This window comes from Rattus norvegicus, chromosome 11 (assembly GCF_021556685.1).
Source record: "Rattus norvegicus strain SHRSP/BbbUtx chromosome 11, alternate assembly SHRSP_T2T, whole genome shotgun sequence".
NCBI lineage: Eukaryota > Metazoa > Chordata > Mammalia > Rodentia > Muridae > Rattus > Rattus norvegicus.
The window spans coordinates 40,821,440-41,398,155 of NC_141544.1; the positions used below are offsets into that span (position 1 = coordinate 40,821,440).

Consider the following 576,716-nt stretch of genomic DNA (forward strand, 5'->3'; position numbering starts at 1 on the left):
GGCATCGGTAATTTGGAATTTCTTATTATGTAGCTGTCCTTAGAAATGCCACAGTAAACAACAATGGCAGCAGTGACAACAATGAAAAACAATAGGGGGAACTTGCTTGTAATTCTACTGCTGGTGAGGTAGAGACAGGCAGGTCCTGGGTACAGCTGGTCAGCCAGCCTAGCCTACCTGGGTAGTTCCACGATAATGAGAGACCTTTTCTCAAACAAGAACAAACAAAGGAACACATGGACAGAACAAAATGACAGGAGGGATGCCATCTTAATGATGGATAGGCGTGATTTTGGCTGCATCCTGTTTTATGTGTTGTGTTAGCATCCCTAGACTGTAGGCTGTCTTTTTTTTTCTTCCACTTAGTTCTGACAGGAGATGGTCTTGAAAGGGAAGGGTGTATCTTGGAACAACACAGATGAAAATCTTTGAGAATTTCAGATTCTTTGAGTCACAGACCTGCAGAAATCTGACTCCTGGGGAGGTTGGAGGCTACCTTGGCACCGTGCAAGTAAGAGTCTTGCTGCTTGGATAGTTATCATTTGATGCCAAGTATCTTTCTCTCTGAGTTGGGAGTCATCCCAAACAAAATGATCTAATACCTAACAGTCTAAATTTAAGGTAAGAAAGTAAAGGTAAAATATTGTGCAAAATATATTCAAAAATTAACTCCTCCTAGGAGGAAGTAGCAAGACCACCAGTTTTAAAAGGTGCAAAGTAAGAGCCTCGAGTTTCTTGTCCCCTTTGGTCTACGTAGAAATATATTTTTGTTTCAAAAAAGTCTATCTGGTTTGCTACATGGATGTATTTCATTTCTTTAAAAAGGTTTAAGAAAGTTATTCATAGTTATTTAAGGGTACTTGAAATAGGACAAAGGAAGGAAGTGGAAATGTATGGTCTTTGTTCCTTCAGGCAATGTAGGGTCAGGACTGCTCAGGCCCCTTAGGAAAGGACACATTCACCAAAGGTTTCACCAACAGCAAGTTCCAAGTCCCTTAAAACTTCTGCTCCAGCCAATGGAGATTTCCAAGTTTGAACCTAAATGTTTGAATTTTTGCCTTAAAGAAAATATTTCCTGTGTTTATTTAGTTTGACAAATTGTTTTCTCCTTAGACAGAAGCAAAGTGTGAAAAGATTCTTATTCTCCGTCAGCAGAGACAGGAAGAACGTTTTAGATATCACTCATCACCTATGATAACTTTCAACCTTTCTGTAAACATTTATGTGTCCCTCCCCCATTGTGAAATGGTTTCCCAAATATAAGCATGAGCAGAATTTATATTTGATTAATGGATAGGCAGGACCAGTTTACTGTTGAATGACTTCCAAGCCTTGGTCAAGCAGTACTCCCTATGGGAGTTATTAAGGGAGTCTTTGGCCACAGTGTTGGAAGTCTGTCTACGCTTAATTAATATGCCTAGGCATTAGGTCTAAGCTGCTGAAAATCTATGTCTTCCAAAAGAAAAGTTTGGATTATCTTTAGCTCTGGACAGGGAACCTTTGGATTCTTGAAATATTGTCTGCTAAGTATGTCTTCATTTACTGGAAGCTCTGAGTTCTGTCAGATAGTTAATGTATCAATATGGTTTTTAGTAAAGACTTTGAACTGTGATACCAGTGGAAAGCTAAGGTCAGGCATATGGGTGCTCTATCCTGTTTATGTGACTGACTATCAGTAGAAATGCTGGATTTCAGGGTTCGGGTGAATATCCTTTGTTGGAAATAATTGATGTATGTTTCAAAATGTTGTTGCTAGCAGAATTAATCACTAATCACAAAAGTGAGGCTACACCACTGGGAGAGGTCAAGGAGAAACATTTACTTTGTAGCTCCTGGACTCTTTTCTGTATACATTTTTCATTGCTCACTTAAATTTTTATTTGACACTGCACATGCCATGAATGTGGGTGTCAGACCTTGTCCCACCTGTGTGAGAACTGAACCTCAGGATGAGTTTGGACATCAATAAACAAAACTGGAAAGGAGAGGAGAAGTGATAGAGAAAGGGGAAGAAAGGTTAGTATCCAACCTTTTGTCTTTGACAACTTGTAGTGTTCCTGCTTTTGTTTGAGTCTTAACTATTCAGTTTCAGAACTGTGGGTGAAGATACCTCCAAGATGAGCTGAGGCTCAGCCACTGTTTAGTATCAAGCACATGAAGGATTCTGAGGGACTGCTATCTGGTTCAGTCCAACCATTCCCAGATTTATGAGTAAGATAAATGATTGTCATTTTGGTTCATTGCTTAGGCATAATTCGTCAATCTACAATAGATATTTATTTATTTTTTTTTGTAGTACATAGTTTTAATAATATAATTGGATGACAAACTACCTTTATTATTATGCATTTACAAGGCAGTTCTAGCTCAAACCAATTATCAAAGTTACAAATCAATTGTCAAAGGTAAAATTTCTTCTAAAACCATAAACATATATCTATAGTCACTAAAGAAAACTTTTTTTTTTGCAGTAAAATCTTTTTTTTTTTTTTGCTTTATTCATTTTTTTTTCATTTTTTTTTCTTTTTTTTTTTTTATTGACTTGAGTATTTCTTATATACATTTCAAGTGTTATTCCCTTTCCCGGTTTCCGGGCAAATCCCCCTCCCCCCTCCCCTTCCTTATGGGTGTTCCCCTCCCAACCCTCCCCCCATTGCCGCCCTCCCCCCATAGTCTAGTTCACTGGGGGTTCAGTCTTAGCAGGACCCAGGGCTTCCCCTTCCACTGGTGCTCTTACTAGGATATTCATTGCTACCTATGGGGTCAGAGTCCAGGGTCAGTCCATATATAGTCTTTAGGTAGTGGCTTAGTCCCTGGAAGCTCTGGTTGCTTGACATTGTTGTACTTTTGGGGTCTCGAGCCCCTTCAAGCTCTTCCAGTTCTTTCTCTGATTCCTTCAACGGGGGACATATTCTCAGCTCAGTGGTTTGCTGCTGGCATTCGCCTCTGTATTTGCTGTATTCTGGCTGTGTCTCTCAGGAGCGATCTACATCCGGCTCCTGTCGGTCTGCACTTCTTTGCTTCATCCATCTTGTCCAATTGGGTGGCTGTATATGTATGGGCCACCTGTGGGGCAGGCTCTGAATGGGTGTTCCTTCAGTCTCTGTTTTAATCTTTGCCTCTCCCTTCCCAGCCAAGGGTATTCTTTTTCCTCATTTAAAGAAGGAGTGAAGCATTCACATTTTGATCATCCGTCTTGAGTTTCGTTTGTTCTAGGGATCTAGGGTAATTCAAGCATTTGGGCTAATAGCCACTTATCAATGAGTGCATACCATGTATGTCTTTCTGTGATTGGGTTAGCTCACTCAGGATGATATTTTCCAGTTCCAACCATTTGCCTACGAATTTCATAGACTCGTTGTTTTTGATAGCTGAGTAATATTCCATTGTGTAGATGTACCATATTTTCTGTATCCATTCCTCTGTTGAAGGGCATCTGGGTTCTTTCCATTTTCTGGCTATTATAAATAAGGCTGCGATGAACATAGTGGAGCACGTGTCTCTTTTATATGTTGAGGCATCTTTTGGGTATATGCCCAAGAGAGGTATAGCTGGATCCTCAGGCAGTTCAATGTCCAATTTTCTGAGGAACCTCCAGACTGATTTCCAGAATGGTTTTACCAGTCTGCAATCCCACCAACAATGGAGGAGTGTTCCTCTTTCTCCACATCCTCGCCAGCATCTGCTGTCACCTGAGTTTTTGATCTTAGCCATTCTCACTGGTATGAGGTGAAATCTCAGGGTTGTTTTGATTTGCATTTCCCTTATGACTAAAGATGTTGAACATTTCTTTAGGTGTTTCTCAGCCATTCGGCATTCCTCAGCTGTGAATTCTTTGTTTAGCTCTGAACCCCATTTTTTAATAGGGTTATTTGTTTCCCTGCGGTCTAACTTCTTGAGTTCTTTGTATATTTTGGATATAAGGCCTCTATCTGTTGTAGGATTGGTAAAGATCTTTTCCCAGTCTGTTGGTTGCCGTTTTGTCCTAACCACAGTGTCCTTTGCCTTACAGAAGCTTTGCAGTTTTATGAGATCCCATTTGTCGATTCTTGATCTTAGAGCATAAGCCATTGGTGTTTTGTTCAGGAAATTTTTTCCAGTGCCCATGTGTTCCAGATGCTTCCCTAGTTTTTCTTCTATTAGTTTGAGTGTGTCTGGTTTGATGTGGAGGTCCTTGATCCACTTGGACTTAAGCTTTGTACAGGGTGATAAGCATGGATCGATCTGCATTCTTCTACATGTTGCCCTCCAGTTGAACCAGCACCATTTGCTGAAAATGCTATCTTTTTTCCATTGGATGGTTTTGGCTCCTTTGTCAAAAATCAAGTGACCATAGGTGTGTGGGTTCATTTCTGGGTCTTCAATTCTATTCCATTGGTCTATCTGTCTGTCTCTGTACCAATACCATGCAGTTTTTATCACTATTGCTCTGTAATACTGCTTGAGTTCAGGGATAGTGATTCCCCCTGAAGTCCTTTTATTGTTGAGGATAGCTTTAGCTATCCTGGGTTTTTTGTTATTCCAGATGAATTTGCAAATTGTTCTGTCTAACTCTTTGAAGAATTGGATTGGAATTTTGATGGGGATTGCATTGAATCTGTAGATTGCTTTTGGTAAAATGGCCATTTTTACTATATTAATCCTGCCAATCCATGAGCATGGGAGATCTTTCCATCTTCTGAGGCCTTCTTCAATTTCTTTCCTCAGTGTCTTGAAGTTCTTATTGTACAGATCTTTTACTTGCTTGGTTAAAGTCACACCGAGGTACTTTATATTATTTGGGTCTATTATGAAGGGTGTCGTTTCCCTAATTTCTTTCTCGGCTTGTTTCTCTTTTGTATAGAGGAAGGCAACTGATTTATTTGAGTTAATTTTATACCCAGCCACTTTGCTGAAGTTGTTTATCAGCTTTAGTAGTTCTCTGGTGGAACTTTTGGGATCACTTAAATATACTATCATGTCATCTGCAAATAGTGATATTTTGACTTCTTCTTTTCCGATCTGTATCCCCTTGATCTCCTTTTGTTGTCTGATTGCTCTGGCTAGAACTTCAAGAACTATATTGAATAAGTAGGGAGAGAGTGGGCAGCCTTGTCTAGTCCCTGATTTTAGTGGGATTGCTTCGAGTTTCTCTCCATTTAGTTTAATGTTAGCAACTGGTTTGCTGTATATGGCTTTTACTATGTTTAGGTATGGGCCTTGAATTCCTATTCTTTCCAGGACTTTTATCATGAAGGGGTGTTGAATTTTGTCAAATGCTTTCTCAGCATCTAATGAAATGATCATGTGGTTTTGTTCTTTCAGTTTGTTTATATGATGGATCACGTTGATGGTTTTCCGTATATTAAACCATCCCTGCATGCCTGGGATGAAGCCTACTTGATCATGGTGGATGATTGTTTTGATGTGCTCTTGAATTCGGTTTGCCAGAATTTTATTGAGTATTTTTGCGTCGATATTCATAAGGGAAATTGGTCTGAAGTTCTCTTTCTTTGTTGTGTCTTTGTGTGGTTTAGGTATAAGAGTAATTGTGGCTTCATAGAAGGAATTCGGTAGTGCTCCATCTGTTTCAATTTTGTGGAATAGTTTGGATAATATTGGTATGAGGTCTTCTATGAAGGTTTGATAGAATTCTGCACTAAACCCGTCTGGACCTGGGCTCTTTTTGGTTGGAAGACCTTTAATGACTGCTTCTATTTCCTTAGGAGTTATGGGGTTGTTTAACTGGTTTATCTGTTCCTGATTTAACTTCGATACCTGGTATCTGTCTAGGAAATTGTCCATTTCCTGAAGATTTTCAAATTTTGTTGAATATAGGTTTTTATAGTAAGATCTGATGATTTTTTGAATTTCCTCTGAATCTGTAGTTATGTCTCCCTTTTCATTGCTAATTTTGTTAATTTGGACGAACTCTCTGTGTCCTCTCGTTAGTCTGGCTAAGGGTTTATCTATCTTGTTGATTTTCTCAAAGAACCAACTTTTGGTTCTGTTGATTCTTTCTATGGTCCTTTTTGTTTCTACTTGGTTGATTTCAGCTCTGAGTTTGATTATTTCCTGCCTTCTACTCCTCCTGGGTGTATTTGCCTCTTTTTGTTCTAGAGCTTTTAGGTGTGCTGTCAAGCTGCTGACATATGCTCTTTCCTGTTTCTTTCTGCAGGCACTCAGCGCTATGAGTTTTCCTCTTAGCACAGCTTTCATTGTGTCCCATAAGTTTGGGTATGTTGTATCTTCATTTTCATTAAATTCTAAAAAGTTTTTAATTTCTTTCTTTATTTCTTCCTTGACCAGGTTATCATTGAGTAGAGCATTGTTCAATTTCCACGTATATGTGGGCATTCTTCCCTTATTGTTATTGAAGACCAGTTTTAGGCCGTGGTGGTCCGATAGCATGCATGGGATTATCTCTATCTTTCTGTACCTGTTGAGGCCCGTTTTTGACCAATTATATGGTCAATTTTGGAGAAAGTACCATGAGGAGCTGAGAAGAAGGTATATCCTTTTGCTTTAGGATAGAATGTTCTATAAATATCCGTTATGTCCATTTGGCTCATGACTTCTCTTAGTCTGTCGACATCACTGTTTAATTTCTGTTTCCATGATCTGTCCATTGATGAGAGTGGGGTGTTGAAGTCTCCCACTATTATTGTGTGAGGTGCAATGTGTGTTTTGAGCTTTAGTAAGGTTTCTTTTACGTATGTAGGTGCCCTTGTATTTGGGGCATAGATATTTAGGATTGAGAGTTCATCTTGGTGGATTTTTCCTTTGATGAATATGAAGTGTCCTTCCTTATCTTTTTTGATGACTTTTAGTTGGAAATTGATTTTATTTGATATTAGAATGGCTACTCCAGCTTGCTTCTTCTGACCATTTGCTTGGAAAGTTGTTTTCCAGCCTTTCACTCTGAGGTAGTGTCTGTCTTTGTCTCTGAGGTGTGTTTCCTGTAGGCAGCAGAATGCAGGGTCCTCATTGCGTATCCAGTTTGTTAATCTATGTCTTTTTATTGGGGAGTTGAGGCCATTGATATTGAGAGATATTAAGGAATAGTGATTATTGCTTCCCTTTATATCCATATTTGGATGTGAGGTTATGTTTGTGTGCTTTCATTCTCTTTGTTTTGTTGCCAAGACGATTAGTTTCTTGCTTCTTCTAGGGAATAGCTTGCCTCCTTATGTTGGGCTTTACCATTTATTATCCTTTGTAGTGCTGGATTTGTAGAAAGATATTGTGTAAATTTGGTTTTGTCATGGAATATCTTGGTTTCTCCATCTATGTTAATTGAGAGTTTTGCTGGATACAGTAACCTGGGCTGGCATTTGTGTTCTCTTAGGGTCTGTATAACATCAGTCCAGGATCTTCTGGCCTTCATAGTTTCTGGCGAGAAGTCTGGTGTGATTCTGATAGGTCTCCCTTTATATGTTACTTGACCTTTTTCCCTTACTGCTTTTAATATTCTTTCTTTATTTTGTGCGTTTGGTGTTTTGACAATTATGTGACGGGAGGTGTTTCTTTTCTGGTCCAATCTATTTGGAGTTCTGTAGGCTTCTTGTATGTCTATGGGTATCTCTTTTTTTAGGTTAGGGAAGTTTTCTTCTATGATTTTGTTGAAGATATTTACTGGTCCTTTGAGCTGGGAGTCTTCACTCTCTTCTATACCTATTATCCTTAGGTTTGATCTTCTCATTGAGTCCTGGATTTCCTGTATGTTTTGGACCAGTAGCTTTTTCCGCTTTACATTATCTTTGACAGTTGAGTCAATGATTTCTATGGAATCTTCTGCTCCTGAGATTCTGTCTTCCATCTCTTGTATTCTGTTGGTGAAGCTTGTATCTACAGCTCCTTGTCTCTTCTTTTGGTTTTCTATATCCAGGGTTGTTTCCATGTGTTCTTTCTTGATTGCTTCTATTTCCATTTTTAATTCCTTCAACTGTTTGATTGTGTTTTCCTGGAATTCTTTCAGGGATTTTTGCGATTCCTCTCTGTAGGCTTTTACTTGTTTATTAATGTTTTCCTGTGCTTCCCTAAGTGTGTTCATGTCTTTCTTGAAGTCCTCCAGCATCATGATCAAATATGATTTTGTAACTAGATCTTGCTTTTCTGGTGTGTTTGGATATTCCATGTTTGTTTTGGTGGGAGAATTGGGCTCCGATGATGGCATGTAGTCTTGGTTTCTGTTGCTTGGGTTCCTGCGCTTGCCTCTCGCCATCAGATTATCTCTAGTGTTACTTTGTTCTGCTATTTCTGACAGTGGCTAGACTGTCCTATAAGCCTGTGTGTCAGGAGTGCTGTAGACCTGTTTTCCTCTCTTTCAGTCAGTTCTGGGGACAGAGTGTTCTGCTTTCGGGCGTGTAGTTTTTCCTCTCTACACGTCTTCAGCTGTTCCTGTGGGCCTGTGTCTTGAGTTCACCAGGCAGCTTTCTTGCAGCAGAAAATTTGGTCTTACCTGTGGTCCTGAGGCTCAAGTACGCTCGTGGGGTGCTGCCCAGGGGCTCTCTGCAGCGGCAGCAACCAGGAAGACCTGTGCCGCCCCTTCCGGGAGCTTCAGTGCACCAGGGTTCCAGATGGTCTTTGGCTTTTTCCTCTGGCGCCTGGATGTGCACAGAGTGCAGTCTCTTCTGGTTTCCCAGGCGTGTCCGCCTCTCTGAAGGTTTAGCTCTCCCTCCCACGGGATTTGGGTGCAGAGAACTGTTTATCCGGTCTGTTTCTTTCAGGTTCCGGAGGTGTCTCAGGCCGGTGTCCTGCTGCTCCTGGGCCCTCCCCCACGGGAGCCCAGAGGCCTTATACAGTTTCCTCTTGGGCCAGGGATGTGGGCAGGGGTGAGCAGTGTTGGTGGTCTCTTCCGCTCTGCAGTCTCAGGAGTGCCCACCTGACCAGGCGGTTGGGTCTCTCTCTCACCGGGTCTGGGGGCAGAGAGCTGCTGCGGGCCGGGATCCGCGGGTGTGGGACTTCCGGTAAACACAGAACGTGCTCGGTCTTAGAGAAATTCTGCTTCCGTGTGTCCCAAGCTCACCAGGCAGCTTTCTTGCAGCAGAAAATTTGGTCTTACCTGTGGTCCCGAGGCTCAGGTTCGCTCGTGGGGTGCTGCCCAGGGGCTCTCTGTACAATAGATATTTAATCTTACCTCTGGACAGATGATTTGAGGAAGCTTGATAGTCCTTGAGGTCATGTTTACCGATGACACAAAGGACAATGAGAAAAAAAGTTGTTGTATGCCAGAGGAAAGGAGGCACTTGCTATGCAGTGAAGTTTGAAAACACATTTGTCTTGAGAACATAGTGACCTCACAGATTTGAATAATTAGATTTCTAGGTGGAGTATTGAAACTGTCAACTTTTGGCTGAATATAAGATAAGGATAAAGAGAAATGAGTCACAAGTGTACATGTTCAATTTTCACTCAAAATTTAGAGATCTAGTCAAGGGGTCAGGACTTTCATATTTGAAAATAAAACTGTTTCTGTTCTCCTCCAGAGGGGAAAGGATTCTAAAATTAAGATACAGACCCAGACTAGGGATTATTTGTAGAATGAATCTTTAAATTCTTTGTATGGCTATACAACAGAAAATGCTTCATGCTAACAAAAGATTTCTAAAGATTCTAAGGCTGCCCCTATTAGATCTTCTCTATTAAAAAAACTTTGAAGAATCTTATTGTCTCACAGTGGGCTTATAGGTGACCTAGGATGGAGAAGGGATAATCTGAGGGAAGATAATGTGTTTAGTGACTTTCACCTAAAGTATGAATGCCAATAAGATTATAAGAGACACACAGAATTTCAGAGTTTTACTAATAGGAATACTGTCAGCTAGAAGAGAAAAAAGGAGAGAGAGAGAGAGAGAGAGAGAGAGAGAGAGAGCGCGCAAAATATCAGTACATGTTTTCTTTTACTCTTTTGCAGCTATTACAGTGCATGAGATCAAAGCCAGAACCCAAGATTGCAGTAGGCAAGTTCTCTGCCCTTTAAATAGTCTAAAATGAAAAGGAAGCTTGCCAAGGCAATTTCTCAATTGGAAAGACCAGTGATTTTTATTTTTATGAAAAAGGAAAAGAGCGGTCAACACAAAGAACCGAGAGGAAGCAGCAGGTAGTGTTTGGCAGAGTACAGCAAGCCGGCATGCATTCCAGCCTCGAGACTGACAGTGGTACCCATATGGAAGTTAGAACTGCCATGGGCTACTGCCTGCTGTGTACAGTACAATTTCATCTTCTGACTGTATCTGTTGGGGCCTCTGTCCTGACTATGGACCAGTGTTTTATATTGAGAATGGGGTAAAGAATTTGAGGTTTTTCTTCTGCACTTCACAGATGTTGGGAGAAATAGTAGCCAGTATACTGTTCCAAGACCACATATCCCTCAGTAGTCAACTTACATGTGCATGTGGACTCTGGGATTCTGAACCTCAAGACTGGATGTAAAGGGTATGGGTAAGGTTAGGGGGATGTTGGCCTGGAAACCGGGAAAGGGAATAACATTTGAAATGTAAATAAGAAATACCCAATTTAATAAAGATGAAAAAAAAAGAGTGCTGCAGAGGACTGAGGAGGTGAGTGAATTTTGAACAGGCAGAGTGTACCCTAAGTTTTTCTTAGTTGAGTTTTTAAAGATGGAGATGAAGATAGATGAATGAAAAGTATTGATTATATTTTGTGTGTGGGGGGGGGCAGTTCTATAACCCAGGCTAACCTTGAGCATTCTATGTAGCTGAGGATAGCCTTCAACTTCTGATCTGCTTCCACCTCCAAGTCCAGAGTTACAGGCATTTTCTGTCATGCTGCCTTACTATAGTATTGGGAATCTAATCTAGGGGCTTTTGAAATCAGGCCAACAGCCTGGACCAACTGAGGTATATCCACAGTCCACAAGGAGATAATTTTCAAATTGATAAATAAAAATTATACATAGTATGTAACATGATGTTTTAAAATTTGAATGCACTGGACTGTGTGAATAGATTAATTGATATAATTAGCATATGAATTGCCTCACCCAGAGAGTGTGCTTTGTGGTGGGAACAAGGAAAACCCATGTTCCCAGTCTTTTTCCAAATACATTGACCATAGTTGCCATATTTGTAGTTCCCTTAGTTCTCTCCTCTAAGTGGGGTTTTGTCTTTGACTAATGGACATCTTGTCAACCCAGCACTCCTATTTTTCTCGCTTCTTTTGTCTTCTCTCTCACAACTTGTTTCTGCTCTGTGAGATTAGATACTGCTAGCACACAGATATTCTTTAACTTAGGTTTTCTTCCCTGGTGGTCAGTCTAAGAGTGAGTATTTGTACACAGCTGAGGTATCTGGTGGTAAAGATGGAGCTCTGACAGACCTGTCCCATCCTCAACCCCTACACCCCCTACACCAGCTCTCATGCTTCATCTGTCGAAGCTTATGGGTCTGCCTCGGGATACTATGGAATAGACCCAGACCAACACTGGTTGGTTAGTACTTGGGAAGAAGTTTGCTTGTAGTGGTTGGGATTTTGGAGACATGGACACTGACGTCTGAATCTGCTGATGTCAGAAAGTCAGAGACATGTGTGGAACAAGGGATGGGGAAAAGAGATCGAAACCCCCCACTGTTAGGTGGCTCCCATTGCAGGTTAGGTGTCCTAGGAAAATGACAATAAGGACCAGCATGTAGTTATCTGGGAGCATTCCTGGGTTCAGCTATGCTAGGACAGAAAAGAGATGAGAGGCTGTAGGGCCATTATAACGTTAAGCTGCCGTGTGTTATTTGAACTCACTGAAAAGATGTCTCTGGGAATGTGGTTGACCTCCACATTCAGATGCAAAAGTGTTTATCTCAAATATCCTTGAAGGCTCCTTGTCTGGTTCTGTGATGGACCCCCAATCCCAATTCTGAGACAGAGAAGGAGAAGAGCTAATCAGCCTAAGAGCAAAAGACATGTCCTCAAGGAGAGCCAAAAGGCAAACCATTTCCCATAGTCGTTACTATATTCATCCTGTGATATAAAGGTGCCTGCAGTTAGGAAGAGGGGAGAAAGTTCACCCATGGGAACGAGCTTCAGCTGATGCCTCAGCTTCCCATAGTTTCTGATGGGTGTTGTGAGTATTCAATTTGCTGATGTCATTTCTATCTGTTGCTATTTGCTGTTGTTACTGGTTTGTTTTCTGGTTTTTTGTTTGTTTGTTTTTAACTTGGAAGATTCAACTGAGGGGACACTTTGCTTTGCCCAGGACTTCTCTTGAGAATTTCAATTGGCTGCTTCAACGGGACTTCCTCAGTCAACTTATGCTATATGCTTTGAGTACCTGATTTGATTCGATGTTTTGTTCTCTCTCTCTCTCTCTCTCTCTCTCTCTCTCTCTCTCTCTCTCTCTCTTTCTCTCTCTCTGTCCTCTTTTACTTTGATTTGTAATATACTTAATAATAAACTCACTCAAATAAAAAGCACATGACTCTCGTAGATGATTGTCTGGACTATATAGAATACAAGGAGAGAAACTGTAGCACAGGCTAGTTATGCATGCAGTAAAGCCTCTATCTGGTAAGTGGAATAGGAAGACCCAGCCTACTCTGGGTAGTATCACCTCTGGGCAGCTGACCATGGGCTGTATAAGAACCATTGTCTCTGGAAGCAAGCAAGCCACGTTCCTGTATTGCTTTTGCATTGGTTTCATTCTTGACTTCCCTCAGTGATGGTCTGAAGCCTGCATGAAGAAATAAAACCCTTTCATTCCAAGTTGCTTTTGGTCAGTGTGTGTCACAGAAACAGAGAACAAGCTAGAAGGGTAGCAGCCTCTGTGTCCCATTCACTTTTACTATTCCTTTTTGAATGTTCCTCTGGATGTGTCTGTCAAGGGATGGCCAGCTGTATCAAACAGTTCTTGAAGAATAGCTTAAACTCCAGCAGGAACAATTCACATTATCTCTAAGAGGCTTAGAACTGCTTTGGCACATAAGTACCTGTGTTTGTCAGTGAATAGGAGAGGTTTGTTGTTGGAGAGATGAATGCATGGGGAAACATTTCATAGACTGACAATTTCCTCAACTCCTCTTTCTATAAAATATAAAGCTTCCCATATAAATTAGGAGTCTAATCAGAATGGTACACTCCACTCAACTGGGACAGGTTTAATTGGGAAATCCGCTTAATCAGGACATCTCCCAGGGAACTGATTTAAGCCAGATGATACATAATGGCTATGATTGCAGCTTTATAGGGGGTGGTAATTCTCTTTAATAGAGCACTTTTGGGTAATTTAATGCTAGCTGTATGCAACTGTGCATGCACGTGTAGCCTCTATGGTTTGGCTTTTTTTTGTTTTGTTTTGTTTTGTTTTTTCCTTTAGTGCATATACATTGATTCCTGGTACTGGTTTACATTTCCAAGACAAAGGGACTTAGTCCGTGGGAAAGGCCCACTTGTTCCTTTCAGCAATCTGGGATTTGGCTATACCAACCCATTTCAGAGTACAGTCTGGACTGCTTAGCATTGTTTTAGAGAAATGTTTTTAGGTGACAGAAAAGATCTCATTTCTGATACTTGATTCTTGGCCTTCCTTGACTTCTCCTGGAACCTGATATGATATTATAGGTTGACTTAATTTCTGGGAGTTGGGCAGCATCTGAGAAGGACCAATTACAGTGCAATGACAGATATGTCATGTTTTTGAGATATCCATTTGTCAGAGAAAGACGTTCACATAAGGAAACAGATAAATTGATGTCAACATTGACCGGAGTGGTCTCCATTTTCTCCTGTGCTTTTAGGATGTAACAATTTTATGCTTTTATAGGCATACAATTGAGTATAGCTCTCATTTCATATTATACTGTACTGTTGATCAAGACCTTCCACTCCACAAATTATTTCTTACTTTTCCAGCGACAAGTTTATTTTCTCTCATCCCCTAGCCACTGGTGTCTTTTTTCTGCCATCATAGTCAACATGTTTAATATATGTTATGATAAGCATTTATTGTCTACCCAATGTGTGCAGTATTTGGTGCATCAACAGACACTTCATGAGAGTGTTGGGAAATGAAGCCAGGTCCTTTGCAAGAAAACAGCCAGAAAAGCACTGTTTGCTGATGTTTTACAAAATCCACAGATGCCTCTCTTTATATGTCTTAAGGTGTAGGCAATGAGCTATCCGTGAAGTTAGGCTTGGGATCAACTTCAAGTCATATTATCTCTAATGCCTTAGTAGAGGACACAAGAGACATGAAGCCTAGTTCTGAGTGTTTTGAAATATCTACTAACGGTGAAATATTGTGGATCCCACTCTGCTCTTTGATCCAACAGCTCAGAGAATTCTTTTAAAACACCATCTCTCTCTCTCTCTCTCTCTCTCTCTCTCTCTCTCTCTCTCTCTCTCTCCCCCTTCCTCTCTCTCCCTATGTTTCTGTTTTTCTCTTTCCCTGTATCTTCATCCCTCCTCCCCTCCCCACTTTTTTGAGACAGGATCTCAGTATGTAGTATTGACTGACTTGAAAATCCCTATGTAGACCAGGCTGGCCTTGAACTCACAGAACTCTGCCTGCCTTTGCCTTTGAGTGCTAGGGTTAATGCCTTGAGTCCTGTAGAGATCAGATTGTAATTCTCTGGGTTTGAATATGTCCGACATTATTTTCTTTAGAAGAACTATGTAGTGGGAGGAGGATTCTAGTTTTAATTTGATTCTCTAGAGCTTTCTCTATTTCTCCATAACTTCTCCAGGTGTAGTCTATGCACCTCCTCATTCTTTTTGTCTACTAGAAAGAGCTGGCTTCTTTTCCTGTACTACTTCCCCAGGATTCCTAAACCTGAGCCTTCTGGGTGGCTTTGTTCAATGGGAAGCCACATTGAATAGCATTCTCCAGAATGCCCCTTCCCTGCTCAAAAGGGTGACATCAGAGGATGTATTCCTCTACCTGCAGTCACAGGTTCCAGTTATTGTTTTCTTTCCTATGATATAATCCCTCCTTTTGTTTTGGTGATTTTTTCCTTCCTGCTCTTCCTTTTGGAGGATAGATGACAATGTCAGCTGTTTGGGCTTTCACCCACTCTTTTTCCCAGTTCTGGAACACTCTTTTCAGTAAACCCTTTTGAATTTCTTGGGCGTGGCACCTATTTCATGTTAAGACCCTGGCTGATAAACTTGCTACACGGTCCAGCTAGGTCCTCCAAACTGGCATGTTTTGGAGCTCTGGAGACTCAATAAGCCGGAAGCAGCATCTTACTATTATTTGGAGCCTGGTTACGGAGTATCTGGCTTTGGCTCATCTCAGACATGAGTGTAACAGGTTAAAGAGGACAGCGGACAATTCGAGGGATCCCAGTGAGAGCTGGTAGACGTGAGTTCTGCTTTATGATTCCAGGGTTGTGTAGATCCTTTGGTCATGAACACTTCAGTCAAACCGAATGACAACTGAATCTCACAGGTGCCATGTATTTTTCGAGGATTTGTTTGGAAACCTGGTGAAGGTTCTCTGGTGGAGTTTCATTCTCCTTAACTTCAGACTTAAAACTCATAAGAACAACATGATTACTACCAATAAAATATATGACTTTGTGTTAAAGTATTTGTACTATTGATAGTCTCATTGCTGATGTTAGAAAACCAAAGCCCCAAGAGACACTAGAAAGGCTCTCAGACTCCACCCTGGGTCTACCTAACTCCAAACCCTGAACTTGCACATACTTCCTCTTTCTTGAATTTTAGAATTCCTATCTTGAGTTTATATCATTTTTTTCTTCCTAGAAGCAATTTATAACATCGGGGACTCCATTTGTGCTAAATTAGATTTCAGATGACACATTGGACTTTACTTTCATGATATGCTAGTTTTGAGTGATACTGCCTATTTATCCACACACATTCTAATACAGAAGAAAAAGCATTGTTAGTTGTTATGTAAGATATGCTATCTTTACCTCCACATCTCTTTTTTTCCCTATATTCTAGGAGAGTGTCCTTGAGAGTGGTGATCACTACCGAGACAGTGGACAAACACAACTCTGGTTGTTTGAGCCAGTGTCAAGCACATGCACAGATTGGAGAGTTGGAAGAAAATAAGATCTGTATCCCTATTACATTTATCTCATCATCATTTACTCATGCATCCAGTGAATATGTTTCCAGTCTTAGGGCTCATGCTCCTTAGAAGGCCTCTTTACAAGAACCCAAAGATCTTGGTAACTGTTTCTTGCTCCTCTTCCTTCAAGTCTAGAGGGCAATTACCTTGCTGTATTACTTGATCCTACTCACTACTCAAGGACTAATCCATGGTATATCTCTCTCCTACTCTGTTTGCCTGTGATGTTGAGATCCTGACCCTACCCTTAGGTTAGAAGATTTTATGATTTACTTGGATTTGAGCAATGAACATATGAGATAATAAAATTTATCCTAAAAATATTTTTGGCATTCTAAAAAGGAAGCCTGGAGAGCTCTATCCAACCTGAAAGAAAGAAGTTCACTGAAAAGAATAAAGGCAAAATCTCACCTGTGTTGCTCTAGTCAGCTTCCAGAATACCTGCTGTCTCGTTCCTCTAAAGGTCACAGAACCCAACTGTTAGTCCTGCAAACATATATACAAGGAACTTTATATAGATATTTATAAAAACATATCTATATACATATGTGCATTGAATAGCAATTAGGGTAGAAAAAGAAGCCATGAATTTGAAGGAGAATGGGGAGGTGTATATGGGACAGTTTAGAGGAAGGAAGGGAAAGAAAAAATATAGTAATTATATTATAATTAAAAAAGTTTATGAGAACCACCAAAGTGAGTTCATCAGGTACTCCTGGACCTCTTTTAAAAATGGCCACCTGTAAAGCTGACATCAAATCAGACCCTGAGGAGTAGAGTTTTTATGCTATTTGACCATAAGTCAATGCCACATGGCCTCATAAAAGCCTCTCCAATGTTGTAGTTGCAATAAAACAAGACAGGATCCATTCATTTATCATTGACTTAGCAAAACTGTCTCATTTTCATGAGTCATGGTGCATAAAAAATTTTTAGCAGCAAAACCAGTATGACTTGGCATGAAGATTTTAGGCCACAGCTCAATAGTGGCAAAAAAAGACTTCGTCTTAGAGACTAATTTTGTCTTTGCAACAAGCATGAAGTATAATATGCTACTGTGACTTCCTTTGATGCTGCGACTAGAGGCAATAAATTGTACTTGGAGGAATGTAAGAACAGTATCACAAAGCTGCTGGAAGAGGGCCCCCTGTTTAACTCCAGCTGTTTCTGCTGATGAAGTCATTCACTGTCACGATCACAGCTCATGACCCCCATGTGGGACAGTGACAAGCCACACATCATTCCTTTTTGTAGTTTTCTACCTTCTTGCCTAAGGTGGGCACAAGATCATCTCAGTTAAATTCCCCTAAGAAGTGCCCCACAGGTGAGTGATGTCAGTTCATTCTTTCCTGATGGCTTCACGTTCTCTTGGTAGATTGGTTTGGGATCTCCATCTTATGATTCATGATAGTAATGAGGAGTGCATTTTCCACTCACCCACAGAGAAAAGGAACCAATTTCCAAAATACTCATCATCGACTGTCTTTGGCATTGTCTCTGGGGCAGCTCACTGCTTCCATAGGTTGAAAGCAGCAACACCTGCAGTGTTGAGAGGACTGAATGGTGAACTCATTTTGTTTTTTGTCTTTTTTTTTGCCCTAGCATTTGAAAAGTTGAATGGTGCTTCCTTATTCTCTATTTTTGAGTGTAGAGTAGATTCAGGAAACAATTATATTTGATAGGTGTTTTTAAAAAATGGCTTTTGTTATAACATTGAACAATAAACCTGGCTTGGAGTTTAGTAGATATAATAGCTCATATTTGTGCCTAGAAGATAATATCTAAATCATTCCAGACAAATTGGAACACCGAAAATCCTTTTAAGAGATAGTGCTAGTATTCATTGGTAATTGATGTTAGAATTTTATCACTATTACTGAGAATGCTTTATGGAGTTAACTGACCTCCTTTAGATTAGAACTAATTTTTTCATCAGTGGTGGGAAAATTCATCTTTGAATCTAACATATTCTGTAGTCTTATAACTATGAAGATTTCTGCTTTTCATCTAACATCATGAGCCTATGTTACCTGCTGTTTAGCCCCACACCCTACCCTTTCATTTCTCCTCTCTTTACCCTTTCCTTTTAAAAAAAATCACAATTCACTCTTTTAATTGATTATTTTTAAGTTTTGGAATAAATGCTCTTGTAGATAGGTAGTTGGGTTAATATACTAACATGTTTTATAGTGTTAGGGTCTAAGTCGTGACTCTCTTGGAACTTAGAAAAGTCTCTTGTCTAATTGGGGAAGAAAATTAGGCAAGATTTAGGAAACACAAAAAGGTTAGAGAGAGAGAGGGAAAATATGGTGAATGCATGTTCTGTCCAAGACAATTTCAAAATAAAGTTCTGTATTTGCAAGGATAATTCACTAACCTTGGTTGACTTCATTTTCATATTTATCAGAAATCAACTCCACACTGTTGGACTTCATCAATGGGAGTAGTTCAAGAGAGTCTGACTTCAGTATTAAAGGAAATACTTACACAGGTTCTTACCATAACTCTAAGGTTACCATTTAAAAGGAGACAGATGCATGACCAAGGAAAGCTTTCTATAACCACTGGCATTTGGCTTTGTCTGTTACTATATTTGAGACAAACTCTTACTAGGCTGACCACTAAGTTGCAATCCTCCTGCCTCAGCTTTCTAATTATAGGCATGTGCCATGTCATACATGGTAACCTTGGGGCTTTAAAAATCAAGTCCAGATTTGCTAAACTGGAATAGGAGGGATGCAAGTAGAGGCAGGGAGAAAGTGAGAGAAAAGGAGGGAGGGAGGAAATGAGGGAGGGAGTGAGGGAGGAAGAGAAAGAGTTTTCACATAAATGAGAAAGTATGCACACGAGCTAGGTACAGTTGCAGATGTTGGTTGGTTCTGGTTTGATGAGATTAACCTGGTTCCTGGCCTCTGATGGCATTATTTTTAGGAGGAAGTCAGTAAGAAATCATCCAGGAAATCTGTGTGATGAGATCATTAAACATTTCGGGGAAAGACACCCTCGCAATTAATTTCATTTGCACCATGCATGCTTATGAACCACTGTATTTGTTGGGATGTTGTGAAAAGGTCAAAACTAATTATATATTTGTTATGATGAGCTGAGAATTCTAGCTGTCATCTGTTATTTTGGTTCCTTAGAGACAATATCAACTCTATTCTAGCTCTGCATTGGAATTTTGGGTGTGATTTGTTAAAGCTTTAATGAAAATGTTTCTTTCACTGCTGCAATTTGCTTTATTATGCTTAATGTCATGAAATTACTTTTAAATTTTGGGATGACTAAAAAATGGTCTAATTTTAATTTGTTGCTCTAGGTACAGAATTCATCATGAAGATAAGGAAAATCTTTCCTCAGAGATATTATAGAAAGTTTGGAATCATGGAAGACATTGTTTGCACATTCAGTATACTCTCTGATGTTGACTGCTTGCATATCTTTATTTTGGGCATGTTTTCTCTTCCAGAAATTGCTTTAGGTATCCAGGCACTTACTGAGAATTTTACCTGTGTGTGTTTATCATGGGCAGATGGAGATACACATTTAAGCAAAACTCAACAGCTTCCACAATTATGCTCTATAAAAATTAAGTATCTCACTAAAACTTCACCTTGGAATTACGATATGTGATTTTGACTTTCTGAAGAAGGACACCATGTGACACAACTGAAGAGATTCACTCCCTTGCTGACGTTTGTTACCCACGGTTTGAAAGTGAATGAACAGCTTATGTGAAGTGGCTGAAAGTTAAAAGAGATATTCAGATCTACACGCAGAGGAGGAGTTTTTACCCAGCAGAAAGTTCACAATCTCGTTTGCCACGCAAGATGGCCACAAAGGGGGCATGGCCTGAGATCATGCCATCTGTATGTTTTAAGTATGCTGTGAATGGCTTGCCTTAGGCATGAAAGTGTTTAAAATGTAGGTTGAGAACACTAATGGAGGTGGTTTGCAGACCACTTGATAAAAAGTGCATCTTATTAAATACTAAGACTTACAAATGACCTTTTATTGTTTAATGTCTTGGCAATGCAGAACTATATGAAAATGCTTCCAGTTAACAGCAGTATCTATCGATCTATCTATCTATCTATCTATCTATCTATCTATCTATCTATCTATCTATCTATCATGTCTATGTATATCTATCTAATATCTTTCACATGTCTCCATTTTTCTACTATGTGTTTATCATCTATCTTTGTTTATCTATCTATCTAATATCTTTTTTTCAAATATTTATATCTATTAGTCATCTATCTATTATTTAATATCTGTCACATATCTATATCTATATCTATCATCTATCTGTTGGTTCTATTAAGACAGTAGGAAAGGGATAATTGCCCCATGAATCATTGTTTAAAAATCAAAAGTAAAGCTGAGGCTGCCATTTTGAATGCTCAGAATTTAGAGTTTGGAAGATTTAAGGCAGAGCCATGGTTTTTCTCAATAAGCAGTATGGGCTTCTTGGCTGCTTTTCTTATATTAATGGTTCATTAGTCTGTGATGGAGAATACAACTTGAGTTCGATCTTCATGGGTTGAGGTTGAGCAGGTACATGTTCCTGTATATACTAGGGACAAACTTGAACTTTGTGGATGACACTTGGTCTCTAGGAGTTAGGTGTGAACAGGACATGGTTGCAGTGATGTGGTGGGCAGGACTGCACTGTTATTATTTACCAATTTATAGATTAAGGACATTGGGAAAGCTATCTCATTTCCATGAACAAGTTTGTAATTATCAACAGTAATGATTTCTTATTATTACCTTGTATATTATGTGCTCAGTGTTGTGAATGAACTACAAACCATCTAGATTTGGTGTGGAGTCATGAAATCAGTGAAAAGAAAATTATAATTAATATTATATGATGATATGCATTTGATAATGTTACCGAATGTAGTGCCCAGAAGAGTCTAGAGAAGCAAGAAATACACACACACACACACACACACACACACACACACACACACACACAAAATGTATTATGTCTAGTTTTCTTTTAATATCCAGATGAAAGGTCAAGATTATTTTGATGTTGGTTCTTAACAATCCTGGCTCATGTGGAATTGTTGGCATTCCTTGTTTGTTGGCAGCAGGGTAGGACCAAAGACTCTTTGGGGTCCTGTAGATAGAACAAGGAGTGCTGAACTGTGTCCCCAGCCAGTGAAGGCCAGCAATGGACTGATGCCAGGGCTATGAGGGACTTGAACTGGCTCCTGAAGTTTTACGGTTTTCCTTTAAAGTTGTGATCAAATGTTCGAGACACCAAGATATGAGATGCTTTGTGTGCTGGAGCGATGTGCATCTTGCAGAAGAAGACCTAGAAGCACCCTACGCTTCGTACAATTCTGCCATCTATAGTCACTACTGACTTGTTTTCTACTTCCTCACTGAGGGGTATGTTAGGAGCTGAAATACTAAAAGTTTCGCTGGCTTGGGTCATCAGGCCTCACAGCCCATCTGACACCCACCAGCTTTTGACTACTTTCTTCATTTCTTGTCCCCTCCTTCAGAGTCCTAGTATAAAAGCAGGAAGAACTTCTGGTCCATGTCACGTATTCTCCTTTTCCATCAACAGTATAGGTTTGAACTTAAGTATTTCAACACTGTAATTGGCACAAAGAGGATATTGGAGGATCAGTGTGAAGTATATCTTATGGTTTATTATCTGAGAACTGTTGGAATGGAAAGGATGTCCTTAGCTGTGTGACTTATAGAACTGTTTAGGAAAGACTAGACTGTCTGGACACTTGGCCATTGAAAAGATGATGGGTGATCTGAAGGGCTGGAGAAGAAAGAAAATGATTGATTGCAAAAAAATTCTCTTATTGATATGAAGAGACATCATGGCCAAGGTGATGTAAAAAGGGCCATTTAATTGGAGACTTGATTACAGTTTCAGAGAGTTAGAGTCCATGACCATCATGGCAGACAGCATGGCAGTAGACAGTCAGACATGATACTGGAGCATACAAGCCAGGGAGCTTACATCAACAATTGGAGGGAGAGAAGGAGAGAGAGACTGGGCCTGGCATGGGCTGTTTGAAACCCGAAGCCCACTTCCAACGACATACCTCCTCCAAGAAGGCCACGCCTCTTAATTCTTCCTAAATAACCCCCCAACTGGAGACCAAACATTCGGATACATGAGCCCATGCAGATGATTCTCACCCAAATGCACCACACAACACATCAGATAATATCTGCTCACACATATTTTCAATTTTCTACCAATTAAAGAATCTCTTGAGAGATGAATATGTCTTTCTTAATGGACATTAGGAAGTTAAACCTTAAACAGCAAGGTCCTCTGGCACACCTGTGTCATGGCAGGGGGATTCTCATCTCTAAAGCCAGCATCCATGTTTCTGGAAAGGCAAAAAGAAGTTTGCCTTTCAGGATAGTTTAGTCATTTTTTATTGGATTTTTTTCATTTACATTTCAAATGTTATGTCCTTTCCTGGTTTCCATCCATAAACCCTCTATTCCCTCCTCCTCCTCCTTCTTCTATGAGGGTGTTCCCCCACCTAACCATCCACCCCTTGCCATTTCCTTCCTGCCTGGACTCATTACCTCAGGCTTATGGGACTTTGCATTACTACTTAGACTTGTAGGATGTCCGCCTTTCCTCTGGTGAATTTTATCTTTCTATTTTCCCCTTCTTTCCTTTACAAAGAATTTTAAAAACTACAGTGTGAGTACTTTTCTCTTCTTATACAGCAACAAACCTGAGGATTAAATCTGCTTTTGAAGCCCACGTCTCTCTTAATTCTTTCTTCATCTCTGCAGGAAGTCCCTTTCCCCAGACACTCCAATGGGTTTGTGGAAAGGCTTGCTGCACAACATTGATACTCCTCTGTTTGGAGATCATGGACCATTTAATATCTGTCTTCCTTTCATTGCTCTAGGCTAGAAGAATAAACTATTAATGAATTCAAGAAAGAACACTGTAACTTCTGCCTTTTTTTAGCCGATGTTCCAACTAGGTTTCAGTCATTTTGGGGCGAATCTGATGCAGCATATGTTTTGAAAGTTGTAGACTTGATGTGTCTCCAAAGACAGACCTGCATGGCAGCTGCCAGTTGGACATTTCCCTGAATAGACACTATTGGTCCATTCATTAATTATCACTTTAAGCAATTACAGAATCCTCTGTTTAAGACCATCTTATATCATTTTAGTAAGACAAAGAGTTAACCTAGAAGCGAATCTGTGGAGGTAGAAAATAAAATGCCTAGTGGGGTGAACTTTAACCAGCCCACCTTACTTTCCTCTTCCTCTTGAGTGAGAAGTCAGAGCCCTGGGTGGGTGTTCCCCATAGGGGAAGGAAGTTGACTCTGTTCCATTTTTCCTGCAATGAGGGCCAGGTGAGATGCGCATGGAGAGTCAATTTTAACTGTGAACATCACCATTCCTATAACCCTGACCTTTTTCCCTCTCACCCCAAATCTCTTACCTGAGCAGTCTAATTCTTCCCCCCCCCAGTCTAATTCTTTTAGCATCAAAAAAATTGCTGAAGGAAGAAACGTTAGACCTGGTTTTTAATTAACGTTGCCATTGATTTGTCCATAACTCTGTATGAGTCACTGCTCTTTAGTCACTCAGATGAAAATCTCGGAGATTAATGCTTGTTCTCTGGAATTTTTCTGGACCAGGTTCCAAATTCTCTGTAGTTTCTTCTGGCTTCTGAATTCATTAGCTTACTCCATTTTTCACTGGGAAGCACACAGACTCACACAGAGCCAGGCATGTGGATGGAATTTTATGGATGAAAACATTAGGTGATTGTGTATTGCATTTATATTTTGTTTATAAAAAAAATCCCTCTTTGGCAATTTTACCTACTTCAATATATTTTTACCAGAACTTCAAATATTAAACTTTATATTATTTGGAAGAAAATTCAGTTATGAAGTTGAGAGGGAAAGGCTGTGACTTAGCTTCAACTGAGGAATAATTTCTCAAATCAGATTGTAGCATGTTTGAGGGGGAGTTTTGTGATTGTCAATTACTGTAAGAAGATCGAGCCTATGATGGGTGGCACCATTCCCTGGGCAGACGGTCCTAGGCAGTATAAGAAAGCTAGTTAAGCAGGAGCGTGCAAGCAAGTCTGCAAACAGTATTTCTCCATGGCTTCTTTTCTAAGATCTTACTTGAGGTCCTTCTCTGACCTCCCTCAATGAATAAACTCTTTCCCTGAGTTGTTTTGGTCATCGTGTTTTCATACAGTAACAAAAATGAAAGCAGGAGATTAATGATTGGACACAAGTATTTCTACAGAGAGACTGGCATTCAACACATTTTTTAATATTAGAATTTTATATACTCCCATCCTTAGAAATTATAATAAGATGCGAAAAGCAAATATTTTCAATAATGAGAAAAATGGGGACAAATAAAACCATTAAAATGCAAACCACAGTAATTTGATACAGTTTTCAGTGATGTGAATAAGATACAATTTCCTTTTCAAAATATCATTCTAAACTACCTATTGCAGTAAAATTAAAATACACTTTCTTTTAACCCACACTAGAGCTGAAACCGTAGTGCCCCATGGCATCTGTTTGATATTTGCATCTCCATCAGCAAAGCATCTCGCCTGCTTTGCTCCATCCCATATCACACTGCGATGGCTACTCTCTGAGCCTGGCAACAATCTCTCTACCTGTCTAGTTCCCAAGCAGGTTGCCACCATGCCAGACACACATATCCCAGTTTCGTGGTGGCCCAGTGTCCTGCCACCATGCACTGTCTTGAACTCAATTAAATCACCACATGAAAGAACACACAGCACAATAACCCCTGATCCAATTGATAAGATATAATTGCCCACTTAAACATACAAAGCCCTGTACACATCCATCCCTTAAGAATATTCATAACAACCTGAAAATGTGCAGAGAGGAATCTTAACATCTGCCTCCATGTTCTCTTGGCTGCTTCTTCTAAAAACAAACTTAATCACCTTCTAATAATACCTATCATTAAGAAGCAGGCAGCTTGTCTAAAACTAGGGTTTTAACCCAAAATTCCCATGGAGCCCATATTAGAAGGAATATGAGTATCCTAAAAGACTTTCTAAACAAACTCTTTTTAAAAAGCAGCTTTCAGTCTGTAACTCTCTGAGCTGTCACTACTTATCACAGCAGGGGACCTACAGCCTGCAAGCCTAGGCTGCTTCTGTGTTTCTTTGTTTAAGTTCCAGTGCTTGAGATATCACATGACTCAACATGGTGCTGCCCCTCCCCCCTTACTTAGAAAATAAAACTTTCTCTCAACTCTTAGGCTTACTAGTGGATTCTCAACCATCATGTGGATTCTTGCCTACTACGTTGGCCCTATGTTGGGCACCACCTGTTGCTATCTGTTGCAGTAATAAGGCCACCTTTTAACCCACACTAGATCTGGCTAGAAGGAGAAAGTACAGACATTACATGAATCATGGGGGAATTTTCACCCATGGTTTGGAATTTAGGGAAAATTAGTCACTGACTCCAAGTAGAGAGTGGCGATAGAAGTCTGTACACTAGGCAGAGTGAATACAGACATATATTATGGAAGTTATTAATAAATAAAAACCTGAGGCTCCAGGTAGAGAGCTTGACAGATCAATATATTTTGGACTAAAGTCCTGGTTTGATAAGTTGCTTACTTATTGCTATAAGAATTGATAGTAAGTTTTAATTTTTTTTTTTATGAATTACCCCGCTAAAGGCTACATGGCTTGATGATGCCGGCTAGTGTCGGTTTGTCGTTATTTTTGATATTTACCACAGGCTCAGAGAGAAGCCATCGGCAGTGTGATATGGGATGGAGGAAAGTGGGTGAAACGCTTTGCTGACTGAGATGAAAATGTCAAACAGATGTCATGGGCTTCTATGGCTCCAGCTCTAATGCAGGTTAAAAGAAATCATATTTTTTTTGACCCAATTGATAAGATATAATTGCCCACCTAAACATACAAAGCCCGGTACCATCCATCCCTTAGGGACATTAATAACAACCTGTAAATACACAGAGAGGAATCTTAACATCACCTGCCATGGCTTCTCACCCTCTCCTCTATCCTGTGTCTCTCTCTCTCTCTTTTTCCATCTTTATTAACTTGAGTATTTCTTATTTACATTTCAATTGTTATTCCCCTTCTCGGTTTCCAGGCCAAAATCCCCCTATCCCCTCCCCCTCCCTTTCTATATGGGCTTCCCCTCCCCATCCTCCTCCCATTACCACCTTGCCCCCAACAATCCCGTTCACTGGGGGTTCAGCCTTGGCAGGACCAAGGGCTTCCCCTTCCACTCATGCTCTTACTAGGCTATTAATTGCTACCTATGCAGTTGGAGCCCAGGGTCAGTCCATGTATAGTCTTTGGGTAGTGGCTTAATCCCTGGAAGCTCTGGTTGGTTGGCATTGTTGTTCATATGGGGTCTCGAGCCCCTTCAAGGGACCCCCGTTGAAGGAGTCTTAGAAATGACTGAAGAAATCATATTTTAATTTTACTGCAGCAACTACCTTTAGGTATCTAGGGTTAATATGATTCAGTAAACAATGATTTGCAGTGTTTTGCTCAGACTTCCTCAAGTTACAAGTAATTTGACTGAGATTTTGCTGTGATTATATTTCTATTACAACTTCTTAATGATATATTTTTATTTGCAAAGTTATTTTTTTATCATAAGAAAGAGTGTTTTTTAAAGCCTACAATATTTAATAGGAAAGTCATTGTTATTGGTTAATTTTATTTTAAACTGATTTATTTTTATTTTATATGTATTGGTGCTTTGCCTGGAGGTATGTCTTTGTGAGGGTGTCAGATCCTCTGGAGCTGGAGTTACAGACAATAGTGAGCTGCCGTGTGGTTACTGAGAATTAAACCTGGCACTTTGGAAGAGCAACTCGTAACCTCTGAGCTGTCTCTCCAACACCTCTTTAATTTTATTTTAATGTGTTGTTTCCCCCTTTATTAAAAGTAGTTTCTTTTTTCATACAATGAATCTCCTGATTACAGTTTTCCCTTCCTGTACTCTTCCCACTTCGACTCCATCTCCCCTCTAGTGCATCCTTTTTGGCCCACTTCTATTTATTGTCAATAAAAAAATCTGATTATTTTGAATTCTGAGCATTGGTTACTGTTGAGCAAAAATACCTCTTTGGTATTTTTATTGCCATTTTCAGGGTCTTTTCCTGGTATGTGGGACAGTCATCCATGTAGCACAGGATTGCCTCAGACTTCCTATGTAGCAGAGGCTTGACTTGGGTTGCTGGTCCCTCTACCTCCAATTCTTAAGCATCAGGATTATAGGTGTGTCTGGCTTGGTATTTTGTCGCTGTTTTCTATGTGTGGAAATGTGTTCGCATTTAGATTCTGATGGGACTGCTTTAAAGTTTCCTGAATTTAGGAAATAATCATGTAAAAAATGAGACTTAAGTAAATGAAACATCAACTTAATTTCTTCTCTCTCTTGCTTTCTAGCAAGATGAAGGACAGCAGTTCCCCACTAGGTAGGTGACATCTCCAATTATGCCATTTTTTCCCGTTTCCACTTGTCCTTCATGACTCTTGCTGAATTGCTAACTGAATCGTGTCAAGGTGATCCCCCACGGTCCTGTGCTTTCTCTGCTCTGATCTGGTTCAGACTTGACATTTTGGGTCATGGAAGAACTTCCGGTGTACTCTCCTGTTTTCTTTCCCAGTCCTCTTTCCTTCTGTTTCCCCTTAGCGTGATGGCTGCTCTAGGGCTCACCACAGCTTGCATTAATGTTTGAAATGTATTAAACTCCTTTTCCCACCTAACATTACATCCTGGTTTTGTTTTGTTTTTATGTGAGTGTCTTTGAACATCGTGCCTGGGTCCCTTGTGGCTTCCATCTTCTTCCCGCATAGGGTATCACGTGATAGTGCCTGTGTCATTCTACAGACCCAAACCTTTACCCCTTAGGCAGCTGCCTCTTCATGCCTGTCCAGCTTCTGACATCAACATTCTGATCCTGCCTCCAGCAATAGACATTTTCCTCTTATTTGTACAAGGACAGAGAACACATATTTTTCTCACATGAACTCAGTATGATGTCTTAGAACGTGGTGAACACTTATTTTTTAAATGTATTTTCCCCTTAAAAAGTTACTGATAATATACTTGCTAATGTTCAAATAATATTTAAGCCATGTACAAAATTAGATCTTTAGAACACAAAGAAGAATGGCTTTTCTTTCTATATTAAGCAGGTACCCTCTATAAACTGAAAACAACTATTTTTAAACTCAGTCCTAAACGACTGTATTAACAGATTCCTCAGAACACCCAATTCTATAGCTAGTGATACTTAACCCTCAGCACTGCGAAAAAGGAGAGGGAAGGGGGAACAAACTGAGGCTCAAACTTGCTATGAAAAACAAAGTCCGCTTGTTTATTATTATTTAGAAAGCACACATAGCAATTTATCGGAGGAAATGGAAAAATTCAAAATAAGTGTGCATACAAATTCATCTGAAAAGAATCAGTTTCACTTCTCAAGTAATATCTATGTGAGCTTTAAAAATTGTGCATTTCTTCCCCCTCTGTCCACGACTGGGGTTATGGATAAAGACATAGTCCTCTGAAATCTGTCCTCCAAATATGTGCAGCGGACGTGTGGGCTTTTTCTTCTTACAGGTGTGTTCTTTGATCACGCCACTGTCTCTTTTCTCTGAGTTCGTCTCTGGTGACAAGTAAGGATACTTGTGAAAGAAGATTTGCCCTTAGTTCTTGACTTTTTCTTTAATTTTTTCTGATTCTTGAGGGATATTCCCAGCTCTTCCATGATGGCATTGAAAGAGAGACACTGGAGAGTACAACATAAGAGAGTGTCAGTGTCCTGGGACCCAGGACCAAGCTGTATTGACTTGTATCTCTGGCCTACTGTTTGATGAACATAAGGTACTGTTTTAAGGCAGGTCCATAACTAATGGCCAACTCCCATCACCTCCTCCTCCACCCACTGGCCATCTGTATTTTAGACTTAAGGAAACTGAGGCAGTAAAGTTAGCTCAGTAGTTTATACTTTATTAACAAACACACTGGTATAGAGTTTCCCAGTTCAGAAAACCAAACCAAACCAAACCAAACCAAACCAAACCCAACAAAACTCAAGGCTCTCAAAATAGACAACTTACCTTTGCCGAGACAGCAAAATAGAGTTAAATTAAGGCATTTCCCCCACTGAGATGATCCAAACATTGATAGGGTTATCAAGGCATACGACACTTCAGTAATGCTATAGAAAATGAACAAACCTTCTCTACACCAAGGCTCTCTTTTTTGCTCCCATGAAACCTTACTTTGTTCCTAAAATAAAATCTAAGTCTTGATGACTTTCCTTTCTGATAAAAAAAAAGAAAAAACACAATTTTAAATTGTATATTTTCTCCAAAAAAAACCAAAGATTCTGGCAGCAGCAATGATGCAGCTGGGGTTGAAATGGAAAATAATGGTGCTACACAAACGAAGATGGAGGAACGGTGGAACAATGTTAAGCATATGCAGAAAAATATAGACATATAATCTCCATTACAATACACTATGTGTATTTGCATGCATGCTATATAAACAGCCAATACAACGGAATTCGCTGTCATTGTTTCCATCCAAGACAAGCTCTTCAGATACATTTTCTGCCTACAGGGATCTACAGCCTTACTTTTTGATGAGGTTACTCTGAAAATGTTCTCCAGTAAGATAAGGCTGCCCAGAAGGACAAAAACTGTAGCGTCCACTTACATGAAGTATCTGAAATTGCCCAACTTGCAGAAATGTAAAATAGACTGGCCACAGCATGGCCAGGCGCTGGGGCTGGGAAATGGGGCCTTGCTATTTACTGCATGTAGAATGTCTCTTCAGAGATCTACTGTAAAGCCTTTGCTGATGCTGGACAATACTGTATTGTCAGTTCAGCTTTGCAAAGTGTGTATCATCCTCGAGTTTTGTACTATTGTCTTAAAAAACACAATTCTAGAATGGCAGGAAAGCTTTTGGACAGAGGATGTGTGTGCAGACGTTGCTCCTGCGTGATTAGTTCCAGCACAGACGTGGCTGATGGTCAACTGGCTGCACATAGCCAGGAGTTTCCTGCCTCATGGGAAGATAGTGACCTCCTAGGTTTGGAAAAGTCTAAGTGTTGGCGTTCCACTTGTACTTTAAGAAAATGTAGTCTGAAATGTTCTTGATGCATCTAAAGAGAAGTTGTAGTTTCTAGTAGATTCGAAAGTTCAGTAAACAAATTTAGGTTCTAGATACAAACCTCTTGAAAAATCCAGTGATCAGTGAGAGACTTTCATCTTTGAAGCATGTATTCAGTGTATTGATAGGATTTGATTTCTTTCACTTTCACTTGCTACGGCACTAAAGATAGAAAATCTAGGCCACACTCTCTAGCTCCCTGTCAGTTTAGGTGTGCAATGGCCACAGAGTTCCCTGTGCCCGGTATTCCAAAAAGGATGCCACAGTTGTATCACAAATGAAATATACTTATTTGTAGCATTATGCTATGTCAAATTCACGTACTTCTGCCAAGGTCAGATGAATGTCTATAGCAGCATTTTGATAAATTATATTGTGTTAAGGTTTTGATCTGAAATTTAAACACAGGGTTTGTTTGTTTGTTTATTTATTTTGCCACTGGGTATTTCTAATTTCAGGATGAAGGAAACAGGATGAAGGAAAGTAAGAGTGTCAAGGCTTTATAAATATTATATACATATATAATAAAATTATAAGTTTATTATTATAGCTATTATAATAGTTCCACCCATTAGGTAGATGGGCAGAAATTATTATTGGGAATACTAAGAGAAAGCAAAAAAGGAAATACTATATAACTCCATTTATATGGATTGAGAACCTCAACTTATTTCGACGGAAATCATACATATTTAGTTTTTTTTTTCTAAAAATCACTATAAGTTTTGTGAACCTTTTCCTCATAAAAACATCTTATGAAATTAGTCTTGTTTCTGTTTTAACTCCTATGGATTTACATTTAACTATTCACACCATTTTGCATTCAAACAGTAAAAATGAACTAAAAAATGCAGCTTCGCACAGGGAAGAAAATGTTGGTTTATGTTCCCTTCCTTATTTTGGATAGAGAGAAGGTATTCGATTTATATTTTTTCAATTTTAATTTATCTAATTTTCAATTTCAATCATAATGTTCAATTGTGATTATCTTTAAAAGAGCATCCTCTTTCAAAGTTTAGACCGCCTTAAAATACAACAGTCTTTGTTTTTCAATCAAAAGTACTTATTCATTGATTTTAGTATGAGAATGAGGTTTCCTCATTTTTACAGGTGATCTCCTCTCTTTGCCTCTGGTAGCAAACTTCTGACTCTGAGTTTGTCTTTGACTCTCCAAAAGAAAATGGCAAGATATTGGGGCTGACCTTTCTGCTGCCAAACTTTTGGCACAGCCACAAGGAAAGATGACCTTTAAGGTCCCTGTCAGCCTGAGCACAGTAAATGATGGGACTTGTCACTCTCCTGGAGTGAACCAGTGAAGGTCACTGCTCGCCCAGAGGTCATGTCAGGGCAGCGTGGGGTGGGCTCACATCCGTTAGATTTTCAGCCTTGTATAGTCTCAGAATCCACACTAAATTCTATTTTTTCCATAGTCATTTGTTTATTTATTATTTATTTTGGCACAGGGCATTTCTGATGTCAGGATGATCATTTAAATAAGGGGACCTGATGCATCTGGATAAATAGCAGGTGTGACTTCTACTTGATTCAAAAGTTCAATATGCAAATTTGGGTTTCGAATCTTTAGGAACGCCTTCCAATTCATTGGGCCATGGGCACATTCATTTTTAAAGTGATGGTTTAAATTTCTAGATGCTACTTTTGATAGAAAGTATTAAGCATTCAGTGGGTCACCTTTCTTTAGCGGCAGCGTGACTGCAGGCAGGAAATCTTCACAGTTGTTTGTCCTCTCCTGCTTTTTGGAGTTGAGATGCTGCAGTACTTCTGATGTAGGTTTGTTTACTGCTGGGGGTGGGGGGCTCACATTTGTAACATATCTCTACATAACAACGGCGACTTGCAGTTTGGAACTGGCTATTAGCATGAGAATGCTGGCATTGAAACTTGGTGGCTTACTTATACTGGGATGATATTTTCTTTTATTAACTCAACTTCTTTGTTTAGAAAGTGGCATTATAACAGAGCCTTTTTCCTAGAGTTATCAAGAAAATTCAGTGGGCAGGTGTGTGTGTGTGTGTGTGTGTGTGTGTGTGTGCGTGTGTGTGCGTGTGTGTGTGTGTGTGTGTGTGTGTTCCTGTGTGACAGAGAGAGGTGAGGGAGGGAGAGGGGGAGGGAGAGAGAAGAGAGGGAGGGAGAGGGAAATATTGTAATGCCAGCCACATTGTAAATAGGTTTATTACAATACCATTGTATCACTGCAATGAAGATATTTCAACTATGGCAGTCACTGACTATTTCATGGTTTAGAGAGAAGGAGACAATGAAAAAGTGGATGCTTCCCCGAGTCGAGCCGTTGTCTGCTCTTCCATGGAACAATTCCTTCCGGTTGTTTAGAGCATGTTTTAGCTGAGCTAGATCCTGTGCATATTTAAACCAGAAAAAGTTCAATATTCATCATCACTATCCCTCTCTGGTTCATAAGATGCCTCAGTGCTTATGTGCGAAAGAGCCGTGAAAACCGCGCTGAAGGAAGAATTAGTGCTTAGACATCGGGCAGGAGTGAATGCTGAGTACAGTCGCTTGCCATTTAAGTCCACATTATGACAGATTTCTATGATGGGAAGGCTGTAGGAAAATTCAGTTGTAAATGAACTCGCTCTATGTGCTGTTCTTTACAGTGTTCAAAGATAAAAGGAGGTGTGTGTGCATGTGTGCGTGTGCATGTGTGCATGTGCGTGTGTTGTGTGTGTGTGTGCATGTGTGTGTTTATGTGTGTGGTGTGTGTGTGTGCATGTGTGTGTTTATGTGTGTGGTGTGTGTGTGCATGGGTGTGGGTGTGGTGTGTGCATGTATGTGTGTGGTGTGTGTGTGTGTGTGTTTATGTGTGGTGTGTGTGTGTGTGTGGTGTGTGTGTGTGCATGTGTTGTGTGTGTGTTGTGTATGTGGTGTGTGTGTGCATGTGTGTGCATGTGTGTGTGTTTATGTGTGTGGTGTGTGTGTGTGTTTATGTGTGGTGTGTGTGTGTGGTGTGTGTGTGTTTATGTGTGTGGTGTGCGTGTGTGCGTGCGCGTGCGTGTGTGTGTGTAAAGCTTCTCTTTTAGAGGAAAGAGAACTGAGCAGTACATTACTCTAGCTGAGGCCCAAATCTTGAGCTGGAGCTCTCCTGTTTTCTAAAGGGAGAATGACATGGTTGGGGATTTGGCTTTCCCAAGTGCATTTCTCTTCCTTGCTTTGCCTGATCTGAGCATTTCTTCCATAGGCCCTTTCCGGCCTTCAGTTTCTCTTACTCTCCCTTTTCAGTTGCTGACTTCATGGTGCCTTCTTTAGCTTAGCCCCAGATGTTTGATTTCGTGCTGCTAGTCTGAGTCTGAATGCAAATTATGCAAACTCTCCCTATGCCTTTGATCATCTCACTGTGGATGTTGTCCTGGACAGGATGGGAGGTAGCGCTCTGGCTGTACCTCATTGTAGAGTACTGGCATGAAGCTCTAGGTTCAAACCCAGGAATATATGACATAGATCATTTTTTAAAAACATTCACATTGTTTAGCTTCTCTCTTTTTTTTTTCCGGAGCTGGGGACCGAACCCAGGGCCTTGCGCTTGCTAGGTAAGCGCTCTACCACTGAGTTAAATCCCCAACCCTTTTTTTTAAAAAACTTTTTTTGTGGTTTTTATTCTCCCTCTCTCTCTCTCTCTCTCTCTTTCTCTCTCTCTCTCTCTCTTAATCAAATAGGAGGTCGATCTGCTGTCCCTTTTATTAAAAGCCAAAGTATTAAATTAAGTATTAACACCATGTGGTTGCTGGGATTTGAACTCAGGACCTCTGGAAGAGCGGTCAGTGCTCTTAATCGTTGAGCCATCTCTCCATCCCTGTTTGGCTTCTCAAATAAACTATATCAGAAAAACCTAAAACAACAAATGGTCCAGAAGAGCTTTTCCCTCAAAGTATCAAGAAAAGTTCTTTATTAGAATGTTATGTGAGTTTACTGTATTTTATGACTTAGGTTTTCTCTGATAGATTTCATACTGGTTGACACAGTGACACAGATTGTTAATGTCAGCTTGATTTTTGTAAACTTAGCATCTAGACATTTACATATTTTGTTGCATGTGTGTATTTAGAAAGATATTTAGGAAAACTATTTTTATGCTCCTAATTTTGATGCTCATATGATTTCTCCCCAACAGCTTTTTAAATATGAGAAGCCTAGCCAGTAACATAGTAACTCCGTAGCTGGGATAGTTCTTTCTTATTAATTCAAATACATGAAATGCTCTGCAACATTGACATTGTTGATAAATTTTCTTGTTAAACATTGATAGGAAAGATGCTAGTGATATTGTCATTTTATAAATTTAAATTCATTCACTGTAATTGTAGGCTTTTAAATGCAAAGTATAATTTCAAAATTTTTGGAAATACCATTCTCAGTAAAATTTGATCTATAAGAGAAATAGATTTCTAAGAAACGAGGGGATTATTGTCATGGTGTGGTCATATTACTGCCTTGCTCCGTGGAGTCTAGTCTTGATGAGTTTTCTTTTAAAGTAAGATGTTCCAAACATTCACAACCTTAGCATTGGTTTTTATCTTGCAGTCTGCTGGTCTGCATACCTAGAATGTTCAATATTGTGTGGGCTTAAAGTCAGAGGAACCTTTAAAAGAACTGGATCAGAACAAACCTGAGTATACATGTCTTACCACAAGACTTTCAGAGGAATTGTCATCTACTTGTACCAAGGCTTTATTTTGTCACAGAACTACTGATCTGAGACTAAGAACAAAGCTGACCCCCTTTTCCTCTGAGACATAGTAAAGGAGGGCATATGGGGGCCTTTCTAGCAGTAGTTGTGCATGAACGGTCTTACATGAGGTTCTCGTGTTCCATAACAATTTGGGTACCATTTGCCTTAATGTTATTATTTTTCTGAGTTCATTCAGAACCCGTGGGTTACCTTTCAGTTACCTGCCCTGGCATCAAAGAGGCTGAATTGATCATATTTTTAGTTTCCAGAACAGTGGCAATATATTAACTGTACTGAGAACCAGTGAGGGAACTGATTCTCATCCATACTGAAAATCCTGGGGTAGAGGAGACGTAGGCCCTGAGAAGCCATTTCTCCGCTTGGCTACCAGCCTTTACCCTCTCTCTGAACCTAGATATCTTCTTTGTCCAGACCATTTCTCAGTTTCTTTGATGCTTCTTTGAACTGGCCCTCACAGGTAATTAATGTAAAGCTCTGGTCTTTTCTTCCCCTGACATGTATGCGTAACCAATGTGTTCTTCCTGTTCCTAAAACATCGCATCCCTGGAACCAGAACCCTTGCCTTCTCAGTTCCTAGATTGAAGGTTCCCTATGCGCAGGAATTCATTCCCAAACATTTCCAGGTGTTCTGTCCAGGCTGTCAAACTGTAAAACGTGAGCCTGCCGTGCCCGCAGGACTGCCGACAATCTGAGACACACACTGATCTTCTTTCTGGTTGACCTTTATTTAAAGGTTGACCTGGGAAATGTGTTTTTCTATCAATAATAAATACATCATGGGACAGCATACTGGATCCGAATAGAATCTGAAGTTTTAAGGAGATTACTCATAACGGTTACCCTGCCAGGGCTATGAGCCCATACAAATCAGGTAAATGAGTACAAATAAATTCTCTCTGCCTTAATACTACCAGTGAATTCATGGGAGTCTTTGAGGTGTGGGGTTAGCACTGAAGCAGCTTAGCATTCTGATATTAATTCACGTGTTCTTTACTAATTTTCCTGAATTTTGACCATTTCTCCCCACTTTAAAAGTTGTAAAGAGAACCTTTGTAAGAACTGTCCTGGAGGTAGGGATGCTAGATCTCCAGAGAGAAGATGTTGAGCTTCACATTCTTAAATGTACTTTGTACAACTGTTAGAAGACACTCTGGGCTTCGAACCTATTGCTGTAGTGGCTGCGTGTTTGGAAGAAGGGGAGGCCAAAACAAGGGATCTCAATTGCGCATTTGGCCTTAGAGATGTAGCTCTGCACTTTAATGATGCAGCACACAGGTAGAACAAAGGATGAATGGTCCATGAAGGTCCCGTTGTAAATCTGCTTCAAGGAGTACAGTTCAACCATGGGACAAAAGAAACTGGTCCTAGGTTCAGGGAGTAATTGGGAGCAGCCCCTTACCTTCTCTTCCCTACCATGCTTGAGTCAAATGTCCATGACCTCTGAAGGGCACATTAGGGCACATGGAACTTGTCCTGCTCCAGAATGGAAACAAAGGCTACTAATGAGCAGAGAGAGAAGGACGCAGTTACTCCAGTCCTGTAACTGGAGGCAAAGACATTTTCTGCAGAGGGCATGGGCTCCACACAGACATCGCAAAGGTCAGCAACTCTCCTTGTAGAGATGTGTACTAGTGCTGCAGTGTAAGCCGCTCCCAGTAACTTTCCTGTCTGTGGAGTCATTCTCAGATGGTGGGATAGCACTTGTTCCTCACCGCTTTGCCTCTTGCTGGCTTCCGGCACCGTGTGACGTGACATGATCTTATAGGGAGTCTTTCATGATGAGGGACTGTTCTACTTTTTTTTTTCTTTTTTTCTTTTTTTTTTATTATTAACTTGAGTATTTCTTATTTACATTTTGAGTGTTATTCCCTTTCCCGGTTTCCGGGCAAACATTCCCCTAATCCCTCCCCCCTCCCCTTCTTTATGGGTGTTCCCCTCCCCACCCTCCCCCTATTGCCGCCATCCCCCCAACAGTCTAGTTCACTGGGAGTTCAGTCTTAGCAGGACCCAGGGCTTCCCCTTCCACTGGTGCTCTTACTAGGATATTCACTGCTACCTATGAGGTCAGAGTCCAGGGTCAGTCCATGTATAGTCTTTAGGTAGTGGCTTAGTCCCTGGAAGCTCTGGTTGCTTGGCATTGTTGTACATATGGGGTCTCGAGCCCCTTCAAGCTCTTCCAGTTCTTTCTCTGATTCCTTCAACGGGGGTCCTATTCTCAGTTCAGTGGTTTGCTGCTGGCATTCGCCTCTGTATTTGCTGTATTCTGGCTGTGTCTCTCAGGAGCGATCTACATCCGGCTCCTGTCGGTCTGTACTTCTTTGCTTCATCCATCTTGTCTAATTGGGTGGCTGTATATGTATGGGCCACATGTGGGGCAGGCTCTGAATGGGTGTTCCTTCAGTCTCTGTTTTAATCTTTGCCTCTCTCTTCCCTGCAACGGTACTCTTGTTCCCCTTTTAAAGAAGGAGTGAAGCATTCACATTTTGATCATCCGTCTTGAGTTTTATTTGTTCTAGGCATCTAGGGTAATTCAAGCATTTGGGCTAACAGCCACTTATCAATGAGTGCATACCATGTGTGTTTTTCTGTGATTGGGTTAGCTCACTCAGGATGATATTTTCCAGTTCCAACCATTTGCCTACGAATTTCATAAAGTCATTGTTTTTGATATGAGTAATATTCCATTGTGTAGATAGATGTACCACATTTTCTGTATCCATTCCTCTGTTGAAGGGCATCTGGGTTCTTTCCAGCTTCTGGCTATTATAAATAAGGCTGCGATGAACATAGTGGAGCACGTGTCTTTTTTATATGTTGGGGCATCTTTTGGGTATATGAGAGAGAGGCAGTTCAATGTCCAATTTTCTGAGGAACCTCCAGACTGATATCCAGAATGGTTGTACCAGTCTGCAATCCCACCAACAATGGAGGAGTGTTCCTCTTTCTCCGCATCCTTGCCAGCATTTGCTGTCACCTGAGTTTTTGATCTTAGCCATTCTCACTGGTGTGAGGTGAAATCTCAGGGTTGTTTGGATTTGCATTTCCCTTATGACTAAAGATGTTGAACATTTCTTTAGTGTTTCTCAGCCATACAGAATTCCTCAGCTGTGAATTCTTTGTTTAGCTCTGAACCCCATTTTTTAATAGGGTTATTTGTCTCCCTGCGGTCTAACTTCTTGAGTTCTTTGTATATTTTGGATATAAGGCCTCTATCTGTTGTAGGATTGGTAAAGATCTTTTCCCAATCTGTTGGTTGCCGATTTGTCCTAACCACAGTGTCCTTTGCCTTACAGAAACTTTGCAGTTTTATGAGATCCCATTTGTCGATTCTTGATCTTAGAGCATAAGCCATTGGTGTTTTGTTCAGGAAATTTTTTCCAGTGCCCATGTGTTCCAGATGCTTCCCTAGTTTTTCTTCTATTGGTTTGAGTTATCTGGACTGTTCTACTTTTTACTGTTCTTATCAAAGCTTTCCATAAGTTAGGTGGGGCCATAACATAAATTTCTTCCTCTGTGGAATGGCTAGCTCTACCGGAAGTAGGGTTTTAATTGTTTGTAATGCTCGTTCCTGGTGTCCTCAATTTGGAAGCACCAAATCATATCCACTGTAGGAGACATACATTTTCTTGAGCTAAAAACTAACATTTAAAAATTTTTTTTAAAAAAAACTATGATTCCATTAAATAAAAACCCATAACTCAGCTTGGTGGTTCTCTCTTTACTATCAGATCCTGTCAGATCAAGAAAATCTACCTTGGGTTGGAAATGTTTTCTTTTGCTTAATGGGCCAGCTAACTCAGGACTCTCTGTTTACTGCCTCACCACTTTCCTCCAACTTTTCTTTCTGAAGGCCATCTGCAATTAGGAGAGGGTCCAGAGGGCTTGGGAGCCACTATTATCTGACCACTTGCTGGCTTTTACTGGTGTGACATCTATTACTTCATGGACATTGCTATATCTCGGCTAAGTCACCTGAGATGCCTGTGGCTCGAATGGTCTCTTAGTAGGCTATGTGTCTTCACATTTAACCTCGACCAATCTGCTAAGAGTCTCCAAATCCTCCAATAAGCCTCTCATTCCCGAGGAAGGGCATGGATTCTTTTTGGATATTGTCTGTGTTGTGACTTTGAGAAAGTGCTTTTGACGCCCTCCACAGGCTTGTTGGCTGTGTACTAGTGTTCTGCCTTGCAGATACAGTCAGATGGAATTTTTCTCTTCACGTCTTACCACTTTCTAAACTCTCCTTAGCAAAGCTAATAAAGGTACTTCTCTTCACCATTCCCTCAGGCTTCTTCTAAGATTTCCATTTTTTTTTTCTGCCTTGTCTTGAGTTGGGAGTAGACTCTGCAATGGTCTTTAGAAATTCAAGTAGCATCTAAGCAGGCATAGTTTTCCCTCAGTGCTGTCTTTTGTTTCAATGGTGAAAAATTGGGGAAAGGGAGCAAAATAAGATAGGAAAAACTGTACTGTCTACATTCCTCCAATGCCTGAATTTGAAATGCTGCTACTTATAAACTACTTGGATTAGGACACTTGATTTATTCAATGAAACATCGGGATCCTGAAGTTAAAAGTCATGCAGCCCCAAGGGTCCTGCTGCATTATAAATTAGAAGTCAACTTGGTACTCAAATGCTGAAAGGTTGGCTCATCTCAAGCTTGACAAAGCAAAAACGGAGAAGGCAAGGTGATGGAAAACAAATGCATGCTGTCCCTTTTCTCTATCTTTCCCAGCATTCTTAGGTTCTGCTTTCAGACTTGGGTCCTACCTCATACCATGTCCTGTTTGTTTCTCCTTTACCAATTTGTGTGTAATTAATTCTATGCTTCCAAGAACTGTCTATGTACATTCCTCCTGTCTGTCCATCCATCCATCTGTCCACCTGCCTGTCTCTGTCTGTCTGTCTGTGTGTGTTTTGATTTAATATATAGTTCCCCAAAGTTGAGGATGACCCACTTCTGCAGCATCAGTGTTTGGAACAATTTGCCTATGTTCATTTGTGTGAGCTTCCCCTCACTCTTGATGTTGTGTTGTCTGACTGGATTCTTTTCTCTGTCCACAGAGGGCCTTTCGCTGAAGTGCTGGCAGAGCAATGCAATCCCACTTATCTTAAAGATGCAGTGTGTTTAGGAGACACACAGAGCCATCCTAAAATACATACACAAGAGGATTTTTATTTCCATTCTACTTTTGATATGTTATTTCCTTTCCATTTTTTTCTAGCATATTTAAAAATTGTTTTCGGTGAGATGGTGCCCTCAAATTCTATCTGTCTAAAGTTGAGGAGACGGGTTGAGGAAACAAATTCACTCAGTGAGAGTCACATGGCCATTCAGCAGCAGGATGGAGAACTGGACTGTTTTAATTCTCAAGACTCCTTTTAATTCTATTGGGCCACTTAGGATATTTAGAGTTGGGTTTATAAGACAGTGTTATTTGCATATAGAAGAAGGGATCTGTAGATGAATACTAAATGTCTCCTCACTTCTGTGATAATAGTGTTTGGGTGTCTATGAAAAGGCAGTCTTCCCACCAGCACAAAAACAACAGGCTTCTGCATCATTTGTCAAATAAGTTGATCACACCAAAGAGGAAACAATGGAGCTGCAGACGGACACATGTAAGTGTACGGACAGGAGCCATGGCAGACTCCTTTTGGACAGTTGTCTCTTAGTTTCTGTGGATGTAAATAAACCACACAGAGATGACTAGGTCAGGGAAGCCTTTTTAGAAGCGGATTATTTTATATTTGGCTACTTTAAATTTGGAAATGTCATTCAACTGGAAAATTGGGAAGAAAAGCAATTTCAGCTAAGTTTACTCAACTGTCTTAATTGTCGCAGAAACTATAGTAACAACACTCAATCCCTCAGCTTTTCGTTATGAGCTTTGCTGTGTATACATTGTGAGGACCACGCCCACTGTTAAATTGTCTAGGCATCAGGTGGATTCGGCCTAACACCAATGAAGTCCAAGTTTGGCTGTGCAACTGGGGTCTGGACTCGCTCTTCCCAGCATGCTCTAACACTTGTAAATAGAAATCCTTTGAAAGTTTCAGAAAGAGCCTTCTTGCCCACATTGGCAGTTTCTGTGGGAGGAACTTCGAATGTTGAAATGATTCTAATTCCGGTGCATCTGGACTACCAATCCCCAGATTGGTGAGCTTAGTGAGATGATGGCTTGCACAGGTGAGCTACAATGTTGGCAGCAAGCAGGGGCCCTTTACTCTCCACAAGGGATTAATTTATGATGCCTTTTGCAGCAACTAGGAAAAATGGAAATCAGTACAGGAAAAAATGCGTTCTTTCGCCTTGCTTCTCCATGGTCAGGCTGACTAGTAAACAGAGCTTGTAGCCTAAACACCACAGGCTCGGGGATTAATTGGAATTCACTGCGGCACTGCATTATGGCTCATAAACAATATAACATAATGCTTGTCAAATACAGCGAGGACTTTTGAAAGCGATTTTTTAAATACGCTTATAATCATATGGACCCAGCTGATTTTCCTATTGCTTATGTAGTTTTGCTGAAAAAAATGTAAAAATTCAATTTGTAATTTTAGTCCAAATCGGCAAAGTACAATATGAAGCTTTATTGCTTTTCTTCTTTGAATCAGGTGACGGACAGACTTAGGAAGAGACAAATTAATATAATGCTATTATTACTGATGTCTTTGTTCAATCTTTTAATACCCTTCTGCCTTTCTGCTTGACTTTAAGCAGTATTTTAAAAATATAACTCACAACCTGCTACTGTGTTATAGAAATTGATGCTCACCATTTAACCTGACAAAACTGCTATGTTCAAGGTAACTTTTCTTTCTTTCTTTTTTCTTTTTTTTTTTTAATAAAAGCCCATTTTCCCCAAGTGCTTTAAACTAAAGCAACTGTATTCAGGATTATTGTGAAATAAATATATGTAAAAAAAACTATCAAACCATCTTTAGCATTCAAGACAGTTCACGATTCACATGTATGACTGGATTTTGGAGAAAATTAATATATCCAAGGTAACTTTAGTGGAGACTAATGCACACAACAAATTTTAAATATTCTTTTTTAGGCTCGATGACACATGCTGACTCCTGGCTGTGTCCCCCAAGTGAGCATATGGAGCTGGAGGGGAATGCAAATCTCTCCTCCTGATGATTGTGATTTATACTAAATTCTCTGAACTAATGATGCAAATGCGATCTGGTGGTTTTTGTTCTAAATTTCACTTGAAACGCAATGGACCCTGCAGAGGTCAATGTGGTCTCAGTAGCCATTGCCATGGCAACAAGAACTGGTTGTTAGAAAAAGAAGAGAAATAGAAAAAATATCTACAAAGGCCCCAGGCAGCAACAAACTACTTACTTGATCATTTTGAGTAGGAATAGATCTATGTTTTACCAATATGTTTTACCATGAGATTATCAATATCATGAAGTTTCTGTCTTAAAAATACACATTGTATATCAGATGCTAAATCTGTCTGTCTCTTTATCTATGTATCTATCTATGTATCTATCTGTCTGTCTGTCTATGTATATATGTATGTATGTATCTATCTATCTATCTATCTGTGTATGTATGTATGCTCACCATTTAACCTGACAAAACTGCTATGTTCAAGGTAACTTTTCTATTTATCTATCATCTATCTATGTATCTGTCTATCTATGTATCCATCTGTATCTATCTATGTATGTATCTATGTATCTATGTATGTATCTATGTATCTATCTATTTATGTATCTATGTATCTATCTGTGTGTCTATGTATCTGTCTATCTGTCTATCTATGTATCTATCTATTCATCTATGTATCTATTTATCATCTATCTGTCTGTCTTTGTATGTATACATGTATGTATATATGTATGTATGTATCTATTTATCTAACCATCTATCATATATCACTTAGAATTAGTAGCTCTATTTTTGGTTTGAGTCGATTCATACAAAGTAATGATTAATTGGGATCCAATTTCATACTTAAAGTACTGCTTGGATTAGTGAATCATAACTCTTCCTGACTATTAGAATCAACTGAATGTCTCAAACGATTATAACTGCCTTTCCCTAACTTCACATTAGATTTAACTGTCTGAAGAGACCTGCCCAAAGCTACCCCTATTCATCCTCATAGCTTCCTGATGCAGGCTCTTCCCTTGAGTATAGTGACTTTGCCATTCATTCATTTTAACAGATGCTCAGGGAAAATTGGACAGTGTTTGAACTTAATATTCACAATCTCATTTTCTAAATCTATGTATGTTTTAAGATGCTGAATTCATTTTCTCATGTGATCAGAAAGAAATATTTAATTTTTCTATAGGAGGCCATATTTTTTGATCTCTATTTGTTATCAAGACTGAAGTAGTTTTATGTTCCATGCCATGATGCGATTTCATTTAGTTCTCATGGTAGATGTAGATTATTATATGGGGGACACAGGTCTTGCCAGTTGCTTTATAGAAAAGACACTATGACCTAATGAGAGATACTGAATAGGTTGGAAATTCTCCATCACAGCAACATATTAAATGTCTAAGATACCATGTGGTAAGGGAGTGTTGAACTTGGTTCCCTCTGAAACTCCATGAAAACTTCATTAAGTGCTTGCCAGTGGCACTTACTTTGGAAAAATTTTCTTCAAAGCAACCTTGTATTCTAGAAAATGACCTCCTGGTGTTAGATGTTAGAAAACTGAAGCTAGAAAATATTTAGAAACTGAAACGTAGTGATTCCATGCAGTGATTCCAAATGAGGCTGTGCTTGAACCTGAGTTTGGATAATTTATAAAATTTTCTCTTAAACCTATTCTCATGACTCAAGGGTCTGGACTCTAATTTCTGTTACTTCTGATAATAAAGCTGAGTTAAAATTGCTGAAAGAATCAAATGTGATGTGATGTGTATGTGTGTGTAAACGTTTTGAAAACTATAAAATACTAGATAAATGTCAGAGTTAGATAGCATACAGTCTAAAACAAAATGTCATTTATTTATTTATCTAAAAATTTTTGGGACAAGTGTCCAGTAAGTAGTCCAGACTTCCTTTAAACTCAGTATGTAATTGATCCTGATTTTCTAATCCTTCTGCCTTTAACTCTTGAGGGTTGGGATTACAGTCTTGTGTGACTGTACATGGTTTAGTGCATAACTGGGACTGGGAAGCACCACTCAAGCTCCTTGTGAGCTAGGTAAGCAGTCTCTAAATGAGCTATGTCCCAAGCCCTCCTAATGTTAACTTTGGAAGGAAATTACTTCTTTGCTCATCTCTGAATCAAACTTAAGAATGGTCTATGCAGCAAGGTGAAGTTTGCTCGCCTTTGCCAGCTTGAATTTTCTGTATCATCAGTCACTCAGAAAATTTTATAGCCACTTTGGTGTATTAAATAGATTTTGGGAAATAAACTTAAGCACCTCATGGATTCTGTCCGCTGAATCAATAAGTCATGAAACTGAGACTGGTGTAGCTTTTATCCCACCTGGTAATCTGATTCTATTGATCCCGAAAATGTGAATTCTGATCAGAGACACACAGTAGTCTTTCCCCACTTTAATAACAGTAAATAAATAGTAATGTAATTTTTAGGTATTTTCATAAAGAGCTAATTTATTTAAAGAACAAGGCTGAGAAGCAATCAGTGCAGAAGTCAAATTTTCTGATCATGCTTTACCAAGGAAATATAAAGTTGATTGGAAAGAGCTGTGACAAAGATCCCAGAACCCATTCAAAGCTAAGCAGGAAGGTCATGCGCGTGATTGTCCAGATGCCAGAAACCTCCTTCTCTGGAATGTATTCTAGGGGATCACTTGGTAAGTCAAGAGGTAATTTTCTGACAGAGAGCAAAGACCAACTGATCCCATATTGAACTGAGACAAGAGGCAGCTCAATTTCCCTGCTTTCTACCAAGGGGAGGGAGCAAGTGCAAACAGCAGGCACTTTCTGTCACACCAAATCAAGCATGCCATTGGCTTTCTGTGTCACTAAGCCGAGTTGGTGTGAGAATTATTCACTTTGAATGCAGGTAGAAAATAAATCTGCAGAGACCTGTGACTAATGCGTCTGGAAATTGTCTCTGGTATTTATTTTCTCCACCTTGTCTGTCCCCATGGCACACTTAGGATGCACTAATAATGAGTGACGAGTCTAGGGAAATGAGTGTGAACTTGGCAAGGCTCAGGAAAGATGAGTTAAGAAGAACTACTCTATCTTAGGCGAGTGGGAAGAAAGTGCACGAACGTGTGGGAAGATTCTCATCATTGCACAGGGTGAGTGCAGGTGAGCAGCAAATGAAAGATGTCATGAATTAGTTCGTAATTCTAGGAAACAGTACATGGTTTGAAACTAATCAGGTTCTCAGGGGCTCTACACCTACACATGACTGCTAACTGCTCTTTGAAAGCCTGATGTTGCTGAGTTCTTGTCCAGAAATCATTTTTGACTGTGCCTCACATCCCTGAGAAAGGCTCAGGTTAGGTCATCTCCCCTCAAATTCAAGTTCAACCATTATTCTTTCAGTGTTGGTTTCTGAATCTGTAAGAGCCAAGACACCTTTGAGGTTTTGGGTAAATAATGCATTTAAAATCTTGGGACCAATTTATTTAAACATTAACAATGTTAATAGAGTTACTAGCATACTTGTTGAAATGACATAGCTATAGAAAGTTTGAAATATGTAGGTCTAAAGAACACACGAGACAGGGAGAGAAAAAGTAGAGGGGGAAAGTTCACAAAAATACAAAGAAGTTCCTGGAACTAGCATTTTCCCTTGCGTTGCCCTGTTATATGTCTCAATTTTTTGCTTATGAAGAAAATGTCATTTATTTTTAATGCATAAAGAGAGCACAAAAAGACAGTTTTGGACAGAATAGTTTGCTATATATACATTCCTCTTATAAAAGCCCTGAATCAGTCAGTATGTATTGCATGGATGTTCCAGCCGTCTGACCTGAGAGCCTGGAGTAGTGTGTGTACGTTTTGCTTGTATAAGGAAAAGGGCAGACTGGCTACTTCAGTTTAATAGATGCAGGCACAAACAACACTCATTACAAGCAATTCTACCGGAAACAACTTTTTAAAAAAATCCAAGTTATACAGTATGGACTGAGGACTGTGTCCGAATCCCCTTTTCCTCTCGTAATAATTTGCCACACTCTACATCTGTAGATAAAGTAGTCCCGGAAGTGGAGTTGGTCGGATGGGTTTGTTTACACTGCAGTCCATAAAAGAAACAAAAAGCCTTGCATGCAAAAGAAATGGAAAAAAATGAAGAAAGTGAATAAATAAAAAGCAAGAATGAATGTTTAAATGAAAAATTAAATCAAATGAAGCCAGCAGTTATGAAGCAGCACATTAAATGCATAATATATACAAGCTTTTATTTTTCAAATTAGTAGCATAAAACAAGACACCTTAAGAGCAAATTGGAGTTTAAAGCAGAGCAGTCCATTCTACCTATTAATTAAAGGCAGCTTTCTATAACCAGGTCCAGGAAAGGGTTGCTCCGTAATCTCACAATTGCTTTTTAATTCTGGGGAGAGTTTCCATAAAGAAACAAGAATATAATGAATCATCCTAGGGTTGGGTACTCAATATAGTTTGCACATAAAGAAAATGGTTCTAGTATCTGGTCATTAGTCAAAGCCAGCCATACAATTTGCAGGATTCTGTGCAAAATGAACACATACAGCCTTGTGTTGAAAATTATTAAGAGTTTTGTGATATCGGTAGTAGAAGTAATCATGCTTAGCTTTGAGATTCGAATGCTATCTCTAAACTATTGGGTTAATATCCTACAATGTCCTGGAGCTCTGTATTTTATTTATTTTAGAAGGGAATTATCTTAATTCTCAGTCAAATGTCAAAGTACCTAAGTTCCAGGCGTGAACACCTTTAAAAATGAGATAGGTAAAATGGCTTGCCTATTGAAATTCCTCCATCATCCTAGATGCAGTTGAAAAAAATAAAGTCTCAAATATACTTTATTTTCACGTTTTGTTGTTTATCATATTCATAGCGAAAGTTACACAAATTATCTTTCCACATATTACATCTCAGTGTAAGTAAATGACCGAGTTAAAAAAATGTTTCATATTTTTTATAGAAATTGTTTTGCAAGAGTACCTGTGCTCAGAATGTATCCTGAAGGGCTGGTAACAGTTCTTTCATGTCTCTATCATTTGGGCTTATGCGTCCCTTGCCCTTTCTATAGTTTCTATCTTAAGAGCAAATAACTGTTGGAGAAATTAACTGAGTTTGGAATTTCTGCACTGTCATTCTAAGTAGTGCTAATTGGATTTGGAGTGCAAGGCTCTTCCTTCTTCTCATTAATAAATGATAGGGCTGTGGTGCCTATAGCACCTGGCAGGGATTCAGTGCTCTTTGCTCTAACTCAGAAATGTCTCTTCTGGGCATCTAGTTCAATAGACTGTTACAAGCAGGGAAAGCAGCCTTCCCATTCTCAAACTCAAAACAGCAAATTCCCAGTACAAACCTACCCTGTCTTAGAAAGAGATGACTCACCTGCTCAACGTCATTGTTCTTCCGTGATTTGTATAAAAATTCTCCAATGGCTACAAACACAGAAAGCACGAGTCCTGCAGCCAGAACAATGAAGATGCCGCCGATATTTTCCACTCCCAGAGCACTGGCTTCCTTACTGTCTTCTTCAGGGCAGCCATTCCCCCTCCACCACTTCTCTTTCATCATATGAAGCTTCCCTTCTTCTTGCAGTTGAAGAATGGCAATCGTAATTTTATCCCGGTAAGGGGAGCCTGAAAGTTGGGGGTGATTTGGATGTTGGTCACCAAAGAGATAAGAAGAGATCAAGACATTTCACTTAGTGACAAATACTGCAGAGTTGCTGTGAAACCCTGATGAGCAAAATCTATTAGTCAAAGTCGGGAACGCCCACTCTTCTATCGTGATGGCTTTAATTATTAAGAAAAGGGGAGAGGTGCCATGCCGAGGTTTCTCATTCTAAATAAACATTAAGGAGGAATTCTACAACATTTCTGCTTTTGCTTGAGTTCCTCATCAACTTTTTCACATGTCAACGGATTTATTGCTTAGATTCTATTTTTTTTCTGACCTCTTTGTGATCTCTTATCTTGGCTGAGTCTGGCCATTCTTTCTTCTGGTTCTCTATCTCCATTAGAATTCAGCTACTTCACTTCTTTGGACAAGTGATGGATGATATTTCTACTCCTGCGTCATAAATCTTCCCAACACTCTCTGCTTGTTGTCTTTTCCTAAACACACCACCATAAGGCAACACTTTCAAGTCAGTAGTGATGGGGATGCCACAGAGAGAAGGAGTTTGGATTCTAGGATCTCTGCATGACGCACATCCTCTCTGAGTTATGACAAGCAAGTGTTTTTAGTGAGCAAGACATTCAAAGATTTCAGACCTTTACAGTGGCTCATCCATAATGATTCATGTACTAATTAAGGTAAAGAATGTTTAGGTTAATTCTGAGTTGCTATAATATTCTGTAGCAAGAACTTGTTAATATTTATGGTCTGTCTTCTGGTAATATCATTGAAACTTTAATTATGAAGAGGTAGAAAGTGCCAATGGATATGTATGGACCAAAGTTCTGAATCTCTATGCTAATCAATAGAAAAGAGATAAAGCAAGATTCCTTTACTCATTTATTTCCTTGGATGACAATTTTTGTTTTTATAGAATTTTTGTTGTTCTTGGTAGTAGGAAGCTCCCTTTGCATACAAAATTTAAAGCCTTTCCTGGTAAGGGCAAATTGAAAAGTCAGGGTCTTCAAAAAGGTAAAATCATAGGAAGAATAAAGTCAAGACCATTTTTTAAAAATGGTTTAGAGAAAATTAAAATACGAAGGTTTGATTAAGAGCCAAGAATCAAAGTCAGCTCTTCTTATTTCTTACATCTCAGTGCTATGCTTTGAATGTGCTCGCAGGTGCCTTGCCTCATAGATGACTTATGTCCCATGTCAAAGATCTAATGCAATAAGCTCAGGTCGAATCTTCTGTCATTACTCAAGAATTCCTTCCTAAGACTTAAAAAAATGGTCCCACCCCAAATCTACCTTAAAAGAAGAGTGAGACGCATTAGAAGGAGATTATAACTTAACAGTACAGAGTATGGATTTTTGGGTGAGAAAATGGATTTTGAAAACAAAAGATGTCAGCTCTTGCTCAAAATTTCCTAGAACGATGGGTAGAGCAAAGTTAGCAGCATTGATATCCTAGAGTGTACAAGCCAATGAGAGAACCTGGAGTGCATTGCTTCAGGGTACATGGAAGTGCTCTGATGAGCATGAGAGTGGTACTCCTGGTCATGGCTGTACAGTAGTCATAGTGATATACGCAGTGGGTACTCAATAAATGCTTGCTGCTACTCTCCTCCTGCCTTCAGGCTGCACAAGACCTAACACATTACAGACAGATGGAGATCCAATCTCTGCTTAATGTTGCTCTCTAAGGGAGATATTCTTCAGCCTTCCAGTAACCTGTTTAATTCTTAACTGCTCCCATTCTCTTGAAGCTCTATTTTAAATCCCCCAGGAGGCACATTTCTAGAGCGTCTGTCCTGAGAGTCTCTAAGCAGCAGTTTTCAATTTTAGCTTGTGCCTGGGCCCACTTTGCCAATCTTCTATTATGGGAGAGACTTCAGAGCCTCTGGGAACTCTGGGCAAAAGCAGACATGGTAGAGACCTTTTCACATCTGCATATCTTTTAGCTTCAGCCTTTGTTACTGGTTAAGTGGTCTAGTTGACATCAGAAGTGACTTCTTGCAAATAATTTGGGGGAAAAAAGTATCTGTACACATGGATCTTTCTGAATAGCAACTGATCTTTCTTAACGAATAAATTCATCATAAAAGAAGCATTTCTCAAATGTATCCAGCAGCTGTATTCCCCATGGATGAGTTCACTCTGAAGCCCACCATCTGTTCCAATTATTTCCTCATTGTTTTTGCTTTAAAAGCATGACAGGTTTATCACCACTATGAAAAACTCCCGGAGTATATTTCTTTTCATCTAAGAAGGATATGGAGACTCTTTAACATCAGCATTTGTTATAGGGAAAGCTGGCAAAAGAGAGACAGAATGAGTATGTGTAGGTGCCTCCATGTAATAGGTATCATGATATATAAGTGTAGACAGACTCATCACAGAGGCAGCCTCATTCACAGGAGGGCAGAAAGTGAGCCCTAAAGTACTGTATTCAGTCAGCAGAGCTGCAGAAAGGGTCAGCTCCCATGACTCCTGTCTCACACCACCCCCCACGCTGTCAGAAACTTGGAATTAAGGACCAAACCTAAAGCAGGGTCTAACACTAGCTCAGCAAGCACTCTGTCACAGAGATGAATCCTCAGCCCCTAAATATTCCACTCCTTAAAAAGAATACAAATTGAAATTCTTAGGTTCACATGCAGCTGCTCTCAGAGCAATGCACATTCCTGGTCTCTATCATTTCTACCACACAGAAAATTTGGTGTCATTGAGGGACACTAAAGGGAGGGGGGTGGGGTTGAATGGTAGAAGATAGAATGAGAAAGGTTCAGTGTATGATAATCTAGTTTAAAGGTGGCTGAATTAAAATAATCTAGTTGCTACTCCAGAAGATACAGTGTGTCCCGTCAAGTCTGGATTCCCAGTTCTGCAAAGATTAAGGGTGGTTTTTCTGACTTCTGCCTCATTTACTAAACCAGCTTTGAGGAAACATAAAGAACATTTGCTCCACTTCTCTCATGCATGCCACCTAATGGGATGGCCAAGAGGGCGTAGGGGGATAGGACATGGTTTTAAGGCCCCCAAGTCTATTTTGTCTATTTAGTTATTGTTCTTTATGAGCTCCCTGAAGAACATGTTGAGTAAATGAAATAAGAGACTCTCACTTGTCCATTATATAAACAAACTGAAAGAACAAAACCACATGATCATTTCATTAGATGCTGAGAAAGCATTTGACAAAATTCAACACCCCTTCATGATAAAAGTCCTGGAAAGAATAGGAATTCAAGGCCCATACCTAAACATAGTAAAAGCCATATACAGCAAACCAGTTGCTAACATTAAACTAAATGGAGAGAAACTTGAAGCAATCCCACTAAAATCAGGGACTAGACAAGGCTGCCCACTCTCTCCCTACTTATTCAATATAGTTCTTGAAGTTCTAGCCAGAGCAATCAGACAACAAAAGGAGGTCAAGGGGATACAGATTGGAAAAGAAGAAGTCAAAATATCACTATTTGCAGATGATATGATAGTATATTTAAGTGATCCCAAAAGTTCCACCAGAGAACTACTAAAGCTGATAAACAACTTCAGCAAAGTGGCTGGGTATAAAATTAACTCAAATAAATCAGTAGCCTTCCTCTACACAAAAGAGAAACAAGCCGAGAAAGAAATTAGGGAAACGACACCCTTCATAATAGACCCAAATAATCTAAAGTACCTCGGTGTGACTTTAACCAAGCAAGTAAAAGATCTGTACAATAAGAACTTCAAGACTCTGAAGAAAGAAATTGAAGAAGACCTCAGAAGATGGAAAGATCTCCCATGCTCATGGATTGGCAGGATTAATATAGTAAAAATGGCCATTTTACCAAAAGCGATCTACAGATTCAATGCAATCCCCATCAAAATACCAATCCAATTCTTCAAAGAGTTAGACAGAACAATTTGCAAATTCATCTGGAATAACAAAAAACCCAGGATAGCTAAAACAATCCTCAACAATAAAAGGACTTCAGGGGGAATCACTATCCCTGAATTCAAGCAGTATTACAGAGCTATAGTGATAAAAACTGCATGGTATTGGTACAGAGACAGACAGATAGACCAATGGAACAGAATTGAAGACCCAGAAATGAACCCACACACCTATGGGCACTTGATTTTTGACAAAGGAGCCAAAACCATCAAATGGAAAAAAGCATTTTCAGCAAATGGTGCTGGTTCAACTGGAGATCAACATGTAGAAGAATGCAGATCGATCCATGCTTATCACCCTGTACAAAGCTTAAGTCCAAGTGGATCAAGGACCTCCACATCAAATCAGATACACTCAAACTAATAGAAGAAAAACTAGGGAAGCATCTCGAACACATGGGCACTGGAAAAATTTTCCTGAACAAAACACCAATGGCTTATGCTCTAAGATCAAGAATCAACAAATGGGATCTCATAAAACTGCAAAGCTTCTGTAAGGCAAAGGACACTGTGGTTAGGACAAAACGGCAACCAACAGATTGGGAAAAGATCTTTACTAATCCTACAACAGATAGAGGCCTTATATCCAAAATATACAAAGAACTCAAGAAGTTAGACCGCAGGGAGACAAATAACCCTATTAAAAATGGGGTTCAGAGCTAAACAAGGAATTCACAGCTGAGGAATGCCGAATGGCTGAGAAACACTAAAGAAAAGTTCAACATATTTAGTCATAAGGGAAATGCAAATCAAAACAACCCTGAGATTTCACCTCACACCAGTGAGAATGGCTAAGATCAAAAACTCAGGTGACAGCAAATGCTGGCAAGGATGCGGAGAAAGAGGAACACTCCTCCATTGTTGGTGGGATTGCAGACTGGTACAACCATTCTGGAAATCAGTCTGGAGGTTCCTCAGAAAATTGGACATTGAACTGCCTGAGGATCCAGCTATACCTCTCTTGGGCATATACACAAAAGATGCCCCAACATATAAAAAAGACACGTGCTCCACTATGTTCATCGCAGCCTTATTTATAATAGCCAGAAGCTGGAAAGAACCCAGATCCCCTTCAGCAGAGGAATGGATACAGAAAATGTGGTACATCTACACAATGGAATATTACTCAGCTATCAAAAACAACGACTTTATGAAATTCGTAGGCAAATGGCTGGAACTGGAAAATATCATCCTGAGTGAGGTAACCCAATCACAGAAAAACACACATGGTATGCACTCATTGATAAGTGGCTATTAGCCCAAATACTTGAATTACCCTAGATGTGTAGAACACATGAAACTCAAGACGGATGATCAAAATGTGAGTGCTTCACTCCTTCTTTAAAAGGGGAACAAGAATACCCTTGGCAGGGAAGAGAGAGGCAAAGATTAAAACAGAGACTGAAGGAACACCCCACAGAGCCTGCCCCACATGTGGCCCATACATATACAGCCACCCAATTAGACAAGATGGATGAAGCAAAGAAGTGCAGACGGACAGGAGCCGGATGTAGATCGCTCCTGAGAGGCACAGCCAGAATACAGCAAATACAGAGGCGAATGCCAGCAGCAAACCACTGAACTGAGAATAGGACCCCCGTTGAAGGAATCAGAGAAAGAACTGGAAGAGCTTGAAGGGGCTCGAGACCCCATATGTACAACAATGTCAACCAACCAGAGCTTCCAGGGACTAAGCCACTACCTAAAGACTGTACATGGACTGACCCTGGACTCTGACCTCATAGGTAGCAATGAATATCCTAGTAAGAGCACCAGTGGAAGGGGAAGCCCTGGGTCCTGCTAAGACTGAACCCCCAGTGAACTAGATTGTTGGGGAGAGGGCGACAATGGGGGGAGGGTGGAGAGGGGAACACCGATAAGAAATGGGAGGGGGAGGGGGATGTTTGCCCGGAACCCGGGAAAGGGAATAACACTCGAAATGTATATAAGAAATACTCAAGTTAATTAAAAAAAAAAAAAAAAGAAAAGAGACTCTCACTTGGAGAAGAACCACCAGGGATCCTGCTGTTTCTGAAGAGACATCAGAATTGGACGGCCACCCAGTGTTAGCTTCCCACCTGCTGTTTCCCTCTGTCACTAAATGGTTTTCTTTGAGTCTGCTGTACTATTGCCCTGTCATATCTCTGGGCATGCTCCCTTTGGTTGATCTCTCTGTCTTTGGAATACATTTTTTTTCTCCTTGTTTTCGTGTCAGTTATCTTTGAGATTCTTGAGAGTGATTCCTAATTGCCTATTTCTTATAATTGTTCGCAGGCCGTCTTGGCTATTGGTCCCACTGTCAGTGTACACCTATGAGGTGATATTTATGCTGTCTATAAGCTTCTGTGTACTGCCTTTAGTACGTGTTATAAAAATTAATAAACATATGTAAACTTAGTCAATGGTTATTTAGATACATTAGACTTAGAAGAAATTAGTCATTTTAAATTGACAAGAATTTTCAGACATCTCCAAGACTGATAATACATTGGCCTATATTATTATTATTATTATTATTATTATTATTATTACCATTATTATTATTATTATTAGTAGTAGTAGTAGTAGTATACATTTAAAATAATGCTTACCATTCTTTTTTCATTTCAAATATTGATTCCAGGATTTTCACTAAAATATTGTTACTAATGTACTAGTTATAATATTTAAGATAATTGGCTTAAAAGGCACTTTATTTTCTATCAAAATAGTAACTTATATTTCCTGAAAATTTCATCACTACTTAGGGACTCCTAATAAAATCAGAACTTGAGTATTATAACAGCAAACTTTTAAGTAAGTATTATTCTTCAAGCGTGGTGAAGCTCATGTAATGGGTGTTCGACAGTGATTGAATGTTAAATCCAATAAGGGTTGTCCTAATTAGGTCTCTGTTGCTGTGATAAACACTATGGCCAAAGGCAACTTGGGAAGGAAAGGGTTTGTTTTCATCACTGAAGGAAATTGGAGTAGGTACTCAAGGAAATGAAGCCCAGATTGTAGAAGGACACTGCTTACTGGCTTGTTTCTCATGGCTTGCCTTCTTGTGCCACTCAAGACCACAAGCCTAGGGGTGTGGCACTACCCACAGTGGCCTAGTTCCCCCAACACCAATAATTTATCAATAAAATGCATTCAGTCTTAACAATAGGCCAATCTGATAAAGGCATTTTCTTAACGAGGTTTTATTTTCAATGATGACCCTACCTGTGTCACGTTGACAAAAATCCTAGCCATCACAAGGATAAGTGGGATAAAAGAACAGACAATATTTTGTTCCAACGCCTCTAAAAGGGTTCTACCCTTTGGTAACTCATCTATTCTCTTGACCAGAGAAGTCATGGAGACCCCACATATTGAAGTCCGGCCACTTTTCATTCTTCAAAGAGGAAGGCCAGCACAAGAAAATCTTCAGTGCTTCCTATTAAATTAGCATGGGCAGCAAGACCTTGTCCTATCCTGGACAATGCTACTGGTAGAGCAAAACTAAAGGAGCCTATTCCTATATCACTAACAGTACCCAGAAGGAAAGTTTGACAGAGCATAGTAAAAAGAGGCTAATTAGTTGCCACCTACATTGTCTAAACACCCAGTGCCAAAGTATAACCAAGAATAAAATAATCATAGTATAAGCCTGTTTAGTAGTACAAGGATTCTCAGACTCTCATTCTCATTCTGCCAGGAGACCTGGTATTTCTAATAACACACAAAGTTAGTCATTCAAATAACCAGCTTTACTCAATTAAAGAGGATGCCTAGAACATTACTAGGCAGCTAGGCACTAACTGGCCACATTTAAATCTATCTTTTATCTTGACTTCTCTTGCCTAAAATTCCCAAACTTCTGTTTCCATAATACAAAAGGCTTTTGCCTTTCTGCTGCTTACCCAACATATATAAAACTATTTTGTTGTTGTTGTTATTGTGTGTTGTGTGATGCTAGCCTATTACTCAGTTTTTGTTTTTGTTTCATTTTGTTCATGGGTTAGCTTAATTGTCATCTTGACATGATCTGCATTCACCTAGGAAGAGATGTACAATGAGGGATTGCCTACGTCAATTGGGTTGACCTGTGGAAATGTCTGTGGAGAGGCTTGTCTTAAGGAAAGGCCCAGGCCTCTGTGGGCAGCACCGTCCCTAAGCAGGAGGCCTTTAATTGTATTAGGAGTGGAGAACTGAACTGAACACAAGCAAGGAGGTAAACGTGCCAAGAACATGTCTCTCTGTTCTTGAATGTGGATGTGACAGGGTGCTCCCAGCTATCACTCCTGTGATTGCCCTGGGACAGTGGACTGTGGCATGGAATTGAAATCAGAACAAGCCTCTCTGGCGAAATGGCATTTTGCCAGTGTATTTTAATATCACAGCAACAGAAATGAAACCAGAACACCGCCCAAAGACTATTCATAAAACTCACTACTCAAATAGCTAAATTAGCCCACAGTTTTAAAAATATTATCAGAAGACTAATTTTCCCTTGCAACAGTTGTGCCTCAAAACTGCTGAGCCTCAGATTATTGTTTAAAATGGAACCCATATTCTGTGTGCTGAAGGTAGAGGCTGTCTTCCTGTGACAAATGCAGACAAGTTCAACAAAGTCTAAGGATGATCCCATGTGACTGATTTTCAGGAGCAAGTATCCCAAGGAGGGCTTGCCGGGGACTTTAAATCCAGTAGCTGCTCTTGGCTAACTCAGTTGTGTCCCTTCCCATAACCACTTGTAGCCATATATTTATTTCTTTCATTTAATTCCTGAATTTTAATCTGCTTATTACGTGTGTATCTTCTGCAGTTGAGCAATTCTACATTCTGATGATGCTTCTACAAGATTTTAAGCTCCTGCTAGATCTGCTTCTAATAAGCTCTTTGGACCGTGCAACAAGGACCTTCTACCCAAACCACTCTTAAGTAGTTTTTTTTTTTAATGCCATCTCCTGAATAATGGATGATAGGTCAGACCCCTCCTTTATCTTTGCTCATTTCAAAGTAGGAACAAGAAGAGATATCCAAGGAATCTACCACAGTCATATTGGTTGCTCTTTTTCTGGGGAGAATGTGGAGTGAAGGCCATTAGTGATAGCTAGTCAAAGTGCAGAGAGCCAATGACTCAAATGACAAAGCTATATGCCCAGCCCTAATTGATCATCTACAAACACAATACAATTTCTGCACATAAGTATTAGGGAAACTTGTGGAAGAGAAGAAGAAGAGATTGTAAGAATCAGAGAACCAGGATTTCTGCTATAAGTTTGTGATACCTAGCCACAATAGAAAATCTGCATGTCAGATTTGAAATGTCAAAATGGTTGCCTGAACTAGGCCTGAATAATTCCAGTAGCCGTGTGAGATTCCAGTGTGGATGGGGGATATCTTATGGATTTCCCTCTGGATTAAGAGCTATAGCAATTAGCAACTGCTTGAAGAGGAAGAATTAACTTTCCTCAGGGATGAACTTCCATTCGTAATCCAGTAACATACACACAAGCAATACTAAATGTATGCAGCTGGCTGCATTAATGTTTACTCATTTATATGTATATATAAGAGCAATGGCTGAGGAGGAAGAGGTGGTAAATTTGAAGGGAGGCAGACACGGAAGAGTAGGAAGAGAGAGGGAGAAATGGTGTAATTTATATTTTTATTAAATGAATTCTCTTTTTAAGAATTTGAAAAAGAAAGTGGCCAGAAAATAGAGCCAGTCTCCTATTACAGATCTTCACAAGCATGTCTATGAATCCCAAATTGTTCACGGAATGCTGTAACCTTACTCTCCGGAGCTGCAGTCTTGCACGTTATGACCAGACCTTTTAACCAGCATTATTCTTGCCCGAAAGGGAGGGAAGACACACTGGAGATTAGATACACAGTGGCCCACTCTAACTTTGCCAGAATTGCGCCCTACGTAATCTTCCTTTGAATGGAGAAAATTAAGTGCAGAAAACTGTACACGAGAAGCTCAGTCTAACTGTAAACCTTAATTCCTCAAATATTCCACAGCAGTCATTGCCTTACACATCCATCCTGGATACCACCTAGCCTGGCATTCGCTTGAAGTGTCATTAACTAATCTATTCTAAGCAAACTCAAGCACATCAGTAAACGGATCCCATAAAAGAGCTAACGGAGGGCCAAGAAGGTAGCGATGGACTCCCTAATGTAATTGTCCTTCTGAAGATTTAGAGGACGTCAGTGGTAATAACATTAGTTTCTTATAGGATATGTTAATATTTTAAACAAAAAGAAATAGTGGGAAGCTAGCAAGGTGGTGCAACTGAAGTTCTTTATTTGACTGCTTAATATTAATGTGGTGAATATTGTTGTACATGGGTTGAATACAGTTTTTAAAAGAAAGTTAATTAGTTGTCAGATTATTAATGTTAGGAAATATATTTCACCTAAATGATGACTTTGTTGTTTTTTGGGGAAAATGGAGCATCTGGCCATACTTGCTCTTAAAGTCCTATGGGTCTACAGCTGACTGGTGGGAAAGGCCTCCTTTAGACAAGGCATGATCTCTAACTGTCTGCAGTTGACAGCGTTCTCTAGCACCACTCCAGCAAAGCAGCCAGCTTGACTCATGATCTGTCTCGGCTTCTCAGCAGTGAAGTTTATGACCCCTGCCTGATATTGGCGGTCACACTGCATAATCCCTGTCAAACATGGCAACAAAATAAAAGGCAAATAAATCAAGCCTACCCAGGGCTCTTATCTGTCTGGCTTGGCTGCCATTATAATCCCTTCCTATTGGATTAGCCCACAGTTCTAGATGGCCTTATTTCTCTCCTTTGGATTACCAAAGCTTTACTTGAGAGGAATAGTCTGTCTTTATGGCAGAACATCGTAAGTGAAGTTTTCTATATAGTGAGACAATAGGAAGAAGTGTTCTTAGGAGGGAGGTCAGTAATTGCCCCTCCCCTTTTCTGGTTATTCCTGTTACTATCATGGAAGAGGATAGATAATATAAGGATATGTATTTCCAGGCAGTAGGGTCTTGAGGAGGCACCGTGCGATTGAACTGGACATACAGTAGAAATATCTGGAGCTGTTAGGTAGATATTCTTTGACTCTAGTTTATTGTCTCAGAGATGTTTAAATTTTAATTTCTGCCTCTTTCTTTAGACAGATCTGACATTGTTTTCTCATTTATTAAGTTGGAGAAATAGCCCTCTCTGTGCAGAATTGGTTTTCATCTATATGTAGAATTAACTTCCTTATATTCTAATATAACTTAAGGTATAAAACTAGATACACAAGATATTAAGAAAATAATGCATGAAGATTAATTAGGAAAATAGTTCCTTAAAATATTGGTGGTCAGAGTAAAATCTATATAAATCTTAAACAGTTACATTGTGGTAAGATATAAGATAAATAGTAGTTGAAAATTGATTAGATTAAGTACCTGAGATTCCTCAATTTAAACCATGCCTATCTTTTAAAATGGATGTTTCTCTCCCTTGTTAGTTTGCTAGGTATCACACTTCTCAACGTGTTGAATACTTGTAATCAACATCGCCCAACTTAGCCTTGGCTCAAGCCTTGCCCCTCTTACCGATAGGCGTCCCCACTCCATAGCCTTTGGAGTCTATGAGGCCCCCGATCTGAGTGAGGTTGCAGTTCCTCTGCGTCACATACTCAATGCTGGTGGACTCCATCAGCAGTGCGTAGTCGGTGGTGAGCACCCTTTGGATCCCCTCGTCACTGTTTTTAACCAGTGCGCTCTGCTGTCTACTGCTCATGAAAGCCCACATTTTCTCATAGGTGGAGATCTTTGATTTCTGCAGAGAGAACAAAAGGACACCCACCAGCAGAAGAGGGCTGAAAAAAATATGGCTTAAGGCTGTTTACTATCCTAGTGGGTCAAATAATAAAGGCGGAACGCTTTGTACGTAGGAAGCTTGAGGGATGATGGACATTGGGACTTCAGTCTTACAGGTTGTCGAGAAGAGATTATTCAGTAACAAAGAGAACCTGGATATATTTAGATGGATATGGAAGAAAAGATGCTGGTGGATGGAAATCATGGCTCGAGGGTTTCTTCTTGATTTTTGGTTAGGAAAAAAAAAACACGAACTTTAGTAATAATGCTTGTCCGATGAACAGTTGACATTGGGAACAGGACTTCACAGTCCCCTGGGCCAAGCTGAGGTTGTCTCCCTTCAGACCACTAGTCATTGGATTTACTTCCCATCAGTCACTGGACACCAGTCACTTTCCTGTTTCCCAGTATGGAGGTTCCAGGGGCCGGCCAGCACTACTGTGCTAGGGATAGCCTGGGATATGACACTCGTATCTTCTGCTTATTTGTGAAATGCATCCATGGCTAAATTTTACACAAAATGAAGCATGTAAATGCTCTTTTCTAGTTGGTATTCAAACCAGAAGCCTCTCCTTACTTTTCATGTATATAATTTCTCACCACAATCATTTTTTTTAGATAACAAGGGCTGCATATTTCATTTGAAACTGTTCTATGATTTTCGTGTCTTTTATTCAGCGCTTTGGTAGAGTCAATAATAGACTATATGATATATTATATGTGCAGCTATACATAGACACAATTACCTCATTATCTTCTTTTCTTTGTTAAAACATACTGCCTGCATTTCCATATTGCTTAGATATGAATTTCCATTCTTTTGAATATCTATGATTAGGCATTTTACATTTTTACTCTGTAATTTCCATAATGTTTCAAGTTTTTGCCCTGAATTCATCTTCATTTGCATCAGTACACCCTCCCATTTATTTCAATGATCAATGCCATCATGGGAATTACTGATGTTTTCAAGCTAAACCTGGTTATGATACATGTAGACTCCTTGGCAAGGCCAAGGAATATCGTCTTAAGGGTACAGAGGAGCTTAAAACAGGATTAGGGGCTGCAGACACGGAATGAATACCTCTGGAATCAGCTCTAGTGGCTCAAATTCATGCTCAAATGTTCCCGACTTACTTGATGCTTAAGTCTGTGTAAGACCTGGGTTAACAGAATGGGCCTTCTGACTTGGGGAGGTGGGGGACAGATGGCTTTAGTTTGGATTGTTAGGCATTTAAAGAGCCCCATGAGGAAGATCTTATGAGACAGATAACAGTTCAATACTCATACCTTGTACAAAGTGATGATTTATAGGATCCATTCTATCATGATGAAGCTCCTGAGACTAACTTAGAGGATCTGCAAATCAGAGCTAATGTTTCCACAATAAAGGTGTGTCCTGGGTACCAGGGCTGCTGTTCATCTATTGTATGGTTTCAGCCTTAATGAGTCTGATACTACTAAATTCTTATGAAGAGAAGAGCTACTTATAGAGAAGCAGAGAGGTCACTCTGTCTTCTCTGCAGCAAATGTATGTCTGGGAAAATTATTTCGTTATCAGGAAACTACCTTAAGGGGAAATCATTTTCTTTGAAGCATGCAATATTAAAGTTATCAGAGATGTTAGAGACACATTCACTTACACCATCAGTTTTAGAGATGAGAAACTTTTGGTACAGACTATTTGAAGACTTCAGGAAAAGATGGTGAAAGTTAACAGCAGAACAAATTCTAGACCCCAAGAACCCCAATATTTCATTCAATGTTCCTTCCACTTATCCATGATGACTTGGGTGAGGTAGACGTGTATAATGCCAAAGTTTTTTGGCAATGACTTTAATCTTACTTAATTTGCATGTGAAAACATAGCATTTATTAATCATCATCCCCCACAGAACTTTGACTAGTTGGTTTTATGTTGGTCCAGCATAGATACCAGCTTCCAAAGAAAAATTTCATGGGCTATTTATTATAGTTAGAAAAGTGGGATTTTGCTTTGTAGAAGTAAGAGACATAAAATAATGGTCATTGAAGAAAAGGCCATCTAGAGACTGCCCCACCTAGGGATCCATCCCATCTGCAGACACCAAACCCAGACACTATTGCTGATGCCAAGAAGTGCTTGCTGACAGGAGCCTGGTCTAATTGTCCCCTGAGAGGTTCTGCCAGAGCCTTACCAATACAGACGTGGATGCTTGTAATCAACCGTAGGACTGAGAGTGGGGACCCCAAGGGGACCCCAATGCAAGAGTTAGGGGAAGTACTGAAAGAGTTAATGGCTTTGCAACCCTATAGGAAGAACAACAATACCAACCAACTAGACCTCTCCCCCGCCACAGAGCTCCCAGGAACTAAACCACCAACCAAAGAGTACACGTTGAGGAACCCAATGGCTGCATATGGGTCATATGTAGCAGAGGATGGCCTTATCTGGCTTCAATGGGAGGGGAGCCCCTTTGTCCTGTGGAGGCTTGATGCCTCAGCATAGGGGAATGCTAGGGCGGTGAGGGAGCAGTATGTGGGTGGGTGTGGGAGTACCCTCATTGGAGTAGGGGGGAGAGAGGGAGGGTTAGGGAGTTTGTGGAGGGGAGATTGGGAAGGCAGATAACATTTGAAATGTAAATAAATAAAATAAACAATAAAAGATAATAGTAAACAAATAGAAAAAAAAGTAGTGGCCATTTTATCCATAGTAAATGGACATTGTAAGGAGGCCTTCGAGTCACAGTCTCTGGGAGACGCTGGATTTTCCACCACAGGATATGTATGGAGAGAAATTTTTGCTTCAAGCCCATTGCTTTGCTTTATAGATCAGGCCCTCTATAGAACAGGTCTTAGGAGAAGTGACACACAGAAGTCCCTAGAGGAGCCAGTAAACTAAAGGTATCTGCCTTGAGTATCCCCTAGTTCTACCCACTGTAATGCTATGCTCAGTAAAGTTTTTTCTTTTGTCAGGCTCTAAAGTAGCATTTTTCAGAGTGAATTTGGAGTATGCTCTCTAATAGATAATTTTATTAGTTTTCAAGATGAAAACCTTAGCATGTCTTCAAATTATAAGTATGCTTTGCCAAAATTAATGCAAATGCTGGAAGACAAAACCAATGGTTTAAATGTCAGCTTTCCCTTTCCAGATCGTCTTTAGCCTGAGTCAGCCTTCTAAATCACTCTAGCTAATTCGGAATACTGAACCCTGGGAGCAGTGGTTGCCTCTCATTTCACCTGTCAAAAGCCAATTAGAACACTTGGGTCCTTAGAGGACACAGGCTCAGATGAATTCCTTAGGCTAGTTTAACCTGATTATACATCTGTCTTCATGCTGATAAACACAGCTGACAGGTGATAAGCATTTCTTATCGGTTAGAGGGCGGGGTTACTGTGACAATGCTCATGATTACGTATTTCTTACTTTCTGCCTTGTGATGCGTGCAGGCTGAGTACTTGCTGGGCGGTGACTTACAGTGTGTATGTAGGCTGTAGGCAGTTACAAACCACTGAGAGTTGTGAAAACAATGAGCACAGACAAATGTTTACGGTGTAACACGCCTTGTTCTGAGAATGGCGCGTGTACTCATTCCTTTAATGAGAAAGGTAGCATTAAGATCTCAGCCGTACAGATGAGGAAATAGAACACCCCAATGAAAAGTGGTAAAGCTAGGGTCTCATTAGTGCTCTTTTTCCAGAGTCTAGGTTCTTCATCGAAGGAAATTAATTTTTTGTTCAAATACTCATAACCAGGTGACCTAACTCATCTTTCAAAGAAGTTGCTCAAGTGTTTGTAAGCAGCTGTCTGCTGTGGGAGAGATGTCGCAGATCTTGCACTTAGCCTATTACACACGGAGAGTATTTAATGACGGTCAATAGGTTCTATTCGTTTAGACAAAAATTCAGTGTTTCAAGATATGTAGCTATGGAACCTGGAAGACCACGTGGGTATAAGTTGCACGTTGTCTTGCCTTTCACGGCATTTCGTTTTCTCTACAGTTCTGTTTTCGGGGTCTTCGGGGCAGGATGTAAGGGTGGACAGAGCTCAGTAGTGTAGTATGATTCTAAGATTGATAGAGCCAACACTTTCTAGAAACATCTTTCCAATGTTTCTTTTCTATTGAGATAAGCATTGCTTATCACAGCATTTCCCCCAACCGAGTTATTGTACATCCCAGGGAGAATATATGATCCCATTACTCAGTAGAATCAATATATGTGAAATCTTGTTTCAGGCCACAGCATTTGAAGGTCTTTATGTATAGATCCATTCTTACACTTTTTTTCCCACCTATTTTCATAAGCCTACACATATTCACATTAGGAATGTGTTACTGAGGTTTTCTCTTTGGCATTGTGTCAAAAGTGACCTTATCCATGTGCTGTGTGCCATGCAGAGCACACCAATTATCAAAATAATTCTATATTAAATCTTTCCAGTAGACGATTGAGAAATCCTAATCTTAAAAGAGTACCTCTAGAAATAAGAAAAAAGAAAAGATTTTTGACAATGCAGAATCCAAGTCTAAGAAGCCAACACACAGAGGAGAACGCCTGACTGAAAGACAACTATTTCATTTAATACAGTGAAGTTTCATGAAAGGGTAATTTCTCACACCACCGCAAAATGTGATTTCATTTAACAATCATCGTTTGAAGCAAGGCCATTAGAAAACATCATCTGCGGCGGTGTGGGGGCTCTGCCTTTCCAGATAAGATCATTGTGTCAGATCGTACTCTTACCTTGAATCAATAGAAAAGTTATGACATTTGACTCTCTGAGCTTGACAATTCCACTGGTTCCCTTTAGGGAATTCTCCCAGTGAGACTTATATATCTCTGCTCAAATCTGCCTCATGTTTTTCTCCTGTCTACAGTTAAAGATCACTCCATTACAGGCAACATATCAGACTTTTTAAAAGGTTAAGTTAAATTGAGCTTATGGATAGTTCCTTGCAGGCAAATCCATTTTTATCCTTGGACTCTAATAGAAAACCCACATTTTCAGAAATGAAGATTTTATGGGAAGAATGTCCTCCTATGTAGAAAAGTTTGAGGGCTTTCTCTCCTCTTTCGTTCCCTGCTGGTTTTGTCTGAACTCTGTCTCCCTGTGATAGCTTCAGTTCCACAGGTGCTGGGCTCAGTGACTTCCTTAAAGCAACTTCTGCTTTGCTGCGGGCACTAACCACTCCCTGCAAAGAGATTATAGAGGTTACCAGTCCTAATTCCCACCGCTGGTTCAAAGTCCCTAGACCGTGGAAGCCAGAAATGACAAGTCGGTGATGATTTTTTTTTTAAAACCCATTTTATCCATGTCATTTCAGGCAGAATGTAGATCTAATCTCTGTAATCCCCTGACTTGAGTCTGGGAGGATGGCGACTTGTTACAGGGCAAGATTCTACAGAGAAGTGCTTCTTACATGATTATTTCTTAGCCCAATTTGACCCACAGGAGTTCTTATGATCATCTCATTGCCTGTCTCTAGGATGAGAGCTGGAAAGTGTTTAACAGGGCGTACCTGGCTTGTGTGGTTACTGTACTTCATATCTCCAAACTTTGCAGGAGGTTTTAACTCCCCCCCCCGCCCCCATCTACCTTCTACCCTGCAAGTGTCTCCCCTAGGTGCTGACATTGGAAAAAATACTGAGCTGGGTTAAATTGAGCTGCCTTGAAGAATTCTAAGGATCAGCTTCTCCTGTCTGCTGCTCACCAGTCATGTGGGAAACGTCTGTAATGCAGTGAATGTGTTCAGGAAAGGCTTAAAAACAAAACAAAACAAAGCAAAACAACAGCAACAACAACAACAACAACCGGACTTTCTGCCTGGCAAGGGCACTGGATGCTTTTCAGATCTTGGGTCCTGGTACTGTCTTGGGATTTATCAGAAGGCACACGATCTAAACATTACTGAGCAAAGAGGTTGATCAGAGGCCAGAGCGGGCTAGGTATTTAGGTCTACAGAGAGTGAAGCCGTGAGAAATTGATGCTAATGGTGATAGCTTTTAAATTGCTTACCATTTGCTAAGGAATTGGGTGAGCATATTCCCTCCATTAAGTCCTGTAACCCTGAAAATCATCTCATGGCTTAGATGTTAGCTTCAATTTACAGGCAGGGAAGGGAAGGTATGGAGAATTGAAGGGACCTGTCAAGGTCTACATAATTAATTAGCGAGAGTTGAGATTGAATACAGTCTAAATGACTCCAGATGCTGCATATCTGTGTTTCCCTGGAGACTTTAATATATATCCTAGCATTTGATGATTTGATAGTAGTAGGTTTCCTGAGATGACCTATGGTATTCCTCATGTGTGAAACCTACATTAAAACCAATACCCTCCTGGGATGGTAGTTCACAGAAGGCATCGGTAAATAATTGTTTCGGGCCTCACTTATCTCCTTATATTTCTGTATAAGGAGTATTTTTTTGTGGGGGGTGACTTACTATATTGTCATTGCGACACTAAAGTTAGGTCCATTCCTTTTAATAAGGGAATTAATAGAGTTGCAACAAGGTGAACGAACAGCTTTGTGAATTGGCATCATTTCTAGTTTCCATGAGAGATGGAGAAATAATGACTTTTCTGGAAGGAAAGGTGTAATCAGATGTCACAGCCATCACGTCTACATCTCTTTGCTAGAAAGTGCAGAAACAGGTCAGGTGGGTGTAGGGAAATTATAGCCAAGCTGCAAACCTTAACCTGTGCACTGACTGGTCTTTGATTCTGCCTCCTGTGGTGTTGATAGTGGCTCTAGGATGTCAGAATTGCAGCAAGAACCCTACCTGTTTATAGTCTCGCAGTGATTAAAAGGGACAAGCCATCTACCAGCAGAACAGAGGGAAAACAGCGTCATAGTTAACTCTGGGTTGCTAACCAGCTCATTTTGTCCCAAGTCCTAACAAAAAATGTCTGCTGAAAGTCTCTGCTGAGTCTGTTGAATTACTGAATTGTGAATTTTCTGACTGATAAACTTGTCTATAAATAATTAAAGTCTTGATAAGGAGAACACAGTAGTCTCCTGACACCTAATTTCCTAAACAAACTGAACAGTACCAGACAGCTGGTGAAGTCCTTGGCCTTTCCCTAACCATGGTTTGCTAATTGTCCTTGTAATGAATGTCACACTTTGATCAAATAGACTATTATATGATCCCTGGTGATTAAAACTTTAAGACTCAGAGTGCCCATGAACTTCGGAAAATATAGAGTGTAATAAATATCATTAGTTCCCTGACCTTGGCCAAACAAGTACAGTTATTTTTCTTATGGTCAATGTCCCTAGAATTTCAGGATGTCTGTATAAAGTTTTCTGAAACTTTGTGTATCATAAACTATGTTTCAATCTTTGTCATTCTGTCTTTCTATCTGTCTGTCTTTGTCTTCCCCCTCTCTCAGATGAATAGTTTTTGAAGACCAATGTGTTTCCACATACAAATGACTTAAGTGTAGAAGGCTTCCAAATCTAAGACACGAGTCTCCATGACTTAGTTTTCCCTTTAATGTCAACAGGGGCTTACAAGATGACTCTGGAATTGGAACACTTATTGCTCATCCAGAGAACCTGTTAAGTTCCTGGCGTCAATACTGAGCAACTCACAACTTCCTGTAACTTTAGTTCCAGAGGATCTTATGTCCGTATTTTGCTTCTACGGATACTTACATGTATGTTTACACACACACACACACACACACACACACACACACACAAACTCACACACACACATATATTCACACATACACACACATACACTCACACACATACACTCACACACACATATTCACACATACACACACATACACTCACACACATACACATACACACACACATACACTCACATTCACATACACACACATACACTCATGCACACACACATACACACACTACATATGTACATCTTATACATCTTTTTCTTTACTTGAAAGTTTTAAATTTGTATTTATTTACATTTCAAATGTTATCCCCTTTCCCAATTTCCCCTCCACAAACCCTCTATCCCCTCCCCTGCCTCTATGAGGGTGCTCACCCACCTGCCCACCCACTCTGCCTCAGCACCCTAGCATTCCCCTACCCTGGGTCATCAACCCTCCACAGGAACAAGGGGCTCCCCTCCCAGTAATGCCTGATTAGGCAATCCTCTGCTACATATCCAGATACATACCCCAATACAGATGAGGATGCTTGCAGTCAAACATCAGAGTGAGCACGGGGACCCCAATGGAGAAGTTAGGGCAAGGACTGAATGAGCTGATGGAGTTTGCAACCCCAGAGGAAGAACAACAATATCAACCAACCAGACCCCCCAGAGCTCCCAGGGACTAAACCACCAACCAAAGAGTACACATGTGGGGACCTATGGCTCGGGCTAAATATACACATCTTTAAAAAGTCAGCTAATTCACTTTTAACTGGAATCCAGGTCACAGAATAGGGAAACTCTTTGGGCCTATATAGAAAGATAAATTTTGTTGATTAAAAAAATTGAGAATTGAATGTAGGTTTTCTAGAATATAAGGTACCATGCTGTTTGTAAGAATGTCAAAGTCTAGGAGAAAATGCCAATGGGTTCTGATTTAAATGTTTGCAAGCAATTTTCAGCCTCACTTTGGAGACAACACTTTAGGAAAAACATCCCTTGAGAGTAGTAGCACAGTAGCACCCCTTAGCGGTAACACTGAGCGGACGGCTTTCCTTATTAAGTTGTGGGAAGTTATTTTACTTTAAACTGCTGTTGTGGATGTAGAGTCATTCGTGCTTAGTAAGATGGCTCAGAGGGTAGAGGTACTACAACCAATTCTGATAATCTTCCTTCGATCCCTGGATCGATGTGGATACATGGTCAAAGCAGAGAACCAAGTCCTGTAAGTTGTTCTTTGACCTACACATGCTCCACAACACACACACACACACACACACACACACACACACACACACACACACACACACACACACACACACTAAATGTAAAACACTTAAAAACAAAACCACCTTGCTCTAGCCTGAGGAGTAAATTTGAGGGACTGGCACATTTTGTTTGGTTGTGGATTTTGGTAGCAACCATGGCCCCTACAACTGCCAATTCTTTAGTTCTGGAATGATCTGAACCTGCCTTGGAAATGAAGGAACAGGTTACTACAAGGCTGTGCTGGGAAAAGACTTTCACTGTCTGGTGATTCGACATGAAATGTCTTTTTCACAACTGAGTAGTCTTTTTGTTTCTGCTCCAGCCACCAGCTGGAATGTGCTAGGTTAGACCAAATCCTAGCACTCAAGATGGCTTTTCGCTTTTGCTTAAGTCTGTGGCTCTCAGCCTTCCTAATGCAGTGACCCACAACCATAAAGTTATTTTTATGTGCTACCGTTATGAATTGCAATGCAAATATCGGCCATGCACGATGTCCAAATGGGTTGTTTTCATGTGATGTTGCAAGGCGTTCAGATCCTGTGTCTTTTTGTTTTCATTCACAAAGCAAAGTGCCACACCCTATGGTTGCTAAACCTGTTGGGGTCTATTGGAATTTGGTTTATGGAAGTCATAATAATTGAGATTTGATAATCAAAGTGCCAAGGCTTACTCCAAAGCAAGGCAGAAATCACTTTCACTACTGTTAGTCACTAATTAAAAAGACCTAGACAGTGAAATGGACTTGGTCATAAAACTCAACCCAGTTTAACACCATTCTCCTTTGGTGCTCATAAAGCATTTATAGCTTCTGGATAGCTCCAGACACAGCTAGCTCCACGGGAAGTTTTTGATTTTAATGCTACAACTTAGTTTTAAAAACAACATATGTTCGTGTTTTTTGTTTGATTTTCTGGCACATGCTTCTATCTTAGCAGTACTGAACAGAAAATATGATGTTATTTTAAGTCCTTATTTTTTCAAAAGCATGATTAGATTTTATTCAGGGAGTACAGCTATTCAAATATAAAGGCCAGAGACAGGGCAGTGGGGTGGGCTGTGTAAGACGCTACAGAGACGGATGACCTGAGTTCAATCTCTGAGACCCACAAGACGGAGGAAACCAACTCCCACAAATATCCCCCAACCGTCAGACATTTGCCATGTTGTGTGGATACAGTCACAGGCACCATAATAACTACATGTAAGTTATTTAGGGTCAGAGGGAATACTACATTGTAAATCTGAGTGCACTAAATTGGCAATCGGTCTGACTGTGATGGCCTATGTCTTTAATTCTAATATTTGAGAGGTAATGGTAGGAGGATCATGACGCTAAGGCTGAGTTTGAGGCCAACTGAGCTACACTCAGCTACACGCTGAGTTTGAGGCTGCATGAAATCCTGTTTCTGAAAACAAAAGCAAACAAGTAAACAGGCAAATAAAAATTAGGAATCAGAAGAAGGTCTTTGTGGTGAGAACATAGTTCCTTCATATCTCCTTATAATGGGATTAAAGCATTAGAAACTCATGCCTTTAGAAACATTGCCCAGTATCTTTTCTCTAGTTGAAGAGGCTTCTATTTTCCCCACCATCATCCCGGCATGAGACAAACACTAAGAGGTCTTTGCAAGGTTCTTACCTTGAAGAAGGTCATCGTCGAGCCATCTCTGACTGCCCCATATTCTATCTTGGTTTGTTTGGCCAGATCGTCTGCGGAATCGATGGGGGATTCCATTCTTTCTACCGTCAAGAAGGCAGCCAGGTTGGCCGTGTAGGATGAAATGATGATTAGGGTGAAAAACCACCATATTCCTCCAACTATTCTGGTCGATAGAGCCTTGGGCATCAGCTCTGATCCTGTGACAGCATTATCAGAGTGAGGGTGTTAAACTGCGTCAGCAAGAGAAGGAGACTTACGCTGGTCATCATGCTAAGGGGAAGAGACTCTTCAAAGACTATCTTGTATGAGGATGAAATGAATGTGTTTTCTAGAAATGGAACAAAATCCAAGTGATCCCTTCTATAAGTCTTTAATTATTACCTCTGCTTATAATGCAAGTAGTTAAAGTTGATGGCTGAAAATGGCGGAAAGTTTAGCCCCAAGATAGACTGTCTAAAATGCATTTAGTTGCTTAAATGTGAAGAGTTTACTCTAAGAATTCTGACCTTATTACTGCCTAATGCATTATTTAGAGGGAAATAAGATAGTCTAGGTATTTATATAAAAATGAAAAGCTTTGAAGTGGTAACTTATTTTTTATTTAAGGTTAAATAGTGTGAGAAACTTACAAAAGGTTACAGATCATTTCAGTTATAAGATGCAACGTAAAAAATAATTGAGGATTTTCAGATTTTATATATATATATATAGTTTTATATATTTTATAAAATATATATTTTATAGTTATATATATATATATATATTTTCTTCTAGTTTATAGTCTTTTTTGGCTGAAATAGAGTATGATCTTCAAAAGACATTTTTGGTCCTCCAGTAAAGATCTCATTCAAAAACTGGCTGTTTTCCCAGGTGGTGAGATGTGTCTGGTTGAAATCCTCATTTAACTACCATTCGGGTCACTGTTGTTTTTAAAAAGAAGCATGGAGATATTAAATATGTTTTGAAAAAGAAAAGTTTTTTTCCCAAAAGAGGTTCAAACTTTCTGAAAAGAGTCTAGGTCCACTTTGAGCTGTGGCTGCCTACATTTCAGTCAAGTTGGAAGGGAGCAGAAGCACAAGTGACTTCACTTCAGTTGGGTTGATTCACGGACCTGAAGTCACAGCAGAGTCTGTATGCCCAGTTAGAGGGGGAGAGCACAGCCACCATTGACTCCCAGAGATCTGAAAGGTTTCAGTACATCACATGTACGGTTTTGAGGATTCTTTCTTTACACTAACTGGGTGTTTTGAAATTGCATAGGTACTAATGGTGCGAGATGGGAAGAAAAATTGGAATTTCCTATTCTGCAAATGAGTGAGGTTATTCTCAGGTTTAATCGACAAGGCAGACACTCATGAAATCAGTACCAACTCAAAGCTGGAGATAAGCAGATGTAAGTTGGCAGAGTATCTGGGATTTGGATACAGAAATATTCTTTTAATACTCTTGTGTCTCTGTGCTTGGCTCCCTTTGACGAGATAAATGGTTTGACTGTGGTTTGCACTGTCTTCTTTTGTTTGAATTTTGGTGTGTAACATCGTAACAAATTTGTAACCATTTCCATTATATTGCCCCCAAGGATTTAGCAGAATAATCCGTTGCTGCTGTTTTTTATCTTGTGGTTTAAACAGGATTTCTATGCCTATGGGTGCCTGGGCTTAAAGCCCAAGGTTGCCTTGTATCTTGGTGCTTAATTGATCTAGCAGCCTTGTGGCAATGTGATACTATTTTAGGTTATTAGTTAGCTGCCATTAAAATACCATTTATTTTATAAAATAGCCATGGGAGATAAATATCACATTAAAGATACATTTTTTTTCTTGCCCTATAGGTAGAGATTTTTTTTTTTGCTGTCGGTTCGTCCTTGTGTTATTTTTATTGCATTTATGAAAATCTAGCTTTCAACTTCTCAGAATACACACCTATTTACGTATTGTATGGCAGTGAAAATGGACTTATAGATGAATATCCATTTGACATGCAAACATAAATTTGTATTTTTGAACTTTAAAATAAGTATTTATAATCTTAGAAAAAATTCATGAAAATTTAGGGTAATATGTAGCAACCTAATGAAACTGTATTAAGCTTTTGCTAGATGATATTAATGAGATATATCAATGTCGTTTTGTAAAAAAAAAACTTTAAAAATCTCAGGCAATTCAGGGAGTTTCTTAATTAATTAATTAGTTCTTAATGCTATCTGAATTATTTCAAAATGGCCTCCCTCAAAAAGAGATGATTTGTGCATGTTCAGTATCCTAGAGGATGACATCATGGGAACGGTAATTGTGTAGAGTTAAACACCGCTGGAAATACTCAGGATGAGATAATACTTGCTGAAGTCCCTTTAGTGCCTTTTATGGCAGACATGACAGCCAATCCTGATCCAGACTTTGCTCAGGCTCTGTAGAAAAGAGAAAGTCTGATCATCACATTAAAACAGAAATGCAGCAAAGTGGTTTCCAATTTAATAAAATGACAGGCTCCTGCACATGGGGGAGAGCACGACAGAGGGTATCTACCTGGTCCAATGCCATGTACCAAGGGCAGATGCACTAACAGTCATAAATGCTGTACTTGGGAATGCTTGTTGCACCTGACAAATGTTAGTCAACTTCTTCCATACAAGCCGAGTCTGGCTGGGGCTGACTGTCATGTATCCAAGGTATGGTAACTAACGGACACTGCATCCCACAGTTTGCTGTGGATGCTGGTAAACTCCAAAAATATGCAAGTAGTGATTCAAAGGCGGACACTGGGGATGTGACCTTAGGCACAAAACTGCATAGGCCTGCAGCATGGTCAGTGAAGCCTGTGGTTTGTTTAATCATTCAATTGCTGAAGAGGGCAAGTTGTAGGGATGGGAGGAGGCCTCCTTTATTCTGAGAATAGTTGCTCATGTAGTAAGTACCCTGAAGAATTAAATGTGCTGGGAAATCAAGGCACAGACTCTCACAGGATGTCTTGCAGGATTCATAGCTCCATCTTATGCTTCAAGTTCAATGCAAGTGGTTTCTACTAAATCTGGTTGTGTCTACACCCATGGAATGATCCCCACGCCACTATGCACTATTACAAGAGAATGTATTAATTTCCTAAATTGTGAGGTATTTCTATACCGAAGACCAACATACATATTCACGCTCCCTCTTTGTTTCTCTTCCTTTCCTCTCTCTTTGTTCGTTGAATTCACATACTGTAAACATTTCAAATGATATTATAACAACCTAATCCAAAATGTCAGGTGGACTTCCAGGTCACAAGCATGGTTAATGTATATCCCAGTTGGGTTTTCTCTTGCCAGTTTATTTGCCAGTTTATTGTCAAATGGAAAGATATTCCAAACACAACGGCATCTGTGACTTATGGCTGTCTTAAGTGGATGTGTTTAATCTTGGAACTATTTGGCAGACTGTATGCTTGAAATCAAAGCTGAAGAAAAACCCAAAAACACAAGATTCCAAAGGTTAAAAAAAAACTTCTCCCTCCTCTACAGCAAAAACAAAAATCTCTGAAATCATAGAGCAAGGTAAAATATATTATATTTCTTTGGTTTCAGCTTTATGTCTCCAACCCTACAGTTTACTGTTGCTATGGTTACCAGTTTGAAGGGGATTGTGTAAAAAGTTATTGGGCAGCTAAGATGAATTTCAGGAGGGCTTGTCTGAGTGGCAATTAGGTGGAAGTTCTAGATCCTGTTAGCACCCGGAGGAATCCAAGTGGATGCAAACGTCCAAGGATTTCAATTCCATTCCAATTAAACCTTTGGCTTGTGAAGTTATGGCTAAGAAGGGAAAGTTGGGCATGTCCGTCTATGGAAATGCCTTTATTCAACAAAAGTCTAATGTTTTGTGATGGATAACCTACACTGATAACTTGACAAGACTTAGAGTCACCTAGGAGACATATCACTTGACACGTTTATGAAGATGTTTGCAGGAAGGTTTGTCTGAGGAGGGTAGACCCTGAGTGTAAGCAGCACCACTCTATAGGCTGAGGTTGCAGATAATAGTAATAATAATAATAATAATAATAATAATAATAATAATAATACAAAAACCAGGGCACAGCATTCATTGGTCTATTTGTTGACTGAAGATACAATATGACAGTTGCCCCAGGCTCCTGTTGCTATGTGTTTTGCCCCTGATCTGTCTATGCTCTTAATTATAAGTACTACAACTCTTTATTCCCTACATTGCCTCTATTCAGTTATTTGATTGGATCAGCGAGAGAATAAGTAATATAGGTTCCTTATTCTTCATCACTTGGAGGAAAATTTATGTCCATTGCTTGAAAGAAGCACTCTTTTTAGATCCTTAGCAAGGAAGTCCTGTTTAGACTATTTCTGTCCTTGTCTAGAGAGCAGAGTTGAAAGTCCATTGCTACGATTGTATATCCCTGCGTGTTTCCTTCTACCATCTAGCTTCAAGGTGGAGTTTACCAGCGTGAAAGCCTGACAGCAGACTGTGGGATGCAAGTGATAAAACGGGCAACCGGTGTACCTTGCTGCATGAGAGCTCCAACTCCAAACCAGAAACTATTTAGCAAAGTGAAATTGTTTTCCACCACGTCTGAGTCGGGGTTGCATGGGTGGGGGTTATACCACTCGTAGGGTGTGAACCTGCGATAGTTAACAGAAACAGTTTTATAAGCATCAGATACACGCACGGAGCAGAGCAAAACCCGCTGAGCAATGCAGAAACCCGACGACGGAGCAGGAGCAATAGGAGTGAAAACCTTATATAGCCACTTCCGGCTCTGGTGGACTGAGTGCAAAAGTTCCTGGGCGGGTATTTGCCATCAGCTTCCCGCTTCCGGATCGAACCCGTTGGCAGCTAGGATCACACTCCTCCAACCCATGTCTATCGAACTCTTCTGTTTTCATTTATTTCTGTTCTACTGAGCAACTGAATAACCATAAAGAAAGGATTTCTCACCCCAAGATTTCACTACAGCAAGGGGCAACAAGAGCAGCATGGAATGCATAGGGATTACACAGTTAAACTATTATGGTGCTGATACTTCACAAATGATACAGGAATGATAGAACCAAAATCAAAACCAAGCTGAACCAAGGGAAGGACTGGATTTGCGGGCCATATATCTCTTATTTCAAGGATACTATATAGAAATATAAGCCTTAATCCTTTAAAGAAAAGACAAAGTTTAAATTTGGAAGAATCATAGTCCAGGTGTGTGTGTGTGTGTGTGTGTGTGTGTGTGTGTGTGTGTGTTATATACACACACACACACACACACACACACACACACACACACACATATATATATATATATATATATATATATATATATATATATATATATATAGCATTAACTCCAAGGCTTAGAGTAGGAAATTGGAAGCTCATGTTTTCCTTTTAATTTATTTTTAATTGAATTGTTTTCTAAATTATGCCCTGCAGTCTTGTAAATAATCACCAACTCTGGTTAGGTGTGAAATGTTTTCTATGACATTATTATCGCTCTACCTGCAAGGGGCCATGGGTAATAAGTTTCTGGAAATACAATGAATCATCGAGGAAATCAACACAAAGAACCTTTGATTTGATTTCTTTGCCCTCAGTTTACTTCTTTGTAAAATGGGGAAATTTAGATATTTAGAAGTAGCATTTAAAATGATAATTTAAGGAATGGATTACAATTTTAGTCCTTTCTGTTTTTCTAGGTATCAGTCTGACTGTTGTAATCCAGTTGAGGCACCAGCTCTAGGGGTATTTTATAGAGCTACCCTAGTAAGGTGTATGGTGTGTGTGTGTGTGTGTGTGTGTGTGTGTGTGTGTGTGTGTGTGTGTGTGTGTATGTCATATTTTTTAACATTGCCAGATGTTCATCAAATTAATCTGTAATAATTTAAAATGCAGTGATTCATAGCACTGGAAGCTTTGCCATTTGCTGCTGGGTCTTTTTAAGGCAAAAAGGATTGTTAGTGCAATGTTAAAATACCATAACATCAATGAGAACATACGGATGCTCTCCAAGCCATAAGGCTTCAGCAATAAACAATAGCAGGTTGTGGATGCATCAGGAAGAACTGGGCTTAAGGGGAATATATTATGTACAGCGAGAAGCCGGACACGCTGTGAATCATGTACAAGGAACTGGGAAGATGGTTTCTCTTAATGAAAAATGCTCTCTAAAGCCCTGGACACCTTCTGCAAAGTGTGCAGTGTTTTCCCATGGAGTCTTAGGGGCATTAGGATAGCAGCCTGGTCATTTATCCCACCATAATATCATCCAACTCTTTCCTGTGGCTTCCCTCAAGCTGCACGGCACACCACACAGGTTGCTGTGAGCTTATGAACATAGCTTTAATTGACGGTGCCATGCCAATGCATTTTAATTACTGTTGTAAGAGTATAATTAAGTTTTGAATTTACACACTCTCATAACTGTAGTAGTTTGCTGAGCTGAAAGGACGAATACTGGTATTAATGAACCTAATAATTGAAACAGCATGCAGAATAAAGATGCTGTTACTTAAACAATATCATCATCACTGGTACAGTAACTTTAAAATATTAATTGCAATAAATTAGGAGGATTATGCATTCAAGAATACGGGCTTTTCAAATAGACCATAAAGCCTGGAAACCACCAGCCCCCAATACCCTGTTGTTTACTCATTAAATATACTCTGATCTGTGAGCACATGTCCTTGGAATGCTGCTGTCAGTGTTCCCTCCATGTTCTACACTTTAATACTTGTGAGCAATTAATTGGCTTTCTGAAGAGCAAAGGAAAACAGTCTAAATGTCAGCACACATCTCAGCTCTTAAGGAAGTTGGTGGTTCTTTGTCTCCAGGATTCGGAATGACCAGGGAAACATGTGAACTGAGGAATATTAAATGATGAGAAGCTATGCTGTAAGACACTGGCTTTTGGTGTAATAGAAACACACACTTGTTGTATAGGGTGCAGATACTCCCCTTTGAAGATCCTAAAGCCTGCTTAATATAGCCTCAGTGACACAGTACAGCATGTCAGCACCAGGAGGTCAAGGGGAAGACCAATATATGGTCTGCAGGAATGGCCATCTAAAAATCACTATCCCAGATGACCCTCAATAGGTCAGTACTTAGTGTCAGGACCACGAGAAAGGGATAAGTGTGTTTTAGAACCTATGTGAAAACTTGTGTAGATAGTGGTGTTTTTTTTCATGGTCATTGTGATGCTGACCATAATTCTAGCATCCCAAGATGCTGCAGCAAGAGGATTGCTTCTAGTTTGAGGCTACTCTGTCTCCACAGGAAGTTAAAGAACAGCCTGGGTTGCATAGAAAGACCTTCCTTGTTTCGAAAGAAAACATTTTAACAAAATGCACCATAATGACTCTAGAGGATTTATACATGCAAGCTTCTTACTTTAGGTTAGGGTTTAGATAAAGCAAATTTTACAATAAATGAAAAGTTGCAAAATATTCCTCACTGCAAATTTTTCTAATTGAGGGGATTGTCTATTTATCATTGTTGACAGACACTGGCTGCTTTGAAGATAGAAAGACAGTTGATTTCGATGGGGAGAGATCTGCTTGAAATTGTCATCAACCATTGGCTTTGTAACCTTAGAATCTGCTGTCAAGGGATCCCTCTTTCTCCTAGCTTTTATCTTTTGCTGAATGCCAACTTTAAAAGCTTCATGTTAGGAAGACAAATGCGAGTCACCAATGGAAGCAAGCCCTGTATGTGGAAGTTTGGCCCGGTTCAGCCTTATGTTTACCAGGAACCCAATTCCTTGGAGCTAAATATTTTTAGAGTTGACTGCCAAACCAAAGCACTAACAGTCACATTAGTCATGCTTCACTGTCATTTTCTAGGGTTTTCCTTATCTTGTTCCATTGATGTTTTATAACTTTATAGATTTTATTCAGTTCAACAAATGACTTTTAGGGATTTATTTAGTGAGGGTGTTAGCTTAAATGCTGAATTGGGCTGTGTTTTTTCACTTTAAGAAAACGCAAAAGGATATTCTTCACAACACAAATCTGAAAGCTTCTTTGGATCAAAGAGTGATTATGACATTAGCTGATTTTCATTTCTTTGTTACCAGATTTGAGGGCAAGCCACTAGGATGACAACTAAAATTGTGTTGCATCTCACCTTATTGGTGCAGAGAGACCTACTTTATGGTCTCAAATTATGAAGATGGGAAGGAAAGGAGAATAAGCATCTGCTTAACTGGCTGGGGCTGTTTGATTTTGAGCTTGCACTTAGTAGTGCTACAATGTAGGATGAGGATAGAATCAAAGGTGTAGGTGATACGGTATTGAGTCTCAAATACAGACTGGGGGTCACCAAGAGCTTATGAGAAAGTGGACAAGACTAAGTGTGGGAATATTCTGAATGTCCCACTTCCTGACATATCCTGATGACAAATATAAGGACAGCAAAAGTCACAGTTGTGAGGCAGTGCAATAGGGTCCCCTCAGTCTGTGTGCTTGTGAGAGCTTGTGAACTATGTTCACATATTGTAACCTTCCGATAACTTTGGCCAACTTTGCTAGAGTAAGCAATGGACGTTTCCATTAACATTACCTTGCTTGATCCATTTATGAGCATTAATGTTTGAAGAAACCCTGGACTCAGGATTTGAAAACTCACATTTTTATCACCCTCTGTCTTTTTCATTGCTTCATTAGGGGTAGAAAAATGGGACAAGTCAACCCATTGTAGCCTGTTCCTCATGAGAGGGTACTTCATTACTTTATGGCTCTCCCAGGTCAATATAACTTCACCTGGAAACTGTGAAAAATCTTCAAAGGTCAATAATTAGAAAATTATTTTCAAGGAATTTTTTTAAATTATCTTGAACATGGTCCTTGACTGTGACATGACTGAAAAATTTGAAGTTGATAGTGTGTGTGCGTGTGGGTGCATGTGCATGTGTGTAAAGAGAATTTTGACCACTATTTCAGAAAACAAAATTTGAGACTTGGCAATAGCACATATTACAAGTTGTTGAGAACACTCAGACTTTAGTCCCTTTGAAAGCTTAATTAGCCACACTCAGAGGTCACTTATTCCGCTGGACTCTGCCTTGTAGATCTTCTGCATGTTTCCTGCTTGGGTATTTCCCCAAGCATTCTTTGTAATTCTGCTGGGGAGAAGTTACCAGGTATTAATCAAAACCAGACAATGGACAATGGACAATGGCAAAGAGCTATCACGAAGAGATATTTCCCTTATAAATTCCTGGAGAGAAGACAAAAACTGATTAGGGGAAAAATTACCAACTTTTGTTGAAAGGTGAAAAAGATTGAAAACACGGACATGACATAAAGAAGTAATTTTTTTTAAAACATACTTTATCTGAAGCTATCAAAGGTTTTAAGAGGAATAGAAAAATAATATAGTCATTTCAAATTCAGTATCAAAGGCATTTAGATAAATGTTCTACTGAGGAAAGTAAAAGGCTCTGGAAGACTTGTATAAACTATAATGATTTCATATAAAGGACAGAGTTTAATCTTGAGAGATAAAGCTCAGATTGAAACACTTCCAGAGTATCATGAAGCTTTTATAATGGCCAGAGGAGGATGTAGCTAAGTGGTGGAGGGCTTGCTAAGCACACATGGGGCCCTACACTCCATCTCCAGAATAGAAGCAACACAGTAATCAGCCAGTCAATCAGTCAATAAGCCAATCATCAATCAATTAAACTTCCACAATGTAATTTCTTTTCAGTGTTACTTCCTCAGTTTTCTTATTTACCTTCTAATGATTTTAAAGGAGAACCTCACAGAAATTTGAAAGTGTTTTCCTTGATCCTTAAGGGCCTCTGCATCTTTCTTTCCATGGTCTTTTTTTGTTTTTAATTGCTGTGGTGCTTCCCAGCTACCTTGTTTTTCTGTTTGGCTTATTCAATTATTCCTGAACAAAATATCTTAAAACAATTTCATTATTAGTTTAGTAACATTTTAGCTATCCAGTTGACCCATTGCTTTTTTTGTCCTCTATTCTACGGAAAAATGGGACAAATAGTAATCTCATGTGAACTGAAGTATGGAAAAGTTAAATCACTGTAAAGGCCTGCCTTCTTCCTTTAAACATGTATCTTTATGGATAATTAGCTGTCGATGCATGTAACAGCTTTCTATAGAAACCCTGAGAAAAAGCAACAATGAACAAAAATAAAATTGCACTTTTAAACTGTGAATTTTGACACCTGTCATGCCAGACCATTGTCATGAAGTCAGTATTCCTAAACTTACCTCGCAATCACAAACAGTACACAACTGACTCCTAGGCAGGCGAGCAGCACGTACATCCAAATGTCCGGAGATAGGGGGTTGAGGAAGGAGAAGACACCCGGGTTGGTTCCATTGGGCTTCCGGTAAAGGATGCTAATGCCCAGGGTCATGAAGGGCTTGGAGAAGTCAATGACTTTCTCCCGTACGTATGTGATGGTGAGAGGGGCCACTGCCAGGTCAGCTCTCTGTAAAAGCAAGTGCCAATGGTCAGCTGCAAGGGACTAGTCTTCTCCTGAGTATCTCTACTTCCTAATCTCAACTACAAGGGCGTTTTGTGCATCAAGTGTCTAGCATGGGCTAATTTTATTTATATTATAGTATTTATTATCAAAGAGAAACCAGAAAGTATGGAAGGGTGGGGGGTGAGGGTCCATGTAATGTGCACACCCATTCCCACAGAATCCACACACTGAGAGTGCGCACGCCAGAGAGAGGGGGGGGAGAGGAGAGGAGAGGAAAGGAGAGAGGGGAGAGAGGGGAGAGGAGAGGAGAGGAGAGGAGAGGGGAGAGAGGAGAAGAGAGGAGAAGAGAGAAGAGAGGAGAAGAGAGGAGAAGAGAGAGAGGAGAAGAGAGAAGAGAAGAGACAAGAGAGGATTGTCATTCATAAACTAAAATTACCAGATAATGTCTTTACCAAGGGCATGTTAGAGAAGGGAGGAAGGGAAAGTTTGGTCTAATATAAGGTGACAAGGTGAGATTTTTCTCTGAGTCCCAAAGTCCCAGGTCCTAGAATTCTTGATTTAATTGAAAACCTCTCAGGCTTACTCATTGGCATAAAGGGTGAATGTACAAATTTTAACCCTCAACTTTTATTTTTAACCACCCTTCCAAATCGAGCAAACTTTCTATCTAGGTTATTTTATTTTCCCTTTAAGAAATGTGTGTGTTTCTAAAAACCATGAAATACAAAAAACCTTTCTTCTGAAATGGAATTAACTCTATTTTCCTTCTTTTACTTCTGCCCTTAGAACATTCTTTTCAAATGGTCAGGTGTGTCTTTGCTTACGTGGTCGATGAGTTCTTTTACCATCCCATTCCATTCCCCTTTGTCATTCTGTGCTCCATATTTGCCATCAGGAACCAGTTTAACATCGTAAAGAAAACCCAGGATATTGGACAGTTCTTTCAGCAGATCCAGGCAATATCCTTCAAACCTGTCGTTTCCATACAAGGGCTTATCGGATTTCCTGTACATCACGTAGGGCTCTTCCTAAGTGAAACAAACCAGGTGTGGAAGATCCGTTATCATGAAAAGGAACGTGTTCTGTCAGTGCTGGAAGACGTGTCACATTGGAAGGTGACTTTTAGGAGTGGAAAGTATGGAAGTCAGTTGCTTACATTCCCGTTTCTGCTAAGCTTGTTACAGAAGGCACTGTTACAAACGCCATTCTATATTTTTCTTTCTTTCCTGCCTTTTTAGATGGCAGCTTTTTCTTTCACTGTGGTGGTAGGAGAGAGGAGTAGTGGATAGTGTGACAGAGACATAATTATGTTCGAATTTTGAATCTGAGGAGATAGAAAATCTCAGCACACACTTGGGTCCCACATCCTCCTTCAGGTGTGACCGTGCCTGAGTTTCCTGTGTAGGAGTCCACATGCCTTAGGCTTTGGTTTACGGCTGTCTATTTATAAAGGAGAAATGAAGACCAGCACATAGAAGTCTTTAATTTTCCAAACATCAAGTATGCTAAACATTCTGATTTTTCTCCTTCCTTGGGAAATGTAATTTGCATTTCAGAAGAACTTCTTATTTTAATTAATATTATATTAACATTTCACACAGGATTTTTAAAAAAATCTTTAAAGGTTTATTTTTTCTTCATTAATTTATTTGTGTATTCGCTTTACCTGATGATCTCAGTCCCCATCCCCCTCTTTCCTCCCTGTTCCATTCTTTACATTGTCAACTACAGTCGTACTTTCTTTGCATACTGGTTGCCTATTTCCAGGGTTTCAGTCTTTTATCAGTCTTATAGTCTTATATGAAATCGCCTTGGGCCTCAAATATGATAATACTTCCCTATCTTATGAGTAATGGCTGCCTTCCTACCACACATCTGTAAACTTACTAATTCTCCCTTGAGTTAGTTTTGTTTTATACCATTATAATAATTACTTTACTGATGTGGTGCCCTGTGTATGGAGGCTCCTCCTCTTGGAAAGTGACAGTTGGCTCAAGCCAATGCAATAGAAAGTTACTGCCCAGAGTGGCATGTGCATGTTTAATCCTGGCATGGGAGGCAGAGGCAGGTTTGAAGCCAGCCTGGTCTACCTAGGGGAGTTCTAGGGCAGCCAGTTCTACACAACGAATTTTGTCAAAAACAAAAAGTAAAACAAGACACTTCTCCCTCCAAAACCCGTTTCCATAAGGTGGTTGCAGCAAAAGTGACAGCCAGAAGGAAGCACAAATTAAAATCAGGTTTACTTTAGGTGAGTAAGTCTAACAAGGCAACTTCAAAGAAAAACAGGTGAGCGTCACACAGTGAATGACAGGAAGCAAAGCCCTAAAATGCAAAGTTCATAGTGGATTGGGCCTACTTAGTTCCCATGGGAAAAGAAAGGAAGAGAGAGAGAGGCCAGCTAGCGCTCAGTGGCTACCTGGAAATAAGATCAGGATTGCAATGGGGTCAGTTGATACGAGAGTTCTTTCTAGAGGTATGAGCCAATGGAGAGGAGCCAATGGCAGTAAGAATGGAAACAGTGTTCAGGGACCTGTTATACCTGGACACTAGGAAGATCCAGGGTAGAGACAAAGAGGAGTTGGGAGTGTCACCACAGTCCCATGCATCTGGAACATAGGTGTATGGCAATAGACAGTGCAGGAAATGTGCTTTTGGAAAGACATGGACAGAACCATTGATGGACATACAGGGGTCACAGGAAACAACCTCCTCACTTGCTCACCCCCTGAAGCCCCTTCCCTGGTCTTTTTTCTAAAGTCAAACTAACCAGTTCAGTAGGCAGGGGACAAAGTAGCCCTGGATGGGCTGAGCAAGGGAAGAATGGAGCTGAGAGTCTAGAAAGACGAAGAGTCTGTGGAGAGGTTTCAAGCGCTCACATTCCATTCCTTTAAGCACGTACGGATGTATGCTTTTAGCTCCCAATTTAAAATATAGACATATGCAGGGAGCCTTGCCAGCCTGGAAAAGACAGAGGAAGGATCATTTTAGGTCTGTGGGAGTGTGGACAAAAGGCCGGAACTTCACAGCTTACCAGAATAGTGGTGACAATGAGTGTGCGGTTAGCCAGCGAGTCCGTGATATTGTTGGACCTGTCTCTGTTGCCATCCGTCATGTTCAGCCCACTGTTGGAGTTCCAAATCCCAATCTGCACAGAACACAGGACGTCAGAGGCTGCCTGTTGCCTGCAACAGCATTTAGGTTAAACAGAGGGCCCACTATACCAGGAATGGAACCAACGATTACACCCTGGGACACGAGTGCCTCACAGTGGCGACTACTTGATAAAGGAGAGTTATACCATAGAATGATGGGGGGTGTAGAAGCTTAAATCTGAGCTATTTAAGATAGGTGCAGGAGGCATTTTATTTTTTAGTTAATCAATCTGTTTATATAATAATATTATAATAATAAAATCATCATCATCATCATCATCAGCAGCAGCAGCAGCAGCAGCAGCATCAGCATCATCATATCATCATCATTTATTTTGAGACAGGGTTTCTCTGTGAAGCTCTGGCCAGAACTGGCTTTGAAGACCAGGCTGGCCTTGAACTCAGAGACCTACCAGCTTCAACCTCCCAAGTTCTGGGATTAAAGCTGCCACCACAATAGCTTGAAATGTTTCCTTTCAACTATTAAGCTCATTGCTGTTTTTAAAAGTTAATTTTTTGGAGTAAGTGATTATGAGATTTTTTCCTCTGTAGTGTGTTTGTCAAGCACCTATGTCCTTGTGTCAAGTACAGCTGTGGACATTGGGGGACACAATACACAGCAGCAGACAAACACTTCTACCCTCGTTACATTCTGATGGCATCAAACATCATGTGACTAGAGTCAACACCAGTTCCTTCAGAATGCGTGATTGCTGGGAAGGGAAGGGAAGGGTGGATGTTGGAGGGACTTGGAATTGGAAAAGGGAAGGCACATGGGATAAACTACATGGATGAAGGCTTGGCAAAGTTCAGGACCCATCCTTACTGAGGAACGGATGCTGAGAAGGAGTCCCTCTTATGCACCCCAGTAGGACCCAGTATGCACCTCTGCCTAAACACCCTATGTCTTTCATAATTATTACTTGCTTATCTGTCTTTTGTGTACTCTTATCATTGATTCTTCCAGTAAAGAGCTTTTATGATTCATTGAATATATGTATATATGTATGTGTATGTGTGTGTATGTATGTATGTATGTATGTATGTATGTATATGTGTATGTGTATGTATGTATGTATATGTGTGTATGTGTATGTGTATGTGTGTGTATGTATGTATGTATGTATGTATGAATGTATATCGGAGAGTCAGTGGTGATTGTTGGTATTCAATAGACTCTATTACCCTTAAAAATGATGGTCTTCAATCCTCCAGTGGCCTGGTCACTGCTAATGTGATTGGCCCTATTAAATACACATTGATCATTCCTGATGCCCCAAATCAAACTTGTCCAGAATCACCTGACCTTAGTAGATGTGTCAGAGTCAAAACAGAGGTGAGGAGTAACAATGTTTAAGACTTATTTTCCAGCTAACTGTGTAAGGTGTGTGGAATTTTGCATGCCTACATGACATGAAAGCAGAGAGGATTTTGGGAGAGATAAGGAACCATTGGGAGAGGAGAACAAGACAGTGAGAGTTGGGAACACGGTATACTTGTATATATGTATGAAACTGTCACAATGAGACCCATTGTTTTGTATGCCACATCAAAGAATTAATACAAAATTAAATTTAAACGGCCAATTCTTTAACCAGCATATGCAATATAATCAAATGTATAGTTAGACTTGAGTCTGTCCTTCGAGATCTTACTTCGAAAATGAAAATATCTCAAAGTTAAAAACGAAATCAAGTCTCTTCTGTTCTCAAGAAATTCTGCTAAGGGTTACTAAACCCATACATCGATTTGCTTAGCATCTGAGAAGACCCAGTAAAGAGCTTGGAAAATTGAGCTACTTGGCCCAGCCCTGTACTCACTCACTGCCACACTCTGGATAAGGGATGTGTTTCAAAGTCAGACAGAAATAGGCAGGCAGCGGCCGTGTGGCGTTAAGCAGGGTTTACCTGTCCTGAATTTCCTCTCTATAGACTATAAGGGTGCTGAGAAGATCAAAGGAGATGGCAGATGCAGAAGTGTTTGTGTGTGTTAAGAGATGCACGAATAATCATGCAAGACATGTAAGTGCCCTCCCCAGCAGTTTCTTCAAGCTCACCATGGGAAGCAATATGGAATCGGTAGTGATCATTTCTTGTTAAATTCAGAAACCTTAAAGGAAATGTGCTATGAAAATCAGGGATGTCTATGTTTCCAGCATTTAGACAAGTTCACATGGGTAGGGGAGATCTGTGCTTGATACCTAAATCCTTTTGTTTATATCTTATATATAACTTAGCAGTTTATTGGCTATGTGACCTTGGACAGTGGATGAAGCCTTCTGTGCCTCAGTTTGATCACCAGCTAAATGGAGAGGAAAATGCTTTTAGAATTAGTTTTAAAGACTCATTTGTGTGTACCTGTGTCTCTAGGAATGTTTTCAGTGTGTGGGAGAGGGTGCCTTCTGGGGCCAGAAGAGGGAGTCAGATTCCCTTTAGCAGTTGTGAGCATCTTGATGTGAATGTTGGGAGTAGAACTCCAGTCCTCCGGAAGACCAGCAAGTTCTCTGAAACCACTGAGGAATCTCTCTAGCCCAAAAGGGCCTTCCCACCTTTGTTTGCTTTGATTGACTCCCTAATGTCAGCATTAGCTTGCCAGGTACCTTCTTAGAGATATATATTCTTTGAGAAATTTCTAAGAACTACAGTGCATTCACACACACACACACACACACACACACACACACACACACACACACACACACACACACACACACTATTTCTCTCCTTCATACAAATCAGGGTTAATTTGTTGGATAAGTAAAGAGATGAATGGAGGTGAGTGGAACACTGGGTGAAGCAACTGTTTGCAGAGAGGATACTGAAAGGAAGATGGGATCTGGGCCAGCACCCTTGGGAACCCTTCGGGACTTTCAGGGCTTCTCGTGATGAGGTGTGTAGTCACACTGTTGATGGGAGAGCCTCTGTTTGCTTCTGTGAGGCATACTCATGGGAAGTTGGATTTATCCTTTCTAACCTTCCCTTCTTAAATACTTTTTGAGGCAGAACCTTGGCTTCTAGGAGACACACATCAAGTTAAACATATTGGTCCATTCATTCTTATCTGAAGGCTGTACTGTTCAGGAAGACTATGTTCAAGGTGGGCCCTGGGCATAATTTCAATTAAACATTGACATAGGCACCAAGAAGTACACAATTCAGTTTTCAATCAAGTATTAGAGAATATGCTTATGGTCTTAGGCATTTTTAAAAGCAGGATGTATTTGAAATCTTACTTTTATTAATGTTAAGTGTGTGTTTAACTATTTTTCATCTTTAAAAATGGTATTATTGAATGCTGCTGTAAAATTCTCTTCTATAATAAAACTTTAGACTGTAGACAAATGTCCTCTCCTGCTTTCCCCCATCTCTTTGTCTTCCATCAGAAATAGAGGGGTAAGCAAGGTGTGGAGAGACCATTGCTACTGTCCTGAAGTCGGATACCTCTCCAAGCCCTGAGAGCACAGATCTTTCTCTGTATGACCAGGGAGAGATGATAATCTTCCTGCCTGCTTTCCTGCAGAAGTGGTTCCAATAAAGACAAAACCAGAACAAGAGTCAAGAAAAGGCCAGGCTTCTGCCCTGACTTTACTTCTTAATTGAAATAAATGGACGTGTTATCAGCAAGCCAGTGTCTCCGATGAGGTGGGACTCTGTGATGCACTGAAACGTGCTTGCTGGACAGAGCTGTGCAGTTACCCAGATGTCCAGATGTTGGCCTTATGGTTGGTCTTGCTCTGCAACCAGGGAGGAATGACTCTAGGAGGTAGAACACCAATTTTCAGACTGTGAAGCAAAGACCTTCTTTCATTGTCTAAATTGGCATGAGGAAGTAGCCATTTGGTATCTGGGAAGTATTTATGAATGAATGCCCAGAGAATATTATTCAGACTTTTAAAACGTGACAAAATAGGCAATTTTAAGAGAGAGTCATTAGGGTCTATTTTAGAGTCAAAGAAACATAGAATCTAAAATGGCTGCGTTCATGCAACCAGGCATGTATGGGGAACAAAGTAAAGGGAACTCTGTTTCCTGTACTTCGAGCCTCCTTAGAGCAGGGGTTACCTGATAATGATCCCCTCCCCTCTTGGGATGAATTGCAGGTGAGCTATCTGGTAATTTAAATAAAGTTCTGGTGCTGAGGAGAGTTTTGAGGTATGAGTACGCTGGAGCGAACTGTTAAATAAGACAGAGCCTTCTTGGGGAAGTGCAACTTGTTGGGCTTGAATGAGTCCCTGGGCTGGAGCCCCCATTCCTGAGAAAAGCAGGTGAACCAGGGCCTACTCAGCAGACAGTGTGAGCAATGAAGGGTTAGCAGAGACGATGAGGAGGGAAAACATGAATCGGCAAGGACACGATGTCACCTCCTCAGATTGTGGATGTGCATGTTACAGAGTAGCATGGTCAGGGTGACTGCCCGCTCCCTTGAGGCTAAATTCAGGGCCCAGACTCTACGCTCTAGCATATTTAGTTTGAATTAATTCAGCATTCATTGCATAATGTGCTGGGAGTATCAAGCTCAAATAATCGGCTGCTTCCCAAACGGCAGGTAAGTGAGGAAACTACCTCAGGTTCATCAATAAAACAGCACACACACACACACACACGCACACACACACACACACGCACACACACACACACACGCACACACACACACGCACACACACGCACACACACATGGGGATGTTGAGATTTTTGGCCACTAGTAGAAACTGTTTACAATTTCTGTGACTCGGCCAATCAATTGAAAGGCGGAAGTGAGTCTGAGGAACTGTTCAAGCTGAACGACCTGAAGTAATTTAAAGTCCATCCATCAATCAAAAGAAATTTTAGCAGCTGGTTTTAAGGAGAGAGAGAGAGAGAGAGAGAGAGAGAGAGAGAGAGAGAGAGAGAGAGAGAGAGAGAGAGAGAGAGAGAGAGGAGGTAAGAGTGAGAAGAAAGGCCAGCAGTGTGTCTGTCACTGGGACACTTCCCTCACCAAGCCTTTCTTTCGGGTATGTAACATCTGCTTATGTAAATCTGGGCACAGTCGCTGGCAGTGTGACCCCGTACAGGGAGCTATGAAGTAGTAGGTCCTGAAACTTACAGGATAATCTCATTTCCCTTCAAAAGTTCTCTGTTGATTTGTCCTCTGGAAACTAGCTCTAAAATAAATGTCAAGACAGTACACCCCGATAACACAAAGACAGCTTGTGAGAAAGGGGAGTTTCTGAAAATGGCCCATATTTCACAGTTGGGCGACATTGAGGAAAGTGTCCTTGCCTGCAGAGGCCTGAGTCTATCTGCCTAGTCTGATGGATCCAACCATGTTGTTTTCATTACCCTTAGGGGAGATATTTCGTGGTTTGAGAAGATCTATAAATGGGCCTCTGTCTGTGTTTGTCACTGTTACCTCCTCACAGTCTCTGCAGACACTGATCATTCCAGTTCATGTAGGGGGAAAGAATTATTTACCCACCCATCAATCATTAGCCCATTAATTGTGTACTTCCAATTTCTGATAAGGTTGGTATACCAGACGTGAACACACTCTGTCTCCCTGCCCCCTCCCTTTTATGTAGTTCCTCCCCTCCCAATCTGCATGCATCTGGGAAGCCCCTGGCTTGGTAAGACTGGTAGCGTGCAGCCACCCCACCCCAAGTGTCCTGCAGTTGTTGTCTGGTACAAACCTTCTTCCACACTTTATACAAGTGTTTAGACACTTCACCAGAGGCCTGGGTTTTCAGAGGGAAAAATAAAAAACACACTTAATTAAAATGCAGCAGGGAACTGTGACATATATAGTCTTCATCACACTCCTCACCTCTTATTTGGGATTTTGCATTTTAATTCATATAAAGACCAACAATAGGTATGATAAGGAAAGGAAAGGGAAGGCTGGGTGTCACGGAAGTTACATGCTCTTTTCACACAACATAAAGTAAACGGAAGCTCTTGCGAATGTTCACCAGTATGCTGCAGGGTTAGAGGATAGTCACCATGCTTTAAGAGAGCTGTTAAAAAGAATTCATGGTAAAAACAAAAATCAGTCATTACACACACACACACACACACACACACACACACACACACACACACACACACATGCTTCCTAAGCTATACAGAGAAACATGCTGCATGATGTATCTTTGATTATGAGTCTGCAGAGAATAGAGAGCTGGCTGCAGAGCATGGATAGACATTTGATCATGGTTCGCCTGTGGAGCTGGCATGGGAAGTGTGAGCGTGTCTTCCCTTGGATCCTGAGGGACATGTTAGCTTTTCCCACTGCCTTCAAGACTCAACCAGCAATCTCAGGAACTGAGGCCAAGTTACCTGAAGAAACAAGGCGTTGCAAAGGTTGAAGAGATAAGAGACAGATAGAAAATACTTTCGTCTATTTGGATTTTGCGTTCGTTGGGAAAACAGCAATTCAATGTGCATAATGTCGATGTGCATATCAATAGGTGAGGAGACACCACAGTGCATTCTCTCTACTTTATTGCCTGTCTGAGCCAAGGAAAGGCATTCTTTTAGGAGCTTTACTTTGTCCTTCTACACACTCAGAGGAGCCAAAAAGGAGGAAAGGAGTGGGCCTAGAGAAGCAGATACGCTCTCTTAAGTCACCATAAGCTTTTAGGTTATAATAAACATTCTTCTTTGTTCCCTCTGGCCCAGGTCCCATGCACAAATATGGACGCAGGTAGCTGCTTTGGGCTCTGTTAAACCAGCAGAGGAACCCAGCAGAGTGATGCTCAAAGAAGGGAGAAGGAGAGGAAGCAGCATTCTTGAGATAGGAAACCCACATACGCGTGTACTCTCAAAGCTGTGAGCTAGTTGTTGTTCTCAAACATCTCAACACCCCTGATAGCCTTCTATACCATCTAGACTAAGTGATTAACAGTGCTTAGGGATAGGGTGTGCAGGAAAAGGGCAGTTATAATCTGCCAAGGGAGAAAAAAATGTGTCCCAGGAAACAATGAAACAGATAAGGAAATGTTACCTTGTATTAAAAAATAAAACCAACCATTTGAAATTAAGCAAGGAATTAGCTGTTTCAGAGTGCTTTTTTTATATTGAGTACCACATTGCCACTGTCATATGAAAATGTATTGATCTATGGAGTTCTGATACCCAGGTAATTGCTTTGTACCTTCCTAATCTTTTAGTCTTTAAGGTCCTGAAGGCAAATCCTCAAACTATAATGCTGTTTGTGATCTGTGTACATGGATAGTAAATTAAAATCATAAAATATATTGAGCAGCAAAGTTCCTTTATCATTACTTAACAGTTTACATTTGTGTTAGTCTAAATAAAAGCTAAAATAAAACTTGAAACTTTGAAATTGAGACTTCCAACTAAAATAATCTTAAAGTGAGAATCCAGCATTAAAATTACAATTTTTAGCATTTGTCCTAAATTAAGGATGCCATGTTAATTTGCTCCGTTTCTATACTATTTTATTCCATCCCTCTGTCACCAATCTCAAAATAGGGTTCAGCTAAAATTAATTTCTGAGTAACCCTTGGATGCATTGCCATAGATAAACCAGCTGCAATTCCTACAGTTTCAAATCTAAACCCGACTTTGTACAATCTGCATGAAATAGGCCTAGCCATGCCAGGGCTGAAGGTTATGTAACAACAACACGTAGTTGCTTTATAGACCAAGCCTTGATAAACATTAGTTAGTGTTATTAGTATGATATACATTATAATCTGACAGTCTATCCCATCCGTGCCTACCTTCCAACTGTGAGAGAATGAGTCAGAGTGATGTCTGTTAGGGAAAGTGCTAGGAGAAGCCATTTTGTCATTCTCCAACCTGCCTGTGCCATTTCGCTGAAATTCGTGAACAATGTTCTTTCATGAGTGGTTAATTTATTCATCATCCGGGAAGTTACCTTTTCAGTTCCTTCCTCTTTGAGACTGATAATGTCCAGGTCAAAATCCTTTCTCAAGCCATCGGTCTTATTGAAGGTGATCCGCCCAGTCAAGCCGTCCCACCGAGCCTGAGGACAGTTAAGAGCGGAGTGTTATTACCTGGCACTTATCATGCTCTCAAGCCCATCAGTAGTGAGTGTCATGCCTCAGATCTGTCCCAGTGTCTGGTTACCCAGCCACATCATGAATTCTGAGCTGTTGCCTTGGTTCACTGAGTTGGAAGTGGATCACTTTACTGTTTTATGAATCCTCATTAATTGCCTGAGCCCTAACATTTTAAACACAGTCAGTCCTGTCATGATGGTAGTCTAAACGGGCAGGAAGCAAAGAGTTGCTATAAAGTCATCTGTTTATTGAGTTAAAAAAAAATCCAAGAGGTCGAAGCATTCTGTTGTCCAAGGTCAGTTTAACCCCTCATCAAGGGGAAGTGCTTCTTACCTCTTTCTGCCTCTGTGAAAAAGATATGGCACCACTGATGTTCTTGAATTTTCAGGGCATTCGTGATTTATATCTCTTAATATTTAGGAATTTTAGTTCCTAATGGCTGCTATAGCCCGTTGTTCTCATGTCTACGTTTTCTTTTGCATTTTTTCCACTAATTTATTTATTTATTCACTTTACATCCTGATCGCAGCCCTTACCCCACCCAGTCCAATGTAAGTCCAATCTGCTTCAAACTCACCAGGAAGCCAAAGAGGGACCTTGAATGCCCAATTCTCCTGCCTTTCCCTGCCAAGTGCCAGGATCAATTGTGTGTGAGTCTAGACATGGAGAACTTGTTGGCTTAAAACCATTCTTCTGTAAGTGCTGTTACAATGTTGGCAGAGCCGTGTGCTCTGGAGGACCTTTCTGGAGGTTTCCTGGAGGCTCTTGAGGACACTCTAGCTGTCTCTTCTTGTTCTTGGTGGTTTCCGGCACTCTGTGTCTTGAGGCCACAACCCCTGCTGCTGTTTGCATGAATATCACTCTGCTTGGGGTTGCATTTAGAGCCACCACGTGTGATGATGGGTTATTTCTCCATCCCTTCACCTCTCACTCAGGCACACAATTATCATTGATTTTTGTGTGATTGTTTGTTTGCTTAGTCATATAAGGAACCTGGGATTAACAGGTCCCTAGGATTAGGATGCGGAAGTCCTTCCCAAGAGCTATTATGGCATTTATATAGGCATCAACATGATTTGAAGAAATAAAATCATAATTACTGGCAACTTTTGATGGTTTCATTAAGCGATAAAGAGTGGTTTTCAGGCTTCAGGGTTTTGGTGACTTTTGGCCATTTGGTTTATTTGAGTTTCATTGTAAATGACCTCAGAACTTTGTGCACATTTCCAAGATTTTCCTCAATCCCAGCTTTATGAACTCAATCTGATTGGAGTAGTGTGAAGATCCTGAAGGAGGCCACTAGATGGGATGTCATTTGCATTGTGTTTCTCTGTTATACACAACTCCCATATGGCCAACAAACAGTGGAAAGAACATGGATTTTCCATATGTTAGGGCAAATTTAGGATGTGTGATTCCAGGCATGTTATCCAACCTGAACCTATATTGGCCTATGATGTCAGGGCTTGTGTGAGGATTAAAGGACAGCCAACACAACACTAATATCTTCTTAAATTCTGACAACTATTTTTCAGTCATCTCAAACTTGGTTTTATATTGGAGGTTGTAAGGGTTAATTTTCTATGTATTTGACGAAGCTACAGCCTGCACATCGATCTAGTTGGTTGTCATTGCTGGGTGGTCCTGCGAAGGTGTTGACAAAACAGAATCACACCAGAAGCAACTGGCTTTATTTATTCCTTTTAGTATTTGTTCATGTGGAAATAAGAGCATCTTCTCTGTATCAGGGACTTAGCTGAGAATGGAAAAGGGTACAGCTCCAATAGTCAGTATGTTAATGGTCTACAACGCCACCCCACTAATGTGAGGAACAGAGTCACACAGCGTAATGAAGAGAAAGGCAGGGAAACAAACACACAACATATATCCAAAATACATAGAAAGAAAGAGTAGAAAAAAATGTCTGAGGTTTCAAAGGCTAAGCTAAGACTCACCCCTGGGCTAAAGCAGGAAGTGTCAAACACATTGTAAGTTTCCATGGGCCCTAAATTTAGAGTGAGGAGTCATGAGACACAAGCCCTGTATGAAAGGTCAGCCCGTTAATAAATGTTTTATGAACCAAACTAGTTTTCTTGGACCATAGAGAGGTTCAGGAATCACTGGACGACTCTAGTAGAATAGTCTCAGGGTCAGATGCTCCAGGAAGATTACTTTGCAGAGTTAGTAGGATTATTTTAAGAGCAGGGCAGTCACATGCAGGGGATGAATTAGCAGGCAGTTATCATAGAATAATATGTAGGGAATCAGTTCATATACTCACGTGTGAACAGAGGAACAGCATGCCTCTCCATTCCTCCATGCACTAACTTTCACACTATTAAATGTGAATCTGTGTAGTTCCAGAGTCTAACGTACATCTGTACATTATACATATATGTACATCACACATACATGTACATCACACATATATGTACACCACACATATATGTACATCACACATATATGTATATCACACATATATGTACATTTTATGTATATTTACATATAGTGTAAAGTTCAAAAGAATAATCAACTTAATATCAGAAGCTAAGGTACTTAAAGTAGTTGTATTTTCTGGTTACCATTTAGCTAGGATGGTTGTCGCATCAGAATTACATATGACTTCTTGGTAATACTAGAGGCTAAATATGTTGGGAAGAGACGAGGCACACGAAGACTCCAACCTTCCCTCTGGAACTGGATCAATTCCCCAGCACAGGAGGATAGTTGTCTCTTCACATTAGGATATGACATTAGGATAGAAAGCCTAGGGCTTCATTCCCTGGCTTTACACGAGGGTGACAGACAACAGCAAACAGTGGTATCAGCTTTAAAATGAGGCCGCACTGACTTTAATGTGAGGCCACTGATGAGCCCAGCAGGCTCCAATTGGATAGTTATAAATTGATGGTGGCAATGACAGTCTTGATTGAACCAAGTGGGTCACAGGACCTGACCAAAGGCCATGACACTGAAAAAGAACTAGTAGGGAAGATGCTAATAAAAATGGGAGAAAGACAGGGAAGTGTGTGTGGTGGGGGAGAGTAACTAACATGCAAAGAACAAAATTAATTAAAAATAACAATTTAAAAAAGAACTTGACATTGCTACAGCCAATTGTGACATGGCTTGCTATGCTAGCTGAGATACAATGTAGAGATCCCACGGACATGACAAAAGCAACTGATGACATATGCAAGGGACTCGTTTTGCATGTATCTGCACAGCTCCTGCCATCACAGTCCTCTACCCCATAACAAAGCCATCTTTGCTTTCCTGCTTAGCCACCACCTTCTTGTTTTAAAGCCAAAGTCAGTGCTGCCTTTGTGGAAATTAAAGCTACAAATTATCTACAGTGTTGGAGTTACTGCAAATGCCTGGTGTCTGAGGACAATTTATCTAAAGCTTTGCTTCTGGTGAAATCTCTACTGTGTTAGGGGCTGGGGTGAAGTTCCTTGTACACAATGAGAAGTCTTAATCCACCTCCTGATCTGTTTGGATGGAGGTAGTTATTTTCATTAAGTTCTACCAAGTTTTGGGAAAGCTTTTTCCTCGAGGCAGCTTTTCTTTTATGGAGGTCATGTAGTGAATCAATTTAGACCGTTGTGTGGAATTTATGGGGCTCTCTGGACAGGTAAAGATCCAGCAGCATTTACCTCTTGATGGAGCACACAGCTTGTAGCATGCTCTTAAAGCCCTGCTTGGAAATCCAATTTTAGTTCTTCAGAGTGTGCCTATTGTGTTTCTTTGTTTGGGTCCCGTTGCACTGGTTTTATTCTTGAACTTAGCGTTCGTTCCAATCATTGCGGCAGAGTAATTCCCACTTCTCGCTCTCCTCCCTGTACATCCAAGTGGCAAAAGGGCCCCTTTTCATTTTCTGACGATGCCTCCTTCCTTGCCTCAAATACCTACAAAGACTCCCTGCCTGTGTCTTTACCAAGCTGCATATTGACCTTCAAAGCCAGTGCTGCCAACCTTACACATGTTTGCCTACCTCCCGTTGCTAGATAAGTTGTGGTGTGTATATTCTTTGGACTTTTGGGATAATTGATGCGAAGCATTTATTAATCATCAGCTTAACTATTGATCAAGGTGAACGTACAATTTCTGTGTGCCATAAATAAGACCCATAAGGACCCTGCTCTGCGAAAGAAGGCTGAACCATGTACAATTCAGATAATGGCATATAATTATCTTCTTCATTATTATAATTTGCTTGCCTTATGTAGATGCATCTGCTGAGGCCACAATTATAGTATACTTAACTGAAAACAATACTTATACAATTGCCCCTATTTTAGGGGATAGCTTTAATCTCTACCCTGTTAGATCTCTTGGCAATTACCATTTAGCAACAATGAAGTCAAATAATGAGACTGCCTTAGTTTCCTTTGGGTACACACACCATCTAATGGACGAAAGATACAAATCAAAAACCGACAGAAGAACAAAAAATGTGTACTTAGTCATTTTAATGTCTTATTTATCTCTTTCCAAAAGAAATTATTAGTTGTTATAGTTAAACATGTATGATATATATATGTGTGTGTGTACGTGTGTGTGTTAGAAATGTAAATGCCTAACACCCAATTCTAGGCTCTGATAGTAGAGACTTATAAATACTAATTAAATATTAGTTAATTAAAATGAATGCTTCACTCATTTTTTTCTAGGAAAATTTAAATTCATAAGGGATCCTAAATCCTTCCCTGAAAGTTTTTCTACACAGCCATTCTCATTCGCTATGGTGAGAATACCTTGTCTCCCATAGAAGGAGACTTACTTGAGAGTAGAACGTCCTCTTGTAGGGAACATGGACTCTTGAGAGCTGTAGCTTAAGATATGGTTTTCCTTTGAGTGTTAGACACTATTATACCTTCTGTGAGGATTGGGATAGAAGGTTCATGAAGATCCCATTGCTGGTATTATAAGAGCACATCTCACCATGTCACCAGGCATGGCAGGAAGTCATTTCTACATGACCATAATGTATGTCACTAAAACGTAACTGGAATTTGAAACCCAGCACTCCTCCCCCTAAAAAAAAGGTTGGTAAGATTTCCTTTGATGCTGGGGAAAATAATATTATTTTTCAGTTTATTATTATATAGTATCCAGATTAGGGTGTTAATTTGTAGGTATTCTATGTAACTGATCAGCTAATTATGAAAGTTATCATTTCCCTGCTCTATAGGGCAGCGATAACCTTCTCAAACAGCAATCTACCATCCTGCTGGTTCATATGCAACTGACTGGAAGTTGCACACTGACTGTTCTACCAAGTTACACAAATACCGTTGCCCGCTAGAGTAAGCTGTGTGGACCAGTCAAATTAGCTACATCTCTTTCTATTTCCCCAGTCTTAGAGCAAAGCTTAAGCTGTAATAGCATTTAATCATTCCTAACGTCTACCTGCCTTGCTTTACTTTCCCTCGCTTGCTTCCCTGTCTTCTTCTGATAATGCGTTCTAATTTTGAGTTCTGGTCAACTCTGTCAGTTCAAAACTAATTTTGGCTAGCTCCTTGTTTGAATAGTTTCTGCTCCGTGATTGGACTCAGAGACTTGTCTTAGCTCACTGCCCTCTCCCATTGATGGTGCGGACAGCACTAAGTGTCTCAGGAGCTTGGTCTGACACACAGCCAGGTGTACACAGCACTGGATATTTGCTTGCTGGGATAGCCTCAAGAATGCAGGCTGTTTGGTCCACGCAGTAAAGGAGTTACTCTTCATAGATACCGGGGATGTTCGGAACCTGGCACTTTGTTATTAGGTGATGATCTATCATGTAAACAAAATGCTTCAGTAATGATGGAGTTGGCCAGATATGCCTGTGGGGGCAGTAGTGGTCCAGATATTACAAGGGTAACTAACAGCTTCTTGATTGTATTTGAGGCCCTCTTCACAGGAGGAAGTGGTTAGTGTTGCAAATCTGGCCAGGATCTGAGGAATTCAAGTCTGAGGAGTTCATAGGCCCAGAGGTAAATCTACCATAATTGTGCTAAATGGACATAATTCAAACTTCGTTCTAAATCCAGACGTCTACATCCATATTCAGTTCATCTCTCAGAGCCCATCAGAGAATTCTTTGTGCAGTGGGTGACAGTTAACACAGAAGGGGTCCAAGTACAGAAAAAAGTCATGGAAGATTTTTCAGCCATTTTTGGAAAACTAGCATCATAACCTTTCCCCTCAAAGGTTAGGAAACATTGTGGAAGAGGGAGCACGATAAGGGCTGGATGTTGTACAAGACTGTTGTGAAATAATGTCTTCAGGACGTGACAGGACTCGTGTATTCATGGTCTCACAGCAGCTATGGTTGCATGCCAATACCTGCTCAAGATCAAGTTAGTCACAGTTCCAGCATTGAAAGGGGAAGCGCTCACTCTTACCTGAGGAGCTATTGATGATCAGCCATGGTAGGAGGAAGAGTCAGTTTTCATGAAGGAAATCACTGTTGGTTGGATTGCCCCACACTCATGGATCTATGGAAAGCACTGACTGGATTCGGTGGGTTAATTTTTCTTAAAGGACATGAAGTTTGGAGGGGATAGTGGCTCAATTTGGTGGAAATGAGGGGAAAAGAGACCAATGGATATGATAAAAATATATTATATGTATATGGCATTGCCAGAGTATTAATAAAAACGTACTCTTAAAAATTCAGAAGCATTTTTTTAAAAAATATAAGTTTAGGAAATCAAAGTACATTTTGATCACACTTTTATTTCTTAATATTGGCAATTAAAATATTACATATCCTTTCTTTAATCCTTTTGGTGTGAATTATATAGTTTAAGCACACTAAATTTTCTAAAAATTTTACAGATTTTTTATTTTTTTTCTAGTGGAAAGGATGGTTAGTTTGATGTCAGAGATTTCTTATTCTGGTTCACTGATTAGATAGGCTAGCATTGCCACACAATATTAAAAATGAAAGTGTAAAGTTATATACACCATCTATTGAGTTAGAATTACAACAGAATTTTATATCAATAATAATTCTGTCCTGAGATGGATCCATTTAAACTTAATTTTCAAGTTCCCATTGGTAACCAAATCTTGGGATATTATTAAATAAGTTTTATTTGTGGATAATCAGTGGATACCGGGATAACCTCTCAGTAAAAGATGCTGACGAGCTTACTTTTGTGTGCACATGTAGTTCTGTGCAGGTGCTGTGCATTTATATAACCTTTTATTGTTATAAATAAGGTGCCATCTTGGGTCATTCACATGCTCATTTTTCTTCCTTTTAGGAGATCATTAAAAGGATGTGTGCATTGAGGGGTTGTGTTATGCACATTCGTGTATGTAAAGAATGGAAGTTAAAGAATGAGCTAAACTTTCAAGGGTCAAAAGATACATTGCACTCCGGATCATGAACAAATACAGGTAATAGAAAAGTGTGAGTGTGAGTAGCATATAGAATTTGAGGAGATGAGGACTGTGACCTTAAAGTTTAATACCCTTAGGTCTAGTAGATGCAACGAAATGTGTTGAAATTTTAGCAAGGCTTATGTAGTTTTTACAGGTTTATTTCTAAGGTGTATGGTTTTAAAGTTTGTGATATTTTCTCCCAAATATTACAAAATATAAAATTAGGACTTATTTCTTTTGAAAAAATGATGTTTGGCTTGTGATATTCGAGAACAAATCCTATTTAATCAAAGACAGCAAACCTATTACCAAGGGCCAAGTGTTCAAATTTGGAACTAAGGTCTAACACTTCAAAAAACTGTTCTCTCAATTGTTCTATGGTTTGCAGGGTTCCAGACTTACTAGTGCTAAGGTGTGTGTGTGTGTGTGTGTGTGTGTGTGTGTGTGTGTGTGTGTTTTGACAAGCCAGGAAATCTCCTCATGTTCAATACTTTGAAGAAAGGTAAACTCACCAAATTGTATAGAAATGCATATGGGTACTATACTGATACATAGTTTGACTTGTTCTAATATACTTGCATGATTAAGTGAATAACATTGTCCCTCTTCTATTGCTCATGGGCTAATCTTGTACACTGGACCATGTCAGCAAGAACCACACAGATGCCATTAGATTAAGAACATTAACAGGAAATGATTACCTGGATAATATGACTTTGCTCCATGTAACCACAAAGAACTGTATGACAAGAACCCAGGAAGGGCCAGGGAGACACAAGATAAAGTAGTAATAGTTGTAGAAGTCAGAGAGAGGATTGAACGGTGCTACATCACTGGCTTTGAAGTCAGAGGCAAAGATCTACAAGACACGGCTTAGAGGGTGTCTTCCAAAACTTGGATTTTGGGTCCAGGAGATTTCTGACTTCCAGGGTTATAAGAGAATAAAGTTGTGTAGCAATGAGATGGTTCAGTGGGTAAGACATTGAGAGTCAAGCCCACCACATGAGTTCAAAACCTGGGGGAAACACATTGGAAGGACAGATGAACTAAAACTTGGTGGCCTCCAAAGGTGCAAAGGTGCTCTGAAGGAAGCATGTGCCTATGTACATGCACACACATGAGCACGTGTACACACACACGCACACACACACACACACACACACAAATAAGTACATACGTGTAAGGATAACCTTGAGTTACACTAAACAAAAGGTTTGTGATAATTTATTTAGGAATCAATGAGGCTGTTAAAAACCTTGTAAAAATAACAAAAATAATTTCTGAAAGAAAGACTTTTTGAAAAGTAAAGTCAAATATTGCTTTGAAAATTTTCTCATAGACATTATTTTTTGAGCTCAGTAGCTGCTTGAGGCAGAGGCTCTGAGTTTGTCAAGAAGTCTCCAGTAGCCTATGTAGTTAATTAATATCTTCCCAAGCCCCATGTAAATTAATCAAGCCCAAATTCAGTGACAACAGTCTTCCTGCAGTATGAATAATATTCTGACATTATTTATGATGTAATCATGGATTGTTGAATTACCTAAATTTTGAAAATAAAAACTATTTTTTCTTTTACTGGATATTTTCTTTATTTACATTTCACATGCTATACCTCCTATTTTTCCACCCCTCCCTCTGCTTTTATGAGGGTGCTCCCCTATCCACCCACTCCCTCCTGCCTCCCCACCCTGGCTTTACCTTACACTGGGGAATCTGGTCTTCACAGGTCCAAGGGCCTCTCCTCCCATTGATGATTGACAAGTCCATTCTCTTCTACATATGGGGCTGGAGCCATGGGTCTCTCCATGTGTACTCTTTGGTTGGTAGTTTAGTCCCTGGGAGCTCAGGGTAGGGGTCTGGTTGGTTGATAATGTTCTTCCTATGTGTTGCAAACCCACTCAACCCCTTCCGTCCTTTCTCTAACCCTATTCTCAGTTCAATGGTTGGCTGCAAACTGTATTTGTCAGGCTCTAGCAGAGTCTCTCAAGAGACAGCTATATCAGGCTCCTGTCAGCATGCACTTCTTGGCATCTGCAATAGTGTATGGATTTGGTGACTGTATATGGGATGGTTCCCTAGGTGAGGCAGTCTCTGGATGGTCTTTCCTTCAGTCTCTGCTCCAAGTTTTGTCTTCATAAATATTTTTAAGAGGATCTCTGTGTTCTCCCAGTGATCTTATGTGAATTTATGTGATCTTATGTGATCACTAATAGCCCCATGAATGAATGATTTAATTCCAGTGGTTTCTATATATTTTTGTTGTTGTATTATTTTCTGTTGCAGAGAGCTCAGACTATGAAATTATGTTAAGTTAAATTTCTTTTTTGCCCAATGGAAATGCAAGCAATTCATGATCTTTGAAGGTTGCCCAGTAGAACATAAAATTTTGACCTAGCTCATTAGGATTGTTTCAGACATTGTCTTCTGGTGGAGAGACTGTAACCATTGCTCCTCTAACTGTGAACCAGCCTTGATGTTGGCTGGTGCCTCACCTTCATTAAGATTTGGGGAGTCTCTTCACATTGGATTTGAATGAGAATCATATTGATAACTTTGGGAGATATAAAGAGATGTCCGTGTGCTATCTCACGTGACCCTTACGGTAGAAGTGGAAGTGCATCAGATCATCCGAGTTTATCCAAGAGGGCAAATCTTACAGTCGGTAATAATCCCTGTGGCCATTCCAAGACAGACTGCCTTTGCTTTCTGCCTGTCACCCTGCATCCCCAGGGTAAGGTAACAAGAAAACCACAAAGGCCAAGGTGCTTTCCCTCACTTTATACTGTGACTACGTACTTTGGATGTGTCATGAGGAGAAAGTACCCGCTACCTCCAAATGAAAGAAGAAATAAAGGGACATTCATGAGCCATCACTCCACTCCTGACATCTCAGTAGGTCAGAGGCTCTTTTCATGAGTTGCCCCGAGAGACTCCTCTCAGATCCACAGGAATCAAGAGAGACAAACATCTTATGCTCTGGTTTCTAGGATGCCATTTTCCATTATCTTTGCTTTGTCTAGCACAGAGCAGCCTGTAAATCAAGGTTACCAAGCTAGATGCTGTTGTCTGTAGGAGAATCAAAGAATCCACTCTCATGCAGACCCTTCTGTCTGGTCCTTCGTCTGGGCACCTGGAATTCCTCACAGGATTCTAATTGCTACTGCAAAGGAAAATTCTTTAAAGCAGCATCTGAACTCTTACATGACATTGCATTTGAACCACTTCTGAGTTCCTGCCAGACTGTCTCTTGGTGCCCTCATAACCCCTTCCATTTGCTAACCACTGGCCGAAACGCGTCTCACGTCAGGCTTGCTGTCTGGGATTTGCGGCTTTGAATCATACGTTTCGGCTGAGAGGCTTTTTACCATAAATGTTGGTGTCTTTTGCTGACTTAAAACTTTAATTGTAAAGCACATTTTAAAGTTCTTTCTCGTCACACAAGCCTGATCCCATTAAAATGTCTTCTGTCTATACTCTGAACAGTCTTTCCCCCTCTGTTTTTATTTTAACAAGTTCAAAGCGCTTGTTTTCTTTTATTCTGAGATGTGCCTTGACTTTTACAAGGCACACTGGATCCGTGATATGACATAATGAGTTTAAAAAGTTACATGGAAAATTAGGAAGTTTTCAGGTTTAAAACAGGAGGATTTAGTAAATCAGCAAATGGGTGAGCTTCTATTCACTTCAGCCCAGATGATCCCAACCTCTCTGCACCAAGAAGTTAAAAACCAAGACCAGCATCAACAAGTAAGTGGCTAGAAGGCAGCCAATTGTGTGTCATGTGTTGTTCACAAACAAAGCTGTCACAAGCTTAGAGCTGGAAATAAGGTATTATTCAATGTAATGACAGCGAATTTAAATCATTATTAACCTGGAACAGGAGCATGGTATTTTGGGAGAATCTGACTTTGGTATCAAATGACATCAGTTCAAATTTTGGCCCTTATTTTAATAGTAAGTGACTCTGGGTAAATTGCTTCGATCTTCATTTGCAAAAGTAAGTACTGTCTTCACCTAGATGTTATAAAGATAAAAACAGGTCAGGCTTCCCAACTCTAACAGGATTATTAGCATGGGTGCTCCAGGAGAACCTAATTTTCTTTGTGCTTGCTTGCTTACCCCTTACTGGTGTCTGCTTACTCATAGAGTAGCTCGCAGTGAATGTCTTCTCTCTATAAGCCTTTTTCAAGCTGCTTCTTAATAAAGCACAGAGGGCCCTCCTAGGCCACCAGATGTGTTAATAGAGTGACTCCCATTTCATGTGAGCATGTCATGTGGACCTGTGTGAGGTGGAAGGAGTCCCATCTTTAAGTGAGAATGTCACACGCACCTGGTTGAGGTGGAATCCCACAATCTGAAGCTTCTTTACAAGCATTTCAGTCCAGTTTGATGAAAGTGGTCCTCACACCACACATTGACAATCACTGAAATGTGGCTTGAAGCTTGATCTAGCAAGTCCTCATGACGGACTTGCCAAATTAACAAAATAATCTCTAGCTATTTGCTGGTGCTGGTGCTATTATTATGCAATAATCTTTATAGAATGACAAATTTCTCAGGAGAGTACTTTGAATAGACATTATCAATTGCTTACAAGATAAGTGACAACTACCTCTTTCACATGCTGATGATCAAATTTCCCCTCACTTCCTATTTTCCTCTATCTGTCTGTCTATCATCTATCTATCTATCTATCTATCTATCTATCTATCTATCTATCTATCTATCATATTATCTATCATTTATCTACCTATTTGTCTATCTATCTATCTCTCTATCTATCTATCATATTATCTATCTATCATTTATCTATCTATCTATCTATCTATCTATCTATCTATCTATTTATCATCTATCTATTGATCTATCAATCAATCAGCTGTCTACCTTGTAATTATAGAGAATATAGAGTTGAGAAGTAACTAGTTTTAATAATAGTGTTATGGAATTGGGAAAGTCAGTTACACTTAGCATGTCTGTGTTAATTTTAGAAACTACCCATTGAACTATTCACTGGAGCTTGACGGGATTTGCTAACTTTTCTACGTTCACTGGTAGCATTGGGTTCAGTAAGTCATTGTAACCACAGTCATACACTCATTGAATCTCATCATCCCTGTAACCCAAGAGTCCTCCATAAAGCTTTCTTTATGGAAGTGGGAGTGTCTCACAGTTCTCAGTGCTATAGTTACTTTTGGGATAACTTGTTCACAGTCCTTCTTTGGACAGCTAGTTCACATTTCCTTGCACGAACCCACATTTACTTGTTCCTAGCCCCACCCCAGCATTCTCTCAGTGAAGCACCAGTCTGAAGCTAGTGAGAGACCAGATCCTGGGTTCAGAGTCCATCTTAGAGACCCGGACCTAAGGTTGAACTGACTAAACCAACACGCCAACACCTAGCACTAGTTTCCAGGTTACTCCCCAACAAGGTGGCACCTAGCAGGACTCTCTGACAAGCGTCCACCTGGCACTTCTCCCTAACAACCACCAAGCAGGAGGAAAGTAGAAGTTAAGTTTACGTTTTGGCTCCCAGCACCAGCCAACTATTTTAAAGAGCAACAAAATTCCATAATAGACCCCCAATCCTTTATTCTAAAGGTTTTAATTGTGCTTAGTTTATATCCTCTAATACCCCACATAGCAGTCCCTTGTTATAACTGATTGTGTTCCCCTCCAAGTTATGCTTTCTTAATACTGAAGTAGTTTATACTAGCCAGCTCCCTTTGGGGACTTACCAGTCTCTTTGTACCTAACATTGTTAGGTGTCTGGTCTCTGCTTACTGCATGCTAATGAAAACTGCACTTCCGGGCAAGCCCTTTAAAAAACTCACATACTACAACTTCCCAAGATACAAGGATGACATAATTATCCAAGAAATTTCTCTGAAAAGACACAAGCCTTTTCACTGTAACACCTCATGTCAGAGATCTTTGTGACCTGATTTCAGTCACAATAGGACAGCAGTTTGCTCAGCCTTGAAACCCTGCAACTTGGCATTTCCTTTATCAACACTTCTTTGGCTTAGGAATAATTACTTTATCTGAGCTATCTCTTCTCTGAGGGCTTCCAAGCTTTCTTCTCTACCATGAGGATATTGAGTAGGGTGATCTTTCAGAGTTTCCCATTCGGTTTTCTGTTCTTGTTTGAAATTCCAGTAAGAAAGAAATGTGAGGTGTTTGATTCTAGTTGCCAATGACTGAGGAATCCCTCCTCAACATCTCTAAAAGCTTATTTTGCACCCTGAACACCTAACTGCCCCCCAGTAGACAGAGGGACATCTAGTTCTACAAAGAATCAAGTAAACAAAATGTGCAGAGACTCCTTTAAAACAGACCAACCATCCCTTCATTCATCAGACATGCAAGCTCATTCTAAAAAGGATATAGTATTCTCTTGCCCAGTAGGCAAGTAAACTTAGTTTGTTGAAACATTATATTTTCTTACCCATCTTGGGGTCCTTTGTCATCCTCTGACGTGCTCTAATGTTTTCAACCCAAGAGCCCAGTCTCTGCACCCCCTTAACTGCCCATTTTTTGGCTCTGTGCCTATTGGAGCATAAAGACAGCAATGGAGTTTGCCTGAAGCACTAGCGTGATGCTTTGGCAGAAAACTGCTGAGTGAGCCCTTCAGTTTTGCTTCCTATGGCTACATTAAACAAAAGCATCTCAACCCTAACACTTCTCAGCATTCATGTCTCCCGGGTAAGAATTTCAAGGCTTAAATTCACCCAGATTCCGAAGAACATTCAGTCAAGTAGAGAAACGAGTGCAATAAATCCCGTGACATTTCATGAAACCACTCAAAACTACAAAGACTTAATTAGACTATGGTTATTTGACTTAATGAAGTTTTAAGACAATATTCGCTAATCATAGGCAAAAAAAGAAATCTTTGCCTGGTGCCACATACACTTCAAAGATGCTGCTTTCAAAATTACTTTTAGTGGAAGCAACATATATTTCTCCGTCTACTGTGGATTCATTAAGCTGGCTAGAAAACGTCAATGGTTTTGATACTATTACAGCTCAATTGAATTGTGCTCATTAGATAGGATGAGTTTGTCTGCATTTAGCTCCAGATTAGCATCATTTCTTCCCTTTCGTGATGGACTGGTTGTTTGTTTGTCAACTTGACACAAGTCCATATATATCTGGGAAGAGGGAATCTCAACCGAGGAATTGCTTTAGTATATTGAACAGTGTCCAAGTCTTGTGGCATTTTCTTCATTAATGGTTGATGTCTGAGCATACAGTTCACCAATGGCTGGGCTAACCCTGGGTGTGAAGTCCTGGGATGTATAAGAAAGTAAACTGAGTTAGCTCTGAAGAGCATTCCTCTGTGGTTCTGCTTTAGTGCCTGCCTTTAGGTTTTTGTTGCACTTGAGTTTCTGTCTTGGGTTCTCTTGATAATGAGCTGTTACTTGGAAATAGAAACAAACCCTTTCCTTTCCAACTTGGTTTTGGTCATGACACTTTTAATCCCAGGAACAGAAAGCAAACTGGGACCAGTGTGGAGGAAGATTTACTACCAGTCATCTTTTAGTAAACTCTTTAAACAAACAAACAAACAAACAAACAAACAAGCCAAAATCCCAAAACAAACCAACCGAACAAACAAAAACACAAAAACAACCCCTAGAAGTTGTGTTCCAGTTCTCTAGCATTTTCTCTCCAAGTATGTTATTAACAGCACATGCATGATTTAATTTTAGTAAGATTATTACCACAGCATTAAAAGTGCCCCAAACACCTTCCTAAGGGGAAGCGCTATGTGAGGAGGCCCAGCAGTTGCTGGTATCGAGAGTGAAGCAAGTGGAGTAGGTACTTCCCAGGGTTATGTCACCTCCTGGGATAACAGAGCAGGAGAATCAGCTTCTCTGGGCTGATTCATATTTTCGGCAGAAGCATTTGTATCCTATAGGACCTTCCTTCAGATCATTCTCTCTCCCCAAGTTTGAGCAACTATTACCAAACCTAAATAACTCACCAAGTGTGGCATAATAAGAGCTATTCAGTCAAACGATTAATAAAAGATATTCTTGAAAGACACAAATACTGATGTGTCCATTCGGACCTGACATGTCCAATACTCCACTCCCACTTATCTCACAGTTACCTGCTCCAGTGCTCTTGCCAATACTCCTAGACAGGTATCTTGTACAAGCAGCTTGCTTGATTACATAAGACAGGGTGTGTCGCACAACTTAATGATAAATTCACTGAGCATAGAGGATAACAGATTATTTTATATCCGACATCAACATTATGCTTAGTATTAGAAATCATGCATTGATAAAATCTTGGCGATGGCATGGGATTCAGATATTTTCTTCTGCATCCTTCCCACCTTTCTGGCCCACGAGCACGTAAAGGGGCACTCTGGGATACTATTGCATAGCACAGTGTTTGACAGTTTGCGGCAGCTTAATTGTTTAGATTGCATTTATTCGAAGTCTGTTTATTATGTATCGCCACGTGCTCATTTGCATATCCTTTTGTACTGGGGCACTTGACTGCCCTCCACCCATGCTCCTTAACCTCGCTGTTCATTTATCACATTCCCCATGTTTGGTTCATTATCCACATTTGTCAGGCTCACACTAACCCAGTGTCACCTTGCTAGTTTCTGTCCTTCAGATTTTAGTTCTGATGTCCCTTCCTCTAAGAAGCCCCACCTCAACCCTAAAGACGGGTAAGGTATCTTTCCAGAATCGTCCTCACTAATCTGATTTGTATTGATGTCTGCCTGCCTCTGTTTGATTGAATGCCTGTCTGCCCCTCTCATTTAATTCACTGCGTCACTAAGAATAAGGCATTAGTGCTTTATAAAACTTGTACTTGGGTTCTTGCTATACCATGTGCTGGGTCTCCTCAGTCCCACAGAATCAATGGTGGTTTTTGCAGTGGAGCTTGAAAGGTCAGGCAGAAGAGGAATGGAGTTTTCCTTCTCTCCAGCCCAGATTCATGTCCTATTTGTCCTTTAGCAGCTGGACAAGTTCATCCAACCAACCGAGTTTCACTATTGGCTCATTATTGACATTTGTTGTATAGGAATTTAAAGCTGTCCCTTACGGGACATTGGAAGGATGAGTGCTATCAATCATTTTTAGGTATCACAAGATGACCAAAGATGTTCCTGTTTTCTCTTCTCCCTCAGGTATTTCTACTGTGATTTTCTGTCTTTGAAGCCACTGGGCCATCTCCTTTCAAAGTCATGGATATACAAAGCCAGTGATACTGAGAAATTTGCTATTTAATTCAGGGCATACATGTGTACATGCAGACAACTCTGGATGTTGGCCACAACCCCCATAGTGCTGGTGTCCTGTAGATAGAAGAAAGCATCCATGTGGCAGATTTAGAATCCTGAATGCCATCTGAGACATAGCAGGCCTTTCTGTCCTGAGAGGACTTTTCCTTGTAACGAATCAGCAGGTGATTTCATGCAAGGTTTACAGCAGTTTTAATGGGACCAGGGACGTCACACGTAAAAGCATTACAAGGAAGAATAAAACTGTGATTGGAACTCAATCAAGCAATTTGTTGAAAGAAATGGCTTGTTTCCATTCTGCCCCCTTTTAACTCAGTTGAAATAGAGGACATGCTCTACACTTGGAGGGCAAGCACTCTGTTGGACTTGATTCTAGGGAAATCACCACCTATCTTTATCCAGCCTGAGGTGGTCTGGCCTCAAATGGAATTAAATTTCACTTGAGCTGGATGCTGATGTTGGAATACCAGCAGTTTATCTTTTCTCAGGGAAGAAAAATCCATGAAACAGGGGCCTTATTATGCAATGCAGACATTGTCCTGGGGCCTGGATTTGGAAATATTCTGAGGGAAGGCTCTACATTTTTGCCTCCTTCCCTCTTCTAAGCTGCAGTTTCTTAAATGATATTAAAATTGAGTACATACACAGACCCACTCTGCCTATTTCTCTAGCAAATCATTTAATATCCTAAGTATTCCTTCTTGGCATCATATAAGTATAAGCTTAGGGGACATTGACTAAATCCAATTGTGAATTCATTTAGGTGACAAAGTGCCTTCTTACTTAAAATTGAGAAGTGGGATGCCACAAGTTGAGAGTAGACACAATTCTAGTCTCCAAGTCTCCAGAAAAAATAAAAGCCACAAAAATTAAAAATCACTTCTGAAGCAAGAGGAAGGCGTGCTTGGATAGCTACTGAGAGAAAAATGAGGATGATACATAGAAACCATAGTAGAAGGGTCCAATGCCTCCCAAACACTATCCAGCACTTGTGCTGATGAAAGTCAGGGAAGTCACATAAAAGGTATTTTCAAGGGTAGGCATGATGAAGCAGATGCTACAAAGAACATCTAGTCATTGGCTTTACTTTGTTACTTTTTGTTGATTTCTCAGGTTGAACCATGAAAAGGCAGATTGTTTATGTGAAACCAAAGAGCAAATTTACCAACTATGTAGCTCTAGGAAGAGTGGACAAGTTTGCTATAAGGCAATCGTCTAGTCTCAGTTTTCCCCAGAACTATCAGAAGTTTAAAACAGAATCAGGTACATCCTAAAACCAGCCCTAGTCTCAGGAAATTTGAGAGAATTGCCCTTTTCCCCACCATGCAAACTTAGGTCAAGGTATCCTCATTTTTGAATCAATAAAACAGGTCATCCCACACTCAGCATAGCTGAAACATCCTCTTCTTGCTTTAGTGGTTCCTAACATCCTAGTGATGGAGAAGAACACAGGCTTCTCTACTTCCTGATATTCAGGGGCCAATGAACTATCTGTGAGTCAATTCTAATGCTATGTGATCTGTGAGTACTTCTTGTTTTTACAAATCCTGTAGTAAACCCTTCTCAAAGATGAATGCTAATTCTTGCTCTTGTTTCAGACAACTATTATTAATGAGCTGATCCTGTATAAGTAGGGAACAGTATACACTAGAGTGAATACGTAGTACAGAATAAAATCCATGTCAGTCTTTTTCCTTCCTCCTGTGTCAGTCATTCCTGTTGCCTAACTCAGTTCCCCTTTGTCGTATGCTTCAGTGAGCTACAGGGAGTGTTGGCTGACCTTGGCCTTCATGAGTCCATCGGCATTGCAGTGGCTGGGAGACTGTGCCTCCAGCTCTCATTGACCTGTTGCCAATGAGTTACATTGTCAGGCACTACCCCCTAGGGAACAGTGTACATTGGGGTGAAATTTTATGTTCTGAAATTTTCCATAAGATTCATTTATAAAGAGTAGGAAGATGCAACCAAACACTGACTGACTGTGTTATAAATAATTTTAGGTAATTATGATACAGAGCCCACAAAGTAAGTCATTCGTCTTTGTTTTAGTTGTGTTTGTTTTTAATTAATACAATGTCTCTATTGACCAGGTTGCCCTTCAAATTGCTATATAGTCTAGACTAGTACTGAAGTTAATTCTCTATCAGCCTTTGAACACTCAGATCATAGACATGTACCGCAAAGCACTTCAAGGTAAGTGCTTTTCTGTTTTGTTTTTCTATTCATTTTTGTTCGTTTAGTTTTGTTGGGAAACTAAATCTTTGGTCACGAGGGCATAGAGAATGGAAGACGACCTTTGGTTTTCCCTCTGAAGATTTTGTTGTTTGTTTTTCTTTTCATCTTTCCCTTCCCACTATTCCCTCTTTTTATCTTCTATTACCTAATATATAATTCCAGCCAGAAATGATTTTTAAATGCCCTTATTTCACTGATAGCATTATCCAGAGTCAAAATCAGAATTGTTGCCCTTGAGTGTTTCATGTTTTAATTCATTTAAAAATTCACACCTGAAATTATTAAAGTGAGAATGACTTGAAAGTACTTTATAATTTAGCTGGTGAGATTGATCCTCTATGATAGTCAACATTTTATGCTCTTTGTCTTCTGTAGCTAAACTATGCAGCATGATTATCTAATTATCAACTTAGTATACACAGAGGACAATTTCATTTGTTGATTCTTTTACATGTTTTGTTAGTGTCATGATTTGAATAAGAATGTCTTCCTCCCAGGCTCATATATTTGTATGCTTAGTCACCAGGGAGTAGTACTATTTTAAAGGACTAGAAGGATTAAGAGGTGTGGTCTTATTGGAGTGTAACTGGGGTGGGTGGTCTCTCTCTCTCTCTCTCTCTCTCGGTGTGTGTGTGTGTGTGTGTGTGTGTGTGTGCACGCACGCGTGTGTGTATGTGTGTGCGCCTATGGATCGAGATGTAGCTAGTAACTTCTCAAGTATCATGTGTGCCATGCCTTCCAAACTCTGCACTATGATGACTAAAACTCTAAAACTATAATCAAGCCCCCAACTAAATGCTTCCCTTTGTAAAAGTTGTCTTGGTCATAGTGTTTCTTCACAGCAATGGAACAGTAACTAAGCAAGTTGGTAAGTCATGTTGGTAAAGTGTGAGAGGTGAGTGGGTAATGTTTCTTGTTAGTTGTAGTTTTGCCAATGATGCTCTGACACTATTTCTAATAACAGTCAGGTGAAAAGAAAACTTGTAACATTTTGAACTGTGCAAACTTAATCACGGTTCAAAATTAGGTCAGTAGTTTATCACATTCATGCATCTTCAGGATTCGTTGGAGTTCTTTTAAAACACAGGGCAGTGAGAACACTAATAACACATACTAATCGACCAAAACGTTTCTCAGTTTCTTGCTCAGAAGAATTTAAAACACATACCCTCCCACTCTTTGGCTAGGTCATTTTAGGTCACATATTATCACTTTGATGGTTAAATATGGATAATTTGTGTGCTTAAATAAATGCTCACACAGTGTTCTTGGCTATTGGTTGATGATACTCATTTTTAAAAGGGATAGAATATTTGGAAGGAAGTAAAACCAGGGGCTCTCTAATTAGGCTGGCTTTTACTGATAGTAATTATCAGACACCATCAGCTAAAGCACTTTTTTACCATGGGATCAATGAAAGGAAGGAGTGAATGCAAAAATCTTTAACACTAATGTCCAAAAGGTTAGCTCAAAACCATTTCTAAGGCCAAGTTTCAGATCATTTATTTACATAAAAGCCAACAGTAGATGCTTTCATCTGTCTCTCTGAGTACTCTATTATACAGCGTGTAAAGGAAGTCGGTATTCAAATTGTACTTTCAAGGTTTAATTAGCTTAAAGTTCAAATCTCTGGTTTGTAATATCTTTAGAGAAGCAACTAAAACCCTAGTTGCTGGGCCTCGCCTCCTTTGTTCTACTTTTCTGAAGCTTTCTGATCCTCAGCCCAAGTTGATGGCTTTCCTGACATCTTGGAGACCAAATGCCTTTCCCATATTTTCTTCGGTTCATTGTTTCCTGTGCGTATGTTTGTAAATAACATCATCTGTGAATGCAGACACAGTTTAATGTATTGGCATCACTCACACTGTTGATAAGTGCTGCACTGTACACAGAATGGTTCTGAGCAATAAAAGTTACCTTCTTACTGACACCTAACGCACACTCTTACCCAAGCTGGCTTAAGAATTCTGTATGTCTCAGGGAGCTGAAGGTAAGAGGTAATGTGTTCTTAGAGATCGTATGATTTTGAGATATGATTAGCTGTGAGCCTTTCTGGTCTGCAGAATTTCTCTGGATCATTAGAAACATATCCTTAAAAATCTGACCTTTTCTGTCTTCCACCAACTCTAATTTTAATTCACTTGGCCAGCAACTAATTTCCAGATATGGAGAGCCCTTCTTCATCTTGCTGCATGCCATTTTCCAACTTCCTGTCCTTTGAGGAGATATTGAAGCAAGTGAGGTGGAAAGGCATGATTGCCCTAGTGGCCACCCCATCCTACACAGCTTGTACCATTTAGCCTACAGTGTATTCCAGGGTAAGAGATCTGTTGGCTTTCGCTCTTTATTCATTTGGAGTAAGCTATCCTTACTTATAACTCATTTGTCTCAGGAATACACTTCTTGCTAAAATTTTATCCTATAATGTATGCCCCGTTTTGATTGTAGACTGAATGTTTCAGGGCCATGTTAGTTAATGACATTCATAAAATAGTTACTCCTGCATCCAATGATTCTGCTCTGGAAAAGTTTATGAGTATGGACAATATTACAGCTGAGTATATTTTTGCAAAATCTACACATTGAAGCCCTAACTTTCAAATGAATAATATTTTGAATGGGACCTTCAAAATGGTAGTTAAGATGAGTTGAGATCCTAGAAGTGGTCTCTTATTTCAACATGACTGGGATCTTTAAAACAAGGAGAGGAAATACCAGCCACATATTCACAGACAGAGACAAAGACATATGAGAAGAGAGCAAGAAGAAGCCAAATCATACCAAAGAGTTGGGTATAGGAGAACCAACTATACTGACCCCTCATCATGGATTTATGGACTTTAGATCTGTGAGAAAACAAGTTTTGCTGTTTAGGCTACCTGGTTTGTGACACTTACTTTTGTCATTTCAAGCTAGTTAATACAAGTGCTGTTCTGATCATCCATTCTCTCACCGAATCCTTGTTACAAAATCCCTGAATGTGTTCATCTTAACTCTTAGCTGAGGCTCTGGCTTTCTGTCTCAGTAGGACAACAACTCCAAATTTTTACCACCACAATCAATGACCAAGTTTCCAGCACTTAGGCTTATCTTTCCCTGAGAGCAGGACTGAACTGTGCACTTATACTCTTGGGTGTTCCAGGATCTCAACTTTTCACTCACTAAAAGGTATTGTTTCCCAAATTTCTCTTTTTCACCTTGTTATACTTCACTACCTTCTTATCCTTCACCAAATGGATCAACTATCTAAGCAGGATATAGACATATTCAGTAGAGTTCATCTTTGGAAAGTATCTCTCAAGCCTGCATCACATGCGCTAGACCTTTTTGCAGAATCTAGTTCCCTTCATTTTCACAGCTATATGAAGTTGTCTTCTGCTTTGTCCCCTGAGATAAAAGTGTGATAATTCTAGAGCTAGTAGATAACAGCCACTCTTTCAGACTCATGTCCTCTGATTTCAAAGAGAGTGTCCATTTGAGAAGGTGAGCCAGAATAGTAGAAAATATCCAGAGAATAGAACCCTGTCCCTGAGCTCCAGAAAGTGCTGCGAAACTTGAGATCCAGACATTCTATCAGATTTCTATTAAACTGTAGCTCTCTGCCAGTCTGTGAAGCCAGTCGCTGTGTAGGAAGTCACTCTGTCAGAGGGGTGAAGTTGCTGAATAAGAGCATCAGGAAAGTCATGAGTGACTGAATTTCCCATCAAAAGCTTTTAAACTCGTTGTTCTGTAGGTGCCAATGAGAATGATAGAATATAGACTCTGACCAGACATATTTTTCATCAGAGAGTTGTGAACACTCACAGAACAGGGGGACTCTGAGAGGGCTTGAGAAATACTTTCCAAAGATGAGCTCTACTGAATATGTCTATATCCTGCTTAGATAGTTGGTCCATTTGGTGAAGGACAAGAAAGTCAATCTTGATTTTGAGATTCTCTGGGAAGAGGGAAACTCTGGTCACAGGCTCCTATGGGGATTTAGGAAATGTGCATAATACTTTAAAACACTTAAATAATTAAAGCATGTACATAAGTAGAGGAATATAGCCAAATGTGTTTTTTTAGGGGGGTCACTAATTGAAGACTGTCGGGCAGAGGTTAAAGCTCTATTTCTCCATTTTGACTTTTGGAATTGGAGGTTAGACAGGCAGGGGAAGAAAGAGACCTAGAGCATTGGATTTGGAGGTAGCCTGAAACAGTGTGCCAGTTACTCAACTGAAGTGACCCTGTTTCCTCAGTGGAATGGAGGCAAGCTATATAGGGTTGCTGTAACAATAATGTGAGTGCATGTATGCATGTATATTAAGCCATTACTATGCCCAAAGTGTGTCCTCCTTAATGGCATACATGGCTATGTATGGTCCTCAAAGCGGTCATTAAATTAAGAGAAGGAAATTAAGATAGACTGTGATCATTATAACTAGTGCCTTATTTAAATGGGGCATTTGAAGAAACACACACAGGAGACAGACACAAAGACAGATACACAGACAACCGACCCCACACACAAATACAGATACATACACAGACAAACACACACAGACAGACACAGACACACACATACACAACCTGTAACACATGGGCCTTTGAGGAAACATTCCAGATATAAATCACAGTATCTACCACCAGTAGCAAAAGAAGACTACAACTGAGTCTTTCTCCTATACCTCAGAAACAAGCAAACAACTGTCAGACAAACATAAAACAAATAAACCAAACTCCACAGTGTTACTGCTGTCACCATAGTCTCTTATGAAAGAATACAATGCTACCCTTGATGCTGTCTCCTCAGTGTTTAGATTCACTAAATGACTATGATCCCACAACACTATCCGCTTCTACTAATTCTACTTCAGTGACTCCCATTTCCTCCTTAAGTTTCTTATGGCTCTCAGATTTGCCTCCACAGTGACTCACATGCTGTGCATTGTTACCCACTGCTAAGTGTGGCCACCAGATTCAGGTTCCCAATTTGTACCTGGCTGTCTCAGAGAAGTTAACTTTGGCACCCCATTTCTCTCCAGCCTGTCCTTTAGGTAAGCTGTTAAGTGAGGAAGATTCCTCATCAACCAGTACAGCAAAGTTAGCTATCATTAGGATTCCCAGGTCCCTGTGGATGTGCAGGAGGATGGGGGACTGTAGATCCCTCTTACTCTTCATATTTCCTTATAATTACATGTCATTCGTATTTATTGTTCTTAGGATGTTTAATTTAATAACCTTGTTGTAAAAAAGTGCTCCTAGTATGTTAGCTTCCTGTTGTCAAAGATATCCTTGTCTATACTATGTCTTTGACCTTCCTGGAATATTCAAAGAGGTTCTCATGCCCAGGCTGCTCCTTGCTGGTGGGAGTCACAGTTGTCTTTGTATTTCCCCATAAGGCAAGCACATGGAATTACTACATTAAAGGGAGAACAGAATTGTATCTGATCATCATGTTTCCATGGACTTTAGTGGGCTCCATATCTCTCTAGATGGGATTTATGGCTGGTAGAACAGGGGTCACATGGAAAATTAGTCAGCTTCCTTTTTACTATCGAGAACATTGACTATCACATCAAAGTTTTAAAGAATATTGAGAACACTGAGTTGATATAACTTTGTTTTGAATGACATAACTCCTTAGTAATGAGACCAAGACCCTGGACAAGGTCTTAAAGTCTTAACTTCTCACACTCAAGGGGATAAATGTGTGCATATATGTATGTGTGTGTGTGTGTGTGTGTGTGTGTGCGCGCGCATACATGCGTGCATGTTTGTGTGTGCATGGTTGTCTGTATGTTTATGTGTACCTGCCTGAGAAGCCTCATATTTTCACAAATATTCCAACAAGTCTTTATAAGATGTTCCACAGCTAGACCCTATACCTTTCTTCCTTAAATAGAATGATCTGCTGCTGAGTCATGGGAATCAATGGACAATAAAGTCATGCTACTGAGTCTAATTTGACTTTAGTTCTGGAAACATCATGCTTTACACTAATTGCTGAGGTCTAGGGGTCAACCCTCAATGGAACTGAACACAGTTGGAAAGCCCCACTTCTCTCTTTTTTTTTCTTTTTTTTTTTTTCGGAACTGGGGACCGAACCCAGGGCCTTGCGCTAGGCAAGCGCTCTACCACTGAGCTAAATCCCCAACCTCCTCCACTTCTCTTTTGATTTGTACATCAAATGGGATTTTTATTAGTAAGATGGTGTTTGACAATTTGCCCTCTAGTATTTGCTAATTGATTCATTTAACTCTTGTCATAATTCTATTGATTGACACAAGCATTTAGCACCATCAATTTGTTGTACCTTGGCAGGCATACTCCTTCCGGTCAGAAGAACAGTAAGTTGTGGAATTACAAGTGATTCCACAAGCATTCTTATGATGCTTGTTTTTTATCTGACTGCCTGAAGAATGCATGCTTTCCATATGTAATATTTAGAATAGGACACCCGCGGATCCCGGCCTGCAGCAGCTCTCTGCCCCCAGACCCTGTGAGAGAGAGACCCAACCGCCTGGTCAGGTGGGCACTCCTGAGGCTGCAGAGCGGAAGAGACCACCAACACTGCTCACCCCTGCCCACATCCCTGGCCCAAGAGGAAACTGTATAAGGCCTCTGGGCTCCCGTGGGGGAGGGCCCAGGAGCGGCAGGACCCCTGTGCCTGAGACACCACCAGAACCAGAAGGAAACAGACCGGATAAACAGTACTCTGCACCCAAATCCCGTGGGAGGGAGAGCTGAACCTTCAGAGAGGCAGACAAGCCTGGGAAACCAGAAGAGACTGCTCTCTGCACACACATCTCGGACGCCAGAGGAAAAAGCCAAAGACCATCTGGAACCCTGGTGCACTGAAGCTCCCGGAAACGGCGGCACAGGTCTTCCTGGTTGCTGCCGCTGCAGAGAGCCCGTGGGTAGCACCCCACGAGCAAACTTGAGCCTTGGGACCACAGGTAAGACCAACTTTTCTGCTGCAAGAAAGCTGCCTAGTGAACTCAAGACACAGGCCCACAGTAACAGCTGAAGACCTGTAGAGAGGAAAAACCACACGCCGGAAAGCAGAACACTCTGTCCCCATAACTGACTGAAAGAGAGGAAAACAGGTCTACAGCACTCCTGACACACAGACTTATAGGACAGTCTAGCCACTGTCAGAAATAGCAGAACAAAGTAACACTAGAGATAATCTGATGGCGAGAGGCAAGCACAGGAACCCAAGCAACAGAAACCAAGACTACATGGCACCATCGGAGCCCAATTCTCCCATCAAAACAAAAATGGAATATCCAAACACACCAGAAAAGCAAGATCTAGTTCCAAAATCATTTTTGATCATGATGCTGGAGGACTTCAAGAAAGACGTGAAGAACTCCCTTAGAGAACAAGTAGAAGCCTACAGAGAGGAATCGCAAAAATGCCTGAAAGAATCGCAAAAATCCCTGAAAGAATTCCAGGAAAACATAAATAAACAAGTAGAAGTCCATAGAGAGGAGACACAAAAATCCCTGAAAGAATTCCAGGAAAACATATATAAACAAGTAGAAGCCCATAGAGGGGAGACACAAAAATCCCTGAAAGAATTCCAGGAAAACACAATCAAACAGTTGAAGGAATTAAAAATGGAAATAGAAGCAATCAAGAAAGAACACATGGAAACAACCCTGGATATAGAAAACAAAAGAAGAGACAAGGAGCTGTAGATACAAGCTTCACCAACAGAATAAAAGAGATGGAAGAGAGAATCTCAGGAGCAGAAGATTCCATAGAAATCATTGACTCAACTGTCAAAGATAATGTAAAGCGGAAAAAGCTACTGGTCCAAAACATACAGGAAATCCAGGACTCAATGAGAAGATCAAACCTAAGGATAATAGGTATAGAAGAGAGTGAAGACTCCCAGCTCAAAGGACCAGTAAATATCTTCAACAAAATCATAGAAGAAAACTTCCCTAACCTAAAAAAAGAGATACCCATAGACATACAAGAAGCCTACAGAACTCCAAATAGATTGGACCAGAAAAGAAACACCTCCCGTCACATAATTGTCAAAACACCAAACGCACAAAATAAAGAAAGAATATTAAAAGCAGTAAGGGAAAAAGGTCAAGTAACATATAAAGGGAGACCTATCAGAATCACACCAGACTTCTCGCCAGAAACTATGAAGGCCAGAAGATCCTGGACTGATGTTATACAGACCCTAAGAGAACACAAATGCCAGCCCAGGTTACTGTATCCAGCAAAACTCTCAATTAACATTGATGGAGAAACCAAGATATTCCATGACAAAACCAAATTTACACAATATCTTTCCACAAATCCAGCACTACAAAGGATAATAAATGGTAAAGCCCAACATAAGGAGGCAAGCTATACCCTAGAAGAAGCAAGAAACTAATCGTCTTGGCAACAAAACAAAGAGAATGAAAGCACACAAACATAACCTCACATCCAAATATGAATATAACGGGAAGCAATAATCACTATTCCTTAATATCTCTCAATATCAATGGCCTCAACTCCCTAATAAAAAGACATAGATTAACAAACTGGATACACAACGAGGACCCTGCATTCTGCTGCCTACAGGAAACACACCTCAGAGACAAAGACAGACACTACCTCAGAGTGAAAGGCTGGAAAACAACTTTCCAAGCAAATGGTCAGAAGAAGTAAGCTGGAGTAGCCATTCTAATATCAAATAAAATCAATTTTCAACTAAAAGTCATCAAAAAAGATAAGGAAGGACACTTCATATTCATCAAAGGAAAAATCCACCAAGATGAACTCTCAATCCTAAATATCTATGCCCCAAATACAAGGGCACCTACATACGTAAAAGAAACCTTACTAAAGCTCAAAACACACATTGCACCTCACACAATAATAGTGGGAGATTTCAACACACCACTCTCATCAATGGACAGATCATGGAAACAGAAATTAAACAGTGATGTCGACAGACTAAGAGAAGTCATGAGCCAAATGGACTTAACGGATATTTATAGAACATTCTATCCTAAAGCAAAAGGATATACCTTCTTCTCAGCTCCTCATGGTACTTTCTCCAAAATTGACCATATAATTGGTCAAAAAACGGGCCTCAACAGGTACAGAAAGATAGAAATAATGCCATGCGTGCTATCGGACCACCACGGCCTAAAACTGGTCTTCAATAACAATAAGGGAAGAATGCCCACATATACGTGGAAATTGAACAATGCTCTACTCAATGATAACCTGGTCAAGGAAGAAATAAAGAAAGAAATTAAAAACTTTTTAGAATTTAATGAAAATGAAGATACAACATACCCAAACTTATGGGACACAATGAAAGTTGTGCTAAGAGGAAAACTCATAGCGCCGAGTGCCTGCAGAAAGAAACAGGAAAGAGCATATGTCAGCAGCTTGACAGCACTCCTAAAAGCTCTAGAACAAAAAGAAGCAAATACACCCAGGAGGAGTAGAAGGCAGGAAATAATCAAACTCAGAGCTGAAATCAACCAAGTAGAAACACAAAGGACCATAGAAAGAATCAACAGAACCAAAAGTTGGTTCTTTGAGAAAATCAACAAGATAGATAAACCCTTAGCCAGACTAACGAGAGGACACAGAGAGTGCGTCCAAATTAACAAAATCAGAAATGAAAAGGGAGACATAACTACAGATTCAGAGGAAATTCAAAAAATCATCAGATCTTACTATAAAAACCTATATTCAACAAAACTTGAAAATCTTCATTAAATGGACAATTTCCTAGACAGATACCAGGTATCGAAGTTAAATCAGGAACAGATAAACCAGTTAAACAACCCCATAACTCCTAAGGAAATAGAAGCAGTCATTAAAGGTCTCCCAACCAAAAAGAGCCCAGGTCCAGACGGGTTTAGTGCAGAATTCTATCAAACCTTCATAGAAGACCTCATAGCAATATTATCCAAACTATTCCACAAAATTGAAACAGATGGAGCACTACCGAATTCCTTCTACGAAGCCACAATTACTCTTATACCTAAACCACACAAAGACACAACAAAGAAAGAGAACTTCAGACCAATTTCCCTTATGAATATCGATGCAAAAATACTCAATAAAATTCTGGCAAACCGAATTCAAGAGCACATCAAAACAATCATCCACCATGATCAAGTAGGCTTCATCCCAGGCATGCAGGGATGGTTTAATATACGGAAAACCATCAACGTGATCCATTATATAAACAAACTGAAAGAACATAACCACTTGATTATTCCATTAGATGCTGAGAAAGCATTTGACAAAATTCAACACCCCTTCATGATAAAAGTCCTGGAAAGAATAGGTATTCAAGGCCCATACCTAAACATAGTAAAAGCCATATACAGCAAACCAGTTGCTAACATTAAACTAAATGGAGAGAAACTTGAAGCAATCCCACTAAAATCAGGGACTAGACAAGGCTGCCCACTCTCTCCCTACTTATTCAATATAGTTCTTGAAGTTCTAGTCAGAGCAATCAGACAACAAAAGGAGGTCAAGGGGATACAGATCGGAAAAGAAGAGGTCAAAATATCACTATTTGCAGATGACATGATAGTATATTTAAGTGATCCCAAAAGTTCCACCAGAGAACTACTAAAGCTGATAAACAACTTCAGCAAAGTGGCTGGGTATAAAATTAACTCAAATAAATCAGTTGCCTTCCTCTATACAAAAGAGAAACAAGCCGAGAAAGAAATTAGGGAAACGACACCCTTCATAATAGACCCAAATAATATAAAGTACCTCGGTGTGACTTTAACCAAGCAAGTAAAAGATCTGTACAATAAGAACTTCAAGACACTGAGGAAAGAAATTGAAGAAGACCTCAGAAGATGGAAAGATCTCCCATGCTCATAGATTGGCAGGATTAATTTAGTAAAAATGGCCATTTTACCAAAAGCAATCTACAGATTCAATGCAATCCCCATCAAAATACCAATCCAATTCTTCAAAGAGTTAGACAGAACAATTTGCAAATTCATCTGGAATAACAAAAAACCCAGGATAGCTAAAGCTATCCTCAACAATAAAAGGACTTCAGGGGGAATCACTATCCCTGAACTCAAGCAGTATTACAGAGCAATAGTAATAAAAACTGCATGGTATTGGTACAGAGACAGACAGATAGACCAATGGAATAGAATTGAAGACCCAGAAATGAACCCACACACCTATGGTCACTTGATTTTTGACAAAGGAGCCAAAACCATCCAATGGAAAAAAGATAGCATTTTCAGCAAATGGTGCTGGTTCAACTGGAGGGCAACATGTAGAAGAATGCAGATCGATCCATCCTTATCACCCTGTACAAAGCTTAAGTCCAAGTGGATCAAGGACCTCCACATCAAAGCAGACACACTCAAACTAATAGAAGAAAAACTAGGGAAGCATCTGGAACACATGGGCACTGGAAAAAATTTCCTGAACAAAACACCAATGGCTTATGCTCTAAGATCAAGAATTGACAAATGGGATCTCATAAAACTGCAAAGCTTCTGTAAGGCAAAGGACACTGTGGTTAGGACAAAACGGCAACCAACAGATTGGGAAAAGATCTTTACCAATCCTACAACAGATAGAGGCCTTATATCCAAAATATACAAAGAACTCAAGAAGTTAGACCGCAGGGAAACAAATAACCCTATTAAAAAATGGGGTTCAGAGCTAAACAAAGAATTCACAGCTGAGGAATGCCGAATGGCTGAGAAACACCTAAAGAAATGTTCAACATCTTTAGTCATAAGGGAAATGCAAATCAAAACAACCCTGAGATTTCACCTCACACCAGTGCGATTGGCTAAGATCAAAATCTCAGGTGACAGCAGATGCTGGCGAGGATGTGGAGAAAGAGGAACACTCCTCCATTGTTGGTGGGGTTGCAGACTGGTAAAACCATTCTGGAAATCAGTCTGGAGGATCCTCAGAAAATTGGACATTGAACTGCCTGAGGATCCAGCTATACCTCTCTTGGGCATATACCCAAAAGATGCCTCAACATATAAAAGAGACACGTGCTCCACTCTGTTCATCGCAGCCTTATTTATAATAGCCAGAAACTGGAAAGAACCCAGATGCCCTTCAACAGAGGAATGGATACAGAAAATGTGGTACATCTACACAATGGAATATTACTCAGCTATCAAAAACAACGAGTTTATGAAATTCGTAGGCAAATGGTTGGAACTGGAAAATATCATCCTGAGTGAGCTAACCCAATCACAGAAAGACATACATGGTATGCACTCATTGATAAGTGGCTATTAGCCCAAATGCTTGAATTACCCTAGATCCCTAGAACAAACGAAACTCAAGACAGATGATCAAAATGTGAATGCTTCACTCCTTCTTTAAATGAGGAAAAAGAATACCCTTGGCTGGGAAGGGAGAGGCAAAGATTAAAACAGAGACTGAAGGAACACCCATTCAGAGCCTGCCCCACAGGTGGCCCATACATATACAGCCACCCAATTGGACAAGATGGATGAAGCAAAGAAGTGCAGACAGACAGGAGCCGGATGTAGATCGCTCCTGAGAGACACAGCCAGAATACAGCAAATACAGAGGCGAATGCCAGCAGCAAACCACTGAACTGAGAATAGGTCCCCCGTTGAAGGAATCAGAGAAATAACTGGAAGAGCTTGAAGGGGCTCGAGACCCCAAAAGTACAACAATGTCAAGCAACCAGAGCTTCCAGGGACTAAGCCACTACCTAAAGACTATACATGGACTGACCCTGGACTCTGACCCCATAGGTAGCAATGAATATCCTAGTAAGAGCACCAGTGGAAGGGGAAGCCCTGGGTCCTGCTAAGACTGAACCCCCAGTGAACTAGACTATGGGGGGAGGGCGGCAATGGGGGGAGGGGTTGGGAGGGGGACACCCATAAGGAAGGGGAAGGGGGAGGGGGATGTTTGCCCGGAAACCGGGAAAGGGAATAACACTCGAAATGTATATAAGAAATACTCAAGTTAATAAAAAAAATAATAAAAAAAATTAAAAAAAAAAGAATAGGATGTTGCTTTGTTCAAGTGGCCATTGAATAATATTTTAGAAGTACTACAGTTACCATATGGCATATTCTTAATTTTATGTCTCAAACTTGAAGAAAAGAAAAGGTAGTTATGTGACACAGAGAGATATCTTAAGAATTGGGGAGATATATAGTTTCGATATTCTGATAAGGGGTTACCTCTCAACTGTCTATCATACTTTCTTAGGTCTTATTTTCACTATTTTGACTGTTACCTTAACACCTGATATTATGATTATTTATTAGTATGTGACTGTGTGTGTGTGTGTGTGTGTGTGCATGCTCACATGTTCTTGTATGGATGTACATGCCATGGTGAGCACACAGCATAGAGCATAGCTTTGTACACGCAGCTCTCAGCTTCAGTATTCATGTGGATCCTTAGGATTTAAACTCAGGTGACCAGTCATGTGTGTCAAGTGCCTTCATCACTGAGCCATACTGCTTGGCTTCTAAACATAATTGCTTTCAATTCATTTGAATACCTATTTGTTTATGTAAGTTACATCATACTACCAATTTTTCCTTAATGGATTATTAATTCCCTGCTGGAAGGAGACATTACTTGCAACTTTGAGTCCTTTTACCTAAACTTGAGTTACTTGAAAATATTTGTAAATGCTGTGACTGAAAAGGGTAGCATTTCCAAATTCAACCCCCTTTTAGGCAGTGAGAGCAAAGTCTTGAGAGGGAAGACACCAAGGTCAGAGTCAGGGGCAGGGTTTGCTTTGTCCTGGGCATATACCTAAAAGAAACCATAGGACTCCAGTGAAGAGCATCAAGTGCCTGTGCCCTACTTAATCCTTGGGTCCATTCACTGTCATGGGAGAAGTGGACAGGCGCACACTATAGCTTGCAGGACAAGGAGGGGAGCCCTGTGGTCTGAAAAGACACTGCTGTCTGTGAGTATGACTGTGGAGAGATAGGTAGACTTGACTCTAAGTCAACTCTATATCTCAGTCCAATTCTAAGGAGGTTTCACTTAGATTTCTGAAAACTTTCTAAGTTTAGAAATTCCCTGTTGGCCTGTGAATAAAGTCAGTGACACCTGCCACCATGTATTGATTTGCTAATTAAATTAATCATTCATTTAGTTAAAGAGTTTCACTTTACCAAGATTTAATGTAGAATTACAAAAAGATCATGAGGCCAAGGCACCTGCCCATAGGGAATATAGAACTACGAAGAGATTAGAGACTGTATTTCGTGGATTTCAAAAATTTGTCTACACTTGGCCCTGACTCCTGAATGGAAGCTTTAACATGTGCAACACATTGTGTGTGATTCAATTTGATTTTAATTAAAAAGAGGCTCACTCCTCTTCATCTATTGCAGAAACACAGCCCCTACGGACTCCCTGTATAATTAGTGCCTTACCCCAGTCCCCAGAGTACCACTCAGTGACAAATGTCTGTAATTCATCTTCTTGTAAGCGATGTAGTCTGTGTCCAGTCAGTGACAATTTGATGTCTGTTCTAGAAAATGCATATAAAAACCCATCTGAAGTGTACACAACAATGCCAATGAAAATAAATATCAGCCCAAGGAGGAAATGATAAACGGGACCTTTGGACCACATGGCTTGCCAGGGTGTCAGCTATTTCAGGAACTGAGATGATGCATTTACTATATTCCCATCTGTTCAATATATAATTATTTTAACTATTATGCATGTTGTTTATAACCCATTATCTTGCACTAACAGCCTGCACAGTTCACTGCATAATTTAAAAATATAACAACTTCCTTTGCCAATATTTGCTTTGCAACTGTGAACCTGCTGACTTTAACTATATCTTTGCCATGCACTCTGGGGAAACTAATTTGTATTTTTCTAAGGGTTTATCTTAGAACATGCACCTGGACTTTCTTTTGCATAACCTAGTTTCCTCTGGCTCTGGGTCACACCGAGGCTTCCCTTCTGAAATAGAATAAATCTGCTCTTGTATAAACAAATTCATTAAATATGTGATGTCACAAATCTGAGACATTCTCATGTGCAAAGTGGACAGGAATAGAATACTTGTCTAATTATCTGGTTGATGTGATCAATAAAACCCAGAAATCAGATTATTCGCTCTCTAAATATGAAAATTACTTGGATCATATTAACCAAATAATTGCCTTTGCCACACAGAAACTTATCTTTGTAGTATATAATCAATATGTTATTTATTTAAGAAGACAAACATATGGCTGCCAAGTTGGGCTGAATTCATATTTCACTCCAGTTAGTGTGGTCATATTTAAAGAAACACACACTTACTTACTCACTATTCCACACCTACTGTACTTAGAAGAAGAGATGATACTGGGTAAGAAAAATGAGTACAGCACAGCAACATTGTGTGTGTGTGTATGTGTGTGTGTGTGTGTGTGTGTGTGTGTGTGTGTATGTAGGGGTGTGTGTGTATGTGTGTAGGGGTGTGTGTAGGGGTGTGTGTGTGCGTTTATGTGTGTGTAGGGGTGTGTGTGTGTGTGTGTGTGTGTGTGTGTGTGTGTGTGTGTAGGAGCCTTATGTGCTTACACACATGCAGAGACCAGAAAGAACTTGGCATTCTGGCTAGGTCGACCAGCCAACAACCTCTGCAGATCCACCTATTTCTGACTCCTCAACCCAGTTCTGGGATTATAGAGATGCATAGATAAAATCTAATTTTTATATGGGTGCTGGGGATTTGAACTCAGGTAGTTTTTTGAATTATACAGCTTCCTTGTTCCCATGTGGTGTTATGCTTCCTCTTACTGCAAGGACACTCAATCAAATTATAGATCAAATTCGTTTTCAACTCCTACAGTCAACAGAGACCCATAGATTACTGAGAAGAGAGTTAGCCTTATCACTCAATAACAGCATGTAACCTGAAACAAATAAAACCTCTCTTCTCCTCTCTTGCTCTTTGCCTGCATCATTCATCATCCAACAGAAATAAAGTAGAACAGGCCCTCATGCTTGCAGAAAAGGCGCTCTGGGAAACCGAGCTAGCCTTGGACATGACAAGTTCTATTTCTAAGAAACACACTGCATAGAACACACAACAACGTTTCCATTATAAAATGCTATAAAGTTAGAGGTAAAGGTTTGTACAGTGCTGTAGAAGAAGGTCAAAAAATGGTAATAGCTATGGGAAACAATGGAAGTCTACAAAGAAACAGGATTTTCCAGACACAGTAGGGTAGGTGCATATACAAACTTGTGAGAACATTTACAAGACATGTACAAATTCAAGCTACAATGCTCCCATCCCAGCATGGGGAGGGGAATTGGACACACAGTGCCACATAAGCCATGGCCCTATTGGCAATTAATAGCTGTTGGGAGAGGGACATTGTGCGTGTGCGTGTGCGTGTGCGTGTGCGTGTGTTTGAGAATTTTGCCATTGGCAGGTAAACCATGCTCAAATTGATGCCCAATACCCAAGGATATCCCAAGGCATCACACACTAGAATTGATAGGTTTTAAAATAAAGTTGGGAGTGTAGGGAAGGAAGAGTTGTTCTGGAAGGAGGCAAATATGACTAAAATACAGTGTGTGAAATTCTCAAAGAATAAATGACATAAATGTTTATAAAGTACTTTTGGAGAATAGTGGAAAATTCTCAGTAGAGGAGATCAGAGGAGCAGAACCAGGAAAACACTGGAACAGGCATCAGACCTCACCCTGTCTTGGGAAAGGAAATGAGCTGAAGATTTGGATAATAAGTCTTTGCAAATTGAAGCTGTTCACATGTACAAGACTCAATAAGGTGGAGGTAAACTGACTTTGAGAGTAGTGGTTATTGAGCTTGGGTTTGGTGGGAGTGGCCACAACATTGGATGATTGTCACTGGCAATGGACATGCTAATGGATATATATCAAGAAAGGTCTAAGGTCAGGCCTGAGAACCCAGAGACTGTTGAATACCATGGATGTTCCTTGGGTACCAAACAGCAATGATAAGTGGTTATTTTAGGGGCAACTTTGAGTCAGTCATCATAAAACTTATCTCACCTCCTAGTTTGCTAAGAAGCTAAGATACACATGAAAGAATAATTAGGATGAACAAAAATAAGGTCTAGATTATTTTGGGAGAGAAGAGAATACAAAAGCAGGTGAGAAGATGGGACCTAAATTTAGTGAATGGGAAACTGAGAGTGCTCTGGGCAGCAAAGGAAAAGTAACATGCAGAGCAGAGACGATGGCTCTGTGGGTCTTGCACAGCCATGATCTCCTAAGTTTGGATCCGCAGAATCCAGAGGGAGAGTTGTGAATGGTAGCATGCATCTGTGACCTCAGTACTAGGAAGGGTGGAGTAAGATCATTGACTTGTTTGCAGCAAGTAAATGGAGTCTTCAAGTTTCTGGTTAAGTGATACCCTGCCTCCCAAAACTCAAGGTGGGGAGTGATTGAGGAAGGTACAATAGTCAGACACTACAGATATGCATACTTGGTAATAACACATATGTACAACACACACACACACACACACATACACACGCGCGCGCGCGCGCACACACACACACACACACACACACACACACACACACACACAAGATCAGATATGAATGAGGAAGTGAGCAAGAAGCCAGAAAGGGTGCGAGAGGCAGGACTATTTAGTAGAGCAAAGAGGTGTCCAGTTGTGTTAGGCGACTTTAAATACGAAACCCATGGTCTATGGTCTTTATAAAGTCCTCCCAGTGAACTTGGCAGACTCTTCAACCCTCTCTGACTTTTCCTTTCCATATTTCTGATGGGTGTTTGCCTGTCTGGCCATTGATCAGATTCTTCAGAGATAACTATTTAGGCACAGTGATGATAGCTATGACTGTGTCTCTTTGAAATTCACTTAGTCCACATGCGAAGAGTAGTGAGAGGGTGGCCTTTAGTCGTTGGTAGACACTCTTATGAAAAGGCTCATATGAAGTCTTGACACTCTTATGAACAGACTAGTCTCCATTTAGTCTTTCACTGTGCTGCCATGTGAGGATACAGCTAGGGACACCCTCAATATGCATCAGATATCAATGACACTGCGTTCTGGACTCCAGAACTATTAAGAGTGCACATTTTTACTCTTTAAAAAGTGTCCACTCTCAGGTATTTTGTTATAGCACCACACACCAAAACAGTTATGTACAAAAGATACATATACATGGTTGTGAAAGTTATTCTCTGTCAAGATTTCTTATTAAGGAAAAGACTAAAAAATATATCCCTTTGATGGTATGTCTCCTAAACATAAGTGAGTTGGAGGGAAATGATTAAGGTCAGCATTGATAAAGTGCAACTGAGATGTTGATGCTTCAAAGTGAGAGAGCAGACAGATGCAGTTTTTCAGTAGGTACAAAACAAGAACTGTGAAAGGACACGTTTCAAAAAAGGAGAACTTTGACTGACTTTACAGACCAGACCCAATGCTATCAGAATTATATGTGGGGCAGCTCATCTTGATAAGCAAAAGCAAAATTAAGTGACAGCAGGACAAAAGTATGGCAGAGTTCACCTTTCTCTAGAGTTTCTCTCTCTCTCTCTCTCTCTCTCTCTCTCTCTCTCTCTCTCTCTCTCTCTCTCTGTGTGTGTGTGTGTGTGTGTGTGTGTGTGTGTGTGTGTGTGTTGTATGTGCATGTATGTCTGGGCACTCTGATTTCTTTCTGCAATGTCTTACCCATATTTATACATACAAGTGCCATGCCATCCTAGATTCTAATAATAATGAAGATGGCACCACAGACAAGGACACAGTGCTTACAGTATGGTGGACAATGTCCTGGTTGACTGACAGCTGCTTCACTGATGTACATTTCACCCTTTATGAAGCAGCAACTACATAGCAGGTTTGGCTAGGCCTTTTGATCCAATATGCGTGTATTCCACATGAATACACGGAGTGTTTTTATACACATGTAAGAGAAGAGAGTAAGAAACCTTAAGCGAAATGACTAAGTTTATACAGAGAGAGCAAACCGCAGTTAACCTCAGATTTCTGTTCCCCGTTCTGGAACTAAATATGTTGATAGATTTATAATCCCCGCCCCACTGCCACTCCTGGTATGAGAGTCACCAACGCTGGCTGACATGTCTGGTCCCTGCTTTGCCTTCACTTCGTCTGCAGGTTGCAAGTGTTTTCCAGCTCCTTCTATCCTTCATCTATAACTGGATTTACTCGAGTACTTGTTCTGTCCAAAAGCCAATGACTTGAGATCGGAAAAATGCTCATCTTGGAACATAAATATGACAGTATAATTAGAGTTGGAAGGAAGATGCGGGGTCAGCATCAGAAGACAGGAGCCGCTGCCTGCACGAGACATAAGTCACGACCCTGACAAATATGACACTCCAACCAGAGGCCAAGCGATTGAGCATGACTACATGTCATGCTTAGGGAGACATCAGAGGTTCAACAAGGGCTGGTGACACTGGCGGAGATGAGAGATGCCACTGGGCTTTGGAAACAAGGTCACCAAAGAGCCTATAAATCCTGCTGAATGGCACGGCATTTATGCTGTGAGACTGGACAGCTTCAGATGAAGCCTGGTAATTCTCAGCCAGGTAGAATTTATATGAGTCGATGGTTGAAACCATGGCTCCTACCTCTTGTGACAACCATTGTGATACCATCCTATCTCTTGTGACAACATGCTAATAATGTATGGAACAGGGGCTTGGAATATAGCTCGTTGGCAGAACACTTGTCCAGCATTAGTGAGACCCTTTGTTTGATACCCAGAACCACAAAAATATTACTGTCCTGGTTAGTTTTTATTGCCAACTCGACACAATCGAGAATCACCTGGGGGGAGGGAGTCTCAACTGAGAGATTGTTCAGATGATGGGTGGTCATGTCTGTGGGGAATTCTCTTCATTGTTGGTTGATATGGAAAGGCACAGCCTATTGTAGGTGGTGTTACCATCGGCAGGTGGTCCTGAGTTAAGCATGAACCAGAAAGCTAGTAAGCTGTGCTCTTCACTGGCTTCTGCTTCAGTTCCTGCCACCTGTTTCCTGCTTAATTTTCTTCCCTGAATTCACTCAGCGATATACTGTTATTTGGAAATATAAATGAAATAAAACTGTTCCACACACCAAGTTGGTTTTGTTCAGTGTTTTATCACAGCAACAGAAGAGCAAACCAATTCAGTTATTTCACAAGAGTTCTAGTAACTTCTGTTAAGTGGAAAATGGTCATCTCCTAATATATGTTTGTTTAGCAAATCTCTGGTCAGACAGACTCTGTCATGTACAGCATCACGTTCCAAATGGTCATTGCTTCTGCTCTTTTTACTGTCGGCCCCCATGGTGGTTAGTTTAAGATGCTCATTTTAATTTCCTTACTCGGAATGCTGCACATGTGTCAGGGATTACTGCGCTCACAGCCACTTCTGCCCAGGAGCTTGACCTCCTGTGACTAGCTTGGTCTTCGCCCCAGAAATCTAGGGTGCTGAGTCGTCATTATTCCCCACTCTGCACGTGGAAATCCCTTGGCTCCAGGAAAAGACCTGGGGATGTTTTATGACTGAGGACCTTATTTCCTATCTTATAATGGAAATTGACATTGGCAAAATTTGACTGTGCTGTCAGCCAAAGAAACACTCATAATTTTTCTCTTGTTTTAGGATCTGTTGATCACAAAATTCCCTCCTTGCTGGTTTTCCTGGGACATCAGTCTTCATTTCCTGTTCTACCACCCTGCCACCTTCCCTGACAAAGGTAGCATGTGTGTCTTAGGGTTTTATTGCTGTTAACAGACTCCATGACCAATGCAAGTTTTATAAAGGACAGCATTTAATTGGGGCTGGCTTACAGGTTCAGAGGTTCAGTCCATTGTCATCAAGGCAGGAACATGGCAGCATCCAGGCAAGCATGGTGCAGGAGAAGCTAAGAGTTCTACCTCTTCACCCAAAGGAAGCCAGGAAAAGATTGGGCATCCCCAGGCAGCTAGGAGGAGTGTCTCCAAGCCCACCCCCACAGTGACACACTTTCTCCAACAAGGCCACACCTTCTAATAGTGCCACTCCCTGGGATGAGTATATGCAAACTATCACAACATGCCACAGTGATTCAGGAGCCAATGTGTATGGGAAAGATCTGACAGATGTTCTGAGTCTCCCTTGATAGCCTTCCTTTCACTCCCAACCGTGGATTCTGAGAGCGGGATAAAAACAGAAAATGTATTCTTGATGTCCCAGTGGTCCTTTCTCTTGGACTCATTATTTCTTTAAACATATCTAAATGATGCTTGGCAACTTCACCTTCTCATGCAGGTTAAGTAGAAGCAAAAAGTTGTTTGGGTTGCTCTGAGTGTTTGATCTCTGACTTTCTTAAGGGAGTCTGCTTCTCCTTTCATTGCTTTGAGATAAAAGGGAACCAGGTGTTTTCTTGTTAAAGATCAAGACAATCAGGATGGCAATTCAGGACATGACTTTGATCACTGCAGGGGGAAGAGACGGCCATGTGACAGTTTTCTATTAGCCACAGTATGTCATTTTTATGTAGCTGTCAGAGAGGGCATTTCATTTCATGCCTATTTGTGATTTCTTTGTTGTTTTGCCAGTTTTAAATCCTGGCACCATCCTCAGTAAACCGAACGAGGCAATTGTAAGTGTGTATTTTCATGCTAAGGAAAGCCAATATTTCAAATGCTTACTGGACCCCCTCACTATTCACAAGCAGTAATTTTACTCAGTTTCTGTACAGTGATGCTGAGAAAATAGACGGTCTATTCCCATTTCACAGATGTAAATTCCAGACACAGGAAGGTTAAGTGTCTAATCCTTGTTCAATTGCTCATAAACATTAGCAGAGCTGGGGTTTATATCTAGGCAGCCATAGGGGACAGACAAGGGAAGAAGAGCTGAACTTAAGGAAAACTCTTCCCCCGTCTTAAAAAGTGCAGGGTTTGCATCTGAAAATGTATGTCTTGCTCAGCGCCAAAACCTGTCCTCCCTTGGTAGTTGGAGTCTTATTTCTAACATGTAGCCTCTCTCTGGTCCTTACCTTTACGAACTGGGGTCGGCTGTGAGTGGTTGCTGAGTGAACTGCAGGAGAGGTGCTCTATGGGTGCTGAGGAGACCAGCAGACATCTAGCCCAAAACTGGTAGCTTCCCTCAGGGTACACTCAGCCTTCTCCCTTTGTAATCTGCCCCTTTAAATGCTTCTCAATTAGAGGTTTGCCTCACTCTGACTTTCTCCAGGATGTGTAGGGAAGAGGATACTCCTCATGGGAGAATAAGCCTCTGCATCCTATGGAGAATATTTTAGAGCATGTCACAGGGTATTGTGCATACTCAGTCAGATTTTCAGCTCCCAAGATCCTTTCTTTTAAAAAATATGTGCATGGTGGTCTCAAAGATAATCCAAAGGTACACATATTTTAAGAGTCTTGGGATTCTCACGGGTCTTGGCAAGGAACTTTAAATTGCACCAGAGAACAAGATAAGGCAGAGATAGCTTTTAATACCTGAATATTAGTAATGAACAGTCTCTTCCTAAATATCCTACACTCTTAAAGAACATGTAGGACGCTGAGTAAGTTTTAAATAGAACCACACTTTTTTCTTTCATTAACAAAGCCATAAAGATGTCCATTGTTTAGTACTAAGAAACGCAAGCCGTGGGAGGCCACAAAGACCAAGAGCTCATGATGTGAGAACTAACATCCCTTATGAAGCCAATATGTCTAAATTCCAATGTGTAGACAGCATAGCATAATTGGATCGTGGCTGGAATGACAGATAGTAGTATTGTGGTTCAGCTTGTTTGAATATTGCAGCATCATATTGGAAAGTACGGGATAGATCCTCTAGGCTGAGTTCTGACATTGAGATCTGAGAATACTGGTTGACACTGACTGCTCGTCCATTAGCATCACCATGCTACCAGAAATGCATCAAAGAGACAAATTGAATGGTGCTAAGCAAATAGGCTAAGAGGAATCTCCACTTGCCTCTTTGATGAGGTTCATAAATCTGGGTCCAAGGCGCCATGGCTTATGTCGATGGCACTGCAGGGAGCTGACGGTCAGCTGAGAGGCACGGTGGGACGCAATGGCTACCATGTACACAGCATCGTACATCAGCGCTGCTTCAGTCTGTGGAGAAAAAGACGTGCACCATGCCATCAGTTCCATTTTCATTAGTTCCCTCTACCCACCTACCGGACATTCCTTCCTTGCTGTTGATCTGATCCTCAAGAGCTTCCGATCTTTAGCTAAACAGGGTTCAGTCATCAACAGCTAGTATTCTACAAAAGAAAACTTTATATTCCAGAGTAAGTTGGAATCTGACCTTTGTTGCTGAGTTCGTAAAAACAAAGTAAAACTCAGATAGACTACAGATGATCGTATTTCAGTACATATTTTAGGACTGTTTTTTATGTCAAGCTCAGTGTTGAGGACAAACGTACTAAGACTCATTTCAGTAATAGTCTCTCAGCATCTTCCTCCTTTTTTCCTTCTTCTTTCCTGTTTTCTTTTTTCCTTTTCTTCTGTCTCCCTTTGTATTTTACAGAGAACAAATTCTTGCTAGTAAAGCCAATCGGTTCTTTTATTATTAACAATGCTTGTGTTGGTTGCGTACCTTGGCCAGAGTTGAGGAGGGAAGTTAGGAGTCATGATATGAAAGTCAGTGGCAATCTCAGGATTGTACCTCAGGCAATCTGAGGTACAGACCCATGGACCAGAATAAGCCAGCACTTTGCCTCTTTGAGTTACCATGAAATAGGCTGAAATTAGTTACTTCTCTTTGGGAATAGTTCTCTTTGGCTTCTTTTCCTCATGAAATTCTTCTCACTTTCCAAATTTTATATAATACTCGTAGCATTTTGTCAAGTATACTGCCCTGCGGTTTGGGGGATAAAAATCTCGTAATACCCTCACATTTTACTGGAGGGCTTTCTTTGTAACTTCAAATATATTAGCTCATTTGAAATTCTCAGTAATTCTCCAAAGTAAGCAGATAAAGCTACTTACTATGTGTAAAACTGACCTCAGGCAACATATTGATTTATAGAGGCACATATGTATATGGCTGGAAAATTGACAGAGTTAAACCTAAAATCCAGGTTCTAGCAGAAAAAAAATGTATGTGGTTTTCTGCGTTTAGTTGACTCTGTCACTATTTGAGGTTAATTATGTCAGGATGGAGCTGTAAAGAGCTCTGAGTGGTAAATGCCATGTCTTTCATCTCATCAGTGTTGAAGAAAAAAAAAACAACTCTATTTTGAACCCATATTATTCTGTAAAGTGTCAATGACATGTCAATTTATTTCTAATACTTGTCACTTAATTAAAACAATAAGGGTGTCTTGAAAGCAGAAACTATTCAACCTTTGGTACCTAAGTGCAGTCTATGCTACAGGAACATAATTTAATAAACATTCACAGCATGAGTTATTATTGATTCAAACCTTAAAACACACTTTGACAAGACCTCTATGTTATCTTGACTTAATATAAATAATTTTACTTATGTTCTTGACACAGAAGAGTGAGGTTGATGATGATGGCAGTTTTGGTTGGTTGAGCTTTCACAACTTATTTTGATTGACTGAAGGTCGATATAATCTATTTTATCAGTGACATAGCCAAGTCTATCTGCTAATCTCTTACATGGACAGACGTTAGCCCCCTGCTTGCCTCAGTCTAGCACCCATGATTTCCACCATTCCGATAACCTTATTTGATTTTCTCTGGAGAAAGTGAACTATTGACAGGTGGACTTGGTAAAATAGAATCTGTAGTAAGGGTGGACATTTACTGAGTAATAGTTACACATCTGTCCCTGTTCAGAGTCCTTGAGAAACAAGAACCCATTTCATCGCCATTCTTCTTTGTAGAAAGAAAATCAAGATATTAAATGGGATCTATAAACTAATAGTGAGAAAGCCAACATTTGGATACTTAAGTTGGTGGTACAATCTGTGGTCCCATCCTGTCCAATTATTTAATGATAGAAAAGTAGCTTGATAGAAGCTAAAAACAGTTTGACAGTATGATACATGCCAGTACCACAAGCATATCAGTTATGCATTATATGTCATTCAATTGTGAAATATTTAAAAATTAGCTTATTCATTTTTTGAGATTTTCATACATATATGCGATGTATTTTGATCATCTATGCATTCCCATTAACCCCTATAGATTCATCCAGACCTTCTTATCTCCCTGTCCCAATTTCATAAGTGTTTATTTCTTTTTTATAACCCACTGAGTCTGATTACTGATTTTACATGGTGTAGAGCCATACATTGGAGAACAGATAGCCTATAGTAGACCACACACTGAAGAAAACTGATTTTCTCCCATTAGTTTTCATGGAGTGTCAATAGCCCTCATAAACCCATTTGTGGTGGAAGACAATTGGCTTGATCTTGTGTAAGTATTATTCAGGGACCTACAGTCACTGTGAACTCATGTGTATGATCACCTATTGTCCTGGCTGGTTTTGTGTGCCAACTTGACACAAACTGGAGTCATCACAGAGAAAGAAGCCTCCCTTGAGGAAATGCCTCTATGAGATCCAGCAGTAAGACCTCAATTAGTAATCAAGGGTGAGAGGGCTCATTTTGGGTGGTGCCATCCCTGGGCTGTTAGTCCTGGGTTCTATAAGAAAGCAAGCTGAGCAAGCCAGGGGAAGCAAGCCAGTAAGCAGCATTCCTCCATGGCCTCTGCATCAGCTCCAGCCTCCAGGCCCCTTTCCTGTGTGAGTTCCAGTCCTGACTTCCTTTGGTGATGAACAACAGTGTAGAAGTGTAAGCTGAATAAACCCTTTCCTCCCCAACTCGCTTCTTGGTTATAATGTTTTGTGCAGGAATAGAAATCCTGACTGAGACGCCCATTCTTAGGCAGAAGGCATTCTTACACTTTAGTCTTTCCCATTGCTGGTTCTTATATGTATCTTGAAAAAAATAGGTGATGTAAAATTTCTCAATGCCCCCAAGAAAATCTTTTCATAACAATATTCACATATGGAAAGCTGCTTTCCCATAAGAAATGCATAATGTTTTGGCTAGTGGAACAAATTTCAGTAACTCAGTGGATTTGTGGGTGTTCAAGTCCTGTGCATTCAAAAGGAAATACTGGCTAACGACTGGTTTGTGAGAAAATATGTCGGACTATATTTTCTGGAGTCTAGGACCATGCATGCAATGCTTATGCTAAAAATATGGATGTGGTAAACGTTGCCTTTTGTTGTTCTGAGGTACTAGGCTATGCTTCATCAATTTGAGGTGTGGAAGTGCTGGGGACGAAGGTCAGTTATGTGGGGGCTCCGTGCTTATATGGTTTACTCCTCATAATACTCCTGCACACCAGTGCTTGTGTGGGTTTCCTGGTTGACGACACTTCACAGGTAGAGTCACACATGATTGCTGGGAGTCAAGCACTTCCGGGAGTGTCAGTGGTACAATACACCTTTAAAAGCGCAGGCCTATCAGGGCTCTGCCCTGTGTGAAGTCTTCCTTTGTTGATTTTACTTTCTATTCATTTTTTTCCTGTAATAATCTGTCACTGTAAATAGAGCATTTATTTTGAGTTCAGGGTTCTTTGTGCAAATAACAAAGCATAAGGACATGGTGGTGACTGCCAATGCAAAGCAATGAGATGCCCCAACACCTCAGAGACAAGGAAAATTGGCATATTGTATCCCTGATTGGGATACCGGGAAGAAAACTTGTTTTTGGAGAGCAAATGGGCAAGAGGCATCGGTTTCTCATTAGTCTTTGCCATTGGACAGGGTCATAGGTAAGGTAAGGCTTGGCGAAATTGTTAATGGAAATTCTACCGAAGGTGCAAACCTGTGGGAGCCATGCTGCTAGAAGGCCCCAAGCGGTTGAGAAGGCATTGCTCATTTGCACTGTCAATGAGCTGGCAGCAGGTAGAATGCCCTATCAGTGAGTGGAATTTGGAAGTGGATTTGGGAAGACGGCAAAAAAACCAGTTCAAGCAGACTAAAAATTCTGTTGGTTGGGAAGAAATTCTGGCAGGTTCACTGAAGGTTTGACAGAGCAGTTGCTATAATTCGAACTTCAATGAATATTTGCTAGCTTTAAATAGAGACCAGGAGAAGCGGAGGAAAGAGGATTATAAGTGGACCATGTAAATACCATGGAAAAAGCCTTCAGTCATACTAGGTCAAAAAAATGTCAGATAAGGAATCACCTTGAGCAGCTTATTCTCGTGAATAAAAAAGCACGTAAATAAATAATACAGTTAATTCTGTGCTAGTTTCTCGAGGAAACAAACTTGCGATGTGTTAACACTTCAGTTGATGAAACACTTTATAATCGCATAGTGTGCTTTTTTTAATCAGTGGTTCAGAATGAGGTTGGCTACAGCTTTGAACGTCAGAATGTTCTTTCTTCCTTTATTGACTAAAACCAGCAAATGTTATCAATAAAAATCACTTCTGTACCCTAGAAGCATCGTTATGTTATCTAATGTGTCTAGCGAACAACACTGTGTTGGTGTTGTACAGGTTTACAGACCAGCAAGTGGACTTGGAGAGGTTACTTTCTCTGGAAACATAGCCAGGACCTAAATTCTGGTCTCCATTATCAAGAAAAACACTGCCTTTTCTTTTCTTTTTTTTTTTTCTTTTTTCCAGAGCTGGGGACTAAACCCAGGGCCTTACGCTTGCTAGGCAAGTGCTCTACCATTGAGCTAAATCCCCAACCCCAACACTGCCTTTTGTAATCATCTAGTTGTCTGTTATCTTTTATCTTACGGGTCTTTGATGAAGACTCAAGGTGGCTATTCAAAGATGTCTTTCCTGTGGACCGTAATTACAGAACTATTAGATGTAGGAGAGCAGGTCGAAGCTCCTGACTTTGCCTCCTACTATGAGCACTTTGTGAGCTGGGAAGGAGAATGGCAGACCTGGCTGGCTCTGTAGTTTCTGTCTCCTTGTCACTACTGAATCATATTCTGTGGTGTTTGAGAGGTAAGTGTTCTTCATAGATTTGGGTATTTGAATATTTGGTCCATAGCTGGTGGCAATGTTTGGTAAGGAGTGCCTCCTTGCTAGAGGAAGTACATCCCCAGAGAAAAGCTTTGAGAATTCAGTCTTGTCCCACATCCAGTCCACTCTCTTTGCTTGGTGTTTGTATTTGAAGTTGTGCTCTCCCATCTTCCTGCTCCAGCAGTCTGCTGCCGTACCTCCCCCACCATCACTGACTATCCCTCTAACATTGTAAGCACCAATAAACTCTTTCCTTCTTCAGTTGTCCTTGGTTATATTCATTTATCACAGCATCAGAAATAACTAACACACATCATCAGAGTCTACAATCAGGAAATAAAATAATTTTGAATATGGGCTATTTCACCTCCCCAAAATGCTAGGGAAAATATAAAAGCAAAAACAAAAACAAAAACAAAATCCCCAAAACCCAATAAACAGACAAACAATGAAAGAAAGACATTTTATAAAGCCATTCTAGACTTAATTAACACTCAGTTGAAAAAAATACTTAAAAAAAAACTTCAGATTTTTTTAATAGTGCATTTCACTGTTTTGACCTAAGATAAACAAGTCTTGTTAACTCAATTCTTAAAATAGGGTTTTAAAAATTAAATCTGTTTTTAAATCTAGATTCAACTAAGTTGAACTTGGGTATGACTGATTTCTGTATTTTCAGATATAGATGTGTTTTGCCATATATAGTGGTTTTCTTTGAGGATGTTTTAATGTAAAAAAATTCAAAAAACAGGTTTAAAAATTATAAAATGTAGGCAAGTCAAAACATATTTTTCACATTATATTATTTTTTGATTTTTTATATGCTTATATCTATAACTTATAAAAGTGTGTGACACATATAAGAAAACGCCTGTAGTTGATACAGTCCCTGGGTCTGGGAGAATATCAGGATGATATATATGAGTTCAATTCTATTATACCAATGGAATTGCTTATAATCACCTACTGTTCTAGTTACTTTTCTGTTGAAAAGTCAATTTATTTGCAGTCCAGGTTACAGGCCATTATCTTGGGGAAGTCAATGCAAAAACAATAAGGATCACATCCACCAATCAAGAGCAGAGAGAGAATAAATACGTGAATCATTGTCTTCTTCCTTGCTTATTCAGGGGTCTTCTTATTTCACTTTGGCATAGCATCTCTGCATAGAGAATGGTGCTGCCCACAGTGGCCTGGGTTTTCCTACATCAATAAAGAGTCAAAAAATTCCCTATGTACATACCATCCACCCACTTGAGCTAGTAATTCCTCTGTAAGTGTCTCTTCCCAGGTGACTCTAGGTTGTGTCAAGTTGACAGTTAAAACTAATTAGTGCTCTTACTATAGTAATGTCATTAATAGTGGTAGTTTATAAAATAAAAAAATCCTTCATTACTTGAGAAGTACTTCTGTCTTCATTAATAAGGCATGCTTCTTGCTTGTCAGAACTTTGGCTTTTCAGAGAGATATTTCAGGGCTATATAAATATTCTTCATTTGAACAATTGTTTTGGCAGAATCTTAATTAAATTTTGTCTTCTGCATGCATTATTTTACTAATTGATACTTCTTAAAATTTTTTGTACCTTTCCTTTTCTAATGCTGGGGATAGAGCATATTAGAGAAGTAGAAAGCATCTCTATCTAAATGTTTGTATTCTTGTAGAGAAAGATATCAATCTATAAAATCAAAACATAGTGTAAGAGGTACACAGGTTAGATGGAAATGTGAAACAGGTATGGATGAAGAGAATAACGGAGGAAACTATCACAATAGAAGCCAGTTCACAGAAGGCCTTGCTAGTGAACTTTAAGTAGCCTGGGCAGTAGTGGATGCAGGAGTCTAGGGCCAAGTACTTGGCAGAGAAGAATAAGTAAACAGTAGGATCTAATACACATAGCCATTGGATTTAATCTTTGGGATAGTGAAGGAGACATTTCGATTGAGGTAGTTTAAAATTAGAGAGTATTTAGTACTGGACCTGGAACTGGGGTCATGGTATGCTCCCTTTGACTTCAAGTGGGTCACTGAACATCCTTGTACATGTCCCTTTATCTCCCCATCACTTAGTCTCTAAATCTCTAAATTATCTGTATTCAGGTAAAGCAGAAAAAGAGACGTTCCATGTCTTCAGATTCTTCGGATAAATATTGGTTGAAAGTACGCCCCCCAAATTAAATCTGAAAATTAACCTCAAAATCCACATGGCTGTTTTGTCCCCCTGGAGTAGGTGCCATGTTTTACCACCATTGTTTACTCGTATGCCATGTCCTGGCATAGTTATTGCAGCTGCTTTTACAGTATTCTGTGAAATATCATCTTCTGGTATTATAGTTCCTCACCTTTCTTTTCATCAAAAAATATTTTATGAGTTGTGTGTGTGTGTGTGTGTGTGTGTGTGTGTGTGTGTGTGTGTGTATACAGTATACATATAGAGGAAGGAGGATGACCAACTGTGTTTGTTCTTACTCCTTACCCTGCTTGAGACAGTTCCCCTTTTTTGTTGTTTGCTACTATGAACTCCAGGAAAGCTAGCCCAGGAATCTCTCAGAATTCTATTCCTTTCCCCTCCCAATTCACTATAGGAGAACTCAGATTACAGATGCATGCTACTGCCCACGGCTTTATGTAAGTTCTGGGGATTCAAACTTGGTTCTTCATACATGTATGCAGAGGATTACCACTAAGTTATCTCTCTAACCATAACTATTAATACTACTACTACTAATTATTATTATAAGCATGTCTGAAACATCTCGGTCAGGATGGTTATGTGTAGACAGAACATGATACACGACACCTTGTTTTCACCAGCTCCCAGATTTACCATTCTTTCTGCTCATTGGGTAGTCATTCGCCCTGGAGACTGACAGCAATACCAGGGAGTAGCATTATCTTGTGCCACCAAAAAAATCTGGGAAAATATCATGGCTATATTTTTTTATGTTTTGTGGTTTTCATCTTTTTTGATATGTACAAATTATTCTGTCAGTTCCATAAATGTGAACACACTCATATTTTTGTTTTTGGTAAATTGAGCCGTTCTTGAGGTGGATAAACCTATGACCTGTGTAAAAACAGCATCCAGCTCTCACTGCCTATTGATACACACCGCGCACCTATAAGACTTATTGGAGAGTCAGATCATCCTGCATTGGAAATCTTACTGGAATGGGGAAAGACACTCCCCTCCCGTTCCTGATAGGATTTCTCTGGCCGTACTCTACTAGTTTTCATTCAAAGCACTGCTTCAAACCACCTGAGGCTCGTTTGTATTGCCACGCTTTCCAACATCATCATTTCCCTGTGTGTTTTAAGAGTTATTTCAGGCTTGCAAAATAGTCAGGCACTCTGAACATGGAACCATCCAGAAACACTTAATTCATTCATTTATTTCCTTCATTTGTTCTTCACAGGAAAAAAAGAAGAAGGAAGCCCGAAGTTCATTTTTCAGTGAGATGATACCTTTCAGTTGTCAGGAAATTGCATCTTAAAAGTGAGAGTGTTTCTCTGGATGATGGGAACAGAGGGTGAAATATTACACCAATTTAAAAGGCTATTACCTGCTTGAATTCCCAATATCTTTCCCCTCACTAGTACTGTTCTTACATGGAAAGCAAGGTGGGTTTTTTAAAAAATATTATTATTCCTTTCTATTTTCTTCATCACCCAGGGAGCCTCATTAGCGAGGGTTGATACATTTGACAGCAGAAGAAAAAGCAATGCAGCCTCAAGGCTCTTCATGAGGTGCTGTGCAAGTCTCTGTTGAAGCGGTTACCTCTGAGTTGAGAAGAGACAGACTTGGCATCTGTGTCACGAGTGACACATTTCTGGATTTAAGCTCTGTTGCCATCTGCAGAAGGATGCTTATATACAGCTGAGATGCTAAGGATGTGATCCCACAGGTCGTGTGGAGATCTGGTACTTGTCTACGCCTGCAGTTCTTGGTGCTGCTTATGAGTATGATGCTTCTCACTCCTTTGCACCCCTCCCAGAAACACACTCCTATGGGTGAGTGCTCTCTGCTTACTTTTCTTTAGTTCCAGCTTTTTTTTTTAAATGGCACAATCATGATAGCAACTTAAATTTTTTGACAAGTGCGATTAGAAAGATAAAGATTACAGCTTTTGATAAGAGCCATACACACATTTGCAAATTATATAATGAGCCTCTTTATCTCTTGCACGTTCTCTCTCAAGGTATATGTTATAACACCACTTACACGATTAAAGGCACTTCTACAGAGTAGAACATGATCCTAGCTTTCATTAAAGTCATTCACTGTTTCTTACAATCTTTCTGCCCACAGTGCCATCCTCCTCCACAAAGATTTAAATCCTGGTATAGAGGGAGGCAGACAGTGTCTGGAATTGGATAAAAAACATTGTATACTTATATGAAATTCTCAAACAATAAATAAAACATATTTGAAGAATAAAATCAAACTACTCACTGTCATCATGCCATCCAGAAGACCAGTCTCGGGTCTGGGCGGGGCCTGCAACCTCTCCATGGACCACTTCTCAATGATGGATGACACGTGAGGGTTGTCAATATTCAGCAACCGAAATCCAGTCATATTTACACCGCTGTACCTATAGAGTTCCAGATCTAAAGCAAACAAGTCCTGTGCGGTGTTACAGAAAGAAGAGTAGAAAATAATTAGCATTATTGGTGTTCTTGATAAAAAAAGAAAACCAATGATTACAGAAGCAATAAGAAGGTGAAAACACAAATGACAGAGTTATCATGTCCTGTCTGTGAAAGAATGTCAAGTTCGGATAAATGAAGAAGAGGAATTCACCAAGTCTTCTAGTCCTGGACCTTGAACATGATTTTAAAGGTTAAGAATTCTCTACCTAGGATAGAGTCTTTGAGGAGTTAGATGAGATCTTTCTGTCTCTTTGCCTCTGTGCTTTCATTTTATGACTGAAGAAAAGAATATCCAGTTGTGAGAAGTCCATACAGAAAGTACTGGGCAAAGGCGGCGACACCTCACACCCCCAGCACAGTTGCTGCTTCATGATATTCTGGATCATGCTGCTGAGGTGAAATGTGGAAACCGCATATGCATGTGAAGAAAGGAAACTTCTAGGAGGGAAAAGTGGCATCCCGTGGCTCCCTGATGACAACTTCTATTCCTTTCAACAAGAGTATAAAGAATACTCAGGATAAGGGCTCAGAATAAGGGCCTTTTAAAAAAGACTATATTGGACCCTTTGGTTGTAGGATGCGGAAACTTACAGGAGACTCATTTCCTTTCGGAAAGTCTCTCAGAAAACCTGCTTAACCCACCCCAGTGTTTCCCAGAATGGATGGAGCTGGATTTAAACCAGAGAGTTATCAGTGGATACATATTTAAAGCAGAATGATCCTTTCAGTTTTTATATATAAAAGGCTTAGAGTAAAATCATGCCACTAAGAATATTCCACATTTGAGAGAAAACGAAGCAGCCAAAATAACACTTGACAGAAGAGAAAAAGCTCGTAGAGACTTCATCTAGCAATGAAACTGCTTTCTGAAACAGTCTGGCATGGTCAACTATGGGGAGAAGAGCAGTTACTGAAGGCAGTGGCCCAGGTTCCTTCACGATTTGCATTTGCAGAAGATGTGACATTCTCTCTTCTGATGTCTTCTAGTTGCTACCCATTCCCAAAATAACTTTGGACTGGGCAGTAGAGTTATAACAGGGCATCCCTGCATGGACAGCTCTGGTTCAAGAATGCTATATGACCTTTTAATGTAGATTTGCTCTTTTATTAGTTTTTAATTTAACTAAGTGTCTGTGTCTGTATGTGGGTATGTGCGACTGAATGAAAGTGTTATATGGAGTCTAGAAGAGGGCGTCCGGTCTCTGGCAATGGAGTTCAACCAGTTGTGGGTGCTGGGAACCAAATTCTTGACCCTTGTGCAAGAACTGTCTGTGCAGTCCTATACTGCTTTTTAAATATATAATATGTACATTATAATGTACACAATGTGTGTGTGTGTGTGTGTGTGTGTGTGTGTGTGTAAAATCTGTATTTCCTTTGCACTAACTTACTGTTGAAATGTTTTATTAATGCTTGTGGCCAAAATTGGCTAGAATATGAAAGCAATATATGACAGAATGAAGATCAAACTGCAGGGAGACAGAAAGCAAATATGAAGAATAAGACCTTTCAGCACATTCGATGAATAGAGGCAAAGTTTAGTCACAGGAAATTCCAGCATGTGTGCTTAATCCCTTATGATGAATATATTAAATGTATGTGGAGTTTAGCTGCCCTATAACTTGGGGTTTCTATGTAAGACAGAATGTAGAACTTCCAAGTCTGATTTGCAACATCCCTTGTGAATGCAGAATAAGGAAATCTGGAGAGCAAGGAGTGGACCGGAATAAAAATTGTACAATGTGCTCTCACTTTATAACTGCTATTGAGGACCAGTTTTCCTAGATTCTAGGGCTCAGGCTCTGAAATGACTCCCAAGCTAGCTCTTTATAGTGTGTTTAGCTGAGGCTGGAAGAATGTTCTGAGGCCTAAATGGTACTCTGGCTTACATAGTTTTAGGGAAGGGCCACATGTGTGAATGGAGAACACATTTATCTACTCCACTATTCTGAAAGAGGAATACATGTGGTTTGCAGCAACACAGACCCACACAATCAGCAAACATGGGTGTAAGAGCTTGCATTCCACCCTGTTCTCTATCCCCACCACAAGTTCATGACATGATGTACTCTGTACTTCATGCCTCTAGGGATTCTTCAAGGGCATTTACTGCTGTCAATAAGAGGAGGAAGCGCTATTCCTTGTTCCAAACCCGTAGGCCTCCATATTCTTGAACCTAGCTTGTCAAGAGTAACCTATTGACAATCCTACCCCAAATCTGGGTATGTTATATATGATAAGCACTTAAAGACTACAAAGAAAATGGCTGATTTAGTTTTCTTCTTGGGCAAGGAAGTGGAATTTATACTGCAGGCATCCAGAAGAGTGGTGTATACACAGATTGTGTTGACTGACTTCTGAGGTCATTTGACCTATACTATAATTTTGGTGTATTAAATTACTTAGATAATTTCTCTTTCAATTAGTAATGCCCCAATATGTCAACAGCCAGAGATTCTTCTGGACTTCTTTAAAGCTTTGAGCCACTATTTTCCTTAATTATTAGAGAATGTTCAGTGTTCACAGTGCCTCCATCACTTCCCTTGTTGAAACTTCCCCAGGTACTCTCCGGATGACTGCCTTAATCCCACTCTCTCCTGGACATAGGCAGGAGTGCTGCTTCATCACCTCAAAGGATTCCAGGTCACACTTCAACACTCTTCTGAGAGAATATAGGAATTATAGTTGGCGCTTCTTTAAGAATAGCTCTTTATGAATGGCATTTCATCACTTCGGATGCACACACATTGATGATCTTTATTGTAAAAAAAGAACAAAAAAGAAAACACACACACACACACACACACACACACAGATATCTGATGCCCAGTAATACTGGGTTTAGAGGAGTCTTAGGAAATCAAAAAGAATCTCCATGACGATAGTTGGGCTATGATCCAGGAGGAACTGTCTGTGAATGAACTGTGGAATGCATTCTGAGGGGAAGCACTTACCAGGGTTGTGAAGAAGTAGTGATAATATTCAGTCATCATGCCCATGAACAAAATCTGCAATGGAGACATGGGGGAAAGAATCAGAAGTAGATTATAATACGAAACAGACCATCGGTAGCACAGCTGCAAAAACCTGGGGATACAGAATGCAGAGCTGTGTAGAAAAATGCAGACCCAGTAGATCAGAATTTTGAGGCCAGTTAGTGGCTGGATAACTCACTTTAGATCATCATGGAGTTGAACTTACGTACACTGAAGTAGTCAGTCTGGTGATCAAATATAAAAATAGTTTCTGGCCAACACATTTTATATTCGGGATTGTGCATCATGGCATGAGATTTTGTCTTTTCTGTGTCTTAGTCTTCCAAATGCAACTACCTAGACTAGATATATAGATTGCTTAGTCTTTTCCATTGGCACAATGTTTTTCTCAGATTAGAAGTCATTGTGCATTGATATGGCAATGCTAGAATGCAGATATATTCACATGAGGACTTACAGCTCAATGCATCTCTGAAAACTTACTGTCTCTGTCTCATCTTACCCAATACACCTGAATTCACAAATGGATGAGGACCAGACTTAAAGTTTATCTTTTCTGTTTTTCAACATCATTTAGTGTATCGGAATTAGCAGGCATCAGTATTTTTAGCTATCTTTAGTTCTAGAGAATACTGGTATTAGTGGAACAATTATAATTTTATTGTGTATTTGATTGCACCTTTTATTGTATACATCTTTATTTTCTATTATTTTAATGTACAAAATAGTATCATTATGACATTGTCATATATGCACATTATTGTGCTTGTTCTTCTTCCCCACCTCCTACTGCCCTCTCTATTTTTGCCCAACTTGTTTCTTTTTTGCTTGTACACCACACACACACACACACACACACACACACACACACACACACACACACAGATGCATGCACACATACATACCCATTAGACCTCAAGATTCCACAGATGAGAGAAAATATGCTTCTTAGAACTCTGTCATCTCTTTAAGATTTATATTTCCAGAAAACCTGAGAGTACATATATTATTTTGACATTGTGGGAAAAGAGGAAGATGGCCACTAGAGAGACATAATAGTGGTAGGAGGGTAGCTTATTCAGCAATGACTCTACTTCTGTGCCCAACGCATCCAAAAAATGTTTCAAATGGCTCTCTGCATTACCTAAGTCAGGGCATTATCTTCCCTGTTGCAGGCATTTGTATGCTACTTATGGTTCTCAGTTTTGGAATGAATAAAAAGTTCACAAGTTACATTTCTGAAGCAGTTTTCCCTGATACCTCTTATGAGTCCTGTATGCAAGTCATAATCTTCTGGAAACTTTGAAGTTAGGATTTCTAGAGCCTTCTCATAGAGTCATTCTGGTTCAAAGTATGTAAGGTGGGAGCATTGCTGACTTGTAGGAAACATGTAGCTTGGCAGTGAAGAACAGAGATGTTTAGAACCCAGACTAGAGAGATGGATTCAAGAAGTAGGGTAAAAGCAACACAAGTTATCAGATGTTCTGCTTAAAATATGCAAACTGGCATTCCTGATGAAAGGGAATTAGGAATGATGCATGTGTTTAAAGACAGCACTATGGGCACTCATGAGATACTCACCCCTGCTAACATGGAAACCGGGGGCTATTTAGTGAAATGGTACCCTCTGAAAGTAAGATGAATGATGGGAAACTCTTACTATGATTTATGAGCTAATAGCATCTGAGTTGGTCCTGTGGTGATCACAAGATCAGACCCACAGAAGGACTCTTTAAAGCTGGATTTGCTTTAGTAACATTTAGAACCATTTAGGTGAGGTTTTGTTAGCAGGTTTCTTATATCCTTTGAGCATAAAAAGCTATACTACCGGGGTCAGGCAGGAATCCAATTGCTCATTTTGGTTATTAGATAGCGTAAAAGGAACTGTGTAAATTTCATGTTAAGATGTGACGCTGGATACTGAGTTTAAAATATTATTTCTGGAACTGAAACTGAAATACAGCTCCACCTGAATTTACAGCTTTCAGTTTGACAAATTTTTCTTTTTTGAAACTTTGTAGAGGCTTTTGATCCCCTGCTGTGAACGTGAACACTTCTTAAAAAGAAAAACAATCATTGAAGTCATTATTTTATTATTGTTTTTGTAGTTCCTGGAGGCAAATAGTGTGTTAGTCGGTGTTAGAAATGAGGTGTAACAATAGTGTGAGTGGCTGCTGGCAGGCCGCTCTGACTGCAAAAGGAACAATTGGGTCCTCCAGGGCTACTTGGTGTTTGTTGTACCACAAAGTTCTCCGCTCTCTTTCCTATCTAGACGTTTGGATACATATCTCTCTGCCTTTGTCCTGATATTCCTAGAAATTATAAAACAAGTGCAGAGCCAGTGATGATCATCAGCCTGTCAACATTCCAGAATCACATGAAAGAACACCTTCAAGATGAAAAATGACAAGCTCCAAGAGATGAAAAATGAACGCTCCAAGAGTGGTGCTTTTTAAACCGCGGTCCTTCACAGTAGCCTGTAGGCTGGTTCGGGTACAGAGTCCGGTCTTCTGAGAGTGTGCTTTATAAACAAAGGAACCGTATTCACTCCATGCTGTTTGCTTTGGGCGTTGGCACTTCAGCGAAAGTCAGGAAGGAATTCAGAAAAGTGTCACGTCGGGATAAATGTCAGTTTTAAAAATAAAAACTATAATCACGACATGGAGAGTTTTCTAATGGTTCTTCCCAGAACTAAATTTCCTGATGAGCGCCTTCTCAGAATTTGATTCCGTTTGTCTGCCGAACTGTTAAGTGGCACTTGCTCTACTAAGTTAGAGTTGAATGAAATAGTTCTGCTTGTATTTAAAGCCAACGTATATGTTTCACCAAGTTATCTTTGGTAAGTACAAGTTTAGCTTCTGTTTAAATCATTGCTGGTACAGAACATTATGTCACAATGCTGGATCAGTTGTGTCATATGTAGTTATACTATTTATTCTCCATAGTTGCTGACACTGATACAGTCTTCTAATACTATTTCCCCTATCAGAATTATTATCAAGGAGCTTTTGATATATCATTGACATGGAGACAACTAAGAATTCAGTGAAATACGGAAGCATCGAGGAAGCTCGGGCAGTAGATTTTAAAGTTAGGGCTAGCGTGAGCTATATGGGACAGAAGGTGGAATGAGGAAAGGATGACGTTAGAAGCCATTAATTCTGCTTATTGACTGTTTGGGCTCATAATGGGCGTGTATTTTCTGACCCTTGTGCCTACATGAGGGCATCTACTAGATCTAGGCAATAAGATAGGAAAGATAAGGACATTTGCCACCACCCTAACTCTAGCACATTAATTGCATGGTTGTCAGCATCGGGAGAAGCTTTTGTTTTTCTGAATAAGCTCCTTTTTCTTCTTTCATAAACACCAGAAGTCACAGAAGTGATCCTGTTCATAAGTTTGTTTTGATCTCTAGCAAGGGGGTAAGTCCTAAATCATGGACTCTGCATTAGAAGTCAGTTAGAAACACATGTATCTTTTTCTGGCCTGCTCCAATTCTTTATAGAATAAACATCTGTAAATAAATAATCATGGTTGGGACAAGCTGGATACCTTACTTTTTCCCCTAAAGAATGGTGGTTGACTGTTCCAATCAAGTTGAGTTGTGGCAGTGGAACAGGAAGTCTTTTGACCAACTTCATTTTCATACTTTGCATAGTAAGTCATCTTCTGTTTTAAGGATCAATTTTAAGAACTGGAAAGAGACTAATAACAAAAGAGTCAAGATCTGCAACCTTAGGACACTGCATCTTTCTTGGTCGCATAATCCAAAAGGAGGAAGGATGGTGTATATCTCTTGGGAGGCTCTCTCTGTGTCATGGAACTGAGCTAAGAAAGGCTACATGGCTATACCATTGTTTCTGAAGAACAATTTATGCCTTTTTTTATTTGTAGCTAGAATTGATCGACATATGGCAGAACAAAAGCTCAATGACATCTGGATCCTAAAAGGACATTTCTAATGATTCCACTAATACCAGTATTCTCTGCAACACAGCTACTGTTCATTAACAATGGCGATATCACACTGGGCCAGCTGCCTTGTGAGACTTCTACAACTGTTGGCAACCTTCTGTAGAGTAGCACTGGTGTAGCTCTGTTGTCCTTGACAAAGATGATCTCTCGTGATTTGATGAATGTCCACTGAGTACACTGAGCAGCACACAGTCCGTATGATCACGTGTTTTCTAAGATCTAATTGACATTTCGATGGAGAGGACCTAATTTACAGGGGTCGAAGGCTTGTGGTGGCTGCAGAGTCATCTTGTGAGACAGAAGGAGCCATGCATCCCAACAGCATCTCTGAGATCTAAGGAATCCTGATCTTCACTTTGCTCTTCTCTCAGAAAGCAGTGTCTTGCTACAGAGGCAGCAATCGCAGATACTCTGTGTGCATTCCCAACATCCATTATTAAGGGCAATCAACGCATCACAAATAATGGCCATTATGCTGTGACTGCGGTGGCAAAGCCCTAAAATGGAGCCTGGAGTTCTCCTTGCACTATTTTGAGGGGTTTTGTAATATTTATAGGACTTTTTAGTACTGCTTCTTCCCTCGAAAAATGCATGTCCTGGAAGTTTATATTGACTAAACTGAGGTATATTGCTACTTTTATAGTTTTCTCAATAGAGGGATGAAGTTCCAGCCATCATGACATGGTTTCTAGTCAATAATTTCAAATGAATAACTTCCAAATGTGCAACACGCACTGAAGCTGAAGCAAGGACTTTACCCCAGACAGAAAAATAAAAAAATCTTCAGAAACGGTGGGATAGCATCGGGGATCAGAGGAACAATTTTAAGATAAGAATTTGAGCTCCAGGGTGCCTCCCTTCTTCTCTGATACTTACACTCCTATCCATACAGTCCCCTAAATGCAATAGTTCTTAAGGTCCATGGGCTGTACTGTCTGTCATTAATGGAATAACTGAAGTATAAGCTAACTTTTTGATACATTTTTTGTTGTCAGTATTTTTGCCACATTGAATCAGGTTACATTCTTAAAGGACAGTGAATTATAGAGCAGATAGCAGTAGGTCCCAAAGCCCCCGAGGTTAGGAAGAATTCCATTTTCTTCTGACATAGACTGATGTTTCCTACACGTGTCCACACCCCAACTTGATCCCATTTTCATATGCCCATTCGTATGTCAAAAGAGACTATAGATGTTATGGGATGTTGGATTTAGAGCTGAAGAAGTCACTCTGAATTATCTGTGTGGACGCAGGTAACTTGATATGCTGGAAGCAAGAGTGCTCTAGGATGAAAGTGAGACAGGCAAAGGGGAAGGGATGATGTGCTGTGGGACTTCAGAGCAAGATGTGGGGGAAAGGTTGGATGATGAAAACCACCTGCCCTGCCCTGTCTCTGCCTCTAGGAAGAAAGCAGCCTGCTTCAACCTCCAGAACTGTTAAGAGACTATTTAAAGTACCGTGTGTGTTACAGTAAGAACAGAAAGCAACTGCCTTCTTCTAATCTCTCCTTGGTTACAGTGAGATGAGAACTCACAGCTTCTTGTGGGTGAGCATCAAATACGTTCATTAAAGAGAAAAATAAATTTCCCATTTGAGGTTGGTACATTTCTAATTTTTCATCCCTTCCCTTTACATGCAAATACTAATGGTGTGTAAATGCCAAAAAAACACACTGAACTCAAAAGGATCCCAGAGATATTGGCCTCCATTTGACGTCATTATACCATTTACAAACTTAACCCAGATTCTTCCTGCTTCCAAGATAAATCAAAGAAAAGGAAAAGACATCCCTCAAATGATTCACTGCACTACTTGGGGATTTCTCTGGGTATTAACATTTTCTTAAACTTGTCTCTAGTGATGTGTTCCAAAGAGAAGCTGATGCTAATTTTTTTTAATAAATGGAGTGGAAACAGGTGATGTTTCAGTTAGCTTTAGAGAATATTCTAGAAGAGGTAGACTACTTCACCAGGGTGCTCAGAAGATGAGATTGTGCTGTTCAGGGGTGCAGAAGGTTGAGAACAGAGCAGGGAGAGAAGGTGATGGATGGTGGAGTGAAACAGGCAATCTGGCAAAGACAAGGGACTGGAGCTTTGAGAGGATGTCACGAATCTAAAAGCCTGTGATAGGTACTTTGCATAGAGGTGGTAATAAAAACTCGACTTCAAATTCATCTAAAGACAACCTTTCAAACAAAAGACAGAGAATTGACATTCAATAGCGATCTCTAAAATATCCATAGCCTAGTAATGTGCTTAGTAGGCTGGAACATTTAGAAGATGAAAGGAACTTCAAAAGTACCAGTGGTGCTAGGGTAAAGGTTAACAACTGAACTGTCATTTATTCCTGCTGGGTGAGTGATGATCAGAAAATAAGTTTACTCCAATACAGTGACACTGGATATATCAACCACCTCAGAGAAGGTCCCATGTTCAGGAATGTTGACCAACATATAATGAATTTTTTTTGGTGTGCTTTTATTTAGTTACGGTTTGGCATGGTGGGGGGGTTAATTATTGTATTTGGTTTTTGTTTGATTTTTGAGAAACAACTTATAAAGTTGGGTGGATAGGGAAGGGGGAAAGATCTGAAAGGACTTGGGGGAAGGGAGGAATATGGCCAAAATACATTTACATTTAAAATTGTTTTCAATAATAAAGATATAGTAATAAAAAAGTACCATTTGTGAAGTTGCATCTTTAAATATGCTGATGTATCTGCTCCGGTGTGGGCATGCATAATCATTACATATTCTGCAGGTGATAGCCATTCTAATGCTGAGACCACTGATCTATGTTACCTAACTTCTTTCTTATTTTAACCTTGTTTCTAAGATACAGAAACATCACTACCATTTGGTGAATTCTATAAGTGCCCATTCATATGTAGAGGACGAGAACTTGAAGATAATGGCATAGTCATAGTGTTTAAGTTCATATGTGTTGCAGTTGGGACTCAGCATTTTAGTTCAGGCATTGGTCATAGAAAACATAGTTAGAAAATGCCATCATTTTCACGCAATCCATTTGTGGAGTGTTCTGGGAACCCAAATAGAATCACATGAGTGTTTAGTTAGAGCAAAGCTAGACACACAGGGGTTGGAGTTTAGTCTTAAGGACTAGAGCGCCTTGAGTTTCCCATAGATACTGAGAAGTTTCTAGTCTAGATCGTAGGAGCTCCTTCTTTGGGCTTTGGTGAAGTCTCAGGCCCTAGGACGTGATACTTTACCTTTTGAAGACATTCAGATAGATACTGATTTGGGCTCAAACAGTTCTTTAGATGTTAGACTAAATTACCTTCAGTCTTCTTATGTGCGGTTTTAAAGACTTTTGGCAATATCTGAGAAGTTATTTAATCTCTTAGAGTATGCATCTTTCATTAAGGAAGGTTAGTTGTCATTTAGTTCAATGGCAAAACAATCTACTTAGCATGTATGAGATCATGGGTCCTGTGACCCACTGCAGTAAGTAAGTTGTAGCTGATTTTTCTCTAACATAAACAGTTGAGTTGATTAATATAGATATGTCTGAGTGCTTGTTATGTAGTAGGCCAAGATAGACAAGGGTATGTATTCTATGTGAAGTCTTATGTCTTCTTCTATTAAGGTGATGCCTTAGGTAAGAGCAGTGTTTCAAACATGACAAGTCAGATGTTTTACTTAAAATGAACAGTGTTTTGAGACTGCATGTAAGTGAGAGGGAAAAAAAGCAGATTTGTTTTAGAGATGTCAGTTCAGAACAAAGACAGCAAGATGATTGGAGAAAAGAGACAGAATCTGAGACATAGAGGGTTGAGTCTCCCTTATTTGGCAATTGAAAAGTAACGAGACAAGTGAACTTTCAGATGTCCAGCTTGCATTATAGATTTTTTTTGTCACAAAGAAAAGAGGTAGAAAGATAAAATGGTTGGCTGGAGGAAGGTTGAACAAGAAGCTACAAAGTATTATGTCCAGAGTGGAAATTTGATAATACTTACCACTGTCATCAGATGTGAAGACATAGTCTTACCTTCACTTTGAACTTCATTATATATGAAAACTTGATTTAGCTCTAATCAGATATGAAGACCTGGCTTCATGAGATATAAAACCTGGTTTTAACTTCATGAGACATGGAGATCTGGCTTGACCTTCATGAGATATGAAGACCTGGATTAATATTCATCAGATTGAAGATTTAGCTCCGTTTTTCTTAAATTTAAAGACTCAACCCAACGTTTATCAGATATGAAGACCTGGTTAGAGCTTCATTTTGAACCATGTTTTATAGGAAGGCCTTCATCTATTGTGAAGACCCAGCTTTACCTTCCTGAGACAGAAAGATCTGGTTCTGTCTTCATCAGATACAAAGACCTAGTTTGTCACACTGAGGGGAGGTCTTAGGCTCACTGCCATCCTATAAGGAGTGATGCGGAGACACAACTTCAGGATCAAGAAGCATGCAGTCCCTCTTGGTATGATGATAATCTCCAGCAGGTGGAATGTTTTGTGTATCGGTACCACTGTTTGCCCTGCCAGATTTAGTGGTTTTCAGCATGATACGAGGTATGTAAGGTTGCCTCTCATGTATAAAGGCATATAAAATAACAACTCTTCTGCTCCTCTACTAGGTGATGACCTTGTTTATTAGGCTGGTGTTTATAAGGGTACCTTACTCCTCTCCTATCACAGTGTACTATTGGATGCTTAGAAGGCACTCTGAAAGGGCTAACTGACTAGAAATAAAGTTATATGTCACAGGATAACCCAGATGACAGAGAGTTTAGTTAACAGTTGTGGGGAAGTTGTAAGAGAGGACTTTTTGGTTAAAAACTTTCATTTGTAGAGTGTTGAAGAAGCAGATGTGTTTTGAATAGCAACATAATTTTCCCCTTATTTAGCCGTGATGTTTCATTTGAAAACTGGAGAGATGGTATGTTGCCCTTTACACTCAGAGAAAGGCACACTGAGGAATGGCATATCTCTACAATGTTAGAGTAAACTGAGGTTCACAATTCCTACTGAAGTGTTAAGATATGACTCTATATACACAGCTACAATTTGCATGATTCTTTCTAAAATATATATACCTCAAACACCAGAGCACATTCTTATCTTTTATTAAAGCCATATTTTGAATGGGCTGGAATGAAGCATCAACACATTTCTGAGGAGTATACATAGAAATACATCTATAGCATTTTTATTGCTTCCTATTTCAAGTAGAAACACATTTCTGTTTTCTTCTAAAGATACTTTTTGGAGGATTTGGAGAATATTGAAATGTGCATCCTGTATAATGTGAATGTGGGTAAATGGAGTACATTTTCAGTAAATTGTTGGCTATCCAGGAAGGTCAATTAATTCTTGTATAATTTAGATAGCACATTCATATCTGTGAACTGTTCCTTATAACTAAAACTAACTATATGCTCAGGGGCTGTAAACACACTTTAATATCAGCCTGAGAGAAACGTAATTAGAATGAGAATGTACTGCCATAATAATTGTATAATACACTACAAATTATCATCCAGTTAGTGTAAATTGAGATACATCATGATTATGTCGTCAAAATTTATTCACAGTAATGAACTTATCAATTAGCTGGCTCAAAGACCATCAAAGGAATTGAGGAACTTAAAAGATAATATATTGCTTAATTAATTCCCCATTTCTGAGATGTTCTACTAAGTACAAGACAGTGTGAAAATTCTTTTTTATCTTAACATTGGTGAGAGAATCCATGAGCATGAGAAAATATGGATGCTCTAAGCTGAACACATGTGTAGTCAGCTTAGAATTCAGTAATCCTACTTGTAGGTGAGGTGATGAAGCTGGAGTAGAGCCAGTAGACTTTATCCTTGGGGATAGAAGACTGTTAACAACGTAGGCAATGAGAGTATCAGGCCCTGGCCTGAAGTTTTAGCTCTGCCCTCTCTCTCACTTGTAGTGTGAGGATATTAGAAGCAGATAAAAAGAAATTCTACCCAATGAATAGTACATGTTTGCAAATAAGAAACACCAAACACATAGGAGTTATTTATTCATTTATTTGGGAGCCCCAAATAGATTGCCCAAGCTTCTACTTACTGACCTGGCTGTTTCTACATACAGTCCCCCTTTCTATTTTACAAAGTGAATCCATGGTTTCAGACCACTCTGTAGGCATAGGGTGGGCTTTTTGTGACCTTGTTTTCAGGCTCTCCCTTTGCCCTCTGAGGACAAGCAGAGGTTTATGGTTGGGATGCTATTGTTTCTGCTGGTGCATCTCTAACACCTTTAAGTTCCAAAGCTGCTGAAACACAGAATGACTTTTTCTATGGTCTCTCTCACATTCTCTCCTTGATCATGGGGCTATCTCTATATAAGGGACTTTCTCTAAAGATAGAAACACTTGGGTATCTGAGAATCAAATGAAACAATTTTATATAAGAAGTAGAGGCTGACCCAACATGTACTGTAGATTTGATTACTTTGATAATCAGTTGGCATCTTGTATGCAACGGGGACAAACAAGATTTGTTGTTTGTTTAAACTGTTAGATAACTTTCAAATGCCATCTCACTGCTTGTGGCTTTGTGATGTTAGCCAAGTCGCATAATCTCTCTGAGCGATCATTTATTTTTTTCTGCATAGAGAATTTTCATCTTCTTCCTCCTCTTCCTCCTCCTCCTCCGCCTCCTCCTCCTCCCCATTCCTTCTTTAGAATGTTCTTATAACAAAACAATGGTACATTAAGTACATTCAACATGGTCCTTGCATACAACAGGTATTTAGCAACAGTCGTCCTTATGGTATCGGACCTACCCTGTATGTCTGATATTATTAAAACAATATGATGTCACTTAGAAGACACAGGTTTGCATCCTCACAGCATTTGGCTGTGGGCAGTGATGTTTTGAGTCCTGAGAGACAGAGGGATGGCATGAACCTTGTCTAATCACCTGTTTGCCCTCATCACCTCCTGTGGGCACGATGCATACAAGGCAGAAGTCAATGCACGGAATCATTTGATTAATCAGCATGGCCGTCACACTCCTTAGCAAAGAAGCCAAGCATTAAAAAAATACATTTTCTGGGTGACTGTGCTTTCATGCTAATTGAACGTGAACAGAAAGGGGAAAATGCAATAAAATTTTATAAAATATTTTCACTCTAAATATTTTAGGGTCCAATTATACCTTAATGATTTATGTGTTGCAACAAGCCCTGTGGGGGAAAGACCTCACTGAAGCACTTATGTAAAGGTTGCCTAAGTTGGAAATAGAGGCTCAAGATTACCTGTGACAGCTTTTCAGCTGAAGATGCTGGCTAAAGCCCACTGAAGCTTTCCTGCTGAATAGAGCCCCAGCAGGGCTTCCTTCTCATCTGAAAGTGATGGCCATGCAGCCCTCTAGGGCTGCAGAAAGAAACTCCTTTGCTCACTTCTCTCATAAGAGTTAAAAGCAAATTGGACCCTCTTCAAAGTGCCAAGCTAGGTTTTCTGCAGTAGAGCCATAGGTTCACAGCCATTCTTATTTCTTACTCTTGGGACAGAATGAAGTCTGCCTTTTGAGGAAACTGAGTCCATGAAGAACGACTGGCTCAAATGTGCCTTGGCAGAGTTGGAAGTCCAGCATTCTTGGCATACAATGCACTCTTTTTTTCCCTGTACCAATGCAAAAGGTTAAACTTAGAGTCCCATGCATGCTGGCTAAGTACTCTACCAATGAACTGCCTCCCTCACAGGACTGTTGCATTGCAGGTGGGCAATAGGAAGGTAACTGTGGAGATTGTTTCTAACTCAGTGCCTGGTGGTGAACTTCCCATTTAACAGTTGCACAAGAAATTCGCTTTGTGACACAATGTAGTAGGTACTGAGGGTTTAAGTAAAAATAGAAAAGGCCCTGTTCCTCTGGTGCTTACTGTGTAATAAGAGATACAGAGTGATCAAGATCACTACCTGATAAGGCCCCTGTGAGTGTGTAGATCACTAGAGACTGCATTCTTACAGAAAAGTTAGAAAGAGACGCAGGTTTTCATCTATCAAGTCTGTGTGTGTGTGTGTGTGTGTGTGTGTGTGTGTGTGTGTGTATGTGTATTGTAGATATTGTATTAATACACTATAATAACAATAAGTTACATATAATTCTATTATACAATTATGTATTATATATATGCATATTGTATATGTATGTATGTTGTAGATGAAGTTATTATATCTGAACATCAGTTTTCAGTTGGAATAGAAAAATATTAATTCTGCCAAGGCACTAGGGCCATTAAAGGAGATGGTTGAGGCTCTTTGGCACTGCTGAGGATGCATCGCTGAAGGCTCGTCATCGGAGGGCTGAGCTTCGAAACAATTGACGAGAGTCTGAGGAGCCATTTTGAGCAATGGGGCACACTCACCAACTGTGTGGTAATGAGAGATCCAAACACCAAGAGATCCAGAGGCTTTGCGTTTGTCACATATGCCATTGTGGAGGAAGTGGTTGCTGCCATGAATGCAAGACCACACAAGGTGGATGGAAGAGTTGAGAACCTAAGAGAGCTGTGTCAAGAGCAGATTCTCAGAGACCAGGTGCCTACTCAACTGTGAGGAAGATCTTTGTTGGTGGTATTAAAGAAGCCACTGAAGAACATCACCTGTGAGATTATTTTGAGCAGTATGGGAGAGTTGAAGTGATTGAAATTATGACTGACAGAGTTAGTAGAAAAAAAAGAGAGGCTTTGTTTTTGTCACCTTTAATGACCATGACTCTGTGGAAAAGATTGTTATTCAGAAATAGCATACTGTGAATGGCCACAACTGTGAAGTAAGAAAGGCTCTGTCGAAGTAAGAGATGGCTAGTGCTTCATCTAGCCAGAAAGGTCGAAGTGGTTCTGGAAACTTCGGTGGTGGTCATGAAGGTGGTTTTGGTGGAAATGACAATTTTGGGTAACAAGGGAACTTCAGTGGTTTTGGTGACTTTGGTGGTAGCCATGGTAATGGTGGATATATTGGGGTAGTGGGGATGGCTATAATGGGTTTGGTAATGATGGAAGCGATTTTGGAGGTGGTGGAAGCTACATTTTGACAACAACAACCAGTCTTCAAATATGGGACCGATGGAAGGAGGAAACTTTGGAGGCAGGAGCTCTGGCCCTTATGGTGGCAGAGGCCAGCACTGTGCTAAACCACGAAACCAAGGTGTCTATGGAGGTTCCAGCAGCAGCAGCAGTAGCTATGGCAGTGGCAGGAGGTTTAATTACAGCCAGGAAACAAAGCTTAACAGGAGAGGAGAGCCAGAGAAGTGACAGGGAAGCTACAGGTTACAACAGATTTGTGAACTCAGCCAAGGATAGTGGTGGCAGGCCTAGTTGCTACAAAGAAGACTTGTTTTAGATAATACTCATGTGTGCGGGCAAAAACGCCAGGACTTTGTCTGTGACTAATTGTATAACAGGTTATCTCAGCTTCTGACCTGTGGAAAGTGTAAAGCAACTCAACAAAGGGGTTTACTGTAGACCTTTTTCATCCATGCTTTTGATTGCCAAATGTAAAAGTCTGATGGCGATGTTGAATAAATGTGTCTTTTTTTTTAATGTGCTGTGTAAAATTAGTCTAATCTGAAGCCATCTTGGTAAATGTTACCAACAGTGTGAAGTTAGAATTCCTTTATGGCAGTGCCAAGTTCTATTTGGAATTTATTTATGGGGGTTGGGAATTTAGCCCAGTGGTAGAGTGCTTGCCTAGCAAGCGCAAGGGCCTGGGTTCGGTCCCCAGCTCTAAAAAAAAAAAAAAAAAAAAAAAAAAAAAGAAAAGAAAAAAATGGAATTTATTTATGGTTGCTTGGGTAGAGAAGCCATTGTTGTCAAAAACCTTGGTGTTGCTAAACTGCCAGTTACAGTTGTAACTTAGTGAGCTTCACCATTGAAAGGGTCATCCAAGCAAGGTCACATTTGGTTATAAAATGGTTGTTGGCACACCCTATGCAATATCAAAATTGAATAACGGTATCAAATAAAATAACAGATGGGAATGAAGTTTGTGTATCATCCATGTGCACCCAATAAATGATTTAATTCTCTTAAAAAACACGAGATGGTTGCTTAGATTCCAACCTGCAATGAGGCTCGGTGTGACTTCTACACATAAAGTCTTCCTACCCTTCTTTCCATCACAGAAACTCATTCCCTGTCTGGCACTTCCTCAAAGAATAACTCCATGAGAAGGTGAATGTGGGAAAACTCTGCTAATTAAGATCAAAGTCCATCATTGACCAGATATCACTTTCTGGGGCTCACAGCAGAATGGAAGGACTCCCTTCATTAGCAGAACTCCTCTGACCTTGTCTAGGGAATTCAAAACCCAATGCATGCCTTTACCTGAGGAATGCTGTGTAGCCTTAGTTAGACTACAAGATCATCGCCCTCTCTCCTGGTAAGAACATGTTTAGCTAGTATCTGAGATTTCTGAAATGCTTCCCCATGCTAATGAGGCATTTGTGTTCCCTAGGCCATCAGCCAGTGAATTTTGCCCATCCTGGATGTTCCTATCCTCTGTCCCCAAATTACATAAGCCTCGAATCATTCCAAGTAAAGTTGATCTTACTCCTTGCAGCACGTCCTGGTATTGTCATTTACTTTATGGACTCACAGAGCTTCCATTCCCCCATTCATTCTCTTTGCTTCAATTATCCTCATGAACTAATATTAGGTGACATCTCCAGGGGTAGGGGAGAGTCACAGGTGTATATGTGTAATGATCATTGGGGAGGAGTAGGACGTTGGGACAGAGGAGTAAGGAAGGGACACAGTAGGCAGAAGAAAAAGAAACCAGCATGCTCTCAAACATCAAGACACTTTCTGGAAAGTGATTAATGAATAAGTTGGGATGGCAGTTTTTGAAGAGGAACCCAGATAGCCTGTCAGTTGTTGGGGGGAAACTGTGACTACAGAAATTTGCCAAGACACTATGTTTATGAGAAGGCTGTGCTCTTTTCTAGTCTAATCAAGTCTTGACATTTGAATTTCGATCTAATTTTGGGAAAATAACTTTTCATATTCTCATCATATAGTGCTTGTTCAATATGAATAGAAATAATCATTCTGCTCAGTGATTAGCATGCCCAATAATAACCATAGACTCTTCTAGATTTTTACTTTAACTTTCAGCTAAATGTCAAATACCTTCATTTAACTCCCTTTTTCTTAAGAAGTATTAACACGTTTGGCGTTAACAAGATTTGGCGAAGGGGAGGGAAGAGTAGGACAGTGATGGGAACAGAGAGAGCATGTTGGATTTACCTAGGAGAGAGTTATCAGTGGTGATTTTCAAACACTGAAGGGGAATGTTATTAATACTGACTTCATATTAAAGAAGCAAGTGTATGTATTTTTCCTAGAAAATTTTAGCAACTTGCTTAAGAATGGCTGGTACCTTCCCATCAGGAGAGCCTGCAGTACCTGTGTGTCCTTACCTTGTTTATAGATATAGATATAGATATAGATATAGATATAGATATAGATATAGATATAGATATAGATATAGATATAGATATAGATCTCGAAATGCTATAAAGAAGTTTATTTCTTAGGGAGTGCACTGAACAATATTTCTCTTACAGTGTAATACAGAGGTGGACATATGTTAAAGAAATGTGTATTTTTGCTAATCTTGAAATGGATCCAATAATTCAGTTAGATATTATAGATCAGTATTTCAGTTTGCAGTAGATTGTGAGTGTGTGCGCTGAGTAAAAGTTCCATGATTCACAATTTGGGTATTAACTATGTCAGAGAAGCTCTTACTGGTCAGCAGAATCTAATGATGTGCTAGTCATTAAGTAGTCATTAACATTGGTAAGGCCAAGTGTACCATTCAGAAGGAAGTCTTCGTTTTTATAGAAGACTACGTTAAAACAAGTTAGATCATTAAAAAAAAAAGAATGGCTGTCCATTGCAAAAGAGAGTCAGCCCTGATAATGTGACTTCATAGCCTCTGACATCCATCTCTCTGCCTGCAGAGACTATGTAGTAGCCTGGAGAAACAGAGTTGGGAGCCATGTGTATGGGTCTATTTACCTAGCAGAGTTTCAGCTTCTCCCATTCTTAAGTAAGCTTGCCAAGCTCACCTCAGAGTGAAAGTTATTTGAGTGTGAGAAGCCAGGCACCAGAATCAGCATCTAGAGTCAAGGACATGAGCCTGAGCATCCTTCATTCTTTTTTATTCCCTTTCGTGATTCAACCAGAATCAGCATCTAAACTCCCAAGTCCTCCCCTCCCTGGGAGAAGGTACCTGTCTTGCTCTTTACAAGTCATATAGAGTCACTTAAAGAGAACCACACAGATCGGTTTGGTATTATTTTACCAGAATAGCCATCCCTGAGTATTCAATACAATAGGTTCTAGATGTTTGGTTGATGTCCTTGGGAGGCCTGCACTTCTTTTGATGAGAAATGGAGGAACAGTGGATCTGGGGGAAGGGGAGGTGGTGGGGATACTGGGGGGGAGGAAAGGTAGGGGAAATAGTAATCAATAGCTAATGTATGAAAGTGGCATATAGAGAGAATCCATAATCCATTAGAAACAATTATTCTGAGAAAGGATCATTAAGCTTTATCATTACGTGTATTAAGAAAGGAAGAAGAGTATCACAACCAGAATTCTCCATAGTCCTTTTCTGTTTATTCCAGACCTGTCTTTTGGGAAATGTATAGCTAGTTGTGTGAATCAGATGGTACGCCACACAAATCACATTAGAAAATCATTCTCCTGAACATAACCCAAGCCCCCAGGCCTGGGTGTAAGGGGCTCCTGGGAAGGCTTGCTTCTTTGCACCTCTGCATCTCCAGACCTGAACTTAAAATCCAGATTTTTATTTTCTGTTCTTATCTATACTCCATTGAATACTTTAATCACTAGTGATAAGATGTGCCAGTGGAGCCTTAAGATAAGACTGATGGCTGTATTTATTTACCATTAAAGTTCTTTAGTCATCAATACCTTTACAACACAGTTTTTTTTACTGAAGAGCTCTTATTATAATATCTAAGAGTCTATTAATGAGTTACTGACCAGAAGTGAGTTACAGAAATTCTACATAATTGGAGAGGCAAATCTAATGAAGGGGCAGGAAGCAATGGGGGTGAGACTCCCTTTGCCTTTTGCAATAACTTGGTGAGTTCACCATGAGCTTCTATATGTTCTGTGATTTTATTACTTTGCTTTCTGTTGCCACAATAAATGTTTATGCCTAGGAATCTTCAATGAAAAGAGATTTATTTAGTGCACAAATTTGGAGTCAGAAGCCAATCATAGGGCAGTTCTATCTGTTTGAAGTCGGCAAAGGCTTCTTAGAAGGTATCATCACAACACAGGGGCACATGATGAGAGAAGGCAAGGAAGCCAAAGTCAGTGTTGTTCTGTTTCATATAGCTTGCATTTGGAAAGGAACTAACAACAGTTCCAGAAGAACTATATGAATCCTTCCTGAGGGCAGCACCCCAATTACCCAATCATGTTGCACTGGATTCCATTTCTTCAAGTTTATATTACTTCAAACACACCACACAGAGGGCCAAGCTTACAACACACGAAACAGAGAGCAGTACACTCAACTTGTATCCAAAGTGTAGGCAGTTCTGAGTAGAATCGTTTAGTACAACGATGCAGTGGATAATACAGACAAATGGTTGGCTTTCTTGAGTATGTACTTCTGGTGCAATCATAGCTCTAATGTAGAACTCGGTAGCTGAAGTGTTCCCTAAGGATGGCCATAGAACTGTGGAGACCCAGCATACATGACTGTACTGGGAGACAACTTTCTAGTGGTTCAGCGCTCATTTACTGGAAATTAGATGGAGCATTCATGAAACTGAGATCCATTAATAACCTCTGGGGATTTTCACCATGGTGCACAATTTATATAGTGTTCAATGTTTAAAAATACTGACACAACATTGGCTTATAGGACATATTTATTTACGAATAAAGGTTACATGTATTTTTTCACCCTGACTTTCCTCCTGATTTAATTCTTTGATCTTTTTTTTTATTACTGATTCTATTTGAAACTTCTGATTAGTATTTCAGGATGCACCATATACTTTCTTGATGTAGTTCTAGCCAAAGTCCACAACCTTGACTATAGCACTGTAGTACCTAAATATGACTGTCCCAAATCTATCCAGCTGTTGTCATAGTTCCCTGGGAACTAAAGTCACATTGCAGTGAGGGCTTTGGATCAGTGCTTTATTGTTCACAGGTTCTAAATTTTCTTTCTTCAGTGTTAGAACAAAGCACACGGGAACTCAATTGCTACTGCCTTGTTATTGTTTATGAATATTACTGATATCTTTCATCTGGAAAAGATTTTGTCATTGCCTGTGTCTACACACATTCTCTGGAGTTGAAGGCAAAGCAGCTTATTTTCCATAATTAGAGAAGTATCTTCTCTGGGCTGAGATTTCTCTGTGTCCTTCTCTGTTAGAATCTGGCAGCCTAGGCCAAAGAGGTCTTGCTATATAAGTCATGCGTTGCAGGCGTGAAATGTGGCTTGACCTTTTGAGAAGGTAAAGGATGCAGATCTTTCCCTCACCTAGAAAATGCTACTCTTTCCTCCACACAAACAAATGCATATACAAAGCACTACACATACAGCCCAGTCGACTCTGGACTAACCATACCATTGGGTCCTTAAGAGGGGTCTGAAAAGTCATCTTTGGCCCACTGTGTACTGTGGTATCTGTGCCAGGCTGCACCAAATGAAAAGGAAGACCAAATGACATTTTAAAAAGAAAGATGAAATATATTTCCCTATCGTTTTACCCCCTCCCCAAACCTCTTACCTGCTTAAGAATTTCCGCAGCTGTTTCGTGCGAACAATCAAATATCACATAGAACTCTTTGCTTTTCTTCATCTCCTTGAGCAGAGGTTTGGCGTCTTTATTCGCAGGGGGAAGCTGGCGGATTTTGATTTTAATGTTGTATCTGGAGGGAGCTTTGATGAGCTCTTGCAGACGAATTAGACCTGGAAAATGACAGGCAATCATGCACAGGATGGATCCGCGTTGTTTGTCACCATTTACAGTCAAGGCAGATCATTCCCACCATGTATCAAGCAGCCACCAACCTAAAGGTTACACTATTGACTTCCTATTTGTCATTGTTCCTGCTCTGGGAGGCTGCAGTGGTATTTTCCATTTGTGGATGTGTGTGACTTGGAAGCACAATGTTTCCAAGTGCATTTGAATTTTTTTTTTTTTTAGCATGAAGTTGTCCTCTCTACCTTCTGGCCAATACTACAAGTCTTAAGCATATAAAGTCTGTGACTAAGAAACTTCAATAAACAAAAGCCTGCTTGAAGTTTCTAGAGGTGCTCAGTGAAACAGCACCTCTTACCATTTCTAGAAACATATTTTAACAAGTTGTATTCCTGTGACTATGGGTGTGGCTGTGCACACATACACACATACAATGTGGACCAGTGCCAGCAATGGTCAGAAGAAGGCGTCAGATCCCCTGGGTCTGGAGTTTCTGGCAGTTGTGTGCTGACTGATGTCAAGGCTGACAACTGAACTCTGTCCTCTGCAAGAGCAGGAAACACTCTTCTCTTAAGTGCCAATCCATCACTCTATTCCCAACACCTGTTATCTTTAAAAAGCTCAGTGAATACAAGGGGTTTCTTGGGGTTGCTAACTTGTGTGCACTTATTATCAAATATTTATTTGTATCATATTGTTTATCAGCTAATTAGTTGACTTGCTTTGTACAATATTTTGGTGCTGGCCCAAGAAACTATTTATGAAAGGCTCATTATATCTCTTGCTAATATGTTTGAAAATTTGTTGGTTTATTCCTTATTTGATTAAAATGTATTATTTTTGGTGTGTGCGATAGTGAAAGCAGAAATGTGATGTAAAATGTAACTGCTGGTACTTGTAACAAAGTGCACACAGTGGCCTAAATTGATGCAATCTTCGCTTTACCACAGGTTGGGATGAGCTGCACTTTTCTCTAATAGAACTTCATCACTGGGAAAGGTGGACAACCACAGAAAGGCCTCCATCGCAGGACCCTGATATTAACGGCTCTTTGCTAGATGGCGTGATGTTGCCTCTCTCTCCCAAGGTCTCCTCTCTCGCTGGAAAATTGACTTTTAAAAAAGTATGCAGTTGGGTGCCTTCAGGATTTGTTAACCACAAGTAATCAAGAGAGAATATTAAACTTTATGAGTGTTCAGATGGAAATTGTATGGAAATTGTGCTATGCATGATACAGGATGCCACATGGATTCTAGACGTGAGACATTTGCTTCGCTCCCTGTTATTTTTTTTATTACCTCCCTGCTCAGTACTTCCATTTATTTCAGCTTACATTGGAAAGGCTTCCTGGACCAGAAACGAGGTTTGATTCTGAAGTGCGGCCAGTTTATCATGACACTGTTTCAGAGTTAAATTGAGGAGAGAAGAGGGAGATTGTTGTAGAGCTCTGTTAGGAGTGAGCATGCTCTCCAAGCACCCCTTCCTTTTCATAGAAATGAAAATTAGAGCAGTGGTCTTCCTAGACCCTCACTGTTTCCAATTCTGTCAAGAACCAAAATGGAAACACTCCTATTTTCTTATAACATATTATACGTCTTTTCCTGAACCACGGCCAAGTGCCAAGAATTAGGTGGGGGTGGCGGGAAGGAACGGAGGACTCACGTGTTTGTTTCTTTAGTTAAACCTCATAACAGCGCTATGAAGCAAGTTATCATGTTTATTATTTCAGACACAGACACCAAGGCCCAGAGCAATTAAATAACTTATCCGGGCCTATAAGGATAGCTAGCAGGAACCATAGATTAAAACTATTTGTGAGTCTAATGCTCCATCTCTCCGTGTCTCTGCCCTGACTTATAAATACAGATTAACAGTACTGAGGGAACACAGAAGCTTAAAACGGCTTGATGAGCAGGAAAGGCAGAACCAGGGGCTGATTTTCCTCTCTCCCTTTCTTCCTGTTTCATGCTCTGCTGCCACAATGGTTTTTTCTTTCTTCCCTTTTGTCCTTTTGAAAACATGAGCGTGGCTACCTAGGAGAGCTCAGTGTGGCCTTTAAATAAAGTGCATTTCACATGCTTCAAGGAACTCCTCCTTTGTCCTTTGCTGAATGGAATGCCAGCCCTGAAGTACATCTTCCTTGCAGGACCCTGGTGGCATTTAAAGTTGATAGGCACCACTTCATTCGTTCACATTCAAGATAAAATGATTCTGGGCTGCTCATTAGATCCCAAGCCTATGCTAAACTCTGCAAGACAAACACTCTGTGTCAAGACCTTTAAAGCTTGAAGGAGGTTTTCATACTGGGAAGTATTAGTAGGAAAGTGGAATATCAGTTGTCACCTGATTTCAAAAGAGCTGCCTGTGCCTACGCCAAGCCAGAATAACTTGCTAGAGGTGACAATTCTGTAGCAGGCTCAGGCCTTAAAGCCAAGTCGGCTTTCTCATTCTCAAGAGGGCTCGATTCCTGAAGTCCGAGACCTCTTTTCCTGAAGTCAGAGACCCCGCTGGACTTTTGTATTTCATAACAACCAACAGGGTGGATGGCCCAAGCAACTGACCTACTGTGTCAGCATGCAGAGTGTTAGCAGACAGAGGAAGGAAGTTTCAGGCCAGCTTAAAAGCATCATACCCTGTCTTGGCATGCAGTGAACATCTACTTTCTCAATAGGTTTGGAAAAAGAAAGATTTTCAGGCCAAGAGAGGAGGAAGAGCAGCAGGCCAGCACAGACAGTCAGTTTCTAATTGGGATATTTTTCTTTTTGTGAAAAGCTTGTTACTAAGCTTGTAAATGAGAAACTCCTCCCCAGGTCTGTAGGCGTGCTGGCTTTGGGGGAAGGAGTCATACGCAGAGGTTAAAGATTACAGATCCTAGGTGTGAGAAGGGCAGTGACTTTGCACCCGTCTTCCCAGAGCAATAGCTGGCCAAGTCTTTCTGCCTTCATGAGCAAATGACGCAGATTTTTTCTCAGTTCACAGTAGAGAAAATTTACTGAAAGCTTTCCTTCATATTTGCATTTTGCAACCATCCATCAATCATTTAGCATCTCACTGTAATGACTAGTTTTAAAAAAATTGTTAAATAGGTAACAACTTTAGGGGAAGGAAATTGATTTAAGAGCAGCTTTCAAACCTCCTCATTCAGATGTCTGCCCTGATCAAGTGACCTAACCCAGCCAAGACTCTGTGCTGATGGCACGTGCTACACTGGGATTTGATGGTTCTCTAGCCAGTGAGGTAGAGGCATTTTTGATGGAAACATAGAACAGGGGTGGACCAGGCAGATGCAAGGGAGTGGCAGACAAAACTCTAATCTCATCTTGATTCTCCATAAAGGTCAATGTCATGGATGAGAAAGGAAGGTTTATGATCAAAGGAGACCAAAGAGATGTCACAACAAAATACAACGAACGCTGCTGGAGCAGTGAGGGGAAGAGAGTTATCAATGCCTGTGTTTGCTTGACCGTATTGTATCACGGCTAAGTGTCCCGCGTCTGATGGATTGTAGTGTGGCCATAATGTAGGAAGTCTACTTCTGAAGCAGGCACAATAATGCACTAGAGAGCGAAATGTCAGGATATCTACATGGTTCTTTCCGGTGTTTCTATAGACACAATAGGTTTTATCTCACACTCTTTCATCTCGCTGGAGATTGAACCCAAAGCTTTGATCTCTATACCTTGAAACTGGGAGATAAATTGTACTGTGCTGTAGAGCCTTGGATGACCCAGAGCTTCTGATCTTCCTGTCTCAGCTTCTCAAGTGAAGCTTATTGGAGGGCACCACTCTGTCCCACTTGGTGCTATTTCTAGGTTGAAAAAACGGGAGAAGACTAAAATGAATTTGGTCAGTTAGAAATGGCTGCTGCGTCTGGATGAGAATGTGGGAGAGAACCTCTTGAGATGTTCCTTTGTGTCCGTGACTATGAACTCGTGGCTATGAGGTAATACCGGAGTGCCTCCTCCAGTCCCCACCCCAGGCATTAGAAATCTGCAACTGTGAAAGTGCTTTAGAGAAAAACCAGTTGGTTTCACGTGAATGTAAGCTAGGCTGTGTATGCAGATAACAACATTAAAAAATGTCTACATGGCCAGTTCTAAACATATAGGTTTCTTCTCTGTGCGCTTAAATATGACACAGAAAAAAAATGCTGATCTGCATATATTAAGGAGCTGTGGCATAAGGTAGAGCGTATGGGGAGGAAAGTAAGTGGCTTCTCTTTGCAGTGATGTGTAAAAACACTCTGTGTCCTAAAAGAATAACAGATCTCTCATTCTATTTACACTGCCCCTCTTATACAGGAGGCCACGAGTCTCATAAATAGCTCACTAAACCTAGAATACACTTTGGAAGTGTACAGTGTGGAAATTTTTTCACAGACAGGAAAGTGAGGCTCAGGGAGGTTAATTGCCTAGATCAACCCTGAGAATGTCACAGATGCTGGGAATTGGAAGAGACTTTAAAGGTCAGAGCCCTAGTCTACCTGATGCAGGGGTCCCCTCACACTGTCGCTGGAAAACTCTCACTTGGAGAGATTCTCTCATTCAGTCCAATCTACTCCTGTTTAATGGGTAGCTTTCACTCTGTTTAATGGGTCTCATTTCAAAAGGAAAGTAACTCCGTTTGCTTGAGTCTTACTCCAATTCCCTGTTCATTAAACCGTACGGGTTGGGTTTGACGCTGTGCAAAGGAGTGTAATAAACCACTGAGACCCAAGGATCAGATCATACATTTTAAATATTTAATTTTGTCCTCATTTGATGATGAAACATGCAAAATGGCATTTCACAAATGTGTGTGTACATTAATATACTCACGTCTAATGGGATACTTAAGGGCATTGGGAATTTTCCAGAGGGAAGGAGAAGTCAGAGCTAAGAAATGGCAAAGAGAGATAGGAACTACCTTGGGAAGTGTAGCATTTCTTAGTGCAAATCTTCAGACTGTAATTTTTCAAAATTACAACAACAGCAACAAATAGGTAAGTTGGAGGCATCACTAAAGAAAATGTGTGTCTCTTGATCACAAAGAAACTCACGGGGGAACTTAACCCGAATAGTTTTAGATTCACTATATTGCAGTAAACGCCAGCGATATATGCTGATTCAGCATATTCTGTATGGTAACTAAAAGCAATGCCACTTGCATGCAATACCTAAAGATCGGTTTCCTGAGCAAAATTCTAAAATTTTGTGGAGTTCTAGACAGGTTGCTGGAGTCGGGCATATGAAAGTTTTAAGTCAAGGGAAAAAAAGAAGTGTAAATTTTTGCCTTGGTAGGTCATGGTAGGGAGGACCTACTCTCTTTCCCGCTGATCCTTCAGTGGGAATCACGGGCAGGCATACAGTAAGGGCGATCACAGCAGTGTTGTTCTAACAGCACAATGGACTACATTATGCACAGCAAAAGAAAGAGTCACTGTTTATTTCATGATGCTGACTGTGCAGAATCCCCTTCGTTTCTACTGATGTCCTACCTGGAAATGTGAAGGAATTTACTGGACATTAAAAATACTTCAGTATCCTTTGAATACAGTCCTAAAAGCAGTATTTCACTTGCTCACAGGACGGTTGAGACATTACATGATTTAGCTAGGATTTCCAAAGGTATGTGACATGTTGGCATTCAAGAATTCAGTCGCTTTTCTTTTTGTGCTTGTATTTCTCCATGGTTTATTTGAGGATTTATTCTTTTCAGTCTCTGACTTCTCTTTGTATGTTAATCTTATTTCAAATTCAGCCTTGTTGAATGTATATGTATACATTGGGATTTGATTCAGGCACTAAGAATAATGAAACTATGAAGTTTTCAGGAGAAGAAAGGGACTGGAAATATTACACTAACTGAAATAACCCAGACCCAGACACATCAATGTTGTACATCCTGTCTCATATGCAAATCCAACTTTCTGGTCTTTACATGGGTGTATTCATGTGGAGTGAGTGTGGTCAATGCTCCATAAACTAGAAAGAAGCCTGGGAGAAGCAGAGAGGAGCCTTTCAAGGACAGTGGGGATAGAATATATGTATCATGAGGTTGGGTGAACGGCTCACTGGAAATAGTACTTGCTCTGCAAGTCTGACCACCCAATCCCCAATCTCTAGAAACACACACACACACACACACACACACACACACACACACCACACACACGGAGAAAAAGAGAGAGAGAGAGACAGAGAGACAGAGAGAGACAGAGACAGAGAGACAGAGAGAGACAGAGAGACGGAGAGACAGACAGACAGACAGAGAGACAGAGACAGAGAGAGAGACAGAGAGAGACAGAGAGACAGAAAGGCAGAGAGACAGAGACAGAGAGACAGAGAGACAGAGACAGAGAGACAGAGAGACAGAGACACAGAGACACAGAGACAGAGACAGAGAGATGGAGAGACAGAGACAGAGAGACGGAGAGACAGAGACACAGAGAGACAGAGACACAGAGACAGAGTCAGAGACAGAGTCAGAGACACAGAGAGAGTCAGAAGAGATACAGACAGATAGTAAATAAAAATAATTTAAAATATAAAGATTTGCCTTTGACCTGAAAGGGGAAAGAATACCAGGATTTAAAGGCATAAAGCCAACAGAGGACCATGGAGCTGGGATTCAGCAGAGGATGGTCAACAAAAAGAAAGCATGTGTGGGAATGACAGAAAGCCTGTTACTTTGTATACTGATAGGTTCACTCATTGTTCTGTTGACCAACTCTTATAAAAGAAAGCATTTAATTGGGAGTTTCTTACAGTTTGAGTGAGTCAATCTATTATCTGTTATCATCATGGTGGGCATCATGGTGTCAAATGTGGCCTGGAAAAGTAGCTGAGAGCTACATTCTGATCTGGAGGCAGTAAGCAGAGAGAGAGGGAGAGGAGGGGGAGAGAGAGGGGAAGAGGGAGAGGAAGGAGAGGGAGAAGAAGAGGGAAAGGGAGGGATCGAGTCTTCTGGGGGTCTGAAATCTTAAAGCCCACTCACAGTGCCATTCCTCCTCCAACAGGAATTCAACAGGAATACACCGCCTCTGACAAAGTCAAATATACTAATTATCTCCCAACATTTCATCAACTGAGGACTAAGCCTTCAAGTAAATGGGTCTATGGGGGCCACTCATTCAAACCGCCACAGTGATTTAACATAAGTTGCTGTAAAACTTTAAGACCATGTGTGATGAAATGACTAGTGACTACTGCAGGCTGGTGGGCATCACATGTGACTGTGGCGGACTCCGAAAATGATGAAACCATAACCTAACAAGTAAAGGAATAAAGAGCAACCTCTCTGGAGTCCTGTGCCAAGAATCCAGGGCTGGGCTGTCCGTCAGAGACTTATTGCCTTACGGATTCAGTGCTTTGCGTTCACATTTGCATATAAATCCCAGACTACTTTCCTTAAATACAGACCCTCCTGTTCACAACTCTGCTCGATGTCTATGTGGGTCTAAAATTCAAATTTAGCACATCCATGACCAAGTACTTAATATCCATGATGGTCAGTTTCCAATGTTGATGCGCCACAACCTAAAACCACCCGAAGGAGAATCTCAGTTAAGGAATCATCTAGAAGAGATGGCCTGTGGCATATCTTTGGGGGATTGTCTTGATGGTTACTAGAAATGGCAAACACTAGCCTGAGTATGGATGTGTCATCACATGGGCTGGGTCCCGATTTGCATAAGAGTGAAGGACACAGGCAACACACATGCATTCATTGCTCCCTCCCTCCTCTCTCTCACTCCCTCCCCTCTCTCTCCTTCCCTTCCTTTCTCTCTCTCCCTCTTTCTCCCTTCCTCTCTCTCTCTCTCCTTCCCTCTCCCTCCCTTCTTCCCCCTCTCTCTTTCCCTCCCTATCTCCCTCCCTCTCTTCTCTTTAGTAGGAATGGGAACAGCTGTTTGACTTCCCACCTTGGCCTCCCATAAATAATGAAGTGGTATGGATGTAACCTGGAACTGGAAGCTAAAGAAATCTTTCCCCTTTTCCTTCACTAAGTTGCTTTTGGTCAGGAAATTCAGTCACAGCATCAGACAGGAAAGCAGGGCAATATCCGTCTGTCTTCCTACAGGTTAGCTGCACACAACCTTTATAGCTCAGACGATAGCAACTCTGTCCTTTGGCTCATGTCAAAGCTGAAGAGACTTTTACTCACCTCCCCATCTTCCAACCTCCACTGCCTCAAGCTATTATTATCATTGTAGAATGTTTTTTTAACCTACAGATATGAGAAGTCATAGCATGCCTTGCCTTTACCATGGCACTAATAGTTCCCAAGACAGATCATAGATTTCCTGTCTTAAAAATTTAAAAATAAGCTTACCATACGGCATTCGTCTCATGTCAAAGGAATGCAATATGTTTTCCCTGACATATGACTCGACTGAAATGCCAGCCAAACTTTGCTACTTCAGGAGAGCTACGGGAGTTCACCCAGTTCCTGTTGTGTTAGTCCATTGAGGCAAATGTCTACAATCTGAAGTGTCTTGAGTTTCTCAGAGTTTTATACTTCAAAGTCAGTGTCATGCTGGCACAAAAATACTGATGTGCATGTAAAACAGAATAAGAAAGCTGTCAAAGCAGGAGAAACTGACAAGTTGGGGATATCCATGATGTTGTTTATGCGGCTTTCTCAAAGACTTCTCACTCTTTGATGCGTCATTCAAACACACCCCACACTACACTGTAAAGGGAGCCAGAGAAGGGGGCATCCAGGAGAAACATGCAAATGGGCACTGCATCTAGACTAAGACTGTTGGTTTGTTCAGCCTCTAATGTGCTCCCGGTGCTTGATGCCCTCTCACTCCAATGCTAGCACCTCCATTTCCTGGCTTGGTTTCTGTAGGAGCAATCTGGCTCCTACATTTGTCCTGACCACTGTCACCTAAAAGAATGCTTTATCAATACAACAACCTCCATTAATATGTTGTTGATTTGATTCTCTTCAATATATTCTCCAATGACTTTTCATTTCACACAGAGCACTAATTCTTCTAGAGGTCTCTAGCACCCAACCATGGGATCCATTAATCCCTTTCCCCTGACCTTGTCTATCACCAAGCTACTTTAACTCAGTTCTGAGCACACCGACCTCTTCCCTAGCTCTATAATATATAAGATACGCTTTCCCTAACATTAGCAGCTAGCTTAGTTGGAACCCTCTGGTACCATATAACTCACCTCCTCACCTGCCTCAACATTTCGCTCCAAGGTAATGTGGTTCCAAACACTGAAAATTGCACTCCAGCTTCCAGATTTTCTCTACTATGCTGCTTTTTTCTCCTCCATATTGTTTATCATGTTTGAAAAAAAAGACACATCACTTTGTTGAGGGTGAATGAATAGGTTGTGTTTTAGGCTCCCATAGAAAATAAATATGTGAAGTCAGTGTTTTCTATTTATTTTGGTTCACTGGTGAATTACGAGTGTGTAGAACAATCTACAAAACATAATAAGTACTCACTGTATATCCAGACAGAATGGAACAACATTATTAAATATAAAAAATGATGTCATAGGATGGGGACAAGAGAGTGTGGTCAATATGAGTTTGAGTTCTGTAAGAAGTAGTCTACTTAGCATTAGAAACTAAATCTCGTCTTATACCGGACATAAGAATCCATGGTAAGGCCCTTCTATGACAAGAACCCTACTGTCTGAGACCAAGGAGGAAGGCCTTGAAACAGCAAGAAATGCTCTTCCAAGAGTCCTACAGGCTGGTTAGAAACTTGTGCTATGAATCATTTTAAAGCTGCTCCCCTTTATCCTTTATAAGGGTTTAGTCAAAGTTTCATTGCCTGGCCTTGCTATGCAGATATGTAGATCCCAAAGTTGACCCCCTTCTTCTGAAGTCTCATTCTCTTTTTTGTCAGACACTTAAACCTCTCCTATCCCATACTTGAACATTCTTATTGACCACATGTATACAATTAAGTAAGGGCCAGGACAACTGGGCAGGAGAAAGAAGATCTAAGCACAAAGCAAGCCAGAGACTAGGGAAAAGCTTGTATGAAAGTACCGATCTACTGTTGCTGCATATGCCTGGGGTAGGGACTAAATACTGTGTTTAATAAAGTCTAAAATAATGACTCAAGGAGCTTTGTTCATATATTAAAATTCTTTAAGATTTGGAAGCTTATTTATATCTTATTTGGATGTAGGTAGATTGTGTGTGTGTGTGTGTGTGTGTGTGTGTGTGTGTGTGTGTGTGTGTGTGTGTGTGTGTGTGTGCGTGCAGGTGTACAGACATGATTAGTAGAGGAAGATGTCATGTGTCCTGCTTCATCACTTTTGACCTTACTCTCTTGAGCGGTATCTCTAAGTGAAGCTCCAGTGAGATGTGTGGCCAGAATACCCAGGCTGTGCTCCTGTCTCTACTCCCTCATGTACTGTGCTGGGATTAGAAGCGCCATGTTGCCATGGTTGGCCTTTTATGGGTGCTTGGACCTGAGGTCTTCAGCCTTGCATTTGAGTGGGGACTTTTCCCCACTCAAACTCTAACTTCTATGTTTGGAAGATTCTTAATGATGGGTTAATCACTGAGATGCCATTGGAGGTTATTTTACCACCAGGTCTTTTAAACTATCCCCCACTGACCCTGCTGTGAGGACAAGTGCACCTCACAGCAAAGAATAACATAACATATTTTGGGGATGTAGCCTGGCTATAGCCACCACAAACCATCTGGCCTCGATAAGGCCTGACTCAACAGTCTTAAGAAAAATGAAAATTAGGGTCAGCTTGCCCCAGAAGGAGGGTGGCCTAGAGTTGAACTGAGCCCAAGTTACAAACCAATGAAATTGCTTTGTGTGACTGTTGCCAACTACCTATGTAATTTTCCCTATAAATCCCTTCCCCTAATTGGGCTCGGGGTCGACTCCTCTGTCTCCTGTGTGAGATACGTGTTGCCCCCAGAGCTCTGGTTCCTCAAATACACCTCTTGTTTATTACATCAAGACTGGTTTCTCATGAGTTCTTGGGGATTGCGTTGTCTCGAGATTTGAGTGGGGGTCTTCCCCACCCCGGTGGTCTTTCACTTAATAATGGGTTAATCACTGAGATGCCATTGGAGGTTATTTTACCACCAGGTCTTTTCACCAACTGTTCCTGGTAGAATATTCTATCCAGGTATCTATCTGTATGGCTTGATTATTTTCCTTTGCTTGGAATTTTACTTAAATATTTACTATAAAGTACTACCCAGATACCTTACATAGATTTACAAATCTCCTCCCTGTCCAGTCTCTCAAACATCATTAGCTGTTTTCTCTTTTTTTCATAACACTTACTACTTTTTATATATGAAATATTTGCTTTTGTGCTTTGTTTAGATCAGCAGGCTGGAGGATTCAAAAGGTCAGAGATATTTTTGCTTGTGGTTTGTAACATTTCTTGCTCCTAGTAAGTGATTATAGCAAGGGTGTCTATCATTGAATAAACAGAGTATTTTATCATTTTGTCTCCCTGCCTACTTTGTGTATTTGTGTGTGTGTGTGTGTGTGTGTGTGTGAGAGAGAGAGAGAGAGAGAGAGAGAGAGAGAGAGACAGAGACAGAGACAGAGAGACAGAGAGACAGATAGAAAAAGACAGAGAGGGAGAGGAAGAGAGAGATATTTATATTTTCTTAGTTGTACTCATTTTAGACATTACGCAAAGAAAACAGTTGCCTTTTAAAGACAAAACCAAACAACTTGTAGCAAACACTGGGAAAGGCAGCCAGTTGAAGAACAGTCAAAGGAAGCGTACCAAAGAGTTTGAATGCTCTGTTGTCTTGCTTGGTTTCCCCAGTATCTCAGGAACATTACCGGATCTGTCTGGATATGAGTACTAATCCCATTTACTGAAAGGAAGTTTAAATGGAATTGAGAGGAGAAACTGGTCAACTCTAACATGGGTGTCTTGAGTCAGTCACAGACTAAAGCCCAGGCATGAGTGTGGTTTCTCAATGAAATGTGGATTTAGCACTTGCTTGTTTGAAGCTGTGTTTGCCTAACCAAGTGTAATGGAACACGGAAATCCCACCCTCTCTGGACTCCAAGTTCATGTTTCTTTGTAAAAATAAAAAATCATTCTTACAACGCCATCGATTTAAACGAAGCAGCAACAGCTTTAGTCATTAGTGTCTATTAACATTGTTGGAGCTCAGACCCATGACACGACACAGTGTAACACCATTTAGCCCCAAGTTCCTTGAATGGGAAGAGGTTGGAAGGTTTCAGGAGCAAGGATTTTCTACATTTCTAACACCATCTTGTCCTCCAACACTCTCTCTCTCTCTCTCTCTCTCTCTCTCTCTCTCTCTCTCTCCCCCCTCTCCCTTCCCTCTTTCCCTCCCCCAAAGTCAGTGTAGATTTTTCATCAAGGCAACCCTGAGACACTCATTCTTTCCTTTGACCCTTGAAGAGTCAGTCCAGAAAGTTCTCTCACTTATGCTAAGACAAAGGAGCACAACACAGGGGTCCAAGAAGACCTGGGTGGAAGACCAGGCTGTGCCCTGATCCATGTTCCTCCATGTCGCACAGAATAGTAATTTTCAGTCTGTGCTATGCCCTGAGTGATTCCATTATTATAGTACAGCAGATTGCAACCACAGTGAGTGTAAATGTTGGTGTGGAATGCCTCTGTGCCTTGCTTGTATGAATAAACCACCAACAATCCAGCATGAACCAGGAGACACACTGATGTTAAGGTGTTTCCTCACAGGCAACATCACCATTTATGATTTTACCAAATTAATATTAAATCAGGAACACATAGATGCATTGGTTTTTTAAAATCATCTATAAAAATGGTCAGGACCGGGCCCTTAGCACACTTACCAACAAGTGGAATATAGAGGCCCTCCTTCAAGCTCATATAGAAGAAGAGACATTTAATCCTTCAGTGCAGTGATACCCACCACCCCCTCGTAAGACCACATCATGCATAAGTAGCAGTATTAACAAGTTGTGAACCCTCAATTATCTGCCCAGGACTTCAGTTTACTGCAAGCCTTTGCTTAAAAAACAGCTCCTCAGAGTCTCCATTTGCCTGGACCCAGCCTTAAATTTTAGAACATCTCCATGCATGTTTAAGGCTATGTGGCTTAGTTCTGTAACATCTAATCCCAGTAATGGTCCTCTTGGCATCTCTATCAGCAAGGCCTCTTCAAACCCTGCAGGCTTTAAAGCCTCTCCACGACAATCACTAGTATTTAGGCGAAGGGGAGTATAACCTAAGAGCTAATATTAGAGATTGAGATTGCAACAGAAGACTGTGGTTATCAATGGCCACTACCAAGTAAAATTAGTGGTGTTCGATATACTAAAGGCATTCTAATGGACATAGGCTCAGAATATACTGTAAAAATGCAAGCATGATTACTTCTGACAGTTCATTCACTTCAGAAAGTTGGTTCTGTAGCTGGCCCTTCTGGTTTCTATCACTACTACATCATCCATTTTGGTCTTTCCCACTTCTGCACAGGTGTCCATTCTTCATTCAAATTAAGTATAAAAATAGACAGAGCTTCAAGGATGGGAACACTAGCTTAGTGGTAGAATAGTTGCTTGCTGTGTTTAGTGCCCCTGTAACACACATATATGCATGCATGCAAACATACATTTATACATACATACATGCATTCATTTATGTAAGCATATATAAAATAAAGCCCAGGGTTCCCTGTGTCTTTTAGCATTTTTTTCTAAAGGATCTTGGTCTCATGTGAAAGTATGGTTAAGTAAATCTGCTATTCCTTTGTCTTCCCGATTTCTTTCTGTTATAGTTATCTTTATATATGATGGTTGTTAGTTGTGATTCTTATGATGGGTATGGAAAGGTGTCTGTCACTTTTGCCCTACACTGAAGAAAATTTGTCAAGCAAGCTAAAATGCCACCAGGAACAATGCAGAGGATGAGGAAGATTGACGGAGATGGACTCCACAAACAGAAAACTGAGAAAGAGCAACAATCCAGCTTCACAGGTCTGGCTAAGGCTCAGCCTTTACATGTGTTTACCCCCCCCATCTCTTTCCCCTTCCTATCTTTCTCCTGCTCCTTTCTTCTGCATCTTTATATTTGATATTGGGGTAAACTAGAGCCCCAGGGTCAAGTCTTGCCAAGCATATATATAAATAAGTATTTATAAATAAAGTTTTACTGTCATATACCATGCCTATTTATCTACATATTATATATGAACACTTAGCAAAGTAGTTGTGTCCAAGATCATATGACCACAATATTGTGCTGTGTATTTACTGTTTAGGTAAGAAGTTTGCTAGCCCCGTGTTCTACATAACTGGCAGAGGCTACATCTGGCAGAACTGGGTCCTGAGAAAGCAGAAAGTGCTGAATATACTTCATGCTGCATTGGTACTCAGATTCTCAGCTTTCTGCTGTGTGCTAAGGGAAAGAAGCCAGGCTTCCACAGGGGTCTAATGAACCAGAGAGAGGTCCTATCAGCAGCGAGTTCTCAGGATGTCTCAAATCATCCTAGCATGTGAGACTTGGAGGCAAGTGAGTGATGTGAACACCTGGGAATGAGGCAGGGAAGAGATAGCGCGTGCCAAAACTCCACTTTTTCCACCAGCGCTCTAGAGCCCTTGATACTCTAACTTGTAGAGGACCTCTGTATGCAAGCATTGAGTCAATTGAATTTTGTCCTTAGAGACTTGCATGCTGCTCCCATTGACTTCGATGGGAGTAATGGGGCATTTTGTCCCACGACATCTGTGCTGGCTTCAGGCTATTTAACAAACTCCTACTAAACAAATCCCAGTAAAGTGCTCTTTAATGGGTACTTAATTCTGCTGTAGAGGTGGGTGCTGAGCACACCTAAGTCCTTTCTTTCCCTCCAGGTTTGCTGTTTTCTCCTGTTTATGGCTTGATAATTATGACACTGAAGAACCCTGAGTCGAGCAGTATTAAACCCACTCAGAGTCACTGAATGTCTGCTTTTATTGATCACAGTTGATCTGCCTACCCTCCAGGTTCCAATTTAATGGTTCAATTGATTATTCATTTACATTTTTAATGTTGGGCAAAGTCATTTTAACATGAATAATCTCTAACTTAATGGGTAACATACAGAGTCATTTGGGATACTCATTTCAACAAGTATTTATTGAGCATCTGAGCTCAGATGAGCCTACCAAGGAGAAAAGGGTCACTCTATAGTCAACACAAACAAAAAAGATGATGCGCTGATGTTTTTGCTGCGCAAAGGGGCTGCTACTCTGAATGGGTGTTTAAAGGTAGTTAGGCCATCCATTATTGTATAATTCATTTTTTTTCTGCATATGCCTTAAAAATCTATAATGCCCATATCATTGTTTGAACTTGTTCTTAAGCACGGGTGTTTCTGTAATTTATTTTCCTTTTAGATGGTTTTGCTTTGCTGGAAATGTAGAGAGCTTGAGTGATTATACCAAGGCGAGCTCTCTAAAGTGAGAGCTAGTTTGATTTTATGAGCCTGCAGTACCACTTACCAAACACAGCAACGTGGAACGATCTAACTGCACTTGCGCTTCACTATGTTTTACCTGAAGGCTCTTTAAATATACTTTGTGGGGTTTATTTTGTAACAGGCTGTCACCCTGTACATCAAGCAGGTGAAACGAAAAACACAGCCCTTCCCAGTAGGAACTGCTTAGTGTATCGTATTTATGAGTTATATGTCTAATCACCCAGGGCTTCCACTTGTTTCTAAAATGAGATGAGGCCTAGGAAGACACATTAACTGGCACTTCTGATCATAATAGTCACCTTTATCTGAAGTGCAAGCAGAGCCAGAGTTTAATGCTGAGTAGAGGATGTATGGTACCTATTTTCTAGGGAACAGCATGAGCTAATGCTTGCTGGAAAAGGCAGTGAAAAATGAAAAAGTGCCAAAATGCTTGGAAGAGCCTCCTTTTGCTAATTCTCAGTGCCAGTTTCATTAGTCTTATTAGGAAGCAAGCGTATGAAGAAAGGAGCAATTCTAAGTTCTTGGGGAAAGGTCAGATGGTCAATGGTATTGGTCTTTGTGCATGAAGTTATTGAACTCTTTTTTACATGCCTGGTCTATCATAGGAAGCACATTCTAAGCAAAGCTAGAAATTCAGTACTTAGGAATGCCTTGTGTCATTGTAAACATATCACTGTCTAAAGCTTCAATTTCCAACCCCCTTCTCTCTTCTTGGTGCTCCTAGGGAGCTTGAGAAAGGTAACCATTGAATGTGGTCATGGACAATGAATGACTTTACCATCTGAGTGTTGAGATCAGTTTGTGTCCTGCCCTAAGTTACTCCATTCTGCAGAAGCAGGTCTTGTTTTGGTTTTTGTTGTTGTTTGTTTTAGACTGCTTTGCCCTGAGAGACCTTCCCTGGAAAGATTCTACCAGGTCCTCTACTTTGTCCTCTCAGTCCTCTGTGACATTCCTTGCCATTCCTTGCTTTTTAAAGCCTTTATGGTCATGCTATAAATTACATATATTCAAATGGAGACTGATTGACTCATGTACAGTTCATAATTGAGAATTAACATTACTAATCAAGGTTAGAATAAACAACAACAACAATAACACCTCATGCTTGCCTCAGCCATAAATATCAACGAAAAGGGGATTCTCTGGCATCTTGCTGCTAACGAAAATGTTGCCTGCATCTTATGAATTTTCAATAAATTCTGACATGGAGGAAAGACACAACTGTGTTTGTTAATATTTTGACATAACACACTCAGCACAAGGAGGGGCCAGGCTGTGAAAGAATACTCAGAAAAACCTTGGGGGATATAGACAGTAGAGGAAATACATCAGTGTAAATGTTCGACTTTAATCTGTAGATGAAGATTCACTGGTTCCAGTTAAACAAAAGAAGGGAGATGGTAAGAGAGTCAGGGCTTGGAAGCTACCTTAGTTGACAAATGGTCTGCCGAGCATGCATGGAGACATTCGCTGAGATTTCTAGAACCCAGCTTTTAAAAAAAGCCACTTGAGGGGTAGGAATGGAGACAGGAGGATCGCTGGAGCTCATTGACTAAGCAGCCTTGCTGAATCAAAGGGTTCTAGGTTCAGTGAGAGACCCTGGCTCAAGACAAAAGAGGAGAATAGTTGAAGAAGACAGATGGCAGCCAACACACACACACACACACACACACACACACACACACACACACACACACGTACACGCATGTGCACACACACAACACATATCCCATACATGCTCACAAGGGAGCTTGCGCTCTAAAATGTGAGCAGAAGATAATAGGGGAAGTGCCAGCAAAGCTAAGTTCAAATGGGTGAAGTTCAAAGATGGTATCTATTGACAATGAAATGCTGAACGTCCATCTTCCAGTCTGCAACAGTTGGATAGAACAACCAAAGCCCATTGATCTGTTTTAAAACAGTTAATGACTGCTGTGTAAAGTGGCAAATGGGATGAGCTATAGCCAGAGTTCTACCTATAGCCATCACTCGAGCTCTCAAATTCTGTTATGGGCTTACCCCTGTGACTCACGATCCCTTCCCCAAGGAATGTATCACTTTAGCGGCATAATGTCTAACTAGATGTCTGCTTGTTGTCTGATTGTGGTAACTTTTTATAGGCAGAATAACCACTTTTGTTAGACACTTGAATAGGCCACTGTAATTGGGCTCACACTCTCAGTAGAGTTGCGCTAATGGAATCCCACCATTAGTACTGTAATGAGATCACAGTGTATATTGGTAAGATGATGTATTTTTTTTAATGCAACTAGATTTGTTGAATTAGCTATATAACGCATTCCTAAATTCCTTCAGAACTCTGTTAGCTTATGAGAGAGAGTGTTTCTGTATGCACCATCTATTGAATCTCACGGTGGGCAGAGTAAGCAAGCCCAGTTGCATATGCATGTGTGTGTGTGTGTGTGTGTGTGTGTGTGTGTCTCATACCTGTGCTGTCTTCATACACCACCGTCACTGTTTTCCAGTTGTAATAGAGGACCAAATCCAGGACCGCCCTGCTGATAGCCGCATAGTCCGGGTAGAGGTTGATATAAAATAGGTCTCTGCTGTCCACGGAAGGGTGTTTCCAGCGAGTCTGAATGTGTGGAACTTCCAGAGCATTGCAAATAGACTGTACAGCACTGACGGAGGAGCTGTGGGAAGGGCCGAAGAGTGCGGCCACCCCGAGAGCCAGCTGGTCGCATGCTGGTAATATCCAAAGACAAGGGAAAGCATTAGGAGGGAGGGAAGGCAGGGAAAGGGTGAGAGCAAGAGAGTTCTATGAATTCATGTCTTCCTTACACAATTTCTATACTTAACTGTCAGAGAATCCTCTATAACTCCCATTTGTTTGCTGCTATCATTTCTTTCCAGCTTCCAATAATCTTTAGAGAGTAAAACACTGGTAAGTGTAAATGTACAGCCAATCAACAATAAATCCTAAGGCCAACTCCCTGCAAATAAAAATGAGTTACTTGTCTCGGTTCGTTACCTCCAACCAGATGAAGGCTAAATACTTTCCTTGATCCCATGAGCACTGTGTGAGCTAACTAGCGAACCATTTGTCAAATGAATGTCCTATGAATTAAGTTCTGTCATATGGCAGGGTGACAATGGCGAGATTAGTATGGACAGAGAAGGTGACTAAAGTGCTTTGACTCCCATCTTTCTGAAGCTCGGATAGGAGTGCTCTGCCGTTGTTTTGCTTATTTCATTTCTTTTATTTAACTATTAGAAAATTCCTCATAGTTGCCATCACACATTGTCATCTTTGCTGTCTTTCTTTCCAATAGTCTTTAGGTGGTAGAATACTGATAAGTGTAAATGTACAGCCAATCAGCAATAAATCAGACGGCCAACTCTCTGCAAATAAAAGTGAGTTACTCAGGTAGGACCTTCAGATTATTGAAATATTTGTAGAGTGCATATAAGCAGGAAGGATACCTAATTAGTTACACTGGAATGGCTTGACCTAAAGGGATCTTTGGAAGACACTTGGTCTAAGCCACTCATTTCATACACAATGGACCTAATCATGGCCACTGGAGAGTAACAGAGTTGAACCAGAACTTGAGGACTCTAGGTCAAGGTCAGGCCTCTTTCTCCTACAACTATCAGGTCAATCATAGTTAATGTATATATTTAAAATCTAATTCCTAACATTTTTGTTGTTATAGGAACAAAAGTATTATGAGAAATTAGAATATTTACAATATAGGGAACCAGAGGCTCTATCATCCCTCAGCCCATCAACTTGGAATAATGCCTGATGATACTGCAGAAGACTAGGTTTGCTAGTCAAGTACAGTATTATACCTTGGTGCCTTTATTGAATGAAAAGTACAACTTGCACACTAAGGTGTTGCAAACTCAAGCGTATATTTCCACTGTTGGAAAAACAAATCACTAGGCAGGAATGGTGTCATTTATCAAGCACATTCTTATACATTTAAATATTTAAGCTTTTTTAAAATTTTTAACTATGATAAGTAGTATTTAAATATTCCTATTTTTCTCTGTATCTTAAATTACTTCTTTGATATAGATTCTAGGTGGTAGAGTTCACCATCTACTACAAAACTATCTTGGTATTTTTAAATTATATGCTACACATTAACCAAATTCTCATCCAGAAAGACTCGCCTATGCTCTGTTACCATGAAGATCAGTGTCTATTAATTGTATGTAAGTGGCTATTAAATACAGGTTTGTGTGTATCTTTCAAATTTAAATTGTAATTTTTTAAAAAATGAATTTGAGTGTTGTCAAATGAAAATAATTGAATACCTAAATTAAACAAATAGGCTTCTATAAATGAATTTATGTAAGAGATTTTATAATTATGTGAGTACCATATGTTTCTTTAAATTTCTTGGCTTAATTTAGAGAGAATGTAGAGTAAACTTTTGACAGCCATGTTGTGGCCATCTATGGGGTAGCTGATGTTGACAATTATTTTTAAGGACAACTTCTGACCTTCGATTGCTTGGTGCCAGTTGTCTGCACTAGCTATAGAGATAAAGAGCTTTCTGCAATGTGCTGAAGGTGTCAGTTGTCACTGTCCTCAAGCTTACTTCTGCATGTGTGTTCATTAGCCAGAACAGTGTGAGGATGGAAGCATGCAAATTGTTGACTTATCCCACACGAGAGAATAGAGACTCCTCTTAATGTGTCATGACTCTAGGATGCTAATGTTTCTTGACAGAAAATCAATCCTTTAGAATTCTGTTTGTTGGAGTGTTAAATTTACAAGTATGGTTGGGTCTTCAGATCACAAGAGAGCCTTCATTATGTGTATGGTGGGGGGAGTTGAAGTATCCCTATCAAATGTCATTGTTTTAGCTTTCTGTTGTGTTGTTCAACAATCTAAGAGATGATAAAGCCAGTTAGAGAGCGACAGAGATCTAATTCAGACAGTGCATATACAAGGATGCTTAATAAGCTTTAAAATGCTAGATAAATGTTTTTTTGGTTCTTTTTGAGGCTGAGTCATGCTATGTGGTCCAGGTTGATCTCACATTCATCTCCAACTCTTTAGTGCTGGGGTTTTAGTCACATACCATCATGCCCAGCCTTCTATCCAAAGAAAAGCAGGGTCATTACGCTAAAATTATGTTATATGTGGGAGCATTATTGCATTAATCTTTACTTGATAAAGAAAGCCTTTTTATTTTGTATATAACACTAATACCTGTAGACAAGTGTATCAGGCAAACGTATATTCTTTGATCTAAGATCATTTCTGTTAACCCCTTACACATGAAGTTACTTGGAAATCACCAGAAACATGGAGTTGATCATGTATGGTTTGTGGGTCTGCAAAAGGCACAGGTTGTTCTGGAAGGAAAAGAATTCTTGACAGGCAAAACCTTTGCTTTCTCAAAATCTTTATGCTGTGTATAGGTGATGTCTTTGTTAAAGGCCATGCTTCAGGTATATGAAATCATTAGAAAATTGTTCTGGAGGTTCCTGGTGAATATCTAAACCAGCCCTGCTGTCCCATAAGAATCAGTCCACCTGATAAAGCTTGCTGGCTATGTATAAATTTAATTACTATTTGATTACTTTTCTTCTGAACAGAAGAAAAAAGGAAATCGTGATTTGTTCACAGATTTAATCTTTTTATGGTTTTACAGAAAAGTGAAAAAACAATAGCGACAAGAAAATGAGTTGATGTTAGATAAGCCTAGCAGTTTGTTGGAGCCTTTTGTGATCCTGGGTTTGACTTGTGTATGTCCCGGTTACTTCCCCAGGCTTAGTGGATGTGACGTTCCACAACGTTTTATTTGACCACACTGTACAATTTCATGGTGGTATCTCAGCTTTAGGAAGGAAAAAACAGATCAAGCCTGACATTTTCCATTCACAGCTGAATCAGTTAATCATAGAGTAGAGGGCATTGAAGGGCAAGCTAAGCAGAAAGGCCCAGAAAACAGGGCTAGGCAGTGTCCATCAGATGAGTTCAGATCGAATTGATCAGTGATATTGGGGACCAGGAATTCTTACAAGCCATTAGCACTAAGCAACCCACTTTGAAGAAAGGTGAACAAGGGCAAAGGTCACCCATGCATCAGACTTATTACCCAAAGGAGCTTGGTAAAGTAGGAAAATAGTTACCTCTTCGGGAGGCTTCAAAACTATCAAAAAGATTAATTCTCTGGATGTCATAGGTTAATGTGGTATTGGGCATCAAGGTTCGGTTTCGGTTAATACTGGTGACTGCAAACTTGAAAGCTAATTCTTCAACATTAACAGGTTCATTTTCCACAGTTTCAAAAATCCCTCCTGCAGAAGCAAAAGAGATGCATGAGAAATGTTAGACAGGATGCCACAGCACTGCTTTAAAAGAAAACTGTAGACTGAAAACAAAATACCCAAACCATAAATGCTGGGATGACCAGGGTAGATACAGAAGCCAGGCTGAGTGTTATCAAGATGTGGTGCATGCAAATAAATAGTTCTCTTGGCATATGGATGCATGGAGTTTTAGATCTGATTCTGGGTGGATAATGCTTCTTAGATGGTATAGATAGATTCCAAATATTGTCTACCATGGAAGCATAGCTGATAATGCAGTGGAAAGCAATTTTCTTTGACTTTCATGGGAGTTGTGCTGTGTTTGACCTAGACATAACTTAAACTCTATTCTAGTAGGCACTCCTGCCTTGGAATTACAATGTCTTCATTGAAACCAGAGTTTTTAGGAGCTGAGGTAATAGCTCAGCAGTGATGGACAGGTGTATGGCTCTTCTAGAGGCCAAGCTCAGTTGCTAGAACCCACAGTAGACTGCCTGTAACTGATTGAAAGCCATTGTCCAGAGCACATGATATATTGTTGGGAGCCTGCACTCAAGTGCACCCCTAACTCCCACACTCACTCATGTGCATATCCTCCCCCACTCATGCACACCCCAACCCCACCCCTACACTCACATGCAGTCCAAACCCTACACTCATGTGCAGCCCCCACACACTCAGGTACACATCCCACTCACACACATATGCGTGATTAAAGATATATGAATTTGCTTTCAAAAGCAGACCTTCTAGACCTATCTGTAGTAGGTTTGGGCAGGGATGGATTGGGGATGAAATAATCCCACTCTGAGTTTTTTTTTTTCTGAATGAAAACATCTTTTCTAGGTTTTAGAGCTCAGAATTCTGAGGTCACGTTCTATATATCCCAGTATGTTCCAAAGCATAATGGGCAGATTTAAAGGTAATTTTCTCTGTTTGAAAAATCATTTGAATATACCCCAATGCAAACTTGGGTTCTAACTCTGGGGAAATCCATTCTTCCATGTCCTAGGTTCTGTTATGTTAACCATGGGTCCTTCTCTTACTCTAGACAATAATATCAAACTGATGCAGGTGTCAGCAGAGAGTCCTGCTCAGTCTTTGATGAAATATTGGTGCTGGATAGAGATGCTGTAGATATGGTCTGTTGTATGTTCTTAACATTCTTTAAATGTAGTCCTGAGATTATCTCAATAGACACAGACCATTCCATTGAAGCACCTCAATTTAGCTTAGTCCTTGATTTACTTGACTCTCTGCTTCCTCTGAAAATAGGTCTTAACTCACGTCTGTGGCATGCTGAATGCTAGTAAGCTATAATTTATCTCCTCTAATTGTTCCTTGCTAAGGGTCAGAATTAAATATTTACAAACTTGTTTGTGATGGTTAGAATCATGAATGCTATAAATTCTCTTTTGATTCAAGCAAACACACAAGCACATGTACACACACACACACACACACACACAATCTGCAATAAAACCACACATAGTCAACATGTACATGATTTCTGGTTGTTCTTTCTCAGGTGGAGAACTCCAATGTACTTTGAAAGATCGTTTGTTTTTTTTTAAAGCACATATATAGCTTTATGTTAAATTGAGTTTCTTTATTAATTACAGTGTCTACTTATGAGATATAAGAAGACCTATAGGTACCTAACTTGGCTTCTTTCAAGAAATTTCTGGCATTTATAGATCAATATCTTGAACCATTCATGTTTAGATTACTACTATAGTTCTTTTTAAAACCACAGTCATGTTAACCTTCACCCAAGGACCCAGGGGACATTTGTTCCAAAAGTATTATCAAGAAAATGTTTGTGTTTTCCTTGTGTCAATCACAAATGGGTAATTGGGGATGGACTCTCACTTTCTCTGGGTGCTGTGAGTCCATGGTGGCCTGACAGGTGAGGGGGTCAGGCAAGAAGTACTGAATGGTCCCAGGCAGATTGATGTAAGTGAGCTCATTGCTGCGGTCAAGGTGGCTCACCTGGAGGACTCTTGTTATTAGAATGTCCATAGTAGCCATTAGCAATCCTTTGTTCTCAATTCTATTTCCTCAGTCCCAGTAAGAACCCTATGATGAGAGTCCACAGCCCTCAGAACGTGGCTCTGTGGAGACCAAGGCATCTTCAGATGCTTGGACTGGAACTACATAGGGACAAAGTCAACCCTAGCCTTCAAGGAGAGCTTCAGAGGGTGTGTAGTATAGGCTGTGGCAGGGGATATTCTCCTGGATAAAGAATAAAGGTTCTGAAAGGTGGACCCTGGCTTTACCTAACTCTTCTTCAAGATTTTTAAGTTGAGGGAGGTAAATCATCCTAAGGTGGTTCTTCTGTGTAGTTTTCATCAAAAAATTGTAACTAACACGCTAACTAGGAGATATTTGTCCTGTTTTTGTAAATGTAAAAGAAGCAGAAATAATACACATTATAACCCAATAATTCAGTCACAAGCCTCATGTGTGACAACCTTGGATGTTTGCTTGTCCAATATTCACGTGTGTGCTCCTGTTTTCACACTGCCAAGCTCTCTATACTTTTGTCATGTCTAAAAGGGGATGGTAATTCTCTGTTGTTCCCCGGTCTATTGAGTAAATGGGAAAATTTAACCCACTATTTTGAAAACACGATTATTCCCCAAAGAAGGGTTAGCATTATTGAATATTGGCGGTGGCGATACCAACCAGTTGCTACCCATTTTGGAACTTCCTGCTCAGTTCAAAATTATTCCTCTGGTCTACAGTTACTTTCGCATACAGTTGCATGTCATTTTTATGGCCTGACATGTTTCCACCCTAAGCTCATAATAAGCTCTAACCCCAGTGCCCAATACCTTAAAAACTGACTGCATTTTATAAGGTAATTTAGGTTAGGATGAGGCAGCATGGGTGTTCCCTGATCCAGTCTGTTACTAAAAGAGAAAGAATGTGATGGGATTGGAAAGATGGTTCAGCAGTAGAGAGCACTTCCTGTTCTCTCAGAGCGTCTGGGTCTCAGTCTCAGTGTCCACATTGCAGCTGACAACCATCTGTAGCTCCAGTTCCCAGGACATGACACTCCGTTTTGACCTCTACAGGTACTGTGTACCCATGATCTATGGATCAATATGCATGCAGACAAAATTCCTATATGCATAAACTACAATAAATAAATGTTTAAAACAAAAGGAAACTGGAGTTCACTAACACAGGGTATATACCTGCATACAATCACAGAGAAGTTTACATGAGGACAAACAGAACCTTTAGTGGTGATCTGCAGGCAAGAAGACAAGCCTGCCATTCCTTGATCCTGTACTTTCAGTCTCTCAGACATGATGAAAATACATTTCTATTTCTATTATTTGAACCATGTCGTCTACTTACACTGTTTGTTTGTTTGTTTGTTTGTTTGTTTGTTTATGTAGCCTTAGGAAGCTAATGCATTCATCTTGCCTTTTTACCCTAAGGGTTTTCAAATGAAAACAAATTTAGTGATCAGTGTAAATCACCTTTATCTAAATAACATTTTCTTCTTGGAACTGTAATGTAAGATAAGCAAAGAGAAAGTTACTGTAAATCAGGTTAGGAGGCAGATGTGTATTCTGCTGCTGCTGCTGCACTGTTACCCAACTTTTGCTCAGGGAAAGCTCATATAGCAATATCCTGTACACGGATGAGGTTGTCTGCAAGGAGTGATGAGGGATGGCAGGGAGGGGTGTCCAACAGAAAGCTTTTCATTTGCACCAAGTAATTTTACATGGACACAGAAGACTTGTTCACCATGACAAATCTTAGTACTATTTGATTAATAGCATGGCCACTGAAGGCAACGTGTGGCACTTAGAGAAGCCGGAGAATAAATGTTCTGTTTTATGAGCCTTCTGAACATACACGGTGCATGGCATGTGTCAGCTTTCCTTCACTGTAATGAAATACCTGAAGTACTTTATTTATAAAACGAAAAGGTGTATTTTGGCTCAGCCCTTCGGAGATTCTTGCCCATGACTTATTGGCTCCTTGACTTTGGGATATGATGAGGTAATAAATCATGGTAAGAGTGCATGAAGTACACACTGCTCAGTTTGTGACCAGAAAGCAAAGAGGGGAAGAGGAAGGTCCTCTTTGAGGACATTACTTCAGGGACCTAAGGATTTCCCATAAGGTTGCACCTCATCCAGGTCTTCAATACCCTGAACAGTGCCATTCTGGAAACCATACCTTTAGCAAACTGATCTTTTAAAGCATATACGATATTTGAACTCTAACAAATAATTTTCAAACTTTTCCTAGTTCATATTCCATTCTTAAAGAATCAAAATGAGAGGGCTGAATAAACTTTATGAAGATCCCTAACCTTTCTCAAGAGTGCCCTGATTTCTTTATTGTCTTTTTGGCTTCCAAGGATTTTCCAATCTTCGTAACCTGCCTTTCTGTCAGTTTCTATAGACCACAGAAAGTATCATGTAGATACAGAGGCACAGACTTAGAAAACATGCTATTATTATTGCCAACCATCACCATCCTGGCTCCTTCCAGATGGGATTTGACTGGATTACAGGTAGGGATTGTAACAGGGGCTCACTTTACCCCTTGAAAAACATCAAGAAACTGAATAGGAAATTTTTACCTCATTAGTGACCAAACAACGTGAAAGCCATGTGGGAACAGAGTCCTGTTCACATAAAAAGATTATTGTTTTGATTAGGCTTGACTTACAATAAATATATAGCTATTGAGATGCCTACTAAGAGGACAGGCATATCTTCATCCCATGTTTACTTGAGTAAAAATCTGAAAGAACCGAGGCATGGATGGTAGAGGTTGGGCGAAGAGTGTTCTATTCAGAGAGAGCAAAGTGATAAGAGACTGGCGCTATTTTTTGGGTCTTTTTTTAAAGGACTTCAGTGGCTGAAATTTGAGTGAGCTAGATTTTGGATAAAAGAGCTTAATCAAGTGGTAGAGGTGGATTGGAGTAGATTATGGAGAGATTAGTAAACAATGACAAGATTATGGTTTCATTCTAAGAGGCATGAAAAGCTAGTGGTAGGCTTTGAACAGAGTGGTTGAGTGATGTTTCCTACTGCAAGAAAGTTGGTGTAGTTGCTGTAGTTTGTGTTAATGAGGAAATGGGCAAGAAGCAAACACAAGAAGGTCTAGTCTTGTACCTGTTCTACAAGAGGCTAATAATTTAGCTGAGAAATGATGCTGATTAAGTTTAGATTGTTGTTATTGATGATGCAAAAAAATCCCATTGAATAGCAGGTAGGGCTGGTAAGGTTCTCAGACAAAGCATAAGAGACGAGAATGAAGGATGACATTGTGTTTGGAGACTTAAGCAGTCATTGATATTGCTGAAGAGTAGGACAGGGAGCTGGCTTGGAGTGTGAATGATTATTTTGTGACGCCTCTTAGGTGTTTAAGAGAAAATGTCAGCCAGGGAGTTTGCTATACTCATGCAGATGATATAGAGGTTGTTTCCAAATGTGGAAGTTAGGGTGTCATTACAATGGGAGTGATAGTCCTGGAGAAAAATCACTTAACAGCAAGGACAGACAATCTGAGGATTTCCCAGAGCCTGGAATATACAGGAGCTGAATCACTTGGATAATGGAAGGAGGAGGCAGGGCACTCTCAGCTCCCTGAACTTGGATTCTGGCTTCTAGAATTGTTAGAAAATCCATTACTTTTACTTTATATAATCAAGGGTAAAGGTGTGTGTGTGTGTGTGTGTGTTTGTGTGTGTGTGTTTGTGTGTCTCTGTGTGTGTCTGTATGTGTATGTGTGTGTGCATGTGTGTGTGTGCATGTGTGTGTGTTTGTGTGTCTCTGTGTGTGTCTATATGTCTGTGTGTGTATGTGTGTTCAGGTGAGTGTGTGTATGTGTGTATGTGTGTGAGTGTGAGTCTGTGTGTGTGTTCAGGTGAGTGTCTATATGTGTGTGTATGTGTGTGTGTGTGTTTTGTATGTACATCTGTGCATGTACTTGGGCATGCACATCTTGAACTTGAGTGTTGAGGTCAGTAGTTAATATCAGTGTCTTCTTCAATCACTCTCTATTTTGAGTTTTGTTTTGCTTTGTTTTGGAGACAGGATCCCTTACAGAGTCCGGACCTCACCAGTTCAGCTAGGTTGTGCTCCAGGGATCCCCTTATCTGCCTTCTTAGTACTGGGACTACAGATGAATTCTGTACATCTGACATTTTACATGGCTCCCGGGGATCTAAACACAGATCCTCACGTTTTTGACAAGCATTTTATTGGGTAATTTATTTCAGTAGCTCTCGAATAATTTTCTATAGCAGTTACAGAGTACTGATGCGATATTCAGGTAGACTTTTTTTTTTTTTAGTTTAGAACTTTATCCATATAATTGGAAGTGTCAGAAGAGGAGGAGAGCAGGTAGAGGTGAGAAGGGTGGGTGAAACATTGCCAAAATGGCCCTTGTAGGTGCTGTTGAGATGACACACCCATTTCCTGCAGCGCTCTTCTGAGTGCCCATTTCCAGCATTGAAGCCAAGGCTGAGGACTTTCTCAAGATGAACTATTGGAAATACTACCAGGCAACAGGTCCCCGTGTTCCTTTTCTATGGAGGTTTGACACAGTACACTTCCACAATGAGGATCACTCCTTTCTGAACTTCCACTCACTTAGTTAAGGAAAAAGAAAAACAAAATAACAAAAACCAAATGTTCCACAGATAAACTGTATTCTAGTTTCTTAAGGTAATGAGTGATTTTTAAGACTATAGTTTGGAGTAGGGCAATGTGGTATCTTAGAAAGTCTTGGGGCTGGGGATTTAGCTCAGTGGTAGAGCGCTTACCTAGGAAGCGCAAGGCCCTGGGTTCGGTCCCCAGCTCTGAAAAAAAGAACCAAAAAAAAGAAAGTCTTTTGCTGTACATATAATAAGGGGAAAATGCACATACTCTCTCCTATGTATGGTGCATGATATTCGGTAGACTTATTTTTAATTGTTTTCTCCTTGAATGGATTTAAAATGACTAAATTTTGGTGCAGAGTACATTTTGATAAATCTACATATGCATATATCCATTTGTAAAATATGTGCTGGTCTTTTAAGTATAAGGAGAATATTTCCCACTTCCATTGGTTATTGTTTCTCTTTGATGAAAACATTCCACAATCTTCTGTTGTAGGAAATATAAATATATAGTAAGCATATATAATAAATTGCTAACTATATAGTCACATCACTATGCTTTGAAAACTAGAGCTTTTTCTTCATAGTCAACTATATTTGATAGCTGTCAAATGTGCTTTCCTGATATTTGCCACTATTAGCTGATTTTCATTATTCCATTTCTTCTTCCCAAAGTGTCATTTTATTCAGCCCTTTCAATAGCTATTTTTTTAACTCTCTGATTTCTGATGCTATTTTGCAAATACTCCACTTTACTCTATTACAGGATTTATCTGTATTTTTTTAAATCTATTTCATTTTCCTACTTATTTGAAGAGTGCAGGATCAAATCAGGATATTGCTATATTTGTGCTGATAAACTGTACACACCCCTAACTAGCTGCTGTATGTCCACTGTGACAAACTGTGAGGTCATTCAGGAAACAAGGGCGATCTATTAAATGACAATCTAGAAATGGGAAGCTCTGGTGCTGGCTCCTGTTTTGCATTCATGTAGATGAACAACCATCCCAGAAGCTGTCAACAGAAAACAAGATGGCAATTTGATCTATTCCTTTGCTGATAGCTGCTTCTTAAATACACAATATTATATTGCCTCCCTTTATTGCCACATCCATAATTCTACTTTATTGCATCATAAGCAATTTATTCGAGGCTCATATTTACTGCACCTTTAATTTCAAGGTTACACATTTAATTTCTAAGATTCCCTTTCACATCCAGTGTCTCTCTTCCTGTCTTACTTTGGGCACTAACACTGCCTTAACGATCTTATGTAGATGAATGTGGGTGGGAATCAGGTGTTCTGTCACTTAATGGAAGAGAAATGGATAAGGAGAGTTTTAAATCTTTCAGAAAGGCTAGCGTGAGGGGAGAGTTATAGGCTAAAGACAAGTGGAGCCTCAGTGGTCTGGCTGTGACCCAACCTTCTACAAGTCGCCTCATATATCAGTGTCCTTTATAAGGAAGAATCCATTTTATTCCATACCTGGGATAACAACCATATTTAAATTCTCTTTTTGATGCTTCAAAGAGATCTGTATAAGTTCAGTATAAATGCCCTCCAAATGGAGGGACACATGTCTATGAGGAATAACTGACATCCTTCAGAAGGTAGATAGTCAGAGGAAGGAGGAATTCTGAGATTTTCTACAGATGCTATACGTAGTTGTTCCTACTAAGTGTATTCCACATTAAAAGTAAAGATAGCCCTTCAAAATCAAAATATTCTTATAGTATCTTTCAATATTCAGTTTGTTTTTGAAACATTTTGGTTATCTGTTAGTGCGTAGGGTGATGCTAGCATTAGGGGATGACGTACAATGAAGGGTACCCTGGTTCTTGCCTTCAGAGAGATGCCAATCTTAAGTGATAGACTTCAGAAAGGGAAGCCATGTACATTAATCAATTACTCAACCAACAAAGCCCAGGCACACTCCTTGTCTCTTTCTATGAGGAATATTTCAGCAAGGGGTGAAATTGGTTATTTTGGTGAATTTGATGAGGATAGTCCTTTTCAAAAATAGTCTCAAGGCCTCTGAAATCAAAACTTAAATTATTAAAGTATCGTAGGTTCGTGATATCCTACTGCTGGGAAATGAGATCATCATGTTGAAAAGTCACCTACGCTCTTGCAATTACTTCACCATCATTTACAGAAGGACATTGACTGTATGGAATGAAGACAAACTGATAGATAATATACAGATTCCTTATAAAATATGATATACTGAATTACACACACACACACACACACACACACACACACACACACACACACCTGGCTTAGAGGATAAAAACAGTTGCCACCAAACTTGATGATCTGAGTTTGATCCCCTGTAGCCAAAAGTTTGAAGAACAGAACCAACTCAAACAACTTGTCTTGTAATTGCCACATGAATACCATGGGACATATGCCAAACTCTCCCAGATGAGCATATTTTAAAATGTCATTAAAAAGGCATGAAGCCACGTAATTTGTGACAATATATCCCTGCCTGGAGGATGACTTCTTGACTGTGGTTAAGTCCAGCTTGTAAGGATCAGTGCTGTGTGATCTTCATCATTGGAACACCGATATGTTGATCTTAGAGGCCGATATGAGAATGGTTCCAAAAGTCTTAGAAGACTAGATGATTGTGAGATGAGGAGGGTTGGTCATAAACACAGTATAGTACCATATCTAGCTGGATAGGATGATCAGCAAATACATATCTCAGAGTAGTTAGGAAGGAAGAATTTTTCTTGTACTTGTCAAGAATGATATGATAATTACTTAAAAGTCCTAGATTGTTGGGGGGAGGGCGGCAATGGGGGGAGGATGGGAAGGGGAACACCCATAAAGAAGGGGAGGGGGGAGGGGGATGTTTGCCCAGAAACCAGGAAAGGGAATAATACTCGAAATGTATATAAGAAATACTCAAATTAATAAAAAAAAGTCCTAACTACCTCATATCCATATAAGTCAGAGTCATAGTATATTTTATAAGCATATTTTTTTATATCTATTAAAGGTCAATCAAAAACTTTCTTTACTCAGAGCCTCCCTACTGCTTGAGTGTAGGAGTATTTCCTTGAGAGTACTAATGGTTACTTGCTGGGACATAAGCATAGTCCAGTATTCCCAGTAAAGACCTGTCCAGTTGATGGGATGTTCAGTCTTATGCCTAAGCATTGAGGCACATGAAGCACTTTTTTCTGCCAACACAGAGACCTGGGAGGCCAGAGAGGCGGTTGATATATGTGGCGAGACCTACTGCCTTTTCCCATTACTGAATTTGTGGCAATGATTGCTTTTTCTCTCCCAACCATTACCTCCCATGGTCCCCAAGCACTTTCAAAGTTCCCTTCTCCTCAGGCTGCCAAGCACCTTCATTTCATGCAGGGATGGCTGGTGTCCTAGTCAACTGCGGGTTCCAGGCAGCAACCAGGAATGTTGCCAACGAAGTAATGCCCAAAACCTTTACTCTTATAAAAGTCTGGGATTGCTTTAATATCTCTTGAGAGCAGTTATATTTCTATCTTTTAACATCTCATTTAAATGACATGTATTCGCATGAAAACTCTCCTGATTCCTTTTTTCTGCTTATTAATTAAAAGGTTAGAAGATGCCAAGTTCACAGCCCAGTGTTCCAAGAAAGCTTAATTGTATGTTTTATTCTAGTTTATGTCCGCTGTATTTTTCAGCTGGCAATTTCTGTTTGCTAAGAAGGAAAGGCTGTTGTTAAAATGAAATCTGGGGGTCTGAAGCCAGAACAAATAGTGGCTCACAGCTCCTGTTGGGCAGCATTTATCAATGCATAGACATGGGAGACACAAAAGGCCTTTAGTGGTCAAACATGTTTGGGAAGCCCTGCCTAGCATCAGTCCTGTTGGAAAATCACATTACACAGCAGTGTGCACATTGCCCACAAGCCATGCAATAAGAAAGCAATTCAAGTCTGCTTAACCCAGTACTCTTCTAAAATTCTCTTGATCACAGGACACATTCTCCTGGAACTGTGGCCAGTTGTCTTGATAACCACATTTTAAAAGCAATTTGATCCAGAGATCTGCTTACATTTGGACTAAAATAATATGTACTTTAAAATAGTACTTTCATGCATTTTTAAATGAAAAGCTAGATAGGTTTTTAATCAGAAGTATAAACTCTCCAACGATGATACTACTACCTCTAAAGACATATTAGATATGAACCATGAATTTTAACTTTAATTTCCACTTACAAATACATATTCTTAACAAGAAGATGATCTCTTTGCAAAAATACCCCTGTCTCTGGTCAGTCTTATCTGGAAGTTACATTGTTCACAGTACGTATCTCCTTGATGCTTAATGTCAATATGAAGTACTCGGCTGTCTGTCCCTCTTATTTCTGTATTCCCAAGTTCTCCAACAGCTAACAGATACCCTTCTTATAACATTTTTTATTCACTGATATTAAAATCGTGAAAAATGGCCCCTTGAGGCAATAATGTAATGTCTAAGAAAGTTCCAGAACCTTGGATGCAAACTTCTGTCTGTTGAGGGTTCTCGGCCTGTAATGTTTATGCTTGAGACAGAATTCATTATTGCTCATCAAGTTACTCTAGGCGCTAAGCATCAGCTCACAATCTGTAGATTGTGACCCTTTTAGTGCTGCATATCCAATATTTACGTTGTGGTTCCTAACAGTACCCAAATTACAGTTATGAAGTAGCGACAAAATAACTGTATGCATTACGGAGGTTGAAAACCACTGCTCTAGAGTCTAGAGCCTAGTAGGTTTCAGTTGAGGTATGTTTCTAAGTTCCACTCTGAGATTCAACACAATTAAACAGAATCAGCTGGGGATGCGCTCAACATTAAAATACTTGCCTGACATGCGCAGTGTCTTAGGTTCAATTCCCTAGGCTACACGAGACAAAGTAAATATTGTAAGTCATTGAAATAAAAGTTAACCATGACACGAAATACAAGTGACCCCAATGGAAGCCACTTCTAAGAAAAAAATCTCTAGTGAGTTAGTAAGGCTCCAGATAAGGGAGAACCCCAGTACGCCTGTTCAGGAGAGCTAAGGGATGACCTACAAACAGCAAGGTTAGATTTCATGTCGCCGAGGGTACGTACTGTGTTGAATAGTACAAACAGGAGAATTGGGAAATATTCATATTTTACTTTAAAAGCTGAAAGTCTCCTTTACTCCTTATATCCATGTACCTAAAAACATACTTCTCTCTCAACTCCATAGTGGACACCACAGCATGCAGGGCATATGGTCCTTTTTGTTACCTACAATATTCCATATTTAAAACACATTTGCATGTATTAGTTAAGTTGGATAAAAAGAAAAGCAAACACATATGTAATGACATAGTATGAAACAGACAGTGTTAAACATATAGACAATTTACCTTCATTATTTTACTGAGTTTTCTTCTATTCTTTCTCCTATTCTTTTTCACTTCTAGGCACCAATAGGAAGAGATATTCGCTGAACAAACAGTAACATTTGCCATAGCATCAAAACAATACTTGGGAGTAAACTTAAAGCTACAAAACTTTCTGGGAAGCATTTAAAACCAAATACAAATGGGAATGTATAACACGTCCATAAATTACAGAACTTCCTGCTATTCTAAGGTTTGTCCTTCTCAAAGAGATTTACAAATACCACTTAATTCCCAACAAAATCTCCAGGATATTTCATACAGAATTAGAACAATACTATACGTACTGCGGAACTGGGTTTGACCCTGAATAGCAGACACAGCATAAATGAAGAACAAAGCGAGAGGCATCGTGCCTCATGATTGCAAGCGTCCTCAGGGAGCTATGGTCATTACAAGAGCGTGCGACTGAGATGAAGTGGCCGTTGAACAGAGGGGCTGATTCAGAAATGAACCCTGTCAAAGGCATCAGACACAACTGAGAAAGGGCAGTGCTGCTACGTGGTTAAGAGCACTGGCTGCCCTTCCAGAGGTCTGGAATTTAATTCCCAGCAACCACACGGCTGCTCACAACCATATGCAACTCCAGTTGCAGGGTACCTGATGCCCTCTTTTGGTCTCCATAGGTGCCAGGTACGCATATGCTGCACAGACAGACATGTAGACAAAACACCTATATGCAGTAAAAACAAATCTTCCCTAAGACTTGCACATGGCCTATGAAAAGTTTAAATAGAAGTCCCGAGGCTATAAAATATCCAGGAGAAAACACTGGATGAGAGACCCATGACTTTAATCTGGATAATGATTTCCTGCCGTGACACCAATATTGTAAGTAGCAGAAGCAAGACTGTATCAAACTGAAATTTATGCATAACCAAAGATATCATCATCTGACTCTGAAGACAACCTAGGAAATGCAAAAGCAATATTTTTCAAAGCATATACCTAATAAAAACTTACAGTTCTCCATGCTTGCTTTGAAATGCAGATAAATTATATAGTATATTAATTATATATAGAGATTGGTATATTGATTTCATACTGGCCCTTAATCATTTGTTCTGACTGCATAATTTATGTATATTGGATTTGTTAATGTAGTCAAATATACTTTACACACAGTGCTATACTGATGCACATACCCACAGAGCCGGGTGAAGAGGCATGTCAACTCTGGGTTCTCTTCCCCTTCCGAGGAACAGCTTAATTTCCATGACCTTGCAGTTAGATTGCTCTCGTTCTTATCTTGCTCATATTTCACTGGGCTATGCTGAATTTACAATGAATCGACGTAACTTGTTTACTGTTTCCTAATTGGTTGATTACTCCGGTCCTTTTCACATCATGTGATATGCTGTATCTCTCTCCCTTCAATTAACACGGTTAATTGGTGCACACAGTACACTGTTTGTATAAAGCACTGTTTCCTTTCAAGCGTCTTCTTGCACTCACCGTGAAGAAATAGCCAGCAGACGCCCATTGTTATCAAGCACATCGATGGTTTTAGGTCATTTTATGCTAAGATTTCTTTCTTTCTCTTTTTATTGAATATTTTCTATTTACATTTCAAATGTTATTCCCTTTCCCTGTTTCCTGTCCATAAGCCCCCTATCCCCTTCCCCTCCCCTTCTTCTATAAGGGTGTTCCTCCTCCCCAATCACCCCCATTTCCCACCTTCCCCCTACACTGGGGAGTCCATCCTTGGCAGGACCAAAGGCTTCTCCTCCATTGGTGCTCAACAAGGCCATCCTCTGCTACATATGCAGTTGGAGCCATGGGTCTGTCCATGTGTAGCCTTGGATAGTGGTTTAGTCCCTGGGAGCTCTGATTGGTTGGTATTGTTATTCTTATGGGGTTGCAAGCCCTTATGCCAGGATTTCTTATTTATTTAATTTGTATCCTCTTCAGCATTGTAGATTTCATTTTCAAAAACGTATTTATTCCTTATTTTCGTATCTGTGGTATTAAGTTGCTTTCTCCCGCCATTTGCCTTATTTTATGTCTTGAGACGATCCCTGCTGGTTTTGCTATGGAAATAAGTACAGGTGTTGGCCCTGACTTCTACCTTTTTTGAATCAGGGCCTAACAACGTAAGGCCACTGACATTTTTATTGGCAATATTGTCTCAGTATATTTTAAACTCTTTTTACTGCAGTATACACTTTCAGGCAGTTCAATGTTTAGACTTACTAGTGTCACACGCTGGTTTTCTGTCCATGAAGTAGAACTTGTTTGTGGTAGTTTGTAAGACACCTGGATCTTTCCTTTGTAGATGTATCAATGGATGTAACTAACCTGGAGCCGACCAGGGCTGTGTGGCGAGTTCTGCCCTATGACCTGTGAACAGAAGTCACCTTGGCAGCACTGGTCAGACACTTAACAGCCAATGAGTGAGTCTCTAGGGCTCTTCTGTGTTCCCCTTTGACCAGTGCACAGATAACAGCTATTCTCTCAGCCTGGGAGCCCCCAGGGGCCACTTATAAAACAGGGCCCGTGAGAAGCTGTTTAAACAAGAATATAACTTTGATTATTTGAAGGCAGCATTTGAGAAGGGCGTTTTCCCGAGTGGAAACTGATGCTGGAATTGTTACAATTTAAAACGTGTTTGGTTCTAGAATTGATAAAAATTCACTGGCCTGATTGCTGTTATGAGGTGTTTGTAATCTTGGTGTGCCTTTGATGAGTGTATGCCTATTTTTGTTCGTGTGAACATAAGTATGAATGTCAGAAGACAGCCCCACACTCAAGTCCTCATCTTTCACCTTGCTTGTGTCAGGGTCTCTTGATCATAGCGTCCTAAGCCAGGAGAGTCTCCTGTCTCCCACCCACATTGCTGTAAGCTCAGTGACATCACAAACACACCTGCTGACTGTGGAGTGATATAATGTGAGTTCTGAGAACAGGAACAGAGATCGACAGGCAAGCGGCTCACTCACCAAGCCCTCTCTCAGCTTCTTGGAGTTTTGATAAGTCATGATTTAGTTGGTCAACTGAATTGGCCAACATGAGTAAAGCTAATAAAAGAATTTATGCTATATTAAATTATACATGCTTATGCTATAAGAATTATACATACATGTGCATGTATGCAGTCTGTACTGGGCAGTACAGCACCTTTTTCACATATTGAATTATTGTAAAATTTCTCTTTATTGCTATTCTGCCTAAGCGTGTGTGTGTGTGTGCACTGTGCTAATATTGGTTTACAAATTTACTGGGTAAATGACCTTTCTAACTGGATCCTTTCTTCCCTTTGTGGAATTATTTTCTTGAAAATTCTTGCTTGTTTATGAACTGGAATTTATGTAAAATATAAATAAATTTACAAAAAATCAGAGTATTAAAAAGCATTTCATTCCCCTAAGATTTTGAGATATTTGTATCAAGATACTTGTGTTTAGTTGTTCTAGATTTAAAAGTACATCACAGTATATTTCACAGGATTATACATTTTCCTAACAGGTGAGTTTAATTTGTAATATTTTCTTTTTCATTATTATTGATTTTGTGTGTATATTTAACATATGTAATCTCTGCATTTATGAATTCTTATCAAATAATTTAAGTTTCTGGACTTAATTTTTCATAACATAACTATTTTTCAATATCTATCATTTCTGATTTGCTTGTTATATTTGCTAGAATTTTCAGAATAAGATAGTGAGAGCTAGTTTCCTTATTTCATTTTTAATTTAAATCAAAATGCTTCTACTGTTAAGCCATTGCCTATTAATCAGAAGTTGGATTGAAATAGATGTTATATTATTAATTTAACATAGTTCAAGAAATGAAAATTAAAATAAATGTGATTTATATTCATACCCTAAACAATGTGTATTAGCTTCCATTAAGTGATTCTCAGAGTTCAATTTCTCTCTAATGAGATAGTTTATATGAGTGCATTTCTTTACATTACTCCTCCATGCATGCAATATTGAGATAAATTATATTTGATCATGGGGGGACTTTTCCATTAGAATGTGGCTGAATTAGATTATCTGATGTCTTATATGATATTTTGGGTTTTTACTAATAAATGTTAGTGACGTGCATGCTTTTGTATGTATTAGCCTTGTTGATTTCGTTATTACAGTTAGCTAATCTTAATACGATGTAATGGATGAATTTCAAATGATTTTATGTCTTGGAAAAAATAAATTCCCTTAAGCTTAGAAGATCTTATCAGAAGAATCTTATAGCTTTGAATGTTTCTGTAAATTATTCTTTGATACAGTTTTAAATGTTTACTGGTATCTTTGGGAATACAATGATTTATGTTAGATTGATCCAGAAAGATATATTTCATGTGTTCAATATTTCATCTAGTTAAGTAAGATTTTAACATTTTATGAAACTATTTATATATTATACAATAATTATGGAGATAAAATTGTTTTTAATTTTAATTTAATTGTTTTTATTCATCTATCTATTAACTCTCTGTGTATGTGTGTGTATCTTTATGCGCGTGTGTGTGTGTGCATGTGTGTGTATGTGTGTGTATGTATGTGTGTGTGCATGTGTGTGTGTGTGTGTCCATGTGTGTGTGTGTGTGTGTGTGTGTGTGTGTATGTGTATCTGTTTGGGCTTGTGTGCTATGGATAGGTAGGAATGCTATGGAGGCTGGAAGAGGATATTTGTTCCTCTGGAGCTGAAGTTATAGACAGCTGTCTGGTTTCATGTGGTTGCTGGTAACTGAAGTCGGTTCCTCTTCAAGAGAAGCACTCTTAACTGATGAGCTGTTGCTCTAGCTATGAGATGCAGTTTTTATATTGTCCATGGTACTCTTTTTGAGAGGTTTGTAGAAACTATTAATAAAATGATTTTGAAGGCTACTCTTTGTATCCACCCTGAACTTTCTATCATTTTAGGTGTTTAAGTTTACAAATTATATATTAAAGTCTGATTTAGGAGCTGGGTTGGCATACTTATTTTTATAATTTTTGGTTGTAATTCAAGTATTTTGTTGTGGGTTTTACATTTTATAAGTATTTTGAAATGCATACATTATTCTGTTATTCACTCAAAAGTCAGTAAAACTGTTACATTGCAAGAGTTTGAAAGGTTTCTAAACATTCCCTTTTTGTTAAAGTTATTCAAGTATATTACTGACAATTTTGAAAAAAATTAACAGTCTTTAATAAATAAACATGATTTTTTAAGTTTTTGCCAATCATTAGTGATATCAGGATGTGGGTTTATGTTTTTACAATTTTGTTCACTGTCTGAACAGTGTCACATTGCATGTGACATACTATATATTTTGTGGTTTTGCTTCTTTTTAGATAGGGTTTTACTATGTAACATAATTTGGCTTCAAGTTTCTGATCCTTCTGCCTTGAGTATTAAATTACAGATGTGTGCTGCTATGCCTTACTTCTGTATTTTTGGTCATTAACAGCATTTTCCATGTTACTTAATATTTATTAAATGTTGATTGTAGTGATGATATCCTATCCTCAAAATCGAATTTCGTTTGGATAATCTACAATGATATAAACGTTTCTGTTCGTTGCTTCAATAAATATATCCTGTGGAAAACACTGGGTTAGAATTTTGTTTTGATCTTTTGATTCTTTTATATGGAACTTGGAGCAAAGATTATACCCCTTTTAAAGATCTTGATGCATATTATCAGATTTTAAAGTAAGATTGTATTTGATTTCATCCTCCCCATGGATGCACTGAAGTGCATATCTTCCTGAATATCTAAGTATTGTAAATAAAAAGGAATCAATTCCCTAGACAGGAACTTGGTAATGCTGACTATTTAAATGCATTTTTTATTGATTATTAATGAGGTCCAACATTTTCCCACAAATAACTATTGTATTCCTCTTTCTCCCTCCCTCTGTCTCTCCTTCCCTCCTTCCTTCCCTCCATTGTCCCTCCCTTCCTTTCTTTCTTTCTTTCTTTCTTTCTTTCTTTCTTTCTTTCTTTCTTTCTTTCTCTCTTTCTTTCTTTACTTTTCTTTTTCTTTTGGTTAATTTTGATCCTCACTTGCTCCTTTGAATAATATATTCATATTTATTGCATGTATTTATACATGAGTCAAAGGAATGCTCTTCTAATGCCCTTTCTGTTCTCATTAGGAAAGTGTTGAGGTTTCATGTAGCTCATTCTTTATTCTCATAGAGATGATCTACTCTTTACTTCTGGAAACATGGCTTCCACACCATGGCTGGTGTCGGGATGGGTGTTGTGCCATGCTGTGGTGATAGCTCGGTGTGTCAATATGTGCCAGATACTCCTTTGCTAGCCTTTCATACTAAGACCGGGAGAAGGCTTTCCTATTTACTGAGGTGCATATACCTTACAGTGAAAGCTCAACATCTGTCCCCACAGTCCGTCAACACAATGTCTACAGAAATGGAGAGAGGAGCTGAGCTGAGTGGTAAGAACCTGTAGAGACCATATCCAGAGGATAGGCAAGAGCCCCCCTTTGAAGGATGGGGCCACCTACTCATCTCCAAATTTTTAACCCAGAATTGTTCCTATCTAAAGGAAATATTGGGACAAAGTTCAGAGCACAGACTGAAGGGAAGACCATCAAGAGACTGCCCCACCCTATTTAGCCCATAAATAGACACCAAACTCAGGCACTATTGTAGATGCCCAGAAGTGCATGCTGACAGGAGCCTGATAAATACAGAGGTAGATGCTCGAAGCCAATCATTGGACTCAGCACAAGGACTCCAATGGAGGAGCTAGGGAAAGGACTGAAGAGGTTGAAGGGTTTGTAACCCCATAGGAAGAATAACAATATCAACCAACCAGAGCTCCCAGGGACTAAACTACTAACCAAAGAGTACACATGGTGTAACCCATGGCTCCAGCTGCATATGTAGCAGAGAATGGCCTTATCTGACATCAATGGGAGGGCAAGCCATTGGTCCTGTGAAGGCTGGATGCCCCAGTGTAGGGGAATGCCAGGGCAGTGAGGTGGGAATGGGTGGGTGAGGGAACACTCATAGAAGCAGGGGTAGGGGGGGTGGGATGGGCGTTTCCAGAGGGGAAACAGAAAGAGGATAACATTTGAAATGTAAATAAATAACATATCCAAAACAAACAAACAAACAAGAACACAAATGACACATCGAGGTGCCCAGAACCTTGTAGAGTAATCTTCATGTCTAATGGGCACAAATCCTCACTTAAGGGAGTTTGGTTTCTGACTACCAGATAGATATCTGTAGGGTGTAGCAGCAGCCTTGTCTTTATATCTCAATCTCCATATGATGCATTTCCTGTTTAGTATAAATTTGATTTTACTTTTACTTTTTTAAATTGAACTATTTTATTTATTTACATACCAAAAGTTTCCTCCTTCTTGGTCACCCCTCCCAGAGTTCCTCATCTCATCCTCCCTTACCCACCACCTTTGAGAGGGTGCTCCCCCACTTCACCCCCACCAGCATCCCTCTTCCCTAGGGTATCAAGTTTCCATAGGATCCTCTCCCACTGAGACCAATCAAGGCAATCCTCTGCTACATATCTGTCCAGGGCTACAGAGCAGGCCATGTGTGCTCCTTGATCGGTAGTTTAGTCTCTGGGAGGTCTAAGGGGTGATGGTTAGTTGATAGTATTGTTCTTCCTAATTGGTTGCAAACCCCTTCAGCTCATTCAGTCCTCCCAACTCTTCCATAGGAATCCCTGACCTCAATCCAATGGTTGGGTATAATTATCTGCATCTGTCTCAGTCAGCCACTGGTAGAGCCTCTCAGAGGACAGCCATGCCAGGCTCCTGTCTGCAAGCACAGCATATCATCAGTAATAGTGTCAGGGTTTGGTGTGGATGCATCACACGGATCCCACATTGGGCTGGTCACTTGATAGCCTTTCCTTCAGTCTCTACTCCATTTTGTCCCTGCATTTCTTTTAGATAGGAACAATTCTGGATCAAAATTTTGAAGATAGGTGAGTGGCCCCTTGCCTCAATTGGGGGACATGTCTATCTACTGGAGGTGGTCTCTTCAATGGGTCTATTTTTAAATTGAATTTTGTGATTTTTTCCATGACGGAAATATTACAAACTCCTTTCCATTTTGACATCAGAAGTAATGTTTTATATATTTTTCCTGTTGATTGTTAGATGACTAGCATTATAATTCATTTATAATCTACTTTGCCATATAGAATGAGGTAAACATGCTTAAAATAATAAGCAACCAACAGAAAATTCACTAATTATTCTATGTAATGAAACTGAAACGTTTGAAATGAACAGTAAGTCTTAACTGGGGTTTTATTTCATACTGCCTCAACTCTTAGAGCAAGGTTATGAAGAGATGTAGAATTTTCGAGAAGTGCAGAAATGGAATGTTCCAGAAGAACATTAAAAAGCTTTGAAAATTGGGACACACTGGTTAAGTTAGGAGGGGTATTCCTGGAACAACAGCTAAAATTTCCCTCTGCCTTAGTTTTAAGTTGTGTCTCCAGCTATACAGCCTCAGCACAGCACCTGTCAATCTCTGTGACATTGGCTTTATAGTAATTCCTTTTCTGATCCATTAGCATGTCTGTCCTGGACCATTCTTTTCATTAAGATCAGGAATCTACAGAACAAGAAGAGTTTGTAACCTCATGATCCTGTAAGTTCTCACACCTACAGGAGCACTGAAATGCACTGACCCCATTCTCTTTCCTAATTGTCTTACATGGGGTTGACCATCCTGTTAATACTTAACTCAAGGCTTTTCTGTAGCATGAGTGCTAATGGGTGCTGTAGCTCTTCCTCAATGATGTAACTGATCTCGGTTTTACAGCACAGGAAGATGAACCACTGACTGCTGATTGTGGTCTGGTGGGTTTCATCGACCCCTAGGATGTCCCATCATCATTGACTAATGCAAGATGCAAGGAAGTTAAGCAACTGTAAATGTACTAGCATGGGTAGAAGGGACCCTAGGATTAGGAACTAGGGTGAGTGAGACAAGTTAAGCATAATCAGTTTGGATGTATAGTTTATAATAGTTTATATTACAGGTATGACAAAAATATCAGAAATCAAAATAAGTAGTTCTGGTGTGTGTGTGTGTGTGTGTGTGTGTGTGTGTGTGTGTGTGTTCTGTATGTCCCATATGATTGTAGGTATACACTTCTGTATGTGGTTGTGGAGGCCAGAGAAGATCATCATGTACCACTTAACTGTTCATATTCTTTTGAGAGAGGGAGTGGAGAGGGGAGGGGGAAGGGGAGAGGAGGGAGGGGGAGAGAGAGAGACAGACAGACAGACAGACAGACAAAGGGGGGGAGTTTTTCACTGAACACAGAGCTACAGTGGTGGCAACAAGCCACATCAATCCTGCTTCTGGCCCTATAACACTGGGGTTATGTGTAAACAGGTGACCATATCCAGATTTTCACATGTGTGCTGGAGACTTGAACTCAAGTCTTAATGCTTGCACAGCAAATACTCTTACCTTCTGAGTCATCCCCCTGCCCACCCTCACATTATATTTCTAAGACAAAGTTAATGCAAGAATCCATGATGGAGAAAACATCCGTCTTCTGAATGTCAGCCTCTGTATTGCGCTCCAAGAGTCATCTGGCTGGCCCTGCCTCTGACTGTGTAGACACAGGGAGCTGTGGACCACAGTGACACTGTTGAGCATGCTTCCCTTGTACTGTAGGTTCACCTTACACATGGACGACCTTACAAACTAACTCTGTTGAGCTCCTGTACTGCCTTTATCCTGGAGTGGTTCCGGCACTCTGAATGCGTAAAACAGAAAGCCAAATGCTTCAAAGCACATAATTACCTTACACTCCTTCCAGTTAACCACACTGCAAGGTAGCCATGATTTCTCTAAGAGCAACCTGAGGCCAGAGGTGTAAGGTTCCCAATGTCACATGGTCGATAAATAATAATAAGACTGCGGTTGAAACTGGGTCAGTTATGTTCACAAAACCCCTATCAGTATTTAGTATTCCTCCCTTGACACTCTTCAAAGTACCGAATGAATTAAAACAACAACTACAAAACCCGTGAATGTGTGTCCTTATTTGTATAAAACAACAAAAAACAGATAGGAAAAGAAAATTATAAGTTGTAACAAACGTGTTTTCCTGAGAATTCATATCGCGTGGCTGTGTCAAATGGCAAGAACCACTGTTTCATGCTGCTGCGAGCTAGGTGAAAGACAGGATGGATCCAGGTCTCACCTTTATCTCCAGGTTTCAATAGTAATTCTTAAGGATAGCATGAGCCTTGCATTCTACAAAACGTTTTACTTAACAATGCCTTTATTACGCACAGGGTGCAGCTTGGAAGACAGCAGGTGCTCTGTAGCACTTGACAATGGCCGGGTGTGATTATATGCATTTAGTGTTGGCCCATGGCTGATGGATGCAGTGCTGGACGGTTGCCAGTGTGTTCTCAGGGAAACAGTACTGGATCAGAACAGCATCTGTTGCAGGCAGAATAGGACCTCTCCCACTATGCTCTGGTCGTTGAATGATTCCCTTTCAGCTTCCTTGGGGAGATGTCGTGAAGCCCTGTCCTCTGCAAATTACAATGCACTAGAATTGCCCTGAGTGGTATTTTTTTTATTGCCTTTGCACTGTCCAATCTAGACTGTGGAAACAGGAGAAGGACAGAGTGAGTACATATGCTTGCTCCAGTGGCTGCAGTAGGAGGATAACGAAGGATCGCTTTAGATATTTGGTGATGCTTGCCCCTGTAATGAGTGTATTTCCTGAAGTCTTTTTCGTCCTCACCAACACTTCATTCAACACCTCAGGGATTGTGCCCCAAGTCCTTTACAAATTAAAAGGGCAAGATCCCCAAAATTCTAGCTTTTCCATTGATAAAGTAAGTTTCCAGCCGTACATTGGGTATCTTTATCTTTGTCAGTTTTTACAGTCCGGTGTCAGAGACATAACCTGAGAAGTGAGCTGTTTCAGAGTTTAAAACCCTTAGGGTTCAAATCTTTATCTGAACCTACCAAGGGAGAGATGGGAGACTTATTCACAGAAATGCTTGCTCTGCCACTGCCCCCAGCAGAAAGCTGGGCTTTGCCAGCCCCGCAGCAAGCCATGTTTGCTGTGACAATAGGGTCTGTCCAATGTAAAAGAGGCTATTATGCCCATTAAGCAGGGAGATTCACTGTTTCCCATGGGAGTCTATTTGAATTAAGCTCCCCAATGGGGAGATATTTTCCCTGAAGGCCAATTGGCACAATAATTCTCATTTCAAGACATCTAAGTGAATTTGGTCCTCTCCCTGTTATAGAAAACTATCATTTATCTTGGTTCACTTGTGTAATGCATCACACAGATCGCACCCTATTTTGGAAACACAGGTTGGGGGCTTGTTGTAAACTCTGCCCTTTTTTTTTTCTTTCTCATTTTTTAAAGTACTTAGAAACACAAGCTGCTCTAGATGTTGGAAAAACCTGGACAATCTGATTTGTTGAAAATTGCTTTTGGTCACATTTCTACATTTTAAAAGAAGAGACTCAGTCAATGTGCAGTACCTCTTTTAAATCTCTGTCCCATGCCTGAGCTATCACCATGGCTATGCCACTCGCAGTGAATACAGTTTGCATTTCTTTCGATAGTCTAGAAGTTTCTCGGGTTTCTGTGTTACACATTATTGTATGATTATCTACATAAAACATGACATACTTTGCTTCAAGCTCTTTGGGTCCTGTGGACACACTTTCTTTATCCATCCTCTTCATGTTTTTGTTCTTATTCTTTTTAAGTTAATTTTTTGGGGCATTTTTTTCTCATATGTTCTTCTTTCCAAATGAGGAGCAGTTGTAATGTACTTGCCTATCTCCGATTTAAAAAAACAAAACAAAACAAAACAAAACACCCTTTCTACTCTTTCTGCTCATACTGATGTCTTGGTCTGGATTTCTATTGTTGTGTTAAAACACCATGATCAAAAGCAGCTTGGGGAGGATCAGTATTTGGCTTATATTGAAGGAAGTCAAAGCAGGAATCAAACAGGAACCTGGCGGCAGGAACCAATGCAGAAGCTGCTAGCTTGTTCAATGTGCTTTCTTTTGCTACCCAGGACTTCCACCCCAGTGGTGGCACTATCCACAGTGAATAGGACCCACTTACTCAATCGTAAATCAAGAAAATGCACCTCAGGTATATCTACTGGAAGTAGTTTCTTAATTGAGATTTTTGTTTTCCACAATGATGCTAGCTTGTTTCAAGCCAACAAAAACTAGCCAGGACAGCTGGTTTCTGTGCCTACTGTGTACAGTTCTTCCCAGTCAGGCACTGGGCTTGGCTCATTTGAAGTTGATAATGAGTACAGTTCTTCCCAGTCAGGCACTGGGCTTGGCTCATTTGAAGTTGATAATGTAATACATGGCTAGAAAAATATTCAAATGTTATTTATACCTGAGCCTACTAAGACTCAACTAACTCTCTAGAGCTATTGGGAAAGTAGTCAGCTAGAAGAATGTTAGGTTAGCACTTACCTGTGGAGTGAGTGCTACTGCACCCAAAACTCTGTCTGCTCCCTTTTTGGGAAGATCTTATTTGTCTTTGGCGCTTCTACACAAGAAAGTCCTAAGTGCTTCCTATGTACGTACAAGTATGTGCTCTCTCTCTTTCTCTCTCTCTCTCTCTCTCTCTCTCTCTCTTTCTCTTCCTCGCATGCACGCATGCACGCATGTGAGTACGCATATCCCAGAAGCACTGTTAAAACCCAGTCTAGGAATGTGTCACTACATCTTCATTGTTCTTATTGAACAGCCTCCTTTACTATAAACAAGCTTACATAACCAAGTTAGATGCCAGCATCTCCAAATATCTCATTTGACAGTTCCTCCAGAAGGAAAGACATTGTCATGAACCTGACCCTGCATCTCACCAACAGGAAAGACGAAGCTTACCTCACAAGAGTGAATTGACATTGGCACTTCATCCAGAGTCTATCCTAGGTTGTCCATTATCCCCTGACCTTCTGGAGAACCCCTTCATTCTTCTCTTTCACCCTCCTCTATACCCACCATTCTCCACTCCTTTGCTGTTGTCCTCTCTGTTGTCCTCACCTCCAAAAGGACCATGAGTGACCTCTGGATCTCACTGAGTTGTTGCATGTTCTTGTTTTTTTGCAGTGAAAACACTGAACACTTACATTTTACATCTTTTCTCCTGCTAGTCCACTGGCTGTCAGTCCGGTTCATAGTCTCTGTTGTTGAACTTTCAGAGAGCAGAAAGCTTTTTCTCTCACCGAACACATCATGGGCATTTACCAGAGAGGACATTTCATGGAAAAGGTAGGGCAAGGCTTGAGAAAGGGAGAGGAAGGGAGAGGGACAGAGGTTAGGGAAGGGAGAGGGGGAGGGAAAGCGGGAGGCAGAGAGGGAGAGGTGTCATTCAGAGTTCTAAGCCAACAGGTTTATTTATACACTGTGTGGTCTCTGTTGGAAAAGAAAATTTTATGTTCTTGTTCCACAAAAATGAGCCTTAAAAAGCTGGCTTGACAATGAGCCATGACAACGTTCAATAACTTTTCGAAAGAAACCGATTCACATTAGAGACTAGCAGGAAATGCACAGGAAAACAAGAACCAACAAAGCAAAGCCAACTAGTAAATAAGCAACCAAAATATTTCTCTGAGGAGGGGCTTCCCAGCTTCCCAACCTGGAACAGGTGAATGACATGAAAGACTCTATGTATTCCAAACGTGAAAAGTTGTGGAGTATCTATATCTTGGTATTTATTCTATCCACTCTAGTCCAACTCCTTTTGGAGACCAGTTTCTTACAATGCACAAATATTCTTGGTATAGCGTCTTCAGGAGTCAAAGATATTTGGAGGAAGATTTCTTCCATGACAAGTTTGTTAGTGGTTCCTCCCTCCCTCCCTTCCTTCTTTCCTTCCTTCCTTTCTTCCTTCCTTCCTTTCTTCCTTCCTTCCTTCCTTCCTTCCTCCTCCCTTCCTTCCTCCCTTCCTTCTTCCCTTCCTTCCTTTCTTCCTTCCTTCCTTCCTTTCTTCCTTCCTCCCTTCCTTCCTTCCTCCTCCCTTCCTTCCTCCCTTCCTTCTTTCCTTCCTTCCTTCCTTCCTCCTCCCTTCCTTCCTTCCTTCCTTCCTTCCTCCTCCCTTCCTTCCTTTCTTCCTTCCTTCCTTCCTTCCTTCCTTCCTCCTCCCTTCCTTCCTTCCTTCCTTCCTTCCTTCCTTCCTCCTCCCTTCCTTCCTTCCTTCCTTCCTTTCTTCCTTCCTTCCTCCCTTCCTTCTTTCCTTCTTTCTTTCCTTCCTTCCTTCCTTCCTTCCCCCTCCCTCCCTTCCTTCCTTCCTTCCTTCCTTCCTTCCTTCCTTTCTTCCTACTTTCCTTCCTCCTTTTTTCCCACAGGAAATGTAAGAATAAAATTGACTTTCCTATACAGCCTATTAATAATTAGGTTTTATTAGACTTGAGTGCCCAACCCTAGCAGGTATGAACATGCCTCCTCCGAAGCAGGGTGTGTTTATGGATGAGCTGCATCCCTTGTGGCCTTCATTGACATTGAGTGATCTAAACACAAGATGTCAGTCAAAGAGAAGATAAATTGTGGAAATCTATGCATTTTTCTTTTAAATAACAACCTAGTTCTAAGATATTATAGAAAAACAATAAAATAAGCAGAATCAATCTTTAAATATTCTTTTAGCCATTGTGAACTCATTGGATAAAGAGTTAATCAATGAATATACATAGTTTTATGCATATTGGCTGAAAATTACACTGAAGAGAGGCAGGAAACCAGAAGATCATTAATGGTTCCTACTTCCCACCAGCCTTTTGTCTTTGTTAACATTTTCATTTTTTTTCCAATGGGGAAAGAAGACAAAGAGAGCTAAATTAAAATAAAGACTATGACTACAGATACTTAGGGACATATAACAGTGTGGTGCTAATAGCATCTAATGGCAGAAGATAGGATGATGAGCGACTTTCAATGCATATTTTGTAAGTATCCATTTTGAGCTTTCTTCAGGTAGCATCTATTATTTGACGATACATACTTTAGATACTTAAAGGCCAAATGAGCAATTTCAATGTTTTACTTTTATATGAACACATTAATCCAATACACCCCTTCAACTGATTTTGAAACTCGAGAACACCAAAGTATTTTCTAGTAAGTAAATTAAAGTATTAGCGAATGGATTTTGTCTTTTTCTTCTCATCATCATGAGGGTGTTGACACAAAAATACAGCTATTACATCAAGGGGTTAAATGATACCTTATTTTAGAGCCATGTATGAATGATAAAGTCTCAGAAACATAGATTCGGGTCTCCTCAAATTCCGTGTTCCAATGTGGCAGCAGTCTCATGAAGTTTCTTAGTAACACAACAAAGACAATCATAATTTAAGAACTTTTCAAATACATTGGTGCAAATTTCAGGGAAGCAGATTGCCACAAAATGGAGAAATTTCTACCATAGGCATCAGATGCAATTAGTGGACATTCTTAGCTTTGGGGGTGGTGGCATCTAAGAGCCTGAATGCATTTGAAAAAATTTCCTATGATAATCACAAGGGCATTAGGTGACATACAAAAGATAATTATAGCTATTTGAGGGGCCAAGATACCAATGTAATTTATCATTAAGCTATGAACTTGCAACATCCCAACTGTAGAGTGGTCAAGCAGATGCACCTTCTTTTCTTTTCTTTTTTTTTAATTAAAAAATAGCATTTGTAGTTGATATAGAATTATATCAATCTTCCCCCTCCTGTGTGTCCCAGCTACCCTTTCTTGAGACTCTCCCATGTACATCCATTCTCAAGTTGATAGCCTCTTTTTCTTTGATTATTACTGTTTGATAAATGTGCACTATGTGTGTGTGTGTGTGTGTGTGTGTGTGTGTGTGTATGCATGTGTGCATATGCATGTGTGTGACTATGTATGAAATCCACAGAGTCCACTTTAGGTGTGCCTGTGGATTTGGTTTTAAGGCTTTTCTCCCTGCATTAGAGTACCAGTAATAGGCTCATCCTGGGGAGAGGATTACTTTCACGTTCTCTCATGCTGCCAGCAGTCATTAGTTTCTGAAGTTCTTTGTTAAGGGGTAAAACCCCACAAGCCCCCTTACCACATACACACAATGTTCATTGATATTACCATTGTTTGGGTCTTGTTTATGCAGCCATTTCTAGGAGAGACTATTTTAATCATAAACTTTCTGGTATTTTGCCTCTTAGAGTCTTTCTATGCCATCTGGTACCTAATTTTAACCATTCAACCAATTACATATTTTTAAAAATAATTATTATTCAAATTATTATTATTGTTTTACAGATGAAGTGAAGGGACTGCTTTCATTCGGTCAGTAGCTTAGAGAAAGAATAGTTCTAAGGCCTGAGGAAAAGGATAAGGAATGTGCTAAAACATAGGAAGAGATAACAGGTATACACACACACACACACACACACACACACACACACACACACACTTAACCTGGTTTTTCTCTTATTTTAATATACTCTACATCTTATTCCTATAAGTGAAGTTGCAAACCTGTTTGACAGTGCAAGTTTTTATTACCTGGAATTTTGAAAGCGCACGTACACACACACACACACACACACACACACACACACACACACATACATTTGGGTTAACCTTTACAATGTTCCTGGTGACAGATAGTGGAGTTAGGCTATTTCTAATATTTTTACTCCTTTCATTTTTTTTCTTACCCTCAATCATGTTTTTACCTGTTTGTGTTTTTAAAGCTACACTTCTAAACATTGGCCCGTTCTCTCTTACTTTTAGTTCTCTAATTTCACCAGCTTGAAGATTGTAGCCATTAGGAAACAGTACTCATTTGGTCTTGCCCTTCCTTTTCTACCCAAGGACAACAAGATATATTGAAGTGCCCTGTCTTTTTCTTCTAGATGTATCATACTAGTTTTCCTAAGATTCAGTGAACTGTATGTATGGGAGATGATAGTTCTAATGTGAAAATAATCATAATACAAAATCCATGCTCATGGCCAACTACTGATTCCAATGATTCCTTAACCACGATATCAGAGTAGTTGTATCACTGCTCCTAGTTTTGCAACATATTAATTTTTATTGACAGATGACTGTCATGGATTAGTTCTCTAAAGTAAAAAAGTCTATATTGTGAGCTTCCTGAAGGAATGAAGGAGAGTTAGATCAGGTATCAGCGATTTTATCCTTGTTGGTAATTATCAATCTGGCAGGCCTCATTTCTTCATCCACAGAGGGCTGTTTATATGTTTGCAGTTCTCCATTCTTGTTTTCATTAGTGGATTCTAAAGCACTGAGTGAAAACAGCCGGCAACCTCCCTGTTTGCAGCTTTACAGAAGTGTTAAAATATGCAAGAACTGGGAGTCCTAAAGAGAAAAGCCAAATGTATTCTACAAGCAAATGTGGGAGGAAGAGATGTTTTATGATTCTGTTGACTTCTTTTTAAAGAACACTTCATTTTTTTTAAAACAACACACTGAATTTTCACAGTAGCAGTTTAAAATTCTTTATTCACGTTGATGAGATAAATACTTTCCCATAGATGTGGAACATTCTGAGAGAAGGGCATATGCAATCTATTTCCTATCATGAAACATACGGTTTTGAAGGAACCTCAAGCAAAAGCTGGTTTTAACCTTTATACAAAGGTATAAAACATATAGTGTTTTCTTAAATACATTTTTGAAACTTCATACATGAGCACTGAGTCTCTGTACCTTCTGTTCCCATTGCCCCTCCAACTCCTCCCGTACCTCCCATATTCATAGTCTTTTCTTTAATATATATATATATACATATATATATATATGCACACATGTATATTCAACCTACTATACACATGTCTATGGCTCACCACTTGGTATTCCTCCACTTGCGTACTGTCCTGTCCTTGGACAAAACTGCTTCTCCTTCCCTGAGTAGCAGTGATTGATCACCTGTAGTTTTTTATCTAGGTGTGGGGCTGTGAGGAGCCAAAATAGGACAAGCTAATAATTAGCAGGTGATCTTCCCCTGGGATAGTCTGCTTCGGATTAATCTGTGACAGATTCACTCTATAGGCAAGGCCCAAGAGAATTCATTTTATAAAAGAATCCTGATATATACATATAAAATACATTATATACATTATATATAATATGCCTTTCCTGTTATTATTAAACATATATGACAATCACTAGGCATCAGCCCACCCCTTTTGAGCAGCTCTCTGCAGGTCTGTGAAGATGTACTGTCTTGTAGTGATGCTATGTAGAAAATAGATGATTTCTTAAGTCTTAATGATGATTCTATAAGAATTCCTAAAGTTATAACAGTGATTATTAAGCTCTTTTGTAGTGGGGCTGATATTAGGTCCTTTTCTGATAGTCAGAGCTGCAAAGAGAACTCTGTCAGTCTCCCTTGTGTCACCAGTTAATTGCTCTTAGTCAGTAACCAGACTTTCTCCTACTCAGAGCACATTCCAAGAGGTTGTAAAAACAACCAAATGACATAAAAAGAGGGACTAGCGATTTATTTTAGATACTGGGACAGAGGTCAAAGTGCTGATTGGGTTTGTCTATACAAAACTTCATTAATAACTTAGTTATGGTTTTCGACCTTCTATGAATCTGTGGAGCTGTGATAGGTGATGGATCTTAAGCCAGTTAATTACTCCTAATGGATATGCATGTAAACATTCACTGTTGTGAACTTCTATTTCAATTTATGATTTGATTTTATGTATAATCTTGTGATGAACTTTTTAACATGTGACCATGCATTCTGAAAGACGTATAAGTACTGATAACAAAGAGATGAGAAGAATTTTTCCCTTTCACCCCTTAGGATCTTTCTGTTTTCCCTTTTCTTAGATAGCTTTCATAGGAAACTTTTCATAACTTAGTAAGAAATGCTATAATCACTTTCCAAAGTGTCCCTCTGCAGTTCCTGCTGAGATAGAACAAAGGCCACATTACTTTCTCCCCCCATTAGGCTGCAGGTGTCAATCACCTAAGACAGCAGCTTTTTACCCTCAGAAAGAACAAGAAAGCTTTTAGGACTTTTTAGAAACTATCATCAGCATTTCAGTATAGAGAGCTAGAACATCCGGAGACCCTCAGTCTTTAAAGCCACACCAGAACCTACTCTGTGCCCTTGCTGGAAGGCTCCTGGCATAGGGCCACATGGATTTTACTGTTTGCATGGGCATATCAACCGATATTTGTTGTAAGTATATTCTCAATACTTATTCTACACAAACGAATAAAATGTAGGTCGTACCATTCATCAAAAACGCTTCATTTTGTGACAGATGTCAACTACTACAGAGATCTGCAGCTGGTCAAAATGCAGAGAATTAGTTACTGTGGAGCGTCCTATCCTGATTGATATTTCTCCAAAGCACCCCTACACCTATGTCTCAGTGAAAACGGTGGAGGGGGTGTGTGGAATGAGTCAGGTGTGGAGCCAGAGTCCAGGGTACCTACTTGTAGATAGTTCCCCTCCACCTGACAAGGATATTGCATCCATGAAATCTCAATAATATGGTTGTCTAAACAAAGCTGGCACAATGACATCACATCTTTACTTGATCCATCCTTTTATTAGTTTGTCTTTGTTTTGTTTTGTTTTGTTTTTTGGGCTTTTTTTTTTTTTGGAAGTCATTTAAAGTTAAAGGCTGGCACTAATTCCTTACATGGCTTCCTGCCACTTCAGTGGAATTCTTTTACCAAAATCTTTGGCCATTTTGTCCCCTGTGACTAAAGTTCATTGGGGCCTGGAAGATGGCTCAGTCGATAAAATCAATCAGCAAAAATGCCTGATGGTCTCAGATTCCCCAGGACCTGTGGTGGAAAAATAAAACTGATTCCCGAAAGTTTTCCTTTAACCACCACAAGCTCGCTGTGTGTACCCCCCTTTGTATATTCACATGCTGTAAGCACACGTAACACACACATACCCACACACCACCACCACCACCACCAACAACAACAACAAAATAAGTAAATAATAACAAGTAAATAAGTAAATAAATACCATTCTACTGACACCTGGAATAGTTTAAAAAGTAAATTCACCTCATTCTAGAGAGTCTAACCAACCAAAGCATTAGCTGATATAATTGTCCCTGGGACATGTCATAACAGATCATCCGTAACATGTATACATGCAGGCGTAAGCACAGCCCACCAATGCTGCTCTTCCAGGGCAAAGAACAAATGAGCCATTGCATTTCAGGCATCCTTCTTGACAAAAAGAATATGAAGTAAATTACCAGGGCGATTCTTTTTCCTGCTCTTTCTTTGATGGTTTGGTGGCTTAGTAAGGCAAAAAGCATATAAGATATTTAAATACAAATGGGTTGATAAATCTGTGGGTTTGCTGGAGCTCAGTGGGAGGCAAGCAGTTGAGATTTTAAATCCCAGCCTCCTCTTCCTAGTGGTTTATCACAGGAGCACTGCGCAACTGCGTTCTGCCAGGTGTAGCCATAATGTAGTACTATTAGAGCCGTATCTTCATTGTCAGAAACTTCATTTAAACATCTATAAAACCGTCCTGACACGAAGAATGAACTGTAATAGCTTATAATTATGATAGTGCATAAAGCATGCCTCACAACCTATTACGAAGCCATAATTTTAGCATAAAAACCATAAAGCAAGAGAACAAAACTTGAGAACTTCAAAATAAAATTCCAGCTCTTGTAACGGCCCAATAGAGCACAGCCCTTTTCCCCACAATAAAGGATTATCTCAGCTCTCTGCCACATGCAAAACATGGGTAGACTTCTGATTTTTCAGACTTCACACTGTAGCATGTTCCCACAGGCATCTTACAAGCAGAACACTAATACATTTCCAGAAGAGATTTTAATACCCACTAGAATGAGATCAGGTTACTATTCACTCATGTCAAAAAAGGGAAATTAGAAGGAAAGGCTTATGTGCTTGGTGTGCTTAAGAACCCCCTCCTGTCAGGAGAGAGAGAGAAAATGCCTGCTTGGATCATCAAATCAATGCTGTTTCAACTAAATGAGATTCATCAGGCCTTCTGTGAACAGGTGAAAATGAGCATTTAAGGATTGCGGTTTATGAAAATAAACAGAGTTTCGACGCCAGAACATTTAGCTGTTTGCCAGCTCCCTCCATCAACGTTTCTAGTTTCCTCAATGTGCCTTCATTGTCTGTCTCACGGATGATATATAATTTACCTCACGTTATGAAGCCCACATGAGCATGACCGTATATTACATGGCATACGTATCTTGTCCAAAAGGGAACATCAAAGCACACGTGCTTCAAGATGCATTCAAAGTGTGCCATCTGCTATGATGATTGAAGCAATATTCTACATAAGAAGGAAATTAAAATCCCTTGCAATATGATCCACGAGAGCTAACTGCTAAATATTCTGGGGTATTTTATTTTATGTATTGTGAAAACGTGGTTAAATTTTATACAGTGTTAGATAATTAAACATTTTGCATTTATTTATTTGTTTTTCGTTTTTATTTCTTGGGGTAAAGCCCAGGGTGTTGGGCATGCTTATTAGATCCTGTACCCTAGAGCTACATTCCCAGCCCCTCATAATCTATATTTTATTAAAAAATAATCATTGTGATAATTTTCATGTCATTAAAGTCCATAATATTAATAATTATAATGTATAAATTATTTATAATCCATTTAATCTTTCTAAAGGACAAAACTTATATTGTCAATTTTTCTAAGATCAGAACTAGTGTTTTTCTTTAAAGTGTGTGGTTGCATAACCATCATGTGTATATGTTTATGTATATATATATACACACACATGCATATGTATGTATCTATACGATATGAGTCTGCCTGTTTTTTAAAAATTATTTAGGTACAATATATTTTGAAATTTTTCCCTTCTCTAATTCTTCCTAGATCCAACCCACCTGATTATCCGTCCAACTTCATATATTTCTCTATAAAATATATAAAATTATAAATAGTCAAAACAAACAAAAACCACGAGACAAGAAATACCAACACCGAACAAAGCAAGAGCACACAGAACCACATGGAGTCCATTTTGTAGGTCAACTACTCCTGAGCAAGGGGCCTGCTGTAGTGTTTTTGATATACTCAGAGACACTCCATTGGAGGAAAACGGTTTTCCCATACCAAGAAAGTATTAATTGCAAAAAGCTTCCTGGTTAGGGCAGGACTTCATGCCCACTAAATGCTGGGATTTTGTATGTTTGAATTTGTGTAAATCTTCTACATGCCATCAAACTGCTTTTGAATTTCTAGGAGGATAAGCTCTGTTGTATCTGGATGACACTGTTTTATTGGAATCATCCATCACCTCTGAACCTTTTATTTTTAAATGAAGAAAAGGTTTCTTTGTGTAGATCTGGCTGCCCTGGAACTCACTACTCACCATGAGCCACCAGGCTGGCTTCAAACTTAAAGATCCACCTGCCTCTGCTTCCTGAGGTGTGTATTACCACCACTCAGGTTTCTATTTTTCTTTTTAACACTTACAGTCTTTCCATATCATATCTCACATAAATCCATGAGCCTTGAGGGGAGGGCTCTGATGAAGGTATTCCATTTATAGATAAGTGCTTCAAAGACTCTCGTACTCTACATTGTCTAGTCACGGGTCTCTCTGTGAATTACCATCTGCTACAAGAAGTATCTCTGATGAGTGTTCAGTGATGCTGAACTGACCTATGGGTACAGGGATAGGCCATTGGGAATCACTCTATTGCTATGTTACTTCAGAAGAGTAATATTAGTAGGTTTTCCCCTTGGCCCTAGGACCTACTCAGTCTCAGGTTCTTGACAACTTTATGAGTGTCAGGTATGGGTACCATCTCATGGAATTAATCTTAATTCAGCCAAATAGTGTGGTTGGTTATTCCCACAGCACTTGTGCCACTATCACAGTATTCTACCTTGCAGGCAGGTCTCTGTTACAGTTTGTAGTTGAATGATGCTGATGATTACACTTATCCTCTAATATTTTACGATGTGCCATCCAGCACCATGAATACTTATGTGCAGGGGTCAAGCTTCTAGTTTGGCACCAACTTGATTGCTTCATGTTTTATTATATAAATAGTGTCCCCAGCAATATAGAGTCTTACCAGAGGATAAACAATAGACTTGGGTTTTTTGGGTGGTCTGTGGAACTCCTTTGTGGAAAGACTCATTCCTGGCACTGAATGTTTTACTTGGTAGCATAAAATGTCAAGTAGGGCACCTCCTCCTCCATTATAGGTTTTAGTTTGGTATCACATTGAAGCTGTTCAGAGCCAGAACTCTTCAAGGGATTCGTATAAAGTCTGGAGAGTTTCTGTATCTCTTTGTACTTTTGAAAATGATGGGTCAAACCTTTTCCTCTCATTGTACCACTTGATTTAATGGTGATTCATGTAGACCATTAGCTTGGAACTATCTCTGGTGTGACTGTGGAAGAAGCTATTGTCTGTGTTAGTATTATGCTAATTGTAGGTAGGACCTATTTGGCTGATGTCTAGTCAGACACGAGACTACCAGGGCTAGGACTAGGAAGAAGGCCTGAAGATATGGAAGGGAAAAGTGATGAGTTTGCAAGAGAAGATAGAACAGAAAGAAATCTATACTCATAGTGCCATTCATGGGCTTATGAGATGGAGCTTTTCCATAAGTACTAGTGAATGGAGACCAAGGGAAGACAGGAAGCTTGAAGGAGAAACATCCAGGAGGAGATGAAGAATTCCATCACAACTCATTAATGCTGAACACTGTGTGTGGATTAGACTTTTTATTTCCTTACTCATCAAGTCATCACTAATCTTTTGTCATGTATGGGCTGTACCAGGTGCTAGGGATACAGAAGTGGATGAAGCAAATGGGTTTCTTGCTTTTTTGAAACTACATCTAATGGAACAAGGAAAGGCAAGAAACAACATAAATGTATGAAGTACATTACTACATTAAACAGTATGATAATGATAAGTAACAAGGAGGGGACTGGAGAATGCTTAATTAGCAGGCAATTTTAAGTAGTGGGGTTAGGGAATAATCGGAAACTTTGATCCAAATGACTGAGATGTGCGTGCAAACTCGAAGTTATAAAATAGTTGAACATCTAAGTTTCTAAGTCACTATCTAAATTTTGATTGTTTTGGAGTCAGTGTTCTATTTCCCAAGAAGGTTAGATGACAAATTGTGACTGCATTTCCAGGAAAGTATTAGCCCTACCAAAACTGTTTTGCCTTTCACTATGATGGAAATACCACCCATTGCAGCCTTGGGTTTCAAGTCCTGTTAATTGTCTCTGGACAGCAGGTACAAAGGCTCTTTAAGCACCGAGGAAAAGACAGGAGTTTGGTGGGTGATAGAAGGTGTACCTGTCTCATTACTTTAGAGCTCAGGGAGTCTGGGCTTCTAGCTACTTTTCTCTTTGCTATGACCAAACACATGACAAGACGAGACATAAGGGAAGACAGATTTATTTTGTCTCACAATGTGAACGATAACTATATCAGAAAAGGGAAACATGCTGGGACGAAGAGGAGATGGTTGTTAATGTTACATCCTCAGTCAGATAACAGAGAGCTAACAGAAAGAGAAATGGGGTATAAAACTCAAGGTACACCCTGAGTGACTGAAATGCTAATAGTATTCTAACTTCTTAAAGGTTAAATACTATTCCAAAATACTGCCACAAACTGGGTTCCAAGAGCTCAAACACACGAACCTGTGGGGAATATTCCTCTTTCAAACTACTACACTTGGTAAGTTAAAAATTCAAGAGAGAAGAGATAGGAATTGAAGACCTTGACAGAAGGGATCCCTTTAGGAATCTGGCACTCAGACAGAAGGTTGCCTTCCACAGTTGTCCACCCCAAACTCACTGCTCAGGATTTTCCACTTATGGAAAGACACAGTCAAGCTTGGTAGAGGAAGTATGTTCCTGGGAATGGGCTTTGTGATTCAAAGACTTGTGCCCCTGGCAGTTTTCTCTCTCTGCTTTGTGCTTGTGGTTCATGATGCAAGCTCTTACCTTCCTACTCCTGCCTCTAGCCCTGCTGCCATGACTTCTACCATGATGGACTCATACCTCTGGAGCCATAAGCTCAAATAAATCCTTCCTTCTATAGGTTGCCTTGGTCATGATGTTTGATTTAACAACAGGAAAGTTACCGATAGATTTATTTACATACGTTTTTGTGCACATGTGCCGACATGTAGATGAGCTTGTATAAATGTGTATACATGCGAGCATGTGTATATGTGTGCACGGTGCCCATGTGGAGGTACAGAATACAGAGCACACCTTTCTGGAGTAGCTTCTTTCCTTCTGCCACGTGTTGTGGTAAAAATGAAAAAGGAAATGTTTTCTATCAGTTCCCGTGAGCCGGATCCCCTTGCTCTGGCTGCTATGCTGCCACATAGTCTGCAAGCCGACTTCTCCTGGCTGTCTCCCTTTTAGTGCCTTCTCCCCACAGTCCCTTAAAACACACACAGACACACACACACACACACACACACACACACACACACACACACACACACACACACACACTCATTTGCAGGCCCTGCGTGTTCTCACTCCGCACGGGCAACAGAACCAGATCCGCATGTTCCAACTGCCTCTCAGCCATTTCTTTCACACACTGTCCTCTTTAGCTCGGTAAATCAAAGTTCAGGAAACTTGTAATTTAGCAGTTAGATTTACATGTTAATTTTTCAACCACACTACATCCACGCAATAAATTCACTGCCAATTTGTAAAGATATAAACAGCCCACCTAGACAAGATAAAATCGATCTAGTTCACCCAAATCTGAACCATCCTCCTCCATAGACTCCATCTTGATCTTCTTCTCCCTCTTTCCTAGACTTTTCGCCGCCTACCCTTCCTTCTCATCCAATGATAGGCTACATCTTATCCTGGACCCGCCTTGCTGCACAATGACATCATCCTACAGCCACGCGTGTTTCAGGAAATGAACTCAGGTTGTCAGGATTGACTCTAAGCACGTTCACGCACTCAACCATCTTGCATCCCTAGATGAGGTTTTTGAAAAGCATTACCTACACTGAAAACAGTAGCTGTGGGAATTTCAGGTTGCGTTGCTATTAGCAGTTTAAAAGGAGATTTGGAGCTTAAGCATTCTGGAGAGCATTTATGACTGTTTTTGGACAGTTGTGGATGTCTATGAAAACAATTAGGATGTTTTACTAGTCCGTTTTCAATTCTTAATCGTGGGCTGAAATGAGAGAAATGGGTAAATACCGAAATGTATAGTTTTGAAGTGAGTATAATGAGCGCGTATGATAATAACTACATTTTGCAATGACTTTATTACTTCAAGTATGGCCTCGTTTTCTGAAGAAACAGAATTTATAAGAGACATGGTTGCACATTCAGTAATTTATAAACATTGCCTAAATCCTAGTTAGCCAATCTATATATGAAGGAACTGCTCAGTTCTATGAAGTACATAATTGGGATGTAAATTTATTTTCCCACTCTTCACGGCTTAAGTAAGCCACTCAGGATAATCAGTGTATTTCTCACTAGTACTCAGACTGAATTTTTATCCGTTATGTTCTTTCAGGATGTGCAGGTTTTAAAATATGTATGCAGAACTGTGTGAGCAGAGAGACCATCGGCTGGCTCAGTACCAGCTAAAAATACCCCGGAAGGACACAGAGGCTTTTTAAAAAGAATAAAATGTACTTGTGAGTATTAGTATTCTAAAGAATATTTTCCAATGTTAATGAGATTTTCTCAGTGAAAAATTCTCAAGGATTGTCCCTAAGGTTTTGAGTAGTTGATTATGCTGACCCCGAGGATTTCATCTGAGCTCTTCTATGTGGCCATTTGGGAGGCAGAGCTCAAATGAACTTGTGTCTGTCACTTTTTCCCTCACAATCTTTCTTACCTTTCTACCATCTTTTAGTCTTTTTTCATAAACTTCTCTTACTCAGCCTGCCACATAGTACTACTGGTTTCTGGGTTTGTTGTTGTTGCTCATTTCTTAATTTATTATTTATCTATTTGTGTTATTATAATTGTTTACACTAGTTCCTAGTACTAGTGTTTTCTGGGTTTGCTGTTAATTAATAATTAGTTAATTTATTGATATATTTATTTATATATTTTTTCTTTTTTCCTGGTCACAATATTGGGGGCTTCCAATACTACTATTACCACTACTTCTTCTCCTTCTCCTCTTCCTCCTCCTCCTCCCCCCACACTTCCTCCTCCTCCTTCTCCTTCTTTTTCTTCTCCCTCTCTCCCATTCCCCTCCCCCTCCTCTTCCTTTGGATTTTTTAAAGATAAGGTCTGTAGTCCATGTTGGCCTTTAATTCACTCTTAAGAGCATCTGACCTGAACACTTGAACAGACTGGCTCAAAATTCCAGGTCTCAGACTGCTGTGTGCAGTATTATGCACTATGTATCCATCTTATAATTTTTATGGCCACTATATTTTCTTTGTGTGTGCTTTTACATGCAGATACATGCTTGAATATTGGAGAGTATACAAATATGTGTGTATACGCGTGTGCATGCGTGCACGTGTGTGTGTGTGTGTGTGTGTGTGTGTGTGTGTAGTCAGAGGTTGCTGTCAGGTATCTTCCTCAGTTATTCTATAGTTTATATTTGGATATGGATTCTTCCACTGAACCTACAGCTCACTGAGTTGCCTAGGGGATCCTCCTGTCTCTGCCTCTCCAGCCCAGGATTACTGATCCAGACCACCCTGCCTGGTCTACATGCTTGCCAGGCCAACATTTTACGATCAAGCCATCTCTCCAGCCCTGAATCTGTGTTTTATTTACTTGCCACTCTTCTGTGGGATCTGTAACTTAATTATCAGTCCCCCCCCCCCAAAAAAAGTATGGTGACCAACCACTCCAGTTTACCTTGGCCTGCCCGAATTTTGACATGGAAAGTTCTACATCACAAGAAAGTCTTCTTCCCATAGGTGAAGATTCTAAGATTTGGGAAATATATTTTGAAAGGGACAGGTATGAAGTACAAAAAAACAAGATTGACCAAATCTTGAATGCAGCACAGGTTTTAGGGGTAATGGCCACTGTCAGATTTTTTGCCCTCACTGACTCCCATCCCTGCTTTTCCCTTCCTGTACATGGAAAGTAGATACTGCAATCCAGAGGCCAGAATAGTGGCTTGTTAACATTGTTTCTGCCCAGGTGGTACATCCTAAATGGACAACTAAGTTGCGTTTCAGCAGTGAGTGTATTTGATTTTACTTTTTGAAGTTTATTGACTGCAGTATTTATAGTTAAGAGAAAGAGAAAAAAAGCTTTCATTTGTTAAATGTCACACATCTAATCATCATCACTTTGGGAAGGATGTAAAATTGGCTTTAGCTCATGACTATTAATGAAATATTTAAATAAGGAAAAGATTCTCCAGGGAAGGGGAGCTCCTGGTTCTACCCCCTAGGAAACCCTGTGAGTGTGCTAGAAGCAGAATAAGGCTATTGGATCAGGCTAGTAAAAAGTCAGTAGACTGGTTTTCTGTGAGATTAATATATTCCTTTAGTGATGCTCCAGGTTTGTGTGAGTGTAAGTTATAGAAGATCAAAATTATAAAAGTGTAATGGGCGATACCTGTGATTGAGTTTCCTGGTGAACGAGACACATGTGAAAATACGATCTTTCCATTTAAGCAGCACGTGGCCCCGGAATTAATTTGTGAAGGACATGATTGAAGGGGGTGTGCTCCTGTGAGCCATCACATATGATGGAGAAAGATTCTTCTACAGGGCTGTTTCTTGGATGTTTGATACTACCAAGCGAATGTTCTCATGCATCTTGAGGATTTTCTGAATTTTGATTTATTATGTGTCTTATACATATATTTTACATACCAACATAGATGTACCTTGTCCAGCAGGTTCATGGTAAGTTCTTAAGTATCAGCTTCATAAAGTACATGTATATATGTATAAAATCTAATAAGTTCCATGCATACTAGAATAAGTAGTAAAACTATAAATCATATTGAAATATATTATCTGATTTGTTTTAAATTCCTTATAGACAATTACTTCTTATTAATTATGTACATTTTTACTTGACCTAGCATTGTCAACTATATTCCATCTACTTCATAAATCTATTTTTTATTTTAAAACTGGAATTGCTTCCCAATTTGTTAATTATTTTTCTCACCAAATCACAATTAAACTTGTCATCCTTTGTTAAACATTTTCTTGCTCTTACCCAAATTCTTTTCAGTTAGGCTGAAATTGCCTGTAGCTGTAGTGTTTAACACATGACTCTTACGTTAAATATGAGCTTTTAAGAGTTTCCTCATCTCTTTCTTAAGTCTGGACAACCAGTAAGTCAGTGCATATGCCCTTGTTAAGAGTTACAGGCTTATGAATTTAATGTTTTCATGGTGGCTGTTTCACTGTAAGTTTGCAATATCTTGAAGTTTGGTGATTGGCAGTTTTATGTTAATGCAAATTAGCTCTGGCACATGGGAATGATCGGCAGAGGTTCATTTACAGGAGAGAAAGTGAAAGCTGTCACCTCAGGCAATCGTCATTGAGCAGACTTCCAAGCTTCTGACCTCGCTCAGCAGGACCTCCACTCTCTCTTCTTGCTCTCTTTACCAAGTTTGTTGGTTTTACACACCTTAGCCTTTGGTTGCCTGTATTAGAGTACATGTTTTCTCTTTCCAAAGTTATTCAAGTATTTCTCACATATTTAGATTTCCATGCAACATCTTTGCCACCACCACCGGAAGACACTTTTCTTCCACCACAAAGCACCCTCACACATTGCTTCAACAGTCTGGGATGCGTGGCCTGCATGCTCTGGAAACAGCCTGGTCTCCAACACGCTATTAGTTTCTCAGACTTCTGTAAGTAATAATATGCTTTGATACCCTAGGCTGCCATTTTCCTCCCAAACCTTATACCACATAGCACTTCATAGCATGGATCTGAACCTACTGTATTACAGATTCCTCTTTAATTCTTGTCTCCCTCGCAAGAACATGACTTCATGATATGAGTTTACTTCATTCACTGTTCTATCTCAAAGCCTTGAAAACACAATCAGACAGATAGCAAACATTGACAAATACTGTGTGTATGCATATGTATCCCCATACTTGAAATGGTGGGTCCATTAGTATATATAAGTTGTATGGTGTATATAGAACAAGGACTGTTTGTAGGGCTCAAGTGACCAAGACAAAATCAAGTTCTACTAAGTGAGGCTGTGCCTAATTGGAGTGGCATCTGTTTTAAACTCTTCCACAGGTTGCATATGGGTTGATGACAGCTTAATTCCATCAGCAGACTACAATTTTCTTGTCTTCAGTACATTAAAATCACAACTTAAGTCGCTCTCCTCCCCCACTGCACCCACATCTCCATGGTTTGGTGAATACAGTGTTTATTCAAATGGATGAAAAAGTGTATGCAGATATGACTGAGCAACTGGAACATACTACCTCAGTGAGAGTGAATCTGTGGATAAGTGAAATGGAAACCATCTTGAAGAGATGAAAGGATGCGCCAGTGGAAAGAGAGAAGGTGAACAGACCTTAACAAAGGTCCTGAGCTCTCACAGAGGCTTAAAAATGTTACACTGAAGTAAAACCAGTCTTTTCTTAGGGCTGTGTTATGAGGCAGAAATACAATTAGTCTAGCAACTTAGGAAATAATTAAAAATTGCACAGTGGCAATTCAGTTCATAGAATGAATGGTAATCGGCGTCCTCAGATATTTATGTGTTTATGGCCTAAGCTTTAGCAGGGAAAAGTTATTATCAAAGTGATCTCAAGTTTTGAAAGGTTACTTTAGTTTCCTACTGACAGGAAAGTCAAGTTGAAGGCTAACAGGGGAGAGAGAGAGGGAGAGAGAGAGAGAGAGAGAGAGAGAGAGAGAGAGAGAGAGAGAGAGAGAGAATCTCCTTTTCAGTACATCTGAGAATGAACCAACGGCATCACCTGACTGAGGGGGTAGATTCAGCCAAGTTTAAATTATTACTGCGAGTGTTTCTGTTGGATCATTCAGTCTTTCTCTGTGGATGTTGCAGTAGTCATCCCCTTGCAGAAAATTAGGAATTATATAAAATAGGCCCGATTATCCTCAGGGATATCTTAAATAAATTTATTTAAATGTGTGCTAAAGGGGGAATTCATTGGGCATTTGAAGAGGAAGCTTTTTTAAGGTCTGAAGGATGCTTTCACTGAAGTCACTATCATTCATCTAAGAAATGTGACTTATGAAATGATACACTTGTTTGCACCTTTGGAACTTTCTCGCCACTGATGCTTCATCCAAAAAACCCAGCAATGTTTAGCATCTCTCAAGGTATTGGACCTCCCCGAGAAGTGTTCTTTTACAGGTGACCTGATGCAAGACCTTGCTTGGTTGGCTCATCTGGTGGCTTTGGCAAATCTCAGTCCTGCAAAGCATTTCTGTCTCTAACATTTCTGCTTGGAGCACAAAGAAACTGAAGGTTCATTTCCCAGAGGGTGGGGGAAATTGGAGCTCTGTCTAAAACTGGATTTTATTGGGTGACGCTTCAAAGCACTCACTTAGCATTTCTGCTAACAGAGCTGAACATTCAGCCAAAATATTGGAAAGGAAATGCTCAGGCAGCATGAAAAGACACAGGAGGCAGGCAAAGTGGGGGAGCCAAGCCAAGGGTGACAAAATCGAAGGGGAACGTTCCAGAAAAAGGCATGAAAGGGAAACTGTTTCAAGCACATCGGTTAGAACCTTATCCCACAGACACATCCACCTCTTGAAAATAAGTAGCGTTTGAGTTAAGTGTAAGCTTTGTTCTCTGATATCCTCACAGTCTTATGCCAATGCATTGCAGGAGACTTTGCCAGCCCTTCTGAGCATGAAGGGCGCATCCCACAATGTGGCAGTCGAGCAATGGGAATCCTGGGAATATTTTACTCCTCCAGCTCAGGGAACCTGGAATAACATTACTTTAGCGTCCACACAGTGAACTATATAATCTGAGAAAGCAATCTTGTTGAGCACAGTTGTCATCTGAAACAGAAGTCTGGGATGTATTTTAGTTTCTACAATGCAGCTTTATCTTTTATCTCCCACCACCCTTCTCTTCTGTGGGGACAACGTCATTTGTAGTACATTGATTTTCTTGAGCACCTGTCTGCTCCTTGAATAATCAGTTTACATGATTATGGAAAGACAACTGCCTACAATGTACCTCAGTGAGTTACATAGAGTAAATAAAGGCCAACGGCTTTTGCAGAGGCAGGCAAGGAAGGAAGACCACACAGCTGACCAGAAGTTGATGGCAATAGGAACACAAATATATTTATCAACTATTTGTGTCATGTATTAGCTGTAGTTTTCAGTGACAAAAACATTTTGTTAAAAGCTTCCTACAAATTAAACAGTTGTTTTATGCAGGTTTATTTTGCATGGGCATACATGCGCACACTTATGCATGTGTTATGTGTGTCTGCATGTATCTTGTGTGTGTGTGTGTGTGTGTGTGTGTGTGTGTGTGTGCATATATGTGGAAGCCTAAGGTTGGCATCCTGTCTTCCTTGATCACTTTCCACCTATATTTTGAGGCAAGGTTTCTGGGGAGCTCAGAACTCATAAATTGGGCTAGTCTGGCTAGCCAGCCAATTCTGAGGATTGCCTGTCTTTGTCTCCTGCATTGGGGTTACAGGCAGACTATAGTGCTCATCAACTGTTTTACATGGGTTCTGGAGATTCAAACTCTGGCCCTCATGCCTTTGGAGCAAGCACTTTACCCACTGAGCCAAGTCCAAAGCCCATCGTGTTACATTTTTATTAGTATACAGTTCTTCCAGAGCACATAAACAAATTAGGCATAGTAACAGAAGCAATCACTCATACAGGATTTATGTGCCTGTCGCTAGACACATTCATAGTGTTCCTATTTTCTTAATTTAGCCTTTGCAACCATCATAAGAGAGAGCTTAGAAATCTTGTTCAGATAAACAGGGAGATGGAAATAAAAAGGATTTTTTATAGCCATGTCATTTAATTACTTGAGAAATTTCAGTACTACATGACAGGCTAAGTAATGTTAGGTTACAGACCCTCTAGCTGCCTTTCTCCCTTTCCCAGAACTCAGATCACACACAGCAGAAACCTCTCTCTTCATGGAAAGAGTTGATAAACAGACAGTGATCTTATAGTTCTTTGAAAGAGGGCAGTTGACCCTCTCTCTCACTTATAGCTGTGGCAAGTGCACTCTCCCATCCTTAGATTAAGCCTGAATTTATAACTTTACTTTTATCAATGCCTTCATGACATCTAAGTTCTAGGCTATGTTAGATCACAAGGTTTGAAGCTTACCTATTCCCTAAAATACACGTTGTCCTCTGTCTCTTGTCTCTCCCTTCAAGGCCCCATTATGGCTACCTATGGCCATGATGCTATATCTCTCTCGGCATTCTGGGAACTGAAGGTTTGTCTCTCCCTACAGAACCCTCACTGTGCTGTAGTTGGTGACTATCTTTTCTAATGCTTTGCTACTTTGAGGCTGGATTATGGCTATCCATAGTGTATGACTCTTAAAGCCTTTGGGGCAAGCACTTTATCTACTGAGCCACATTCTCATACCATGACTGTTACATTTTTATTGGTATAACAAAACAAACATAACATGCATAACAAAATTAGGAATAATAACATAGACAACCACTCACATAGGATTTATGTGCCTTGTAGCTAAGGACAGCTTGATGGCAGGAGTCCATGCAGGTTTATGTCAAAGAAGTTGAGATGAAATTACCTTTCAGAATGAATTCACGGCAAGCTTAAATAAAATTCCACAGATGCTTTGCTCAGAGACATGCTCCTTTTTTGAGTCATCCTCGGGGTTCTCTTTATTTGTTGCAAGTCATAACAAGTCATAAGCTTTCTTTGACTCCTTTTCACCTGGCTATCAATTGGCCTCGTATTTACCATGAAAAAAACCTCACTAGACTTCTTTATATCACTGAATGATCTCTATCTTCATCTCACGGTTACATCAATGAATTCTACTATTCTTTGTTGATGTATAATAGTCATCTAGGACTTCTCAGCTTGATGATTCACTGAGGCGCTTTGATGATACACACCCAATGCCCTTTGACATTACATCTTTCACAGGTTCACAATTCTGTATCTCTCTGTGTCTTAGCAGTAATGGCCAGCCACACCTCATCAGCCCAATGATCATGAGAGGTGAAAAATTAAAATCATATTTAAAAGCATAGAATTCTACTACAGATACATATCTCTTGAAGAGTATGCAAGCTGTTTTGATATACTATTAATTTCATACTAAGTTTCAGAGCTCTCTATTTGAGCTGAGTTGTTGAAACATGGCACTTTTTATTAAGTTGTCATATTTTAACTTATCCAACAATTATTTACTTGTTTTAGTGTTAGAATCTCATCCGTGATCTTTCATGTTTATAAAGGTGGAAAATTGTTTGTTGCTGTTATTTCATTTGACAAATTCTTGGATCCACGTATAATTTCTTATGTTGGCCCATCATTAGGAAACTGCCTGGTATCCCTTTCCAGGCTTTTGCTATGGAAGAGAACACAATCCTTGAAAGCAGTGAGTGATGTTGGTGAATATTTAATTATGGATATACCACAAGTGGTCTTATTTATAGTGACATATCGAAATTAATTTTCTGGTGTTCTATCAAGAAAAAAAATCTCAACCATATGTTCCCAAATAAAAATAAATGAGTTTAGAGAAACCCTGACAAGGAATTTTCTTACTTCTGCAGACTCTTTGGATACAAGATTCCCTTAAATGAAAATAGAGCCATTCATGCAAGCAAGATTGTGTTTAATTTATTTCTGTTGTTAAAAAAAGAATTAGAAGGGAGAAAGGTTTTCACTGTGTAATTCTGCTAAATTCATACTGCAAATACTCCATACAGGTATGGAGTTTCATGTTGTTATTTAAAAAATGCATTAAGTGTGGAATTAAGTACAAAGGGAGAGGGAGAAAGAGAGCCAGATAGAAGTGCTCCGACACTGAGAAGTACCGCATCTGGGATACAGTGAACAGATGTTCCAGTGCACCATTCATTTTTTGAGACCAGGACAAAGGTTTTTAATCACTGACTCACCCGAAAGATGTTTAATAGCAATCTGGGAGAGAAGGAGCCCAGCTTTGCTGAGCACATGCCACCACTGACTGATAAGCCCGACTGCTAGGTTCAGTAAACACAGAAACCACAAATTATTTTGTGGATTAATTTTATATGGAATTTGCTTTTTGCCACATAACATTTAAATGTTTTTATATGGTCACATAGTGTTTCATTGGCATGACTGACTCTTATACTGGTGTTCACTTGCTCTTTCTTCTAGTAATTATATTATTTCATTGTCTTACACATTTTGGGATTTAATTTTACATAGGCAGAGAATTCAAATTTATATTTTTCCAAATGGTGAATCAGTTTTTCCCATGCACTGCCTTTTGGAAACTAAAATCTAGCTTCTCCGAGGAGCTAGAGTAAGATGCCAGTGAGTACGAGCCTGAAATAATCATCTTGCAGACACAGCACTGTAGACAGTTCCTTGTGCACCAAGCAACCTTCCTAAGAACTGTCGACTCCAGGCGAGAGACTAGAGTCTCATTTTAGTAAAGAAAGAAAGGATATCTTGAAAAGAATTGATTGCATCACTCCATTACTGTTGTCCCACTCATGTGTAGAGATATCTTTTGGCTGGGATAGGGAAAATTAAGTTAATCCTAGTCTCTAACCTCAAGACCAGTATTGACTCGTAACAGTGAAATCAGGAGTTTGACGTAGTCCTGTGACTCCTCCGTCCCTTAGGTGGAACCAGCTGACCTGCATTAGATGGACTGAAGAATGGTATCACCAGTCTTCTCCCAGTCTCAGGGAGGACAGGAAGGAACAAAACTTCAACCAACTGAGAAGTACTTGTTTGGCTACTGTAAACACACAAATAGGCTAATAGTGAAAAGACAAACCTTTTAGGTATTATCCTAGCTCATACTGAAATAGATTTATATCGACTGAAAATTTGGGAAAGCATGAAATTGGGTTTTTCTTTAGTACTACAATATTATCAATATAGTCATAATTGATTCGTGTAATCATTGACTTAAGTGCCATGTAGTGGGGAATGAGATAGCATGAACAAGCATAGGTTCAGAGGTAATCATCAGTTTACTTATAATTTCTAGAAAGATAAAGATAGATACAAACGAAGTCAGACTATGAACCCACTAAATGATACCTAAACCTTCAATACCCAAATAATATTGTAGCCTAATAAGTATTAAGAATTTTCAGTAAACGATAGCTTCAATTAGTTATCAAAATAAGACATCCATCAGACATCAACCATATAAACTAGTGTCATTGGAATATAGCAACCAGTATGGACAAAACCTTGAACTGAGAATTTAAAACATCTGACTTAAGCAAACTCTGTAAAGATGGCTAGGTGGTCATGAAAATGAATGGAAATCTGTCACCAACAGGGGTGAGGAGGTGGTAGTGGGGCATCTCCAGGATGAGTCAGAAACTTAGGATGAAGGAGAGGCCCAAGAATGAATGGGGGTGACATTAGCAGTGACTCACAACATTGGGGACATGGAACTTGAAGAGGCCACCTCTTGTATTCAAGCAGGAATCCCAGTGGAGTGATAGAGACACCAACACAGCCACAAAATTTTTGACCCAAAATTTATCCTGTCCATAAGAAATGCAGGCCCAGGGAATGGGATAGAGCCTGAGGGAATGACCTCCCAAAACCAATCCAACCTGAGATGCATCCCATGGGCAAGCACCAATCCCTAACACTAGTAATAATACTCTGTTATGCTTGCAGACAGGAGCATGTCCTCTGAGAGGCTCCAGCAGCTGACTCAGACACATACAGACACCCAAGGACAAACAGTAGATGGAGCTTGGGAACTCTTATGGAAGAATAGGAGGAAAGATTGCAGTCCCCGAAGGGGATAGGAATGCCACAGGAAGACCAACAGAGTCAACTACCCTGGACTATTAAGACTATCAGCTTCTGATCCACCATCTAGAGAACACAGGGTTGGACCTAAGCATGTAGCAGATGTGCAGTTTAGTCTTCATGTGGCTCCCAAAAACTGTTGGCTGCATGTGGAATATGTTCTTCTAGCTGGGCCGCCTTGTTTGTCCTGAGTGGGAGGGGAAGCGCCTAACCTCTCAGAGAGTTGAAGTGTCAAGATGGGGGACTATGAGAGATGGCTCAATGTTTAAGATCACTGACTGCTTTTCCAGAGGTCCTAAGTTCAAATCCCAGCAACCATATGGTGGCTCACAACCATCTGTAGTGAGATCTGATGCCCTCTTCTGGTAAGTTATGAGCGTATAAGAATGTGACTCAATGCCCTAGGAGAGAACTCAATGTATAGTAGGGAGCTATTTCAATCAAACAAAGAGAAATCCATGAGACAGAATGTACACTAAGCAAATGCCTGATAAGGGACACCAGTGGCAGAAAAGAAAAAGGAGAAGAAGACAGATCATTTGACTGTACATGTTGTTATAGGATAAAGAAAAGTGAAGAGGAAATTTTTTAGGAAAACACTAAAATAGAAAATATGTTGGTTGTAGTATATAAAAGAGAGACATGAGAATGGCAAAGAGAAAAAAAAAAGCTTAAGAAAACATGACCGAAAATGTCACAAATCTAGAGACAGATACAAAGGTCAAAGGTCACCAGTCAGGATGACCTCACCCAAGACTAACTAATCCAAAACATATGATTATGATTTCAAAGGTAAATGATAAAAATGAATTTCAATGCAGCACTAGGAAAGAAACACATTGTAGTATCAGTCATCTTGACAGCAGACATTTTAGCAGAAAATTTAGAGACTAGCTAAGAGTGATATGAGATTTTTTTCTTTATACCACTAAAAGGAAATAAAACCCTGCTACCTAGAATGTTGTATTGAGACAATACATCCTTTAGAATGAAGAATAGATAACATATTTCCAAACTAATGAAGGCTGGGACAATATATCCACAACAGATCTTTCCTACAGGAAATTCTTAAGCTGAAAAACAAAATCAGAGAGAGTAACTTCAGATATATTCAATATGCCCTAATACTGCTGCATAAGCTATCTACTTCTTTAATAAATTTTAAAAATTAAAGGGGATATCAGTATTGTGCTTAGATAGGCAGTATAAAAGGTATAAGACAAAATTGATATTTCGTGAGTATTTTTCTCCTTTCTCATTTTTTGATAATGTAATGAATGTGCCAGTATCATTTTCAAACAGCTTGTTATAATCAAAAGATGTCTATCTAAGCATTATGATAAGCACAAAAAAATTATCTGTTGGGCAAACCAACATGAATGAGTAAGAAGCCAAAGCCTGCTGTTATAGTAAATTATCTACCCACACTGAAGACTGTAAAAGACGATGGAATAGCTACAGTGAACCAGACAATGGAGTATAAAATGGCTCTTTAAAAGAACACACCTTATGATATTTACCTCATAAGAGGTTATATTCTCTGATTAAATGTCATGAAGTGACTGAATGAATTTGAAGCAACGAAAATATGCATGACTCAACTATATATTGCTTACAAGAAACTCACTGTAACTCTAAGGACATACGTACACTATAGACTGCAATCTGCTGCTTTGTATTGTTTTATTTTCCCTTTAGAATATTTACTTACTTACTTATTTGTGTGGAAGTTTTTCTTCTGTATTTGTATGCACCAACACATTCATGCTTGGGGCCCATATAGGTCAAAAGAGGTCATTGGATCATCGATAGCTGTGAGCCAACATGTGGTTAAAATTAGCAGCAGAAGATGGGCAAGCAGAGAGATCAGTGTGTGTGTGTGTTTTATGTTCAAAGTATTAGCCAGTAGATTTTACTGTGTATGTGTACATGCTTTTATTCTTCACACTAGGATGTTAGTACATAAATTAACCAAGGGGAAGAGGTATCATTGCAGTTAGCCATTTCCCACATTCCAGGCCTGAAACCATATTGTGTAGATTTACATTGAGTAAATTTGCAATCCTGCACCACAAAACTATTTTATTTTTGTCATTCTTTGTGGGACACTGTAAGTATCAGCAAAGAAAATTCATAGTTTTTGCAATAAAATGATTCCTTAGAGTTAAATGATGGGCCAAAAATACTGAATAAAAGTGGTGAATTAGAGTTTCCTTAAATCAACAACAGCATTCGCATGGCATCATGACTTGATTACAGCCTGCCTGGATGTATTAGTATGCCAAGAATATGTGCATTCTCAAGGGTTGTCTGCATAGCAGAGGGAGGAGGGATCAGCAAAGTGGCTTGTGCCATTTAAAGACATCTCCTCCAACTGGCAAGGACATTCTTCTGAGAGGATGTCTACCTCCACCCCTATCCCGACCCTCCACACGTATCCTCTTAGTGTCCCTTATTCTTGCTGTGTTTATTCTTCAAAGTCAATAAGGAAACCTTCAACTGTGATCGGGCTTCCTGTGTGGTCAAGCTTTGTAAGTCACTCCTGGGGAGAAGATGAGGAAAGGGAGAGTCAGTTGTAGAGTAGCATCTGAATCTCAGTCATGACCAACCTTCAATAGACCACAGAGGAAATGATCTATTATTTAACACTGCTGTTTTAAACTTTGGATTAACTCTTTTCTACAACAGAGTTTTAGCATGCTTAATCTTTTATACTATGTATTAATAAAACAAATATATGACTTGCACATTTACTATATCCTTTTGCTGTGCCCTGGATAGAAAATTGAAATATTTCTTAATGTTATTCTTGTAGATTCTTGGGTTCAGCTACCTGTTATTTTATGTAGCACCAAGAAATGTCTTGGCAGAATTTCCAGCAAGAGTTCAGCTATCCTATGAAGACAGAAGAGAGATTGTTTACTTAGGCTTGCCTCAGTCAAATTTCAGAGGATCAGCTCCCAAATATCACATGTAGGAGGAGGTCCACACCTTTGGGGATATCTGGGAGCCAAGAGGGTCACAGGAGCACAGGTGACAATGAGGCTCTGCCTCTTGCTACCAGGGAGTTCTCCTTTTTCAGCTACTATTGTCAATCCCTACCATTCCTCTACATTTTTAGAACTTGAGACTTTCTTGAGCAACATAAATAGGTGTCCAAATTCAGCTTCCTAAACTGAAGAAGCAAACCAAATGAACGAGGACTCCCTGTATTCTCCATCATGACCAACGTGGGTGACCCTAGGCAAAGTTTTATATGCAATGATGCAATGACCCCCAGCTTTGCCAGGTAAGGCAGTATAAAGCACTCACAATCCATTGCAAATGTATCTACCTGGGCCAACAAAAGATTTTGTCTTCTTAAGCTAGCAGAACACTAACATACAGGATAGTTAACTGCCCAAACCACTCATAGAGAGAGTGGCTCCCGCCCTTGTTAGGAACAGGAAAGTGAGAGTCAGCAAAGAACAAGCAACAGGTGACACTCTTTACATAGGCTTTCTGATAATGACCTGGAATGGGTAGGGAAGGAAAATGCAGACTGAAAATTAAACCACAAGCCACTGAGGGCTGGCAAGAGCCTTCTCTTCCTCTTTGATTTGGAGTGAAGGATGCAGGAGGTTCTGTAAAGGTTTATGTCCCTTGGCAGTGCTCTGACTTTTCAGGCAACAAAGTCTTCCTGGAAGCTATATCAAATCTCCTTTGATTGCCGGTGATCAAAGGCACGCGGGCATCCCTGCAACATCTTAGCTCTCAAAATCAGGATGCCTAGAGGATATTAATAATTCCTGAGCCCATTTTAAGGTGAGTAGTGCTTCTGACAGAGTTTTATGATAACAAAAATGATTTGGCTCTACCTTCCTTTTGGGTTAAAAAGTTAGTCTGAACACTCTGATTAATCCCCATTTTGTAGTAGGTAGTAAATATGTTCAGTTATCTTACATTCAACGTGTACAATTGGTGCTTAACTATAGTACTAGGTGGGGGAAGGCTTTCTAGAGTGGAATTAAGGAGATGCAACTCTGTCACTGACTGTACATAGCCGAGTGAAATTGTCTATTAGCCTTGACCTTAGCTTTCTCATCTAGGAAAAACGCTCATGAGCTTGTGTTCACTTTAACTTGGAATGTATTGGTAAACAGGGCTCCTGCGAGACTCGGTGCTCTTATCTGTAGCTAAGGCTGCCCCTTCACAAGCGTGCCAGGGTGACAGTTGGTATTTACTTTTATAGCCCTTCTTTCCCCTATGGTGGTGTCCAGTCGTTTTCATATGAACCGGCATTCACTGCCTCACAAGGATTATTTGCATTTCTGAAAAGCTTTCCAATAGGAACATGATATAGATCATACAGATATAGATATAGTTATGCTTCATTCAGAGTATAAAGTGTGTCAGACACGTGAGTTTAATCAAATTAGAGTTTTCCGTGTTTCATTTGTATAATAAAAACTACTTGTAAAGCTGAAATAACATTGGAAGACTATGAAAGATGAAAATTTCTACACATGAGTGCTCTTAATGTTGGTTGTTGCTTTATCCCCTTTTCTATTTGTTTACATGTTTCACAAATATAGATAGTGCCTGGAGATGATTATCAGGATAGCAGGTTTGATAATTTAAAAAAAACAAATTTTATGATGATGACATTTTATATCCAATTAAGGGGGAAACAGGAGCAGCCTCTGTTGTCCCTCCTCACTGTGCTTCTCCTCTCCGTTCTCCGCCTCTCCCCTTTTCTTTCTCTCCCTCCCTTCCAACCTTTCTTCCCACTCCTCCCTTTGTATGTTTTACCATCTTCTTTACTCTCCTTCACTCTCTTTTCTTCTATTTCTTTGCTTTCTCTTCCCCTGCTCCATACTCTTCTCTCCTTCCTTTTTGAAGATCCACCCCCATCTGCATGGACAGTATCTAACTCTGTAGCGAGTTTTCTAAAATAAAACAAACCAACCACAGGTAGGCAGAGCCCTGGCCACTAAGACTCCAGCAGGCATTGGTAGGGATGAAGGGTAGCTATTCTCACTGGGATTGCAAAAGGGGTGACACTTAAGAGCTCCACTAGCATTTGGAGACCAAGGAACATACACACAAAATGTGTGTTTATGCTAAGTTGATGACTCTCAAGACAGCTTCTCTAAAGACAGGCTCCCTGGGAGCGTCGTCCAAACTTGCCAGACTTTCTGATGAGTGATTAGTGAGAGAGAAACAAAAAGCAGAGGAGGTGGGAGTCTGGCTTTCCCTCAGAATCTGAGAAAACAAAACAAACCACTCCCGCACCAAGAAAGCAAAACCATGAACCTCAAAACTCTGCACTGGAACAAATTTCAAACAAGGCTAGTTAGTAAGAAAGCTGTTTCTCAACACCCCACCCCAACCTTAGTCTTCTTTAGACCCCCATTTCTTAGCCTTCCTGGCTCTCAATCTGGAAATAGGGATGAACCCACACATGGCGGGACTAAATACTTGCTTCAGATAACCTCTAGCATGTTCTTGGCATCACACTGACCCTTCAAGATCGATGATATCAGATGGACTGGGGAGTGAATACATGCAATTACACAACCAGGTTTTAGCGAGAATGTGCAAAGGGAACTAACTACTGGCCACATGTTGTTTAAGTCATGCTGAGGCCTCCTAGCCTAAGTCACCCAGAGAGTCAGCTTTTTAGGTGGTCATTAGTGCATCTGAATTGTCCATAGGTGGGGTTCAGTCTGACCAACTCATTTAGTAGTCTACTGATGAACATTTACCTAGTTACTAGTTCCCTTATTTCTCATGTCATGAGTTAGCTTTGTTTTCCTCAAGGAACTGTCAGCCTTCCCCACCTGCCTGTAATACTAAAGCTAATGCAGAAGCATACACACAGAAGGGGCACCATTTTGTTTGTAGACTTTCTTGGAATACATGATTTCGGCATAGGCAATCAGGATTAAAATGCTTGATCATTTTAGTTCTAGTATGAGATCACAGGCCCTGGGGCTGGTGGTCTACTGAGAAATGCTTGTCGAGGAGTATCGCTAGACTCTCTGACCTGGGGCTGGTGGTCTACTGAGAAATGCATGTCTATGAGCATCGCTAGACTCTCTCTGACCTACAAGCACTTCTGAATAATGACCAGAGACTTATATTTATTTATGGAAGTTTAGGCCTTAGTTTGCTATTTCCAAACTAACTTCTATTCCTTAATTAACCCATACATTCTAGTCCATGTTTTACACATGGCCTGTTAACTCTCATCCAGTCCTGGTTTGACTGACTTCCTCTGTATCTAGCTGGAAAACCACCTGCCTCTCAATTCGTCAAAGTTCCTTCTTTGCCCTGAAGTCCTTCCTGCCTTTTCTCTCTTGCCTCACGTATAGGCCAGTCAGTTCACAATTGAACCAATCAAAGGTGATGGAGAAGAGTGTTCACAAGATACTCAGGAAGAGGATGTTCCATAAAAATAAAAATACCAAAGTCCCAGACAGTACTCAGCTCTCTGCTGGTACAGAAACCCACATTCATTTGAATAATACAAAGAAAGCTTTACATAGTGCACAAAAAAATTTATCCCAAATGTTGGAGAAATTCTTCACAGTTCAGGAAGACACTGGATTTTCTCAATCACAGCATCTGTATGCTCTGTCTTCTCTCTCTCTCTCTCTCTCTCTCTCTCTCTCTCTCTCTCTCTCTCTGTACTTTATTAGTATATGAATTTTTCATTTACACAAATTCAAACCAATTTATATTTGTTATTTCTTCTATTCAATCATTGATTGTCATTGTTCCTTAAAGTCTCCTTGTTATATGTATTTTTTCATGTGTGTTTAAGAGTATGTAGTTGTAGGCTTATGTGTTTATGCAGGCGGTTTGTGTATCTTTGTGTGTACCTGTGCATGTGTGGGCCAAGAGCAGAGATCAGATTTGTCATTCCTGCAATGCCATTCATCTCTCTCTTCATATTTACATACTTATATTAATAGGCATGTGCATCTATGTCTTTCTGTATGTGTATGTGTGTATCATGGGGAGCTAAAGCAGGCGTCAGATTCTCTGAAGCTGGATTTATAGGCTGTACTGAAACACCTAACATTGGTTTTGAAAACAAAACTGCATTTTGATCCTCTGTAAGGGCAGTGAGTACTCTTGCCTATGGTGTCTTTGGATCTGTTACCTTCTTGATTTCTTTGGACTTTAAGTGACCCATAAAGGTGCCTCCATGGGATTCTATTGGACCAAACCACCTGTCTAATTGAATGCTTTCATTGTGCCCTACAGGACACACTAAGTGATATCTTTCAGGTTACCTTGTGTCTTGTCATTTGCATCCATAATTCAAATCCTTAGGAAAATAAGGATCTTTAACATTTTTCTTTTACTTGTCTCCTTGTGTAGCTGAGGCTGACCTTGAACTTTGTAACCTGGGATGCTTGAGGATTTAGGTTCCTTGTGCTTCCACCTCCTGAGTACTGGGATGAAAAGTACATTTTCCCATGACCTGTGAAGAACTTTATTTTGATAAAGTGAATATTTTGACTGATGTGATGATGTCACTTGAGTCTGGGTTGTGAACCTAAAGGAGGAGGGAAAATTTTCAAAACAGAAAATTTGTTTTTGCCTTCAGGAAGCTTATTGTTTCTTGGAGAAAATTAATTATTCAAGAAAAGGGGAGTTTAGAGATACTCTGAATCAAACTCACGGAAAAGATGTACGTGTAGTGCCTTAGTTTCAAAGCATGGCCAGGGACAGGGGTTAATGAAAGAATTGAGACAGTGGGAGTCAAGGACTCTGCCCACAGACGGCATGGCAGTTCTGCTTTGATGATAGCCTGCTCTACTTTCTGTGTGGAGAATTTGCTTCTCGTCAGGTGATAGGAAGCAACATCTCTTTCTTCTTAGAGAAAGACAGGAGAGAGAAGGTCTTACGAGTTTACAACCTATCTTACCTATTCTTAGTGGAAGAGAATATTGGCCCAATGTATGAGCTAATAACGATTTTATAAATAAGATGTCTAGTGCAATGTAATAAATGGATATCTTCCCCTCCATAAATTATAAAATATGCTTTGATTAAAAAACAAATAAATCTTTCATATCTGTGACACAAATGGAAGTAACAAATGGGAAGAATTTTTTTCCTCCTTGGAAATTGAATTATATACTTGGCTTGCTTTTCTGCCTGTCAAGAAAATATCTTAACTGCCCATACACTGAAATATGTTGGAGGCAAACAGCCCTCATGACAGAAAGCCAGCAATGAAATCAACACAGGACCCTCTGCAGACAATAGGCCAGTGTGGCAAAGGCTTCTGCTGCCCATGGGATTCTTATTACTGTCAATTGTGTCAAAATTGGTGCAGTGAAACCCCAGAGTAGTTTACTATCTACCAAATGGCTTCAGGACAAGACAGAAAAGTGAGATTAAGCATATAACACAAATCACTTACTCTGTCCTAGAAGAGTAAACTGCCTTTAAAACAAAGTGCCTTTAAAAATAGCTTCTTTGCGTTACAAAATAAAAGAGAGTCTTTGATTTCATTTGCAAGTCAAATGTATGGAATCTTTTTAGGGGAATATAATAAAATTCTAAAGGAAAGGTAGCATGTCTCTACCAGGGACAATGGTATATATGAAAGGGTTGTTTTATGGACTAACACTTGTATGTAGAGATGAAGATATAGCATTATATATACACTGAGCCCAATCTTCCTGGATATGGATATGTAAAAAGCTGTGTGAACAAGAGAGAGACATTTGGATCCTTCTTGAGGAGAAAAAAACTGTCTACAGTTTCATGTGCACTCTGCAGGCTCATTGCCAGGACTACAGTATGCAGACAGATGTTAGAGCTGACCTGATAGGTGACATCTCCACAGGTAAATTCGTTCCCACAGTAAAATGTCCCAATGTCTCCTGAAAGATAAAACACCAATAAAGTGCAGAGACAAATTTCATCTTCGAAAATGGTCTCTGTTCTCTTAGATCACTGTATTCTAGTGGACGGAAACAGGAGTAACTCTATAAAACAGTCCAGAAGTCCAAAGTCATAGATGTGTGGCTTTGTGTGTGCCTGGGTAGAGTTGCTTAGATAACACATCTACTGACAAAAGCCTGGACTTCAAGGATACTACAACTCTAGAGGAAGAAGCTAGATTACCTCCAGGTTCTGGAACTAAGCACACAATGGTTCAAGTCTTGGTTGTGACACACATGGGTGGGTATTCAACACTTCATATCTGTATAGTATAGGTTGATTATTTATGGTTCTCACCCTGTAAGATTTGTGTGGGAAATTAATATGGAAAATGTGTTATGGGCTAAGTAGCATAAAGATGTTTGATGTAACTAATGGATATAGGCCTATATACACTTCTTCACGTGAAGAACCTAATTTATGGTTTGAGATGAAGCCTATTCCTGCGAGCTCATTCTTCCAAAAATAGTGTTTGCAGTGTCCCAATGTAAGACCAAGGGACCCTGCCCCAAGTTGGCTTTGATTGTTAAAGTTGCCAGCGGCCAGTCATTGGGCAAAGAGACAGAGGCAGGATTTTTAGGATTCCCGCAGGCAAGAGACTTAGGAGAAGCAGGAAGACAGCTTCCATGCCAGGAATGGAGAAGAGACACCACACCTGAGAGGTGCAGAATACAGAGAGAGAGAGAGAGAGAGAGAGAGAGAGAGAGAGAGAGAGAGAGAGAGAGAGAGAGAGAGAGAGAGAGAGAGAGAATCGTGTAGGTGCCAAGGAAAACAGCCCAAGAAGGTCCCCCGACTAAGATAGGCTGTTTAGGCATATTAAAGTATAAAGACCGCTTGTGCGTGCATGCATGTGTGCCTGTGCATGTGCTTCACCAAGAACATTGGGGCGGATAGGAAGGAGTGCTGCTGCTGCTGCTGCTGCTGCTGCTGCTGCTGCTGCTGCTGGGATAGATTTGAGTAGCCTTAATTGGATATAGCCACAGGTTATTCTATCCCTGGTCACATCTTCCCTCTCTCTGCTTCCTTGTTTACCCACATTCATACAGCCATGGTGTTCTGTCTTTTAATAGGCCCAGAGACATGAAGCGAGTTGACCATGAACTGGACGCTCTGAAATTGTGAGCTAAGATGAACTCCTCCTACCATGGGTTGGTTTTTCAAGGTGTTTGATCAAAGTGATATAGATTCATCTCAGTGTTTATGGGGAGGTGTTTTAGAGAAAGTTTACCCTCTATAATCAGGTGACATGGTAAAGCAGATTATTCAGTATTATGTTACTGAGTTTAATTAAGCCAGTCAAAGTGATTTGAGATCAGAATTAAGGTTTCCCCCAAGGGTCAGGAAATCCATTATAGACTGCAGAATCAGCTTCCGGCGGAGGCTTCTGCCTTTGGCAATAGTCTACCATGTAGATTTAGGCACACCTACTCTTTGCCATCAGATAAACTGGTAATTATTATCTATCAATAGAACATCTCTCGATTTTATATTGCTTTACTGGAACTTTGGCTAAGAGAAGTAAGAATCCTAAATACCTTTTCCTTATAATCAAAGTACCAACCTAACTAGTTCAGTCTTACTGGGAAAATTGATGGAAATAAACATTTGTTATCATTGCTTTCCCTTAGGTTGAGCTAAATATTGGAAGTGCGCACCTCAGGTTCTTCTTTTAAGTGTTTTCCCATTAATGTGTCCTGTGGATTCATAGACTTACAGAGTAGACATCGCACATTCAGTTTAATTTTGAGAAGCTCTGGGGCAAGGCAGGCTGTTTGCTATCACTGGAAGGGGAGAGTTTGGATGTCAGTGTCAACACTGGATGCAGAACATAACCTGAGCTTATGGCAGGCTCGGTTCTCAACAATAAACTGTGCTATTCGTTCATTTCATCTGCATTTTAAGCCTAAGCAGCAAGTCTCGTCAGCCGTCATTCTCATATTCCAATTGGGAGAGTCTGAGACATTTGGGGTCTGAGTTTAACATGGGAAAGTCGCACGACACATTTGGTTTTATACAGCAGTGTACCTGTAGAAGGAATGTTCCGTTTCCTATGTCTCTGTTCTTAGGAACCCTGGAAGACACTGAACCAGGCCGATGCAGACTCTTAGGGCATGGTGTGTAAATAGTATGCCTGCTCAGTGGGACAAGACCAAGAGGATAAAAGTGATGGGGCAGTTTATGGGGGAGAGATGGTGAAAATATATCTTAGACCTTTTAGTCTCTGCAAACTAGCTTTTTGGCAGAACATATATTGCCTGTCTTGAATTGCTCTACTACTGAGCTATATGCTCAGCTTACTTTCTGTCTCTCTTAGTGTGTGTGCGTAGGTGCATGTGTGCCTGTGTGTGTGCGCGTGCGTGCGTGCGTGCGTGCGTGTGTGTGTGTGTGTGTGTGTGTGTGTGTTTGTATGTACATTCATGAGGCTACCAGCTGGTGGTAGGTGTCTTCATCGACTCCTTTCCACCTTAGTTTTTGAAACAGAGCCTTTTGCCAAGGTAAAAAGCCTGGGTTTGCTAGTACACCCTGCTCCCTTATTGAGCTTTCCATACAGCCTCTAGGGGTTTGACTCAGGTCCTCATGGCTGTTCAGCAAACATCTTACCAAGTCCATCATCTCCTGAGAGGTTCATTTCTCTCTTAGCTGACTGTCCGAGGCTGTTGCCTATCTTCACTCCTCTCTGCTTCCCCTCTACCCTGTCTGGCAGACAAGCAGAAGCAGATGCTGGAATAGGTTTATTCCAATCACGCGCTCGCACTTTCACCACACTGTTTCCAACTTCTGAATAATTAAAGCAGCTGGTGGAGCCTCTGTGCAGGGACAGTAATGAAGAGCACGACTGCTTCTTGACTGTACCTGTCTTTGATCAGAGAAGTTTGTCCTCCTGCGCACAGACAAGGAAGCTGAGACGTAAAGACCTAAACCAAGGCCCTGCTGATGGAATCTATTGTTTTCCTCCCCTAACCCCAATGCTGCCTGGTTCACACCCTGATTATGTTGCTTTCTAGGCCTTGGCATATGTCATGTTGTTAAACTCTTACGTTTTTGGTGCCTCGTTTGTCTTTTCATCTCCCACATATTTTGGTTCATGGCTTAATTATCAGAATCCATGACTTTCAGCCCTCTCCTCAGCATTCACAGATGATTAATGTAGCAGATGAGTAAAGGTACCTATTTTCTGGGTAGCTTAACTACACATCAGCCATAACTTGGAATCAGGAGTCAGGCAAGTCTCTTAAAGCGTAAGCCAAGAGTGTCAGGTTTTTAAATAAGAAACACCAGGGGTTTTGTGCAACTTAAATACAAGCAAGCTCAGGGGGCAGAAAAAGAATTGTTTTATTTGAGTCTGACAGTGTTTTGAAAGTTTCCCATCTCACCATTTATGGTGACACACAAGCACATTAGCCTTTAAGAGCAATCGGTGCTCTGTGGGGTGGCATCGTGTTGCACTGAGATGCCTCCAAGGTTTTAATTCTCTCTAACAGCCTTTCCACTATAAAACAGCTACTGAATCTGAAAGTCACTGGGAGTAATGTGGGTACATCTTGTTTATACTCCACCTTGTGGAGGCATCTTCAGATCCAGTGGCTCCAGATAGAGTCATTTCTCTCACTGAATGCAGAAGCCATCAGTAAATGGAGACCTGGTCATCTATGGCTGAATGTCAACAAAGGAGAAAAACTACTATCTTCTTGCAATATATTAAAATCGAGCATTAGTTCAAGGTGTAAGACATCTGTTGAAGAAGCATAAGAGTTGTATGATATTAAGTAAGAAACCTGGTTTTTTTAAATTCTGAGTTTTTGCTTTTTGTTTTTAATCAAGGATTGAACTCTTGACCTGCTAGGCAAGAATACAATACTGAGATACATCCTAAGTATGTTTAGAATTTATTTTATCTTAAAACAGGGTCTTTTTTAGTTGTCTGTGCCGACCTTGAACTAAGTTCACAGTCTAGGAAGTCCTTGAACTTGTAATTCTGCTCTCTACTCTCCTGACTATTTGGGATTACAGACTTGCTCAACCACATACAACTAAATCCAAAAATTTATAGTAAAAGAAAAAATATTATGATCCATTAGGGGAAACATTACTTTAAAGTACTTTTTAATTTTTCAAGAGAATACATTGGAGAAAACCTTCAAGTAGTCTGTGCTTGATTTTATTTATACCTTATAATTAGAGTTAGAACCTTAAAAATATTTGTACCATATGAAATAAATCCACATTCTTCTGCCCAACATTTTCCCACATAGATGATTTTGGAATGTGGTCAAATTATACTGTCTCCATGTGATGCCAGAGCACAGTCTATGGGGACAAGTTCCTGCAGTTCACGTAGGAGCAATGCCTGATTCATGAACAGCCCTTCATATCATTTCAACAGAGAATCATCCCTGTGAGATGCTACTACTAATGGAAAGCATTCTGAGGTTACCTCAAAGGCTCGTTTAAAAGGAGAAATAATATAGCTACTTATTTACTTATCTGGCAGTACTGAAGGAAATACTTTGGACCTCAAACATGCTTGAAAAGCACTATTATCGAGCTCTATGATTTTTTTAGAAAAAAGTGTGTGTGTGTGTGTGTGTGTGTGTGTGTGTGTGTGTGTGTGTGTGTGTTTGAGTTCACAGGAATGGCTTCATGTTTGAATACATAGCAATCACTTAGCAGACAGAGCCATCTCCCCAGACTCTCTGATTATTAACTTTTAAAGAAATAATAGATCCACTGTTTCATTCAGCATACTTTGAAGTAAGTAGGTTACTTATGAGTCATCTACCCACTCTTCAATTATTGCAGTCATTTAAATGATAATTGCTATTCTAACTCCACTGGGACCCCAAGGATGATAGGAATGAAGGTAAATAAACTTCCAAGGTCACATTGTTACATTTACCTAATTATATAAGAGAAAGAGGACAATGCATGCTTGCATCTCCCTATAGCAATGTCACCAGGCCTGGATTATTAGACTACATTCAAATTTAGCGTATCCACAGAGTCACCTTTAGACTGAAGAACCATGACTTTCTAATCAAACCTGCCTGCCCCAACAACCTGTATTATCTGCCCATTTCTGGATGAAGAAATCTACCAACATTTTGGGGCAGGATTGCATGTGTGAATATCTGGTGTACTGGCTAGTTTGTGTGTCAACTTGACATAAGCTGGAGTTGTCACAGAAAAAAGAGCCTTAGTTGTGGAAATGCCTCTATAAGACCTAGCTGTAAGGTCTTTTCTCAACTCGTAATCAAGGTAGGAGGACCCAGTCCATTGCAAGTGATGCTGTCTCTGGGCTGGCGGTCTTGGGTTCTATAAGAGAGCAAGCTGAGCAAACCAGGGAAGTAAGCCAGTAAGAAATATCCCTCCATGGTCTCTGCATCAGCTCCTGCTTCCCGACCTGCTTGAGTTCTAGTCCTGACTTCCTTTGGTGATGAACAGCAGTGTGGAAGTAGTAAGCTGGATAAACCCTTTCCTCCCCAACACGCTTGATCATGATGTTTGTACAGGAATAAAAACTCTGGTGAAGACACCTGGTATGTTTCACTGGCATCTGAAACTATTAACTGGAGCTTAACAAGTTTTCTAGTTTGAACTTGTGACAATAACCCAAATTTTCTTCTTTCAAATAGCAACTGGCTATTACAGCTTAGGGTGAGGATTGTCTTTGCAAATATGTAGAGTCTTCAGGATAATGGAGGATTTCATGCAGTATACTCCAAATGTGGGGAGTGGGTACATAGCCATCTTCCTAGGCCTCACTTCATGGTCCTGTCAAGCTCAATTTCATTTCCCCTTTCTACTGTCCAAAGGTATAGTTAAAAGGTAAGGTGGGTCTGATGACTGCATCTGAACACAATCTACTCTCCTCCTCCGTGAAGAGTGGCCCTTCCATGGTATCACTGGGTTTCTTAGACCAAAGCAAGGAGGACCAAGGAAACTGGAATCAAAGCTATGCTGAGCTCAAGCCTTGCATAGTACTTTAATGAAGCCTTGAATGACAGGAAGAGCACTCTGTAACTGGAAGACATCATCCAGTGATTGAAATATGCCCAGTTAGATTTAAATGTAGCTTCTATCTGTTTAGTTTCATTCTAGAGTTGTTTCTCACCGAGAAAGCTTTAAATTCAAACAGTGAGTACACTCTGAAAATTCTCCTGGATGCCAGTCAAAGAAACCACCATCAACAATATTCATAGAAATGACCTCAAATGCAAACTTCAGTGTTCAGCGAAGTTCCCCACCAAATAATCTCCTGAACATTGTCTTCACATGTTGAATACACCAGAAGCTCACATGTTTCTTGTATACATTCTAGGTATACAAGAACATGCCAGATAAATGAGTAAGTTTTCCTAGAACAGCACTGATTTATCTTAGATCCCTCTGTTCTATTAAATGTGTGTGTATACATTCAGGGACATAATTTAGAGGTTTGGAGGGATGGAGCTTCTAGGCACTCAGCCAGGGGTTGAGGAGAATCAGAGGCTAGGCGGAGAGGACCACACTGGGTGTTTGGGAATCTGAAGATGGGGACACATGGACTTGCTATCTTTTCATTAGTTGGCAGTGAGCAAAGAAGCATTGGTGGGAAAATCCTCACTAGTGTGAAGTATCTCTTTTCATTTTAGAAGCAACATAGAAATTACTTAATTACCCTCTGAAGGGTAGAAATCTCATATCTGTCCCTTGGATAGTGTAGACAGAACAGAATTTTACACGGTATCACAATGTCACTTTTGTACAGCTGCTGGGACTCTCTATAGGTAGGGTTAATTAACATTAGTCGAAAGCATTAGTTTCCCCACATCCATAAAATAGTAATTTCCCTACTGCAAAGTCATCTAAACTTTTGTGTCAGCTCACTTCCCTATTTCCCCTGATTGTCAGTCAAAGAGAATACCATCAACAAAGAGCTAATTAACTTCCATAGAAATGATTTTCAAATCTAAAATTCAATGTCCAAATTCTCCTGAGTGAGATAAGTAAGGAAAGTTTCTCACCAAACAAGGCTCTGAACTCAATCCTTGTGAGCAAATGACTGTATCATAATATTACAAAGCTATTGGTTTCTATAGTTCCACACATTAGCCAAGTGTAAGGAAATATGTGGCCTTCACAAAGGCATTAGAATTGAGGTTAATGGGGTCTCACTGTTGATAGTTTGATCATAAAGAATATATTATTACAAGCTAGAATAGAATTTATTTATCATCAATGTGTTGAATACTAGAATCTAGAACTATTAAAATTTTGAATTCATAATACCTAATAATTTTTTTGTTTTTACACTATTTATAAAATGTGTTCCAAGCCCTTCACATGTTTAACACTGTATAATCAGCTCTAAAATATAAAGCGTTGTCGGTTGAGATACAACACTATTCCCAAATAGAAAAGAAGTATTGAGACACCTCTCTTTAGCAGCTCATGGCCTCTGTGTTCTCCCTTTTCTCTGAAGACCTCTGTACCTTCAGACACACGCTCATAGAACAGGAGAAGCTGTTGTGGCAACAAGAAGCCAAGGATTTCTATTTACTTTCAAGTTACTTGATCCCCTTGTACAAACTTCACTGGAACCTGTGGAATTTTCTTTCTCGCTTCTATTTTATATTAAAACATATAAACATATTACCTGATTTGGGTAGTAGATTACAGTTAAAGGTAGATAGAACTTCACTTCTTCACTTGTCAATTGCTAACCAAGTTTTCTTTTCTCATTCTCCTGTGTTGAACGGTAGCTTTACAAGCTTAAACTCTGATAGTCAGTGCTCCAAGACAGGGCCAGAGATTTACTTATATGATAACATTCTGTCTCTCTTTATCATTCAACTGAAAACTTCCAAATCCCTCTCTATCTTCCAATTGACTATTTAAGGTTGCTTTCCCAGCAGTCATCAAAGCCTCTATTGCCATATGAAACCTGGGGATGGTGCCATCTGCCAGAGGGAGCTAGCGTGATAAGAACACAAGGATAGCTGGGTCATGGAAAAGGAAGAGACAATAGAGTTTTTCAGGGTGGATAATGGGGGTGTCAGGGGTATGTGGAGGAGAAATTGGGGTGTGGAGAGAGAATCACTAAAATATACATAGGTTAGAGATGCCAAAATGATATCTAATGCCCTAATGCCCTACACACTAATTAAAAATCCATCATTGGCAAATGAGAATCCACTTTTGTAGGTGGAGAACGGGCAGAGTGTCTCTACTTCTTTTCCATGTTGTTTTTGTGGTTTGTATGTTTTCAATTTTTAGTTGTTTTATTTTGTTTTGTTTTCAACCACTGTTCCTGCCAACTGAAAGCTTTATCTAAGGGAAGTGTTCTTCAGGAATTCAGTGTGCTCACAGCTTATTCTGCAATTAGGTCTTAAGATTAAATCTTTCTGGAAAGGTTGATCTTATTATAAGGTAATACTTATTGATCACAAGCTATTATTTTTATTTGACCCAAAACTTTGGCGGTTTCAGGACACATTGTTGGTATCACCAATGGGGGCTACTTTGGTGAAGAAGCAAAGGGTACAACCAAACAACCTTCAGTGTGTAAGACAACACCCACAATGATGAAACAATAAAGACAGACACCCTGGCACAGAGCTCAGGCAGCAATCACTGGCCATGTGCAGTGGCAAGATTTTACTGTTTCTTTCTTTCCTCAGTTCCCCACCTTCTATCTTGTCTTCAAAGGAGCTGTATGATAGCAAGGGAACAATACTGTGATATCTACATTATGCTAAGAAGACTGGCAATTTCTTCCTTTAAAAAATATGTATTTCTTCCTAGTTGTCATTGCTGGCTAGAAAAAGAAGATGGCAGAAATACAAAACTGTGGAGAATTGTTCTTACATGGGAAGACCTCTGCTTTGGGAAATATCCAGGCACTATGCTGCCTAAGTTAGCCAAAACCATAAATGTCATAGGACAGAGATGAAAGTCAAGCAGAGCTTTGGCTGGCACTCACACCATGTTTCAGATTTTATACCATTGACAAAAACCAAAGCTTGTAATTCATTAAAGATTTGCTGGCATGGCCAGAACAGCTCTCCTTTCTAGCGCCCTTATTGCACCCAAAGGAGGCATCCATGAGTATGATATGCATTATCATGGAGATTTCTCCCAAACTACCTGCATGGGAGGACAGGGAGCTTGTTTTTTGGTCTCCCAAGGATAGCATGTACTTTGAAAATAGTGTCATTGCAAATAGCTTCCTTACCCTCTTCTAAGTCTCCTGGAGGCTACAGTACTATTTTCTTTCAAGCATTTCCATCTGTCTGTGGCTATAAACAAGCTTGTAGAACACATGGAAGGCTCACCACTGTGGTAAATTTGTTATAGGAAGTACTTTTTTATTCTACATTTCTGGGTCTGACTGATTAATGAAATGCCCAAAGTAGTTAAGAAGCAACTTTCTTTGGTGGCTCTGTGATTCTTATATGTTTTATATGGAGGAGGAGGAGGAGAGAGGAGGAGGAGGAGGAGGAAGAGGAGGAAGAGGAGGAGGAGGAGGAGGAAGAGGAGGAGGAGAAGGAGAGCAGCAGCAGCAGGAGGAGGAGGAGAATTAGAGAATTGTAAGACAAGTCACAAGAGCATCATTAAATTAGGGGAAATGATCATATAAAAGAACATTAATATGTTTTATTGAACACCCTCTAATTTAAATCTTTTTATGTATTCCTATTACATATAATGTACATATATAAACATAATATACATATGATAATAATAGTAAAATAGGACTATTATTTATGCATTATAGCATTTTAATGGAATGTACAATAATAATGGACTTAATTTGAACATCTCTTACCATAATTAATGTAGATGGAAATTCACTCCTTTGAATGTAGTTTTCAATGCCATTAAGAGAATACAGTGTTATGGAATTGCATTATGTATTTAGGATGACCTTAACAGACAATGAATTTATTCCAGAGAAAGATGCAAAGTCAAAGGAATTCCTAGGCAAACATCTATGTCATTTGAAGGTAGGAGCCCTGGACATGATGGGAGGAAGCACCTCATTAATATATTAATTTCTTTAAAGAGCAGGATTTTTCTGAAACAAGGGAACAATTTTACATGTCTCCAAAGGCCCTTGGATGTCAACTTTTAATTAGCTGGTGACAGAGGCAATTCAAGCCTGATTACTTTTGAGTTACGTGTCTCTCCATCTCTTCCCCTTTATTATGGTTTGAGTTAATTTCTCCTGGTTTCAATTCTTGTTTTTATTTTTATTTTCATATGACAGGTTGTCCCTGAGAGATGAAACATTCGTATTTTCTTCTCAACTTGCTGTTTAGGCTTCAACTTTAGATAAAAACTTTCTGAAGTTTTTACTGGAGAAAACCATTCCACTTGGCTGGCATGGAATTGTGGCTACCACTGTCTTGTGCCACAAGTGCTGTAAAGAACAGGGGAGGGGGATTCTCTTCCTCATTCAGGTTCCTTCAAGGGATTTGTGTAGGAAAATGATGGGTGGGAGCCATTAGATTGAATCACCTGTTTTCTAAAGACTATACTACACAGGAAACTGAGAGACTTGTGTTCTGATTGTGCGCCTGTTAAACATCTACAGCTTTGGGAAATTGACCATTCACCAGCTGTTTTATCTCTAGAACAGGACAAACAAAACATGATACTCTTCTCTTAGGGTCTTGAAAGCTGGACACCAAGGCTTTTATACAAGAATTTTGTTTGTGACGGAGATCTAGGGACCAACAGGAGAGGGCAAGACAACAAAGCAGAAAAGGAGAAAAAGGCAGCCAAGAATGAATCATTGTGTTACCCCTCTCCCACAACTGGTACAGGAATCTACAATATCCTCCTAAAGCATCAGCTCTCAATCTGAGGGTTGTGACCTCTTCAAGGGTCAAATGACCTTTTCATAGAGATTGCCTAAGACCTTCAGAAAACAGATATTTACATGACAACTCATAACAGTAGAAAAATTACAGTTGTGGAGTAGCAATGAAAATAGTTTTGTGGTTGGAGGTCACCACAACATAAAGAACTGTATTAAATGGTTACAGCATTAGGAAGGTTGAGAAGCGCTGCTCTAAGGGGTTTATTAATGTTTTGTCTCAGAACTGTCTCTCTAGGACAGCTCCCACACTGAGCAGGCAATGGATGCATCTGTAGCCGTGAACAACTCTTGTGCTGTGTGGTAAGAAAATGAGAAACTGCCATCTGAGTCCCCTGCAACAGAAGATCTGGGTAAGGAGTGAGAGGTTTTAGACAGAAGAATTGTAAATCTCTTCAAGACCAAGTCAAGGTAATCTTCCAGTGAAGGTGAAAATGAACCATCGCTGTGAGGATTAACTAGAAAATGCTATACAGTCTCAGTCACAGAAGTCTCAACCAGTCAGTTCGTTATTTTTTTTTTTTAGAAATTATGTCTATTTTAATGATTACTATGTCTTTTACATTATTAAATACAGAAAAGGTAGAGGCAGTGTCTTAACTGTCTGTAAATGCCTTGCATGAAAGCTTGCAGCGCGCGCACGTGTGTGCGTGTGTGTGTGTGTGTGTGTGCGCGTGCGCGCGCGTGTGTTTGAATGTTACCCCCCAAAAATCATTTTAAAGTTTTAACTCTTAATACTCAAGAACATAAATTGTTTGGGGGATATAAGGTTTCTTGGAGAGGTACTCAAATTAAATTGAGGTCATTAAGGCATTCCTATTTCAGTAACTATTTTATTGCTGTAAAGAGACACCACAGCCAAGGCAAACTTTTAGGAGACAGCATTTAATTGGGGCCTTGATTTCAGTATCAGAGGATTAGTTAGTCTGAAATCATCATGGTGGGGAACATGACTGCAGGCATGTAGTCAGGCATGACTCTGGAGCTACTTGAACAAAAGCCTCGGAGCTGCTGAGAGTTTACGTCTTACCCACACACATGGAGAGATAAAGAGACGGCCTAGTGTGTGGGCTTGAGTCCATCCCACAGTGACACTTCTCCTCTATCAAGACCACACCCTCATAATCCTTCCCAAGCAGTCCCACTGAGAACCAAGTATTCAGATACATGATTCTACAGAGATCATTCTTATTCAAACAACCACAGTTCCCCAGCTCATTCTTATGGTTATCAATATAAGAAGGAGTAAATTTGAAATAGAGACCCATGCATTCAGAGGGAAAACCATTTAGAGATATACCGTCAAGATACAGTTGAGGCTACCGCATGCTAGGAGAACAACTTAGATCATATTCTGCCCATGCTTCCTAGGCAGATTCACCCCGGACAATATCTTGCCTTTCATTGGAGCCTTCATAAGGTCAAGACAACACACTTCTACACTAAGTCAAAGGCTTTTGGTATATTTTAGTGTCCCTAGGAAACCCCTATGGTGCTCAAGAAATATTTGAATTTATTGAATAAATGATAGAATGAAAAGAGTGTGAGTGTAATTGTATTCTTTTGAGAGTGTTTCATTCTGTATACCTTTTAAGAGCCAGAAAGAAATCCCCAAAATACTATGATCCTTTATGTGGTTTGTTTCTCTTTATACAATTGCTTCTCTTTCACCTGGTAGAGACACTGTTTTCATGTTTTCTGAATGCCCGGGTAACTTCCTTTTTACAATTATGGTCCAAGCACAAATGTATGTATTCGTCTAAATAGAATGTGCGTGTCAATGTTAACAGGGCTCTCCTCTCCTAAATCACTTACTAGATGCCCACAATACCAGGCAAATACTCTTCAACGATCTATACTTATCCTACCTTCGAGTCTTAATAGTTGTCCAAGTTTGCTGTCCCAGAAGTTCGGCGGTCTTCTGAGACATTGTCACAGAAGTGAAAAGGCTGTCTAGAAATGATCTTTGCTATCCTGGGAGATGCAACATTTAATGGTCGCCAGTAACTATGCAAATCAGACACACATACCCATGACTGACTCCAGGCAGAGAGCTGACTACATGAGGAGCAGGCCTGGATTAAAGATACATTTATTAAGGTCAGAGGTGTTCAAACCAAATACCTCACAAGGTTTTTAGAAACTAGTGCTCCAAGTAAGTCTAGATACTTGTTCTTATGCATTTCCTATTCCAACATGAGCCACTAGGAATAATTAATATCAACTAGTATGTGTGATTTGTTTGATCCTAAAATTATTTTATGAGGAATTAGTCAAACATTTATTTTCTCAACAGCATTTGATGCCAAATTGAATAATTAGTACCACTTTATCCCAACATGAGACAGAAGATAGAGCTATTTTATCTTAAATAACTTTCCCAATTTAGTAAGTGGGATAAGTCAGGAGGGAATTCTATACCAAAGGGTAAAAATAATTTAATAAATATGGATGTATTAGGGAATTTTAATTAATTATAGCCTCATATTCTAATTTGTTCTGATATTTTATTAAAATACTTCCAACATATAACAACATAAAATTTATGCAGCTCATCATGCAACCCTTTCTAATCATTTGAAGTTTTGATGGCAGCAGTCAAGTGTTTAAATAAAAAGCAATGGTGGTATTTTCTTTGTCTGAGTTATTATAATGCCACAAAGATATTTTGAACATTCCTGTGGTTTGTGTTTGAATGCTTGCCTTTCCTAGAGGTGAATGTGGAAGCTGGCACTAGAGACACAAGGTGTGCCCTAAAAATACCCATCCTTTTAGTGTGGTTGTTGGAGAGCAGACTTAGTTAGGGTTTCAACTGCTATGGTAAAACATCATGACTGGAAGCAACTTGAGGAGGAAAGGGGTTCATGTTGCTTACTCTTTCATACCACAGTTCGTCATCTAAAGTGGTCAGGACAGGAACCTGGAGGCAGCAACTGAAGCAGAGTCCATAGAAAAGTATTACTTACTAGCTTGTTCCTCATGGATTGCTCAACCTGCTTTCTTATACTCATCAGCATCACCATCTGAGCGAGGGCACCAATCACAAAGGAATGAGCCATCCCACATTAATCACTAAGAAATAGCCTAGAATCTTTCCCCAGGCCAATCTGCTGGAGGCAATTTCTCAGTTGAGTTCCCTAAATGACTCTAGATTGTTTCAAGCTGATATAAAACTAATCTACATTGGATTCAAACTCATAGACTCATGCTTGAACAGCAAGCACTTTATTCGTTGTCTTTATTAAGACTCATATTGTGATATTTACCAAGGAGAGAGCTATTCATTCACATTGTTTTCCCAAAGAATGCCATATATACATATATATATATATATATGTATATATATTTAGCCCAGAAGTGGCACCATATTTATTGAAAAATAAAATGACTTCAAGGGCTTCTAGAATACAAACTTTCTGATAATAAAGTATCTATGAAGGAACTAAACATATTTACATTTACATTTGATTTGGTATAATCTGATTTTTATTTGAAAATAATAAATTGAGAGGCCACCACATCTTATGTTGACAATGAGCTGAGGACATGGTTGGAAGAGATTTCAGACTGAAACAAAGCCCACTAATATTTATTTGTAACTTTATAAAACATACAAAGATTTCTACCACTGACCCTAGGTCAGCAATTCCACTTTCTGGATACCTATGCCACTATTCTCATATTCCGTAATTCAAATAAGTCTAGTTCGCTGCTGTGGTTCAAGCAGAGAAGCGCCCTCATTCTCATCTCATATCACAGAGTGACTCACAGGAGCTACAAACAAAGGTTTTGTATTTCTATTGTGGTTTACCTGGACATGCGGACTAGTGATCAATGCTGTTTGATCCATCTACAACAAATAAACACTAGAAACAAATGATATCTAGCTAATTAGAAAGGTGTTGATGCCCATGAATTTAAACCAATAAAACATTGATCCATATGTGCAAATGTCTCTCTTATTTGCCAGATGTATTTGTCATCTTGGAGGCTTACTGATGAATAAGTTCACCCATTCTAGTTCTTTCTGAACTCGGCCTGGCTGGTTCTACTCAGCTGTGCTGGCTCAAACTCTTCTCTAAGCTGATTGATTCAAACTGGCTTCTCTTAGCTTCTCACTGAATTGCTCTGCTTGGCCTCAAACTGACTCTGGCGATTATAATTCTAATCTTCTGGCTTCTGGATTCAACTACTTCTGGTGACCTGCACTGCAGGAACTGCACAGATTGAATGGAATGACTCAAGTGAACTCAATTGCCTTGCATGAACTGCACTGACTGAACTGATTTGAACTGCTCTCTCTCTCTCTCTCTCTCTCTCTCTCTCTCTCTCTCTCTCTCTTACTCTTAAGTAGCCTCTCTTTTCTGTCTGTTCTCATGACAGTTAGGTATATCCTATCTGTGACTCATTTCGTCAAATCTTCTTCTGATATGTCACTTTGCCCCTCAATTAGGAGTCCCCATTTGGGATTAAAGTGTGTACTAATAGCTTGAGATAAAGAATCTTTGGTGTGTCTGCATCCCTGATGGATCAAATAGAACTGGTAGGTCTTTGGGTGTGATTCCTTGTCAGAAAAGCCATATTGCTGGATTAAAATTCCATATGCATGACCTCACACACCTTTATAAAGCTGGAGATTGTTGGTATATGAATGATATATTGCTGGTGGAAAAATCTCACTTGATTGGCACTGATAGTAATAATTTGTTTACGCTTCCAATATTTTAAATGTCAATAATACATCTGTAGTAGTCATCAAATGGCTGTTACATTAAAACTCTGGGAGCTCTCTCAATTGCATCCCCTAGTTGCTCTTGTGAAGAAATATATTTTCTTCATCTTTTAAAAGGTTACAAATCCTTTCTTAACATGTGGCATGATATATTCATATCTATGTTTACTGTTGAAAAAGAAAAATTAGAGTGGGGGAGTAGACTAGGTTTCCCACAGCATCCATTCACTATAATGAGTGTAAGTAGCAATGTCTAAGCATAATGGTTGGTTGTTAGACTGTGGACCTTAGTCCATTAAGTTAGAGGATCAGTTGACTGTAGTAGCTCATTTTCATATTTAAGAAACCTCAAGTCACATATTTGAGAACTGGTTGATGCTCTTTTCCATTTATTTTTTTAAGAGTGTGATTTTAACTACAATTGATTTTGAAAGCAACTAACTGTTGACTAGAGAACCCTGAATAATACAACTTCCTTGGGGCAATTTTCATCCTTATTGTAATGATATCTCTACCCAGCACCCTGCACCTAGAAACATCAGCAGCAGCAACAGCAGTAGCAGCAGCAGTAGCAGTAGCAGCAGCAGCAGCAGAAGCAGCAGCAGCAGCAATAAACATCAGTAGCATAAGAAAGAGCTGCAGTTGCAGTCCCTCTTGGGGATTTAACATTTTTATACCCTCTCAAGAGTCCCCAGAACTCCAAACTTCATACATTTGCAGAAACTATCTGCAGCTAGCAAAATTACGTCAGAGCATGAGGCAATCCTACTATCCTGCTGTGGACAAACTGTAGCTTCCCCCATGTAAAACAAAAACATACTCCCATAATATATCTATGCTTTTTTAAAGAAATCAAAATTTTCACTACACCTGTTTCATAATAGTGTTAATATCCTTATTAACTTTTCTTTCTCTACTGTGTAGCTCACTTAACGTCTCCCTGTAATCTAGCACAATAACTTCCTACCTGTATTTTTCACAAACCAAAAACCAATGATGAAATGTTACAACATTCTAAACTGCAAGAACTGGCCTTCTGTCTAACCAAAGGCAAAATGTTATCTTTCCTGTACGTTTTGTAGAGAAACCCAATGAACAAGTTTCCATTTAACGTTTCCTTCTATTTACTACAACCTGATCGCTGGCACATTTTCCTCAGTAAAAGGGGGCACCAGTTCAAATCAGTTTGTAAACGTGCACATCTGAAACCCAAAGAAGAGAACCTTAAAAGATTGAAGGACCAACAGTTTGTGAAGAACCACAAACAAATTAGACAAAAGTAGCTCTCCCCGTAGGGGGTCCCATTTCTTTTATGACTGTGAGGTTACATTGGAATTCTTAATTAAACGTACTGTAAATATTATGTTCCCGAATGTTTAAGTTTACATTGATTTGTGACTTTACAGTCAAAACTTTGTCTTAGATTTAAGTTTCTACTGATTGCATCCCTTACTCTACTGCACACACAAACCACTGCTCTTAGGAGGGTTAAGTGCAGCTACAAATTGAATGGTGAAGTCGTTGAGGAAGAGGCTGGCAAAAAGTTCACAGCAAGAAGAGATGGGTCAAAACATTGATATTTCCTATCAGGAAGCTTGGGTTACAAATTCTCTGTAACATTTTCCAAAATACATTTTCCAAAAATACATTTTTTGTGTTTGTTGTGTTAAGACAGAGCTGCAAAGAAGGGGTTCTGTCTGGCCCAGGGTTATGCTGACTTTGAAGTCCTCTGCATGCAAGTTAACCGGCAAGTGACAAATGGATCAGGCACAGCGGGCCTTGCTTCCCCTAGGTGTCCACTCACTTCGGCCTGCAGCAGTATACCCTGGAAATATTTCAGAGTGAGCCCTGGCAAGTGTTTGATAACAAGACTGGTCTCATGTCTTTGCCTGGGTTAGATAATAAACATTTCTTTTGCTATTCCCAAGCTCCTTCCTTGTCCTCAGACGCTACATGGGTAAATCTTTTTGACATATAGTTACTTGTCCTTGGCCAACAAGATGGAGTCATGTTTCCTTCTGCCTCTTTTTTTTTATTATCCCAGCCTACACAGAGAGAACAAGCTACTTCATCAAAGGCAGGCACTGGCCAGATAATCCTGCCTAGGTTCCTAAAAATTGCGGAAGTCAGAGACAAGTGTGTTCCCCGTTCTTCCACCATAGCTCATTTCAAAGATGATAAAAATCTGTAAAGCACACAAGGGAGAAGAATAAGGCGGTCCAATATCTCGATCATTTGTAACATATTCAGGGGGCATGCAAGTATACAGTGAGAAAAAGGAAGACAGCCCTGTGTGAATTCAGCTAGAAATAAAAACTGAGTAGAAAAACTTCTCATATTGTTTCGTTCATATTTTATTTTTGTTAACATCTATCTATTTGTTTATTTAATATGTATGTATAAAATTGGCAAGCTCATAAACACACCTCACATACACATTCATCCTCTAGGTTGAAATATTCAATGGGAAATATCAGCAATGAATGATTAATGATTAATGATTAATGATTAATTTTTAAATCATGAATGGTTCTCTGTAGTGCCATAAGCTTTCAAATTATTTCACAAGGTGTTATCTGTCCCTTTGTCTAATATATCAAAGCTATCTGTGTTCCCTGTCTGTATGTGCCACCTTCCCACGTTCTCTGTGTGCCCCATATGCATGTGTCACCTTCCCACATTCTCTGTGTGCCCCATCTGTATGTGCTACCCTCCTAGTAATTACTAGGAGATCCCTTATCTATCAGTTTAACTATCATGACATTGTAATAGTTTTTATCAATGTAACTTTTATTTCACCTAATAATGTCTGCAAGATTCAAGAATACTAACGTGACCAGTTCAGACATGCCAAGAAGAATCCTCAAAATGTTTTCTTTGAGTGAAAAGATACAAGTGTAAGGAGATGCTTTGAAAGAGAGGAACCATACTCACATAAATTTCAAAGACGCCTGTCACTATGTTTCTATTTCATTATTAGTTTTACTGCTAATCTCTTACTGTCCTTAATTCATAGGTGAAGGATCACAGCCTGAAACCTACCATTCATGGGTTCAGATATCCATTGGGGGGGTCTTGGAGGCAATCTTGCAAGGATAAGTGGGACTGTGGTAGTGAGAGGCACCTGGTCCTTTCCTCTTGCATGAACTAATTCACTCTATCTGCTAAGGTGTTAATCACAGCAGCCAATCTCCTTATTAGGGACTGATTTCTGCTACTCCTGGCAAGGCCAAAGGAGACTTTCCTTGCTGGTGGCACTTGTCTCCCTACCAGTCTTATCCCAAATCAGAAGAAAACAAAACAAACAAACAAACAAGCAAATAAATAAATAAATAAATAAATAAATAAATAAATAAATAAATAAATAAAAAGACAAAAAAGAAAAGAAAAAAGAAAAACCCAAGAAAGGCCAGGAAGGTTGTTCTCCTGCCTTACTTATTCTCAACCCTTTCAGTTGTGTAGAATTTTATTCTCCATTGGCTCTAGTTTGTGCTTGCTACCATGGTGAGCTCGCTGTCTCTCTCTCTCTCTCTCTCTCTCTCTCTCTCTCTCTCTCTCTCTCTCTGCTAAGTTGTCCTCTTTAACCATTCTCTTTCTTCAATAGTATATTTTCATTTCACAGCCTTTCCTTGCAGGGTTCCTTCTCTGACTTAAAACAGCTAAACCCTCCCTTCAGCTATGCAGCACCCCATTTGCATACCATGTTGTGTCATTATTTCTTTAGTGCGTGCCCTCGTAGAAAACTGTATCTCCTTAATATACTCTGATCAAATATTTGAGTTGTATAATGTGAATATTAGCATAGATTTTTATCAACAAAGCACTCTTCAGGAGGCCTGCGGATTTACAATAAAAAGATCTGTAGGAATTTGTGCTTGGGACAGAATATTTTCTAATCTCATTTATGAGCCTGAATTTAAATCTACACAGCTTTGTCACACCCCAATTAAAGTAAGAGGACGTCCATCTGTCTCCAGTATGAACAGGTGGATGGTACTTTACAAATAGTGACACTGAGGAAACCATTTTCATGCTTTGACTTCCTGTTGATTAAACAGAAGGGTGTGAGGTTTAGAATTTGTCAAAGTTGCCCACATAAGATATTTCATATTTTATGTTTCAGTGAATTATTGTTTGTTATAGAAGCAGTCACCGTCACTCTCACAAGTATTTGCTGGTCTGGGACCTCAGCAAAGAGCTAGTTAATAGTCACCTTTCCTCATACTTTTAAATTGAGTGCTTCATAGTTCTATTGTCACTGCTCTGGGTTTCTGCTTAGACTGTAGACCCTGCCTTTATAAACGCTGTCTACCAAGCATGTCAGGCAAGAAAGTGTATAGAAGTTAACTATTGAGAGAGAATAAGACTACTTAAACTGGCCTGGTTGCCAATCATAGTCAAACTGGGGGACATCAAACAAGAAGACAGTAGCAAGAGCAAATGCTCTTAAGTTCTACCCCAACTCTCCAGGAATGAGCTGTGGCTTGAGCTCTTCTGCATGTTCCCAAGATTATTTCCCTAGTGACCTGGATTCAGCTACAAGGAAGTGGCATCATGCTTCACCCAGCATCAGAATCTCCTGGGTACGAACTCCCAGATAGTCTTACTCAGAGTCCGAGTGGACCTGAGAATCCTTGTTAACTAGTTGTCAGGGACTGCTGTTGATATTCATCAAGGTATGGCACTTTCAGAATGTAGTGAAGGATTCCCAAAGCAAGATTGGACAGGCGCATCGATAAAGAGGAAACAGACAATCAGAAAGCACTTAGGGTACAATGCTTGGCATTTGAAAATACCCAGAGGAAGAAAAAGCACGTGGAAAATTGGAAGTTCTGATTTGCATTTGGTCCAATGTTAAGAGTTTTCAGATGTATCATTAAAGTGGCAAAGAAACAACAGATCTTCTTGACATCATAAACAATATTAAGGAGTTTGACGTTATCCTTCAGCCAATGGTAGAGGAGGATGAATGGAGAGAGAACATCCCATGATTCTCATTTTGGAATACTAAAGCAGATGGGGCCCGCACTTAGAGTACAAAATATTTCTGCTAATAGTGTAAAGTAGAAACACTGATTTAAAAATCAAGCCACAGAAGTTTGTGATGGGATGATGGTGTATAGTTGAGGGAAGAATAAAAGGCTGTAATAGAGTAATGGTTCATAGGTGAGGGGAGAAGGAAAGAGGGCTCCTATGCTTTAGGCCTCCATGGCTGGATAGAGAGTAGATGTGCAATGGAGAAATTGTGTCACAATTCAAGCTGTTTTACTATCAGAAAATTCTCCAATGACCTTGAAATTCATATTCCTCATCAGTAAGAGAGCAATAAATGCAATAAATCATGGAGTGCTATGCTGTCTCGGTTAAATGAAGTCATATAACAGAGCTTGTAAGTTGCTCCTTTGCTTCCTGCCTTCACAGTTTTATATCTGTTTTTAGTACCAGCGCACACAAATCACAGATGACCAAGCCCATCTAACACTTCTAGCAATGCTTGGTAGCAGCTATAGTTTTAGCCTTTCAACCTCCAGTACATAAGCTCTTAATTAAGGAAACAAGGAAATCCAAGGAAGTATTGTCACCACTCTAGAACTAAAAAATGGAGTAAAGTTATACTGCTCTTTCCTTATTTTAACCGTTATTGAAAATAAAATTGAAAATTCAAAAGTGTTTTCTGGAAAGCATTTCTGAAAATAGTCAAGTTTAGTTTCTTTTTTTTTTTTTTTTTTGGTTCTATTTTTCGGAGCTGGGGACCGAACCCAGGGCCTTGTGCTTCCTAGGCAAGCGCTCTACCACTGAGCTAAACCCCCAACCCCTCAAGTTTAGTTTCTTAAACTGAGGTAACTCATTGCTTCACACAGATAGGTTACTGTCTTGTACATCCACCGGAACCTGCCTATTAAAGATGGTTTTTTTACAGGTCTTGTGTACCCTTCCTGGGCCAACTCTTATCAGAACTTTTCTGCATGTGTTTCCAAGAGGAAATTATTTGCTCTGTTTTATTCTAGTCTTCCCTATCAATGATATTAAAATGCTGAATCCCATATTGTCAGGCCAGTTCCTCCCAGTGGGCAAATGAGTTGTGAAACACAGACGGGCCCACTGATGAAAGTCCTTGACTTTATGTCTCAGCTTCTATGAAGCATATGCTACTTTAGCCCCATCTAAGGAATGGGCCTTTGAGGTTTGAATATTTATTCTTTAACACCTTTATTTATTTTATGATCAAGTGGGAGGATTTCTGTGATGGTTTGTATGTGCTCAGCCCGGGGAGTGGCACTATTAAATGGTGTGGCTCTTTTGGAATAGGTGTGTCACTGTGTGTGGGCTTTAAGACCTTAATACTAGTTTCCTGGAGGCCAGTATTCTGCTAGCAGCCTTTAGATGAAGATGTAGAACTCTTAGTTAGCTCCTACTGCACCATGCCTGCCTGGATGTTGCCATGTTCCTACCTTGATAATAATGGACTGAACCTCTGAACCTGTAAGGTAGCACCAGTTAAATGTTGTCCTTCTAAGAGTTGGTGTGGTCATGATATCTGTTCATAGCAGTAGAACCCTAAGACAACTTCACAAAGAATAGGGGACAGTAACAAATTAAAATGATTTTGATGGAAATATTTTTAAAATCTTCTTCCTTGAAACACTCCATTTTTAATCATGAGATAATTACTCCAGAAAGTATGCCTTTCTATTTCGTTTTAGTGTACAGCAGTCCCATAGATGAACCACAGCCAGGAGAAGTCAGGCTTAAAGGTGGGTCTCTGAAAACAACCAGAAATGTTTTGTTTCCTAACTTGCCAAGAATTATTTTCAATCCCTAAAGCAGCATGCATTTCAATCTTTTATTTACCTGAAAAGAAAAATTCCAAAGTTTCTTAATGCTGCAAAAAATGGATGGGACATATCAGAAAAATTATTGTTCCTTTTGCATGAATACAATGTTATCGGAGCTAGCAGATGTGAGTTTGTCTTTCTAGGGGTTAGTATCTTTAATGGCAGCTGTTGACATGCACTGTGCTAATTATAACACCACAAAGAAGCAAAGTTCTATAATTGGTCTTTTCCTGGCGTGTGCTTGTGTTCGCTATCTAAGTCAAAAGAAATATATTCTTGTGTGTGTGTGTGTGTGTGTGTGTGTGTGTGTGTGTGTGTGTGTTCACAAGTCAGGATGAATGCTTGTGGAGGTCAAGATTGGCACATATCTGGTATTTTCCTCTCTAGCTCCTAACATTGCTATTATGTTTTGACATAAGATCTTTCCTGATTTTGTGGCTCACTGATTGTCCAAACTGGCTGGCCAGCAAAGACCTGAAATCTCTCTGTCTCTATTCCAGAACCACGGGATTTTGGGTACATACCACTAGACATTTCCATAACAGTTCTGGTTGTCTAAACTCAGGTCCTTATCCTTGTATGTCAAGCACCTTATCCATTAAGCCATCCCTGAGCTCCAGGTTGTCCACTATGACAAAACGATGTGAACCATCAGCAGAAGAAGAACTTTAGGTTGATGCATGCAAAGAGCTACTTAAGGGAGGGCCTGGAGGTGTTGAGTACACAATGTACTCAAATACAACTCCTGATGTATGTTCTTAGCTAGTCTTTCTCTCAAACGACTTATCAGCTCAATGGCTGGGCCAAATTAACTGGATTCTGAAAGCTGCACTCATTTACTGAGATAACATCTTTTTTTAAAAATGTGACCTCATAAAAAAGCAACATCTTCCTGTCTAAGTTTTGCTGACAAGGCAGAGGTGTTCTGACTGGTGAAGGTTAATGATGTATACGGCGGTGACCTGCAGGGTGCAAGTGAAGGAGCCTGCACCTAATTTTGGTCTTTAAAACACTAAGTGCTTTGCAGAAAGTAGAGCTGAACTTTGGCTTTGGCACTCATTAGCCTCGTGTTCTTGGTCAAGTTATCCAACTTCTATGACCCGGAGTTTGCTCATCTGTAAAATGAGGCTAATTATACTTACCTCAGAGTAGGTGTTGCATCTTCATTAGGGGTGTTCAATGAAATAGGCTGTGCGAGTAGTTCATTAGGTGGGAGGTAGATTCCGTTTACTTTGGAATTAGTGTTGGGTAGATGTTTCATGCTGCATTTCTATTCAGGCATCATCACACTTAGCAGCACCCCTCTTCACAGCCATCATCATGAGCTTAAGGAGACCTTCCAAGGTTTATATACTTCAACCTTAAATATATCCACCTTTCACTTGTGTGTTCACCATTGTATAGTAACATTGTTGGAATATTTACAAACACGGTGACAGACGATTCAGGAAAAATACTTAACATTCTGAGTGGAAAGTAGGTGCTCTCCTTTGAATTATTCATGGGGTTAAATACCCCAGAGGTTGCCTAAGGCTTCATTTCACTTTGCTAAGGTATATCTACCTGGAATGTAGAGACTTCACTGAAAATCTCTGCCTGCACTGGGAGAAGTGGAAGCAGGTTGATCAAAGCAGCCAGGAAAACAAGCAGCATGGGACTGGGAGGATTCGGGTAGGTATACCTGGTATGTGCAGAGTTAGTTTAGTGAGTGGTTTTAGATCGATAACTTGTTTTTGATGTCTATATATTGTTTTTAATTACAGAATAAGGGTTTATCGATTTCCTATCCATCTTAATATTGTATTTCAGGATTTTGTAACTGAATCATTGTTGCTTTTGTTATGCTTTCACACTGGCCTCACGTTTGACATATTTATTGGAAGGCAAGGGGAAATAATTGGAAGCAGTGTTTATATGAATGTGACATCAAGGTAGCAGGGAAGAAATTCTGGCCTGGAGCACAGTTTCTTCCCACCATTCAAATCATGCCTGCTCACCTCAGATTTACACATCATAGCTTCACAATGTGAACCAAGTGTTGCATTGAAAACTAGAAAACAAGGCAGGGAAGATGGCTCAGCTGGTTAATGGTGTTTGCAGTTGGGCAGCACAGCCAAGGGAGTGAACTCTATGTAAAAGTGAGAGAGACTCTCCTGAAAATAGTAGAATGGAGGCTGACTGAGAAAGACCGTGAACTTGTGTACAATGTACATGTGAGTGCACATAACACTTTTTCTGCTGTACTTTAAAATCTGCGATTATGTTTTCAAAAATTCTTGGGTATTTCTCATTTACACTTCAAATGTTATTCCCTTTCCGGGTTTCCAGGCCAACATTCCCCTAACCCCTCTCCCCTTCTCTATCCGTGTTCCCCTCCCCATTACCACCCTCCCCCCAACAATCCCGTTCACTGGGGGTCCAGTCTTGGCAGGACCAAGGGCTTCCCCTTCCACTGGCGCCCTTACTAGGCTATTTATTGCTACCTATGAGGTTGGAGCCCAGGGTCAGTCAATGTATAGTCTTTGGGTAGTGGCTTAGTCCCTGGAAGCTCTGGTTAGTTGTCATTGTTGTTTATTTGGGCTCTCAAGCCCTTTCAGCTCTTTCAATCCTTTCTCTGATTCCTTCAACGGGGGTCCCGTTCTCAGTTCAGTGGTTTGCTGCTGGCATTCACCTATGTATTTGCCATATTCTGGTTGTGTCTCTCAAGAGAGATCTAGATTCAGTTCCTGTCAGCCTGCACTTCTTAGCTTCATCCATCTTATCTAGTTCAGTGGCTGTATATGTATGGGCCACATGTGGGGCAGGCTCTGAATGGCCGTTCCTTCAGTCTCTGTTCTAAACTTTGCCCTCCTATTCCCTCCCAAGGGTATTCTTATTCCCCTTTTAAAGAAGTAGTGAAGCATTCGCATTTTGGTCATCCTTCTTGAGTTTCATGTGGTCTGTGCATCTAGGGTAATTCGAGCATTTGGGCTAATATCTGTCTGTGCATCTAGGGTAATTCAAACATTTGGGCTAATAGCCTCTTATCAGTGAGTGCATACCATGTGTGTTTTTCTGTGATTGGGGTACCTCACTCAGGATGATATTTTCTAGCTCCATCCATTTGCCTATGAATTTCATAAAGTCATTGTTTTTGATAACTGAGTAATATTCCATTGTGTAGATGTACCACATTTTCTGTATCCATTCCTCTGTTGAAGGGCATCTGGGTTCTTTCCAGCTTCTGGCTATGATAAATAAGGCTGCTATGAACATAGTGGAGCATGTGTCTTTGTTGTATGTTGGAGCATCTTTTGGGTATATGCCCAAGAGAGGTATAGCTGGGTCCTGTGGTAGTACAATGTCCAATTTTCTGAGGAACCTCCAGACTGATTTCCAGAATGGTTGTACCAGTCTGCAATTCCACCAACAATGGAGGAGTGTTCCTCTTTCTCCACATCCACACCAGCATCTGCTGTCACTGGAGTTTTTGATCTTAGCCATTCTCACTGGTGTGAGGTGAAATCTCAAGGTTGTTTTGATTTGCATTTCCCTTATGACTAAAGATGTTGAACATTTCTTTAGGTGCTTCTCAGCCATTTGATATTCCTCAGCTGTGAATTCTTTGTTTAGCTCTGAACCCCATTTTTAATAGGCTTATTTGGCTCCCTGCAGTCTAACGTCATGAGTTCTTTGTATATTTTGGATATAAGCCCTCTATCAGTTGTAGGATTGGTAAAGATCTTTTCCCAATCTGTTGGTTGCCGTTTTGTCCTAACAACAGTGCCCTTTGCCTTACTGAAGCTTTGTAGCTTTATGAGATCCCATTTGTCGATTCTTGATCTTAGAGCATAAGTCATCGGTGTTTTGTTCAAATAGTTATAATCATTTTATGAAGTAAATTTTCTAAGTACCACTATGGAAGGATAATTGCCTTTTGAAAGCCTAGGATGGACCTACTCCTAGCTGCCTAGAAGCCAGTACTCTGCCAGCAGCCTTCAGATAACTCTCAGGTTCTCCTGCACCATGCCTGCTGGGATGCCACTTTGTTCTGCCTATGCCACAGTGGAACTATCCCTGGATAGCACACAGAATAACCAGAAGACAATGCCAGGCAAAACACTTATTCCTCATCCTACGCAAGAAGCCACAAATTCTCCTAAGCCACAGCCAAGCTATGAAGAGCTGGAGGAAGAACAGGAGGATCAGTTTGATTTGACAGTTGGTATCACTGATCCTGAGAAGATCGGGGACGGTATGAATGCCTATGTAGCCTACAAAGTCACCACACAGACAAGCTTACCGATGTTCAGAAGTAGGCAGTTTGCAGTGAAAAGAAGATTCAGTGACTTTCTGGGTCTTTATGAGAAGCTCTCAGAGAAGCACTCCCAGAATGGTTTCATTGTCCCTCCTCCACCTGAGAAGAGCCTAATAGGAATGACAAAGGTGAAGGTTGGGAAGGAAGATTCTTCTTCTGCAGAGTTTCTTGAGAAACGGAGGGCTGCTTTGGAAAGGTACCTTCAAAGAATTGTGAATCATCCTACCATGTTACAGGACCCAGATGTCAGGGAGTTTTTAGAAAAAGAAGAGCTGCCTCGAGCTGTAGGTACGCGGGCTCTAAGTGGTGCTGGTCTCCTTAAGATGTTCAACAAAGCTACAGATGCAGTCAGCAAAATGACCATCAAGATGAATGAATCAGACATTTGGTTCGAGGAGAAGCTCCAGGAGGTGGAGTGTGAGGAACAGCGCCTACGGAAGCTGCACGCTGTGGTGGAGACTCTAGTCAACCATAGGAAAGAACTAGCACTGAATACAGCCCTGTTTGCCAAGAGTCTAGCCATGCTTGGCAGCTCCGAGGACAACACAGCACTGTCTCGAGCACTCTCCCAACTGGCTGAGGTGGAAGAAAAGATTGAGCAGCTCCACCAGGAACAGGCCAACAATGACTTCTTCCTCCTGGCTGAACTCCTGAGTGACTATATCCGCCTCCTGGCCATTGTCCGAGCCGCCTTCGACCAGCGCATGAAGACATGGCAGCGCTGGCAGGATGCTCAAGCCACACTGCAGAAGAAGCGGGAGTCTGAGGCTCGGCTGCTGTGGGCCAACAAGCCTGACAAACTGCAGCAGGCTAAGGATGAGATTACAGAGTGGGAATCTCGGGTGACTCAGTATGAAAGGGACTTTGAAAGGATTTCAACAGTTGTCCGAAAGGCGGTGACACGATTTGAGAAAGAGAAATCCAAGGACTTCAAAAACCACGTGATCAAGTACCTGGAGACACTCCTGCATTCCCAGCAGCAGCTGGCAAAATACTGGGAAGCCTTCCTTCCTGAGGCCAGGGCCATCTCCTGAGGGACCAAGGAGACCAGAGCCTACCTTCGTGACGCTGCCTTTTTATATACTGTCCTCCTCCCCTTGATGGACCCCAACTGATACCCCTGCCTTGGCTGGACTTAGCCCTTCCACTCTGCCCCACAGACAAACTGTTCCCAGTTACTCTAACCAACATTTCATTTAGCTTCCACATATATTTTCTTACCTAAGAGAATAGTTTCCTGCTTTAAGCAAAAGACCTACAATAGGTGGTGGAGTTATAGGTTAGGGGTGGAACAGTGATATAAATATATAAATACAAATGTATATTTTTCAGGATGTGGTTTAGGAACTGGGAATAACGTTTTCTGTTACTCCTGATGGTGCCATGAAAGATTATGTAATAAAATATTTGAAAATCAAAAAAAAAAAAAAGAAAGCCTAGGATGAACTTTGAAGATTTATTTTCACATTTTAAACTTAGCTCCTTTTATGTTATTATATGGAAGCAGCTCACTTCACAATAGGGTGTATTATAAGAAACGTATTGTTAGGTGATTCAATATTGCTTGCAGACCATAGCATGTACTTATACAAACCTAGAGGCTGTACGGCATTCATGTTTGGTGAAGACTATGGCTGCTGGAGGCCTTGGGATTTAAATACAGCACCAGAGAAAATGAAGCGATCAGAAGATAAGTCAACATGTGGTATAGAAGGCTACTGACACCCTATTATATTAATTTGCTTTAGAGTAAAATTTTCTCACACACCCTCAGATAATGATGGATAGATAGGGTACTAAAATAAACATGCAACAGTTATATTTTTATCATTATTCGTTATCATTGACTCTATAATTGCATGAGCTCCACCTGTATAAAAGAGCCTGAAGAGTAGGCTTGCAGACACTAACCTCACCACAAATATAAGGGATGTAATTAGATGGCCCTCATGTCACTAGGTGACAGGAATTCTTTAGCTCCATTACAGCAATCCTTCTGTCATGAAAGCTTGTCATAGGGTCCATGGCCATGCTCGGGTGTCAGGAGATGTCATGTTGATGTTGAGGTGAGCACAGTGCACTCACCCTGAGTGACAGCTCTACATGTCACTGTGAAAGAAATATGACACTTATTAGCATCAAAGTGGAGTCACCTGAGTTAATGATGACAACAAGGAAAGCCAGAGGTCAAGAGCTGTGTGAGAAGCAATCTTGTGTGTAGTTGTATAAGAGGCATTTTCACCTAGACCTCCTAGAACCACACACTTACAGAGGCTACAGTCTTCTACACACCATTCTTCCAGGAAGATAGATCTTTAGCCACTATCTCTTCACCCTCCGACTGATAACACCCCTTTATCCGAAACATGTGGGCTAGGATTGCTATGCTAAAATATGTATTTCTCTCCCCCAGTTTTGGCTTTTAAAAGCTTGTCCTTGATCCAACCTTCTTAAGTCTGCCCAGAGTTTAGATGTGTTTTGTATATTTCAGTTTATGTGATCTGCTCTTCCCATAAGTAGTCATACCCCAATAAATATCTTTCTTTGGAGAATTCCTTGTTGATTGTCATTTAGGTCAAAACCCTGTACGCCTGTATGTGAGCCAAGATTAAAACTCATCCATTTTTTGTCAGAGTCCTCTTGTACTCTCTTCTGTTTAAGTAACCTCCCCACAGAAAATATTTCCTAATTATTTTTTTTGGCAGTGAAATTTGACCAGTATTGTGGTGACTTAAAAGAAGTAATTTTATTCTCTCACAGTTTTGGAGTCAATAAGAGATGTGGTATTCTTCCACATATCTGCATGCCCTCTGAAGTCTCTATGGATACATTATTTTTCAAGTTCTGTTGGTTCCAAGGATGCCTGGGATTATGGACAAGTCACTCCAGTATCACTCCCCCCAAAACACACACTGTCAAAGTCAGATGGTTATTTATTTATCTATCTATCTATCTATCTATCTATCTATCTATCTATCTATCTATCTATCTTTAATATTTTTCCCTTGTTTCTCCTTTGTGTGTTCCTTATGAACACACTAATCATTTAAGCCCATTTGAATACTGCAGCATGAATCTTTCCTAAAGAGTATTTAAGTTTCCCAAATGTAATCACTTTTCCAGGTCCCCGGTGAAGCTTGTTACTTTCACCTTCAACTCACTAGTGTGCTATTTGATTTTTCCAACACACTTACATTCTGCCTGTTCATGTGTGTCATAGACATTGAATCAAATGAGCACTATTGTTGGATTTACCTTCTTTTACTTGTTCTCCCTTCCCCTCCCTCCCTCCCTCTCTGTGTCTGTCTTTGTGTCTGTGTCTGTGTCTGTGTCTGTGTCTGTGTCTCTGTCTGTGTCTGTGTCTGTGTCTGTCTCTCTCTCTCTCTCTCTCTCTCTCTCTCTCTCTCTCTCTCTCTCAGCATTACGATAGAAAACTCTGGAGCATCTCCACAGTTCATTAAGTTTCCTTCAACTGGTTGGAGCAAGACAAGGGTGATTCCATTTTATGCGTTAATATGAGGCAACCCACGGGACACTTCCCAAAAGCACCTTCTGAGAATGAGAGCATCTTGACAAAATTCATTTGATACGGGAAATTTCTTGAGAGTCTACTGTTTTAAGAAACAGTTGCATAGAAATTGAGTCTGTACCCACTAAGCCCTTAGACAAGAGGGTTTCTTTAGAAAGAAACAATTGCCATGTTCCATAGCTTTGAATAATAATAGCCTGGCATGCATTCACAGGCACTAGAGCCTGGGAGTCTCTTCCCATCTCTATGTTCAGCCTTCTCATTTCTCTGAGATTCATTGTCATGCATTTGTTTCTTCCTCTTTAATGAATGGATATTGCTTTCCTAAAATTTAAATTTAGTTTCAAATACATATTTATGATATCATTGTCTGTGCTCAAGCAGGTGATTTTAAGATGATCTATAAGTATAACCAGGCAAACGGAGTGCTCAAATGAATTCTGCCCAGACATTTCCCATTAATCTTTGAAACACTGCAGGTGCATTTATTAACACAGAGGACTTTGTATTAGAAACTCATGATCCTTGCTGACATATTAAGCCATTTTTAATTTGTTCTTATCATTATGAAACTTTTTATAAAAAAGATATTAAATAAATCTAGGGTCAAGCAGCATAGAGTGATTTGGGGCTCTTGGGGGAAGCAAAGGGAGTTATTAATCTTATGTAAATGCTTACTTATTTTTCAAAGCTTTTAAGTCTCACCAAATCAGTAAGATACATGGACTATCTGGAGGAGGAGAAGAGGAGGAAGGCAATTTCCTGTTTATTTAATTGATACATTGTAACTTTTTCTTGGCAGGTAAAGCCTGCTAATGGAATCCACCGAGTGCAATCATTATTAGAAATGTCACCATGACATTTGATTAATTCAGTCTATTCAGTTCTGGAACACAAATCATGTGTTTATTCTAACAACATAATTAAATCCTTTTTCCTCTTTTGGTGTTTCTAATATATTTAGAGATTCCCCCCACCCTTAACATGGTTTATCTCTATGCACAGCTGAATTCTCTCCCCTTTTGGCTACATTTCAGTTCTTGCCCCACGGCAGAAGCATATCACATGTTTATATAATCTCATCAGTGATTTGGTTATAACTCTGAATGATTTATACATTTTTTGGTGATTTATGCAGCTAGGAACTGAGTAGGCCTGACTATTTTTTCTTTTACCATCTCTCATAGTCCTTCATTTGGTTCTTCCTATAATGGAGTCCTATAATGAAGTACTTCTCAGTTTCTATTAATTAATCTATCTTTATGCAAAGTTTTCAATGCCACAGTACCAGAAGAGTTTTCCCACCCCAGTCATTTATTTGTTTGTTGAGTCATCCAGTAGGCTTAGATACCAAAGACAACACTTGGCGTTAAAAAGAGACAAAGTCTGTGCCCTGTGGAAGCTGATAGTTTAGTGAGGGGAGACAGGTCAAACATGCTCAAGCATGTATAATAGATGTAATGGTTTGTATATGCTTGGCCCAGGGAGTGGCACTATTAAGAGTTGTGGCCCTGTTGGAATAGGTTTTCACTGTGGGGCATGGGCTTAATACCCTCTGTCTAGCTGCCTGGAAATCAGGCTTCACCTTGCAGTCTTATGGTGAAAATGTAGAACTCTCAGCACAGCCTGCACCATGCCAGCCTGGATGCTGCCATGTTCCTGCCATGATGAAAATGGACTGCTTCTGAACCTGTTAGCCAGTCCTAATTAAATGTTGTCCTTATAAGAGTTGCCTTGGTCATGGTGTCTGGTCACAGCAGTAAATTCCCAACCAAGACAATATATTATGTTGGGATAAGTGCTGTACAAACATATGGTACAGGGTGTCTTAGGAATTTGAATGGGTGAATTGAAGAAACTGTCTTGTTTTCTTAAATAAGTTGGCCAAGCTAATTTTTGTAAAATGTTAACTTGGGGAAAGACACAAAAGCAAGGAGGAGGAAGGTACTGAGATGGTCTCAGAAGTATTGTAGATTTTGGGGATCAAGACCAGTAGTATTGGAGCAGGAACACATCTGGTAGAGACTGAGAAGGACACGGGTTCCTAGAATAGCATACTGAAAACAGATAACCCATCTGAATATAAATTATCTAATGCCTGTGGATGGTCATCTCATTTACTGAAGGGAGAACTAGACACAGACAACCAAATTTCCTTTCATTGTCTTCCAAGTGATTGGCTTAAATATTTTTTCCTACAGACCAACTGGACTACAATGTGTGAATCCAACTCACTTAAACTTCAGTCCATTGTCTGTTCATTACAGCATCTGGAACTTAATTTGCCTCTAATTACAATGTGTAACCACAGTGCTTTCTGAAAATCACTCCTGGGAAAATACAACCTTTGTTTCCCTGTCCATCAAGCCATTACCTCCTCCCACTCCCTTTTACTTGGTTATTTCCAGCCTAGAGTATTCCTGTCTATAAAAGAAAACTACCCTTCCTGCCTCTTTTCTTAGTTCCTTGGAGACCTTCTACCTGAACTTTATTGATATTCCAGTAGCTTCTATTGTCTTATTTCAAAAGCTTTTGATTGCAAAGGTTTCTCTGGATAAAATCTGTCTTTATTTAGGGCCAGATGTGTTTTCTGCTTCTTAGAAAGTTTGAACAGAGGATAGGCATAACAATGGAAGTTTGTGAATAAAGGGGTTCAGAATGGGTGTCAAGAGGAAATGATATGTAAAGCTGCAAAGGGCAGATAGGCAAGGTGCTGAGAGACAGTTTAAAATTGTATTAAAAATAGCAACATTGTTTTGTAAGAATTATTTCTGCCTTGGACTATGTTTGCTTTTCCAAACTATAATGCTTGTCCAGTTCATAGATAAAGGAAAACTGTTGGATGGAGGAAGCAGACTAGGAGACATACCTACAGGGGTCCTCTGTCATCATATGTGACATAGGTAACTTATAGGAGATGTCTTAGGAAACAATGCAAGGAAAGACCCAGTTCATGATGATTTACCAGACGAGGAAACTCGGATGGTTCACCACACTCTTTACTCAACCAGCAAGGCATAGCTACCTTCTTGTAAATATGACTCCAGAATCATAGATATCCCAGTGAACAAAGACACCTGAATTCTTTTTTTGTTGGGAGATTTGCATACGAGGTAGAGGCACAGGTTCTAAAGGAGTCATCACTTTAAGAGGGACAGGTTGTGGTGGTTGAGTGTGGTAAGAAGTTCCTTAGTGGGGAGCAGCTGACAAGCTGTAGACTTAAACTGGATGCTCTGAGGAGGTCATATCGACAGCAGGAAGCAGCCATGGACCAATGCACAAGTGACTCAATGTGACTTAGGGTGAAGGAGAATGTGCTGTGAGTTCTCATCTAAGACAGAACCTGTATCTGAATCCACACAACCTCAAGGTGTGGACGCTGGAACTACGTGCTCTCTGCTTCCTTGTCTTTGTCTAATCCTAAAACCAGAGGGGAAAGGAGTAAGTCCTTACTAATATTAAGATGGAAACATTATCTCTCTGTGTGATGGAGCATTGTTTACAGCATTGCACTGTAACTCCAGGGGAACTGGAAAGGGAATGGGAAGACTAGCATTTATTTACAGGCTAAGTCAGGACCATCGAAAGGCTATTTGTTAAGTAACAGCAGGAAGAGGGAAACAAAGAGGGGGTGATGTAAATGGTAGAGTTCAGGTAATTTAATAAGCCAGATGCAGTCAATATACACAATTGAGCTACATGAGCAGCGAGCCTCCAGGATTTTAAAGGATCATCAACCTTAACAAGGAAGGGACGCGGAGTCTTTAGCTAGTAGGCAATTAGTGATGCTTTGTAAAAATCTTGCCAAAGCAAGGGAAAACCCTGGAGATAGACTGACCAGTGAAGAGTCGGAGAGACAGGAGAGTGCAAAAAGGGCAAATGTAGCAAGAGCTGTGAGGAGAAAAAAAAAACCACACAAATTGTAATTTAACATATCTGTTGGACAGTTTTCAATATAAACCTTATAAATGCATTAACTTCTGAATGAGACTATGGTGTGAATAGTGACAATGACTGGTGTGGAACTGTATTCAGATCACACTGAAATCTTACATTTGCAGGCACATATCAAGGTAATGGGAACTATATAGAAAAAAACATGGGTAGGCACTCCATAGTTTTAGGTTATTTTTAAGATATTCAAATGGATAGGACAAAAGTTTCTGTTTATACTATTTTTTGATAACTATAACCTTCACAGATAGAGCTATGACTTATATATTATTTTTGCAAGGAAAAGAGGGATTACAAATTTTAGGGAAGTCATTTAGATTCTACCCACTTACAAATTGAAAGCTATTTTCTACAGTAGTACCTATATATGTAAATTTAAAGGAAGAAATAAGACTCTATAGTGGATTCATATGTGGGCTTAAGTGTATATGTATGTAAAAGTCTATACTTATCTATTTATACTGATTATGTAGACCCCATATTTATGTTTATTGGAATATGTTATTTTTCCTATGGCTTAACTTATGAAGGAGGACATTCCTATGAAACATGATGGAATTGTAAATTCAGTGTAAGAAAATTACTCGTGGCCATTATTATTTGAAATTTCTTGTAGGCAAGGTAAGAAAATGACTCCCTGAAGATACATTTACTCTTTAAGACCACTGGGCTGTCATTCCCTACCACTATGAAGTAATTTCCTAAAAGGCACAGCCCTCTGAATGTGTGAAATCCCAGAGCATAGCTAAAAGCAAGTTTCACCCTAAGTACGCAGTAGGCACTCCACAAATGAAAGCTAAATGGGTATAATTTGAGTGCTGACGGTGAAGCTTGTGATTTAACTATAACCAAATGTCCATTATGGTGAATTAAATATGTCTTCTTAGAACATTCCCTTCACTTAGTTCAATGCAAGAAGTTTCATGGGCTTCCAGAAGCAGGATGCCTTTGGAATGTGCCAGGAATCTCAAGACCACCCTTCCCTAAGAGTGACATGTCTTGGTATGCAGTAGCATTACATATGTAAACACCCCATTAGCAGAACCCACTGAAATCAGGTAGTAATTGCTTTACTGGGCAAAGAAAGGATATCCACTGATATTTTTAATAGGTCTCTTTGAGGTAGAAATAGAATAATTTCTACTTTTCATCTCATGGTACTGAAAAAAAATTGAACCTATTCAATGTCATTGTTTCCTACTGCTCTGTAAATGAAGCACCTCTGTTGTGTGAGAGCATATGTGACTCCCTTCCTCAAATTCAGATTATCAATGACAATACACACACACACACACACACACACACACACACACACACACACACACGTAGAGGATGAGTCATTCCAATGCATATAACATATCACTGTATCTAAACACAGCATTCAACATAGTAATTAATGAGATTTAGCCAGATCACATGAGCACAGGACAATTACCTTTGCAATATACTGGATAACAAAATGCTATGTGGCCATAGCCACATTCCCAGAGGTAGTTTCTTGCAATAGAAGCCATGAAAATAGTGTTATTTAGAATTTTATCCTCTACAGCTCCGGACACACATGGGAGCTCTTCTCTCCGTTAGAGTCTTTGAGTGTGTCTTTCTCTGGCCAGACTTATTGGATTTTCCTTTTCTTTTCTGTTTTTTCCCTTGGTGTGTGTGTGTGTGTGTGTGTGTGTGTGTGTGTGTGTGTGTGTGTGTGGTGTGTCCCAGAATATCACTATGTAGTGCAGGCTAACCAAAGACTCAGAATCCTAAAGTCTCTGGCACTCAGCTTTTGGGGTTATAGGTGTTTGCCACCATGCCCATCTCTTAAGTGTCTTCAATAGACAACTTTTCCTCTCTAGCTTTATCTTGCTTTTTATGTTTTCACTTCTCCTGCTTTCCCTGCCTCATATCCTCCTCCTCCAATCACTGCTTTGATGCTTTCTGATCTTCCTTGAAGAGGGCACTAGACTAGATGGAGAAGGCAAGCCGTCATCTCTTACTGGCAGGGATTTAATTTCTTTCAAATGTAGCTATCACCAGCCAGATAGACTACAGGGATGCCAGCAAATTAGCTGAAATAGAAAAATAAGTTTTTAAATGACCACTTTCAAATGTGTTCCCTAAGTAGAGACTCAGAAAATGTGTAACTCTCCCCCAACAAGCTTGGTTCAAAGCTTTATTTATAATTCACATGTACTTGTCTGTCAAATTTTGAGTTTGGGGGAAATCAAAGAATTCTGCACACCTTGCCAACCCTCTTTGCAGTTTTATCCTTTTGGAAGAGTCAAAAGTGCATTTCACCACAGTTCTGTCCAAATTCTGACATTTATTTCACATACTGATGATATTAAACTTGAAATGCAAGTTTCATGTAGAAGTCATGAAGAAGGAATTGATGGTAATTGACAGACAGTATTTGCATTAGAAAGACAATGATAACACCTTGGTTTCCTCCCAAATAACCCTGGATGGTGATTAATGCCTCTAAAAAGTCTTTTTTAGTAAACTAAAACAGAGTCAATTATACCTACCTTTCACGTGTATATCATAGTGAGATCATAATATTCAGATGAAACAGTCTTATGGAAGTGATGGAAAGGAACATCGCAACAGATTTTAGTTTACAGAAATAATAATTATTAAATTAATAAGACAGAGTATTATGATATCAAATAAAAACATGGAGAAATAGATCAATAGATAAGAGTACTTGCTGCTCTTCCAGAGGACCTGAGTTTGATTCTCCTAACCCACCCTGTAACTCCAGGCAATTGGCACATTCTTCTGACCCCTGTGGCCCCTTCACACATGTGTCAGATACTCAAACACTCACACATGTATACAAGAATAAAAATAAAAATAAATCATAAAATTTAGATCTGTGGATATTACTTCTAGAGGAACATATTAGCCTCAACAGCCCGAGAACCTTTGTACCATCTGAAATAAGCTTTGGAGGACAGTGTTTTGGGTCTGGTCCCAGGTATCACTGCTCACTTTATTATCCAGCTGTCAGACATCACCAAAAGAACTCAAGTGAAGCTGAAGCAAGGCGTTCCTACTTCCTTGTGAATCTGTGAGTCCACAAGCTGTATACAGCTCTAGCTGCTGTACACATCTGAACATCTGGATAAAACTTAAGACCTAGGTCTTCTTGGTGTGTGATATTTCCAGATGGAGTGAAACGCAGTTGGGTTTATTGAGTTTTGGATTATTGTATGGATTCATTTTCATACTTAGAATGAAATTGCCATAAAAAAGGTGTCTCTGAGAAATTAACAACTCATTGACAATAACAGTGTTTCAGATTTTGTCCAGTTAGTTGAAGAAGCCTAATTCTCTATCTACTCTTTTGGATAGAATGACCCTATAAATTGCTATGTGGAATGTAAGCCTATTTTGACTTCCAGCAAACAGATATATCATTGAGACTGTCTTAGGGCAACAGAATGTCTCTTTGATAATGGAGGCTTCTGAATTCCTAATGTTGTATTCTCTGGAATCTTGTTGGTTATCTGTGATTTCTCTTCTTCGCTGGTCCAGCAACTCACATAAGTGTAATGTGCATCTTCTCAAGACATTACATTCTTAACATCCCAGCAGATGATGCCCCTACTATTCCAGGCCTTCAGGCCTTTAATACCCACAACTATGGATAACCTTTGATCCATTTGTCAGGTCTTTTTATCTTCTTCACATAGTGAACCACTATTCTCTTTTTCTCTTATTATATTACCTTAAACATGAATCAATGATAAACCTTTCTTACAATAATTTCCTAAATTCTAATAATTTCAACAAACTTCAGAAAGCACAACTGGTAACTTTATGATACTCAATTCATTGCTTCACACTCTGCAATATAATCTCTGGTCACATCAAGGGCAAATTGAGATGCAATAGCTCTACACTTTCTACTAACTTGTTTTTACATCCTTTCATTGGAAGATCTATAAGCATAATTCTTTGCATGCCATTAATCATCTCTGCTGATGGCTAACATATCAACTTTTCCTTCTCTTGCTTGAATTTCCCTAAATTTCTTTGTAGTGAGAGAAAAAAATGAATTACACAAGTTTCTCTAAAGTTATTCTTCCTTCACTTAATCTGCTCATTCCCTGGTGATTAGAAATGTCTACATTTGTACATTAAGTCAGTCTTACAATGGATATAACTTATTCAGTTTGTTTCCAATTCTGAGATACATTTCTTTAATTAAAGGATAGGGCTCAGATTTTAATTATACCAAATTCTGTACGAACTTTGCAATTGCAATCCTGCATATTAAGGAAACTTATGCAAACATATCTTCAAGTCTACAACTTTCAGAACTTGACATTATATCCAATTCTCTCCGTATTTCATAGAACAGGAAAAATATCTATAAATATGGCGAACTCTTAGTCTTGAGGATATCAGCTTTAGGTTTTAGAAACCTTTGTTATCACGAGTTTTAGTTGGAGATAAGATTACAATTTGGAAAACAACCGAGTGCCCTCCAGTCTAATTATTGATAATAGATATACATCATTAAACCATAAACTTCTATTTTTGTTCCTTGTTCATCTTTTCTTGCTATATTACCTATGTTCACTTTTATTATTGACAGCATGAAATAATTGTATAAGTATCCCCCCACCCCCGTGTGTGTGTGATTAGGGTTACAGGTGTGAACCACCACTAGGGGTCCATTGTTTTATTTTCTTCCAAAAAAGGTATGTTATGAACTACTTTGTGATCCAGCTGCTGATCTCATACATTTTTATTGGGGAGAAACTGCTTTGTGTTTTCAAATATTTTTATCACACACAGTTAGCCGAGCTTGATCTAGATATACATCACAAAAGTTTATTTCGTTCACCAGAGACTAACGTTATGATAGAAAGTAAAACTTGGTAATGTTCAAGAAATCATTAACTTGCCTTCTGCCTCCCAGCATCCTTATGCAAAGAAAAATACATGGAAAGGATGCCAGAAGCACTCTGTTCCTATGTGATGTGATGTGTGGTAGAAGGCAGCAACGCTTTTCGTGAGACTGCCTGAAAAAAATGTTTCAGCTATGTTTTGTGTCTTTGTTATGGAAGAAGGGTCTGATGGAATCACATAGAAGGCACTGGTGGTCTGAGAGCAATTGCTGTCAGTCAAGCCTTTACCACTTATTGTTCTGAAATGAAGAGCTTGATGTGTACAGGTGAACTTCTGATGTGGCAAACTGTTATGAGCAGTGATATTTGACTTCTGTCTACAGTTGATTATATTATAAATTTAACACTGGAGCAAAGGCTTAGACAATAGAAATACGTGCACAAGGAGGATGAGCATAAGTATATGGACCTTCATCTTTTTAGTCAGTCGTAAATTCTTGGCGGCACAAATTAGTTCCTTCACTAAGAAGATAATTTCTAGATTATTTCAGTCACTAGATTATTTCTAGTCAGTTTGTGGTATACATGCCATTTCAATAGGATGACTGAATTTATAAAAGAAGGAAATAAACTGATAATTGATTTTTTGAACAGTTTGGAAAAGACAATTCCATTTAAAAGTTATGAAATCCCAATGAAGAAGCAATCCTATATACATTTGTTCTTTCTCATTCTTTTTTTTTTGATGAAATAAAATAAAGTAGAAAAATTCAACTAGTGAGTGTTTTCTATTAAAATGCCCAACCATCCCTTAATTAAGGTTTCTTCTGAGTAGATATTGTATCTTCTGCTTTTAGAAAATGAAGTCTAGCCATTTATTCCATGATGACTCCCAACAAATCTATTTTCTATTTTTGAGCTTTTTAATTCCAATGAGTTAAAAGCTATCTTCTTTTGATTTTCTACTCACGAGTCCCCAGTGTTCTGTTAAAAACACATTATACAGGATAGATAGCATCTATTAACCATGATGATCCCTGAGTACGGACTCTAAGCAATTGACTGCATTTATTAAATATCCTGTCTGTCTATTGTCTTTGATAATATACTTGCCTGTCAGTCTCGAATCGATCCAACCTGATAATAAGCTTTATTAGAACTCCTCTGTCAACATTCAGTGATACTATTGGTACAGGCTCTTAAAAGAACAAGAAAAAATGACTCACCAGCTTCTCAATTCAGATTTTCCTAGTGAATGAATTGAAAAGCCTTATAACAGCAGCAATAAAATTTAGCTTTACTAAGTGTACAAGAGTTGCTCTTGGTTTTACTGTAGCAAATGATACTGAATACTTTGGGTTCATACTTATTCTTTTCCTCACAATAGCATAGATTAGAGACAAAGGAGAATTCAAATGCTTGGATTTCTTCCCCCTAAACTGTAACTTGAACAAGTATAAATGAGACCTCTAAGTGAACTGAGGTTTTAGAGGGTTGTCAGGCTAAATTGGAGGAGGAAATGCAAGATGACAACCACCATACTTTACAAACACTTTATTTACTCCTTGCCTTTCTGGAAGAATGTTAGCCTGATTTGATTAATAATTAATAGAAATGCTTTCACTGGAGAAGAAAGGTAATCAGCAAGCTACCTAAGTCATGATCCTGCTACAACAGGAACCTGCCTGGGAAGATATGCCCACTGGTGCAATAGTGGCATGAATGGAATGGGACCAACCCACTGCTTTTTGAATGGATTCAAAACCTGATGCTATGATACTATACATGATGGTGTTAAGGAAGATTCGAACCTGTGGCTAAATAGGTCATAGGCCATGGAACATGTACTCCTATTATTTTGCTAAATGGCCATAAAATTGACTCCTGATAGTGTGTTGCTCAACCTTCATCTGAGAAACGTCTTCACACAGTCAATAGTGTTTAATGTAGAGATTCAAAGCTCATCATAGTGCAAAGAAGATATGAGATATCTGTATCATATCTCTTCTTCCCTCATATTTCAGAAGAGGGGAAAGAGAGGTTGTAAGATACAGAGGTTGAGGAAAATTGTGAAATAGTATCTTTTGAATATGACAGACATTGCATGCAAATCGCACATTAGCTCTGGTTGTTGGCACAAAGACTAGAACAGATCAAAGCAGTGGACACTCTAGCATAGAGAGAGGAAAGGAACTCACCAGAGTCCACCTCTAGATAAGGATATATTAGTAGTTGATGGGAATTTGAAGGGGGTGAGTCAATTTTCTTTACTGGTCACACCAAAAGTAGGCTGCCCATGCTCCATTTGTTGGCACTATATGTCCATGGACTCAGTTTGAGGGAGGGTAGAAGAAGACATGATGTTGGGTGGGAGGTTGGGGAGTTCCAGGAGAAATCAGACTGGGACAGTTAGTGGTAGATATGATCTAAATGGATTGTATTTTTATATGAAATTAATGAGAAAATAGGTAGAATATTTCAAAAGATACAGTCTTTCATTTTATAGTGGGTAGTGTTCACCACATTTTCCCCATTTTTTCTTGAGATTTTACACCTTTTAATTCTTATTATAGGATTTAAGAGTCTACCCTAAATGCTTTCATCATTAAAATAACACGAAAATTCACAATAGGGTTTCAATATTTAATCTGAAATGAATACTTATGCATTGCCACATGTCAATATTTGTGCTATGTATGTATTATCTTGTTTAATAAATATTTAGAGATTTCAGGTTATGTTTTCGGAGTAAGGAACAACCTTAGATTTGATGCCAAATTTCTATTACTCCAACGGCTGCAATTTTGTTTTTTGACAAAACTAATATAAGTTGAATAGCCAACGTTGAAGATGCATAGATCCGAAAGTGTTTTATGCTTAGACTTTTTCAGATTTTTAGAGTATTTGTATATACATAATGAACTAACATGTCACTGAGGTCTATGTCTAGACACAACTATTCTTTGAGCTATACCTTATGAACTTACCCCAAAGGTAATTTTTGTACAATATTTTAGCTTGCTTGTACTTTGACGTTGTTCTCCCAATGAGGTCAAGTGCGGTACTTTCTAGTTGTGGAATTATGCTAATGGTCAAAAATATTGGATTTTGAAGCATTTCTAGTTTTAGACCTTTAGACTTAGAATTTTCTTTTTATAGTTATATTCTGGAGAATTTCCTTTTGTGAAGTTAAGAAAGAGGTCATCTGAAAGTTAAACAATTAGTACCCCCACAGTGGCAAGGATAGGGATTCTTTTTGTTAAGAGGAAAATACAAAATTTATTGAATCATAAGAGGATTCTCAGAATCCCTTTACAAATGAGGTTGGTATTCTAGATCGTCACATGAGTTCTAATGGCTGAAAAAAAAAATCTCTTGATCTCACATGTCATGGCCCGAGAACTCAGATATTCCTTTTTTATGAGGGTGCCCCTTGTAAATTATCTGGGTTACGAAATTGAGGTGCATAATATGGTTCCTTGCAAGCCTCTGCAGCCTAAAGCATCCTCTATTTATTTGCTCACTGAAGATGAGCAGGTATGCAGCCCTACAACTCCTCTCCTTCCTGGTCTCATGGTCTATTCCTGGGAACAATAGAAAGGAAGACGGCCCTTCTCCAGCATGGGTGTGTGGTCATGCACATCCACCCACCCATTCATCCACCCACCTACCCATTTACTCCATTCCCATGTAAGGGCTTTATAAAAGGAAGTCCCTGAATAAAACACTGTAAACACGTTTCCATGTACCACGGAATATGCTGTGCCAGTTGCCTAGAAAATGAATAATCTTCAAATATTTTCCAGCTGTTAACTTTCTTTGGAGGATTTTTTGAATGGATTCATTGTTTCAAACCCTTTTCTGTGTTAAGACAGCATTAGAAGATGTCATACAAAACCTATTAGTTTACATGCTAGATGAAAAATTTTAAAAATGTCTTGTGGGGCTAGAGCGGATGCTTCAGTGTTTAAGAAGGCTTGTTGCTCTTGCAGAAAGTACCTGCAGAGTGGCTCAGAACTCTAGTTCCAGTGTGATCCAATGCCTTCCTCTGGCCTGTGCCAGCAATATTACACAGAGTGAACTTATATGCATGCAGACAAAGCCTTAATACATATAAAATAAAAGATCTGTAAATATGTCTTTCGATAAAAAATGAATCATCTGTTGGTTCTTGATACAAACCTAGCAAATATCCAAACCTGCGGCAGATGGTATAGGTAATATGAGAAATAGAAGACATGGCTATTCTCACAGAAACCATTCATGATTTCTGTGAGGTAAAAGCTATCACAAATATAAACCAGTGGTATCAACATGTTAATGTAAGATAGAGAAGCTGGCAAAGCCTGGAAAAGAGGTAGCTGCTGTCACAGATCAGAGGAGGCATATCTTCAATGGAGAAGAGAAACTCCAGAATCTGTGCTCAATGCTAAAGATGGATCAAGTGGCTGATGGGAGTGGGCAAAGGCAGCCATCTGACTATACAATCTCACAATTCTGAGGCCAACAATCAATTCACAAGAAGAGGGCCATGTCTTTACTGAAAATAAACTGTACTGAGATGTAGAAGCAGTGACCATTGCATTTTCCTCTCTGACTTCAGGATGGGAAGAAACAGAAGCCAGCAAGCAACATTCAATGCCAGTCATAGACGAGAGGCAGAGATGGGCTTGCAACTCAGGAACTTTCCCCGATAGAAATGTTTTAAGGCTTCTGTTTCCACCTCATTACACTCCCATTACCTGTGTAGCAGGATGACACTAACCATCATGCTTGTTGATTTTTGGCTGTATTTGCTTATTTACTATTGCCCCTCTATCTTTAACTTTCTTCCTCTTCCTCATCTTTCCTTATCTCTTTTTCTTCCTCCTCTACTCTCTCTTTCTCTCTCTCTCCCTCTTCTTTTCCAGACTGTATGCATGCATATGTGCATTTGCACATGTGCGTGCATGCATGTGTGCTCGTGTGCGCGCGCGCGCGCGCGCGCACACACACACACACACACACACACACACACACACACATCCCTTTTAAATTTAGCTGAACATATCTAAAGAGGGGAGGTTCACAGCCAATGCCTGTTAGTCAAGCTATCAAGCAAAGACTCAAACCAAATATCCAAACTGAATCAAGACTTCATTAAGTTGTTAAAGCTTGAAGTAGAAAATAAAGAGCTAAGCAAAACAAACAAACAAACTCTTGTATTTGTTTACAAGTGAATTGTCATTTTGGTTGACTACTGGTATGTATTAACTGACAGCATTTGCAATAAATTTGAGTTTAACATTTCTTACAAAAAATACCTTGAAGATTTAAAGTTGTGAGGTTCTGCATTTTTTTCTGTTATATTTTCACATAAAACTGATGCTTGCTGTACACCATTTACAGAGACACAAATACTTTTTAAAACAATTAAAGATCGTTAACTCAAAGACTGTTATTCAAAGGAAATGACTTGAATTCTTTCACAATTGCTACAAATGGCAAGTTTACCCTTGGATTCTATTGGAGTTCTACAAAGTGAGCTTGACCCTCCTAATTTTTTTTTGTTTGTTTTTTTGTTTTATGAGATAAGCAGCCAGGAAGCATTGCTGTCAGTCTTTGAGGTGGGAACAAAAAAGCCATAGGAAGAGGCTGAGAGGGAAATCTAAAGACTCAGAGGTACTTTGGTACACTTATGACTTGATGGAAAAATGAATGGAGTCATTTCAGAATCTGATGTTGTTCTGGTGATACTTAAAATGAAAGCAAATTGTTCCCAGCAGAAGTTAGACCTGTAGAAGCAGCTATAAGCTGTCCCCATGTAGCCAAGAATATCTGAAATTTCTGGTGTCTCTCAGACCCAAATTGCTAAGTAAGAACAATTCTCTTTTTCTGCGTCTAGATGTCATTAAGTTCCAGTGGTAGCCTTTGGGAAAATATACTTTTTTTACCTTTACTATTACTATTTCTGCTGCTGCCTTTAATTTAAGCTTAATTACCACAGGGCTCCACTAACCGTTACGCTTGTAGGATTTTTGCTGCATTTGTTTATTTACTATTGCCCTTCTATGTTTAATTTTCTTCCTCTTCCTCATCTTTCATTCTCTCCTTTTTTTCTTCCTCCTCTTCTTTTTCTTCTCTCTCTCTCTCTCTCTCTCTCTCTCTCTCTCTCTCTCTTTCTCCTCTTTTCCCAGACCCCCCCACATACACGCACACACTCAAACACACACAGGTTCACACACTCAAACACACACATACTCACACATATGCATGTGCCCACACACAGGCACACCCCTCACACACAAGTAGAATAACTTATTTTACAATAGAATGGCTTCCATTGCTTTCCCGTTCAGTTAACAATTACGTCAGATGCAACCTTTTCATCCAGCTTTCATCCTACTACAGTCAAGTGTCTAGCATGATTTACTGAGCATCGTGCTCTCTGTATTGTACACAGTTCTTCTAAGATCGCCTTTGTGAATTAGATCAGACCATTCACACTGCCTGAAATGCAATTTACAGCCTCCTTGATGGTAGCCATCAGGGAGACGCTAAAACCTAGCAGGTGATCTTCCTGAGATGGTTTTGCCATGAACTGTACAGTTAATGATGAATTGCTTCTTTAGGCAAGACCAAGGAGATTTCATTTTAGAAAAGATTCCTGCTGTTAATATACTTTCCCTGTTATTATTAAATAAATAGCAATCACTAGGTATTAGCATACCCTTTGAGCAGATCTCTGCAGAACAGTAGACCTGCACTGTCTTATAGTGGTGCTGTATAGACAAATAGATGATTTCTTAATTATTAATGGTGATCTGATAAAAATTTCTAAAATTATATAAGTAATAATTAAGCTCTTTTATAATATGACTGCTATTAAGTCCTCTCTGATGTCAATACTGAATTGAGAACTCTGCCAGTCTTCAACAAGTGTCACTAGTTGATTGTTTCTCAGCTGCAAGGAGGCATCTACAACTTAAATTACATTCCAAGAGGTTGTCAAACAGTTAACCAAAAGTCATCAAAGGGGAACTGAGGATTTACTATAGGTGCAAGGAAAGAAGATAAAATATTGACTGGGTTTATCGATATAAAACTTTAATGACAACATTATGGCCTTTAACTCTCTGTGCTCCTGTATAGCTAGTGACAGATAATGAATGATTAGCCAGAAATTTACTCTTTTTATTGGTTATTTTATTTATTTATATTTCAAATATTGTCCCTCTTCCCAGTTTCCCCTCTGCAACCCCCCTATCTCATACCCTCTATGCCCTGCTTCTATGAGGGTGCTCTCCCACTCACCCACCCACTTTTGCTTCACTGCCCTAGCATCCCTCTACACTGTAGCATAGAGCCTCCACAGGACCAAGGGCCTCCACTTCCATTGATGCCAGATAAGTCAATTCTCTGCTACATATGCAACTAGATGCCAGAGAAGCAAGAGGTTTCCAAAGAGGCTGACATTAACTGAAATATCCAACAAAGAAGAGAGAGAACCTGTGTAGAGACTATATCTAGTGGATAGGTATGGCCCCAGATTGAGGGATGGGGCCACCCACTCATCTCAAATTTATTAACCTAGAATCGTTCCTGTCTAAAGGAAATACAGGGACAAAGAGTGGAGCAGAGACTGAAGGAAAAGCCAGCCAGAGACTGCCCCACCTGGGGATCCATCCCATATGCAGACACCAAATCCAGACACTATTGCTGACACAAAGACGTACTTGCTTACAGGAGTCTGGTATAGCTGTCCTCAGAGAGCCTCTCCCAGAGCCTGACCAATACATATGTGGATGCTCACAGATGATTACTCTTAATATGCTTGTGAACATTTTCTGTTGTAAACTTTTTATTCAATTTATGATTTAAATTAATGTTTGAATTTCTAGTGATTTTTTTTTAAAAAAAGGAAGCTTGGAAAAACCATGTGATCTCTTCTCCCAGACAAGGTACAAAAGACTAAGAAACATTACATTGGAAGACATTAGGAGCAGAGCACTGGGAGTAAAGGCATTGGGAGCATGGGCATTGTTACATCAGAGTAGGAGAAAAGAGTAAGATTAGAAGGAGAATGCAGAGTGGAATAACTTAGAAACTATAAAGCAACTTAGAAAATTAAGAGAGCAATATGCAAAATGCAGAGGAAAAGAGGAAAAAAGAAGCTGCAGAGAGAGCAGAAGGAGCAGGCAGGCTCCTACTTACCATAAGACAGAACAGGTCCTTTCCACAATAGCAAGGCAGACTTAGTCTTACTAAAGAGAACAAAGCTTTCTTCTTACAAACCCTTTTAGCATTGAAAGGGTAGAAGCTTTTTCTTTCTCTATGTAATAAGCATTGGAGTTCATTTTATCCAGAATAAGTGAGTTCTTTCTGCACTTGTGCTTGGGCTGCTCTCTCTCTCTCTCTCTCTCTCTCTCTCTCTCTGTAATTATGAAATCAGTATGTAACTTGCGCCAACTGGTTTGAATGGAAAACTATGAGTATGTATGCATGAATCTGAATATGAATTTATATGCGTTTATCCATATTTGCAAGTGTAAAAATTTTTCCTACTGTGAGCATGACACTCTCCTCCTGGTTCAATAGAAGTTTATTGCTTCAAATATCCCCCTAGCCTGACAAACAAGAGGCATCTGGCAAGAGAGAAAAGGATATAGCAATTAATCTGTTGCTTTTTTTTTTTTACTATGAGTTGCTAAATACCAGTGAACACAGTTTCAATTAATTTCAATATATATCACAAACTTATGTTTCACAACAGTCAGATGAAGAACTATTGTTTATACCTTGTGGACCATAGACTGAGAGAGTGATATTTAGAACTTTAATAAAACTGTGCTCCCATGAGTACATGATGATGTTCAGATGAAGGGTTCTAGCAACAGAGATTATCTTCCTAAATATCATGCTATTTAACTTGATGGCTCCGAGATAATGAAGGGCAAACATTTAATTGCTTAGCCAGCTTTTATTTCCGCTATGTTTCTTTTTCTCAAATTCATGCATATTTTGGTGGGGGTTGCAAGTATAAGGCTGTGAACTTTGATCTACATGAGTGGCGCCTCAATGGTGAATGTAGATTAGCATAGGTTATCCCTCTAGCATAGCTTTTCTAGTCACAACGATGGTCTATGAAGGGATATGGCACCCAAGGCAGCTGACAAGGTAAATTATTTGGTAGAATATTAGGGAATACTGTTAACTGTCTCATTCACAAATATGTGGTTCTAAAATTCAGACCAGCTATAGCCACACTACCACCCTGATGGATGGAGTAAGTTTAGCTGCTGATGTGAAAGATGTAGCAGGGTTACAAGTCACTAGATCATTCATCACATCATTGAAGACAGCCATAAAATTACCTTTGAAATTTGAGTTGCTGAAGATTCCAGAGTTGTGAGCCAGTGAGGCCCATTAAGTGGAAGGTTGATGATGTGTTGCATCCAAAGCAGTGAAATTCACCTGACTTTTACATTTAAAGACCTAAGACAAAATGAATCATTTTCTTTCTGTAAGAGTGCTATGATGCACTCTCTAATAAATAAGTGTAGGGACAAAGTACTTAAAAAAAATACAACACTTAATTCTGGATGAGAGAGCAGCCAGGATTTGCGTGTTTGCTTTTAAAGACCAGCGGTGACATTGTAAATGGTGCTAACTTTCCTCCTTCTGACTCCACAGAAGGTGTGATGAAGCCCCTGGTAAAACAATACTCTTTGTTTTGAGAGTGCTGGGGGTAGCCACGGTCAGCAGATTACATTTTGCAAACAAAACTTGTATGATCACTGATATAGATAGCTGCTGGTTTTTAACATAAATATAAACTTGGTTATCTTTCTGAAAGTTTATGGTAAGTGAGCATCTTTCCATAGAGTGTTAAGATAATGAGGCTGCCTTGCTGTCTAAGGCAAAGAAATGTCACGAATCAAAGCATAACAGAACAGGTGACATAAAAACCACGCCTGAGTATAAACCCTTATCAATAAAGTAAAAGACATAACCAAAGTGTGCTTTGAGGTGCTCTGAGGGCTATGAGGGTGCTAAATTGCCATGCACATTCATTTTATAAAACACACCACAATCGCATTGACATTTCACAGCTCACAAAATTATAATTCTGTTCCATAATATACTTTACCCATGATCTATTAGGTGACATCAATATTAATTGAAACTTATGTGGAAACTGTTGTTTTAACTTAGAAAAGTATTTTTGCTGTGACTGGGTGACCTGCTCAGGGCATCCCCAAACAAAATCGTCATATAGCTAATAATAAAGTAATATATAGTTAAGTTTGAAAGGATTTTGTTTCAAGTGTTTTACTTTTAGTGATGAAATCTTATGTATTTAAGGCTTCCTTGGTTTCCATATGCAACCAAAGGTGGTCTGAAAACACTCTTTGTCATACCGCTCTCTAAGTACTGGGATGGTGGACTCGTACCACTTAGACCTGCTTGGGAAGCTTTTATTTAGCTTTCATGAGAAGGACCCTCATAATTGGACAAGTCCACAGTCGCTCCTCTAATCCAACAGCAGTATTCAAGTTAGTAAGTTTATTATCATGGCTATAGGATTTCCCCTACCTCACTCAAAATGACTTCTCAACATTTTCATCTCACCTCCTCTCATGATATGTCTAGGGGTAGTTATTCTATATCCTTCAGATACCATGCCCAGTGGGTACATCCATATTTATAAATTATCATCTAGTGGGTCTTCTTTACATGTATTAATATATTTATAAGTATATGTTAATATAATTATAACAATTATAAACATATTGTTTATATTTACATTCTATTATATTTACGTACTATAATTTTATACACATATATAAATATATAATGCAGAACCCATAATCCCCAACACACTTGTTATATGATCAACTAATAGTTTGTATACTAAGGGCTCACTGTGTTGGTCACTGAAAATGCGTGGCAGTGCCTGATACAAACGTGCTTTCGGCCCACTCGAGGCTTTTAGTATAACAAGAATATTTATGGAGATCCAGCAATGTTTGTAGTGTTCCAATATGCCGCCAGCAGAGTGTCACTTCCTTGAGGCAGTTGTGAAGCAGAAATTATTCTGGTTCTCATGCCTTCGAAGCATACTGTCCTTTGCAGAGTGGAAAAACAAGAAGGGCAAAAGAGCTTGCCCTTTCTTGAGGCAGACCTGAATCTGGAACATTCTGTTCTGCCCCTGGCAGATGCTTCTGTCAGGACAAGCTGCCTTCATTTTTGTCTGGCTTATGGAGCCCTCCTTCAGCTCACTAACCAAATGGCTGGCACAGGTGGTCTCTCTGATGTTCTGAAGTTCGAGAAAGATTACACATTTAAAGGAAATGAAAAACGCATGTGACACATGAGAAAATGGAAGGATATTCATTATTAATAGAATGTTTTAATGGTGGACCACACCTTTGGTCCCAGCACTCAAGGAGCATATACAAGTGGATCTCCATGAAATCAAGGGCAGCCTGGTCTACACAGTGAACCTGAAGCCAGCCTGAGCTACATAGCAATGCCAGGCACTGACTATTCTTAATGTTCATTTCTTTTCCTTTTGAAGCAACTTTGGACCTAAAAAGAAATCATAATTAGCAGAAAAGTCAGAGGAGAAAAGAATTAGAATAAAAGATATTCAAACTAATTTCTTTGACCCCCATGGAGCTAAAAATGACTGGAGGATTAAAACCATTTAGCATTTTAAGGTTTACTTGTTACATCAGCCAATGCAGTTACTACCTATAATTATGATCACACGCACAAAAATAAATGTACAGTAAATTAGCTTTTAAGTTTATACATCCCATTTTAAAATTATCCCTTTCAAAGTGTTTTCAAAAACTATAATTACAAAAAAAGCATAGCAATAAATCACGGGATTGAAGAAAACGTTTTAATATATGTTTACCCACAATGCAATAATTATTTTCTAAGTTCTTTAGATGCTTCCCAGTACAAAGCACATTCTCTTATACATTTGTAATAGGTGAGGGAAATGGTTTTGACTAAATTCTAAAATTCTAAAAATGAGCACAGAGTGCCAACATAACAGTGAACAGGCAGGATGTGACGGGGTCCTGGTTGTTCGGTCTGGATTAGATGGACTGGGCATATGTGGAATTTCCTCAATGGGGACTTGTGTTAGTGCAGGGAGGTATTACATAAGGAATACACGAAAAATCACTAGCAGAGGAAACTACCCAGTTGTTGGCACTGAGAATTGAGCTCGGTCCCACTGGGTCTGTTTGAAAAGTGGACTGAAACAAGGAAGGTAGTGGAGCATGTTGTTCAGTTCCCCTAAATTTCCAGAATAAGGAAGCTTTATTTTCGAATCAGAGCTGAAACGTCTGACCAGAATTTGGGAAGCTCAGGAGAAAAAAGAAGCCAGGAAAGGATTAATTTCAGGCCCCAACCCTGGTGGCTTGGCTCTCAAGCACAAGAGCAGAGCTCATTGTTACGATCCAACACTTGGCTCTTCCACTGAAAAGCTGGCAGGAGCTGAAAAGCGAGTGGGCTTGCCTCTGGCTCGCAAGCGTAACACACAATTTTTGATGTTGCTGACTGACGGTGTGGCAAGAATGGGGCTTGCCATTGTGGCCCGGCCTTTTAGTGCAACTAGGCTTCTATCAATCTGATATGCTGTATGTATTTGGGTAATTATGGGACATTCAAAGAAAGGACCGGTTAAGAGAGAAGGGCTTGTTTTGATATTAGCAGATGAATAGAGTTGTACAAAGCAAAGTCGTTTCGCTCTGATGGTCTAGTACCATTCGGAGTCAGCGTCTCTCAATCATGCCTTGGCGTCATTCATGCACTTTGGGGAATTGGGCGCATGTCATACACACCACTTATTTGTAATTCCTTTCAAAAATGTGTTTTTCTGATGTTCAGCTTTCAGAACTGGCCAGACCTCCCAAAGCCTGTCACCTTCGAGGTGCAGTGTATAATTTTCTTTAACGCTATTGTCCTGCTGCTATAATATTGTAGGAAAGTCGGAAGGAAAAGTAAGGGGAAACGATATACTTAAGCCACACAGAGAAAGGCTAGGCTACTGCACGTTGGGGGAGTTTGATGCATATGCTGGATCTCAATAGACTGGAGACTGAATTCTGTGTTCTCTTCCCTCTGAACAGTTGGCTTGCTTCTCCTTCTCAGAACTTTTGTCCCTCACCTCAAATTTTCTTCTCCATCACCCCAAATTTTCCTTATTAAAGGAATGTCTTTTCACGTTATGAACCTTCCTTTTATTAGTTTCTGAAAGTGTAATGGGAAAAGAAAAACATGATGAAAAACACTGTGGTTTTATTAGCATTTAAAGCCACGAAATGCTATAAGTAAGACAGTAATTAGAAACAATTAACTAATACAGTCCCAGTGTTGTATCTTTTGAGTCAGGTGTTTTTGTACTGGTGAGCACATTAATCCTCAAGAACACAACTCCTTTGCTTATTTGTAATTCTTGCTTTCTCCTTCCACATATTAGATCGAAGACGAAGAAACACATGGAGTTACTTTAGGAGATTAATTCAGGATAGTGTTGTACAGCAGCAGAGAGAGGTGGTGGTGAGGTGGGGAGCAAAAGAAGAGGAAGGAGGGGGAGGACGAGGAGAAGGAGGGGAGGGAGAGAGAGAGAGAGAGAGAGAGAGAGAGAGAGAGAGAGAAGAGAAGAGAAGAGAAGAGAAGAGAAGAGAAGAGAAGAGAAGAGAAGAGAAGAGAAGAGAAGAGACTGCAGTTGACTCAAAATTTTGCCTTAATGCTTGGTTCCAGCCTTGCACCTTAAAGCGCTCACAAGCACCCGTTACCAGTGAGGGCTGCCGGTGTTACCAGAGCTACGGGTTCTGAGATGATAGAGGTGATGTGACAGTTGGCTGACTCTGGGATTGGAACACGAATATGTAGCAAAAGTAGTATTTCTTCTTAAATGAGAATACGTCTTTAACTGTCTCTGTCTCCTTTTGTCTTTCTTCAGGCTGACAGGCAATTCTGACCATTTATTTCTATAAGACTTTGATGAATGACCCTACTTGATTCTCCTTCACAACAGTTCTGTGGTCCATACTGCTGCTGGGACCAGGTGGAGGCAGCGGGGTATCTTTAGAGGAATTCTGGAGTAGTCTTGGTAAGACTCATTTTTTTTTGGAAGGAAACCAAGGCATTGTTTTATGCCTGGGAAATTGAATAAGACGAGGAATAATCTGAAATGGGTTGAATTATCCCCAGCTGTCAAACACTGGGCAAGGTCAGAAAAACAAGGTCTAAACTGTAGTTTCATTCATAGGCATCCCATGTCTATCATTACTAGCTACTGTGTACTGGTCGTTAGACCACGTGCGTGCTTTCTTAAGAGTCATCTTTGTATTAAAGTGTGCAATTGAGGGATACAAATGCAAAGCTTTTTAGGGAACTGCATCTGTTTGCACCATAAGTAGTGTGGAAGAGCAGCTACACAAAACATTAATTGGAGTTTAGGGCAAAGGCTCTCTGTGCCATGGTTCTCCCTTTATTTTGAACACGTTCATTGGGGTCTCCTAAAGCAATAGTTCTCAACTCTTCTCCTCTTCCAGAATACTTGCGCCATGCTGTAATTATTTGTGGTAGAGCATATGCTACATGAATCTTGCACATTCTCATTCAAAACCCTCCCAAGAAACCACAAGCTATGGCCTAGTGCTCCTTCTAAATTCCCCCTCTGGATGCAGCTCCCCTTCAGCCTTGCTGAAACCATGCTGGTCTCGCCTTTCCCGGGTTACCACCAAAATGATCGCCTCCTGGTTTTTCTATTTACGTTATCCTCTCCTCCCCTTCTCACGTACCTCCCAGAAAGCTTCACCTGTTGTACGTGCGGGTGACTTCCTCTCTTTGTACATGCAGTCATTGGAATGTCACCTCTCTGGAAGCCATCCAGAGCTGTCCCATTTACATTCATAATGACTGTTTATGTGTATGAGTGGAGCATGTGACCCACAGCGTGCATGTGGAAGTCTCAGGATAACTTGCAGGACTCCACACTCTCTTCCCACCCTGAGAGACCTGGGGATCTAACTCAGGTGGCAAAGAAAGTTCCTTTGTTCACCATGTCTCCTTCCCAGCCATTTTAAATAGCTAACTAACCTTATTGTTCCTTTCCTCTTACCTGGTTTACCTCATATAGATCAAATATCTCCATTATCATATTATGTAGTGGGAACTGTGCACATACATATTCTCTTATTTACTTCATTATCTAAATCTCCGAACAGAAAATAAACCGTGTGGGACTTCTCCATCCTCCTCACTACCACTAACCTCAGCCTCAGGAACTCTAGCATAGTTCTTCAATGAATGAGCGAGGGAGAGATACACAGGCTTTTATGATGGAAAAGTTAAAAACCCAATTGTCAAACTCCCAGTCAAGCATCTTTAACCGCAACCTTTACCCCTCTATTGAAGATTATCAGAACATAAACGAATACAGAAATAGCCTTGACTTTCTTGTCTATTTACTTTTCTGCAAAAGCAACCTTGATGTCAAATTTTATTTTTTAAGTTTCACAGTTATTGATTTGTTTCCAGTAGGTGATAACCGCATGTCGCAGCCTCAGTCCCAAAAGCCACCTGGTGGGAATGCCATTGTGAGTGAGTTAGAGCAAAGATGTGTATTCTCTTCCTCTGTGGGTACTTTAATTGCCTTTGGATTCTCACAGTTGATGTAACTGCTGTCTAGCATCTAGCACAGGCCTATTTGTGAAGCAATGAAGAAACACACAGGTGAGTGAATATGTTTCTCTGATTCCAGACATGCCAGAGGGTGAGGTTATCTTGGAAGGCAAGCTGTCAATCAGCTCCCCTGGGTCTCATTAAAGGGCTGCCTCTGATCAGAGTGTTCACGTTTCCATGGGCAACAAACCTGTGGAGGTATTTTGGTTGACATTATTTGTTATCTACTTTAAGCGTTTCATTCTTTGTGACTAGGAACACAGGCAACGTGTTGGTGTTTTAAATTCTAAAAGAAATTTTAATATACATGGGAGAATAAAATATTTTATATACAAAAGATACCACTGCCTTTGTACTACATTGGCATTGGCATAAATGCCATGAATACAGTAATGTGTGCGTCTGGGACAACTTGACATGCTGTTTCTTTAGACAGTTTATTCAATGCATGTAGTAATACACACACACACACACACACACACATACACACATATATACACATATACACACACAAGTATTTTTTTTTGCACTCACATATGAAAGTCTTCACTATTAAAGGATGTGCTTCCAAGCTTCGGTGACAGCAAGCATTGTGGATTGTTGACATCCAATCCCTAAACCACTGCTAAAAATGACTTATAAATTGGTATGATGTGATATTAGTTTGAAGTAAAGCATCGGAGAATGAATTCTTGCCCTAAGAAGAACTTGACCCTAACTGCAGTGATAGGCTTTTACCACAACAATTTAAATAAAACTTCAGCCTAAGTAGATGAGACCCTTAGCTAAATAGCTAGGACAAAACAGAGACTGAGAAATTTCTAGGAATATACAGTTATTCTCACAGAGAGCCAGAAATACACTTGTGTGATTTGTTGGGCCATAAAGCTTCATCTACATTGTATTGGAGGTTGAATTTACAAAGCCAATATTGTTGAGTATTATGGATGCAGAGATAAGTAAGGATGCTTGGCATAAAAGCAATGTGAACTGTGCCCTAGTCTTACCTTCTCAAAGAGGGGACATTCAGCTTAGTTGGTATAAGAATATGCCCTGTGCTTAGTAAACTAACAACTCTTTCCTTGAACACAGTCTATGCAAAGCTTGTCTATGTTTCATTTATGTTCCTTGACTTGACTTCCTCAAATCTGGCTCATGATCATCTCTGATACCCCATCAAGAAGCATAGCAAAGTGTCCCATCTAGTTAGAACATACTAAGCACAACAGCTACAGGCCACACTTTATAAACCTTCTATTTCTGCTCTTTTTGATTGCAGCAATTTGTGGTTCTTTTGTGCTAGAGGACCATGTTTCTACCAACCGACTCTTCATGAATGTTTAATGTCGCTTAGCTGTATCTTCTGCTCTGATTTTGAGGATGCTGGGTGTTAGGAGAGCACAAAAGCCTGCTCCCGGGAGTCAGAGGTATACAGAGGCAGCTGTACCATTTACAGTCTAATTGGCAGGGTCGTAGATCACAGGATGCCCAGCGTTCACCAGGAGAAGATAGAGATGTCAGAGGACCCCTGAGGAGATACATCAAGGGTCTCTCTTTTCTGTCTTTCTCAATAATGGTTCCAGCTGTGTGTTGCAGGTTGTGGGTTGTTATGGTGACCAAAGGGGGAAAAGCTTGGGAAGCCAGGTGGGAGTGTAAGTTGGAGAAGAACTCGGTTTTAACATCTCTGTCTGTGAGGTACGTTTGAGACAATAGCTGAAATGGGTGTACACATAGGTGGGCTGAAAGATGATGGTGGAGGGCGGGATTCCCAGGATAAGCTTCCTTTCTCACTGTCTTAAGACACCAAGGTCAGTCAGTGTGTGAACATCTGAACTCTGATGCCAGGCGACCTCTTCCTGAGCAAACTTTACTTAGCTGGCATGCAGGCAGGACCAAGGTTCTCACCCACTCTGTAAAGTGGGCACCACACCTGCCCTATAAGCTTTCATTGTTTGTTTTTTGAGGAAAAAATAAGTTAATGCATAGTAATAGTACCTTAGCTGAAATAAGCACTCAATATATTTTGTTCCCGGGATTAATTCTATATTTCCACAGAAGGCAATATGGTATATGAACTGTACCAAGACTATATAAGGTCAAATGTTCTATATAATCTTTTCCCCTCTCTGTCTCTGGGAAATCCCCTCTGTTCTGTAGACTTCAATTTCCCCATGTGAAAGGTGAAGCTATTTGTTGAGGTAATTTACTAATGTATGTTTAAATAGGGAGGAAACCACTTGAAAGTCCTTAACATGGTCCCTGTTACAGTTTATTTGCTCAGTGATGAGCTATGATTATTAGCAAAGGAAACCATTACTTGTAGAGTGATAGCATGCTAGACTAGATATGTCATATAACATTGACATACAGAGTCACTTTTCCTTCTAGAAAAAATGTTCTCTGTAATTGAAGAATGAAAACCTTTTTTTTTTTGCCTCAACTCTGAAATACTTTTGAGAAGAGAGTAAACAGAAGAAGTGTCTACAATAGGATGTCCTTTTCACACTATTGTTAAGTTTTGTTGAATTGTTAGAATAACTAATGTGGGGACCTTTAAAACTACACGCAACTCTCATTGGTCAGTAATTACAGGGAAGGCATTGAAAGTTTAATAGTGGGTCAAAGCACAGAGAGTTTTATTCCTAACCATCACCCAAACTACTCACTTTGAAATTCTGTGACTGCATGAGCAGCACATGGAAATAACAAACCACTACTGTGGATATTGGATTGTTTTAAGCCGTTACTCTTTTCCCCTCATCAGGCCATCATGCTCCACTCTTTTGATGATGATGGTTTTGGCCATGTGACTTTTTGATCAATGGATAGTTGGGCAGACACTGCGTCTTAGTCTTTCTCCCATCTTAGCTCTGCCAGCAGGATGCTCTGCTCGCTCAGTTACATCCCATGAAACCCAACTCAGCCAGGCAGAACCCGGCCAAATCACAGGGGACCCACAGCCATCATGGAATGTGAAGAATAAATTACGTATTTGCTTTGTAAGCCACTGGGACTTCCATTCCTCTATTCCTCTGGGTTAAACATTGTTATTCATACTTGTTATGTGAGGAGTGGAGTGAAACACTTTGAATAATATGCTGTATAACCTATTAGGAGCCTAGTTGGATTGCAATTTAGGTCTATCTAAGTCTAAAGTCTAGAATCTTATGTTCTCTGGTATAGCACATTCTGTGGGAGAAAAATGTATGGGAAAACTTGAAAATTAGGTGGGAAAATGCCTCAGTCAGTAAAGTGCTTACCTTAAAAGAAACCTGAGTTCAATATTCAGAACCCACCAAAAGAAGACAAAACAAGACAAAAACAAAACAAAACAAAACACAATCCAGGCATGCCAGCACACAATTGGAATCCCAGGAGTAGGGTGGTCGAGACAGAACAATAATTGGGCATCCTCACTAACCATTTTGGACTTTTCTGTGAGTTCCAGACCAATGAGAGACTTCTCAACAAACAAACAAGCAAACAAACAAACAAAAATAAAATTCAAAAGTGGTGGCTAGCTTCTTAGGAATAATAATAATAGTAACAACAATGATAGTAGTAGCTGTGGTTGACCTCTGACCTCCACACATGTACACACATATGCACTTGTGCACACAAGCACAACTGCACAATAGGACAAAGACATGAGCATGCATACACACACACACACACACACACACACACATGTCAATTAAATAAGTTTTAAACTCAATTAAATTAGTTTTAAAGCTAAGACATGTCAACATACTAGCTGTTCATTTAGTTTTAACTTCAAAGTTCTTTTGAAAAAGCATATACGCCTGGGCGCAAGCACCTTTCCCTTCTAAAGGAACTCATCAGAGGTTAAAAAAGCAAAACTAAATAAGGTAAAACAATGAAGGTTTTCAAACAGACACAAAAACAAATAATAAATACTAAAATAAAAAGAAAACTTTGTAGGATCAACCCTTCTGCTGAGAATTTGAATGCCTGACATAGACAACAAAACCCACACTAACCACGCCATTTAAATTCTCTTGGAGGAAGAAGCCAGGTTTTTATTCTAATCCTTCTAGATCCTTAGCAAGGTCCTCATAGCCCTTTCTCTATAAACCGTGGCCTTAAGAAAGGCCCCCAGTGACTTCTTGACTCTCTCCCTAGCCCAGCCTTCGGGATTTCTCTCCATTTGACAAATGAATAATTCAGAATTAGAAGCTTCAACCAGAGTCACACCATTCCCCAGCCTCCCAACTTGGTCATATCCTCATTATGGGAAAAGCCATTCCACAAGGCAAACAGCATTTCATAATTGTTATTTTATGTATATTGCCCGCTCCTGGGAGTTCATTCTCAGTATCTATTTGTAATTCAAAGGTCAGCGTAATACCACTGGCATACATAAGGATTCTGAGAGATTTGTTTCCCCTGCTTGATATTCAGATATAGTGACATAGTAGATTAGTCTATGAGTCTCTGCTGGGGCTTGGGCGCTGTTAGGAGGGATTTGACCTTGTCTTAATTCCAGGGCTTCACCAGTTGCTAAGAAAACTGACCTATGAATGGGAAGTAGGGCCAAGAGCACACTCTCTCTCACTCTGTTGGCCTAAGGGGCGAGATATTAAGGAGAAAGCCTGAGGCTCTTCCATGGCCATTATCCTTCCCTGTAAGTGGCTCTAATATCACCTAAATATGTTTCTCCTTAAGGTAATTTAAACAGGAGAAGACGGCCCCAGAGGGTAATTGAGGACTCGTGTACATATATATTTGCAAGATTTATAGGGCAAGCCACCTTTAAATTAGCAATGGCTGCCTCATTCCCTGGTATTATATATTGAAATATTCAACAAGAAAGCTATTTCCAAGTAGGTATGGGTGATGATTATTTATTAGTTCTTAAATTCATCCCTTCTTCCCATCTCACCAAACACCACTTCCAATTTGAATGAGCTTGAAGCTCTTGCACACTGAAATGTATGCATAAAGACAGGCTCCTTAGAGACATGGTTGGCTTGAGATAAAGGGGAGAAATAAGAGAATGTGTGGAAGGTGCCCGCTTATTTCAAAATTAGAAACAAATTAAAATAGAAAAATTTCCTGGACTATCAGCATGAGTTACCTGTATACATGCAAAAAGCAGGGTGGGAGTGATAGAGAGAGAGGAGGAGACAGAGCTGGGAGGGAGGGGGAGGGGAAAGAGGGGAAGAGGAAGGGAAAGAGCAACGGAGAGATGGGAGAGGGGGAGGGACGGAGGGCGGGAGAGAACACAGAGACAGATTATTTTTCATTTTCTTCTTTCTATTCTATTTTGTAGCATGATATTTGGAGTTCACCACTGAGGTTATTTCCAATCAAATCTCATTCAACCCTGGAACAATGTATAGGTTGTCGGCTTGAATGCTGGTGGGTTGTGGGCCAACCATCCTCCAGGTTGAAATGGAGGATATAAAATTAACTTCTGTAAGGTCAACATAATTCCTCCTCCCCCAGAGAAATTCTGACAGGAAAATTGAAGCTTGAGGTTCGAAAGGAGGAGGCAAGGGGATCTGAAATAAAAACTCAAGAGTGAAAAACAGAATCAAACTTTGGAGGAGAGGAAGCAAAGGCAACCTTTTGATGAGACCCTCTTCTTCCTGACAAAAGGAAGAAAGTCAACCTCTAGGACCCTCTCACCCCACTGTGTTAAATAATGGCTCATACTTAGGTGTTTGGATTTGATTGTTAAGTGTATGAGACCTTTAAGGAGGGTGTGAGCAGAGGAAACTTTCCATAGGAATCTTTAGAAAGTCTCTAGATTAGTTGCAACTACACACTTCCATACAGAGTGCTGGACACAGGACCACACTATGTCATGTTTGGGCTACAGAGAAGAACCAAGGTCACAGAAGAGCACACACACACAGGTTACCAGTAGTGGCGCAATGCTCCTCACTCAGTTGATCTTTGGAAATACATTCAATCGAGTTTCAGATGTTTTTCTTCTGTTATCCCATTTGATGCAACCATGATTCACCTCATCCTTTCAGTGCAATTGCTTTATCAAGGCCACCAGGTATGTGCACTGTAATTAAGTCCAACGCCCCTTCACTAGGACTCTTCTTTCTTGACTCACAGTCAATTGGCAGTCAGTGGTCTATTTTCCCTGTATTGATAATGAAGCTTGGGATGGGAGCCTGAGAAGATTGGTCCCTGAGATGTTCTAATAAGAGTTCCTTTGTAAGGAAATTGGAAAAGGTATGTTGGCAAGAGCAGATGGGAGACAGACTTGATATGTGAGATTTGGCACATTGTACGGCTGAGTTAGAGCCATGAAGAGTCAAGCCAGCGATGGGCAGCATTGTGATGTCACTGTATCCTAGTTACTTGCAAAAGTCTGAATTCCATGTACCATAGTTTCCCCTTTAGTGATAAGTAAGCTAAAGCTATGAGTAAAGCTTGGGGCCCAACAAGTGTGAGGACCCGAGTCCATATCCCCAGAACTGACAAAAGCCAACAGGACAGTTCATATCTTTAATTTCAGAGCAGGAGAATCCCTTGAAATGTGAGGGCTAAATAGGCATGCAAACAGAACAACAGGCATCAGAGAGCCCTGTCTCAAGGTGAAAGGTGAGGACTCACACCCGACTCTGTCCTTGTTCTTTTAAAAGTATGTCAGATTCTGCACACACACAGACACACAGTCACAGACGCACAGGCACACACAGACACAGACAGACACACATACACGTACACACACATGTACGCACACATACACAAGTTTAAAAAGCTATAAATACATTTAAATTGGAACATTAATATCCACTATTCTTGAATGTTTTTATATGGATAAAAACTAACTAAAGTGAATTATTCATGCTAATTAATTTGTTCGCAGTTAACAAAGTTTGTTTTTTTGTATCTCAGTTTTATAATGACAGTCTAGGCATAATTCCTAGAACTCTCCTCAGCATTGTTTATCTGGAAAGTGGACATTTCAGGATTTGTACACAGGGAGCGTGATGAACCATAACTTTAATCACTTTCTAGAAGCTGAGCAAATTCCTATCCTGAAGCCACTGTCTCAAAACACTGTCTGTCTGAGTGAATCTACTGGTCATTTCCCAGGAACCTCTTAGCAGGGACACAACTGATTTCCCAGTTCCCATAACCCATTAGTGCACATCTGGATTGAAACCCAGGAACATTGCTTTTTATTTAACCCTTCATACAGATGTAATTTGGCGTGCATGTGGCTGAGTTTAAAAACATGATTTTTTTTTAATGTGAATAGCTTTTCACACCCCAAACCCTCTTCACAGAGTTAATAATATCAGGTGAGAGACCACAGTACTTGTTTTTATGTAAGAAAGCCGTGTTGTAGGTCTTAGCTAGAAAACCTTGCCTGGGTCACTACTACCTCAGCTCAAACTGCCTGGAGAAAAGCTTCTTGATTTGAGATGGAAGAAAGGATTAAACTCCCATGATAGACTTAAAATCTAGATCAGGCTCTCTATCATGAAATCTGATGCTGGTCATGGGCCTATGCACTGTGTCTGATGTTGGCACTTGTAGACTCAACAGCTAGAACCATAGAAACCAGGCAACTGACTGTTTCTACTACCCCTACCTCGGCTATGGCCAGCAGACGGCACAACTGGATTCTTCTCTCTGGAGACTAGACACAAAAGTTACCAAGGAACTGAGCTCAAAGGAGGTCTGCTATGGCTAGATTGAAGACCAGACAGAGAACAAGCATCCTTAGCTATCCCAAAGTTCTGAGAGCCTCTAGGTCTTCCCTGGCATTGAGCAGAGACATGCGCACTGGTGAGAGACTACCCAACTTTGGTCTGCATCGTTGCCAGCTTTGCAGTGGGCCTGGAATACCCCTGGAACAGCCCTGGCAGGTCTCTGAGGCTGTGAGATTTGGATGCAGTCCAGGTCAGCTTCAGCCTTCAACAGTACTAATCCAATATCATACAGCATAATACGGAACAAGATGTCATTTGCTAGGGGGTGGGGGTGGGGGAGTCTGGTACATCCTGAACTTTATCTTGGAAGTTGAACTCAGACCTTGGCGGTGGGGAATATTACTACAAGGCATATCCCAACCACATTTACCCCTAACATGCTCCCTGCTAAAAATAGTGGAAGCTTGCCCATCTAGAGAGGAAAACAGGATAAATTTCAGGATATGTTCCCGCACTCAGCACTGTAGGCTTCGGAGGTGCCATCATCTAATCTAACCTCTAACTTCTACTGTGTATTCAGGTAATAATACACATGAAAACAGACATCATTATGTTTCAAAAAATTTGATTTGTGAAAACTAGCAATGAAATCAGACTTGGCCTGTGAATTCTAACTTCCTGACATCTGCATGATGTAATACAATGGGGACCATCTTGTTAAGAGTCTATAACTTTTTTATTTTGTGAGAATAACCCAAAGCTGTTTGTTAGCTATAGAAAGAGTTCTACTTAATTTCCATATAGTCATTTTAATTTTCAAATTTAAGGTTATAATATGCTTTTGAAGTTGTATTTGTGGAAGACCAGAAAAGACCAGTGCATTGGAATAAATAGTCACACTGATTGGAAGTTTGGTCAATGGGAAATAGATACATGCAGGAAGCAGAGATATACTACGATGTGATGACCAGGAGGCATGGCTCATTTGCAAACATCAATGCATCAAGCTGCCGCCAGCCCAAAGCCACTTATGCCCGAGAAGCTTAATGATTTGGGTTGGCCAGTACCTTGTAAGGATTTGAATGCAACTAAATTAAACTTAATGCTACAAATAATTATATTCTTTCCTATAATTACTTGACACTTGTTACAGGACAAGAATGTTATCAGTACTTTAAGCAATTTGTTCTCTTAAGTCCTTGTATCACCTAAGGATAGCCCAACACCACAGATGAAGACAGGAAATCCTGACAAACCTGTCCCATGTCTTCCTGAAGAGCATTTGGTTTTACTTTAAAGCAAACCTGTGAAACCACCTCGTCTGGCTGTACTTTGTGCTTAGAAATAAGTCTTCAGAAACTTCAGAGGCCAATCACATGGTAGCCTCCCATTTCTCTCTTTCGGGGCTGATTTTAACTCATATCCAATTACCCTTGATACAGGAGAGATGAAAAGCCCGACAAATGCCACAGCTGTGTTACATTCTCACAGAAACGTGTTTCCTAGTCATAAACAAAGACACACATAGATAACATCTCATCCTATGTTCATGTGAACTCACTGACTCTCTGGTTTGAAGATATTGGGACGATAAAACCTGCATGGTGTACTTACAGCCTTTCAGAAGGCTCTTGTTTCTATCATGTACCAAAGTGAGGCAAGGATGTTGTGAGCATCTAGCAATGTTCTCTATACAGAGGAAGCTCACCCCACTCAGCTTCATCCAGGCTCCAAGCAGGAGCATCTGTTGAGTGAATGTTTGGTGATGACAAATACCGCTGAATTTGTCTGTCTCTGTTATCAAGCTGACTGTCACTTAGCTCATCCTAAATGATCCCTTCTGCCACCCGAGCAGAAACAAGAAGGGCAGTTGGAGATGAATCGAAGGCGCCTTTGAGGGCCTCTGCTGTGGAGCTTTGCCTGATAGAGCCGGATCCCGTCTGCTGTCAGAGATGAATTATTCATCCTCACTTCAGTCCTACATCAGTACACCTTTCATTCTGCTGTGCGTGCACAGCTAGGATTGGTTCACACATCATCCCCGGCAACATTTATAATCGGAGAGACTAGAAACCGTGCCACAGAGAGGGGAAACTTGTGAGACTACACTCAGGATAACCGCACTAGTGATTGGTTCTCCAGTTTCTAGCTAAATAAGGAATGTGCTGGAGGACGAAAAAATGTCTCTTTTTGTCAAAATATTCATTGCTTAGGCTGTGATTCCCAAATAGAAACACCTACTTTCACACAAGGCCTAGGAAACATGAATCAGTTTGTGAAATCTGACACATGTTCCAAAATAGGGTACTTCACTGGCAATGATTGCAGAGTACTGGCTTGGAAAATCTGCACGGAGTTATTCCTACTATTAAATGTATGAATCAAACATGGTGTTCTGAATCAGTTATAGTTATAGTTGTATATGTATATGTATGTGTGTGTGTTTGTGTGCTTCTATATTGTGAATGCATGTGTTGATGTGTGCATGTGCATATGAATATGTGTTGTGTGTATGTGTGTATATTTGTGTGCATGCATGCATGTATGTGTATGCATGTATGCATATATGTTGTATGTGTATGTGTGTGTTTGTGTTTATTTGTGTATGTGTGTGTGCTAGTGTGTGAGAGAGACCGAGAGAGATACAGAGAGAGAGATACACAGAGATACAGAGAGACAGAGAGTTCATGCGTATGTATCTATTGCTTAATCTTTCACATAGAAAAGAAACTATGACTCAGGCATCAAAGGCACAAACTTGCAGGGGGCAAAAAGTGAGAGAAAATCAAATGAGAAATAAGCCTTGAATTTAGGGGTAATGTGCAGGGCCCTTCTGCCTCTGTTACCTTCCTTCCTGTTTAATGGGAGAGACAGTTATTTGTAAAAGAAACACACAGACCTGGCAGCACTTGGGTTCAAGTGGGAACTATACGGATCTGCCTGTTTCACGAGGCAGAGAGCTCACGATGGCCATCTGAACTCAACCCTGCCTGTATCTTCACACTTTATAGCATTTCAACAAGTGCCATAATAGTTCACTTAAGTTCAGACTAAATGTGTGTTGAATGAACAAGGGGATGCTGAAACCTTCAAGCATAGAAGTCATTTCAGTTCGTGAACGTTAGCTAAGCTTAGACATTCTGATAGGTCGGTGATTTCTGATGCCGTTGTGTGAGGACAAGTATAAGGATCAAGGAACTCTAATAAGCATAAAAATGTGAGTACACCAGGTGCCTATACAGTACAACAGAGGTGACATTCTTTTGAAGCTCATTCACAAATTCAGGCATCCTGTTCATTCAGGCAGAGGAGGGTGAGTTAAAACTCAACAAGAGTCATGGCTTCCAGGTGGCCGTCTATAGGATCATTTTACAAATGTGCAAATAATCTCACTGAAAGTCTGCTCCTTTTAATCATGTCATGCCGTATCCCATTACCTCAGTTAACACAGATGATATGTATACTGGCTGATGAGATTCCAAGCAATCTCCCTGATATAGTATTTGCTAGAGGCAAATGTTTATTGTTTAACCCACGTAAAGAAGAATGAGCTAGTCGCGGATATGGTTTATCAATGTATCCTTGTGTTGAGGGACCCAGCTATTCTTTACTTTTGGTGTGTCATCATGTACCACCATCCATGTCCTTCCCATGGCCTCTTTCCAGTCTCTGAGTTCTCCATGCCCCTGCCACTGAAGAGTTCTGCAATTACCATGCCTATTTACAGCAACATCCCTCCATCAATGACGTTCTCCCCCACACAACTCCCAGCCATGCTTCAGATATCCCCCAGTCAAACATCCCATCAACTCAGGGCTATTCTTTGTAAAGCCAGTACCCTTAAAGAGTCATACATATCCCCATGACATGCCCAGAAATTCTAATTTTATGTATATAAATACAATGGTATCTCTAGAAACAATTACATAAGGAAGATGTCCCTGAAGCCCCTGTCCTATGCAATCAAAAGACTGAATGAGGACCCTGCACTACTTCATATAATGCATCATTTGATGACCACATCATGGGATTAGAGACCCTGGAATCTCAGAACTTCTCAAAGTCCTAGAAGCCTCTCTCCATAAACCATAAACCAGGCAAACTGCAACTGAAGGGAGGAAGGGTTAACCTTGGCTTAAGGTTCCAGTGATCCAGTCGTCCATACTGGTACAGGCAGAGTGGCGGGAGCAGGAAGCGGCTGGTCCTATCTCAGGTCAGGAAACAGAGACTGAACAGCAAGTGAGGCTGGGCTGTAAAGCCAGTTTTTTCTTAGTGACTCACTTCCTCAAGCAAAATTTGAACTCCTAAAGGCTCCATGGCCTTCCTAAACAGTATCATTGGTTGTAGTCGCATTGTTCAAACAAGGGATTATGGTAGGGGTAGGGGCCATGCATTTAACTCTGAAAACATTATTAACCCTAACTCATATTTTGGAATAAAGCAGTGTGTGAGGTGTGTGAGAGAGGGTGGCTGTTTTCTCTTCTTTTACTTGGCGTGTTTTCATGTTTTTAAAAGTTAAGTTGCATTCGAGTTTAGTGAGGGAATCCTGATTCAGTGTAAAGGATTCTCAGCAGCTACACTCAGCCTCGAGCCACAGAATGCTCACTTTTACTCTACTGTGTGGTAACAGGCACTCTTAGTGACTGAGAGCTAGGGACAGACTCCTGAGGACAAAGGCAAGACGCCTTCTTGAGCACTCTGACAGGCTGAGAGCCACTGTTCTATTATCCTGTGCACACAGCTCATACCATCTGTGTCCTGCCCTTTGTGAAGCAGAGAGTATAATTTCTTAGAAATAACGGGAGAAAAACAGAAATCCACCAGCAGGAAATTGAACTGACGCACTGGAAAATTTAGGAGAAGATGGTGTTATTTCTTCATTTTTAATACAACGAAAGCAAAGTTACAGGAAATAACATTCTTTGAGGGCCAAGTAGGACATAGAAAGGCATGTTAAAAAAATACTAAGTTAGATTAACAGTCTCTGGGAACGGTTATGGTTTCTGGAGACAGACAGACCCAGTGGGTAATCTGCAAATTACAATATTTGTTTGTCTCTACACCATAGAATTTCTCTCTGTGTCTTTCAGTTGCCTTGGTTTCACGTTAGTGATGACATGAATAAGACATACATCAGTGAAAGTTTCTGCCTGTCCCAGTTAAACACACTCAAGGCATTTCGATGTGCTCTGCTCTGCTCTGCCCGGGTTGCATGTGAATCTCCAATTTGTTGACATAAAAAATTTGGAAATTCCAGAAAAAGACTGACAACTAGGTAAGTGATGCATACATCTATAGATACAACGATGGATACCAAATAGACGATGTAATAAATTCACTGAAATAAGGAACCAAAATATATTATCATGGTGTGAAAGTCGGGTCACAGTTTTTATGACTGAAAAAAATTGAATTTATGGGAAGTGCTGGAGAGGCAAAGCTTAGTTGCATGTTCTGAGTTCCACATGCATGACAGCAGGGACCAAGAGGAGGGATGAAGGAGCTGCCTGGGTTTTGATCTCGAAAAGTTGAGAGACTTAATGTCTTTACAACTTCATGTGGAGTTAAATTTAAGCCATTTTATCCTCGCATGCAATCTGTGGTGACCGGCACCTGTAACCCATCTAGCCACCATCCTACAGTAGCCTTTGCTTGGGTGCTCCTCCTGGAGTAGCCTTTTAACCCTAGACCTGTTTCATGTTTCTGTCCATTGAAGGCCATCCTCTGGGTTTAGACATTTTTATTATTTTGTTTTGTTTGTGCATAGCTACTAAAGTTATAATTTTAAAACTTTTCTGACCTTGATAATCTTTCTTCAAGTGTCTGTACTATAGTATCTGCTGTCTACAGCACATAAATGAGAGTTTCTGGTTATGGGCTAGTGTGCATTCTCTGCTAAGCACTGGCTTGAGATACAAAAAGACTCAATTCCGTGTTTGTTCCGTGAAGAAATAAATAAGGGATTGACCTCGGATTCCTGACTTTCTTCCTGCTGTCTTCAAAGAGCACCTGGTACTTGTGGACAAAGAGCACTGAAGCTTTAATACCCTATTGAAATTAAGTGTCCACACCGACTGAAGTCTCAAGAGTAAGTTAGGTCCCTCGAATATTCAGGCCGTGATGCATGTCGGGCAAACAGCCCGGGCAAAGAAGAACTTTCTATTGAAATGCCTACTGATTTCTGAAGGCAGCCTTACTTCTAGACAAACATTTCATGTTTAAATCTAAATGTTTCATAACTCATAAGTAGGAAGCATACATAAAAGTAACAGAATCCATCAAACTCAAAAACATGGAGCCGTAGGACTCACATTTATGGTGAGGCAAACTGCTTTTTAACATTGGGACTGGTGGAAAATGTTCTTGTCTTATACAGGACAGCTTCCAAAACATGGGGTATTATGCATATTTTCTCAAAGAAATTAGTTTCTCTTGGGAAGGTTGAATCTCTCTTTCAGTATTTTAGATAAGAAGGTAAGTTTAAAAAATTCAGAAACTGGGCATGATTTAGGCAAACCCATCTTTTAAAGGGCGTAGTTAGAAGGATCAAGGTAATCTTCACAGTAAGTTTGTGGCCAGCTTGGCCGTGAGGACCCTTTCACAAGGAAAAAAAAAGACAGAATTCTCATAGAGAATAGACTTAATTGTGCATTGTTACATTGTTGCATTCTGTGGAGGAATGATTGTTGTTCAAAATGAGAAAAGATGACAGCTTTTTGTCTGAATGTTTCAATTAGAGGAGAAAGGGGAAAATCTTAAGAAAATAAAGCTTTTTTTTTAAACAAAATTTCCTTCTGATTTGCCATAAAAGAAAATCTAACCTGCCCAAGACAAGGTTTTGTGCCTTAAAGAGAGAAGAGTATGACCTCAGAAGAATGGCCATGGAATGAAGGAGAAATGAAGATGGATGTTGTAGAAAAGACAATATTCCTTCATAGACATTTATTGGCTCTCGATTTTACCAAGAAGCAAAAATGAAAAACAAAATGGCAGTTAGGTAGTGGGACCTAGAATCCAAGATGGGTTCAGAAATCAAAAGCACCCCCATTCCTACGCCCAGCTCTATAGCTCCAAGATTTTAGATTAGAGAAATTGATAATTCTAGAGAAGTCACAGATGAATGTAAACAGCACATCATCTTCAAGTTTTAGCAGAATAGCTTGGATTTTTTTCAAACTAAAGCTATGAATATGAAAACTTAAGCAATAGGAGCTCTGAAATTATAAAAAAAAATGACCTATGAACTCAGTGTGAAATAACAAGCATTGCAGGGTATTTGATCACGCCATGCCCACCAAGTTTCTGTTATTTACTGAAGAATCTTGTTTCTACTTGTGCCGTTATTCAATTCTTAGCACACACCTTTAATATCTCAGGCTGGAATACAGACATACCTTTAGTACACACCTTTAATCCCAAACAACAAAGGTAAAGTTTTAGAAGTTTGTAGAAGGAAGCAACCATGTTTGAAAGTGATGTCTAATTGAGTGGCATCCAAAATGACGAATCAGAGAAAGGTTTGACAGAATACGATATGAGCAACCATCATGAGAAGAGAGAGGAAAGGGAAGCTACTTGAGGGGCAGTGCAGAGAGGGGGGAAGCAAGTTTTATTTACTGGGAAAGTTTTACAGAGGCGGGTTGAAGGGAGAACAAGCTAGACACAGGTGAAGAAAGAATGGGTGAAAGAATAAGAAAGAGCCTGAAGATTAGACGAGATTGTCAAATCAGTTTGAGACCAAGCAGAGCAAAAATTCAGAGGCTAAGAGAGAAGCCAGACTGAATCAATCACCTTGAGGAGGAGTTTGAGTCAGAACAGCTGCGGTGAGCCAGTCAGCCAGAGGTCAGAAAGAACTAAGAAGGGGTGAGCTATTCAGCAGTCAGTCTCAGAGGCTGAAAGCATTCTAGACCTGGATAAGATTGTACAGATGCTAGAAGCTTCCAGAACTAGACCTAAGTTAGCAGGCTGAGACAGCAAGCCTCAGAAAGGACAACCAATCAGGTGAATAAAAGACACATTTACAAACAATAGCAAGATCGTACGTGGGTGGGTTCTGTGGAATAAACGAGAGATCAGAATTATGAAAAGTAAGGTATACTGTGTGACACACTGTGACACACCACAACGTCCCTAGTGAAAATATTTTTTTAATTTTTAAATTTTCAGTTTTGTTTTCAGGGGAAATTGCAAGGGCAGAGGGCAGATATGGTGGGTTGGGGAGCTGAGTGGGATTGGGATGGGTGATGTGAAATTCACGAAGAATCAATAAAAAGTTGAAAGAAAAGTCTTTTATCACAAGTAGAGAGGTCATGCAAATTTAGTTGGATACAATTAGATTTTATTAGGTAATCTGGTGTAGGTTTTCAGTATCTATGAACAAAAGTGGACTACATGGTATTTTTTTAAAGGGGGCAAGCTACTGAACTTGAAGAGGAAATATTACGGATCAATGTCAAACAATAACAGGTTTTCTCACTGTGGTTTCCAGGCTGTGTGCATACAATTATTAAAAATATTTGTAAAGCAGTTATCACGTGGCATAAAATCTTATAAACCTTTGCACACTGCCTCGATGGTCTGGATCTGTAAACAACTTCACAATGGCTGTGAAAATTTTATTTGTGGACTGAAATATTCAAGGAGGCTGTTTCAGAGGGCAAGGACGTGTAAGGTGAAGGGACTTGGCTTGAGTATATTACGTGCAAGCATCAATGAAATATTATGAAGATGAAAAAGCCAAAGTTGGGGCCAATCTGGGGCCAGTGGGAAAATTCCCACCACAAACCTCCAAGCACAAGGACCTTCCCTTCCAGGAAGACAAAAGCTGGTTTAGTTCCTGGAACAGTGCAAGCTAAACTGTCACACAAAACTACCTGACTCCCAACTGAAAGTCCTGAACAGTACACTGAGTCGTTTTGAAAGTAGGTTCATTCCACCAAATGCACATAGTACCTTGCCTAGTTACCATTGTGCAAATTCTGCCCCAATTGTTCGAATTTTGCCCCAATTGTTTGCCCCAAATGTTTACATAACTCCCTGTTAGAGCCTGCTCAGGGTCGTCTCTCCCTTGAAGTGAGAGGACCCCAACAGGTTGAAATGATTAAACTCCTCTTTCTTTTGCATCTATCACTGCCTCTGTGAGTCTCATTCAGGGGGTCCCGGGAGAGGTTCTATTCGGACCTCACAAAGGCCAATAGACAGATCCTTGTTTGGCATATGAACACCAGGAAGTGATGGTCATTCCGATTTGTACAGGCAGCTCTTTCTGTTTTTAACATCAGAGTACTATTGTAGGAAAGGCAAGAGGGATGAAATCTAGCTTTGCAGCTTTTGAGGAATTGGTTGATAAACAGGGAAATATGATATGAGGCAGATGAGGCTTGGCTTGGCTCATATGCAAGTATTTTGTGGACAGGAAGTAGATTATGCTACATAACCCAAGGGCTTAAATGAAGACAACTCGGGGATGCTCAAAGAAGATAGATTCTGGTGTTATGAGGAAGTTTGGATGGATTCCCAAAGACTCATGAACTTCTCTAGGAAGTAAAGGCAGGGGGGAGGGGTTCTAAGTTGTGGAATCAGAGAATGAAAATATAATATTAGATTTCACAAATCATTATCTATTTTTCAATTTGAAGATGATTCTGTAGCTTAGGTGTTGTGGTTTGTCCTAGAGTTATCTGTATTTTGATGCTAATTCCGCTGCCCCAAGGATAGCTGCCTAGTCAATATTCAGGACTCAGGTGACTTCACCAGAACCTTCTCTCCATTGAATTTGTAAAGTACAGGTGAGGGGCAGGTACAGGATAGAAGGAAGCCTGTCATTGGAGGAGAAGGAAGGATGGGCAGGAGAGAAGTTTGAAGGAAGAGGAGGAGACTGGAACAGAAAGGAGAGACAGGATCGAGGAGAGGGAGAGAAGCCCTGGCAGGATGATGGAGGCTGATGTAAAGATTCCACACTGTGTATTTATAGGTTGTTATTAATGTTCTCAAGGGATGGATGGTACCGGGTTTTGTATGTTTAGGTGCGCAATTATATCTTACGAATTGGGTCAAAGATTATTGTGTTGTGTGTTCTTTTATGTGACAACAACACTTAGGAAAATGATTTTTTTTTAATTTTTATTAGATATATTTCTTTACTTACATTTCAAAGGTTATTCCCCTTTTCGGTTTCCTGTCCATAAGCTCCCATTCCCTCCTCTCCCTTTCCCCCATACGGGTATTCCCCCTTTACATCCCCCTTATTGCACCCCCATATTCCCCTGCACTGGGGGGGGGGTAACCTTGGCAGTACCAAGGGCTTTCCCTTCCACTGGTGCCCCAACAAGGCTATTCTCTGCTACATATGCAGTTGGGGCCCTGGGTCAGTCCATGTATAGTCTTTCGGTAGTGGTTTAGTCCCTGGAAGCTCTGGTTGATTCTCATTGTTGTTCTTATGGGGTTGCAAGCTCCTTCAACTCTTTCAATACTTCCTCTAATTCCCCCCAAGGGGGAAAATGTTTTTTTAACCTTATCTTTTACTATAATTCACATTTTTTATAAAATAAAAAAGCAGATATGCTTTGCTTGCATCACAAATTTGACCTTATGAGGTTTTCAAGTCCTATTATTTCCTGGAATAGTAAAACCTATGTCAAATAGATCCTTCTCAGACTTACTCTTACCATTTTCTGTTCCTGAAACACAATGGGAAACAGCCTGTAACATGTAAATAGCCTTCCTTGCCTTGAATGCATGTCTGTTTTTCTCCCATAGTATATCATATCTGAGAACCTTTGGGGCAGAATGGTGAATAAGGTGGAGCCGCCCTGTAGATCTATGTAGCATTCCTGGAATTCAGTTTGTTAGGAGGCGTCCACTGCTGACTGTGGGAATCCTCAGTGAACCCTCCAGAGCTATCATCACGGAACAGCCGTGCGTTAGGTGGATCAGGCTTGATGCGAGGATAAAAGCATCAAGGAAACAATTCTGTGCAAAACAAACCCAGTGATTGTTGTGACTCAAAATATTTTCTGCACTGTGTCTGAATGCTTAATGACATTTTCTACTATTCTTTTCCTGAGCTATCAAGATAACTCTCAGTGTAGAACAAAATAACCTTAAGGCTGGGCTTCAAAATAGCTCACTACAGAAAATAGCTGCAAACACAACCACTCTGAATAGCCACTTTTGTAAAATGCATATACCAACAGGACAAATATTGATAAAAGCTTTGCTTGCCGTATAAATAGGAAGGACTTTTTTTTCCCATAGAGAGTGTCTAATGATACTGGGCAACGAAACTTTGCAGTGAGATGGCATGATGCTTGTGTGCAGTTGAGCAGAAATATATAAAATATTTAGTTGCTCTTTTTTTCTGCTTATGTATTTAAGAAGAAAAGAAAGCCAATACCACCATTTAATTTGGGGAAAGTGAATACTGAGAACATGGTCTGATTATTGTAGAAGGGGAGACAGGGCTCATGCTGATTTCTATTCAGAGATCCAACCAACCTGCCACTTCTCCTACAGTAGCTATATTTTCTGGATCCTTTTCTCTTGGAGGGCAATTCTAGAAATAAACATCGGCTGTTTGGATGGATCATCTTTTCCCTAATGGCATCGTCATCCCAGGCTACAGAATAAGCAATCAACTCTATAAATACTTCTGATTGCCTCCCTGTCTCTATTCTTCCTAAAGCTGCTAGTTGACTCGTGTGAGGAATTATTCTTATTTTGGCTAAATTACTATAGGAGCATCTATGCCTCTATCTGACCCCTTCTTTTAATATGTTTTGCCTTAGTAAATGTGCTAATATGATCTGCCAAAATTACACAGTGTGACATGGGGCAATTACACTCTTGTTAAGTCAAGTTTTGAATCATCCAGTTCACCAAGAACTTTAAGAAGTGAACATTCAAAAGACTTTTGGGTTCAGTTGGTAAATCTCTCTCTCTCTCTCTCTCTCTCTCTCTCTCTCTCTCTCTCTCTCTCACACACACACACACACACACACACACACACACACACACACACACACACCAGCCAGAAGCGCACAACAGTTGACCTGCATCTATCTGTGTATTTTCATGGTGGTTTGGAACTGCATTGAGAATGAAAAGCAAGATGGATTTTTCAAGAGAATGATTATGTTTTCTCTTCTAAAGAACACAGCAAAATAGAAATGAAGAAAGAGAGCCAAGACTGGAAAGAAGTATTCTGCTAGATATAGAGTAGTGCACTGGGAATGCAGATAGAAATCTTCAAATCATATCCACCTCGGGGAGGAGGTTAATTTAAGATTAACTCCAGAAGAAAAACATTGTATTCTGTATCTAGCCACAGAACAATTCCTTGTAACATCAACTTTAAAGCATCTTTTGTTTTTCCTGATCGCAGAATCAGCCTCATTGTCGGAAATTCACTATTCCCTATCATTCCCATCAAGCAGAGGATGGATTCCATGTAAGGAGAGCTAGGGCCTGGGAAAGGAGGCAGCATTCTCTTTTCATGTCATAATTTTACAAAAGCAACCTTTGAACTTCAGTTGCTGGAGATTGTTGACACTTTGGCATCCAAATACAGCAGCAATTCTCATATTTCTCACTGTCTATGGAGGATACATGCGCGGTTTTATTCTGTTTGAGACCCATTTAGACTTCCAAGTGTCATTTTTCTCAGTTCAAATATGTCTCTCAGTGACTGCCTTCAAAGTAGCAGTGCAGGGCCGGGCTCTTAGAGAAAGACGTGCAGTATGTCCATATCACATGTTTTATGGCTCTAGGTTACAGCTCCTGTTTACTTCCCAATTTTTCCCTGTGTTCTCAGTTCTCAGTAACCTACCTGGTTTTGTGAGCGACGTGGTGTAGTAGGGCTCAATAAATACCTACAAAGAATGCATCAGTGAACATTATCTTCTGAATACATCCACCATTGCTAGTGTCATGCCTATAGAATTTATTCTATTGGTCCAAAGATAAAGGATGGGTGCCACAGACCTCTGAAGACCCCCAAGTAATGACCAATGTATCTCAGTATATCTGTGCTCACTCAGAATTTGAATCAGCTCCAAGAAATTCAACATAGTTCTCAGATTGTAATGATGTTCTGAGAACTCTTTTCTGTCAATGCTAATTTTCTTTTAAAAAAAAAGGCAGCGACAACAATAACAAAGGAAAAACCAAAAATCAGACTGACTTCATCATATCTGGAAACCAGCAAAGAAAAATGGCAGGCTTCACAAATGTGAATTACTATTGTAATACTATTGTGTGTTGCAGCCATAGCTATGCTCATGTATTGAAATTTGTTTAAAGTAAGTATTTTTAAGTGAAAAACACAGACTTCATATGTGTAAGCTATCTAGACCTGAAACTTAAGAGAAAACTTCTTGCATTAGCTTCAACAGGTAGCTGAGAATGGCAAATCTTCACTCCTATACAAGAGAAAATCCCAGGAGAAGATAGATGGATTTTAATTTAGCAGGAATGGACTGGCAAATTAATTCATTTGTCAGGGTTGGGGAAGGTGACTAACTAAGGGCCATAATTCAGAGCGGCTCTCTTCCTGCCAGTCATGGAGTCTGCTGCTGACTAAAATTTATGTGCTTCCCTGTGGACGGAGGCTTCTCCTTTCTGACTACTGCGGTCCCCACGGATTCCTAGTCATAGGGCAGGAAGTTAGTTCTGTCATGTCCAACTTTCCATTCTACCTTAGTGAATGTTCTGAGAGTAGACCAGATGCAGGCTAGTGGCATATCCTGTCAGGAAAGTGACATCGGAGTCACACTTATCCTCTCATGATGCCATTTAGAGAGACACCGCAACCCAGTATTTCTAGGTCTCAATTCCATGCTTGCCCTAATAAAGATTTCTGTCTTTCACCTCCCTCCTACCCTCACTGTGGCTTAGTTTTACTTGATATTCTAAAAGAAAATATGGATTATTAAAAAAAACTTCCTTAAATATCTAGTTTTCTATTTTTTCTTGCTAGTGGATGTGATATATTCCTACAATTTTCATTCTGTCACTAAAACCACATATTTGACAGTGGCTAATCCAGGGTCGCTAGTGTGATGATAAACCCGGTGTCACTAATACTGAAGGTCAAATTAAACTTTAGCTGAAGTTAACTTAGCAAAGAGAGCATGACTCCAGCCTCAACTTTACCTTTTAGCTTGGCACACAATCCTGTTTTAATTTAGGAAACCTATTTAATGAACGAGAAACAAGAGTAAAAGGAATGGTGTGATCTCAGCCAGATAAGTTTAATAAATGTCTGTGGATCTCCTCTCTTTACATTTAAGGATGGGATGTTAGAATTAAGTAATGGTCATCGGATGCCTCAAGTACAGACTGTATCTCTTGACTCCTTAATGAACAGAAGCATTCTGTGCCCTGACATATTCTGTGTCTCTTGTCATCTGCTTCTTCACCTTTTAACATCCCCGGAAACCTCAAATCTGAAACACGTATGTCACTACAAGGGGATAATGGTGTTCAGGACTGCAGTCAAACACAGTTGCCATGACAGTACAGCATAAAATTACCTTAATGTTATTTTAATATGTGTGTATAGAACATAAATGAATTTCATGGTTAGACTTGAGTGAGACTGATGCACAGGAAAAGTATCTGCAAAAACTCCTAGTTTTTAAAAACCTGACATCCAACCCTGTGATACCAACCCTTTCAGCGTACACGCAACCTGTGGGCTGTTACTTTGTCCTGTTAGCTTACACATTACATTCTTTTCCATCAAAGCACACCATGCAGGGACTTGCCTTTGCTGCTTTTGAAAGATTCCATGATTATAATTATTTTTTCTAGTATAATTTCAGTGCCAGCTCTTTATTTTGATCAATCTACTCTTATGGTGGAATTTTTTAATACATTTTTTTAAAAACAGATTTATTTATTTTTCTATGCACATTGGTGTTTTCCTATTTATGTGCACTGGTGTTTTCCCTGCTTATATGTCTTGTGAGGGAGTCTGAACCTGGGGAATTACAGACAGTTGTGAGCTGCCATGTGGATGCTGGGAATCGAACCCTGGTCCTGTGGAAGAGTAGCTAGTGCTCTTAACTGTTGAGTTATAGCTCCGTCTCAGAGATTTTTCTTCTATCAAGTAGCTTTTCCCAGAAAGGTGTGTTGTTGAAAAACACAAAAGGGAACTCTCGAATGAGTCTCAAGTGATTCTGTTGGGTGTTAAAAGACTGATGAGAAAGATGAGACCCTTTCTTTTGATATTTGAATTAGTGTGAAGGAGGAAGCTGAAGGGCAAAAGGGACTGATGAAGAAAAAGAAGCAAAGACAACAGAGGAAGGAGCCCAAGGCTGTGGCTCAGGCCCTTGCTCTGAGATACAGCTTCTGGGAAGAGAAACACCAGGCTGTGCCTGAGTTAACACAGTGTATCAGGGGACACTTTTACTGCTTGCAACCTAAACAGGAGTCGCTCCGCCCCCTATCTGGAGCTTACCCCGCCCCCTACCTGGAGCTCTCTCTGCCCCCTACCCAGAGCCTTTCCTTATTATTGCATCAATAAACTATTCATGTCTTGGAAAAAAACGAGCCAAATTCAAAACAAGCCAATTGATTATGGGTGGGGGTCATCCCATGGGATAATTTCACAATAAGAAATAGAGAGTGAAAGAAATATAATTATCAAAAATGGGAAGGTAATATACTTGTTTTATATAACATAAAAATCAGATCCGCATCCAGTACCTGATGAAGCAATGGGGATGACAACCAGAGAGATATCATGTGCAGGCTTGAATGCAGAATTGCAAAGGATAAAAATGTTTAAATGATCGTTAAAATGGCAGCGAGGAAGACAAAAAGGGAGTGCTTGAGACATCCCTAGCTTAACTAGTGTTACTGAATAAATAGGGTATAAAAAAAATAAAGAAAAGTTGAGAATAAAAAGCATGAACACCTTTTCCCGAGCTAAGAATACGCTGACCATTTCAAAGAAGAGCCGCGCATAATGAGAACTTTTTAACGTCACGATCAGTATGAGCATCTTAGTGATATATTTAGTTTAAAACATATTTAAATATTTTCCATGGGCACACGAGTGGGAACAGCAGGAAGTGTATTTGGAATCGTAGCGACTTCCATCACTTGTGGGAAGCCAGGGAACTTCAGAAGCAAAGCAGGGAATGTGCCAGCCTTTGTAACTGTCCCTCAGGTAGCAGTGGGCAGCATGGGACACAGAAGAACACATTCCATCTCTCTAGATCCAAAGCATCAGTGTGAGAGTCCCCATGACCGGGACCCCTCCGGATGGAGGAGATGAGTTCCCTGATGTCTTACAAATCAGCAGGCGCTGTCTCATGTGATCCTTCTTGTACTTTGATTCAGATTTGGCCATGTTTGGAAAATATCTTCATAATTTCTGTTTTGGTTTCGTAATTATTTCCTGGTTATACTTATCAATTTTTTCTCTATTGTGTGTGGGGGGGGTAGGGGGAGAGGAGAGAGGTAGGAGAGAGAGAGAGAGAGAGAGAGAGAGAGACCAGCTTTCATGTACACACGTGTGTGTGAGTGTGTGAGTGTGTGTGAGTGTGTGTGAGTGTGAGTGTGTGTGTGAGTGTGTGTGAGTGTGTGTGAGTGTGTGTGTGAGTGTGAGTGTGTGTGTGTGAGTGTGTGTGTGAGTGTGAGTGTGTGAGTGTGTGTGAGTGTGTGTGAGTGCGTGTGAGTGTGTGTGAGTGTGTGTGTGAGTGTGTGAGTGTGTGTGAGTGTGTGTGTGAGTGCGTGTGAGTGTGTGTGAGTGTGTGTGTGAGTGTGTGTGTGTGATTGTGTAACTGGCCTTGCTATGTGAACTCCCCATGAAGTGCTTGTTCCTGCTTTCAAAGTTCTTCCTCCTCTTCCTCCTGCTTTACCTTCTTCGTGTACCTCTCTCCTGATGAATAATTTCCATGGATTTTGTGTGGATTGCAGCGGCTCTAAAGCTTATTCCTCTCTCCTTCCTTCCATTTATTCTTTCCTCGTTTTCCTCCAGTGTCTTCCCTTCCCCTTCCCACCGTCTGTGTCACCTGTGCTTCCTATCCCCGCAAGTTTGTCATTTTTACACATCCATTTATTACTTGTATGCATGACACTCTCAGCCACTTATATCTGGGTTGACCACTCTTATGCCCTGCCCGCATCCTGACGGTTGGTTACTTCTCCTTTACCTCTTTGAAGCTCTCCACAGTAGCTACCAATCTTCTTTGCTCACTTCTCCACCAGTGCATTTAGATACTGGAGAGTGCACATAAGGGTACACATGACCAGCTTCAAAGTCTTGCTATATTCTTTCCTAATCAGTTATTGGTTTAAGGTATACATTTTATACTATTATACTCTCTTCTTATCATTCACACATACATATACCACATCACCCCTCTTGATTATTAATAATGGCATCAAATTTCTGTAGGTATCTAGAACTAATTTAAAATTTCCTTTTCTGCCTTTTTAAACCTTGATCCTTACAACCAGTTTCCAATCAAAGACTCACCTTGGCAACGGTCTTCCTATCTCTTTCTCTTCTATATCCATGCTCTGAGACCTGGGTGTCGATATCTTTTTCTAGGGACAGTAACTTTTCCTTCTGCTGTACCAATTAGCAACCCAGTGGCTACCAGATTAGACTTCCTGAACTGGATCTACCCTGTCTGCCGGTGATAATGTCTGTGACTCCCTTTATGCACCTCATAAACCATTAATCGCTACATATTTTCAGTAGTCTGTTTCAACCTGTACTGGAAACCTGATGCCAGAGGACACAGCTGTTACAGTGCAGTCCTCCTCATACTGGACACCTTTATAGATCACTGTCCTTCTCACACTGGACACCTCTGAAGGTCACTGCCCTCCTCACACTGGACACCTCTGAAGGTCACTGTCCTTCTCACACTGGACACCTCTGAAGGTTAGGGTCACACAAAACAGCCACTTTTGTGCTTATGACACTTTTAATCTGAGAACCCAGATTTCTATCTGCAGGCTTCTGTCGGAGGCTCCTGACACAAGCCTTCTCCTAGGAGATCTTTTGCCTTTCTGTGGCCAGGTGGCTTCCTCTTTCATTCATCCCTTAGAATCAACTCTCCAACTCCAAAATATCTGGCCTTTGTGCACCACATATACTCCAGCTTTCTGGTCTTTTTTAGGTTCCTTGAAATATGCCAGGCTGTTTCCTGTTCCTAGGGCTTCACGGTCGCAGGCTGGCACACCTGGGATATTTTTCTCTCTTATCCTCATTATATTTGTTCCTTTCTAAATGTCACTTCGCATGGGATCTGCTTTCTCTACGTAATTTGATTTTCAGAACTTCCGCCCCTGCCAAAGGTCTTTATCATAACTGGATCTAATCAACTTTACAAAAGTAAGAAAAGATCCCAAATTTGTTTTGTTAGCCAGTGTGTATTGAAATCACATATGGAAGTCTCTGGCATCCCACAGGGGATACACTATTCATAGATAAGCGCGTGGATATACGATGAAGGATTTTGTTGATTTCTTATTCTGTTCCAGCACACACTACTCTTTCTAATACATTGTTTTACCATTTTATGGGGATTTTTAGTCCTCCGAAGTAAAATACTTTGTATTGTTCGTCTTGGCATCTCCTAACCCATAGCACCATTCCAAACATTCAGGGAACTAATAAATGTTTGCTGGATTAAATTGATTCAAATTAAACTTTCAGAGCAATATTAAGTTAGTGCCAGGACACCACAGAAGGCAAATGACAATCTCCTTCCTAATAGCTTTCAAGGTTGATGATGAGATAAAGGCAGTCAAGCATCCATCAGAATGGGAAGAGCTCGTAAATGCTAAGTCTCTGTTTTAGCGTAATTATAGTGTTGCCTCTTTCGTGGTGTTAGGACACTTTGTGTGTGCCATGGGCCACTTTTTCCTTAGAGCGTTAAACATAGTTCTACGGACCATTTTGGAACAGATAAGAAAGGCTGATGGCAGGAAGGAGGAGCGGCCATTAAAATGGGGTTTTAAAGTTATGGGCAACGTTCATTACTATCAATGGAAATGTCGCCTGTGAGGTTTTTGTTCCCTGTCTCTACTGACCTCCTTGAGTACAGCTTCTTAGCCACCAGGTAGAGAACGTCAATAAAAAGTGCAGAGCAGCAAAGGCTCTTAAAAACCCCGTAACTGTAAGAGCACCCAAAGAAAGCTGCACAAGGCTTCTGCACATTTTAAGCAAGGGTGGAAGCTCTCCAAGGTGTGAAGTGCAGAGGGGCAGCTCTCTCTGCTCTTCGTGCCCTCTGGCGCCCTCTGGTGCCTTCAAAGGAGAACTGCTGGAGCAAGCAGCAATGGTGTCCGACATTGCAGATGCTTTGCACTCATGCGATAGGAGATCCCCAACATGAGAACAACAGATTCCAAAGGATACGCAAATTATTGTGCAGACATTTTAGAAAAATAAAATATAGTGCCTGTTGGATATGGCTCCTGTTGTTTTGGTTTCTCTTTCAGTGACTGACACTCACAAGTATGTTATCTCAATGTTTTTTCACTTTCCAGTAGAGTGCCAACAGACATTTATACAACACCTCCTCCATCATACAAGGACCTTCTCTCTGTTACGAAGCTCAGCCTGTGCTGTCCATGTAGACACTGAGCATGTTTTCTCAAACCCCATAACAAGAACAGGTTCAACAGTCGTAAGACTTAAATTTTTTCCTACAAAGAGTTTAATTTTTTTTTAATTCTTTCATTCTAAGCTTCATGGACATTTTCCCTCTGGCTACTCTAAATCAAAACACAAATGGCATTGCACACATCCGCAGCTAATGAAATCACGGATAGCTGAAACGTCAAAGGCACCAAGAGCTCTTGATGAGAGTAATGTCTGTGTCCCTACATCATCCTGTTCCTCATCTTCTTGATGAGAGTAATGTCTGAGTCCCTACATTGTCGTGTTCCTCATCTTCTGGATGCCTATAGATCTTTGACCTTAACAATGTATCTCGGTGGACAGAAGCTCTACTCAAAGAGCATGATGTTGTTTCACGCAGTGTAAGAGAATATTTTTTATGTCAATTTGGAAACTAGCTTTCTTTTTTCTTAAAGTCTTAGCGCTTGTTTCAAATGACCATATTTCAACTTTAGATTCAAGATTGCTAGTGGGAGATATATACTTACTTTATGCTTCCTTAATTTATAAAGTGTGTCAAATAAATATGCCATATTTATCAATAAGCTATGCAGAGTGTCTAATAAAACATAACTCATGCTGATTGAATACCCTAAAAGTGTCAAGATTTTCATAAAATGGGTGTATCTTCTTATTTAAAAATGTTATTTTGTGTCATTTAAAAAGTACTAAATGTTTGTTTATTTATTTATTTATTTATAGTGAAAAGGGGGTGGTGGTCTCCTGAGAGAGCTTAAATTAACTACTTTTATTCATCCTCCAGTGGCAAGATATTTTATTTTATACTATCTTTTAATTTTCCACAATTAGAAGTAAAAGGACTGGAATCTGTGCTTCTTGTCCCTCTTCTATGCTTATATTAGGAGAGCTTTAACATCTATGTGGCCACACCGGGTTGCTCAGCTTCCGTAGGGCTATTTTTTAGATAATTACTTCAGTTAAAGAAGGCTATTCTGTTCACTGTAAGAGGGTTAGCAGTCTGCTTCCTTAACTCTGCCATTGCAATGCTGTCTGTGGAAACTCAGGTTCTCTCTTCATGTGGCAGGCTATCATCTCCTGAGGATCAATGCTCTTCTGTGGGAGAGGGTCAAAGATGTGTCTTGCAATAGTGAAAGTGTTTGCTTAATCTAGTGGCGTTTTATAAGTTATTTCTTTTCAATATAATTTTTGAAGCAAAAGTTAACCAAGCGGTACTATTTCCCTAGTCAACTCTATATCATCCCTAGGAAAGTCTTGTTGCTTGAGCTACTGAGATACTCAAAGCATGTGTATAATGAGTGCTTATTAAAGGAGTGCCTGGGGGTGTTTACTATATACAATGTGTGCACTGTTCAAGGTAGTGAGAAAATTGATATAAGAAAAAACAAATTGGGTGGAATTTCGCAATCATAAACTAACAGTGGGAGAAAGAAACAAGACAGTAAGAAATACACACACACACACACACACACACGGGGAGAGAGAGAGAGAAGAGGGAGAGAGAGAGCGAAAGAGATAGAGATAGAGATAGATAGATAGAGAGAGAGAGAGAGAGAGTATGTGTGTTATGTGGAGATTGGAGCTGACATTAACAGCAGTAGAAAGAGTAAGTGCTGTGGAGACAGAAGCATCTCTGGGTGTGTTAGCATTGTAGTCAGGATAGTCAGGGGTCACAGTTGGCCTCACCAAGGTGACATCCACATGAAGAAGATGTAAGGAAGTGAGCTTTGTGAGGCCTTCAGGAGAAATATTTTTGTATTATGAGTGGATGGTGAGGGACAACAAATGTGTCTAGAATGGATTGTCTGGGGAGGCATGGGAGGAAGTAGTAAAACAGAGACATACAAGCTTTTGCTTCAAGGGTCGTAATCAGTGTTGTTTTCAGGAGTGTCTGAGTAAAACAACAGATGGAGAAGTCTTATTTCTCTTAAATTGCATTCAAACCCCTAGTTCACAGATCCCACAGATCCCAGGACTGATGTCCCTCCAGGACTAAAATTTCCCCAGTAAGGCCCACTGTCATGAGTCAGTCTTTCTTTCTTTCTTTCTTTCTTTCTTTCTTTCTTTCTTTCTTTCTTTCTTTCTTCCCCTCCCTCCCTCCCACCCTCCCTCTCTCCCTCCCTTCCTTCCTTTCTTCCTTCCTTCCCCTTCCTTCCTGCGTTCCTTCCCCTTCCTTCCTTCCTTCCTTCCTTCCTTCCTTCCTTCCTTCTTTCCTTCCTTCCTTCCTTCTTTAATCAAAAATGGGCTGTCTGAGTCTCAGGAGTTAGTTTTGAGGCTGAGCACTAACTGGTAACAGGAATCCTTAGGAAGGCATTCATGGCTTTGTAATGCTTGGTCTCATAATATTTGTAGATTAGGGACTCCAAGAGTGGCATGGCTTTTGAATTAAGAAAATAAATCATCTTATCTAGAAAATCAAAACCACTTTAAAAGGGTGGGCATAGATTGTATTGGGCTCTGTGGCCCTTTAAACGACTTGACATTGGGTTTTGTATGTGATTTGACTAACCTAAAACAAATGAGAACCTAATGGTTCTCTGTTAGATGGGCAGACAGTGGCAAGACATCTCATTCTCAGCTTTTTCCAAACCATTGTCTTGTGGTGAATAGTATCAGTGGGTCGTAAGCACCATGAAGACAAGCCCAGGATGCAGTAGGTGTCTGCTTGAAGCTTCAGGTGGATAGCCAAGAGAAAGACCTCTGAAGAAGTGACAGGAAAGCTGACCTCTGAATGACAAGGAGTACAAGGAAGAGGGCTCCAGAGGGAGGACAACTAGACTGAAAGCTCAGTGAAAGTGCAGGAGTATTAAGGCAAGGCCTCAAACAACATAAACTGTATGCTCACTGTGGGAGGTAGAGGCCTGGAGGGCCTCATAGCAATCAGCAAGCATTGGCATTTTATAGGTCTATTATGAGCGGACAAAGAGAGTCTTAAGAAGATAAGTGGGTAATGACCTGGGATGTGAGGGGCCCAGGACTCAGTGTGGGTGATGTTAGCCAAAACGTTCAACAATGGGGGAGATAATATCTGCACAGTATACCTCCAGTAATTAGTGCCCTCAGTGGAGGGATGGGGACAACAACATACTTTCAAAATTTTTGACCCAGAATTTTTCCAGTCTAAAAGAAATGCAGGGAATGGCTGACCAGTGACGGACCCAACTTGGGATCCATCCCATAGGCGGGCACCAAACCCTGACACTGATACTGATGCTTGCAGACAGGAGCTTAGCATATCTGTTCTTTGAGAGGCTCTACCAACGGCTGACTAAGACAGATGCAGACACTTGCAGCCAGCCATTGGACTGTGGTAGGGACCCCTATGGAAGAGTTAGGGGGAGGGATTGAAGGAACTGAAGAGGATGATAACTCTGTAGGAAGACCAACAGTCTCAACTAATCTAGACCCCTGGGAGCTCCCAGAAACTAAACCACCAACCAAAGAATATGCATGGGCTGGTCTGTGGCCTGCAATACATATGTAGCAGACACTGCCTTGAACGGCCTCAGTGGAAAAGGATGCACCTAATCCTGTAGAGATTTGATACCACAGAGAAAAGGGATGTCCAGGGGGAGGATACCCTCTCAGAGGCAAAGGGGAGGGAGAATAGGGTAAGGATCTCTAGGAGGGGGAAACCAGGAGGGGGCAGCATTTGGAATGTAAATAAATAAAATAGTTAATTAAAAAAGGAGATGAGGTATATTACGATTTGTGTTTATGAATGTTTAGGGGTAGGAGTAAAGATAGAACACAGAAGACTTGAAGCTTGAGATCAGGAAGGCCATTGTTCATGAAAGAAAGGCGGAGCCACAGATATGAGTGGGTGACAGCAGTGGAAATGGAGAAACTGGTATGATTTTGGGTTAAGGCATCAGCAGAAGTTAGATAAATAAGATGAAGAATAGAAAAAAATAATAAACGATGCCCTAAAAATTTGGTTTGAACAACAGAATAGTTTAAATCTACTTGTTGGCATTTGTTTAGTATGTTATACCATACTGAATGTGGAATAATATATTTAGTGAGAAATACAAGAATCTTGTCTTAGAATGGGAGACATGTAGAAACATCTGAACAGAGTTGTCAAGATGACCATTGAACAGCCAGGTCCGGAAACCTTTTCTCTTGAATTCATTACAGTTTTCTCTCCCCCATGTCTAAGGTCCTCTCCTCCTCACCACTCACCTGACTCCATGCCCTTTCCTCTTTTCTTTAGAAAACAAAGGAGCAAACAAAACAAACAAAGAAACTACAATTTAAAACAAAACAACAAACAAACAAAAACGGAAGAGGTGGACCCACAAGGAACACACACACACACACACACACACACACACACACACACCAAAACAAAACCCATGAAACACAAAATCCATAATATACAAGGGAAACCACAATATAGAAGCAACAATCTCAGTAAAACAACAACAATGACAAAATGTCCCAATAAGGCAATATGGCATGAAAAGTCTACAAAAATGCAATTGGGATAATTTTGTGTGGGCTATCTACTGCTGGGCATGAGGCCTACTCATGGTTTGTACACCCAGTAAGACCTCATTGGTGAAAACCAATTTTACCTTTGCAAGCACATATCAATTGGGCATAGCTTCTTGGTTACAGGTTGGAGCTTGTGTCCGCTTTTCCCTCTTAGCTCTGGAATCATCTTGATTTCTTGGAAGACAGGATGCTAGATATGTCTATACAAACCCAGCATCGATCACGGGTACTTGCTATCAGGGAACTGGGAGGGTCTCTCAGAGGCAATGAAGAACAAGATAGAGAAGACAGATGACATCATGCTCACTTGCTCTGCACCAGAGTTTGTGGAAAAGAAGAACCATCAAAGAAACATAAGCAATTCAAGCCACAAGAGTCCACATACAGGTTCAGAGAGGTCAGGAAAATGGAAAAGGTAATTTCAAAAAATTCAGGGACATGAAAATGAAGAAGGGCCATTATTTGATATGACTACAGTGATTACATCACAATTCCATAGTACTTCCAAGGCATGTTACCACCCTTATGTGTTATAGACACAGGATGAATGCTCGCAAAATAATTTTACAACCACACACCAAACAGAACTGATCACAGCGATTCATGTTTGATGATTAAAATAGTTTATACATTGGTTCTACAGTAATTCATACATCCATTAATATACCCTCTCCTAAAAACCAAGCATTACTGAAAGACAGGCCATCCAGAGGTAGAGCTTATGCATGCAAAGCTTTCTCTCCTGGTGCTTATATTCTTATAAGGAATGGTCAAGAGCCTACTAAATAATGTATTTTTCTAATAACAATAAGTGCTCCAATTAAAACAAAGCAATGGAATCCATGCATCTACAGAGAAGCAGAGGACCTTCTCAAATTTCCAAAAAAATAATTGAGGGCTTATTAAAAGACAGCTATGTAAACACTGAGAATAGGTCCTAAGGATTGAGGCCGAGATGCATATTTGATGGGTTCACGGAAACTCCAGTAACAGAATGGAGGACTAAGTGGGGAGAACACGATGGGATGAGATAACATACAGTTAGATGGGGTCAGATGACATACGTCCCATTAACAAGACGTTAGATTCTATTATCTGTGATAAAACTGGAAATCCCTGGAGAGGTTTAACCCTAGGGATTGTATGCAAGCTATCTTGTTGCTTCTTCAGAAATGAGATACAAGTACTGAATCAATGATGGGCAAAGGTAGTATTGAGGCAGGAAAATCGATTAGGAAGCAATCTGATAGATTCTGGCAATAGAGATGGTGGCATGAAATAGGGGGTCATATGCGAGCAAATTGATACGAGGTAGAGCTGAGACTCCCACACCATGGACCAAATTTATCGCAAATCTCTTCTCTATTTTGTTAGATCGCACTATTGAGACCATGGGTCCATCGTGATTTGGCAACAATTCAAAATTCACTGCTTTATTTGTAGGCCAAATCCCCAAGAACTTTTCTACAATGAATAAAATTGACAAACGTGATATTTGTATAAGGATTTGGTAACAAATATGTGCAGGAAAGAGCAATGAATTAAAAACAGGAACAAATTAAACTCAAGAAGACATTAATGATACTTTGTTAGACGTTGACTATTTCCAGAGATGTTTTCACACCAAAAATAAACTATACTTGTTCATTTCAAAAGAGTAAATTTTACATTAAGAGCCCAAATCAAGTAACAGACATTCACACACTCACGGTATTCACTTACAAACAACTAAATAATAACATTGCAAAAATATACTGCAATTTGTCTCCTCCTGATCTAACATGACCACTTGTCAATTAAAATTTTCATGATTGGGTCAAGACTTTATCCAGCCTTAGCTTTGCTGTGAATAACCTCCAGCTCCCGTGCCAGCTCTAAACACTCGTCAAAGGCCTCTGTATAAGAGCTCTGGTCCTGAGGAAGATGCTACTGAGAGGAAACAGAACCTTAAAAACAGCACCGCTCAACCTGTGGGTCATGACCCCTTTGGCCAAACTCTGTCTTTGAAAATATTTACATTGTGATTCATAACAATAGCAAAATTATAGTCATGGAGTATCCATGGAAATAATTTTATGGTGGGGTCACAACAGCATGAGAAACCACATTGAAGGGTCACAGCATGAAGAAGGTTGCAAAACACTGCTTTAAGAGGTGAGTCTTACTGGGGAGTCTTTGGGTTGTGGGAACCGTTGTTCTCCAAAGGGACTCATGGGAAACTAGTTATCCACTTCTTAGCCCCAAGGTACATAAACTGAGAGTTTTTGTAATCTACCTTGCATTTCTGTCATGATGTTTTGCTTAGCCACATGACCTAAGAATCTAAATCAAGACACCGCCAGAACCTGAAGGAACAGACCGGATAAACAGTTCTCTGCACCCAAATCCCATGCGAGGGAGAGCTAAACCTTCAGAGAGGCAGACACGCCAGGGAAACCAGAAGAGACTAGACTCTGCACACATTACTGATTCCAGAGGAAAACACCAAACACCATCTGGAACCCTGGTGCACTGAAGCTCCCGGAAACGGCAGGCGCAGATCTTCCTGGTTGCTGCCGCCACAGAGAGCTCGTGGGCAGCATCCCGCGAGCAAACTTGAGCCTTGGGACCACAGGTAAGACCAACTTTTCTGCTGCAAGTGACCTGCCTGGTGAACTCAAGACACAGGCCCACAGGAACAGCTGAAGACCTGTAGAGAGGAAAAACTACACGCCCGAAAGCAGAACACTCTGTCCCCATAACAGGCTGAAAGAAAACAGGAAAACAGGTCTACAGCACTCCTGACACACAGGCTTATAGGACAGTCTAGCCACTGTCAGAAATAGCAGAACAAAGTAACACTAGAGATAATCTGATGGCGAGAGGCAAGTGCAGGAACCCAAGCAACAGAAACCAAGACTACATGGCACCATCGGAGCCCAATTCTCCCATCAAAACAAACATGGAATATCCAAACACACCAGAAAAGCAGGATCTAGTTTCAAAATCATATTTGATCATGATGCTGGAGGACTTCAAGAAAGACGTGAAGAACTCCCTTAGAGAACAAGTAGAAGCCTACAGAGAGGAATCGCAAAAATCCCTGAAAGAATTCCAGGAAATCATAAATAAACAAGTAGAAGCCCATAGAGAGGAGTCACAAAAATCCCTGAAAGAATTCCAGGAAAACACAATCAAACAGTTGAAGGAATTAAAAATGGAAATAGAAGCAATCAAGAAAGAACACATGGAAACAACCCTGGATATAGAAAACCAAAAGAAGAGACAAGGAGCTGTAGATACAAGCTTCACCAACAGAATACAAGAGATGGAAGAGAGAATCTCAGGAGCAGAAGATTCCATAGAAATCATTGACTCAACTGCCAAAGATAATGTAAAGTGGAAAAAGCTACTGGTCCAAAACATACAGGAAATCCAGGACTCAATGAGAAGATCAAACGTAAGGATAATAGGTATAGAAGAGAGTGAAGACTCCCAGCTCAAAGGACCAGTAAATATCTTCAACAAAATCATAGAAGAAAACTTCCCTAACCTAAAAAAAGAGATACCCATAGGCATACAAGAAGCCTACAGAACTCCAAAAAGATTGGACCAGAAAAGAAACACCTCCCGTCACATAATTGTGAAAACACCAAACGCACAAAATAAAGAAAGAATATTAAAAGCAGTAAGGGAAAAAGGTCAAGTAACATATAAAGGCAGACCTATCAGAATCACACCAGACTTTTCGCCAGAAAATATGAAGGCCAGAAGATCCTGGACAGATGTCATACAGACCCTAAGAGAACACAAATGCCAGCCCAGGTTACTGTATCCTGCAAAACTCTCAATTAGTATAGATGGAGAAACCAAGATATTCCATGACAAAACCAAATTTACACAATATCTTTCTACAAATCCAGCACTACAAAGGATAATAAAGGGTAAAGCCCAACATAAGGAGGCAAGCTATACCCTAGAAGAAGCAAGAAACTAATTGTCTTGGCAACAAAACGATGAGAAAAAAAGCAGACAAACATAACCTCACATCCAAATATGAATATAACAGGAAGCAATAATCACTATTCCTTAATATCTCTCAACATCAATGGCCTCAACTCCCCAATAAAAAGACATAGATTAACAAACTGGATACGCAGCGAGGACCCTGCATTCTGCTGCCTACAGGAAACACACCACAGAGACAAAGACAGACACTACCTCAGAGTGAAAGGCTGGAAAACAACTTTCCAAGCAAATGGTCGGAAGAAGCAAGCTGGAGTAGCCATTCTAATATCAAATAAAATCAATTTTCAACTAAAAGTCATCAAAAAAGATAAGGAAGGACACTTCATATTCATCAAAGGGAAAATCCACCAAGATGAACTCTCAATCCTAAATATCTATGCCCCAAATACAAGGGCACCTACATACGTAAAAGAAACCTTACTAAAGCTCAAAACACACATTGCACCTCACACAATACTAGTAGGAGATTTCAACACCCCACTCCCATCAATGGACAGATCATGGAAACAGAAATTAAACAGAGACGTAGACAGACTAAGAGAAGTCATGAGCCAAATGGACTTAACAGATATTTATAGAACATTCTACCCTAAAGCAAAAGGATATAACTTCTTCTCAGCTCCTCATGGTACTTTCTCCAAAATTGACCATATAATTGGTCAAAAAACAGGCCTCAACAGGTACAGAAAGATAGAAATAATGCCATGCGTGCTATCGGACCACCACAGCCTAAAACTGGTCTTCAATAACAATAAGGGAAGAATGCCCACATATACGTGGAAATTGAACAATGCTCTACTCAACGATAACCTGGTCAAGGAAGAAATAAAGACAGAAATTAAAAACTTTTTAGAATTTAATGAAAATGAAGGTACAACATACCCAAACTTATGGGACACAATGAAAGCTGTGCTAAGAGGAAAACTCATAGCGCTGAGTGCCTGCAGAAAGAAACAGGAAAGAGCATATGTCAGCAGCTTGACAGCACACCTAAAAGCTCTAGAACAAAAAGAAGCAAATACACCCAGGAGGAGTAGAAGGCAGGAAATAATCAAACTCAGAGCTGAAATCAACCAAGTAGAAACACAAAGGACCATAGAAAGAATCAACAGAACCAAAAGTTGGTTCTTTGAGAAAATCAACAAGATAGATAAACTCTTAGCCAGACTAACGAGAGGACACAGAGAGTGTGTCCAAATTAACAAAATCAGAAATGAAAAGGGAGACATAACTACAGATTCAGAGGAAATTCAAAAAATCATCAGATCTTACTATAAAAGCCTATATTCAACAAAACTTGAAAATCTGCAGGAAATGGACAATTTCCTAGACAGATACCAGGTACCGAAGTAAGTCAGGAACAGATAAACCAGTTAAACAACCCCATAACTCCTAAGGAAATAGAAGCAGTCATTAATGGTCTCCCAACCAAAAAGAGCCCAGGTCCAGACAGGTTTAGTGCAGAATTCTATCAGACCTTCATAGAAGACCTCATACCAATATTATCCAAACTATTCCACAAAATTGAAACAGATGGATCACTCCCGAATACCTTCTACGAAGCCACAATTACTCTTATACCTAAACCACACAAAGACCCAACAAAGAAAGAGAACTTCAGACCAATTTCCCTTATGAATATCGACGCAAAAATACTCAATAAAATTCTGGCAAACCGAATCCAAGAGCACATCAAAACAATCATCCACCATGATCAAGTAGGCTTCATCCCAGGCATGCAGGGATGGTTTTATATACGGAAAACCATCATCGTGATCCATTATATAAACAAACTGAAAGAACAAAACCACATGATCATTTCATTAGATGCTGAGAAAGCATTTGACAAAATTCAACACCCCTTCATGATAAAAGTCCTGGAAAGAATAGGAATTCAAGGCCCATACCTAAACATAGTAAAAGCCATATACAGCAAACCAGTTGCTAACATTAAACTAAATGGAGAGAAACTTGAAGCAATCCCACTAAAATCAGGGACTAGACAAGGCTGCCCACTCTCTCCCTACTTATTCAATATAGTTCTTGAAGTTCTAGCCAGAGCAATCAGACAACAAAAGGAGGTCAAGGGGATACAGATCGGAAAAGAAGAAGTCAAAATATCACTATTTGCAGATGATATGATAGTATATTTAAGTGATCCCAAAAGTTCCACCAGAGAACTACTAAAGCTGATAAACAACTTCAGCAAAGTGGCTGGGTATAAAATTAACTCAAATAAATCAGTAGCCTTCCTCTACACAAAAGAGAAACAAGCCGAGAAAGAAATTAGGGAAACGACACCCTTCATAATAGACCCAAATAATCTAAAGTACCTCGGTGTGACTTTAACCAAGCAAGTAAAAGATTTGTACAAAAAGAGCTTCAAGACACTGAAGAAAGAAATTGAAGAAGACCTCAGAAGATGGAAAGATCTCCCATGCTCATGGATTGGCAGGATTAATATAGTACAAATGGCCATTTTACCAAAAGCGATCTACAGATTCAATGCAATCCCCATCAAAATACCAATCCAATTCTTCAAAGAGTTGGACAGAACAATTTGCAAATTCATCTGGAATAACAAAAAACCCAGGATAGCTAAAACTATCCTCAACAATAAAAGGACTTCAGGGGGAATCACTATCCCTGAACTCAAGCAGTATTACAGAGCAATAGTGATAAAAACTGCATGGTATTGGTACAGAGACAGATAGATAGACCAATGGAATAGAATTGAAGACCCAGAAATGAACCCACACACCGTGTATGGTCACTTGATTTTTGACAAAGGAGCCAAAACCATCCAATGGAAAAAGATAGCATTTTCAGCAAATGATGCTGGTTCAACTGGAGGTCAACATGTAGAAGAATGCAGATCGATCCATGCTTATCACCCTGTACAAAGCTTAAGTCCAAGTGGATCAAGCACCTCCACATCAAACCAGACACACTCAACCTAATAGAAGAAAAACTAGGGAAGCATCTGGAACACATGGGCACTGGAAAAAATTACCTGAACAAAACATTCTTGATCTTATGCTCTAAGATCAAGAATCGACAAATGGGATCTCATAAAACTGCAAAGCTTCTGTAAGGCAAAGGACACTGTGGTTAGGACAAAACAGCAACCAACAGATTGGGAAAAGATCTTTACCAATCCTACAACAGACAGAGGCCTTATATCCAAAATATACAAAGAACTCAAGAAGTTAGACCGCAGGGAGACAAATAACCCTATTAAAAATGGGGTTCAGAACTAAACAAAGAATTCACAGCTGAGGAATGCCGAATGGCTGAGAAACACCTAAAGAAATGTTCAACATCTTTAGTCATAAGGGAAATGCAAATCAAAACAACCCTGAGATTTCACCTCACGCCAGTGAGAATGGCTAAGATCAAAAACTCCAGCGACAGCAGATGCTGGTGTGGATGTGGAGAAAGAGGAACACTCCTCCATTGTTGGTGGGGTTGCAGACTGGTACAACCATTCTGGAAATCAGTCTGGAGGTTCCTCAGAAAATTGGACATTGAACTGCCTGAGGATCCAGCTATACCTCTCTTGGGCATATACCCAAAAGATGCCCCAACATATAAAAAAGACACATGCTCCACTATGTTCATCGCAGCCTTATTTATAATAGCCAGAAGCTGGAAAGAACCCAGATGCCCTTCAACAGAGGAATGGATACAGAAAATGTGGTACATCTACACAATGGAATATTTCTCAGCTATCAAAAACAATGACTTTATGAAATTCATAGGCAAATGGTTGGAACTGGAAAATATCCTCCTGAGTGAGCTAACCCAATCACAGAAAGACATACATGGTATGCACTCATGATAAGTGGCTATTAGCCCAAATGCTTGAATTACCCTAGATCCCTAGAACAAACGAAACTCAAGACGGATGATCAAAATGTGAATGCTTCACTCCTTCTTTAAAAGGGGAACAAGAATACCCTTGGCAGGGAATAGAGAGGCAAAGGTTAAAACAGAGACTGAAGGAACACCCATTCAGAGCCTGCCCCACATGTGGCCCATACATATACAGCCACCCAATTAGACAAGATGGATGAAGCAAAGAAGTGCAGACCGACAGGAGCCGGATGTAGATCTCTCCTGAGAGACACAGCCAGAATACAGCAAATACAGAGGTGAATGCCAGCTGCAAACCACTGAACTGAGAATAGGACCCCCGTTGAAGGAATCAGAGAAAGAACTGGAAGAGCTTGAAGGGGCTCGAGACCTCTTATGAACAACAATGCCAAGCAACCAGAGCTTCCAGGGACTAAGCCACTACCTAAAGACTATACATGGACTGACCCTGGACTCTGACCTCATAGGTAGCAATGAATATCCTAGTAAGAGCACCAGTGGAAGGGGAAGCCCTGGGTCCTGCTAAGACTGAACCCCCAGTGAACTAGACTGTTGGGGGGAGGGCGGCAATGTGGGGAGGGTGGGGAGGGGAACACCCATAAGGAAGGGGAGGGGGGAGGAGGATGTTTGCCCAGAAACCGGGAAAGGGAATAACACTTGAAATGTATATAAGAAATACTCAAGTTAATAAAAAAAAAGGATCTAAATCAATTCATGGATCAGAACCTTCAAAACTGTAAGCCAAAGGACACCTTTTCTTTTTATAAATTTATATTTTAGGCATTTTGCTACAGCTATGGAAATCTAGCTAGAAGAAATTCCAATCCAAAGCTGCTTAAGGCCCCTTGGCCCTTCGTGATGTGTGATGATAATATATACATTTCTTTCCATTTTCAGAGAAAGTAAGGGTTACAATGAGGTCACAGGTGTTCCTAAGGGACAGACAGCAGAAGTACCTCCCTTTCCTCTCAGTAAAAGGTGATATTATTTCAAATTATGTCATTTGGTTATAGCTAGTCTTATGTTCTCTCTACCATAGCTCTGTGTTACCATGTCCCATGTGAGGCTCTCTGTCCCCTCCCTCGAGCCTCTTGACTGTACCATCAGCTAGGTACTGTTAGCACAGTTTGCGTAAGAGGTGACTTCCAGAAAGCATGTTCTTTCCTCTGACTCCTAGGAAAATCCCCATGGTTCCTGGAGTGCAGCATTCTAGAGTATCCAGGGAGTCTACATCATGGCTTTTCTGTTTACTTGAACGACCCTGAAGGGATAATTTCCGGGGCTGTCCTGCTACAAGAAAGAAGCAAGGAGTTCACCGACAACACTGCATGGCGGATCATAAGGATGGCTGCCCTCATAGGTAGCCTTTTGTCGGTGCAAAATCTCATTCTATTTGAGGGAGACTTACTCTATTAATAAATGCTCTGTAAGTTGGCACTATCAAGATGGACATCACTAAGGGTCAAACCCAGGACTTCTTGACATGCTTTTCTATAGGATCAAAAGATTCTTAGCCACAGCTCTATTAATTCCCAAATTTGCCAGTGGGGGTAATACAAAAATAAATTCTAAAATGCTTTGAGGATCATTAGTAGTTGGGGAAATGCATTTCGAGTCATAGACACACCTCAAGTCCCCTTCCAGCATCCAAAAGAGGAATCAGAAAAGATGCTGTTATGAAAGTTCTTGAACATAGGGGGCGCTTCTGCCCTTGGGGGCTGGAGTTTAACTTTATGAAGTGGGAGTCCCAGCCTTTCTGCCAATTCCCCTGCAATGCGTGCCATGAATCATTCTTCCAATATACGGGGTGCTTTTCCGGCGTGCAGTGTAATCTGTCACGAGACAGATCAGACTTTTAATTCTGTGACTGCTTATTCCAGCTAGCAGAGTTCAGTCAGGCATGTTGACTTCAGAGTCGCTTTGCAGCAAGAACACCTAACACGCTAGGCTGCTGGGAGACTTAAACCAGAGAATACTTACCACACAGTCTTAGTACTCACTAGGGCTCACGGAGGTTTGTCAATAAGTTGCAACCATTATTAACTACGTGTGACTAGTCATTCATAGAGGAAAGAGTGGGGCACACATCAATTATTAAAAAAAAATAAGAGAACTCATAAGATGCCTCATGGAGTCAGTGCCGAGGGTAAAGAGTAAGAAATCAAGACTGCTAACATTCCTGTAGACCAGGATGTCAACAGAACAATGCATCTGAATGAGATGCTTTGGCATCTACAAGATCCCACAGGGACTCTGAAGAAAAGAAGAGGCTGTTTAAGTCCTTTGACAGCAGGAAATGTTCCAGCTGCAGCTCTAGAGCCTTGGGCACGGTTACAGGCGGCTTCTGTCACTACCAGCAACCCAGGAAGCAACAGCGCAGTTAGAGCTCTCTTGCTGATACTTGGCCCCAGGCTGAGGAAAGCGGAACTAACACCCACCTGCAGGAAACGAGGGAGATGGAGATTCGCCTCAGAGGGCACACATCTCCTCTACCAGCTCTGCTCTCATCTTCGATCTGTGAGGCCTTCCTTCACCTGAGCTCTGCTCCAAAGCGACTCAAACCATTAAGAGGCAAGTTAGATACACAAATGGGCTAAAGGTGTTTTTTAGGATTCTAGGAGGGTGGGTACATGTATGGCTTTGGAATGTTAGTATACTAACATTATGACAAATTCTCTCATAATTTGATCACTCCCATGCAAAATTTGTAGTTGAGATATTAGTGCTATTCCACAGGAAAGGTAATTAATGCACCCCTTACATATTTATACATTATAGAATCAAGATAAGAGTGTCCCAAAGAAATGTATGCCTGCTATTGTCCAATATGGTACCTAGTAGCAACATGTAGCTCTTGAGCATGTACAAGCCCAGTTAGAATCTAGACTGAGTTTTTAGAAGTAGAGGAGATATATTTTGGACGTTTAACACATATACGAGAACCTATTAAAACTTGACATTATCGCACGTTGTAAACACTAACAGTTTTTAGAAATGTAATTTAAAAATGTAATACTTATTATTGCTTTTCTTATTCCTACAAGGTGAAGAGGAGAAAATTTTAAATCGCATGAGCTGATCGCTTTCCTGGCATAGTTCTTGGGATTCTGTGCCTAGATCCTTGTATCATCAGGCAGAAGTGGTTCTATTTTCCACCTTTCTGAGCCTGGTATCGTCCGTTTATTTTGTTTCAGTATTATATATTCGTGATTTGTCATTGCGTAAAGATTTTCCTACCACTTGTGGAGCAGCCACGATGCCAGAGAACATCTTTTTCTTGCTTTCAAATTTAAGGAAAAAGCCTTAAGATTTCCATGATTCAGTAAAGATGACAGCTATGCATTGTCCATGTTTCTTTCCATCAGATTAAGATAATTAAAGACCCAGCTATACCACTCCTGGGCATAGTACAAAAGATGCTTCAACATATAACAAGGACACATGCTCTACCATGTTCATAGCAGCCTTATTTATAATAGCCAGAAGCTGGAAGCAACCCAGTTATCCCTCAACAGAAGAATTCATACAGAAAATGTGATACAGACTATTCAGCTATCAAAAACAATGACTTCATGAAATTCGAAGGCAAATGGATGGAACTAGAAAATATCATTTTGAGTGAGGTAACGCAGTTGCAAAAGAACACACATAGTATATACTCACTGATAAGTGGATATTATCCCTAAAGCTCAGAATACCCATGATACAACCCACAAACCATAAGGAGCTTAAGAAGAAGGAAGGCCAAAGTGTAGCTGCTTCAACCCTACATAGAATGGGAAAGAAAACATCACAGGAAGTAGAGGGAGAGAGGGACTTGAGAGGGAGAAAGGAGGGGGGAAGAAAAAAGGGGAAGCAGGATCAGGTATGGGAAGGGACAGAGAGAAGTACAGCCTGTCAGGAAATTGAATAGAAACATGTAGCAGTGGGGGATGCGGAACTAGGGACAGCCACTAGAGAGTCCCATATTCCAGGGAAGCAAGAGGCTCCCAGTACCCAATGGTGGTTGATGACTTTAATCAAAACACCCAATGAAAGGGAGATATAACCTGTAGAGACCATATCCAGTAGATAGGCATGGTCCCCAGTTGAGGGGAAAATAAAAAAATAAAAAAATATTCATATTTTCCTGGTTTGGTTATAAATGAAGCCTATATTTTGTGAAATGTTTTCTCTGCTTCATCTTGATTGTGCATTCACAGAATTTTCCACAGGTGGTATGTTTATACTAATTTCCCCAGATACTGAACTCATATTGTGTTATTTAGAATAAATCATACCTACTACTGTTGCATAATTATTGAATTCAATTTCTGAACAGTATGTGGAGATTCTATTTTAAAACAACAACCAAAAGAAAAAAGAAAAAAAGAAAAAAAAAAGAAATGCCAGGATACACACTTTTCTTTGGTATGTAAAATTTATATTGTCTGTGTCTGATTTAGATACCCAATTAATATCAACCTCAACATTTTATTTTTATATGAATATATAACTTTGAGGTTTCCTTTACTCAACCTTTGTGTTAAACTATGTAATTATTTTTATGAAAATTTCATTTTAATATTAGATATTCTAGGGTGATTATATTATAAGATTATGGTAGTTGTTGGACATATTACTACAGTTATTTTCACCTTTGTACAGTGAAACCAAATTTATTAGCTCCCCTGACCTTACTAATTTGAAGGAGGAAAGGTAGGGCCACTTGCTTCCCCTTTCCTGAGATGTCAGTTTTTTAACACTGGGAGGATGACATGATTGGCCTTCCCCACAACTCCTCACTGACTACGACATCAGCTACACATTGAAGCACCTGTTCTGTATAAGGGCAGCTTATAGTCTTCCTTTTAATGTAAGAAAAACCAACTGAACAAACAGAAAAGCACTGCAGGCCAGAAGGCAAAAGCAGCCTCTCCCAGGCATATCCTCCTAACGAGCCCTTGTCATGTGAAGGAGGGTCAGTCAAATGCCCTCTAGGTAAAGTGTCCATACTTGTGATGCAACTACCCAGGCTTGCCGATAGAATACTGATGCGCTGCTCCAAACCCTGCACAACATTAAGAGCTCGCCGTGTGCGGGGTTTTAAGACAACATATGCCTTAACATTTGGCCTGCTGGCAGTGTTCCAAAGATGATGGACAACTATATAAGGATCTGTAAAATTCCGCCTTTCTTGAGTTGAATGCCTTCACTATTGACAGTGGATATATATTTATGCATATGTGGGTATGTGTAGATAAGAAAGCATGCAATAATAATCATACTCTGAGTACCGAACCATAAAATTGTTTGAATATTGTTTTAAATACATATAATTTTCAGAGACTTCATTACATGTGCATAGAATAAGTCCTGTATGTAACTTTGATAGGTTCCAGAATTAGGAAGCTTTTATATAAATGCTTGGGTATGATCTCTCAGAATTCTGATTGACTGAAAGGTCATATCATGCCCAAATGTGGTGATGCATTTGAGATACTATGGCAGAAATGTTACTGTTCGTTCAGGACCAGCCTAGGCTATGCAGTAAATTTGGGCTACATTGTGAGACCGTCTCTAAAAGAAAAAAAGCATGGATCTGAATATGCCACACAGTCTATTCTACATGTTGCCTAATGGGCAAGATGTCTTCCTCTGGGTGATACCCTCAGCCTAACATCGTATGTGCCAGTGATGTTTTTGTTGTTGTTGTTTGTTTATTTTTTGTTTTTGAATTGTCTTCATTTCAATTTGATAATTAGAATTAATAGAAATTAAGTCTGCCAATGTCACTTTACATTAACAATTTAAGACTAGGATTCCGAGATCAGTGGCCTGGCTGATACCAACCCAAACTTTGCAGCCTTCCTGCTTCCCAGGAGATCCTCAGTAACCAAGGAAACAGGTGAGAATTCTGCCCAAATAGCCACAGCAGCTGGAACATCCATACAGCCCAGCAGACAAGGAACATACCCCCTGCCTCACCGCCCTGAGCTCTATCTCCCTCTGGCCTACTTCGTCACCCAGACCAGACAAGTGCCCAGATACCCACCCAAACTCTACAGTCTGTGGGTCTCCCAGGAGGTCCACAGTAATCAGGAGCACAGGAGGTACACAGTAACCAGAAACAACACTGACTGACTCCAAGGAGACCAGCTCTAACTCAGGTCACAGAGCTCTATCTGTCTGCAAGGAAACAGATTCCACTCAGAAACACCAGGGCAGTTAACACCAGAGAGAAGCAGATGGCTAGATGCAAGTGCAAGATTATAAGCGACAGAATCCAATGCAATTTGGCACCATCAGAACCCAGTTCTCTCACCACAGAAGACCAGAATACCCTAACACGCATGAAAACCAAGATACTGACCAAAAATCCCATCTCATGAAGATGACAGAGATCTTTAAGGAGGATATAAAGAACTCCCTTAGAGAAATACAGGAAAATACAATCAAGCAAATGAGGAAATTGAACAAAAAGGCCCAAAAACTGAAAATAGAAATAGAAACAATAAAGAAAACACAAAGGGAGATAAACAACTTAGTAAAGAGACCAGGAGCTACAGATGCAAGCGTCACCAACAGAATACAAGAGATAGAAGAGAGAATCTCAGGCATCGAAGATACCATAGAAAATATTGACACATTGGTCAAAGAAAAAAAGCTCCTAATCCCAAATTTCCAGAAAATTCAGGGCACAGTGAAAACATCAAACCTAAGAATAATAGGAATAGATGATGGTGAAGAATCCCAGTTCAAAGGGTCAGAAAACATCTTCAACAAGATCATAGAAGAAAACTTCCCTGACCTAAATAAAAAGATGGCCATAGATGTGTAAGAAGCCCGCAGAACAACAAATAGATTAGACCAGAAAAGAAAATCCTCTCATCACATTATAATAAAAATGTTAAATGCACAGAACAAAGGAAGAATATTAAAAGCTGTAAGGGAAAAAGGCCAAGTATCACATAATAGGCAGGCCTAACAGAATTATAACAGACTTCTCAACAGAGACTCTAAAAGCCAGAAAATCCTGGACGGATGTCACCCAGAAGACCCTAAGAGAACATAAATGCCAGCCCAGGATACTATACCCAGCAAAATTCTCAAGCATCATAGATGGAGAAACCAATATATCCATGGCAAAAACAAATTTAAACAATATCTTTCTACTAATCCAGCTGTACAGAGGATACTGGAATGAAATCTTCAACACAAGGAAGGTAACTATACTCATGAAAACACAAGAAGGAAAAAGGTCAACAACAAACCCAAAGGAAGAGAGTCACACACATACCACTTTCAGCAACAAAAATAATAGGAATTAACAATCATGTATTGTTAATATCTCTCAAGATCAATGGACTCAATCACTCAGTAAAAAACACAGACTAACAGACTGTAATTGTAAACAAGACACAGCATTTGCTGCATATAAGAAACACACTCCAATGACAAAGATAGACACTACTTCAGAGTAAAGGGCTGAAAAAATTTTCCAAGCAAATGGTCCCAAGAAACAAGCTGAAATAGCTATTCCAATGTCCAACAAAGTAGACTTTCAACCAAAAGTTATCAAAAAAGATGGGGAAGAACACTACATAAGATAGTATGGATAGTACACTGGATAAGCTCTCAATTCTGAACATTTATGCCCCAAATGCAAGGCCGCCCACATTTGTAAAAGAAACATTACTTAAGCTCAAAGCACACATTGTACCCTACACAATAGTAGTGGGAGACTTCAACACCCCACTCTCACCAATGGATAGATTATGGAAACAGAAACTAAACAGAGTAAAAGTGAAACTAACAGAAGTTATGAACCAAATGGATTTAACAGGTATCTACAGAACATTTCACCCCAAAACAAGAGAATATAATTTTTTTCTCAGAACCTCATAGAACCTTCTCCAAAATTGACCATATAATTGACATAAAACAAGCCTCAACAGATACAAATAGATTGGAATAATCCCATACATTCTATTAAATCACCGAGGACTAAGGCTAGATGTCAATAACAACAAAAACAATAGAAAGCACACATACTCCTAGAAACTGAGTAACACTCTGCTCATTGATAACTTGGTCAGGGAAGAAAAAAAGAAAGAAATTAAAGACAATAGAATTCAATGAAAATGAAGAGACAGCAGACCTAAACTTATGGGACACAATGAAATCAGCGTGAAGAGGAAAATTCATAGCTTAAGTGCCTTCATAAATCAATGGAAGAGATCCCGTACAAGCAACTTAACAACACACCTGAAAAGCTCTAAAACAAAAAGAAGCAAACACACCCAAGAGGATTCCATGGCAGAAAATAGTCAATCTCAGGGCTAAAATCAACCAGATAGAAATAAAGAGAACAATACAAAGAATGAACAAAACCAAGAGCTGGCTCTTGGAGAAAGTCAACAATACAGATAAACCTTTAGCCTCACTAACTTAAGGGTACAAAGACAGTATCCAAATTAACAAAATCAGAAATGAAAGGGAGGCATACAACAGAACTCATGGAAATTTTAAAAAATTATCAGAACCTACTACAAAAGTCTATACAAAACTGGAAAATCTAGATGAAACGGATGATTTTTCTAGACAGATGCCACATATCAAAGTTAAATCAAGATCAGGTAAGCTATCTCAACTGTCCTATAACCACTAAGCATATAGAAATAGGCATTTTAAACCTTTCAACTAAAACCCAAGGCCAGATAGTTTTTGTGCAGAATTCTGTCAGACCTCAAAGAAGAACTAATACCATTACTCCTCAAACTATTCCACAAAATAGAAGCAGAAGAAATACTACCTAATTCATTGTATGAAGCCAGAGTTACTCTGATAGCTAAACCACACAAAGATTCAACAAGGACAGACAACTTTGGACTAATCTCACTAATGAATATAATGCAAAAATACTCAATAAAATTCTCCAAATGAAATCCAAGAACACATTAGAACCATTATTCACCATGATCAAGTAGGCTTCATCCCAGGGATGCAGGGATCATTCAATATACAAAAATCCATCAACGTAATACAATATAAAAACAAACTCAAGGAAAAAAAATGATCTTTTCATTAGTGCTGAAAAAGCCTTCAACAAAATACATTAGCCCTTCATATTAAAAACCGTGGAGAGATCAGGAATTCATGGCAACATACCTAAATGTAAAAAAAGCAATATATAGCAAATCAACAGCCAACATCAAATTAAATGGAGAGAAACTAGAAACAATCCCACTAAAATCAGGACAAAGTTGCCCACTCTCTCCAAATCTAGTCAAAATAGTACTTGAAGTTTTAGCTAGAGCAATTAGATAACAGAAGGAGATCAAGGGGATAAAAATTGGAAAGGAAGAAGTTGAAGTGTCACTATTTGCAGATAATAAGATACTATACATGAACAACCTCCAAAATTCCATCAGAGAAATACTACAGCTAATAAACAACTTCAGCAAAAGGGCAGGATATAAAACTCAAACAAGTCAGTAGCATTCATTTATATAAATGCTAAACAGCATGAGAAAGTAAGTAGGGGAAAGTACCCTTGACAATAGCCACAAATAATATCAAATACCTCGGTATAAGTCTTACCAAGCAAGTGAAAGATCTGTACGGCAAGGACTTCAAATCCCTGAGGAAAGAAATTGAAGAAGACCGGAGACGATGGAAACATCTCCCATGCTCATGGATTGACAGGATTATCATAGTGAAAAAACAATCTGCAGATTCAATTTAATCTTCATCAAAATTCCAACACAACCCTTCACAGACATGGAAAGAGCCATTCTCAATTTCATATGATAAAATAAACAAAACAGGAGAGGCCAAACAATTCTCAGCAATAAAAGAATGTATGAGGGAATCACAATCCTTGATCTCAAGTCTCAAGCTGTACTACGAAGCAATAGTGATAGAAAAAAAAAAAACAAAACAAAACAAAACAAAAAGTCCTGCCTGGTATTGGTACAGAGACAGACAGGTTTTTCAATGGAATAGAATTGAAGACCCAGGGCTGGAGAGGTGGCTCAGCGGTTAAGAGCACTGACTGCTCTTCCAGAGGTCCTGAGTTCAATTCCCAACAACCACATGGTGGCTCACGACCATCTGTGATGGGATCTGATGGCTAATTCTGGTGTGTCTGAAGACAGTTACCGTATGTGCATATACATAAAATAAATAAATCTTAAAAAAAAAAGAATTGAAGACTCAGAAGTAAACCCATACACTTATGAACACTTGAACTTTGACACAAATGCTAAAATCATGTCTGACTGGTTTGACCTCAGTGGGAAAAGATAAGGCTTATCCTTAAGAGACTTGAGGAACCAGGGAATGGGGAGGTCTGGAGTCGGGAGTCCCTTCTTGGAGGCAAAGGGGAGGCAGAAAGGAGAAAGGAACTGTGTGAGGGGGACTGAGGGGGACAATGTAGATAATAATGTAATGTAATAATGTAATGTAAATAAATCAAATAATTTAAATTTAAAGAGACTAAGATTCCACTATTTTTTAATATTTTTGCTTAAAAATCAGATTTATTTTTGTGTCTGGAAAAATTACATGTAAGACATTTCTTATGTATTATTATTTTCACAATTTTATCAAGTTTATCATCTGTGAACTTTGGCCTCTTTAATCAAACCCACAAATTTACCTATTTTTACTCATTTTCCATCATTTACCTTTCGTCTGACTTTCTGAGAAATTTTTGCCAGTTTTGCCTTTTTAGCCTCTCTATTAAGTTTTATTTCAAGCACCATAATTTAATAACCAAGAGGCTTATCATATTCTCTTACTTTTTAATAAAAGCCTGTTGTTAGCTCATGGATACTTTATCTAATCTTGTCTCTCTGGAGGCATTAGCTTTTACCTGTTTTGTCCGTTGTTTTTGTATTATGCTCTTCTTTCTTGTTTGTTTCTTCTCGTTGTCTTTGGTGTAGAATTTCCATAGCATCTGTTGATCAGTGCTGGCTGTAATTTCTGAGCAGATGGAGCCATGGAACTGTCTATGGCTTTGTGAACCTAGTTGGGGCTAGAACTCTTTGGAGATTTTTTTTCTCACACAGAACACCTTACAGCATCTGCAGATTGTTAAAAATAATATTGCTCTGTTACATTGAGGATGCTACTGGAATCTGTTAGGCAAAGGCCAGGGATTCAATTTCCTATGATATAAATGATGCTCCCCACAACAAGGAATTGTATGGAGTTCAACGTCTCTGGTGCCACTTTGCTCATTCCTTATGTACAGTAGACAGAAAGCAAAGTCTATCTTTAGTTATCTTCCAAATTCATGTCTGTGGAATTTTCCTTTCATGCCGATGACTTTCGCAAAGGATAATTCCCAGCTCCCCATGTGCTTTAGATGAGCAAAATGATGCTTTAAACATTTATGCTTTAAAACAACACTCAAAAAGCATATTCATTTTCAGACTGAAAACACATAAACTGTAATCAATTATAGATATTACTCAGTATTCACTATATATTTTGGATCCTCGCCTCCCAAATAAAAACAAATTTTATGAATCTGTACGCATTTGGTATCCCAGATTTCCTAAAAGTAGTCAAAACCTTATTTAATCAGATTTGTATTGAAAAGAAAATGTGAGTACTTTTCAGCTAGATTCTGATAGGAATGCCTAATCTCAATGTCAGTCTAGGATGATAAATCAAGCAACAGGTGGCTGCAAGGATGAGAAGATGTCGGCAATGGCCAACTTGAGACATATAAGTGAGAAATCACTGCATAAATAATTGGGTATGTGTGACAAAGTGTTATTCAGTTATTAATAGTGGTGCATCTGTGGTACTTTGCATAACAATGGTTCTCATAAACTCACATGTTTCAGTACTGGTTGGTTTGGGAAGGACCAAGGAGATGTGGCCTTATTGGTGTGTTATAGGGAGCATCTTCGAGGTTCCAGAAGACTGACGCTGTTCTCAGTGTGCTCTCTGTCTCCTGTTGTGGATCAAGATGTGAGCTCTTAGCTGCTGCTCCAGCCTCCTGTTGCCCTGCTTTTGCTTTGCCACCATGGATTCTAATTCTCTGGCACTGTAAGCCCAACAAACTCTTTCTTTCTTGATTTGCCTTTTTCATAGTGCCTTATCACAGCGATATGAAAATAACTAGTATAGTATCCATGACTGGAGAAGAAATATATGACTTGATACTGAAGGATACAAATGTAGCTTTAAAACAAATTGTGCCAGTAATTATCAAAATCAAATGTACACATACCTACCACCTAGTGAGCTCACTGTGTAGCTATTTGTAATGTGAGAACCTTCCTACTATTAATACACAAATCTGTTTAAGTTTCCTCATTGTCTGTGACACAAGAAATAGCTGTAGTGTGTGACGATGAACACTTGTCTAGATAAAGCCTAAGAATCATGGTATTGGCACGCAGTGGTACATACACAGTGTGTCACTTAGAATCAGGAGGTAGATTGCTAGGCACTGAGAAGGTTGCTTGCATTATGTTTAGCATAAGTTCTAGGACAGCATTATTTTTTCATTTTAGTTGATTTTAGTTGAATGGGCATACAGGGACCAATTTCCTGCTAGTACCTCTGAAAATTAAAAATAAAAATAAGAAGAAGATAAATGTTCTATCTTCCAGTTTCACCTGTTAGGCCCTGTTTTTCATGTTCACAGTAAAGATTAAATTTTATAGTTAACAACAGAGGTCATATTTTTAGAAAGTGCCATTTTAGAGGTGGTGTGCCTTTCTGGCAGTGGAAGTAAAATATTGAGGAAGGCACTTCCGGTGCGCAGAACACACAGAAAGGGGTGAAGGCATCAGAGATGGTGGTGTGTCATTAAAAGCAACAACTATAAGCTCTCTGGCATTTTGAAAATAACGTAAGCTCAGTACTCAAAATCAGTTCTGACATTTCTTATCACAGACGTCAAGGCATGTATAAAGTAGAGGGAAAAGCATTTGTATATATCCATGTCCTTTCAAGTCCTGAATCAGTCTGGCTTTCCGGATGTCTCATTCTTTCCAATCATGAGCCTCATGCAGTAGCCGGGGCTCAGTGGACAGTCACTACATTTGCATTTATTATTCTATGACATCATCAGTGACAGACAAGGAATCTGAGGGTAAAAAGTGTAACTTTAGCTGTTACTTTTAATGAATTAGTCCCAGTGTCTTGTCTCTGCACCTGAGATGACTTTTCAACCTCTTGGATCTTTTGATGTGTTCCTAAAGTACTTGAAAGTGACCAAAAGCTTCACTAGTCAATCACGAGGATGTCAATAAATCTGGAGTCGGTGATGGGAGAGAAATAATTCTGCTTCTAAAGAAGGGAGCGTGGTGTGTATAAACCCATCGGAGACCCATCCGGGTAACACTGTCTTAAGCTTCTGACAAATTTCTACTCAGTGAGAAGTTAAAAGGACCAGTGTTTGTGTTGCTTGCTTATTTGCCTTCTAATAAAAAAATTAAGTTGACAATCCCGTAGGCTAAGCAATACATTTTATGAAATGTCACCAGGTTTATATTAGTCATCGCGGATGTAGTCAGAGATATCACACAGAAACCATCTTGAAAGAAAAAAAAAGATGAGGTGTACTTGGTGGCAAAGTCTGGAATCTCTAAGCAGCGTTGGAATATTTTATCCCAATTTTCTTGTTTCCCGAGGTATTTTCTGTCTGCCAAGCCCTCTGAAGTTTCCACACTTTATATTTACTTAATATTTGTTTTTATGGTACATATGTTTCTACTCTGGTATTTGCAGAGGTATTCCTGAGAAACCACTAAGCTTTACAACTGGGATGTAAATGTGCACCAGGCTTAGCCTAATGAGGAATTCCACCTGATATTCCTGATCCCGTCTCCCTCATGTATTCATTGATCTTCTGAGATGTGTGGACTTAGCACTGACAGTCGGTGTGGAGGAGTTGGGGTGCTCTGTAATGATACAGTGGGAGGTCATGACTAGTGATGGTGATGGTGGGGAGAACTGAGAGTCGATGGGCACATCCTTAGCGATGGGTATTTTTATTCCACAAAAAGAGACTCTCTGAGAAGAATGTGTCTGACAATGACTTGGAAAGCCATACACATCTCCTCACATGTACCCAGGATGATAAGCTGCTGTCCATGTTATACGTCAAATGGAATTACACAAGGCCACATGAATACACAGACACCTGGTTTTATTTATTTTTTTAACATCGAATGAGCCATGCTTATCAGAGAAAAATGCAGTGAGATCTTTAATAATTAGGAATAAAACTGCTTCACAAGTAGTAAAGCACTCGTTTGTTTTAAGCTTCCTTACGGTGTCCTTTCCACACAGGCAGTTGCCACATGCTTGTAGTACCTGCAGTGGCCAGCAGAGTGAGTAAGAGCTGACCTCCTGGAGTTATGTAGCTTGAGGGCCATCACATGGGTGCTGGGAACTGAACTCGGGTCCTCTGGAGGAGCAGTAAGTATTCTTAACCACTGACTCATCTCTCCAGCCACTGCCCCCCAAATCAGTATTTTTCTCATGTTACTTTTGTGTTCTTAGTGAATTTTATGCTACAGTTCTGAATGGTATGAACTTTTGAGAATTCTATAAAATTTAAGTTGCCATATTTTTCAATTTATTTTTGTAACATAGAACACCAAAATCCATATGAATTTTCATCAGCCTGTACATATCTAAAAGTTATTCATTGTTTATATGAAACCCAAATGTTTCTGAGCACCCTGTGTCTTACCTTATGATTCTATACAAAGTAGCAATCAGGGGCTACTAAATGTGTACTCAATATCTTCATAATCTTAGGACTCATTAAGGTAATGTTTGATATGTATGCATTCTTTCTTTGCTAGAAATGCATATTATAATTTTTCTCCTGGTAAGTATTATCATATTTTATACAAAATTTCCAAAAGAAATACGAAGAAATTTAATTAGACTCAAGGGCATGAAAAAGGTTTTCAATCTGTGATATTAATTGTAAAATTATACTACCATCATCTGTTTCTTTCCAGAACTATAATTACTTTTAAAATCATAGCCAACTTAGGTAAGTGCTAGCACACTTCTTTTAAGCTAAATAGAATGTATCTTAATGTAACAATTTTATGCTAAAATACAATTTCATTATTTACCTTTTTAAAACAGTAAATTGCCATGCAATCAACCAGACCTGCTGCCTCTTCTTAGAATTTTTCTATTGTTTGACCCTTTCATATATGTATATGATGAATTTAAGTCATTTTCATGCCCCACTCACCTCTCTCACTACTCCTCCTCCCTCTGCAATGCTTCTTTTCAACAGGCCCCTCTCCTATTTCTATGCCTTCAATTAGTGTGTGACCTACTGAATTTAATTAAAATGCTTGCATTAGCGTGGGTGGGAGGTTATTGGCTGGAGCAGGGGCAACTTATGAGCAGCTTCATTCCTTAATAAGAAAGAAAGTAAGAAAGGAAGGAAAGAAGGAAGGAAGGAAGGAAGGAAGAGAAAAGAAAACAAAAGAAAAAAGAAAAGAAAGATAGCTCCTCTCCCAACACTGCCTAACTACTCAGTGTCCCTCACAGACAGGCCCTAATGAGTTACTTCTTCTTCTATGATGAATCGTTGGCTTGCACAGTGGTACAGGTAGTGTGCATATAATCATAGCAGCAAGGAGGTCCTGAGTGCAACATCCCTGCCATGTTCTTATAGAATCTTTCTGCTGGGTATCTCCCCATCCTCTGACTCTTACAGTCTTGCTCCCTCTTCCTGTGTGGTATTTCCTGAGCCCTTTAGAGGGCGATACAGATGCCCCATTTAGGGTCAAACACTCTAGCATCACGAGTTCTCAGCACTTTTGGCAGTTACAGGTTTGTGTTTGCTGCAGGAAGACGTTCTTCTGATGATAGGTGGACCTTGTACTAACCTCCAGCGGCAAACTAGAACTGTGTGCACAACCTTTCTTAACACTCTCTGCATCGCTCTACTCAGCAGTCTTTTGCCAGTGCAGAATCTCGTAATAATTCACTTGACCTTTCCCTCAGCCCAGTCTTGTTTTCTCTCAATCTCTCCAACGGGGCCATACTTATACTTGTATATAAATCAGTTTATCTACTCTCTAAACTATGCATCAGCCTAACTTTCAATGACATCACCTTTAAATGCCTGTGAGGCATGCAATGTGTTTTGGTATCTGGGCCATCTGGTATCCTAGCACACCTCCTACTCCTCACTGGACAGGTTTCTGTCTTCAGAACTAGCACATAGCTTTAAGTATACTTTGTTATGTCACAGATGCAGGTACTTGGCAATTTCTCTTTCCTGTGCCCACAGAGTTCTGCCCTGCATCCCTGGTAAAGGCTCAGCAGTGTGGCTAACATCCTATGATCTCTCATTTGTTCTCCCTGGGTGGAAATGACCACGTTGTGCACCTGACTTATACAGAATCTTCTGTAACCATGGATCCCCAGAGACGAGCTCCCCGAGGGCAGAAAATGAGTTCTAATTACTTAGTTTCACTAGTTCATAAGATCCTAGTTGCAGTGGGTGAACAACTTGCGGCACCAGCATCAGAGACAACAATTTATAGAGCATGCAAAATAGCGAGACACCCTGCTGAGTTCCTTTTATCTGTTGTGGTGGTTTGAATGTGCTGTTTTGAAATGCCCCCCATAGTTATGAGCAGTCGAACACTTGGCTCCCACTTGGTGGTGCTGTATGGGGTGTTTAGGATGTATATAATCTTATAGCAAGGTGTATGTCACTGGGGGTAGACTTTGAATGTTTAAATACTCAAGCCACTGCCAGATTACTCTCTCTGCTTTGTGCTTGCAGTTCAAGATAGTAGCCTCCAGCTTTCTTCTCCTGCCACCGGGCTTTTGCTTAACCATCATGGACCCTCATTCTCTAGAACTAGAAGCCCTATTAAATTCCCTCTTCTATAAGTTGATGTGGTCATGGTATTCAATCACAGCAACTGGAAACGTCTTTATTAATCCCTGACATCTTTATACAAACCCAGCGAGCTAGGTTACATCTTCACTCAAGTTTCCGACAAGGGAACTAAACTCCATTTGCATTGTGTGAAGGGATCATGGACAGAAAGGATTCTGGCCTCTGTTCTGAAGAGGTTTTGAGGGAAGCTTAGAAATAGAGGTCCAGGTGCCAATGTAGAGTGGTAGCATGAGGAAGAAGACTATGCACTGCTGGGAAGCATAAAAACCCTGACCTAAAGGCTTGAATTATAAAGCTCTTGGCGTATACACAGATCTGCATGTAGGGACAAATGAGAACAAGCAGCCATGATCAGAAGCCAGTTTTCTAAGGCAAATGTAAATGACATAGACTTGTCTTTTATGAAGTAGGAAGTTTTGACACATGGCCTATATTATATGGCTATACTGTGTGAATTAGCATATTCGTAACTCCGTTTATTAGCATTTGACATTGCTTTGGCTATGGGTCCTACTCACAATCCCTTCAGAATAAACTGCTGAATTAACCATGTAGTGGGCTGGCCTGGTACTGCTTGTGAGCATTTTAATGCTCAGATTAAACTGGTGCCCAAGAGACCAGAGAGTCTGCAGGCAGACGCTAGCTACGTGACTCTCCTCCATCCCCGGTTATTTCTGATTTGTAAACAAAAGATGCCAACAGGCAATAGCTGGGCAGAAGAGATGTAGGTGGAGTTAAGTTCCCTGGGTTTAGGGGAGAGAGGAACCCTGAGGAGGAGAAGTAGACGGTGAAGAGGAGAAAGGAAAAGCCACTATACGTTAGGAGTAAAGAAAACATGGCCTTAAGGGTTGACCAGTTGGAGTTAAGAGCAACCCAGAAGAAACATAGTAAGTCATAACTGAAGTATCTGCTCAGCTCTTGTGCTGTTTAAGGCTTATTGTAAATGTAAAGGTTGTGTGTGATTTTTTTTTTAATCTGGGAACTAAATGATAAAATGCAGGATAGAACCCCCTGGGTCAGGGTTAAATAATTTCTACAAAAAACCTCCTATGTTTATAAGCAGTCACCAAAAGCCTTCAGAGAAGAGACAGATTTAAAAAATGTGAAGGACCTGGGCATGGTGGTATTCCTGATAGCTTAATACCCTAGCATTCAGGACACTGAGGCAGGAAGATCACAAGTTCAAGGTCACATAGCAAAATTCTGTCTCAAAGTAAAGTACACAGAATCCAGCAACAAGATTAAAACAAAGGAGAAGTGCAGAATATTTCAAGGATATGCAATGACGTTTGAACAAAAGATATTTAAGAAAATTTAACAACTTTTGAATGATGCAAAGTCATTAAGGAGAGAATTAAAATGTTAAATCCTTATCAAAAGGAATTATAAGATGTTGGAGCTATAAACATGGCCTTCAGGGTCACACGGGTGATGTTTACTTAAAAGAACTACTTAGAGATGCAGTTTAGAGGTGATGTTAAAGGTATTTTGTTTGTATGGTGAGGTAAATTGAGCAACAGAGAGTCTTGCCTATTATTTAAGTGATTTTGACACGCCAAATTTTCCTGTGATTGTGTAAGAAAGGAATAAAATGACTCCAGGTTTTAGATTCCAAGGTACAAAGTTCTAAACCTCACAGATTCCAAGTGCTCGCGCTGACACTTAGCAGACATGCCATGGTGCACACGTACCACATCTTTTCAGAGCCTTGGCTGCTTCCTTAGACCATAAAACAACCACGTAAAGTTGTATGGGTGAAGTCATATAGGGTGTATAGAGTGGCCTTGGTTTATGACATGGTGAGTATCCCCAACAAACGTTAGCAACATAGTATTCCTCATTGAATAAACATGATCACTGGTCAGTAGAGCGTCTAAGAATATGTGTCAGAAAACATTGATCTTATTAACTGCTGTCTGTGTGGAATCTGGGGTCCTATCTTGAAAAGCCTTCACTATTACGTCAGAGAGTTTGGACTCCATCTTAGTCAAAAGCAGAGCTCCTGATTGATCATGGGGACCGTGGATGAAAACCTGTGTTTGAGGCAGCAGTGCCCAATGAGTAGGGAAGAGCAGAGGACAGATGGCAGGAGGCAAAGGGACTCAAAGTGAGGGCGGGAGAAAGACGTATGAGGCCGAACACGACAGATACACTAGAGTTGCCAAGAGCTGAATGTGCCAAAGGATCACCCATGGTTCATCTCACTTGCATGCATCATAAACCATAACAGATGCATTAATTCACAATTGACATTTAAAAAGACTGCCACATCAGCGTTTCAGATCGACTTTGCTGTTACTAAGAATAGATGCAATATTGATTTTGCCATTTTCCGGTCAGACTTCACATGTATCACAGTTCAGGTATTTAAGAAAAAAGTCTGTTTTAAGCACCCTTTATTTCACCAACACACTCTTCCCACTTTGGAAAGGAATTCACCTCCATGATTACATTTAGTTTTCCCTCGGCATCACTTTATCTGATCTCCTTTTGCAGCTGCCTGCCCTGGGCGGCTCAGGACCAGATTACATACAGGTCAGTGCTTTTGAAAGTGCCTCAAGGAAACTCTCCAATCTGCCATGCCATCATTTCCATCAGGTTTCCAAGGAGAAGCTACAATTCTCTTAAATCAATCAGCGATATGGTGAGATCAAAGGGGTTTGAATCCCATGACAAGATACTCAGCTTTACTGCAAAGTGGGCATGGTTTGAACGTCTCCTTCCAAGTGATTGCGCAACACTGTTGTATTAACACTCCCGGCAATAGGACTGGACCCGGATGCCTTTGTTTTTAGTACATCTTCTCAGACTGCAGCCAATGTTTTCCTTTAAATCCTCTATTGGAAATGAGTATTTCTTCAGCTTCTTCCCAAGTATCTACCTTACCTTCTCTCTTTTCGCCTACCCTTCCACTCTCCATTCTCCATTCTCCATTGTCTCTCTCCCTCTCCTTCTCCCTCTCCCCCTCTCCCCCTTTCCTCCACTCCCTCTCTTTGTTCCCCCTCCCCCTAAGTCTGGGCAATGCTCATGTTTCTTGATTTTGTTGTGAAAGTACTCTACCCCTGAGCTGCATCCCCAGACCAATTTTATTTTTTATTTGGAAAAAGGGACCCAATGGATTGCCTAGGCTGGCACTGAAATTAAAATCCTCCCAACACGGGCTCCAGAGTAACTGGAATTGCATCTTCGTATGTTTTAAAAAAAGAAATCAATTATCTAAAGCACATCATAATTTAGATCCAATAATGAGTTCTTCACAGATTTAGGCTGTCTTCCGGGAAAGAAATTATCAGGTACATTGGGTAGAAATTGTAGAATATTCACCCTCTAGAGTGCATGGCTACTGGGATGTGTGGCTTGGCCAACTGCAAAAATTATAGTCTGGTTTCTGAATCAAGTTGTAGCCTGTTCAGTTAATCCAAGTAAAGCTCTTAATACCAGTCCATCTTGGGAATAGTTTGCAGTTTCACTTGGAGAGGCTAGGACATCTGCCTGGTCTCTCACTCCCTTGGAGAATACAGGGCTATCCTGGCTGGATACTCTAATCTAAGCTGCCATGACTCTAAGAAATGGACAGAGATTTATCAGTGACAGGTAATTCTGAGGGTCTGTTTTCTTACTTCCTTTCTTCTTTCCTTCTTAAGTACAGTTGCAAAGGAACATATATGTCTTAGCTTCTGTTAACTACTAGATAGACTTTAGACAGACATTTGGGCTTAGTGTTTTAATCACAAACATTTCTTCAGTAATAACTACCTCACAGTCTGATTGTGTCTTTTTAAAACCTAGATTACTGAGAGTATTTTTACGAGTTTGTGTATATGAAAGAGACCTAGCGTTCGCTGAGCAAATCAGCAAAAGGTAATAATCTCACTCTTCTTTCTTTTTGAATTCACAGAGAATATATTATTTTCCAAGAATTATAGCAATGCATTCATGTCTCATTGTCCCATATTCTGAAAGCAGCAATTATCTTGATTCTACAGATGCCTTGACTGTATTCAAATCTACCCCCTACCAGTGCCCAGTTTTCATCAATTTATTCTCCTTTTCCTTCTTTTTTAAAAATTAAATGCAGTGTGTTACATTTTTGCTGCCTTTTTTGAATTCTTTCCACATTTGTATTCATATCTTTCAGTTTCCCCAGAAGTGTGATCTTTTGGGATTGCACTAACACCACCCAGGGCTATTGGACCATGCTGCAGTTTCTTCCAGCAGCTTCTCCAGAGTTCATTTGGAGTCAGTGTTAGGCACTCATGGAAGAATGTTTTACTTTTTATATGAATCTGGAGCATTCAGAAACATTCTTTCCTTTCACCACATGTATGAAACACAAAGCTAAATGTTGACTGTGTGTGGGTTCATCAACAGTGCTTCCTACAGCAATTCCTGAACCCAGAAGCCTCTCTCTCTGTTACACTATGGTCTACCCAACAGGCTGCAAATTATATTGTTAGAGCAGAGGAATATAAATCAAGCATGAAAAAAAGGGTGTTAACACAAAATGTGTGTTAAAGTGTGTATATGTAGAATCAAAATTTGCTAAATACTACAAAAGTTTACTTTTAGAAATCTATCTCTTCATTTGTCTTGACAAAAATCAATATTTATTTATGCATTTGAAGTAAAAGCTATGTTCCCTCACTCCTCTGGACGCTGCAGTAGTAAAATGTTTTATATCTCCTTTATATTTTATAACTTTAGAATTTCATTGAAGGGACCCAAGGAATAGTGCAGAAATGGAGCTTTCTTTCTTTCTTTGTAAAGGGATTTTAATTCTTAAATAATCATTTCTACAAATCTATTGTAGAGGAGTTTTTGGAAGATTAATGAGAAAATGTTTCAAAGTGTTTTCTCACTAGTTCTCAAAATCTTTGAAAACAGGCATTAGGTAAAATGAGGATTATATTGCTATTGTTACAAGAAAGCTAGTACATCGAGTAAATCTTACCAAATTTTATCAGATAAGATATCAAAACCATAAGGAGTTCTGTTAAGATTCACTAGCCACTGCCCACCATTATGCTGTGGCAAAATGTTAGAATTCACACATTTAAATCTTAACTCATAAGGATGCTTCTAGCAAATGGTTTCTCTTGAAGGCATTGGGTCTTAAGAGCATAGTATTCATAGTCAAAGGAACCCAGAGAGGTCTCTTCTTTTCTACTATGTGAGGACAAAGAAAGAAATGGGTTCTGTAAACTAGGAAGGGCATTGAGCTTTGAGGGGGTGTCTTGGGTGTGTGTACTGCTTGGTCTCAAGTTTATGATCACAATGTATCAGCATCATGAATACTGGTATAGCAGGTATGTCCTACTCCAATTTGTTTGGATTTTACCTTAAAATTCACCTGAATGTCCTATGTAAAAATCTGGCCCTCAGGACTGGTACCAAAGACATATAGGGTTTGGAACCTCTGAGAGGTGTAGCCTAGAGAGATTATTAGATCATAGTGTCAGATCCCTGAAGAGGATTGTACGACACTGATCTGTTCTTTTCTCCCTTGACTTACTGGTTTGTGGTCAGATGATTTTCTCCTTAGCTTACTCCTACTGCCATGCCACAGACTCAAAGCAACCAGTGGACCAATCATAAACTGAGCTTTTAAAACTGTGAACCTAAACAAATCTGTCCTTTTAAGCAATCCATTTGTCTGATAGTGTTTTTAATGAGAGAAAGCTGACTAACACAGGACGTCTACCAGATAATAAATCTTACATCTCCTTTTTAAAAATTATTTTATTTACTTACATTCCAATGTTGTCCCTTCCTGGTCCCCGTTCCTGAGTTATTCAACCCCTCCCCCTCCCCTTTGCTTCTGAGAAGGTGTTCCCCCACCCACTCGCTCCCATCTCACCTTACCCACTCCCCTGGATATCCCCCTACCCTGGGACATCAAGTCTCTACAGGATTAGGCACATCTCCTCCCACTGAGGCCAGACAAGGCAGTCCTCTGCTACATATGTGCTTGGGGCCACAGACCAGCCCTTGCAAGCTCTTTGGTTGGTGGTTTAGTGTCTGGGAGCTCCCAGGCTTCTGAGTTAGTTGACACTGCTGGTCTTTCAATGAGGTTGCCATCCCATTCAGTTCTTTCAATTCTTCCAACTTTTCCATAGACAGTCCAATGGTTGGCTGTAAGTATCTGCATCTGTCTCAGTCAGATGCTGGTAGAACCCCTCAGAGGACAGCCGTGCTAGGCTCCTGTCTACAAAGACAGCATTAACATCAGTAATTCTGTCAAGGTTTGGTGCTCACCCATGGGATGGATCCCAAGTTGAGCTGATCGTTGGATGGCCTTTCCAGGTTTCAGATGAGTAACAATACATTTTTTGTTATTATAAATTATGTGGTTCCTGTTGCTTCTTTACAGCAGCTCTAAGTAAGTCAACAACTACATGGTTGAAAAGGGAGGAGGAAAGAGTGGAGTCACATAATCAAGAGGAATCTATGAGGAAGGTAGCAAAACCCAGCAGGGACTGATTGGAATTCGTCAAAGAAGTATAAGAATAAAGAGAGCTAGACCCAAGACAATGAAAACTCCCAAGGATCTATGAGGCTGACATTAGCTAAGAATTCTAGCAATGGGGATTATAGGAGCCTGAAGCAGTCACCTTCTATACCCAGGGAAGATTTCCAATAAGACACTAACCCAGCCACACAACAAGCTTCAAAGCACAATATGTCCTGCCTATAAGACATTCAGAACAGATGAGGCAGAGAGAGGAAAAGCCAACCAATGACTGGCCCAGTTTGAGTCCCATGCTATGGGAGAGAGCCCACTCCTGACACAATGATATTCTGCTATACTTACAAACAGGTGCTTAGCATGACTGTCATCTGAGAGGCTTCCCAGGAAACTCATGGAAACATGTGTAGAGACCTACAGCCAAACCTTAGATGGAGCTTGTAGAGTCTTGTGGAAGATGGGGAGGAATGACTGAAGGAGCCAGAGAAGTCAAGGACACCATAAGAAAAAGTACAGCATCACCTAATGTTGGCCCATAGGGGCACACAGAGACTGAACTCCCAGAAAGCATACATGGCATGGACCTAGACACTCTCTGCACATATGTAATAGTTATGCATCTCTGTCTTCATGAGGAACTTCTAACAGCAGGAGCACGGGCTGCCTCTGATTCAGTTGTTTGCCTTTGGATCCTTTTGCCCTAACTAAGCTGCCTTGTCTAGCCACAATAGGAAAAGATGCACCTAGTCAGACAGCAACTTGATATTCCAAGGTGCAGTGATATCTATGGGAGACCTCCTTTTATTCTGAGGAGGAAGGGAGGAGGGGGATAAGAGGAGGGAAGATGAGAGAGAGAGAGAGACTGGGAGGAGAGGAGCAGGAAGAATCTGTGATCAGGATGTAAAGTTAATAAATAAAATAATTACTACTACTACTGAAAATAATAATAGTAATAATAATAATAATAAAGTAGTAGTAGAAGTAGAAATAGAAGAAGAAGGAGGAGGAGGAGAAGGAGAAGAAGAAGAAGAAGAAGAAGAAGAAGAAGAAGAAGAAGAAGAAGAAGAAGAAGAAGAAGAAGAAGAAGAAGAAGAAGAAGAAGAAGAAGAAGAAGAAGCATGTAGGAAGGAACCATCAACAGCAACGATTAGGAAGGCATTGTGTCTGCCAAGCAACCAGAGCTTCCAGGGACTAAGCCACTACCTAAAGACTATACATGGACTGACCCTGGACTCTGACCTCATAGGTAGCAATGAATATCCTAGTAAGAGCACCAGTGGAAGGGGAAGCCCTGGGTCCTGCTAAGACTGAACCCCCAGTGAACTAGACTGGTGGGGGGAGGGTGGCAATGGGGGGAGGGTTGGGAGGGGAACACCCATAAGGAAGGGGAGGGGGGAGGGGGATGTTTGCCCGGAAACCGGGAAAGGGAATATCACTCGAAATGTATATAAGAAATACTCAAGTTAATTAAAAAAAAAAGAAACTTCAAATAATAAAAAAAAGGAAGGCATTGTGTCATCCTACTGACACATTTGTCAAATGTATTTATTCAGAGTACAAGTGAAAACCTACCACAGAGCAGGGCACATGTTTAGATGGTTACCCAAGTACACGCTGCAGAAAGTATTGTTTTCCTCCATTTTTTTCTGTTAATTGAATGGATTTAGAGTTGATGTCATACTTTTATTCATTTCCTTAACTAATTTGATGTTTCAAGTGCTGATTTATGTTTTTTCAGCTGTTGCCCTGACACCCACCAAATGAAGCTAGTGGTATAATTAATGGTCGGATCTTCCATCTGGAGACATCCTGGGCAAAACACTAGGTCACTAAAGCCCCATCATTTTCAGAGAAAACAATAATAAGGCAAGGCAATTCTGTAACTATTTCCTCACTTGCTTCCTTTAGATAAAAGGGAGGAACTACCTCTCCATGTAGCCAGAGGGCTTCGAAAAGAGTGTTTAAATCAAATGCCAGATGAACAAGACCTCAAGCAAATCATCTTGAAGGGCTGATAGCATCTAAACCTCCAATGTTTTGTGGGTAGCAGAGTTTACATGCAGCTCTTACAAAAATGAATCCCTGAAGCCTACAGAGGTCTTCTGTTACTGTGGGTCTAAGGCTTTGCAGAGCACAATTGTCATAACAATGCTTATAAGGGAACAGAATAACAAACTAGTACTTTAGTATATCTTAAACAGAGCTCCAATCCGCCTCTAATGTAATCAAACAAGAAGGTATTAAACACACACACACACACATACACACACACACATACACACATACACACACACACATACACACATACACACATATACACACATGTACACACACATATACACACATACACACATATACACACACATATACACACATACACACATATACACACATGTACACACATATACACACACATACACACATATATACACACACTCATACACACACAAACACACACACATACACACATACACACACATACAGACATGCACACACATACACACACATACACACATAAACACATACACACACATACACACATACACACACATACACACACATACACACATACACACACATACACACACATACACACATACACACATACACACATGCACACACATACACACACATACACACATAAACACATACACACAAACATACACACACATACACACACATACACACATACACACACATACACACATACACACATACACACACATACACACATACACACACACATACACACACATACACACATACACACACACACACACACATACACACACACACACACACCCCTTTAACATTTGTATCAGTTTAGCATTGAATGAGAAGGGAGCATATACCCTTCATTTTGTCAGCAAAATAATCTGCCCACACCATTATTAGAAGACTCCTTCCAAGTCATTTCAAGTTACTTTGAATCAAAATGATTTTATTTTTTTTTCTGAGAAGGAAATGTATCCAACTTCAGATGTGCATTAAAAACCATGGTCCAGCAAGATAGCAAATTCCAATTTCCTATGATCAGAGAATCTTATTACCTTTATCCCCTTGCTTCCTTCCTGTTCACAGGGCAAGTTAAAAGATGCTTCTCAGTTAGAATTTGTCTAGGTCTATATCCTCATAAATGGAAGGTGTTGTGCTGGGTACAGGTCAAGCATTGATCTAAAAAAAATGTAATATTGAAGCTCTAGTTTATTTCTGGTGCTGTTTAGATTTCCCATTTCCCCATGTGTTGTTAAATGTGCAGATTGCAAAGCAACATATTGTAAGTGACAACTTTGCACAATAGTGGGAATCCGCAGATGGTGTGTCTTTTCAAATATGACAAATGCCCAATTTAATGCTGATTTGTGGTGATCAGGAAAATGCTGCGAACTCTTTGGGCTCAGACATGTCTTGACAGCAGATCCACAGGGCATGGTGCTCGTCAAAGCTAAAGGATGCTCTTAAAGTAATTCTAGTGGCTGTGATTCTATTGCATGGGTCTTCGTCTGCTACATATAAATATAATAGACTATATTAATAAATTATATTTATTTTGGGTTCATAACGAAAAGAAATGCCAAAGTGCAGTAGTGACACATATGTCAGCAGAAGTGAGCTACCATCTACATGGATTTAAGACCCTCTAAACAGAGGAAAACCATGCCTGATATCCTAAATCTAGTGAGGCCAGTGAGGTCATGAATCTTAAAGGAGAACCTATGATTGCCATTTTCCTAAATCAGTCTAATTCTTAACTACAGTCTAAATATGTGCCCTGATAACTAAAGAGAATATAATTCTTACCTTTCACCAAGGAAGTTTACTTTGACAGCGACAGAAGTCATTATAGAAAGCTACAGCTGGTCAAAATGCAAAGAACAACTGGCTGCAGGGGTTGCCCAGGCCCAAGTGAGCTGTCTACAACAGAACTTCTATACCTCACACACAGTTACCATCACTGAAGGGGAAGTGGAAAGACTGTTAGAACCAGAGGACCAGGAAAGCTTCTGTAAGGTTGTGCCTTTATATAAGACACAGAAGCCGGTCTTACGCAATCTCAACGATATGTCTGCCCAAGGAAGACACAAACAACTCCAACACCTTATGACAGCTCTCTGTGGATGGGCAAATGACGTAAAATTCCACGGGCAGCACCTCTAGATGAAGAGCTACAATAATCAGCGGCTGAGTGAGGGAGAATTAGTCTTCCCCAGGCACGAACTCCTGCATTTTATCCAATAATATTTTACCCAATACTAAATGATCATAGCTAAATAAACATATACATACAAGTAACACTAAGTGGATTTAGAGGATGTATCTACATATTTATTAATAGATATTTAAAGAAAAAAGGTCATGAATTTTAGAGGGGGTCAGGTAGGAGACATATGGGAGAGAGTGGAGTTGAGGAGAGAAGGCAAATGATGGAATATTTAAATTAAAAATAAAATTTTTAAAAAACAAACGAAACTCACAAAAGAAACTGTCTAGACTCTTTTTTTTTCTTTTCTTTTTTTCGGAGCTGGGGACCGAACCCAGGGCCTTGCGCTTGCTAGGCAAGCGCTCTACCACTGAGCCAAATCCCCAACCCCTCTGTCTAGACTCTTATTAAATTCCCTCCTTTAGTAGATTAGAAAGCCCAAAGTCAAGTAGAAGTTACCTGGTTAACGGAAGTCGAATGGAAAGATGAATCAAGACATGTATTTTTATCCCTATGTCTTTCAAATTCTGCATGAATCAACTGACTAAATTACAACTTAATCAAGAAACTACAGACATACACTACCACTATCAGTTCAATGTTTTCCAACAAAATACTGAGATATGGTGTGACAAAAGTACATTCTTCCATTAGTAGCACACTTTCCTTTTTCTAATGACCACCATCCATTCATTTGCTTCTAATCATTTTTTGGGGGGTAGGAAACAATTTATTAGGCAGGAGCTGATACAGAGGCCATAAAGGGGTGCTTGCTTCCCATGGCTTCCTCAGCTTGCTATCTTATAGAACCCAGTACTACTAGCCCAGGGATGGTACTACCCAGAGTAGGCTGGCTCTTCCTCCATGAATCAACAATTAATTATAGCTGGATCTTAAGAAGACATTTTCTTGATTGATGCTCCTTCCTCTCTGATGATTAGATTGTGACAAGTGTCTCCCTCAATTACACTCATATATATATATATATATATATATATGTATATATAGAGAGCCACTATATATATATATATATATATATATATATATATATATATATAGAGAGAGAGAGAGAGAGAGAGACAGAGAGAGAGAGAGAGAGACAGAGACAGAGACAGAGACAGAGACAGAGAAGGTCTCAGTGAATTAAGTTCGCCAGTTTTGCTAGACTAGCCAGACAGCAAACCCCTTAGAGTTCTTCATGCTATCTATTTTAAAGACTTGTCTGTTGCTATGTATTGTATCTGTATCCCAAGGTCTAGTTGCCTCTTTTTTTTTTAAACATTTTTTTCCATCTTTAATAACTTGAGTATTTCTTATTTACATTTTGATTGTTATTCCCCTTCCCATTTTCCGGGCCAACATCCCCCTAACCCCTCCCCCCTTCTATATGGGCTTCCCCTCCCCATCCTCCCCCCATTACCACCCTCCCCCCAACAATTACATTCATTGGGGGTTCAGTCTTGGCAGGACCAAGGGCTTCTCCTTCCACTGGTGCTCTTACTAGGATATTCATTGCTACCTATGAGGTTGAAGCCCAGGGTCAGTCTTTGGATAGTGGCTTAGTCCTGGAAGCTCTGGTTGCTTGACATTGTTGTACATATGGGGTCTCAAGCCCCTTCAAGCTCTTCCAGTCCTTTCTCTGATTCCTTCAATGGGGTTCCCATTCTCAGTTCAGTGGTTTGCTGCTGGCATTCGCCTATGTATTTGCTGTATTCTGGCTGTGTCTCTCAGGAGAGATCTACATCCGGCTCCTGTCGGCCTGCACTTCTTTGCTTCATCCATCTTATCTAATTGGGTGGCTGTATATGTATGGGCCACATGTGGGGCAGGCTCTGAATGGGTGTTCCTTCTGCCTCTGTTCTAAACTTTGTCTGCCTATTCCCTGCCAAGGGTATTCTTGTTCCCCTTTTAAGGAAGGAGTGAAGCATTCACATTTTGGTCATTCTTCTTGAGTTTCATTTGTTCTGTGCATCTAGGATAATTCAAGCATTTGGGCTAATAGCCACTTATCGATGAGTGCATACCATGTATGTCTTTCTGTGATTGGGTTAGCTCACTCAGGATGATATTTTCCAGTTCCATCCATTTGCCTATGAATTTCATAAAGTCATTGTTTTTGATAGCTGAGTAATATTCCATTGTGTAGATGTACCACATTTTCTGTATCCATTCCTCTGTTGTTCTTTCCAGCTTCTGGCTATTATAAATAAGGCTGCTACGAACATAGTGGAGCACGTGTCTTTGTTATATGTTGGGGCATCTTTTGGGTACTAATCATTTTTTAATGCTTCTATTGTTAACCATACGATAATGCTAGGAGACAGAGCTACTTTCAATGAGTGAAACAGTTCTGAGCTTCAGAGAGAGAGAGGAATAGGCCAGCAGACAATAAATGTTAAACAAGAAGATATGAAAATCATTTGCTGTTAGTTTAGAAAGTGGGTTTCCTCACATTCCTCAACAATGAACAAGTTCAACTGTGATGACGACCATATTACTTCCCACTGCCTTTGCTGCCTTGTATTTTAAACATCTTACCTATCCTTACTATCCTTATGAGTGTCCAAAAATCCATTAACACACACTCTTTTATCACCTATTTCCTTCTTGTACATTCTCACTTCTTTCACCTGGAGGATGGTTCTAACCTTGTCAGAAATCCAAGACTGGGTATATGTAGGAAGAAAAGACTCTTGATAGATAAAAACTGCTCTTTCCTCCCTCCTAGTTCTGAATTCTTGTGGTGACAGTCTGATCAATGGCTTGGCTCCTGAGAGGAAAATAACATAAAAAGCCAAAACCAATACTTAACTGTTATGATCTCACTCTTAAGCTCTCTCTTAATTAAACACTCAATGACTTGCCTATCTAGTCAAGGAACCAGTTTTTTTCTAGGCCTTTCTCTCACAATATTGTTTATTCAATCATCTGTTTTATAATTATTAATTTTTATTATTACGTAGTGTGCATATGTACATGTGTATGTGATTGCAGGTATGCTATGGGGTAGAGACCAGAAGACAGGCTTTCAGAAACCTCTCTCTTCCTCCATCAGCTCTTGGATTGAATTTCGGGCATCATCTTTTGCATGGAAAGTGCCTTTAGCCACTGACCCATCATGTTGGCTTCTTTTCTCTTGCTTAAGTTGTTGGCACATGTAAAATGTTTTCATATCACTGATGTCTTAGCTTTAGAGAAACAAGCCTAGTGCTACTTTTTCTAGAAACTTTGCTTCTACTGGCTTCAGACTAGTAACCTTTCACTTCCATCCACTGGACATAAATTTATATTTATCAGAGTATTTTAAGAATTAAACTGAAGACTAAAATTTCATCCTGAATATATAAGAAATGATCTTCTTCATCTCTGTAACTGCTGATATATTATTCATCATGCAAACAGTTTATAAGTGCCTACTGCATGACTTGTGTTATTCTTTTATTTAATTGGATATTTTATTTATTTACATTTCAAATGTTATTCCATTTCCTGGTTTCCCCTCTGGAAAACCCCTATCCCATTCCCCCTCCCCCGGCTTCTATGAGGGCACTTCCACACCCAGACATTTCCACCTCCCTGCCCTGGCATTCCCCTACACCGGGGCATCAAGCCTTCCCAGGACCAACAGCCTTTCCTCCCATTGACTTCATGAAATTCTTAGGCAAATGGATGTAACTAGAAAATATTATCCTGGGTTGGGGATTTAGCTCAGTGGTAGAGCGCTTGCCTAGCAAGCACAAGGCCCTGGGTTCGGTCCCCAGCTCCGAAAAAAAAAAAAAAAGAAAAAAAAAAAAAGAAAATATTATCCTGAGTAAGGTAACCCAGCACAAAAGAACGCAATCACTGATAAGTGGATATTAGCCCAAAAGCTTGGATTACCCAAGATACAATTCAAAGACCACATGAAGCTCAAGAAGAAGAAAGACCAAAGAGTGGATGCTTCAGTTCTTTGTAGAAGGAGGAACAAAATACTCACAGGAGGAAATAAGGAGACAAAGTGTGGAGCAGAGACTGTAGGAAAGGCCATCCAGAGTCTTTCCCATGTGGGGATCCATCCTCTATACAGTCACAAAACACAGACACTATTGCAGATGCCAAAAAGTGCGTGCTGACAGGAGTCTGATATAGCTGTCTCCTGAGAGACTCTGCCAGGGCTTGACAAACACAGAAGCGAATGTTCTCAGCCAACTATTGGACTGAGAATGAAATCTCTAATAGAGGAGTTAGAGAAATGACTGAAGGAGCTGAAGAGGTTTGTGACTCCACAGGAAGAACAATATTAACCAACCAGATCTCCCAGAGCTCCCAAGGGAGTTCCAAAGAGTACACATAGAATGACCCATGACTCCAGCTGCATATGTAGCAAAGGATGACCTTGTTGGCCTGATGTTATTCTTAATTCTGAAGAAAATGACCACTGATGCGTTGCTTGGTTGTTTTTAATTCCAACAATTACTGAGGTTTTTGAAGGTGACACCCAGGTTTATACTTGTCATATCTCCTTGAGGCTCTTACATACTCTTAGACTCATGGGCTCATGTCTTGTCTGTTGTTAATACTGAAGCCATTTAATAGAACCCTGCTCCAAGTCATCAATGTCCCATGGAAATTATGTTCAGTGTATTTGAGAGCACCTTGATTCCTTACAGTTTCAAATACTTAAGAAGGTAAAAATGTAAGCTTGAATATTTTGGAAATATTTCCAGTTGACTTTTCAGTAATTATTTCACTTACTTCACTAATTCCTGAGGTTCCATAAAATCATGTGAGAATCCTTAATACATGTGGAAAAAGCTGGGGAGTCAAATAAAAATAATGGCTTCACATATGACCTTTTTCAAGTAAAGAATTTTAAAGTGTATAAACTTGCACTGTTTCTACTTCATTAAGTTACCCAGCTACACATTGACTAATGGCTGTTCCAGCTATGAAAGTCATGGCTAACAAGCAAGGAGTGTTTAATAATGGCCTCGGAGGCCCAGACTTGCCACCAAGGCAATCAGGGTATATTTTTCTTTCAAATAGAAATAACAATAAAAGTAAAATATCAAAGTCCTTTTGACCATTCTAAGCAAGGTCAGGTCTACACAGTACTCACAGGAAGATCATTAGCATTAGTAGGTGTCATATTATTAAAAAAAATCAAGGTATAATCCTCCAGGAGTCTAAGAATAGAATGCATGGTACATATCCATTTATAAAATTTTATTATGTATATTGCTTTTAAAAAATCTACTCCACTCTCATTGCAAACAATTTAGAACAGATATAATTCAAAGGATCTCAGATCACTGCTATTCTGCATGGATTATCAAGGAAGCCACAGAACAATTAGAACAAAATCCCTACACTGAAGCTAATAAGAAAAGCCCCTACAGATTTCAATGTTTTTCTTTCAGACTAGAGCTAGGAAGTAATATAGACTGGAGAAAGAATTTAGTCCTTGATTAAACACTGTACTTATTTTCCATTTAGAATCTTAGTGAATAAATATTTTGTCATAGGAAATATGTTTCCCAGGAAGTAGTCACAGAAAATTATTGTCTAAACTCCCACCTGGACATCAGTGCATATGTAGAGCCACCTTCCACTGTCAAATAAAATGGTCAAAGTTATACTGTGTGTTATATATGACACACAGACTGGGGATCAGCCACCAACTCATCAAGAGCACTCAAAGCTGGCTTTGTTTGAAGACTGCTATCTACATTTTTAATGGGATACATCATCCTGAGTGAGCTAACCCAATCACAGAAAAGCACACATGGTATGCACTCATTGATAAGTGGCTATTAGCCCAAATGCTCGAATTACCCTAGATGCACAGAACACATGAAACTCAAGAAGGATGACCAAAAAGAACCTGAATTAGACCTTTAAATTGCTACTTCTCAACCACTTGGTCTTCTTTATCACTCCCATTATAACCATTGTTAGTCTTTCAGTCTTAGGTAATTTGGAAGAGGTGTCAGTGGGAGATCAATGTATGAGTCCCTCAAGATCTATTTGATGTTAATTTATCCATTTCATGAAACACTTTTCCTATAGGTTCAGAATTCTTATGGTTTCAAACTGATCTGCAAAATATTCACTAAAAATTTTATTTTCCACCCAGATGACAGAAAAGCCAAATGAACGCTGAACACTGAGCTAAAACAAACACATTAACTGCTAAGAAATATGAGCTGAATGTAGTATGTATCCGAGTAAGAAATGCTGGTGTCCCAAGAGGTCATACTTGCTAAATCAATTTTCCTTAGTTCAGAGATAAAAATATAAGAATCCTGGTATGGTCTCTTGTCTCACCTCATCTACGCCCTTCTCTGTCTTACTTTCTTCTGTGTCTTGATAACTATTTACCATAGATAGCATTGCTGGGGCAGATTTGAGTTTAAAGGACTATGATGCCAGCCTTGTGTGTTCCCTGAATAGACGCTGGTGACAAGTCACTGTGCGCACTAATGTACCTGTGTAAAGACGGCAGACACTTTCTGTGGATGCCTACTCCTTGTAATCAATTGCTGCAAAACAGAAGTTGGAACTAAGCATATATGTTGTGCATTTACATTACCTTCAAGGGTGAGTTCAACGCACTGGAATGTCTGATTTCTTCGTGTTCTCTTTCCTAGTTGCAATGGATCATTTCACCCTTCTTCCCTGGCTTATCGTGTTTTGTCTTATCACCAAGCTAACAGGAACTCTCCGGGAAAGCATAGAGTCAAATCCAGGATTATATTCATAAATGTAAACTTCTGCATGACTCTTCATTCTTATAAACAAAGAGAAAGAACGGTGGCTTAGGAGGCGAATGATAATCCCGGCTTCCAAGATGTGTGCACCCACACACGTGAGCACTGAAGCAGTTGGAGGTAGAAAAACCATCACATGAAAGTTCTAGAGAGTTTCGTTTTTCTATTTAATTTGAGGGGACAATTAAAACAGCTCATTAACATTCTTCTAGTCCATCTTCTCATTCATTTTATAGCCAAAGGCACATGAACTTATGCTAATTATATGGGAGTTTTCTAAGTATTGAGCAAGAATCTCTGACAAACTACTTTGATTCTAAATGAGACTGCTTTGAAGGGCACATTAACCCTTTCATTCTAAAGAGACGGATTTGCAGACTATAAATCCACTGCCTCCAACCTACATTTTGTCCTTAAAATACAAACAAAACAACAAACCTTAAAAAGAGCCCAAGAGCAGAATTAGATGCATTCCTGGAACTAAGATCTGGATATAGCCCTCCATGTACCATGCTGATATTTTTTGTAGACTATTAGAAAACACAATAAAAAATAAAATCCTGACTAGGCCCATTTTGTCAGTTATGACTCAAATTGGTTACTGCTGTGCTAGTTTGAATCCAGATAAGGATATAGTGCTGCTGAGTGATTGAAAGCCGAGCTCTGAGGTCACATCCCAGAATTCTTAATTCTATCTCTTTACAGTTCTGAGAACTGAGCAGTTTAACTACTCAAGCCTTCAAACTACTAGAGTCTGAGTTCCTGGCAGGTCCCCATTGTATTCAACACTACCAAAAATATATTTTGCTATATCAACAAAATATTTTATAACGGTTGATACGTACTATCATTGGCTTATTTGCCAGGCCCACTCATCTCTCAGTTCCTGAAAATAAATATTTTTAATTAACTGATTGACAGAAATCCATGATCAGAGAATGAGGCCATTGGATAAATGGGAGATTATAAAGAACACCAGCGAGGACTTGATGAAGACCCAGACATTGGATTTACTCTGTTCCTTATCTGAAGACCTTGAAGGAAGGGACATTTACACAAGTTAATAGTAAATGGAGGCACTTTAACCCTCCCTACCCCTCGGATATAGAATCAGAAGGGAGGCTCATTTTGTCTATGTTATCCCGATCCTCATCCTATGATTTCTGAAGAAGCAGACAGATGAGTAGGAGTGGAGAAGTTGTTGAGCATCCTAGAGTTTACGTGACAACCCAGGCTCTCCCTTCTTGCTCAGCAGAGTTGAGCAGGATGATCATGCAATCTACCTGACAAATGTTTCTGAGCCCCCAGTATGTCTCAATATTGTATCTTCAAAATTAATAGATGAGGCCCCGTGGACATGAATACAGTTTGCAATACACCAGAATCTGCTACTTTGTGATAAATCTTTCTTGAGTACAGCCACTTTAAATAACTGTTGGCCATCCCAAAATGTAATCCTACAGCAGAATTTCCTCCATTGTACAACACCAATGGGTGAATGAAGATCTCCCCCAACTAGAAAGTCCATGGTTATTTAGGAATCACATTAGGAGTTTCTGAATTAATAATACAATGAACCCATCTCATCGAAGAAAATCCCTATACTTCATAGTTTAGAGCCATTGTACCCAGCCTAAATTCAGTATTTAGTTTTCCTTTGACAATCCACAATATAATAAATATGTCTTATCTGAATTAGACTTTGAATATTTTACTAATAAAGTACTACATTAGTAAAATATTTTACATCATCTTTATCTTTCATTTTAGATAGCAAAAGGAACAGAATATGGTTATATATCCAAGCATTTTATACAGACCAGGCTCTACATTGATTTAAAAGTATTTCTTCCTAACGTACAGGTAAAATTAGCTTTTAAAATTACCATCTTTTTTAAATGTGGAAATTACCTAATACAGGAAAAGGACATATAGTAAACTTTAGCCTGTTCTTGAGTTTTATTTTTTGCTGAAATTTCGTTAATGAATACGTTTCCTGGTGTTTATTGTGCGTTCTCTTCATCAATTTCCAGGGAATAAAGGAGCCAGCCAATAATTACCACCCCAACCAGAAGAAATCACTTATTTCTTGGGGATTATGTAAGTACAGCTGCAGATCTGAGTTTCTTTCTAGGAATATGATAACACATAATAAATGATACAGAGCATGAAAAAAACGTCTCTAAAAGGTATGGGAGCTAAGAGTCCAGACTTTCAAACACTAATCAGCCTCATCTTGATTTTTTACCCTTGGTCATCAAGTGTCTGTCTTCCCACTCACCCCCCCCCCACACACACACCACTCTCCCCCATATACACAAAAGCTCACAGCAATATAAAATAACCTTGTTACAAAAACTTACAAGAAAAATTGCAAATACAAGGAGTCCGTTTGTATAATCAACTGCCAGAAAAAAAAGTTAAAAGAATCAGCTCATTTCTCTTTCTGTCATATACCAATATTGTCTATGTCAAGTAGCTATCAAAAGTATTGGGAATCTATAATACCTTAAACTGATCCATACAAAGGTCTTGATGTAACATTTCTTTTGACATCTAATCCAAAACTTAGTCAGAAGTTCATGCCTCAATGGACTACTAGATCCATTATTAAGTTCTGTCAGTAAAGAATCAATCACTGATAAGAACATTCCCTATTTTGTTTTATTTTTCTCTATCTCTTTTGTGCAAAAGCATTAAGAAAATGCAAGTGCTTAAATCAGTCTTTCAAAAAGTGAAGCATGTCTAATGGGAATTAAACCATTCAGTATGGTCAAAAATTAACACAAACATCTTGCATACTATTTCTATTTTAGGAGTTTGGTGGGGAAGGGACTCAGTTTATACTCTGTGTATAAAGACAGATAAGTACTTTATTTGTATGCTTTTACATGATGATTTCCTTCCATTTTAGTTATAGTGACAGCCTATGTATAGTGCACAGCGCATGCATGTTACAGATAAAAATGGGTCCTGTCTAAAAGTTCCATACCTTTCTCTTTCTGTGACAAAGATTTACTTTCATAATTGTCAATAGTTGAAGTGATGCCTTCTGTGATCATCTATTCTTATTATAAAATCTCAGACTCTGGAAGAATTTTTCTACATTGAGCTTGTCAAAGCCCTAGAATATTGGTTTGACTCTTACAAAGTCAAGACATTCAGATTGTTTATTGCAGGTGGGACCTTATGTGTAGATAAAGACAGGTGTCATAACATCTTTTGACTGTGAAATATTGAAAGGATGATTGAATTTTTATGTTAACTATTCACCTATAACTTTTAGAAAAAGCTAACATGTTTTAAGAAGGTATGATTAATGTTGATACATGTATATATAGTTAAATGAAAAATATGCAAAAATGTTTTATGACTTAAACATGATGAGACTGTTGCTATCTATTTATCATCTATCTATCTATCTATCTATCTATCTATCTATCTATCTATCTATCTATCTATCTATCTATCTTTCCCTAGGGGAGAATCTGTATACTGTAAATTCAATACGTGTGAAAATGACAAGAGAATTAAAATGTGTTCAATTCTTATAACAAATCATGTCTGAGCTAACATTGTCATTTTACAGATGGGTCATAATGAGGGTGAAATGCTTTGTGACATTGAAATACACAGTGACTGATCTAGTTTCTGGCATAAATGTCACATTGAATGGGTCTCAAGTATATTGTAGAGTGGGTGGGGAGTAACCTCTAGAAAGTCTAAGAGATGTGGACTGGGAGGCTCCTAGGACTCCATGTGGGTAACCTTAGTCAAAATGCTCAACAGTGGGGAGATGGAACCTCTAGGAGTTAGACAGGGCCCCCAGTGGAGGGATTGGGACACTAATCCACCTTCAAATTTTTTGACCCAAAATTGTTCCTGTCTAAAAGAAATTCAGGGACAAAAATGGACCCCAGACTAAACAGAGGACCAGCCAGTGACCAGCCCAACTTGGGATCCATCCCACGGGCAGGCACCAAACCCTGACACTATTCTTGATGCTATGTGGTGCTTGCAGACAGGAGTGTAGCATAGCTGTCCTCTGAGAGGCTCTACCAGCAACTAATTGAGTATATACTCACAGCCAAGCATTGAACTGAGGTCGGGACCCCTATGGAAGAGTTAGGGGAAGGATTGAAGGAACTGAAGGGGGTGGCAACCTCATAGGAAGACCAACAGTGTCAACTAACCTGGACCCCTTGCAGCTCCCAGAAACCAACACGAGCTGATCTGAGGTAGCTGGTCTGAGGCCCCTGGCACATATGTAGGAGAGGACTATCTTTACAGGCCTCAGTGGGAGAGGATAAAACTATTCCTATAGAGACTTGATGCCCCAGGGATTGGGGATGCCAGGGCAGTGGTGGTGGCCCTCTCTCAGAGGTGAAGGGGAAGAGGAATGGGAGTAAGAACTCTGCTTAAGGGGGCAGCATTTGGGATGTAAATAAATAAAATAATTAATAAAAATAGATACTAAAAACAAACTATTAGCAAATAACACTAGAAATACAAAGGCCTAAGTGTGCTGCTTTAGAGGAGCTAACCAAAGAAAGTAACCCCGAAAAGGCTTTGAAAGTAGAAGGCAATGTCTTTGAGAGACCAGGGGATAATGCAAGGAGGTAATATGAATTCTTGGAACCAGCATGTTCATTAGAGTTGTATCAAAAGCAGGGAATGAGAAGAGATGTTTCTATTTATGTGGAGGGAGGAATAATTGGAAGAGAGATTTTAAACCTGTAATTAGAAACTTGGATTTGATACAAAACAGAATGGGGGAAACGATTGACGAGATTTAGACAACAGCAATGATGAGTCCCACTGCTGGGCGAGGATGGATTGGCAGGCCTGGGCCTTCTGGCTGTCTACAAGGCGGGCAGAATGCTACCAGCCAGATCAGTTGCCAGTGGTAGCATCGTGTGCCAAGTCAAAGAAATGTGACTGAGATAGGATCCACAAATCTGAGCAATTGTTCCAGCCGCCTCTCCACCCTTCAAAGAACCCCCACGGGTGAACTCCTGAAAACCTTTTGTCTTTCTTTTGTCTCTTTTCTTGAAACCTTGTCTTTGCAGTAGAACTTCATAGAATTTATTTGGACACGAAGTAATGATTGTTTTCTCGCTAAATCATGTAGACACAAATTAAAATGGGTGTTATTTAAAAGAAATTATTTTAACATAGAGTAAATTGCAAATAAATTATATAAATATACAGTTGTAGGGGAGAGAGATTTAAGATAATCCTGTCATGCTCTTTTATTCATCACACTATGAAATCGGACTTAGAGTGGTTCTGTTCATTCATTTTTTTTTAATTCAGCACAAGCATGCATCTTCTTTCTATATATAATGTGGCTAACTTTAGGAAAATCAGTTCCTTTATAAAAATTCCATCTTTATAATAGAAACAAATATAGTACACATTATAATATACACATAATATTTTTCTTCCAAGTACCTACAGCTCAGTGTGCTCAGTGTTCTATGTCCAAGCTGCTTGAGTTAAATTCTTACTTCTATCACCTCACAAGGAACATAAGCCCAGAAAAGCTCCACAATCTCTTTGCATCACGGTTTCTTTCTTCATGGTGTGGAGTATGTAAATCTATTTACATACTATGACACAAGAAAACACATGCCCAATTTTCTACGTTGCTCCGGATAAATGTTAGTGATAGCTGTTGTATTTTTGTTGTTGTTCTTGCTGGCTTTGTCTTGCACCTTCTGCTTGCTGGGTCCTAGGGTATCTAGAGAGGGAACGCATACACCTTCTTTCCAGTGCTCTACTCTGGGCATAACAAAAAGTAAATGACAACCACAGTTAGATAACCAAGTGCCACATCTTTCCTTCATCCCAGAGAGTTCTCAGCAGATCAGAAACATGTCATTGTGAGTGGTGTGGCCGTAGACATGGATAGTAGCTGATCAGGAATAGAAATAAAGGGAGATTCCTGCATGGTGGGAGTAGACTATAAATCAGCAGGATAGAAAGCACATGCCTGGAACTGGAAAAAAGCCAATGGCTGTTGGCCCTTTTTGGTGGTTGGTAATAGATTGCACGTATGCACAATAGCCAGAGGTGGGACACATAGTGACTTTATCAAAAAGAGTCCTATTAAATGCAGTGCTAAGTTATGTATGCATTACCCTACAGCCAATATATCCTAATAAAGAATTTCACTCAGAGCGATGGCCTGATTAAGTTCTCCCTGTCAAAAATTGGTGAATGCCCCGGGATTCATACCTGAGTATATTCCTTTTTGCAGTCCTGTTGCCTAGTTGAGTTCGCTACTCCTATCACATAATAGACCATTTTAAGGCAACTATTCAGTTTTCTACTTCCAAAATTTGGGATGCCCATGCCCAAATAGGTACAATATATCTTTGTTTCTTGGTTAAACATTGTGAAACTATCAATAGATATCGGAGACTGCAAACAGGGCCGGTGGACAGCACTGCTACCCTAATATCAGAGTTAATAGATTCTTAATCAATGGTGATTGCTTAAGGGCAGACAGTTGGAAGGAGATACTGAAGGGTGATGTGTTCAAGTTACTGAAGAGAATGGGTAGACACCAGGGGTTGGTACCACTTGTGTCAGAGGCCAAAGGAATTAACCCAAAGAGACATTGAGGTTTTTAGTTCTGTCAACTCAGTGGAGGATAGTGCCAATCACTGAAAGCAAACGTGGAAGGATGAATTCACAGGTTTCAAAGAGGAAGGTAGACTCAGAGAGCATGCTCAAATTTTTGACATTTGTGTCCTTTAACTTGGAGGTCATTACTCTTTCCCCTTATGTAAGGCTTCACAAAAGTTCAATCACCAACATTGTGAAACTATCTTTTTAGTGTCTTTAGGACACTAAAACAAATTTAACATGATTTTATTTGTCTTTGTAGTTCTAAGAACTGAATCCGGGACATCATAATTCTACACTTTCTCAAAATTCCATTAACATCAATGTCATCAGGCTTTATCATCATTGCTATCATCGTCGTGTATGTGTGTGCATGCCATGCATGTGTGTGCATGCCATGCATGTGTGTGCATGCCATGCATGTATGTGCATGCCATACATGTGTGTGAGTGTCATACATGTGTGTGCATATCATACATGTATATGCATGTCACATGTATGCATGTCATGTGTGTACACATCATGCATGTGTGTGCATGTCATGTCTGTGCATGTCATGCATGTGTGTTCATGTCATTTCTGTGTAGAAGTCAAAATACAAATGTATGAGGTCAGCTTTTCCTTTCTACTGTGGATTCTGGGAATCCAACTTTGGTCATTAGGACTATGTCATAAGTCTTTCTCCTACTGACCCATCTTGCGAGCCCTGATTTGGCTTTTCTTATGGTTTCAAAGGAGATATTGTCTTGTTCCTATATCCATTTTTTGTCAGATTTAGAATACTCCCTCAGAAAGTGTTGGTCAATCTTTCAATACAATGAACACTCAACATTCAGCTTGACTTTACCACATCAGTCCCATTGTATTCTGACATCTGTACAGCATCTTTGAATGTGGAATCAGAAAGGTAAGACTTTAACATTCTACGTTCGCCACTTATAGGGGTATTTTCAGAATCTCTGTCCTTGCCTGTTATTTTCAAATGAGAAGTTTGGAAGATTGAACATACTAAGAGGGACTAGAAACACTTCTTTGGCCTTTAGTCATCCTTAACGTAACATACTTATTTTTTGTTGTTTAGCTGTTTTACTTCCATTAAGCTCTCTCTGCCTTAGGATGATCAAGTCTTGTTCTCTGGTTATAAAATGCTCTTCTGCTAGTTGTGAGCATGACTAACTCCTTCACGCTTCTCTACTGTCTCCGGGGTTATGTCCCAGCATCCATCTCTGCACAGACAGCATGCTGCTGTCTGGAACGGTACACCTGCATGCATATTGACAAAGGCTGGAAGGAAATATATCTAAAGACAAGTTACATCTGTGAAGAGAATTATGTGTGAAATGTTCCCCTTATACATTATTGCTTCTGATGTGGTTTTGACATTTGAAATGCAATTAAAATTCCAATTTCTCAGTGAAACCTTCCCTAGGTACCTTAGGTAAAATCTGAGTTTCACACAGTAATATTTCATATCTTCCTTGTCTCCTTGGTTTTTCTTCTTAGCATTTATTACAATCTAACGTGCCATGTATTTTACTTGTTCTTTCTTTGCACCAAACAGGAATACGCTCCAGGAAGATGGATAACATTGTGTGTCTTGTTCATTGCTGTATCTCTGGTCCTAGAACAATGGCCAGACCAAAGTAGTAACAGAAAAATGTGTTTTAAATGAATGAATGAACTGCATCTGCATATACTCACCAGATATGAGATGTGCATGTTAAGTACTTGGTTCTATGCTGACCATGTGATTGTTTAGCCTTACAAGAGAGAGAGAGAGAGAGAGAGAGAGAGAGAGAGAGAGAGAGAGAGAACTTAGCAAATCAGCTTCTTAATCCAAACCAGGCACCATTCACTCTACCCAAACTCATTTCTAATGAGGAAGTCATGGAGAGCTGCATGCGGTATTCACAGTTTCTGAGTCTATGGTTCCCCAAAGTTTTCTCCATGAGCAAAATCTTTCACCTATCTACTTCTTTCTGATTCAGATTCTTTCAGAGTGAATGAGAAATGGAGTTAAAACAATCAACAAATAAAATAGTTCTTCCTTTTATGCAGACTTAGACTCATGTGTTTCCACAACGCAAAGTCTTGACCATATCACTCCGGTCTGATCTCTGGGCTATGTTTTGGTGATCGAGACAAGTGTGAAAGTGTTTCCAGAGTGTTATTAATGACTTAGAAAGTAGGAAGTGTATCTGTCAAAAACAAGTTTAGTGAGTCTGGTGGCAGATCCTACCAAGAAGCATAGAAAACTCTCCAAGTTTAAATTACAATGAGCGATCGATCCTGACAGCAAAGCTGACAATGAAATTGACACGGAGTAAACATGACATTGAAATATTATCTTAAAATACCGAAAAGCTACAGAGTGAATTCCCTTATATCAATAGCCAGGGAAACTGGAGAAACTGTAAAACTTGATGGTGAGCCCTTCTTCAAACATGCATTTTCCTGTGGAGGTCAGGCTCATTTTGCCTGTTGTTACATCCTATGTTCCCTCACTTTATCATTCAATGTACTTTAATGATGATGATGATGGCAGGAATTAGAAAGCTTTAAAATTAAGGTAAAAAAAGAAGTGGAAAAAGTAATTGAGTCCAGGACAATATATATATATATATATATATATATATATATATATATATATATCATACATATTTACATATGCTCCTGTGTATGTGTCTCTGTGTGTGCATATGTCTGCCTCTCTCTCTCTCTCTTTCTCTGTATGTGTGTGTGTGTGTGTGTGTGTGTGTGTGTGTGTGTGTCTGTCTGTCTGTGTGTTTATAAAGAACCACCGCCTGGTATTTTAAAGTGAATTAATTTAACACCTTAAGAACTCTGGGTCAGAATCCAGCTTCTGTCCCACTCCCAGTGGAACATTATTCCATCTCTGATTTTTTTGGTACACTCTTAGAAGTAAAGAACCAGTATAACAATTCTCTTTGGGTTGTAGTCGCTCTGTACTATAAATAAGACAAGTGACTGGGTCAAGTTGCATGGAACGAGGTTGATCAAATTCATTTTGACATGTTCTAAAATAAAACTGCCCTGTATATTACTCTGTGAGATTGAACCGTGTGTAAGGCCAAGAGGAGAGATGTTTGTAGTTACGTTTCATAGATGAAACACATTCAGGAATGCTGAATGGCTTGAAGTAGTCCTTAAGCTGAGTGAAAAGCCTCATCTTCTGATGATTCATTCAGTTACAATTTCTCCTAAGTCTACCATTCCCAGGTATTCCGAGCATCGAGTCTGTGCTGATAGAATTACTTTGTACTCTTTTCTTTCCAATAGACCTAATTACACCTTCCAGGACCTGTTTACTCAGGTCTTTCAGGCGCTGCTCCTTGCAGGAGGCACTATTTTTCCAGCAGCAAGCACAGCATAAGCCTCCGCTCCATGCAGGTCCTAGCCACAGTACAACTGGTTCATTCTTTCAGTCAGTATTCATGAGTACTGTTACCCTTGAGATATAGTCTAGGAGCTGGAGCTGCGATCTCTTCTCCTCACGTTGCAGGAGAAGAAACACATCCAAAGGCTGGATGAATATGTAGACGGTGATTAACTCTACAAACACAGGCATGAGAAAGGGCCAAGGGTTGATTCAGTCCTGATGTACCCCTAAAAGTCTTCCCAAAGATGTCCAATCTGAGAGCATTTTAGCTATCTGAAACCAATATGAATGGGACCACATGGAAAGAGATCCAGGTCTTGTTGGAAAAATGACTGGTTTGTAACACCTGAGAAATTCTGCAGCTGCTGGATTAATGAGGTAGATGAGTTTTTTCCCCCTCCCAACAACCATGCTTCTTAATGAAAAGGGAATCGATTGTGCTGTATCGCATTGTACTTCTTGTGTATTAGAAACCAAGTTGGCAGGTTTATGCACGGTATGTTTTTCTTACGGAGTTCTGTATAAAGATACATGTGAAATCATGCATACTCAGCCAGGGAATGCTGAAAGGCACACAAACAAGTATTAACATTGATTTCATGTATTTCAGTTAATAGGGTAGCTAGTGATGAGCAAAATAATTTGGTAGGTAGTGAACACTTTTAATCACACAGCCTAATGATTTTTAGCATATTCTTACTGCAATATTACACACCGGTGTTCTCTATAAGGCAGTCCTTAAAAGGCCTTGGCAAATTGTAGTAGGAAACACATTTCAAATCAACTAAACGTGTGTGATGTTACTCACGATGTCTTAAATTATTTTGAAGGACCAAGGGTCGACAATGCACAAATTTGTGATTAGGTCTGCAGTAAGTCATAGTTTTGCATCACTCTGAGCTTTTCCTTTTCTTTAAGTTCTCCTAAAGTTTTGCTTTGATTAAGTATTCAGTCCTGCAACAGCCAGGATTTCTTGATACATTTGTGCACGGTAATCCTTCTTAAGCCTAGTGATTACAGCCGCTGTCTGTTTAGGCTGGGTTGTCTGACTGGACACATTTATTCTGTAAATCCAGCTCTCAGAGTTTTCCCTGGGTCTTGTTACTCGAGCCATGGCCTCCTTTCACGGCCTTCTGCAGTGGTCAGGTGAGGGAGGTACAGTGCCCACCGGAATGATGAGGACAGTGCTTTGATTCTTTTCTCTTCCATAAATTTGCACTTGGTTAATAAGCCCATTTATCCTAAGCATATAAGCTCAGTGCAATTTTTCGATATCTTAGGGTGGAGCCTAGAGGATGACTTCAGGAAAACACATCATCTTCAGCAGTAATTGGTTTTATTTAGGGGCATCTTGGTGGCATATTACCACATGTCTCTTGTAGCAGGGCTGCCCTGGTATGAAGTAGACTGGACTGACAGATTTTACTGGCTGGGTTGTGATCTAAAGGAGGTTGGCCGAGCATGTTGACCAATTGCTTCAACCCATGTCCCAGACACATCCTTGATTAAAGGTCTATCATGTGGACTGCATATTCATTTACCTAACTATTTTTAAAATCATCTTTGCAACACAGGGATTGAACCTAGAGCTTCATGTACTCTAGGCAAGTGCTCTGTCCCTTACACTCCACCATATTTTTGTAGAAATTGAGACAGGGCCCGGCAGACTGATCAGCAAATTCTAACTTCTTATACTATTGTGTTAGCCTCCAGAATGGCTGTGACTAAAAGCCTATACTATCAGACCAGGCAGCACTTCTTAACTATGTCTTTATCATAGGCATTCTTCTTCTTGGGGCAGGACCAAAATAGAGAAATGATACGAATTCCTTGAGGGACCATGCTTAGTGATAATGTGAACACTCTTAGTTTTAGGACATATTTGGCTTATACTTTAAAAAAAAAAAAGCTGAAACTAGAAGTACTTTGAGTTGATAGAGAGTCAATGTAAAACTGTTCTCACTAAACTTGTAGAAGCAGGCACCATCTTTGTTTGTTTGGTAGACTGAGCTGAACATAGTCCAGCACAGATCAATGAATGGGTAGCTCAATGTTTATGGAACAAATTGATTGAGTGATCCATGCCCCTGACTGTTCAGCTCTCATTGATCGAATTTTTCAGAACCACTAAAATCAACATAGAATTAGCATTATTTTACATATGGAATTATATTTCATCCATTGCCTGCACTTACTGAATTGTGTATTTTGATTCCAGGGAATAGGATGGGTTCTTCTGAGCCCCAGGAAACCTATGTCACCAATAAACTTGAACCAGGAAATAGGGACAGTGTGGCTTACCTCCTCAGAGTGCAAGCTCTTCTCCCTCCGTCGTTGTCTATTAACCCTCTTGCTGCTTGCAGCACATCCTGGGCTAGCCTGGCCAAGAGCGTGGCACATATCCCGCAATGTCCACAAAGCCTCACCCAGGCTTGACTGACAAGCAGAGATTTCCAAGGGCAGCACCAGAGCAGCAACTGCTGCAATTACTGCCTTGGGGAGACTGAACATGTGCAGGGAGCCCAGGAGCCCTGTCATGCTGGGCAGTGTGAAACAGATCGGAAATCCAGAGTGCTCCTTTTTTACTTGGAGCATAGTCAAGGGTACATAGCAACCCACAAATACTATTCTCTGTTTAGAAAGTAGAGCCAAATTTTGGATTGTTCTTTATCATAGCAAAATATATGAAAAAAAACCTGAAATTGCCAACTGTTACACATTCAGGGTTTCCATCCTCAGAACCAGAATTACATTGAGTGACATTCTCTCTTTCTCTCTCTCTCTCTCTCTCTCTCTCTCTCTCTCTCTCTCTCTCATGTGTGTGTGTTGCGTGTTGTGTGTCTGTTTGTATTTGATAAGAATATCTGTATGTTTGACAAACAAAATATATATGATAAGCAATAAATTTATTTATATTACAGAATATTTGTGGAAAGATGCTATATAGGAAAACTAATTTTGTTGCACTTCATATTTCCATTTTTTTGTCTTATAACTTATCGCAGAGCACTGCAAAACACAGCTTTGTTCTAATGAAATACATTCCCCAAGTGACCACAAGAAACAGCTGAGAAAGCTCTATACTATGTATTGATTACCTGTACAGATCCAATTAAATATCAGGAAACAACTTTGCAAGTTATTATTCTGGTGCAGTCTATAAAACAGGGTTTTATAAAATGTAATATAAGTTATGATACTTCTATTTTAAAAAATTTAGAAGTTCTTCCCCTAGCCGAGACTCGGGTGGCAACTAGTGGCTTCTGGGGGACAGAGATTGAGGGAGGCTCACACACAGTCCCTGACAGGCTGCCTCCTTTCACGGGGATCACCTTCTACCCCCACCCCCAATACACTGACAACCTTAAGCAGACCTGGTGGGTTTTTTAAAAGAGACATGAATTTGAGAAGGGGAACTGGTGAGGATGGCATGGGAGGAGTTGGAAGGGAGTGGAAGGTTGAGTTAGTCAAAGCGCTATAGTCATGTATCCAATTTTTCAAGCAATAAATAAATAATTGAAAGTTGTTTGGATGTTTCATGGGTACTGGTACTTAATGTGCTGATGGAGTGGCAGGTGTCATTTCCCCTGTTGACTAGGTGGCATCTAATTCCTCATGTACCATTTTTTAAATATTGGCCTTACACCTTAAAGTTTATGCACAAAGGCCACAGCCTAGTAGAAGCTGAAATGTGCTTTAGTTAAAAGGAAACAAAAGACGTGTGTAGATAGTAGACATCATCAACAGCAAATGGCAAATTTATATCTAGAAAGTTTTTGACTTTCATAAATTATTCCTGGTTGACATATCAATAGGTGTGTCTTCCTGGATGACATTGTCTCTGCTTGTTCCTGCCATTCCTTCCATCGTGGTGGCATGTCTGTCTGTCTTTAGGAAACTGCTCCTTGTGATTGTTGAGTAACACAAAGGGTTGGAAGTTAGTGGCTGATTGTTCACTGTTAGCATCTATTTGTTGCAGCTAAAAGACATCAAATGACATGATTTAGAATATTTTTAAAAATAAGATTCTTCGAGCTTTGGAAATGTATTGTTTCTTCTTTATAGATAAATTAAAAATGGAAAATCAAAAGCCACATAAAGCAAACAGGGTGTCAGACTTCCAAGAAATACACAGCACAGTGATTCCAATCGTCACCTTTTCTATGTTTGCGTTAACAGAATTGTCAGTGAACCACACAGCACCAGCCTGGCAAGCCTAATATCTACCCCTTTCTGTGTTTGCATTAATAGAACTGTAGTAAGTTTGCACAGCACGTCAATGAAGGTTTAGGGATCAAAAATAAAATTCAGTTTTTTAAAGGTTGAAATTCATTTGTAACTTTTCTCTTAATGTATGAACACAAGTGTGAAGACTTATGTGTGTGCTATCATGAGAATGGACCAGAGGGCATTTAATGAATTTTATTATGTAATCAGTTGCTTAGCTTTTATGACAGTATTTGATTTATTACATAATGACCTATCATTAACATATTGAAGGGTATAACAAATATGTCTTCTTCTTTAGTGTTAGACCTTCTGTCAATAAATTTTAGAAATGTTATTCCTTTTTTCCTTGAGATGTTATTCTTATATTAGGACACTCTAACTTAGAAAGCTCCAACCCTCAAACAGCATGTTCTCTTATATGTAAGAATCTTGGCCTTAGTGCATAAATGTATGTATTTTAATGGTTTCAAATGTGTATAGTGTCTTCAACACTGGAAAGGAAACTAAAGAATAAGAGTGAATAGGACATATGTCACATGAAAGCAGAGATGGGATGCAGATTAGTAAGATGATGGACAGAGGACATTTAGACAGACAGATGTGGGGAACAGGAGGTACAGACTTACTACTACACACTTGTGTTTAAAACGGCATAATGAGTCTCAAACGTTCCATCAGAGAATTCCTAAACCTGAGAAACAGCTTCAGTAAAGTGACTGGATATAAAATTAACTCCAACAAATTAGCCTTCCTCTACTCAAAGAATAAACAGGCTGAGAAAGAAATTAGGGAAGCGACACCCTTCACAATAGTCACAAGTAATATAAAATACCTTGGTAGGATTCTAACCAAGCAAGTGAAAGATCTGTATGACAAGAACTTCAAGTCTCTGAAGAAAGAAATTGAAGAAGATCTCAGATGGAAAGATCTCCCATGCTCATGGATTGGCAGGATTAATATTATAAAAATGACCATCTTGCCAAAAGCAATCTACAGATTCAATGCAATCCCCACCAAAATTCCAACTCAATTCTTCATAGAGTTAGAAAGAGCAATTTGCAAATTGATTTCAAATAACAAAAATCCCAGGATATTGAAAACTATCCTCAACAATAAAAGAACTTCTGGGAGAATGACCATCCCTGACCTCAAACTGTATTAATAGCAATAGTGATAAAAAAAATCTGTATGGGACTGGTACAAAGACAGGCAATTAGATCAACAGGGTAGAATTGAAGGCCCAGAAATGAACCCATGCACCTATGGTCACTTGATCTCTGACAAAGAAGCTAAAACCATCCAGTGGAAAAAAGAAAGCATTTTCAACAAATGGTGCTGGTTCAACTGGAGGTCAGCATATAGAGGAATGTAAATTGACCCACTCTTCTCCCCTTGTACAAAGCTCAAGTCCAAGTGGATCAAGGACCTCCACATAAAAGCAGATACACTCAAACTAATAGAAAAGAAATAGGGGAAGAGCCTTGAACACATAGGCATTGCAAAAATTTTCCTGAGCAGAACACCAGTGGCTAATGCTCTAAGATCAAGAATTAAAAAATGGGACTTCATAAAATTGCAAAGCTTCTGTAAGGCAAAGGAAACTGCCATTAGGACAAAATGACAACCAACAGATTGGGGAAAGATCTTTACTAATCCTGCATCTGGTAGAAAGCTAATATCCAATATACAAAGAATTAGCTAATATCCAATATACTCAAGAATTTAGACTCCAGAGAATCAAATAACTCTATTAAAATGTGGGGTACAGAGCTAAACAAAGAAGTCTCAACTGAGGAATATTGAATAACTGAGAACTACCTAAAAATGTTCAACATCCTTAGTCATCAGGGAAATGCAAATCAAAAACAACTCTGAGATTCTACCTCACACAGGCAGAATGGCTACGATCAAAATCTCAGGTGCCAGCAGATGCTGGCAAGGATGTGGAGAAAGATGAACACTCCTCCATTGTTGGTGGGATTGCAGACTGGTACAACCATTCTGGAAATCAGTCTGGAGGTTCCTCAGAAAATTGGACATTGCATGCACTACCTGAGTACCCAGCTATACCTCTTTTGGGCATATACCCAAAAGATGCCCCAACATACAACAAAGACACGTGCTCCACTATGTTCATAGCAGCTTTATTTATAATAGCCAGAAGCTGGAAAGAACCCAGATGTCCCTCAACAGAGGAATGGATACAGAAAATGTGGTACATTTACACAATGGAGTACTACTCAGCTATTAAAAACAATGACTTCATGAATTCTTAGGCAAATGAATGGAACTAGAAAGTATCATTCTGAGTGAGGTTACCCAATCACAAAAAAACACACATGGTATGCACTCACTGATAAGTAGATATTAGCCCAAAAGCTCGGATTACCCAATGATACAATTCACAGGCCACATGAAGCTCAAGAAGGACGAAGACCAAAGTGCTGAGGCTTCAGTCCTTCTTGAAAGGGGTACCAATACGAGGAGAAGCCTTGGTCCTGCCAAGGCTGGACCCCCCCAGTGTAGAGAAGTGTCTGGGCCAGGAGGGGGAATACCCTTATAGAAGAAGGAGGAGAGGGGATGGGATAGGGGACTCACAGTCGGGAAACCCAGAAAGGGAATAACATTTGAAATGTAAATGAATATAAAGAAAGAAATTTAAAAAAAAAGAAGGGAACAAAAATATTAATAGGAAATACAGAGATACAGTTTGGAGCAAAGACTGAAAGAAAGGCCATCCGGAGACTGCTCCACCTGGGGAACCAGCCCGTACACATACAGCCACCAAACCCAGACAATATTGCTGATAACATGATATGCATGCTGACAGGAGGCTGATAATAGCTGTCTCCTGACAGCCTCTGCCAGAAGATGACAAATACAGAAGCAGATGCTTGCAGCCAACCATTGAACTGAGAACAGCATCCTCATTGGAGGTTTTAGAGATAGGATTGAAGGAGCTGAAGGGGTTGCCAAAAACCCAACAATACCAACCAACCAGAGCTTCCAGGGACTAAACCACCATCCAAAGAGTGCCCATGGACAGACCCATGGCTCTGGCTGCATATATAGCAGAGGATGGCCTTGCTGGGCACCAATGGGAGGGGAAGCCCTTGGTCCTGACAAGGCTTGACCCCCAGTGTAAATGAATGTTAGGGCGGGGAGACTGGAAGGGGTTGCTGGATGGGTAGGGGAACACCCTCACAGAACAAGGGGGAGGGGGCATGGGATAGGGGGTTTGTGGATGAAAACCAGAAAAGGGGATAACATTTGAAATGTGAATTTAAAAAATCCAATAAAAAATAAAACAGTTACATTTCTAAGCAATCATTGTTTCTTGTTATATATTAACTATATTGCACAGAAAATCATTTGAGGATGATTTGAATTCAATGAAATCATCTTGAAATAATGTGACTATTATGAACTTTTTAATATTTGAAATTTATTACACCTAAAGAGGAATTATCATAGTGCATTTTACCTAGAGGAAATAAAATTAAATCCGAACAGCATCAAGCTGGATACAGGGTCCGTCTTTATCTTACAGAACACCAAAAGCTCTATGCAAATCAGGAACGTGTGTTCCTGATGATAAGCACTTTTAATATTCTTTTAACCAATGATAATAACTTTTAATAATATTATTTTAGGGTTAAGGGATGAACCGGTCAATAATCCGTTTACAACCAATAAAATATATTCATCAGTAACAACTGCAATTAAGCTTATGTTTTATTACCGCTCAGCAGAAAACTGATTTGCATTCAGTTTCAGAATTTCTGCCACAGATATTGAATCCTCATCTAGAAATCCTACACATGGAGAAGGTTATCCATTTAACCTTATTAAATGTGACAATGTTCACTGGCATCTTACTATGCACTAGACACTACTTTAAGGGTTTTACATGATAAAAATTAGTAACATTCGCTGTTTGCATTTACAAAGCCACAACAGGATTTAGAAAAGGAAACAAAAGACCAACTGTTTTTGTTTCATGCATATGTATATACACTTGACTGTTGTGATTTAACTTAAGGAGAAACAAAATGAAGCTAAACGGTTTTATTATTTCTGTATTTTTTTTAAATAACTGTCGTGTTGGCATTCACCTGCCTTTCCTCATCTTCAATCTTTACTAAAGCCTCTTTCTCTCTCCACTCCTCAGTCAATCACATTTTTTTCCTAGCTCGTACTGTATCATATTAGCTGGATCTGTTCTGGTCCAATTTCCCACTGCTGTTCTTCACAGGACTGGCCAAATCTGCTCTATTATGGGAAGAAAATGAAGCAGTCGGGCAGAGCTTCAGGAGTTTCCATCTACTCCCACCACAGAGGCAATCCAAGAGCCAAGACAGGTTTTTCCACCCAGGCCTGGTTTTGAAACAATAGCACATAGAGACCTGGGTGAAGCTCAGCCAGTGCCATTATAATTTATGATTTATGGCCGTTGGCATGCATTATTCCGCAGTTACTTTAGCCCATCCTAGAGGCTTCCAAGTAAGCCAGTGACTAACGCCATTTATCTATTTATTTAGTGGGGACAAACAGCTACATTTTCACTTCTCAGTTATTCCAATACAGTAGAAACTTCAACCGGGAATTAAGCTTTTCCTGTGAACGAGACACTTTATTCTACTTGATAATCCAGATACCTATAAATTACTCAACAATATGCTAAATGTTCTTTGTTTTACATGACGAATTTGATAGATGATTCTTTCCCTCCATGGAAAAAAGCATACAATTAAATTTTGAATATAGATTATTTCTGAGGATATTTTTAAGAAATACCAGTTTTTAGAATACTTAATTTAGTTTTTATTTGCAAAATCTTCTCCCAAGTTTGCCTCATATTTTGTACCTATTTTCAAACAAATTTTTTTCTAAATGATCTACCTTTAAAAAGGAATAATTTATTTTCTTTTATTGCACAAAAATCCAACCTTCTATTAATGCTAAATGTGCTATGTAGTAGTGGTGTTTGAGCATTCTAAAGGTAGATATTTAATGACTTTATGATGACAAGAACTTTACTGGTTGCCTCATACTCTATTTTTCATGGCTATAAAATAGTCAAGTTATTTGACTATCCTATGACATTGCATAATGGCTATTGTAAGGGGAATGAATATAAATGTAACTTGTGAGAGCTCTCAATTGTCATGGATGCATGATTATGTCATTCAATCCGGCTTTCTATACTCGAGAGGTTGACGGCTTTCATGGATCTACCCAAAGTAGATCACGTTCAGACTCAAAAAACTTTCATTCAGGTTTGTGAAAGCTAAGCTAAGCAGTGGTAATTAGAGAAAGTAAACTGTGGAGTACTTTGTCAAAACAGACGTGGTTTGGTTCTCTAAGCTTGAAAATCCTGAACAGTTGGCACTGTGCTAAAAGAATTACTTCCCAAAAGGCTCTCAGGGATTCATTACCCCATCAAATGATCCATAAAGTTGATCCCAAGGAATGGAGAATTGGTGACTGTTATTGAAATAGTGGTGGCTAACAGACCTTGCATAGCTTTTACCCCTCAAAAGATTCAGTGGGTGAGTTGGTGTATTCAAAAGGATATTTAATTTTCAGGTACTCCCATGGAGGAACATGATGTTTTGTTTTGTGTTGTTGTTGTTTTGTTTTCTTACAAGAATGATTTCACTGTGCTGAAGGAGAACATTAAAAGAATGCATGTTGTAGGAGATCATTAGATTTCAGTTATCGTCTAATAACTGGACAATGAAAACAACCTGAGACTGTGACAATAGTGCAGCTGGTGGACACACGCAGGTCCTCTTCTGTCTGTGTAAGCTTGGTACAAATAGTTTACCGGGTGCTTCTAGCGTCCTCTGTGAGATTTACTATGCTTACTAATGCTGCCTTAGGCATGAGAAAAAAATTACAGAGACATTGTGTTGCTTGCCCATGTTCGCAAATCCAGAAAGGGGCAAAGCTAAGCAGTATGACTTCAGCATATTTCACTAACCATGAGTATTTGTGAACCCAGACAGGGTCAGCATTTGTTATCTGTAAATAGAAGAACATTGTATTAAGCGGCTGCTCCGATCGGAGGAACTACTTCAGCTTAAAGAAGGCAAAGGGACACAAAGGCCACAGTAGTTTTAATTTAATGTCCCAAGTGTCTTGTGCATCAACAACACCTCTGCCTTTGAGAAGCAATCAAATCTTTAGGAGATAGGTCTTGTGAAGCTCAATCACCAAGGTGTGTGTTTGGAGTGGGTCCTTGAGATTCTGAGAGCACATAGCACTAAAAAGCCAGGAGGAAAGGAGCTGAGAAAGAGGATTTAACTAAGTCTTTGACACACTGAAACACACAATTTTACGTTATACCATCACAGGGTATGTTGAGTGATCGACTATGCCTAGGGTGTAGAAACCCTTAACCAAGGAAGAAATAAGAGGACATATCACTTCTGGATATGGTTTACACAGACTTCGTCCCTTAACATTTTAGCTTTGAGAAAATCAAGTGTCAGCCTGCTGTAGTCTATGTATTTGAAATAAGGAATTTCAAGCACAGGGTAGCTGCTATAAATTCATTTTGCCCACTGTCATAGAATGAAATAACCTTTGATGTCTTGGCCCAAATATCATATTCTTCATTGTCTACAACAATAGGCACGTGTTTAAATATATATGTATGTGTAATGAGAACCACAACAGCATGTGGAAGCTTATTTTATGAAAACAACATTTTCCAACTTTGAGGCCAACTCAAAGCACCTGTGCTATCTTAGAAACGTAGAAAAACATGGAAAACTTAACAAAAACCTAGGCAAGCTATACTCTGGGTAGATGTCTTTTGACGCACAGTTGGGTGTCCTCGGGACACAGCAATGGTTCATATTTTGCTTCATAATCTTTAATGCTTTGCAGAGGTCCAGACCTCCTGTATTTACCAGGCAAGGTTCTTAGGTGGAGCACATATGCTATACTGCCTTCCATTTGCTCATGGCAAACATCTACATGAGAATATATTGTATGCAATGAACAATGAAGAAGACGACCTGAAAACAGATTTAAGCGCAAATGCAAACATTTTGCTTCTAATTTTTACCTGAAAATTTAATATCATAAAAACAAATACTTCCACAAGATAGAGCAAGGAATTCATATGCCTCTGGAGGAAACTGTATGATTACAGGAACACTGAAAACTTAGGTTTTCTGAGCATTGCTTCCTTAGCTCTTCAGGAGCATACAAAATGTACTTTTTGGAAGACATTTCATTAAAATGCAAAAATGTCAAAAATGAAGAAACATATATATCCATATATATATAATTATATATACATATATATAATTGAATTTGAAAGAATGATTTTGATGGAGGTGTAGGATGGTGGAAAAGCAAATACTCCCGAGTCTTCCTTCACATGTCCTTATTTTAAAAATCATTAAGGGTGGTTAAGTTAAAATACATTTTTTCATACTTAAGCATGATTCCAGACTATTTCTTAAAATTTATTTTGATTTGAACTATGGCAGAGGAATCAAATGACAATGGAGCAAAATTAGCTTTGTGGAATGCATGCCATGATAGCGCCAGATAAAATGTGAGCAGGACACTGACATTCCTTTTCTTGGGCATTTGTAAGCATAATTGTCCTGACTTCCAATTAAAAGAGCATCGGATATAATTAAATCTCTTGGTCATGTGTATATAAATTATAATTTCTGCATGTGTCTTATTTTTATTGCTGCCTTTTCTTCGGGTTATTGATATGAAATAACTTAGAACTGATAGCTATCGTTCAGATGAAAACACAATCCTTGGGGCAGACACTGCTGCTTAACCCTCTATTGGCTGTTTCTACTTCTGCTTTTACTAAAGAAACTCAGATTTCATTTTGGTTTGTTTTGGGGATCAAAGCATGAATTTTATTTGGATTAGAACAACCAGATTTTTGCAGTAGTTAGATGATTGGGTCTGGAGGCTGTTCCTCATGTGATAGGACAGTGACTGGCATCATAGATCTCTCATTAGAGGACAATAATCCACAGTCACATGTCCTTTAGGAAGGCACAAGGGATGCAGCTAATTTCCAATAGAGATGCTAGGGATACTGTCTAGGTCCCAAAGGAAGTCATGTGAAGGAAACTTTCTTCTTCCTTTTTCTGTTTCCTCTGCACATGGACCACTGCCATATGATAACACAGGACGAGAGCAGACTGCATACATATATAATAGGTATATCCAAAATTTGGTGTTGTGCATTGCACTGTCAAGAGAAGGGTGCTAGGACACATCATGGCTTTCCTGGAACAGAAGAAGAGACTGAACACAACTGTTATGGGAGGTCTAGATAATTTGCCATGACAACTCTGGGTCACCAAGCACAGCCTTCTCTATCCTATGTCATAAGCATTCTATGTTTCCCCCCATAGACCCAGGATTGTATTGCATGTGTCTGTTCTCTGACAGATGTGTCCATGTGACTTACTTTGTCCAATTCTATCTATGTCATACTGGAAAAGAAGCCCTTTCAACCTTTTTTGTTTGTTTGTTTGCTTGTGCCACGGTAAGATACAGTCTGAATCTATGTCCTTAAACACCCACGTCAAACACCATTCTGTACTGAGCGTGCCACACATGCAGAAAAAATGAGTGTGCTGATATAAGCTACAGAGATCTGGGTACTGTTACAATCGTATCTTTAAACATCATAAGACTGACGTCACTGCTTCTAAATTACCTAATGACTCAATCAATGCCATTTTTAAGTCTGGAAAGTTTTTTAACATATAATTAATAAGATTATGCAACATCTGATTCTTTTTCTTAGTTTGCTAAGGGAGCAAGTGATGTACTCAAAAGTGATGTGAAAAGATGATATAATGATGATATAATGAACAACTAAATAATGGAGATGTTGAGCAGCAGAAACTTCTGTATGCAGCTATTGAGCCAGCATTTCCTTACTGCACACATGAATTCAGATCTCTCTCTCTCTCTCTGTCTCTCTCTTTCTCTGTCTCTCTCCCTCCCTACCTCTCCTTCATTATCCCCCCCCCACACACACTTCTGTTCTACTGGGAGAAAGAGTCTGTTACTGTCCGATGCATAGATACTTGAAAGCCTAAACAGTCCTGAACTGATTGTATATAAGAGCCCTTACATACCTACTCAAATTCTTACTTGAACTTAAGTTATTCGCTTGAAAATATAATTTATGGCATCGTAGGCGTGTAAGTACAAACTCTTTAGAAGTATGTTTAATTTGCTTATTGCAATGGGCAATTCAGTCACCCAGTGTTTCTGAATGACGACCATGTCCTGGGCACAGTTCTTCAGGCTACTTCCCTCTCTCCTGTTTACCTACTGAGGCTTCCATCATTAATTCCTCCATTCCGTCTGCAGGAAGTCAGCATTTCCTCTGAAGACAGAGGGTTCAGTGACTCAGCACTGCTATCCTTCAATGGATTTATTGCTAGAACATCTTGTCATGTAAAGTTTACAGCAACAACAATAAAAATAAATGCCACCTTAGTAGGCGTTGTTCTCTGACTGGGGTGAAATCACAGGGTTCACCCCAGAAGCACATAAATAGGTTCCTTAACTGCTTTGGGCTTCTATGCCATCATCTGCAGTTGTAACCACTGTATGCATGGTGCACACAAAGCACCCAATCCCAAAATTCAGCCGGAAAGGGATGGTTAATGAAGATCCCTGACCCTGTTTTTCAGGGGAATGGCGATGTCATCTTTCAACTTCTCAGCAGCTGCTATTGTTTCCAGTGAGAAAGCAAATATTACAACCCTGGGACATATTAAAAATCTACACCATGATAGTCTAAAATGAAAAAATAATTTTTGTAAAGTAAAAAATGGCTCTTCAAACAGTCAAAGCGAGCTCCCAAATTGAGTTCACAGAGGAGTTCTTATATCTCACGAGTTTGTCCTTGCAATTTTCTTACAAGGAGTTATCTGTTTTTCTTTCTTGGAAACATTTATGTGAATGTAATACATAGGAAATTACACAGAAGTAGGAAGGCTTGAATCTGATATTTACACAGTAAAATTATGTGGAGAACAAAAAATAAAAGTATTTCTGGATGTCATTGCCCATATTGTAGAGTTTGCAAATGTTCAATAGGATAAAATGTGCAATGTCAGACAATGCTTGTCAGGAAATAGATCTTATTATAACTTGGGGCTTTTGCCACTAACAAGTCAATGAAATTGCCAAATAAAAATATTTTCCTTGGGCATAGTGGGGGTATGAGTAAGTTAGCAATAGTCTAAAGTTTGCTATGTAAGGAAAATTTAACGTGTAGCATTTGTCAAGCCTGCTAATATCCTCATGACATATAGAAACGGATATTAACATCCCTGGGGCTATGCCCATGGCTTCATTTCATGCATGTGTTGTGTGTGTGTGTGTGTGTGTGTGTGTGTGTGTGTGAGAGAGAGAGAGAGAGAGAGAGAGAGAGAGAGAGAGAGAGAGAAAGAGAGCCTGTGCAAAATCTGCTACTGAACACAAACAATAGAGTAGTGAAAGCCACTGGCATTTCTCCTAAGTAATTCATCTTCTGTGACTATGAAAATCTGCCTTGGATGAACTCTGTCTTCCCTTCACATTAAGGAAGTCAAAGTGGATTAAGATCTTAAATATTACCAGGTTTAATATTAATACCTATAAACCCAGGCTCCTTGTTTCAGCCTTATAAAATAACTACACAGCAGGCAATAGCACAATAACAGGAAGGTAGTGTTAGGCTTACAGGAATTGATGCATTGATAAAATAAAACATGTTTAGGTATGTAATCTTTATGATGTGTATGCATTTATTTTGTATATAGTATCATGTGTTCATATATAAGCAAATGCTACAAAATAGACTGCTGTCATATACACAATATCAGTTTTTTTCTACAAAACAGAATGATGTTTGTGCTTCCCTGTAAGTCAGTCTGCATCTGCTGTTCCTGATTTGTGTTGAGCCTGTTTCAGAGGGAGGGTATCGCTTTCTGTGCACCATTTAGCAAACTCTCACTTGGACCCTGAAATACCTTTAAAGGGGAAGACCGAATTTCCATATAGGCTAGGAAAATAGGCTCTATGTGTTTTCATTTAAGTGTTATGAGGTACTAAGCCCTGTGACTGAAATTAAGAAAACTTAATAGACGAATGTGTCTTATGTATTGATCAGGTTTGCTTGTTGATATTGAATAATTTTGCTGGTATTTTATCACAGTACTAGCCACAAAGAGATGTCCATCTGTGCACTGTTAATATTTTATAAATAGTAATTTATGCTCTGTTTTTCACTGGTATTAGAAGAAAACATGGGGATAGTACAATCTATTCCTCCAGGATCACTGACTCTTTCTGAGTGCCAATCATGCACATTATTGTAACACCCCTCCAGTAGTTTCCTAGCCAACTGAGTACTAAACACCATCGCCTTGCTGCAAGTAAAGACAATTGTTTGTATGGATTTTTATGACTTAAGATACAATGATTTTGAAAAAATCCTATGTATTTAAAGACAATGCTTAAAAATTTCATTAGAAGTCAAAATTATCTCAGAAAATACACATTTTACTAATTTTATACTGTTTAGTACTTCATATCTCTTAATTAAATAATTTAACCTAACCACTAGTGTTTTCTTTTGGAAAGAACATATTTGTGATAGTACAAGCTTCAAAGACTAGTCTCCCTTGTGAAATGAGAAATCTCCCCAAAACAATTTCTGTTAAAGTAAAATGAGGAGGAGAAATGAATCTGTTCAAAGTACGCAGCAACACTAGCACGCTCTCCCTCCTAGGGTGAGGGGTCACTCTTACAATAAAACTTGACTCTCTGAAGGGGTGAGTGGATAAAAAGAATGATGAAAGACAGATAAATGGTAGATGAGAGGTAGATAGATAATAGATGATAGATAGATGATAGATGGATACATGATAGATAGATAGATAGATAGATAGATAGATAGATAGATAGATAGATAGACAGATAGAAGGATGATGCATAGATTCATGGAAAGATATGAATATAGATACATACAGATAGATATAGATATAGATTAGATGATATAGATTAGAGATAGAGATGGATATATAGGTAGATATATAGACAGACAGAGTGATGTTTAATTTTGGTTGTCAGTATGTTTGGATTTGGATTTACCTAAGAGACTAAGAGAAGTAGAGAGAACATCTGAACAAAATACTATCAGAGAAGACTCCCCGACAGTACCTGGCACCTTCCATTAGTGGCCTAATATGTCTGATAAAGTGGAAATATGGTTGATTTTGCCTAATTGCTTTTATATTTGCAAGTGAATGTATTTACCATCTACCCTCTTGCTATCATTGCCTCTGCTGCTGTCTTTACAGGTGGCATCCAATCCTGTCAGCAAAATCTAGCTTCTTTGGGCTTTCAGTGTGAAATCAAGACCAGTGGTTATCCATCAATCCTTTGGGCCTCCTGTGCCAGGTTGGGACTGCAGAGGCATCCAATATGTAGGGCGGTTTCCTCTTGTGCTCTCAATCTTTTTGTGTGAAGACAGCTGTTGTTTGACAACCCGGTCAATATAATAAACCCCTTCTTATATGCATTTACTCTATTTTTCTCTGTTTCTCTAGAGGACCTTGAATAATATTGATATCTAGGTTTGACGGGTAAATAATGGATAATTAGGTAATAGATGAATAGATACACCGACTGGAAGAAGATGACAAACAGATAGGCAGACATCTTGTCAGGATTGGGTCACTGACTTTGTGTTGTTTTTCTAGGGTTATTACTCAGGGACATGGCATTGACTTATGTCCTAGGGTGTTATGCCAAGGTAAGATCCAAAATGGGTGGCAGATGTGCTTTCTTTCAGTAAATGGAAACGAGACAATTAGGAAAGAAGGGGGAATGGAGGCCCAGCAGAGCACAGGTGCATGCTCAGTGGGAGTGACTTCGGAAAAGAGTAAAAATAGAATTGGAGATTCTGCTTCCAGATTCTCTCATGTCTGTTGATTACACTCCACCATGGAGATGGTCCAAGATGGTGCACAATGTCATCCTGAGAGCCAGCGGTCTGTCAGCTGACCATTGATGTCATGAGCTAGTATGCTACTCCTGCCCACCTCAAGCCGTTCTCCTTCAGGTTTGTACACGTGCAGTCCTTGTGTGTAGATCTTTCTCTGGTCTTTCTGTGTGTCTTTCTTTTCTCTGGTCAGTGGCCCGTTACCTTTCACAGAGCATGCGTTTGTGGGGTGATTGCTTTGCTAGACCTCATGCACTGTGGTTGACTCACTGGGGTTTGCATCAGCCTCATCCATGTCTAAGTCTACTTAAACTTGTGATTTTTGTTTTCTCATGTTTGGTCTCATAGGCCTATGTCTGTGCAGATGAGAATCAAAACAACGTTTTTTATCACAGTGGCCCTTGGGGCCTAGCTCAGTATCTGCATGCTGTCAGCTAGATGGATCAATGAACCACAAAAATTCAAAACAACAGGAGTTAACTCCTTAGTGGCTTACATTAAAATGGTATTTTTGGTCTTGACATTTTCAGTATATTAGATGATTCAACTTTTATTGAATACCAGTTCTGAAGTAGCACAAATCATGTGTCTTTTAATGTAAATAGAAATATGTAATAAATCTCATAAGTGAATACAAAGTCATCCTTTAACTGCTATGCAGAGGTTAGAATGCTTGAACTTCCAATGTCACTCGTTAAAAATATTCAAACAACACAATGCCAAAGGGTAAAAGTTGGATTACTAGAAAAATAAAACAAAAAAACAACAAAAGTGACTAAAATGATAAGAGAAAAGAAGACAAGATATTTAAATACATATGTAGGAACATTAAAATATTTAATGCTTTTAATGTTTCATAAGGAAATATGAAGTATGTAACCTAATTAAACAGCATCAAAAATTCAGAAAGAAAAAATTAAACAAAAATAATAAGCATGAAGATAAGATTTTAAATAAACTGTCAATAGAATAAGCAACTGATTTACTTAGATACAAAATGTTATTAAAAGTAGAAACACATTGGTAATAGGAAAATACCCACATAAACTTATTATGTCAATTGAAACCACTTGATAATACATTCTTGCTCTCTCTCATGAGTCAAGGATGTGAAACAAAACAGCTAATGTTGCTTTCTGATGAGGTTATAAATAAATCCACTTTGCCTTTTTGATTTTTAAAGCAGGTGGCTTATTGTGTCGAGACAGCTCTGAAGTTGATTACTGCCTTGCATGACATTCTCTGTCTAACTCGGATCAACATCTTTCTGTGAGATTATTTAGAAAGCAGCCATGCCTCAAATGGTCACAGGAAAATGTATTTCCTAACCATATGAAAGTAACTCTCAGTGCAGTAGTCTTTTGGCTGATTAAATCAGTAGCATTTCACTGTGGTGGATGTTTCTTATCCCAAGCTCCATGTCTGCAGACCTTCCAAAGAGCTAAAATTCAACTTCCTACTTCAAAGTTATTTTGCTTCCAAATGTCACAATTACTTTCTTCCTAATATTTGTGAAAATCATGGAATTTGCATTTTGACTAGTAAACCTCTTCAGGCTTAGAAAGCAGGGGGAAAAATGGGTTTCCAATCCACAACACGGCCGATCCGGCTGACATTAAATTAACACCTGTTTCGAACGAACCACATCTTTTTGATGCACTTTCATCATGCAGATGCAATTTTATTGTGTATGGCGAGAGTTTTATGGTAAAGCTTATTGCTACAAGTTGATTTAATGGATCCAAGTGATCATTTTATATACATATCTTCACCTATGTGGGAATCAGAAATTCAGGGACTTGAACCTTTCAAGAGAACAACTCTCTGATAGCTTACAGAATCTAGAATACGAACTTTGACATTTTGAGAGATGTATTATTATAACATAAAAACATTCCATAATCTTGGATTTTCCTGAACCTGCTATGCAAGCCTTAGAGCTTCTTTTTCCTGTTCTAAATTTCCTCATTTCAAAAACAGGCATAATAGTGATCATCTATAAATGGCAATAAAGGGGTTGGGGATTTAGCTCAGTGGTAGAGCGCTTGCCTAGCATGCGCAAGGCCCTGAGTTCGGTTCCCAGCTCTGAAAAAAAGAAAAAAAAAAACAAAAAAAAAACAAAAAAAAAAACAAAACAAATAAATGGCAATAAAAAAGAGATATGTATTTCTTTCTAAACTGCAAAGTCATGGAGAGTGGATAAAACCACAATAACAGCAGTGGCTACCATGACTTTCTTTCCATACTCACGTCATCCCCAATGCTGCTTGCTATTTTTCATGGATATACTCAGTCTCCAACCCAAGGGGAAAGATATTACCACACCATTTCACGGAGTATAAACATAGAGAAGACAAGTCAGATGGGCCCCCACACACGGTGACATGTAGAGTTGAGATGTAAATGTATGCTTGTAATGAGCACTCAAATCATTTGATATTTGCCAGCACATTTGCATTTTTTTAGTTTAAGTCGAAACCCGCTGAGAGCAAGGCAAAGTCTCACATCCTTTCGCATCTTCCATAGTGTATATTTAATGTGATTTATGGATATTTATTTATTAAACACATTCACAAAAATTTACTGAAAGTGAGCAAGTAACGAAAAATAAGCAAAATGAACAAATTGATAATAAAAACCGGGCGTGTACACTGCTTTATTAAGATGGTGCATTAAGGAAAACTTAAAAGAAATGATTATATGCGAGTGGAAAAATCAGTTCTACATATTTCAAGTTGCACCATCATGTTACCTTCAAGAATTTATTGTCCTATCAATTGAACATTTTTCTTTTTTTTTCTTTTTTTTTCGGAGCTGGGGACTGAACCCAGGGCCTTATGCTTGCTAGGCAAGCGCTCTACCACTGAGCTAAATCCCCAACCCTATCAATTGAACATTTTTCAAACCAGAGGCAGATGATGTCCTCATTGGAGGTGACTCACGAGTGTTTAGAGGGACTGAGGAGATGGTTTTGTACGTAAGGGTGATTGATCCAAGTCTGACAATTCCAATTTTATTGACCAGACACTAGAAAGTTGTTTTGTGATATCTCCCCAGACACTACAGTACACACACACACACACACACACACACACACACACACACACCCTATGTACTGAAACTCACTCACATACATACTTAGACACACTTTCATACATTCACACTCACACCCACTCTTCTATACATTTACACTCCCACATTCTTACACAATCACATACACATTCGTCCACACATACACCTGTGCCATCACTCACACATACTCACCTCACACACAACCATTCACTCACCGACATACACACTCACACTCCCTACTCACATACACTCCCACTTTCACACAAATTCTCATGCATACTCAGATTCATACACACACACACACACATACACACACGCACACTTATACTCTCACAGGCTATCACTCTCACACACATGCTCACACACATTCACACTTACACTCATATACACCCCCACTCACAGAGTCAAACACATTCTCACAGACACTCAAATGCACACTCAGTGAAGGTGCAGTGCTTATCAAGTGTGTGAGAGGCTAAAGAGAAGCTAACTCACACCTAGGAGAACCCATAACTACCAGAATGGCTGGAGGAGCAAGAGAAAACCCAGAGACTGACAATGAACCTTAGGAGGAACTCAGCAGGGAGGGAGCAAAGGATTTCAGTAGACAAGCTCTATTCTGTCTTTAGTTTCTAGTTGTAGTTTTGATTAGCTAAAACAGTGTGAAACAGAAGGAGAGAAAGACTTTTTATTGAGCTCCTATGTTAAAAAGTGGTTAAAGAGTGATGGGGGCGATAGGGAGAAGCAGATAATATTCCTCCAAGAAAAGGTTTCTTGTTAATGAAATTATGGCACCACCAGTGATGTCAAAGTTAGCCTCTGCACATCCACAGGACACATCCAGGCTCCATATCATAAGAATGACTTCAGTGCTGTGAGTACAGGTGAATCTCAAAGAGGTCCATAAGTAATTGTTAATATAAGAATGCCTGGATGAGAGCTTTATCTTCTTAAATTTGAGAAAACTGAAACCATGTTCTGGTTCTTCTTTGTTATAATTTTTAACTGTGCAAAGATAACATTCTATAGATCACTTGTGAATTCTCAAGAACTTGCTGTCTACTTACCCACATGGGTATACTCACTGCTAGATACTATTTTTTGACTCATCTGTAAGATCATATTCTTAAAATGCCTTTTATTCCTAGAAACCATGAGATCGTCTAGATCTATATTGCCCTTGACAAAGCTGAGCTGCACTTCAGCAGGGGTATCATTACTGAACAGCACTGATTTCCACAAGGCATATGAACGAGTCAGGATTTCCCAGTGCCTCCATTTTCCTAATGGCTAAAGATCGACAAAGTTGTGAAAAACTTCTTGAACCTTTCACTCATGTGTCTTTTGATCATAGGAGGGGTCAAGAAGAAAGACAAGACCAGAGGTGCAACCGAGAAAGAATCAACAGGGACTTAAGCAAAAGAGAAATGTTTTTCTTTGATTTTTCTCCTCCAGGAATTCTTGCTCTCTTTGTTCATAGTTACTCACAGGGTAATAAGAACATTCTATTTCATTCCTCCACTTCTTCAAAGAGAAGGATTAAATTTTAATCCCTTGGGAACATAGCCATTGGTTAAATAGAATGGCAATTTTAATCAAAGAACTAGCTTCATTTCTCCCCACTAGACAGATAGACGTATTGGACATTGATGTGCACACACACCATCAAACAAAAGGTGTTTAGTTTGTCAAAGATCCAAATCATCTGTGAAGGCTCAGACTTGTCCATCCCTCAGTTGCCACCTGTCTTAATTGACTCAGCTCTATTCTTTCCTAGTAAGTCTCTGCTTCCCTGATAGAGCACATGTGGTCATTTTCATACCAGACGGGTGTCCTTGGCTTCCTGAAATCTTAGTCTTTGCCGAAAACAACCCTCTCATTCATAATATTACTCATTTAACAGAGGACTCATTATTTCTGTGAGTCAAATCCATGCACATGGAATTCTTCATTGTAAACTCCTTAAGCACACAGTTATTCACATAGATTGCAGTAGTCACATTCATGTATATATCAGCTTCTTGCACTGTAAACTCCATGACTATGTGGAGTAATTAATGTAGGTTATATGATGGTATGTTGAAGAGTTTTTAAAAAGTTTGGAGCTTTGACACAGAGAGTGCTGTCCAAGACACATCCCTGAATTGAGGTTAAACATTAACCAGTATCTTGTTTGTGGCCATACTTAAGAAAATAAGTCATCGATTTTCTTCTCTGAAATAAGGTTATAAAGAATACATGTTAAACTTATAAACTTATACTTAACTGTAGTACAGTTTAACATTTTGGTAAGGTTAGTTCTTTGCTAGGGGATGGTGGTCCTATGTTTCATGGACTGTTAGCAGTATTTTTGGCCATAGCAGCTCTCAAACAGAAATGTCTCCAAGCATTTGTAAATGACTTTCAAAGAGGAGGAATGTCACTTGTGGCTGAATAGAACTGTTTTGAGGGAAAGATTTGAATTAATATTTATTCCACAAGTAAGGTGCTACTGAAACCTGAGTGCAGAGCTTCCCTAATCTACCTCGCAATGGAAAGGAGAGGTGGGCTGGCTAATCTTCACTGCACAGCCCACTGTGAACATGATTAATGGGAACTGCTGTCATTCTTAATGGTTTGATTTTACAGTTTTGCAAATATCTTATTCTGTAATCATTCCCTGGGGGGGTTCTCAAGTAGAGACGGAGTCTTTATAAATCAATAAATAATAGGCCAGCATAGGTCAGACTTATAATATCTAAACTTCCATTCACATTCTTTATGTTTTTAATTAAGTCTTTTGAATCTGGCTTTGTTTCTCCGCACACAGCTCACTTTAACATGGGTATGTAAATTAAAGTACACTGGAAGCATGGAAATTAAAATTAGGCAAGGTTCCAAAACAAACCTAGTTGCAGTAAATTGAGAATTTTAATTTAATAGTTGCTGCTTACAATACACTCATATTCGTTTAGGTATAATACACTCAAAATCTAAAGGTGGACTGGAGAGGGCTTTGTAGGGAAGCAGATTTTACAGTTTTGTTTTGTTTGAAGGTACACTAACATATTTCTTCTAGGTAATACTGATGTTCTGTAAATAGAAGTAGGTCAAAGAAAGGGCTGGAAAGTAGTCAAATATAGACTATTGAAGCGATTAATTAGAAATTGTATTAATAAAATACTACCTTTCCTCCCTAGATACAAGATCATTTTTCATTTATTTGATTCAATACAGAAAATCTTCCTTCAGTTTACACAGTAGTTGAAGGGGTACGTTATAAACAATTACCTACTTCTTTGGAAAAATAAGGTTTGGTAAGTATTATGTAAGGAGAATGATACATCCCAAAAGATATTCAATTTTCAAGGTGAACCAATAAAACAACCAGAATATTAAAATTTTTGTAAGGATTTCACTAATGATTTGCTTGTTTCTTTAACACAAGACCATCACTATAAAAATTAATTTATTCCATGGAGTAATGCTGATTTTATGAATGCCTTACCAGTGTAATCTCTCTTCTGTTATTCACTACATAAACACCCTACCAATTGTAGAGTTTTCCATCATCCTGAGCGATTCCATATTTAACAAAGTTGATAGGTGGCGTGAGCCTCACTCCTCACACAAGAGCCCCTGAGACAAGGATTGTGTTTGGTAGGAGAGTTCTAGCCCAGGTGGGCTTGATGCCTCACTCTGTAGCCTTCCACTAGCTATTTGATGCTGCAATGTGTACTTATTTGGGTTGCTTTTGAAAGACAAATGGAAACATCGTCTTGGTTTCGAAGTGACTGAAGTTTAGACTGACCATCTCTTAGTCGGCTTACCGATGTTGTGAGATTCCGCTCCTCTTTGTAGCCTTGCAACCACTTCAGTTAACTTGGGCAGCTCTGGGAAAATCATAGGAAGTGATGATTATGAAACCTCTTTTAACTTTAGAAGAACAGTAATATCAGTGTGACACACAAGACCAAGCTACAGAGTGAGAATTATTTTATTTTACTTGATGTTTGTTCATTTATTTATTTGTTTTTACATATTTGTGTTACCCATAGAGTGAATAGTTTTTAGTGTGTGTATGTTGGGGGAGGGGGTGGAGGTCAATCTCAGTGTTTCCCTTTATTGCTCCGGATCTTATTTTTTTATATAAGAATATTTTCCTTCATTGTTTTAAAATATTATGCAATGAATTTGGATTATATTCACCCCAACTTCTCCCTTTACTGTCTTCCAGAGCTGCACACGCCCCCACTCCTTCCCAACTTTGTAAACTATTTTTTTAAAATAATCCAGTGATTCCTATTTGTGTTGTTCATATTTCCTGGGTGAAGGACCATCCACTTGATCATGGCGGGCCTGACAGGAGAATTCATCCTTAAAGCAAGTAGACAGACTTAGCCTCTCTTAGATACCATTCATTGTTCACGTCTCGTCATTTAGAAGTGGGAACTAATGAATAGTTTCCCACTACAAGGGGGAATGATGATTAGACTGAATTTACGCAGACACGGCTGCTGGGGATTTACGGGATCCAGTGTCCAGAAGATACTGTTCGCTCTGGTCATCACCATCCTCTGGTTATCATGATTGTTTGCACTTCCCCGCCTCATCTGTAATGGCGCCTAGGCCTTGGGAGGGATGTTATGGAAATGACCCATTCGTAGATGAGTACAATAATGATACTTTGACCAGTCATGGGTTTCTGCACTAATCATTGTCTATGACTGCACAAGGATGCTTGCCTGGAGAGGAGTGAGAGTTGCTCTAACACCAGATAGAAAGATAGGAGCCTACAGCGCAGCACCATATTCTGGGCCTTACCTGAGTTCCCCTGAGCGCTCCTGATCTAGTCTCATGTCTAACTTATTGTTTGGTCCAGGTTCCCACCGAATGCAGAGATCACCAGTCGTCCAGATCTTCTGGAAAGGGGGTCTCAAAGGTCCTCTGCTCTCTGCTTCCCCAGCCCTAGGATTACAGACACATGTTGGCATGCCTGGCTTTTGACTTGGGATCCAAACTCAGGTCCTCATGACTTTGTGGCAGGTAGTTTGACTGAGTCATATCTCTAGAGCAGGGATTACCACTCTTCCATACCCCTGAGAGGGTTCCAGTAACCTGACCTACAGGATTCTGTATCATGTGCACATAATTAAAGGTATGTGATTGAGTCTTTGTACAGAAAATTTGACATCTGCCTTTGATCCTATCTACACCATGTTTTTGATAGATTCCAAAGTAAAGGGCTGATATTCTGTTGGGTAACTGATATATAATGTTGAATTCCCCTTTTTCAAAGGACCTGAGTATCTTTCCAGGGCTCCACCCATATTATTACAGTCCATCTGGAAATGACACTTTTAAGCATTTCCTAGTCAGCTACAGTGAATAACTTCTATTTCGGCACAATTCTTATGTCTTAAATTTGTGATAATGCATTCAAGAGAAGGAACTAGATAAAAACTGGAGAAAAACTGCAAGAGAAACATAATAGAAGGAAGCTATCATTTACTTGGTTTGTAGCTCACAGAGGCGTTTTACAGATGTGACAGGGATCCTAGATTATCAAATTGCTTTTTCCCCCTGGTTAAGTAAAGAGATGTGGGTTTGAAAATGGGCTGCACTGTGGAGTTTTAATGAGCATTTGCTTACTCTTTCATCAAAATAGCAGAAAATTCTACAAACTTAATCTGTTTTCTTTTATTTCTTCTTCCTCTTCCTTTTTCGTTTATTCTTTTCCTTCTTTCTTCTCTTTTTTTTTCTTTTTTCTTTTCTTTTCTTTTTTTTTTTTTTTTTTTTTTGTTCCAGGATCAAGCCAGGAAGCTCACAAACTCTGCTTTAGGTTTTGTTTGCTGGCTTTGGAATTTTAAACATGCTGCAGCTCTCCAGAGTATGGAATATAAAGAAACATGGGCAAACTTGGCATTCAGGACACAGAGCAGCCAGCAACATTTAAAGTTATTCCTCTTCAGCCCTATAAAAATCAGTAACCCTGTTAGGTAAAAGAGGCTTTTCTAAGAGGAAATGATGAGGATTACGGAGGAGTATCGGAAAGGTTCAGAGAAGATAACGGAAATGTTAGCTTAATTGCCAAGGAGAATATGCAAATTAGATTCTAATAAACAAAGGCCTACAAAAAAATAAAAGCAAGTACATACAATATCAAAGCAAAACAAGAGAATACAGAAAAGATAATTGTTTTTCAAGCAGAATACAACTGTGTGTGTGTGTGTGTGTGTGTGTGTGTGTGTGTGTGTGTGTGAGAGAGAGAGAGAGAGAGAGAGAGAGAGAAAACCCAAGACCCAAGATTTGGTGAACTTTATTTTAAGCTTACTATAAGATCAATTAACTACTAAAAACCCTAACCTCATCATGATGAACTAGGCAAACCGTGCTCCAACTGGAGACACTGTTCCTAACTAGCTTTTGCATGTCTTTGAAACATAAAATATTTAAATTTCGTGTGCCAGAGAGCTCTATGTGCCAATTTCTCCTGTTATTTTTTCTCATAATGGCTTTTGTCAATCTTGACGGTTTATACCCCTTTTCCGAGCATTGATCCTATCACCCATTTGTGTGTTGATTATGAACTTACGCGTATTTTCTGAATCAAACATGGGCTCTGACCGCAGGTATTTCTGTTGTACAGACAACAGGTGATCTGTATGGACAATGCACCTCATTTGGCATTCTCAATTTCTCAGAACTCCCCATCTTTATTTCTGATGTTCACAGTGTGTTAATGCACACTCCATCACTGTCTGCTCTCTACCTGAAGTGGAGGTTAGTGTGGTGACCTGCATTTATTCTGGTTCCTCTGGTGGGCTATCAGAGCAAACCAAGATACCTGCAAATACTACTTCAGAGAAGTGCCCCTCCCTCTAGTACATGGAATCAAATCCAGGATCTTGCACATGCTAGGTATGCACACCACCCCTGGGACACAGCTGCAGCCCCTATGGAAGTAGTCGGACTTCTTGGAGAAATGACACCTTGGGACGTATCATTTGGTGTCCTGCCATAAACTTGCATTTAGTGCTTCCTGAGAAGCAACTATGTGACACACATTAGTGACTTCCCACCGGGTCTATAGCATTGTATTGTCTCCTTTATCTTGATATGGGATGAATGCCCCACATAGTTTTCAGCCTGAAAATGCCATAATTTTTCTACCAACAAAACCTTCTCAACTCTGGGATATTTGTTTTTCCATCTTCCTTCATTTACTTGAAAGTGAAGATATATAAGATATATATATATATATATATATATACATACATATATATATGTGTGTGTGCATGTATGTGTGTATGTAAATATATATACATATATATGATATATATGATATAGATAAATTATATATATATATATATATATATATATATATATATATACATACATATATATATATATATACAGATATAAATATATAGTTTTTTTCCTGGTCCCTTTTGGGATTTTTTTTCAGGGAAACTCTAAAATCTTCACACTTCTCTTTGGATCGTTAACACATTTTATCAGATTGTAATATCTGTATGTGGCCTCTGTGAGCCTCTGAAATATTTTTAGAATAAGAGTAGCTATAAATGTAAGAATGAATAAATGAATAAGAAAAGGGTGGAGAGAGGGCAGAAACCAAAATTAAATCCTCAGCCTCAGAAGGGAAAAGGAAAGGTCAGAAGCTACTAAAAACGCTAACGTCTGTTTGAAGGATGACCTCACATGAAACAAGACGGCACAGACTGCAGGAACTCTGCAGTCAACTGACTTTCACATGCTTTCTAGGAACTCTTTGACAGTCTCAGTCTTCTACAAGGACCACATTAGTCAGCCCTCATCTTCCTCATGCTGGCTTTAGGGCAGATAAATGATTACAAGATTCCTACACTGCAGGCCAGACTTCCTTTCTGACATTCTAGTTACTATGGCATGTTCAAAAAATGAATGATATATGTGACTCTTGAGATAAAGTTCTCTGTGCATACACATGTTTGGCCTATGCATAGGAGAACATTTGTTTGAATTGTCCCACTTAAGTTAGAACAATAAAAGTATAGCCTTGGTCTACACTCGGAGCTGACCCTGTGCCACAAATCTGTGTCTGGATCCCACCAGGAGAGCTGGTCTCCCATGAGTGCTGACACACCACCACTTCTGCTCCGAGGGACCTGCTGGGAGCCCTCAAGACACAGGAACTGACGAGCAGTCTGGGACAGGATCCTTCCAGTTTCCGTCAGCATGCACCCAGAGCTGACCATGCTCCACAATCCCATCTGAAGAGATTTGGTCTCCCAGGAGTGCTGACACACATGCCTACAGGAGGATCAAGTCATTGTCAGAGACAGTAAGACCAGCTAACACCAGAGACAAGCAGATGACAAGAGGCAAGTACAAGAAATTGCCAACAGAAAACAAGGCTACTTGGCTTCTTCAGTTCTCCCAGCGCAGTAAGCCCTGGATACTCCAACAAACTGAAAAAGCAAGATTCTGATTTAAAATCACATGCCATGATGATGTTAGAGGACTTTAAGAAGGACACAAATAACTCCCTTAAAGAAATACAGGACAACATGGGTAAACAGGTAGAAGCCCTTAAAGAGGAAACACAAAAATCCCGTAAAGAATTACAGGAAAACACAACAAAATAAGTGAACGAATTGAACAAAAACATCCAGGATCTAAAAATGGAAATGGAAACAATAAAGAAATCACAAAGGGAGAGAAAACCCTCGAGATAGAAAACCTAGGGAAGAGATCAGGAGTCATAGATGGAGTCATAGGAGTCATCACCTACAGAATGCAAGAGATAGAAGAGAGAATCTCAGGCAAAAGATACCATAAAAACCCCCAGTGAACTAGATTGTTGGGGGGAGGGTGGCAAGGTGGGGAGGATGGGGAGGGAACGCCCATAAAGAAGGGGAGGGGGGAGAGTGATGTTTGCCCGGAAACCGGGAAAGGGAATAACACTCGAAATGTATATAAGAAATACTCAAGTTAATAAAAAAATAAATATAATACTGAATACTGAAAAAAAATTGACACAACCATCAAAGAAAATGCAAATGGCCCCAAGAAAGAAGGTGGAGTAGCCATTCTAATATCGAATAAAATCAGCTTTCAACCAAAAGTTATCAAAAAAGATAAGGCAGGACACTTCATACTCATCAAAGAAAAAAAATATATCAAGATGAACTTTCAATTCAGAAAATCTATGCTCCAAATGCAAGGGCACCCACATTCATAAAAGAAACTTTAGTAAAACTCAAAATACACACTGCACCTCACAAAATAATAGTGGGTGACTTCAACACCCCACTCTCATCAGTGGACAGATAATAGAAACAGAAACTAAACAGAGACACAGAGAAAGTAACAGAAGTTATGAACCAAATGGATTTAACAGACATCTGTAGAACATTCCATTCTAAAACAAGAGAATATACCTTCTTCTCAGCACCTCATGATATTTTCTCCAAAACTGAACATATAATTGGACACAAAACAGGCCTCAACAGATACAAGATGATAGAAATAATCCCATGCATCCTATAAGCTCACCATGGACTAATGCTGGTCTTTGATAACAACAGAAACAACAGAGAGGCCACATACACATGGAAGCTGAACAATGCTCTACTCAATGATAACTTGGTGGAGAAAGAAATAAAGAAATTAAAGACATTTTAGAATTTAATGATAATAAAGGCACAACACACCCCAACTTATGGAATGCAATGAAAACAGAGTGCTAAGAGGAAAACTCATAGCTCTGAGTGCCTCCAAAAAGAAACTAGAGAGAGCATACACTAGCAGCTTGACAGCACACCTGAAAGCTCTAGAAGAAAAGGAGGCGAATGCACCCAAGAGGAGTAGACAGCAGGGAATAATCAAATTGAAATCAGCCAAGTGAAAACAGAAAGAACCATACCAAAAAAAAATCAACAAAGCCAGGGGAAAATCAACAAGATAAATAAACCCTTAGCTCAGCTAATCAAAGGGCAGAGAGGCAGTATCCAAATTAACAAAATCAGAAAAGAAAAGGGAGCCATAACAACAGAACCTGAGGAAATTCTAAAAACTCATCAGATCCTACTACAAAAGCCTATACTCAACAAAATTAGAAATCTGGAGGAAATGGACAATTTTCTAGACAGATATCAGGTGCCAAATTTAAATCATGGTTGATAAACCATCTAAACAACCCCAATAACTACTAAAGAAATAGAAGCAGTCATTAAGAGTCTCCCAACCAAAAAAAAAAAAAAAGCCCAGATCCAGATGGGTTTAGTGCAGAATTCTATCAGACCTTCACAGAAGACCTAATACCAATACTGTCCAAACTGTTCCACAAAACAGAAACAGAAAGAACACTACCCAATTCATTCTATGAAGCCACAATTACTCTTATACCTAAAGCACACAAAGACCCAACAAAGAAAGACAACTTCAAACCAATTTCCCTTATGAATATTGATGCCAAAATACTCAATAAGATTCTCTCAAATGGAATCTGAGAACACATCAAAATGATCATCCATCATGATCAAGTAGGCTTCATCCCTGAGATGCAAGATGATTCAATATAAAGAAATCCATCAATGTAACCCACTATATAAACAAACTCAAGGAAATAAAACACATGATCATCTCATTAGATGCTGAGGAAGCATTTGACAAAATTCAACACCCCTTCATGTTAAGTGTCTTGGAAAGATTAGGAATTCAAGGCCCATACTTAAACATAGTAAAAGCAATATACAGCAAACCATTAGCCAATATCAAACTAAATGGAAACAAACTTGAAGCAATCCCACTAAAATCAAGGACTAGACAAGGCTACCCACTCTGTCCCTACATATTCAATAGTACTTGAAGTCCTATCCAGAGCAATTAGACAACAAAAAGAGGTCAAAGGAATACAAATTGGAAAGGAAGAAGTCAAAATATTATTATTTGCAGATGATATAATAGTGTAGTCAAGTGACCCCAAAAGTTCCTCCAGAGGACTACTAAGCCTGATAAACAACTTCAGCAAAGTGGCTGGATATAAAATTAACTCAAAGCAATCAGTAGCCTTCCTCTGTTCAAAGTATAAAGGCTGAGAAAGAAATTAGGAAAATGGCATTCTTCACAATAGTCAGAAATAATATAAAATACCTTGGTGTGACTCTAACAAAGCAAGTGAAAGATCTATACGATGAGCTGAAGAAATAAATTGAAGATTTCAGAAGATGGAAAGATCTCCCATGCTTATGGATTGGCAGGATTAATATAGTAAAAATGGCCATCTTGCCGAAAGCAATCTTCAGATTCAATACAATCCCCATCAAAATCCCAGGTCAATTCTTCACAGAGTTAGAAAGAGCAATTTGCAAATTCATTTGGAATAACAAATATTCCAGGATAGCCAAAACTATCCTCAAAAATAAAAGAACTTCTAGGGGAACCAACATCCCTAACCTCCAGTTGTATTACAGAGCAATAGTGACAAAAACTGTATGGTATTGGTACAGAGACCAGCAGGCAGAGCAATGGAATAGAACCAAAAACCCAGAAATGAACCCACACAAGTCTGGTCACTTGATCTTTGATAAAGAAGCTAAAACTATTCAATGGAAAAAAGACAGCATTTTCAACAAATGGTGCTGGTTCAGCTGGAGGTCAGCATGTAGAAGAATGCAAATTGACCCACTCTTATCCCCTTGTACCAAGCTCAAGTTCAAGTGGATCAAAGACCTCCACATAAAACCAGATACAATAGAAGGGAAATAGGGGAGAAGCTTTGGACACTTAAGCACAGGGGAACTTTTCCTGAACAAAACACCAATGGCTTATGCTTTAAAGTCTTTGATAGACAAATGGTACCTAATAAAATTGCAAAACTTCTATAAGGCAAAGGACACTGTTAAGAGGACGAAATAGCAACCAACAGATTGGGAAAAGATCTTTACCAATCCTATATTCAATGGAGGGCTAACATCCAATATATAAAAAGAACTCAAGAAGTTAGATCCAGAGATTCAAATAACCCTTTAAAAAATGGGCTACAGAGCTAAACAAAGAATTCTCAACTGAGGAATATTGAATAGCTGAGAAGTACCTAAAAAATGTTCAACATCCTTAGTCATCATGGAAATGCAAATCAAAACAACTCTGAGATTCTACCTCACAACAGTCAGAACAGCTAAGATCAAAACCTCAGTAGATGCTGGAGAGGATGTGGAGAAAGAGGAACACTCCTCCATTGTACATGGGATTGCAGACTGGTACAACCACTATGGAAATTAGTCTCGAGGAATATTGAACTGCTGAGAAGTACCTAAAAAAATGTTCAACATCCTTAGTCATCAGGGAAATGCAAATCAAAACAACCCTGCGATTCTAGTTCACACCAGTCAAAATGGCTAAGATCATAAGCTCAGGTGACAACAGATGGTGGTGAGGTTGGGGAGAAATAGGAACATTCCTCCACAGTTGGTGGGATTGCAAGCTGGTATAACCACTCAGGAAATCAGTCTGGAGGTTCCTCAGAAAATTAGACATAGTACTACCTGAGGACCTCTCCTGGGCATATACCCAAATGATGCTCCAACATATAACAAGGACACATTCTCCATTGTGTTCATAACAGCCTTATTTATAATAGCCAGAAGTTGGAAGAACCCAGATGTCCTTCAACAGAGGAATGGATATAGAAAATGTGGTACATTTACATAATGGAGTACTACTCAGCTACTAAAAACAATGACTTCATAAAATTCATAGGCCAATGAATGGAACTAGAAAATATCACCCTGAGTGAGGTAACCCAATTACAAAAGAACACAAATGATATGTACTCACTGATAAGTGGATATCAGTCCCAAAACTCAGATTACCCAAGATACAATCCACAGACCACATGAGGTTCAAGAACGAGAAAGAAAAAAAGTGTGGATTCTTCAGTTTTTCTTAGAAGGGAGAACAAAATACTCATAGGAGGAAATAAGGAGACAAGTGTGGAGCAGAACCTGAAGGAAAGGCCATCCAGAGACTGCCACACCCGGGGATCCTTCCCACAGTCAGTCACTAAACCCAGACACTATTGTGTAACTTGGATACCAAAACGTGCATGCTGACAGGAGACTGACATAGCGGTCTGCTGAGAGGCTCTGCTGTAGCCTTACAAATACAGAGGTAAATGCTGGCCAATCACTGAACTGAGAACAGGGTCCCAATGGAGGAGTTAGAGAAAGGACTGAAGGAGCTGAAGGGGTTTGCAACCCCATAGGAAGAACAACAATATCAACCAACTATACCCCCCCACTCCAGAGTTCTCAGGGATTAAATCACCAATCAAAGGGTACACATGGATAGACCCATAGCTCCAACTGCTTATGTAGCAGAGGAAGGCCTTGTTGGGCATCAATAAAAGAAACACTCGTAAAGGCTTGATGCCCCAGTGTAGGGGAATGCCAGGGCAGGGAGACGGGAATGTGTGGGTGTGGGAGCACCCTCATAGAAGCAGGGGGAGGGGGAATGGGATAGGATATTTTGGGAGGGGAAACCTGGAAAAAGGATAACATTTGATGTAAATAAAGAAAATATCTAATAATAATTTTTTTAAAGTATGTAGACAAGATACGGGGAGATGACTCAGCAGTTAAAGGCATTAGCTGGTCTTCCAGGGAACCTGGGTGACAACATGTCCCTGGATTCCTTCTGCAACCATGAGCCCTGACAAGATAATACTTTAACTTGCCTACCATATCCATTTTCTTTAAGGCACATTCTGGTTTCATTTTATGGGACTGTCCTGATTTTTAAAAGAGTGTAGATTGGTGTTGAGATCTCTGCATTGTGAAATTTTTATGCATTTTGTTTGCCAATTATTTTTCATTCATCTACATATAAACTTTCCCACTTATCAGACAAGTTTATGAGAAAAATGAAGGTGTTAAGAAAATAACAAGAAGGTGACTCAGGATATGGCCTGACTGTTGGGATCTCAGGCACTGTTAGCAACCACAGTTTCCTACTCAGATGTTAGAAAGGTGCTTTAAAGTTGTTGAGGACGTGGTTAAATACTCTTATTTTCAGTTATTTAAAAGTTTTGCATAACTTTATATATCATATAGAATATATTTTTTTAAAAAACCGATACAATTTTTATAGCTGTTCAAAGGAATTTCTGTATATTTCTCTTTCCTAAATGCTTGTGAGGCCAAGAATGTAATACTGTGTGTATGTATATGAGAACAAATGGTTGTCTAAAACATCTTTGTTCGATTTTCATTTTTTCTTTACGATATCTTCCCCATCCATTAGTCTTGTGCATCTATGGTAAACATTCCACAGAGGTAGTAAAGTATGATCAATCCATCTCAGCAGGATTGTAAACACATCCATGTAGTCTCTGTTCAATATAGTCAAAGAGATAATTCTTATGACCACAAGAATTTTGAATGCAAATGCAGCCTGAGGAAACATCAATTTGGCAATTGTCTCGTGACTCCCCATGCTTCCTTTCTCTGTCCTTTTGTCATCTGTAATCACAGGGAAGGTGTTCATTCTCACCCCCTCCCCTAGATATTCAAAATGCAGCTAATGTTTTGTGTGTGTGTGTGTGTGTGTGTGTGTGTGTGTGTGTGTATTTACCAAATAGAATATTTGAGGCACAGGAGAAAATGCAACTGGCTTATCAATATAAATGTGTTTAGATTTGAATATATATAATATTTTTATGTTAGTCTACACAATACAAAGATAATAATGAAGTTGGTAATATCATACATCATACTCTATGCATGTAATTACATAAAATCAGACAAATATTACATGCAGCATTATCTACTATAATAATGCATACAATTAATACACATGGTAAGGGTTGTATGCATTGCATTTTATACATTTAAGTATTAGTGTAAATGTTGTACAGCAAATAATCATGTACATGTTTGTTTGCATCTTAATTAGTATCTCTGTTATTTTATAAATGCATATAGATAGAGAAAGAGAGAGACAGAGACAGGTAGTGGTAGAGATGGTGGCTCTAATCACATTAGCTTTCTCTTTAAAACATCAGGCAACTACAGTGTAAAATTCTTTCACTGATGCAATTTTGCAAGTTTTGCCTCACAAAGGACCCAGAATTGAGGTGAGCGTGTGATAATAGATCAATCTCATTACCTTTGGACAGTTGGAGTCAAGGCTAGAGGAAGACGGAGCATAGACTGTGTTTCTAAGGTGAGACCCATCTGATGTCCAGTCAGGGGTGTGGACAGAGATACAATGCAGTCAACACCAAAACAGGGATCAAACTGGGGGAACACTGGTCTCACGGGTGGCCTGGAGGACTGTGTGCTCTCTAGAGAACTTTAATCTTTAAGACATTTGTATAAATACACATTGAAAGTTGACAGTGAACAGTTTGATATGACCCAGTGGAATTTTGGGCTCTTGTGCCTAGTTAAGTTTAATGACAGAAAAATAATACTAGTTCCACGTAATTGGCTCGAGACTATCAATGTCAGTCATAGCATAGCTGTATGTCTCCCTACAGTAATGCCTCAGTTCATCCAAAGGCACCAAGTGCAGATGTGCGCTGATGCCCCTGCTCACTACATCACCTTCAAGCTGATGGGCAGGGGAGTGACTTTCCTCAGAGATGTCATGACAAAGCAAGGAAGAAACCCTTAAAGCTGGAAGGACTCTTATTACAGCCAGCTTTCACCATGCCTATCTGCATGCAAATGACTGCTTCAATCACCTAGAATCTGAAGAATGGCTGCTTTATCCAATCATGTTTAAATTGGACAAGAGTAATGACAGGAATCAATGTGAAAGAAATATCCCCGATTCTCAGCCCTAACAAAATGAACACATTTTCCCCGTCTCTACTCACTGTAAGTTCTCTGTAAGTACAAAGAAATATAGGCAGCCATCGAGTGCTGAGAGCAAGAGAAATGGTCTTCCCTAGGGAAGAGCACACTACCTAATTATTTAATACCAAACATACATAATATAGACTACACTTATATATTTACGAATATCTACATGTGTACACATATATACATATATATTATGTGTACATTATTATATACATACACATACATGTATGTAACAAGAGAGACCAGAAATTTGAAAGATCAATGAGGGGAATACGGGAGTGTTTAGACGGAGTAAACGAAAGGGGGAAGTGATGTAGTTATATATGAATCTCAAAAAATAAGAGAAATAATTTAAAAAAAGAACAAATTGAATGTGACATCATACCCTCAGGTCTGTATTATTCTATTAGTGTTTTCTATTTTAATGCAGAAATTGTTCGAAAGAACATATTTAGTGGCTTTTTCATAGTTTAAAGCTGTAAGATTGTTTTCTTTTTTTTCGGAGCTGGGGACCGAACCCAGGGCCTTGCGCTCACTAGGCAAGCACTCTACCACTGAGCTAAATCCCCAACCCCGTATGATTGTTTTCTTAACCATTCTTTGCTGTTGAACATTTACAATGGTTTATAACGTGTCTTGACAGTGCAGGAAGCAAGTGCATAAATAGTTTTGTGGTTCAAGTGTATCCCAGGACGTAAAAGAACACAAACTATCCAGGATTCAAAAGGTAAAGATTGCCTTTCCACTTCAGAGATGGCTCTCATCATCGATCCACTGCTCACATCTTTTACAATATAAACATAGCAGGGCCCTCTGAATGCAGCTTATGTTTATAGATTCGCAAGTTTTATAAACTAATGTTTTAGAAGTAGTTTAAAATTTAAAAAAGGGCCAAGGAGATAATTCAGTTGTTAAAATGCTTCATAGATACTGTGTGTATGTGTGTGTGTGTGTGTGTGTGTGTATACATAGAGTATTATCTATGTGTAGTATGGTTATACACACACACATATGTATAATTAGAAGTATTTTAAAATTTAAAAAAAGGACCAAGGAGATAATTCAATTGTTAAAATGCTTCATAGATACTGTGTGTGTGTGTGTTTGCATGTGTGTGTACAGTATTCTCTTTGTATAGTATATATATATATATATATATATATGTGTGTGTGTGTGTGTGTGTGTGTGTATTAATGTACACACACGCATGCACACATGCACGCACGCATGCAGCATTCTGGACCATGGGAGGTAGAGACAATCGAGTCTCCAATGCTTATTGGATAGACAGCCTTCAATTGGAGATCATCTCAAAAACTAAACAAACTTAACCATAAAAAAAGGTGGCTGAACCCTGGGTAATAATACCCAGTATAGTTGACCTCTGATCTACACACAAACACACACACACACACATACACACACACACACACACACACACATACACACATACACACACACACACACATACACACATACACACACAAACACTCCCCCCCCACATGCATATCTTTGCACATATTACACATAATACAATAAAATGAACCTTCAGAGTTGCAACTGACTTCTCATTAAAAAAAAAAGACCCGATTTTCACCATCCTTTTCCAATTTGAATTATGAAGTATTTTATCTGCTCTGGGAATTGAGTATCGATTTTTAAAGCATATTTAAGCTGTTTTGCTAAGGAAGGAATTCTTGCAAACAGATTGTTGTAAGTTTCCATTCAAGGACATCAGTACTTAACCACCTTTAACAGAGTATATTCCAATGCCTAAATCAATATTCATAGTTAAATTACACTTAATTAAATATGAAAAAAACATGCAGTAGTTGAAAACCCAGAAGTTAATGACTAAGTCTCCATAATCTATTTGCAGAATTCTCAGGAAGACATATAGACATTTTTGTCTAAAAGTAGTTTTTATACAAAATTTATTTTGTTAATAATTTTCTAACATTTACTGCTGTCGTTTTTAATTTTGAGAAGATTCTTAGAAAACCCACTATTTAGCATACTATATGGAAGAGGATTTTTTTCTATTTCTCTTAATAGATTCACTTACATATCTTTTTGCACTGAGAGGAGGTAATTCCAGAAGTCCTGATATACTTTGAGACTTCTGGTTTTAATGTATTTTACTTCTTAATAAGGTTTTAATTTATCGAAGCAAGGAGTAAATAGCCCACAGAATTCTCACATACAGCAGTGTCTCACACACATCAATATACTCAATGACTCCTGTTATACACATCATGAATTACTGTGGCATATTTGTCAAAATTAAAGAGCCATTATAAATACTATAAATAATAAGTGTTGATTTTTATGCAAAGTGCTTAGATTTTACCTCACATCTTTTACAGTCTTTCATAAATCTTATGAGAATGCTACTTTACTTTTTTTTTCTCATTTTGTCTCAGTAAGTTTGTCTGTGGTGTGACTGTTCTATGGCTTTCCATGACCCTGTCACTCCTGATAAGTTATTGATAGTCTATATTGAAGGGAGACCTTGTGCTGGAACCTGTCTGCTCTTTTATCATCATTGGAGTCGGGAAAGACCAGATAGTCAAGATTCCTTTTCTACCACACTCGTTATGAAGGACTGGCTGCTATAGACTACAATGACCATCTTCCCCTGCCTCTCCAACCCTGCCCTCCTTGGGAAATTTGACTCTTTGCCTGCATTCAATGCAGATGAAACAGAGACCAACCAGTTGGCTTTTGTGTTCTTTTAACACATGGGTGGGGCTTGGGAAAGCACTTCCTCATTTTCACTGGGAGACGTTTCAGTGGTTGTGCATTGATTGCCATCCCTGGTTCTAGAACCATCCTTTGCTCTGAGGACTCTTGAGTGTCAGCTGCAGTTGCACAGGAAGCTCCTGGGACACCATTGTTTCAGGACTTCTCAGTTGACCAGGCTAGGAAAACCCTGTGTGTACGTTCTAAACTCTTTACAGATTGAGTTTTTTATCAGCTGTTAAAGAAAATGGATGTTCTGCCTTAACATTGACTGTTCTGGAATTTGTTCAGGATACTAAATAATTCACTTTAATCCATTCTCTTTTGCATCATTAAATGAAACTAGTGAGTTATAATGACACCCTATTCTCCAAATTAATAAAAATTAATCATCAGTTTTCTACAAAATAAAGCAAACCTGGGAGTCTGATCCCCAAAACCCATATGGCTAAAGGGGAGATATTATGTATAATGTCCCAGAATGCTACCCCACTTCAGTAAGTAAGTATATGTTGAAAATTAAGGTCTGATTTTTAGTCATACATTATAATGAACCCTAGTTTCTGAATCTCCCTTAGAGTCTCTCTAAAAATGAAACATAAAAAAGGAGTGCGGAAAGTGAAATATACTTAGGAAGGAGCAGGACTTTGTGTCTGAGTTTCAGAAGTGCTGAAATTTTATTTTGTTTTCATTCCTTTGGTCAATATTTCTTCTACCATGTTCTAGATTCATACGTTCGGTGGGACACTGATACTTGTGATGCAACAAGAAATTGGGGTCCTTTCAGGTTTAAACAGAAGATAAGTGGTTTTGTGATTTTATTTCTCTGAAAGGTTTCAATGTATTTGTAATGTGTATATGCAAATAGATTTCATGATTCCTGAAGCAACGTCAACTTTGCATACTAGATCAGAGAAAGAGATTGTTCTAGATTACAGACCTCCTGCCCTGTTCACTAATAAAATGAGGATGTGTCTTCATTGACTTTCATAACCTCCCATGCAATGTGCAGAGGTTACTGCAATTCACCTTTACTTCAGATCTACAAGTCTGTAACTAATCTTCAACTGGTTGACCAGTTTTAAAATGGCAGTCAGATATGTGAATCTCCTTCTTGGATTTCTTCATCTCTGTCTTCTGATACAAATAGACTTTACAAACTTGGGGTTATATGAATGAGAATATGGAAAACAGGGAGGACTGGGGTAAAGCTGCCACTGTCTCTGATGCTCTTCTTCAGATCCATGCCAATCAACCATGAAATGAGCTAAAAAAATGTTTTCTAGGCATACGTGTGTATTTCCTCTCCAATCTGATAACATTTATTGAATGTTTCCTAAAGGGAGCATGCTTCCTTGCTGCTAACAATATCAAATATAAGCCTTACCCATTCTCTGTCACATCCAATCATCTCACGGAAACAGTCTAGACCTCCTACATTCTATTAGAACATGGTATATGCATATATGTCGGAGCATACGCAAACCCATAAATATTTCACCTGAGTTTAATGCAAGAACTTAAAAAAAAAAAAGAGCTACCTTCCTGGTCACATGTTTCTAACAGTTAGCGTTATGATTTAGTGAGAGTCTCCAAAGCACAGTGGTTCCCAATGAAAACGAGATCACAAACCACAGACAAAAAGCCCAAGTTGAGAGGAACGTGGTACGAACATCAGGCTCACAAAGTCAGTTTCATTCTTAAAACCAATACAGGGAGAAGAACAAGACAAATGATCGTCTGACTTCAGGAGTGTGCTAGAACCAGCTCGCAACTCCACTGTTTTGTTTTTTTGTTTGTTTGTTTGTTTTGGGTTTTTTTTGTTTTTTTGTTTTGTTTTGTTTTGTTTTGTTTTGTTTGTTTGTTTTGCACTGAAATAGACCTTCAGGATTCTTTCCAGGACTAGCTGGTGTGAAGGCCAAAAAACTTCCCAAAGTGCCGGTGTCTCTGGAAGTGTGAATCTGTTTAATGTAAGCAGGTCTTTTTAACACAAGAACAAACTCCCTTCTCGACTCCTTTTCCAAGTTTGGCAGCACGAACTACTTATGCTCTATGCATTTTCAGGCCGTAATGCGACCCTTCTCATCTACAGAATAAAGCACACCATTGGCAGTACATGGGCTGATGATTCTACAAAGGTTTGAAAATTTTAAAAAAAGTTTAATGAAAGGTAAGATAACAGCGGGTATTAAATTGCTACAATATAAGCTTCAAGGGCAATGCATGCCTATCCTTTTGGTTTATGGTTGTATGACAGTTGAGAATAACTCATTGGATCTATGTCGTATGAAGAAGAACCAATGGCTTTAAGGCATAGGGACACCTGTTTTTAGTAATCTCTATCATTTGACTGCCTCCCCCAAATAAGGATAATTTTAAATATCTGGTGTTTGCACTGTCGTCGCAGCATCAAAATACGACAATACAAACCCAAATGGGAACTTTGGGTATTGGCCTGTTAAGGTCTTTTAAAAATGGTGCTACAGACGTAAAACAAACAATTGACATAAAACAAATAAATTGGGCCTCTTAGAATACAGAATTTTCACTGCAGATCGCCGCTTCATCATATAAATGCTCACATGTCTCTTTTTATGTGAGACATCTAACTACCTGGTTTTCGATGTTGCGTAACTGCTTTGTTGTAAGCTGCAGAATTGGTATTTAACTGTCCTGTGTGCGATACGAGGACCAGACGCGAATACTGATAGCTCCAGGTGAGGGATTTAGACTTGGAAGTACTAAATGCTTTAGAAAAACAAAGCGCATTAGAATTTAAGCCTAGGATTCTAAAAAAAAAAATGTCACCCATAAAATTAAGTTAAAAGCAAACCACAACAATAATGCGATTGACCCCCAACCACTCCGTAAAGGCCCCTCGTATGCTATCTCGTGCCCTGTTCCTATTAATTTTCATTAACGGGGCACCGCCGGTCCTGTTAGCTTTAACTTGACATCTCACACACAATCACAAAGGCCTGCGGAGAGTGGCTAACTCTCACTGAGACACACACCCAGTAAGTGACGGAGGTGGGACCCGAGCCTACACATGTTCCGCCAAGTCCTGTTTCAGAAGCTTGGCCACCCCCTTTAGTCCCTAGCTTTCCCCTCACGTTCCTGACTGCTGAAAAGACGGACTGAGCGTATCGGTAAATAAAGCTTCCTGTTACTAATAGAAAGGACTCTTCCCCTTTCCGCCCGCCCACATGGGGTATTTCCCCCACGGATGGAGCCGTACTACGTTTGGATATTTTAGAGGGTGCCGATGATGGTGAGGCTCACAGGCTAGCTAAACGTTTATGGTGGCTAACTGCTTTCTGATGTATACCGGCATACAGAAGAGAAGCTGAACTGACTCCAGCTAGTGATACGTTTCAGGCTCATTTTACATCCTCTGTAGGATGCGGGAACAGTTCCTCGATGCAGCAGTGACATTCAGGGTGCCGCACTCTACGGGATTCCCTTTGTGGTTTCCCAGCTTATATGAGATTACCGATACACTCATATTCCAAGACATATCCTCCACAGACCCGTGCTAGAACCTGACGTGTATTCATTTTCAGTAACTCCTAAGATCCCATGTGTGAAATTTATTCTAAATTTGCACTTTCCTCAGTTGCTAAAGTTTGAGCAGCTACTCCAAGAAAGCTCCGAAGCGCCATTTGGCTGCCTTTTCCATATGAAGGCAATTAGAAGCGTCTGGCTTTTATCCTGAACTTTAAGATCGTTTAAAATTGAGCAAACGCGTACATTGATAATCAGGAGTCTCTGTTGGCTGACCGGGAACTTGGCGGGTTGTTGGGAAGAGAAAGGAGATGAAAGTGGATACGATTTCATTTCTTCTTCTCACACACAGAGTTTTGTTTAGTTCTCCCATTCCCTTGATATTTCGCATCCAACAGTGGGCTTGACTGACAAGAAACTCACTGTGAAAGGCAGGTTCCCTCTGAGACAATGCTGGTTTCCATGGTGCTGAATTTTGTCATTTAGAAGCTATGTGTGGGTCCTTACATACAGAGTGCCAGTGCCCATGCCAACAACAGGTCACACAGGGCTATAGAAGGGAGACAAGTGCGCCGCATATAAACTCCAGCTGTGTGCCTCGTATAAGCGCTAGCACATGCAATGTTCTTTCCTACTCTGTAGCTTATATTTAAAGGAAAGAAACTTGATTGTTTTGTGGTAAATGTCATAAGGTCAGTGAGGGATGTTGGTTTCATTTTGAAAACAACTTTCGAACAGCTGATTGTGATTGCTTAGGACTTTGCAAGCCATTTCTAATCCAAGGTTGTCATTTTCAAGATGCAGAACAAAAAAAAAAAAACAAAAAACAAACAAACAAAAAAAAAAACCACCTATTAAGTTAATAGCCCCTGGAAACTGTTACACATTTTCATTACTTTGTCTTCTTCCCATTATTGTTTTACTAAACCAAGAACTGATAGCATCCCAAGTCCAGTCTTGAATTTCTCTTGGGCAACGATTGTTTTATTATAATCAACTGTGATTCTTTACCAACCGTTTGGAAATCTATCATTACAGAGTCTAAACGGTGTAATACATGAACATTTCCCTCCACAGTCTAGAAGAAACATGTAAAGTTTGTGCTTGGGATTTTTCCTTTCCTTAAAAACTACACGTTCTGTGCCTAGAGAAAACGCCCTTCAAACAGTAAGTTTAGTTTTTGGAGTGGGGGACATATTCAGTGCAAAAGTAAGTAAACAAGCCGTAGGTTCAGAATTTTTCTGAGGGTCTCACTAGTTGAAGTAGTCACTGAGGGACCTGGATGGCTTAGGAGCCTCACTGTGAACTGCTCTGCAAGGTGCCACTCAATCAATTCTTCGAAAGAGTATCGGTTGTAAACCTTGGAGTCATGAGAGATGGGGGAAGCCGGGAGACCGGTCAGCAGTCAACACTTCTCCTAATGGCTCTCCCTCTACTAAGAGTAGGGACTGATAAGGCACTCCGAAAATTAAAATACAGAACCTACAGTAGTTTGAAAGGAAAAACTTTGGAGGTTTGTCAGTGCCCAAAGCCTAGACCGCCACTGACCAAATCTTGGCAGTGAGGCTGTGCACGCAGCTACATGAGTCCACAATGGCCATTCTGTTAGAAACGCTGGCCTTTGGCTCTGTGACACCGCAGGATTTCTATCTTTAGTGTTCTAGTAGTCTCTTTTTAATGTCTTTGGAGGTTTAAGCCTAACCTCTCCTGGAAGTTGTCTGGTTTGGGGGATTAGAAGACATTGAGTAGCAAGCAGATGGGTAAGATTGGGCAGGGAAAGGAAACTTTAGTAGTCACTGACCATCCTCCCATCTCCTTCCGCCCTCCAGCTCTCCAGTGGACACCTTCAGACTTTCTAGACTCCATACAAAAGAACGCAAATTAGAGATGAAAACTTGAAGGCTTTGGGCTAACATGCTGTGTGATATATTCCCGTGGAGCTAATGGTTCAGGGATTCTATTGTTAAGGCTCTGGCATGCTTTTCTGTAATCCGGACTAGTGGACTAGTGGACATCCACTTAGGCACCTGGAAGAGAGATTTCACCCCGCCTCCAATCGCCCAATTCAAGTGGTCAAAGGCGCGCGCGTGACTTGGTGGTAGAGTAGGAGCCAGCTCAGTTGAGCCTGGTTCCCTGCACTATTGCTCGGGTTCTTAGATCTCTGATTGAAAAACCCGCCAACCATACATTCCCGGAAAGCCTGTACCTGTCAGGAGGGAAGCAGTGACGGACTCCCGCTTTAGTGGGAAGCTCTGGGTGCTCAGTGGCCCCCTTCTCCCCAACTCCCATCCCCGCACCAGCGCGCACTGCCTCGCCCGGGGCGCGCTGAGCCTTCGCGGGTCACAGAGAGCGACCGCGACCCCTGGAGCTCATGGCTTGGAGCGCTTCCGCGGGCTCACTCACCGATCCTGAGCACTTGAGGGGAGGTCTGAGGGAGGATGTAGCACAGGAAATAGAGGAGTGTCCAGCTGGTGTCCCTGGTCCAGAGCCCGGGTTGGATAAGGACTGTGCTGCGCTCCATCTTTCAAGCTTCTTAATTCATGCCGAAACCCAGTTGTGGCCTCACGCCCGCAAGATGCACCCAACTTGGGCTGGGTCCCCGCCTCATCCTCCCGGAATGCTCCGAGTCTGCACACCGCGCGCTCTCTGCTCTCAGGAGAGCGAGGTGGAGGGAACAAGCGTGGGGACGTGAAGCGGGCTTCCGAGAGCGAGCTGCTTGGGGCTTCTTGCACCGGTCGTTAGCCCATCACTGCTCGTCCTCCTCCTCCTCCATGGGCTGCATACCTCCAAGAATCGGCAGGATTCTGCTCCTGGAGCCCAGAGACCAGCTGAGGAAAGTTGCTACCTCGGTTTGCTGTAACGTCTCACTCATTCGTCCTCTGGTCAGATGCAGAAGTGATGGGTGGGGGAGTGGGGAGAGGGTTCAGGGTGCAGTGAGGAAGAGAGAAAAAGGGGGAAGATGACACCCAAGGAGACAGGGAACTGGGTGAATTGGTGCAGCGCTCAGACCAGGCAGGATGAGCTCCAGCAGGTTTACTGTGATAGAACCCCGGCTTTTGCTTGTTTCTCAGTCCTGCTTTCCCTCCTCCCCTTTTGGCCCCACCCTTTATTTACTGCCCGCCCCAGCCAACCCTACTAACCCAGCCAGACACACTCAGTAGCGCGCATATTCTCGCGCACGAGCTCGTGGACACACACACACACACACACACACACACACACACACACACACACGCACACACACACACACTTCCACAGTGCACTCACACATGCAGCCACTGTCCCTCAACTTTGCGCTGTGGTGCTGGAAAGTCTATTGAGTCTTGCATCCCCAAGAAGGATCAAATCTAATCTATTGGTCCCTAGGCAAAGGGAGTTCTGCTATCCCCTGTAAATGACAACCTTATACCTAGGTTCCTATAACGGGAATCTTAGAGATGCCTAGCACGTGATAGGAAATAACAACCTCAGAGGGTAATATTTAAAAATTACCAGAGTTTCCATTTTTAACTCTGAAAAGAATGAAGAGAAAGGAAGAGGAGGAGGAAGAAGAGGGAAAAGAAATAGGTACTCTTCAGCCTTTTAAGATTATAGCGACTCTTCCTACTTGGACAGGGCATAATGTCTTGAAAATTGCTTCCATTTACAAGAGCAGAACTGAGAAGAGGCCCGCAGCTTTTCTTAATTTCTTTTGACTGTCACATTGGCGCACTGGAAGTAGGCTATTTTAACAATGTAGGTTTAGAGACCATTTCTCCGTAGAAGGACAAGGACACTTCCCTTGGGAAATCAGCGTTTGCTCATGTTGGCTTAATTTCCTATGAGCTTTCTGGGGAATGTTCCATATAAATGTTTGCTGGTTCTGTATGAACACCTCAAGGTGTTCTTTTTTTTCCTAAGTAGGGATTTGGAAAGTTGATCTAAATTGAGTTAATTCATAATAGAAACACTTGTAATTATATGAGCCCAGAAAGTGAAAAGATTACAAGAGTAGTGTGTCTTAAAATTCACTTAATCCACAAGTGCACGTTGAATGGCAGAGACTCTGTTACCTGAAGAATTTATCATGAGAAAAACCACACTCTCTTTTCTAAGGAGAGGCTTTAGTGTCACTGCGGGAGGCTAGTAGGTCAAATTGTATGTGTACTTCTCCATTTTTCCAGATGAGAGTTGAGGAAATAAAACAGGTACTCCAATGAGATGATTCATGTAAATTTAGGGGAGCACCTTACCAATGAAAAGGGTCAAGGACATAAATGGCTGTGGCCAGAGACATGAAGCTCTTGTATTGAAGAAAGAGGGCCTTCTTTGTGTTGGTTAACTGAGAAGAAAAGTAAAAGTAAGAATAGGAAATAGAATTTTAAAAAATCTTCAACTTATTTCAAACTGTTTCTAAAATCAGATAGAAACAAAGACAAGATCTTCCCCAAAAGTCAGCTATAGTCTCCATTACCCATCCATTTCTCCATCCAACCATCCATCCATCCACCCACCCAACCATCCATCCATCCAACCATCCATCCATCCACCCACCCAACCATCCATCCATCCAACCATCCATCCAACCACCCATTTGCCCATCCATCCATCTACCCACCCACCCACCCATCTGCCCATCTATCCATCCATCCATCCATCCATCCATCCATCCATCCATCCATCCATCCACCCAACCATCCACCCATCTGCCCATCCATCCATCTACCCACCCACCCATCTGCCCATCCATCCATCCATCCATCCATCCATCCAACCATCCATCCAACCACCCATCTGCCCATCCATCCATCTACCCACCCACCCACCCATCTGCCCATCTATCCATCCATCCATCCATCCATCCATCCATCCATCCATCCATGAAATGAATATTTATTGAGGAACTACTTTTTATGTAACGTTGTGACAAGCCTTGAACACACAACAGGAATATGGTTTCTGCTAGCAAACACATAGAAACATATAGAAATGTGGGTCCTGGGACTGTAGCTCAGTGATAGAACTCCTACCAGGAGGTACATCAGGCCCTAAATTCTCTCTCATACATATATAGTCATTTTAGAAAGCCATACCATGGGTGCAAAGAAAAGAAGGAAACTGACCTCATTTAGGACTTTGTGAAAGACTGTCATCGTATTGATTCTTTGATCAACAACTGGTAAATATTTCTGAAAGTGAGAATGAAAATTAAAAAGCTATCAGCTTATTTTTAAACTTAACACATTTTAAACACATCTAGTCATTTACTGTTCTTGATCTATCCAGAGCTGAGGAATAGTAGGTGAGATACTGCATTACACAGAATTCTTCCTGTCTTAAGAAAATGCAGGGACAAAGAGTGGAGCAGAGACTGAAGAAGAGGCCATTCAGAGACTGCCCCACATGGGAATCCATCCCACATGCAGACACCAAACCCAGACACTATGGTTGATGCCAAGAAGTGCATGCTGACAGGAGGCTGATACAGCTGTCTCCTGAGAGGCTCTGCCAGATCCTGACCAATACAGATGCAGATGCTCGCAGCTAATCATTGGACTTATAACAAGGACCCCAATGGAGGAATTAGAGAAAGAACTGAAGGAGCTGAAGGGGCCTTATCTGTCATCAATGGGAGGGCAGGCCCTTGGTCTTGTGAAGGCTTGATGCCCCAGTGTAGAGGCAGTGAGGTGGGTGTGAGTATGTGGGTGTGGGAGCACCCTCATAGAAGCAAGGTAAGGGGGATGGGATAAGGGGTTTGAAGAGGGGAGACTGGGAAAGGAGGTAACATTTGAAATGTAAATAAATAAAATATCCACTTAAAAAAGATCTTAACAACAACAACAACAAAACCCAGAGAGAATTAAGTTGGTTTCTGACCAACTGTTTTGTTCTAGGTTTTTAGAACTTTCTAGTTGTTTTTTTCCAAATCAGTTAAAAACAAACAAACAATAAAACCCTCCTGTTGTGTGCGTACTCATTTCTAGATTTCTCCTTACCTTGGTTTACATAGACCTTATCTGTGAGGAAAACTCCCATGACTATAGCCAAAGGGAAAAGTGGGACAGTATTATATTCCACTTTTGAGTGGAAAGCAAGACAGGGAAAGGGTATCCCATATAGTTCCCTCGGATTGTCATATCCTTATGGAAAGACTCAGAAAACTAAGCCGTCTAAAGACCTAAGTGGAAGGGACAAGGATGTGACCTTTTGTGGGAAACTTGTTCTGAATGGCTGTTGCCAGCAGAAGGCATGCAAAGCAGTGACAACTCAACCTTAGGTTTCCACTCCCTCTGCATAGATGTAAAATGCATGTTACTCAGCATAACAGAATCAATCTGACTGCTACACTCTCCAAGCTGTAATACCCTTATATCTAACATGAAAGTAATAATACAAAGAGTTATTGGAGCATTAAGCCACAGTATAAGAGTTATTTCCCACGGACCCTATTATTCCTACTCACAATATATGTGAGTTCCTGGCTACATTCCGACTAAAGGGATCCATACCTACACTCCATTTTTAGTGTAAACATGTCCCAGAGAACAATGCCCAGGACATTTTGTCTGCTACAAAGTAAATGAATAAAACTGGTTCAATTAATAATGTGATAGTAACTGGTCCCGCCTGTTTTGATGCCATTGCAAGAAATTTTAGTACCCTTCAAATGTGCAACCTTTAGGAGATGAGTGAAAATTTCCCTCTTATTGTTAGAGAGAAATTGGATCCTGCAGGATTCGTAAAGAATCCATGGCTCGCTTAAGGTACTTTTCAGTATCATCTATAGGATTCTGTAACGTGCAACGCTGAAATTTATCCCCTTGTTAAAATGCTTCTCTCTGCCAGTCATGCACGTGGGCTTGTGGTGCTGAGCTCCTGATGAGTGGCTGTCAGTTGCTGCTAATTGTTCTGCGCTCTTTAGAAGGGATGGGTTTTGTGCATACATGAATTACTAGTTACATTTTTGGGCTATGGTGATCACAGTGCCCTTTTAAGAATAAAAATGTTCAACTGAATGCATAGCCATCCATTCCTAGATCTAAGCCTTAAGCTTTGTCCCACATAGCACAGCAGATAACAAAGCACCGAGGTAGTGCCTCTGAGGAGGGCTGGTGACGTTGCCTCAATGCTGATCCATTCTCAAGTACCGAATGATGACAACTAGGTGCCAAGAATGTCTTATGGTAAGCTAAGGAGCCAAATGTTAGAACTCTGTTTTCTAAATGTGGCGAGTGCACTTGAAGGCACTTGGAGAATTACCCAGGGCACTCACTGCTGAACATCAAGTGGCTTTTGAAGCTTCCTAAGAATGCGCCATTGCATTAGGATTAAAGTCCTAAGTTTGGGGTTACATCTTTATATGCTTAAAACAAAACCAAACCAAGTGAGGTCATGCCTTCTTATGATGTTAAACATGGTTAAGCCAAGGAGCTCCAGATCTTGTTCTTTGTTCAAATCCTCTTCATAACCTTCCTATTCACACCCAGCCAATTTTAGCCACCATTTGCAAATGACACAGTATCTCACAGTCATTTTAATGTGAGTACAGCCTCCCTTCCATGTCCTGGAACTGGAGACTTGGAGTTCGCTCTTGCTTTTGCCCTGGCTGCTTCCCTTTGCTATGTTGTTCCTTTCCATATGTTTTTACTTTAAGCTCTAAGCCACGTCTTTAATCTTCTTCTCTGTAACTTTACTGCTGTCACGGTAGCCTACGGACTCCTTATTTCAAAGCTTTGAGCACTTTGGTACAGAAACTCTCGGCTGTGGAAATTGTCCAGTGTGTCTCAGCTCCTAAAACCATTTTCTGCTACTCTCTCCACTAGATGTCAGTAGTACTTCCTCCTTAGTGACAACCAGCATCCACAGACAGTGTCAAAAGGTGCTTCAAGTACAAAAATCACCCCTGGTGGCAATCACTACAGTAGCACAAGTTATTATAATCTTCCAACTGCGTTCTCATCATCTACGTTCCATGCCTTCTTCCCCGGTTCACGCTGTTCAGGCTGTTCATTTGACCTACACTAACCTATTATCTTGTCCTATGTAATATTTGATTCGGTCCATCATAGCTACTATCAACTCTCTAACCACTTTATTTATTGTACTAAATACTGAATTTCTGTCTACTGCTAGCCAGAACTCCAGGGTCTAACACTATGTCTGGCGCTGAGGTGAAGCCTTCATCATACAAATGTACAGGCCAGTAGAGGAGGTTGTCTCACAAGTCATACAGCCGACAGCCGGAATCTGTAATTGTGCTAGAACAAATTGAATCATTTCATTCACCTGCATTCATGAATTTAATATTTATTCTTTTTTCTGAGAAACTTTCATCTTTATTTTTTCTTTTTTCATAGTTTTCATTGGTTATTTTATTTTTTTAGATTTTTGAATGTTATCTCCCTTCCCAGTTTTTTCTCCACAAGCCCCCTATTCCCTCCTCCCTACCCCCTGCCTCTATGAGAGCGCCCCCCCACATAAACCCACTCCTGCCTCAAGGCCCTAACATTCCCCTATTCTGGGTCATCAAGACTCCATAGCACCAAGGGGCTCCCCTCCCTGTGATGCCAGATAAGCTACAAATGCAGCTGGAGCCATGGGTACCCCACTGTGTACTCTTTGGTTGGTGGTTTAGTCCTTGGGAGCTCTGGGGGATCTGGTTGGTTGATATTGTTGTTCTTCCTATGGGGTGGCAAAACGCTTCAGCTCTTACAGTCCTTGTCCTAACTTCTCCATTGGGGTCCCCACACTCAGTCCAATGTTTGGATGTGTACATCTGCATCTGTATTGGTCTGGCTCTGGCAGAGTCTCTCAGGGGACAGCTATACCGGCCTCTTGTCAGTAAGCACTTCTTGGCATCAGCAATAGTGTCTGGGTTTGGTGTCAGCAGATGGGATGGATTCCTAAGTGGGGCAATCTCTGGATGGTCTTTCCTTCAGTCTCTTCTCTGCATTTGTCCCTGCATTTCGTTTTGACAGGAAGAATTCCGGGTCAATATTTTTGAGGTGGGTGTTTATTCTTATCTTCAGATTGTGAATAGACTGTGTCATAGCTAGGATAATTCAACTATAACCTTCAGTGTGTTTCCTAAAATTTCGGCAAAACACTTTGTGGAGTAGAGATTTTTTTCTAGATACTTCGTCTTCCAGACCATACCTATCATTACACACACCTTAACAATTTTAGTATGATTTCCTTACCAACATTGCTGAGTCTGACAAAGCATGGTAGGCAGCAGCTGTCGTGTAACCTTTGAAAGGAAATGAAGAGTTTCTTATTCATCTGTCCTACTGTATCCCATCATAACATCCCAAGCGTGTATAGAAATGGAACCCTGTAGAAAGTCTGAACCAAGTTGACACTTAGGTACTTCTATGCACTAAGTGGAGCTCATTGCAAGTGAGCCTGGGAATGTGAAGTCAGACACTCTGTGTATCCTCCTGTTCCCTCACAGCCCACTGACCACACCCCATGACTTTGGGCCGGCAAGACACAGAGGTTAAGCACATTGTCAGAAACTTCACAGCTAAATCACAGAGCCAGAACTTGGCATGGGTTGATCAGGATCATGACTCCATGTTGTTTAAGTTAAAATGAAACTCAGGTAATATACAGTTGGTCACTGACAAATAATCTGTAGTAGTGTGAGCCCACTTATGGTGTAGTAATGTCACTAAGGCTCATTCTACTGTGACTGAAGAGTAGTGAGTGGAACAAACAGGTGAATTGAGTTAGCCAACAACATGTGGGCTGTTGTGAGAACTGATCTTCAATCTCAGCAGGTGGGAAATCTTGGAGGTTTTAAAGATCATGCTATGGTTAGGCTTAGCTTATGTGTTTTTGTGATCTGATTTATAGACATTCTTAGGAAATAGGGAGCATCTCCACTGTTCTTGCTCTCCTAGATTGCACAGTTTTGAGCAGTTTGTTAAGCTCTGGCTTGTACACTGTACCTGGACTGCAAACATTTTTCAACAATAAAGGGTTTCCGGAAACACCATGACCAGAGTTTTAACATCGAAGACAAGAGAAACTGAGCGATCTGTGGTGGAGCTTTCTCACCTGTGCTGTATTCTGCAGCTTCACTGCCCTCTTGGTTCTGAACACACGCATACACCTTCCTTCCAGCATGGTGCCTGACTCTAAGAAACTGCTGAAAACCCCGGGCTCAGACTCAAGACCGTTGCATGCTGGGAACTGCTCCTACAGGAATGTGATCTTTTCATTATAGAACGCAAAGACCTTTAGTATTTTTCCCCCATCTTTATTAACCTGAGCATTTCTTATTTACATTTCGATTGTTTTTTTTTTTTTTATTAACTTGAGTATTTCTTATATACATTACGAGTGTTAATCCCTTTCCCGGTATCCGGGCAAACATCCTCCTCCCCCCTCCCCTTCCTTATGGGTGTTCCCCTCCCAACCCTCCCCCCATTGCCGCCCTCCCCCCACCAGTCTAGTTCACTGGGGGTTCAGTCTTAGCAGGACCCAGGGCTTCCCCTTCCACTGGTGCTCTTACTAGGATATTCATTGCTACCTATGAGGTCAGAGTCCAGGGTCAGTCCATGTATAGTCTTTAGGTAGTGGCTTAGTCCCTGGAAGCTCTGGTTGCTTGGCATTGTTGTACATATAGGATCTCAAGCCCCTTCAAGCTCTTCCAGTTCTTTCTCTGATTCCTTCAATGGGGGTCCTATTCTCAGTTCAGTGGTTTGCTGCTGGCATTCGCCTCTGTATTTGCTGTATTCTGGCTGTGTCTCTCAGGAGCGATCTACATCCGGCTCCTGTCGGTCTGCACTTCTTTGCTTCATCCATCTTGTCTAATTGGGTGGCTGTATATGTATGGGCCACATGTGGGGCAGGCTCTGAATGGGTGTTCCTTCAGTCTCTGTTTTAATCTTTGCCTCTCTCTTCCCTGCCAACGGTATTCTTGTTCCCCTTTTAAAGAAGGAGTGAAGCATTCACATTTTGATCATCCGTCTTGAGTTTCATTTGTTCTAGGCATCTAGGGTAATTCAAGCATTTGGGCTAATAGCCACTTATCAATGAGTGCATACCATGTGTGTTTTTCTGTGATTGGGTTAGCTCACTCAGGATGATATTTTCCAGTTCCAACCATTTGCCTACGAATTTCATAAACTCGTTGTTTTTGATAGCTGAGTAATATTCCATTGTGTAGATGTACCACATTTTCTGTATCCATTCCTCTGTTGAAGGGCATCTGGGTTCTTTCCAGCTTCTGGCTATTATAAATAAGGCTGCAATGAACATAGTGGAGCACGTGTCTTTTTTATATGTTGGGGCGTCTTTTGGGTATGTGCCCAAGAGAGGTATAGCTGGATCCTCAGGCAGTTCAATGTCCAATTTTCTGAGGATCCTCCAGACTGATTTCCAGAATGGTTGTAACAGTATGCAATCCCACCAACAATGGAGGAGTGTTCCTCTTTCTCCACATCCTCGCCAGCATCTGTTGTCCCCTGAGTTTTTGATCTTAGCCATTCTCACTGGTGTGAGGTGAAATCTCAGGGTTGTTTTGATTTGCATTTCTCTTATGACTAAAGATGTTGAACATTTCTTTAGGTGTTTCTCAGCCATTCGGCATTCCTCACCTGTGAATTCTTTGTTTAGCTCTGAACCCCATTTTTTAATAGGGTTATTTGTTTCCCTGCGGTTTAACTTCTTGAGTTCTTTGTATATTTTGGAGATAAGGCCTCTATCTGTTGTAGGATTGGTAAAGATCTTTTCCCAATCTGTTGGTTGCCGTTTTGTCCTAACCACAGTGTCCTTTGCCTTACAGAAGCTTTGCAGTTTTATGAGATCCCATTTGTCAATTCTTGATCTTAGAGCGTAAGCCATTGGTGTTTTGTTTAGGAAATTTTTTCCAGTGCCCATGTGTTCCAGATGCTTCCCTAGTTTTTCTTCTATTAGTTTGAGTGTGTCTGGTTTGATGTGGAGGTCCTTGGTCCACTTGGACTTAAGCTTTGTACAGGGTGATAAGCATGGATCGATCTGCATTCTTCTACATGTTGACCTCCAGTTGAACCAGCACCATTTGCTGAAAATGCTATCTTTTTTCCATTGGATGGTTTTGGCTCCTTTGTCAAAAATCAAGTGACCATAGGTGTGTGGGTTCATTTCTGGGTCTTCAATTCTATTCCATTGGTCTATCTGCCTGTCTCTGTACCAATACCATGCAGTTTTTATCACTATTGCTCTGTAATACTGCCTGAGTTGAGGGATAGTGATTCCCCCTGAAGTCCTTTTATTGTTGAGGATAGCTTTAGCTATCCTGGGTTTTTTGTTATTCCAGATGAATTTGCAAATTGTTCTGTCTAACTCTTTGAAGAATTGGATTGGTATTTTGATGGGGATTGCATTGAATCTGTAGATCGCTTTTGGTAAAATGGCCATTTTTACTATATTAATCCTGCCAATCCATGAGCATGGGAGATCTTTCCATCTTCTGAGGTCTTCTTCAATTTCCTTCTTCAGTGTCTTGAAGTTCTTATTGTACAGATCTTTTACTTGCTTTGTTAAAGTCACACCGAGGTACTTTATATTATTTGGGTCTATTATGAAGGGTGTCGTTTCCCTAATTTCTTTCTCGGCTTGTTTCTCTTTTGTATAGAGGAAGGCAACAGATTTATTTGAGTTAATTTTATACCCAGCCACTTTGCTGACATTGTTTATCAGCTTTAGTAGTTCTCTGGTGGAACTTTTGGGATCACTTAAATATACTATCATATCATCTGCAAATAGTGATATTTTGACTTCTTCTTTTCCGATCTGTATCCCCTTGACCTCCTTTTGTTGTCTGATTGCTCTGGCTAGAACTTCAAGAACTATATTGAATAAGTAGGGAGAGAGTGGGCAGCCTTGTCTAGTCCCTGATTTTAGTGGGATTGCTTCAAGTTTCTCTCCATTTAGTTTAATGTTAGCAACTGGTTTGCTGTATATGGCTTTTACTATGTTCAGGTATGGGCCTTGAATTCCTATTCTTTCCAGGACTTTTATCATGAAGGGGTGTTGAATTTTGTCAAATGCTTTCTCAGCGTCTAATGAAATGATCATGTGGTTTTGTTCTTTTAGTTTGTTTATATAATGGATCACGTTGATGGTTTTCTGTATATTAAACCATCCCTGCATGCCTGGGATGAAGCCTACTTGGTCATGGTGGATGATTGTTCTGATGTGCTCTTGGATTCGGTTTGCCAGAATTTTGTTGAGTATTTTTGCGTCGATATTCATAAGGGAAACTGGTCTGAAGTTCTCTTTCTTTCTTGGGTCTTTGTGGGGTTTAGGTATAAGAGTAATTGTGGCTTCGTAGAAGGTATTCGGTAGTGATCCATCTGTTTCAATTTTGTGGAATAGTTTGGATAATATTGGTATGAGGTCTTCTATGAAGGTTTGATAGAATTCTGCAGTAAACCTGTCTGGACCTGGGCTCTTTTTGGTTGGGAGACCTTTAATGACTGCTTCTATTTCCTTAGGAGTCATGGGGTTGTTTAACTGATTTATCTGTTCCTGATTTAACTTCAGTACCTGGTATCTGTCTAGGAAATTGTCCATTTCCTGAAGATTTTCAAGTTTTGTTGAATATAGGTTTTTATAGTAAGATCTGATGATTTTTTGAATTTCCTCTGAATCTGTTGTTATGTCTCCCTTTTCTTTTCTGATTTTGTTAATTTGGACGCACTCTCTGTGTCCTCTCGTTAGTCTGGCTAAGGGTTTATCTATCTTGTTGATTTTCTCAAAGAACCAACTTTTGGTTCTGTTGATTCTTTCTATGGTCCTTTTTGTTTCTACTTGGTTGATTTCAGCTCTGAGTTTGATTATTTCCTGCTTCTACTCCTCCTGGGTGTATTTGCTTCTTTTTGTTCTAGAGCTTTTAGGTGTGCTGTCAAGCTGCTGACATATGCTCTTTCCTGTTTCTTTCTGCAGGCACTCAGCGCTATGAGTTTTCCTCTTAGCACAGCTTTCATTGTGTCCCATAAGTTTGGGTATGTTGTATTTTCATTTTCATTAAATTCTAAAAAGTTTTTAATTTCTTTCTTTATTTCTTCCTTGACCAGGTTATCATTGAGTAGAGCATTGTTCAATTTCCACGTATATGTGGGCATTCTTCCCTTATTGTTATTGAAGACCAGTTTTAGGCTGTGGTGGTCCGATAGCACGCATGGGATTATTTCTATCTTTCTGTACCTGTTGAGGCCCGTTTTTTGACCAATTATATGGTCAATTTTGGAGAAAGTACCATGAGGAGCTGAGAAGAAGGTATATCCTTTTGCTTTAGGATAGAATGTTCTATAAATATCCGTTAAGTCCATTTGGCTCATGACTTCTCTTAGTCTGTCGACATCACTGTTTAATTTCTGTTTCCATGATCTGTCCATTGATGAGAGTGGGGTGTTGAAATCTCCCACTATTATTGTGTGAGGTGCAATGTGTGTTTTGAGCTTTAGTAAGGTTTCTTTTACGTATGTAGGTGCCCTTGTATTTGGGGCATAGATATTTAGGATTGAGAGTTCATCTTGGTGGATTTTTCCTTTGATGAATATGAAGTGTCCTTCCTTATCTTTTTTGATGACTTTTAGTTGGAAATTGATTTTATTTGATATTAGAATGGCTACTCCAGCTTGCTTCTTCTGACCATTTGCTTGGAAAGTTGTTTTCCAGCCTTTCACTCTGAGGTAGTGTCTGTCTTTGTCTCTGAGGTGTGTTTCCTGTAGGCAGCAGAATGCAGGGTCCTCGTTGTGTATCCAGTTTGTTAATCTATGTCTTTTTATTGGGGAGTTGAGGCCATTGATGTTGAGAGATATTAAGGAATAGTGATTATTGCTTCCTGTTATATTCATATTTGGATGTGAGGTTATGTTTGTGTGCTTTCATTCTCTTTGTTTTGTTGCCAAGACGATTAGTTTCTTGCTTCTTCTAGGGTATAGCTTGCCTCCTTATGTTGGGCTTTACCATTTATTATCCTTTGTAGTGCTGGATTTGTAGAAAGATTTGTGTAAATTTGGTTTTGTCATGGAATATCTTGGTTTCTCCATCTATGTTAATTGAGAGTTTTGCAGGATACAGTAACCTGGGCTGGCATTTGTGTTCTCTTAGGGTCTGTATGACATCAGTCCAGGATCTTCTGGCCTTCATAGTTTCTGGCGAGAAGTCTGGTGTGATTCTGATAGGTCTCCCTTTATATGTTACTTGACCTTTTTCCCTTACTGCTTTTAATATTCTTTCTTTATTTTGTGCGTTTGGTGTTTTGACAATTATGTGATGGGAGGTGTTTCTTTTCTGGTCCAATCTATTTGGAGTTCTGTAGGCTTCTTGTATGTCTATGGGTATCTCTTTTTTTAGGTTAGGGAAGTTTTCTTCTATGATTTTGTTGAAGATATTTACTGGTCCTTTGAGCTGGGAGTCTTCACTCTCTTCTATACCTATTATCCTTAGGTTTGATCTTCTCATTGAGTCCTGGATTTCCTGTATGTTTTGGACCAGTAGCTTTTTCTGCTTTACATTATCATTGACAGTTGAGTCAATGATTTCTATGGAATCTTCTGCTCCTGAGATTCTCTCTTCCATCTCTTGTATTCTGTTGGTGAAGCTTGTATCTACAGCTCCTTGTCTCTTCTTTTGGTTTTCTATATCCAGGGTTGTTTCCATGTGTTCTTTCTTGATTGCTTCTATTTCCATTTTTAATTCCTTCAACTATTTGATTGTGTTTTCCTGGAATTCTTTCAGGGATTTTTGTGACTCCTCTCTATGGGCTTCTACTTGTTTATTTATTTTTTCCTGGAATTCTTTCAGGCATTTTTGTGATTCCTCTCTGTAGGCTTCTACTTGTTTATTAATGTTTTCCTGTGTTTCTCTAAGGGAGTTCTCCACGTCTTTCTTGAAGTCCTCCAGCATCATGATCAAATATGATTTTGAAACTAGATCTTGCTTTTCTGGTGTGTTTGGATATTCCATGTTTGTTTTGGTGGGAGAATTGGGCTCCGATGGTGCCATGTAGTCTTGGTTTCTGTTGCTTGGGTTCCTGCGCTTGCCTCTCGCCATCAGATTATCTCTAGTGTTACTTTGTTCTGCTATTTCTGACAGTGGCTAGACTGTCCCTATAAGCCTGTGTGTCAGGAGTGCTGTAGACCTGTTTTTCTGTTTTCTTTTAGCCAGTTATGGGGACAGAGTGTTCTGCTTTCGGGCGTGTAGTTTTTCCTCTCTACAGGTCTTCAGCTGTTCCTGTGGGCCTGTGTCTTGAGTTCACTCGGCAGGTCACTTGCAGCATACCAGTTGGTCTTACCTGTGGTCCCGAGGCTCAAGTTCGCTCACGGGGTGCTGCCCACGGGCTCTTTGCGGCGGCAGCAACCAGGAAGACCTGTGCCGCCCCTTCTGGGAGCTTCAGTACACCAGGGTTCCAGATGGCCTTTGGTGTTTTCCTCTGGCATCCGAGATGTGTGTGCAGAGAGCAGTCTCTTCTGGTTTCCCAGGCTTGTCTGCCTCTCTGAAGGTTTAGCTCTCCCTCCCAAGGGATTTGGGTTCCGAGAACTGTTTATCCGGTCTGTTTCCTTCAGGTTCCTGCGGTGTCTCAGGCGGGGTCCTGCCACTCCTGGGCCCTCCCCCACGGGAGCCCAGAGGCCTTATACAGTTTCCCCTTGGGCCAGGCATGTGGGCAGGGGTGGGCAGTGTTGGTGGTCTCTTCTGCTCTGCAGCCTCAGGAGTGCCCACCTGACCAGGCGGTGAGGTCTCTTTCCCATGGGGTCTGGGAGCAGAGAGCTGCTGCGGGCCGGGATCCGCAGGTGTGGGACTTCCGGTAAACACAGGACGTGCCCGGTCCCAGAGGAGTTCTGCCTCTGTGTGTCCAGATTTCACCAGGCAGCTTTCTTGCAGCAAACAAGTTGGTCTTACCTGTGGTCCTGAGGCTTAAGTTTGCTCGCGGGGTGCTGCCCACGGGCTCTCTGCAGCAGCAGCAACCAGGAAGACCTGTGCCGCCCCTTCCGGGAGCCTCAGTGCACCAGGGTTCCAGATGGCCTTTGGCGTTTTCCTCTGGCGTCCGAGATGTATGTACAGAGAGCAGTCTCTTCTGGTTTCCCAGGCTTGTCTGCCTCTCTGAAGGTTTAGCTCTCCCTCCCACGGGATTTGGGTGCAGAGAACTGTTTATCCGGTCTGTTTCCTTCAGGTTCCTAGTATTTTTTATTGGCATTTCTTACAATGTAAGTATGAAACTAGTATATCTTTGGATGTTAATTGTGTTTAAATATTTTCTTTGAAAAATTGCTCTTTGGGTTGCTTGTTTGTATTTGACAAATAAAAAACAAATTTATTAATTTATTCGGGTTAAGCATTGGGAAAATTATTCTAAAATAGCTCCACATGTAGTATCACTGTTTTGTATTATGTGTTTATGAAAAGAGGAGTTCTCGGCATTGACAGAAAATCAATCAAGTATCAAACAACATGGAAAATTTACGGAGATACTCTACATCCTTCTGTGTCAAATATCAACCGATGCTTAACTCATGAATCTTTACTGTGTTGAAGATAGAACCTAGGAGGGCCTCACATATGCTAGACAAACGCTCCACCCATCAGCTACATCCTCAGCCCCCAGATAGATTTATGTAAGAAGTGTCCACCCACCTTGTTAGGAAGCAATACTTCTTTCCCCTTTAATAAATGGCAAATACATATACCACAGAACGTCTTTAGAATAACGTTTTATGATTGTTATTGGTAAACACTGGATTTCTTCACTTACTTGACCTACTACACTTACTTACTCAGGGGTGGGCAAAAATTCCTCTTAGAAATAAAATGCGAGTGGACACAGTTTAGGGAGACCTCTTCTGGGATGTACAGTGTAAACATGTAATTAATGGTTTGTAATGTAAGCAAGGAGTTATGACTCCTGCCCATAATAGTGATAGCTATTCCCAAAACTTTTCAGTACAAAGATAGAAAATTTTTAACTATTGAGATCAAGCCTGAATTGCTGGTTTAATCACCAGCCCCGGTGGGAAACAGGACACAGGACAGACTGAATGTCACCACCATCCCTGCGTGTCACTACCATCTTACTTTGTCCAGTAGAGTCTGGTTTCATCAGTTTTGATACAGTACACATTTGTCACTCAATCTCCAAAAGGTTTATGGCCTCATATCATAAGATGAGAAGGCGTTTAACATTTCCATCCCAATGAACTTCAGACCTTAGTCTGACGTACGTTAAGGTGCCCAGAGCCTTGAATTAACCTACAATCAGGCAAAATTGTCTAACACTCAACTCCTTATATATTATAACAAAATATTTAACATCTTGTACAAGTTACTGTATGGAAAGTGGTAATAGCCATAAAGGTATGGCTTCCTGTAAGTTCAGAATCGTCTCTGCTGACTCATGCTACACAGCTGACATCCAATTTTTCAGGACTGGCTCCCTTCCCTTGAGAACTAATAGTAACCAAGTCCTTGTTGTATGTCAAACACTCTCTGTACTGGTTCAGTTTTAGGATCCATCATGACCTTTGTAGTATTCGCTATTATAGGGCTACCATTTTAGTGAAGAGATCACGTAAGGGACAGAGTGTAAGTCCCACGAAGCAGACGGGAAGGATGCTAGAAGAGATTTGAAAGGCAGAAAGTGCTTAGTCTGAACAGCCCAGGAACACTACTCTGAGGAAGAACCCCACTTTAAATGGCAGCTAGAAATTCCTGAAAGGGGATCTAGAAGAACCTTCCAGACTCAAAGAAAGATGACAGCTCCAACCATACACTCATCCTGAAAGAACACTTGGTTTTGAAATGTGAGCAGGAGACACTGGGGCAACAGATGGGACATCTGAGCAGGTCCCAGGACTTCCTGCATTTGGAAAGTTCTTCTGAATGCAACACAAAGTCCAGAACCCAGTTCAACTGTTCCCACCTGTACTAATTTACTGCCCCTCACCCAAGTAATTTCTCACAGTCACAGAATTCATTGAGTTATGACCCTTGAGGGCATTCACCACCTTCTCCTACACCCCACACTATTCCTTCCTACAAATATAGTAGGGATCTCTTCCTTCTCATCTAGATCCAACCTCACTGTTTCTCTGCTGGTTCCCAGACATCTAAAACTTTTCAAGTATCAGAAAATTTTCCTAAGCTGACTGTCACTGAGATAAAAATCACTCATGTCAAAATTATTCATGCCCCACACCTCATTCCTCATTCTCCAGAAAGTCTTTCCATGGTTTTACAGTAAACAATCTTTGTAGCCCATTTTGTTCCTGCGGTGTCTTCTGTGCATTTCCTCTTAAGCACTTAACACAAACTAATAATTGTTTGTTAATTCATGTGTATAGTATTAACTCTCTGCTTCTATCTATCTATCTGTCTGTCTATCTATCTATCTATCTATCTATCTATCTATCTATCTATCTATCAGTCTATCTTTAACAATCTATTGTCTCTCTTTCCTTTATTTTGCAAAACACTAGCATAGTTTGCGAGAATACAGTCCACACATAGCAATCCTGAGGCTCTTTCATATGAAAAGCCACTTCCAACTTATAGTCCATAATAGGAACTCAAACCATATTCCCAGATTGGTTGGATTTTCTTAGAATATTGAAATGCTACAATGATATGACAAAGACACTGTCCAGTGAGGGCAAGCGAAGCTAGGCAGTGGGGTGGATATGGACTTAGTATTAAATACACATGTATGGAAATGTGACACTCATTGGTCACGCAAGCCTGGTGACATGAGTTTGAACCCTAATGCCTGTATGAGAACTGGGTACAGTGGTACATATTTGTGAGATGGAAGACAGACAGAATCACTCAATCAATGGTCCAGGCTAACCTGGAGCACGAAATGGAGACGTAAACAAAAGACAGGCACTACTCCAACAAGTTGGAAGGTGAGATCGAACTCCCAAAAGTTGTCCTTGGAACCCCCACATGGCCACTAGCCCCTCCCCACCCACAGGACACCTCTTCCCCACACAAATGCAGTAGAAAAGTGAAAAAAAATCATTTCCATTTCAAAGAGGAATGGCGGATTGGTACACCCCGTGCTCTTAAATAATGCATTCAGTATTTGATTAAAGTTTGTTTTCAGATGGCATTTTAACAATTATTATTTCCAGCAATTTCATAAGCTCAAATTATTTCACTTTTAGAATGATTAAATGAGCATGGAGAACCCCTAAATAACCTATGTTAGAGAGGAAGTAATTGACTTTAGAAAGCTAAAACCTAGGCTTACAACTACTACAACAATCTCATTTCTTTTCAGCCCAGAGTTCCTTATGGGTTTCCAATTTAAGTCTCCTGACAACAAAACACATTAAGCGCCTTCATATTTAAATCACATAAATTAAACAACATTCATAATTATTACATCTTGGTTTAATTTCTTTCCTCGCGCTCATACAGAAAATGCCGTCTATTTCAAAATATTTTTATTTATCAGAGGAAATGAATGCAAATGTTTTTAAAGTTACATATTACTAAATAGAAGTATAGTGAATCAACAGCCCACCCCCTTGTTCTTGTTCTCCTCGGCTTTCTCTGCCTCTGCCAGCTAATTTGTTCAGAGCTTCCACATCTTGTTATGGCTTGCATTTTATATAGTGAAAACAAATAGTTCCTGTTGCCTTTCCCAGTTTGAAATCTTGTCTTTTGACTTCTACCATAGCTTACGGAATTGTCCCTTTCAGCACGCTCATACCCTTTTAGTTATTTTTCTTACTATACTTAGGTTCAATTCCTATTGAGGGTGTATGATTTACTCTAGTGGCCTGAGGCACAGCTAAACCCTGTTCTGTGCTGCACACAGTTACTTGGTCTTATGCTTCGTTTTGACTTCATTCATTGCTTACATTTCTTAGTAGCCACTGCTGGCCTTTTTGGAGCTTCTAAATCTCTTCCTATTAAGTGCTATCCCATCTAATCAGTCTTCTGCCTTCTTAGAAGATATCCTCCATGGGCCCTGCACTTTCCTATTGGCACTGAGTTCCCTTCTATATCAATAAAGCTGTCACTTTGATTCTTCAGCCATCTGGAAAGGAGGAAGAGCCATAGCTTGAAAATAATCTTTCTCCAGCATTTTGGTAGTCAACTTTAAGATACAATGTTCTGCAGTTGGTCAAGTCAGTCCCATCTTCGCTAATTACCTTTCTTTCTGGTGGAAAAGTGTCTAATCTTTCACCTTAATCAGGAAGCCTCAGGTTTATATGTATATATTTATACATATATCCCAGTATAAATTACTGTGGCATATGCTCTCAGTGCCCCGCCTACGTGTTCTCAGTTCTCCAGTAGCTCTACACTGGAGCACGGCTTCCTGGGGACAGCTGAGACTTTCTGCCTCCGGGTTCTGTTTTCTTCTTGTGTCTTTGACTGTGGAAATGTGGTCTGGGTTTGGTGCCAGAAGTCAGTGCCCTGGGGTACAAGTCTGAGGGTTATTCTGTATTTTCTCTTCATGCTCCAACTGCTTGAAGGATAAGCTGCTTCGCACTGCATGTTCAGTGCTTCTCCCCTTCCACATTTTCTCTCCAAATTCCCCTCCTAATCTTCCCTCCATTCAGGTCCCAATGCAACTAAAACCACACAAACTGTGGTCTCACTATTTGTTTATGGATAGACACTATTTTATCATTTGTATGCTTAAATGTATCATGCTAATTATTATGTCTCATAGTTGGGAATTACAGATTTTGAGTGTTTAGTTATTAACATTTTCCTAAGCACCCTTTTCAAAACAAGGTGCAAGACAAATGTGAGAATTTCTGTTGGCGTTCTGTTTGTTTATCATAAGAGATTGCTCACTGTGGAAGGATAATAGATCCCTTCTTAGAAGAAATGAGATATATTACAAGATACAGATTGAGCTCCCTAACCATTAAATCTGAAATCCAAAATACTCCAAAATCTCTAGTACTCTGAGCCCTTACAATACACAAGTCTAATAGTTCAACACTTGCAAACTTTGTTTCACAAAAGAGTGTTAAAAACACAGTATACGATTGCCTTCAAAATACATGCAGAAGGCACACGTGTAATAGAAATATGTATTGTGTTTAGAGTTAGACTTCATCCCCAATATACCTATTATGTATGTATAAGTATACCCAAATCCAAAATTCAGAAATAGAGAATACTTCAGACATTTCAGACAAATAAAAGTTAACCCGTGTTACTTAATTAACGTATCTCTACTTTGGCTGTGCTTGAGTTTCAGGAGCACCATTGACTTTAAAGTTTCTGTGGTACGATAGCGAAACTGGAACAGGTGAGCTCCATCATAAAAATCCACTAGATCCCAGTTGGGTGAAAACAAAATGTATTATTCCTCAACAACGTGGGTTGCTCTCCCACTGCTCCATAGTGAGGCAAACACGACAGGGTTCAATGAGATGCCGATTTGTCCCAGGGAAGAGAAACAAAACTCTCAGCCCATTACAAAATTATCAAGCTGAAAATCTACACAGGAAAACCAGATCAGCTTGCCAACTTGATTCTCTCTTTACTTTTTTAAAATCTGTGAAAGCACAAACCTTTGTAAAATGCTGTTCAGACATAAATGTATTAGACAGAATTATCCGGACAGCGGCTGTAAACCTTGAAGTAATACTGACTGTTGAATAGTTCAGCAGTAATCCATGATAGAAATTTTCCTCTCACAGCAGTAGACATTGATAATGTCTTAACTATGTTTTTCTTTCTCCAAACCAACCTGAGGTCAATTTGTTCTACTTCTTCTTTCTCATTTTTAATATTTTCCATGTATGACAACTTTTTCTATTTTGTCCTCCTCCTAATTACCACAGATGTGCTCATCATGGAAAGGTGCCAAAAGTTAGAGCATTGGCTTAAGGAATATCTAACGGTTATCCAGAGAAACCTTCACTACAAGGTGCCACATCCCAGGCACTGGTAATAATGGGGATGACATTGGATATTGAGGAAGACTCTTGTTTAGCCATTTCTTACTGATTGAAATGCTCCTTCTTGAACACAAAAAGAAGGCTCACCGAACTTGTAAAAAACACAATTTGCTAGCCTAGGAAAGGTGAAATTCACAAGATTCATAAATCTGCTCCCAAGCAGTAGCAATTGCCAGGGTGAGGTAGACCATGAACCTTCCTGTGAACTGTGCTGGGCACTCCAGGGATACAACTTTTGAATCATCACCAACCCTGGGGTAGGATTTTTAGTAAGAAGCAGCTTTTGAGTCATTAATGTTCCTGCAAGTAACCTTTCATCCAAGCTCTAACAGTAAGCCCAGTAGACTCATTGGTTAAATGACTTGGATTTTATTAGTCTGCTTCTGGAGCCCTACATGAAGTGAAAAGATGTTTGCGTTTCCTCAGGAAAAGTTAGATGAAAAAGGCAGAAGCCTAGTGCACACACACTGACCTGCCCATTACTATGGAGCCTCCCTAGGAACCGTATGGACCTCTGCCAGTATCTTCTGTCAAGGTACATTCCCTTCATTGTCCTTGATTCCGCAGTGCTCTCGGCACCATCATTGAAACGACATATAGAAACCCATTTTCATGAATTCACCCTTTACCAGAAACCCTCACTCTTGTCCCAGGCAATTTTTTTAAAAATGTAGATTGTAGCTTATACAATTGGTATGAGAAGAAATGGAATGGCTAAGAAATGTCAGCCTTGTGAAGGTTGTTTGTTTATTGCTCTGTTTTTCTCCTGCTGAGCTTAGAGTTCTATCCATTGGTCTGTCCCTTCATTGGTGCAGCTTCCATTTTAAGTAGGATACTATGACTCTTCTAGGATTTAGGAGATGTATATAGAATTCTAAAATGAGCTACAAGTTTAGGGTTATAAACTGCCTATTTAAATCATGAAGATATGTTATTTTAGACAAAATAGACTTAAAAAGGAGCTGATTTAGTCTTGCAGATTTCATACCAATGGCATCTTATATCCCCATTTCTGTATATTTCAATCTACTCCACAATTTCAGCTATCTCTTCCCATCTTATTTATGTTAAATTTATAAGACATTCATTTTGCACATGTGGCTACAGATAGTTGGAATATGAAAAGCACTAAAAAGAAATTGTTCTCATTAACCTACTATTGTCTCCATCTTTCTTCAACCAAGTAGAGAAAAAATGAGAGAGAGAGAGAGAGAGAGAGAGAGAGAGAGAGAGAGAGAGAGAGAGAAGAGGTGGGCAGGAGGAGAGAAAGAAGGCAACTTGTAAAATTTCAGTCAAACTTATATACTATATAGAACAGCATGGTGAATTTAGGGCATATGGATATAAAATGGAGGTTTCTTATTCAGTAGCAGCAACTTGTGGGCATAGGAGTTGGCAATGATAAAAATGTCCAAAGTCACAAATACAATGTATAGTTAGTCATAGGTGCTGTTATTTGCCTCAAAAAATAGACTTTTATTTTGCCTTTCTTTTCTTTAACCACACTCAAAATTAGAGAAGAGAGACAAAACCCAGCAGGAAATAGCACAGAAAGCCCACAGAATCAAAGACGTGTTCAAACAGCCAGCTGAATTCATTGCACATTTCAACCACAGAAATATTTTCAGGTGATTCTGTTGTTTGACAAAACGTGAGAACCACAGGATCTACAACACTTGCAAGCAAAACTCAACAGCTCTAATAATAGTTACAGAAGTGAAAGCCAATTTGGATAAAATAAGACATTGACTCAAGTCCTCTGAGAGAAGAGTTTTGAAAGCAAAGTTTACAAAAGTCTGGCTGGTCCTTTGGGAAATTACAGACCTTTCAACACCAAATTCACTTTTTGGATTTCTTCATCACTGGGAGAATTCTCATGCAGTGTTTCTCCCCCGCTTAAAAATCATTAAATATGAAAGTTTTTTTCATTCTTTTCTTTTCTTCTGTAGAATGATAAAACAACTATTGGCTTTGGCTAAATGTGCTATGTTGAGCCCTCCCACACAAGGGAGAAATGGGGTAACTAGTTTGGGCATGAGTGAGCTCTGTCTTATCAGGGCTTGGCCTAAGAACAGTTACAAGTCCCAAAGGCAGCAGGTACAAAAATTACCTTATGATCCTTAACCTATTTTGTCTCTGTCTTAAACAAACATAGCTCGGTGTATATGAGATCATTATACATTATTCTATATTGTTTCTCTTGTTTTTATGTTATTTTTAAAATCCATCAGCTTGCTCACACCTCATATGAGTAGAAAATTGAAAGATAATGGCAGGAGAAATGTGTTGGCAGTTAAAAGTGCTTGTTGCTTTTGCCAAAGGCCAAAGTTAAGTTCACAGCACTAACATGGGGTGACTTGAAACATCTGTAATTTCAGTTTCAAGGCATCTGACACTTTTTCACTATTCTTTCAGTACCTGCTCACATGTGGCATAAACTCCCACTGTGATAAATTAAATATTTATGAAAAGGAAAGCTAAGAGATCATTTCCATGTTGACATTCTTTACAAAATATATAGGATGGTCTTCCTCAACGGATCTAGAGAGATCTTATTTTAACTTCATATCAAAATCATGTTAATAGATACTATGTTTCTTGAACAAATAAAATAGATTGTTGTTGTTGATTGTGGTGGTGGTGGTGATGATGATGATGAAGGTAATGATGGTGATAATGGTGATGATTTTCAACCTAACAGAAGCAAGTAAAACAAATAGTTCCTAGTACAGACATCATTTTTTTATTCCCTTTGTCTTAAAGAAAATATGTCTTGCTGACTTGGTTTGAGGATTACAGGATTCTCTGAGACCAGTGTTATCTAAGATTCTTTCCCTTTTGACTTTCTATTCCTATTCTTCAGGTTCTTCTGATTTGCTAGCCTTCTCACCTCAATGACTCTTCAAAATCTTAGGTGATCAAAAATTTGTGCATTGGTAAGCTATATACAGTTGATATGGGGAAAATGTTGGAGAAGAGTGCATGGTTGAGTAAAGTTGTTACAAGGTTGATGGGAAAATGATTCTCATGTGACCTAATGGTATATGGTCCTCCAGTGTGGTGATAGAAGGAGTTGGATGGGAACAGAGGAGAGACACAGACTTGGACTGTCTGGAAACAGCTCCTCTGACTTGGGTTTGGTGAGTGAGGTAGAAGGAGATGTCAAGGATGATACTCTGGCTTCTGGCTAGGGACATCTGCTCATCTTCAGTAACCTTGCATGGGACACAGCAGGACAATCAGCTTGGGGAACATTGATAAAAGTTAGATTTGGGGCTTATAAAAGTGACACTTTGGTAAATTTCCTTTTAGATGTTTCAGGCCACCAAGAGGCATCTAGCATATATCTGAAGCCTAACTCAACACATGTTGGAATTTGAGCTAGGAAGGACCTCAAGATCAAGATCCAGTTCTCTCAATTCTCCATAACAATGTCGAATTATTTTCTGTAATTCTCTAAGCATGAAAAAAATTTCCTCCTGTTACCATCCTCCAAAATAATAAAATCTCTGCATCTTCTATTCATGTAGACAGGAAGGGCCTTGATAGTATTTTTCTAGGTGAGTTCAGTGTTTTCTACCACAAGTTATCTTAATCTTACCTACTGTGCATACCGTATTCTTAATCAAGATAAATTATATATATATATATGCATATGTGTGTATGTATGTGTTTCTTCTTTGTTTACTGCTGTGTGATCCTCAATGTTTTATAGACTATATGTGACTAATAGTCAGAATGTAGACTCAGTAGACACTAGGGGTAGTAACTGGAGAATTATGAATAAATAAAAAGCATCCAAATTTGAAATAATAGAGTTAAACTGTTCTTGTTCACTAAGCACATCATTTCATGAATTGAAAAACACCAAAGATACTCCTAAGACATATTAGAGCTAACAATTAGCATAGGAACATGGCGAGATACTGAATTAGCACATGAAATACATCTGTAGCAAAAAACCTGAAAGATAAACTTAAATGTCCTATTCATGATAGCTATAAAATATTTAGGAACAGATTTATCAGGAAGTTGAGTTATTCAACAGAAGCCATATAACACAAATCAAAGAAATTGAAGAATGTTTTAGATACTTTCCTTTGTGAAGAGACACCACAATAAAAGAAAGTTTATAGAAGAAAGAATTTATTGGGACTTACATGAAGGGCTAGACTTCATGACCACCTGACAAGGGGCTGACAGAAGTTAGGCAGGAAAGTCACTGGGACAGTAGCAGGGAGGCTACATCGTGACACTAACAGTTACAAGATCATAAAGTTCAGGAACTGTAACTGGGAGTGGTGTAGGCTTTTGGAATCTCAAAGCACACCAACAATAACACACCTTGTCCAAAAGGCCCAGACTTCCTAACCCTCTGAAACAGTTCCACCAACTGGATACTAAACATTGAAATATATGATCTTATGAGGGGATTTCTCATTCAAGCCACCACAGAGAAGATACCAATAAATCGACTATGTCTTATGTTCATGTATTTTAAAACTTAATGTTGAATAGGTGATAGATAACCTACATATAAAATGAGCTTTAAAAAGTCCATTAAAATTTATCAAATAATTTCATTCTGAAAATGAACAAGAGACATCATACATCTCTCAAGATAAGACATTAAAAATGAGCAAGGCTGGGGACTGGAGAGATGGCTCAGCGGTTAAGAGCACTGACTGCTCTTCCAGAGGTCCTGAGTTCAAATCCCAGTAACCACATGGTGGCTCACAACCACCTGTAATGAGATTGGATGCCCTCTTCTGGAGTGTCTGAAGACAGCTACAGTGTACTGATATATAATAAATAAAATAAATAAATCTTTAAAAAAAAATGAGCAAGGCTGCATGTGAAAGTGCTCCACACAGCTAAGGAGCACAGAATTAATAGTCAAAACCACAGCAGCTTATTATTTCACTCCAGGAAGAATGGTCAGTATAAAAATATTAGAATACAATATTAGTATTGCCATGATGTAAAATATATACCTTCAATAGTGTAACCCTGTGAAATAAATTATGGTGCATTCTTGAAAACAATTTAAGTTACCATGCAATACAATAGTAAGATCAGTACATACACACACACACACACACACACACACACACACACACATACTGGTAATAAAAATGGTGTTGACCAGCCATCTGTATTGCATTGTTTTTTGCAGCATATTCACAATAGGCATGATACTCCATGAATTTTAAGAGTGAAGAAACCTGAAAGAAGTAAATATGACCTGTATAAGATTACTTATTACTCACCCATGATCCTTTGCATTCTTTTGCTATAACAATGTAGATGACCCTGAATGATGTCAATGAAAGTAAGCCTAGCACAGAAAAAAATACTGTGTGATCTCACACATAGGAGGATTCTAAGACTTGATACTATAGAAGCAGACAGTAGAGAAGTAGTCACTGTGGACTTGGAAGACTAGCAAGAGAGGAAGGAAAACCCAATGTTAGTTCATGGGTACGTAGCTGCAGTTCAACATGGGAGATCTAGTTTGGTGTTCTGTGGAAGAGTAGAATTAGAGATAATGATAATGCATGCTGCCTTTTAAAGTTGACTTTAAAAAGTTAAACTGTTATTACTGGATATAATTGATCATTTCTAAGGCAATAACAAGTTCATACCTTGATGCTACCCTTCCAGATTCACATGTGTCACATTATTCTCACCTCCTAGATACTTGTAATGATATTTAAGGCAGAAGCCAAAGGAGCATATTTATCCCTGCATTTCTTTTAGACAGGGGCAATTTGGGGTTGAAGGTTCTGTAGGTGTGTTGGTGTGTCCATCTCTCCACGGGTCCTGTCTGACTCCTGGAGGTGGTCTCTTCAAGTTCCATATTCTCAGGGTTGGACATTTCAGTTAAGGTCTCCCAAACTGATGCCTGGGAGCCTCCCCCATGCCAGATCTCTGAAACTTTCAGAGGTGATTCCCACCCCCTCTCCAGCAGCTGCATATTTTTGTTCTCCTGGTCTTCAGGGCCTCTCTCCTCTTTCCCCACATAAGCTGATCCTCCCTTACCTTTCCGTTTCCTCTCCCTGCTCCCATCCAGATGCTTCCTTCCCTTTGCCTCCCATTATTATTATTTTTCTACTTTATAAGTGGGATTTAAGCATCCTCACGTGGGTTTTCCTTCTTGTTTAACTTCTTAGGGTCTTCTTATCATAAGCATTCTGTATTTTTGGCTAATATCCACTTACCAGTGAGTATATACCATGCATGTCCTCTGGCGTCTGGATCACCTCACTCAGGTTGCTATTTTCTAATTCCATTTATTTATTTCCTGCTAAATTTGTGGTTTCGTTATTTTTAATAACTTCAATTTAAGGAATGGGTGACCAGAGACCAGCCCATCTCGGGATCCATTACATGGACAAGCACTAATTCCTGACATTATTACTTGTGCTATTTTGTGCTTTCAGACAGGAGCCTAGTATATCTGTCATCTGAGAGGCTGTACTAGCAGCTGACTGAGACTCAGAGCCAAGCATTGAACTGAGGTCACAAACCTCTTTGGAAGAGTTGGGGTTAGGACTGAATGAGCTAAAGGGGATGGCAACCCCATAGGAAGAAGAACGGTGTCAACTAACCTCCCAGAGACTAAGCCACCAACCAAGAAGCATACACTGGCTGGTCTGAGATCCCTGACACTCTTATAGCAGTGAATGGCTTTGTTTGGCCTCAGTGGGAAAGAATGAACCTAATCCTATAAAAACTTAATGCTCCAGGGTGAGGGGGTAGGGGAGCACCCTCTCAGAGATGAAGGTGAGGGGGAATGGGAAAAGAACTGTGTGAGGAGGGACCCAAAGGAGGGCAGTGTTTGGGATGTAAATAAATAAAATAATTAATTAATGAATGAAAAAGAGCTTATTTAAATTTTTGTTGTTGCTCACAAGAAATTTTAAACATTAATATTTGCTTGCTTTAAGTTGGGTGTTTCTGTTTTAATAGTATGTATATCTCAGGATTTTAACCATTAAATTAAGGGCTTAAATAAATATATTAATTAATTAGTCTTCACACTTCCTGGAGGAAATTTATAACTCTTTCAGTAAAGAAGAATTTCTTGTACTTTAAAGTATAAGACGCTCCTGAAAATCTATGTGCGGGAGTTTTAATCTCTATTCAATAGGGTAGGGATACAAAGAATGAGAAATTTTTCTTTAATTAGGATGACAGCGGGAATTTAGGAAGGCAGAATTTAATGTAATTAAAATGGGAAAGTCATTATTTAACAGGAGTCATGCTACATTTCTTGATGAAAACACAATGAGGATCTTTAATTTCACATGAGTCAATAATTTTATTTTTATATCTCTCTTGAGCCTATTCTAATTAAAACAGAACAGAGGATAAATTATAGGAAGCATTCTAAACTTTCCTTGTCCAAGTTGCAATCTTTTGCTTAAGAAGTTTGGTCATAACAGTAAAACAAAAAAAAATATCTTGAGAAACAATAATTTAAAAACTATTATAAATTAAGGGAAAGAAGAATGTTGAATAATTAAAATGCAGGAGTGAGGGGTAGGACTTAAAGTCTGAACCATTTATTCTACACTCAATACTTCTAGCTTGTAAGGTGACATCATTAAAATAAAAGTTTCATAAAAATGGTGAATATATAAACCATACAAATAATCTGAAAACATAAATAACATAGATTAAAATTGCTCAAAATATTGTGTCACTTTGTTGAAATGAGAATTTGTGCCTAGTCATCTTGTATCTGTTTGCTCTGTGTTAGGTCAATGTCCTTGGGAGGTCTGCTCTTTTCTGGAGGATGAAAACAGGTGATATGGATCTGAGGCAGGAGAAGGGGTATGGGTGGTGTTGGGAGGAGTGAAGAGAGAAGAAGCTGCATTCATGATATATTGTATGAGAGAAGAAGAAATAAATATTTAAAAAATTTGTATGACTTTACCACACATCACAGTTTATCTAGAATGTATTTCATGTTAATAAGTACTATACCCATGCACGGTAAATTGATCAGAGGCTCTCACTTCATATGGTTTTATTAATATTTATTGAGTAGTCTCCTTCTATTGGATTTGTTGCTTGCAGTTTTTAATTCTATAAATACTATTTTAGTTGACGAATCAGAGCTGCATGTGCGTGTTGGCTACAACAGCATATTTTGTGATGTTAAGTACATGATATATCCATGCCTCATTTATGTAATTTTTATGGCGAAACAGTAAAAATGCTACTAATATTTTTGAAATATGTAATGTATTATTTTAGAACGTGTTTGCCATGCTGTGTGCTATATCTTTAAATTTCTTTCTCTTCTCTGAAATGTTGTATCCCTTCCTTTGACCAACACATATTACTGACATTTTCTACTGAAGAATAGAAGTTATGCTCTGGTCATTTTCTCATCCTTCATGGTAGATTTAAACTGTAAAATGTGCATTAAAATTGGGTGGAGAATTCCTCAGCATTGAGTAACCTAATTGTGCATACATTTAAGATTAAGTTCCTTAGTTTAATAGGCAGACAAAACATACGTAAAACAGTTGCACTAGACAGTGCCAAAAAGAAAATATTATTAATTATGTTCTATCACACATTACACAGGGAAAAGTCTTGCTTGAGGAGAAATAAGTTGTCAGTGTACCATTTGAAGGGATAGAACTTTTAATTCATCACTGAAATTATGCCTGAGAAATAGACTGAAATGTTATTCACTCTGACTATGGAATATGGGGTGCTGCTCTTCTCTCCGGGTGGAGGACACGAAATTGGGAAAACTTGAAATCTGGAATCTATTTCTTTCCATTTACTAACGATGACGATGAGGTAGACTGAGCTTACTCTGGACCAGTTACATCTTATGCAGGACCTCTTTCAATTCTCACGGCACACTTGTGAACTCAGTACTAATGTACCTCCCCCTTTTCAAAGAATGACTCGCAGGCAGATTGCTTAAACAAACAGCTGAATCACTCATAAAGAGACTGAGTTAGGAGTCAAAGTAGAATCTGATTAGTAACATGTGCCCCTCCGAATTTCATGTTCTACTGTTTAGGTTTGTTTTTGCGTATCATTATATATAATTATATATCGTTTCTCTCTGTATCAAATGATGATTTGAATGAGATATGTCTAGTTCGTCCTAGCATTGCTTGGGGACGGGCTGTTGCCATACTGGCAGAGGTACCTCACTGGAGGTGGGGTTTAGATGTTCATAGCCTTACATCATGTCAAAAAATATCTCTTGCTCCCTCTCCCTATACCCCTCCACTCCTCCCCTTCTCTCTCTCTCCCTCCCCCCATCTCTCTTCCAATATTATTTCAGGTGAAAATGTGATCTCTCACTTTCTTCATCCTAGACCATGACTGCTGCTTGCTGCCATGATGAAGTCTTGGCACCAACATAAAGTATTTCATCCATATGTTGCCACGGTTATGATGTTTTATTCACTGCACCAGAAAAATAGCCAATACAAAAAATTTGTCCTGTGGTGATTCAGTCATGGGTAATTTCTCTGCAGTAATTTTATCCTTTACCTTATATTCTATCACATTTTTCTAAAAGTAGTCATACATGCTAATGTATGACTCAGAAGCAGACAGAAATAACAGTCGATCTAAATAATCTGACTTGTGACTATGTGGTCTTTAGGTCTTGTCACCTTGAAAAATGCTCTGCTTCCCCACATACAAAATATACACTGCAAGGAGAAACACATGGTTCTGGATTTTGAAGGACTTGGCTCCCTCTGTAGTTTGATCATTATTTATGGTAGTTATTTTCACCACTCAGATATTAGGAGAATAGTTCTCTATAAAGAACAGTACTCATTGGTTTATTCAAGTGCTCAATATTGAGACTAGTCTTGATTTTCATTATCACAGTGCCCTCCTTGAACCAAGGATGACAAATGCTTTGCATGATGATGCCTGGATGTAGAAAATAAGTGGACTGTTAAGAAAGTGATGCAGCAAGGCACCACTGCAGACAAAAGACACTTGTCTCTGGAGGGTAGTCTATGAAAAGGACAACATGCACTGGTTGGAGTGATTGTTTAATAGAGGTCTACTGCAAACCTTGTGAGAGAGTACTGCTGTGCTCAGAGTCTAGTTAAGCATTTCCAAAGAGCTGCACCCATTTGCAGAATAGGTGCAAGATATCAATGAATGTATGCAGACTTAGAGATGAAGGTGTTGGCCCCTGGGGACGGACGTGTCACTTCAGTAGAGGTAGGACTAATGAATAAATCTGGGAATCTTGAAGAGGTCTTGTTGACAAACATACCATCTGTGGTATGTGTTACCTAGAAACACATGCTGAATTCTCACGTTAGTGTTAGCTTCGTGTTGATGGTTACTGCCAGCTTCTAGCTTGTCCTCATAAACTGAGGACATACAGCTGAATGATAATAGTAAAGATTAGGTTTCCTACAGATCTTTGATGTCACTATTGTGCCAAATTTCAGGTGGCTTCATCATCCTTGAGAAAATACTTTCAAATTCCATGAAGCTGTAGAGAACTATATCCCATAATATCCCTGTAAGTACAATGGAAGTATCTAGATGTGTCAATGGTTACTTGCTTTGTTCTGGCTGTCATTAGAGAAATTCATTAACCAGAACTAAAGTTCCGACTCCTTTATAGCATCTATTCCTAATTTCATTTTCATAAAACTCCAACAACCCTTAGAAATACCATAAAATTCTCTAGGGAAAGTATGTGGTGAAACAAAAGATAACAAACTTATGAATCAATATAAAGTTAATTTTATTTTCAAAATGTTGATACAAAATGAAACAATTCTTAGGGAGGAGTTCATCTAACAAAATAAAATAAAAATGATAGGTAATATAATGTGTCATGTTTACTAGCATCCAGCTTTGCTGAGCATTTGAGGGAATGAAAATCGTGGCCAGTAGAACCATGAGAAAAATATATGTAGCAAAAGGATTTGCCATTAAGGAAAGTAGAGAAATTATACTACCAGGAAATAGACTTTTCTATAGCTTTCAAATTTATTTCTTTACAAAATCGGTTTCTGGTCTTCTTGTACCACTTTATTTCATACTAAGCTTCTTCTCAACATTTTCCCATATAATCAATGTTAAGCAAGTAGAGAACTCTTTTTCATAAAAGCTTCTGTCTTCTGCAATTCCTAATGTTCTTTGTTAATTTCTAATTCAGAAAACTTTGCAAATGTTTTTAGTATGAAATTATAGCTAACTTCTTTGATGTGGTATTATCAGTAGCTGTGGAAATGGAAGTAAATTTTATACTAAACTTAGAGACAAAATTTTGTTCTGAAAATGTTGAAAAGATACCCAAATATATCAGGCAGGCAGTTGACATTTTCATTCAAATATTCAGAACAGTAATTTTATGCTCTTGTAGGCTCTATATCTAACAGTAAGTCATTTGACTTATTCACACATGACACTATCGCCTTAACTAAAATAATTTCGTATCTTTAGATTAGACTGATATTATCTGCCGACATTTTTCTTCCTATCTTCTTTATAATTAGTTATAATGCAAAATACAGTTTTTGACAAAAGGACTATGTTATTTCTTCTGAGTGCTAGGTTTGGACATATCACTGAGCCCTTGCCAGTGGACTGTGACAAGAAACAGTGGGTTCTAATTCTGACCCGAGTCTTAGGAAAGTGAACATATGCTTCACCATATTGTTTCCTCTGCCACTTGGGAGGAAAACAGCTTTGAGATCCCAGTGAGAACAATGCCCTACAAACGCAGAACTGTGAGGAGATTTAGGGTCCTGACTAACAGCAGACATTGCCCATTACTGCCAACCTAGGGGGAAGTTGTGTCAGAAATAAACCTTTGTCTTCTTTCAAAGCTATTCTTTGGAACCGCTCCGGTTTTCATAGCACCTTCATATTCCCACTAACAAATGCACTCCTCAATAGACAGGAGTGTTTTATCTTCTGGAACCGCAACAATTATCTCAAAGAAACTTTATTCTCCTCACTAGGCATAGAAGGTTAGGAAGCACAAAGTTGATTAATGCATGCTTTCAGTGCAGGCATATTGGGGCAGCTCATTAAAGACATTGTTGAACGGTCGGGGCCAAACATTTTAGAATACAACATGAAGTTGTTTTGTTCTTCCTACTAAATGGAAAATCTTATTGATTGAAAGTAACTTGAGATAAACTTTTAAATCTTATAAGCTAAATGGTGTCTGTATATGAATCCATAAGTGAACGTGTCCACAAACATCTGATAGTGAGTGGTCCGTGCTGAGTGGTCAATTTCTTTATAAGTGATGCTTGTATATGATATGGTAGGGGAAGGACAAATCAAATTAGGGTTGGGAAAGTTAAGGCTGTAGTTTAAGATGACAGAGATAATAGTGGACGAGAAGGTATAAAGATGTGTGTGCATCTTCGTGTGGGCCGTACATAAATTTAAAAGAATAAAACAAAATTGTGAATTGCTACCTCTAATGCAAAACAAAGTCAGGGAGAAAGAGAGAAAAACACATTAATTGGGGGCTAGTGAATTAGTTCAGTTGGTAAAGTGCTTGTTACATCAGTGTGAAGGCATGAATTCATTAGAAAAAAACAAAGTAGGCCTTGTAGATACTGAACTCTAGCACTGAGGAGATGGAGTAGGAAGGGTCTCTAGAGAGTGATGGCTAGCTAAGTTAACTGACTTGGTGAGCTCCAGGTTCACTGTGAGATACTGTCTCAGAAGAGACAGTGGGGGGCTGGAATAGAGAAGACATCCAACATTGACTCTGAGGTCCTTACACACACACACACACACACACACACACACACACTTACAACCAATACATACATACATACATACATACATACACACATACACACACATCACATACATACATAAGTGTGTGCACCATATATATAGATAGATAGATAGACACACACACATACACACATATACATGAACACACATGTGAACATATGTAAGATGCTCAAGTGATTATGAGACTTCTGAAAGCAACCAACATGAAACTGCTAAATGACTGTCCAGAGTAAGTATCAAGTAATTGTGTGTTCTTGGTCATTTTTGTTGGATCTCCAGGAGTGCCTTCATGAATGGTCATATTAATGTGAGTCTAGTGAAGTTTGTTCCACACTTTGTATTAATTTCTTATTGGCTACAATACCAAGTTGCTACAACTATCATGTTTTGAAGAAATAGATGGTTATTGCTTCCTAGTTCTGGAAGCTTAAATCCAGAGGTAAAAGTTGTGCTATAAAATATTCCAGTATTTATAAATATTACAGGCTAGCAGCAACAACTTTTTGAAAACCTTTTGATCTCTAGCTACTACATTTGGCTTTTCTTTTAAGACAGAACTTGGATTCTTTGCATGGGCTTTGAAATTAAAGATCCTCTATTTCTTCTATTCCCCAAATAGCTTTATTTGTATAGAAACCAGTGAAAATTTGTATAAACCTTTTTTCCCTGAAATGGGTGAGAGTTTTGACAGTCTGGCTGCTATCCTGAATTTTGTGGCACATCTGTAGTTATAAATATAGATTTTCAATTATGTAAATCACCTCTGCAATGTCTTTTTAAAAGTTAAAAAGAAGCAATTTATCCACCTTACATTTCAGTGATAGTCTTGTAAATTAGATCTCTGCTAACAAAACCAAAACAAAAGCTGTATTGAACGCTTCTTTTTAAAGCTTCGTAAAGGATTTGGGTTCCTTCAAGTGAAATAATAAGATGCCTAACTGTGCTGCAAATTCTACAAAATAAGAAATAACCCATCCTGGTTGTCATCTCCAAGCTAAAGCTTACATACTCACTGTCTCCCAGAAGACCATGAAATGAAAGCTCAGCGGGGACAGGAGCAAGAAGAGAGCCACTGGGAGAGTAGAAAGCTATGCAAAGCCAGGCTCGCCGAAATGTTCAGATCATTGTGTGAACATAACTCTACAAAGGAGTACTGCTTCTAACTTCTTTCTCTCTAACTTTCTTGATAGGATCTCAACAGTTGTTTTTCATAATAAGCCCCAACCTCCTTGTCATGGTCTGCTTCTTTGTCATTGGCCCTTTGAACCAGCTGTTAAGGGAGTGGACAGTCTGAAAACACCATGAAAATTAGCCTCTTTTACAGCTAATTACCACAGGTTCTGTTATGCAGTAGAGGGATAGGTAGAAATAACGATAACCTCTGAAATACAGTATTCGAAAAACAGGTCAGTAGGAAGCTTACAAACTACAGGGAGTGGGGTTGATTCCAGTTTTACTATGAGTAGACTTTCCTCTAAATAAATGTCTTCCCATGTTAATATAAGCGGTTAGCAGTGTACTACGCACTTGACAATAGTAACATGCGCTCATTTCCTACCAAGTTTATTTGAAATAAATTTTGAAAAGAACTTTCTTCCATATCTGTTGCCTGAGTATAGATCTTGAACATATACAAGATGCCTAAAAAATTTGTGTTACATTGTCCACAATTCATTTGCTGGAATCTTATTTACTGATAAGATGGTCTTAGGAGTTGGAGTCTGTGGAGAAATTATATTATGAAGAGCATATCCTCATTAGTTGATTAGCAAATTTCTATGACAAAATGATATTTATTCATATTTCTGATATGGATCAATAGCAAGAAGACTATTGTCATAAAGCAGAATAAAACACCTTTCACCTGACAATTTGACTGAATATTGGTCTTGGACTTTTTAAGTCCACAGAGCTGTATGAAATATAAAAATCTGATACAGTGAAAAACTTTGGACAATGGTGTGCAGTACCACACAGGATTATAACAAAACCGAAAATTTTGTCTCTGATGGCATTACAGGTATCATAAGTAATAGAAAAATATAAACTCATAAACCATAATATAGTAGTACTTGTGTGTGTTTGGAAATGGTTCTCAGATAAATTCACTGGGATTACACTCATTTTTAAAAGTATAGCAATACAATTATAGATATTGCATTATCTATACTTGATATAATAATGGATATTTATATGGTCTTCCTATTTATTTATTGCTCTGAGTCACGGCTCTCTAGAGGAAAGTAAGTAACAGAATGAACATATATGTGTATATATAACATTATTATTATACGATTACTATTATATTATTAGAGTGGCCTACTGACTGTAGTCTAGATAGCCCTACAATGATTATTTTCTGAAAAGTCCAATCACCTAGTAGCTATTCAAGTCACAAGGGTGAATGTCTCAGCTAGTCTTCAGTATATGCTGGAATCCTGCAGAAATAGTCTCTAATGCCAGTGAAGGAATTAACTTGTCAGCAAAGTGGAGGGCAAGCAGGCAAAGAGCAAAGCTTCTTTCTTCTGTATCCTTTATATAGGCTACCATCAAAGGGTGCAGAACAGATTCAAGATAGATCTTCCAACCTCAAAAGACCTGAGTTTAGAGTGGGTCTTCCCAACTTCAAGTCATTAAGCCACCAAAGAAATCCCACACAAGTGTACCCAGCCACTTGGGTTTTAGTTAATGCCAGATGTTAACAACTAAAATCACCATCGCAACTGCACGATCCTTTTCATAAATACTGCACTGCATTACACCAGCAATTACTTTCATATACACAGTATTCACTGTACCAAGGCCACACCCATGTCAATCGAGAATGCTAGATACAATCGCCTTAAAGTTATGCATACTGCGTATACCCATTTCATTATGGGCAATGTAATTATACAACTCTTCATTCAATGTGTGTGCATAAAAACAATGAAAGAAAAAATATCTATGGCAGCAGAAAGAGTCACCATAGAACTATTAATACCTTCAGTACAATCGAACTCATTCATAAATTTCCAGCACAATTGAAGCTCCCAGGCTCTGGACCCTCAATGTCCTCTTCTGTCTAGAGAAGTCTTTCCCTGATTCACAGCTATTTTTGTTTTTACTTTTTTGTATGCTTATCTTACCTTTCCATGATAAAACTTTTACATGCTTCCATAGGCATCTTAAATATTTTTAATTGATGAAACTTAGAACCTAGACAGAAAGTATACTGACCCCCACTCTAAGAGTTGTATAGGCTAACTACCACACAGTATAAATGAGACACTGTGGAAAAGAAAGAAAAAAAAAGCAGGGAGGGAGCGGTAACTTTAATGAGGAGAACAGGAACCCAGGTTATTATACAAGCTGCCCTGCTGACCTTGCTCTAGATCAGGTACACTGACAAGCAATATTTGTTTCTGAAGTCTTGCTTTGCAATGCCATAGGCATTTTAGTTATCCAAGGGAATTTCATAGTCATCCTTTTCATTTTCAACCTTCCTTTAGAGTTCACAATGTCCTTTTTAAGGAAAGGAGGCTAAGGCATGGCAGCCTCTTCTCATGCATGCTCCTTCAATCTCTGCACTTTCTCCTGGTTGTCGTGATCCTGACCTTCCTAGATACATATTATGTGACAACAGCTGTGAGCACGGGCCCTAAGTCTTCTGTGTCGTAATCCATTGCTTTTATTTTCCTTCCTGCAATCTTTGACTTCAGCCTAATTTATGCTCTGTCCACTCCTCTATGTTGCCGCACGAATGCCTTCCCTGCCGTCAGCTGATGGCTTCGTTGTTACTTGACCCTGCAGAAACATTTTATATGGCCTTTTGGTACAAAGTGGGACGGAATAGTATATCTTAGTCAAAAGATCCCATTTCCCTCTGTTGACTGTAGTGAAAAGGCATGTTTCTGTTAGCAGCTGCCGAAACAAACATTTGAAGAAGACCCTGCTGACTTCAGACTACGGGATTTCAGTCTCCTCCAATATGTTCTAGTGAGAAGATCTCTGAGAAGTCCTCCAGGAAACTCGGATGGATTGCAATAACTAAGACAATTTTGTGCGGCTTCCCAGCCTGAGAGCTGCAGTTGACAAACTGGTAGTGTTTTTAATGATGATAAATTGCCTTTAAACTTAAGAAATGGAGTAAATTGGTCATATTTTACCCACATACAACGTGGTGTTTTCCTAACTTTAATACTGAGAATTCTTAATTAAAATTGGGTAGCATAATTGAATCAGAAAGAAATGTTCTAGTGTATTATTTTTTCAGATTTATCTCTTTGCTTTATTTGTGCCTTACTTAAAAATAATTTAGTTTAATTTTGGCCTTATATTTCATCCTAAAATATTATTTCTACACGTTAATAATAACGTCCCTTAAAATAATTATTATCTAAAATTAATTTATTGCTTATAATATTACATGAAGACCAGTAATGTTTGAATTATTTTTTCAATATGCATGATAATATGGAGTGTTATCATATGACTTTAAATTTTTCCATTTGGTTAAAATGTAATGGAACTAAATTGGAAAATTATAGGGTTTTTCTTTTTTACATATAGCTTAGCCCCCTTATCACTGTAGTGGTTATCTTTTGATAAAGACAAAAACTGTTCAGTATTTTCAAAAACTATGATCATTTATGTTCTATAGTCAAGACTAAGAAAATTTGGTTTTAAACCAGAACTGTTCAGCAGTCACTGTGTGAAATGTTTGGATAAGAAATTTTTGTAGAGAGACCTCACCGCCTGATCAAGTGGGCACTCCTGAGGCTGCAGAGCAGAGGAGACCACCAACACTGCCCACCCCTGCCCACATCCCTGGCCCAAGAGGCAACTATATAAGGCCTCTGGGTTCCCGTAGGGGAGGGCCCGGGAGCGGCAGGACCCCTGCGCCTGAGACACTGCCGGAACCTGAAGGAAACAGACCGGATAAACAGTTCTCTGCACCCAAATCCCGTGGGAGGGAGAGCTGAACCTTCAGAGAGGCGGACACGCCTGGGGAACCAGAAGAGACTGCACTCTGTGCACATCCAGGCGCCAGAGGAAAACACCAAACGCCATCTGGAACCCTGGTGCACGGAGGCTCCTGGAAAGAGCGGCGCAGATCTTCCCGGATGCTGCCACAGCGGAGAGGACTTAGGCAGTACCCCACGAGCAAACTTGAGCCTTGGAACCACAGGTAGGACCAACTTTTCCCCTGCAAGAAACCTGCCTGGTGAACTCAAGACACAGGCCCACAGGAACAGCTGAAGACCTGTAGAGAGGAAAAACTACACGCCCGAAAGCAGAACACTCTGTCCCCATAACTGGCTGAAAGAAAACAGGAAAACAGGTCTACAGCACTCCTGACACACAGGTTATAGGACAGTCTAGCCACTGTCAGAAATAGCAGAACAAAGTATCACTAGAGATAATCTGATGGCGAGAGGCAAGCGCAGGAACCCAAGCAACAGAAACCAAGACTACATGGCATCATCGGAGCCCAATTCTCCCACCAAAGCAAACACGGAATATCCGAACACACCAGAAAAGCAAGACCTAGTTTCAAAATCATATTTGATCATGATGCTGGAGGACTTCAAGAAAGACATAAAGAACTCCCTTAGAGAACAAGTAGAAGCCAACAGAGAGGAATCGCAAAAATCCCTGAAAGAATTCCAGGAAAACACAATCAAACAGTTGAAGGAATTAAAAATGGAAATAGAAGCAATCAAGAAGGAACACATGGAAACAACCCTGGACATAGAAAATCAAAAGAAAAGACAAGGAGCTGTAGATACAAGCTTCACCAACAGAATTCAAGAGATGGAAGAGAGAATCTTGGGAGCAGAAGATTCCATAGAAATCATTGACTCAACTGTCAAAGATAATGTAAAGCGGAAAAAGCTACTGGTCCAAAACATACAGGAAATCCAGGACTCAATGAGAAGATCAAACGTAAGGATAATAGGTATAGAAGAGAGTGAAGACTCCCAGCTCAAAGGACCAGTAAATATCTTCAACAAAATCATAGAAGAAAACTTCCCTAACCTAAAAAAAGAGATACCCATAGGCATACAAGAAGCCTACAGAACTCCAAATAGATTGGACCAGAAAAGAAACACCTCCCGTCACATAATTGTCAAAACACCAAACGCACAAAATAAAGAAAGAATATTAAAAGCAGTAAGGGAAAAAGGTCAAGTAACATATAAAGGCAGACCTATCAGAATCACACCAGACTTTTCGCCAGAAACTATGAAGGCCAGAAGATCCTGGACAGATGTCATACAGACCCTAAGAGAACACAAATGCCAGCCCAGGTTACTGTATCCTGCAAAACTCTCAATTAACATAGATGGAGAAACCAAGATATTCCATGACAAAACCAAATTTACACAATATCTTTCTACAAGTCCAGCACTACAAAGGAAATAAAGGGTAAAGCCCAACATAAGGAGGCAAGCTATACCCTAGAAGCAAGAAACTAATCATCTTGGCAACAAAACAAAGAGAATGAAAGCACACAAACATAACCTCACTTCCAAATATGAATATAACGGGAAGCAATAATCACTATTCCTTAATATCTCTCAATATCAATGGCCTCAACTCCCCAATAAAAAGACATAGATTAACAAACTGGATACACAACGAGGACCCTGCATTCTGCTGCCTACAGGAAACACACCTCAGAGACAAAGACAGACACTACCTCAGAGTGAAAGGCTGGAAAACAACTTTCCAAGCAAATGCTCAGAAGAAGCAAGCTGGAGTAGCCATTCTAATATCAAATAAAATCAATTTTCAACTAAAAGTCATCAAAAAAGATAAGGAAGGACACTTCATATTCATCAAAGGAAAAATCCACCAAGATGAACTCTCAATCCTAAATATCTATGCCCCAAATACAAGGGCACCTACATATGTAAAAGAAACCTTACTAAAGCTCAAAACACACATTGCACCTCACACAATAATAGTAGGAGATTTCAACACCCCACTCTCATCAATGGACAGATCATGGAAACAGAAATTAAACAGAGATGTAGACAGACTAAGAGAAGTCATGAGCCAAATGGACTTAACGGATATTTATAGAACATTCTATCCTAAAGCAAAAGGATATACCTTCTTCTCAGCTCCTCATGGTACTTTCTCCAAAATTGACCATATAATTGGTCAAAAAACGGGCCTCAACAGGTACAGAAAGATAGAAATAATCCCATGCGTGCTATCGGACCACCACGGCCTAAAACTGGTCTTCAATAACAATAAGGGAAGAATGCCCACATATACGTGGAAATTGAACAATGCTCTACTCAATGATAACCTGGTCAAGGAAGAAATAAAGAAAGAAATTAAAAACTTTTTAGAATTTAATGAAAATGAAGGTACAACATACCCAAACTTATGGGACACAATGAAAGCTGTGCTAAGAGGAAAACTCATAGCGCTGAGTGCCTGCAGAAAGAAACAGGAAAGAGCATATGTCAGCAGCTTGACAGCACACCTAAAAGCTCTAGAACAAAAAGAAGCAAATACACCCAGGAGGAGTAGAAGGCAGGAAATAATCAAACTCAGAGCTGAAATCAACCAAGTAGAAACAAAAAGGACCATAGAAAGAATCAACAGAACCAAAAGTTGGTTCTTTGAGAAAATCAACAAGATAGATAAACCCTTAGCCAGACTAACGAGAGGACACAGAGAGTGCGTCCAAATTAACAAAATCAGAAATGAAAAGGGAGACATAACTACAGATTCAGAGGAAATTCAAAAAATCATCAGATCTTACTATAAAAACCTATATTCAACAAAACTTGAAAATCTTCAGGAAATGGACAATTTCCTAGACAGATACCAGGTATCGAAGTTAAATCAGGAACAGATAAACCAGTTAAACAACCCCATAACTCCTAAGGAAATAGAAGCAGTCATTAAAGGTCTCCCAACCAAAAAGAGCCCAGGTCCAGACGGGTTTAGTGCAGAATTCTATCAAACCTTCATAGAAGACCTTATACCAATATTATCCAAACTATTCAACAAAATTGAAACAGATGGAGCCCTACCGAATTCCTTCTACGAAGCCACAATTACTCTCATACCTAAACCACACAAAGACCCAACAAAGAAAGAGAACTTCAGACCAATTTCCCTTATGAATATCGACGCAAAAATACTCAATAAAATTCTGGCAAACCGAATTCAAGAGCACATCAAAACAATCATCCACCATGATCAAGTAGGCTTCATCCCAGGCATGCAGGGATGGTTTAATATAAGGAAAACCATCAACGTGATCCATCATATAAACAAACTAAAAGAACAGAACCACATGATCATTTCATTAGATGCTGAGAAAGCATTTGACAAAATTCAACACCCCTTCATGATAAAAGTCCTGGAAAGAATAGGTATTCAAGGCCCATACCTAAACATAGTAAAAGCCATATACAGCAAACCAGTTGCTAACATTAAACTAAATGGAGAGAAACTTGAAGCAATCCCACTAAAATCAGGGACTAGACAAGGCTGCCCACTCTCTCCCTACTTATTCAATATAGTTCTTGAAGTTCTAGCCAGAGCAATCAGACAACAAAAGGAGATCAAGGGGATACAGATCGGAAAAGAAGAGGTCAAAATATCACTATTTGCAGACGACATGATAGTATATTTAAGTGATCCCAAAAGTTCCACCAGAGAACTACTAAAGCTGATAAACAACTTCAGCAAAGTGGCTGGGTATAAAATTAACTCAAATAAATCAGTTGCCTTCCTCTATACAAAAGAGAAACAAGCCGAGAAAGAAATTAGGGAAACGACACCCTTCATAATAGACCCAAATAATATAAAGTACCTCGGTGTGACTTTAACAAAGCAAGTAAAAGATCTGTACAATAAGAACTTCAAGACACTGAGGAAAGAAATTGAAGAAGACCTCAGAAGATGGAAAGATCTCCCATGCTCATGGATTGGCAGGATTAATATAGTAAAAATGGCCATTTTACCAAAAGCAATCTACAGATTCAATGCAATCCCCATCAAAATACCAATCCAATTCTTCAAAGAGTTAGACAGAACAATTTGCAAATTCATCTGGAATAACAAAAAACCCAGGATAGCTAAAGCTATCCTCAACAATAAAAGGACTTCAGGGGGAATCACTATCCCTGAACTCAAGCAGTATTACAGAGCAATAGTGATAAAAACTGCATGGTATTGGTACAGAGACAGACAGATAGACCAATGGAATAGAATTGAAGACCCAGAAATGAACCCACACACCTATGGTCACTTGATTTTTGACAAAGGAGCCAAAACCATCCAATGGAAAAAAGATAGCATTTTCAGCAAATGGTGCTGGTTCAACTGGAGGGCAACATGTAGAAGAATGCAGATCGATCCATGCTTACCACCCTGTACAAAGCTTAAGTCCAAGTGGATCAAGGACCTCCACATCAAACCAGACACACTCAAACTAATAGAAGAAAAACTAGGGAAGCATCTGGAACACATGGGCACTGGAAAAAATTTCCTGAACAAAAAAACCAATGGCTTATGCTCTAAGATCAAGAATCGACAAATGGGATCTCATAAAACTGCAAAGCTTCTGTAAGGCAAAGGACACTGTGGTTAGGACAAAACGACAACCAACAGATTGGGAAAAGATCTTTACCAATCCTATAACAGATAGAGGCCTTATATCCAAAATATACAAAGAACTCAAGAAGTCAGACCGCAGGGAACAAATAACCCTATTAAAAAATGGGGTTCAGAGCTGAACAAAGAATTCACAGCTGAGGAATGCCGAATGGCTGAGCAACACCTAAAGAAATGTTCAACATCTTTAGTCATAAGGGAAATGCAAATCAAAACAACCCTGAGATTTCACCTCACACCAGTGAGAATGGCTAAGATCAAAAACTCAGGTGACAGCAGATGCTGGCGAGGATGTGGAGAAAGAGGAACACTCCTCCATTGTTGGTGGGATTGCAGACTGGTACAACCATTCTGGAAATCAGTCTGGAGGTTCCTCAGAAAATTGGACATTGAACTGCCTGAGGATCCAGCCATACCTCTCTTGGGCATATACCCAAAAGATGCCTCAACATATAAAAGAGACACGTGCTCCACTATGTTCATCGCAGCCTTATTTATAATAGCCAGAAACTGGAAAGAACCCAGATGCCCTTCAACAGAGGAATGGATACAGAAAATGTGGTACATCTACACAATGGAATATTACTCAGCTATCAAAAACAACGAGTTTATGAAATTCGTAGGCAAATGGTTGGAACTGGAAAATATCATCCTGAGTGAGCTAACCCACTCACAGAAAGACATACATGGTATGCACTCATTGATAAGTGGCTATTAGCCCAAATGCTTGAATTACCCTAGATCCCTAGAACAAAGGAAACTCAAGACGGATGATCAAAATGTGAATGCTTCACTCCTTCTTTAAATGAGGAAAAAGAATACCCTTGGCAGGGAAGGGAGAGGCAAAGATTAAAACAGAGACTGAAGGAACACCCATTCAGAGCCTGCCCCACATGTGGCCCATACATATACAGCCACCCAATTAGACAAGATGGATGAAGCAAAGAAGTGCAGACCGACAGGAGCCGGATGTAGATCGCTCCTGAGAGACACAGCCAGAATACAGCAAATACAGAGGCGAATGCCAGCAGCAAACCACTGAACTGAGAATAGGTCCCCCGTTGAAGGAATCAGAAAAAGAACTGGAAGAGCTTGAAGGTGCTCGAGACCCCAAAAGTACAACAATGTCAAGCAACCAGAGCTTCCAGGGACTAAGCCACTACCTAAAGACTATACATGGACTGACACTGGACTCTGACCTCATAGGTAGCAATGAATATCCTAGTAAGAGCACCAGTGGAAGGGGAAGCCCTGGGTCCTGCTAAGACTGAACCCCCAGTGAACTAGACTATGCGGGGAGGGTGGCAATGGGGGGAGGTTTGGGAGGGGAACACCCATAAGGAAGGGGAGGGGGGAGGGTGATGTCTGTCCGGAAACCGGGAAAGGGAATAACACTTGAAATGTATATAAGAAATACTCAAGATAATAAAAAAATAAAATAAAATAAAAAAAAATGGATAGAAAAGAAAAAGAAATTTTTGTAGGCTTAGAATTTTCAAAAATCTACTTTAATAAGGGTTCTCAAAAGCTTTGACCCCACATCTAGCCCACTGTCCAAAAGTAGGGGAGAAAAGATGGTAAGTAGGATAGATGTGGGCCTATTTATTAATTAGTTGAGGGTGATTCCAATCTCTATTTGTCAGAATACCAGCAGTCCTGTTCAATAGTATGGGGATACTAACAGTCCAATTCAAATGTGTTACCAACCAAGATCCAACAGAAACTGCTAGGCTGCCACCAAAATAGCATGAGTCAGTGGGAGTGATGAGGACCAGCTGAGATGCCAGGAGTTCTCTGCCAAGCCTCTCTCAATGAAGTGAAGATCAGCAAGGACACGAGAGCAGCAAAGAGTTACACAGCTAGCTCTGCAAGTGACCTGTCACTGTCCATTGTGTCCTATTTATACTTTCTCCAAAGATAACAAGTCCTCCCACGGGTCTTGCCTTAGCAAAATATCATGTGAGTCTGCCTCAGTAAAACACCACAGGAGTCTGCATCACATGACACAACCAGAAATTTCCACTTCAGATCTCCTTTACAGATCTTCCTATGAGTGAAATATTGGCTTCCTATGAACTTATGGAGAAACAGTTCTTGTCAAATTATTTTGCAAATACCATGGAGATTAATAATTGAAAAGATAGGTGTGGGATTTCATACCTTAAATTGAAGCTTCTCTACTTGAAGTGTAAGTCTCTGACAAAATCGTTGTAAGATCTTCAGTGGATACAGAACCCAAAGTTAAAACAGGTGCTACTTTGTTCTCTAAACTTTGAAATTTCTATCTCTGCTAAGAATGGTGTAAAAGCCCTACTTGGTGGTTATTCAATCCATGAAATAACTGTCTTGAAAATGACTAAATCATTGAAGAAATAAATGCTTATATAGTCACTGTTAAGCAAAAGCTTCTGGGTTAAATTTCTTCCACACATCATTCCAATGGTCCCCAATAGCTTAATGAGGAGGATGTCTGTTGATGTTGGTCTTATGTTCTATGTATTCAGATGCTACGTTCTCTGCCCCAAGATCAGGTTGCAGTCTGGACATGGATGTTGTATTGACCAATGTGCTCTAAAGTATGTTCCCCAATAATCTATGATTGGATAATAAGAGGCCAGACGCCATGACTGGGCCAGAAATGGAGAAAGGCAGAATTTGGAATAGAGTAAGAGTCGGGGGTCTCAGGTAGGGATCCCAAAAAGAAGGAAAAACAAGGAGGTCTCCATGAGGCAGGATGGACCATGAGCACATGGGCAAAAGAAATCACCCCGAGGACACAAATGGAGCCAAGCAAACAAAGCAAGACTAAGTCAATGTGTAACACAGGCCCCGTGCCTGCGATGTAGGTTAGAGTAGCTCAGAACCTGCTCACTTTGGGCTTATGGATGGTAATAAAAATACCAGGTTTCTGTGTTTTTTATTCAGGAGCAATATAGGATGGAATGGGGCAGAACCTCTGCTATAAAATGACTTCTCTAGATACCTCTCTTCCTTTGCAATGCGGGAGAGCTCGAAATTTGGAACATTAAAGCAATGACTTCAAGTCATCCGGGTAGTAATACATCATCCATCTTTGGGGGCAAATATTTATACAGTATCATTTGTTATTCTTGCCTGACCCTGGTGAAATTCACTAGCGTAATATTGGTGTGATGGGAGTGCACTGTTTTAGATCTGAGAAGCAGAATCTTGTTCTATTACTCAGTTCTTATCCAAAACCCTCTATTGTCCTGGTCTTGACATTCTACATAGAAGCCAATGAGCTGTCCCGGAAACGGCGGCACAGGTCTTCCTGGTTGCTGCCACTGCAGAGAGCCCGTGGGCAGCACCCCATGAGCGAACTTGAGCCCCGGGACCACAGGTAAGACCAACTTTTCTGCTGCAAGAAAGCTGCCTGGTGAGCTTGGGACACACGGAAGCAGAATTCCTGTAGGACCGGGCACGTTCTGTGTTTACCGGAAGTCCCACACCCGCGGATCCCGGCCCGCAGCAGCTCTCTGCCCCCAGACCCTGTGAGAGAGAGACCCAACCGCCTGGTCAGGTGGGCACACCTGAGGCTGCAGAGCAGAAGAGACCACCAACACTGCTCACCCCTGCCCACATCCCTGGCCCAAGAGGAAACTGTATAAGGCCTCTGGGCTCCCGTAGGGGAGGGCCCAGGAGCGGCAGGACCCCTGTGCCTGAGACACCACCAGAACCAGAAGGAAACAGACCGGATAAACAGCTCTCTGTACCCAAATCCCGTGGGAGGGAGAGCTGAACCTTCAGAGAGGCAGACAAGCCTGGGAAACCAGAAGAGACTGCTCTCTGCACACACATCTCGGACGCCAGAGGAAAAAGCCAAAGACCATCTGGAACCCTGGTGCACTGAAGCTCCCGGAAACGGCGGCACAGGTCTTCCTGGTTGCTGCCGCTGCAGAGAGCCCCTGGGCAGCACCCCACGAGCGAACTTGAGCCCCGGGACCACAGGTAAGACCAACTTTTCTGCTGCAAGAAAACTGCCTGCTGAACTCAAGACACAGGCCCACAGGAACAGCTGAAGACCTGTAGAGAGGAAAAACCACACGCCGGAAAGCAGAACACTCTGTCCCCATAACTGACTGAAAGAGAGGAAAACAGGTTTACAGCACTCCTGACACACAGGCTTATAGGACAGTCTAGCCACTGTCAGAAATAGCAGAACAAAGTAACACTAGAGATAATCTGATGGCGAGAGGCAAGCGCAGGAAACCAAGCAACAGAAACCAAGACTACATGGCATCATCGGAGCCCAATTCTCCCACCAAAGCAAACATGGAATATCCAAACACACCAGAAAAGCAAGATCTAGTTTCAAAATCATATTTGATCATGATGCTGGAGGACTTCAAGAAAGACATAAAGAACTCCCTTAGAGAACAAGTAGAAGCCTACAGAGAGGAATCGCAAAAATCCCTGAAAGAATTCCAGGAAAACACAATCAAACAGTTGAAGGAATTAAAAATGGAAATAGAAGCAATCAAGAAAGAACACATGGAAACAACCCTGGATATAGAAAACCAAAAGAAGAGACAAGGAGCTGTAGATACTAGCTTCACCAACAGAATACAAGAGATGGAAGAGAGAATCTCAGGAGCAGAAGATTCCATAGAAATCATTGACTCAACTGTCAAAGATAATGTAAAGCGGAAAAAGCTACTGGTCCAAAACATACAGGAAATCCAGGACTCAATGAGAAGATCAAACCTAAGGATAATAGGTATAGAAGAGAGTGAAGACTCCCAGCTCAAAGGACCAGTAAACATCTTCAACAAAATCATAGAAGAAAACTTCCCTAACCTAAAAAAAGAGATACCCATAGACATACAAGAAGCCTACAGAACTCCAAATAGATTGGACCAGAAAAGAAACACCTCCTGTCACATAATAGTCAAAACACCAAACGCACAAAATAAAGAAAGAATATTAAAAGCAGTAAGGGAAAAAGGTCAAGTAACATATAAAGGGAGATCTATCAGAATCACACCAGACTTCTCGCCAGAAACTATGAAGGCCAGAAGATCCTGGACTGATGTCATACAGACCCTAAGAGAACACAAATGCCAGCCCAGGTTACTGTATCCTGCAAAACTCTCAATTAACATTGATGGAGAAACCAAGATATTCCATGACAAAACCAAATTTACACAATATCTTTCTACAAATCCAGCACTACAAAGGATAATAAATGGTAAAGCCCAACATAAGGAGGCAAGCTATACCCTAGAAGAAGCAAGAAACTAATCGTCTTGGCAACAAAACAAAGAGAATGAAAGCACACAAACATAACCTCACATCCAAATATGAATATAATGGGAAGCAATAATCACTATTCCTTAATATCTCTCAACATCAATGGCCTCAACTCCCCAATAAAAAGACATAGATTAACAAACTGGATACACAACGAGGACCCTGCATTCTGCTGCCTACAGGAAACACACCTCAGAGACAAAGAAAGACACTACCTCAGAGTGAAAGGCTGGAAAACAACTTTCCAAGCAAATGGTCAGAAGAAGCAAGCTGGAGTAGCCATTCTAATATCAAATAAAATCAATTTCCAACTAAAAGTCATCAAAAAAGATAAGGAAGGACACTTCATATTCATCAAAGGAAAATCCACCAAGATGAACTCTCAATCCTAAATATCTATGCCCCAAATACAAGGGCACCTACATACGTAAAAGAAACCTTACTAAAGCTCAAAACACACATTGCACCTCACACAATAATAGTGAGAGATTTCAACACCCCACTCTCATCAATGGACAGATCATGGAAACAGAAATTAAACAGTGATGTCGACAGACTAAGAGAAGTCATGAGCCAAATGGACTTAACGGATATTTATAGAACATTCTATCCTAAAGCAAAAGGATATACCTTCTTCTCAGCTCCTCATGGTACTTTCTCCAAAATTGACCATATAATTGGTCAAAAAACGGGCCTCAACAGGTACAGAAAGATAGAAATAATCCCATAGGTGCTATCGGACCACCACGGCCTAAAACTGGTCTTCAATAACAATAAGGGAAGAATGCCCACATATACGTGGAAATTGAACAATGCTCTACTCAATGATAACCTGGTCAAGGAAGAAATAAAGAAAGAAATTAAAAACTTTTTAGAATTTAATGAAAATGAAAATACAACATACCCAAACTTATGGGACACAATGAAAGCTGTGCTAAGAGGAAAACTCATAGCGCTGAGTGCCTGCAGAAAGAAACAGGAAAGAGCATATGTCAGCAGCTTGACAGCACACCTAAAAGCTCTAGAACAAAAAGAAGCAAATACACCCAGGAGGAGTAGAAGGCAGGAAATAATCAAACTCAGAGCTGAAATCAACCAAGTAGAAACAAAAAGGACCATAGAAAGAATCAACAGAACCAAAAGTTGGTTCTTTGAGAAAATCAACAAGATAGATAAACCCTTAGCCAGACTAACGAGAGGACACAGAGAGTGCGTCCAAATTAACAAAATCAGAAATGAAAAGGGAGACATAACTACAGATTCAGAGGAAATTCAAAAAATCATCAGATCTTACTATAAAAACCTATATTCAACAAAACTTGAAAATCTTCAGGAAATGGACAATTTCCTAGACAGATACCAGGTATCGAAGTTAAATCAGGAACAGATAAACCAGTTAAACAACCCCATAACTCTTAAGGAAATAGAAGCAGTCATTAAAGGTCTCCCAACCAAAAAGAGCCCAGGTCCAGACGGGTTTAGTGCAGAATTCTATCAAACCTTCATAGAAGACCTCATACCAATATTATCCAAAATATTCCACAAAATTGAAACAGATGGAGCCCTACCGAATTCCTTCTACGAAGCCACAATTACTCTTATACCTAAACCACACAAAGACACAACAAAGAAAGAGAACTTCAGACCAATTTCCCTTATGAATATCGATGCAAAAATACTCAATAAAATTCTGGCAAACCGAATCCAAGAGCACATCAAAACAATCATCCACCATGATCAAGTAGGCTTCATCCCAGGCATGCAGGGATGGTTTAATATACGGAAAACCATCAACGTGATCCATTATATAAACAAACTGAAAGAACAGAACCACATGATCATTTCATTAGATGCTGAGAAAGCATTTGACAAAATTCAACACCCCTTCATGATAAAAGTCCTGGAAAGAATAGGAATTCAAGGCCCATACCTAAACATAGTAAAAGCCATATACAGCAAACCAGTTGCTAACATTAAACTAAATGGAGAGAAACTTGAAGCAATCCCACTAAAATCAGGGACTAGACAAGGCTGCCCACTCTCTCCCTACTTATTCAATATAGTTCTTGAAGTTCTAACCAGAGCAATCAGACAACAAAAGGAGATCAAGGGGATACAGATCGGAAAAGAAGAGGTCAAAATATCACTATTTGCAGATGACATGATAGTATATTTAAGTGATCCCAAAAGTTCCACCAGAGAACTACTAAAGCTGATAAACAACTTCAGCAAAGTGGCTGGGTATAAAATTAACTCAAATAAATCAGTTGCCTTCCTCTATACAAAAGAGAAACAAGCCGAGAAAGAAATTAGGGAAACGACACCATTCATAATAGACCCAAATAATATAAAGTACCTCGGTGTGACTTTAACCAAGCAAGTAAAAGATCTGTACAATAAGAACTTCAAGACACTGAGGAAAGAAATTGAAGAAGATCTCAGAAGATGGAAAGATCTCCCATGCTCATGGATTGGCAGGATTAATTTAATAAAAATGGCCATTTTACCAAAAGCAATCTACAGATTCAATGCAATCCCCATCAAAATACCAATCCAATTCTTCAAAGAGTTAGACAGAACAATTTGCAAATTCATCTGGAATAACAAAAAACCCAGGATAGCTAAAGCTATCCTCAACAATAAAAGGACTTCAGGTGGAATCACTATCCCTGAACTCAAGCAGTATTACAGAGCAATAGTGATAAAAACTGCATGGTATTGGTACAGAGACAGACAGATAGACCAATGGAATAGAATTGAAGTCCCAGAAATGAACCCACACACCTATGGTCACTTGATTTTTGACAAAGGAGCCAAAACCATCCAATGGAAAAAAGATAGCATTTTCAGCAAATGGTGCTGGTTCAACTGGAGGGCAACATGTAGAAGAATGCAGATCGATCCATGCTTATCACCCTGTACAAAGCTTAAGTCCAAGTGGATCAAGGACCTCCACATCAAACCAGACACACTCAAACTAATAGAAGAAAAACTAGGGAAGCATCTGGAACACATGGGCACTGGAAAAAATTTCCTGAACAAAACACCAATGGCTTATGCTCTAAGATCAAGAATCGACAAATGGGATCTCATAAAACTGCAAAGCTTCTGTAAGGCAAAGGACACTGTGGTTAGGACAAAACGGCAACCAACAGATTGGGAAAAGATCTTTACCAATCCTACAACAGATAGAGGCCTTATATCCAAAATATACAAAGAACTCAAGAAGTTAGACCGCAGGGAAACAAATAACCCTATTAAAAAATGGGGTTCAGAGCTAAACAAAGAATTCACAGCTGAGGAATGACGAATGGCTGAGAAGCACCTAAAGAAATGTTCAACATCTTTAGTCATAAGGGAAATGCAAATCAAAACAACCCTGAGATTTCACCTCACACCAGTGAGAATGGCTAAGATCAAAAACTCAGGTGACAGCAGATGCTGGCGAGGATGTGGAGAAAGAGGAACACTCCTCCATTGTTGGTGGGATTGCAGACTGGTAAAACCATTCTGGAAATCAGTCTGGAGGTTCCTCAGAAAATTGGACATTGAACTGCCTGAGGATCCAGCTATACCTCTCTTGGGCATATACCCAAAAGATGCCTCAACATATAAAAGAGACACGTGCTCCACTATGTTCATCGCAGCCTTATTTATAATAGCCAGAAACTGGAAAGAACCCAGATGCCCTTCAACAGAGGAATGGATACAGAAAATGTGGTACATCTACACAATGGAATATTACTCAGCTATCAAAAACAACGAGTTTATGAAATTCGTAGGCAAATGTTTGGAACTGGAAAATATCATCCTGAGTGAGCTAACCCAATCACAGAAAGACATACATGGTATGCACTCATTCATAAGTGGCTATTAGCCCAAATGCTTGAATTACCCTAGATCCCTAGAACAAACGAAACTCAAGACGGATGATCAAAATGTGAATGCTTCACTCCTTCTTTAAATGAGGAAAAAGAATACCCTTGGCTAGGAAGGGAGAGGCAAAGATTAAAACAGAGACTGAAGGAACACCCATTCAGAGCCTGTCCCACAGGTGGCCCATACATATACAGCCACCCAATTAGACAAGATGGATGAAGCAAAGAAGTGCAGACCGACAGGAGCCGGATGTAGATCGCTCCTGAGAGACACAGCCAGAATACAGCAAATACAGAGGCGAATACCAGCAGCAAACCACTGAACTGAGAATAGGTCCCCCGTTGAAGGAATCAGAGAAAGAACTGGAAGAGCTTGAAGGGGCTCGAGACCCCAAAAGTACAACAATGTCAAGCAACCAGAGCTTCCAGGGACTAAGCCACTACCTAAATACTATACATGGACTGACCCTGGACTCTGACCCCATAGGTAGCAATGAATATCCTAGTAAGAGCACCAGTGGAAGGGGAAGCCCTGGGTCCTGCTAAGACTGAACCCCCAGTGAACTAGACTATGGGGGGAGGGCGGCAATGGTGGGAGGGTTGGGAGGGGGACACCCATAAGGAAGGGGAGGGGGGAGGGGGATGTTTGCCCGGAAACCAGGAAAGGGAATAACACTTGAAATGTATATAAGAAATACTCAAGTTAATAAAAAAAAATTAAAAAAAAAGAAGCCAATGAGCTACAAGGAGACATAACAGTCGATGTTCTCAATGTCCCCCATTAGGGTTTCACAGACTACCCATTTCCAAGATCCATCAGTCAGGTGTCTGCATGTGAGCTGCACAATTTCCCAAGCCACAAAATTGATTGTCATAGTAACTTCTGAGGGTAATCATTAAATGATTGTTTGAAGAATGTTCATGTTCATTCTCAAAACAAATGCTGAAAATACAGAGAGATAGTGATAAATGTATGGAGGTAAAATAACAATTATTGACGTTTTTCAAATTTTCTTTCCACATTGCCTAGGAAATCAAAAATATCATCAGTATCATGTTTGATAAAACCTTACAACCATTCATAATTTAGCAAACCATCCCTATGAGATTCTGTTCTGAATTCTGGGTCATATAAATTAAAAGGAAATTAAGATTCTACCTTATCTACTTCATATTGTTTTGGGGGAGAGGTTTAAAACTGGCAGTAAAAGTAAATAGACAAACAAGAAAGTATTTGGCTAATAAGTTCTATCCAAAACTTTGTAACTTAAATAAATAGTACTTTGGCAGTTTGTAAAATGTCTTTCTTGGGCAGTCAGACTTAAGATTATGTCTAAATGATGGTTATCTACATACAGTTAAATTTTCATCCAGAATGTTGGTCAATCAGCAAGAAATCTAAGCACAGATCTTAAACATTGCATAAAATATCTAGAAATAAAAGTTCTTGTGGAAAATTCCATGAAAGAATAGAACCAAGCCTATTTATTGGCCTAACTAGAGCTAGATTTGATCTGCCAGACAGAGTAGGGATAGCACCATGTGATCTGTGTGAAAATGCCTGTATGTCTGTGTAAGGCCTATGAAAGCAGAATGGGGCTCATTGTGAAATGACGTGACTTGAAATACACTAGAAAGAAAGGCATCAGCCTGAAGTCTCAGGATACAGATACAGGCAAGGTGCTTTCGAGAACTAGGCTGTAGAGTACAAAAATGAAATGAAATGAAATAAAATAAAATGAAAAAAAAGAAAACAAGAAAGATGATAATAAGATACATACCTTTTAAAAGTGCTTTCTAAATGTATTTCTCAAAACTATATGTAGAAATGACTGATGTTTTATTTGAAGGGAATACCTATTTCTGTATTTGACTACTCCATCTTCTTAGTCCTTATGGTTTTAGTTTTTATATGTCCTGTATGAAAAAATATGACAATGGCTATAAAGGCTCACTTATTCAATAAAATTATTTTAAAAAGAAACTAATTAACCTATTACATTTAATATCTGTATAATACTATGTAACTTATTTATATATACATATAAGAGAATATTTGTTGCTTTTAAACTTAAAGATTTTTCTTTTCAAATATAATAATAATATAATAATAATTTATTATCTCTGCAAAAAAGTCATGAATAAACTTCAAATTTTGTTAGCTACTTTAGAGTGGCAGAATTATGATACTAGGAATTCCTGTGAATTCAGTATATATTTCCCCCTTAAGAATTCCTTGTGATTAAGACTTTAAAGTTTTTGTAGAAGAGACTTTTAATAATATTATAACATTTAAAGGAAATAGATGTTTGCAGAAGCATAAACGTCCTTTCGTGATATTCTTTCATATTGAGTTATTTAGTGTGAAACAAAAAATTAGCACACCTACAACAATGCTTGTGCAAACTAGCTACACCGAAGCAAACATGTGGAAAAACCAGAACAACCTTAATAGTCTTAATAATAAAACCTATAGGACAAGAATAGGGAAGAAGTGAAACTCTCAGTGTAACAATCATAGAAACCTATGATTAAATGAGTCATAGTCACAACTTTCACAAAATAGAAAACCATACAGCACAATGATTTGAGACTCGTGAATTCAAGCAGGGTAGAGACAAAGGAATGCTAACGTTTAGCATTGAATTTCTACAATCCAGGGATAAAGATACAAAAACTGAAACAAATTTGGCCCCAAATATAGACATATTACACACAGGGTAACACATTTGTAAGCAATGACAGCTAGTTTAAGGAAAGTGATAGACTGTAAGCAAACCAACAACGAAACAATTAGTCAATAAAAGAATCCAGACAAAAATCAATACTGTGTATTTCCGTGTTGACAAAATTAAGTTATGATAGGAAAAAAAGATTGATGTTTGTCCTTATGATGGAAAAATTGACAGGAAATGGTGAAATGACAATTTAGGAAGAATGCCATTATTCTTTGTCTTGGTGATAACCAGGTGCTTTATCTATTTGTCAGCAAATACCAGAGTGAGTGTTTCTTTCAAATAGGTGTACATTGTGCGGTAGGTGCATGGCCTCTTAGCAGAGTTAATTTTGCAATGAGTAGAGGCCATCTTACAAAGTAAGTGACAATGTCACTGTGTACCTGACAAGTCTTTCCTCAATCTTTAACAAGAGAAATTATGATGCATTTGGCATGTTGTTTTACCCAAGAAACTAGAGTTGACAATTGTGGTGAAGATTTATCTGAGAGACTTTTGATAGCATTGGGTAATGTCCTGAGTTTTGTCTTTAGTGAAAACATTGATACTGTTCAAACAAGTAATGCCCACACCAGACATCTTTAGAAAAAGGTATAAGTGGTTTTTGCATTAGTTGAAGTGCTGCTAGCTTCAACTTTCCTACATCTTTTCTAATTCGTTAATGGGGTTTTAAGATCTAGGGGAAGCCATTTAATGTAGCCATTAGACTCTTAGCTATCTAACTACTTAATGAAACTTTGAGGGAAAAAACTAGATTATAATTAATTAATAATTGAATATTTGGAAAAGAGGTTTTAGTAGGGACAATTTAAATCGTTATCTAAGGAGAAAGCCGTGCACTTTAAATACCAAACTCATAGGAGACAAAGAAGTACTGTACTATTAAATTCAAAAGCAGAACATATTTCTTCATTCAAATGGCCATTATGGTCTTTAGCTCAAAGGTTGAAAATATATGCAATTATTAACTTCCCTGAAGAAAAGAAACAATCGTCAGGTGTGGCTAATCTTTGTAGATGGCAACTTCATGTCATAATGTCATTATGACATGAAGTTGCCATCTACAAAGCTTACTCTTCATAGCCATGCAAATTTGTTTCCCCCTTCCCCCCCCCATAATGTTTTAAGTCTATTGGTGATTTAGTGCTGGCTTGCATTCCTATGTATTCATAACTATCCTTGACTGTACATTGTCTACAGTCCTCAGGGTGAAAGTACATCTGACTGGAATAGAAAACTAAATAAATTTTTCTTATTTTTGTGTCATCCTTAAAACTTCTGAAACAGCCATTAAATGTTTTATTATATACATTTTCAAAGTTCTATCGTTATCATAGTTCCTGGAGAGATGACACATCAGTTAAGAGCACTAGTATGTTTCCAGGAGGCACAGGCTTGATTCCTAACACCCACATGGTGGTTAAGAACCATCTGTAACTCCAGTGACAGAGGCCCTTCAATGCTCCATTCTGGCCTTCTCAGGCGCCCAGGCATAGGTTCAAACAAAGCCATCTATGTACATAAATACTTTTTAAAGTTTTGTTATTAAGCTCAGATTTGAAATTTGAGCTAAGAGTGTTGATTATTTCTTCCCTAGTGGTGGGCTGGGTACCAAAACTACCCAGTAAGTATGAAGATTCCAGGTGCTTGACAGGCTCCCTTTTCCATGCCCTATGAACCAAATAAGGGATGCTTCTAGCAACAGAGTCTCACATACAGTTCTGTAGGATACGGCAATATACTGGAGTTTGTGACAGAGTCTACGGGAACTATCTCACCAAGACTTCAAAAACAGACAATGGAGAAGGCATTGTTCTTCAGCTTAAGAGTAATTTTACTTGAACTCTTTTTATATATGTATATATTTTAGGAAGATTTTTATGGTAGTAGGTTTACATATGCTATATTTTATCTTTAAATGTTTATTTATTCTTTCACAGTTTCTTGCCTATTGTGTGCTTTGATCACCCTCAACCACAGTCCTCTTCTTTTCAGGAGTCTTTAGGGTCAGTCATCCCTGTCCAAACTCACTCTTCCACTCTACCCTTCCATCTCCAATCCCATCGAATACTTTCTGTCCTATGACTTCTGCTTTCCCCTTGATGCCACCTGTGCTCTATCTTCTTTGCTAGGAAAACTGCCCATCATGTGCCCTTATCAGTTTCCCACCTGCCATATTTATCTCTCTCTATCTCTGTCTCTATATATCATCTAATATCTATCTCTATTTCTATCTATATCTATATATACATCTGCACATATCATCTAATCTCTATCTATATCATCTATATCTATATAACCTAATCTCTATTTCTATCTCCATCTCCATATATATTTATCTATATATCTATATTATCTAATCTCTAGCTCTATCTATATCTCTATCATCTATATCTAATCTATATCTATACGTTTTTATCATCTAATCTATTTATCTATATCATCTATATCTATATCTACAATCTTCAAATCTTCAATTCTATCAGGAAGAACATAAAACATTTATCTTTCTGAGGTCTGGGTTATCTCACCTAGTACCACCTATTACTGTGAAATTTTAATAATTTAATTTTTCTTCTTCAGCTGATTATATATATATATATATATACATATCATATTTTCATTATCCATTTATCAGTTGATGGAAATCTAGGTTGTTTCCACTTTCTGGTTATTCTCAAAAATGTTAATGAATATGTATCAGTTAGTATGTATCTCTACAACAGAATTTTGTGGAATCTTTTTGTTATATGCCCAAGAGTGATATATAGCTGAATCATATGGTAGATCTCTTTTTAGCTTTGAGGATTCAAAAACAGAATGAACACATAAAGAAGAGAAGGAAAAGTGGTGGCAGGAATTGGGGGATGGTTTAGAAGTAAGGGAAAAGGGGATAAATTATATCAACATGTATTATAATATGCATGCAATACTCAAACATTATAAATATTTATGGTAAAAATTTAATTAACAGTAACTTTTATTATCAAGTCATTGCAGTATGCATCTGTGGGATATAGTTAAATACTTGTTTTGCTATATCGAAATTGTGCACAATGATTAAACATATCTATCAACTTCATGGTGAAAACTTTGACATTTACTACATTAGGTAAGTGAAAATATAAAATATATTACTTTTCCATAGGAAATTCATCATTTCTATTTTGAAACATGTGAAAGCTTCAGAAACTGGCCAAGATGGAATGATGTCACCATGGCATCTCTCTTCATAGCACTAAACTTCCCAGACAAAATCCAAGACAGACTGTACACAACCAAAACTGCATGAATAACCGAGTCTTCCTGACCAGAGGACCAGGAAAGTACTCCCTAAGCGCTATAAGATGATGCGATATCTCCATTTGAATTTTTATCATTTTTTTCTCTACCTCTGTTTCAAGGAACACCCACATAAGACTTGTGCACTGATAGAACAGGCAGGTACAGTGTGAAGTTCAAGTCCATGCTTCTGGGGCAGGGGAACCAGAGAAAGACTCACAGCCTTGATGAACTGGAGGAAAAGAGAACATTGTTATTTTCTCTGTGTCTGTCTGTCTGTCCCTCTCCATCCCCATCTGTATGTCTGTCTATCTCTCCCTCCCTCCCCTTGTCTTTCCTTTTTTTGTGTGTGTTCCCCAATAATTTAATGATAATGAGAAATTGTGCAACAGAAGCTCAGGCAATTAAAGTGGAAAAAAATTACGACATTTCTCACTAAAAGATGGTAGAATACAGCACATTAAATACAATATTTTAGATAATAAGCATGAGGTCTCCACAGTTGCGACCATTCAGACAAGAGTTATTTGATAATCATAAAGATTAAAGTACTTATCAAATCAAACAACACACAGTTGAACATAGAACGCCAACAGAAAAAAAGGTGTTCTAAGAAAGTATGGAGTATAAGGAATTTTCATGTCATTTGGGGTTTTCAAGAGGATAGGAGAAGAAAAATTATCAAAAAATTTTTTAATATAATAGCTGAAAGTTTGGAGAACGGTGTGTATGTGTGTGTATGTTTGTGTGTGTGTGTGTGTGTGTGTGTGTGTGTGTGTGTGTGTGTGTGTGTGTGTAAGAATCAGCAGGTCCAAATATGAGATACTCAAAGAACCCAAAAATCAGTTACACATGGTCAAACCACTGAAAACTAGAATGGAGAATTAATGCCAGATCTTAGTTTATTGTTAGGGGAATGCAAATGATTGAGCCTGACAATCTCCACAACATAGTATATACCAACAGACCCCATAATGCTTTCCCGAGTGTTTACTTAAGTGAATATTTCCATTCACAAATGAAACTGTTTGCAAATGTTTAATTATGTTTGATTTGTCATGTATCAAAAATAAATGTAATTTAAATGTCCTTCAATGGTTAAATAGATGAGTAATGTCTCCCTCCATTCAAAAACAAAAAACAAAACTGTACTTGAACAGTAAAAAGGGAGAAACTATTGACTAACCTACCTACATGGATGAGTCTTGGAAGCACTGTGCTTAGCAAGAAAAGCCAGACAAACTGGGAAAATAATTACCACTGAAATCAGATCAATAGTTGCTATGGTATAGGAGACAGAAGTGGTGACTAGAAAGATACTTCATCAACAGCTGCTAATGACAGTGAGATTGACCTGTCTCTTTCTGGCAGTAGTTACATAACTCTGTATTGTTTGAAACATGGAACTATACACAAAAATGAGTGTTATCTCTTTCAAATTAAAATTTTCACACATTGAAAATACAAAAGAAAAAACCCACCAACAATGAGCAAAGTATTCGTGTAAAATTTCCTAATAAATGAATATCAATTTATTCAGTGTTAACTTGGTGTGATTATTTTCTTATGACATGTAAGTATAAAAATACATTTATTATTGAAAATATGCTGTGATTATAAATTTAAGGCTGTGACAAAAAATTAGAAAGAGCAATGGAAATTCTATTTGCCTTTTACAAGAAAGCAATAATAAAACACTAATAACTACATAAAGAGATATTTTCAAGATCTAAATAATAAAGTCAAAAGGCTACAGGGAGGAAAAGAATAAGTAAGACATTGCATTATGTTCCATAATTGGAGAATCAATTTCTATGAAGGAATCGTAATTCCAGTAAAATACCAACTTAATGTTCTAAAAGCTACTCCAATGGAGTCTAAGGTGCATTTGTAAAACCAAACAGGCATTGAAAAGGCTGAATTATTTTGATAAAGAAAGAAATGAGACCCGAGGATCCCGGCCCGCAGCAGCTCTCTGCTCCCAAACCCCGTGGGAGAGAGACCTCACCGCCTGATCAGGTGGGCACTCCTGAGGCTGCAGAGCGGAGGAGACCACCAACACTGCCCACCCCTGCCCACATCCCTGGCCCAAGAGGCAACTGTATAAGGCCTCTGGGTTCCCATAGGGGAGGGCCCAGGAGTGGCAGGACCCCTGCGCCTGAGACACCGACGGAACCTGAAGGAAACAGACCGGATAAACAGTTCTCTGCACCCAAATCCCGTGGGAGGGAGAGCTAAACCTTCAGAGAGGTGGACACACCTGGGAAACCAGAAGAGACTGCACTCTGTGCACATCCAGACGCCAGAGGAAAACACCAAACGCCATCTGGAACCCTGATGCACGGAGGCTCCCGGTAAGAGCGGCGCAGATCTTCCCGGTTGTTGCCGCCTCGGAGAGGACTTAGGCAGCACCCATGAGCAAATTTGAGCCTTGGAACCACAGGTAGGACCAACTTTTCCCCTGCAAGAAACCTGCCTGGTGAACTCAAGACACAGGCCCACAGGAACAGCTGAAGACCTGTAGAGAGGAAAAACTACACGCCCGAAAGCAGAACACTCTGTCCCCATAACTGGCTGAAAGAAAACAGGAAAACAGGTCTACAGCACTCCTGACACACAGGCTTATAAGACAGTCTAGCCACGGTCAGAAATAGCAGAACAAAGTAACACTAGAGATAATCTGATGGCGAGAGGCAAGCGCAGGAACCCAAGCAACAGAAACCAAGACTACATGGCATCATCGGAGCCCAATTCTCCCACCAAAGCAAACACGGAATATCCAAACACACCAGAAAAGCAAGATCTAGTTTCAAAATCATATTTGATCATGATGCTGGAGGACTTCAAGAAAGACATAAAGAACTCCCTTAGAGAACAAGTAGAAGCCTACAGAGAGGAATCGCAAAAATCCCTGAAAGAATTCCAGGAAAACACAATCAAACAGTTGAAGGAATTAAAAATGGAAATAGAAGCAATCAAGAAAGAACACATGGAAACAACCCTGGGCATAGAAAATCAAAAGAAAAGACAAGGAGCTGTAGATAGATACAAGCTTCACCAACAGAATACAAGAGATGGAAGAGAGAATCTCAGGAGCAGAAGATTCCATAGAAATCACTGACTCAACTGTCAAAGATAATGTAAAGCGGAAAAAGCTACTGGTCCAAAATATACAGGAAATCCAGGACTCAATGAGAAGATCAAACGTAAGGATAATAGGTATAGAAGAGAGTGAAGACTCCCAGCTCAAAGGACCAGTAAATATCTTCAACAAAATCATAGAAGAAAACTTCCCTAACCTAAAAAAAGAGATACCCATAGGCATACAAGAAGCCTACAGAACTCCAAATAGATTGGACCAGAAAAGAAACACCTCCCGTCACATAATTGTCAAAACACCAAACGCACAAAATAAAGAAAGAATATTAAAAGCAGTAAGGGAAAAAGGTCAAGTAACATATAAAGGCAGACCGATCAGAATCACACCAGACTTTTCACCAGAAACTATGAAGGCCAGAAGATCCTGGACAGATGTCATACAGACCCTAAGAGAACACAAATGCCAGCCCAGGTTACTGTATCCTGCAAAACTCTCAATTAACATAGATGGAGAAACCAAGATATTCCATGACAAAACCAAATTTACACAATATCTTTCTACAAATCCAGCTCTACAAAGGATAATAAAGGGTAAAGCCTAACATAAGGAGGCAAGCTATACCCTAGAAGAAGCAAGAAACTAATCGTCTTGGCAACAAAACAAAGAGAATGAAAGCACACAAACATAACCTCATATCCAAATATGAATATAACAGGAAGCAGTAATCACTATTCCTTAATATCTCTCAACATCAATGGCCTCAACTCCCCAATAAAAAGACATAGATTAACAAACTGGATACGCAATGAGGACCCTGCATTCTGCTGCCTACAAGAAACACACCTCAGAGACAAAGACAGACACTACCTCAGAGTGAAAGGCTGGAAAACAACTTTCCAAGCAAATGGTCAGAAGAAGCAAGCTGGAGTAGCCATTCTAATATCAAAGAAAATCAATTTTCAATTAAAAGTCATCAAAAAAGATAAAGAAGGACACTTCATATTCATCAAAGGAAAAATCCACCAAGATGAACTCTCAATCCTCATCTTCGATTGGTTTATATACAAGTGTGCAATTTCTAGGCTTGAAAGTAAAATGATGCTATCTGGTGCTGGATAGAGGAGCCTTATTTTTTATTATGGCAGCTTGCTATTTTTGTAACATGGTGATTTGGTTGAACACAATAAAGTACAGTAGTAACTGATCTCCCCCTCTTCCTGGATGAGTGAGGAGATGATTAAATGTTGATGTCAGCATCCATGAGCATATTCAGATGAGCTTCTGCTTCTGTTGAAAAGGGTGCTGTGTTTGATTGTGGTCCGAAGCTTTGAAGCACTACTTGGCATCTCCTTCCTTGGAGGTCTCACTGTTTAAACATAACAGATTTGATAGCTTGTTGGTAAGAAGAAGAAGATGAAGAAGAAGAAGAAGAAGAAGAAGAAGAAGAAGAAGAAGAAGAAGAAGAAGAAGAAGAAGAAGAAGAAGAAGAAGAAGAAGAAGACGACGACTCAAAATTGAGTGGGAAGTTGGGGGAGGGAATATGAATATGTTCTAAATGCATTGTATGAAATTCTCAAAGCATTAATAAAAATATTATTTAAACAAAAAAAAGAAAACATCTTGCCACAAAAAAAGAAAGAAATGAAGATTGAGGATTGCCTGTAGCAGTTTAAACTGTCCTATAATGATTTAGCAATTAATGACTGTTTGCTCACAAAAGTATAGATCATTCAAAGGAGACATGCTAGCCTCCAGAAATAGGTGTGAACGGACCTGAGCTCTATTCCATAACAGCACTATTATTTATTAGTAAAGGAAACTGTATTGTCTAATTGATGTCTGTGATACTATTGCTGCTGTTAAGCCCTGTGGGAAACTAGACTGTTCTTGACATTGGCTCCTTATGACAGATTATAAACCTCAGGTTTGTCTAGATATATACATCGTTTACCATTCTTAGATTGTTTTGAAAGATTTATTTAGTTTTATGTGTATAAGTACACTGTAGCTGTCTTCAGACACACCAGAAGAGGGCATCAGATCCCATTACAGATGGTTGTGAGCCACCATGTGGTTGCTAAGAATTGAACTCAGGACGTCTAGAAGAGCAGTCAGTGCTCTTAACCGTTGAGCCATCTCTGCAGTCCCTGAGATTGTTAAATGATTTTAGAGTGAGGGCGGCTTGTAAAAGCTAATCATTCTGAGAGAATGGAGAGGTGCTGAATGAACCAGTCATGTTTGCAGATGCAAGACTATCCCAGAGGATTGCAGTTAACACCTAGAACCAGGCATGTCAGTGTAGTGTCCCCTGGCGTGGATAAAGTTTCTGGGTTTGCTTCATTGGGAATTAAGAAGTTTGCTTGCAGGATTTATATACATTCTACATATCTTGGTGGCATACTAGAGTTTTATAGTCCAATTATAGCTGGTATATATATATATATATATATATATATATATATATATATATATATATATATGGCATAGTGACAAGAAGGCTGTCTCTATAAGACACAGATATAGAAGGGGAGCCATCTGCGGAAGACTGAAAAGCAAGGAGGAATAAGAGCTGATAACAGAGGGTGGATATTGCATTATTTATGCCATATGCATTGTCTAAGTTTAAGTGTGTGTGTGTGTGTGTGTGTGTGTGTGTGTGTGTGTGTATCTTATATTTTAAAAGCAGAAATGAACTAAGGGGCCAGTGGGAAGGGAGGAAAATGATACCTTCAGATATACTTGCAATGGCGCCTATTAAAGTGCATACATTCTTACTCCATCCCAAATATATCATACCTGTTCATTAAACATTACTTATGCCTTCTCTGATACTAACAATGATGAAAATGTGTTCAGTTTTATTTTTGTGGTCATAAGATACCCAGTTTCACTTAGCAGCTGAGCATGGAATCTAAGTAGATTTTATTACTTTGGTATAATCTGTTTTGCTTGGTGTCCCAAAGCCTTGGTGTAGTATAATACTACAGTCAAAAGATAAGAATAAACTGTCCTTCAAGGGATAGCTTTTCTTTTTACTAGGTGTTCAATATTGGAATGATTACTTAATTTTTGTGGCTGTCCTTACTCCTTTATAAATGTTTATTAACTTTGTTTAACATTGTGAAGCTATACACTGATATAGGTAAATACAGATATAGGATATACAGATAGGTAACATTTCTGGCACAGAGCCTGGTGCTCAAGTAGTCAAGAGGTTCGAAGTTTCCCCTTTCTTTTTTCCCTTTCCTCCCTCCCTCACTGCTCCCTTCCTTCCTTTCTTCCAGCACAGTCTTCCTTTGTAACCTGTCCTGGCCTTGAAGTTTTGATCCCCCTCCACCATTCTCCTCAGGGCTAGGATTATAAATTGGCAGGAGTGGCTTGGATGAAAATAGTCCCATAGACTCATAGGGAGTGTCATTATTGGAGGTGTGGCCTTATTGGAGGAAGGATGTCACTAGGGTTGACTTTGAGGTTTTAGAAGCCCAATGTCACTTTCATTTCCTGCTGCCAATGGATCAAAGGTAGAACTCTAAGCTACTCCTCCAGCAGCATGTCTCCGTGTGTGCTACTGTGCTTTTCAAGTTTGTCGGTAATGGACTAAATATCTGAACTACAAGCTAGCCCAAATTAAATGTTTTAATTACAAGAATTGCTATGGTCATGCTGCCTTATCACAATAAAAACCCTAACTAAGACAGAAGTTGGTACCAGAAACTGGGATATTACTGTGATAAGCTGGACCATGCTTTTGTTTGGAAGAATGTAGACTTTGGGATTTTTGGATTAGAAATCATTTGAATGTTTTAAGAGGTGGGGTGTTAATGGGCCATACTAACAGGAACAAAGAAGACCGTGATGCTGAGGCTGACTTGAACTTTGCAGACCTGGCTTAAGAGATTTCAGAGACGAAGAATGTTACTATGTGGCCTACAGACTGTTCTTGAGGTATTTTGGCAAACATTATGTGGGTGCTTTTTGTCCTTGTCCCTAAATTCTGCCTGGGACTAAACTGAAGAATTTTTGGATTAATTACATTGGTAGAGGGTATCTCAAAACAGCCTAATATTGACTATGTTGAGAATGATAAAGCCAAGTTCCAGCACCAGAAATCCATAGATTTTGGCAGCTTTAGCAACAGGGTTCTGAATTTAGAGTCAAGGATATAAGAAAGAGTTTATGAAATTTCCTTCAATGACTACAGACACTGCTGAGGTCAGGCATATCAGAGATGTCTCTGCATGGGGCCCTAGAGAGAACATTGAATGAATCTGTGAAGGTGAAGCCTGGATTCTCCTGGAGATCCCAAAATTTAATAGATACTGGAGCTGTAGAATACCTAATGATGAAAGCTGCAGACAGGGAGTAAAATGAAACCAAGAGAAAGAAGTATGTGGCAGTCAACAAACTGTAAAGGAGTTGGAGATCTGAAAAGCACTTTGACATCCCATATGGAAATGTACATTTTGGAGTTTGCCTTGCTGGCTTTTGGTATTGTTTTGGTCAGTATTTGTATTAGTCGGGGTTCTCTAGAGTCACAGAACTTACAGAATATCTCTGTATGTTAAGGGAATTTTTTGTGATGACATAGTCTGGCTGGAGTCCAATTAACCCAACAATGGTCAGCTGTGAATGGAAATTCAAAAATTTAGTAGTCGCTCAGTCCCATGAGGCTAGTTGTTTCAACTAGTCTTCTGTAGAAGTAGGTTCCAAGAGATGTGCTGACAAGTAACTGCAAGTAGTCAAAGAGTGAATCTTCCTTCTTCCAATATCCTTATGTAGGCCTCCAGCAGGTGTGGCCAGATTAAAGGTGTGTACCACCATGCCTACTTGCTCTGTCTCAGGCTGACCTTGAACTCAGGGGTCTTCTTGCCTCAGTCTCCTTTGATTAAAGGCATGTACCACCTTGCCTGGTCCTAAGCTTTTCATGGCCACTATGCATCAAGATCTCCATGCCAAGATCCAGGCCAGAAATTTTTGTCTTCAGGCCTCATGACCTGGATCACAGGTGAGCCCTTCAATTCTGGATTATTGTTCATTCCAGAAAGAGCCAGTTTGACAACCAGGAATAGGCATTACGGTATTTCCATACTATGCTTCCTTTCTCCTTTTTGGTACAGCAATGTATACTTTGCGTTGAAGTATGTAATCTGCTTTTTGATATTGATTTTATAGGGGACTACAGTTAAGAGGTTGCTATGAGTCTCAGAAGAGATTTTGGACCTTTAAAGAGGCTTGTGACTTATAGACTATGAGGCCTTTTGAAATTGGACTAAATGCATCTTGCATTATGATATAACTATAAGCCTACGGGGGCTAGAGAGTGGAATGTAGTGGTTAAAATGTAATTTGCCTCTACATATTCAAAAGAGAGTGGTGTTATTGGAAGTATGGCCTGTTGGTTAGGAATGGCCTTGTAAGAGAAAGTGTGCCAAGGTGGGGGTGGGCTTGGAGGTTTCAGAAGCTCAAGTCAGTCCCTGTATCATCTTTCTTTCTGCTGCCTGTGGATCTTATGTAGAGCTCTAAGCTACTTCTAAGTCTTAGCATTAAATGGACTAGACTGATACATAGACATAAATAGTTCTTAAAAGAAAATTATCATTATATCATTGCATCTCCAACTTTATATGTTGATATTTGATCACACGACCTGCCTTTTCCTTCTGCAAAATTTTTTATCTGCTATTTTTAATTTCTTGTCATCTTCGCAACATACTCTTTCAGTTTCTAAAAATTATTTTTCATTAATACACATTGTTTTTAAGCTCCAACTTAAATGTTACCCGTTATCTCTTACTCTCCCTTTGACAGAATGGTGTATTCTTAGTTACAGGTCTGCACTGCCCTCTTCTCTGTACACAGCTGAATATCTGAAACTGACATCCACATTTCACTCATCACAATGTCCCTAATGATAAGAAAGCAAACTCCATAACCATGAAGCACACTTAGGAATGAACATTTCCTTTTTTAAAATGTATAATGAGAAATTTCTCTATTGTACGTGTGTGTGCTACATATTTGTGTGGTGTGCATGAGGTACAAAGCTACATATCATGAAGACACTATGTTTATAGGGTACAAAGGAAGAGACTGCATGTCCTAGGATCAACCTTTGCCTTACTCCCTTGATATGTAGTCTCAGGATGAACCATGAGCTACAGTCCTTCTGCCTGCAGTACCCAACTGTGATGAAGTTGTTCATATGCATGTGGTCAATGCTTCAATTTTTTATGTGAATTCTATCAGTTGAACTCTTGGCCTGGTACTTTTATGGCAATTGTTTTACCCACTAAGTGATATCCCCAGCCCTTTGTTGTACATGTTATTGTAAATCAAGCAAGCAACTCATTTCCCAGTAGGATCAGAATGACACTTCTTTTAATCGTTGGTTATTAAGAGATGGTGCTAGATTTCAGAAGAGTAACAGCTAATAAATGCAGAAGGGATGACACAATTTTAAAAACCACTGTTTTATAACCCAAGGCACTTGATTCAGGCACAAGTCAACAATGGGTGATGTAGGATGATGTCATTATACAGGTGAAGGCAGGTACAAGATAGAGCAAGGCCTGTAATTGGACAAGAAGGAAGCATGTGCAGGAGAAAAGTTTTAGAGAGGGGAGAAGACTGGAGAAGGGGAGAGAAGCAGCCGAGAGAACATGGAGGCTGAAGATAAGATTCTTCTCTGCACATTTACAGGTTGTTATGAATATTCTTAAGGGATGGATGTATACATGGCTTTGTATGTCGAGATGAGCAAATTATATACTATCAATTGGATCAGAGGTTATTGCGTTGCGTGTTCTTTCATGTGGCGATTTAAGTTCAAGAGAGTATGTGGTGGCTGGAGACATGTGTGTCTGGCATGGTGGCAGCCTGCCTTGGGAACTAGATAGGTAGAGAGATTATTGCCAGGCTCAGAGAGAAGCCATCAGCAGCGTGCTATGAGATAGAGCAAAGCGGGTGAGAGGCTTTGCTGACTGGGATGAAGATATCTACCAGATATCTTGGGGCACTACAGTGCTGGATCTAGTGCTAGATAAAAGACAGCACCATCTTTTATTTTAATTTTATAGCAACAGAGTGATACTCTTTTAATTTTTTTTTGGAAGAGTACTTAGGAGTAGAGTAATTCAAATATGCTCTAAATATATTTGGAAAGATCGATTACCAGTTACAAAATAGAAAATATATCCTTATTATGAAGATACTAAGTAGTCCATTTTAATCAAATGAAGAATGCAACCATGGCTAGTAGGAAGAGAAGTATCACTTCCTCTAGCCATTCATACCTCCTGTGGGAGAAATGCTTATCACCAATCTCAAGAAAAGAGTATGAATTATTTTTCTATTGTTGTTATAAAACAACATGACTGGAAGTGGCTTATGGAAAAAAATTTCATTTTGGTTTATGGGTCCAGAGGGAGAGACATAATAATTCTGAAGGCAGGAAGCTAGAGCACATCTTCTACCTACAACTGGAAGCCGACAGGGTCTGTGTATTGAACATGGGAGCCCATGGGAGACATTTCTTATTCAAACCACCACAATATGCATCAGAGAAAAAGAAGAAGGACTAACCTTCCATGGTCATTTAAAAACATGAGCAACAACAACAATAAAAGGCAAAAGAAGGTTCTAGATTAAAAGAGACTGAAGAAACAGAATCACCAAAGGGAATAGATCTTTAAAATTGGGATACATAATTGAGACTGCTCTACATTGTTGACATTTTGATAACATAATCATATTTTAAAAATTAATCATTTTAATATCAATGGTAACTTGTTTCTATGGGAAACCATAGAAGAGATGGAGACAAAGAAAGACACCAGTAGGGGAATAATAAAATTTGTGAGGCTAGCCATCAGCCATTGTTAGGTTTTTATGAGATTGATATATGTGCTCATGGCAATATTTCAGTTAAATTGCAGCAAAAATAAACAGAGAGATGAGTTGTCTCTCAGCAATCATATGTGCATGGTAATTATTCATACACAAAAGTGTTTCTAGAATAGCTTAGTTTCTGCCTCATGATTTTCCGTCAGAGCTGGAGGCTCTTTCTTGAATCCCTGATGAGTGCTAGGCTGAGGGTCTTCATCTCTTACTGAGTTAGCACACAGCAGACATTCAAAAATGCAAAGTAAATGAGTTTTGAATTGGCATTTTAAACATTCAAAACCTCTTGAAAAGGCACTCTGCTGAAGAAATGATTAATATCTTTCATTGCTTAATATTAATTATTACTCTTGCACTGTGTAATGCTGATTTTGCCCAATTTTCTGCCATTCTGGAGTGGAACTCTAAAAGTTTATTCATGGCTTTTTAAATTTTCTTTTTTAAAGGGGAATTATTGCTTTATCTCATGAGTAGCTAGTCAAGCAGATAGTTGTGTTAGTTCAAGACATTTCTTTAATCATGGGAGAAAAATCCATAGAACTCATTTTACTTGCTCTTAAAAGGTCTTTACATTAGTTACTGAACCTAGAACAATCAGCAGCATGACCTTAGAGCTCATAACAGTTCAATGTCAGGAAGCTTCACTGTTTGAGTTTCATTAGGCTTCCTTTGATATCTCCAAACATGGGAGTCCGGGTTATATTGTAGTTGATTTATTCATAGAGGGCATCAAATTTCACATAACTCCTTGGTCTGTTATCTTAGACTACACCAAGAAATAATCAAGGAGGACATGCTATCTTCCAACCCATTTTAATTAGTTCCTTCTCTCCCCAAGTTCAGGGAACATCTCCCAATGACACCCAGAGAAATTCATCAAAGCAATTGGTGACATTGTAATAACTAAGTTGCAAACACCAACTTGAGAAAAAAAGAGTGGTCTATGAAAGCCAAGTGAAAGCTAAGCCTTTCATGAGGCTCAGACAATCCCTACTTTTGATTCATGTAACAGCACATTAGGGCAATCATCTTTACAAAGACACAAAGCCACTTACTTCTCCCATGTCAAGAACCTCTTCTAAGGTGCGCAGCTAATTATTTTCGCTCAAAGTTCCCGAAGAAGAATGCCCTGTAGCTTGCTGCCTCCTCAGGAACTGGCAGGCTTGCTTACATGATGAAAATTGAAGATGAGAGGAGCTTCACTTTGTCAAGTAAAATTAATTCATCCTGGAAGGGAGGAACATTTGACTGATATTCAGGATTGCTTTCAACAAATCCTCAGAGACTAACATGATCATGAGAAACTTTCCTCAGAGAAGAGCTGCCAATTTTATTCCAGTTCCCTATAGCAGTGATTTTAAAAAAAAAATCATCTGGAAATTACAATGCATTTGCTTTGGTAAGTTAGTGTGGCTAAAATAATATCAGTTCCCTTTCTGTGTATTTTTTTTTCAGGGAAGGAAAGGAGTAGATGTCTGAGAAATAGTCAAATACAGAAGAAGATTATACTGCAAACCTACACAATAAAAATAGTTTAATCAAATGAATAAAACTCTCTTCCTTTAAATATACAGGGACATAACTATTTAATAAGGCTCTTCAAATGCAGAGGCTGTGGTAATTTAAGCAAAGTAACACTGGCTGCATAATTAATGCGACTATTCTGGCTTAGAAAACAGTATTTTTATTATAAAGCTCATTTTCTCTTCCCCGTTTTAGGTATTTTTTTCCCACATACATTACATGTTGCGCATTGAACTTGGGGTGAAGGGAGTCATTTGGATGGGTATATTTTTATCTGACAAGGTTTATATTTTTAGGTAGCCCACAGGAATACTTAATGAGCAGCACAGCGGGTGAGGAAGCCATCTGAATCCCAGCTTAGCCCGTTGTTGTTAGCGTCTGTAAGCATATGGGCCATCAAGCGAGGAATGAACTCTTTTGCAGCAAACAGATTGTTATGTACATCGGATACTACATAATTTTAAACAAGAGTCATAAGACTTGCCCTTCAGTCAGTGAGAATGAAAGTGATCCCTTTTCCTTGCTGAGTTCTGTAATTCCTTTTTAATTTTTTATTTAACATTTTAATTAATTTATTTATTCACTTTACATTCAGTATCAGCTCCCCCTCCTCCCAGGACCCCTTCATACAAGTCCTCCTGCATTCCACCTTCTCTTTTGAGAAAGGAAATCCCCCTCTAGACTCACCACCCCCCCCCCTTTCCTGCACAACAAGTTGCTGAGGGAACAGGTGTATCCTTCTCCCACTGAGGCCCGATAAGGGATAAGGTCGTCCATTAAGAGGCACAGGATTCACCGGCAGGCAGGCCACAGGCCCGCATTCCCTGCTCCAGTTGTTGGGAGACCCTGCATGAAGATCCAGCTGCTCACCTGCTACATTCAGGAGGCCTAGGTCCAGCCCTGGCTTACAGTTTTTGTTGGTGATTCCGTCTCTGGGAACACTGAAGGGACCAGGTTTGTTGACTCTGTTGGTATTCCTGTGGAGTTCCTGTCCTCTAGGAACAGGTCCCTCAATCTTTCTCCCAACTCTTCCATAAGACTTCCCAAGCTCCAGCTAATGTTTGGATGTGAGTCTCTGCATCTCTTTCCATTGGCTGTTGTGTGGAGCCGCTCAGAGGTTATACTAGGTTCCTGTCATGCTTAGCCTTTTGTGTCTGGGCTACCTTAATTCCTTTGCCTTCAGTAAATAACAAACCGGTTTTAAAGATAAAGCAGCTATAGAAAGTTGTAATGAACTTGGCTTTCCAGTGCCAGTCTTGATGGCCCGGGAACAGATGAGTAAGAATGGGCACTTTTTTCAAGCTCATTGCAAAGGTGTTGAGATGAAGCAAGAGGCTATAGCCTAGCTGAGGAGAGAATTTACTGACCATCTTGTTCTCTTCTTCCAAAATAGACTTGAATTCATGTGTCTGAATTCATCCTTCCCAAAAGTCAGGGGATGAAATTTAAAGGTTAGTGTGATATAGTGAGATGTAGGATCTTCAGTGAACCTTTGTTTCTCATAAAAGCAACTTCACTGGGTTTGGCTCTGTTTGCTTTCTACTTCTGCCTCTTGGGGATATGGAATTCTCTCCCTGGAACTATGCCACAGGAAGTGACAGTCACAGAAGCTGGGATAAGCCTTGACCAGACTAGCAAGCTTGCTAGCCCCATGATCTTGAACTTGACAGTGTCGCACATTATGAAGTACATCTTCTTTTTCTATTGTTCATCCTGAAGGGTGTGTGGTGTTTTTTGAGTAAGAGCTGAAATACTAAGGCTGTGTGGTGGGTCTTTAAACCACCCTGAGAAGACGTGGTCTCCACTACATACGGATCACGAAATAGCCTAGTCAGTCAACTAGTTTACAAAGAATGCACTAACAAAAGAATAATCATTCTGTAGTCTTTTTAACTATAGTGTGTGTGTGTGTGTGTGTGTGTGTGTGTGTGTGTGCGTGTCAACAGAAGAACTACAGACCCTCTTGCATTTCTGTGCAGGGGAAGCTTAGACATAACTACATGGTATGACAAATGAGTTCACCAGGCTTAAACTCAAACAAAAATTGTTTGTGTTGTTATTAAATATCGTTGTTGTTAAATATTGGGCCATGCCCATCAGGTACAGCGCACCAAACCAGCATGGTTCCACTTGGAGAGATTTAGTGGGAGAACGAGACAAGGGAAAGGGGCAAGAGAAAGAAGAGAAAATAAGCAAAGAAAGGAGGGAGGGAGGGAGAGAGAGAGAGAGAGAGAGAGAGAGAGAGAGAGAGAGAGAGAGAGAGCAGACTGTCTGCTTTTTATTTGCAATATGATGAAACTACTCCAAGGTGGAGTTGCAAGTTGAGCCAAAAAGTCTTTTGGGAATGTATGGTCATTGCCGTGGCAACAGTGACCAAATGGTGTCCCTGTTAGGGGTAAAGGCAATTCCTGATACCAACAGTTTGAAGTCACAAACAATTTTTACTTAGAATTTATCTTAATGTGGGATTGCCTTTGGTTATTGGAAACTGGGATGTTAGAAATGATGCATTAAAGGTGCAGTTATGAAATGAGTATAATTTTGATCTAGCACACATGTTTTAAGAAAGGACGGCTGCTGTGAGCTGTCATCTCTCACTGATGACCAAGGTAATCCTTGGAAATAAAACCACTAAGGGGATGAATGACTCTTCCCTGTACCTCAGAATTGTGAAACATTGTTGATTTACCTTAGTACTCACACAAGGCTAATTTCCATTTTATATCTTGTACCAACAAATAATATACTGTCATGTTGCAATACTTATATTTTTTTAAAATATCTCCGGGAGGCACTTGAATGCTATTACTTATATTTAGATAATAAAAGAATTAGATTAAAGTGAAACTAAGTGTTTTACCTCACAAATTAATACAACTGAGTCGACTAAATTGCATGAATGCATTTTTGAGAGGAGATGTGTAATTCATCCAAGGAAATTTTGTAAAAAGTCAATATTTTATTAAATATTCTGTGTATGGATAAATAAGAGAAACTATTTATCTAATGCTTTTGTATTACTCTCCTAATAGGAACAATGGCTCTAATAATTATAACTGTGAAAGAACTTCACAAAGACTAAAATATTTAATATAATAATACCATATATGTTCAAGAATAACCACATAATATTATTATAAAGGCTTTTATATGAGTAACACATTTTGTAGTTTGGGAAATTTATGATATAATTTCTTCACTGTAAATGTGCTTCACACACACACACACACACATACATATGCACTTTAATTTCTCAAAGACTTAATTCTACATTGAAGGGAATGGTCTATGAAACTTCAGTGTTCAGTGAGAGGGAACATTGGTGACTTTCTATCTGTAAACTGTAAATGTCAATTGCTTTGAAGTTAGGAGGTAGAGGAGTTCTAATGCAGTCATTATGAAGAGGTTAGTAGAGCACTCAGGAATATGTTAAGAGAGAAGCGTGAGTGAACTCCTTTCTATTAAATGTGTTTCATCAGCTTATTGTGTCTTTGATCCATTTCAGCAATAGCCTTCATTATATGGTAGGACAGCAGACCAACTTTCTGCATCTATTCTAACACTTGCAAATTGGCTTGAATACAGCAATTGTTCCATTAGATGGTAGAAGGAAATGGTATTTCTAGTCCTCATGAATATGTCTTACACTTAGGACTCGCTATCATTCCAAGATGAAGGAAGTGAACAATGGCAGGAATCCTGCAAAGTTACCTTGTTATAAAATATCTTTACCTGGTCTTAAAGCATGGTCTCCTTCCCTCACATGTGTGGGGCTATGCTGACATTGTGAGATGCTTATAGGAGAATCTTGGACCTCAATATGTGTACTTTGGTCACAAAACTGCTTCTGACATTGCTAAATATCCGGACAGATCCCAAATAAACCTTTATTGAGAAATGATGATGAAAAAGAATTAAGTCTCAGATAGGAATTAAAGGGTAATACTAAAACAAGTAAATTCTTTCCACCACATCACCCTTTTAAAAAGACAGAACATCCATCCCTTTATGAGTCAGTCTAGTGTTTTCACTAAGTAGAATCTGGTTCATTCAATCTTAGACAGAGTCCACCCTGAAAATGAAAATGTTCAGTCATATTATGTTCCAGATACTCATTGTTTTAATCAAAGTAATGCCCTCATTTTTTTCTTTTTACTCCATTGGTCATTTTAAAAGATAGACCAATGTTCCTTGTTGGGAAGTAGGGCTTTCTGCTTGTTTCTTCCTGTGTCTTTTCTTCCTGTATAGCCAAGACCTTGACCATTATTTGAAAGGCAGTGATCAAAGGACTCAAGAGCTGAAAAAAAGGGGTGCTTTGAGTGTTGAGTGTCTCACAAAGACCCATGTGCTTGAACACTTTGTGCTGGCTGGTGCTGTTTATGAAGCTCTGGAGTCTTGCTGGAGGAAGTGGGTCCATTGAGTAAAGAACAAAATAATTTGTAGTCTTTGTGCAAGGAGCTAGTGTCCCTATCCTAGAAATGTAAACAAGCAGATTCCAACTCCTGCTGCTAGAAACCAGCCTCTCCAGCCACTATGCTTTCCCTGGAATGAACCAAATCCATCCTTCCTCTCTTGTTTCTGTTAAGTACCCTCTGGTGCTAACTGGAAGGCTAATTGATTTGGGGGGTGGATTAGCTCAAATCTTTAGGACTTTGGGTCCTTTGGGTTTTCTTTAAGCCACCTAAGTCCCCAACACCTCAACGTGGGAGAGACCTGGCGCTTGGAACCACCATCAGACACAAATGACCAAACGTCATCAAGGTCCTATCTCTTTTTCAAGGGAGTGAAAGTCAGTACGTTCAACAGAGATCTAGGGGGACCTAGAACACCTGCTCTACAAACCAGGCTAAAGGGCATCTTTCAATGGAAACAAACAATGGAATAGTGTACTATGGAATATAAATTAACAATGAATAAGTAAATACTATTCATACATACAACTTATATGATTTTAAAGGAAATTCATAATGGAAAAGAAAATTAGTTATTGACATGTTGTTTGTCATAGTTTAGAGATGCAATCGTGATGGACAAAGGTAATATGCAAGACCTTGTTTTGTAATAGTTAAACCTTTATTTGCAGTATGAATTACGTGCAGAAAAGCCCTATGAAATTATGTAGCTATGCTCACACATTTGAGTACCTATATAATCTTTGAAATGTGAATAATTTCAATGACTTCCCTAATGACCATTTTATTGTCTTTGTATTGTACTATAATTACGAAATACGTTGATGATGACAGTCACTGGGCAAAAGAACTATGAGCCCTTTCTGTACCTTTATTTATAACTTTCATTGAATTTTTAGTTATTATAAAATACAAATCTTATAAAACTTTGTGATGATATATCACTTAATTCTAGCGCTTGGGGAGGCAGGAGCTGGCAGATCCCTGAGTTTGGTGCTATTCTGGTTTATATTTTTGAGTTCCTGGCAAACTAGGGAATTACAGTGAGATCACGTCAGACCAAAAAAAAAATGAAATATGAAATAGTGACGATAGTGAGCAGGTCATGTAAGATTGTGTAAACACCTGGTTATTTGGACACCTGTGGATTTACACTGGTTGACTTGACAAGCTATATATCACATATTTACCCTTCTGGCCACATAGGTAGAACAGGTTGTTCTACCCTGACTCATCCCCATTGTGGCAAATCTTTTCATCTAAATTTAATTATTTTTCTTCAAGCTGGTTTTCTTTTTTTGGAATTTTTTGATCTATTCCTAAAATATTTTCATTCTAGGTATTCTTTTTATAGACTGTTCATCCTCTCAACTAGAGCACTGCATTACTGAAGAGTATTTTATATGCTAACAAAATGTAATAAAAACATCTGATATTCATACCTAATAAAAAACATTCGATATTCATACCCAATTAAAGAATGATGAGAACTAAGTTATGCTCCTCTCTTTCTTTCCCCCAATTCTCTCTCTCTCTCTCTCTCTCTCTCTCTCTCTCTCTCTCTCTCTCTCTCTCTCTCTCTCTGTGTGTGTGTGTGTGTGTGTGTGTGTGTGCTTTGCCTTGAACATAGGTGCCTGCAATTGTGTCGCTTCATCTTCTGTGTTCAATACTCAAAAATTAGTATAGGAGTTTTTCTTAGAAAGTCATGAATGAATTACATTACAGACAGAACTGTTACTAGCAGCTAGAATAGGGGAGAAGAGTGATATCAGTTTGTGGTACAAAATATAAGATGTACTGTGTTATGCAAGATGACTAAGTTATCGGACTGTAGCACATATGTTACTGTGATGTGATTATAGGGTGTGAGGTTGAAGAGTATTAACTGTGTTAAATAGGTAGAAATGTGTTAAATAGATGGCATTCAACATTTTGCAAGGTATTGATTTCACCTGGATTGAAATATGTTATAGTTTTTATGCCTTTCACATCAAGTGGTGAGCTTTAGAAGCACTCAGTTCTTAATCCTTTACGTATCAATAAAACTAGAAGAAAAATAATCATATTTAGGCAAAGAAACCAGCTTCTAGGTTTTTACACTCTGCCCTGAAAGGCTTCATCATAATAACTCCTAAATTAATGGAAGGTGGGTGAGTGTGAACCCAATTAGGATAAGTGGGGCTGTGTCTACACATTTGTGAAAGGATGCTGTTGGGTAAATGGAGAAAAGACCTTCGGAGGGCCATTGCTCTTACGCTCTCCCTCCCTCCTGTGTGTGCAGCAATTACAGTAATGGGATGTGGGTAGATCCTTCAAGCAGATGGCACCAGTATGGAGGAGGTGAAGGTGTACAATGTGTGCCGGGGGGATTTTGAGCCTCGACTTTAGAGTGAATGGGATACAGTGGTGTCTCCACAAACAGGTCTTTCTCCCATCGCATTCACGGAATGGAAAGCCAATCTTTGAGTCAGAACTAACTGTGAAAAGTTTAGAAGGATATTTCAATGTCCACAGTTAGTTACAGAAATTACAGTAAGTGCTGTGAAGACAGAGATGGGAGATGAGAGAGGAGGGGCAGAAAGGTGATGGCTCTTTAGGGGCCTTCTCTCCACTTATCTGACTGCGTTCTCTCACAAATGCTCACACAGTCGCACTTACCTCCATTGGATTTTCACAACCAACCACTTCCTATTGTTACCAAGCCAGATACATGACATGACACTTAAAAAGAGAATAATCCAAAGGGGTGTTCTCACTTACTTCTGTCTCAGTCTTACACTTACCCAACCAACTCTTGATGTTTCTCACCATACAGAAAAGAAAAATGTCTCCACTCCTATCTTTATTCCTTCCCCGATAGAGTCTATACTATCCTGTATGCCATTTCTCTCAACTTCAACTGTACGTGTACACCATGTCATAAATAAACATTTTCACTCTTCTCTGAATTGAGGAACCTGGAAATAGTTCACATGACAAATGTATTTTTGTTTTAATTAAAACAATGTATTAATAAAATCCTCCATCGCTGATTCTTTGTAAGCTAGGGTTTTTAGTAACAGTTTGAAGGTTGTTTGAAACATGTTTTTAGCAAAACAAAACAAAAAACAAGCCAATAACAAAATGAAAGCAACAACAACACCCAAACCAGGAAAAGTATAAAGAAAATAACCGTAAATACTGTGACTTTTCTTATGCCTCTGGTTTACTGATAACTGTAGGCAACTTAGGTGCTTTGTGACCACACTGTTAACATTAGTGTTAGGTGCTTCTTTACAAAATTTAACCCATCTAAACTTCACATGGGTAATTATTATTGGAGGAGATCAACTTAGAAAATTACCAGAATTTATTTTCTTTGTGTGTGCATGTTTGTCTCTTTGCATGTGTGGAGGTCATGTATGAGTATATATGTGGAGGCCAGAGATCCATCTCGGATGTTGTTTTTGATGTGTCATATGCCCTCCCTCTCCCTGTCCCTCTACTTCTTCTTTTCCCTCTCTTTCTTGCTTTTGTTGATTCTTGGTAAATGTTACATCATGCACCCCAATCCCTCTCATCTCCCTGTCCCTTGCTATCTACCCTCTGCCTTTGCAACCTTTGTCACAAAGGAAGAAAAAGCCCAAACAAAGACAAAAAACAAAACAAAACAAAAAAAAAAAACAAATAACCAATCAAAACATCTCATTGTGGAGGCTGTAGTGTGTCACTGGTGTCCCACAGTAGACAATTTTGTCCACACATTTTTTCCATGCAAATCATCATTGCAGTGCATCGTTGGTCTGGTTTGGGCATTCTGGCTTCTGCTACACTATCAACACTGGATCCTAACTGGGATCCTCTTGGATAGCCTGAGTCACAGATATATTGAAGCCTTATAGCTAAAGACTAGTCCCTTCACATGTTCCAGCAGTTCATAGATGGGGTTCATGTACTGTGGGCCAACTCAAAGCCCTGGATCTGGGCCTGGGTGATAGCTAACTTGGTCAGGCCTCCAGCTTTCCTGTACCCATACCATCCGGGACAAGTTCCCCAGCTCTGCCCTAGCCAGCACACTCAATGCTTTAGTTGGCAACCGGTAGGATCAGTTCTTCCCCTCTCGTGCCCTTGAGGCCAGCTCACCTCACCCACGCCACCAAGGTTAGCTCTACTGTGGTGCCTAGGGAAGGTGGGTGGGACTCCCTCTCAGGTGTTGCAGCCTACAAAGCACAGGGCCAGCTCTCCCCCTCTCATGACCTGAGGGTAAGCTCTTCCTTTAGCTGCAGGTGGCAAGGTGGTGGGGTTTATTTCTTTCTCATCCACACCTCTTCTTAGCAGGCTAACTATGACGGGATCCCCTGTCTTGTGTTAGTTCTATTGTGCAGCCCACATATTAAAAGCAGAAGCTCTTCACTGACTTAGAGCTCAGAGATTCAGCTAGAGTAGCTAGCTAGTAAACCTTAGGTATCATCCCACTGTCCTCCCCAGTTCTTGGATTACAAAAGCTTGCTATCACACCTGGGTATTTGTATGGGTTCTAGGGGTGCAACTCAGGTCTTCCTGCTCTTTACTGACTAAACTATTTTATGAGCCTAGAAGCTGTTGTCTTAAATAACAGAGAAGAAAAGAGTTTGACAAACAGCATTTGAAGTTTGAGTCATTTTCCCTGGGCAATGCTATAGGAGATAGGACTGGGAGAGCTCCAGTTTATGTCAATTGTATAAAATAAAGCAAATTGCTTATTTTTCAATTTTGTCAGAAATGGACATCATACACACACACACACACACACACACACACACACACACACCACAGCACAACCAATTAATTAAGCAATTGGTTAACATGCAAGAAAGGCTTGCCAGCAAGATCATGAATTAAGACAACTTTAAAAATAAAACAGTATAAAAAAGGTTTCCCCAATCATCTCTTAAGATTTTTTTCTATAAGGCCAACCTAAACACAACGATATTTTTGTCTTATGGAAGTTAAAAAGACAATTTAAAAGACAAAGTTTAGACCAGATAAACAGTTCTCTGCACCCAATCCCGTGGGAGGGAGAGCTAAACCTTCAGAGAGGCAGACAAGAAGAGACTGCTCCCTGCACACACATCTCGGACGCCAGAGGAAAAAGCCAAAGACCATCTGGAACCCTGGTGCACTGAAGCTCCCGGAAGGGGCGGCACAGGTCTTCCTGGTTGCTGCCGCTGCAGAGAGCCCGTGGGCAGCACCCCACGAGCAAACTTGAGACTCGGGACCACAGGTAAGACCAACTTTTCTGCTGCAAGAAAGCTGCCTGGTGAGCTTGGGACACACGGAAGCAGAATTCCTTTAGGACCGGGCACGTTCTGTGTTTACCGGAAGTCCCACACCCGTGGATCCTGGCCCGCAGCAGCTCTCTGCTCCCAGACCCGGTGAGAGAGAGACCCAACCGCCTGGTCAGGTGGGCACACCTGAGGCTGCAGAGCGGAAGAGACCACCAACACTGCCCACCCCTGACCACATCCCTGGCCCAAGAGGAAACTGTATAAGGCCTCTGGGCTCCCGTGGGGGAGGGCCCAGGAGCGGCAGGACCCCTGCCTGAGACACCGCCAGAACCTGAAGGAAACACACCGGATAAACAGTTCTCTGCACCCAAATCCCGTGGGAGGGAGAGCTAAACCTTCAGAGAGGCAGACAAGCCTGGGAAACCAGAAGAGACTGCTCTCTGCACACACATCTCGGACGCCAGAGGAAAAAGCCAAAGACCATCTGGAACCCTGGTGCACTGAAGCTCCCGGAAGGGGCGGCACAGGTATTCCTGGTTGCTGCTGCCCCAGAGAGCCCGTGGGCAGCACCCCACGAGCGAACTTGAGCCTCGGGACCACAGGTAAGACCAAATTTTCTGCTGCAAGAAAGCTGCTTGGTGAACTCAAGACACAGGCCCACAGGAACAGCTGAAGACCTGTAGAGAGGAAAAACTACACGCCCGAAAGCAGAACACTCTGTCCCCATAACTGACTGAAAGAGAGGAAAACAGGTCTACAGCACTCCTGACAAACAGGCTTATAGGACAGTCGAGCCACTGTCAGAAATAGCAGAACAAAGTAACACTAGAGATAATCTGATGGCAAGAGGCAAGCACAGGAACCCAAGCAACAGAAACCAAGACTACATGGCACCATCGGAGCCCAATTCTCCCATCAAAACAAACATGGAATATCCAAACACACCAGAAAAGCAAGATCTAGTTTCAAAATCATTTTTGATCATGATGCTGGAGGACTTCAAGAAAGACGTGAAGAACTCCCTTAGAGAACAAGTAGAAGCCTACAGAGAGGAATCGCAAAAATGCCTGAAAGAATTCCAGGAAAACATAAATAAACAAGTAGAAGCCCATAGAGAGGAGACACAAAAATCCCTGAAAGAATTCCAGGAAAACACAATCAAACAGTTGAAGGAATTAAAAATGGAAATAGCAATCAAGAAAGAACACATGGAAACAACCCTGGATATAGAAAACCAAAAGAAGAGACAAGGAGCTGTAGATACAAGCTTCACCAACAGAATACAAGAGATGGAAGAGAGAATCTCAGGAGCAGAAGATTCCATAGAAATCATTGACTCAACTGTCAAAGATAATGTAAAGCGGAAAAAGCTACTGGTCCAAAAAATACAGGAAATCCAGGACTCAATGAGAAGATCAAACGTAAGGATAATAGGTATAGAAGAGAGTGAAGACTCCCAGCTCAAAGGACCAGTAAAGATCTTCAACAAAATCATAGAAGAAAACTTCCCTAACCTAAAAAAAGAGATACTCATAGACATACAAGAAGCCTACAGAACTCCAAATAGATTAGACCAGAAAAGAAACACCTCCCATCACATAATTGTCAAAACACCAAACGCACAAAATAAAGAAAGAATATTAAAAGCAGTAAGGGAAAAAGATCAAGTAACATATAAAGGCAGATCTATCAGAATCACACCAGACTTCTCGCCAGAAACTATGAAGGCCAGAAGATCCTGGACTGATGTCATACAGACCCTAAGAGAACACAAATGCCAGCCCAGGTTACTGTATCCAGCAAAACTCTCAATTAACATTGATGGAGAAACCAAGATATTCCATGACAAAACCAAATTTATACAATATCTTTCTACAAATCCAGCACTACAAAGGATAATAAAGGGTAAAGCCCAACATAAGGAGGCAAGCTATACCCTAGAAGAAGCAGGAAACTAATCATCTTGGCAACGAAACAAAGAGAATGAAAGCACACAAACATAACCTCACATCCAAATATGAATATAATGGGAAGCAATAATCACTATTCCTTAATATCTCTCAATATCAATGGCCTCAACTCCCCAATAAAAAGATATAGATTAACAAACTGGTTACGCAATGAGGACCCTGCATTCTGCTGCCTACAGGAAACACACCTCAGAGACAAAGACAGACACTACCTCAGAGTGAAAGGCTGGAAAACAACTTTCCCAGCAAATGGTCAGAAGAAGCAAGCTGGAGTAGCCATTCTAATATCAAATAAAATCAATTTCCAACTAAAAGTCATCAAAAAAGATAAGGAAGGACACTTCATATTCATCAAAGGAAAAATCAACCGAGATGAACTCTCAATCCTAAATATCTATGCCCCAAATACAAGGGCACCTACATACGTAAAAGAAACCTTACTAAAGCTCAAAACACACATTGCACCTCACACAATAATAGTGGGAGATTTCAACACCCCACTCTCATCAATGGACAGATCATGGAAACAGAAATTAAACAGTGATGTCGACAGACTAAGAGAAGTCATGAGCCAAATGGACTTAACGGATATTTATAGAACATTCTATCCTAAAGCAAAAGGATATACCTTCTTCTCAGATCCTCATGGTACTTTCTCCAAAATTGACCATATAATTGGTCAAAAAACGGGCCTCAACAGGTACAGAAAGATAGAAATAATCCCATGCGTGCTATCGGACCACCACGGCCTAAAACTGGTCTTCAATAACAATAAGGGAAGAATGCCCACATATACGTGGAAATTGAACAATGCTCTACTCAATGATAACCTGGTCAAGGAAGAAATAAAGAAAGAAATTAAAAACTTTTTAGAATTTAATGAAAATGAAGGTACAACATACCCAAACTTATGGGACACAATGAAAGCTGTGCTAAGAGGAAACCTCATAGCGCTGAGTGCCTGCAGAAAGAAACAGGAAAGAGCATATGTCAGCAGCTTGACAGCACACCTAAAAGCTCTAGAACAAAAAGAAGCAAATACACCCAGGAGGAGTAGAAGGCAGGAAATAATCAAACTCAGAGCTGAAATCAACCAAGTAGAAACAAAAAGGTCCACAGAAAGAATCAACAGAACCAAAAGCTGGTTCTTTGAGAAAATCAACAAGATAGATAAACCCTTAGCCAGACTAAGGAGAGGACACAGAGAGTGTGTCCAAATTAACAAAATGAGAAATGAAAAGGGAGACATAACTACAGATTCAGAGGAAATTCAAAAAATCATCAGATCTTACTATAAAAACCTATATTCAACAAAACTTGAATATCTTCAGGAAATGGACAATTTCCTAGACAGATACCAGGTATCGAAGTTAAATCAGGAACAGATAAACCAGTTAAACAACCCCATAACTCCTAAGGAAATAGAAGCAGTCATTAAAGGTCTCCCAACCAAAAAGAGCCCAGGTCCAGACGGGTTTAGTGCAGAATACTATCAAACCTTCATAGAAGACCTCATACCAATATTATCCAAAATATTCCACAAAATTGAAACAGATGGAGCACTACCCAAAACCTTCTACGAAGCCACAATTACTCTTATACCTAAACCACACAAAGACACAACAAAGAAAGAGAACTTCAGACCAATTTCCCTTATGAATATCGATGCAAAAATACTCAATAAAATTCTGGCAAACCGAATTCAAGAGCACATCAAAACAATCATCCACCATGATCAAGTAGGCTTCATCCCAGGCATGCAGGGATGGTTTAATATACGGAAAACCATCAACGTGATCCATTATATAAACAAACTGAAAGAACAGAACCACATGATCATTTCATTAGATGCTGAGAAAGCATTTGACAAAATTCAACACCCCTTCATGATAAAAGTCCTGGAAAGAATAGGAATTCAAGGCCCATACCTAAACATAGTAAAAGCCATATACAGCAAACCAGTTGCTAACATTAAACTAAATGGAGAGAAACTTGAAGCAATCCCACTAAAATCAGGGACTAGACAAGGCTGCCCACTCTCTCCCTACTTATTCAATATAGTTCTTGAAGTTCTAGCCAGAGCAATCAGACAACAAAAGGAGATCAAGGGGATACAGATCAGAAAAGAAGAGGTCAAAATATCACTATTTGCAGATGACATGATAGTATATTTAAGTGATCCCAAAAGTTCCACCAGAGAACTACTAAAGCTGATAAACAACTTCAGCAAAGTGGCTGGGTATAAAATTAACTCAAATAAATCAGTTGCCTTCCTCTATACAAAAGAGAAACAAGCCGAGAAAGAAATTAGGGAAACGACACCCTTCATAATAGACCCAAATAATATAAAGTACCTCGGTGTGACTTTAACAAAGCAAGTAAAAGATCTGTACAATAAGAACTTCAAGACACTGAAGAAGGAAATTGAAGAAGACCTCAGAAGATGGAAAGATCTCCCATGGTCATGGATTGGCAGGATTAATATAGTAAAAATGGCCATTTTACCAAAAGCAATCTATAGATTCAATGCAATCCCCATCAAAATACCAATCCAATTCTTCAAAGAGTTAGACAGAACAATTTGCAAATTCATCTGGAATAACAAAAAACCCAGGATAGCTAAAGCTATCCTCAACAATAAAAGGACTTCAGGGGGAATCACTATCCCCCTGAACTGAACTCAAGCAGTATTACAGAGCAACAGTGATAAAAACTGCATGGTATTGGTACAGAGACAGACAGATAGACCAATGGAATAGAATTGAAGACCCAGAAATGAACCCACACACCTATGGTCACTTGATTTTTGACAAAGGAGCCAAAACCATCCAATGGAAAAAAGATAGCATTTTCAGCAAATGGTGCTGGTTCAACTGGAGGTCAACATGTAGAAGAATGCAGATCGATCCATGCTTATCACCCTGTACAAAGCTTAAGTCCATGTGGATCAAGGACCTCCACATCAAACCAGACACACTCAAACTAATAGAAGAAAAACTAGGGAAGCATCTGGAACACATGGGCACTGGAAAAAATTTCCTGAACAAAACACCAATGGCTTATGCTCTAAGATCAAGAATCGACAAATGGGATCTCTTAAAACTGCAAAGCTTCTGTTAGGCAAAGGACACTGTGGTTAGGACAAAACGGCAACCAACAGATTGGGAAAAGATCTTTATCAATCCTACAACAGATAGAGGCCTTATATCCAAAATATACAAAGAACTCAAGAAGTTAGACCGCAGGGAAACAAATAACCCTATTAAAAAATGGGGTTCAGAGCTAAACAAAGAATTCACAGCTGAGGAATGCCGAATGGCTGAGAAACACCTAAAGAAATGTTCAACATCTTTAGTCATAAGGGAAATGCAAATCAAAACAACCCTGAGATTTCACCTCACACCAATGAGAATGGCTAAGATCAAAAACTCAGGTGACAGCAGATGCTGGCGAGGATGTGGAGAAAGAGGAACACTCCTCCATTGTTGGTGGGATTGCAGACTGGTAAAACCATTCTGGAAATCAGTCTGGAGGTTCCTCAGAAAATTGGACATTGAACTGCCTGAGGATCCAGCTATACCTCTCTTGGGCATATACCCAAAAGATTCCTCAACATACAAAAGAGACACGTGCTCCACTATGTTCATCGCAGCCTTATTTATAATAGCCAGAACCTGGAAAGAACCCAGATGCCCTTCAACAGAGGAATGGATACAGAAAATGTGGTACATCTACACAATGGAATATTACTCAGCTATCAAAAACAACAAGTTTATGAAATTCATAGGGAAATGGTTGGAACTGGAAAATATCCTCCTGAGTGAGCTAACCCAATCACAGAAAGACATACATGGTATGCACTCATTGATAAGTGGCTATTAGCCCAAATGCTTGAATTACCCTAGATCCCTAGAACAAATGAAACTCAAGACGGATGATCAAAATGTGAATGCTTCACTCCTTCTTCAAATGAGGAAAAAGAATACCCTTGGCAGGGAAGAGAGAGGCAAAGATTAAAACAGAGGCAGAAGGAACACCCATTCAGAGCCTGCCCCACATGTGGCCCATACATATACAGCCACCCAATTATACAAGATGGATGAAGCAAAGAAGTGCAGACCGACAGGAGCTGGATGTAGATCGCTCCTTAGAGACACAGCCAGAATACAGCAAATACAGAGGCGAATGCCAGCAGCAAACCACTGAACTGAGAATAGGACCCCCGTTGAAGGAATCAGAGAAAGAACTGGAAGAGCTTGAAGGGGCTCGAGACCCCATATGTACAACAATGCCAAGCAACCAGAGCTTCCAGGGACTAAGCCACTACCTAAAGACTATACATGGACTGACCCTGGACTCTGACCTCATAGGTAGCAATGAATATCCTAGTAAGAGCACCAGTGGAAGGGGAAGCCCTGGGTCCTCCTAAGACTGAACCCCCAGTGAACGTGATTGTTGGGGATAGGGCGGCAATGGGGGGAGGGTTGGGAGGGGAACACCCATAAGGAAGGGGAGGGGGGAGGGGGATGTTTGCCCGGAAACCGGGAAAGGGAATAACACTCGAAATGTATATAAGAAATACTCAAGTTAATAAAAAAAAAATCCCCGTTCACTTTTGACCACAGCATGATGGTTTGGGGGAATGGTCCAAATTAACTTCTCTATGCTTACCGTGCTCCCATTCAGACCAAGTCATGTTACCATTCTAAGTAATGTGATATACATATGCAAGTAAATTTTCACCTCTCTATGAACTCTAATAATGACAGTTGTCTGTAATCTGATTGATCCTGTATCTGTTTATCACTGAGTGAAAATTTTTGTTCTCATTTTCATACCTTGCTTCCACATTGCATCTTCAGACTTTCACTCCCTTGATCTGTTCTCACCTCCTCATAGGCTTTCATCTTCCTTTGCTTTTCTTACATTCACTATTTCTGCTAGCCCTTACTTTTCTCTAACAGTTACCATTATAGACAAAAACAGAAAATTAGTTCCGTCTGTTTTCTCAACTAACAATCATTTCAAGATAATGTTAAGTGGATAGTGGCTTACAGAAACTAAATATCTAACATGTCCATGTGAGACTGACATTTTCTTACTATGTTACCTACTGACACTCTTTTCATACATATAATGCATATAATTTGTTGGGCTCCAGGTTGTAATAGGATGACGAAGCATTGAGATAAGGATAAAAGAAAATAAAAAAAAAAGACAAAGTTTGCCTTTGTCATACAACTGTCTCTTGCTCTCTTCAAGAACATTAATTCCCAGGAGCCTTGGAGGGCTTCCTTATTGTTTTCTGAAGGTTTCTGAGGTGACACAAAGGTTCCTGCTTTCCAAGGCATGGTGTTCAGCTCTTCATTCTGATTGCCCGGCTGAGATGATTATCAGGAGTGACCTGGACTCATCTTCAGACCAAACCATTCTCAGAACTCTCATACTCAACTCCAACCCAATTCCAACTCAATTACTTGGTTTACATATTTCAAATAGAAATCTGAGTGGTTCTTCAGCTCCCTTTTCTCCTCTTCCAGCTACAGTGTACAATTAAGCACCTATCCCCAAAAGGAGAATTTTATTTTCCTCAGAATTTTGTGAGCTAGAAGAAATTCAGACATTTCTAAGCTTTGATAGCACTTCTCTTGTTGAAATAGTGTCTACTGGGGTGGCTAGGATTGGTGGACCCTATTTGAGTTGTCATCATTCAATCACATGCCTGACCCCTTTAAATACAAGATATTTCATTGTTCTGGTGAGCTTTAACTCTAAACTTGACACATCCCAAAATCATCCTGGAAGGGAGCCTCCACAGAGGGATAGCTTAAGTCATATTTGTCTGTGGGCATGTTTGAAAGTCTTCTCTTGATTGCTAATTGATGTAGGAGAGTCCATACCATAGCACGATAATTTCTGCAGGTGGATCTGACCTATACAAGAAATCTAGTTAAGCACCAGTCTGCCTACAGCCAGTCAACATCCTTCTCTAGGGTTTTTGCTACACTTCTTTGCTTGTGACGTCAGTTCCTTGGTAGGAGGTAACGCTGTGTGCAATAGCAAGCAGGCTAGCCTTTGAGTTCTTGCCTTGAGTTCCTATATCAACTTCCCACAGTGATGGACTTTGACCTGGTAGTACAAGTCTAATAAACCTTTCCTTCTCTGTGTTAATTGATGTCAGGTTGTTTTATCATAGTAACAGAAATGAAACTGCACACTCATTTTCTCAGGACACTCCACATGAGCTTGAGTCTCTCACAACACTACAGTTCCATGATAGATGATTTTAATACAGTATATGGCTTCTAAGTGGTGCGAGAATTCCTGGACTCTATTAGATCTTTCCACATTTCTCTCAAAAATACTTCCCCAATACTGTCCTCAATATGTAATTTCTTTTAGTGTTGGCTTGAGAAAGATCTAGGGTTAATAAAGTTTTTATGGTTACATATGGACTATTATTACAAACGAAAACAACAAAGCACACATAACTTGAAAGGGCCGTCATACATTCTGAAAGTTAAATTCACGGTATAATGCTTTCAAAGAAAAGACACACTTTAATTCACTTATCAATTCTACCAACCATACAAATGATAATGATGATTCCAAAAAGATAGGCAGGCAGTTTGCAACTTGTTTTATGAGATCATCAATGCTCTGTTACCAAAGCAAGGCAAACCTGATGAAATAGACTAGATTCATTCCCAAATAACATACACACAGATATCTATAATAAAATTTTAGTGAATTAAATTTGGCAATATACAAAAAGCATAACACTTATGATATTTAATGTTATGAGTCTCCTTAACTCAGGCAAAGCACATCGAGATATTTGGTTAAATCATATTCTGGATGTTTCCATCATTGAGTTTTTAGATTGTGTTAACACTTATTTTATTACCCTGTATGAAGATTGTTCTTTTTAATGTATGTGAGTCTAATATAAGCCATTGAAAGGCTAAATAGTATCATAGTCACTGTAATATGTTGTGAAGAGACATCATGACCAACACAACTCTTATAAAAAACATTTAATCTTGGGCTTCCTTACAGTTTCAGAGGCTAAATACATTATATCATGGCTGGGAGCACACTGACAGGCAGGGAGGATTCAGAGAAGTAGCTAAGAGCTACATACTGATCTGGAAACAGAGAAAAAGAGTGGGGCTGGCATGGGCTTTTAAAACCTCAAAACGCATCCCCCACCTCCAGTGACACCCTTCCTCCAGGAAGGCCAGGCCTACAATGTCACACCTTGTAATCCTTCTAATTTATTCAAAGAGTTTTTTCCCTGGTAACTAAGTATTCAAATATATGACCTATTGGGTGCCCTTCTAACTCAAACCACTACAAACAGAATTTTAAAACAAAAAATAATAAAGGAAGGAAGAAAAGAAAGAAATAAAAAGAACAGAAACCAGAAAAGTCTTCTATGAATAAGAAACATTCCCATTGTGTGATTGCTTTGATAACTAGAACATAAACTTTTTTTTTAAATCCCAGAACTTTACTGAACTCACCAGTTGTTTATCTTAGTCCCTGGGTAGATCTATACCATAAACTTTCCTGAATCTGACTTATTGATCCACTTTTCTGACTTCTGTAATTTGTCCAATTTATAATATCTATCTACCTACTATCTCTCTCTCTCTGTCTTTCTCTCTCTCTCTCTCGCTCTCTCTCTCTCCCTACCTACCAATCTACCAACCTACCAATCTGTCTATCTGTCTATCTATCTATCTATCTATCTATCTATCTATCTATCTATCTATCTATCTATCTATCTATCTCTATCGACCTATTGATCTATCACTTATCTAAACTACATATCTATCTAAACTAAACTATCATCTACCTACCATTTACCTACTTACCTACTATTTATCCAAAAAACAAAACAAAACAAACTTATTTCTGTCTGATCAGTTTTTCTTTTCTGAAAAGCTAGGGCTAACAAACTCCTTTATAATCAAGTAAATTTTTATTTCTAAAACCTCAGTTTGATAGAGCATTCTGAGTTAATTCAATGTAATTCATTACATTTTTATGTTAAAAAAGTTTAACGTAGGTAATAATCTCCATGGGTGCATGAAAAGTATTGGTAACAAAAAATAAGTGTTCCCTTAAGACAACACAATATGTAAATTATCAATGGACAGTGCCTGTTTTCCTTTACTTTTGACAATTTTATATAATGTATAGCTAACAATGTGGTTGATAGAAAATGACTGAAGATTTTCCCTCCAAGTTCAACTCCAGCCTTTTCTACTGAATATTGTGTTATAGATTCTTGACCTTTAGTTATGAACTTTACTGTTTAGTGGCTAAGCCACATCTTTTAACTATATCACAAATTCTAAGTACTTTACTGTGATCATAAAATAAATGACCTGGAAATTTAAAAGAAGTGAAAATATATTTCTGAATGGTGTCATCATCCATGCATAAATTTATATTTATAAAATAATTTTACACTTAAGAAATTGATAAAATATTCTATATTATTTTTTCTTATCTTCATAAATCCCATCTTTATTTTTACAAAACAAAAAAAATATTGGTGCAGTGACATAAATGTGTAAACTCAACTTTACTGGCTGGTTTTTTGTGTCAACTTGACATAAACTGCAGTAAACACAGAAAAAAGAGCCTCCTTTGAGGAAATTCGTCCATGAGGTCCAGCTGTAAGCCATTTTCTCAATTAGAGATCAAGGGTAGGAGGGACCCTTGTGGATGGTGCCATTCATGGTCGGGTGGTCCTGGGTTCTATAAGAAGTGAAGCTGAGCAAGCTAGGGAAAGCAACCCAGTAAGCAGCATCCCTCTGTGGCCTCTGCATCAGCTCTTGGCTACAAGTTCCTGCCCTGTGTGAGTTCCTGTCCTGACTTCCTTTGATGATGAACAGCAACGTGGAAATGTAAGCTGAAAAAACCCTTTCCTCCCCAACTTGCTTCTTGGTCATGATGTTTTGTGCAGGAATAGAAACCCTAACTAAGATACTAACACATGAAGTTGAGTCAGGAAGATCAAGAGTTAGTCTGGGCTACTTGTTAAATTCAAGGATAGCTAATCCTCCTCTTTTAAAAGAAAGAGGCAAATTCCAAGCCAGGTATGGTGGTGCATGCCTTTAGTCCCAATAATCAGGAGGCAGAATCAGGTGGATCTCTGAGTTCAAGGGCAGCCTGGTTTACAAATCGAGGCCAGGACAGCTAGAGCTGGTTACACTGAAAAGCGCTGTCTTGAAAAAACAAAAATAAAAATCATGAAAATAGATGTATAAAAAACACAAAATGGTTAAGGCTTGTATTTCCAGGGACTAACTTCATTACTTTGTATTTCTAGGATAAAGGATGCCTAATGGTCTGGCTAGTTATGTAAATGTGACACAAGTTAGGGTTATCAGAGAGAAGAGATCTTCAACTGAGAAAATGTCTTCATAAGGTCAGGTTGTAAGCAAGTTTGTAGAGATTTTTCTTGATTAGTGATTTATGGGGCATTTATGGGGGTGCACCTTATTATGGGTGAAGCCACCTCTGGGCTGGTGGTCCTGAGTTCTATTAAAAAGCAGGCTGAGCAAGCCATGGGGGAGCAAGCCAGTAAGCAGCACTACTCCATGGCCTCTGCATCAGTTCCTGACCCGTGTGAGCTCCTAACCTCACTGCTTTGGATGATGACCTGTGTGTGATGCAAACCCTTCTTCTCCACATCCTGTGGTCACTATGTGTCGTCATATCAATAGTAACTCTAAGACACTCAGATAGCTGATAAAGTATATGTATTTGTCAGCGAATGTGTTTCTGGACCTGATATTAATTGTTTGAGTAGAGTAAATATGGAACAAGACTCTCAACAATTTGGGTGGTCAACATTCTCCCTATGATGAGCTTCATTGACTCATCATAGCATGTCAGCATGAGAAAGCATGCTGTCAGAGTGCAAGCATCTTCCTGGGACACCCATCAACCCAATCCATTTAACCTCCTCAGACACGGGTAGTCTCAGTCAAGAATTAGACATTTGGCTCCTCAGGTATTTGGTTGTAGATTGTGCTGTTGACTTCCCCAGGCTTTGAAACTACTGATAGTAACACAACCCAGTCAGCTATAATGTATAGTTGTACAAATCTTTATAAACCTGAATAGTTTTGCTTTTCTGGAAGATCCTGATTAATATAGCCATAGCATACAATCAGTTTGGAAACAGTGGTTGAATGAGTCAGAAATTTATGTCTGTATACACATGAATTACGAACTTTGTACTTCTATCTGACGTTTGCATGTTAGAGACACAGTATGCAGTGATTAGAGGACCATAATTAAAGGGGCTAGCATTTCTCCAGTAGAAAAAAGGAAATCTCCACAGTTTTGAAAAATATTCTATGACCAATGGGTTGTATTTCTCATTTCCCATACATTGTCTTTTATTACTGATTAAGATTGAAATTGTGGATTTATATAAAAAAGATATAGGAGTCCCATGGGTAGTCTAACTCATTGACTCCATCTTTTCCTGCCTTTCAATTATGAACACAGTAGGCTTTCAATAATAAGGGAAAGATTTAAGATATTAAGTTTCAAATATTTCTGCTTTCTAGTGAAGGTAAGAAATATAAAAGATGAAACATTTCCACTTGTAATCGCTTCCTCTATGGTGAAAATCACAGCTGACGTTGTAAGTTGAGATCTTCTGATAGAGGGAATGGGTGTCTTTTTTTTTGAGGTATTGTTTCTTTGACTTTTTTTTCTTCAGAGCATGGTCCCCTGGATCTGTGAATTTAATTACATGCCTGTAAAAATCCACTCATTACACTTTCTGAGTTTGAGCCATTTGCTTTTAAGACAATTTTTAGAATGTTCCTCAGGTTTTAATTTGAAATGTGTCTTCTGGTCCTACCCTTTGTGGAAACCACAGTTTTAGAGGAATATAATCATGAAACTTTTCTACTGGAAAGCTAGCATGATAATTGGTATTAATTAAAGTAACTGTAGCTGTTTTCACGCTTCCAATATTTCCACACATAAAGAGCTTGTGAATTTTATAGGCACAGGCAATCGTATGGATATAGTATAAGGATTTTATAGACACAATTTACATGTATGGCATATATATATATATAACTATATGATATGTTATCTCTGCTCTATGTATCTTATCCATAAGATCTTCTATTATATTACACATATGACTGAAGTACATCCTGGTTAACACTGGTGCAATGAGCACTAATATTTTGTACAGTTTATGCCTTAAAATTTCGGCAACATCTTATAGATGTCAATGAGAAAGAGAAAGAGAAAATTATACCACCTTGTTGTTTTGTGCTTTATTGAGTTTCTCACCAAGATCACATGACTTCTGTCTCCATCAGTTCCCAGTGCCATCCAGGCCTGACCTATCACTAGACAATCATAATAGGTTTTCTCGCTTCTAGAAGCATCATGGTTGTATTATACAAGGCAACCGTGGAGGAGTGCCTTCCTTGCAGAAGATGATCATTCAGTTTGCATTGTGTTATTAGAACTCTGATTATCAAAGGAGTGGCCTTGATCTCCAGAGAAGTGTAAAGTGCTATGCTGCTCACACAGCATAGTCTGTGTAACTGTAATGTACAAACACTTCTTCATCACTGGACATGAATATATCATTAATTTCTCCAACTGGACATAAAAGTTTATGAGGTGCTCAATAAAGTGATCTATTTTTAACAAAATAATTTGATATTGCTCTTTCACATGTACCATCCAACAGTTTAATGGTTTTTATTTATCACCTACTAGATATGACAATTATTGATATTGCAGTTTCTGCACAAGAAATTAAAGTGTTTAAAATCTAAAGTTACATATTTTTACTGTTGACTTTGAAACTGAATCCTCATATGTACATAATGTATGTGTACATAACATATATATGTATGTGTATATATATATGAATATATGTATTATTTCCACGGTTTGTTCATGCTCCAACACAAATGATCTACATGGTTCAAACTCCAGTAACACTTTTCCCTGTAAAACAGTGCCAGCTATGTTTAAACGCTTTACGAAACTATAATAAACCTGCTGAGATTTCTCCTCTATGAAATCCCTGCTACCACATTGTGAAATACAAATCTCAATATTATTTATTATGAAACATGCCAAATCCACATATATGATACACACATTCATTCAAATCAAAGGGAAGCTTTGAAAGAATAGATAACAAGGGACAATGATTGCATTTGCCATGGTAGAGTAGACCAGAGGCATGTGCCTGCCTTTGCATTTGAAGTTCAACCCCCAACAGAAATTTATTTTGAAATTTATTTCACATTTTATCTTGACTTCCCCCCATGGTGTAGCCTTAAGCCTCAATCATAATGGTACAACCACACAAAACAAAAATTAAATAAAATAAATCAATGTGTCTTTGTTTCACTGAAATCAACATACACGAATCGCAGTGAATTTAAACCCACTTGTTATGAAATGCATTCCGATAAGAACCCATTATCACTACTTATTTGCAAGTTTTTGAAGAAGAATTCCTGTTATCATTTACTCAGCTCCATGAGGATGCATTTGGCCTGATCACCTTTAAGAAGTAATCAGACTATAAGAACTTTGAAGAACTGCATGGCTTCCAGCACAGTGGTTTATTTGCTTAGACCAAAATTAGATTTTAACTTGATTTGGCTTTTACAATTAGACTAATATATAACTCTAAGAGACTTCAATTACTCTTTCAGAGTGCTTGATGTAACAACTATGTCAAACACATTTACCTGATGAATCTCTGAGAGCCCTGTAGGTTCAGAACAAATGGTGTCGTGTCATGCTTGTATTCCTTCTCTTCTAGGAACAAAAAACAAACAAACAAACAAACAAAAACCCCACAAAAAACAAAAACAATTGTATTTTAACTTTTCCCACCCAGTTTCATGTAGAGGAACGTTTCTGAGCTTTAATATGGTCGTGTGTTCCAAGATTTCTATTTCGAACTGATTAATAGATGATCTAGTTGGTAGGTCTGAATCATATTGATTTTAATTAATTTAACACAAAAACATTGCCTGCTTTTTACCATTTCTGTAAATGTTAAGTGTGGTTATTCATATTCCCAGCCTTCCTCTTATTACTCAGGGTGCCTTAAAATGAAGCAGTAGGGAATAATTTTCTTAAATAATTTAATTTGTCTCATTCCCTTTAGAAACTCCATCCAAAGCAATTTCCTACGTCCCTTTTGAATAAAGTTGTCTACTTAGGCTTATTTGGGAATTATAGAAAATTGCAGATGGAAACAAATTAAAAAAGAAGATTAAGAGATTAACGTAGGGTGGATCTGGAGAGGGGGGTGCGCAGACACGATGACATTAATGCTGAGTGATTGAATGAAGCATGATGGGGGAACAAGAATTTAGCTTGTGCCTCAGGGCATCATTTTCTAAGTACAACAGAAAGAGACCATCTGTAACTACCGTGCACCATAAAAAGATGTGCACTGAGTAGTTTACATAATGGAGTATGTAAGAGGCCAATGCACTTCCGGTTCTCCTTCCTAAGTTTTACAGAAACACAACTATGCTATTACCTAAGGGCTGATCCTTTCCTGGAAGAGGAATCAGCCTGATTATTGGTCAGGTCTCCAAGGCAAATTGCATCCAGACTTATCTGACCACAGTCTCTTCTCATTAAGCATAATCATAAATATTAACAACAGGAAACAATACTAGATATTTTATACAGAAAACTATATTAAATATTTTATACACAGCACTTAGAGATTGCCATCCGTATGAGGACCATCATTATGTAATGCCGAGAATCAGATTAGTTGAAAGCAGCACATACTACAGTCCTTTTAAACTGAATATAATAGAAAATGGCATCTGCCATGGGCTTCAGAGAATGTAGTAGTACAATCTGATAAATCTCAAAGTGGTCACTAGTTCCTGAGATTCTTGGTGATTATAAATGGTAATTATAAACACCCGGAGCAACCTTGTACATTCATTGTTGTCTTCTAGTTCTTAGATTCTGCTCTCGGGGCTGCCATCTTATTAAATCTCCTAGGACAAGTCTAGAGATGACGACAAATGCAAAATGATTTTGATAATAATACATGGGAGTAGGTGAGATGACTCAATAGGCAAGGGCATTTGTCATGAAGCCTAATGGCCTGAGTTCTGATTTCTGAACTCACATGGGGGAAAGAGAGCCAACTGTCATTATATGTCCTCTGACCATAACATATGGCAGCGTGTCCCTTATATAGCTGGTTTGTATACATTGATTAAATATCTTTATTTCTGTTACTTATGATGTCTGAAAGCAAATGTATTTTAAGTTGTGTAGCTAGTTTAGTCTGCAATGTGGTATGGAGTTAGTCAACTGTTTTGCTGTCAATTATCTCCTCACTGGAGAGGTAAATCTACACTCGAGTGGTGCTCAGTGGGTATTTAATGATGACATCAGTGCATGAATGTTGTTGAGTGTCGGTAGCTGTGACCTTCAGAATGTGTTCCAAGGCTATCAGCCATTCCTCCTATCCAGACAAGTCTTCTATAGAAATGTAGGGCTGAAGAAATGTTACAGAAGACAAAATCCAAGTCTAAATGCAGAACTGAAGGGATAGAGAAATGTCTGAAAAGCTAGGATCCCTGTCTTGTATGCAGATCCCGAGTTCAGTTTCTAGGACCAACATTGGGTAGTTTACAACCATGTGTAACCCAGATACTGAATATTCTGGTGCCTCTCTGTGTATCTGAACAACACAAAGACATACTCACAATTAAAAATAAAAACAAGGGCTGGAGAGTTGGCTCAAGGTTAAGAACACTGTCTGCTCTTCCAGAGGTCATGAGTTCAATTCCCAGCAACCACATGGTGGCTCTCAACCATCTGTAATGGGATCTGATGCCCTCTTCTGGCCTGCATGTGTACATGCAGGTGGAACGCTGTATACAAAATAAATAAATCTTTAAAAAAAATCCTTTAAAAACAGGAATAGAGGTCTTGCTATTAATAGATATTTGTATTAATAAAACATGATTAAAAAACTGGCCTTTATAAAATATCTACTGAGCTTTAGGTCTTGGTTCACAATTTAAAACCATTATTCACAGAGGCATAGGTAAATTATCTATATATTCCTACTCAACCCATTCATTTCACAGCTCATTGATACACACTAACTACTTTTTACAGGTCAAGAATCAAGGAGGTCCGTAGACTCACTAGCGAAGAAGGCATGCCTCTATTCTCAATGTGGTTCATCAATCAAGTAGATACAATATGTTTTTCAGGCAGACATATCCTGATACTTGTTGAATATTTTGATTTGATTTAAGAACACAGTAATGTCTAATAATGAGTTTTTGATGAACCACAATAAAAGGGACAAAATGGCAAATTTTAAATCTCTTTAGAGTCTAGCAAATATGAGGATGAATAACTAGTGATGTATTTATATATCTGTAGGTAAAATAGAACAGATCACAAAATCCATTGATTTCATTGAATTTTCCATTGTGTTCACCTACAACTTCCAACTGAGAAGTGAATCTTGTGCTCCAAGGCAACAATCTATAGGGATGTTATTGCCGTCTGAGCACATATTTCCCCTAACAACACCTTGTTATGTTCCTCAATGACCTATGATCTCTGTCGAAATCTGAGATAACACAGAATCATTACACATCATGTGGAAACACGGAGTGGGTGGCTCTCTCAAAGACATAATACGTGTGTAGGTTAAAGATGATGAGCAATTTTAATTTTGTCTAAAAGCAGCAATCAGGATCGACGGGCTGCAGAGCGTGGAAGTCCGCCTGTTTTCCAGAGTGTTTTAAGCCTTTCCTTGGATGCTCCTTTCTGAAGACAAAAGACATATTTGTAATGCATTCAAATCCCTCTACTTCCACTAATCCAGGCAATTCTACTAAAGCTTTGCTACTACATTCTCTATAGTCTACCTGTTCTTTCTCTAACACTGTAACACAAGTCTCGTTTGTCAGGTAAGTAAATAAAATGGATTCAATTAATGATAGGGATAGGGTGAGAGTAGGTAGGAGAAAGTGAAAGACCACTGGGGTGGGGAAGACCCCCACTCAAATCTCGAGACGACGCAACCCCCAAGAACTTGCGAGAAACCGGTCTTGATGTAATAAACAAGAGGTGTATTTGAGGAACCAGAGCTCTGGGGACGACACGTATCTCACACAGGAGACAGAGGAGTCGACCCGGAGCCCAATTAGGGGAAGGGATTTATAGGGAAAATTACATAGGCAGTTGGCAACAGTCACACAAAGCAATTTCATTGGTTTGTAACAGGCTCAGTTCAACTCTAGGCCACTCTGCTTCTGGGGCAAGCTGACCCTAATTCTCATTTTTCTCAAGACTGTTGAGTCAGGCCTTATCGAGGCCAGATGGTTTGTGGTGACTATAGTCAGGCTACATCCCCAAAACATGTTATGTTATTCTTTGCTGTGAGGTGCACTTGTCCTCACAGCAGGGTCACTAGGGGATAGTTTAAAATCTTTATTCTTTCAAAAGAAGCCCTTAGTCTTCTGAAGATCCTGCTGTGTATTCCCACATCCCCTCCCTTCACTGCCATTCTTCCTTCCTATGGTTGTTCTGGAACTTCTTTGTTTTCCATCAAAATTGGCCACATTAAACAATGAGTCATAGAGAAAAATATCACTAATTCTCTCTCGCGCATTTAAGTGTTGACCATGGTTTATGAATTTGATTGATGTAGAACATTTTACAAATTAGTCAGTGGCCACATCATCCTGTTGATTGAGGACCTTTTCTTTCACATGTTGTGATAAAATGAAACTTCAAAAGCAACAAAATGAAAGGACTCTGTTTGTTATGCCACATAGTGGAAGCACTTTCCTGTCTTGTCAAAAGCAACATGTGATAGAATCGCAGTTACAAGGTCAACTTCTCCCCAGTGGCCCAAATCAGTTCTGATAGGAAGAGCTGAGAACAGACAAGATTAAGCCCCAGTTGCTGCTTTAGGGATGAGATGCTTTCAAATCAGTGTCCACAAATCCTCCAAACACATCTGCCAGGGCCCAGACTCCACTGGTATCAGGGGCTCACTGTAAACTCAAATGTACCTCATTATTTCTCTTTAAAGCAATCATAGACTCTCCACAGTCTGTGCAGAAGGGTTTTAAGGGTTTTAATGATCTGTTTCTAAAAAGTTCTTTGATGTCCAGGAGTTTCTTCAAATGAAATCATTTAAAATTAATTGGAAGTGAAATTTACTAAAGGCAAATGTTCACACAAATCAATTAGCTCAGGTTTGATACCGAAAGCCAAGTCCACAGTTTTCAAATACAATGTAAACTTTGAAAATTATATGCCTTGTTTCCTTCCGTGGAATGAAATATTTAGAACACCAGCATAACCCAGTATGGTATAATTAGACTGAGAATTTCAAATGGAAAGAGTTCTTTCAACCTTGTATTTACTGATTTCTAGTAAGCAACTTGGAAATTCCCTCCCAAATGATGATGGTTGATAAGGTCTCCTTCTTGAAGTGGAAATGGTCGTCAAGAGTCAGGAGAAGGGATTTCTGACACCCTGAGGCTGTGGAGCCTGCGGGATACTCCGATAAGGGACTCTGTAGGGTCTTTAGACTGCCTCTGGGATGGGGGAGGGAAACTTTGTAGGTATAGGTTTACAAATGTCAAGGATTTTTTTTAACCAATAAAAACATTAAAAGATGTAGATCTATTAATTTTTATTTTGTGTGTATGAGTCATTTGCTTGCATGTACGTAGGTGCATCACCTGAATGTCTGGTCCTGTAATAGGAAGAGAAGGCACAACATTCCCTAAAAGTGGAATTGAGCCATCACATGGGTTCTGGGCACCAAACTTGGGTTCTCTGAAACATCGGCAATTACCCTTACACCTCTGAGCCATCCATCTCTTCAGCCCCCAAGATGTATTCACTGAAGTGTGGCAGTGGGGGCATAGAATAACACACCAGTCTAGTGGAGTTTTACCTGCCTTTTTTCTTTAACCAGGCCTCCTTTGTTACTGTGTCTATTATGAGAATTTCTTTCTTCCTTTGGACGAACAATTATCATTCTCAGACGCTGAAAATTTTGAAAGCTTAGTGGTCACACTAAGCTCTAAGCGATACTCTATTTTTTTAACAGATGTTCCCCTCTTTCATCCTAGATAGGATTAGAGACATGGTCTGGACAAGTTGCAAGTCCAAAATTGACAGGTGGTAATGAATATATTTATGTGACTGACTGCAAATGGAAATACGTGTGGACTAAATAGAAAACAATCAGAGCACCTTCTCAGTATCATCCAGTATGAATGGACTAGAGTCTCAGATCAGAAGGGAGGGATCCCTGAACTAGATTGAACAGGTATGAGTGAAGAACTGTGGGATTCGGGGGTCCACATTGGAATAAGTGGTTTAATGGGAGTTTGGGGAGCATTGGCCCTTTTATGTGTGATAATAGGGAAACTAGCTCTGTCCTCCGGCGACAGGATGGTGACTGGCAGATAATTACACACTTATGTGATAAATCAGCGGCATCTGAGTGAATGTGATGATATGGTTGCATTCCAATACGACACTAAATGGAAAAAATATGTTACCTCCGCAAATGAAAGTCAAATTCTTGGTGAACTTTTTGTGGTTGTTGTTTTGCTTGTTATCAATCACTTTCTATTATCAAAGATAATTTCCGACAGTGAAATCTGGGAAATAACCGAAAGTGAAAAGGACTTCTCTATAATGGTAGTGTGTCCCAGTTCTGGACTTAGTGGAGAACACATTATTTTCCCAGCAAGAGCCCAAGAGGACAACGAAGATCTCCTGCAGAGACATTCGCAGGCTCCTGCATATACAGAGTTGACCTCCACTCAAAACAGGTGGCGTCTCCAGCAGTGCACACATATTTCTGGCAGAAGGAAATCAGAGTCAGAGCCCCCAGAAAAAGGGAGCTGGCAAATGGACTTGACACACAACTTTCAGTATTCCTTATTGCAATTGTCCTCACCCAGCCACTACTTGCTGCTTAGGTAGCCACATTCCACAGGAAGAAAGAAAAAAGCCACTTTGAAATCTTGGAATATTTTGAATAAGATTTTGTTTTATGGAGTACCATGAATTTGTTTTGTTCTCTCTTCCCCTAAAGAAACATGATACTTACAATCACTATCTTAGGAAAACAGAAAATCATTTTTTCAATTGTTGGCAACTAGTAGCCACAATCTTGGCAAACATTTTCTTTAAAAACTTGGCTCCGTAAACTCTAAACCTTAAAGTACGGTCTTTAGAAGTGGCTGACAAGGACCCCTGCCCCACTCCAAGGCCCAGTAGGTATAGTGAACCTGAGACAACCCTGGCACAGGTGGAGCAAAGCACTTCTGATATGAGCCCCATATACCCAGAGGCCCCAGGGCACACTAGGATAAACAAATAAGTTGAAGAAAGAGAAGCAGAAATGTGTATGCACAATGACCACAGGCAGAACTGGAGACTAGAGGGTAATGAGGGACAGCTTGATATGATAGCCTAGCTGGCAATGTCATTACGTGAAGCTGTGAAACAGTCCTGGTCTGCTCCTCCACTGAACGCCAATTCTGGGTCTGTGGCTCTGCAGCAGTGGGGGCCTGTTGCCACCAAAGGCCATGGTAGTCCCTGGTAGGGCTTCCAACTGGGGTCATGTTAATGTCTGCGGGCTGTGCTGAGATGACTCAGCCTCACACTTGCTGCAGCACAGAAGGGCTGGATACACCCCTGACCCGAGTATCATGGGAGAGCTGTCCTGGAGGAGCACGAGAGCAGGAGAGTTGGCCCTGCCCCACACCAGGTGCAGCACCCAGGAGAGCAGATCATACTCCTCACCTGGAAAGCACAGTAGAGCTGGCACTCATGGCATTGTTGGGCCCACCCTAGCCTGGGCAGTGCTAGAGACTAAGCTCAAGTGACATGGGTATAGGAGAGCTTGCTCCATGGCACAGGCATGAGACAGTTGTCAGGCTAACCAAGTCAGCTGCTTCCACCCAGGCCCAGATTTAAGGCTTTGAGTTCGTTCACTCCAACATCTACTACCTCTGTAAACTGCTGGAGTACACGAAGAGGCTGGTCCTGAAGATCCAAAGCTATAAGATCTCCACAACGCAGGGCAACAACAGGAGACCCAGGAGGAGTCCCAGCGAACATCCCCTACTGATAGTGTAGCAGAAGTCAATGACTTGAAGTAGACCAATGACTCCTGGCAAGAGTCATTTGCAAGAAAATCTGTTCAGGACAGGGGGTATATTGTGTGATACACCACAAGGCATAACATGTGAGACACCATGACGCACCACAGCTTCCCAATGTAGAATTCATTTGTTTATTTTCTTTTGGGAGGTTTCCAGGGCAGGGAGCCATTATGGAGAGATGGGAAGATGAATGAGATTCGGGTCCATGATGTAAAATTCACAAAGAATCAATAAAAAAGTTTTTGTTATTGTTTTTTAAAGACTGACAAAATTCTAGATTTTTGAAGCTAGGTTAATGAGCAGAAAATATATTTTTAGTATCATACTTTCTCTTGAATGTGTTTTGTCTCTCTCAATTTAGTCATGTGCTGGCACTCATCTTTATCCTTTTATTTTAACTATACCAGTATCTTGTCTTCATGTATGTCTGGGGACTATGCGTATGTGCATGACTGGTGCCCACAGAAGCCAGAAGAGGGTGTTGGATCCCATCAAAGTGGGTTTACAGAAGATTGTGAACCATCATGTAGGTTCTGGGAATTGAACCTGGGCTCTCTGTAACAGCAGCTAGTGCTCTTAACTGCTGATCCATGTCTCTAGCCACGTAAACCCAGGGCTTCATTTATGACTGACAGGCATGCTCTGGTTCTCATCTTTAAATGTTCTTTAGTAGGGTTTAAAAATTTATGTCAAAAAATGTACAAAATACTTTAAAATTTATTTTTATTCTATTTTGTGCATATGGGAGTTTTGCCTGTATGTATGACTATGTACCACTCGTATTGTGTGTGTGTGTGTGTGTGTGTGTGTGTGTGTGTGTGCTTCTAGAGGTCAGAGAGAGTGGAAATCATCTGCAACTGGTTGTGAGCTGCTGAAGGTATTGGGAATCCAACCCAAGCCCTCTTAAGAGTTGAGCCATGTTTCTAGTCCCAATAAAAATAAATTTTAAAATAAAAGTCCTTTGAATCTTGTAACTTTAGATGGTAGGAATAATAGCATGTTTTAAGATTATATTAGGATATGACTATATAAAGATATAAGTCTCTATTATTCTCTCTTAAGTTATTTTTATTTACATTTGTGCCAGCTCAAAAATAATATACTGTTCTTACTGTTTATTTAATAATTTACTTATTTTCTACCTTAGTTATTTATAGGTTTGTGTGTGTGTGTGTGTGTGTGTTGTGTATATGTGTGTTTGAGAGAGAGAGAGAGGGGGAGAGAGAGAGAGAGAGAGAGAGAGAGAGAGAGAGAGAGAGAGAGAGAGAGAGAGAGAGACGAACACCCCTGATGAACCTCGTTTAATTTACAAAGTTAAGTTTGATGGTAGCATTCCACTCCTCCATTCTTTGGTTATGGGGTATAAATAATACATATTTTTAAGGGCCACTGTAGCACTCCCTTAGTGATTTCAAAAGGTTACTGTGCAGAAATTATCCTTTGAAATCTCGAACAGAACATAATCTCTCCAGGTTTGTTAGCAAAAGGGGTCCCATGTATACCTCCAAAGAACTCAGGCTATTGCCAAGGATATGGGAGGCTCTCCAAAGCCCAACAGTAAGGGCTCATTGCTGAAAGCAACACCTATAGAACTTTTTCAACACATTAATGGTGTCTATGTAGGGCCCTCATCCATATAGGCTAATGTCCTTAATACAGAAACCTATTCTCTATGCTACCAAAAGGACAAGGGTAAACAGAAACACAACTAAAAAATCTCTTGCTTGTAAGAGTAGCCTGTATTCAATATACAGTGGTGCAATAGTGGTAATTGAGCTTATGAGCATCACCAACCAATACCTGACTTGCACTAAGCCCCACTTCAGAAGATAGAATACCTACCTACTGCTGCTACCTACGACTAGGTAGGCAAGGGGCATATGTGAAAACCAAATACCATTCTTCTATTAAAGGAATGTTGGGAGGAAATGACACCTATGGTATTCCACCACAGGCATAGATCCATGTCTTACTCAGCAGTCATTAGAGAAACTGCCTACAGCAGATGAGAGCAAACACAGAGACACACAGCAGACAATATGCAGAGTGAGAGACCTTGGAACACTCATCTGTGTATGGGATATCTCATTTCAATCCTTCCCTTCAGGGATCAGGGGAATCCATGGAAATGGAGGCAGAATGAGGGTAAGAGCCCCAGGGCATGGAAGAGAGTAGAGAATCAAAGCTCTCTTAAGTACAGCAGGGCTGGGGCACACATTACAAAGACTGAGGCAGCCTGCACAGGACTTGGACAGGTCTGCACCTAGAGGTGAGGAGGGGACTTGCTCCTGATCTAGAAGCAAACACCAATTAATAAACACTTGCAAATAAAAGCTAATTTGCTCCAGGGGAGTCTCACTGGGGAAACAAACCACTCTTAAGGGTTATTTCCATGCCCGGCAGTAGAATACCAACAGAAAATGAGCTCAACAGTACAGAATCTTTAGAGGCTCTTTGTCTCATAATTTTAAGTAAAGCATCTTCCCCTGCCTTACAGGTCCTTTGTGTATGCATCACAGCTTCTAGACTTGGATTGCTATGGGATTGCTGAATGTGTGCATGTGCGCCTCTCTGCTTCTACATGTGCTTCATGTGCTTTTTCTTTGGCTCTTTTCTCGTTCAGTTGTTATGTCATACTTTGATTTGTTTGGTTTTGATTTATCTCATTTTATTAATATTATTCCTTAGGTGCCTGTTTCTTTTCTAAAGAGAGACAGAAGGAATCTGTACCTGCATGTGAAATAAAGAACTTGGAGAAGCAGTGAGGGGTGGGGGATCATATTCCAAATATATTGTATGAAAAAAATCCATTTTTAATAAAATAAAAAATGAAAGGAACAGCAGAGTTAGAGCCTGCAAGAATTCCTCCAAGAAAGTAAAAATGAAATATTGATATATATTGTAGCATCAAGGAATTTTGTCAGCATCTAGAGCAGCAGAAGCTAGTCAAAATCAGTATGTATTTTATAGCTACCCTTTCTTTTTTTTTTTATTTTATTAACTTGAGTATTTCTTATATACATTTCGAGTGTTATTCCCTTTCCTGGTTTCCGGTCAAACATCCCCCTAATCCCTCCCCCTCCCCTTCTTTATGGGTGTTCCCCTCCCCATCCTCCCCCCATTGCCACCCTCCCCCCAACAATCTAGTTCACTGGGGGTTCAGTCTTAGCAGGACCCAGGGCTTTTCCTTCCACTGGTGCTCTTACTAGGATATTCATTGCTACCTATGAGGTCAGAGTCCAGGGTCAGTCCATGTATAGTCTTTAGGTAGTGGCTTAGTCCCTGGAAGCTCTGGTTGCTTGGCATTGTTGTTCATATGGGGCCTCGAGCCCCTTCAAGCTCTTCCAGTTCTTTCTCTGATTCCTTCAACGGGGGTCCTATTCTCAGTTCAGTGGTTTGCTGCTGGCATTCGCCTCTGTATTTGCTGTATTCTGCCTGTGTCTCTCAGGAGCGATCTACATCTGGCTCCTGTCAGCCTGCACTTTTTTGCTTCATCCATCTTGTCTAATTGGATGGCTCTATATGTATGGGCCACATGTGGGGCAGGCTCTGAATGGGTGTTCCTTCTGTGTCTGTTTTAATCTTTGCCTCTCTATTCCCTGCCAAGGTTATTCTTGTTCCCCTTTTAAAGAAGGAGTGAAGCATTCACATTTGATCATCCGTCTTGAGTTTCATTTGTTCTAGGCATCTAGGGTAATTCAAGCATTTGGGCTAATAGCCACTTATCAATGAGTGCATACCATGTGTGTTTTTCTGTGATTGGGTTACCTCACTCAGGATGATATTTTCCAGTTCCAACCATTTGCCTACAAATTTCATAAAGTCATTGTTTTTTATTATAGCTACCCTTTCAAAAGTTCACTATGACTAGAAAGTGTGGAGGGATGCAAAGTAAATTTGTGTTTGCTCAGGAGGGAATGGGTTCCAGTTGATGGTAATGGAGGGATAGAAGGGTGGCTAAAGATTAAGAGTTTCCTTTTGTCTTATAGAAACTGATATACAAATGATGGAAATTAGGATAGCATGATTCTGGGACTGTAACAAATAACACTTAAGTGTATGTGAACTAGGGTAACTGAATACAACATGAAGTAAACTTTCGGATATCTAAAAAGGGCCATGAGAGTATGTATTAAGAACTGGGGCAGTTTGAATGAGTATTTGTCATAGTCTTGGGCATTTGATCACTTGTTCCTCAGTTGTTGTTGGTGGTGAGTAGGTTGATGAAGCGTAGCCTTGTTGGAGGAACCGTTACAGGAGCTGGACATTGACAGAACAAGGGTTTGCAGTATTCCCAATTCACTCTATTTCCTGCTTGTGGTTCAAGATTTTAGCTCTCAGGATCCAGCTCCAGCCAGCTGCTTCCTCCCATGTTTCCTCATCATAATGGACTCTCATCCTTTAGGAACCATGAGTCTGAATATGTTCTTCCTTCTATAAGGTGCCTTGGTCATGTTGTCTTATCACAGCAACATAAAAAGTAACTAGTTCAATGATCAAGCTTCTATTCAGAGGGTTCTTGTGTATATGCCCACAAAGATTTTCCATCTGAGCAGGGACATCAGACAGAGAAGAAACTAGGTTTCTATTAACCCAAGTGGATTGACAAAATTGGGGGATAATTTCTCTACACTCATCAGAAATTTGTTATATGACACCTGGGTGATTCTCATCTGTAAGCTTCTATTTACTTTGAACTTCTAATACAAACCACAGGCTCAGTAAGAATTCAACAAAGAGATGTGGGCTGAAAAGATGGGTCAGTGTTTAAGAGTATGTACTGTGCATACAGAGGACCAGAGCCTGGTTTCCCCCACCAACACCAGGTAGCTCACAACTACCTTACCTCTAGTTTCAGGAAATCAAACTCTCTCTTCTGTCTTCCATGGGTATCTTTGTCTGTATACACATACTTCCACCCAGATAATGACAAGGAAATAAAATATTCTTTTTTAAAAAAAATCAACAACTGATCAGAGCCATTCCAATGCTATATGATGAAGATTTATTATGTGAACCTGACTTCTATAGTGGCAAACAGAGGTGTTAAGTGGGGGTTGAGATCAAGTAGCCTTACTCCTCATTCTTCCTGATAGTTCCAGATAGGATATAAATGGCGTGGAAAGACCAGAGATTCTTCACCACCTAGACAGAGTGACGAACCCAGGTTCATGTGAGTTTCTGAACTTGGATGACCATAGACTCATGCTCATCCCACTCCTGCTATTATGCATGTAGGACAGAGGATGGGACTGATGCCTGACAATGCGGCAGAGGAAAGAGAAGAAGACTTAAAAAAACAGTTTCAAGGTTGGCATTAGTATAACCCAGCACATTTCCAGTGTGAGTCATTGGCCACAATGGCCTCCAGAAGAGTAAGGTCAGCAGGTCAGAGAGGAGGGAACCAACAAAAGGCTTCAGCAGCTCTACTGTGCCATTGTGCAAAGCCACATGCTCTCTGTACTCATCAGTTCCTTTCATCTGTCCTTGAATATGCAGGCACTATTTCTGGTTGTGCCACATACCTTCTGGGTGAGACCTTAGAAGATAAAGTCTTAACATATATCCGGTAGTTTGATGAATGAACTCATAGGGGGAATGAATGAGGATCTTGTTTTCAAAGTCATGTTTCTGCTCTCTGACCTCATCCAGGTTATTTTTCCATTCCCAGAATTTAGCTGCATACTGGAACGCAGACTGGAGCCCCCTGTAGCTGATGCCCAACGAGGAAAGAAAGAAACAAAGTCAAGGGCTTTATGATTCAGGTGGAGATTCAAGAGACCACACAGATTAAAAATAATGCTTCCCTCAAGTGGAAACATCATAAGCTCTGTATTAAAGAAAAAGTGATCCCTCCTTACTCACAGTGGAGAAGTGGCTGCCAGAAATATAGCTATGGGAGGAGAAAACGTAGGCATGGATGATCCATGTTGACTTATTTAATCTTCCCTCTTGGCCACTTTTCATGTACTGTGGTCTGAAGGTTTCTGTGTCAGGCTTCACCCCTGCTTACATTTATATTTCCAAATCCTAACCCCCTGAATGAGACATCGTTCATTAGTAGGCTCCTTGCATGTTGATTAGATCCTGAAAACAGATCACAGAGGACCACGGTATCCTCATTAAAACAACCCAGGGAGGTCTCCACCATTTCTACTTGTGAGGTTATTCTATGAAGCCAGAAATTGATGAACTAGTGTGAACAGTAGTTCTGGCACCTCTATGTGCTTGCTAATCAGCCTGCAGACTTCTTAGGAGTACATTTCTGTTCCTTCAAACCACATGTATTGTAGTTCTTTTGTTATGGTAGCCTTAGTTGACCGGCAAAGCTTCTTGATGAGAAAAACCTTTCATCCTTATAATTTAGGGCTAAAATCGTTAATAGAAATGACCCCAAATCAGAATTTCTAAGGCATCTAAATTTGTACAGGCCATAAGACTTATAATAAGAGAAACTCTAAGATAACTAATGCAAGATTGTGCTTAAAATGAAATCTTTTAGTGGTTGGAGAGACAGCTCAAGAGGCGATTTGTTCATTGCACAGAAAGGAGGACGTGAGTTTAGGTCCCCAATTCCCACAAAAACCAGGTGAAAAGGCCACTGACTTTTCATCCCTATGCTACGGATTGAAGAAAAAGGGATCACTGGTGGAAAATGACAAATCGAACTGAACTGGCTGGACTACTGAGCTCACTGAAACCAAAGACAGTTCCTACCTCAGGAAATGGAGAGTGACCGAGGATTGCACCTGATGCTAATTTCTGGCTTGCTCATTGCATGCACGACAGTCACGTGGATTGGTACCATTGTGCACCACCACACATTGAGGCATACATGAGGTGTGTCACCACATACAAATACCAAAAAACCTGAAGTGCTTTAGTAACATAAATAAGAAATTTAAATACAAAACTAGTAAATCCTGACTTCATACAACCTAATGCATGCTATGAACAGACTTCTGAATTTTCCTGCTTGGGGCTTCTCTTTGCACAATTTAGTCGCCACAGTTTTGGCATGTGACTTTGCAACATTATTTTTTTATGAAGAAGATAGAAGGTTCTGTTTTACTTTAATTTATTTTTAAAGTAAATTTATTTTGACTGCAATTTATTTTTGCTGCTGAGAATTTAGGAAATTTTACTTTATATTTAAGATTGGTATAATATCATTTCAACTTTCAAAACATGTCATATTTGAAAAAAAGACCATTTCTTTTTCTTCCACAGAGCTTTAGAATTTGTTGGGGCCATTTATAAGCTAGAAATGTGCCAAATATTCTTCAGCATTAGCCGGTGTTTTGAACTGATAATCCGCATGAATCCACTTATCATAAATAGACACACTATGGTGGCTTAATTTTGAGTTTTATAATGATATTGATAGCATTTCATGGCAAATCAACTGTCTTCATTAATTACCTCATCAAGTAATTGAAGAGCTGCTCATTCTGCTTGAAACTTTTCAGTTTCTTAAATCCCCATTTGATGCAATGCGATTTTTGTGTTCAGGTTTTTCGTTATGCTGACATAATTTTATTAACCTTGTTAATACTTTTGCTAGATGCTTGACTCATGTCACTCGCATTTTCCAAAGCCATCATCAATGGTCAATTTATTTGTTTGTTTCTTTAATTGGCAATGCTAGAAATTGGACCCAAGGCCTTGCACATGACAATCAATTTTATCTTTACATAGTTACACCTTCAGCTCCAGAAGCTGATTTTTAAAAGACAAAAATGAGTAATATCCATATATACTAAATGAAGGATCTGCAAAAATCTCACTGTATACCGAAACACTCTTATCTCATTCTCCAAATGTAAATGGTGTACTTGAGTATCGTCAACCATCTCATTAGCTTGAGTGTCTTGATTCTCTCCAGCTTCTCTTTCAATGATTCAAAAGAGAGCTTAGCATGCCCTGCAGTCCATAACAGCTTCATAGAAGGCAGCCCATCTTGTTCCATTTAGACTCAGAACCAAAATCAAGCAAAATAAATAAATGAGAAACTCCAAGAAACCATTACAGGTATTTAACAAGTAAGATCTCAAAGGAAATACTTAAAGGCTGAAAACAATAAGGTAACCAAAGTTTGGCCTTGGAGACCATGGTTTTCATAAAAATGTTTCCCAGAGATTTTCAGATGTTGCTCAATGTCTTCTTATATAAGTGTGTAGTCTCTAGTTTTACTTAGTCAGATACTATCACCAGTGTATGGTCCTAAAGAAGGAGTGAGCAACCATACACTGAATTCTATGCTGTCATTGATCTGCACTGTGACTATGAGTTATCTGTGCTAAAAATCTTTTATAGAATTTACATCGAAGTTATGCTTATTGTCTGGGTTATTTATATGCTTGTTACTTTATTTTTCTCAGGGTTTCAAATTTGTTTTGATGAAATCTTTAAGCAAACATATTACATTTCTTTCCAACTTAATCCTGTCCTATGTGTTTTTTTTAAACAAACCAATTCAGCAATTAATTTGACCTAAACTAGGAAATTTTCATTACTCTAAGTTGGAAACATTTTGTATTACTTTTCTTAGGATGTAATTTTTAACTTAAAAATGAGATGAATATTATTTTTAAAACGAAAGCAACACTACCTTTAATACATTATATTGACTTTAATATGGTGACTGTAATACATTATATTGTTTTTTATTAATTTTGAATCAAATTTAAAAGCCTGTTACAGTGGCTTATGGTGTATTTTTCAGAATTTTCAATATATCCATCAAAATATTTGAGTTAATTAGCCTTCATTATGCTAAAAGTTTAAAAATAAAATGTTTGAATCTCCAGTATTATTTTTAATTTTTTAAAAATATTTACTCAAAATTAAGTGTCTCTTTTACTCATAGTCAATTCCATTATCTTGATGTATATTATTAACCTCTTTCTTTAAACAGTGTTGAAGAAAAGTATTTTTGATTGCAATATGTCAGAGTCAAACATCATATGATCTTTAATTAAGTCAATGAATTCGTCAAGATGAAAACAGTAGATGGAACTGGGGAACATCATGTCAAATAAGGTAAGCCAAGAGCAGAAACACAGTCTATGGCCTTTCTTTTGTATAGAATATAAAAACGCTGGGTTTCATAGAAAGTGGTGGTTGTACAAAGGGTGCCAATGCCAAGTGGCTAGGGAGAGTAGATGGGAAAGTAAAATGAAGGGAATGGGTCATGGAACTCAATTTACCATTAGATAGAAGAGAGACACTCCAGTGTATCATTCCTATACAGTAGGGTGAGGTATAGCCATGGATCCCGATTTACCATCAGATAGAAGACAGACACGCTAGTGTCCCATTGCTGTACATGATGGTGGGGTATAATGATAACAAATAAAAATAATATTCAATCTATTTTAAAAAGCTATGAAAAAGATTTAAATTTTTTGCATAAATAAATAGTAAATTATTGAAGATTTAGACATGATCCCCCATTATACATTATATGTAACATTATACATATTTCACCATGCCATGAAATACTTCCTGAACGTATATAATTTAGTCCCTCCTAAGTTTATGTTCTTATGCATCAGCCACAAACATAAATTTAAATTGGGAAATAGCAAAATGAAACCAAGTTTGACAATTTGAGCTCTTGATGTCTGACGTCAACCGAAGTGATTCAATTTACAATTTCATAGTCTCGATTTGCTTTCTGTTGGGAGAAATGAGGCTCCAGATCCTCCTTTATCCATTTTCCTTCACTACTGTGAATCTGCCTCTGCCTTCATCATCCTTACCTGCATGTTCACTGCGGCCGTTATGTGCTGAGAGATACTGCTCTCCATCTTCCGTCTATCTGCTAATGTATACGGCTCTCACTGGGACACTATTGCCTAATACATCTGAGTTTTAATAGAGATTCTTGCTAAAATGTATACATATGAAATTAAAGTGTAGAGGACAGGTAGTTAAATGCTTTAAGCTGGCAGGATAATGTGTTGGGAGTCACAGGGGTGTGTGCCCTTATGATTTAACAGAGAGCACCTCCCTCTTAGCACAGGTCGGTGTTTATTACTTTAACACTTTTCCAGGGCAAGTTTGGTTGCATTAGTGGCAAACGTGCATGCTATTTCACCAGAAGCAACCCAACTTTGTTAAGGTGAGAAACACCTGACATTATAAAACATAGTCCAAATCTTAGGAGGGACAAAACGTTTTACTTAGATACTTTACTTTTTCTAGGATCCTATAGATTTGTGAGATAGAAAATGAACATTATTGGAAATTCTAGGGTTTTTTTCTCCTCTGCAAACAAATAGAGCTTTGTATCCTGATGAGTGGCAGCTTCTACTTTAACCAGATGCTGACAAGAAAGAACTCTGACACTTTGCAATCTTCCATGCTTAATGTGGAATAATTATCTTCTGTCTTCAGACTCCCTTCTGTGTCTGCACACTTTTGCACGTTATTTCCCCTCTGAATCCCACATTCTATTTCTGGTGGGTGTTTGGAGGTATCCTAATATCACAATACATCTGGCTCTGGAGTTTACGATCAAATGCTAAGAGAAACATCACAGTGGTTGGTCGACATTCTCCAAAGCTATTCTTGCTCTGGGTTCCTTAGCAATCATTTAATGTATGTGATTCCCGACCAAATAAATATAGATTCCTCTAACCTAAAGCAAATGCATACCAAGTTGACTGTTCAGACGAAAGGCAAACACTAACCCTTGCTTTTCAAGTATGGCCAGCCACAAGGGGGAGCATGACGAATGAGTCTTAGAGATGACAGCTAATGCTTCTTACCTTTATAGATTCAACAAATGCACATAACCAGAGAGCCTTTATAGTAGATCTGTTCTAGAGTCTGTCTAGGGTAATGTAAGAGAAGGTTTCTGCACCTGAGCTCCCCAGTTTCTTAGAATATCCATTTCTACTCAAAATTGTTTTTTTTTTATTTCTGGGTTTAGCTTGCATCCCACTAGACGATGCTCATGGGGACTGGTCCTAATTAGACAGTGCTGAGGATGTCACAGTGAAAACAGTGTGAGGAATAATACCCAGAAGCTCTTGCCACAGATGTTCCAGAAGTTTCAGGGGAGCCACATTCAATTCAAGATGCAGTTTTCATGGCACATTCTGATAGCCTCCATTCCAGTATAAGCAAGAGTGTGTGTCATATGGGCTCTCCTTAGGTTTAGAAAGAGTATTTTATAAATGAACCAATGCTAGCTTCATTCACATTCAATTGGAGGGAGGTAGAAGGGAGGGTGCTATGGAATGAGGTATAAAACTAGCTCTATGAAAACAACAAAGGTATCCTAAGTATTTATTAATCTCTGTGCTCTTGTTTCCCTCTGATACTCTCTGTTTCTCTCCGTGTGTCTCTCTCATTCATTCTCTCTCTCTCTCTCTCTCTCTCTCTCCATGTGCATGCACACACACATACAAACACACACACACACACAGCTTTTGAATGTCTGACTCTTAGGATTTGGCACGATTTTTTAAACAGCAGCTTGCAGAGTCAGAGTGATCGTTACATACCAGGTAGTAAATCAAAGCCACTTGCCACAATTACACAGGGTGACACAGGCTCGCTGACCCAGCTGGAAATGTCATTCCTTTGCATAAAGATTTCGTTTCTAAAAATATCCTAAAAGAACTTTGAAAAGAAAGGAAAGTACTGTGCAACATCCCCCTGCCTACCAGAAGTAGATCTGCTTCAAATAAGATCTTAAAATAGTTTCTAGTATGTTTTAATTACATCGAGATTTTACATCCAATGGAATAATGTTCATTGAAATGTTTTGGTGCAGATCCGTATTTGTCATTTATTTTCCTCTCTCCCCATTCCCTGGTAAACAGAATCCCAGGAGGGCAAGGTCTTCATCAACATTTTTTTAACATGGTTCCATTCTTGTGGTTTTCTTCTTCTTCTTCTTCTTCTTCTTCTTCTTCTTCTTCTTATTATTATTATTATTATTATTATTATTATTATTATTATTATTAACTTGAGTATTTCTTATTTACATTTCGAATGTTATTCCCTTTCCCGGTTTCCAGGCCAACATCCCCCTCCCCTTCTTTATCGGTGTTCCCCTCCCCACCCTCCCCCCATTACCGCCCTCCCCCCAACAATCTAGTTCACTGGGGGTTCAGTCTTAGCAGGACCCAGGGCTTCCCCTTCCACTGGTGCTCTTACTAGGATATTCATTGCTACCTATGGGGTCAGAGTCCAGGGTCAGTCCATGTATAGTCTTTAGGTAGTGGCTTAGTCCCTGGAAGCTCTGGTTGCTTGGCATTGTTGTACATATGGGGTCTCGAGTCCCTTCAAGCTCTTCCAGTCCTTTCTCTGACTCCTTCAACGGGGGTCCTGTTCTCAGTTCAGTGGTTTGCTGCTGGCATTCGCCTCTGTATTTGCTGTATTCTGGCTGTCGTCAACATTTTTTTGATGTATGCCACATATCTGAACGACAGCCTGGGTCAAAGCAGACATTGCGTTGAAGTCATGGAGTATCTAAGATTGATTGTGCTCTGGAGAAACGTGTTGGGTTTACCCTGTAGAGGGTTAAGTCTACGGTTTTAACCCTCTGCATTTGTGCAATCATGGGGGAAAACAAATCCCACTTAAAAAAGACATCAGTTAAAATGTATTCTGTTACTTGTGAGATAGAAATTTAATCCATATTAATCTAAGAATAGTTGTCCACTAGCAGAAAATAAGGTACCGAGGTGGTCTGATGCAGCAAATGGAGGTCATGAGTAGAAGAGAATATTTATATAAACTTCTGGGTAAAAAGTGGGGAGTTGGTGTTAAATGACTTTAACTTATCCTGGGCTGGTTTATATAGACATTCCAGGCAGTGATCCTATCCTGCTGCCATGCAATGCTTCCTCAGTTCACAAATTCATTTCCGGAGCTTGAAAGTTTATCTTCTGGCATCTGTCCATATCTTTGAAGCTGAAATTGGAAGCCCTAACAATGATCTGAGTAAAGGTTCGCAGCTGATTTGCTTTTTAGTCACTTATTTTTCTTTTCTCCTCTGAAGCAAAGCCTGAAGAGAGATCCCAGATCTTGTCTCTTCTCGGTGGATTGTTAACTCTTTTGAGTCCCTTTGCAAATGTTGGCTCTGGAGTTCATCCCTCATATTTTACATGTGTCGATCTACAAAGCATTTGCATCATCCTACCTGCAAGCCTTAAACTTTAGTAATAAACAAATTCCTCACTTGAAATACAATGACTTTCTTGTAGAAAGTATTAAAAGTCCTGGAGCCGGGATTCCTCCTCACCTTAGACCATTTATGTTCCCAGATGGAAGGCACACCCAGCCTTTATATTTGTAAATAACCTTAGGCAGCACAGAAGCTGGGCAGCTGCCTACCATCCGTGCTGTTAGAATCTATAATCCTACTGATAACCACAAGTTATCACTTATTATTTACTGGGTTCCGTCTGGGTTCCTCTTAACTCCAGTTGGACAGCCCTCTGGGCCATGTTCTTTTGGCCCTTAGCCCACGGGGGCTCTTCTCCGTCCTGCAAATTGTTCTTCTTTTCCATGGTGGCTCTCCCTTCTCTTCCGTCCTCCTTTTGGTCCTCTCTTGGGGACTTATGTCTTTTCTGCTCAACTATTGGCTGTTAGCATCTTTGTTTACCAATCACAATTAACTGGGGGCTGGGTCACAGGAACTACCTGAAAGACTCCAGATTTGGGGAACTGCACTTAGCATTACAATGAACAGTAGAAGACCCAAAGAGACTTTGGAAAACGTATAATTGTGATCCTCCATGGTTTCCATCCTTTGCTTCTTCTGGAGCTGGGGAGTCTTCTTTTTCTTTCTTTCTTTCTTTTTTTTTTTTTTTGGTTCTTTTTTTTCGGAGCTGGAGCTGGGGACCGAACCCAGGGCCTTGCGCTTCCTAGGTAAGCGCTCTACCACTGAGCTAAATCCCCAGCCCCGAGTCTTCTTTTTCTTGTCCTCTTTTTCCTCTTGTTCTCTTCCTCCTTGTCACTCTGTTCCTGTGTGTATCCTTCTCTGGGTTTCTGATTTGCGCTCTCTCTCTCTCTCTCTCTCTCTCTCTCTCTCTCTCTCTCTCTCTCTCTCTCTCTCTCTCCCTCGCTGTGTGTGTGTATGTGCGTGTGTGTCTTTCCTCATACCTATATTATTTATTAATGTTATACTTTGATTATCAGTGTGTTGGTTTTAAGGTTGAAACTGCTGCTAATTAGGGAAAGGACTAATTGGTTTAATTTGGAAAACGCTGATAATCAAATTGGTGAACCCTCCTGTATCCTAATGACATTCCTGAACAGGTTTCAGACTTTAAGAATTCAGATAAAACTTGTATTTCAAAATAACTAATTAAAATTCTGGGCTGTTTCATTTGTAACCAAAGAGTTCTACCACAAGGCCATTAGAGAGGAAAAGCGAGGAGAGGTCAACTGTTTGCTTATTTCTTTGTTTTTAATGTCACCCTTCCTTCTTTATTTCCAAAACAGGTGGAGATTTACATAAGGCTGCTGTTGGGTTCCTACAGTGAATTCAAGGGTAATTTGTCAGAAGTTTGTCAAAGCACTAGATTTTCTTGGTAGATTTATGAACAATGACACTAAGTATATATACTCTAGAAATGTATTACCGGAGGCCCAGCCTTGTTAGAGATGCTAGAATAGTTACAGTAAGTTGGAAATTTTGTGCCTTCCTGTAAAATGATTGAAGAGATAGAAAATAGAATATAGAATAGAAAACAGAATAACAATGTGTGAGAAATCTTTGATCCTAGTCAAGAGAATAGAATCTCCCTTTCAGTGAAGACCTAGCTAGCATTCCAGTTGTGTTGGTTCAATCAGTTTGACTAGGGATCACTCCTAGGAAAGTAAGGCCCCTTTAAACCATGCTATAGGAATAATTCATTTTTAAAAGAGATATTGTAGTTTTCTTTCCCAGAAGCTCCATTGCTAATACAGAAGCTGTGAGCCACAGCTGAGTAAAGGTCTTAAGTCTGTTCACTTTTCTGGATCTTTGAGAAAAGCTTACATTTTCCTTTCTATCTCCTTTCTAAGTATATTTTCCTTAACACTGAACTTTTCCTCAACATTTTTGGCTTCTTTCCTGTTCTAAAGCTTCCTTTTCTTTCATGTAATTGTTTGTCATGTGTCTGACTCGGGCACAGCTGTTCTCTGCCCTCCCCAACCCCCAATCTCTTCCTCTAGGTAGGTGCTGAAGTTCAGAGCTTGCCTGTCCTGGCTTTATGTTTTGGTTGTTTAAAAAAATACTTAAAGATTCTATTCTTAAACTCTTTTATTAATGATACAAAGAACCTCCAACTGGGACCCAGACCTCCCCTCTGTCACACATATTATTTTCCTCTGTTACTACTGTGACAGTATATCACATCAGAGAATTCATAGCAACCAACAGGATCCCCAGTCAGCTTAATTACATTGTATCCAGAGCCAGCCAGCTTTCTCCTTTTTAATCAGAATAGGACTCTAGCACATGGACGGTTGGTACCTATATTCAGATTTAGATTTATCTCTCCCCATCAATTCATCTTATCTACATATATCTACACAGATAGGAGTAGGCACATGGAGAATCACCATGGAGATTCTTAATCAAGTCAAGTGGACAATGGACTTCAACCATTGTAATTCTATTGCTTGTCAACTTGACACCTAGACACATTGTTTTCAGACAAAAAATCTACCCTGATTCACAAACTTCAATTTTCATTTCAAAACACAAAATTCAGTTGTCCATGTGGTGATTTGTGTATGAATATCCTCCGTAGGTTCATATATTTGAATATTTGGTTTCCAGATCATGGAACTGCTTTGGAAGGAAAAGGGGGTATGGCCTTGAAGGAGGTAAGTCACTGGGTATGGATTTTTAAGGTTTCCAAAGCCCATGGCATTGCCAGTAAGTTCTTTCTCTGTGTCTTCTTCTTTTTATAGCAGATGTTAGCTCTCAGTCATTGTTCCAGTGCTGGCTCTGCCTGCCTGATGTCATATTCTCACTCATGATTTTTGTGGACTCACCCTCTAAATTGTAAGCCTCAAATTAAGTGCTCTTTTATATGTTGCCTTGGTCATGGCTTTCAATATAAGCACAATGATCTAGGTTCAATCCTTCCCATCCATGTAAGAGTTGTGTTTAGCAATATGCTTATAAACTAAGTATTGGGGAGTCAGAGGATGAAGGATCCTTGGGAATTTGCTAGCCAGTTTGTCTATCCAAATCACTGAGATCCAGGTGATGAGCGAGTCATTGCCTCAAAAAATGAAGAGAGGATGGGTAAATGACTTATTGGCTAATACCACATGCTCTATAATCATGAAGACTAGAGTTTATATTTTAGCATCCACATATTAAACCATGCATGTCACACAGGCATATAATTCTGACCCTGAAGTATATGACACACATTTTTCAGGACTCCATGCATGCAGCAGTGAATACCTGCATGTACATGTTTTCCAATAACCACGTCCTTAACAAAAGCCAAAGAATACAGGAAGAATTGGTTTTTAATAATTTAGAGTATTTAACTAACTAAATAAAAAATATGACTCTAACCTGTTAACACCATACAACATTATACCTTAGTTTATATCCTAGCCTTGTAATCCTGAGCATATAGCATGGATTTTACACTTCTAGTTTGGTTGCAAATGGAGAAAGCTAAGCACTCAATAACCAAAGATGCTAATACTCTACAAGGCCTTTGAGAGATGAGCCTGGCTGTTAGACCTATTTCATATGCGTCTTCTTAGTTTATCTATATTATAGACTGCTTCCTCCTCTTATTTGTAATTATTAATCCATGGCTGATCAACATTTGCTCTATGAGTGTCAAGATTGGTGTCTTCTATACTTACAGTGGTATAACCTACACAGTGTGTCATCATCAATCTATGTTGCAGCCCCAGAATCCTTCATTGTCCCTTTGTGCTATTTTAAGGGTCCTTTTCAGAGGTGAAAGCACGAAATAGATTTTTACAGTAACCAGAGAGACATCTTGTTACTCTGTATAATTCCCATATACAGAAGCCCAATATGTCTTCTTTACATTTTCTTCCATTGGGAATCAGGATGAAGTCATTACAGATGGTGGTGTGTGGAAAGCAACATAGAAAGGAAGTTAAGAAAAGTGATGCTTAATGCACCGTGCATCATTGCCATTCCCATATTCCTATCATTAATTTTCTTCTTCTGTTTACTAGAAAAATGGTTGAGGCCACTGTGAACACAGGTCTTGATTGGGAAACTGATTTTCATTTCCTTCTTGCTCCAAATCAACCTTTCCATCTAAATCATGAAAACAATCACAGTGCCATACAAGAGTAAGGAGAAGGAAGCACTCCCCAAACCATCTGCAGGCAGACACTCTGCGAAGGGAATAAACAGTAATCTCATTGATTGTATTTCCTCCTTTGATCTTGTTGACTCAAAAGTAATTCATGGGAAAACTAACTCTACTGAAAAATTCACTGGTGCAGCTCAGAGCAAAGATGTTGGCCAGGGCTGAGTCCTTTCTGTGCTTCTGATTCAGGGCTGACCAGGAATAAACTAATGGTGGCTAGGGTGAACTCAAGGTGAATTAATTTAACAGGTATGCCAGGTGGTAGGGGTTTTAAAGCTACAGACAGTCCAAAATTCAGTGACTGTCACCTTTTGCTCCTTGTGTCATTTCACACAGTATGAATGATTGTGACAGGATCTATAGTCACCTAACAGATAAGCTTCTAGGCTTCTCTGTGAGCGATAATTTAGGTTGGGTTAGCTTCTGAATTTATCTGTGAAAAATTAACTTGAGGCCAGAAACCTTCTGAGACAGAGAGAAAGAGAGAGAGAGAGGGAGGGAGGGAGAGAGAGAGAGAGAGAGAGAGAGAGAGAGAGAGAGAGAGAGAGAGAGAGAGAGAAGCCATTCTTTGGACTGGACAAACAGGAGTAATCCATGAAGCATAAGCTTTACTGATTATCTGCCTCCTGACTGTGGATCCAGTGTGAGCAGCCTACTGAAACTCCTGATGTCACGTCTTCCCGAATATGATGAACTGTGCTTGAGCCATGATCTAAAAGTGATTCCTTTAGGAATCATTTTATCACTGCACCAGGAAAATAATCCACCTAGTAAAAGGCTGCACAAATTTCCTTCTGTTGATACAAAGGCCAACCTGATGTTTTGTTAAATCTCTTCATGGACATGTTTTTAATGGCTGAAAAACAACCTTAGTCATAAGCAAATGTCGATTTTAAATGAATTTGTACAATCCCATCACATCGATGACAGGGATATGTTTATTTTGCTGTAATTATTTGTGAGTTGGGGACATGGTCCTAAAATTAGCCACAAAACTCACTGACCTTCAGATAGCATTTAGGACCTTGCCATTCAAGTTGTCAAGGGGATTAAGCAATGCAAGCAGCTCATTAAAAATGCAGAATCTCAGGTCCCATCAGAGACTCGGAACAACATTCTGCTTTTCAGTAAGATCTCCAGATAATAAGCAGGCTCATTAAAGTGTGAAGTGTCTTGGTTTCTAGTGTTAGAGAAAGTGTGGCCTTAACTGAATTGTGACACATCCTGTCTTCACACTGACTCCAAAGGGCCTCACTTTTCATGATTTCTGCTCAAGTCTGTGGCAAACACCTTGCAGACTTCCAGCAGTCCTTCTGAGGATGTCTTTGTTCTGAAGCAGCCAATAGGAAGGACTTTCTCCCTAAAAGAGCAACGGAGGTCAACACAGCCCAGCATGAGCTTACTTGGCAAGTAACAGCTCTTTATATCTGTACCCTGGTCTGTTCTGATTCCGTTCCCACAGCCCTGTTTGATGAGGGTCTCCCCCCTTTTTCTTCTTTCATCCAAATTTCTAAACTAAATATGCTTCTTGGAGAAGGGCTAGCAATTACATATTTCTTGCCTTCAACATGAGCTTGCACTTGGGCAACCACTCGCCTTGACACTGTTTCCAGGCAGAGCTTTCCCCATTCATCAGCAGCCCCCACCGGTACCCCACCTCATCTGACAGCTAAAGGCACTCTCTTTTGTTTCTCTCGGCTTCATTTACCTGGATAGGTGACTTACAGAAAAGCGTTCGAAACAGGCTTGCAATGATGTGCTCCAAATAATGAAACACAAGGTCAATTTAAAAAGCATTACCCATTTCTGATTTTGCTTCACTTCCTAGGAAGATATTCAGCTTGTCCTTCCTCACCACTTCTTTCTGGCTCGAATATTTCTATCCTGAGAGGTATGAATAATCAACCTTAAAATATCCTTGTTTTAAGAGTTGGGAACAATAAGAATTCACATTTTTTCTATTACTGGCCCACTTGTAATAGAGATGGAGATAGGATGAAAGAATAGAGTAGATATATGCAGAATAAACATACACACTCAGACTGATATAGAGATAATGATATAGATACAAAATTTCTCACAAATAAATGATTGATAAATAAGTAGATAGGAAGCTAGGCATACACATAGCTCTCTACATAGAGACAGAATGAGCATTTCTGCTTCAAATATGGGGTCATACAATGATACCTCACAGAAGTGCGTTGTTGTTGTTGTTATTGTTGTATTTTGTTCCTTTTTTTTTTTTGGTCTTTTTTTTCCAGAGCTGGGGACCGAACCCAGGGCCTTGCACTTGTTAGGCAAGAGCTCTACCACTGAGCTAAATCCCCAACCCCATTATTTTGTTCCTTTTTATTACATTCCAAGTTCTCTGTGTCTAGATCTTAATTATTTATTGTGGAATTACAGAGGATACCCAGGACAGCCAGGTTTTGCTGCACCTCCTAATCTATGTTCTACTTTTGGTTATGTCGGTTGTATTAATCAGTGATAGCATGACTCTAGAAGAGCTGAGCATAGCACAGTCATGGAATTCATGTTCATTGCTTCATCAGGCATTCAAAGATGGGGCAATTAGTACAGCTTTTGTTCAGTTGTAGAGAAGACCCATTGTAAAAGAAGCACATAATCAGAATAGATTCAAGCAAATAAATACCTCACCAGCCTCCTAATATATTCTGAGACTTGCATTCATACAGTCCCTTTCCTCTCATTTTCGTCCGTAAACTTTTAATATGAATCAACTGGTGAGCTTGAGGGCTTTGAGTAGGGTTTAATCACCTGCACTTGAACTATTTAGAAAATGCCAACATGTTTGTGAGTTGAATTTATTTATAAATCTTTTCCTCTATCTATCTAATCTGTCTATCTATATCAATACATGCATACATAATGTCTCTATATATGTAAATTTACCTACAAATTCCTTGTCTACTGATTTCCATATTTCACTATAACAAGTACTATGTTAGTAAATTACCATGTGTTGTTAGAGCTCACTGAGGAGCTGATTCTGGAAGCATAGCTGCTCGCTCTCCTTTTTAGACCTTGGCATGTTTGTCTTAAGGTGTTCGGTAATACACTTTGGGGATGTGCCATCCCCTCCTAACTGTGAGAAGAGAAAGAAAACAGAAAAATAGCCCAAAGACTAGAAGCATTTTGTCCTTGTAAAAGGTGAATTATTTCCAGCACTGTTTATAAGCATTTATCCTGTGGGGTTAGGTGGGAGCCTTCATTGTGAAAGGGAAGAGGGGAACCATGGGAACTTCAGCTGCGATGAGTCATCCACAGAGAGGAAGTTCAACTGGGAACTCCAGTCTACTTCTCCAAGTTCCCCAGGTAGATGCTAATGGATGACGTGAGCATACAGTTTGATGACATCATCTTTCTCTGTTGCTATTCTTTTACTTGCAAGTTTCACTCTGCCTTGCCTGGAGCTTTCAAGGGGGACTCTTGCTGGTTGCCTTAAAGGGGTTTCCCCAGTTGATTTTTGTTGACATTTAGAGAGTCTAATTTGATGGCATTTATTACTTATCATCTCCCTATTTCTTCTATCTATCTATCTATCTATCTATCTATCTATCTATCTATCTATCTTCTATCTGTTTCATTTATCAACCTATCCATCCATCCATCCATCCATCCATCCATCCATCCATCCATCCATCCATCCACCCGTCCATCCATCTATCCACAGTCATTTCCCTTTTGTCTATCTATCTGTCTTTCTGTCTTTTTGTCTGTCTGTCTGTCTATCTATCTATCTATCTATCTATCTATCTATCTATCTATCTTTCTATCTATCTATCTTCTATCTGTTTCATCTGTCAACCTATTTATCCATCCATCCATCCATCCACAGTCATTTCCCTTTTGTCTGTCTATCTATCTGTCTTTCTGTCTTTCTGTCTTTCTGTCTGTCTATCTATCTATCTATCTATCTATCTATCTATCTATCTATCTATCCATCTATCCTTTCCCGGCTATTTGCTGTCTGTTCTTTCAGTCTTGTTTACTGTTTGCTTAATAAAATAAAAAAATATTTATTCCAAACTGAATGCCTGGCCATCGAAGATCATTTTCTGGAGTGTCCATCACATAGACTAAACTAAAAATCTACACAAGCATCTGAGGCACTTTTACTGCAAGCAAATAGCAAAAACATTTGGAGCAGGCAAAAAACTGAAGACTTCTGAGGTTGGGCTTACTGATTTAAATCCACACTCCAAGCTCTTTGTTAGTAACCTAAATGAACAATGAGATTGGAATGCTAAAATTGCACAGATGGCAGAGTAGCTCTGAGATTGAACTGTCTTTAGCGTCAGAGTGCTTGGGCTTAAATATTGGCTCTATTACTAATAAGTTGCATGACTTTAACTAATGTACTGTCTACAATGTTATATCTCCACTTCCACATGGGGATAACAGAATTGCTATGAAAATCAAATTCATTAGCATTTTGTTGACCATCGAGGACAATACCTAGTGAAGCACAAGAACAATAAAGTGTGTTATAAATAATGGGCTGTCCTTGTTAGCTGTCAGGAGTAACACTGCCCTGAAGGCAGTGAGAAGTAAAAGTTTGAAATCATGTTCTCCTAATTCTTGTGAATGGGTTTAATTTGACCACAGAGAGGACCATTTGAGACAAAAAGTAGGCATTTGACTTGAAGAACTTAGCTGTCTATCGTTCTCACATGGGCCCCATACTCAGTGGACCATCATAAGCAGTAGGTTACTCTCACATTTCATGAACACAAGTCACCAAAGTCACACTCAACTTTATATTTTAACACTCAATTTGACACTGAATGTTAAAATTGAGATCCAGGTTCCTATCTCTATGTGCCCAAACTTAAAAGAGCTATGAAAAATAATAAATGAGTTGTAAAACTAACAAAATGACATTTTGAGGCTGGACACAGAGAATTTGTAGCCAGAATTTGCTAACATTTTCCCAGATCCTGCTGATCCAGGTGATAGCAAGGACTGATGAGTCCAATGTGGTGTTGTGAGAAAACAGAGCCTTTCCGCATTAACTGTCTCCAACTCACCAAGTAATAATATCAGATGAACTGGGTAGAGGTGGGTAAAACATCTCTATTTGATGTGGGACGTGGATTCCACTAGAGTCAGTGATTTGAATAAAACAGAAAATCCAATTTATTTTAGCTCCTTTCTTGCCACAAAATATATGTTAGGGCTGCTTACAATTTTCATATTTGGTATAGAAAGGATTACAAGACAAGATAATAGGAATTTTCTTTTGATTGTGTTTCCTTTGTCTTTACACGCCTTTCCTTTTTTTCTACAGGATTTATAGCGTGTCAAGCTGTTCTAAGTAAGGCTAGACATAGACTTGACAATCACCTTCTTTCCAAGATCCCTGGCAATCTCTAGAGAGTACTATTTCCTCTGATTCGTCTATTTGGGGCTTATTTGCATCAAATACATTTCAAGAAGCAAAGAATTTGGAATAGCTTAGGATTCCGTGATTGAATGTTTATATCTTCTACAGACAAGTATGACACTTGTCCCAGATAACACCTAGCATAATATCAGTGTTGGGAAGGAAAAAAACAAAAACAAAAACCTTTGTCTTCCTTTGTAGATACATTTCGAAGGACCTGAAATCCAATCCAGCAAAACTATGAAAAAAATACAGAATTTTATTAATAATTTAGGTTCATGGAAATGTACAGGAAAAAGTGAAATCAAAGCAAGTAGACTAGGGAGCTCAAACACAAACTTCAGGAGCAAAGAAAAGGATTTTGAGCTTTAGTGTATAAACTATTTGGGGAAGAGACTAAAAGTTATTTGAGGGAAATTAATGCAAACTGGCATATGTTTTAGCAGGGTTCTACAGATTCTCTGTAGAGTGGACTCTACACTCTGTTAAAAGAGGTATTACTGCCTTTCTGGTATAGAAACCTTCATGTAAGAAGTTCCCTTATCTTGCCTCAGTAGAAAACGATGTGTATAGATTCACAGACTTAATGTGCCTGGGAGGAGGGATACTCAAGAGGGTTTCCACTTCTCTGAGAAGAAAGGGAAGAGGATGAGGGAGGGACTGAACAGGAGGAAGGCAGTAAATAAGATGTAAAGTGAATAAGTTAAAAAAAAAAAGAAAGTTCATACATTGCTGTTAGGCAGATAAGAAAAAACATAAAGAAGTTAGTCCTGTGTTTGTTGACCTCTGAATTCCTAAAGTTCAACGTAATTAATTTATATCCTTACTTTGGCATCATAGTGAAGGTAGATTCCCCTACCCTAAAACTGTGACAATGACGACAGAAGCAAATGTGAGTGAGCCTGTACAGTCTTCAATCAGAGCTCTATGCTTAAATGTATCCCCACTTCCCAGTAACTATAGTGGTCTGAGTCATGGCATGTGAGCAACTCCACAATTGGATCCATGGAGTCCAAGATGACTACATACAGTTAGAACCAATTCCTAGACTCGTTACATCGAGCTCCTTGAGATGATGAGACTAACCATATTGGGTTATCCAGGCTGGCTTCAGTGTAGTCATGCTTGTGTCTTTAGTGGAAACTAGTGAGGAGAATCTTGTTAGTGGGCAGTGAAAGACAGATCAGGAGCATTAGTTCTGGTGTTGTGTAGTATGTGTATAGCTAAAAACAACTTATGATATGTTTCAAAATGAGACTCGAAGGCTTGGAAAGATAACTGTTTGAGTACCAATGGCACAGATTGTCCTTGGTTACCCATTATGCATTTCAAATGCATATCAAATGAGTGAGTAGAGATGCTTGCCCTGCAGGTCTAAGCTCAATCCCAATATGGAGAGGGAGAATCAATTTCCAAAGATTCTCACCTCCACACACAGCCCCCATAGCCCTTGAGCGCATGTGTGCACATGCACACACACACACACAGACACACACACACAGACACAGACACACACACACACACACACACACACACCATACACTCTATAATTAACATCACAAAACTATCCTACCTCCTATTCAGTAGAAAAAATTGAAGCATTGTCCCAAAGTTTTATTCCCAACATGGGTGACAAGAGTGTGTTCGTGATTCTAGGTAGGCAGTGTGGGGCCAACTTTCCTTGATATTGATCTAATCAAGATGACCAGGCCACCACTGTTCCTCCCTTAACATTAGCAGTCTCTGAGGTCTTTTCTTATTTCTTCAACTGTCCCCTCAGCATATCTCTCGACATCTAAGCCCATCCCCGTAAATTCAATTCTAAAACCAAGGTTGCAGAATAGATTTGTCTGAGTAGTTAGACCAGAAAAATCTGAGGGATGTCAAAACAATTTATTTCACTTGGAAAAAAAACAACACTTTAAAATGACCAAAATTCAAAGCCTATTATGTTCAGAAAAGTCTTGGTGACTTTCCAAGACTTCTGCAAAATAGGACATAATTGACAAATGAGGCTCGTTTGTCCACGGTGGACAGCAGAATAGCTGATTTAGTAAATTGCACTCTGAAGCCAATTTTAATAAACAACATCTTAATTCAATACGGCATTTTAATGTCTGGTTGCTTACTTTGATTTGAGCCTTGAAAGATCTAAATCTTTTTAAAATGTTTCACAAAAATAACCTCCCCATGTGTAAGTCACCCTATCCCTCATTAATTAACTCTCCCATGGTCAAAAGGTAAATGGAAATGGCTTCTGGCCATTCTCTCCCAAGCACTGAAAGGCAGCAATTATCTCTGGTTAACCAGTGGCAAGATCAAAGCCTTAAGACACAGGGACAGGGATGCAAAGAGTGAAGGGCAAAAGCCATCACTTACTGAATGGATCCTTGATGTTGATGGATCCTTCTTCTGTCCCTTGAATAGCAGGGAAACATGACCCAGAGTCCCTGCCTGCATCTTCCAACTTCCAAGTATGATTCTGAAGAAAGACTAAGTTTGTTGAGCTCCCTGTCTGCTTGCCAGGTTCTTAGAATGTGCACTTCTGTCATCCTCTGATCCTTAGAAAATTGAGGAAGTTGAGCAGAGATGTAGAAGAGAATTCCACTGTGAAACAAAATAAAGAAAAATAAATCAAGATGGATTAGGCCCATTTCAACAAAGTTTATAGCTCAAAGCTGAGATGGTACAAATGTGCTTTCATACATGTACACACACACACATGCGCACACACACGCACACACACACACACACATTATTGCTGTTTTTAGCAAACTTAATCCTATATATAGGGAGTTCATGGAGATAGTTTTAACTTGTTTATAGAAATGCCATCCTGACCGTACATCTGATGTCAGCAAGTAAGCAGGGTCTCTCTGGGATGGGAGAGTCTTAGTGTTGTCATCTCTGCATTTCCCCTCCGCGTGCTCAGGGACAATTTGCTCACTAGTAAACGCAAGTCAGCCCTTGTTCCATAGATGACAGATTCTTTTGTTTATTGGATATTTTATGTACAGTTCCCCTTTCTCCCCTATCCCTTCTCCCCTCCCCATGCTTCTATAATGAAGCTCCCACTCCTACCCACCCACTCCCATCTCAACACCCTGGCATTCCCCTACACTGGGGAAACGAGCCTCCACAGGACCAAAGGCCTCTCCTCCCGTTGATGCCAGACAATGCCATCTACATCTAGCTACATATGCAGCTAGAGCCATGGATCCCTCCATGTGTACTCTTTGGTTGGTGGCTTAGTCCCTGGGAGCTCTGGGGGATCTGATTGGTTGATATTGTTGTTCATCCTATGGAGTTACGAACCCCTTCAGTTCCTTCAGTCTTTTCTCTAACACCTCCATTGGGGTCCCTATGCTTAGTCCAATGGTTAGCTACAAGCATCCTCATCTGTATCAGTAAGGCTCTATCAGAGCCTCTCAGGAAACATCCAAATCAGGCTCCTGTCAGCAAGCACTTCTTGGCATCAGCAATAGTGACTGGGTTTGGTGGCTGCATATTGGATGGATCCCCAGGTGTGGCAGTCTCCAGATGACCTTTCCTTCAGTCCCTACTCCACTTTTTGCCCTGTGTTTCCTCCCATGAATATTTTGTTTCCTCTTCTAAGAAGGACTGATGCATCCACATTTTGGTTTTCCTTCTTCTTAAACTTCATATGGCATGTGAATTGTTTTTTGGGTATTCTGAGCTTTTGGGTTCTTAGGGGAACAGAAAAAGGCAGCTTCATGGTGAATTCACAGGACTCAGAAGCCTCTCTAGTGCAGAGTGCTGATGTTACTGCCTTAGAGCTCATTTAATTTCTCATGTGTCAGTTATTTTTTCTCTTAATTTTGTAAAGTTACATTTATTGTATTTTTTGATGCTATGTCACTCTTTTTTTATTGGATTATTTTTATTTACATTTCAAATGTTATCCCCTTTCCCAGTTTCCAGTCCATAAACCCCCTATCCCATACCCCTTTCCCTTCTTTTATGAGGGTGTTCCCCCTCCCGAACCACCCACCCCTTCCCACCTCCCCACCCTGACATTCCCCTACCCTGAGGGTTCCAGCCTAGAAATGCCCAACATCCTTAGTCATCAGGGAAATACATTTATTATATTAATTAATTTACTGTGTGCTATTTATTATTTATATTCTTTTTCTCTCTTGTGTGGGTATGCATGTGCGTGGTGTGTGTGTGTGTGTGTGTGTGTGTGTGTGTGTGTGTGTGTGGAGGTCAGAAGTCACCTTGAGATAGTCAATCATTTTCTCTTTTTACTATGTGCATTCCAGGTATCAAACTAGGGTCAGTCTTCAAGCTTGGTAGCAAGAGTCCATACCTAATGTGCCCTCTTATTGGCATGGCTGCCTCAAGAAAATTCTAACAATTAAGGGTAATTATCACCCCTAGTTAGTACCTTAGACAGCTACAGTGTTAGAATTGAATGGAACCCTGGGAAGAAAGAAGAAAGCCGGGCAGATTCTCACTGTGAATGCTAATTAGTTTCAAATGATTCAGTCACTGTCTTCCTAAGAGACCTGTCTCTATCATACTTTTCCCCCTCTTCCTTTTCTCCATCTTCCATGCCTCCCTGTCCTCCTTTACTTCTTCCTTAATACTTTACTCCAAATGCCACTGCATCTGAATGGCTAGAGCATACAGCTGGTTAGGTGGGGAAATTCAGCATGGAAATGTTGTGGGCATGGATACAGAACATCTTCAGGATACTGAAATGCAAGCTGTAGAAGTGTGGTGATCAGTGAACGGGAAGAAGGCTTTGGAAAGGAAAGACAATCTGTTAGCTCAGATTAAATAGGCATTTCAAGAAGCTTCGATGAACTATGCAGAGTGAGATGAAACTAGCCAACCAGATTAGGGGCCACTTTGGACCAGTAAGGCATTTGAGCAGGAGTGTCGGTAACAAGATGTCACAAGCCACGTGAGGTGGTACATGGATTTTGTTTGGGAGGCAGACACCTGCAGGAAGAAGCTTGGGGATGGCACAATGAGTTCCTAGATAAGCAATGGCAGTGTCCTTTTAGGGAGCCAGAGATGATGTCTAGTGAGATACTAAGAGTGTGAACAAGGTTGAGACTGTATCAGATGGAAGGGTATGGCAGAAGGAAGCAGGCTAGACAGATACAAATGTAAGTCACGTGATAAATGGATACTCAAGATATAGCTATAGTCTGTTTCTCATTATTGTGGGCAAAGAGTTTACAAATGTAGAAAAGAGCACGCAGAATAAAATGAATACTTAGTAATTGATTCTAAATTCTAATCATCAGCATTATCTCATGAAGTTTGATGTATGACTATAAACATAACAGCTCAATATACTCATTTTTCTTTCGACTGCCTTCATGATATTTCATTAACTGTGCATAAATCTTTAAGACACATTATTTGTCAATATTTTCTTCAAATTCCATGAGCTGTGTGTTCTAACTGGTATTGTCCTTAGAAGCATAATACTTTTGGTCTTGATGATTTTACCAATCTTTCCATTTGTCCCTTGCAATTTTCTCACCCTTAAAAACCATCGCCTGCCCAACATTGTGCAAAGTTAGCCCCATATTTTCTTCTATGACTTTAATAGTCATAGATAGCATAAGTAATTATATCTCTGCTATCTCTTGAACCATTTTGGTAAGTGGTATAAGATAAGGTTCTTATTTCATTCTGTGTGAATATTTCAAAACTCTCAATTGGAACTAACAAAATGAGGTTTGGTTACATCGGGTCTAGAAATGGAGAGAAGACATAGACTTCATGCTATCACCTATGCTCTGGCACGGAGCATACAGACACACATTGGAGTTGGGGGAGGGGCTGGGCATAGAGAACTGACCCAGTAAGCTTTGACATACAGCATCGACAGACTGTATCTCATCTCACATAGAAACGCTCCTGTTCAGTGATTAGAACAATAGACCTATTCATATTTAATAAATGCCAACAGCTCAGCATCTGCCCTGTACCTGTACCTGTTTCACTCTATTTACTTTGCATCAAGTTTTATTTCCACATTCTCTCTCGTTGTCTTCTTGTGGTATGAGCTTTTCTTTTCTTTTCTTTTCTTCCCTTTTCTTTCCTTTCTCTGTGTGTGTTGGCTTTTTGAAATCCAGTGATTCCATTTATAAAACTTTTGAAAATTTGTGGGAAAGTACAAAAGGAAATGATTCTGGCTGTTTGCTTTACACAATTCTGGCAAAATCACAAAAGGATGCACTTCAGTTGTTTTCCTGGGGATCATATACACATCAGTTCATATTTATTGAAATGCTCACTCTTGGAAGTTAACTTGCTGTGATCTAGAGTCAGTTAAGAGCCACATCTTCTGGGTAGGTTGGTAAGGATAGTTCCAGGATTAATTTAAGAGTAAGACTCTCACAAGGATGTGTGATATCTTCTGGCCACAGAAGAGGGACTTTAAGACACTAGTTTCAAGTCTACCTTGAAAGCAGAATAGAATAAGTGGAAGTCTTACAAAGTTTGCTGTTAAGCTGTAATATTTTCCTAAGGATGAACCTTCTCAGATTTCTGAAAATGCATGAATCATTTCAAAGTTTGCAAAGAGGATTTTGATGCCACGTGTCAGTATTCTTGTTACATTTATTAAGCAGATATGGAGAGGCCCTTGTCTCACCATTCATTAAAATGTATTCTCTACCTTCCTTTTGAATGGGTCTGTTGGTTTTAAGTCATTTCAGTATCAATACCAAAATGCTTATTTAACTCACTTCCAGATGTTTTTGTTTGTCCTTCTCTATGTTTGGCTTTTGGTTGTGTAAACTTTCATTGTTAGCTGAAGGCCAAGGCAATCTGAAATCTGTGCATGTTTCTCCTGTTGCATTGGTTTGTTCTGTCTCTTTCTCTCTGTGTCTCTGTCTATCTCTGTCTCTGTCTGTCTCAGTGTGTCTCCCTGTCTCTCTCTCTGTCTGTCCTCTCTCTCTCTCTCTCTCTCTCTCTCTCTCTCTCTCTCTCTCTCTCTCTCTCTCTCTCTCCCCCCCTGCTGTCCATTGCAGTCATAACAGCCATCCTTCCCTTTACCTGCAATACCCAATAATAGCACTGTCTTCCTGGGAACAAGACAGATGCCCAGTGTCCTTTAAACCCACACTCTTCTTGTTCTTCATTAGCAGGTCCATGTTGCTACTTACCCCACAGATTTCTTAAGCTCATGATCTCCAGTGCAGGGACTGCTTCATTAAATTTCTATTTCACCACACAGGATTTATATCACTAATTTACCAGTGAAAACACTCACCCAGCTTACTGATTGCTGACTCAAGTTAGTCAAGGCTAAACTCATTTTTGAACAAACAGCCAAAAGCTCATGTAACATTGAAATCTTGAAGCAAAGAATTAATAAGGACAGTTATAGTGTTTGTTAAAAATTAGGGTGCTTTCAAAAATACACTTATTCCTTAAATATAAAGCAAAGATTGTGTTTTTTCTGAAAGTTTTCCAAAACACACCCCCTCCCAATACTCCTCACTCTCCTTATGTATTTTGTTCTAGAATTTTTCAGTTCCTAAGCTATTCTTTGTGATGTTAAAAAAAAATCACCATTTCAGTAGCTACGATGCTACTTAATTCCACTAGAGGGCACTAAAATGGCTCTCTTTTTAGCCATTTTCTCCTTTGCCATTTTTCAGATTGTTTCCCATATTGGTTTGTAAGGGAGAGTCACAGTTAAATGCTCCGTGAACACAGACATGACATATTTACATAGAGTGACATCAAACATTTATACGTTTTAGAAGTAGGGAAACAGGAGGGTTTCACTCGTTTAATTGGGGAGACCACAGCGGTTTAGTAGAAGTTTGTCCTGGAGGTTGCAGGACACCCGGGGTTTCCTCATATGTTGCACCTGTTTGCTACATCCAGCCTAAAGGGAACAACTAGAGACAAAACAAGGCTGGAGAAAATAAGGAAGATAGATGTCTAAGAAGATTATAAAGAGCTTATAACCATACTAAATGTTGTTTATTAAAATAATAAGTAGAGATGATATGAAATATTTGATTTTCTAAAGTTTAGAAAGTAATCACGGTGGAAAATCAACACAGATTATTGTTATTCTTTGAAATCACAGCATCTTTTTTATGCAGAATACACTAGTAAAGCTGACTTTTGGCAAAGGTGATTGTATTTGTCTGTCTCTCCTTCTGTCCATCCATCCATGCATCCATCCATGCATCCATCCATCATCCATCCATCATCTATCTGTTTATCTATCTATCTATCTATCTATCTATCTACCTACCTACCTACCTACCTATCATCTATATATCTATTGTAAGGTTAGATCGACCCAGGAAGAAAAGAAATAAGTATGACTAGCCAGGGATGAGACCTGTACCACTTCAGTCTCCCTGGACATTCTGTGCATCATCTTGACTCATGAGAATCTTCCTGGCTCACCTGGTAAGACATCGAACATTAGAAATGTTGACTTAGGCTAAGATGTCCAATTTAGAGGTACTTATAACTGTCCATTAGAGAAATGATTCCCATTTTGAAAGTCACTAATTGTGAAGAGATTCTGGGCATCAGAGTAGAGTATTATTTTCATAACTTTTTCATTATCGCCATAATGGGTAGTAGTCCTTGGATTGGAAATGGCTTCTGAGATCACTAAAATTAACACCTGTTTAATAAATCTGTAAGCACCATTGTGCAAATAAATGATGGATTATATCTCTTCCGGCATGACATCCATGAATGGGAAAATATTTCAACTTCTGTTGATACAATTTTTGTTTATTTTAATTTTATTTACTGTATTTTTGACCCACAGGCATTGATTCATGACTTTCAAAGATAACTGCTTTAGTCACTGTCTTGCATCTCTCAGTACTAAAACATTATTTCAATAGAGACAGAGCAAAAGGTGAAAACAGACACATCTGTGTGAGAATCACTGTAATTTGATGCCTTGCATTTGGAAATTTCTTCTCATCAAATCTCTGTAAAAACTCTATTGTTCCTTTGGGGCTGTTGAACTGATATTTTGGATAATGTAAATTTCCTTTTTTTTTTATTAACTTGAGTATTTCTTATATACATTTCGAGTGTTATTCCCTTTCCCGGTTTCCGGGCAAACATCCCCCTCCCCCCTCCCCTTCCTTATGGGTGTTCCCCTCCCCATCCTCCCCCCATTGCCGCCCTCCCCCCCACAGTCTAGTTCACTGGGGGTTCAGTCTTAGCAGGACCCAGGGCTTCCCCTTCCACTGGTGCTCTTACTAGGATATTCATTGCTACCTATGAGGTCAGAGTCCAGGGTCAGTCCATGTATAGTCTTTAGGTAGTGGCTTAGTCCCTGGAAGCTCTGGTTGCTTGGCATTGTTGTACATATAGGGACTGGAGCCCCTTCAAGCTCTTCCAGTTCTTTCTCTGATTCCTTCAGGGGGGGTCCTATTCTCAGTTCAGTGGTTTGCTGCTGGCATTCGCCTCTGTATTTGCTGTATTCTGGCTGTGTCTCTCAGGAGTGATCTACATCCGGCTCCTGTCAGTCTGCACTTCTTTGCTTCATCCATCTTGTCTAATTGGGTTGCTGTATATGTATGGGCCACATGTGGGGCAGGCTCTGAATGGGTGTTCCTTCAGTCTCTGTTTTAATCTTTGCCTCTCCCTTCCCAGCCAAGGGTATTCTTTTTCCTCATTTAAAGAAGGAGTGAAGCATTCACATTTTGATCATCCGTCTTGAGTTTTGTTTGTTCTAGGGATCTAGGGTAATTCAAGCATTTGGGCTAATAGCCACTTATCAATGAGTGCATACCATGTATGTCTTTCTGTGATTGGGTTAGCTCACTCAGGATGATATTTTCCAGTTCCAACCATTTGCCTACGAATTTCATAAACTCGTTGTTTTTGATAGCTGAGTAATATTCCATTGTGTAGATGTACCACATTTTCTGTATCCATTTCTCTGTTGAAGGGTATCTGGGTTCTTTCCAGTTTCTGGCTATTATAAATAAGGCTACGATGAACATAGTGGAGCACGTGTCTCTTTTATATGTTGAGGCATCTTTTGGGTATATGCCCAAGAGAGGTATACCTGGATCTTCAGGCAGTTCAATGTCCAATTTTCTGAGGAACCTCCAGACTGATTTCCAGAATGGTTTTACCAGTCTGCAATCCCACCAACAATGGAGGAGTGTTCCTCTTTCTCCACATCCTCGCCAGCATCTGCTGTCACCTGAGGTTTTGATCTTAGCCATTCTCACTGGTGTGAGGTGAAATCTCAGGGTTGTTTTGATTTGCATTTCCCTTATGACTAAAGATGTTGAACATTTCTTTAGGTGTTTCTCAGCCATTCGGCATTCCTCAGCTGTGAATTCTTTGTTTAGCTCTGAACCCCATTTTTAATAGGGTTATTTGTTATCCTGCGGTCTAACTTATTGAGTTCTTTGTATATTTTGGATATAAGGCCTCTATCTGTTGTAGGATTGGTAAAGATCTTTTCCCAATCTGTTGGTTGCCGTTTTGTCCTAACCACCGTGTCCTTTGCCTTACAGAAGCTTTGCAGTTTTATGAGATCCCATTTGTAGATTCTTGATCTTAGAGCATAAGCCATTGGTGTTTTGTTCAGGAAATTTTTTCCAGTGCCCATGTGTTCCAGATGCTTCCCTAGTTTTTCTTCTATTAGTTTGAGTGTGTCTGGTTTGAAGTGGAGGTCCTTGATCCACTTGGACTTAAGCTTTGTACAGGGTGATAAGCATGGATCGATCTGCATTCGTCGACATGTTGACCTCCAGTTGAACCAGCACCATTTGCTGAAAATGCTATCTTTTTTCCATTGGATAGTTTTGGCTCCTTTGTCAAAAATCAAGTGACCATACACGGTGTGTGGGTTCATTTCTGGGTCTTTAATTCTATTCCATTGGTCTATCTGTCTGTCTCTGTACCAATACCATGCAGTTTTTATCACTATTGCTCTGTAATACTGCTTGAGTTTAGGGATAGTGATTCCCCCTGAAGTCCTTTTATTGTTGAGGATAGCTTTAGCTATCCTGGGTTTTTTGTTATTCCAGATGAATTTGCAAATTGTTCTGTCTAACTCTTTGAAGAATTGGATTGGTATTTTGATGGGGATTGCATTGAATCTGTAGATTGCTTTTGGTAAAATGGCCATTTTTACTATATTAATCCTGCCAATCCATGAGCATGGGAGATCTTTCCATCTTCTGAGGTCTTCTTCAATTTCTTTCCTCAGTGTCTTGAAGTTCTTATTGTACAGATCTTTTACTTGCTTGGTTAAAGTCACACCGAGGTACTTTATATTGTTTGGGTCTATTATGAAGGGTGTCGTTTCCTAATTTCTTTCTCGGCTTGTTTCTCTTTTGTATAGAGGAAGGCAACTGATTTATTTGAGTTAATTTTATACCCAGCCACTTTGCTGAAGTTGTTTATCAGCTTTAGTAGTTCTCTGGTGGAACTTTTGGGATCACTTAAATATACTATCATATCATCTGCAAATAGTGATATTTTGACCTCTTCTTTTCTGATCTGTATCTCCTTTTGTTGTCTGATTGCTCTGGCTAGAACTTCAAGAACTATATTGAATAAGTAGGGAGAGAGTGGGCAGCCTTGTCTAGTCCCTGATTTTAGTGGGATTGCTTCAAGTTTCTCTCCATTTAGTTTAATGTTAGCAACTGGTTTGCTGTATATGGCTTTTACTATGTTTAGGTATGGGCCTTGAATTCCTATTCTTTCCAGGACTTTTATCATGAAGGGGTGTTGAATTTTGTCAAATGCTTTCTCAGCATCTAATGAAATGATCATGTGGTTTGTTCTTTCAGTTTGTTTATATAATGGATCACGTTGATGGTTTTCCGTATATTAAACCATCCCTGCATGCCTGGGATGAAGCCTACTTGATCATGGTGGATGATTGTTTTGATGTGCTCTTGAATTCGGTTTGCCAGAATTTTATTGAGTATTTTTGCGTCGATATTCATAAGGGAAATTGGTCTGAAGTTCTCTTTCTTTGTTGTATCTTTGTGTGGTTTAGGTATAAGAGTAATTGTGGCTTCGTAGAAGGTATTCGGTAGTGATCCATCTGTTTCAATTTTGTGGAATAGTTTGGATAATATTGGTATGAGGTCTTCTATGAAGGTTTGATAGAATTCTGCACTAAACCCGTCTGGATCTGGGCTCTTTTTGGTTGGGAGACCTTTAATGATTGCTTCTATTTCCTTAGGAGTTATGGGGTTGTTTAACTGGTTTATCTGTTCCTGATTTAACTTCGGTACCTGGTATCTGTCTAGGAAATTGTCCATTTCCTGAAGATTTTCAAGTTTTGTTGAATATAGGTTTTTATAGTAAGATCTGATGATTTTTTGAATTTCCTCTGAATCTGTAGTTATGTCTCCCTTTTCATTTCTGATTTTGTTAATTTGGACGCACTCTCTGTGTCCTCTTGTTAGTCTGGCTAAGGGAAGTTTTCTTCTATGATTTTGTTGAAGATATTTACTGTTCCTTTGAGCTGGGAGTCTTCACTCTCTTCTATACCTATTATCCTTAGGTTTGATCTTCTCATTGAGTCCTGGATTTCCTGTATGTTTTGGACCAGTAGCTTTTTCCGCTTTACATTATCTTTGACAGTTGAGTCAATGATTTCTATGGAATCTTCTGCTCCTGAGATTCTCTCTTCCATCTCTTGTATTCTGTTGTTGAAGCTTGTATCTACAGCTCCTTGTCTCTTCTTTAGGTTTTCTATATCCAGGGTTGTTTCCATGTGTTCTTTCTTGATTGCTTCTATTTCCATTTTTAATTCCTTCAACTGTTTGATTGTGTTTTCCTGGAATTCTTTCAGGGATTTTTGTGTCTCCTCTCTATGGGCTTCTACTTGTTTATTTATGTTTTCCTGGAATTCTTTCAGGGATTTTTGCGATTCCTTTCTGTAGGCTTGTACTTGTTTATTAATGTTTTCCTGTGTTTCTCTAAGGGAGTTCTTCACGTCTTTCTTGAAGTCCTCCAGCATCATGATCAAATATGATTTTGAAACTAGATCTTGCTTTTCTGGTGTGTTTGGATATTCCATGTTTGTTTTGGTGGGAGAATTTGGCTCCGATGATGCCATGTAGTCTTGGTTTCTGTTGCTTGGGTTCCTGTGCTTGCCTCTCGCCATCAGATTATCTCTAGTGTTACTTTGTTCTGCTATTTCTGACAGTGGCTAAACTGTCCTATAAGCCTGTGTGTCAGGAGTGCTGTAGACCTGTTCTCCTCTCTTTCAGTCAGTTATGGGGACAGAGTGTTCTGCTTTCGGGCATGTAGTTTTTCCTCTCTACAGGTCTTCAGCTGTTCCTGTGGGCCTGTGTCTTGAGTTCACCAGGCAGGTCACTTGCAGCAGAAAAGTTGGTCTTACCTGTGGTCCTGAGGCTGAAGTTCGCTCGCGGGGTGCTGCCCTCGGGCTCTCTGTGGCGGCAGCAACCAGGAAGATCTGTGCCGCCCTTTCCGGGAGCTTCAGTGCATCCGGGTTCCAGATGGCCTTTGGTGTTTTCCTCTGGTGTCCGAGATGTATGTGCAGAGAGCAGTCTCTTCTGGTTTCCCAGGCTTGTCTGCCTCTCTGAAGGTTTAGCTCTCCCTCCCACGGGATTTGGGTGCAGAGAACTGTTTATCCGGTGTGTTTCCTTCAGGTTCCAGTGGTGTCTCAGGCAGGGGTCCTGCTGCTCCTGGGCCCTCCCCCACAGGAGCCCAGAGGCCTTATACAGTTTCCTCTTGGGCCAGGGATGTGGGCAGGGGTGGGCAGTGTTGGTGGTCTCTTCCGCTCTGCAGTGCCTGTAAATTTCCTTTTAAGTCGGAAAAATAGCATAAGATTTGATCATGAATAATAATGACTTGTAATTTAATATGTAAGTAAAATATGATGAAAACATAGGCATTGGCTGTCCTGCACATTTTATTTATTATGTTCACCCTGGAAACCATTTGCAGAGCTGTGCTGCAGTCACCATTATCTCTTGTCTTTACCCCACAACCCAGCCAGCAGCTAGAAAAGATGAGAAGGGGAAGCTGTAACTTGAGTTACCAAGGACTAGCAAATCTTGCGCATCCCACCAAAACACAAGAGCTGGTTGTGAAGTCTGAAAGTTATTTCATTTCTGGCTACTCCACACATGGCTCCTTGCCATTCACAGGAAACAGCACTTACTATTTGGACAGATACCTGGGTCTTTATCCCAATCAGAACTGTGCTTTCAAATCTCTTCATCTCTGGAAAGGATTTTAGTACGTTAATGATTTCTGACTTTAAGGAGAAAGGAAACCAATCTGATGATTTTGTGGGCTGGTGTGTGTGAAGAGGCAATGTACGTGCACAAATATTTATGTGTTTGAAATAACGGAAATTTAGTAAATCGGTCCCATGGTCTGTTTCTTTCTCTTTAGTAGTTTGTGTACTTGTGTGAAAAAAAAAAAAAACGAGATGCCAATCAAGGATCAGTGCTGTATTAATATTATTTTCATGACTGCAAGGTCACAAGAGGGAGAAAATTAATCTTCGAGGTTAAGTTTATTTGCCATTTGTTGTCCGTGTTGTATGATAAGAACAGAATTAATGGGATGGGGTTTTTCTGGACGTTGGGAGTAATGAGTGGTGAATAAGGTTAATTTGAGTGGGAGGGGTCAAAGTCTTTGAGAACACCTTAGCGTCTGAAATGACAGCCACGATGGTACAGCTCTTCTTTCATGAGGATTCAATCATTATATCCAACCACCTCTCATTAAATGTAAGTGTCAATACATATTAAACTCAAGGTGATATGCTTGGCGCTCTGAAGAAAAATGTATAGCACAGGAAATTATGTCATAGCATTTATTATACTTAGAAGTCTAAGGCATCTTCCAATATCGGGACTAGAAACTGACTGCAAAATTCTACTTCCAGATGAGGAAAATGAAATTTAGCCATGCCTAATCAACCAAGTCCTGTGCATCTATTTAATTTCTCAGTTGTTTATGTTTACAGGGAGCATTTTCTAGGACAAATTTAACAAGGACACTTTATGAAGGGACAGGAAGATGGTGTGCAAAATGGAAAATGGGAAGTGATTTCAATTTAGATATGCACTTGGCTGGGCCCTTGGTATATGGGGTGAGTGAAGCATTCCCTCCAACAAAATACATGCAGACATTTATCTTCTATGCTCCGAGCATGACTCTTTATGCATACCGCAGATTTGCCCAGATTCTCTTATAGCATGTCTAAGTAATTATTACGTTCCCCAATGGCTTGAAAATCCACTGCTAGGAAAAATGTAATTTCTTGTCATACGCCTGGAAAATAGATGTGACGGCTGGTCTTGGTTGTCAACTTGAGAAGAGAGAACGTATCAACATAGGAATTATCTACACCAAGTTGGCCCGTGAGCATGCGTGTGCATCACTTCCTTGATTGTAATTGAGGTAGAAATGCCCCGGCAACTGTGAGAGGTGCCAGCCCCAAACGGGTGGAACTGGGCTTTATGAGAAATGTAGAAGGGCTTGAATCTTGTTGTTCTTTTTTTTTTCTATTCTTTTATTGGATATTCTCTTTGTTTATATTTCTAATATTATCCCTTTCCTGGTTCCCCTCCGGAAAACCCCCATCCCATCCCCTGCTTCTATGAGGGTGCTCCCCCCATGCATTCCTTTCCTCCTCCCTGCCCTGACATTCCCCTACGTTGGGGCATCGCACCTTCACAGGGACAAGGGTCTCTCCTCCCATTGATGTGGGACAAGGCCATCCTCTGCTACCCATGCAGCTGGAGCCATGGGTTGTTCCATGTCTTTAGTTGGTGGTTTAGTCCCTGGGAGCTCTGGAGGGTCTGGTCGGTTGATATTGTTGTTCTTCCTATGGGGTTGCAAACTCCCTCAGTTACTTCAGTCTTTTCTCTAAGTCCTCCATTGGGGACCCTGTTCTCAGTCCAATGGTTAGCTGCCAGTATCCGCCTCTGTATTTGTTAGACTCTGGCAAAGCCTCTCAGGAGACAATTATTTCCAGCTCCTGTCAGTGTGCATGTCTTGGTATCCCCAATAGTAATTGGGTTTGGTGACTACATATGGGATGGATCTCCATGTGTGGCAGCCTCTGAATAGCCTTTCCTTCAGTCTCTGCTCCACACTTTGTATTTCCTCCTGTGGGTATTTTGTCCCCCCTTTTAAGAAGTACTGAAGCATCCACACTTTTGTCTTTCTTCTTCTTGAGCTTCATGTGGTCTGTAAATTGTATCTTTGGTATTGAGTTTTGGGGCTAATATACACTTATCAGTGGGTTCATATCATGTGTGGACTTGAATCTGAAAGCAAGCCATTAAGCAGCAGATCCCCCAAGGTTTCTGTTTCAAGCACTTTTGTTGCGCTCCTGCATGACAGACTACAAGCTATAACCTAAATCAATTCTTTTCCTCCCGAAGTTGCTTTTGGCAGTGTTTTATTACAGCAATCAAAAGCAAACAGGACAAGAGAGTGCCTCTAGATTGGTGATCTGCACTAATGTAAAGATTGCAGTGAATACAATTGTTCCAATTTAAGGAAGAGCAAGACAAATCAACATGAAGAGTTGTAAAATACAAACCTTAGTGTAGTGGGCTCATTCACATCACACCTCAGGGAGGCCTTGAGAAACCATAGACACTCCAACAGACAGATATATGAGCAAGTCGAATGGCTTGAGTCTTTTTATTATTTTTTTCTATTCTTTTATTGGATATTTTCTTTATTTACATTTCTAACCCTTTCCTGGTTTCCCCTCCAGAAAACCCCCATCCCATGCCCCCACCACACCCCCACTCACTGTGGATTGAAACACAATCAATACCAATGTATAGGAAAGAATTATATTGAACCAGGAAATAGTCTACCCACAATACTTCATTATATACTCACTGCAAATTAAATTGCAGACATATGCATTTGACACTGAGTTCCTTTCATAAAATGCTGTCACATTGACATATCATAGAGTTTCTTAAAGACATGATGTGTTGTATTAAACTGGCATGATTTGTTGATATTTATTTCGGCATGCCAGGATACAGAAATGTATCTCTCTCACCCACATCTGCTATAATATATTAGAATAGCACTCCCCAGTGTAACATAAGAGGCTCTTTCTACTTCATTAATATTAAAAATTTTAACCATAGAAGAGGAAAAACCTGTATATGATTAGTCTTAAATGCTGAGATTCTATACTTGAAGAATGGCCCAATAGTTTAAGGTTGAATGATGATAATGAAATGAATATTTAAATATAAATACCAATGAACCAAAACTTTTTTATTGGATACTTTATGTATTTACATTTCAAATGTTATCTCTCTTACCCCCTCTTCCCCCTCCCCCTGCTCCTATGAAGATGCTCCCACTCCCACCCACCTACTCCCACCCACCCAGTCCCACCCACCCACTTCCACCTCAATACCCTGGCATACCCCTACACTGAGGAAAGGAACCTTCACAGGACCAAGAAAGCCAAAACTTTTAATACATTTTGACTTTTTGTCTTATTTTATTTTTTTAAGGCAACTGACCACATGCTTAGACCCAAGAAGATTGCAAGTTAGAAGTAGACCTTTGGCTTGAATGTATCCTAACATCCATATGTTGAAAACTCAATTTCTAACACAACAGTATTGTGAAGTGGAAATTTCTGGTTTCTTTGGAAACTCAGTTGTGCTACATGGTGTTTTTTTTTGTTTTGTTTTTTCTTTTTTGTTTTTTTTTGTTTGTTTGTTTTCTGGAAGCTGTCTTGTGAGAGGATGTTTTGCTGAAACAGACATGTGGGAGTACATGTGATGTTTTGCTAGAGCTGACACTGGAGAAGATGCATGATGTTTGGGAAGTGTATAAATAGTCTACATACAGTAAGTAGATGTCCTTGCATTTTGATATCATGCAATGCTTCATTGATCTCTGCTGGCCTGCAATGCTTGTCTTGTCTTGCTTACTCACAGGTCTTTGCTGGTCTTTACTTCACAAAGAACTTCTCATGGTATTGTGGCTGGCTCTTGTCACTTCTGCTGACATGTGCTGATTCAGCAGAGCCTTGTGGTTTCTGCTGCAACAACCTGCTGTTACTGATTTGTGTTTAGTATTTGCTATTGGACTGGACTGTTGCTACCACTTCACACTTGGTGTTTGCTATTGGACTGGTCTGCTGATATCCGCAAAACAGGTCCACAAAGTTCCTTTCCTTCTTTCTTCCCTACCTCTCTGGTCAGTGGTCTACAAGCATTTGAGCATCTAGAAGCATCTAGAAATTGAAGCATTTAAGAATCCTATATAAATTAGGTTTAGAGAAAAATGTATGCCTACAGGATTGAGGGAAGGAAGCTATGGCGATGAAAAAATGGGTTATTATATTGTCCAAGTCCATTAATTATTGTGAGTCTAAGATCTTGATTACAAGATGTACTTGCTTCATTTCCTTCATCCCACCTCCGTTAATTTTCACACTTATACCTTCAGCTAAACAGTTATGTGGCAAGAAGACCAGATATTGGTCAAGGGACTAAGGACTTCCCAGCAGCCTTCATCGTATAAGATATTGATTTCCTATTTTCTTCATAAATTGAGTCTGAGGTATCTTGAAATAGTTCCAGAGAACAGACCTAAGAAACAAAGGAAGAAAATGTGTGTGATGTATTCCCAGACTCTAATATGCACATAAGTTCCTAGAGATTTCACTAAAATGGATGACCTGATATTCTGCATGCCTAATATGTTTCCAGTAACTGATGTTGCTATGTGGATAATTCTGAGTAGATCTAAGCTAATATACTTTAAAAGGAATATGAACCAGAGGAACATATTAGTTTCATAATCATCCAGACAGCAGAAATACAGTGGTTGGTACTTACCCTATGCCACATGATCCAAGTAAGTAGATCTTGATTAATTTGGATTTATAAACATTTCCCAAGAGATTCCAATGTGGAACCAGGTTTCAGGGCTGATTAATGTTACCTTACATAATAATGTGTACTTTGTGGTATTTAATCATAAAATTTCAAATCATACCTGAAAAGTAGGCTTTTCTTAATCATGAATCGACATAGACTATCAAGACAACTGCATAGAGTAATATAGCAAAAGATCTGGAGAAATACTTGACACAAGAAGGGACCCCAATTGAGAAAATGCCTTTATAAGATCCATATATATGGCACTTTCTTAACTAGTGGTTGATGGGGTGGTGGTAGGGCAGCCCAGTGGCCTGGGATTCTGTAAGAAAGGAGGGTGAGCAGGCCATGAAGGACAAGCCAGTAGGCAGTGCCTCTCCATGGCCTCTGTGTCATTAGCTCCTTCTCTAGGTTCCTGTCCTGTTTGAGTTCCTGTCTTGGCTTCCTATGGTGATAAAACTTTTGATGATGGACAGTGAAAAGGAAGTGTAAGCCTAATAAACCCTTTCCTACCCAACATGCTTTTTCATCCTGGTGTTTCATCACAGCAATAGTAACCCTCACCAAGACAAACCTTTTAAAGAGCAACCTTTCTTTTGTGTTTTTAACATTTGTGACGACATTTAATAAGTAGGGATGGCATGGAATCTTCCTGTTACAATATCCATTGAAACTCTGAACATTTTGTTTATGTGTTATTTTCATTACTATGGGCTTCAATTTCCACAGATTTTTTTTCAGATCCCAAAGTACGTGTACAAACTTAAGTTTGATAAGACATGAACAAAGAGAAATATCCTCCAAGATGTGTTACTGCTCTGTGGTAGTTATAGAAATGATTCTGGTGGTTCATCAGAAGCATGAGTATGTGTGTTGAACCCTCACTCCATAAGTCATGTATCTCCAGTTGTAGAAGTAGGATAAAATCACATGTCAGAGAGTGACCACGATGACAAGCAGGGCATTCAAACACAGTTTCTTAAAGAGCGAACATTTTGAAGTGCGTATTGGAGCTTTATTGTCCATAAATCAATCGAAAAGGTCTTAGTGCTCCGTGATTACTGAGTATTAGTATGCATATCACATAAGGCAATTTTGCAACCTCAGTAAAAGTCAAGTATGTCCTGACCCATAGCAATGCATTGCTTTGTCTCTCTGCTTGTCCTGTTATGGGATTAAAGGGTCTGGACCATTGTTGTTTGTTTGTTTGTTTGTTTGTTTGTTTGCATTACAGTTAGCAGTAACACTAATTTTGTGTGATATGCATGCAGCAACCTCCAACCAAAACACAAAGTGAGAATTCCTTTCTTTTCTCCTAAGTCATCTCATTCTAGCTCAGTTGGAAGCAGTGTTGGCAAATGGTGAGGAATGCAAACCTGGGGGCCAGGGTGCTGACATTTAAATCACCTGAAAACAATCTCTCACACTCTGCTTCTTCATTTACAAAACACAAGGGAGAACAGCAAGTTGGATTAAGTTGTGATGTGAGGCAGAAGAATGAAAGTGTTTGGCAGAGTGCCTGGTTGCAGCCAGTGCTGCTTGGATGCTAGATATCATGGGTAAACCATGGGAAGGAGCAGAGTGCAAACATAAACATCACTCCTGCCTGGTGGATGGCTACAATTTTGCAAAGTAACTGATCATAACCTTAACAACCTACCATGATCTAGCAAGCAGAAGGAACACCAATTGCTTATTTTGGAACCGGATATTTAGAATAGAGTCCCTGTGAGTATATGCACATTAGAGTCAAAAAACCTTAAGAGTGTTGTTGTAGACTTATGCATCAACAGAAATGAACTGAACCGGAGATTGTAGATTAGATTGCTGTCAGGTTACCATTTTGAAAAACTAAGTCATAAAAAGTTATTACAAATGTCAGCAAACACGTAAGTAAGCATCATTGTATTATATTGGCTTGGCTTCTGTGACCCGAGGTGATATCTATACCCAGTTTGTATAACAAAGATACATTTAATATTTTTTCTATAATACATACCTGTCCTGTAGACCAGGGATACAGTAATATTTCCTAATCAAGTCCTTCAAAAGAGTATAAACCATTTTGACATTGTTTCTTCCAAGTGCTTTCTCAGTTTCAGTCCTGTACATGGAGAAGTAGGAACAGAGGCAACTTTTGACATCAAAGGACTCGTTTTGGAAAAGAGTGGTGTTGCCGCATTGTCAATGTCTTTGAAGATAAAAATATTTCAAATCACATACTGCTATCAGAAACCCCAGAAGAAAGTTCTGTACTATTCTGACTCCCCCCATTAGAGTGCTTCAGAGCATCGAACCCCTAAAATAAGGATTAGATTCAGACAAATCATTGCTAGGATGGTTCGTTAATATACAGAGTATGAGCTGTAAAACAAGCAGAAGTAGTCATTTAAAAAGTTCCCTGGATCCATCCCAGAGATCCTGAGATGGATAAACATACTCAAACCAATAAATACAATTCAGCACATAAAGAGACTCACCACACACACACATACACACACACACACACACACACATACACACAATCATCATCATCATCACTATCATCATCATCGTTGTCGTTATCATCATCTCTTAAGATGCAGGAAAGATCATAACATTAATCCTACCAGTCTAGAAATATTGACTTTGCATCTTTTTTAAAACTTTGTTAGTTTTTAATTCTGAAGTTTTCACTATATAAGTCATGCATTTCTTGGTTTTGATTTATTTCAACATAATGTTGTGAAAAGGATCATCTTACCTAAAGCAATGTACAGACTGAGCACCGCAATTGCCAACAAAATCCTGATGCAGAAATGAAAAACCCCACAAGATTCATATGGAAACACAAAAGCCCAGGAGACCCAATGCTGAACAATAAAAACCTTGTCAGAGGTAGCACACTTCCAGATTCTTTGTTATATTACAGAGATATGACTACAAAAGCAGCTGAATACCAGCATAACACATAGACATTGATGAGTGGAACAGAACTGAGGATTCAGATAATGGCCTGCATTCCACCTGTTGCTCAATTTTTGATAAAGAGGCCAATAATAGGCGTTGAGGAAAAGACAGCATCTTTAACAAAGGCTACTGGTCAAACTAGATAGCAACCTGTAGAAGAATGAAATAGGATCCTCATTTCTTACCTTGCATAAAATTTGACTCCACATTGATCAAGGGTCTTGCCCTAAGATCTGATATCCTAAATCTGATAGAGGAGAGAGTAAGACACACACACTGAAGTTAGGAAGACACACACAAGGAAGGATTTTCTGAATAGAACATCAAGTAATCCAGGCATTAAAGCCAAGGATTCAAAATGGTACCTTGTGAAACCATTAAAAAAATCTTCTGTACATCAAAGACCACTATTACATAAGTGAAAAAATTAGCTTACAGAATGGGAAAAAAAAATCTGTCCCACCAAACCATCTGGCAGAGAACTTGTCTAGAAAAGACAAAGAACTAAAATAATAATAATAATAATAATAATAATAATAATAATAATAATAGTAATAAAATAACCCAATTAAAAATTGTGTCACAGAACTTAACAGCAAGTTCTCAAAAGAAGCAAGATTGTCTGAGAAATATTTTTCTTTGTTCATATTTCAAATATTATCCCCATTCCGGGTATAAACCCCCAACTCCATACCCCTCCACTTTGCCTCTAAGAGGCTGCTTCCCAACCACTCACCCACTCCCACCCCTCCCCTCTAACATCCCCCTTCGCTGGGGCATCAAGCCTCCATAGGGCCAAGTGCTTTCCTTCCCAGTGATTCCTCTGCTTCATATGTAGCAGGAGCGGTGGACTGGCACACGTATACTCTTTGGTTGATAGTTTAGTCCCTGGGAGCTCTGAGGGGTGCGGTTCACTGATACTATTGTTCTTCTAAACTTCCTGGGGCCTCCAGTCCCTTGAGGGTTAGGTACATCTTCTCTGACTGAACCCAGACCTGGCAGTCCTCTGTTGTGTATGTGTTGGGGGTCTCATCTCAGCTGGTGGATGCTGCCTGGTTCATGATCCAGTGTCTAAGAGATCTTGGAGGTCCAGGTTAATTGAGACTGCTGTTCCTTCTACAGGATCACCCTCCTCCTCCTCTTCTTAAATACTCAAATCCTTGGCTAGAATGGGAGTGCAAATTAAAACCCCTTTGGGATATATCATGTTCCCCAGCTCAGAATGGCTAAGGTCAGTA

General features: G+C 39.7%; 1 protein-coding gene and 2 pseudogenes across 9 annotated transcripts; 2 read left to right on the forward strand and 1 right to left on the reverse strand.

Annotated features, from left to right (window-relative positions):
- Window positions 1–28,430: 28,430 nt before the first annotated feature.
- On the reverse strand, window positions 28,431–428,893 carry Grik1 (glutamate ionotropic receptor kainate type subunit 1). 8 transcript variants are annotated; one of them, NM_001111117.1, is given in 18 exon segments: window positions 28,431–28,867; window positions 29,319–29,405; window positions 47,506–47,756; window positions 59,230–59,455; window positions 70,022–70,239; window positions 74,551–74,669; window positions 80,277–80,500; window positions 81,322–81,525; window positions 83,529–83,642; window positions 89,315–89,359; window positions 91,528–91,635; window positions 133,517–133,660; window positions 142,983–143,156; window positions 146,137–146,190; window positions 164,950–165,131; window positions 183,028–183,285; window positions 186,697–186,864; window positions 428,420–428,722. In NM_001111117.1, coding segments are annotated over 18 exon segments (2,850 nt in total). In that variant the 5' UTR covers window positions 428,538–428,722; the 3' UTR covers window positions 28,431–28,711.
- On the forward strand, window positions 154,563–159,415 carry LOC148002500 (heterogeneous nuclear ribonucleoprotein A1-like; annotated as a pseudogene).
- LOC102549158 (sorting nexin-1-like) lies at window positions 271,314–272,812 on the forward strand (annotated as a pseudogene). Its single transcript, XR_015633012.1, has one exon. The product of XR_015633012.1 is annotated as a sorting nexin-1-like, transcript variant X2 (transcript).
- Window positions 428,894–576,716: the final 147,823 nt, after the last annotated feature.

Bases quoted from the DNA above. Each gene is read 5' to 3' on its own strand.
- Grik1 (XM_087575986.1), bottom strand. From the start codon at position 428,537: ATGGAGCGCAGCACAGTCCTTATCCAACCCGGGCTCTGGACCAGGGAC. The intron at 183,286-186,696 runs GTAACTATTTTC...GGATATTACCAG, and splicing joins TTTTGAAGCCTCCCGAAGAG to CATGCGACCAGCTGGCTCTC. The intron at 80,501-81,321 runs GTAAGCAAAGAC...TTGCTTTTACAG, and splicing joins TAAAAGAACTCATCGACCAC to AGAGCTGACCTGGCAGTGGC.